General features: G+C 46.8%; 10 protein-coding genes and 6 long non-coding RNA genes across 115 annotated transcripts in view; 7 read left to right on the top strand and 9 right to left on the bottom strand.

The window, feature by feature from the left end:
- Positions 1-6,206: 6,206 nt before the first annotated feature.
- ZNF408 (zinc finger protein 408) lies at positions 6,207-10,589 on the bottom strand. Of its 2 annotated transcripts, XM_082747613.1 has the most exons (5): positions 10,480-10,589; positions 9,898-10,169; positions 9,111-9,172; positions 8,628-8,887; positions 6,207-7,786 (listed from the first exon to the last, which is right to left on the bottom strand). In XM_082747613.1, the coding sequence occupies exons 1-5, from the start codon at positions 10,526-10,528 to the stop codon at positions 6,261-6,263; spliced, it is 2,169 nt and encodes a 722-aa protein (XP_082603739.1). In that variant the 5' UTR covers positions 10,529-10,589; the 3' UTR covers positions 6,207-6,260. The 2 variants fall into 2 exon arrangements, with proteins under 2 accessions (XP_082603739.1, XP_082603740.1); XM_082747614.1 differs by lacking the exon at positions 9,111-9,172 and having other exon boundaries at positions 8,628-8,811.
- Positions 10,590-10,601: 12 nt separating this feature from the next.
- On the top strand, positions 10,602-29,161 carry ARHGAP1 (Rho GTPase activating protein 1). 2 transcript variants are annotated; one of them, XM_082747730.1, is made up of 14 exons: positions 10,902-11,055; positions 14,517-14,698; positions 15,131-15,226; positions 16,599-16,628; positions 21,069-21,156; positions 24,608-24,739; positions 25,104-25,190; positions 25,395-25,493; positions 25,839-25,946; positions 26,031-26,107; positions 26,333-26,410; positions 26,831-26,959; positions 27,128-27,231; positions 27,357-29,161. In XM_082747730.1, the coding sequence occupies exons 2-14, from the start codon at positions 14,566-14,568 to the stop codon at positions 27,543-27,545; spliced, it is 1,350 nt and encodes a 449-aa protein (XP_082603856.1). In that variant the 5' UTR covers positions 10,902-11,055; positions 14,517-14,565; the 3' UTR covers positions 27,546-29,161. The 2 variants fall into 2 exon arrangements, with proteins under 2 accessions (XP_082603857.1, XP_082603856.1); XM_082747731.1 differs by lacking the exon at positions 16,599-16,628 and having other exon boundaries at positions 10,602-11,055.
- A 2,293-nt stretch (positions 29,162-31,454) lies between these two features.
- On the bottom strand, positions 31,455-85,765 carry ATG13 (autophagy related 13). 12 transcript variants are annotated; one of them, XM_082747635.1, is made up of 19 exons: positions 85,408-85,752; positions 84,898-85,014; positions 58,328-58,409; positions 57,258-57,338; positions 56,700-56,819; positions 54,483-54,529; positions 53,179-53,319; positions 47,899-47,939; positions 47,034-47,130; positions 46,593-46,691; positions 45,695-45,788; positions 41,351-41,449; positions 40,482-40,592; positions 39,948-40,084; positions 37,778-37,892; positions 37,110-37,187; positions 36,786-36,902; positions 36,107-36,235; positions 31,455-33,796 (listed from the first exon to the last, which is right to left on the bottom strand). In XM_082747635.1, the coding sequence occupies exons 3-19, from the start codon at positions 58,394-58,396 to the stop codon at positions 33,719-33,721; spliced, it is 1,653 nt and encodes a 550-aa protein (XP_082603761.1). In that variant the 5' UTR covers positions 58,397-58,409; positions 84,898-85,014; positions 85,408-85,752; the 3' UTR covers positions 31,455-33,718. The 12 variants fall into 12 exon arrangements, with proteins under 12 accessions (XP_082603761.1, XP_082603767.1, XP_082603766.1 ...); XM_082747641.1 differs by having other exon boundaries at positions 40,482-40,565; XM_082747640.1 differs by having other exon boundaries at positions 84,898-84,948.
- A 285-nt stretch (positions 85,766-86,050) lies between these two features.
- Positions 86,051-96,621, top strand: HARBI1 (harbinger transposase derived 1). Its single transcript, XM_082747788.1, has 3 exons — positions 86,051-86,168; positions 87,104-87,922; positions 94,677-96,621. The coding sequence occupies exons 2-3, from the start codon at positions 87,253-87,255 to the stop codon at positions 95,054-95,056; spliced, it is 1,050 nt and encodes a 349-aa protein (XP_082603914.1). The 5' UTR covers positions 86,051-86,168; positions 87,104-87,252; the 3' UTR covers positions 95,057-96,621.
- Positions 96,622-96,997: 376 nt separating this feature from the next.
- Positions 96,998-103,436, bottom strand: LOC309873043. The gene is made up of 2 exons (XR_014316168.1): positions 102,408-103,436; positions 96,998-101,892 (listed from the first exon to the last, which is right to left on the bottom strand). It is a non-coding gene; the product is annotated as an uncharacterized lncRNA (long non-coding RNA).
- AMBRA1 (autophagy and beclin 1 regulator 1) lies at positions 102,989-282,874 on the top strand. 18 transcript variants are annotated; one of them, XM_082747533.1, is made up of 19 exons: positions 103,018-103,269; positions 135,439-135,692; positions 136,062-136,120; positions 136,623-136,806; positions 137,406-137,578; positions 138,504-138,570; positions 139,137-139,283; positions 139,554-140,590; positions 172,819-172,905; positions 177,108-177,287; positions 191,232-191,312; positions 191,718-191,818; positions 240,439-240,549; positions 252,676-252,864; positions 253,726-253,880; positions 267,084-267,223; positions 274,460-274,552; positions 275,817-276,010; positions 281,297-282,874. In XM_082747533.1, the coding sequence occupies exons 2-19, from the start codon at positions 135,558-135,560 to the stop codon at positions 281,791-281,793; spliced, it is 3,630 nt and encodes a 1,209-aa protein (XP_082603659.1). In that variant the 5' UTR covers positions 103,018-103,269; positions 135,439-135,557; the 3' UTR covers positions 281,794-282,874. The 18 variants fall into 18 exon arrangements, with proteins under 18 accessions (XP_082603642.1, XP_082603659.1, XP_082603645.1 ...); XM_082747528.1 differs by having other exon boundaries at positions 103,039-103,269; positions 139,137-139,397; XM_082747517.1 differs by lacking the exon at positions 103,018-103,269 and adding an exon at positions 103,362-103,488.
- Positions 282,875-287,503: 4,629 nt separating this feature from the next.
- Positions 287,504-295,815, top strand: CHRM4 (cholinergic receptor muscarinic 4). Of its 2 annotated transcripts, none has more exons than XM_082747728.1 (2): positions 287,504-287,834; positions 292,788-295,815. In XM_082747728.1, the coding sequence occupies exon 2, from the start codon at positions 292,818-292,820 to the stop codon at positions 294,252-294,254; it is 1,437 nt and encodes a 478-aa protein (XP_082603854.1). In that variant the 5' UTR covers positions 287,504-287,834; positions 292,788-292,817; the 3' UTR covers positions 294,255-295,815. The 2 variants fall into 2 exon arrangements, with proteins under 2 accessions (XP_082603854.1, XP_082603855.1); XM_082747729.1 differs by lacking the exon at positions 287,504-287,834 and adding an exon at positions 288,024-288,048.
- Positions 295,526-298,647, bottom strand: MDK (midkine). Of its 4 annotated transcripts, none has more exons than XM_082747972.1 (5): positions 298,091-298,647; positions 297,165-297,241; positions 296,851-297,018; positions 296,567-296,728; positions 295,526-295,884 (listed from the first exon to the last, which is right to left on the bottom strand). In XM_082747972.1, the coding sequence occupies exons 2-5, from the start codon at positions 297,238-297,240 to the stop codon at positions 295,859-295,861; spliced, it is 432 nt and encodes a 143-aa protein (XP_082604098.1). In that variant the 5' UTR covers position 297,241; positions 298,091-298,647; the 3' UTR covers positions 295,526-295,858. The 4 variants fall into 4 exon arrangements, with proteins under 4 accessions (XP_082604098.1, XP_082604097.1, XP_082604099.1 ...); XM_082747971.1 differs by having other exon boundaries at positions 298,213-298,608; XM_082747973.1 differs by lacking the exon at positions 298,091-298,647 and adding an exon at positions 297,789-297,963.
- Positions 298,648-298,869: 222 nt separating this feature from the next.
- On the bottom strand, positions 298,870-340,743 carry DGKZ (diacylglycerol kinase zeta). 15 transcript variants are annotated; one of them, XM_082747541.1, is made up of 32 exons: positions 328,690-328,960; positions 311,146-311,880; positions 310,687-310,795; positions 310,155-310,250; positions 309,759-309,836; positions 308,584-308,640; positions 308,116-308,184; positions 307,127-307,198; positions 306,894-307,010; positions 306,706-306,777; positions 306,374-306,469; positions 306,012-306,094; positions 305,850-305,910; positions 305,635-305,748; positions 305,398-305,538; positions 304,757-304,835; positions 304,529-304,584; positions 304,268-304,330; positions 304,090-304,163; positions 303,891-304,002; positions 303,367-303,566; positions 303,096-303,196; positions 302,917-302,996; positions 302,759-302,828; positions 302,589-302,629; positions 301,982-302,121; positions 301,208-301,239; positions 300,952-300,995; positions 300,379-300,499; positions 300,251-300,284; positions 299,955-300,054; positions 298,870-299,633 (listed from the first exon to the last, which is right to left on the bottom strand). In XM_082747541.1, the coding sequence occupies exons 1-32, from the start codon at positions 328,848-328,850 to the stop codon at positions 299,517-299,519; spliced, it is 3,525 nt and encodes a 1,174-aa protein (XP_082603667.1). In that variant the 5' UTR covers positions 328,851-328,960; the 3' UTR covers positions 298,870-299,516. The 15 variants fall into 15 exon arrangements, with proteins under 15 accessions (XP_082603667.1, XP_082603670.1, XP_082603669.1 ...); XM_082747544.1 differs by lacking the exon at positions 328,690-328,960 and adding an exon at positions 316,211-316,400 and having other exon boundaries at positions 309,759-309,833; XM_082747543.1 differs by lacking the exon at positions 328,690-328,960 and adding an exon at positions 316,211-316,400 and having other exon boundaries at positions 302,759-302,832; positions 302,918-302,996; positions 309,759-309,833.
- A 6,791-nt stretch (positions 340,744-347,534) lies between these two features.
- On the bottom strand, positions 347,535-381,878 carry CREB3L1 (cAMP responsive element binding protein 3 like 1). The gene is made up of 12 exons (XM_082747443.1): positions 381,656-381,878; positions 363,171-363,399; positions 360,592-360,776; positions 357,367-357,445; positions 355,523-355,680; positions 354,646-354,795; positions 354,424-354,482; positions 354,165-354,233; positions 352,193-352,292; positions 351,150-351,276; positions 348,435-348,702; positions 347,535-348,245 (listed from the first exon to the last, which is right to left on the bottom strand). Exons 1-12 carry the CDS (start codon positions 381,755-381,757, stop codon positions 348,209-348,211), a joined length of 1,563 nt encoding a protein of 520 aa, XP_082603569.1. The 5' UTR covers positions 381,758-381,878; the 3' UTR covers positions 347,535-348,208.
- On the top strand, positions 367,104-374,389 carry LOC309840537. 3 transcript variants are annotated; one of them, XR_014298653.1, is made up of 5 exons: positions 367,104-367,133; positions 368,525-368,597; positions 369,635-369,750; positions 371,159-371,216; positions 373,674-374,389. It is a non-coding gene; the product is annotated as an uncharacterized lncRNA (long non-coding RNA). The 3 variants fall into 3 exon arrangements; XR_014298654.1 differs by lacking the exon at positions 367,104-367,133 and adding an exon at positions 367,890-367,952; XR_014298655.1 differs by lacking the exon at positions 367,104-367,133 and adding an exon at positions 367,915-367,974.
- A 7,288-nt stretch (positions 381,879-389,166) lies between the features above and the next one.
- LOC309872751 lies at positions 389,167-396,045 on the bottom strand. Of its 2 annotated transcripts, XR_014316108.1 has the most exons (4): positions 395,955-396,045; positions 393,463-393,578; positions 389,829-389,899; positions 389,167-389,477 (listed from the first exon to the last, which is right to left on the bottom strand). It is a non-coding gene; the product is annotated as an uncharacterized lncRNA (long non-coding RNA). The 2 variants fall into 2 exon arrangements; XR_014316109.1 differs by lacking the exon at positions 395,955-396,045 and having other exon boundaries at positions 393,463-393,620.
- A 13,564-nt stretch (positions 396,046-409,609) lies between these two features.
- On the top strand, positions 409,610-454,692 carry LOC309872749. The gene is made up of 3 exons (XR_014316105.1): positions 409,610-411,177; positions 412,958-414,276; positions 453,545-454,692. It is a non-coding gene; the product is annotated as an uncharacterized lncRNA (long non-coding RNA).
- Positions 412,041-415,579, bottom strand: LOC309872748. The gene is made up of 2 exons (XR_014316104.1): positions 414,485-415,579; positions 412,041-413,461 (listed from the first exon to the last, which is right to left on the bottom strand). It is a non-coding gene; the product is annotated as an uncharacterized lncRNA (long non-coding RNA).
- Positions 454,693-483,238: 28,546 nt separating the features above from the next.
- On the bottom strand, positions 483,239-486,003 carry LOC309872750. 2 transcript variants are annotated; one of them, XR_014316106.1, is made up of 3 exons: positions 485,513-486,003; positions 483,844-484,077; positions 483,239-483,560 (listed from the first exon to the last, which is right to left on the bottom strand). It is a non-coding gene; the product is annotated as an uncharacterized lncRNA (long non-coding RNA). The 2 variants fall into 2 exon arrangements; XR_014316107.1 differs by having other exon boundaries at positions 485,790-486,003.
- A 26,701-nt stretch (positions 486,004-512,704) lies between these two features.
- Positions 512,705-518,791, top strand: part of PHF21A (PHD finger protein 21A) — a 192,735-nt gene continuing 186,648 nt past the window's right edge. For 8 of the 48 annotated variants that reach the window (XM_082747427.1, XM_082747428.1, XM_082747426.1 and 5 more), the window contains exon 1: positions 512,724-513,322. The gene's annotated coding sequence lies outside the window, so the exon portion shown is untranslated. Of the gene's footprint in view, positions 513,323-513,404; positions 513,737-514,380; positions 514,542-515,480; positions 515,540-516,117; positions 516,341-516,715; positions 516,814-518,791 lie in introns of those variants that run through there. The other 40 variants (XM_082747422.1, XM_082747406.1, XM_082747415.1 and 37 more) reach the window with 20 other exon arrangements.

The following is a 518,791-nucleotide window of genomic DNA, read 5'->3' as shown; positions in this document are numbered from 1 at the left end:
GGGCACCTGGGTGGCTCAGTCGGTTAAGTATCTGCCTTTGGCTCAGGTCATGATCCCGGGGTCCTGGGATTGAGTTCTGCATGGGGCTCCCTGCTCAGTGGGGAGCCTGTGCTGCTTCCCCTACTTGCGCTCTCTCTCTCTCTCCCCCTTTCACAAATAAATAAATAAAATCTTTTTAAAAAGAAAAAGAAAAGAAACCAAGGAGAGAACATGCAAATACACAAAAGGAATAGAATTATCATGATTGATATAGGCTTTTGAACCAAAAAAAGTGTAAAATGATTTTCTTTGGGCAAATAAGAAAATGTAAATCAGGTATTCAATGATATGAAACAGTTAGTTAATTTGTTAAGTGTTATAGGACTTGTGGTTATCTTTTCAATCCTTAGGAGTTAAAACAAAAAGATTAAACAAGCATGGCAAAAATGTTAACAATCACTAAATCTAGGTGGAGAGGTGACTGGGTACATTTGTTTCAAAATTTTCACAATGAAAAGTAAACTTAATTCCTTAATAAGTGGAGGCAGCAGCCTCCATGTTTTCTTGGGTGACCACACCTGCCCCTTCTATTTTGCAGAGAGGATCACAGGAGAGCATCTCCCCTGTGAAAGTGGCTCTGGAAGGACCCAAGAGTTCTTCTAGACCAGGGTGGCTCCACCATGGGTGGTCCACCAATAGACCCAGCACAACCTCAGGCTTCAGACCCAGCACAACCTACAAGCCCCCAGCCTCCAACTACTGTTCTTCCTGGAACCCTCTGAGCCCAGTGGGTGCCATGCAGCTGAACCCTCTTGCTTCTCACCCCAAACACAGGCCTGCACACATGGTGGATCATAGAGTGGATTATATTTCTGCTAAGCACAAGGCGATAATGAGAGGCTGCATTTCTCCCAACAAGCTGGTGTCAAACAAAATTATGAGTAAGGCCAATGCTATGTTGTAAGGCGAAGCTCTGTAATCACTGAAAACAGTAAAATCATGTTCTAAGACAGAATTTCAGAGCTGGAAATGTTAGGTATCATTAAATCTAGACGTTTTATTTATTTTTTAATTTATTTTTATTTTTTAGATTTTATTTATTTATTTGAGAGACAGAGATCACAAGTAGGCAGAGAGGCAGGAAGAGAGAGAGGCGGAAGCAGGCTTCCCGCTTGAGCAGAAAGCCGGATGCGGGGCTCGATCCCAGGACGCCGGGATCATGACCTGAACTGAAGGCAGAGGCCTTAACCCACTGAGCCACCCAGGCACCCTGATCTAGACATTTTAAAGCCTAGGGCTCTGTGCATATACTACAGGATGGCCTTGTCCTTTTGTATATTTTTTAAACCCTCAAAAATTGCAAATTTAGGGGCACATGGGTTGCTCAGTTGGGTGTGTCTCTGCTTTCAGCTCAGGTTGTGATCTCAGGGTCCTGAGATTGAGCCCCCCCATCAGGCTCTCTGCTCAGCAGAAGACCGCTTCTTCCTCTCACTCTCCGTCTGTGCTCTCTTTCTCAAATCAATAAATAAACTCTTTTTAAAAATTATAAATTTGGGGGCGCTTGGGTGGCTCAGTGGGTTAAAGCCTCTGCCTTCGGCTCAGGTCATGATCTCAGGGTCCTGGAATCAAGCCCCGCATCGGGCTCTCTGCTCAGCAGGGAGCCTGCTTCCCCCTCTCTCTCTGCCTGCCTCTCTGCCTACTTGTGATCTCTCTGTCAAATAAATAAATAAAATTTTAAAAAAATTATAAATTTGCCTTAAGAATAATTTTTTTCCCCTTTTGGCTAAAATTATGTCTTTTGAGGTGGTTAATTATCTTTTATTTCCCTTCAATCTGATCAGCATTTTTTTTTTAAGATTATTTATTTATTTATTTATTTATTAGAGAGAGAGAGAGAGCACAGGCAGACAGAATGGCAGGCAGAGGCAGAGTGAGAAGCAGGCTTCCTGTTGAGCAAGGAGCCCGATGTGGGACTCGATCCCAGGACGCTGGGATCATGACCTGAGCCGAAGGCAGCTGTCTAACCAACTGAGCCACCCAGGCGTCCCTCTGATCAGCATTTTAAAATGAATTTCTATCTCTCTCAAAAATAAATAAAATCTTTAAAAAATATATTTAAGGGGCACCTGGGTGGCTCAGTGGGTTAAAGCCTCTGCCTTCAGCTCAGGTCATGATCCCAGGGTCCTGGGATCGAGCCCCACATCGGGCTCTCTGCTCAACAGCCTCTCTGCCTGCTCGTGATCTCTGTCTGTCAAATAAATAAAATCTTTAAAATATATATATATATTTAAAATGAGTGGAATTTCTATTTAATCAAAAGCTTTTATTTTTTGGGATGCCTGGGTGGCTCAGTTGGTTAAGCAGCTGCCTTCGGCTCAGGTCATGATCCCAGCGTCCTGGGATCGAGTCCCACATCGGGCTCTTTGCTCCGCAGGGAGCCTGCTTCTCCCTCTGACTCTGCCTTCCACTCTGTCTGCCTGTGCTCACTCTCGCTCGCTCTCTGACAAATAAATAAATAAAATCTTAAAAAAAAAAAAGCTTTTATTTTTTAAAAAGACTTTATTTATTTGGGGCACCTGGGTGGCTCAGTGGGTTAGGCCACTGCCTTTGTCTCAGGTCACGATCTCGGGGTCCTGGGATCGAGCCCCGCATCGGGCTCTTTGCTCAGCAGGGAGCCTGCTTCTTCCTCTCTGCCTGCTTGTCATCTCTCTGTGTCAAATAAGTAAATAAAATCTTAAAAAAAAAAAGAGATTTTATTTATTTGCCAGAGAGCGAGCACAAGCAGGGGGAGCAGCAAATATATATACATATTTCATAGGATGTATATATTTCATAGCAAAAGTTAGCAAAGGGGGCGCCTGGGTGGCTCAGTGGGTTAAGCCGCTGCCTTCGGCTCAGGTCATGATCTCAGGGTCCTGGGATCGAGTCCCGCATCGGGCTCTCTGCTCAGCGGGGGGCCTGCTTCCCTTCCCCTCTCTCTGCCTGCCTCTCTGCCTACTTGTGATCTCTGTCTGTCAAATAAATAAATAAAATCTTTAAAAAAAAAAAAAAAGTTAGCAAAGGGGCTCAGTGCAGGAGCTGAGATTGGAAAGCAATGATCTGGCCCGACTTCCCCGTGTCACGGTAAGGAAAGGGAATCTCCCAGGTGGGGAGCTAATTGATCAAGGGTGTCGAGTGTCGGTGATAAAGCTGGGAGCTCCTGCCTCTCAGACCATTGCTCTTCCCCTCGCATGACCGTCATGCCCTGACGTTCTGCTAGAGAACAGCTTCACCGTCCTATGAAGTGTGCCCAGTGGACAAGCACCCGAAGCATGAGGCTATTGTGAGTGATGCTGACCTGCCCCAAACAAGCAACACCTGTAGAAACACGTAAGCACCTTCACTTTGTCTTCCAATTTAGGACACCACTAATAACCAGCTACAATTTAGTAACTGCTCACCACGTGTCAGGTACATCGTGCTGATGAGGTAGGTACCACAATTATCCCCCTTTTACAGATGAGGCAACTGAGGCAGAGAGAAGCCAAGGAACTTGCCTGAGTGCGTGCAGGCGGTTTGAACTTGTCTAGAGATGGACATCTTCACAGTCCATGCAGCTTTGCCTTGTTTACAGGTCCCTAAACCTGATTCGAATATTATTCTATTGCAAGATTTTCTGATACTGTTGAAGTTGCAAATGGGAATAAAAGATCCTTAACTCTCCTCCACCTTCTGACATTTGGTTCAGCAGCTGTAGACACCACAGCTAACCCTGCGTCCAGGTTTCAGGTGTCCGGCCCCATTTACACAGAACCTTTGCCCTTGAGCAAGCAGCAGCAAATTCAGCACTGAATGCACCGAACTGTTAAAACTGACTTTATCTGGGAGGAAAAAAAAGTGACTTTATCTGGGGGTGGAGAAAAAGAAGTAGGGAGTAAAGGGACTTTATCACCAGGACGAATGAGAATTATTTTGACATCAAGGGAGAGTCTTTCCTCTATGGGAAAATTACTCCAGTGATCAATCTTTTCAAGAAGTTACTGCATTTTAACTGGAGCAGCACTACACTGGGAGTCAGAAGACATGGGCCCTGTCCCGGCTCTGCAACTTACTGGTCTCAGGCCTTGGCAATGACTCCTCTCGAGGCGCCTGTGTCCTCCTCTGACACGGGGAGCTCGCACAGTGCCCTCCGATGCCCACTCATGTCTTAACCAAGCTTTGGCGGAAAAGAGGCTCCCAAACCAAGTGCCTTTGGATTGGTTGGCTTTGATCTGACCCCGCTCTACATCATGTAGGGACAGCCTTAGTGGAGATAAAAGTTCTCCATCTGTGTGGGGGATGGAGCAAGGGGGCACGCGCATCCCAGGTTTAGGCCTAAGGAGGGTTGTGGGGTGTGGACAGGCCTCTCCAGCAACCCAAAGCACACCCAACTTGCCTTTGCAGCTCGTCACCGAGTGAGGAAGATGTCCTTCACTGCACAGCTGGGGATCACGTGATGAGAATGTCCCAAGGACACCTAGAAACACCAGGCGGACATAGACACTGGCCCACCGGAAGCAGGAGCTAGAAAAGAATAGGACCCACCAGCCTCACATGGGCTCCAAGAAACAGGGCTGGCTTTCGGGCTTTGGATGGTATGACCTTCCTCTCCATAGAGCGCCATAATCTCCAGTTGTCCCCCCTCCCTGTGGGCAATTTCAGAATGCTTTGTCAACAGCTTATTGGATGGGGTGGGTGCGGGGTTAATGTCAGGGGCAAAGCAGGAGACACGGGGCTGCCCGTGACATTGTGATTGAGCGCTGGGAAGCCAGAGGACAAACCTGCCATACATCAGTCACTCTGCCACTTGCTGGCTGTGCGATCTCAGCCAGCTACCTACCCTCTCTGACCCGCAGTTTCCTCCTCTGTGACAAGGGGTCACAACTATTCTGCAGGACAGAAGAAGGAACAAGAAGCTAAGTCCTTCCTCGCTTGCCACCTACTCCTCAAAGCAATCCAGTCCGGCTTCCAACTGCCCTGTGAGTTCACAAACTTCAACCCTCTTAACAGGAGTGGACGTTCTTTTTTCCCACTGCGTTTACCATCATCTGACATGTTTTGTTTATTGTCTCTGCATACCAGGATTAACTCTGAGAACAGAGGCTGTTTCCATGCTGTCTCCCTAACCAGCATGCAGACAGTGCTCACGTGCTGGATGATTTCACTTCTCTGCTTTTCTACTGCTACAGCCCCATTCCCCACCCACCCACTCAGCAGCCTCCTGGTAGATTCCCCCACGACCACACCTCGCCAGCCAGTCCATCCCTCGGTGGTCTCTTCAAACACAAATCTAGGCAGGTCATCAAGCTCCTCAGTATTCTGAGAATAAAGCCCCAACTCCCGAAGCAAGACAGGGGAGATGCGGTCCTACCCCCTCCCCTTGCTCTCTGCCCCACCCCCGGGACTCTGACCACAGGGTTCCCGCACATGCGGTAAGCGTCCCATGTAACAGGTCCACGCAGCACTAGCTAGTGATCCTCTGCAAACTCTTGTCCAGTGCTTCCCGCCCTAGATCATGACCTCTGTAAAGGACGTCTCCCGGTCTGGCGCATAGCTATGTCCCAGCACCCAGGGTGGTCCAGGCCTGCGCCGCCGCTGACGCAAAACCCGTGTTCATTCCTTCCCTCAAAAGGGCTGCCTTTCGCCAAGTCTTCCAAAGGCTCCAGATCTGTCCCTAGCTGCCTCCAGGGGTCTGCTGTCTATCGGCACAGAAAGAAAACCAACTTCACAGCCCTCAGATGGTGAGAAAGGCTGCCCAAACCACCCAGAGCCCAAGTTAGAACTGTGAGCCGTGAGCTGAGCTCAGCATCTGGTCTTTTTTTTTCCCCAGTTGCTTTTCAGTCCTTTTAACCCTCAAGTCATTCCATTTGGCTTGAGATGTAAGTGCCTGTCCCTCAGGGGGCTCAGGGGAGTGATGATCCCAGTGTTAAGCACCCCAACAGGGCAGCAGTCCTGCCAGCTACCCGACTACCTGATGGGGGAGGGGGGTCACTTCTGCCACATTTAAAGAACAAGCACCTTGAGGAGCTCCTGGGGAAAGCAGCAAAGTTCTACTGAGGTCAATAAGAAGTTCTTAAACCTGGGAACAGGTTTACCTTACAGTCGGGAAACAATGTGGTGGTCCATAAACAGGAAGGGAAATCCTTCTCCTCCTCAGAGTAGACTAAATTCTATCCGGCAACCCAAAGAGAAAGACGCAGACGCCCAGCAGCTAGAAAACACTAGCTTTATACAGAACTCCCCTGGGGGAGTTGGGGGGAGGGTCAGGTGCCCGTCTCTACCTCCACCACTTCTGCCCAGGCGCTGAAGGCCATGTCCTTATGGATGAGCACCAGGCTGGAGGCGGGGCCTGGCTCCTCAGGTACCACAAAGCACTTGTCCTGGCTCTCAGAAATGGTGACCTCAAAGACATCCCGGACTGCGGAAACGTCCTGTTCCCCGCCTGTGTCTAGCTCCGGCTCAGTCTGCAACAGTACCACAGTGGGCTCAGTAGCAGTGGGAGGCACACAGGGTGGGCTGGCGGGCGCCCCGGGCTGGTGACTGAGCTGGTGCCGCTTGAGGCTCTGCGGGAGGGTGTAGCCCATGCCGCAGGTGGGACAGCGGTAGGGCTTGTCGGCCAGGTGGGATTTGAGGTGGCGCCTCAGCTTGGTAGCCAGCGTGTAAGCCCGGCCACACTGGGGGCACGAGAAGGGCCTCTCTCCCGAGTGCAGACGCTCATGAGCGCGCAGCGTGTGTGGGTCTCGAAGGGCCTTCCCGCACACGGGGCACAAGTAGGCCTCCCCAGTGTGCGAGATCAGATGGCGCCGCAGCTCAGGCAGCTGGGGAAAGGCATCTGCACAGTGCGGGCAGCGGTAAGGACGCTCGCCCGTGTGTAGTCGCAGATGCCCACGCAGGTTGCCCCGCTGACGGAACGCCCGGCCACAGTGCGGGCACAGGAAGGGCTTCTCCCCCGTGTGGAGCCGCATGTGGTTCCGCAGGGAGCCCTGGTTGGCCAAGGGCCGCCCACACACAGGGCACGGGCACGGGGCAGGGGCAGCTGGCACCTGATGGGTCTTGCGATGTAACCGCAGGGAGGGCCGGCGTGCAAAGGCCTTGCCGCACTGGTCACAAGCAAAGGGCCTGGCACCTGAATGTACCACCTGGTGCTCTTTGAGGTCTCGCCGGGTGCCATAGGCCTTGTCGCATTGTGGGCAAGGAAAGGGCCGCACCCCGCGGTGGCCCAACATGTGGGCTTTGAAGCTCTCCTCGGAGCTGTAGCTCTTGCCACACTCAGTGCAAAGGAAGGGCTTGTGGCCCGTGTGCACAAATGCGTGCTTCTTCAGGTGGCACAGCTGCAGGAAGGCCTTGCCACACTCCCCACAGCGGTACCGCCGCCTCTGCTTTGGGGAGCTTCCTGCTGGGCCAGGAGGGCTCCGCAAGCGTGCAGGGAAGCCAGGGGGCTGCTGTTCTCCAGCCTGCTGGGCCCCAGGCCCTGAGGTCTTTTCTCTGGGCGGGCACTGACCACAGGGGCCACATAACTTCCTGACCAGGTAAGCATGCAGCTGGTTGCCCCTGGCAGAAGACGAGCGACTGGCCTCACTGCTCTCTGGGCCCTGCTGGGGAGCAGAGCTGCTCGGAGGCTCAGGTGGCTCCTGTGTCTGGGGTGGGTCCTCCTCCTCCCTGCCACCATCCAGAGGGGGCAGACCAAGTGCTTGGCTCTCCTTGGAAAGTTGATCCTGGGTTTGGGGCTTAAGTCCAGGGCTTACTATACTCTCTCCCTCAACGCTGGGGGGTGACTGGTGACCAGGATCTGCAAAACAAGAGTGGGGTACTAGGGTTAGGAGAAACTGTAGCAGGTGGTAGCAGTGCTGTTACCAGGAAATCTTAAGAATATGTGTCTCCTCCTACTCAGCCCCTAACTTCAGCAGGGGCAAGGACACCAATCTCTTCCTTGGAACATGAACCACAGGCTGTGCTTATCTTCATGTCCGGTCTCAGGTGCCTCCTGGGGAAGCACTCTTGGGAACCATGGTGCTCCAAGCCTCCAGAGTCCTAGAGAAGGCTACCCCATTCTCCCTCTATTCTCCCTCTAAAGACACACACTTACGATGAATTAGTCACCATCTCTTCAGCTCAGCTCATCTGAAAATAAACAGACCTCCACCCCCACCCCAAGTAGAAGAAACATAAGAAATTGGAAACCTTATACACAGCTTGCTGTCTTCATCAACATGACCTTACTATTCCAGAAAACTTACTCAGGAAGATAAAAGTTGCAAATACTGATACTGTTCATTCTAAGGAAAAGACCCATACTCTGCAACAGAAAGCATCAAAAGACAGGTTAGACCCCCAAAACTCTTTGAGCCTCTTGCCTGAAAATTCTAGCCTGGGGTCCATGGATCCTCAACAATTATGTCATGATCCTTTATTCAACCCCGTTCAAGCCCCGCCCCCACTCCACACTGAAAGACCCATCTTATACCAGGCTTCAAAATGTCAATAAATACTCAGGCTTGACCCTTCCCCTCAGAAAACCTACTAACACTTTAATGTTCTCCTTTATCTCTGTGAACCAAAGCTTTGCTTTTGTCTTGTCAACAGGGTGTACTGGTGATAATCTGAGAAATGAGCATCTATTTGCCACATACCTGTCCAAGGTTCTGCTGCATCTTGCCCTGGAGAGTCCACCTCCTGCTGAACACCAGAGTCCACTTCCGTCACCACAGCCATGGCTGCCTCTTCCTCTAGGCTGGGCTCGGCGGGACTCAGGCCCTTGGAGGGAGGCTGGGGCCACAGCAGCAACTCAGAGCCCGGCAGTACGACCCGGTACACCTGCAGATGGAGCTTCTCGCTGACCCACACCGGGGCCACGTTCCCCTCACTCTCCAGCCTGCCCCGCTGCACCAAACTGCAAAGCAGAGGAACAGCTAGCTCAGGAGACCCTCATCAGGTGGCCCTCCCTAAAGCCCCAGCTGCTGGCAGGCCGAGTCCTAAAGACCCCATGCCTTTGGAACACTCACTGCAAAAAACTCACTTGGTGGGGAATTACCGTGGGCTTCTGGTTCTGTCTCATGCCATGACAGAAAGCCTCAAAAAGGACCATCTTCACTACATACTCTCCTGTAACTTACCTGGTCCAGCCTGAACTCTGCTCACAAGCACACACGTCTCCCCATGGGCCTAGTGACACGTCCTGAAATAAACCAATAAGAGTCCTTCTCCCATGTGTTTGGGGGGACCAGGGTTGGGGGTGGGGGAAGGATGTATCCTTTCCTGAGACAGATCTAATATGAAACCCCTGGAAGGTTAATGGTCTCTGGTTCTGCCTTTACAGGACTGTGTTGTCTGATGTTCCATCAAGTAAAGACCAAAAGACTGTCCCCCTCACCTCCCTCCCACTGTGTGGAGAATTACTAAATTGAACACAATACTGCCTTCCAGTGAGGACCAACCAAAAAAAGGAGTAAGAGGTACGTCATCTATTCTTTTTAAGACCTGTTCTGCAACGAAATCCTTGACCTGCACTATCTCAACTATTGCTCCAAATAAAGAAAATTTTCAAATAAAGAAAAAAAACGGCCATCCCTTTATCTTACAAATGAGTTGAATGAGACCCGTCATTTCACTAGCTAGGTGACAAAGCTGGGATTTGATTCCACGGCTTTTTCATTCTAAACACCTCTGCTCTTGGCTTTCGTCACTCCTCACACCATAAACGTGGTTTTCCAGCAACTTTCTGCACCTGCTTCCTTAACTACCACAAGTGAGGGGAAGAGACAGCCCTGGAGCGAAGGGCCAAAACTAAGGCCTATCTCTTGAAGTACCCGGGTTCTTCTAACGAACTGAAGAAGGCCCAGAGCTGACTGAACCGCTTCCAAAATTTCAGTCAGGGAGAAGACAAGTCCTAGCCTTCAATACCTCCTCCTGCCGTGGTTTCACTTCTTCACCCTTCTGCTCCGAGACAGACTCCTCTTCCAGCGGCCCCCAGTGCAGTCCCGGCTGCAGGGGGGCCCCGACACACCAGACCCCTAAGCGCAGCTTCTCGGCGAGTGAAGGGCCAAGGGCCAAGCCCCGGGGCAGGCTCTTTAGAGCAAGGACGGCCCGGGTCGGCCCGGGCGGGAAGTCTTTGAGGCCCCGAGCACAGCCTTGTCCAGAAGGGATCCATCTCGAGTCCGGGCGCGGGTCGGAAGCTGCAGGGAGATGGGGAGGCGGTGAGGGGACGGCCCGAGAGGTCGTGAGGGTGGGGACAGGTGCGAGGGGAAACCGCAGATCCGGTTAGGCCTCGGCAGTCTGAGGGATCTGTAAGGGCTCTACGTGGGCCAATCGGAGGTGTGAGGGGGTTCGAGGACTCGAAAGTCCCCAGAGACTTCTGAGGGCACGGGGAAGGATCCCGGGCTAGGGAAGAAAAGTGCCTGTGGTAGATAGGGAGCTGGCCAGGAAGGGAACGTTAAGTCTATCTAAGGCCAGGGCCGAGGGTCGGAGACACCGCAGGTCACTAACCCAACTGCAGTTTCTCGCCCTCAGAGAGCAGCTCCTCCGACTCCTCCATCCCTCCAGAAAAGCCTCCTTCCGCCGGAAGTGAACGTCTTCTTCTCCGCTCCTCCCGGAAACAGTCATAGGCTTCTAAATTTCCCGTGGGGAAAGAATGCTAAGAGTCAGACTCATGGGTGCACAGATCCGGGAGTTGGGGAATACTGGCGAGGCAAAACTCTGTCCGGGAACATTAAGAACCATAGGATTCCAGAGGACCATCAGGGATTCCAGCATCAGAAGAGCGGAACTAATTGTTCCAACCACCTTTTTTGGGAGGGACGGGTCGGACACTTATGCTGTTCCCCCTTCGAACCCCTCCACCCCCCACCCCCGTCCCGGCCCTTAGGCCGGCACGTGCAGGAAGTGGGAGGGGATCCTGGAAAGCCATATTTGGACCGGGCAACAAACCGGAAGTGGGTCGGAGGTGTGGCGGAAGTGGTTGGGGAGTGAGGCGCCCGGGAGGGGGCGGTTCCCGTTCTACCGCGGAGCCGGATGTTTGCCGAGCTTTGACAGGCGTGGCAGAGGGAGCAGTACCCGACCACGGTGAGCTGCAGGGCGTGGGGTCTTCCTGGGTGGTGGGGGGAGAAAAGGAAGGGACTAGACAGGTCGCCGGAAGGGACAGGGTCCGGAGGGGGAAGATGCGAGCAGATCCGAGGGTGGGAGCAGGAGTGGGATGGGGCCTAGAATCCTGGCTTTCCCACTGCAGGGATTCAGCCCCATTCCCGGGTCTGCAGTAACGGGACTGAGTTTCCTTCGCTGCTTTCCTCCTGCACTTCCCAGAGCAGAGTCCAGGTCAGATCGTAGTCATCTAGCAAGCCGATGGGAAGGGGAAGTCTCTTTGATCCGATCTGGCGAAACTCTAAGAACAAGAAATTTGGGGGAAGTATTCCAGCCTGCCACTAACTAGGCCACGGATTCATCTCTATTTCTTAATCTCTGCAGTGGGTTAATTACACCCAGTAGGGGTTTTATAAACCCTGAAGCTCTGGACAAACGCACTTGTAGTTGCTATTGTGTCGTGGGATTTGCATTTTCGCAATTCTGGGGCCCCAACCAGGAGGGTGATTCCAGTGCCAAAGAGTTGTTATCTGAGCTCTTCGTGAAGATAAAGGGAGAGGCTTTATCTTTTTATGGGCCCTTTCTGAACCTTCAGAATCACATGAGTGACACTCATTTAGAGAAGTTTTGAGGAATTGACCTGCATCAAGAGACCACCTTATGCAGACATAGATTAAAATTTTGACTCTGCTGTATGACCTACCTAAACAATTTGCTTGTTTTTTCTGGTCCTCACTTTCCTCTAAGAGTAAAATGGACTTAGGAGTAAACCTCACTGGTGCTGTTGTGAAGTTAAAAGATAATTTGTCTACTTTATGGTGCTGCATAGGCCCTCAACAAATACTGGTTCTCTTCTCCATTTAGGAGATGGTTTCATTCATTCAGTCATTCAACAAATGACAGCTTCTATGTGCTGAATAGGTCAGGGAGTCTTAAATAGATTCTCAGAGGGTCTGTGACCCCCTTAAAATTGCATAAAAGATATCACGTGTGTGCTGGGTTTTCTTAGGGAAAAAACCCACAGATTTCATCAGAATTTCGGAGAAGTCCAGAGGTTAAAAACTCTGCCTAGAAGGATTCTCAAAGGTTTTTGTACAAGTAGGTGTTTTACCTATACAGAAGGGAAATATTAATCTCAGAGCAGGGAATATTTTGCACAGAGCAGAACAGGGCTTGTAGGTGTCTGGAGCCTTAGGCGGCCAGGATACTTCATTTCCACCACCACTTTAAATTCTAATTTCCCCGAGCCAGCTTCCCTCACCTTCCCACTGAGGGAGCCAAACTTCAGGACCCCCAGAGGGAAGCAGCTGTGGGTTGGAGGCCAGTCTGGCTGGGAGATGGAAACAACTGTGATTAGTTTTGCTGGAAATGGAGGTTATGGAATGGGGGCGGGCGTCAGTTCTGAAGAACAAAGTAGTGGTGGAGTTCCTGGAAAAGAGGTGGAGTTCAAGTCCAACTCCCCTTTAGAGGGTGTCCCTCTCCTCTCACACATACTTAAGCTTGCAGCTGTTCCTTCTAATCCTGTTGTTCGCTTTAGTGCAAGTATTTTAGAATACTGGAGAGTTCTGTTTCTGGGAGGAGCCTATGCTTCTATAGATAGGGAAATTTAAGTCTAGTTAGGAAAAAGACTTACCCAGTATCTTTGCAACTCATTGGCTCATGCAGGACTATAATCCAGTTCTCCACAGACCTCATCCCCTGCCTTTTTCATTGCATCGGGCACCCACGGTGTGCGGAAAGACTTCTTGGGGTAGCTGTGGGCAGGGCGAATGGGCAGTTAGTGCCTGGACAGTGACAGAAGAGAAGGCACAGAGAGAAGGTTCAGGCCTAACGGGAGTTACTGTGAGCTGAATTCAGTCCCAGTTACCCAGTGGAGTCCCCTTTTGGGGGACTACTCACAGCCATCTGGCTGAACGAGGGAAGGAGTGATGAATCAGGAGTGGATTCCTCGGCTTAGGGTTGCCTGCATTGGAGGCTTGAAGGGAGTGGGTGAGGTGGGGCGTGGGGCACAGCAGCACTCACTGGGAGAAGTGCGTGCCCAAATAAAAGAGGGTCATCTTTCTCTGCACTCATGAAAGGGACTTCTGTTTTGGTGGTATGCAGCAGGAGGGAATAAGGGTAAGAGGCTGAAGGAAAGGAAGAGAAAGTTTTTTCGGTTTTTGGTTTTTGTATGGCCTTTTGGCTCTTTGGCTGCTTGGCTTTGGCTCAGGAGCTTGGAATGGCTTTTGCCACTGAATCAGCGCGGTTGCCCTGGTAACAAGGTGGTTGTTGCTAGGCACAGGGAGCCGGTTTACCATCCAGAGTCCTCAGCTGTGAGGTGGCGTGTGCCGGAGGTTGTCATGTTGCCTCAGAACCCAGAGGTGTTCAGGCTCTGGATCCCAGCTGGCACTTCTCCCTTCCCGTGCCTGGTCTTGTTTTCACTCTTTATCTGTCCTGCCGATTCTCTGACCATATATGTCATTTTTGGACTCCAGGAATGTAGTGGGCTCACAGCAGCCTCTTCTCTGGGGCTGCACTGAGTGGACTGAATCCAATCCGAGAAGAAGCTGCTCCCCTGGGGCTTCACGCAGCCACATCCTTACTAGCAGCCCCAGACCTGGGCAAACCCAGCTTTGGCAGCCGGCTCCTCTCCCTCTCAGTCGGCTCTAGATGCGGGTCTGGTTTTCACCTCCTGTGACTCAGCGCTCTGGAGGCTGTGGGCTTCCCCCTTCCCCATCTGTGCTTCCCCAATCCTTGGGGCAGTGTCTTGACCTTTCCCATCTTGAAACTGGTGTCAGGAGCTCCCTACGTATAGGAGTGGGCTCGGGAACCCCCAGGATGCTGCAGATTGCCTGCTGTGACTGGCAGGCAGATTCCAGCCCCTGCTTCCTGTTTCTGTCCTGGTGCAGACGCAGCTGGGCACCTCGACCATGGCCTTTCTTCTGGGACTCTGGGGTCTCTGGCCACCTCCTCTTCTCTGGGCCAAAAGTGAGAGGTGCAGTAGCCAGCGCCACAATTAACCTTTTTCACGAAGGGGGTTTGGAACATCCCCGTACACCTTAGATGCTTGCAACATCTCACCTCTGTAACCGTTGGCACCTGGGACGCTTCTGTGCACGATGACCCCTGAGAAGAGGGGCATGGACTTTTCTACCCTCTGCAGCTGGGCCTGCATGACTGTACCAGATGGGTGGTGGGCAGCACAGGGCCTGGCACGGCTCGTCTCTAGCCAGCTGGAGGACCTGAGGGCAGGCTCCAAGCTGCGCCATCCAACTGCCCCAGCTGCCTTTTCTGGCAACATGCCTAAACTGTGGAGAATCCAGGGCAACATGGAGCCCTTGGCCAGGATGCGATGCGTTGAGGAACAGGAACAGGGAGGCTGGGGGAGGAATGAGGGAGAGCAGGAGGGCTTGCTGTAGCCCGTACAAGGGAGATGAGGGTGTCCCTGACTTGCCCCCCCACCCCAGGTTTCTCTTCAGGTTCTGTAGAGTGAAGCTGTGGGGGACAGGCCTGGTCATGGACCCGCTTTCAGAGTTGCAGGATGACCTGACCTTGGATGACACTAGCCAGGCTCTGAACCAGCTGAAGCTCGCCTCCATTGATGAGAAGAACTGGCCCTCGGACGAAATGCCCGACTTTCCTAAGTCAGGTGGGCGCTTCTGGATCTCAGACGGCCTTCCATGCTTTAGAAGGGGAGACTCCAGGCACCTGGGTGGCTCATTGGGTTAAGCTTCTGCCTTCAGCTCAGGTCATGGTCTCAGGGTCCTGGGATCGAGCCCCACATCGGGATCCCTGCTCAGCGGGGAGCCTGCTTTCCCCCTCTCTCTGCCTGCCTCTCTGCCTACTTGTGATTTCTCTCTCTGTCAAATAAAAAACTAAAATATTAAAAAAAAAAAAAGAAGGGGAGACTCCCTTCCTATTGAAGGGGGACCCCAGGGGAGCAAGAGGAGGGCAAGCGGAGCAGCCCCAGGGTGGGGCTGGGAGCACAGGTCCCACCGAGGGGAAGATCAGAGAACACGAGTCTCAGGGAGAACACTGCCATCCCCCGCAGCTTATCCCCTGACTTTGCCGTGTTCCACAGATGACTCCAAAAGCAGCTCCCCGGAACCTGTCACTCACCTGAAGTGGGATGACCCTTACTACGACATCGCCCGGCACCAGATTGTGGAGGTGGCAGGTGAGTACACCCACAGTGGCACCTTTTACCTCCTGGTCTGCACTCCCAGCCTGAGGAAGCCCAGCCCTCGTGCCTCAGCGGGAGAGGTGGGGCCGGGGTGGGGCCCGGGGACCCTTACTGTGGTCTCACCCCTGACCCTGGGGCTCCTGAGTACAATTTTTTAAAATCACGGACTTGATTGTGATGGCCGCTTGGTCTCTCCCCCAGCAGCCACATCCTGACCTCTGACCCCGTTGTCTCTGTTGGCTGATGGTATGTGGGAGGCAGTGTGGTGGCTTCGTGCCTTGAAGTCAGAGAGCGGTTTGTTTGTAGCTCTGCTGTCTGAGCTCATTTCTTCCTCACGGGGTCGCTGAGAGGATTACAGCAGCCAGTGTCTGTCAGGGCCTATGCGGGAGTCAGAACATAATGGGCCCTGAATAAGTTGCTAGGAACCTCCCTTCCCTTTGCCCTGATGTCCACTTTTCCACCCTGTCAATTACTGGGGATCAGGGAGGTACTGGTTCCTTTTGGTGAAAAACCTACCTCCAAGGAAGTCTGGAACAGCAGAGCCTCCTTCCAGAAGTAAGGGGCCCCATGACCCCCTGGAAGCATCAGGTTTCTGGCAGATGTGCTACTGTGCTGAGCGTGGGTATGGAGCTCCCCTTGGGGCTTGGCCTCAGTGAGCTCCCACTTTCTTGTTTGTAACACAGAATGCAGAGGAGGGGAGGTAGCAAGGATGTTGGTGACTGATTTCTGCCCTTAGGGTCCTACTACTACTAGAAGAGGAAAGCAGAGTGGTAGGATTCTTTGTCTTTTCCCTAATGGTTGTCTGTCCTCACTGGTGAGGACAGGCAATGGTAAGCCACAGCATGGCCTTGCTCTGAGGCATTGGGGCAGGCAGAGGAAGCCAGGCAGCGGATGGCCTGGAGCCCAGTGGCACGGGCTAAGGGGGCCCTGCAGGCATCTGGCCATAGGGAAGCCACCGGGAGCTCTAGCTCTTCTGAATGCCAGGCTCCAAGAGTGATGGGGCCATTGAAAGAGTCGCCCCTCATGTCAGCAGTGTTTCCGTGGCATTTGTGTTCCTGCTGCCTGCCCTGGCCTGAGTCGGAGGCCTCAGCTGTGGCTTCTTTCACTGCTGCAGAAGCAAGGTTGAGAGTTCTTTCCCAGCCTGGTCCTCACCTGGGGACAGGAGAGTCACCTGAATGTTTCAGAAGGTTTCTCTCACTTCCCTAAATGGACCTGCCTGGGGCATGGGGGTGGGTATCTGATGAGATATAACATAGTTTCTATCCTCCCGGCTGGTGCGGCCAAGACACCAGGCAGAGCAGGGGGGACCCGCCCCCAGCCAGGCCCCGGGTGACCCCTTTGCTGTGGCATGTTTCTGTTTCCCCAGGATGTGATGAGCCTGAGGGGGCACAGCCAGGTAGGTGTGTTTCTGGCTCTCTGTGCTTGGCCTCTGGGCTGTGGATCAAGAAGGGCTCTTGGTAGAGGCTGGGGGGGGGCGGTGGTGTGGCCGCGTAATTATAGCCCTACTCCTGGGAGCTAGGAGCTGGTGGTACCTGGGAGCCGGAAATAGCAAAGGGTTTTTATAGGAGGTTTGACAGGGGGTGCCATGTGGGGACACCTCCAGAGCCCAAAGGGAAAAGGGCTTCTGGGGATGGAGAGGCCATGTCCAGGCTGGCCTTAGCACTGGCTCAGGGCCCCTGTGGTGGGGGTGTCCCCATGGCTGTGTCTCTCTGACTGCTGAGAAGAGTTTGGATGTCATTTGGCGAGACTATGGTGATGTCCTTCTTGGGAGGCCAGTTTCCCAGCATTAGAAACTGGAGAAAGAGCCCATGTTGGATTGGAGGGCGGTGTGGGGCGGCGTCCCCAACTCGTGTGTAGCCTGCGTCCTCCATGCCGATGGTAGCTGTCCCGGCTCCACCATCAGATTTGACTCAGCCCGAGTGGGTTCTTTCCAGTGGTGTGCTGGCAAACGTTTAACAGTTCGCTCTCCGGAAAGGGGAAATAAGAGGGCTGTTATTTATTGGTAGCATTTGTAATTTCTACCACGCCAGATTCCGAGCACCAACCTGACGTCAGCTGGCTGCAGTATCCCAACCACTGAAGAGTTTGACGAATGTGGGAGCCGGCCCCAGCTCCCCAGCTCCCACCTCCCACCCGCTGGGCCCGCGCTGCAGGTTGTGGGCAGCCGGTGGCTGGTCCAGCGGTTCTCAGCCTGTCTGCTGGAGGACGGTGCTGTTGCTGATTAACCCCCAGGCTGGCCCGGAGCGGTCCTGATTGGTATCCGGGGAATGCAGAGGCTCCCTGCTCGGGCAGCTTGCTCTTTTCCTGGTGCTTTCCACAAGTGCCGCGTCTTCTCATCCAGCCCTCGCCCCCAGTGCCCTGGAGACAGCTGAGCGCCCAACTCCTGTCCTCTTAGGCTGTTCTCTCCTGAGGTCAGGAGGGAAGTTCCTTTTCACACTTGCTTTGCGTAGCGACATATTTGCCCTGTGTGCTGGCAGGTGCCAAACCACCCAAGAACTTGAGCAACGGGACTCCACTCCAGGGAGGGGAGGACGGCGGCTAGGCCCTGGGGTCACCCGCGTCTTGTTCCTTGCTTGTCTGAGAGTCTTGCCGTCCGGCACTTTACCGATCACCCTTTTTGCCCCCATCTGCATCCGACAGAATCCAGCAGGCACTTTTAAGCCCTGTGGTCAGCCTGGAGGACTCAGTGAGGAAAAACACACATTACTTCAGTCAGGGAACAGACAGTCCAGTGAAGGGGTTCTTAGAACTGGTCAGAGTCTTCTTTGAGAACATGAGTGATGTGGACCTCTTCTCTTAGGGTATGTGTGCGTCGTACTTTTCATTGATCATCATGACCTTGGTGCAGTCCCGGTTGAGAAAGGAAAGTTTCCCGTTTATGAGGTGTCAAGGCCAGCTGAGCAAGCCTCGGGCCCCTGGCCCCTCACCTCAATTGCTTGTTTAACCGGTTACCAGCTCTTTAAATTCCACAGCCCTGTGAGCTCGGACTTCCTGTCCTGGCTAAGCCCTTAAACCTGCCAGCCTGTGAGGGCTGCCTCTGTGTTGGGGGAAGGATGAAAAGAATCTTTTGGAATGCCCCTTGCTCCTCCCTGCATTTTCCCCCTCATTCTGGGTCTTTCCTCCACTGAGAGGGGAGTAGGAAGATGTCCCCCCCCTCACAGGCTCATGGCAGAAGGCCCAGGGGTTTCTGAAGTTCCAGATTATGCATGAGGCTGGCTTGACCAGACTGACCCTTTGTCCCTCCTTAACCAGTCTGCTCCTTCTCCAGTCAGGGCCTACGGGAAGAGCTCAGAACAGGCCTGAGAGCCACCCCCACTCGGCTGGAGGGAACCCAGCAGCTCAGGATCTAGGCGAGGGTGTGACAGAAAGCAGGTGGCATCTGGTTCTTCAAAACTGACTGTTTGCTGGATCCAGCTGCACCTTCTCGGGCGGCTTGCAGAGGCTTCTCTGCTCCTAAGTCTGGAGAACCTCTGTGACAGGCTTTGGGAAACTATCTAAAGCGGTCTTGTAACCTAGATATCATGGTGAGCAAACCCTGAACCAGGCATGCATTGTAATGCTGACCGCTGACATTGTGTAGGCTTCCAGCACAGATGTTTCTCGAATACCTGCCACAGGCTGGCCTCGGGACCAGCACTAGAATTTTTGAGATGGGTGAGACATGATCCCTGCTCATAAGCCATTGTAGGGGACAGGCACATAAACAATTCTGCAGAAGAGTCAAAGTGTCACAACAGAGATGGGAGCCCTGAACACGTTTCAGCTAAACTGTCTGGGGAAAGGAAGGAGGAGCGGACACAGGCTTCTGGGAGGAGATCCTGCCTGGAATAAGTCTTAAGGGTTCTGAGGAGTTAGTCTGGAGAAGGGTTGCGGAATTGTCTTGAGAAGTTCTGTCTGGCAAGAGAAACAGCAGAGGCCCTAAAGCTGCCTGGTGTGGACTGGGTTGCAGGCACATCAGTGTTGGAAGTGTGCATGGTGTCGAGCCTGGAGAGTCCTGCAAGTCATTCCATAGAACATCTACAGGGTGTACAGGGTGGTGGGGTGGGGGCAGATTGTTTATCTGGGGTGGAGTTCAGGAGGAAGGAGGATTCAAGGCAGGACAGTTGCGGGCAGGTAGGGCAGGTAAGTGTTCGTCATTCTCCAAAGCTAGAAGTTGGGGCAGCTTTCAGATGGAGGAGCAGAGCCTCTCCCTAGGCTTGGGGTATTTTGGGTGGAGATGGACTGGTTGGAGGGGCTGATCTAGAGGTTGGACAGGGTAGTCAGACTGCTGGCAGTGAGGTGCTGAATCAGGCCAGTGCACCAAGCCATGCAGCCAGCGGGGCCTGGGGCCATGCTGCCCACATTCCAGAAGCCTCCTTCAGCCCCTCTGATGAGTCCTGCCTCAGCCCTGCAGAAAAGGGTCAGAGCCTTGGCAACTGCTTTGGAAAAGTACTGACTCCTGGGTTAAGTCACTGACCGAGAAGAAGCATCATGGTTTACTAAATATGGAGAAGGACACTCAGCAAAGCTTTGGTGGGAGGGGTGGTCCTTAGTCCGCAGAGGTGGGTGGAGAACACAGTCCATGCATTTCATGTGTTGTATAAGTATTTTCATTTGCCTCTGAAGCAATGGCAGTTAGGCAGTTGTGGTTTGGTGTCCCTGGAGAGGCGTGAAGGTAAAGAGGCAGGGAGGGTTCTTGGGACACAGAGTGGGGACCAAGCCTTGTCCTTATCGAGCTTTGTTTGGTGTCCCTGATCTGTGATGACCCTGGAAGAGCATCTCACCTTGGAGGGCAGTAGCTCCCCGGCTTCCCAACAAAGCCAGATGATCAGACCATCAAATAGTGACCAGTTTTAGATGGACACCCCTGAGCGATTACAGCCAAACAAGCATTTTTCCAAAGCATTACAAATGCCTCTGAACTCCATTTTCTATTGAATATCCTTAATGAGAAAGGATATGATTTTTAGAAATGTCCAGAAGTCAGAGCCAAGTGTGGTTATTATAATCCTAGTAATAAAATCAGGAAGTGCTGCTAGTGGTCAAAAATGAGACCGGTGTCATTACTCCCATGTTCTCCATGGCCCTGGACTTGCTGAGAAGGCAGCCTCAAGACGCTTTCCAAATGCATGCTGCTGAGAGGGGATGCTTCTGGAACAATCATGGGCTTTTAAGATGACTGTTTGGCAAGGTCACAATTGCTTGGGTGGGTGTGACTTTCAATTTTTTTTAGTTAACCATTTTAAAATGTGCAGTCGGTGCTATTTCGGACCTTCACAGTGGGGTGCAGCCACCTCTGTCTAGTCACACAGCTTCATCCTACTCACACCAGGTCCCGTAACCAGAAACAACCAGTCCGTAACCTCCCTCCTCCGAGCAACTGGCAGCCACGGATGTGCTGTGAATTTGCCTATTCTAGATAACTCCCATAAGTGGAGTCATACAATAGGTAGCCTTTGGGGTCTGGCTCCTTTCACTTAGCTCACTTAGCATCCTGTTCTCAGGGTCCATTCACAATGTAGGATGGATCAGTACTTCATCCTTTTTTGTGGCCAACCCACATCCCTTTTGCATGGATATACCACATTTCCTTGAGCCATTCACGCGTTGATGGGCGTGTGGGTGTTTCCACCGGTTAACGATATTTTTTTAGACCCCAGCTCAGTAGCCCTGAGAGCAGCCTGTCCCTTTTTCTTCAGCGACACATGCCTGAGTGCAGACCGCTGCCCAGGCTGTGTGTCGGCCGTTCTGGCCCCTCTACCACGCGGCTCGGGTCTCCGGGCCTGGCACCCTGAGCTCCTCGCCCCGCTTCTCGCCGTTGATCTTCGACTCACCGCTCAACTTTCTCTGCACCTAGGAGATGACAAGTATGGCCGGAAGATCATTGTGTTCAGTGCCTGCCGGATGCCCCCGAGCCACCAGCTGGACCACAGCAAACTCTTGGGGTGAGTACCCACAGGGATGGTGGTGGGACAGGTGACCAGACCCCCTCCCACCATTGCCTGATGCCCAGTGGTACCCAGAGGTACCAAGCTGCCTCCCTCCACGCCTCTCCTCTCGCCCCAAGGGAGCTATTCTTTACATTTTGGGGAGAGCACCGGGCTAGGTGTCCGACCCGTTTCTAGTCCGGGAAACTGCAGCCTTGGCAGGTGTCTTCATCCCTCACCGAGGGCGTCAAAATGCAGCCCTCCTTCCTTGTAGGGTGGAGAGAGTGCCCACAAACACGCTTGGAAAAGTAAAATACTGTCCCCCGATGCGGGCTGGTGGGGATGATGTGTCGCTTGTGCTGTGCTTACAGTTCATCGTTTACATGAATGATTTGGGGGTTTTTGTGCCAAATTTGGTGCCAGTGGCCTCTGTACCTGTCTGGGTCCTGTTGGTAAATACATGTACTAGCTCTGGCTGGTCTAGAAATTGAATGCCCATCTGAAAGCTGATTGAAAGCAGGAGTTTGACAGACCTGTTCTTTCCTAATTTTTTTTTTTAAGATTTTATCTATTTCACAGAGAGAGAGAGAAAGGGGAGGAGCAGAGGGAGAGGGATAAGCAGACTCTGTGCTGAGCGCGGGGCGTGCCATGGGACTCGATCTCACGACCCTGAGATCTCGATCTCATGACCCTGAGATCATGACCTGAGCCGAAACCAAGAGTCAGAGTCTTAACCAACTGCACCGCCCAGGCGCACCTGCCAGACCCTGCTCTGATGAGCATTCATTACTGAGCCGCAGCGGGCTGCCGGCTCGTGCCCGACCTCCATGGAGGCAGAGCCCTAGCCGACTCCTCCTGAGGCCCCTTTGTGTGTGTGCAGTTAGCGTGTTGCACGTCTTTCCTCGTCTCTTCAAAGCACTCCCCGAAACTGAAGGTGGCTGCGCTGCCCGTACCAGCTCTTCGGGATCCTGAATGGTTGTGTGTGAGTGTGCGTGGGTGTGTGGGTGTGGGAGGGGTGGGGAAGGGTCAGGGACAGTCTGTGTGTGGGGGGGTGTGGGTGTGTGTGGATGGTGGTGGTGTGTGTGTAGGGGTGAGGAGGGGTCAGGGACAGACTGTGTGTGGAACAGAGTAGGGGTGGAAGGGGAGGGGTCAGGGACAGGCCAGGGGTGCGGCTGCAGAAGGGGAAGTGCCTGAGTGCAGAGTCCACAGCTTGATGAGCCAGGCCTGAGGCTCTCCAGCCTTGTGGGAGTTTTCTGTCAGGCCTCCGGAGCCCTTCTCCTGTCGCCCCCCAGCCAGGCAGGCAGAGCCTTGTTGAGGCCCATCACATGGCCCAGCCAGGAACAGGCCAGGGAGCTCAGCCTGAGGGTGGCTGAGGCACACACCCTACCCTTCGGTTTAGCGTACAGCGACTGAGTTGGCAGGTGACAGACTCCTGGCCAGATAATAGTCGGAGGAAGTCAGAGGAAAGAGATGGGAAAGCACCCAGGTTTCAGGAGAGCGCTCGCTGAGTCCGCTCCACTCTTCCTCTGACTTCTGGAAGCCCTCCGCCATCCGTCCTGTCTGTCCCCCCCATCCCTTCCTAGAGGGGGTCTTCCTGACCTCCCTCCCCAGCCTGCAGGGCAGCACTTTCCTCGCGGGTCAGTCTCATTATTGCAGCTGAGGCCTTTCCCGGCCGTCTAGCCACATCTGGGGGTTGGTAGAGAAAGTGCCCGAAGCTTGGATTCAGAAGACCAGTTAAGCTTCACTCTGCCTCTTACCAGCTGTGTGTTTGGGGGCAGTTCTCTTCTGAATCCTATAAAAATAAGATTTGTGTCCACCTCACGGGGTTGTCGTGGGCATTTGGTAAGATAAGATGCATGAAATGCCGTCGTATACATTTGTAAAGTACTACAGATTTCAAGGATTTAAAAAAATGTAAGTAGCTTTAAAGAAAAAATACAGACAATGATAAATAAAATCTCCCGTGAACCTACCACCCGGAGAGAAAACTGCAGTTAATATTTTCGTGTATTCACCTATTTTTTTTCTATAATGTAAATAGATCTTTTTGTAGTCATCTCTATTCCCCATAACGTTACCTTCTGAGCACTAAACACACTTCCAAGACATCTTTTAAAAACATGTTATCGGCGTACCACTTGACGAATTTTCAGAAACTGAATACACCCGTCCACACCCACAGACTTCCCTTTGTTCTTCTAGCCGGTTCCTCAGAGGGTAGGCACTCTCTTGACACCTGACTTCACAGATTGCTTCTGTCTGCAGAAACATCCCGCGAGGTGTCCTATTTCTAAATGGCCTGTAATTTATTTAACCAATTCCCTGTTCCTGAACAGTTAGCTTGCTGCTCAAAAAATGTTTTTCCATTGTAAAACAGGCTGCTGTGAACAGCCTTCTACCAAAACAGTTCTGCTCCTTTTTTTTTTTTTTAAAGATTTTATTTATTTATCAGAGAGAGAGGGGGGGGAGAGAGAGCGAGCACAGGCAGACAGAATGGCAGGCAGAGGCAGAGGGAGAAGCAGGCTCCCCGCCGAGCAAGGAGCCTGATGTGGGAATCGATCCCAGGACGCTGGGATCATGACCTGAGCCGAAGGCAGCTGCTTAACCAACTGAGCCACCCAGGCGTCCCAGTTCTGCTCCTTTCTGATTGTTCTTTAGGATGACTTCCTGGACATATTTTTACCAGGTCGAAGAGCATGGACTTTTTTTTAGCTTCTGATAAACATTACTTTATTGCCCTCCAAAAGGTCATAACATCCAGCAAAGGATGACTGTATTGTCACTGCAGTTTTTGCTGTCTTGTAGTTGCAGAATGCTGTCTTTTTATGTCATAGCCCTTTGTAAGCTTGGAGTTTTCAGTGTGTCCAGGGCTCGGTTACCGTGGAGCAGTAATAATCCAGCTTTAACACTGCGCATGCCTGCCTGTGTGGTCAGGTCAGCAGGATGAACTTATAGTTCAGCTCCAGGCTCCAGTGCAAGCTGGGTGACTCTGATTTAGCATTTAACCTCCCTGAGCCTCACTGGCCTCACGTTTAAGGAGGGGATAATCAGCCCCAGCTGTTATGAGGGAGGCACGAGATGATGTATGTGGAGTGCTTGGCAGACACTAAAAGATAAAATATTGATGCATGGTGACTGTCATCATCATGATCGCCTCGGGACGGTCCCATAGGGAGTGTTACTCCCATTTTTCTGCAGGGTATGCGAGAGGGCCCCAGTTCCAGTCCTGGTCTCCTGGTTTCTGGCCGGGGCTGCTGTTCTCATTCTTCTTCCTCCGCCCAGCCCAGCCGCCACCCGGAACCTCCTCCGCACAGTGGAGCGGGTGATTCCGCAGCCAGAACAGGCAGTGCAGGAGAGGGGCTCGTGGGGAGGTGGAGGATGGACACAGGGGACGCTTGCGGTGCCAGGCTGTGCCTCCAGGGGCCCCCCCGAATCGAGGCTAGGCCTGAGTGGGGCTTGGCTCTTGTAGGTACCTGAAGCACACGCTGGACCAGTACGTGGAGAGTGACTATACGCTGCTCTACCTGCACCACGGCCTGACCAGCGACAACAAGCCCTCGCTCAGCTGGCTCCGGGACGCCTACCGCGAGTTTGACCGCAAGTGGGTTGGGGCCCGGGGGCAAATGGCTGTGGACCGCTGCCCTCTGCCTGCTCAGGATCTTATTCCATGTTGGGGTGGGGGGGCAGAGGAAGCAGGTCCCCCCTCCCCCCACCCCACCCCTCACCCCGCCCTGGGTAAAAGCAAAGAACCTGAATTTGGAACCGCCTGGGCTTAAATCCCAGTCTCTGTACTTCCTTGGTGTGACCTCTCTTGAGTCTCTGTTTCCTGGTCTGTAAAATGGGACAACCACGGCACTTACCTCTCAGGCCTTCCCTGAGTACGCAGATCAGAAAGTGCACCCAAAGAACCTGGCTCTGAGCCTCCCCACTATACCCGCTGCTGAGTTCCTGGTGTCTTTTTGCAGGTACAAGAAGAACATTAAGGCCCTGTACATCGTGCACCCCACCATGTTCATCAAGACCCTGCTCATCCTCTTTAAGCCCATCATTAGGTGAGGAGGCTGATCGGGAGGACAGCGGCCTCCCCGTGCTTCCCTTGGAGCTCTGAATCAGACCCCCGAGGCAGCCAATCCTTCTGGGACAGGCCTTCATGGGGCCCAGCTGTGTCTGATTTCGGGGGGGCTGCTGAGGGGGAGGTGGAAGCCTGCCGAAATGGGCCCACCGGTGCCTCCCCATGCCCTTTATTCTGCCTGCAGCTTCAAGTTCGGGCAGAAGATCTTCTATGTCAATTACCTGAGCGAGCTGAGTGAGCACGTGAAGCTGGAGCAACTGGGAATCCCTCGCCAAGTGCTCAAGTGAGGCGGGGGCGGGGGCTCAAGTGTGTGCCAGGCTCGCAGGGGCCGGGGGACATGCCAGCCAAGGGGGAGGTAGCTTCGAGCAGCCCTGGGTGAGCAGAGGAGGTGAAGGTAGTGACAAAGAGCCCGCGCAGGGGTCGGAGAGTGCGGGTTCAGGTCCCCCTTCTGTCCCTTAAAGAGCTCTGTGACTGCAGCCCCTCAGCCCTGCCTGGCTCGGTCGTGTGTCGCGCAGGGCTGCCAGGCGGCCTGGGTGAAGTGACCCTCGGCTGCGCCTGACGAACGAGGGTTGCCAACGTGACCGCAAAGTCAGGTCGGCGGCCTGACCCTCCCATCTGCCTCCCCAAGGTATGACGACTTCCTCAAATCCACACAGAAGAGCCCTGCCACCGCCCCCAAGCCCATGCCGCCACGGCCCCCTCTGCCCAACCAGCAGTTCGGGGTCTCGCTGCAGCAGTGAGTAGGGGAGAGGCGGGCAGGCCTGGCCAGTGGGGGCTGCAGAGGGCAGCAGACCCCGCTCACTGCCCCTGTTCCCAACAGCCTCCAGGAGAAGAACCCAGAGCAGGAGCCCATTCCGCTTGTGCTCCGGGAGACGGTTGCCCACCTGCAGGCCCACGGTGAGTGCCAAGGCTACTCACTGGCCACAGGGCCTCCAGGACCTGCTCCTTCCCCTTCAGCCCTGACCCCTGGCCCCTCCTCAGCTTGGCCTCCCAGTCCCCTCGGGAAGCTGCAGGTGCACCGGCGCCTGCACCGACCCTGCCTGGAGCTCTGAGACTGAGCGGGTCCAGGCGTCTACACCCTGCCCCAGAACCTAGACTCACCGGGGCCCCGCTATTCCCCAGCTCTCACCACTGAGGGGATTTTCCGGAGGTCGGCCAACACCCAGGTGGTGCGGGAAGTACAGCAGAAGTACAACATGGGTGAGTGGTCGGGGGCTGTGCCCGGGGTCGCAGGGCCAGTACGGATCCTGGGGGGGCTGGTGATCTGGGGACCTCTCTGTGACTGTGAGGGGGCCTCTTTGCTTTCTGCTCCCCTGTGAGCAAGGGCCCCATGTTCTGTTCCTGCTCAACATTCTGTGGCGTTTGGCCCGACTGCAGGGGTCCCGCTCCTGCCTGGCTGTCCCAGGCCTGCTGCCTCATCTGTCAGGCTTCCAGGTCCTGGGTTTCAGGAGTCACTGTAGTGCATGCTAGGGGTCCCGGATCTACCCGGTCCCCTCGTCACAGAGCGAGAGGGAAGGTCTATGGGAGAGGAGGCTCCACAGTGGGGTGGGGGGTGCTGCACAGTGGGCTCTGCTTAGCCTCCAGGCTAGGCCCACTCCCCCCCCCCCCACCCCGCCCTAGGGCTGCCAGTGGACTTCGACCAGTACAATGATCTGCACCTGCCCGCCGTCATCCTCAAGACCTTCCTCCGGGAGCTTCCTGAGCCCCTGCTCACCTTTGACCTGTACCCCCACGTCGTGGGCTTCCTCAGTGAGTGCCCCCGCCCTTCCTTCCCCCGCTCTGTGCTGTTTCTGCTGGGCTGGGGTCAGGCCTGGACTCAGCAGGCAGGTTTGGTTTGTCCGCCAAGAAAAGGCTGGGGGGATCTCGGCTCTGGCTCGTGTCCCCAGTTGCTGTGACCCGGGCCCTGGTTCCTTTCAGACATTGATGAGAGCCAGAGAGTGGAGGCGACACTGCAGGCACTCCGGGCGCTGCCTGAGGAGAACTACCAGGTGCTTCGTTTCCTCGTTGCCTTCCTGGTGCAGGTGAGACCAGGGCCTCTGAGGTCTGCCCGGAGGAGGGCGGGAGAAGAAACCACCAGCCCACGGCTCCTGGTCATGGGAAGCAGGGTCCGTGGCTTCCTGCTGGAGCACCCCAATTCCCTCCACAGATTTCTGCCCACTGTGACCAGAACAAGATGACCAACACTAACCTGGCTGTTGTCTTCGGCCCTAACCTGCTGTGGGCCAAGGATGCTGCCATCACCCTCAAAGCCATTAATCCCATCAACACGTTCACCAAGTTCCTTCTGGATCACCATGGGGAGTTGTTCCCCAGCCCTGACTCCCGAGGCCTCTGAGCTCTGCCCTGCTGCCCCTTCTCGGAGAGCCCCAACGGGGACTCTTCCTCCTGGCTTCAGCCTTACGGGAGCGTGGGGCTCCTGCCCAGGAAGGGGCCGTGAGGCCCTGGGAGCTGGAAGCTGGGGCCAGCCAACCGGGCAGCTCTTCCTCCCACTCTGTCCAGCCTGCCTCACCAGCCCCAGAGGCCGCGCTGTAACTACGGGACATTATTCTTTGCCTTATACTTCTCACTGCCTCCTTGGATCCCTGGCTCCTAGCCAGGCTCTGCAGCGCTGGCCTTGGCTCTTCCGGCGGGAAGACGACTGACCCCAGCAACTGCTTCCCCACTTTCTCCTGCCTCTCTTCTCCTGGCTACTGCGGAGGCCTAAATCACTGCCAGCTGGGCTGGTAGCTGGGCCTGGTCCTCCCCTTCTGGCCGCTGGGGAATAAGCAGCTGAGCTGGGCTGGCTTGGGCCGGCCCTACCGAGGCACCTCCCTGCCTGGGTGAAGGCCTGTCTGCGACCACCTTCTCCTGTCCTCCCCTCTAGAGGTTCAGCCTTGGGTGTTGACACGGCTAAGGACTGGCAAGGCCGCAGTCTGCTTCCTGCTTCTGCCTGCTTCTCTTGCACACATCCTGGGTCAGCCCTGCTCAAGTGATACTGCCCCCAGGATGTCCTAGCCCCCTGGTTCTGCCAGGACTGGCAGCTTGGATGATAGGGTTGAGCCCAGCATCCATTTGAAACAGTCACTCCATTCCTGCCCAAAAGCCCCCGGTGTCTGGTTGGGCCAGTGACAGTCTCAGCTCCCCATGCCTTGCCTCCCCGCTCTTCCCACTTCCACAGATCCTCAGCCTAATGTGGACAGGTCTGTGGTGGGGTCACAGGTCACACTGGTCCCTGCTCTGGCTGGAAGCGACTCAGTGCCTCAGGACCTGTGGCTTCTTCCTCCAGCTAGTGACTCCTCGAGAGGCTGAACAGAGACCTTGCTAATTAAGTTAACCCCTGCTGGGGGAGTTCTAGCAACATCCCCCAGGGTCTCTGGGCCCCAGGGCCCTGTCATCTTTCAGAAAACCTGGACCTGGATGATTGGTACTTCTCATTCCCACTGTGTTCCTTAGAATTACACACCTTCCTGGTGAACGCTGGGGACCCCACTTCCTACAGCCTTGTCCCCTGGCAGCAGAGGGAAGTACCTGCACAGTGGCCCTGCCCCCCTAGCCTTGGTCAGAGCCTGTACTGTGGGGGCCCTCATGGACCAGCCCAGCCCCATCTGCACTGTGGGCGTGGCCTGGGTCCTGACCTCACTGGGTTCTCCCCCCCAGGATGGGTAGTACGTCAGGACTCCCCTGGGCCTGGAGTAGCTGCTGGTTCTGTGTGGCTCCCTGTGTCTCTGGCCTGAGTCAGGCTTCTGCTTTCTGTCCTCCTCTGTCTATCAGGTGTTCTGCACAGCCCCATTTACTGGGGAGCCTCGTAGATCTCTCTGGTCTTTCTCGTGTCCCCTGTCCCACTGGTCTTACCCGGGGGAGGGGGAGAGTACTGTGAATCAAGTGTTCACATTCACACTTAGTAACTTCTAGGCACCAATCATGTATTTCACCTTTGCACTTTTTGTATTTCAATAAAAAAGTATGATGGAACACTGCCCACCTGAAGTTAGGGAGCATGCCTCGAGGCTCAGAACGGCGGGAGGTGTGTGGTTGTGGAAGCCGAGCAGGTGGGGCCTCCAGAAGTCCACTCTGCGGTCCACCGGACCCCATCCGTCCTTGTCTTGTTCCCTTGGGAGTGGGTATGAAGCCGCTTTCTGACGTCGCCCAGGCCTGCATGTGTGAACGGTGACCCCCACATTGCTTGTGTGCAACATCCCAATGGGCTGGCAAGGGCAGTGTCCCATGACCAAGGCCTCTTCTGGTCCTGAACAGAGGGGACTGTGGTGCCAGGAGTGTGGGCTTGAGTCCCGGTGCCATCACCCTCCATCATATCCTCAGACCACCTGAAGACTGTCTCTTCCTTTCTGAGGCTCCAAAATGATGCAAACAGGACATTACAGAGCGAGTGCCCAGTGGTGACCAGAATGACCACTGTTTCACAAGGGAATGAGGAGATGGTCCCAACCTCGTGTAGGGGCTATGATTGGAAGCCACACTGCGATTGGAAGTGTGACTGTTCGCTTCTCCCCGCCCTCCCCCAGCCTGAGCACCTTGGCTATCTATCTCCACCTGCCACCCAGTCCCACCGAGGCTAGGGAGGGAACCCGTTTTCCTTTTCCCTCTTGAGTAGGTTTTGCTGTGCTTTAATGTTTAAGATGGTAAAATTTACGTGTGTATTATACCACAATTTAAAGATGATGGTTTGTCACTGGGAGGACAGGCTAGAATTTCTCTTGGCATAGTGGTCAAGGTCAAGTTGCACCTGTCTGCTGCCTGCCTATTGATTGTAATCAGGTGATGGTGGCCTCAGTCTGTTTTTTCCCTTCTGTGCCTGCTCTGGCTGGGGGAGCAGGGCGATGAACTGCAGGATTGAGCAGAGGTGTGAAGCCAGGGTTGACAAACAGGCTCTGAGCCGCAGGGAGCCAGGGCCGTGGCCCAGGTGGCCCTCACAGGCCAGGCAGAAGGCCCCAGCAGCCTCTCACCGGCTCCTCCTCGCCCTAAACTGGGCGACTGCTTACCACAGAGGAGCAGTATCCCAGGGAAACTCTGAGAGGGGATCAGCCCAAGAGAGCTGTTTACTCCGGTTGGGCTCCTGGCAGGGCCTCTGCCAGTGACTCAAAAGTGGGTTTACCCCTGCCTTGGCAACAGCAGGTCTCTGGGGAGAGATGCTTTAAAGGGGCAGGACGCCATCATGAGACACAGGGCAAGTGAACACTTCGTTTTGGGGGGGATCCCAACCGAAGGTGAAGACACAGGGACAGTCTGTCTCTTCACCATCTCTGACTCAGGGGTTGGGCAACTCTGTCCCAACTGGCTGCACGGTCAGTTATCATGGCCAATGCCAGGCGCAGTTAACAAGCGAGGGCTCCCAGGGCCCACAACACAGCACAGCCATGGGCAGCCGCCTCCTTTTCAGCCCTAGCTTTGGGCTAAAATTAGAACTTTCTCACCGTTTTCTGCCCTGGCTTCAGCCTGAAGTGGGGGCAGGGAGGCAATGCATACCACAGTTGCCCCTTGCCTAGGACTGTCTCTGGCTCCGGGACCCTGGCTCCACCCCCGGCTCCCATGGCCCAGCTCAGCCACAGATCAGGAGGCGGGACCTAGCTTTACCAGGGCTGAGAGGCCTGCCGGAAAAGCCCCCAGGGGCCAGGCAGGAATAACTTACTTGGCATCCTGACTCCGCAGGGAGCACCCCAGGGCCTGACTCAAGCTGTCTGGCAGATCAGGGCAGCTAAACAGACTGGTCCTGGACTTCCCGATCCCTCACTCAGCCCCTTGCCCTGTCTGGTTTGCTCAGCACAACTCCTCACCCCAGATTAGCAAACAGATACCAGCACCTGAGGGAGGCCCACATTCCCCGTCTGCTCCTGCTGGAAACATGGAAGAGGCCTGGCAGCTCTTTCTCGCTCCGAACCAGAGGCTGCTGCCTCCAGGCTGAGTGGGGGACAACAAGTAGCGGACGACTGCGATGGCCTCGTCTGAAGAGCTTTACTCTGCGTGTCCACTTCACAGTGTCTCGCTGACTCATCACACACGAGCCCCGGAACTGGGAACAGTACAGTCAAGGAAAATGAGCTCTAAGTTTCCTGACCATCCCAAGCTGGCACAGCTGCTAGGTGGCCAAGCCCCAAGACTCAGAACAGCCTGCCTGACTCCGAAGCCATTCTGCACTTCACATCCACGGCCCTTCCTTTCGCGGAGGGGGCCCGCCGGTTACCAGGGCCCACACACAAGTGGGAACGCACGGGGTAGCATTTTAGACAACTGATAGGACAGGAGGCTGTAAAGTACAGAAAAAATTTATTGGAAATCTCTCGAATACATTTTAAAGTATAGCTCAGTATTTCCAAACCAGGTGGGCTGGAGGGCGGGGGAGGGACTCTGCCACCTGGAGCCGGGTGACGGGTCCCAGCCCTGCCCCAGGGGCTGCTGCGGGAGTTAGTCTAGGGCTCATCATCCCTGTCAGTGCTGGGGCCGAGGGGCAAGGGCCAGCCTTGACAGTTGCTCTGTTCCTCCCAGGCTCAGCTCAGGGATCAGCCTCCCTGGCCTCACTGATGGGAAGGCTGCTGCCTGCAAAGCCACAATCAGGTGTCAAAGAGGACGATGGCTAACAGGCCTCTCCGTGCTGGGCCTCAGGAGGACAGCAGCTGAGACACTGTGGCAGAATGTGAGGGCAGGGGCGAGCAATAGCTTACCAGGGCTTCCCCTTTCTCAGCACTGGGGCCTGGGGCGTAAATCTGGAATGGTTCAGCAGGCCATGGGTGCACTCTGGCCCAGGTAGGAGGACCAGCTGGACACCGCTGCTGGGAACATTTCTTTGTGGCAGCAGGATGCATGCAACAGGGGCAGGGCTCAGCCTACCTGAGACAGCCTCCAGCCCACTCCAGCCCTCAGAGTTCAGCCTTGTAGGTGGGAACAATGTCACATGCATTTACTAACAAGCAATTGAGGACCACCTGCTCCGCTTCAGAACAGCTGCCGCCAAGGAATAAATAGCCCAGATGGGCCAGGAGGAATGGGGCGGGCCTTGTCTCCCCACCCCCCCCACCCACCCACCCCCCCCCCCCGCCCACCAGGTAGGCTGGGGGAAGGACCGAAGGCAGGTGGGTGGGGCTAGGCGCTTGACTGACTCCGGTAACAATATCTAAATGGTTAAGTCAATCATACACCTAGCTTTGAGGTTTCTCAACGAGGAACCAAACCTCAGGGCAGGGTGCAGAGGGTTAAACAAAGGTGGTGGCCAGGCCCAGGTGGAAAGAGAAGGCCCATAACCTAACCCTGAGAAACAGGAACAAGTCCCCCGGGGAGGGGCCCCTCTGGCCTTGCCCAGGACCATGGTGGAGCCCATAAGATGCACTCTATGTCACTGTACAACTCTAGAGGGTTGTACACACTCAGCACCCAAGACTTCCTGGACTGCCAGAATGGCATAAGTCACTCTGCAGAAGCTGGGACGGACTCACACTCTCGCCAGGAATATGCAGGAGTCTAAGGTAAAGCCTATTGTCAGTTCAAGTGCAGCAATTCTGGGAGGTTCTGTTGCCCTCAGCCAGCCCAATTCTTGGCTCCCACCTTAGGTATATGGGAAGGAAGATGCTCAGAGCAGCAACCCAGAATCTGAGGAACCTCCAGATGAGGAGGTCCTACTCCAGGAAGAGGCCCTCCCCCTTCCCCAAGTGAAAACATCTAACCTCAAACATATTTTCTCTATAAAATATCGGATTTCTCTGAAAGTAATAAATATTTACCATGTTAATAACCAAGGAGCAGCAACAGGGGGAGGAAGGAGAGATAAGGAACCTTCGCTGTGACTCCCAATGAGAGACTCCTGGAGACCTAGGATTATGCTTTCGTGCCGCTGAGGGTCTGAGCAGACAGCCACCAGGGCTGCTCAGACCCTCTGCGGGGAGAGGGGCTGGCACAACCCTCAAGAGTGAGAATGGCTGAGTTTGGAGTTCCTGCCACCTTGGGCAGGGCGCCTGTCATATTGCCAAAAGTACAGGAACGGGGCAGAGAGGGGGAAGGTGAGAGGAAGAAGACATAAAACCAAAGGGGACCATAAAAGAGCCTGAAGGAGCCCTTCCTTCTTCTTCCCAGCACTGTTTCCTTCCTTTTCCGCCTCCACGCCAGGCTCGGGGCCACCAGCCCGAAAGTCAAGTGCTTGATGCTAACGGCAGGCCAGCAAGGGACCAGCTGCAGAGTGGACCCAGGGCAGGGGGCCGGCAGGAGGAACGGAATGACAGCCATTGTGAAGCAGCCACGATGGGCGGTGGAAGCAGAAGGCCCTGCCAAGGGCCCTCTGGTTATACAGGGTCTTCCAATCTCCAAGGCCAGGGTTTGAGTCCTCTCAGATGCTATCCCCAGGCTTGACTGCTGCCATGGAGTCTCCAGGAGGTGTGAGAACAGGGACTTGCGGGTCCCCATGGGGGAAACCAGCCTCTCCTCCGCCCGGAGCAAGTTGAGGGATGGGAGCAGCTGATGAGTGGGAGGCTCTGTCTCCTGGGACCACAGAAAGGGGATGCTGCTGGTACCCAAGGTCACCAACTTTTACTGCAGGGTTTCTACAAAGGCATCAAATTCTCGAACATTCTTCTCGTGCACAGCCAGCTTTTCTGGTAGTGAGTCCTGCACCGGGAGGGGAAAGAAGAGTTGCTTATTCAAGTAGGGTCCCGAAGAGGCAGTCGTGCAGGCCCCCCACCCTGGCTGGAGAAGGGCGCAGAGCATAGAGCTCAGCACAGCAGCACGGGGCAGGGAGGCAGGCACTGCACAGTGCGCTTGTGGGGCCCGGGGGCTCAGCAAAACGGTCCAGGGAATCCAAGTGGGCCACACACAGGATGATGCAGAGAAGTTACCTCTGGCACAGACAAGACTGACACTGGAATGAAACAGTAGGCTCAGCACGCTACAGAGTAAGAAAAGCTAACAAGAGTTCTTCATGACCTGTGCTGGGCCCGGGGGCTCAGCAGAACGGTCCAGGGAATCCAAGTGGGCCACACACAGGATGACGCAGAGAAGTTACCTCTGGCACAGACGAGACTGACACTGGAATGAAACAGTAGGCTCAGCATGCTACAGAGTAAGAAAAGCTAACAAGAGTTCTTCATGACCTGTGCTGGGCAGCAGAATCCCTTGGGGCCACAGGAACAAGGCCATCTTAACCATACTCCCGAGAGAGGTCTGTGGGGAGGCCTAGGAACCGGCATCTTTACACCCACTGAGAAAGGGCGCGTTAGATGATTGAGAGAAAACAATAAACAAGAGAAGAAAACAGAACCTCAGGAGCTAAGTTTAACTGCCCTCCAGAATCAACTATGAAAATGTGACCCTATTCAGGCACCTAAAGAGATTCCCTGGGCGCCAGGTGCTGGGGAGACGTGGCCTGTCCCGCCCCAGAACTGGCTGGCGGCCCGAACAGGCCGGGAGCAGCAGGGCAGCTGCAGGGAGTGGCAGCGTCCGGCCACTCCTGGCAGCGGAGTTGCTCTCGGAGCTGTCGCCATCGGGGTTCTTGCAAGCACGTTTCCAGTGAGAAGCCAGGGAACCAGGGGCTAAAAGCCTAAAATCAGAAGCCAGACTCTCTGGGATCAAAGCTGTGTGCTGCCAGCTCCATGTGACCAGGGGCAAGTTATCTGTTTCCAGGGTCAGTGTTCTCATCTGTACACTGGGATAGGAAGGAAAGCTACCTACCTTAGGATTGTTGAAGATTCATGCAAAGCACTTAGAAAAATGCTTGGCATGTAGAAAGCTTCAATAAATGTTAATAATAAGGATATTGTTTTAGTATTGTTATTACTGAGCATGTTTTTCTGCTTCGAGCAAATCAGGGGCCGAGATCTCATGATTCCTACTCCTATAAAGCCATTCCTCTAATGTTGAAGAGAAGGTGACAGTCGCACCTCAGGTAGAGGGACCCTGACATCCTGGGGTGTTAGAGTAAGCAGCTAGTTGGGTTTTAACAGGATGCCTGGAGGCCAGCAAAGGGGGAGTGAGGGACAGCTATGGGGAAAGTTGGAGGCCTGTTGCGGTGGGCCACACACCCCAACAACAGATCAAACCAGACAGGCCAAAGTCAAAGAAGGCCTGAGACCCTGACCGAGTGAGGGAGAAAAGGCATGAAAACCTACTCCTAAAGGAATCCTCTTTTCAAATAATAAATTACACCCCCATCCCAGTTAACTGTCAATAAAAGATAGAGACCCAAACCCTGGGGTGCACAGCTCTGCTGAGCTCGCCCGCTCTCATCTCGAATGTACTCTCACTAGAATAATCTCTTCACCTGCACCACTCAACCACCATGTCTAGTCCATCTTCGAATTCTTTTCTTACAACTAAACTCAGAGGCTGCGCAGACATCCCAGAGACAGGCTGGGTGGAGGCACGGAGCACCCGGAGTTTACAGCCATGCGGCCTGCTCCTGGGTCCTTCAGACATAGGAAGTGCACTAAGCAGAGATGCGGAGATCACAGTCAGTAGCAGGACATCTGGCTAAACTCGAGAAGTGCTGGCTGAATCAGGAATGAGCTCTCTGAGGAAAGGGCAGGAATGCCAATACTCAGGACCTCTGAGGTGGGGACCTCAGGACCTCAGACACTCAGGTGTCTGCCTGACAGCTGAACAGCTAAATGCTGGAGCTACTGGAGCAGCTCGGCTTCACGGCAGCAGCGAGCAGAAGACCCCAGACAGCGAACAGCAGGGATGGAAGCGATGGCGAGTGTTGAAGCAACGTGAGGACAGTGACCGCCAGACACGGTGCAACCTCAAGGGGGAGCAACAGAAGATAAGGATATCGAAGTGTCTCTTTCCTGCTACAGAGATGGGAAGTACGGGAGTGAAAGGGAATAACAGGAAGAAATTTCTAGGCCTTTGGGGCAGGAATGACCATTAAAAGAGGATAGGAGGTCGCAGGATGAGGTCTGATGGGGGAAGGGGTTTCCATACCAAGTCCTCAGCCATGGACTGTGCCCCGATATCTATGGAGAGGCTGCTCAGCTGGGGAGGATTCTGAAATTCACGATAGAATGTCCCCAGGTCCATCGGAAGAATGTCATCTTTAGAAAAAGCCGGTTTCTTCAAAAACAAGACAGACTCAGGTTAGTTTGCCTTAGGTGGGAGAGGAAAATCAGGGGAAGGAAGCTATGAATCGCCCTCTTTACTTCAGTAATTATCAGAGAAAGGGTTCGTCCGGGTTCATCTCAGGGGGAGGATTCGCTGTACCTTTCTCCTCTGGGCAGCTGAACTCTAGCCCTGGTGCTAACACTCTTCTCCCCTGGGAAGGTTGATGTTCCCCTTCCTCAAACTCCTTCCCCTAACAAAGGGCCAACCATTCAGGCAAGGAATAGGGCCTGCATGGATACCACTGGCAAATCCTCATTTAGAGTTGAATTTCAACTGAAGACTCGGCACAAAACGCCTTCTTGTTCATGGGCCTCCAAATGTGTCCCTGAGCAGGGTATGCGGACAGGTTCTACCACACAGCCAGGGGCCCACCCTTCCCGTCCCCTCTGTCCTGACCAGCCCATCTGATCCCTGTAAAGGAAGTCCTGTTCAAGTCCCCGGGATGCTTCTAGGTTTACTTCCCCTATCGCAGCCAAGGTCCGAGAAGGGGACAGCAACTTACGAAGTCGATCATGACGAAATCATCGTGGGTATTGCCACTGCTGCCCCCGCTGGAGCCATCTGAGTGCAAGCTGCCCTGGAGAGGAGATTCGGTCTCTGGGGAGTCTGGAGGATTCACCTGTTTCAGAACAAGGCGGAGGTAGGGGCGGGTTCCAGGCCTGGTACAAGCTGGTGTTAATGATCAAAGGACCTGTAAGGGACCCGACGCTGGCCGGAAATCTGCAAGCCCAGGAGTGCGGCTGCCAGCCTGCGGAGGAACGGTGACTTGCCCGGGAAGATGACACGCACAGCACCGTCTGTTAACTTTAGTCAAAGGGGGACTCACCATGGGATCAGCACTCTCTAGCTCCAAATTCTTGGGAGCAAACATGGCAAAGGGGATGTCCAAACTGGTCAGGGTCACCTAAGAGACATGGAAATTTCAGTGGCCACCCCCACCCCAGCTTATGGGCTTCCTCAGAGGCAGCCAGCAGTCCATCGGTCCAGCAGATATGCACACCCAGGCTGACCACACTGTCCTCAGGTTCCCATCCTGCTGGAGAACCTGCAATCTCCCCGCTCCCATCACACAGCCACAACATCCACAGGGGTAGGGCTCCCCAGGACCCTGGGAATCAGCTTTGGAGGCCTGACCCGCAGTGACTGGGTAACAACTCTTCTGCGCTGGCAGAGCTGAGGAGGAACTTATTCCAAGTAAGGCTGAGGCCCTGACACTTGAGTGCAGGCCGAGTGTGCCAAATGGGGCCTAACGTCCCTCTCCTATGGGAGGTTCACTCCATCTCAGAACAAGAGCTGTGAACTTCTGGAGGGCTGTCGCGGGCTACTAACCCTCTTCCCAAAAAATTCACACACACACACACACACACACACACACACACACACTTCTGCATATGATTTTAGGGGTCCCACAGACTGTAGGTGAAGAGCCCTGCCCCTAAGGCCTCACTCTAAAGGCTCAGACATTCTCACAGGTAGCAGCGTCAGAAAAATCACCTGGTTGATGGGCTTGTTGACGAAAGCCCCCACTTTGCGGACAAAGATGGTCTCCAACACATCGTGGGGGGATGCCCGGCCCTCACTGCTGTTTGATACCGTTTCAGTATCCTCGCTGGAGAGGAAAGACAGTGTTGGTACTCATTCTCAAACCGCAACAGAGCCTATGCGGTTGCCCATAAACCCACTATCAGGGGGCCTGTAGTCCAGGACACGAGCGCCTCCCCGACCCCCCAACCTCTGACCCACGTGGGAAATGGCAACACAGGGCCTGGCTGCTGCCACTGTCGCTCTTCCTTCCGAGTTAGGGCAGAGGACAGAACCTCCAGAACAACTAAAAATGAGGCACACGTGAATGAGACTCAGCATCACAACTGTGTGAGGCGTACATTAAATTTAATCTGAAATACCACCGGTAAGCATCAGTCACCAGCACACCGCAGTCGGACATACAGGCCAGCAGCGCCCGTCAACAACCGTGACGTTAATAGTCATCTGTGACACAGGCAGACTCAAGCTTTAAGCTTTTCTTGGCCTTCTTGTTTTTGTTAACTAAAATTACCATAAGAAGGAATGATTTACAGTGTTTATATAGTACTGTGTTAATTTAAGCCTTACCTCACAAGGGGCAGTGTCATTATTCTAAGTTGAGAGTCCCAAATTTGGCTCATTAGATAACCAGAGCTTTCTCCGCCCATGACACATCGCCTGGGCTGAGGTCCTCTGCGCCACATACCACGTTTCCTCTCCTCGTCCTCAATCAACCCTCTGTTCAGCAAGGTCTCTTTCAAGGACACACTTCGTTTGGCTGCCCCACTCCCTGCCCTTCCAGCTCTCCAGACCGATGTAGAGTTGTGGATGATAGGCGGTGAGGGTGTCCCCTCCATGGGCCACCAGGCCAGTAGTCACAGCCCTAGCAGCAGCAGGGGTTAGGAAAGGTCCTCTGGCCAAAAGCAGGGGCTTAAGATAGGGAGGAGGACTGAGCCGGCTCGGTGGATTCAGGCCACCAGCTGGCAGGAAGGACCAGAACTGAGGAAAGGCCTGAGCTCTGATGACCTGCACTTAAGAACCCCTTACTCCAAAGAGAAGAGACAGTGTCCTCTATCTCCAGCTACTCCCAGACATGTTCCAGGAATCAAGGCTCAGAAAACTGGAGTGTCAAATGACTAATGGGCTCTTCCTTTGATTATGTGACACAGGAAGGCTTTAAAAGAATGGACATTTGGGAAGCCAGGAATGAAAGTAATTATTTTTCCTGATGGATGGCACAAAAAGATGTTCCCAAATAATACCCGCACCCCCTGCTCCACTGTGGGAATGAAAAAAACTACCAAAAATTTCTATTATCCAAAAGTCCATTTAGGATGCGGTGGGGCAATCAACGTCATTATCTCTGGGGCCTTGTGGTCAAAGGAGGGCAGAGCAGGTCAGCCTCATCTTCCCACGGGAGAACTCCAAGCGCAAGGGAAAGAGGAGCTCAGCCTGTGCCAGGTCATTTTGGGAGCTAAGTGCTCTCTGGCAAATCACTTAACCCTCTGAGAGCCTCTTACTTTTGAAGAGGCAGTAACAGTGGTGATTGGTGCAGGGCAGGATTCTGAGAACTTTCCTGTTCTACCTCATCAATGTCGTCATAATATGAAATTTATAGAATGTATCACTTCTATAATCAGAAAAGAAAAAGATCTAAAAAAATTTTTTTAATGAAGAAAAACAGTTGTTTCTAAAGAATCTCCAAGTGATACTAATACAGCAGAGGGAAATAATAAAACCCAACATCCTAACTACTACCCCAGATCCTCTGTGGCCCCAAACTTGAGGGTTACAGCAGACCCCCTGCTTTGGTCCTCGGGATACACTGAGGACTGACTCCAAGGGAATACATCTGGGGGTAAGAGGAGAGGAACACACACACGCATGCACGTATGTGCGCACATCCCCTTCACTAGATGACGGTGATAAGAAGTAGGTCCTGGCTGTTGGCTGTTAAGAGCAAGCTTGGGGCAGCTTCCTGACATGCCAGCAGCAATGTAAGATTCTTATCAAGAACTTTAAGAATTCCACATTTGGGGCCAAAGTGCCAAGCCTGAGGCAATGCTGAGAGCGACTCTTTACTGACAGCAGAGCGGCGCACATGTCCAGGAGGATGGGCCCCTGGCCACTGCGAACTCACCTGCTGGAAGGTGTGGCAGCACAGTGGGCCCCGTCAGACAGGGTGTAGGTCGCCAGTCTCTCCTGGTCAGCCTGGGCACCGTGGGCTGGCTGGTTAGGAGCCAGGGGTACCCCACCTTCCTTCCCAGGAACCATGAGCTTTGGGGGAAATGGAAGAATATGAGGAATGTGAGGAATGGCAGCGTCAGGCAGGACGGGAAACTTGGCCGAGCGCGATGGGAGCTGCCTCTGTGCTTTTCTACCGCCAGTGCTGCCACCAGATGTGTGGGAAACCTCGGATCTATGTCTTCTCTGGGACTCAGCTAATGGGAGACAGGACACGCGTGGTAAGAACTACAAAGGGAAAGGAAAGAGGGAGAAAACCCTTGGAAGCTCTTCTTTCCTTTCTGAACTATATGAGGCTCTTCCTTCGGGAGTCACCTGGGCCCTCTGAAGTTACTTAGCATCGCACTGGGCCGGATGAGGCCCTTCTCCCGCCACATGGCAGGGGAGGCAGCACAGGAACCCCCAAGGTCCTCCCAATCTTTAAAGATACCTGATGAGGGTGTGTGGCATTTAAGCCAGCAGCAAACGCTACTGGGTAAGCCAGGTCAGCTGATCCAACGCCCAGGGCAGCAGGCTGATAGGAAAGGCGAGAGCTTGAGAGCTAAGCGAGAGAAAAACAAAGACGGGCAGAAGAAAGGAGGAGGGAAAAATAGGCAATCCTAGAGCATGACTAATGGTCAAGATTGTGGAGAGGTAAGGAACGGATCCCAGCCTGCACCCTCACAGCTGGGCTTGGGGGGCCGGACGGAAGGGTTAAAGACAGACCAGGCCATTAAGCTAAGGCTAAGAAAGCAGAGACTCATTTGCAATGGGACTGACATTCCCAGCTCTGCAGTCTTCTAAAGGCCTCAAATGAGTTCCCTGCTCCCCCTTTCCCCAGGGGCTCAGCTAACTATTGAGGTTTCCAGCCCAAAGGACTGGGGAAGCACAGGCCTGGGCAGAACCTGCAGCCGAAGTCATTGGTTTCTCTCAGGTCATTCTATTTTCTCCTTTGTCCTTGAGGTCCCTTTGAAACAGAAGGCCTCTTCCCTAATCACACCCTCCATCACCCCTGGGTATGGGAGGGTTCCTATTTATATTGACAAAGAAAGAATACCACTCTTGGATTGTTTATTTGGAAATAAGATATAAATAACTCCATGTATTTTTTACATCAATGGTAGGAGGAGGGGCAAATGAAACATCCTATTTTGGGCAGCTGTGCTATAGCTGCATCCTGTTAAAAATCAATTACCAAACCTCAAATAACCCCCAGAACACTTGGGGACATTTAAACAGCTATCCCCTGTACTTTATGCATACTTTTTAAATAAAAAGATGCCACCTGATTATAGTCCCTTCTCCCCAGTATGGACTCACTTGATGGGAAAAGGCCAGTCCTGCCATGGGGACCCTCAGAGTGTCCGTCACCACAGGAGTAGGGGTCTGAAAATGTGCCTTTGTGACAGTAAACACACACTGTGCACAGATACACACAGAGACAGGAGAAACAAGAGAAGAAAACAGAAAAGGGACTTGAGAAAGAAGTGAAAACAACTCTGGAAGGGGAGACAGCCACAGGGGCTGGACTGCACTCAGGAAGTCGGGGGTGAGGCAGGGAGAGAGCAACATGGCTGCCTCCCTAGAAGGACAACTTAGAAGTGTCTAAAGAAGGTACGTTTATCCCAGGGGGCTCCACTGCATGCTAGATGACCCGGTGAGCAGGTGGAAAACAAAGGTGAGTCAAGCTGGTGGCAACAGAGAAACCCAAACCAAGCATTAGTGTGTTCTTAGTCAAAAGAGGCGGAAGGGTGTTAGAAAATGGCCTCCAGCAGCGAGGGCTTGAGAGCCGGTGCAAGGCGTGCTGAGGATGAAGACCCAAGGGTACAATGCTAGACTGGAGACCCTTTCCCGGGGACCCAGAATCTGTAAGGACACGTTCAAACAACAGACATTTGCTGACCGAAACTTTATAAATGCTTGGGTCCATGGTACCTGGGTGGCTCAGTCAGTTAAGTACCTGACTTTGGCTCAGGCCAAGATCTCAGGGTCCTAGGATTGAGCCCCACCTTGGGCTCTGTGCCAAGTGGGGACCTCTGCCCCGCCCCTTCTCATGCTCTCTTAAAAAAATAAAATCTTAAAACAGAAAGCTCAGGTCCCCAGCTGCACACCTGACTACACCATCTGAGGCAGGATGAATTGGTGAGTACAGGTGTAGGCACTGTGTGTGTGTATATGTGTGTGTATGCACACACGCTTGCCTGTGCACATGCATGAGAGTGTGTGTGTGTTTTATGGCCCCACAGGGTGAAGGAGAACATGATGCAGTAAAAGCCGGGGCACTTTAAAAACTCTTAGATTTCGGGGCTCCTGGGTGGCTCAGTGAGTTAAGCCTCTGCCTTCGGCTCAGGTCACGATCTCAGGGTCCTGGGATTGAGACCCGCACTGGGCTCTCTGCTCAGCAGGGAGCCTGCTTCCCCCTCTCTCTCTGCCTGCTGCTCTGCCTACTTGTGAACTCTCTCTGTCAAATAAATAAATAAAATCTTAAAAAAAAAAAAAAACAACTCTTAGATTTCAAAGCTAATTAAGATTATTATGGGTTGGGGCGCCTGGGTGGCTCAGTGGGTTAAAGCCTCTGCCTTCGGCTCGGGTCATGATCCTGGGGTCCTGGGATCAAGCCCTGCATCGGGCTCTCTACTCAGCAGGGAGACTGCTTCCCTTCCTCTCTCTCTGCCTGCCTCTCTGCCTACTTGTGATCGCTGTCAAATAAATAAATAAAATCTTAAAAAAAAAAAGATTATTTTGGGTCTTGCTGTTCTATCTTTAAGTCTTACCAATTAGCTAGTTACTGCTTAGAACTGGAGGTCGGACCTGAAATCACAGCAGCAGGTTCAGGGTCACAACTATTTCCTGACTCGACTCTGTGCCCACATGACACAATGGTCTGTATTTGGTTGGGAAAACAAATACCACATTAACATGCATTTTACTGGACTCTAGCAAAAAGCTCAAATAGAAATTGTTGAACAGTTATGCAATTCCCTAGGCTAAATCGAGGAAGAAACTAGTTCAGTAGTTACAGGAATGATGAGACCTGCTGGCAAATCATTTTCTCTTTCTGCTCTGCCACTAAGGTTGAAAATGAATACTTTGGGACACCTGGGTGGCTCAGTCAGTTAAGCGGCTGTCTTTGGCTCAGGTCATGATCCCAGGGTACTCAGACTGGGTCCTCCACTGGGCTCCTTGATCAGCGGGGAGCCTGCTTCTCCCTCTGCCTCTGCCTGCCACTCTGCCTGCTTGTGATCTTTTGCTCTCTGACAAATAAATAAATAAAATCTTGAAGAAAAAAAAAAGAAAATGAGTACTTTTGCAACAAACTGTACCAGCCCCAACCGGAGGTACTTAGAGGGTAACGAGAAGGCTCACCCATGGAATGTTCAGTGTTGATAAGATCTTGGCACCATCTACTTGCAAACTGTGACAAGACACAGCAGGCGACTGATACCATGAGAAAGATAGGCTCCCCTTACACAGGTCAACCGACTTTGCGCAAATGGGAGATGCAGTAACTACTTAACTTCCCCTTACTTTGGGGGTCAGGTCAAATTTCCACTGTACTCAAGAAAGAGACAAACTGATTCGTTAAGCCCCAGCCTCACCATTTTCGTATCTTCCAAGTCACAACCTCATTTACTGTTCATGCATTTATCATTTCTAAAACAAAACTCTGTGGGGGGGGCACCTAGGTGGCTCAGTGGGTTGAGCCTTGGCCTTCAGCTTGGGTCCTGATCTCAGGGTCTTGGGATCGAGCCCCACATTGGGTTCTCTGCTCAGCAGAGAGCCTGCTCCTCCCTCTCCCTCTGCCTGTCTCTCTGCCTCCTTATGATCTGTCAAATAAATAAATAAAATATTTAAAAAACCCAAAACACCAAAATGGTGGCACCTGAGTGGCTCAGTTGGTATGCGTCTGCCTTTGGCTCGGGATATGATCCCAGGGTCCTGGGATCGAGTCCTGCATCAGGCTCCCTGCTAAGCAGAGAGTCTGCTTCTCTCTCCCTCTAAGCACTGCCCTCCTCATGCTCTCACTTTCTCTCTAATGAAAAAATTAAAAAATAAAACAACACTTTGACTATCTAAAAAATAATCTACTTGCACTAATGTGCTCTGGTGGACCTCCCCCTCTTTTTGGGTCAGTACTGTTCTATGTCAGCAGGAGTGCCAGAAGCTGCCTCCTCCCAAAGCAATGGTGACATTCATGGCTATATACCTTCACCGGGGGAGAGGAGTTAACAGGTCCCACCCCCCAACCACCCAAACTGTCTAGGCAACTTTTAGCAAGAATCTTCTTAACTCTAAATTGGGACAACAGAAATAACAGAGACCCATGGATTTTGTCATTTCCTTCACACACATTAAGTTTTTTTTTTTTCGGCTAACTTTTGTGCTTAACTTCTGTTTTTGAAACAGATGAGAACCATAATTTTATCCAGTATCTCCCACAACAACTCAGAATGAGTAAATTTAAATAATTTTCTTAATTAAAAAACACAGAAAATAAAAATTCATGGGTAGTGAATTAATTTGTTGGACTCCCAAAGAAAGATGGTTAAAGGGGATAATCTGGGACCAGTTGAGAGGAACACAGAACTGAGTTAGGTCTGAAGAAACTGTCTAATGTGCAAATCAGAGAGAAAGGGAGTGGCAGAGAGGATGCGCAGGCAGAGCAGGGAGCTGTAGGCCATAAGGTGGGAGACGAATGACTCGGGCTGGAAGGGAAGAAACACGCCCTGAAATTCAGTCATCTGGCAACAAACGATTCCTCTGCTAAAGCAGACTTGGTACCACGTACGTTATACAACAATGCCCCCAGGTGGGTCTGCTTGGGAAGCTGAGAACCTTGTTTGGAGCCTGTGTTCCGCTGAAACTGAGTTTGACACTGGAGATGGACTCAAGTGGAAAAGTTAACGGTTTAAAATGTTCAGATTAAGAATGCAGATAGCCAGAAATCTGTGTCAACTATGAACAGAGACCGCACTGCTGGTTTCTTACTGGCATTCTATGCCAAATAATTACTGGTTCTTTTTGTGCTCCTTCCATTATGAGGAAACATATTAACCACTTCCAAAGTGAAGCAGCTACCAAATCAACAAGAGTAGGATAGAGTACCCCTCTGGAATCACAATGCATTTGGAATTCTAGGACTCCTCTTCTAGGGACTTTTACCATGTCTCCAGGAACGTGAAGATTACATGTAATCTTATGGGTTAAGAATGGTTAGAGACTAGAGGGGCACCTGGGTGGCTCAGTCAGTTAAACATGATTCTTGGTTTGGCTCAGGTCATCATCTCAGGGTTGTGAAATGGAGCCCCGTGTTGGGCTTGCATGCTCAAAACAGAGGCTGCTTCAGATTCTCTCTCCTTCTCCCTCCCCCCTTGGCCTCTGCTTGTGCGCACATGCATGCGCTCTCGCGCGCGCTCTCTCTCTCTCAAATAAATAAATAAATAAATAAATCTTAAAAAAAAAAAAAAAAAGGCATGGTTATAGACTAGAAACATTGCAATATTACCTGCTAGATAAGAAGGCTCTACCTCACCCCTCAAAACAACCCCCTGGAAACAATGACCACCACTACCACCACCAAAAGAGACTATCTAAATTCTGACACATTTCAAGTCCATACGTGTACTAAGTAACCAGAGCTGCCCCAGAACTGTTTCCCTGTACCTGAGACGGAGGAGAGGTGGAGAAAGAGGTTGTACACACTTCTTGAGAATCTTCTACAGAAGGATATGTTACTCCAGTGTCCTCACCAGCAGTTCTAGGATGACGGGAAAATAAATCATGAATTTTATGGTCACAGCAGTCGGTTTCAGAAAGGATACAAAGGGAGCTTAGATAAAGACGAAAGCTGGGACAAGAGGTGTTTCAGGCAGAGCTCATTATGGCAAAAGAGGCATGTTGAGTCCTTGATAATGTCAGACATAACCAGAGAAAAACATCTAGAGGCTGACCAAGGCTTTTATTTTTAACCTAAACATTTTACCTGATATGTCATTTGATAATATTTTCTTAAGCCTGACCAGTGTTGGGACCAAAGAACTATAAGCAATTAGAGATGCAGTGAAACAAAGTCTAGACTCCAAAGACGAACCTATCCAACTTCAAAAGTCCTTCACGTAAAGGTAGTATCTTTCCTAATAAACATCTGTTCTGACCTCTACAGAACTCTGTTTTCTGGGATCTAGGCCTAAAGACATTGGATTCTAATCTATAACTAAACTGTGCCAATGGTGACCATAAAACCATTTAATTTGTGAAGGACATTCTGTTAATTACTGCCACTCTTATAGTCTCTAAGTAAAATCAAATCTAAAGTCAAATTACTACCGTCAAGATCCAAAATGCCCAAGAATTTTCGGAGACAGTCTATACATTCCAAAGCTTGGTGTACCTTACAGGCAGGGAGCAGGCAGCAACAGGGAGGGAAGCTAACCACACCACTGCTCTCCATGTGGGGTCCCCAGCACTGCCCCCTGCCCATTGTGTTTATGGAGGTGCTCTGTGTGCAAGGTGGATGCTTTTCCCTAGCTGCAGTCTGGGAAAGCCCCTACACGTTCCTCACCTGTAATTGCAGGGGTGCATGGGTGAGGAGCTGGGATAGGGACGGTCCACAAAGTGATCAATGATAATCCCCATGATAGGTGGGGTCCTCTCAAATTGCCTGTAATGCAATAAGCAGATTGCAGTATTTGTTAGAATGCCTTGTCAGCCCCCCTGAAGTCTTCAGAGGACCCCTCGCCTTAAATCTACTGGAAGGAACCTCTAGTCTTAACTACTGCATCCCTAAATATAAACCACAACTCTACACGGATGGCTCCGAGACACTCAGATTCTCCCATCTGGAAACGGGGCTCTTTCTCGAGTTTATTTTCCAGAAGGGCAGATTTCAGCAATGGCAAAGCTGAACTGTGGGCTTAGCCACGGAGTGTGAGGGGACAGACAAACTTTAATATCTTGAGTATCTTTGGAAGAGTTCTTTTGGATTCCAAGGCTCTCTCCTCACCTGGTAGACATAAATGCCAAGTTAATTCTGTAAGCACATGAAAGAGTGATCGTGCCCACAGGGGTGCCTACTGTCCCAACACGAACTGTCTGGAAACCTAGGAGAAGAAATACATAATTAGTTTTTCCCCAGAGAACATGGATACTGTCCCCAGTCTGGCCTTCCCTGAATCATTTAGCCTATCATACAATCTCTGGCATTATCTACTCTGCCATGAGTGAAGCGGCCTTAATTTCCTTTATGTTTATGTGTGTGTTTGTGTATATACATAATTTTTTAAATTTATAAGAAAACAGCATTCTCTTTCCAGATAAACCTACCTTCAAAGAGGCAAAACAACTGTCCTTTTTAGGACTTTAGTCCTAAAGTTTGAGCAAGTCCTAATCAACCCGGCCCCAAGGTGTCACATGCTCTGTGAGACAGAAAGGAGGCCCCGAGGCTTTATCACACGAACCCCTTGGTTTATGTAGACGTGGAAGTGACTGCACTTCAACTCATGCTGCCACCCAAAACTAAGTATAGAAAAGAACCAGGGCCTGGGAGGCATTATTTCCAACAAAGCTTTGCTGGTTTTCTTGGTTTCGTTTCCAATTTTTCAAAATTGCTTATGCTCATCAGAAACATTAAACATGCTCATTATAGAAAATTAGGAAAACAGACAATGGTATCAAGAGTAAGAAAGAATACTAGAACTCTGGGCAAAATTATTCAGTCATTCCCTGGCAGCTCTTTGGACCACCTTCCTGTCTTTTCCTTACTTATATCACACATATTAAATCACAAACTACACATTAACAGTCAGTACCCAAGGCCATCTCTGAAGTCAGGAGGGCTCTTAACACTACCAATGCTTTTTGATACATACCTTCTCCTAAGCCATTCAGCTGAACTTCACCAAAATATATCCTTAGGAAAGAAAAAAAAAAAAAAGGAAAAGAAATCAATGATCCTTTTTTTGTTCTCCAAGATTTTTTTTTCTTGTCTGAGAGACACAGGGAGTAAACACAAGTGGGGGAGTGGGAGAGGGAGAAGCAGGCTTCCCACTGAACAGGGAGCCTGATTCGGGGCTTGATCCCAGGACCCTGTGATCATGACCTAAGCTCAAAGCAGATGCTTAATGACTGAGCCACCCAGGAGCCTCAAAATAAATGATTCTTTATTCTAAGGGCCTACAGACAAACAATTTAACAAACCCTTTATTTCTTATCTGCATGAATACCTCTCCTAATGAAGCAATAATGTTACCACTTCAATGAAGCTGCAGGCATAGGGATACATATGGAAAGAATTGCTGTTGTTGTTTTTTATGACTTTATTTATTTGACAGAGAGAGATCACAAGTCGGCAGAGAGGCAGGCAGAGGCAGAGGGGGAAGCAGGCTCCTCAGCGAGCAGAGAGCCTGATGTAAGGCTTGATCCCAGGACCCTGAGATCATGACCTGAGCCGAAGGCAGAGGCTTTAACCCACTGAGCCACTCAGGCGCCCTGGGATTATAACATTTAAGATCTCCTTTCTTAAGGAGAACACTCTTACACTGTTGGTGGGAATGCAAACTGGTGCAGCCACTCTGGAGAACACTATGGAGGTTCCTCCGAAGTTAAAAATAGCTGTATAACCAACCAATTGCACTACTAGATATTTTTTCCGAAGGACACAAAAATACTGATTCGAAGGGGCACACGCACCCTAATGTTTTTGGCAGCATTACCAACAATAGCCAAATTATGGAAAGAGCCCCCATGTCCATCAGCTGATAAATGGATAAAGAAAACATGATATATATTTATTTCCATTATACACTCCATATATATATTCCATATATATACAAAAGAATATTACTCAGCCATCACAAACAATGAAATCTTGCCATTTGCAATGATGTAACTGGAACTAGAGTGTAATATGCCAAGTGTTCAGAAGTCAGTCAGAGAAAGACAAATACCATATGATTTCACTCATATATGGAATTTAAGAAACAATACAGATGAAATAGGGGAAGGGAACGAAAAATAAAAGAGGATAAAAACAGAGAGGCAAACATAAGAGACTATTAACTAAAGAGAATACACCGAGGGTTGATGGAAGGGAAGTGAGTGGGGGGAATGCGTTAACTGGGTGATGGGCATTAAGGAAGGCATGTGATGACCCCTGGGTGTTGTATGGCAACTTTCAAATATGCAATAGAAGGTACCATATTTTGAGAGTGGTCTTCAATTAGGGGAGCACTCCATGCTTGTCACAAGTTATTCCAAAGTAAACTGGTTATGAAATTCAAAAATCTTTTCCAATATAGAAGAATTACACAAGACTATTTATTCTGAAAATACAAAAATATAAGCAAAGTAGGACCTTTCCCTGAATTTCCCTGGGAAGGGCAGTCTATATTAGCTCTAAGTCTGATCTATAAAACATGACAAACTACACTATAAAACACTGTTATACTTTCCTGGTAATACGGTTAAAAATTAAACATGTACATGGCTTTGTTCAACTAAAAACTAAGCTCCAACAATATACAAAGCCCTATGGTTAGGTGTTAGGTGGGAGATAAGAATAAGCTAGGGAGGAGATTCAGGGTAAATCTGAAACCCAGGTTTCACAAATTGTAATCTGGTATGAGAGAAAAGAAATGTGTTTAATTTCTGAAATACATGCACAAAAGGGACAGACGCCATAAAGCAGGGGTCAGCAAATTTTTGTGAAAAGGGTCAGATATTTAAGGCTTGCAGGCCATGCAGTCTGAGACAGACTACTCAGCTTTGCTGTTGTCTTGCAAAAGTAGTCGTTGATGACACATAAATCAAGGGGGAGGCTGTGTTCTAAAATTATTTCATTTAGGAGTACCTGGCTGGCTCAGTCAGAAGAGTGTGAGACTCTTGACCTTGGGGTCATGAGATGGAGCCCCATGTTGAATGCAGAGATTACTAAAAAAAAATAAACTTAAAAAAATAAAATAACTTTATTTATAAAAATAAGCAGACGGTCTGCTGGCCATAGTTTGCTGACTCCTGCTATAAAATAACATAGGAATGATGTCAATAAAAAGCTGCCAAAAGGGGCGCCTGGGTGGCTCAGTGGGTTGAGGCCTCTGCCTTCGGCTCAGGTCATGATCCCAGGGTTCTGGGATCGAGCCCCGCGTCCGGCTCTCTGCTCAGTGGGGAGCCTGCTTCCTCCTCTCTCTCTGCCTGCCTCTCTGACTACTTGTGCTTTCTATCAAATAAATAAATAAATAAATAATATTAAAAAAAAAAAAAAAAAAAGCTGCCAAAAGACATTCTGTTGCAACCTTTGGTGGCTCAGCTGGTTGAGCATTCAACTCTTGATTTCGGCTCAGGTTTCTAGAAACAAGCCCTGTGTCGGGCTCCCTAGTCACTGGGGTAGACTGCTTGTCTCTCTCTCATTCTCCCTCTGCCCTTTCCCCTGCTCATGATCTATCAAATAAATAAATAAAATCCTTTTTTAAAAAAAGCTCAGTACTCATTTGAATATTGGTAATTGGTACAGTGCTTATCTAACCACCTTCTTGGCTATATCCTTTATGACATTCAGGTGCTAAGCAAAAGCTTTCTTCACAGATAGCGGGCAGACAACATTTTAATTCAGTCTTAATGAACAACAAATTCAGAATGAATTTTTATAACGATGTAAATATACAGTGACATGATTAAATTTACTAAGTCGGGGGAAATGATAATATAGCTTTAAAAAAAATAAACCAGAAAGTTATTCTTTAATGGTATAAGGCTGTACTGTTACCCTGTTAACGATTGTATAGGGGCGCCTGGGTGGTTCAGTCAGTTAAGCGTCTGCCTTCGGCTCAAGACATGATCTTGGGATCCTGGGATTGAGCCCCCCCTGTCAGATTCCCTGCTCATCAGGTAGCCTGCTTTTCCCTCTCCCTTTGCCCCTCCCCCTGACTTGTGCATATGTGTTCTCTCTCTCTCTCTTGCTGACAAAGAAATTAAAAAATCTTTTAAAAAAAAAAACAAAACACAGGGGCGCCTGGGTGGCTCAGTGGTTTGGGCTGCTGCCTTTGGCTCGGGTCATGATCTCAGGGTCCTGGGATGGAGCCCCGCATCGGGCTCTCTGCTCAGCAGGGAGCCTGCTTCCTCCTCTCTCTCTGCCTGACTCTGCCTACTTGTGATCTCTGTCAAATAAATAAATAAAATCTTAAAAAAAAAAAAAACAAAAACCACAATAATATAAAAAAAAGGGAGGGGAGCCAAATCTACCTCTGAGATCACACACTTCTCTATGGTTTAAACCATATTATTTGTATCCAAAAGCACTCCTAAATAATAAACAGTGAGCAATTAATCCTGCCTTACTCCAGAGATACAGAATAAAGCTTTAAACATTGGTAATGAAAGGACCAAAAGTCCTAGTTAATTAAGTTGATGACTAGTAGTGTAGTATGGTTACTTACAGAAGAACCAAAATGAAGGGAGTTTGGTATAGGTAAGTGAGAAGAGTTAGAAGTGGTCTTTTGTTATATACATATATCTTTAAAGATTTTATTTATTTGTCAAGAGATAGAGAGAGCACACCCATAAGCAGGGGGAATGGCAGACAGAGGAAGAAGCAGGCTCCCCGGCAAGCAAGGAGTCGATGTGGGGCCCAAGCTGAGGGCCCTGGGATCATGACTCAAGCTGAAGGCAGATGCTTAACTGACTAAGCCCCGCCCAAGCATCCCTCTTTTGCTATATTTGAATAAAGGTCTAGTAATTTTCAAATGGAATACTCAACTTGAAGCCTGAAGACTACAGAGAAGACAACAAAAATATTTTAAAGATTTGGAAAAATAGGCGTGCCTGGGTGGCTCAGTGGGTTAAGCTTCTGCCTTCAGCTTGGGTCGTGATCTCAGGGTACAGGGATCGAGTCCCGAGTCGGGCTCTCTGCTCAGCAGGGAGCCTGCTTCCCCTCACCCCTGCCTCCGCCTGCCTCTCTGCCTTCTTGTGATCTCTATCTGTTAAATAAATAAATAAAATGTTAGAGGGGAAAAAAAAGATTCGGAAAAATAAACAAACATGGGTAGGGTTGCTAAATTACTGCTAAGAAAATTTAAGAATGACTTGATAACTACTCTCGGTAGTAGACTGTTTAGCTTAACTATTAAGGCTCTAATTCTTAGTCTTTTCCATCCTGTTATACTAATTTCTCCTCACAATTAGCTCTATACCTAAAAGCCAAAGGCTAAAACCAGTAGCTCATCACAACATGAAAAAAGTCTTGGGTGATCTGGGAACTCCTGGCTTTCGCCGTGCCACTCTCATACTTTCCTACTTACCTTCTATACCGCCGCTAGAGCCCCTCTCACAAACTGCACACGGCTCATATTCCGTCCCCAACTTCCATGCCTTGCCATCTGTCGCACTCCCCTCTTGGAATGATCAGTCTCCCTCACTTCTACCAGCTGAAATCCTCTCTGCCTCAAGGTCTAGCTTGAATCCCACTTCCTCTAGGAAGTCTGTCTGGTTTTCCCACCCAGAACAAACTTTCCCTCCCCGTGTTCTCCTAGTACTTTTCTACTGATACTGCTATGTAGTCTTCCAATCCTGCTTTTTATTGTAATTATGCATGTGACAAACTGTCTCCCCCAATAGATAGGCCCCTACGGGGTAGGGCCTCTGTACAGTTCTTCCTTGGGTCTAGCACAATGCTCACATTAAAAAGGCACTTGATAAATACATGTTGAGGTGAACCACTCTAAGGAAAATACTCAAAGAATCACTGAGAAGTTCTTTATATCCACAGACAACTATTAACAACAAATTGAATTTGAAAGTCTGTTAGACAGGTTTTAATTTAACTCTGAAATAAAGAAGGCTGTGGTATTTTCCCAGGATAACCTGGTTTTGAAAGTCTTAAGCCCCTTTTTCAGCTTTGAGATGTGTATTACTACAACCTCAAAATCCATTCCATAGGAATCAGTGACTGTACACAGAACAAAAGGACAAAGAACCTGGTAGCTTTGCAAAGTTGAGATTCACAAAGGAAGAAGGACAGACAATCATAGTAAAGCTACAGCATCTACTATCCTACCAACCATCTGTCCAAAATTAATCACAGAATACTCCTATACCAGTCGATGCGCCAAGTGGCAAGGCTAATGAGTGAATCAGGAAGGTGACACTATGTTGTTTACCTGTACAATATGACATATTCGTGCCCCTGTTTTCTGGAGAGTCTGTAAGCTGGTGTCACCCTAGTTATGGCAAGGAGGGACTTCAGCAGCAGCGACAGTCTGTTGTACACCGTGTAGGAAACTTTAATCTCTTTATCACACCTGAGGAGCACACAGACACAATCAGCATTCGCCTACTCAACTCACATAAAACCAAGAACAGAAATGTAACGGATATAGAGGTGTTATGTTCTGTCTAGTGACTGAGAATCGTCTGTTAGCATTATTCATGAATTCTGATAGAATATAACCTGCCTTGCAGTCCACATAACACCTTTCACAGAGTATGACAGTCAACATAGATGACTGCAAATTAAGTGTGGGAACTGCAGAAGATTAAATTTATCATGAAAACAGGTTCTGAACTAAACGTGTAATTAGAGGTTTTTGTCAGTTTATCAAGAGATTATTGAGGTAAGCAAAAGTTTTACTTTTCTGTGCTCTAGAACCAGGCAGTAGATAACAAAAGGCACCTAATGTTTTCTTCTAACTTTGAAGCTATTATTTAAGAAACAAAGCTACACACTCAAAAACAGTAATTCAACACTGCAATTATATTAATGGAAGTGCAAATAATTTCAAGATAGTATCTTATGAGATTTCTACCTCTACATATCTAATGGGAAATTTAGAGAAAAGTCTGTTTGGTACTAAAATTTTAGACTATACCTGGCAATAGCTTTCTACTTAGGAAAGAAAAACAATACCCACAACCCAGACTTAATTATTAAGATTTTTCTTTTGATGTGTTGCTATTTCCTCCATTTGCCTATATACCGTTCATGAAAACTGAAGCTTCAGGCAGGAAGTAAGCTAATCTGCCTTGAAAGAGGAACATGGAGAAGGAAAATAACATGCATTTTCAATCTATGACCAACACAGCATGTAAAAAGGAGTAGTGAAGGGGAATCATACTGGATGTCTGCCATACAGAAAACAGACAACACAGAGCAGTCATGTTACAAGAGCTCGCAAGGGATTTAATCAGAGAACTATCTGTACTCTGGGAAAACAACAAACCCTTTTCAGTCTTTTCTCTGCTCTTTTCCCTGTGGTGTCTAAGTTTCGGTGGACTGACCCTCCCGCTGAAGGTCAACTCTGTGCCTGGGCTGGAAGCCAAGCATGAAGCAAATTGTAGCAAAGACCTACTGGCTTTGTTAAGTGGGAAGAACACCCTCCATGACTGGTAACAAAAGCCCTGCTTTCCCTGTGTCATCTTTTATCCTCAGCTACCACAACCACAGACCCTAAGTCAGAGCACTTACTTTTCATTCATTTCAAGACACCAAATTTCTAGCTCCATGGAATCTCCCTGTAGATGGGACAATTGAAAAATACTTGTTTTAATTATTTCTTTTATTATAAAGCACAGTACAGTCACTATAAAAATACTGAAAAAAATAAAGGGAAAAAAATCAATTTATAAACTCACCAGCCACTTTAATAAATAACATGAGGGGTGCCTGGCTGGCTCGGTTAGAAGAGCAGGCAGCTCTTGATCTCGAGGTCATGTGTTAAGACTCATGTTGAGTCTAACAATACTTAAATAAATAAACCTAAACATTTTTTTTTTAATGTGAGATTATACTGTATGTTATTTTTATCACTTTCCCATTAATAAACACAACATGAAGTTTTCCTTAGTAAAATTCTACATCATTTTTAATGGTTGCATAGTATTCTACCCTATGACCATCATTTCATCCAATCAGTTCCCCAAATACATGGACATATAGGTCACTCCTAATTTTTCACTACCACAAACAAGATTCTGATAAATAGTCTTGAGATTAAAACTTTGTCATTGCCCTAAATAAATTTCTTAAGATAAATTTCCAGAATTAGCATTGTTAAACAGTACTCATGCTTCAAAGATTTTTGCTATGTATATCCAAATTACTCTTCAGAAAGGCCAACACTTCAGATGATGGAGAGAGCCTTTCCCTCCAATTCTATAGGAGATATTTTTAGGTGACACCCACTGTTAAGGAATACCTTAACAAGCTCCTCACTTAAAAATCTTTTTAGCTCTGCAATGTCTTTAGCCAAACTGTTCAGTCTTTCTCTGGTACTCTGAACAGACTTAGTCCAGTGGGTGGGAAAGAAAAACAGAAACCAAAGCCAGAATCCCTCAACCCTGTAACACTCCTGTGTGCCACTTAGTAAGAAGGACAGTCATACTTTTGAACACAAGTAACCTTATTACCAATCAACTGGAAGATGGCTATTCTTTTAGATTTGGGAGTAACCCTGGGTTAGTTTGTGGAATACAGAACTTACTAGTTCTAGATAAAATTTAAGTATGTATCCTTAAGGTATCTTTTTCATCATACTGTCATTTTTAAATGATGTGATAAATTTTGGGTTTCCCCTGCTCCCCAAAGTCAAGGGAGGATGAATAGTAGGAAGTAGACAAGACAAGCTGGTGCAGTTTGTCTAGGATAATCGGAATATTTTATACTCAGATTTCACCTGGGAAAGGAAAGAGTTCTTCTAGAGAGTCCTTTAGGACTCCCTGTGGATCACTAACAAAAATGATTCATAGTATAAACTGGTAATACAGTAAAGAAGAGTAGGAAGTTTTGTTTTTTGGGGGGCTAAGGTTTCCACAGAACAAGTATCGACATCATTCATTCAATAAACTTCATCAAGAGTGCCATCCAGGCACTGAGCTAGACCCAAGAGATGATTATTTATTTATATCCTGCCTCATTTCAAAAAGAATCTGAACAACTACAGAAATAAATAAGATGTGGTGTAACTGCTGACCTCAAGAATAGAAGTGTAAAGTATGAAAGGAACATGGAATGATCGCTACTGTAAGTTATGTTAGGCACTTTACGAATAAAGATTAAATGAGAAAATATAAAAACCCTATGAAGTGTCATGTTAGTTTGGTGGTGTTGGTGGGGGTGGGGTTAGGTAATTTGGCCAAAGTCACTCAGCTAGGATCTGCACTTGATCTTAGCCAAAAGGCCGAGAAGCGATACTCAGCTAGGATCTGAACTTGGGTCTGTGCAGCTCCAAACTCCAACTGCCTTTTATTATACCACCCCAGCTTCACAATCTTATAATGGAAATAAATCAATAAACACACAAGTAACAATATCTGCCTTGATCCTGATGTGAAATAAGTAAAAACACATCTATAAAAAAATCACAGTACATCAACTGTATTTGAGAAACAATGTAAACAAAGCATATGGTAAGTCTAAGGAAAGTAGTTACCTCTCCCACTAGAAAGGGGGTTTCAAGAGCACACGAGTCTTGAAGGATTAAGTAGAAACATTTCATACATAGTTGACACATGAGGAGGACAAAAAGCCCATTTCAAGTGTTTGGGAGAATAAATACAAAAAGCATGACCTCCTCAGAGAATGCTAAATTCAGAGAGGGAGGAGGCAGGAATGAAGCTGAATTGGAACCGGAGTGTGAAGAGCTTTGAGTGCCAAATGAACACACCACCCTGGCCATAACCTTACCTCAGAAGTCTTGAGTGAGATCTCCACACACATTGATCTCCCAACAGCAGGCAACTGTCCTGCCAGCGCCTTTTTTGCTTCATGTGTAACCTCTGGGATGTCTTTGATTGCTAAATTGAACTAGAAAACAAAAGGGACTTTTGTTAAACACTCACAAGGCACATTATGGGAACATAAAGCAGTGAGATGGTTATGCTGGGTAATGCGGGCATAGCTTTGAGTGATGAAGGACATCCATTCATTTCTCCCTTGCCCAGAAAAGTCCTGCATCAAAGCCCCAAAACTCAGGTTGAAAGAGGTAATGACTTATTATAAAAATCAGTCAACAAGGTATTTTCCTAAAGACTAAATTTTTCCCCGACTGCAGAAGAAAGATGAAAATCATACAAACCTAGGGCTACCATCTGATGAAGAATGTACTTTCCAAGTGAATGAATCAAATGGAATTCGACATATTAATGTTATGATTTAGAAATACTATAAACTGTATTCTTTGCAACTGCACCATGTACAATTCCTGATGACAAACACGCCTTAAAAAAAAACCAGGAACTTTACCCAATCTGAACCCGTTGGGGATGAAGATGAACGAGTGCAAATCTTCTCGCCGAGTCGAGCCTGGACAATCACTTGGACAGTCTAAAAAAAAAAAAGCAAACAAACAAGAAAAAAAATCAATGATGAAGAGTCTTAAATTGATCTGACTCACAATCAGGGTTAACACCCCCTGAATGCAGGGTTATAAAGATGCCAATGATCGTAACATCACTTTAGGAAATGACAGGATTTTAAAATTCAAGAACATATTAAAAAAAAACGACACAAAAATAATACTGTAAATATTCCTGAGGGCATAATGTCAACTGATTGGAGGAATTTTAGTTTAAGGCTTGGAATCTGTAATATTCTCACATGGCAGAAGGAAATTTGCACATGGTAGCTCTGACTTTCATAAAGAAACAAGTCCAACCGTAGGTTTAAATATTCACTGCCGTACACTTATGTAATCATAGTAGATTTAAACCAAGGATTCCACAATTATTCATATCATTTGGCCCATATGGCAAAAGTCTCCCAACTAATTTTACAACCAGAATCTACTGCATGGATTGTTTTTTACATGGCAATCATGAGAAGGAGTGATAGGGGTGGAAATGATTTTTAGATTTAAGAAAATATAACTTCTCAAGAAAATATAACTTCTCAAGCATTCAAGATTCAGTTTTAATTCTTCATTTACCCAGAAGGGAACAATAAATGGAAGTCAGACATTTCAGAGTTAGCTGATGCTTTGGGAAGGATGCCTGAAATGCTGTCCATTCCAGTCCACTGTCTTTGTTCCCACCCCAAGGGAACATACTGTGCCAATAACCTGGCATAATAGTTTGACATTTCTGCAAACAGCCTTGCAAAAAAAAATTTTTTTTGAACAAGTAGCTGTGGAAAATTGGAAACTACTTTTTAGTTACACCCCCAGTACCGCCCCCAAACTTCACAGTTTGGTTTACAACAGACAGAAGTATCCCTTAAAATGGGCAAGCTGCAAGCTGTTATTCTATATTTCCAAAAAGGGAGAAGCACGGAAGTTATTTCTAACAGTTCTGAGCTCAAGAGAATAGATATATTACCTTGAGGGCAAAAAATTTAATAAACTTGTCCAGGTCCTTTCTGTCCTGGGAATTGAGATCAGTTTCCATTGCCTATAGGAATCTAAAACAGGAAAAAAAAAGTGTTGAAAAATGTGACTAATATCTTTTAAATTCAAAGCATACAGAGATGGTATTGTCTAGCTGTGCAAACAGTCATGTGGGAGGGAAAAAAATTTCTCCCTAAGATACCAAAGTGAAAAAATATTAAGATAGTATCTTTTGAGGAAAATAAATTCCTCACAAAGAAAATCTAGGCTGTAAAATTTAATTCCCATTCCGGAATGGAAAAAAAGAATACTTCCTTAACACACACACACACAAGAAAAGAACCAAAGTCTAGGGACCTGAACAATGGATGAGGACAAGCCATTTTACCTGCATCTGAAACTTTGAGCTTTACCTATAATTTATCTATTAAAAAAAGTTCTACTACCCACCATACTGAGGACTAAATTTCTAACAAGACAAAAATTCTGTTAAAACATAAAATGAGGGGTGCCTGGGTGGCTCAGTCGGTTAAGCGTCTGACTCTTGATTTTGGCTCAGGGCATGATCTCAGGGTGGTGAGATTAAGTGCAGTGTGGCTCCTTGGGAGCTGGAGTCTGCCTGGTGTTCTTTCTCCCTTTCCCCTCCCCCTGCTCACACATGCTCTTGCTCTCTCTCTCTCTCCAATAAATAAACAAAATCTTAAAAAAAAACATAAAATAAGATCATCTGTATTCCTTCAGAAGGGTACTAGATCAGTTTAACTTTGGGGACCCCTTTTGAGAATCTGGTAACAAGACAAGCCCTTTCTCTAGAAAAATACACACATATAGAAATGTTTGGATATAACTTCAGGGGGTTCATGGATTTCATGGAGTACATCACAGCTCCTCAGGTTGAAATGGCTTCAGGTAGAGCTGGTATGAGGAAGCGAAAACATTTAGGGAGAGAACATGAACAAAGAGTATCAGCAACAGAGAGCAAAATGGATTTGGAACTATTAAGTATCCCAGTTTTTTAGAGGACTATGTATGGACAGGGAGATAGTATGGCTGGTTGGGGCCAGATCATGAGAATCTTGAATGCAATGCAAGCCTAATACAACAGAAACGGGAGCTCCTTCAAGATCTTTGAGGAAAGGAACTAACAGGATCAGAGTGCTAGCATCATCTGAATGGTGCTTTAGAAAGAGCTTTGCTAGCGTATTGTAGAACAGTTTTGAGTATGAAAAGCAGGGAGACCAGTTAAGTCCTTGGCAATAATGCAGGCTTGTGGTCAAGGCTAAAACTCTAGTACAGTTATGGTTTGGAGATAGTATGGGTGGGAGATATTTTAAAGGACGAGCTGATGGGATTTAAGGACTGACTACAAAAAGTTTAACAAGGTTTCAGTTAACAATAAACAGGAAGCTAGTTTTAAGGAAATGTATAAATAGAAAAGAGCTGAAACTGTAAATTTTAAAAACTGAGATATAATACCATACACAAAAATAAATTCAAAATGGATGAAACACCTAAATGTGAAACAGGAAAACCATCAAAATCCTAGAGAACACAGGCAGCAACCTCTTTGGCATCAGCCATAGCAACTTCTTAGCTACATTTGTCTCCCAAGCTGAGGAAAGGGAAACAAAAGTAAAAATGAACTACTGGGATTTCACCAAGATAAAAATCTGCACAACCAAAGAAAAAAATCAAAACTAAAAGGCAACCTACAGAACGGGAGAAGATATTTGCAAATGACATATATGATAAAGGGTGAGTATCCAAAATATATAAAGAACTTATCAAATTCAACATCCAAAACACAAATAATCCAGTTAAGAAATGGGCAGAAGACATGAACAGACATTCTTCCAAAGAAGACATACAGTTGGCCAACAGACACATGGAGTATGCTCAATTTCACTCATCATCAGGGAAATACAAACCAAACCTACAATAAGATATCACCTCACACCTGTCAGAATGGCTAAAATCAACAATACAAAAACCATAACAGGTGTTGGTGAGAATGTGGAAAAGGGTGAACCCTCTTAAAATGTTGGCAGGAATGCAAACTGGTGAAACCACTCCTGAAAGCACTATGAAGGCTCCTCAAAAAGTTAAAAATAGAACTACCCCATGATCCAGCAATTTCACTACTAGGTGTTTACCCAAACAATACAAAAATACTGATTCAAAGGGATATATGCATTCCAATTTTTATATCAGCACTATCAACAATACCCAAATTATGGAAAGAGCCCAAATACCCATCAACAGATGGATAAAGAACTTGTGATATATATATATACATATACACATATATACATATATATGCACACATATACACACACACACAATTGAATACTGCTCAGCCATCAAAAAGAATGAAATCTTGCGGGACATTTGGGTGGTTCAGTTGGTTAAGTGTCTGCCTTTGGCTCAGGTCATGATCAAAGGGTCCTGGGATTGAATCCCACATCAGGTTCCTTGCTCAGGAGGGAGCCTGCTTCCGCTTCTCCCTCTCCCTCCCCCTGCCATGCTCTCTTTCACTCTGACCAAAAAAAAAGGGGGGGGTGCCTGGGTGGGTCAGTGGGTTAAAGCCTCTGCCTTTGGCTCAGGTCATGATCCCAGGATCATGCATGGGGCTCTCTGCTCAGCGGGGAGCCTGCTTCCTCCTCTCTCTCTGCCTGCCTCTCTGCCTACTTGTGATCTCTCTCTGTGTCAAATAAATAAATAAAATCTTAAAAAAAAAAAAAGGATGAAATCTTGCCATTTGCAATGATGTGGATGGAAATAGAGTGTATTATGCAAAGTGAAATAAGACAGTCAAAAAAGACAAATACCAAACAATTTCACTCATGTAGAATTTAAGAAATGGAACAAATGAACACGGGGAAAAAGACAAAGGCAAACCATGAAACAGAACTATAGAGAACAAACTGAGGGTTGCTGGAGGAGATGTGAACGGGGATGGATTAAATGGATGATAAGAATTAAAGAGGGCACTTGTGATGAGCACTAGGACATAAAAGTGATGAAATCACTAAATTCTACTCCTGAAGCTCATACTACACTATATGTTAACTAACTGGAATTTAAATAAAAACTTAAAAGTACATGGGGCGCCTGGGTGGCTCAGTGGGTTAAGCCGCTGCCTTCGGCTCAGGTCATGATTTCAGGGTCCTGGGATCGAGTCCCGCATCGGGCTCTCTGCTCAGCAGGGGGCCTGCTTCCCCCTCTCTCTCTCTGCCTGCCTCTCAGTCTACTTGTGATTTCTCTCTGTCAAATAAATAAATAAAATCTTAAAAAAAAAACTTAAAAGTACAAAAAAGAAAAAGAAAAATAAATAAAAATGGGGTATAACTTACATGTAGTGAAATGTACAAATCTTGGGTGTACAGCTCAATAAATATCTTATTGTTTTCCTTTCTATTTTGATAGATACTTTGTTTGTATATATCCATATAACTGCAATTCAGATCAAGTTACAGAACATTTCCAATAGTTCAGAGGGTTCTCTTGTGTCCCCTCAGGAAAAAGTAACCATTATTCTGACTTCTATCATCATAGATCAGTTTTATCCATTCTTACAAATCATTCCATTTAAATAAATGGAATCAAACAATATTAACTCTTTTGTGGGTAGCTTCCTTTATTCAAGTCATGCCTGTGAAAATCATAATGCTGCATGTGGAACTTTATTCTTTTTTTCATTGCTATGTAGCACTCCACTTTACAAATATATCACAAATTATAAATTCCAGCAGATAACCATTTGCGTTGCTTCCCGGTTTTGGCTATTGTATTTTTACACAAATCTTTTGGTGGATATAAACAATCCTTGCCATCAGCTGTAAGCCCAGCATTATTAATGCTGGGTCACAAAGTATAAGTACCTAGTTTTACCAGACACGGACAGTTTTCCAGAATCTGTACCGATGTACACACCCATCAGCAGTATATGATGGTTCCAGATGCTCCACAGCTATACCACTACCTGGTACTACTGATTCTTAAATTTCAGCCATCCTCGTAGAGGTGTGGTAGTATCTCATTTAATCTGTATTAGATGATTAGTGATTAAATGAACACTGGATTCCCCCTATTAGCATCTTTTCATAAGCTTATTGGCTACTTGGAAATCATCTTTAATGAAGTTCTAGTTCAAGTATTTTGCCCAATTAAAAATTAGGTTATCTTTTTTTACTAAACTGTTGAAGTTTCTAAAATATATATATAGTGGATATAAGTACTTTGTTGGATATGCACTATAAATATCTTCTCCCAGTTTGTGTCTTGCCTTTCTTACAGCATCTGTTTCTTTTCATGAGAGTCTGAATATACTAATGGACAAAGGCCAGACTACTGTATCAAAATAGAGCTCTGACCCACAACCTGCAGGAACCAGCCCAGAAAGGAAGTGAAACTAACATTCCATTATCTAGCCCAAGAAGTCAACATACTATCTACAGTAATCAGTCAAGGAAGCCAAACTATCTCTACCAACTAACTAGTCCAGAAAGCCAACAGTAACCCTAAAAAACTGACCCCAAAGAGTCAAGACTTGAGTAATAACCCCCAATTACCTCCCCTAATTTTCCTCCCTGGTTCCAACTTAGGACCAACCACAGAAAGCCAAATATATAAACCTAAATAACCACATAGGATGCCCCCACTTGTAGTTAGGCTGCCTAGAGCTTTCCCATGCCAATAACCCCAAATCAGGACATATCTGAAGTTCTTCCTTTCCTCCACTATAAAGCTTCCCACTGGTCTACCAGCCTTTGAGTCTTTTGCCAATGCGAGTGATGGCGGCTAACTCCCCTGCTATGACAAGCTCTGATTAAATAGGCTTCACCCATTCTCATTTTTGTGTTTATTTCCACATTAAAAACAGCCTTGCTGAGGTATAACTGACAATAAAATATATACTGGAAATGCAACGCATAGTAAGTTTTGTTTTTTTTTTTTTAAGATTTTATTTGAGAGCAAGTGAGCATAGGGGCAGGGGAGCAGAAAGAGAAGGACAAGCAAACTCCACGCTAACCGCAGAGCCTGATTCAGAGCTCAGTCCCACAACTCTGAGATCATGTCCTGAACAGAAATCAAGAGTCAGACGCTTAACTAAGGGACCCACCCAGATGTTCCAAGATGCTGTAAGTGGTGACATCTATTTGTAACTGTAAAACCATTACCACAAAGTATCCCCACTGTAATCTCTCCTTCCAGTACCTCCTCAATGCCTCATCCTTTGGCAACTACTGCCCTGCTTTCTATCACCATAGATACCTACCTGCATTGTCTAGAGTTTTATATAAATGAAATCAGAAAGTATGTACTCTTTGGCTTCTTTCACTTAGCATAATTATTTTGAGGTTCATCCATGTTGTGTTCTATGTTCATGTTCATTTTTTTCTATTGCTGAGTAATAGCCTCTTATGGACTCTTTTGATTAGCAGAGGTTCTTAATTGTAATAAGTCAAATTTCTCAACTTGTTTTTTAGCACTTCTTTGTGCTCTGCTGAAAAAAATTTTTGCTGATCTCAAAGTCATGAAAATCTTCTTTTCTTCTAAAAATGTTATTGTTTGCCTTTCATGTTTACATTCATGATCCATCATAAATTAATTTTTCCTGTGGCAGAACTTTGGGGTTGAGGTTCATTATTTTTTTGATAATCAGTTCAGGTTACTTAATAGGTCAAATCAAAACACCAAATAACCAACTTGTAATTAATGGAAAGGGTAAGACTGAGGTTAAAGTTGGAGAGAAGGAGATAGTCTCCAAAAAGAAGGAATAGTTTAAAAACCATAGCAGTAGATGAAATCACCATGGAAGACAGAAGGGAAAAATAACAAAGGCCCCAGGAAAATACCATAAAGAGAAATGCCAGAACTTATCAAAGAAATATGAAAAATGATTTCTGAGCAGTCATCATAGAAACTGAGAGGAAGTAAGTTTCAAGATTGAAGGGATGGTCAAATAACATAAAAGTACTTGTGGAAGAGGCAAAACTTGACCTCTACTCCTCAGGTTTCCAGCTGGGCGTCTTTAACAAAAGGACAGATTAACAGGAGAAAAACGGTTTTTTGTTTTTAAAGATTATTTATTTACTTATTTGACAGAGATCACAAGTAGGCAGAGAGGTAGGCAGAGAGAGAGAGGAGGAAGCAGGCTCCTGGCCGAGCAGAGAGCCTGATGCGAGGCTCGATCCCAGGACCCTGGGATCATGACCTGAGCCAAAGGCAGAGGCCTTAACCCACTGAGCCTCCCAGGTGCCCCAAAAAATGGTTTATTAACACCTGCAGTGCACATCTCACAAAAGAGATCTCAGCAGAGGGGCACCTACGTGGCTCAGTCCGGTTAAGCGGCTGTTTTTGGCTAGGGTCATGATCCCAGGATCCTTGACCAAGTCCTGCATCAGGTTCCCTGTTCAGCAGAGAGCCAGACCTCAACAGAAAAGTAATCGAAGAGTGTGGCTTAGAACTGTGGCTTATATGGGATCTTCAACAAAGAATGATAAAGTTGTAGAGAAATGACAAGACAAAGGAAAGCAGTTCTAGGCTTCCAAGGGTGGCAAACTGTGGGAAGGTAAATATATGGGAGGAAACTAATGGGGTAAGCTTTGTTTGCAGATTCCACCGGTGCCTTCTCTAAGCCGTAAGAGTCTGTCTCTAAGAAAAGGAGAATTTGGGGCACCTGGGTGGCTCAGTGGGTTAAGCCACTTCCTTCGGCTCAGGTCATGATCTCAGGGTCCTGGGATCGAGCCCCGCATCGGGCTCTCTGCTCAGCGGGCAGCCTGCTTTCCTCTCTCTCTCTATCTCTGCCTGCCTCTCTGCCTACTTGTGATCTCTCTCTGTCAAACAAATAAATAAAATCTTAAAAAAAAAAAAAAAGGAGAATTTATCTCACCTTCGGGCAGAAAAGTGGAAGGTAAAGACAGGTTCTTCAACATTTACTGCTTAATGGCCTTCAAATCAAAATAATTTTTATTTCAAAGAGGCATATTCACATTCTGATTTCCTTCACTTTCAAGGTGATGAGAAAAATGCCACTGGACTTAACATCATGTTGCTAATGATCTTTGAGTGAATCACTTTTTTTTTTTTAAGATTTTATTTATTTGAGAAAGAATGAGAGAGAGAGAGAGAAAGCATTGAGAGTGAGGAGGGTCAGAGGGAGAAGCAGACCTCCCGATGAGCAGGGAGCCCGATGTGGGATGATCCGGGGAGTCTAGGATCAGGATCTGAGCCAAAGGCAGTTGCTTAACCAACTGAGCCACCCAGGTTCCCGAGAGGATCGCCTCTTAAGAGCAGGGGTGCTTCAGCTCGATTCTGAGAAGTTAAGAAGGAAGAGACCTCAAGCTGCTGTGAAAAGGATTTTCTCTACAGCACAGCACTATTTGAGCAAATGGGGGGGGGGGCGGTGGAGAAACCAATGAAGGAGAAACAAAGCACCTGAGAAGAAAGGACTGAGGGACTCAGATGCCACAGTAGAGTCTACTGTGATCAATGATAGGTTAAGGCCCAAAGTGATCCAAATTAGAAAGGACTTATCTTTTAGAGCCTACCACTTGTCTGTCTGACCGCATTTTGAAGCATACACCCACCTTCAGACCTTCCTGAATATTGGTTGAAAAGAACACCAACAAATGTTATGGTAAATATAAAGCCTTTTAAAGGGTTAAACTGTTCAAGGCCCTGAAGCAACCACAGCAACAGATCTGAGATAAGAATAATGCTGGAGGGTTGTACTGCCCTTATTTAATACTGAAGTGAGGAACTGTGTTCCCACCACCAGAACACCTACCAATGCAAACATAATAGCACACTGACTCTTGTGACTTTTTGTTCGGAGGTAGGAACTAAAGGATTATGTAACTAGAGTTAGTTACAGAGCCAAAAGGGGCGAGATCTCCACTGGGGAAAAAGTTATCTACAGACATCAGAGCTTGTTGTTCCCTCAGGCCTCGCCTATCTAGCAGTTAATTCATCCTTTAGAATATAAAGTTTACCCTATGCCTTGCTTGTTTTAACAGTCCTTCCTCGAATGTTCCAAGGACTTGAAAGGGAAATTAAAAAGGGACCTACAATTCATCCCTTTTTTCTGCCCTTTACTAATACTAGCCAGTTACTAAATCCTTCAAGTTCTTGCTTATACAAAATCCTTTTATATATGTGCTACATTTTCATTTCCAAAGAACCACCTTAATCCAGGTCTCATTTCTTAGCTGGAAGAGACTCACTTGGTTACTCTACATTTGAACGAGATCAGGATATGCCATCCCAAAATAAGCCACTTTGGCATAAAGATTATTTTAAGCTGAAGACATTTGAGATTCAACAGATGTAGAAAGAAACCTTCTTGGGCTTCCCTTATCTGACTAAAAGCAGAAACTTCTGAAAAATGAGGACAGCCATAAATTCCCATTTCAGGTTGGCATCTACTTCTGAGAGAGAGATCACAAGTCCCCACTCCGTGGGAGTTTCAAGGTCAGGAAGAAGATAGACCATTTGCACTTACCTAAACAAATATTATCATAAACTTTTTTATCTCCCATTTGTTCTCCTAAAGACTCATTTGTCTTTTCTAAAGAAACTGATTTGTGGGGCGTCTGGGTGGCTCAGTGAGTTAAAGCCTCTGCCTTCAGCTCAGGTCATGATCCCAGGGTCCTGGGATCGAGCCCTGCATCAGGCTCTCTGCTCAGTGGGGAGCCTGCTTCCTCCTCTCTCTCTCTGCCTACTTGTGATCTCTGTTTGTCAAATAAATAAATAAAATCTTTAAAAAAAAAAAGAAACTGATTTGTTCTTCCCATAAAAGTCTCCCCCTGCCCCCAACCCGCCCCCCCACCCCCTGGGTACCTGGCTGGCTTAGTGGGATCAGCCTTCAGTTCTTGATCTCTGGGTTGTGAGTTCAAGCCCAATGTTGGGGAGAGATATGAATGAATGAATGAATGAATGACTAAATAAAAATACATCTTTTTTAAAGAAGCCTTTTCTCGGGGCGACTGGGTGGCTCCGTGGGTTATAAAGCCTCTGCCTTCGGCTCAGTTCATGATCCCGGGGTCCTGGAATCGAGCCCCACTTCGGGTTCTCTGCTTCGCGGGGAGCCTGCTTCCCCCTCTCTCTCTGCCTGCCTCTCTGCCTACTTGTGATCTCTGTCTGTCAAATAAATAAATAAATAAATCTTTAAAAAAAAAAATAAAATAAAATAAAATAAGCCTTTTCTCCTAGGCCTCTTTCTCTTACTAAATTAGACCTATAAGTCCCAAATGCTAACCACCAGGGTTATTCATCACTGAGTACTGCTATAGTTGATAGTCTCATGTCAGTTTAAATTGCAGGCTCTTAGGTACTAAACATAAGAACGTAGGAAAAGTTTTCCTCAACATCTTCTACTAGGTTACCTTGTAAACCTGAGGCACAATGCTAAAAGAGTAAGTAAAGCATTATCTCATATGGCTCTTATGTTCCAGAAATTTTGACAAACTCCTAAGTTTCAACTTCATGATTGCCCATGCAAAGTCAGCAGGGAAAACAGGTGAGATGATTTTGAAAAGGTAATCAGAGGTCTGCTAGCACTTTTTTTTTTTTTTTAGAATTTTTTTTTTCAAGATTTTATTTATTTATTTGACAGAGAGAGATCACAAGTAGGCAGAGAGGCAGGCAGAGAGAGAGAGAGAGAGGAGGAAGCTGACTCCCTGCTGAGCAGAGAGACCAATGCGGGACTCTATCCCAGGACCCTGAGATCATGACCTGAGCCGAAGGCAGCGGCTTAACCCACTGAGCCACCCAGGCGCCCCTCAAAAAAACAATTTTATTAGTTCAATCAGGGTTTTGAGGACTTCAGTTATAAGAGAGTGTATATACCATAAATCCAGTTTATTATTTGAAAAATAAAATGGCTAAGTAGATGGAAATAGAAGCATTAAGTGATCAACATAATGCCTTTCCTAAAAGCGGCCATTTTGTGAAACCAAAATTATTTCCGAAGGTTAACTAGGTATCATCCTACTATGAGATTCATGTATCTTTCTCCACCTCAGGGGTAAGCCGACTGGAATTCCACCAAGAGTCTAGAGAAGGGTAACTGGGTGGCTCAGATGGTTAAGCGTCTGACTCTGTATCTCAGGAGCCTGGAATCAAGCCCTGCACCGGGCTCCACACTCCTCCTGTGGACCCTGCCTGGGATTCTCCCTCACTCTGCCCCTCCCCCCAACCCATCTGAGGGGCATTCTCTCCCCGCCAACCCAGAAAGCCTAGAGAGGCTTCGTAACTGACAATGTATGTATTCACTTGGCTTTATGATTCTTTAGGCATTGCAGACCATGGCCCACATTCGTTGTCATCACCAACACATTGTAATTGACTAAAAGGCTGTTTACATTAAGGTTGCAGATGCCCTAATATGGTGGGTTTTAAAGCAGTTCATCAGCTGCTAGAGGACTGAGCCAAAGTATGGCTTTAGGTTATCACTTAGTTCAAATCAAGGCCATTTCACCTCTTAGCATTATGGGGTTTCAATTATGTTGCAAACTCAGTGTTTCAATTATGTTGCAAACTCTTCTGCACACTTATCCCTTCACTGATAATATGCTAAATATATAAGGTTTTTTTTTTAAGAGTTTATTTATTTGAGAGAAGATCACAAGTAGGCAGAGAGGCAGGCAGAGGTGGGGGTAGTGGGAAGCAGGCTCCCCGCTGAGGACAGAGACCAACGCAAGGCTCAATCCCAGGACCCTGGAATCATGACCTGAGCCAAAGGCAGAGGCTTTAACCCACTGAGCCACCCAGGCGCCCCTAAGTTTTTGTTTGTTTGCTTGTTTTTAAGATTTTATTTATTTATTTGACAGAGAGAGACATAGCAAGAGAGGGATCACAAGCAGAGGGAGTGGGAGACGGAGCAGCAGGCTTCCCACCAAGCAGGGAGCCCGATGCCGGGCTTGATCCCAGGACCCGGGGATCATGACCTGAACCGAAGGCAGTTGCTTAACCGACTGAGCCACACAGGCACCCCCTGAATATGTAAGTTAATCACAGCTACCTACCACCTTCTTTATTAAATGTTTTGCCCTAGGGACATAACCTAATTACTATGTATAATTTCAGATATTTACAAAATAATTCTATGTGGTTCCCACCAACATATATTTGATTAAATTTATCAAGTGTTACCTTTAATAAAATGGCTTAATTAGGTCAGAAATATATTTACACATTGTAATCCTCCCACAAATACTGCTATCCCCTCATCAACACCTCTTTTCCCCCAGACTCACCATTCACAGCTTTTCCTGCCTGAGAAATAACCTCAATTAAGGCCTTTCTTTAAGACTTATACATTTAACAACAAAAAATTTTTAGTGGGCTTTGAGTTGCAATTTCAGTTCAACAACATTCTCTGTACATCATTTCGTTTTTTCCCCCCATTTTTTTTAGAGAGTGAGAGAACACACTTGAGAGTGGAGGGAAGAGAGGGGGAGAATCTTAAGCAGGCTCCAAGCCTACGGGGGAGCCAGCCATGGGGCTGCATCTCACACTCCTGAGATCATGACCTGAGCCAAAAGCAAGAGTCGGATGCTTAACTGATTGAGCCACCCAGTTACTTCCATCATTTTCATTAACAGAAATTCCTAACAAGTAATTCTTTAAGGTTCCCAAAGTATTTAGAACATGTAGAGATTTATACTATACTAAACTATTTTAAAACAAGTACTGAAAATATAAATAAGCAAAATGTGGTATGTCTATACACAATATATACATATACAATGGAATATTATCCAGCCTTAAAAAGGAAATTCTGATACATGCTACAACATGGATGAACCCTGAGGACATTACTAAATGAAATAAGCCAGTCACAAAAGGACAAATGCTGTATGATACCACTGTTATGAAGTACTCAAGAAGTCAGATCATTGCCATAAAGCATGCGTGCTTGTCAGGAGCTGGGGAAGGAAAGAATGGGGAGTTCGTGTTTAACTCCTCATTGTTATATAAGATGTAGATAATCTTACATTGTTATGTAAGCTGTAGATAATCATCGACATCCAAATACTAGACAGAAGATTCTACACCACTGCTCCAGTGCAAAATACATAATCAACAAGGGAAAAGCAGACTTAACCAGATAGGCAGGTTCTCTACTTCTTTTGACTTTCATACCGAAATGGTAATTTTAACTTTAGAAAATGAGTTCTACTTAAGTAGGTAAACATTTATCTCAACTATCTTCCCAATCCCCAGTTAAGAGCACAGAAATATAAAGGTTGTAAATAAAGGCAGAAAAGGGGGCGCCTTTGTGGCTCAGTTAGATAAGCATCTGCCTTCAGCTCAGGCCACGATCTCCAGGTCCCGGGACTGAGCCCTGAGTTGGGCTCCCTGCTCAGCAGGGAGTCTGCCTCTCTCCATCTGCCAATGCCCCTGTTTCTGCTCTCTCTCTCTCTCAAATACATAAAATATTAAAAATAATAATAATAATGGCACAAAAGGAAATAACAAATGAAAGATATCAACAAAATATTGGAAGGCAAAAAGTGAAAAGACTGGTTAAGTATAAAGGTTTCCATGCTTGTTTATTTCTACTCACTCCTAAAACACCATTAAAACAAAAAATGGCAGGGCCGGGGGTGGGAGGGCTTAAAAAGCATACGCACAGGGACCAGAAGAATACGCATGGAGATAATAGCATCACAGTTTTGGAAGACAGAAAACAGAAGGAATAGATAACTGACTGAGCAGAGCTGACAAAGCAAACTCATCAGAACCAAACCCCAAAGAGGCTAAGGAATGAGAATTACCAGATCTCTCCTAAAAAAGTAGAATGGCCGATGAAGCTGAAACAGGAAGATTATTTTATAAAAGTCCATAAAAGAAGCAGTTAGACCCCACTCTAGGCCCCACACTCCTTTCATAACCCCACGCAGGGCAAAACAGCCCTTCCTCCTTCATGTCAGAAGACTGGACATTGACTTTTTGGAAACAATGAATCAAAGAACATGCTGGATTTCCATCAGGTCTGTATGAGGCACTCTGTTCTGAAGAAAAGATTCATGGGGGGAGCAGTACTCTCAGTTTCCAAGGGGGAAAAAACCACTTTATTGGTATTATAAAAATCTAAGAGAGTGGCACCTGGGTGGCTCAGTCAGTTAAGCATCTGCCTTCGGCTTAGGTCATGATTTCAGGGCCCTGGGACTGAGCCCCACATGGGTCTGTCTGCTCAGAAGGCAGTCAGCTTTTCCTCTCCCACTGCCAACCACTCATGCTTTCTCTCTCAAATAAATATTTATTTGCCAGAAAGAGAGATCATAAATAGGCAGAGCAGCAGGCAGAGAGGGGGAAGCAGGCTCCCTGCTGAGCAGAGAGCCCGATGCGGGGCTCGATTCCAGGACCCTGAGATCATGATCTGAGTCAAAGGCAGAAGTTTAACCCATTGAGCCACCCAGGTGCCCTCAAATAAATAAAATCTTTAAAAAAAACAAAAACAAAAACCATGAATAGAAACAGAAAGAAAAGGGAAATTTGCATAGGTGAGGGCAACAGTAAGCAGTAAATCAGAATAAGAGTTATATCAAATCAGGTACTTAAAACATCCAACCTCATTAGCTGAAGCCCCATGAAGACAGCCACGCTGGAGTCTCCACTGAGAAGCATGGACGAGTGTCCACCCCTCAGGTGAGACCTCCAACTGAAAATCCCCGTAAGGTCCATATTTGGAGGGCAAACAACAGGATCTGAAGTTAAACAAGTGTTCGCCTGTTGGAGGCTACGGCATGGTTGGAGTCATGGATCAAACCAGGCCCTGACTTGTGTCTCCTTTCAAGTCCGGACGCCTTGATAAGGGGTTAAGGACAGGAAAGTTGAGTAACACTGAGAAAGGGTTTGTGCTGTGTGTCGTGCGCTCGCCTACATGACTTTCACCACGCGCTCTCCCTACAGAAGGGAACAATGTGGTCAGGGTCATGAATTCTTACTTGGTCCTTGTTGTTCCTGTACTGCCCATAACCCACTCCCTGGTAGACTGTCTTGCTAATGGCTTTAGCCAAAACTACCTGGCATCACGAGGTTTACTTGTAGTTAATGTAAACTTGCTATAGGAACTTGGGGTCATCTGACTAGGTACTGATGTATTACTCCTTCTATTGTGATCTGCCTTATAAATGCTTGTAAGATGTGGTATAAAATTGGCACTGTTGGACATCCTCCTCAGTGTCCCTCCTGCCCCCATCTCTTTGTCTCTGAATTCTTTTCACCATCCTCATACCCGCTGGCCGCGACATTCGCCTATGTGCAGTTTGGAGTGAGCTGAATTCCTGTTATCATGTCTAACATCTTCAAGGAGCCTGGGCCACATGTGCTTGCCACCCCCTTCTCAATTCCATTCTGAGGGGCCAGCCCAACTTGGAGCAGGAGGGGATGTAAGGCAAAATTTATGGCTCTTAGCGTCCAGACCAGAAGGTCCAATTCTGACCTGGAGACCAGCTAATGTCAACTAATCAGGCTCCCAAGATCACTTATCCAGCACAAGTCTCATAAACAATATTCTTTAGCCTGTCTGTGTATGTGCAGGTCGGGGTGGTCAGTTATGCAGGACAAATCATAGAAATCTCCATCCATACAATACACACTCCCACTCCCATCTCTGGAGCCCCCTTCTCCACTTGGCTTGAAAAACACAGGCAGCCATGTTGGAGGCTTTCATCAAATGACTGGTGATCCCTTTGCTGTCCCATTCAATTTGAGTGTGATGCACCAAAAAAACAGCAGAAACTCAGGGTATATGAGTGAGTCTGGTAATTTGATGGGGCTCAGAGGATCACTGGAAACAAGTTGCACACGCCACCCCCCCCTTTTTCAATTAGAAAAAAACCTCAAATGTCAGTATATAGAGGTTTTGGCCTCTGAGGACACTGAATTTCCCCCAAGGAAGGCTCTAAGAACCCTTGTGGTGCTGGGGACAAGTTTTCAATTTCTTTCTTTAGTAAATACCAAGGAGTGTCATTGGTGGATCATATGGTTAAGAGTATGTTTAGTTTTGGGTAGGGGGATGGGGAGATAGGTGAAGGGGATTAAGAAGTACAGACTTCCAGCTATAAAATAAGTCAGTCACAGGATGAAAAGTACAGTGTAGGAAACACTGTCAGTAATACCATAATAATCTTGTATGTGTATCTCATTTCACTGACGCTAAGTATCTTTTCATATGACTCTTTCTCATCTGTATATCTTTGGTGAGGTGTCTGTTAAGGTCTTTGGTCCATTTTTTAATGGGATTGTGTATTTTATTATTGAGTTTTAAGAGTTCTTTGTATATTTTGGATAAGTCTTTCATCAGATGTGTGTCTTTTGCAAATTATTTGTTTCCAGTCTGTGGCTTGTTTTCTAACTCTCTTGACAACTTTAGGCTTTTTGAAAAGCAATCTATATATGGAACTAATCTAATACTGAAAAGCTAACAGTTCCATGATTTAAGTATTAACCAAATTCAGTTGCTTTGAGTAACAACTCCCGGCATGTTAATGATATTGCTTTCATATTTATATATGCTTATTTCTATTCATCATGCAAACTACAAAATAGTAACTTCAACAACTATTAAAGAGATCATAGGGTTATTTTGCCTACAATTTAAAAAATTACTGACAGATGCTTAGCACAAATATTATTTTCAAGATTGATAAGAATTTAACACTGTACCCATAAACCACTTTTAGATTTTTTAAAAAGAGAGAATGCACATGCGTCTGAGAGAGGGGAATGGGGTAGGGATAGGAGGAGAGGAAGAGAGAATCTTAAGCAGGCTCCATGCCCAGCGCAGAGCCAAGGCGGGGCTCAATCTCATGACCCTGAGATCACCACTTGAGTTGAAATCAAGAGTCAGGTGCTAAACCAACTGAGTCACCCAAGTGCCCTTCCATAAAGCACTTATTTATTTGTTTGTTTATTGTTTTTTTTAAAGATTTCATCCACTTTTTTTGACAGAGAGAAAGAGACAGCGAGAAAGGGAATACAAGAAGGTGGAGTGGGAGAGGGAGAAGCAGACTTCTCGCCGAGCAGGGAGCCCAATTCAGGGCTTGATCCCAGAACCCTGGGACCATGACCCGAGCCAAAGGCAGATGCTTAACAACTGAGCCACCCAGGTGCCCCCCATAAAGCACTTTTTTTTTTTTTAAGATTTTATTTATTTGACAGAGATCACAAGTAGGCAGAGAGGCAGGCAGAGAGAGAGGAGGAAGCAGGCTCCCTGCTGAGCATAGAGCCGGATGTGGGGCTTGATCCCAGCACCCTGGGATCATGACCTGAGCTGAAGGCAGAGGCTTTAACCCACTGAGCCACTCAGGTGCCCCCATAAATCACTTTTAAGCACATGTTTATCATGTAAGTATATGAAGTCTGGGGAGCACTGAAATTTAAACTCACAATTTTATATTTACTTTCCTAGCTAACAATGGAAGAGCAGAGACGATCTTTTCTTGCCATTTTGTTTACCGTCTACAGCAAGGATCTTCACATTTTCTTCAACACTGGTTTCAGAGGCAGATGTATAATAAATGGGGGAAGATTAATACTTCATCACAGTAGATTGTCAAGTAGTAAATGTACAAAGAATGACAAAATTATAAAAATCACCATTCTGCAACTATTATGAATAACTGACTCAAGAAAATCACCAGGGCACGGGGGGAGGGGGAATCACCAATAGATAACCACTAGGTGACCGTTTGTTGGCAAATGCAGTATTTACACAATCTTCCCACAGATTACTTATTACAGAGAAGTCTGGTAGATACAGTCTTTTTTTTTTTTTTTAAGATTTTATTAATCTATTTGACAGACAGAGATCACAAGTAGGAAGAAAGGCAGGCAGAGAGAGAGGGGGAAGCAGGCTCCCTGTTGAGCAGAGAGCCCAATGTGGGGCTCGATCCCAGGACCTTGGGATCATGACCTGAGCCTAAGGCAGAGGCTTTAACCCACTGAGCCACCCAGGCGCCATCCCCCCCCCCCTTTTTAAAAGATTTTATTTATTTATTTATTTCACAGAGAGAGAGATCACAAGTAGGCAGAGGCAGGCCAGCGCGGGGGTGGTGGCAGGGGAAGCAGGCTCCCTGCTGAGCAGAGAGTGCGATGCAGGGCATGATCCCAGGATCCTGAGACCATGACCCGAGCCAAAGTCAGAGGTTTAACCCACTGAGCCACCCAGGTGCCCCTGCTAGATACAGTTTTAACAAAGTAATGAAAGAAACATACCAACAATTGGAAAATTGATACTACATTCCTCTTGATGTCATATAGTAAGAAGACATGTTACTTATTGTAGCTTTCCTACTTATTGTAGCTATCAGACTCTAACCATGAGAAGCAATTAGATGAGCTTAAATTAAAAGACAGGGCATTTTTACAAATAATTGGCTTGTAGTCTTAAAATGTGTCAATCTTATCAAAGACACCCCCCCCAAAAAAGGCTGAAAAAATGTTTTAGAATAAAGGCAATTAAAGAGGTATGACGACTAAATGCAATGCTTGATCATGGATTTTTATAAGATTTACTTGAGAGAAAGAGAGCAAGTGAGAACTAGTCTATACCGGTGGGGAGAGGGACAGAGAGAGAGAGAGAATCTCAAGCAGACTCCACACTGATAGTGAAGCCTGATGCAGGGCTTGATCTTAACACCTGAAGATCATGACCTGAGCCAGAGTCAAGAGTGGGTAGCTTAATTGACTGAGCTACCCAAGCACCCCAATCATGTACTTCCAGAAGAGTTTCTATAGGGGAGCCAGGGTGAGTTAGTCAGTAGAGCCTGCAACTCTTGATCTCAGGGTTTTTAGTTCAAGCCCCACACCAGGTGTACAGATTACTTAAAAATACAATAAATAAACAGATAAATAAAATCTTAAAAATAGAAGCTGCTATAAAGAAGAGTACTAAAATAACTGGTAACATTTGGTACTGACTGTATACTAGGTATACCAATAACTGTATACTGATGTTAAATTTCCTAAATTTGATACAATTACACTTTGGTCAATGCTCTTGTTCTCAAGAAATACAAGTAACTGGGGCCCTTGGGTGGCTCAGTGGGTTAAGCCTCTGCCTTCAGCCCAGGTCATGATCTCCAGGTCCTGGGATTGAGCCCTGCATTGGGCTCTCTGCTCAGCAGGGAGCCTGCTTCCCTTCTCTCTCTGCCTGCCCGACTACTTGTGATCTCTCTCTGTCAAATAAATTAAAAAAAATCTTAAAAAAAAAAAAAAGAAATACAAGTAACTTTTCTCAAGGACCCAGCAAAAAAATAAAAAGGGAAAAAAGAAATCATATATTATTATATTATATAGCATATGACACAGAGAGATATATACTGTATATATAACTGGTCCCAGAACCATGGTAATCCTTAGAAACAGGTAGAGGCAAGCCCAGAAAGAGCCTTGGGAGAACTTTCAGCAACCTTGGATTATCAAGAGCCTGCTGCCAAGCCACACTCTCAACTATTCCTCCCAACTTGTAGCTAGATGAATTCATAATTTAAGAATTTACAGACTGAAGGCCTGGCTGGCTCAGTCAGAAGAGCATGCCACTCTTGATCTCAGAGCAGCTGTTCACACTCCATGTTGGGGGTAAAGCTCACTAAAAAACTTAACCAAACTTTAAAAAAAATAAGAACTTACAGACTGCACAGAGAAGTAAAATACCAAAAATGCAAAAGAACAATATGAAAGACTACACATCTGAGATGGGAATGGGCAAGCTCAAAGAAAATATGCTTATTTGTGAACATGGCAAACATATAAAAGAGAAAGTTTATGGCACCTACAGAGTATTAAGGCCCAAATCATCAGGAAATCAGTATAAGCATGACAAAAATCACAGCTGTAAAGATCTGAGTATAAGGTAGCAAGGAAAGGTTGTTTTGAAAACTACAGAGTGCACAGTATTGAGAATAGAGAGTAGCTTGGGAGGAAGGGGACACAGACCTAGAGCTTTTGAACTGGAGGCAGGAGTGATTTAGGATTTTTTAAAAAATCATTTCACAGTTTTTCTTAAAAATTGAGATATTCACATATTATAAAATTTGCCATTTTAAAGTATACAGACTGGTGCATTTTAATATATTCACTAATTTAGTAGATTCACAACCATACCATTTTCATGCACTAAAATGGAATCCCACATCTGTTATCAGTCACTCCCCAATTCTCCCTCCTTCCAGTGCCTGGCCACCATTATTATGCTTTGTAGCTATGGACTTGCTTATTCTGGACATTTTGTATAAAGGAAATTATAGAATATGTGGTCTTGTTGTGGTTTGTTTCTTTCACTAAACATAAGGTTTTTAAGGTTCAATCTATGTTGTAGTTTCAGTACTTCATTCCTTTTTATGGCTGAATAATATTCCATGGTATGGCTACACCAAATTTGGTTTACTGATTCATCAGTTGACGAATATTTGAGCTGTCTCCACTTTTTGGCTATTATAAATAATACTGCTAAGAACATTCATGTACAAGTTTTTGTGTTAACATATGTTCTCAATTCTTTATATATACCTACAAAGGGAATTACTGGGTCATATGGTAATTCAACATTTAACTTTTTGAGAAACTGCCAAAGTGTCTTCCAAAGCAGCCATACCATTTTACATTAGGTAATGGGTTGAATTTTAAGATTAGCACACAAAATGAGGACAAAAGGGATAGAGATGACAGATATTATGTATAGGTCTTTCTTCTTTTCCTTCTTCTCCAAATATTTCTTTGTTCTTCATAGTCTATCTCTGTTCCTCCTTTCCATTTTTATCCATAATATACAATCCAGAAAAACATGCTACTGCTGTACTATTTTTTTTAATTTATAAAAACAGTGTATATGTTTTCTCTCAGAAAACAACAAAGTGCAGTTATAATTTGTATTATTTCAAGATAAATATTTTAAAGTTTTTACTATAAAAATTTTTAAACATAACTATCTTCAACAATGTGGGATAAGGTCTGTCCTTGGTCTCTGCCAGAAACACATGTAACTTCTTTCTGGAAGACAATGATGTCACCCTAGGCTCCAAATTACCTCTATGATTTTTCATATATAATACCTGGCACATAAAAAATAAACTGGGCATTCATGGAGATAAACCTAAATGATCCAAATCTAACAGATACAATAGACATTAAAAGTATATTAATAATCAGACATTCTTAAAATTACTATGCTTAATATGTTCAATTAAATAAAGCACAAAATTGAGGACTTTGACAGAGAACTAAACAATGCAAAAAGAACTAAGGAGAAATTCTAGAACTAAAAAAAAAAGACTAAATTAAGAACTCAATGGTTAAAAAGAAAAAAAACAAAAACTCAATGGTTGAGTCTAATAGCAGATTAGACCAGCAGAAGACAGAAACAGTGAACATGAATACAGACCAGAAAGAAAGTATCAGGAATAAAGTACAGAAGAGCAAAAGGACAGAAAATAAAGAAAAGAAAGACATAAAGTGACCATATACTCTTGGGATACTTTTGAGAATCAAAGGGCATGAATTAAGGTATTTAATCATACCATGACAATAGGTAAAAAATGACACAGGTGGTTACCTGAGACATGGGGGACACAGGGACAGGTCTAACATATATGTAAGTGGAGTCTCAGAGGGAGAGGAGAAAGAATATGAGAGAAGCAAAATTAGGAAATATATAGCTGAGAATTTTCATGTAAAGGGGTAATGACAAAATAAAGCCTGGGTGGCTCAGTCAGTTAAGCATCTGCCTTCGGCTTGGATTATGATCCAAGGGTCCTGGGATCAAGCCCCACATTGGGCTTCCTGCTCAGCGAGGAGCCTGCTTCTCCCTATCCCTCTGCCTGCTGCCCCTCCACTTGGGCTCTATCAAATAATGAATTTTTTTTTTTTAAAAAGTGTGGTCTGGCCAGATTACCAGGGGTCATGAAAGTGAGGAAAAGAGGCTCTAGAGGATTACTAGGAGTCAGTGCAGATGCTTCTTTGGGTAAGATTTTGGGACATTAATCTGAATACAGAGAGGGGAGAATAAAGTAAAGGGACAAAAGGTGGAGACTAGCTAGGAAGCTACTTCAGCAATCCAGATGGGGAATTGGTGATACATTAGACTTAAAGTGATGTAGACAACAAAGAAGAAAAGAGGCAAATACTTCAAAGAAACAACTGAATAATTTGGCAAGAGATTATATAAAATGACTCCAAATAATATCTCTTGTCCTTAAAACTGGAAAAAGTTAGGGGCTCCTGGGTGGCTCAGTCAGTTGTGTCTGACTCTTGATTTTGGCTCAGGTCTTGATCTCAGGGTTATGAGTTCAAGATCCCTGTTGGGCTCCATACTGGGCATGGAGTCTACTAATAAAAAAAAGGTGGGGAATAGTTAACTAAAGTTTACCAAAAAAATAATCTTTTCCAGGTTCTTTTTCCTTTTTTAAAGATTTTATTTATTTATTTGAGATAGAGTGAGAGCAAGTACACAAGCAGGCGTAGGGATAGAGGGCGAGGGAAAAGCAGACTCCCCCTGAGCAGGGACCCTGACCTGAGGCGTAATCCTAGTATCCTGGGATCATCACCTGAGCCAAAGGCAAACACTTAACTGACTAGGCAAACCAGGAACCCCTGTTTTCCAGTTTTTAACATAGAGTTTTTTTAATGTTTTAGATTCAGAATAAAAAGCTCAATAAGGGGGCGCCTGGGTGGCTCAGTGGGTTAAGCCACTGCCTTCGGCTCAGGTCATGATCTCAGAGTCCTGGGATCAAGCCCCGCATTGGGCTCTCTGCTCAGCAGGGAGCCTGCTTCCTCCTCTCTCTCTGCCTGCCTCTCTGCCTGCTTGTGATCTCTGTCTGTCAAATAAATAAACAAAAATCTTAAAAAAAAAAAAAGCTCAATATGGCAAATCAGTAACATTTAAGAAAAAATAGCTAAGTACAGGAGCCCCTGAGTGGCTCAATGGGTTAAGCCTTTGCCTTTGGCTTGGGTCATGATCTCAGGGTCCTAGGATTGAGCCCCCCATCAGGCTCTCTGCTTAGCAGGGAGACTACTTTCCCCTCTCTCTCTGCCTGCCTCTCTGTCTACTTGTGATCTCTCTCTCTCTGTGTCAAATAAATAAATAAAATCTTAAAAAAAAAAGTTAAGTACAATTTGAAGTACAAACAGAAAACAGTAATTTCCCCACTTTCCAAACCTTAGGGTTATTATTAAATTGTAGAGAACCTCTTTTCCACTGAGAAAGTTCTTTGCAGACAAATAAGGAACAGAATAGAAAGGTTTAAACAACTGAAATAGTCTTCCTAGCTAAGAGTTACAAAGAAAGTTTGAAAATAAAGAAACAGCACAGATATACTCAGCTAAAAAAAAAAAAAAAAGGAAGACGAAGGAAAAGAAAAAGAAAGCCAAAGTAGCAATATTTATAGCAGCATTTTAGGCCAAAAGTGATGAAATGAGATTAAAAGGGATATTGAATAATGACAAAATACTCTCAGAAAATATAATTGCCATAAACTTTATACAGAAGTAATATAGCAATAAAATATATAAAGCAAAAATTCCTAGAGTTACTACTCGAGAGTTTGATCAAACCAAAACGATACCTGAAGATTCAACATACCTCTTTGACAACAGCTCAAGTAGATATAAACAAAAACATAGAGGATCTGAATAATAAAACCAATTTTCAATATATGTAATGGTATATTGGGCAAGTCACTCAATCTTTCTAGACCTCAAATTCCTTTCTTATAAAATGTCAGTAAGTAATACCTACCTCACGGGATTGTGGTGAGGATTAAATGAGATGGTTCCTATAAAGAGTACTTGCTATATATATGAAACCTTCAATAAAGACCTTGTTATCTAACTCAACCTTTCACATTCTTCTCTCAGGGTCAAGGAATATAATAAATTAATCGTGCTCTTGACTGTTAAAAAAATTTCCTAGATGCTTTTGCCCATAATCCAATAAACTAGAAATATACAACAAAAAGTTAACCACATATAAATTAAGAAGTTTTTTATAATAGACATTGAAATAAAAACCAAAATTGCAATTATCTAGAAATAAAATGGAGAATATATGACAACCAAAAAATGAGATACAGCAAAAGAAATATTCAGAAGAAAATGTATAGCCTTAAATGACTTTATAATTTAAAACCTTAAGCATTCAATTTAAGAAACCAGAAGTAAAATAAACCAAAAGAAAATGGAAGGTGGAAGTAAAAATAAAGCCAGGCTCGGGTCACCTGGGTGGCTCAATGGGTTAAAGCCTCTGCCTTCGGCTCGGGTCCTGATCCCAGGGTCCTGGGATTGAGGCCCACATTGGGCTCTGTGCTCTGTGGGGAGCCTGCTTCCTCCTCTCTCTCTGCCTGCCTCTCTGTCTACTTGTGATCTTTGTCTGTCAAATAAATAAATAAAATCTTTAAAATAAAAAATTAATAAAATAAAATAAAGCCAAGCTTAATTAACTATTTATTTTGAAGAATGAATTAGGCCAAATATCTGGTCTCTTGAACATTCCAACAGAAATAGATTCAGGAGTAAAAACACCCTTAAACTTCTACTTAAAAGAGGACATCTAAATCTCAGTATTTCTCAGTATAATCTCTCTCCTAATGACTTAATAGTTGTGGACAATACAGGAGGAATTGGAGGTGCTGGGGAACAAACAAATCTTAACACTGGAGAGAATATAAAAGGATTTTAAACTCTGTATTTCTTTCACACTTGTATGAATCAAAACTCAAAAGTGAAAGCAGCATTTTCCAAAATAATAGTATTAAGTTAGCACTTCTATAAATTCTTTATTTACCTTTATTTTACTAAGAAGATACTACTGTCAGATAGTCAACTAAGTTGTTTTTCTAAGTAGTGGTGCCCTTCTCTTGTAACCAAGGACATATGGGGGACACCATGAAGGCAAAACAAATTTCCTGTGTTACCTACAGTGGCATTTAAAGGATTTCTCTAATAAACTAGCCCAGTTTATAGTTAAAAACAACTATTTTAAATTAATTTTAAATCCCTTTAAGGATTTGAAAAATTTAAACTAATTTTACATTCCTCTAAGGATTTAAAATCCTTTTAGGATTTAAAACCCAAACTGAAAGAAAACTTTGTTGACAGTCTGTGGGCAGAAGCCTAGAGAGCCTCCTTTGCATTCTTCCTGGCTATAACGTCCTTATCCTATCAAGGACCACTTGAAGAGCTTTTATTGGTCTCCACAATTTGACTGAGAGGAAGCAAGAACCAGCAACCGGTACACCCTCTCATCTATTAAACCCATGCACTAGAAAACGGTGCTTTACTCAGCTCAACACCTCATAGGGGAAATTACTTCCAAATTATCCACATATAAAATCTAAGTAACCTTTATTCAAGAATTAACTTTTAGGAAAAAAATTAACTTTTAGTAAGGTACATGTATTTGAAGACTCTGAGGTCAACATACAAGGGGTGTCTGGGTGGCTCAGGTCAAGATCTCAGGATCCTGGGATGGAGCCCTAAGTCAGGCTCTCTACTCAGTGGGAAGCCTGCTTCTCCCTCCCAACTCCCCTTGCTTGTGTTCCCTGTCTCGCTGTCTGTCAAATAAATAAAATCCTAAAAAAAAAACAACAACATGCAAGCCATTAAAAAATAAAAAATAAAAGTGAAAAATAAGTTGAAAAACAAAGATCATAACGAGGAATTTTTTTTAGGTGTACTCTTCCTTTTGTAATCTAAGCAGCACTCCAACCAGCGTTATCATTATTCATCTCTTCCATAATAAAGTAGAAAATGTTTTAAAAGGAAAAGAAGTCTTTAAAACAAGTTTCAGGGACACCTGGGTAGTAGCACAGTCAGTTAAGTGCAGGACCCTTGATTTCAGCTCAGGTCTGATCTCACCGTTATGAGATCAGGACCCAAGTCGCCCAGTGCTCAGTGCCCAGTGCCCTTGGGTCTCTTCCGCCTCTGCTCCTCCCCACTGCGTGCACACTCTCTCTCTCTCAAATAAATAAATCTTTAAAAATGAAATTTCTGGTGTTTTTAGGTATTGCTAAAACTAAATAACTTCTCTCCAGATAAAGATTCCAAAACAAACCTTCCATTTCCATTTGAACAAAATATAAATGCAGAATATTGGGAATGCACCTTATCAAGTGGGTACTTTTTCTGAATAGTCAAAATTATCTTCAAAAAATCACTCATACAGTAGGACTTAGGTCTTTGAAAGCTCAAATTAATGTCTTCTTTTTGCATTTAGGCTATGGGCACCTTGCTCTGAGTCATGGAGGTCCTAAGCTAATACAGCTAAATCAGAGCAGATGGGGGCAGGAAAGACAACAGGAAAGATTTCTTGCCTTCACCTCCATACAGTATAATCCCACTATGCACATATGGTAGGACTCCACTGTCTAGCCGATTCTTAGTCCTTATATAAAACAATGTAATAGGGAGTGTTTAGAGCTCAAGATCTACAGTTTTTGGTTCAATTTTTAAAATTCAATTTTAAGGGCGCCTGGGTGGCTCAGTGTGTTAAGCTCTGCCTTCAGCTCAGAACAGGATCTCAGTGTCCTGGAATCGAGCCCCACATCGGGCTCTCTGCTCAGCAGGGAGCCTGCTTCCCCTTCTCTCTCTGCCTGACTCTTTGCCTACTTGTGATCTGTCTGTCAAATAAAATAAATAAAATCTTTTAAAAAAATTATTTAAAAAAAATAAATAAAATTCAATTTTAATAACCACTCCTAAGGGAAAAATACAAATGCACAATAAAAAGAGTTACGTGTTAAGTACAATAATGGAAAATCCAGTGGTTTGCAATTTTTATGAAATATAAATCTCAAAAGTTGCCATATCCTTAACTTTACACCCAAAAGGGTGTAATTTGAAGACAGTGCATGAATTAACTACATTCATCTCATTATATGGATCAATATATTCGATACCTGCTTCAGCACTTACTCATCATTCACTGTGCATTAAAAATATTAACTCAGGATTCCATTTCACAAGCATTTATGTCTGCTCAGCTGAAAAATGGAGATGAAAACAAAACTTTTATAATTTAGTTGGGGCCACAAAATCCATACATGGAAAGGACTAACATTCATAAAACATATGAAAACCTAGAAATAAACTTAGTGTAAAGAAGGGGTCTGTTGGGGGAGCCTGGGTGGCTCAGTGGGTTAAAGCCTCTGCCTTCAGCTCAGGTAATGATCCCAGCGTCCTGGGATGGAGCACAGCATCCAGCATCCAGCTCTCTGCTCAGCAGGGAGCCTGCTTCCTCCTCTCTCTCTGCCTGCCTCTTTGCCTACTTGTGATCTCAGTCTGTCAAATAAATAAATAAAATCTTAAAAAAGGGGGGGGGTCCTGTTGTGTATTACTGCACATTTCCTACTGTAAGTGTTTAATAAATTCTACCATCTTAGCAGATGAGTTTTAAACTAAGTACAATGATCCAGCTCGCCCGCTCTCTCTCTAAACGGAAAATACTAAAAGTGAAATGCTACGCTCAATTGACAGGGCAAGCTGAGAACTGACCTGGAAAGTGAAAACGGACATGAGTTAGTGATGAACCCCAAAAGGTGCTTAGCCACTTACCCAGAGATTTATTAAATGAGAACGGATCGCCGGTTTCCACAAGTCGTTCCACTGCCAGTAAGAAGACAGTCGTGAACCTTGGGGTCCCTTTTTTCACTAGTCAACAGTCACCCTCACCTACACGCGGAGTACATATTTGGCACTCAGCAAGTTTTGTTTTGTTTTGTTTTGTTTTCTTCCCAACAAATCTTGATTGAATGAAAACCTACCTCACTCATATTGGTACCAACCCCGGAGTTAGGGTCCCACAAATTACCTCCAAAAACCTTACGACATAACCCAAAGAGCTGAGAAAGTAGAGACGAAAGCTTTGTGGATTTCTGTTAAGACTAGGGGCCATCGAGAGACAACGGGGCCTAAACCAACCCGACTTCCCAAAGAAAGGTCTAGGGACTGTTCTGGGGCTACTTGGCTTAGTCCTCACAAGGAGGTACCCGTTAGGCCGCAGATCCATTGCCTCCCACCCGGGGGCGCTGAATGTTCTGGGGGTATCCCCACTAAAGTTAGTACCTGCAAAGCTGCGACACAGAGAGTGGCTCGGGGCTCTCATTACGGAGGCCGGGGCCTGGGGCCGGCCAGCTGCGTCTCTTGGATGAGGACTCCTGCACTCCGGAGCTGCGGGGACAGCAGGGGTCGCAGATAGACACTTCACGCCTCAGGAGGCTCGTGGTTCGTGGGCCCCGGGTGTTTCACTCACAGGACTGCGCGAGTTGTCGCACTCACGTTGATTCTCGTTCTTCAAGAGGACCCTCACAGCTCTATCGATCACTACTGCCTGAAGCCCAGCAGCCGGTCGCCTCCCGGCGCCGCCATCGTTAGTGTTTGTTTTCATCCGCTCGGATGAAGGCGGGGGGAGGAAGAGGGCTATGGGGGAAATATAGCTGCGTAACTTCATCCGCACTTTCGCTACAGGGTAGACTCCTTATTTCATCCCTTTTTTCTTAATTCCCATAAAAGTTGATTTCCTTCCCATGTAAATCTTTCTCACTAACTTTTACAAGTGTCTCAGAAGGAAAGAACGGCATAAAGGCGGGGGACGGAGGGTCTTTGAAAGAGTGAAAACTTTGGGTTAACTGTGGAATGTGCGCCGTCGAACCTCACGCTGCCGCGGAAGCGGCTGTGAGGACGCGGCGTGGGGAGACCGCTGACGCGAGGGGGCGGTGCCTATGGTGAGCGGCGTGGCGACCAGTCCGAGGTCGCTGGTTCCAGTGCAGGGCCGGACCGGCTGGGTGGGTGGGAAATGCTGCCAGTAACGCCGCAGCCTCGGAGAGGTGGGTGACGGGCCTTCGCTGGCTTTGAGTGGCCGGCGCAATCAGATTTCTAAGTATCTTTTCTAAGGCACCTTTTATAAGTGGCCGAGTCGCCTCCCAGCTCTAACTCATCTAGCCTCTTTTGCGCTTTTTTTCTAACCTGTCTGGGCTTTCGTGCTTCCTGGGCCTCAGCCTCACGATTTGGATTTCGTGGGGAGAAGACATGGCTTGTTGTTCGAGCACACGATCTGTGTCCACCGGGCTGGATTGCGGGCAGTTTTTTGCCCACACCTGTCTTGCTAGACTGGTTTGAGCACCCCACACGTCCCTCTCGTACTTACCCCGTGGAGCCAAAAGGTTTGGGTAATTAAACCAGGCGTGACTAATTCCTGACCCGCGTAGTTAAGACTTACGTCAACCAGTTTGTGGCCTGTATAGTTAAGTGCAGACCTCTTCTACTTTATGAATAATTACGCTATCGCCTCCATTAATCTTTTTTTTTTTAAGATGTTATTTTTAAGTAATCTCTACATCCAACATGGAGCTGGAAGTTAAAACCCAGAGATGAAGAGACCCTCCACTTGGTTCTAAGCCAGCCAGGTGCCCCTCCTCCATTAATCTTGTGCTCTTGGGGTTCAAATGTCAAGCATTAAGTGAGCCATCAAAATCATCCCACATTTTCTTTTCCTTCCTTCTTTCCTTTCTTCCTTCCTTCCTTTCTTCAGACTGTAGGGTTGAGGGAGCTGCTCTGCTACATACAAAACAACTCCCATTATCTTTCAAACCACGTGAGTATTTCATGCAGCCATGTGTTAGTGGAGCAAAACCCAGATTTACAGGTATAGCACCTTTTGCCTGGACAGATTGAAGTTTGAGAAAAGGAGCTGTTGTAGCCTTTGAATCACTTTAAAGTCTTTGGTCGGTTTCTAATGCTTTTTTTCTTTTAACCTTTACAGAGAGAAGATTACAAATGCCAGAGCCATTTAACTGATGGTTAACTGCTGAATTCTGACACTTCTTTAAATACCTTCTTGCACCAACATCTTCACTGAGAGGAATTCAGGAAAAGTAGCAGAGGGAAGGAGAAATCACATTTACATGTACCATGGCTATACCAATAACAGTACTTGACTGTGATCTCTTGCTCTATGGCCGAGGTCACCGGACATTGGACCGCTTTAAGCTGGATGACGTGACTGATGAATACTTGATGTCCATGTATGGGTTTCCTCGACAGTTCATTTATTACTTGGTGGAGCTCTTGGGGGCAAGTCTTTCTAGACCTACTCAGAGATCCAGAGCTATTAGCCCAGAGACACAGATCCTTGCAGCACTGGGCTTCTATACTTCAGGTTCCTTCCAGACTCGGATGGGAGATGCTATTGGAATCAGTCAGGCATCTATGAGTCGCTGTGTTGCCAATGTCACCGAAGCACTTGTGGAAAGAGCCACACAGTTCATTCGCTTTCCAGCAGATGAAACCTCCGTGCAGGCTCTAAAGGATGAATTCTATGGGTTAGCCGGGATGCCAGGGGTTATAGGGGTGGTTGACTGTATCCATGTGGCAATCAAGGCACCGAATGCTGAAGACCTTTCCTATGTGAACCGCAAAGGACTACATTCTTTAAACTGCCTGATGGTGTGTGACATTAGAGGGGCACTAATGACTGTGGAGACCAACTGGCCAGGCAGCCTCCAGGACTATGCTGTGCTGCAGCAGTCTTCCCTCAGTAGTCATTTCGAAGCTGGAATACACAAAGATAGCTGGCTGCTTGGTAAGTTTTCAGGTGCACACGCTTCATTTTGTAGCCACAGAAAAATGATGTAACAGAGCAGAATGAAATTTGAGAATCTATAGACCTGAGTCTCAGTCCTGTTCTTTTTTTTAATGAGACCTCAGGTGAGAACTCTGAGTCTTCTTCTTCTTTTTTTTTTTTTTTTAAAGATTTTATTTATTTATTTGACAGACAGAGATCACAAGTAGGCAGAGAGGCAGGCAGAGAGAGAGGAGGAAGCCGACTCCCTGCTGAGCAGAGAGCCCAATGCGATGCGGGGCTCCTTCCCAGGACCCTGGGATCATAACCTGAGCCGAAGGTAGAGGCTTTAATCCACTGAGCCACCCAGGCGCCCCTCTCTGAGTCTTAATTTAAAAAAAAAAGAACACTTAAAGGACATTTTATTAAAGTTTAAAAACACAATACTTGGTCCAGAGCCTCACTTCTAAGGATTTATCTTGAGACATATGGTCATAAGTAGAAACACTGGTGATGGGAAATAAAGTTAAGCTGCAGCAGTGTTTTGTAGTTGGAAACAGGAGCAACAACAACCCTACAAAAACATTCCCCTTTAATACAGCTGAAGTTCTTAATAAGGACAGATGTGGTTAAATATAATAGATCTCTTCAACTGAGCCTTAATTTTTATCATGTGTAAAATGTTAAAAATAATGCCAACAGGGGCGCCTGGGTGACTCAGTGGTCTAAAGCCTCTGCCTTCAGCTCAGGTCATGATCTCAGGGTCCTGGGATCAAGCCCCACATCAGGCTCTCTGCTCAGCGGGAAGCCTGCTCTCCGCAAGCACCCCCCCCCCCCCCCACCGCCTGCTGCTCTGCTTACTCCGGATCTCTCTCTCTGTTTAATAAATAAAATCTCTGGGGAGCCTGGGTGGCTCAGTGGGTTAAAGCCTCTGCCTTTGGCTCAGGTCATGATCTCAGGGTCCTGGGAACGAGCCCCACATCGACTTGGGCTCTCTGCTCAGCAGGGAGTCTGCTTCCTCCTCTCTCCCTGCCTGCATCTCTGTCTGCTTGTGATTTCTGTCAAATAAATAAATAAAAATCTTTAAAATAAATAAAATAAATAAAATCTTTATTAAAAAAATAATAATGCTGGGACGCCTGGGTGGCTCAGTTGGTTAAGCAGCTGCCTTCGGCTCGGGTCGTGATCCCGGTGTCCTGGGATCGAGTCCCATATCTGGCTCCTTGCTCAGCGGGGCGCCTGCTTCTCCCTCTGCCTCTGCCTGCCATTCTGTCTGCCTGTGCTCGCTCTCCCCCCCCCCCTGATAAATAAATAAAATCTTTAAAAAAAAAAAAGATAAAAAAAATAATAATGCCAACTGCAGTAATATCTATTGGTAGGACTAGGTGATATATGTGAGAGTTCATTATAGAGTATTGTACAAATATAAGACTTGTCATCGGTTACTGTTATTATGATATCTATATGAAAATGATAGCAGGGCACCTGGGTGGCTCAGTTGGTTAAGCATCTGCATTCGGCTGAGGTCAAGATCCTGGGGTCCTGGGATTGAGCCCCAAGTCAAGTTGGACTCCCTACTTAGCAGGGAGTTTGCTTCTCCCTCTCCCCACTGACCTCGCCCTGCTTGTGCTCCCTCAGTTCTAGCTTGCTGTCTCTCAGATAAATAAAATCTTCAAAAAAAAAAAAAGAATGATAGCAGACAGTGCACTTCCACAGTTCTCGTGGGAGCTCACTTGACAGATCTGCCCAAGTGCCATTGGGAAGCCTGACTTAGTGACATAAGTAGGACAAGAACCCATTCAAAATGGATCAATGCAAACTGGGCTGACTGCATAGCTGGGAGAAATATAGTTGGGTAACAGTGATAATATCCTTAATCTTGGCAGCTTGGTTCTCTGTGTGCGTTTGTTTGTTCTAAAGCTGACTATTATGTAAGCAACAGAATAAAAGTTATCTTCTATACAACATGTTATGTGAGAGATGAAAAGAAACATGAAGGATTGGAAGACCTCTCTTTCAAACCAGGGATCATATCTGCACTGTGTGTCCTCATAACAGTATTTAACATGCAGTAGACGCTCAGAAATTATTCCTTTTTAATATTCTTTAATTGTTCCAAGTGGGAAGAGACTGCTGTCACAATGAAGTAGAGCTGCCAGGGTACTATGTGTGATGTCTTGGAACTCAGTGGTTTTCTTGAGTTGTTCCTTCTGTCTTCTGTTATTAGTGTACCCCCTTCTCTTTATCCCTCTGGACCTTTTTCTTAATCCTACCTTGTGTGGGAGCTCCTGGGCATCTCAGTTAGGCCATCTGTCTTCAGCTCAGGGTCCTGATTCCAGGATCTTAAAAAAAAAAAAAAAATCCTACCTTGTGCCTTTTTTGAACTTTCAAATTTCTTTTTTTTTCTTTTTTTAAGATTATTTATTTATTTATTTGAAAGAGAACGCAAGAGAGAGAGAACACAAGCAAGAGCACAAGGAGGAGCAGAGGGAGAGGGAGAAGCAGAACTTCCTGCTGAGCAGGGATCAGTCCCTGCCACCCCCCACATCATGACCTGAGCCGAAACCAAGAGTCAGACACTTAACTGACCGAACCACCAAGCTCATTTCTTATGGAAAATGACTTTGGTACCTTACTATAAAGCCAGCTAAAACATGCTGAGCGCTCAGAACTTGTCAGGCAATGTCGTAAGCAGTTTGCATTGGGTTGTCTCACTTAATTGTTATAAAAACTTTTGAAAAGTTAAATACTGATATCAACATGTTTATGGAGGAGGAAATTAAGGCACAGAATATCTAAGTCACTTGTGGTTAACGTTTGTTAATTTTTTAAAAAGATTATTTATTTAATTTATTTATTCGACAGGGAGAGAGCCCACAGATAGGCAGAGGGAGAGGGAGAAGCAGAGAGCCCGATGCAGGGCTTGATCCCAGGACCCTGGCTGGGATCATGACCTGAGCCAAAGGCAGATGCTTAACTAAGAGAGCCACACAGATGCCAATTGTGGTTAACTTTTAGAAGTAGGTCACATGAAGAATTAAGTCTATTTGGCAAATAGTCTCTCTGTTAAGGACTTCAAGGTCATGTAGGAATTACTTACTCTCTTTTCCTTCACACGTTGGGACCCCAGATTCAGTTGGAAATATGGCTTTAGTTTTTTGAGGTTTTTTACAGGACATAATTGGAAATAAGGGAAAACTCTTGACAATTTTTTTTTAAAGGTAGGCTCTACGCCCTATTTAGAACTTGAACTCATGACAAAATCAAGAGTCACATACTCTACTGACTGAGCCAGCCAGGCACCCCAACTCTGATAAATTTTTATTACTTTTTTTTTTTTTTTTAATTTTTATTACTTTTTTGATTACCCTTTTTACAGGAAGGGTAGAAATGAGAGAGATGGATATGGTAACAACATTTAACAAATATTTATTAAGGCCAATTTTGGTATCAGGCTATATGGTAGGCACTAGGGCGGGGAAAAGTATACCCATGTGGAAATTGATTAGTACAGCTAGCAGTTCTAGCATATATTCCCTTGCAAATCCTCCATTATCTCTATCAGGAAAACTAGTTTGAAGACCCCTGAACTTGTAAGGGTTTCACAAATTTTCCAGATCAAGAGAGTCATCTGGGGAATTTATTAAAAATACACATCACTGGGCCCCACTTTAAACTTTGGGAATGAGAATTGTTAAGAAAAGAATCTAGACATCCATTTTTAACAGGTGCCTCAAGTGATTCGTACAAATTGATAAGTTTGTAAAACACTGGTATCTAAAGGATGTGTTGGATAAGAGGGTAATATTTTAGGGGAAGACTGGCAGGATTATGAGGATAACAAGATGTTAAAAAAGTTAAGATGGCTGATCGTATCTTAACACGCATCAGATTTGTGAAATAGTTCTAAATTTGCCAAATGTAGAATTGACTATAATTCCCTTTGTGGTTTTTTTTTTTTTTTAGGTTTATGTTTTGTTTTTAGTAGGAAATCATTTTGATAAAGTTTACAACCAAGAACAATATTATGCTACTTAGATACAATATAAACAAATGCAGAGAAATGACAAACATAAAATTCAGAATAGTGTTTCTATCAAAGGAGGGATATATAGGAGCCTCTGAATTTTTTTTTAGCATATTTTTACCATGGTGTCATCCCTTCATCTCCTCATTCTCATCTGTCCCTTCAGAACTGCATTACCTTATTCCTCTTCTTTAAATGTACCTGCTCCTACAAAGAATTCAGCCTGAGTTCTTACTTCTTCAGCTCTTGGTCTGGTCTTGTTAAGCAGCTTTGGGTAAGATCTGCCAGAATGTCTTGTGGATGACTGATCATGTAAGCAGTTGTAATCTGTTTAGCAGTTCTGATCCTAATCCCCTCCTGAGTGTCTGTTTTCCAGTGGTGCTTGGATTAGAATCAGTTAATGACCATGGGGCATGTTATAAAAGGTCTGCATTAACTAGCTTATCCTTTATGTCTCCCCAGTTAAGGCTCATACTGTTCCATAGAGAAATGTTCAACTAATACCATTTAGTATCTCTGTCCTTTGGCATTCACCGTAAATGTTTGTCTTACTCTCCTACAGCATTACACCATTGTTTTTGTGACCCTTGAGTCTGACATTAGCATTTAGTGACTAGCTCCTTCTGCTTCCTTTGCGTGGCATATCACAGGATGGCTACTGATATTTTGATTTTCTCATTGGTAGAATTAGTTCAATAATATCCTACCTGGCAGGGTTGGGATTGGATAATAAGAGATAATACATTCAAAGTGCCTAGATCAATGCATGCTACATAGTAGGTATTTAATGAGTCACTGATATCATTTTCATTATTATTTACAGCATCAGTTTCTTAAGTTTAGTATTTAGTAGGTGTGAGTTCAAGTAAAATAGGTCGTACTTGGGGGGAAAGTCAACTAAATGTAAAAATTGAAAATATCATGAGACTTATTAACTATTTAACAACATTCCAGTACGTACAATGTTATATGTCAATTATGTATAAGTAAAAACATAAATTTTTTTTTTAAGATTTTGTTATTTATTTGACAGAGATCACAAGTAGGCAGAGAGGCAGGCAGAGAGAGAGGAGGAAGCAGGCTTCCCACTGAGCAGAGAGTCCGATGCTGGGCTTGATCCCAGGATCCTGGGGATCATGACCTGAGCCTAAGGCAGAGGCTTTAACCCACTGAGCCACCCAGGCGACTCCATAAAAATTTTTTTAAATAAAGTTGATCTAGTACTTAAAAAATGTAAGCTCCTGAAAGAAAGGAGTCCTGTGTGTTTTGGAACAGGGCCTAGACTCTGAAAAATCCATAACTATTTACCAAAACTGATAGTGGGTCAGGAACACAGCCATTGTGCAAGTTAGTACTCCGAGAGCCTCTTTGTCTCAGATTTCTAAGGGGTTGTGCCTCTGTGTGAGACATTTCATCTGTCAGCTGTAGTGAGTCAGGACAATTAAGCACCACAGAAACATTGTACTGTTGTAACAGGACATTGCATCCCAGTCTTGAGCGTTATTTTGTTCTTAGCACTGTCAGAGATCATTTGACAAGGAAGTCACCTTAGGAAAATGCCTCTGTATATTATTATTATTTTTTTTTTTTAACGATTTTATTTATTATTTATTTGACAGAGAGAGATTACAAGCAGGCAGAGAGGCAGGTAGAGAGAGAGAGGAGGAAGCAGGCTCCCCGCTGAGCAGAGAGCCCGATGCGGGACTCGATCCCAGAACCCTGAGATCATGACCTGAGCCGAAGGCAGCGGCTTAACCCACTGAGCCACCCAGGCGCCCATGTATATTATTTTAATTGACTTCTGATTTGATTTCCTTATCACTGTTACTATTTGTATCATTATATGTATGCTTTCCTTGTTAAAGTGAAATTATACCAGTTCCTCTGTTACACAGGCATTGTTCTAGTGATTGTAATATCTAGGAACACCTGAGTTCTGATCTGTGCCACAGGCACTGGGACTTTTATTTTACTGTTCTTAGTACGGGGAGAATGAATGATTGTTTTCCATGAAATACTCTGAAATCCCGAGGTAGTGCTTTCCGGATCTGACTCTTTAATGGTAAAGTTAGAAATTTTCCTCACAAGGGTTTTGAGCTCTCCTGGCTGAATTCTCTTTTCTTGCACTTTTTCTCTTTGGAGATTTTGAAGATTGGCTTGCTATATGATTGTTCTTACTAACCTTTTATTAAAAAACAGTATCTCTGAGTTCAGAAAATCCGGGAATTTCATTTCCTTAAGTGCCTTCACGTTCTCCCCACATTTTCTCAGGCTTGGCTCCCCCCAACCCCTTTTATTTATTTGTTTGTTTGTTTTTAAAGATCTTATTTATTTATTTATTTATTTGACAGAGAGAGAGAGAGAGAACACAAGTAGGGGGAGCTGCAGAGGGAGAAGGGAGAATTCTGCAGGCTCGAACCCAGGCCCTGGGATCATGTCCTGAGCCGAAGGCAGCCTGTTAATTGACCCAGCCACCAAAGCACCCCGCCCTTTCTTTTTTAAGCTATCAGCCTTTTTTCTCTGTTGGTTTTAACAAGAATATTTCCAGCCAAGACCTCTGTCTTCCTTCTCGTGATCCTGGCATGCCTTCTTTTTACCATATCATTTCCCTCTTGGTTTTTCTGGGGCACAGTGCCTCCAGAGTCTTTTGCATTTTCTTATCCGTTCTGTGTATATGTTCCTGGATTTTCATTTCTGTTTGTATTCCAGTTAGGATGATTTACGATTTCTATGGACCTTCCCCCACAGGTGACAGTTCCTTCTCTCTGCGTACTTGGCTCATGACCCCCCTTCACATTCCTGAAACCCCAGCCGAATATCGCTATAATATGGCCCATTCTGCAACTCACAGTGTGATTGAGAAGACTTTCCGAACCCTCTGCTCCCGATTTCGCTGCCTGGATGGATCCAAGGGAGCGCTGCAGTACTCACCAGAGAAGTCCAGCCACATTATCTTGGCTTGTTGTGTCCTCCACAACATCTCCCTGGAGCATGGGATGGATGTTTGGTCCTCTCCAATGACAGGACCCATGGAACAGCCCCCTGAAGAAGAGTATGAACACATGGAGTCCTTGGACCTGGAGGCTGATCGAATCCGTCAGGAGCTGATGCTCACTCATTTTAGCTAATGTGAGAGGTGGAGGGGAGGGAAATTTCCCAGAAGGAGTTGTGACAAACTTTCTGCCTCACCACCCCCTGCAGAGTTCCATCATCTAGCATGATTGCGTATGTGGACACTTGTCACAAATTGACATTTAATCTTTGTGTTTTAGAAGGGTTATGGCTGTGCCAGAATATCCCGACTCATTTGCAAATACATTAGCTAAACCAAAACCAAGCCAATAGTTCCCTACTACCCACTCAACTCCAGGTTGTGGAGTGATTGAAAATTCACTAGCAGCAGACATTTATGATTTTGCCTACAAAATCAAAGCAAAGGGGGAAACGGCAGTCAGCCAGAATGTTTTTTATTTAATTGTCTAGAGATTTCAAATGAAAACAATATTCGTTTGCCCTAAATTACTGGATGGGATTTTAGCTTTCCTACTTTGCTGCCTGTATAGGCATCATCTGAGGCAAGTGTAAAGAGCAAATTTAAGTTAGGGAATGGTCTTCTGACCAAAGTGGCTACTAATCTTGAGTTTTCAGCTTTGTGTTTTTAAGAGGATGTTAGGTACAGCCTGAAGCCTCCATCTCTAGTCTTTCTGCAGTAGTTGGACTGTGACTTGGACCTGGTTTCTAGGGAAAACATCTGGACTCCAATGTCCTCTTTCCAAACCAGAGAAGGATTTAGAGGCTAAATTGGTTTAAGAACCCAATCAGCTTAAAGAAGACAAATGTAGATAAAATAGCAAGCTTACACTTCACAGATCTAAAAACCTGATAGATTGATGGGCAGAGGAGACTCACCCAGGTTTTGACAGCTCACATCTAAACAAATCACATTTTTTACACCCATGATGTTAGAATGTTTGGCCATTCTGCTTTGAAATTCCTTGAGTAGAAGGAAGACTTAGGGAATAAAGAAGGCATTGCAAAAGCAGTAAAAAAGACATAATTTCTTGGTGTGAAATGAATTTTGGTGCTAGACCTACTTGAATATCTTGTGTGCAAAGTGATGGACAGAATTTCCCAAAAAATAAATAATCTTCCATCAAGTCTTATTCTAAAATTACGCTGATATAAAAATAACCTGATTGGAATAATGAATGTGTGAATTAGGTTCACACTTTGGTGCCTTTGCTGGGACAAAAAAGAGACTTTCCTGAGGATTGTCTTGTTCCCAGTTTCTTTTTTTCTTTTTCATCTTTTTTTTTTTTTTTAAAGATTTATTTATTTATTTGACACAGAGAGGGAGAGAGGGAACACAAGCGGGGGGAGTGGGAGAGGAAGAAGCAGGCTTCCCGTCGAACAGGGAGCCCAGTGCAGGGCTCCATCCCAGGACCCTGGGATCATGACCCAAGCCAAAGGCAGACGCTTAACAACTGAGCCACCCAGGCGCTCCTTGTTCCCAGTTTATCATCAGCTCACCATGTGATACTTCAGAATTGTCCTCTTGGATCATTTCCTACCTGCCTTTGGCAGTGTTAATCTGGTGATTTTCAAAGTAAAGAAATGAACAGCTGATGACAGAAGAAATTTGGAAATAAATTGAGGGTGACTCATCCCCACGATTAAAAACAATTATGGGTTATTATCTGCTGTTTATTTCTACTCCAAATGCTATTTCCCGTCATCATCCTACTCTATAAAGAGTGGGTCCATTTGGCAGGACGTTGAGCTCGGCATGTTCAATGACGTCATGGAGATGAGAATGGACCACAGGGAGGTGCTGGGAGTGTTAATTCTACTCACTGTGCAACAGAGGTGCCCTGTTACATATTTTTCCTTTGTAAAATCTGACCTGTGACCAAGCTTGCTTTGTCTCCCTCATGAGGCAATATTTTAATTTTAAGTCTTTCCAGGTTTCCTGAGATGGGTACTTTTCCCTACAGAGTTTTGGTTCTTTTGTGCATCTCGAATGAGGAAAGGGTGACTGCCATCCGCATCATGCAAGGTGGAGTGTGAGCTTTGAAAATGCCTGGCATTTTAGCCTTAAAAAAAAAAAAAAAAAAAAAAAAACTACCTTAAAGGAAAATTGGGGCTTTTCACAACTCAACTCACTAGATGGTAACATGAAGCCTGAGTGGGAGGGACAGTCTTGGAGAGATTTCAAAAGCAATTTCAAGTCTATTATTTGCACACCAAAGATAATTTCTGAGTGCTGAACCCACTGAATATTGGCTGGCAGTGTTTTTCTCTGGAAGTATTTTATTTCCTAATAATTCCACAGAATAACTGTTCAAATCTATTTCCTTAATCTTTCAGCATGAATTTTTACAGGCCAGGATTTTTTCAGTCCTTAGTTACCATTTCCCCAAAACGATCGAGGGGTGGGATTAGGGTCTGTACTTTCAAATTACCAAGGGTTTGCTCCTAAGGGCTTTTTATAAGCGCCTGTGAAGTCTTCTCTTGAGGTCCTTATTGTGGATTTTTAGTATCTCCTTGCTACAGTTTTGGGAAAGAATCAAGGATTATGTCTGTCTTATGTAAGCTTCATCTTCCCAGAGATGATGCCATCTGGTCAGCATAGGAGTTTTCCAGATTTGCCCTTGGATGTTTCAAGACAGCAAAGTCCCAGAATATACTAAGAGAAAAACCACAATATTGGGTCATCACTGGTTTGCCAATTTCAAATTATACGAAATAGAAATCTTAAACACATTCTTTATTTTTTTAAAAATATGTTATTTATTTATTTGAGAGAGACAGTGAGAGAGAACATGAGAGGCGAGAAGGTCAGAGGGAGAAGCAGACTCCCCATGGAGCTGGGACCCCGATGCGGGACTCGATCCCAGGACTCCAGGACCGTGACCTGAGCCGAAGGCAGTTCCTCAACCAACTGAGCCACCCAGGTGCCCCACATTCTTTGTTTAAAATGAACTGAACATAGATGGAGCTCCTTTCCTGACCCTTGGACAATAAAGGATATATAGCAAATTAATCTAAGTTTAGACTAATGGGGTCATATATTGAAGACATACAGGAGGTGGTGGGGAGAGGAGTAAAATAGAAGCTAGACAGATAACAGACATATGGTGATTGTATCCTGACCTGAAATGATAAATTGAAAACAACTCAGCGACTGAGCTTGGCAATCGCTGTCCCTGGCATTAGAGGGGGAATTTAGGAGGAGGACAAGAAAATAAGAAATCAAGGAAACTTAATCGTTGTGCAGGCACATGTCCTCAGGACCTGTATTGCTTTCTAGGTCCAGCCCAAATTTTACAAAGTGGTGAGAATAAGAGATAACAAAAGTAAGAATAAGATGACTCTAAGAATGGCAATGCAGGAAAGAAGGGAAAGTACTAGCTGGATGCTGGGAATACTTCAACTTCAGTTCCCTAATACATCAAATTCACAGGCTTTTTTTTTTTTTTTTTTTTTTTTTTTTTAATGACTACACTCTAAACCCCCTTTGTGATAATCCAATAAGGGTGATGAGATCTCTGGATACTAAAAAGGAGCAAGGAAATTAGACCTTGAAATCATAAGTTAGCACATCAAACAAACAAAGTCCATTTGAAAGGAATCTCCATGTTTGCCCACAAATCATTAAGGATCTATCATTCTCTTGAGATCTTAATCCTTATATAGAGGGCTGTCTTTATGAAAGGGCTGATTTCTTTGTCGTTCTAGAGTCTTAATATGTTCATCCATTTCAATCCAATTGTACCACTGAGTATTTACCCTGTATAAATAATTCCAAAGAAGGAAGCGTCTTCTGTAATTCTACTGTGAATGATTACCTGCTGTTCTGGAATCTCTCTCCTTCCCTGTGCTGCTTCTGTATCTTTACCTTGCTTCTATTTTACTATCCAACCCAAAGTGTGCACATTAACCCACAGTACCATGAGATCAGGCTACAAAAGAACAGAACAGAACTGGAACAGCAAAACCTACAACTGGCTCATCATTTTGGCTGCTCAAGGCCCAATTCCTCTTCCTGGAATTCCTAATAAGATGACGCACGGGGCTGCTACAGAGTTCAGGGCCAATTTCTACCATGCAGAGTGTAGTAGATGTTGTTTAGAGCCCAGAGCCAATATAAGGAAATATTTTCTCCCCTTCTCTCCTTTTCTCTCCTTTCACTCTTTATCCCAGGCAATTCCCCCATGTCTACATGTCCCAATCCTCTTTTCCTGGCTTAGTCTTTACAAGTTCCTCCCATGTGATTGGCAGTGGCTTAAATCCATTCTTAGGGGGACCAGCTGTCCTGGTTTGCCCAGAGCTATTGCAGTGTTAGCATTGAAAGTTCTTTGTCCTGGGAAACCCCTAGTCCTCAGCAAACTGGGACAGATGGTCACCCTACTTCAGGGAAAGCATCATCCTATCTTCAAGGGGGTGGCTCCCCCAGGGGAATCCAATCAGAATCCAATAATCAGTAATCAATATAAGAATGAATTGTTGAGAAAAAAAAAAAAGAATGAATCCTTAAGGGGCGCCTGGGTGGGCTCAATTGGTTAAGCCTTGGGCTCAGGTCGTGATCCCAGGGTCCTGGGATTGAGCCCCACATCAGGTTCGATGTTTAGATGTTTCAAGACAGCAAAGTCAAGGATATATTAAGAGAAAACCACAATATTGGGTCATTGCCAGTGTACCAATTTCAAACCATACAAAATAGAGACCTTGTTTCTTAGCTTCTCCCTCTCCTTGCTCGTGCTTTCTCTCTCTCTTTCTCTCTCTCTCTCTCAAATAAATAAATATACTTTTAAAAGAATTAATTGTTGAATTGTAACACCAATATGTAAGCATCAGTGATATAACCCAGTATGATCTTTACTCTGCCCACCTGGTTTCTTTCTTTTTAAGTCTTTCTCCACTGTAAGGAGAGATTCCTGTAGGCTTGAGGATTTCAATTCTGGATCTCTTGTAATCTACTCTTCTGTCCAAATTGACTCCCATAAGAGCAAGCAGTAGTTTACTGTCACACTGAAGCTTAAATCCACACTTGTAAAAAAACAGTTCTCTAGAGAAATCTATCTATAGAGATGCAACTCTGCCTGCAGAATAAGCCATCTTTCCCATGGTTTCACAGAGCAGTTAAGCCTCAGCTTCTCAAATATCTCCATTTTTAGGTGATGATCTTAGATTTTTTAAAAAAGATTTTATCCATTTAGTTGACAGAGCACATGAGCACAAGCAGGGGGAATGGCAGAAGAAGAGGAAGAAGCAGGCTCCCCATTGAGTAGGGAGCCTAGTGCAGGGCTTGATCCCAGGATTACCTAACCCACTGAGCCACCCAGGTGCCCCTGATTCATATTTGCATAAACTTCCAGTGTTTTTTCCCAAAATAGAAGTCTCTGATATTTGAAAGACTGAAAATTTCTTGTAGCCTTGAAATTAGTTTCTTTAGTTTTTCTCACTGAAATCAAGCTTTCAAAATTATGTTGTTATTTGGGTCAAGTTTGAATTAGGGCTGTAGCTTTAGATCCTATGCCCCACGAGCCTTTCTAAGAAGGAAGCTTCTCTAAAACATGTATTCTGGGAATAGAAACTCAGCCCCGGGTGACAGCAAAGGAAAGTCTATTTGCTGCTTCTCATCTGGCTTCAGGAATGTGGCAGAGACTACTTATTTAGTCGGCACTTAGTATTCTTTGGCCCCTGACTTTGCGAACTGCCCAGGATAAACACTAATTCCCAGTTATGTGTGACTATGTGACTAAATTCTGGCCAGTGGAATATAAGTGGGAATGTCCTGTGCTATTTTCAAGATACGCCTTTATGGTGGGAGACATGCCTTTCTCCTTTCAGCTTCCTGCTGGTTGGAATGTTGACCTGGTGTCTAGAGCTTGTACAGCTGTCTTGGACCTGAGATGAAAGCCACTTGTTGAAGATGTCAGAGCAACAAGATGGAAGCCTGGTCCCCGACAACAAATGGCCACACCTTATCCTAGGCTGTGCATTTCTGGATATTTTTTTTTTTATGTGACAGAGAAATAAATCTCGACCTCGCTTCCCACCTTATTCTTTTTATGTGCAATAGGTCTTAATCATCAATAAAAAGGTTACACCTGCCTCTTTCCAAAAGTAGCAATACCTATTACACAGAAAACGTTTGGAAGCAACATGCATTTGCAACAATGGGAGGCAAGGTCAGTATATCCTCTCAATGGAATATTGTGCAGTTGTTAGAAATAACTGTTAAAGATTTAATAGGGAAATGATATAATGCAAAATAATAACAATGTTGTATCTGCTTAAACTTTAAAACATTACATAGGATATTTTCTTTTTTTTTTTCCTTAGATTTTATTTATTTATTTGACAGAGAGAGATTACAAGTAGGCAGACAGTCGGGCAGAGAGAGAGGAGGAAGCAGGCTCCCTGCTGAGAAGAGAGCCCGATGCAGGGCTCGATCCCAAAACCCTGAGATCATGACCTGAGCCGAAGGCAGGGGCTTAACCCACTGAGCCACCCGGTGCCCCATACATAGGATATTTTCAATGGGAACAAGAACAAATTAAAACTTTGTGTTTTGGAAGCAGATTATTAAATTCTTTCTTTTTAAAAACTTTTGTAAATTTTCTATGATGTTTACTCATTTTTTAATTCCCTTCAAACGACAGTAAACAACAAAAGCGCAGTGTTTTGTCCTCATATTATGGCTGCTGGTTTTATCCTGTATTATATGTATGAGTTGTCCCTAGATATTGTTACAGACTTAAAGAAGATGATTTTTAAGAAATTATAATAAATCGTAAGTAAAGCTAATGTTGTAAAGATGTGATTTTTTACAAAGATTTTACTTATTTGACAGAGAGAGAAAGAGGGAGCCAAGCATGGGGAGCAGCAGACGGAGAGGGAGAAGCAGGCTCCCGCTGAGCAGGGAACCCGTTTTGGGGCTCTATCCCTGGGCTCTATCCTAGGATTCTGGGATCATGACCTGAGCCAAAGGCAGGCGCTTAACTGACTGAGTCATCCAGGTGCCCCAAAGATGAGGTCTTTCACTTTGATTAGATTATGTGCTCCTTAAGGGCTGGGACTATCTTACTTCTTTTTCATATCTTTACTGTCCAAGTCTCCTCTTTCCCTCCTTAGGAGGGGGTAGGGTGGACTATATTGTTGCCCACACTTGGTAACCCATAAAAGGAGTGATCTATGTGATTTATTGAATTGACCTAGGTTGCATAGATTAATCCACATTTGTGCTGAGCATATTAGTTTGTCTACTAAGAGACTTCAGAAGGGGGGTGAGGATGAAAATGTCAACTTTGTCAGGTTCTGACCCAAGAATTTTTTTCCAATATTTTATTTATTTATTTGACAGAGAGAGAGAGAGAGAGACCACAAGTAGGCAGAGAGGCAGGCAGAGAGAGAGAGAGAGAGAGAAGGAAGCAGGCTCCCTGCTGAGCAGAGAGCCCCATGCGGGGATCGAACCCAGGACCCTGGGATCATGACCTGAGCGGAAGGCAGAGGCTTTAACCCACTGAGCCACCCAAGCGCCCCAAGAATTTTTATCATTATGTAAAAATGTGGTCTCAGGCCTTTGGAATAAAATTAAAAAGCATGTGTGTATTTTTTTTTTCCTGCCTTAGGTTCTGCCTACAACCCCCTGAAATTTTCCCAGCTACTCTTTGCTATGCTTTGCCCAAGTGGAGCTTTAACAGAGATTACTCACTTTGTTTCTCAGTCTGGATTCTCTCTCACTATCTCTTTCTGCCTCTGTCATATATATGTATATTTATTTTAATTTATCTCACTGTCCGTGAGGAAACTAAGAGTCACACTTGCTCACTTAGGAGTCCATAACGTAGTCGCTGAACTGCCAAGTATTATTGTGCTATGACTTGATCTTCAACAGCCAAGAAAAACTTCGGTGCTCTAAACAATTTAGCTGGCAACCAAAACAGAAAATGGCAGAAGCACCGGCTACTTTACTCCATGGTTTATGATCTGGGTTTGTTTATTCATGCCTTAAACAGGAGTCGGACCTTGAGTAGGAGCTGATCTGTTTTTCGGCGCTCGACTGGACTTCCTTGAACGACTGCTTGGGCACTCTTCCTATGATGTCTGGGGCGTTCGTGTATTCGGTGATCTTTTGCGCCGTCTTCTTGCTTGATGTCTCCTGAGCGGTGGCGGCGCCGGGTCGAAGGCTGACTTAACCGCGAGGCCCCTCGCTCAGGCTGCTTTCTCCCGCTGGTCGGTAGAGCGGACCCCTTGCTTCCTGCCTGCCTCTTTTTCCTGTCGGTGGCTGAATCCCCTCGCTGAGCTGCAGACGGAGCCCCCGCCTGTCTTGCAGGTAGGCCCGGGAGGAGCCTGGGAGGCCCGGCCCGGCATCCTTCCGCCGGCGGGTTGAGAAGACCTTGGCGCCGGCGGGTGGGCGGGCGGGTCGGCGGCAGAGACACGGCCGGAGGAGGAGCTACCCGTTTGCGTTCGGGGGCGCGGTCGGAGAGGCGGCGGGGAACTGAGGGAGAGGCCGGAAGGAGGGAGAGATGCTGGGGCTGCTCTGTGCGGTTCGGTAGGGAGGGGGTGTTGGGTCTTGGGCGGGTGTTGGCACCCCTAGTGTGGGGGGAAAATCGCTTTCTAGGAACAGATAGAGCTTTACGCGCTTTGACCCTCCGTTTCTCCTCCCGCCTTCCCACCCCCAAGGCTCCGGGTGTCATGACTCAATTGTGCTGGGGACCCCCTCTGGGTCCGGCCTTTGAAGGGACCTTTGAATAGGTGGAGGCAAGTGCAACATGGCCCCCTGGATACTCTGAGCGAAGTGTCATGTTCTTGCTTTTTTGGGGTAGGGAAACTGAGACTGAGCTCTGGTACTTGACTTTTCCCCATGTCCCCAACAGATCTTTAAATGCACCTTAAGTCTACTTTTTGTCATTTACAAGTTCGCTTTTTGTTGTTGTTGTTGTTGTTTTTCTGTTTACCTATCCCTTTATGCACACAGTGACTTGTCGTTTGTGATCCTTCCTACCTAGGTAATCAGATTCTGTCACTGGTACTTCATAAGTAAAGAGAGCATGCTGGTTTTGCGTGTCAAAGTCTGCATCATTTTCGTGAGAATAGCAATGACAGTTTTGTTTCTTGATAGAAAATTTCGTTTGCTGTCCAGTTTGCTTTCTGGTTGATACTTATTTCTTCTTCCCCTCAGTTTATGCTCAGTGAAAGTCTTCCAATTATGCTGTTAAGTGGTTAATGTCCGACAGGATGGTCAAGATTTTGAAATCAGATATTTGTCTTCAGAGTTTGCTTTCTAGGAAGAATCCAGAAGAAACCCAAGGAGTTGCCTTTGGAACAGTTTTGTTATATTTGATTAGTGGTTTAGTTATGCATATACTAGAGTTTAAAAGGTTGTGTGTAAGAATCATTCAAATATTGATATATTTAAATAGAAAGTTAAAATTCCAGCAGCTCCATTGTGTTTTCCTTTTCTCCCCTAACTTGGAAACTTTGGGGACTAAGTGTTCTTATTCATTTTATTTTCATTGGATTCAGTGTCTCCATCCTAATTTGTGTAGCTACTTTGTTGAAAAAAAAAAAATTCAGACTAGAGGTCATTCTAGGTTGAATAAGTATTTCCATAGTATGTAGAATCAGTAGGACAGTGGTTTTAAGAGAAAATAGACTAAATTTCTAGTTCTTAGGTGGAAACTATACAAGTCAATTTTTTTAAAAACAATTTTAGAATTCTTATGAGTTTTGGAAAGGTTATTGTTCCTCTATTTTTTTTTTTTTTGAGGTCAGCAGTATTTAAATGTGGGTCCCTTGATTTTGAGTGCTTTCCTAGATATCAGGACGTCGGTACTTCCAGAAAGGGTTTAATGAAGAGCCACCAGACTGTGGCGAGTCTACATTGGGAAGTTAGGCTAAGAATGTGTGCTCTCTGGAAAAGTTTTTGTGGTAGGAGAGAAATTTATAACAGAAGAAAGAATTTAGAGAAGGAAGTGACATTGTCTCCTGGGGATTGATTCTGCATAGAATTTATAGTTAGTGTCGTATTGCAGCAGCTCCTAATTAATGCTAAATAATAGATGGAGTTTGCTATGAGTGTCACAAAAAATGTTAGGAACATTTTGTTATGTTTCTGTAGGAAATAATTAGCAGAGGTTTAAGCTGGATTGAAGAAGACAAGAAATTTGGTTGTGGTGCTGGTGGTAGAGTTACAGGGATAGAGCTGCTGCTGCTGCTGCTTTTTTTTTTTTTTTTAAGATTTTGTTTATTTATTTGACAGACAGAGATCACAAGTAGGCAGAGAGGCAGGCAGAGAGAGAGGGGAAGCAGGCTCCCCGCCGAACAGAGAGCCCGATGGGGGGCTTGATCCCAGGACCCCAAGTTCATGACCCGAGCCGAAGGCAGAGGCTCAACCCACTGAGCCACCCAGGCGCCCCAGGGATAGAGCCTCTGATCAGCTTCTGTCCTGTTTTATGAGAGAAATTCACTCTAGTATTTACCTTTTTTGGTTAAATCTTGTGCTGTTCTGTCAGTGTCAGATCAGGCTCTCTTCTGGTATTTCTTTTCAGAAATTTATGGTTTCAGAATATGACTTAATTGTTCTGTCTTCTCTTTTAGTGAGAAAGTTCTTGGGGATTATGAAAGATGTGAACTTCTTTGAATAACTTCTATAACTTATTCCTGGGAGGAGTTTTGTCTGTCTCTTGGAAAAGATTAGTTATATATGTCATTTGAAAACAATTGGTTATTATTATTATTTTTTAAGATTTTATTTATTTATTTGACAGACAGAGATCACAACTAGGCAGAGAGGCAGGCAGAGAGAGAGAGGGGAAAGCAGGCTCCCTGCCGAGGCGGGGCTCAATCCCAGAACCCTGGGATCATGACCTGAGCGGAAGGCAAAGGCTTTAACCCACTGAGCCACCCAGGTGCCCCATAATTGGTTATTTTTATTAACTGTAATAACTTCTTCTTATACTGTATAATTCTTTAAAAAAAAAAAGACTTTATTTATTTATTTGACATTCAGAGATCACAAATAGGCAGAGAGGCAGGCAGAGAGGGGGGGGGAAGCAGGCTCCCCGCTGAGTACAGAGCCCGATGCCCAGCTCTATCCCAGAACCCTGGGATCATGACCTGAGCCGAAGGCAGAGGCTTTAACCCACTGAGCCATCCAGCTGCTCCTATACTGTATAATTCTCAAAATATTTTCAACACATGTTAGGAAACTTATGAAACTTTTATTCTTTTCTTTTCTTTTTTTTTTTTTAAAGATTTTATTTATTTATTTGACAGAGAGAGATCACAAGTAGACGGAGAGGCAGGCAGAGAGAGAGATAGAGGGAAGCAGGCTCCCTGCTGAGCAGAGAGCCGGATGCGGGACTCCATCCCAGGACCCTGAGATCATGACCTGAGTGGAAGGCAGGGGCTTAACCCACTGAGCCACCCAGGCGCCCCTCTTTTATTTTTTTTAAAGTAAGCTCCACATCCAATGTGGGGCTTGACTTCATGATCTTCAGATCAAGAATTGCATGTTCTGGGCGCCTGGGTGGCTCAGTGGGTTAAGCCGCTGCCTTCGGCTCAGGTCATGATCTCAGGGTCCTGGGATCGAGTCCCGCATCGGGCTCTCTGCTCAGCAGGGAGACTGCTTCCCTTCCTCTCTCTCTGCCTGCCTCTCCGTCTACTTGTGATTTCTCTCTGTCAAATAAATAAATAAAATCTTTAAAAAAAAAAAAAAAAAAGAATTGCATGTTCTACTGGCTGAGCTAGCTAGGTGCCCCCAAACTTTTATTTTTTGATCATGCCCCTTTCTGCTCTTTATTAATACTGAATCCAAACATTTATGATCTTGAAGGGTCTTCATGAATGTTGATAGTTTTTGTTGCCATCTTATCTCACTAGTTCTGTTTATCCTGCCCTGAGAGGAATTGGAAAAAAAGTTTTGTTGTTAGCACACTGAGGTCTCTATTTTTTAATTTTTTAAACAAAATTTTTAAAAGATTTTATTTATTTATTTATCAGAGAGAGCAAGCAGGGGCGCACACAAGCAGGGGGGAGCAGTAGGCAGAGGGAGGGGCAGGCTCCCTCTTGACCAAGGAGCATGATGTGGGGCTCTGTCCCAGGACCCTGGGATCATGATCTGAGTCTAAGGCAGATGTTTAACAGATTAAGCCACCCAGGTATCCATTTTTAAATTTTTAAAAATTTATGTTTAAAGATTTATGTATTTATTTGAGAGAGAGCGCACACTCACAGAGCAGAGGGTCAGAGGGAGAGGAAGAAAATCTCAAGCAGACTTCCCACTGAGTGTGGAGCCCCACCACATGGGTCTTGAACTCACAACCCTGAGACCATGACCTGAGCCAAAACCAAGAGTTGGATGCTCAAACTGACTTAGACATCCAGGCACCCGAGCTCTCTTTTTTTAAAGATGTGTCTTGGCCTTGATAGAGTTATCTTGGAATGGGATGGAGGTCTTTTTGTCCAGTGGTTTGGTTTACCAAAAAAAACCAAAACAAAACACAAAACCCTTAAGTTCCTCTGATCAGGGGCGCCTGGGTGGCTCAGTAGATTAAGTCTCTGCCTTCGGCTCAGATCATGGTCTCAGGATCCTGGGATCGAGCCCCACATAGGGCTCTCTGCTCAGCAGGAGCCTGTTTCCCCTTCTCTCTCTCTGCCTGCTTCTCTGCCTACTTGTGATTTCTGTCTGCCAAATAAATAAATAAAATCTTTAAAAAAAAAAAAAGTTCCTCTGATCATAGTCATTCTTGTTTCCTTCTCTGTTTCTCATAACCCCAGAGAGAACTTTCTGTTTCTTGTCATAATTTCTGGTTGTACAGAATTACTATGATACAACCTGTCCTGTGGTTTGGGGGTAATTTATATTTTATATTTTCAAACCCCTTCTTCCCCCTAATTAATTAGGTTTATTTTTTCCCTTTTTCCAAAGCTAAAATTAGTTATTGACAGATAAAGATTTTATTAATCAGTTATTGTCAGAATGTATTTATGTGCCCAGTAGTATGGCAATCTGCCAGAGTGATGTGGTAAGAAGAAAACAGATTAAGGAATCAGGAGACCTGGATGTAAGTCCTAGACTCATGAGCTTCCTTAGCTGAGAAATCCTGTTCAAATTATTTAAGGAGGCCATAGGGAAGGTTACTGCCCTTTATTGGGCATTTGCTGTGTCATGTCCTTTACATGTATTATCTCATTGAATACTTGTAGCAGTTCTTTAAGGTGGATATTATTTTTCCCAGTGGATACTGAACTCAAAGAATGTAAATAATTTGACCAAGATCACACAGCAAGTATGTAGCAGAGCTGGTATTTAAATCCAAAGCTTTGAGTCTTTTTTGAATCTGTATTTAAAGAATGGGAAAGAATATACTTCTGTCATAATACTTCTGTTGAGAAAAAGTACATGAAGCTGCTTTAAAAAAGATAAAGTGCTGTTCACATGTTAACTGCTGTGCTATCTTACAGCAACGAGTAGATGTCATCTAGGTTCTTGGACTATCAGCATTCTGCCTGATAATCATGGAGGACAGAGGTGACAAATGTTAAAGCAGCATGGGAGGAGCTTACTAACATGTAGGTGGAAAGGCATGAGCGCCTGGAAGTGCTAGTGAAAGACAAGTTTTAGGTGCCGCATGTTTATGAGGTGAGGCTGAGAATATTTACCCCCTCTCTTCCATTTAGTCTTGCCTGTGCACCTGTAGATTAGTATCTTTTCCATTTTGTTGTCTGTCTCTTCCTGGGGTTGATAATCTCTACTTCTCCGCCCAAACTTGTTCATTTCTTCAATGAGTACTGTTCCTATGTTGTTTCCTAAGATACTATGTTCCTCACAGACCTGTGGGAATTATTTGACTGTGACTTTTTCTTTTCTTTCTTTTTTTTTGTTTTTGTTTGTTTGTTTAAAGATTTTATTTATTTATCTGAGAGAGAGAGCACAAGCAGAGGAAGCAGCAGATGGAGATGCAGACTCGCCACTAAGCAGGGAGCCCAATGTGGGGCTCGATCCCAGGACCCTGGGATCATGACCTGGGCTGAAGACAGATACTTAATCGACTGAGCCACCCAGGCACCCGGATTGTGACTCTTTCAACCCTTACCTTTTCAGACTTTTGTTCATCTAGCAAATATTTATTGAATGCTCATTAGATGCTGGGATACAAAGGTAGACATGACTGTCCTTGCTCTTACCAAGTGTATTCCAGTGGGGAGCAGAGTTGACCAGGTACCTGCTAAATAATTGAAATTTAGGCTGTGCTCTGAAAGAAACAAATGGGGGCTGACAGAGAAATGAGTGAGAAGGGCACTGGGTGTTCACAGGGATTAGATACTTTGGTTACGGCATCCTTAATGCCCTCAAAAAGTTGCAATCACAACATGTCATGATTCAGTAAATTAAGGTTCTCTTGGTGCTGTCAAAATGGAAGTCTTCATTTAAGATTGCTACTGGCAATATTTGTTACTTCTTGTCCTGTGACATGGATTTGGTGTAATAAAGGATGACTGTGGCTTAGAAATGTCTAGCATGCTCTGCTAATGAGTTTTTTTTTCTTCTGATGTGATCTGAGTTTAATTGGTTCTCATTTATTAATTTTTTCCAAAATAATTGTTCTTTGGAAGTTGAGTTCAGTGAATTTGAACACTGGATACATGCCTTCAGGTTTATTTGTAGCAGGGACTAAGCTGAAGTTCTAAGCTTTATATGAGGGGAAAAACCTAGAAAGATTGTCTTGAAATTGAGAGAGGGAATGTGTAGGCTACTGCTGAGTATATGTAAACAATAATACAATGTATAATACAATATATACAATACAATAATACAGTCTTGTTTGGTACCTTTCTTCCAAGATATTACAAGTATTTTATAGTGGGGTTTTTTTTTTCACTGTTGCTTATTGGAATTATATTTCTATCTGTAGAATTAACTGAGGCAAATTTCACATTTCATGATTTCATCATTTGTTTATTTCTGCTTCCCAGGATATTTATTCACTCTCCCATGAACTAAAATTACTTCGTTTTAGGTGTGTATGTTTATGACATGAAACATTTGAGATTTTGCTGAGTTGCACAGGATTAATATGCCTGTTGATTTGGGGAGAGAATTGGAGTAGTTCAGTCTAGCTGACCAGTGAAAACAGAGTAGAAAAACATGTCTTTCCAGACTCTTGAATAACAGTCTAGTGGCACTGAGTCAGGTAGTCTGAGTCCAAATCCCAGGGTCACTATTTATTTACTAGCTCTGCAACTTGGGCAAGTTACTTAACCTCTCTGTGCCTTTCCTCATGTGTAGAATACCATATGGTTGTGAGAACTGAATGAGTTAATATATGTAAAGCATTTAGAACAGCAGATAGCGCTATATATGACAGCTGTTGTCATTTTCAGTATTATTGTAGCATGATAAAGATTATATGTTCCCCCAAACCAGAACAAATAATAGTGATGCTTAGATTGAAGTTTAGTATCTTTTGAAAAAATTTGAATAGGGAATACGAATTTAAAGCAGCATATTTGTCCTTCCTTTCTCTCAGTGTGCTTCAAATTAGAGGATGCATCTTTACTGGGAAAGAGAAACCTAGAAAGCAACAGTGTCTGAAAGAATTCCAAATAGAAGAGAAATGGCAAGATTTTGAGGATTCTGTAATATGTGTGGTAAAACAGGCCAGACTATTTTAGGAACAGAAGAACATTTCTTTGCAAAACAGGTAGAAAATTTTTAGCATCTAAATTTTACCATCTATTTGAACTGTGATTAGTGCTTGAAGTATTTGGAAGAAGTTGACTTAAGGCACAGAAAAAAGTGATATTTAGGGAAAAATCAAAGCTACCCAATCACCTTAGGTAAACTTCTGGAAGAGGCAATATATGTTACATATAGTGGGAAGACTGGGAATCCAATGGAGTTAGCTTTTTTATTACTCCTGTCCCTTCATGCCATTTTAAGTTGTGGGTGGCTTCAGTCTTTGTCTTAAATATTTTTGTTTTCCTCTCTGATGTCTCTGTAATGTTCCTGCTCTGTCATTTTAAAAACCTACTTAATGATTATAGTGGAGTCTTGTTTTATTCATTCATTCATTCAGTAAATGTTTATTGAATGTCTACCACTGTGTTAAGTGTTGTGGATATCATAATCAGAGCTGATCAGAACCAGTGCTTATTGAAGTGCTTTGTGCCAGGTACCATACTACGTGCTTTATCATTGATTCTTTTTATTCTTCCAACGGTTTTGTGGTGTAGGTACTTTTATTATCCCCATTTCATAGATTTGGAGATGTGGCACAGGTAGGTTAAGCAGTTTGCCCAAGGTCTTCCAGGTAGTTAGTGGCAGCACCAGGATTGGAATCCAAGCAGTCTGGCTCCATAGTCTTTTGCTCTTAATCCCTAAATTACACTGATTCTAAACTACTTTAAGCAATTCTAAACTCTCTAAACTTACCACTTTACAAAGACTAGAGTGATAAAAATAGACACTGTTGGGGAGGCTGGGTGGCTCAGTGGGTTAAGCCTCTGCCTTCAGCTCAGGTCATGATCTCAGGGTCCTGGGATCGAGCCCCACATCAGGTTCCCTGCTCAGCGGGGAGCCTGCTCCCTCCCCCCACCACCTGCCTCTCTGCCTACATGTGATCTCTGTTAAATAAATAAATAACATCTCAAAAAAAAAAAAAAAAAAAAAAAGACACTGTCCATGCCCTTACAGAGATTGTAGTCCAAAGGGGAGAGAGACCATAAACAAAAAATACAAAAATAATTATGTAATTGCAAAGTGTATCAAGTCCTATGATGGAAAAGTAAAAAAGAGATCATAGTAGAGGAGCTTGAATTATATTGGAGCTTTGGGGAGGGTTTCTCTGAAGAAATGATATTTAAGCAGAAACCAGAAGGATGAAAGGGGAAGGTAAAGGGAATACGCATGTATGAAAGCCTTAAGGTGGGAAGGAACTCGGCCCATTTGAGAAGCTGAAAGAAGACTGGTGTGGCTGGAATACAGTGAGCAGTGGGGAAGGAAGGAGATGGGCATTAGGATGAAGATAGAGACATAGGGACGACTGTGTTAAGGGTTTTGGATTTTTTTCCTAAGTAAAACTGGAAGCCTTGGAAGATTTTAAGCATGAGTGTTATGACCCAGTACATGATTTTTAAAATTGCTCTGAGTACATTGTGGAAAATACTAGAAATTTGTGGGAAAAATTTTGGAAATTGTGGAAAATTTGGAAGAGAATTGGGAGAAGTATGATAGTTAAGATGTCTTACTTATTTAAAAAAAAAAAAGAATGTCTGACTTGTGGTCTGGGCAAAAGATGATCATGACTTGGATTAGGCTCTAGACAGTAGAAATGGAAGGAAGTAGAAAGAGTCAAGAGACATTATTATTATCATTATTGTTTTAAAAGATGCAATAGATATTTTAGAATTAGGACAGGCAAGACTTAATGATGGATTGAGTATGTGGGAGGAGGGAAGAGTCTAGTATGATTCCCAAATTTATGGCATGAGCCTCTGGGTAGATGAAGTTGCCATTTCTGAGATGGAAACATTTGAGAAGGAGCAGATTTTGACTAGAGTTGGAAAGTAGAATGAAGACCTCAGCTTTAGTCATGTTGAATGTGAGTTATCTGTTGAGAACATACAAGTGGAGACATCAAGCAAGGAGCCTTTGAGTGATGCTGGAAGGGGCCCTGACGGTAAATCCGGATGCTCTTGGTAGACAGGTGGTGTTTACAGTCAAGGAAAATCGCCAAGATTACCTAGAGGGCATGGATGTGTAAACTAACAGGAGAGTGTTCCTAATCAAGCAACAGGACATTTAATAGGAAATCTCAGAAACTGAGAGAGGAACATGTTCAAGAAGAAAGTGATTGCCTGTGTTTTTTGGATTTACCAACACAAAGATCATTGATGAGCATAACAAGAACAGTGTTGGGGGTGCCTGGATGGCTCAGCTGGTTAGGTTAAGCATTTTCTTTCAGCTTGGATTGTGATCCCAAGGTGCTGGGATCTAGTCCCACATCGGGGCTCCCTGCTCGGTGGGGAGTCTGCTCTTCCCTCTCCCTCTTCCTCTGTCCTGGCTTGTGCTCTCTCTTGATCAATTTCTCTAATAAATAAAAATCTTAAAAAACAAAAAACAAACAGTGTTGGGAGGAAGTAAGGCCAGAAGAATTCACTGAAGTGAATTTAAAAGGTGGGAAAGGTGGTCTTTACATTTTGGTAGTTAACACGTGTGTCTCCCCATAAAAAGTAATACTTTAAAAGGAAGTGATATGACAATAGGAACAATACATTTTTATTTTCTCCTTGACAGCCTAGCCTTGGTATCTTGGCAGGAGGTTGGATTAAAGGAGAAAGAAAGAGGTTAAGGAATGAGGATAACTGCAAAATGGCAAGAATAGAGATTCTCATGGTCTTTGTATGTGGCCTTGGAATTTAAGGGTGTATGTCCTTTTTAACTTTGCTGTCATTAGCTTCTCTGTTTTCACCTCCCTGCCTAATGTGTCTTTGTATTTTGGTATCACTGGCTTTTAAAATTCATTCCTTACCTTTATTTTTTCTTGTTGCTTTCTATGGCCATTGTTGCTATAGTTAATTAGCTGATGTGGTTGGTTATTTATCTTTTCACTCATCTGCTTATTTGCTGGCTCTTATTGTCATATAGAATACTGTATAACTGTGATTCTAGACCTTATTTTGATTTGTTTTGTTTCTCATTTAAATATTCTTTGCTTAGAATCTAATAGACTATACTGAGATAATAGAAAACATTTTTGCTACCAGTCTGCCTGGAATTTTATATGATGACTTTCCTGGGAAGGGCTAAACATTTAATGGATATTGTTCCCATCAGTTTTCTAGCTTTTTTAAAAAAAATGATTGAGGTAGGGGTGCCTGGGTGGCTCAGTCGTAAAGTGGCTGCCTTCAGCTCAGGTCATGATCCCAGGGTTGGGATTGGGCATGGCATCGGGCTCCCTGCTCAGTGGGGAAGCCTGCTTCTCCCTCTCCCACTTTCCTTGCTTATGTTCCCTCTCTTGCTGTGTCTCTGTCAAACAAACAAATAAAATCTTTTAAAAATAATTAAATTTATTGAGGTCAAAGTCGCGTACACAAAATTAACCATTTTATTTTTAAAACTTATTTTCATTGTTTTTTAAAGATTTTTATTTACTTATTTATTTATTTAGAGAGCATACTCACTCTTATAAGTGGGGGAAGGAGAGGCCAAGGAAGGGGAGAGGCAGAGAATCTCAAGCAGATTCCTCAATGGAGCAGGAGGACACGGGGCTCAATCTCACCACCCTGAGATCATGACCTGAGCTGAAACCAAGTGTTAGACACTTAACTGACTGAACCACACAGATGCCCTGCCAAAATCAACCATTTTAAAGTGAACAATTCAGTCATGTTTAGTACATTCACAGTGTTGTGAAACCACCACCTCTATCTAGTTCCAAAATGTTTTGGAAGAGTAAAACCTCTTCCGTTATGCGATTTTTTTATTTCCCTCCTTCCACCAGCCTGGAAAGGAGTAATCTGCATTCTGTATCTATGGATCGATCTATTCTGGCTAGTTTATATACATGGGTGTCTCAGTGGTTAGGTGTCTGCCTGCGGCTCAGGTCATGCCTGGGATCGAGCCCCACATTGGGCTCCCTGCTTGGCAAGCCTGCTTTTCCCTCTCCCTCTGCCTGCTGTGCTCTCTCTGTCAAATAAATAGATAAAATCTATTAAAAAAATGGAATCATAATGGTATGTAACCTTTTGTGTATGTATATATCAATAATCTGTCCATTTATCCACTGATGAACATTTGGACTGTTTCCACCTTTTGGAGATCATGAATAAGAGCTACTGTAGGGGCACCTGAGTGGCTCAGTGGGCTAAAGCCTCTGCTTTTGGCTCAGGTCATGATCCCAGCGTCCTGGGATCGAGCCCCGAGTCGGGCTCTCTGCTCGTTGGGGAGCCTGCTTTCCTTCCTCTCTCTCTCTCTGCTTCTCTGCCTACTTGTGATCTCTCTCTCTGTCAAATAAATAAATAAAATCTTTAAAAAAAAAAAAAAGAGCTACTATAAACATGCATGTATGAGTGCCTGTTTTCAGTTGTTTTGGGTATCTACACAGGAGTGTAATTGCAGGGCTATCTGGTAACGTATTATTGTTGTGATTCTTCTCAGACCATAGAGATCAAGCCAACATCTGCAGCTTCCACAGAGTGTGTGATTTGAGAGTTGCTGGCTAGCCTTAGATTGGGATTGAGACTCTTTCCTTTATGTTTAACTTTTTGAGGAACTGAATTCGCCTAACATACCAGTTTTATTATTTGCATTCTACTGATGGAGTAATTGAGGTACAGCATCTGCATGGTTTTAACTTCCTATCTTCGGAGCAAGTCGGTGATGGAACTGGGAATTTAAGACTCCTAATCATGTTCTTTGTCTAAGATGACCCATTTAAAGCCATGTTGCATTTACATGATGCTTTTAAAATGGGCCTCCTATATGTTATAATCTCTTGAAGGGATATTGTTCAGGTGGTATTAGGCAGATGTTCTTTTTCCATGGAAAACAAGAGGGAATGTGTTTTAATGGCAAAGGAATATAGATTACAAATTAGAAAGAACTTCCTGACAACAAGATACTGGATTACTACCAAGGAAGGTTATGAAATACATTCTTCAAAGACTTAGTAACTATCTTTCTAGGATGATGTAGGTGTGGGCTTGTTAAGGAATGAGGGAGATGAGAAAGATGACTTGCTGAGGTCCCTGGTAACCCCAGTACATAGTTGTTTGATGGTTAATCAGAATGGTATCTCTGGCATTGTTTTTTTTTTTTTTTTTAAAGGTTTTATTTATTTATTTGACAGAGATTACAAGTAGGCAGAGAGGCAGAGAGAGAGAGAGAGGAGGAAGCAGGCTCCCTGCTGAGCAGAGAGCCCGATGCGGGACTCGATCCCGGGACCTCGAGATCATGACCTGAGCCGAAGGCAGTGGCTTAACCCACTGAGCCACCCAGGTGCCCCTCTCTGGCATTGTAATAAGTATATTTTCATTTTCTTTATGAAGAAATAATCAGTAGAGAGTAGGTAAATTGCTCAAGGTCTCCTGGTAAAATGGAAGATTAGTATTCTGAATCTTACTGGCTGTTGGGTTGAATGCTTAGGGATGTGTTCTTTATCATAAACAAGTCTTTTCATAGCTGTGTGATGTATTACTGTTGTGATTCTTCCTAAACCATAGGGATCAAAGCCAACATCTGCAGCTTCCATAGAGTGTGTGATTTGAGAATTGTTGGCTGTGTCTAGATTAGGACTCACAGTCTTTTCCTGTAAAAATTGGTTTGGTCTCCTGTTATACATGTAGAGATGGAACATATTATCAGTAACAGACTAAGATAGTAGATTCTTAATGACTATTTAGGGAGGACTGGGTTAAAATTGCTTTGGTGAAGGTGAACACACATAAATGTATTTTGTTTTTTAGTGCTTGAAGAAAAAGAAGTCCAGAAGCTGGGCAAATAAACATTAGATTCTATTGTAGAACATAAACATAAAAATACTCATTAAATGCAGTCTTAAGTTGCCAGTTTAAATGCTCAGCTCAGGAAATGCCAAAGTTAAGGTACTGAGAACGTTAACACATTCACCTGACACTCACAGTTGACATTGAAGTATCTCATAAGGGATCTCTTGTCTATTATCAAAATCATGTTTTGAGCTCCATGGGTCATTGACTGGGAAGCTAACTTGGAAGGGGTATTACCTTGGCAGGTAGGTTTAATGGATTTATTATGTTCATTTTAGTTGAGGTATGGGAGGATTTACTTTTTCACTTCTCTGCTACCAAAAATATCATCAAGTATATTTATTGAGCTTTCTTGAATTGGCAACAACTGTTACCTCTGCAGGGGAACCAACTTTTGAATATTTACCATGAACTGGGAATTTTGTATTTGTTTCTCCTTGTAATATTCATAACAAACCTATAAAGTGGGTGGTGATATCTCTATTGTAAAGGACAGGAAAAATTGAAACTTTTTCTTGCCAAAGGTTATACACATGGTGAATGGCAAAGCTGTGATGGAGAAGTTAGAGTCTTCTGTTTTAAATTAGTGGTTTTTTTTTTTTTTTTTTTTTTTTGAGAAGAAGGTTTCAGCTTAGCTTAAGGATTTTATTTATTTGACAGACAGAGATCACAAGCAGGCAGAGAGGCAGGCAGAGAGAGGAGGAAGCAGGCTCCCCGCTGAGCAGAGAGCCCTACGTGGGGCTCGATCCCAGGACCCTGGGATTACAACCCGATCCAAAGGCAGAGGCTTTAACCCACTGAGCCACTTAGGTGCCCCTAGTGTTATTCATTTTTTATACTGTCACTTCTTTTTAAAATTTAATTAATTAAAAAAAATTTTTTTTTTAAGCAGGCTTGGGGTGCCTGGGTAGCTTTGTCAGTTGAGCATCTGACTTTTGGTTTTGGCTCGGGTCATGACCTAGCAGTCATGATCAGTCTCCACACTCAGCTGGGAGCCCCTCCCCACTGCTTGCGCAGGCATGCCCAACACCCCCCTTCAAATAAATAAATCAAAAAAATAAGTAGACTTCTTTCCCAACATGGAACTTGAACTCACGACCCCAAGATCCCATGTTTTACTGACTGAGCCAGTGAAGTGTGTTCTTTGGAGGTGCCCAAGGAGTGGCTGTGAGAGTTAGGAAGAGCTTTGGTTCTCCCACTCTGCTTAAATCAGAGCAGCTCTTCTTTGATCTCTTATATTTTAGTGTTTTCACATAAGATTCCATTTGGAAAAAAATGTATCTGTTTGTTCAAGAAAAGAAAGAAAACCTGGAAGACCACTGAGGAATCGTGAAAGAAGATTATTGAAAATAACCTGAAGATTGAAAAGATGGCTAAATTATATAACTGCCAGTCAGGAAATTATGTCAGAATTCGAAGTGACTTGGTGTCCCAGCCACATGTGCAGTGCAGTTATTCTGTCCCTGAGGAGTGTAGGATAGTGGGAAAAGAGCATACACTCTAGATGGCATTCTGGCTCAGCCCCTGGGGTAGCCGTGGGGTTTGAGGATACTTCTGTCAGCCTGGTGCCGCAAATACCCAGTGCAGTGATAACACCTGTCTTTTCAGAGTGGTTCTAAGGATCAGAAATAAGATGCAAGTTGCCTGGCTCATAGTGGATACCCCTAAAATGCTAGCTGTTGGTAAGATGGTGATGATGTTGATGGCTTTTTTTTTTTTTTTTTAAGAATATATTGACATTTCACTCCCAAATGCTTGAAGATCTTCCATATCAAGGATAGGCAGTTCTTTACCTCTGTACGTACCGCATCATGGTGTTTAGCATGTTTGTTTTTGATAGTCTTTAAACTGCGCATGTTTATGTATTCATGAATGCATCTATTATTGTTGAAAAGAGAAAAAGCAGGGGCGCCTGGGTGACTCAGTTGATTAAGTGTCTGTTTTCCCCTCAGGTTGCGACCCTGGGGTTCTTGGATTGAGCCCTGTGTGGTCGACATTGGGCTCCCTACTCAGTGCGGAGTCTCCTTCTCCTTCTGCCCACACCCCCTGCCCTGTTCTGTCTCTCAAATAAACAAAAAAATCTTAAAAAAAAAAAGAGAGGGGTGCCTGGGTGGCTCAGCAGGTTAAGCCTCTGCCTTCGGCTCTGGTCATGATCTCAGGGTCAGGGGATCGAGCCCCAAATCAGGCTCTCTCCTCATCAGGAAGCCTGCTCTCCCTGCCCTTGCCACCCCCGACCCCGCCTGCTGCTCTGCCAACTTGTGATCTCTCTCTCTGTCAAATAAATGAATAAAATCTTTAAAAAGGAGAGAGAGAAAAAGCTTTACTTTGTTAAGTTCATTTTTACTGGACTTAAAAGGAAGAAGCAGTCGTGGAAATAAACTCTGTACAATGAATTGAGAAACCTGGGCTTTTGTCTTAGAGCTGCTCTTAGTAAAGCTTGTAACAAGGGACAGGTGAATTTAAATTTCTAAGATATATGTTCAAAATGACGACTTGACTCACTTTTAACTCTGTACATCCATGATTTGACCAAAAAGGTTAAAGATATTTTCATTGTCAAAATTTAAATAAATATATATATATTTTTTAAGTGGGCTTCATTCCCAGCTTAGAGCCCAATACAGGGCTTGAACTCATGACCCTGAAGTCATGACCTGAGCTGACAGGATCAAGAGTCACTTAACCATCTGAGCTGCCCAGGCTCCCCTCATTGCCAAAATTTTAAAGAATTACAGCATTATTTTTGGAGAAGAAGTTTTATGCTGACATGAGCTGGCAAGCTTTTGTTCCTACTTGTTGGGTATGCTCAAGGCAGTGTTTTTGTATGGAAGGACGTTATATCAGGGCAGAATTGAAACTAAGAACACTTGTAAGGAAGCTAGTGTGAAAGATTATCATTTGCTTTTGGATGGATAGCTGGATTTTTCAAACCCATAGCACTTTGTACTTCCTTGTGGGTAGTTCCTACATTTCAGTATGGGAGCTGTATAGTTACAGCATACTGTGGTTGTAGACTACTCCTCTCGAGACTGAAAGCTCTTAGAGGTTGGAGGCCTGTTCTGTTTTTTGTTTATTTAACCTCTCCGTCCCTGTTGCCTATAATAGGGCTGGGCATATTGTATAGTTTCCCCCTAATATGCTAAATGGAAAAAAGAAATGTTGGCTCACAGTCAGCAGACATATGTGGAAAATAGCATCTGCCTAAATACACGTGTTGAATTTATTGACTCTCTCCTGTTGGCATGTGATAATATAGAAAGACCTGGTAAAGTGGGAAGAGCAGTAGTTTTATAGCTTCAAACACCAACTTTGTCATGTACTCACTGTTTGATCATGGGCAAGCAATTACACATGGAACCCGGTTTTTGTAAAACGGGAGAAGGGTAGAAGGGGGCTTTAGAGATTGCTTATATGAAACAGTAGCACTCAATAATAGTGGTAGTAATTATTACAAAAATGGATGTCTTAAAAAATTATCGACAATACATTTTGTGCTTCTCCTTGAGGGAGGACTATGTTTTCAGGAAGTTGGTTTGCTGTGTCTTGACTATGTGGGAGAATTATCCCCTCTAGCAATTTTCTGCTGAAAAGAAATCTTTTAGCCTTTCTTCCTCTCTGGACCTACAGGATAGTTCCAGGGAGGAGACACAGAGGGGGTTGAGATCCTAGAATAGCTGCTGAAGACCTTGCATTTGTGCAGTCTCTTTAGAATGCTACTGTATTGTACTCTGATGTTCACTCTCACTAAATGCTACTGTACATTAGCAGAGTGAACATTTGTCAGAATTTTCCCAGGCAGAAAATATTCCATACCTGTCATTCTGCTTGGTGCTTAAAGATTTTTTTTTAAAGATTTTATTTATTTATTTGACAGAGAGATCACAAGTAGGCAGAGAGGCAGGCAGAGAGAGAGGGGGAAGGAGGCTCCCTGCTGAGCAGGGAGCCCCATGCGGGGCTCAATCCCAGGACCCTGAGATCATGACCTGAGCTGAAAGCAGAGGTTTAACCAATGAGCCATCCAGGCGCCCCCCCCTTTTTTAAGATTAAAAAAAAAAAAAAAAAAGATTTATTTATTTATTTATTTGAGAGAGAATGAAAGAGAGAGAGCATGAGAGGGGAGAGGTCAGTGGGAGAAGCAGACTCCCTGCCGAGCAGGAAGCCCAATGCGGGACTCTATCCTAGGACTCCAGGATCATGACCTGAGCTGAAGGCAGTCACTTAACCAACTGAGCCACGCAATCGCCCTAAAGATTTTTTTTTGAGCTCTCCATGATACCGTGGTAATAGGTGAAGTAGGTGGGTTCCCTTTGATACAGGGAAAAAAAAAACTGCCGGATGTTTATATAAGCAGTGAGTTTCCATGGTGGGAATGGGAAGGATTGGGAGGGAGATTGTGACCAGACTATTGTTTTACTTGTTGAGTGTGTTAAGAAGCATATGTTCCCTTTTTTAAAATTAAAATTAAAATTTAATTTTAATTTTAATTTTTTAAAAGATTTTATTTATTTGTCAGAGAGATAGAGAGCACAAGCAGGAGAAGTGAAAGAGGGAGAAGCAGAGGGAGAGGGAGAAGCAGACTTCCCGCTGAGCAAGGAGCTTGATGAAGGACTTGATCCCAGAACCCTAGGATCATGAACTGAGCTGAAGGCAGATGCCCCCAGTGCCCCCTCCCTTCAAACTTTTTATTTTGACATAATTGTAGATATACAGGCACTTGTAAGAAATAATAGTAAGAGAGAGAAATATCATGTGTTTCCTTTACCCAGCTTCCCCCAATGGTAACACCTTACAAAACCATAATACACTATCACAACCAGGATATTACCATTGATACAGTCAAGGTACTGAACAATTCCATCACTACAAGGATTTCAACTACTGATCTCCTTTTAAGCCCCAAATCACATATAGCGCACTTAACTCATATCCTTGATTTCTGGTGCTTTGCTCTAGAATCAAAGCAATAATAACACTGTAGTTTTTCTTGTCTCTTTCATCTGATGATCTTCTCTCACTATTATTTCTTACAACTGCCTGTAGGTCTACAATTATCTCAAAATAAAAAGTTTAATTTAAGTTTATAAATACTAATTAACAGACCTCCATGAAGCAAGTAATGGTTAGCTCTGGTGAGGTTAGCCCCTTTTATGGATAGGGAGATTGAGGCACGGATATCCTGGAATTTGCCTAAGGGTATAGCATGAGTCACTGTGTTCTGACTCAGATTCAGTTGAATTTATTCATTCTCGCTCTCTCTTCTGAATCAACTGTTTATAATTATGACCTTCTAGATGTGAGGACACAAAAAGGAATTTTTTCTGTATCTGAGGTTTAGTGTTTATTCTATAGAAGCGGTGTGTACTGTGCGAGAGCATGGACTTTGGCCACTGATTTGATTTTTAATCTTCCACATGGACAAATTATTTAACCTCTCTAAGCCTCAGTTTTGTGATTTGTGAAATGGGGATAATGATAGTACCTATCTTCATAGTGTTATTGTGAGAAATAAACAAGATGATGTATGGAAAAGTGGGTAGCACTGCCGGGTGTATAGCAAGTGTTCAGTGAATGTTACATAAAAGTATTGCTTTAAATATATGTTATATTCTGCCACTTGTGTTTATCAGCTGGCAATAATTCAATAAAGGGATTTTTCTGCCACGTAGTTAACAAGGCTTTAGGATCACTGTTTACGGGGCGCCTGGGTGGCTCAGTGGGTTGAGCCTCTGCCTTCTGCTTGGGTCATGATCCCAGGGTCCTGGGATCGAGCCCCATGTCGGGCTCTCTGCTGGGCGGGGAGCCTGCTTCCCCCCCCCCCTCTGCCTGCCTCTCTGCCTACTTGTGATTTCTGTCTGTTAAATAAATATATATTAAAAAAAAAAAAAAGATCACTGTTTACTTTTGGGATATCTGTCTTCAGCTCAGGTCATGATCCCAGGATCCTGGAATCAAGCCCAGTTTTGGGCTCCCTGCTCAGCCAGGGAGTCTGCTTATCTCCCTCTCTGTCTCTTACCCTCACTTGTGCGCTTGTTCTCTCAAATAAATAAATACAATCTTTTAAAAAATAAAATCTTAAAAAAAATGGCCACTGTTTACTTTTGAGGTAAGGATGCCTTCAAATTTAGTCATATAGGAAGTAATGTTGGATTATATTACTATAGTATTCATTTATATGAAATATTTAAAAATTTCTCCTGACTTATTTATATTTTCTCAGGTCCATTCATAGGAAAATGGAAAGTGATTCTCAGCTATTGATTTCCTTCATTTAATCTGTTCCCCCCAAAGATATTACTTTTCATATTCTCTTCCTAGCATGAAAATATCCTCAATTTTTTTTTTAAGATTTATTAATTTATTTGAAAGAGAGAGAAGGAGAGGAGGGGAGTGGGGAGGGATAGAGGGAGAGGGAGGGAGTATCCTTAAGCAGACTCCTTGCTGAGCATGGGGCTTGATCCCAGGATCCTGAGATCATGACCTGAGCCGAAATCAGGAACCAGATGCCCAACCAACCGAGCCACCCAGGTACCCTGAAAGTATCCTCAATTTTTAATTACATAATCACATAAGCTTCCTGAGGGTGGGAATGTTCTTGTTCACTATAGTATTCTCAGTGCCTAGAATAGTGCTGAGTACATAGATGTTCAATAAATGTTTCTTGGCTATCATTACTTTTGTATCCTTCTCCTCCTATTAAGTGTTTTTTATTTGGAAAGTTGGGGAAATGGAATCCAGGTTCCAGTCAAAGCTTAAAATGGCTAGGTTCTTAAATCCAGTGACTTATTTTGATTGGCTGAGAGATGTGATTGGCAAGATGGACAAGCAGCCGGACCGTTTAGCTTAAGGGCTCTACATTTAATAATTTGACTTCGTCTTTTCCTGAAGCCTGGAGGGAAATTTTTTCTTTCCCTATTCTAGTCAGCCAAGAACCTGACCTGGGCTGACTCTAACATTGGAGAACACTGAACATGGCATCTGCTGAGCCAAGGACTGGGAGTCAAACTCAGTTCTGATGCTATCTAAAGAAGAAGCCTGAATTCAAGTCCTGCTTTGTCTACCGACTCATTTTGCAAACCTAGATGCATTTCCTAGCCTCTTCCAGGTTTTATTTTTCTTAAATAATCTCATCTCAATAATCTCAGTATTCTCATCTGTCCTGGGGCCTGGGAGGATTCTTGGGTGAATGTTCTCTCAGCATTTTACATTACTGTTGCTGTGGCTCCAGGGGCTTCCAGGAGTATCTGGGAAGGTTACAGTCTTCTTTTTCCCAAAGACTATGCAGAAAACAGAAAGGTGCCATCCTTCATGATTTGCAGTTGGCTCTACTTCAACCTCCTAATGTTGGTGGAGGAAAGGTCTGTTTTTGCCAGAGTCATTAGGCATGTTTGCCTGAGGCAGCTGGGGTCAATTCCCAGTTCTGGAGTTAAGCTGTTTCTGCCTCTGTGAAATTTCTTCTATCAAAAGCTACTTCTTCTTCTTCTTCTTTTTTTTTTTTTTTTAATTTGCTTACTAATGGAAGATCTCTTTGCCTTATTGTGCATTTAAGAGTAGCCTTGCTGGCTTCTTAATTCTGTTGATAGCTTGGGACTCAGAAATTGAGCTTTACTTTCTTCTTGGTTCTGTGGTTTCCTCCTGTTCTTCCTTGTGTTTCCAGGGTTCTTGTGTTCTTAGTGGATGCCTTCCCCAGAATGGTTTGCAGATAAAACTTCGTCTTTTTGTTGTTGTTGTTGTTGTTGTTGTTATCCTTCTGAGGTAAGTGGCTATAAGAATGATTGTCAGACTCAAATTTGGGACCTGTGGCTTTCTGTTTCCAGTTTTGATCACGCTTTGTGTTTGAGTACAGACTGCTGTGTTTCAGGCATTAAGTTACATCATTATGAATTACTTTAGGAAGCCCTAGTAAGCAATATTTGTAACAGAAAATCTAATGTTTCTTCTTCTTTATTGTAATAACAATAAATAGAATTTATTTAGTTTTGTGTCTTCAAAGCATTTTGTAAAGCTGTTAGCTTATTTGTGATACACACTGTAGAGGTATGACTCATTCTGAGTTATATGAAAAACATTGGGGGTGATGGTGGGTATGAGAACAAAAAAGAGGTCATATTTCTTACTTACCTCTTGATAAACTTGGGCTGACCAGCTTTGTACCAGGTACTTGCTTCATTATTACCTCTTAGCCTGACTTTCTAGATGGAGACAATTGTATTTTGGAGTATTTGTAATTCTGAACATAAATGTTGTGCATATCTGCAGTGGGGAATATAGATTCTGTCTAATAGCATTTTATTTCTGGGCCTTTGGCTTCTTATAATGGGTCTGTGTATAATCTCGATTGTACTCGTTTTGATTCTCTCAAATTATTGCTTCCAGTTTGTCAGGTGATTGATTATTATTATTATTATTTTTAAATATATATTTTTAAAGATTTTATTTATTTGTCAGAGAAAGAGAGAGGAGAGAAAGAGAGGGAGAGAGAGAGCAAGCACAGGCAGAGAGAATGACAGACAGAGGCAGAGGGAGAAGCAGGCTCCCTGCCGAGCAAGGAGCCCAATGTGGGACTCGATCCCAGGATGCTGGGATCATGACCTGAGCCGAAGGCAGCTGCTTAACGAACTGAGCCACCCAGGCGTCCCTATTATTATTATTTTTAAAGATTTTATTTATTTATATTTCAGACAGAGATCACAAGTAGGCAGAGAGGCAGGCAGAGAGAGAGGAAGGGAAGCAGGCTCTCGCTGAGCAGAGAGCCTGATGCGGGGCTTGATCCCACGACCCTGAGATCATGACCCGATGGGAAGGCAGAAGCTTAACGCACTGAGCCACCCAGGTGCCCCCAGGTGATTAATTAAAGGTACTCTCTGATTCTGCTTTGTGGCTCCTGTCATTTCCTTTGCACTCTGGGTGCCAGACTTCTTTGTGCAAACTACCATTTGTTGTGTACTGTCCTTATTTTTGGTTCTCAACTTGGCTTTTACTTCCACAAGTAGTACCTGCCTTGGATTTTTTGTAGCCCTTTTCTTCTAATTATACTCCAAGGACATTATTCCTTTAAGGTACAAAAAGGTTGTTATTACTTTCAGTTTGTACATGGAGAAAGATGAAATTCAGCACCAGTGTGATTTGTAAAAGATTACGTAACAACTCAGTGTACAAATCAGTCATTGAAGCTTCTTATCTCTTGTCTTATCTTTACCCATTAATTCACATCACGTTTATATCTGGCACTTTGAGGCCTGAAAGATATAATATCTCATATTTCATCCCTGCTCTCAGAATATCCACTGCCTCTGTACTTCATTTTAAACATGCTGTCTTTCAAATATGAAGCTGCCAGGCCTGGAACTGACACATCCCTTTAGCCACATTTTGTGGTCAAAATAAGTCCCTAGGTCAGCCTGTATTCATGGGGTGAGAAATATGTTCTCTCTCAATGGGTGGGGCAGTATGGGAGTAGGGTAGGAAGGAATTGATGGCAACTGTCTTTGGAGAGAATCTAGCATAGGATGGTAAACTAAGTTAGTGACAGGCCTCTTGGAACTAATTCTGGTGACGCAGGGAGGTCACTAGCACTTACCCGTGGATGAAAAAGGATTGGCACGAGACTGTACGTGTAAGAGTCCCTTTCTGTTCTGAGATGTGTTTATGTTGTAGTCCATGTTTGACAAAAGAGTATGCACAGGTTTGACAAAGTACGCACAATTACATCTTCTGTTAGATTAAGTTTTTCAAGATCTGTGGTCTCTCCTAGCAGCCAGACAGAAGTCAGTGTATTGTGGCATCTATCTCTATTTCCTGTTGAGAAGTAATTTTCCTTATTTCGATGGAGTTTGTAATTTTGTAGGGTAAATACATAGTAGCTGAATTTCATGATATAGTCTCATATGGTACTTTATCAAATTCAGAGTTATTTCTTTTCTTTTTTTTTTTTTAAAGATTTTATTTATTTATTTGACAGAGAGAGATCACAGGTAGGAAGAGAGGCAGGCAGAGAGAGAGAGGAGGAAGCAGGCTCCCTGCTGAGCAGAGAGCCCGACGTGGGACTCGATCCCAGGACCCTGAGATCATGACCTGAGCCGAAGGCAGTGGCTTAACCCACTGAGCCACCCAGGCGCCCCTTCAGAGTTATTTCTGGTCAAAGAGTTTATAGTCCTTTTTTCTCTTAAAAACTATGTATTGCTGTAAAGGAAGGAGTGGAAACATTTTTTTTCATTTTTCCTTAATGTCATTCTTTCATTTCTTCTCCTTTGAGGACATGAACATTACAAATATAAGGCAAGCAGATTTCCAGTTGATATATTGTAAGACAGTGAAACATTTATTGGTGACCGAATACATGTGAGGCTAGTAAATGGCATAGAAGAGAGACTGAATAGGAGGTTGTATCTCAGTCAGGCACTCTGGAGCTTTCTGTAGTAATTAAGTATCCAGATTCTGGAGCCAAACTGCCTGGGTTTGAATCCTGAATGCACTACTGACTGTGTGACTTGTTCCTTGGGGACCTCATGAACCCTGATGGAGAGGCCCTGAGGATTGTAAATTAGTTACTTTATGCAAAGTGCTATGAACAGTGCCTGGGACATGAAAAGCCCCATGAAAGTGTTAGGTATTATTATTTTATTTTTTTAAAGTATTTTTTTTTTTTAAGATTTTATTTATTTGACAGAGAGAAATCACAAGTAGATGGAGAGGCAGGCAGAGAGAAGAGAGAGGGAAGCAGGCTCCCTACTGAGCAGAGAGCCCGATGTGGGACTCGATCCCAGGACCCTGAGATCATGACCTGAGCTGAAGGCAGCGGCTTAACCCACTGAGCCACCCAGGCGCCCAGGTATTATTTTTTTAACCATTACCTTGTGGCTTTATTTTTTTAAAGATGTCAATACTCAGATTTTTAAAAAAAGATTATTTATTTATTTATTTGACAGGCAGAGATCGGAAGCAGGCAGAGAGGCAGGCAGAGAGAGAGAGGTGGAAGCAGGCTCCCCGCTGAGCAGAGAGCCTGATGCAGGGCTCTATCCCAGGACTCTGGGATCACGACCTGAGCCGAAGGCAGAGGCTTTAACCCACTGAGCCACCCAGGCGCCCCTCTTACTGCTATTTTAATTTTAATTCTTCATTACAGAATGAAATTATTCTAGTATAAGCATTGGAATTCTAGAATAGTGAGTACTTTTCATTTAGTAAATCTTTTAATCCTCCTGGCATCCCTGTCATATACATACCATCCGTGGTCACATTTTATGGTGAGGAAATTGAAGTGTAGGGAGGTTAGGTAACTCTTCCAAGAAACCAAGAAACCTTCTTTTACCAAGAAAATAACAGAGCTGGGATTCATTCGGCCAGTCTGATTTCAGGGTCTGTATACCACTATACTGTGTTATCTCTTACCTAGAAATTATGGATAAAAAATATTTCTCTACCTAGATTTAACCATAGTTATCACTTTGGCATATTCTAGGATAGCTTTTAGAAGTCCATACACAGCACATACGCAATTCAGGTAGTAGTTGATGTTTTCCTGCTTCCAGGTGTGTTTGCCTTCAGGATGTGTTCCCTGTGTCTCTCTGGTCTAGATTTGTGTTGCCTTGCCCCAGATTCTTTGCCCACCTCTAAACTCAGTCTCATCTAGGAGGTAGGCAAGAGCTGTACGGAGGCAGGTCTGGTTGCTCACTGTGGTGCTCACATTGTGGAGTTGGCTCCTATATAGTGTAATTTGAAGTGTCCTAAAATGTTTTGTAAAAAGTGCTGTTAATGAAAACAAAGCTGCCAATTGTAGAAAACGGTGTGTATTTCCACCCACATGGAGTTTCTTAAGAGTACTGGGCTACTTTTAGGCCTCTAATTAATGGCTTGACATTCTGTCGCTTATTTTCCAGTTGTTGGGAGAGCTTTACTTATGCAAGTAATCCTAGATTTAGTATTTAAAGAACTATTTTTTTTCTTTTAAAGAGTTAACCTTGGGATGAATCCTCTGTGTTATGAAATATATGTTGTATTACATAATTGATCTGACTCTTAGACTTCCTACATGGTTAGTGCAGTGGAGAGGGATGCAGTTACTCAAAGAAATGAGGGGTTTATACTCCATTTTAACAGTTCATTCCAGATCTAATAGTTTTCTGATTCACACCCGTGGTATGCAATTGGAAGGGAGGACTTGGGATCTGAATTATCAGCCAGGTTGCAGATAGAGTTCTAAATTGTTGGTTCTGTTTTTGTTTTTAAAGATTTTATTTACTTATTTATCAGAGAGAGAGAGAGAACAGGCAGGGAGAGCAGCAGACAGAGGGAGAAGCAGGTTCCTCACTGAGCAAGGAGCCCAATGTAGGACTCAATCCTAGGACCCTGGGATCATGACCTAAGCTGAAGGCAGATTCCTAACCAACCGACTGAGCCACCTAGGCGTCCCTAGTGGTTCTGCTTTTTAATTCACTTATGGAGAGGTAGCTCAGATCTCATTTTATATTATTTTTATTATTTAGAGAGTGAGAGAAAGGGAGAGGGAGGGGGAGGGAGGGAGAGAGAGAGAGAGAAAGAGAAAGAGAGAGAGAATCTTAAGCAAATTCCATAGCCAGCACAGAGCCCAATGCAAGGCTCTATCTCTTGACCCATGAGATCATGACCTGAGCCAAAATCCAGATGCTTAACTGACTGAGCCACCCAGTGCCCCGCATTTAATTATTTTTGCCACAGAGATATACTTTATTTTCCTGAGTATTTTTTACTTTGTTGTCTGGTAATAGCCTTTGAAATGTCTCTTAGAAAAGTCTGCCACTCTTGGGAGTTGTTAGCATCTTGTGTCTCTGGGGTTTTTGTTGGCTTGTATTGTTTGGTAAAGGAGACCATAGTGAACCCCAAAGAGGATTCAGTACTAATGACAACAGTAACAGCGACGATGTTGACACTCTTCCATTCTTTTCCTTTTGGAGCCTCACAGGAACCTGATAAGTATATATTGCCATTCCTGTTTTACAAAGAAGGAAACCAAGTCTCAAAGAGGTTAACATGCTTGAAGTCCTCTAGGGAGAAGGTGGAGTAAAAAGTTCCTGGCATTAGATGATCAAATTTGCTAGGGGAACCTGTGAATCTAATTTCTCGTTCCTGAGAACGAGTGGCATACTCTCTAGGTGATTTTTATTAGTAGTTGTTAAATACAATTATGACCTAAAATTAAGAAGAGAAAGTCTTTAAAGGTGGTTTATCTTCCCATTTTTTTAGAGCGGTCAGTCATGTTATGGCAGGGGGAGGGGCATGTGGAAAGGGGCATTTGTTTTGTGTACACACCTCACTTGTGTCCTTCCGGTTCTCCTTGACTTGCATAAGGCTTTGGTGACCAAGAATTGATTCTGGCGACTGTGTAATGGCATCACAAAGACTATTCTTGGCATCCTTTGTCTCAGTCTGCTTTAAGGGACAGATTGGGAAACTTGTTTCTTCCTCCTTTTTAAAAAGAGGAATGAAAAACACACTTGACTGGCACTTCCTCCTCAGCAACCGGCCTGTCTGACTTCAGTCTGATTTAGCTCTTTTTGTTCCTTGGAGAGAACAAAGTAGAATCTCCTCTCAGGTAGCTGTGAGGAGTGGAAGTCCCTTATCCTTTTAAAGAAACAGAGCAAATATTTTTCTTCGGACAAAAGAAAGCCTGTGAATGTTTTAGACCCTATGACTCCTGGTATCAGTCCAACTTTCTCACTGGAACGTTTAGTGTGTTTAGGTCCTTGGGAATTGATAGACAAGCTCTTTGGTAAGCCTGAGGTTTTTAGTTTTCTTGATAACTGATACTTGTAGCAGCTCTTTCCTCTTCCAGTTCCTTTAGGAACTTTAGGTTGTATCACAGTTCTCTGAATCATATGATTTTGTGACCTGTATTTCCTTCCTCTTGAGTTACACAGGGCAGGTCAGATTTTTTTTTTTAATGAATTGGACTGCTGCTGTTTTCACCACATTTTATAAGATTATACATAAATAAAATTTAAAAAATTATAAATTATAAATATATTTCTCTGATAGTACTTTTATATCACACTTTTTTTTTTTAAAGATTTTATTTATTTGACAGACAGAGACCACAAGTAGGCAGAGAGGCAGGCAGAAGAAGAGGAGAAAGCAGGCTCCCCGCTGAGCAGAGAGCCCCATGCGATGCAGGGCTCTATCCCAGGACCCTGGGATCATGACCTGAGCCGAAGGCAGAGGCTTTAACCCACTGAGCCACCCAGGCGCCCCTTATGTCACACTCTTTTTTTTTTTTTTTTTTAGATTTTATTTATTTATTTGACAGAGAGAGATTACAAGTAGGCCGAGAAGCAGGCAGAGAGAGAGGAGGAAGCAGGCTCCCCGCTGAGCAGAGAGCCCGATGCGGGACTCGATCCCAGGACCCTGAGATCATGACCTGAACCGAAGGCAGCGGCTTAACTCACTGAGCCACCCAGGCGCCCCTTATGTCACACTCTTAAGCAACCCTCAAAACTCATTTCTTCTGAACTTCTCTGTATTAGGTAAAAGAATTATGGACTCAAAAAACAAATTAGACTCAATAAAGGGTTAAAGTGAACTAATGGGAACTGTATTGCTGGCACCTTCCTGGTTAGTAATTATTCAGCTATGTGGCAGTTTGACTTCCAGACTTTTGTTGCTAAGCCATGAATTGTCAGGGTCACCAAGTAGATTATTTCCTTCTAGTTATTTTGTCCTTAAGTGCATCAGATGGTTGGCCTACACCATGTTGACATTGTCATTGTGTACATATTTATTCCATGTGCTAATGAGGGATGAGAGCTGTACCATGAGGATACAGACTTGAGTTGGTTCCTTCATCACTCATTAGGGAACTGTGATGTATGTGTCTAGGAACTTGGAGTTGTGTCTTTCTGTAGACTCTTTCTGACTTTCTACATTTTAATATGCCAGGGAGAAAACTCCTTTCAGCACAGGCTATAAATATTTTTTCTTCTGTCTATATTTGGATACATCTAGTTGTATACTTTTTAGATTGCAGCCATTTGTGAAATGTAAAGAGCCCATTGTTGTTTCACTTTTTACAGTAAGGATTTATTACTTTTTATTTTTTTATAAGATTTTATCTATTTATTTGACAGAGATCACAAGTAGGCAGAGAGGGAGGCAGAGAGAGAGGAAGGGAGCAAGCTCCCTGCTGAGCAGAGGGTCTGATGCAGGGCTCTCTCCCAGGACCCTGGGATCATGACCTGAGTGGAAAGCAGAGGCTTTAACCTACTGAGCCACTCAGGCGCCCCCATTTATTACTTTATAAATTTAAAAAGTGAAAAGAACATTGCCTCTTCTAATTATTAAATCACTTATAGACCCACCAGCTAAAGACAACCATGGTTAGTATTTATATTTCTTTTGTATCATTATTTTCCAAGATATATACACATACATATACGTATACATGTACATGTACATGTATATGTACACACATATACATATACATATATATGTACATGTGCATGTATGTACATGTACATATATGCTTGACTTTTATATGTACATATATATATATATACACACATATATATTTTACAAAATTGGGATCATACTGTAAATGTAATTTTGGTATTCTGCTTTTTTCACTTACCAGGTATTTTTTCACATCATTAAATTATCTATCTATCTATCTATCTATATATATTTTTTAAAAGATTTTATTTATTTATTTGACAGACAGAAACTACAAGTAGGCAGAGAGGCAAGCAGAGAGGAGGAAGCAGGCTCCCTGCTGAGCAGAGAGACCGATGCGGGGCTCGATCCCAGGACACTGGGATCATGACCTGAGCCAAAGGCAGAGGCTTTAACCCACTGAGCCACCCAGGCACCCCTCATATCATTAAGTATTTTTAAAATAAATTTTGCATAGGTGATATATTTCAAAAATAAAAAAGACACAAAATGAAAATATTTGAGAAGTCTTGCTTCCATCTTTGTCTCCATTCATCTTGTCCCTTCAGTCCCTAATGAGTGACCATTTAATTTCTTTTCTTACTCAAAAGATAGCATTACTATACATAGTGCTCTGTACCTTGCTTTTCCCCTCTCTTCACAATATTTTATCTTGGAGACCTCTTGTTATCAGTACCCAGAGAATCTTGCTTACCATAGATTAGTCATCTTGTCCCCTTTTTATATAGGCACTTGGGTTGTCCCCAGTTTTTGCTGTTACAAACAGTAAGACAGAAGTCAGTAATTAAAGGGGGGGAAAACCCACTTAATCTGCTAAATTTTTTAAGGCAAAGTTCTTTCAAAAGAAATGCCAGCTAATAAATGTAGAAGTAATGATGGAATTAGAAAAATCAACATTATTTCAGACCCTGATAGTTCAAGGAGTCATCAGTGACTGCTAAACTATCAAGCAAAAAGTTGAGAAGGAGCAGGATATTCACTTGATGCCAAATATTAGCCAAAGATTGCTAATTATAAAGGGAGGAGGGACTATACCTTTATAAAGAGAGCTTTTTCAGTTACAGACTCAACCAAGTAGTCATATTTTTCAAATGATCACATAATTTTCCAAGTTGCGCTAAGTGGAACAGCCTGAGAATATAGGCCACCTGCTGTGCTGTATCAGGAGGTACATACATAGCATCACCTGTAAGGCATTCTTGCCAGAAACTCTCAGCCTAAATCTAATCAGTGTTTTAGATCTAGCCTTCCGTTTATAGGAAACGTAAGGGATAGAGGTAACCTAAATGGCACTGTGAAGAAACAAACAGACAAAACTAAGATGTAAGACATTCCCCAAGTCACCTGTCCTTGACTTCAAAAAAGCTTGTGTTCGGGGTACCTGGGTGACTCATGATATCAGCTCAGGTTATGATCTCAGGGTCGTAGGATTGAGCCTTGTATGTTGGGTTCTGAGATGAGGGTGGAGCCTGCTTAAGATTCTCTGTGTCTTCAGGGCACCTGGGTGGCTCAGTGGGTTAGGCCGCTGCCTTCAGCTCAGGTCATAATCCCAGGGTCCTGGGATCGAGTCCCACATCAGGCTCTCTGCTCAGCAGGGAGCCTGCTTTCTTCTCTCTCTGCCTGCCTCTCTGTCTACTTGTGATCTCTGTCTGTCAAATAAACAAATAAAATCTTTAAAAAAAAAAAAAAAGATTCTCTGTGTTTTGGGGAATGTGCTTTGGTAAGTGCTGTGAAATGTGTGAGCCTGATGATTCACAGACCTGTACCCCTGGGGCAAATAATACATTATATATTAATAAAAATAATTTAAAAAAAAAAGATTCTCTCTGTCTTGGGGCACCTGGGAGGCTCAGTCGTTGGGCATCTGCCTTTCGCTCAGGTAAGGAGCCCTCAGTGCTGGGATGGAGCCCCCGTGTTGGGCTTCCTGGTTAGCAAGGAGCCTGTTTCTCCCTTTGCATGCTGCTTTCCCTACTACTCGTGCTCTCTATCAAATAAATAAATAAAATCTTTAAAAAAAGAAAATGCTCTCCTCCTGCCACTCCCCCTCTTTAAAAAAAAAAAAAAAAGCTTGTTTGTAAATAACTAAACATAAAACCAACCAAAGCAAAACTTGGAGGCCATTTTAGAGTAAAAGAGACTAAAGAAACATAACAACCAAATTCATTGCTTGACTTTTGGTTGGATTCTGTTTTTTTTTTTTTTTAAGCCAAATATTAAAGACATTTTTTTAAGATAGTTGGGGACATTTGAATGAGGACTTACTGGTCCCCATTGTACTTACTGGTATTGTGGTTATGAAGTCAAATGTCCTTATCTTTAGCAGATGCACAGTGAGGTGTATAGGGTTAAAGCATCTTGAAGCCTGATGAAATGGTTCAGAAAAAAATAAAAATCAACACAAATAATATTGTGTTCATAGAGCTAGATAAAGCAAATGTGGCCAAATATTAACAGTTGAGTCTAAGTAGCAAATAGTATGTTTATTATACTATTTTTTCGACTTTTCTGCACATTTGAAATTTTTTAAAACCGAACTACCGTGAATAACATTTCACTTGTATTTTTCTGAAGTGCCATTTTACTGGGTTGCATATTCCATTCTATAGAGGAACCACAGTTCTTTAATTGTTGCATGTGTGTGTATTTTGCTGCTAGTTGATGTTTTAGTTGAATTTTTGTTTTGTGATAAACTATAGAACTATGCCCTTAAGGCTTTAGGTGGATGAGAAAAAGGAATTTAATTTTTTTTTCCCTTCTTTTTCATCCTCTCTGCTACTCCAGAACTTCACTGGACATGAGAAAAAGAGAGTGAGAAAGATACCTCAAAGTAGTCCTTATGCACATGCGTTTAGGTAGGAGATAGAGTTGAAGCAACTGCATAAGAACCAGACCTTGGGGCCCCTGGGTGGCTCAGTTGGTTAAGCATCTAACTCTTGGTTTCGCTGCAGGTTATGATCTCAGGGTTGTGAGATCGAGCCCCATGTCAGGCTCTGCGCTGGGCATGGAGTCTGCTTGAGATTCTTCTCTCCCTCTGCCCCTCTCCCACCACCACTTAAAAAAAAGAGATAGAGAACTGGAACTCAGGTTACAGCCTTTTAAAATCAGTTATCTGTTCTTTGGCTTGGAGGCTGCCCAAGTGATAAGGAGGGGGTTGGGGGATAGGGAGGCAGTATGGTGAGAAGGGAGGGCAGGTGCTGTGTTGTGTTTTGTTCTTGACAAGTTTTTAGACTTTATTAGTAACAAAAGTTCTTCCTGCCTGATAAAATAGTAAGACTAACTGCTTAGAGAATGATATATTCTTCAGATATAAGGCTGGGCTACTGAGGATATGAAAGGAATTTAAGAATGAAGTAATTTTGTTAGATATGATAACTAGAATTAAGAAAAAACTTGGGGAAAAAAAGGATGAAATATTTTTGGAAGAAAAGGTCTGGGAGAAGGGTCCTTCCTGAGAGAGTGTCATTAAATATGAAAAAAAGTACTTAACCTCTTCGAACTCAATCACATTTGCAATGGGGAGCTTCTCTGATTGCAGAATAGATGTTCTTTGACTTTAATATTCATCCTTTAGATTTCCATGAAGACAACTTACAAGGACCTGAATGGCCTCATTTTAGCTGCTTCAGCTTGTGGAGCAGTTGCTCGCTCCTTCTCTTCCTGTGCCTGGTGTGACAGTGGCTACTGAGCACCATGAAGGTTGTTCCAGAGAAGAATGCTGTCCGGATACTCTGGGGGCGAGAACGGGGCACTCGGGCCTTTGGAGCTCAGCGGCTTCTGCAGGAGCTAGTGGAAGATAAAACTCGGTGGATGAAATGGGAGGGCAAGGTAGGAAAAATAGATATTTTTGACATTGGATTTGTAGGGGTAACTGTAGATGGGGTTTTAGAATGGGCTAATGATGTAGAATTGAGGCATAATTATTTTGTGTGAGAGAATTGACACATCTAACTTAACGGAGTTTTAAAAATAAATTTGGAAGAATTTTTGGGCTAGAAATAATCTTTTCCCTTTAGAGCTAGACATTTTTCTTAAAGGTAATTTGGATTTCTGTCTCTCAACTTGTGGCTTGATCATTGTCTCCAGTTTTTTAGCTTATACTGACTACTATTCTACAGTGGTTGTTGTACTTTTTGAGATAGAGTGAGCCACAGTTTATAAATAATGTATTTTAACTTTTCTTGGTTTGTTTTTCAGAGAGTAGAACTGCCGGATAGTCCACGCTCTACCTTTTTACTGGCCTTCAGCCCAGACAGGTACCTAGTACTTATCTATAACTTAAGACTTGGTACAGCATTGCTTTCTGTATATTTGGTCTAGCTTGGTAACATCCCTAGGGCTCTTTGAAGCTTTGCATGAACAGCACTTTGCCAGTGTTATCAGAAGGGGATAGAAAGTAGATGAGCGTTGCTAACCATAGAAATGACAGGAATAAGCAAAGGAAACGGTGGACCTTGAGCCTCCAAATTCAGAAAATTTCTCAATTACAATCCTTTGGCAGTGTGATGCAGGCCACTGATGGCATGATAATTTTTCTGCTGGAAAAAAACAGTCTCTGAAGGGGACATGTGTCATTTGGGGACAGTGTGGAGAAGCCAAAGCTTTTAAAGATCAGAATACTTCTGTTGTTTATAATGCCTAGGGTGTAGTGTTTCCACACTGGGGTGGGGAATACTCAAAAGCCAGTTATCCAGAACTGATAAAGTTTGTTACCCTCCTATATGCTTCACATTCATTTCCTACTCTTTGATTTCCTAGGACTCTGTTGGCCTCCACCCACGTGAACCATAATATCTATATTACGGAGGTGAAGACTGGCAAGTGTGTTCATTCTTTGATTGGACACCGCCGTACTCCATGGTGTGTCACTTTTCATCCTACCATCTCAGGCCTTATTGCTTCTGGCTGCCTAGATGGGGAGGTCAGAATTTGGGATTTACATGTAAGTATTTCCATTTCTTTGGTATTCTAAATGCAGAGAGTTGTTTACCATTGAGTTCTGAACTGGTGGAGAGACTAGCCAGGTTTTTAGGACTATATCTGAGTAAGAGGTGGTCTTCCCCACTTAAATAATGGGAAATCTAATCCATATTCCTCCATTCTAAGATGAATATCTCATTTAACTATTCTTCCATCTGCCCATTGTGGCATAGTACAGGAGGTTCTAAATCATGTTCAGGATAGATGCCTTTTTTTTTTTTTTTTTTTTTAGAGCAAGGATTGTATTGTGTTCTGATCATGATCGCCAAAGCAATGTGCTTCTTGTCCTGATGACTTAGTAGTGGGCTGTTGTGCACCATGGCTATGTGGAGGCTCATTGCTTTGGGTTGCAGATGACTTGGAGAACTGAGCTGACAGTAATCATTTTCTGATAAATTGGCGACTCTGCCAGATCACTGATTTTCTACATTTTACAATGGACGTATTTAAAGTAGGCCCTATAAGTAGTCATTTTACCTTAAATGGTCATTTCTTGAAATTGACATCCCAGTCTGCTGTCAGTTTATAACCTGAGAATATTTGGGATTGGTTCATTTGTAGGGTGGCAGTGAAAGCTGGTTCACAGACAGCAACAATGCCATTGCTTCTTTGGCTTTCCACCCTACGGCTCAGCTCCTGTTGATTGCCACTGCCAACGAGATCCACTTCTGGGACTGGAGTCGGCGAGAGCCCTTTGCTGTCGTGAAGACAGCTAGCGAGATGGAACGGGTCCGGTGAGTGCTCTGGCCACCAGCAATGTCTGGCATAGGACTAACATGGCAGAGAACATTTACTCTTGCTGTCCCTTGAGGAAGCAGTTTGTTATATCTGCTCAGAGCAGGTGGTTATGTGTACAGCTCCTACTTTTTAAGCTGCTGGCCAATCAGTAGTTCATTTTAGCTGTTTCTGATTGGTCTCATCTTCTGGTCTTTGTAGACCAGGGTTGTTAGAATGTCTTTTGCGTTCAGAGCTGTCTGGATTTGGGATAGGGCCCTCTTTTGGGAAACCTGAATGGTGTTCAGGTAGAGGTTAATTTGGTGGGAAGTTGCTAAATCAGTTATTTGCGTTTATCAAACTGGATAATGGAGATGAATTATGTGTCAGATCTGCTGATTGATATTTAGCCTTCAAAATGCAAACACACATTGCTGGAATTAAAGCTGATGCATGGGTTTTCTTTGGTCCTCTTGGTATTGCGGTTGGATATAAGAAAATTTTCTAGTCTCAGCTGTATCACTTGATGCTGAAACTGTTCACTGTCACCAGAACTTCTGCTTCTTGCCAGTGTAGCTGCTTTGTGAGGGCAGAACAGACTAACCCAGTGGCAGGGTATGGGAGTGTGCTGTGCTTTACTGTTCTGTTGGGCTCTTCGGTATAAGCAAGCATGTGCTTAATATAGCTGCTTCTTGGGACAGAAGCCTAGGTGCTTTTTGAAATTATCTTCGTGATACATAATCCCCTATTCTGGCAAGTGTGAGGAGATAACAAGAAGTATGAGCCCTATTATTTTGATTTCTTCAAGAGTTTTGAAAGTTCCTAGAATGAAGAGGATGCCTGGGTAATCCGCAGTTATCAGTAGTGATTGCCATACATTTGAACACAGACTTCCTCTTCTTATTTAACATCTATGCATGTCTGTCTTTCTTTTTGTGTTTTCAGTCTGGTGAGATTTGATCCTCTCGGACACTACTTACTCACAGCCATTGTTAACCCCTCTAATCAGCAGGTAAGTTAGTCAGCAGTTCCAACTCCATCTAAACTGGGAGTTTTTTCCTAAACTAGTGCTCCAATTCTGATTTTATTGGACTTATACTTTGTAATGCCCAAGTGTTTCTTTTCTAATCGAGATTGAGAACTAGCTTCAGACTGTGTATTCAAAGTGCTAGCCATAGCCGACAGGGGAATTAATTCTGAAACCCCCAAGTGACCACTTTATTAGAAGTAACCAGGCTGTATTGGATAGCTTGTCATTTTTGTGTCTCTGGTTGCTTGACATTTTTGCTTCCCTCAATGCCTCTGTGTCAGAGAGATGCACTTTGTAAAAGTGTTGGTTTGCCCTCTGTACGCATTCAGAAGTGTCACTAATTGGAAGTGAACAGTTTAATTCCATATGATGATCTGGAAGCTGAAGCCAGTTAGTCCTCAGTGCTTCAGGGTAGGGTTGTTGTCTCTTCATGAAGACTGTTTTCCTTGGATGGTAGTCAGAGTCAGTAGTTAGTTTTCCTTGATTTACCTGGAGCTTCTGCCTAACTGCCTCGCTCTCCCCCTGCCCCACCTCGCTCCACGTTGCAGGGTGATGACGAACCAGAGATTCCCATAGACGGAACAGAGTTATCCCACTACCGTCAGCGTGCCCTGCTGCAATCACAGCCAGTTCGCCGGACGCCTCTCCTCCACAATTTCCTGCACATGCTGTCCTCCCGCTCCTCTGGCATCCAGGTGGGAGAGCAAAGCACAGTGCAAGATTCTGCTACCCCCTCACCCCCACCGCCTCCCCCTCAGCCCTCCACGGAGCGCCCCAGGACTTCCGCTTACATCCGGCTCCGACAGCGGGTCAGTTACCCCACAGCTGAGTGCTGCCAGCACCTTGGGATCCTGTGCCTTTGCAGCCGCTGCTCTGGCACTCGAGTTCCTTCCCTCTTGCCACACCAGGACAGTGTCCCCCCTGCTTCTGCCAGGGCTACTACCCCTTCCTTTTCTTTTGTACAGACCGAGCCCTTCCATCCCCCGGAGCAGGCCTCGTCAGCGCAGCAGGACCAGGGCCTCCTGAACCGGCCGTCTGCCTTCAGTACAGTCCAGAGCAGCACTGCCGGCAACACGCTCCGCAACCTCAGTCTGGGCCCCACCCGTCGCTCTTTGGGAGGCCCTTTGTCCAGCCACCCTTCTAGATATCACCGAGAAATAGCTCCTGGGCTGACAGGGTCCGAGTGGACCCGGACAGTGCTCAGTCTGAACTCCCGCTCTGAGGCAGAATCCATGCCTCCACCCAGGACCAGTGCCTCTTCGGTGAGTTTGCTGTCTGTGCTGAGACAGCAGGAAGGTGGCTCTCAAGCGTCTGTGTACACTTCAGCCACAGAAGGGAGGGGTTTTCCAGCTTCAGGGTTGGCAGCTGAGTCAGATGGAGGAAGTGGCTCCAGCCAAAACAACTCAGGCAGCATTCGCCATGAGCTTCAGTGTGACCTGAGACGCTTCTTTCTGGAGTATGACCGGCTTCAGGAGCTGGACCACAGCCTGAGTGGAGAAGCCCCCCAGACCCAACAGGCCCAGGAAATGCTCAATAACAACATTGAATCCGAGAGGCCAGGCCCCTCCCACCAGCCCACCCCGCACAGTAGTGAGAACAACTCCAACCTGTCCCGTGGCCACCTGAACCGCTGTCGTGCTTGCCACAATCTCCTGACCTTCAACAATGACACCCTGCGCTGGGAAAGAACCACACCCAACTACTCCTCTAGCGAGGCCAGCTCGTCCTGGCAGGTCCCCACCACCTTCGAGGGCATGCCATCGAGTGGCAGCCAGCTGCCACCCCTTGAGCGGACTGAGGGCCAAACGCCCAGCTCCAGCAGGCTGGAGTTGAGCAGCTCTGCTAGTCCGCAGGAGGAGAGGACTGTGGGAGTGGCCTTCAACCAGGAGACAGGCCACTGGGAAAGAATTTATACCCAGTCTAGCAGATCTGGAACTGTACCACAGGAGGCCTTACATCAGGATATGCCTGAGGAGAGCTCTGAGGAAGATTCACTCAGGAGGTAAGCAGGTGCTTTCTTGTCTTCTCCTACATCCCTTGCTTTTCTCCTTACGTCTGTTCCTTCAGTCCTGTAGATGTTGTGGCTGGATCTGGAGCGTCTGGGACCCGTGCATCTGGTTTTGGTCTCCCTGATATCCATTGCATCTTCTTGGAAGATCTGGCTCTGGTGGCAGAGATAGAATGGGGCCTAACAGTATAAGTCACATGGTTCTGCTAGCTCCTTTTCTGGCTAAGCCCGTGAGACCTTTCACCTTAAAGGAGAATATAGAAGAAAAAAAAAAGAATATAGTTCAGGTTAGAGGTGCAGGAGGAGGTAGAGCCATTGACTTCCTCTGCCCTGCTTTTTGACCTTCTTGGAGGATTGTATGTGGAGCACTAGTTATTGTGAAAAAAGAAATTGTCCCAGAGTGCTACAGACTAGCATATTAGCTCTTTTTCAGTCGTGTCTCTTTGGATAGTTGTGTTCACCTATTAAACCTTATCTTTTGGAACACTGCAACTTGACAGAAGGGAAAAGAAAATTTGTGTATGTGTGTGTGTGTCAAGGAAAGTCCATTTTTTTAGGGATACATATTTTTTTGGATAGCAGATTAGTTGCTTAGTTAAAATTCTTTGAGGAGATCTTCCAGATGGACATTCACCTCAAGGTGAGGAAGAAGAATAATTTGTAGAAGAAGGCCTCTCCGTACTCAGATCAGCATCCCAGGCAACTCTTCCATGGAAGAAACGGAGTGGGTGTAGTTGACCGCCCACCACTTGTTCCATGTATGGCTGTGTGCGCATCTATCTTGATTTATTAGGGACTTCTTTCTGTAATTCTGTAAAGGTCACATCTAGCGTAATCACCAACTCCCAGAATATGCCTGTTGGATCCAAACAGCATATTGCTCTGCATTACATCCTCTGTTGAAGCAACTGAAATTTCTGACATAAGCTTCTAACAAGGGTGGGAATATGGATTGTGCACATAATGTACTTGTTATTTTGGGAGGATGCTTTAGAGAGTTACCCAGTTAATAAGTATTTGTTGAATGGTTACAGTTTTTCCAGCACTGTGCTAGGCACTGTAGGGAATATGGAAGAAGTATAATACCTGGTCTTTACCCACTGGGAGTGTTATTACAAAGGTAGGGCTTATTTACATGCAATTATATAAAAAATGTAGATGACCCAAATGCTTCACTGTGCGGTACTGAGATTAAATGCAGTTTCATTTCAGAGAAAGGGAAGTATCATCAAAGAAGGCTGTACGAAATCAAGTCTTGAAAGATGGGTAGGATTAGGGAAAGACCTTTTTATTTTAGGAGACCAGCACATTCTAAGACAGGAAAGAACATGTTGAATGCAAGATATTGGGTGGTTACTAGAGGCTGTTGCTAAGGGGAAGATAGGACACTTGGTTGGCTATGAAAGATAGACAAAATAATAGAAGTTGTTACTATGCTCTTATAGTTGAGACTAAGTATAAGGGACTAGTTCTGGGTTAACATCTCCTAAATTCCCAGCTTTGTAATATTTTGCCTTGCATAATGGCCCATATTAGGAACTTGGGACTGTTACTCCTCTTTGTCAAGAGAGGTGGGAAGGTAGCAAGCACAGTGTCCGACATAGAGCAGACATGCAAAAGGTTTATGAAAGGTAGTTGTAAAAGAACTGTCTTTAGTTATTGCTCTAAAAGCCTCCCAGGACCTGTTTCCATAGTACCAGTGGGACTCTGGTCTGTTAGCCTTTGTGCATTCTGTTGTAGTAGTACCTCTTCTGGTGGTGGTCTGAGAAATATCTGAGTGGTTTAAAGTAAACTCTGTTTGATTATGATTAGAGATACCAATTACTGAGGCCCTACTATGTGTTAGATACTATATCTTTTACTCGTTATTTCTAATTTCCACCATAACTCTGCAAGGCAGGTATTAAATGTCTCATCTTATTTTTTTTTAAAGATTTTATTATTTATTTGACAAAGATCACAGGTGGGCAGAGAGTGAGAGAGAGGGGGAAGCAGGCTCCCCACTGAGCAGAGACCCCGATTCGGGGCCTGATCCCAGGACTCTGAGATATGACCTGAGCTGAAGGCAGAGGCTTTAACCCACTGAGCCACCCAGGTGCCCCAGATGTCTCATCTTACATTTGAGGAAAGTGAGGCTCAGAAAAGTTTAGTTTCTTGTTAAAGATCCAGAAGTAGGTTGCTGAGTGGGGATTTGAATTCTAGTTTGTAGGACTACAGATTTTTCCAAGCTGCCAACCATGGTATATTCCTTAGTGTGATACCTCATTTTTCGGTGAAACGTTTTTGCTAATTTTAGTTTCATTTAGTTTTTTATTATGATAATATTCATATAAAAATAGAAAGTTTAATAAGTGAATTTTCATATATCTCTCATCTGACTTTAAAAATTATTAACATTTGTCCGGCTTCCATTTGTCTACCCTGTTGACTCCCCAGACCCAGACATAAAATTTCATCTGAAAATAATATGTTTCTCTAGAACAATGCCATCCAATAAACTGTTCTATAGTGATGTAAGTGTTCTGTATCTGTGTTGTCCAGTATGGTAGGCATTGGCCACATGTGACTAATAAGCATTCAAAATGTGGCTAGTGTGAACTGAGGAGCTAGATGTACATTTTTAAATTTTTTTTTTTAAAGATTTTATTTATTTATTTGACAGAGAGAGATCATAAGTAGGCAGAGAGAGAGAGAGGGAAGCAGGCTCCCTGCTGAGCAGAGAGCCCCATGCAGGACTTGATCCCAGGACCCTGAGATCATGACCTGAGCCAATGGCAGCGGCTTAACTCACTCAGTCACCCAGGCGCCCCATTTTAAAATTTTAATTCAATGTAAATAGCCACATGTGATTAAAATATTAATCACTTCTTAATAAAAGTAGACCGTTTAAACCCAGAAACTGGGGCATCTGGGTGGCTCAGTCAGTTAAGCATCTGCCTTCGGCTCAGGTCATGATCCCAGGGTCCTGGGATCGAGTCCCGCATCGGGCTCCCTGCTTAGTGGCAAGCCTGCTTCTCCCTCTCCCACTGCCCCTGCTTGTGTTCTCTCTCTCGCTGTCTCTTTCTTCAAATAAATAAATAAAATCTTATTTTTTTTTTTAAGATTTTATTTATTTATTTGTCAGAGAGAGTGAACACAGGCAGAGTGGCAGGCAGAGGCAGAGGGAGAAGCAGGCTCCCTGCTGAGCAAGGAGCCCGATTAAGGCAGCCCGGTTAAGGCACCGCTTAACCAACTGAGCCACCCAGGCGTCCCAAATAAGTAAAATCTTAAAAAAAAACCAAACAAACAAACCTAGAAACTGTTTGTGTTTTAAATAAAGAAGTTCAAATGTTTAGGGCGCCTGGGTGGCTCAGTGGGTTGAGCCGCTGCCTTTGGCTCAGGTCATGATCGCAGGGAGCCTGCTTCCTTCTCTCTCTCTCTCTGCCTGCCTCTCAGTGTACTTGTGATTTCTCTCTGTCAAATAAATAAATAAAATCTAAAAAAAAAAGAAGTTCAAATGTTTAAAAATGTAGGCTCTAGTAAATAGTTGTGTAAGTATATATTTTCTTTTAAAAATACACAAATAATGCATGGTTTCATTGTAAAATATAGTAGTTACATGATTTGTGGAGTCACTTGAGATGAGCTACGATGAGATGTACTGTGGAAGGCTGACAGCCTGCTCAAAAGTGAGTGAGGTACAATGTAAAATATTCCAATATTCCAAGTGCGTAGCCTTTATAGAAGGGCCATCACTTCCTCGTAATTTGAGTGGCTGCATTCTAGTGTAAATCCCTAATACATACAAGTGCTTATCAGCATCTTCTGCCACCTTCAAAAGGGACCAGATGTTCTCTAGCTAATGAGCGGGCCCTTGCTTGGCTTTCCCCAGCAGGTGTCACTGTTGGGCTATTGCTGCCGCTAGACTAGTATGGCCGGTAGGGAAGGAAGGTGTCCTTATTGTGTGCCTAGTCTGCTTGAAGGGAGATTTATTCTTTGGCCTTGTAGTAGGAGATAGACAAAAGAAGCATATTTTGATCCTGAGTGCTGCTGATTTAATTAATAGTGTTTGAAAATAGTGAGAATATTGAGCACAAGTGTGTCATTTCAGTATAGCTCTGTTGCTGAGCTCTTAACCAGTTCACAGTTTGTCTCCTTTTACCTGTGAGCAGTAGAGGGCAAACTGCCTGTGTAGTCTTGACTCCAGATTAAAACTTATAACTTGGGTGGCAGACCTTTTCCTCACCACCAGAAACAACTTCTTCTTCTTCTTTTTTTTTAATTTTATTTATCCATTTGACAGAGAGAGAGAGCACAAGCAGGGGGAGTAACAGGGAGAGGCAGAGGGAGAAGCATGCTCCCCACCCAGCAGGGAGCCCGATCTGGGCCTTGATCCCAGGGCCCAGAACCATGTGATCATGACACGAGCCAAAGGCAGATGCTTAACCGACTGAGCCACCCAAGCGCCCCCAGAAACTTCTTTTTGGGTCTGATAGCCCAGGATCTAGCAGAACATCAGGGTCTTGTGGCTCCCTGCAGCTTGCAGCAGGAGTCCCTGTGGCTTCGAAAGGTTGGTATTAGGAAAAAGAGAAAATTACTTAAATGGCATTTTAAAACTGGAGAAAACCTAGAGTGTATTAATCCAGCCCTTTTTCTTTTCTTTCTTTCTTTTTTTAAATGAAAAAACTTAGATCTACAGAAATGACTTCTTAAGAGGTGCTTATAAGAACCGTGGGATTCAGGGTGCCTGGGTGGCTCAGTGGGTTAAAGCCTCTGCCTTCGGCTCAGGTCATGATCCCAGGGTCCTGCTTAGCAGGGAGCCTGCTTCCTCCTCTCTCTCTCTCTCTATATCTGCCTGCCTCTCTGCCTGCTTGTGATCTCTGTCAAATAAATAAATAAAATCTTAAAAAAAAGAACTGTTGGATTCAAACCATTAGGTCCTAAAGAGGGCACTCTTTCCTCCTCTGCATTTGAAATTAGTGCTTTCACATATTAAGTTTTCTCTGTCAGAACCTCTGTTGCTCCTATAGATCATTGTAAGAAACTGGAGGTCTGGGGCGCCTGGGTGGCTTAGTGGGTTGGGGCCTCTGCCTTCGGCTCGGGTTATGGTTCCGGGGTCCTAGGATCAAGCCCCATGTAGGGCTCTCTGCTCTCTGCTTCCTCCTGTCTCTCTGCCTGCCTTTCTGCTTACCTCTCTGCCTACCTGTGATTTCTGTCTGTCAAATAAATAAATAAATAAATCTTTAAAAAGAAAGAAAGAAAGAAAGAAACTGGAGGTCTGATAATTCATTTACAATTATTGTCTCTCTCTGTAACCAACACAATGTTTTTAGGGATATAGGAGAAACATTGTTTTAGTTATTTGCCCATAGAATTGCACTGATGAGGTTTTTGGAAGTGATCCCAGTTTGGAAAGTCCACTATAAAAATCCCAACAACTAGGAGATAAAATCTGAGCCAAATCTTCCTCAACTAAATTATGCCTGCATTCCTTCTCCAGAAAGGTGACAAGGCCTTTTGTCTGAAGTATTTAATAAGATTGTGTTCTGAGAACTGATATCTTTTGATCTGCACTTTTCCCTTATGATAAAAGAAGATTGGGGAAATTTGGCCCAGAACATTGAAGGTTAGAGTTGGAACCCCGCATTTAATTTCTCAGTTTTTTTAGACTTTTGTGAGGGAATTGCTTTGGAGTTGGAGCAGTCTGAAGCCTCTTGAGGCTTTGTGGGCCAGTGAACTTGTTTAATGCCTCAGCTCTATTCACATGGGGATTTTCCAGGGAGTGCTCAGCAGAAATATCATTGATGGAGGAGAATAAATGGATATATCTGCAGGGCTAGTCATAGGTCCACAAGAGGGAGAAGGTGACCTAGAAATTAGGAAAGCACCAGTCTTTTCAGCTTGATCATGATAAAGACAGGATCCATCTTTAGTAGCTTTGCTGTGCCATTGACTTTACCGGATCTAAAGAGTTCATTATATATATATATGAAGTCACTTTCGGTTTCTTTGGATGGGGAGTATACTCAATTTATTATTCAAAACCTAAGACAGCTGTCCTCTTTTCCTTTGAGAAAACTTCCCTGAATGTCCCAAATAATCACTTTCTCTTTGTTGCTTGTACTAGACGTATAGGTACTTACTTGTAATATTGTACCCATGAGAGAAAAGTATTTGTTTCCCTTTCTGTCAGCCCCCTGAAGGCAGTGATTATGTCTATATTCCTACTGTTCCTAGAATACTACCTGGCACATAGTAGGTGCTCACAAAATGTTAATTGAATTCAACAAATGGAATTGAAATTCCATCCCCAGTGATTCATTATGAAGTATAAATTCTTTTTGGCTTGGTAAAAAAAGAAGACAGAGCCATTATTATGCCACATCATTGAGTCTTCTAGGGAGTTACTGCCTTAATAATTTTTTGTTGAATAAACGAAATGGAAATCTACAGTTATACATGGAAGACACCTTCTGTAACGAGCTCAGGTGACCTAGAAGTTGTTCCTCTGATGTTTCACTATTGTGCTATGTTTCTAACTTGTATGTTGGTTGTCCTGAAGCCTGTAATAAGTCTTGTTGCACCTGATCAGCCGTCCTTCGTACTGGCTCTCACGGATGACTCAGGGCCTGCATAGTCCTTGAGTGCACCCGCATCATACAGCTTTCTCTCTCTCTCCCCCCTCTGTTTTTAAGTTTTTATTTTATTTTAAAGTTTTTTTTTTTTAAGATTTAATTTTTTATTTGACAGATCATAAGGAGGTGGAGAGGCCGGCAGAGAGAGGGAGAGGAAGAAGCAGGCTCCCTGCTGAGCAGAGAGCCTGATGTGGGGCTTGATCCCAGGACCCTGGGATTATGACCTGAGCTGAAGGCAAAGGCTTAACCCACTGAGCCACCCAGGCGCCCCTTAAGTTTTTATTTTAATCATGCTCATCATGTACTTCTTAATCCCCATCACCTATTTAACCCATGCCCCTGCCCACCTCCCCTCTGGAAACTATCAGTATATTCTCTGTATCGGTCTGTTTCTTGGTTTGTCTCTTTCTCCACCCCCACCCACTGCCTTTACTCATTTGTTTTGTTTTTTAAATACCACTTGAGTGACATCATAGGGTATTTGTCTTTCTGTGTGTTATTTCACTTAGCATTATACTCTCTGGTTCCAGCCATGTCATTGCGGTTGGCAAGATTTCATTCTTTTTTATGGCTAATACTCCAATGCATATGTATACACCACACCTTCTTTATCCATTCGTCCAACATAGGGGTGCATGTAGCCCTTTGAATTCGTATTTTTGTGTTTTTTGGGTAAGTACCCAATAGCATGGGATTTTTAACTTTCTGAGGAATCTCCATACTGTTTTGCAGAGTGGCTGTACGAGTTTATAGTCCCACCAACAGTGCAAGGCGGTTCCTTTTTCTCCACATCCTCCCCAACACCTGTTGTTTTTGTGTTGTTGGTTTTATCCATTTTGACAGGCGTGAGGTACTGTCTTATTATAGTTTTGATCTGCATTTCCCTGATGATGGGTAATGATGAGCATCTTTTCATATGTCAGCCATCCGGATGTCTTCTTTGGAGACATGTCTGTTCATGTCTTCTACCCATTTTTAAGTTGGATTATTTGATTTTTGGGTGTTGATTTTATATGTTCTTTATTTCTTTATGTATTTTGGATACCAACCCTTTACCAGATATGTGCAAAGCACATATCTCCCATTCCATAGGTTGCCCTTCAGTTTTGTAAAGGCTTCCCTCCCTATGCGGAAGCCTTTTATTTTGATGTAGTCCAATAGTTTTAGTTTTGCTTTTGTTTCCCTTGCCTCAGGGGACCTATCTAGGACAAAGTTGCTCTGGCTGATATCAGATAAATGACTGTCTTGCTTTCTTCTAGGATTTTTATATTTCAGGTAACACATTTAAAAATTTTTTTTTAATTTTTAAAGATTTTATTTATTAGATCACAAGCAGGGCGGAGAGGTAGAAGAAGAAGCAGATTCCCTGCTGAGCAAGGAGCCGGATGTGGGACTCCATTCCAGGACCCTGGGATCATGGCCTGAGCTGAAGGCAGATGCTTAACCGACTTGAGCCACCAAAGTGCCCCCCTCTTTTTAAGATTTTTATTTATTAGAGAGAGAGAGAGAGAGACATGTCTCAAATTTAGATCTTTAATTCATTTTGAACTTATTTTTGTGTATGGTGTTAGAAAGTGGTCCAGTTTCATTCATTTGCATGTAGCTTTCCAGTGTTCCTAACACCATTTGTTGAAGAGACTTTTCTCCTTTGGATATTTTTTCCTACTTTGTTGAAGATTAATTAACTGCATAATTGTGGGTTTATTTCTGGATTTTCTGTTCTGTTCTCTTGATCTATGTGTCTGTTTCTGTGCCAGTACCATACTGTTTTGAGCTTTATAGTATAACTTGAAGTCCAGAAATGTGATGCCTCCAGCTTTGCTTTTCATTTTCAAGATTGCTTTGACTATGTGGGATCTTTTGTGGTTCCATACAGAATTTAGGATTCTAGTTCTGTGAAAAATGCTGTTAATATTTTATAGGGATTGCACTAAATGTGTAGAGTGCTTTGAGTAGTATAGACATTTTAACAGTATTTCTTTTTCTAATCCATGAGCATGGGATGTCTTTCCATATCTTTGTGCCATCTTTGTGTTTTATAGTTTTCAGAGGACAAGTCTTTCACTTTTTTAGTTAGGCTTATTCCTGGGTATCTTATTATTTGTGGTGCAGTTATAAACAGGATTACTTTCTTAATTTCTCTTTCTGGTACTTCATTACTGATGTATAGAAATGTAACAGATTTCCATACGTTGACTTCATATCCTGCAACTTAATTCTTTCATTAGTTCTAGCAGTTTTATGGTGGAGTCATTTGGGTTTTCTGTAAAAAGTATCATGTCATACGCAACTAGTGACAGTTTTACTTTTTCTGTATCCATTCGGATGCCTTTTATTTCTTTTTGTTATCTGATTGCTGTGGCTGGGATTTCTGATACTATGTTGAACAAAAGTCATGAGAATGGACATCCTTGTCTTGTTCCTGACCTTAGGGAAGAAGCTCTCAGTTTTCTCCCATTGAGGATGATGTCCACTCAGGGTTTTTCATACATGGCATTTATTATGTTGAGCTGTGTTCCCTCTAAACCTACTTTGTTGAGGGTTTTTATCATGAATGGATGTTGTACTTTGTCAGATACTTTTCTGTGTCTATTGAAATAATGAGATGATTCTTTTTTTTTTTTTTTTTTTTTTTTAAGATTTTACTTGTTTGACAGAGAGATCACAAGTAGGTAGAGAGGCAGGCAGAGAGAGAGGAAAGCAGGCTTGGCTTCCCACTGATATTAATACTTCTGCAGGTCAGTGTTGTTTCTCTTTGAAGACTCTGGAATCTCAGGTGCCTGACTGGCTTGGTTGAAAGATCATGTGAGTTTTGATCTCAGGATCGTGAGTTTGAGCCCCACATTGGGTGTAGAGATTACTAAAAAAAATAGATAAACTTAAAAAAAAAAAATCTCCGCAGTCTCAATGGTGGAATACTTGGGTCCTAACAGAATCCAGATTAGATGCAAGTAAGCCGAATTAAATGTGAAGGTTCTGTTCCTGGTGGTTCTTTATGTTGTTTCTGTGGAAGGCTTTCACTGAATCTGCTTAGAGTAGGGTGTTTGAAATTTGAGAAAGTGGGTGCTCTCATTTTATTTCATTTTGGTGTATGAGCATTATTAAAATTATCACAATTTTTTAGCTTTGAGATGATTAGGGTTTTGTTTTTTTTTTTCCGTTTGTTTGTTTGTTTTGGTGAGGGGCAGAATCCTTGTAATTAAGAGAGAGTTTTGCTTTACCTCTAATGATGCCCCTAAAAAAATAGGAGGAATTGTTGTCTTTGGTATTCAAGTTGTAATGAATCCATCTAATTTTTTATTTCTTACCCAGAAGCTTGGCCTTTGAGGACAAATAGGGAAGAATTCTCAACCAAGAGAAATTAATTTGTGATGTGACCAAATCATGGCTTGTTCTGGGAATAGAGAGAAGCACATATTGAGAAATCAAAAATGAGACAAAACTGATGGTGGAGTAAGAGGCTTAGTGTCAAAGAGCTATTGTGGAAGCTGGGGGAAGGTAAACCCAGGCTTTAGAAGAGAGGCAGAGAAGTATGGCAAAGACTGTCTCTTGTGAGTGAGGCTCTTATTATAATCTTGGGCATTGGGCTAGTGAAATGATTACTCTGATTGATTGATTGATTGATTGAGTCATTCAGTTAAAAAGTATTTACTAAGCACCTACTGTGTACCAGATACTGTTTCAGCACCAGCAGTAAATCTCATTCGAATGGGAGAAAGACAATAAACAAATAGATAAAATATCTAGCTAGGATGTCAGGTGGTGATAGTTCTATGGAGAATAAAATTTTAAAGTATAGGAGGTGCTGGGGTGAAAGTTGCAGTGTTAAACGGGATCAGAGGAAGTCTGGGAAGGTGACATTGGAGCAGAGACCTCAAGGAGGTTAAGAGAATAAACTGTAAACGTTGGGCACAAGGGCATTCTAGAAGAGAGAAGGTCAAATACAAAATCCCTGAGATACTTGGCTGGAGCGCAGCAAAGGATGGCATGATAGATGAAGGTGGAGAGGTGATAGGGATCGGATTATTGCAGGGTCTTCTAAACCATTTAAGGGATTTTACCTCTTACTCAGAGTGGTTTGGAAAGCCATCAGAAGCAGAGTAGCACGATTTTATATTTTTAAAGGATCACTGTGTCTGCTGATTGAGAAGAGACTGAAGAGGCTCTGCTAAATAGGGTAAATTAAAGTTAGGCAACATCATACGCTTTTAGATTCATTTGTGTCTTGAGACTGGAGAAAACCAGAAGGCAGGAGTCAATGATTATGTCAGAATTAGAAAGGCCTTAAATGTTTGAATAAAGAGTTGCTAAATAAATAAAGAAAGCCTCTTAGCAGGCAGTCTTGTCTGCAACAAAGCTTTGCCCCCTCCCCAACCATAAAGGCATGTTACTGAAACTTCGAGAAAGGGAGAGCCTCAAAAAGCTATAGTGAACGAGAGATAATCAGTGGAAATTTTGAGATGTCTGTTATTTTCTGCTTATAAAACAAATACAAATTCATTTGTAAAAATTTAAACATTTCAGAAATGAGTGATATAGAAAGAATGTTCTCTGCAGTGCTAGTCAGTTAACAATTTGTGTTAACTGCAGAGTTTTCTTTTAATGTAAAAAATTTTTTTTTTCTTTATTGGTAAAAATGGGATCATACTGAATCTACTAGTTTTTCCATTTACATATTTCACTTAATATGTCATGGACATTTTCCCATGCTGGTGTATATAGATCTGTTGTGTTCTTTTTGACAGTGGCATAGTATTCCAGCAGTTGAATGCACTCTAATTAATTTAACCAGTGCGTTGTTGATAGAATCTGGATTGTTTCTGGTTTTTACTTTTCACAGACAGTGCTGTGTCATCTTTGTGTACTTGTGCAGGTGTTTCTAGAGGAGGACGAATTTTTAGAAGTACAATTGCTGGGGCCAAAAAGTATGAACATGCTGGTGGTAAATGAAAATTAGTTGTATAGTATTCATTATTACTAATTTAAGATATTTTCTATTTCCAATTTTATTTCATTGAATATAATTTCATAGATTGGGACTTATAATCCTGGATTGCTTTTTTTTTTTTTATTTCTTTCCTTCTCCCGTAAGATGGTAAGTTTCTCAGTAGTAAAGTCTCCTACTCTTGGATTTTTCAGGAACCTTGTTCCTCGGGGTTGAAAAGGACTTTTGTTTTCTCAATTCTAAATATGTGTCACCTGGAGATGTTCATATATTTCTCTAGCTGACTTGTATAAAGGAGACATAACCTTGGTTTCACCTTTGACATTAACTTACTGGCTTTAGGCCACCTGGTCTTCAGGGTCTTGTTAAGTAACTGGGAGAAACCAGGAATCTCTTGCCCTATCATAAAGCAGTAACATTTAGATATTTGATGTATTTATCTTTGGGGGTAATTAGAAAACCCATTTCTTTCTTTAGCAATATAAGGGTGAGGGTAGCCTGGAAGAGAGGGTACCGGTGTTAATCTTTTTCACCTTCACTGCTCACCTGCGCAACTAGGTCACTATATTTTGAGCCTTTTTGAATTCTGAGCATGGCCCTGGTTATATCCTCTATATCAAAGGTTGGCAAACTTTCTCTGTGAAGGGCAGAATAGTGAATATTTCTTTGTAGGCCATACGGTCTCTGTTGCAAATATTGAACTCTGCCATTGTAGCATGAAAGCAGCCAGAGACAACATGTAAGTGAATGAGTGTGGCTCTGTTCCAATAAAATTTTTATTTATAGACCTAAATGCGATTTTCATATACTTTTCACGTGTTATGAAATAGTCTTCTTTTGATGTTTTTCAGCTATTTAAAAATATAAATACCATTTTTAGCTCATGGGCTGTACAAAAATAGGCAGCAGGCCAGATTTGGCCGACAGACCGTGGTTTGCCAATCCCTGCTCTACGTGTACGTGATTTGGAAGAGAGTCAGGTGCTATAGTAATAGAAGGCATTATGATAACGAAGGCTCTGAAGAGGTAGGTAGGGGACTCTTGCTCTGTTTTTCTCCTCTCTCCTCTTTGGACTACATGTCCTAAGAATTGGCTCTTTTAAGATTCTTTGCTGTTTAAAAGCAGGCGTTAAGTGCACAAAGAGTTTCTAGTTTCCTCTGTCTGCCCTGAAGCAAGGTTTCCAGCCATGCTCTGTATCTGTCCTGGGAATTGTTTGCAAGTGAGGAGGCTTACACTGGTATGGGGGAGGGTGGGAGCCTCCAAGCCCTGCAGGCAGTGTGCTTGACAGGCATTCCTTCTCCCACTGCAGGTCAAATTAGCACCTGTTAAGACTGATCTAAATTATCCCCCATCATCCCTCTCTCTGGGGCTGAATGGTGCAGAGCAGGCTGTGTGCTTTGTATACACACTGAGAACTTGAAAAGATGTAATCACTTCTGTCAGCTCCCAGTGTTGGAGTGTTACAGGGACTACAGTGGGATCTATGTGTGTGCTGTGATACACTGGGAGCAATTTCTCATGTACTCCTTCCCCTTCAAGTCCCCTTCTCTACCGTATCTGCTCACAGTAGTGCTCCAAAGGGTGCGTTGGAGGTTTTGCTAAGACAATAACACCAGGTGTATGGGGTTCTGTTTGCATAATATATTTTGCTTATTGTAATTGGTCCCAGCTCATTAAAGCTATGCAGGTAGCTTCTTCTCCTCCTCTTGTATTTCTTATATATTTGTAGGGAGGGGAGGATTCAGTACATCTTACTTCTTTTGGAAGCCCCCCAGACAACGTATTTGTGTGAGCAAATTTGACTTTAGTGTGTGGGCCTGTAACATTAATCCAGAGATTGTGAAATAACCTTCAGGTATGTTTATTTGACCTTTACAGTGTTTCTAAAAATTTCAGTTTTTTTCCAGTTAAGTCCAGATTTCTGGATTCTGTTGGAAAAAAAAAAAAATTAGAAGATCCGGCTTGTAGTCCTACAAAATAACTAACAGTAGGAATTGAGTAGTTATTGCCCCTTTAGTCAGGCATGGAAGTTTCTTTGTGCCTTAATCTGCACTGGGCTGTTATTTATGTTTCTTAACTTAATTTGAGTTTCATGTTTGTAACCTCTGCATTAGCTCAAATCGTGTTGTTGGTTTTGTGTTGGCAATTTTTTTTTTAAATAAAAAGATTTTATTTATTTATTTGAGAGAGAAAGCAAGTGAACAGGAGTGGGAGTGAGGGTGGTGAGGGCAGAGGCCAAGGGAAAAGCAGATGCCCCGCTGAGAGGGAGTCTGACACATGGGTCTCAATCCCAGGACCCCGAGATCATGACCTGAGCTGAAGGCAGAGGTTTAACCGACTGGGCCACCCAGTCACACCTCCCCCCCCCCCTTTTTAAAGTGGGCTCCATGCCCAGCGTGCACAACCCTGATATTAAGGGTCCCATCCTCTGTCAACTGAGCCAGCCAAGTGCCTGGGTGGGCAGGTGCCCTACCACTTAGCTTCACCTGGGGGAGGCACGGGGTGGGCATTGCACTATCCTCTTCTCTAATCAACTGCTCCTGCCTAATTCACCCACAAGGGGTCCCCTGCTGGCTGTTGGCTGATGTGCTGACAGCCCCCCTCACCTGAGAAGCTGCCTGACTTTTTTAATAGCAACAATTAATAAACTCCTCCTCTGTTTCCAAAGAGGGAAAGTGGGGGTGCCAGGCTTATTTGCTGGCTGGGTCACACTTTAGTGAGCAGCTTTCTGTTATGTCAGGTTATGCAGTCTGAAAGTAACCTTGCTTTGTTGATGGACTGTGTGAGATCTTGGAGAAGAATGTTAACGCCTCTCCATGTGGACAGAGCACTTTAGGTAGAGGGGTGGGTTCCAGCGAAAAGGCTGCTTGGGTGCCACCTGCCAGGAAATTAAAATCAAGTTAGAGCAGGAGTTAGAGAAGAGAATTGTAATAATAAAAGAATCAAAGGCTGAAAGCATGACCTTGTCATAAAAAGAGAATCAATCACAGTTTGTTAACATTGTGCTCTTTTCCTTTGCTGCATCAGAGGGTATGAGTGTGAATCTTTTTACCTTTCTTACTTTTTTCCTCCCCTACACATGTTCACATACATTTCTCAGTTTTCCTTTCTCTTCCTGCTGTCTCCTTGGATCACTTCACCTCAGCAAGGTGGCTTTTATCCTTTCTCTGTTCTGCTGGCAAATGTGACCCTCCCCCTTTTTTGGTCTGTCTTATTATAAAAAACACATCAGTTTACCCTCTTAGTTTTTAAATGTACAGTATGGTTAAGTGTATATACATAGAGTTGGACAACGGATCTCTACAACTTTTCTTTTTGCATGAGTGGAACACTATACTCTTTCAACAATTTTTAATCCTCCCCACCCCCCATCCCTGAAAACTGCCACTCTGTTTTCTTTTCTGTTGTTATGCCCCAATAATGGGTCCGTGATTAAAGGAGCGAGACTGATACAAAGCGAAGGTCAAGCAAAGCTTTATTTCACGTCAGGCATCAAGAATCTAACCGAAGGTTCGGGGCCGCACCTCTTACAAGAGAGGCCGACCCTTCTCTGTTTCACAGACTAGCTTTTAAGGGCAAAGGCCATGTGGTCAGGCCTGGCCACGCACAGGTGGCCAATGAGATTGTAACACACACAGGAAACTCCACAGTGATGCTAGGTGACCAACTGAGTTACAATTTATCCTAGTAGACATTTGACCCAGCCTGTTACACCTTGATTGGGATTGGCGCCCAAAAGGCTCCCAAAGGGCAGGGCCCATACTCCTTGGTAACCAGGGAGACAGTATGCATCCCCCCTACTGATCGGATGTCTCCACTTGGCCTGACCCACCTTTGTATCTGGGCTTTGTTACCTGTAAATCCCTGGGGGAAGGGGAGCAGGGACAGTTTCTAAATAGGTACTTATACTGTAAGTTTGATTACTTTAGAAACCTCTTGTAAGAGGAGTCATGCAGTATTTGTCTTCCCGTAATTGGCTTATTTCACTTAGTATAATGTCCTCAGGGTTCATCCATGTTGCAGCATATAAGAGGTTCACTTCTTTTTAAAGGCTGAGTAATACTCCACTGTATACACATTTTCTTTATCCATTCATCTGTCAATGGACATTTAACCCACTGAGCCACCCAGGCGCCCCTGTCAATGGACATTTAGGTTGCTTCCACATCTTACCTATTGTGAGTAATTCTGCAGTGAACATGGGTGGACAAATATTTCAGATTTCATATATTTCAGATCTTGTTTTCAGTTCTTTTGCAAATACACTCAGGAGGAAGATTGCTGGATCATATGGTAGTTCTATTTTTGATTTTTTTTGAGAAGCCTCTATACTGTTTTTCACAGTGGCTACATCATTTTACAGTCCCACCAGCAATGTGCCAGTGTTCTAATTTCTCTACATCCTCACCAACATTGTGATTTCCTGTTTTTTTGGCAGTGCCCATCCTAATGGGCATGAGGTGGGGATCTCATTGTGCTTTGATTTGCATTTCCTGATGATGAATGAAGTTCAGGATCTTTTCATATGTTTGCTGTCCATCTGTAGATTTTTTTTTTTAAGATTTTATTTATTTATTTGTCAGAGAGAGAGCGAGCGAGAGCGAGCACAGGCAGACAGAGTGGAAGGCAGAGTCAGACTCCCTGCAGAGCAAGGAGCCCGATGTGGGACTCGATTCCAGGACACTGGGATCATGACCTGAGCCGAAGGCAGCTGCTTAACCAACTGAGCCACCCAGGCGTCCCTGTAGATTTTTTTTTAAAAGATTTATTTATTTGAGAGTGTGAGAGAGAGAGAATGAGAGAGCACATGGTGGGAGGGGCAGAGGCAGAGGGAGAAGCAGTCTGATATGGGACTCGATCCCAGGACCCCGGGATCATGACCTGAGCCAAATGCAGATACTTAACCTACTGAGCCCCCCAGATGCCCTGTAGATTTTTTTTTTTTTTTAAGATTTATTTATTTTAGAGACAGAAAACATGTGTGCATGGGGAGGGGAGGTGGAGGAGAGTGATAGAGGGAAAGGGAAAGAGAATCCCAAGTAAAGGGTGCCTGGGTGGCTCAGTGGGTTAAGCCGCTGCCTTCGGCTCAGGTCATGATCTCAGGGTCCTGGGATCGAGTCCCGCATCAGGCTCTCTGCTCAGCAGGGAGCCTGCTTCCTCCTCTCTCTCTCTGCCTGCCTCTCTGCCTACTTGTAATCTCTCTCTGTCAAATAAATAAATAAATCTTTAAAAAAAAAAAAAAAAAAAAAAAAGAATCCCAAGTAAACTTCCTGCTGAGCATGGAGTCCAAGACAGGGCTTGAGATCATGACTTGAGCTGAAATCAAGAGTTGAATGCTTAACTTACTGAGCCACCCAGGTGCCCCCCAATTTGTGTATCTTCTTTGGATAAATGTCTGTTCAAGTTCTTTGCCCATTTTTTAATGTTTTTTTGTGGTGGTTGTTGTTAAATTGTAGGAGTTCTTAATATATTCTGGATAGTAACCCCTTATTTGGTAGTTTGCAAATATTATGTCCTATTCAGTAGATTACCTTTTTACTCTTTTGAATGTTTCCTTTGATGCGTATAAATTTTTTAAGTTTTACACAGCACCATTTGTCTTTGTTTTTGTTGCCTGTGCTTTTGGTATCATATCTAAGAAATCATAGTTCTTCTGGTGTTGTAAAGCTTTCCCCTGTGTTTTTGTTTGTTTGTTTGTTTGTTTGTTTTTGTCCCCCCCCCCCCCCGTGTTTTCATAGCTTCAGGTCTTACATTTAGGTCTTTTTTTTTTTTTTTTTTTAAGATTTTATTTATTTAATTGAGAGAGAAAGCACAAGCAGTAGGGAGGGGTAGAGGGAGAAGCAGACTCTCTGCTGAGCAGGAAGCTGACACACTAATCCTAAGACCCTGCGATCATGACCTGAGCAGAAGGCAGATGCTTAATGAACTGAACCATCTAGGTACCCTTACATTTAGGTCTTTAATCCATTTGAGTTAATATTTATGTGTGGTGTAAGGTAAGGGCCACTTTCATTCTTTTGCATATGGATAGCCAGTGTTCCCAGTGCTATTTGTTGGAGAAACTGTCAATTCTCCATTTTCTATGTGGTCTTTTTTTTTTAAATAGGCTTGATGCCCTACGTGGGGCTTGAAGAGTCTCATTCTCTTTCTGAGCCAGCCATGCACCCCACCATTGCCTGTGGAGTCTTGACAACTTTGTCAAAAAGATCATTCGACCACTTACACAAGGGTTTATATCTGGGCTCTCTCTATTCTATTCTGTGTGCCTGCCTTTATACCAGTACCATTCTGTTTTGATTACTGTAGTTTTGTAATATATTTTGATATAAAGACGTGTAAGGCCTCCAGCTTTGTTTTGCTTTCTCAGGATTGTTTTGGCTATTTCACTATAAGTTAACTAAGTGGACTTTGAATAAAAACTTAAAAAAAAGAAAAGATTGCTTTGGCTGTTGGTCCTTTGAGATTCCACATGAATTTGGGTTTGTTTGTTTTTTTCTCTTTCTGTAAAAAATGCCAATGGAATTTTGGTAGAGATTACATTGAATCTGTAGATTGCTTTGGGTAATACGGACATTTTAACAATATTAAGTCTTCTAATCCCTGAACCTGGGATGTCCTGCCATTTTTTTTTTTTTTAAGATTTTATTTATTTATTTGACAGAAATCGCAAGAGGCAGGCACAGAGAGAGGGGGAAGCAGGCTCCCCACTGAGCAGAGAGCTTGATGTGGGACTCGATCCTAGGACCCTGGGATTATGACCTGGACTGAAGGCAGAGACTTTAACCCAGTGAGCCACCCAGCTGCCCCTGTCCTGCCATTTATTTGTGCTTGCTTTACTTTCTTTCAGCAGTGTTCTGTAGCTTCAGTGTGCAAGTCTTTCAGCTCTTTGATTAAGTTTATTTCTAAGTATTTTATTCTTTTTGATGCTGTTGTAAACAGGACCATTTTCTTAATTTCCTTTTCAGCAAATGTAATTCTTTTAAAATTAAAACAAGAAGGAACTTTTTTTTCTTTTAAATTTCTCCAATCTAGTGTCTTCCTAGAAGTCCAGCAGTCTTCTCTGCATGGTTTTCTGATTCTTTTCACATTTGTCTCTTACAAGTTCTCAGAAAGAATTAAGGCAGAAGCTGGGCTGATCATTTTCTCTTAGCTCCTTGAAGGCCAAGGAGCGTGGTTCTAATACTCATCCTAACAGAGTTAGGATGTTTTTGACTTTTTTAGTCCTTCGTAGAGCCACTGAATTTGGCTGTTGTGTTAGACGGTATTGTTTTGGATATGATGAGGTCATAAAGTTGGGGTAGATATATCAGAATGTGTTTATTGTGAGCTCTTTGGGTGATGGTTCTTTTTTTTTTTTTTTTAAAGATTTTATTTATTTATTTGAAAGACGGAGATCACAAGTAGGCAGAGAGGCAGGCAGAGAGAGAGAGAGAGGGAAGCAGGCTTCCTGCAGAGCAGGAAGCCCAATGCGGGGCTCGATCCCAGGACCCTGAGATCATGACCCGAGCCAAAGGCAGCAGCCCAAACCACTGAGCCACCCAGGCACCCCTGGGTGATGGTTCTTAAAGGGTGGTTCCTAGAGTAGGGGAATCAGCATCTTCTGGGAACTCATTAGAAATACAAGTTCCCAGGCTCACCCCAGATTTACTGAATCAGAGACTTGGAGTGGGAAGCCATACAATCTGCTTTTTTAGCAAGCTCTTAGGTGGTTTTGATACACACTTAAGTTAAAGAGCATGATTTTAAACCACCTAGGAACTCTTTCAACACCATTACCACTGCTCCCCCAGATCTTTGTAGTGTACTAAGATCCCTTGTGTTATTCATCACCTTTTATTTTTCCTTTTGCTCTTGTCCCATGTGATGCAATGTTGCTTTAACTCTCACAGTCTCCTTCTCTCTTGTAACGTGCACTAACAGAATTATATGGAGTTGAACAACACTGGATTCAATTTCTGGCTCTGTTGTGTGACCTTGGATAGTTAAGTAGCCTTTTTGAAGGTCCATTTTCTCAATTGGAAAATTATGTGAGGGTTAAATGAATTAAGCACCAGTTGCTTTTGCAAGTTTAGATGCTCAAGAAATACCTGCTCTTTTTTCCCTTTGTCCTATTACTCTGCTCAAAATACAAAACAAAACAAAAACCTTTGCCGTGGCATATTGCCTGCAGATTTTAAAATTTTTATTTATTTGTTTTGGTCTGTTTGTATTATTTTGGGGGCTTCAGGCTTTATGGGGTATCTGAAATCTCATCATATAAAATTGGAATAAACCAAGTTCATAAAAAAGTGAGGTGCCTATAGTATACGTACTGCCAAAGTGAGCATGTGAGGTGTCTATAAAGGGTGAATAAAGAATGGTTATTAAGTTATAGCTGGTGCTAGTTACTTCTATTAGTCACTTGCAGTGGATATAGTGAAGTTTTATATTAGAAAGTTCAGTAATACCAAAAGTAATTTGGACCATAGCAAGAGAATAGGATATTATCTTCATATCTCTCTCTCTCTTCTTTTTTTTTGGGGGGGGGGGTAGACTCTACGCCTAGCATTAAGCCCATCACAGGGCTTAAATTCAGTCCTTGAGATTAAGACCTGAGTTGAGGGGCGCCTGGGTGGCTCAGTGGGTTAATGCCTCTGCCTTTGGCTCGGGTTATGATCCCAGGGTTCTGGGATCAAGCCCCGCATCAGGCTGTGTGCTCGGCAGGGAGCCTGCTTCCCTCTCTCTCTGCCTACTTGTCAGATAAATAAGATAAAATCTTAAAAAAGAAAACAACAAAAAGACAAAACCTGAGTTGAGATCGAGTCAGACTGTTTTACCGACTGAGCCATCCAGGTGTCCCTTTCTTTCACTCTTTTATAGTAATTTGTGTAGAAGAAACTGGTCTTGCCTCATGTAAAGTGGGGGGAGCATAAATAGCCTTAATTTCCCAAATTCTAGGGCCACCTTCTACATTAAGGGGAAGCTATCCAGGGCAGAAGTGGGTTTCAGAAAGATAGACTCTGACTGGGATAGGGAGGAGAGTAGTACATCTTTCTAAATTGACATTGACAATACCAGAACTTTGTGCTTTGGACCCTGTGAGCAAGTTTGCACTGAGTTTTATTGTTTAGTATCTGTTTCCAGATGTCTTGTTTGGTGGTTTGTTTTGGAGCCAAGGTTCCTTTGAGTACAGATGTGAGTACTTCAGGCTTGTAGTTAACTTCACAGACTAAGTTCTAATGCCACAGTTGGGATTGGCTTCAAAGTTCTACAAAATCAGGGCCCCTGGGTGGCTTAGTGGTTAAGCATCTGCCTTTGGCTCTAGTCATGATTCCAGGGTCCTGGGATCAAGACTCAGGTTGGTCTTCGTGCTCCACAGGAGGCCTGCTTCTCCTTCTCCCACTCCCCCTGTTTGTGTTCTCTCTCTCGCTGTGTCTCTCCCTGTCAAATAAATAAATAAATAAAATCTTAAAAAAAAAAAAGTTCTACAAGATCAGAAACTATTTCATTCATTTGTTGATGTATAATAAACCACACAGCAAAACTTAGTGACTTAAAATAACAATTTTGTTACCTTCCATTGTTCTTTGGGTGGACTGGGCTCAGATGGGAAGTTCTGTTGGTCTTGCCTGGGGTCTGTCTAGAGTCACCTGGAGGCTCAGGTGGAACGGCTAGTCCTCTCCCTCTTCCGATAGTCTCAGGGACACCTCTTTCCATGTGCCTTTCCAGCCAACTAGCCAGACTTTTTACTTAGCAGCTTAAGGCTTCCCAAAGCGACAGTTCCAAGAAGGAGGAATGGAAGCTGTCAGTTGTCTTAAAGGCTAGGGCCAGAACTGGCACAGCTTGCCACATTCTCTTGGTTAAAGCAAGAACAGACTTGTCTAGATTCAGGTGGGAGGAGACCATACAAGGACAAGAATACTAAGAAGTATGGTTCTTTGGGGTCCGTTTTTGGAGACTACTACAGGTACCATATCTATTTTATATATGAATATATAGTGACAATAAGTACTTGGGATTTGAATCAGTGTTTGGATGGACTGACAGATTGATGGATAAATGACTGCTCTTACCAATTTGAGTGAGGTTCATGTGATTCTTAGGTTTCAGGTACCCACCCATGTTTATGCCTCTACAGTAGTCATCCTTCTCAACACATGTTTTCTTTGTGGGAAGCCACCTTTTTAGGCATAGTGATGTGGGTGACCCAAGTGCATTATATTCCCTGCAGACACTTTGGGAGTTTTAATACCAGGGAGAAAAGAATAATTGGTATTCACTGAACTGTGTGGTGGCTACTGTACTTTACATATGTTCCTATTTATAGCAACCTTGTGGAATAGGGATTTCCTTTTAAATTTGGACATTGATAAGATAATGGACTTGCCCAAGGTCACATAGTGAGTAAGTGACATGAGATGATGAATTTAGGATGTATTCTCGGGTTTCCTGACTGGCTTATTTAAAAGGTGTGTGACTCCTGATCTCATGGTTGTGGGTTCGAGCCCCACGTTGGGTGTAGAGATTATTTAAATAAATAAACATAAATAAAAAAATAAAAATAAACTTCATTCTCATTCTGAAGCTAAAACACTGACTTGTGTCCTTTATTAATTATTCAGAGTTTCCCTTGATTAGTCTCAGACCATTAAGATATATCAGAGGGGTTTTCAACAGCAGCTAATAGCATTAATATTTGGCTGTGTAATTCTTTATTGTGGGAGTCTGTGCTATGGTATTGTAGGATGTTGAGCACTGTCCCTGACCTTTATGCACTAGATGCCAGTGCACTCTCCCCACCCATTTGCAACAACTGTGTCTCTAGACATTGCCGTATGACCCCTGGGGAGATTCCCTCCCATTGAAAAGTTATTTCATGGGACGCCTGGGTGGCTCAGTTGGTTAAGCAGCTGCCTTCGGCTCAGGTCATGATCCCAGCGTCCTGGGATCGAGTCCCACATTGGGCTCCTTGCTCCGCAGGGAGCCTGCTTCTCCCTCTGACTCTGCCTTCCACTGTGTCTGCCTGTTCTCGCTCTCGCTCGCTCTCTCTCTGACAAATAAATAAATCTTTAAAAAAAAAAAAAGAAAAGTTATTTCATGATTTGTTGTCCTTCAGTTTTTCCTGTTTTTGTTTTTTTTTTAAATGATTTCTCACAAGGAACTGGCAGTGTCTTCAAACCACCTCATTCTTGTAATAGTATTGCCTGGTTCTCCACCCGTGTCCCCGCCCCCCCCCCACCTCAGGTAGGCTCTGTGCTGGGCGTGGAGCCCAAGGCAGGGCTTGAACTCGCCCCAGGGCTTGAATTCAGAACACTGAGATCAAGAGTTGGATGCTTAGCCGGAGCCACCCAGGCGCTTCTGCCTGCTTCTGATGGTCTTGAGTCCTGCCTTTCTTTCATTGCCTCTCTCTTTTGCCTTGTCTTTTTGCTTTTGTTTGTGATTTCCCTATATCAAATGCAGCTGGACAGAAGTGGTGTTTGTAAGGACTTTTTTTTTACACCGGTATCAATTTAGCAGGCATTCAGATCTCTGAGATTATATGCATTCGTGTAGTGGAAAAAGGCAGTTTACATTTTCTAATTATGGTAGGGGGGAAAGGCATAATATTTAGTAAGCTGAGAATTAAATGGCTTCCAGGCTCCACAGAGTTAATCTTCAGGGTAGTGTTTGATTGACATGCTAGAGGATGGTAATGTGCAATTCTTTTGGGGAACGGGGGAGGAGAGTGGAAATTGCAGTTTCTCTACTAATTGTACCTTAGGTGTCATTTATGACAATTTCATGTTGTCTAGACAGAGGGAAATGGTAGAGAAATTATTCTAGTGGAGTCAAATGCGGGGTCCAAAAAGAATCAAGAAGGTTGTGAAAGTCAGGATCAGAGTGGAAGGACAAGTAATATACCCCAGAGGCAAATCAGTGAAAATCAGATGTCACTAAGAGAAGCTGCTCAGGATGAACCCAGAGTGTAAGAAAGTGATTGTACTCTGAGCTTTGTATTTGCTCAAGGGCTAACAGTGGATTGTTTGGGGGCCCAGCTGGAGTCTCTGCCCCTTGTCTATTTCTGTAGACTCCAGGAACCTCATTACTTGCACAGACATGAGCCGAGAAGGCTTCCTCTTTGCCTCTGGTTAGTAAATGCTCCAGTCTGCCATGTATTCCTTTTTCCTCATTCTCTTGGAAGGCTTCATTTACTAACACTCTTTGCCCTACTGATGTTGGCCCTAAGGTTTTGCTTCATATTACAATATATAGTGTTTACAATATATCAGGGTCAGTGGCCTGTCATTTAAGAACAGTTGGCCTTGGTCAAGGGTTTTTTAAATTTCAGGTTAGGAATAGAAATGTGAAAAATCATCTAGGAGGAAGTGTATGGGTTAGCTGTTATTGAAACAGTAAATGGTTTCTACCCAATATATTCTTTCTAGAATTAGTTGGTATAGAGATCCTTTTTTTGGAATTATCTTTTATTCTGAATAAAAGTAGTGGGAAAATTAGGATTATTGGATTTTTAAAATCTCTTCTTGATTTTGGAGGAAACCAGTCAATTAGGATGCACTGCCTCTTAATTAAAATCTAAACCTGTATATCACAGCTGTTGCTTGTCTGGGTATGTGTGAGTATCAGAACTAACCGTGGAACTTGGCATTGATATGCTCTTACTCATCCTTTGGTGAAAAGTCCCTGATCTAAATTTCTAATTTAAAAAAGTCTGTGGTCTATGAGCAGACCTTCCAAGTCTTTTAGAGAAAATGAATTTGGAGACAGAGTAAACAGGGCCACGTAGATCACCTTGGGCCTTTGTTCAGATGTTGACGAAAGTGAGTTTTTATTATTAGTGAGTGTAATGTGTTGAGGATATACAAAAGCTAAGCATAGTGCCAACCAGTTATTTTATAATTGTATCAAAAATAACCACCTAGGGGCGCCTGGGTGACTCAGTTGGTTAAGCGACTGCCTTCGGCTTAGATCATGATCCTGGAGTCCCGGGATCGAGTCCCACATCGGGCTCCCAGCTCCATGGGGAGTCTGCTTCTCCCTCTGACCTTCTCCCCTCTCATGCTCTCTCTCTCACTCTCTCTTCTCAAATAAATAAATAAGAAATCTTAAAAAAAAAAAAAAAACCACCTAGGGCACCTCTGTGGCTCATTTGGTTAAACATCCAACTCTTGATCTCAGCTGAGGTCTTGATCTCAGGGTAGTTAAGTTCAAGCCCTGTGTTGGGCTCCACACTGGTCGTGAAGCCTGATTAAAACAAACAATCAAAACACCTACAAGACAGTTAGCAGAGGGTCGGATATTCCCAGAGGGGTCTGGCTGACTTCTCAGGTAAGACTTTTGTATAACTGGATACACAGTTGTGTACCGAATGTTTCCAGCTTCTTTCTTTTGGTATCTGTGATTATGTTGAGCTTTGATGTTTTACCATCTGTCTCTCGCTGTACAGGGGCATTGAGGAATACGTTAATGTTTTATAAAGACATTCTGGGGAAACTCATTGTTTTGAGCCCCATGAATTGTTTATGCTTGATGATGGTAAGATAAGGTCCATCCATTGGACAGGCACGGTGAGCTCTTTCTTGGTATGTCTGTTTTTTTCCTGATGTCAGCCTTTTCGCCGTGCCACCTTGCCTTGTTCTAACCCACAGCAGGGGCAGGAATTGCCTGCCAGGCTCCACTGGCAACAGCATCGTGCTATAAGTGGACCCCTAGAACTAGGGGGCCCTGCAGTGATCAGATGAGTGCTTATCGTTGGATAACTTAAACGATAATTGCCAGTGTGTGAAATGGGGAGGCTTGGATGCCTCCGCTTTAAAGCAGAGATGTCAATTTGGAAATCATAATAGAGGTGTCATTTCAGAACACACAATTATTTTTTTTACAAAGAATAAGGGCTTGTCATCTCCCAGCCCAGGCATGCGCCAAGGCAGAGATTGGAGGCTTGCAGAGCAAGATTCAAAAATGCAGAAGGCAATAGTGCATCCAAGTTCCTTTGGCCCCATGCCGCCCTATCCCCTGAAAACATTGCCCTCTTTCCCCTGTGAGGTCTCTTTTAGCAATATACCATCCTGGAGCTTCTGTGGTAGTTTCCCAGGCAAGTAGCCAGCCTCTGACTTTATGATTTAATAAGCCTCCCAGGGACCAGGTTGCCTTGCATTTATCGTCCTGATAAAACTATGTCAGCACTTTAACCTGAGTAGCTTAAGTGACCAGAGGGATAAAGGGTGATGTAAGCAGTTTCTGACCTTATTCCTTCAGGAATTTCAGTGTGAGTTTTTGGATATCTAGCAACCTTGTCTGAATGTCATGGGGTCAGTGAGGGCAATCAGATGTGTCTTCTTGCTTGTTCTTCCAAATCTACTTAGGACTGCTCATTTATTCGTAGGCTTTTATTGGTCTCTTATTACATGTTAATTAGGAGTTTTAATGGGGACAGAAAGATGACTTGGACGCGGTACATGCTTTCATGTGGCTTATAGTCCAGTAGCAGAGACAAAACATAGGTAATGATAGTACATGGTGACTTGTCAGAGGCCTTTTTTTTTTTTTTTTAAGATTTTATTTATTTATTTGACAGAGACAGCGAGAGAGGGAATGTAAGCAGGGGGAGTGGGAAAGGGAGAAGCAGGCTTCCCAAAGAGCAGGGAGCCCAACGCAGGGCTCTATCCCAGGACTCTGGCTTCATGACCTGAACTGAAGGTAGACGCTCAACAACTGAGCCACCCAGGTGCCTCTTGCAGAGGCCTTTTAAGAGAGGTTTCAAAACCAGTGGGGTCTTTGGGAAGAGAGTGTGAACTTTTGGATGGAGGAGTCAGATGTTTGAGTTTTGAAGGATTTTTTTTTTTTTTTAAGATTTCATTCATTTATTTGACAGAGATCACAAGTAGGCAGAGAGGCAGGCAGAGAGAAAGAAGGAGAAGCAGGCTCCCCGCTGAGTAGAGAGCCGGATGCAGGGCTCTATCCCAGGACCCTGAGATCATGACCTGATCCGAAGGCAGAGGCTTAACCCACTGAGCCACCCAGGTGCCCCGAGTTTTGAAGGATTTTTAAAGGCAGAAACAGGAAAAGGAACTTTCCAGTAAGAAGCAATGGCCAACCTAAATACCTAGATGAGATGAGGGTGTGTTTAGTTTCAGCTAGAGCAGTGCTTCTCAAAGTGTCTGTGGAGTTTTCGCTGTGACATGTAATGAGGTTATCCCTCTGGTTGTTAATGGAATGTGTGCTTGTGTTAAGAATGTCTCAATTTTAATTTCAAATGTAAATATTTTTTTTAAAGATTTATTTATTTATTTATTTATTTATTTGATAGACAAACAGCACAAGTAGGCAGAGAGCCAGGCAGAGAGCCAGGCAGAGAGAGAGGGGGAAGCAGGCCCCCCGCTGAGCAGAGAGCCCGATGCGGGGCTCAATCCCAGGACCCTGAGATCATGACCTGAGCTGAAGGCAGAGGCTTAAACTGCTGAGCCACCCAGGTGCCCCTCAAATGTAAATATTAATAGATAAAACCCATATAAACAAAAGCTCGTTGGGGTCCTCACTAATTTTTAAGAGTGTTAAAGGAGTTCTGAGACCAAAAAGGTTGAAATCCACCAGGCTAGAGTATATTATATATCCATAAGAAATGAGAAATTCCGCTACAGAGCTTTGGAACGAAGCTGAGGAATTTAGATTTTATTTTCTAGGCAGAAGGGAGCTACTGGTTTTGGGTTTGGCTCCCCTGAACTGAAATAGCAGATATCACCCAGACATCAGAGTCAGGATGGGAAATTACCCTTTAGGCATGGGGCATCAGTGGCATCTTGAGGTGTTGGAGCAGGCTTTACATGTCATATAGATCACAGAGTCCCAGCAATTGATTTTTCCCAGTAATTAGAGGAGGTTTAAACATATTTATTTGCTTTAGGATATTGATTTTTGTCTGTGATCTAACAACTAGTTAAAAGAATATTTTCAGGATATAATTGTTGAGTAAGAAAGAGTTGCCACCGGCTTATTCATTCTGTTTAAACATGTATAAAGGTACCATACTTTCTGTTTCTCAACTCTGATATCCGTTGGATTTGAAATGAAAGTTCTTGTCGTTCAGATGACCCATCTCATCTGCCCTGATAGCTTTGTTCTTTTCCGGAGCTTTCTTCCACTATTTTTTTTATTGTTTTCCTAGTCATCAAAGGATATAGTAGAACTAGGGATCCCACTTGTGCATAATCAGAGTATTAATCAGGAAAGGAAGAAATAGCTGTAGTCATTTAAAATGTTAGGAATTTTACAGCCTGAAGTGTGTCTCTGTTGAGTAATGATTTTATCAGGGTTTAATATTAATTTTTGATGACTTTAGTGTATAACACTTTGATTTTGTGTTTTTCTGTTCCGTTTCTTAGTGACTTCACTTTATCTTTCAAGGGATTTTATATAAGCAAATATTTTAAGAGCAGGGGGTGGGCAGATTTTTTTCTGTAAAGGAGCAGGTAGTGAGTATTTTAAGCATGTTCCTTTCAGGATTAACTCTGCCTTGCCAGCTCCAAAACAGCCACAGACAATATATAAAGGAGTGGATTGTGGCCATGTTTAAATAAAACTTTATTTATAAAAACAGGCAGCTAGCTTGGGGCCTCTAGTTTACCAAACCTGCCATAGGGCATTAGGGCAACTTACTATTTTAAGAAATCCTTTATAAGAAGTAATTCTGGGTGCCTGGGTGGCTCAGTGGGTTAAGCCGCTGCCTCCGGCTCAGGTCATGATCTCAGGGTCCTGGGATCAAGTCCTTCATCGGGCTCTCCGCTTAGCAGGGAGCCTGCTTCCCTCTTTCTCTCTCTTTCTCTCTCTCTGCCTGCCTCTCCATCTACTTGTGATGTCTCTCTGTCAAATAAATAAATAGACTCTTTAAAAAAAAAAAAAAGAAGTGAGTAATTCTTTTGAAAATGAAGAGTTTTCCTTTTAGTTTTCAGCGGTTTACTTTTCAGTTTTATATATTGAATGTTTTTAATTTTTTTGAATGTTTCTAATTTTGAAATAATTTCAGACTGGCAGAAAAGTTGCAAAAATAGTGCAGAGAATTCCCATACACTCTTCACTCACATTCCCTAAATATTAGCATTTTACCACATTTGTGTTATTGTTTTCTCTCTTTTGCTCTATGTATGAGTATGGTTATACTTTTACATATTTATGGTTTTTATATTTATGTACTTGTACTTATTCTTTTAAATGTTTGGTTTTTATATTTATATATTTGTGTTTATTCTTTCAGATGTTGGATTTTCTTAAAAGTAGGATATAGTTTGACAGAGCTGTGGTCTTCAGACTTGAAAAAAAAACTTCTAGTAGTAGAAGGCTTTTGAGCAATTTGTGTGTGTGTGTGTGTGTGTGTGTGTGTGTGTTACAGATTATGGAAAGTTCTGATATTTTCTTTCTGTTCTCCAGTAGGTCAAAATAGCACCAACACCTGTGTATCTCAGTTGGACACCACTAGTACAGAGAATGAACCAGGCAAACTTGCAAAGAAAGAGGGTTTTTTTGTGTGTGTTTTTTTCCTGTCAAGGGCTTCAGTGACTCTTCAAAATTGTGATTACAGGCAGAATGAAATGGTAGCTTCAAGCCTGAATAAGCTTGTCTGCGTCCCCCTCCTAAGCCCTACCTGATTTCGCATTATTGGGTTGCATGATAGATGGTTAAGTCAAGTCACATTTGTGGTGGCCAGAGAAGAAGGCACACAGCTGGCCTCTCGTCCCATTTTCTTATGTCATTTCTCCAGTGATGGCTGTTTGCAGGAAGCTAACTGTAGGAGAAAAAGATCTTTGTTTGAAGTTCTTAGGAGTGGTGGTGACATTTACTCATCTGGTAGCTCTTGTTCTTTTGGTGTTCAACACCAATTGGAGAAGTCTTTTTTAGTCCTTCAGGGCGTACTTGCGTCCTAACTGAAGAGAACTCCGTGTTTAATCAGTGGTAAGTGTGTGAGGGTGCTATTCATAGTAATTGGCTCTCCTGATTTTGTGTATTAGCAGTTAAAATGCCATATATATATGGCTTCAGTCCACTGTATTGCCTGGGGAGCCTAAATGGTGCCAGCAGATTTTGTAGTAAGTAGGCACAAGGGATGCATGTTCCAAAAGAACCTCATCAGGGACTCCCCAGAGACCAAGCTTAACATTTTGGCTTTACCCTAATTTAAAGAAGTCTTTCTAATTAAGATAGGAAGTTAGGGTGGGAAGTAGACTTTGCAAGAGTATAAAATGGAATCATTTAAATTGAGATTATCTAATCCAGACTATTCTAGTTCAAGAATCTCCTTTACAGGTTCTTTAAAAAGTCATCTCATTTCTCTGAATACGGACACTGCCTTAGCATAGTAGTAGGGGGTAATACTGGCTTTGGCTTCCTAACGTAGCAGCATCATTCTCCAGACGGAAGTACTTAAGAAAGATACATGTTTGTTACTCTGCAGTATGCTCCTTGCCAAAGGGCTTCTGCTTACTAAGCAGCCATTTGGAGGAGAACCTGATGGGGCTCAGCTATACTCAGGACTAAAAACTACATGAGCCCTTTGGGATGGATGGACTTCTGGGTGTTCAGGGAAGTCAGTTGCTCCCAGATCTTGCTTCCATTCAACTCCTTCCCAGTTCCTACAGAACTAATTAATTAGTAGTGGACAAGTATTTATCTAAGATGGCATAAATGTCCTGAATATATACTCTTCTCAAAATTTCACTTTTCTTCTTTTTCTAGTCTAGGTACCTCTCACTACCCCTTCCTCTCACAAACATCTTGTAGTTCAAGACTCAAAGACATGCCATTATTTTATGTGCCCCTAATGAAAGAAAAAAAAAATCCTGCCAGTTTAACTGTGTCAGGGATGCCTGGTTGGCTCAGTCGGTTAAGCATGTGCCTTGGGCTCAGGTCATGATCTCAGGGTCGTGGAATTCAGCCTTGTGTCGGACTCCAGTTCGGGGGCGAGTCTGCTTCTCCCTCTCCCACTGCCCCCCACCCCACTCCTGCTTTCTCTCTCTCTCAAATAAAATCTTTAAAAAAAAATAAACTTTTCATACAACTATTAGATGCATCCCAATGTCAGACATGCTAAAATGGGAGGGTATCTCTTAGAATTGATGAAGCAGCATTTCTGCTGCTGTCAACAGTGGTATCATTGAAGATCCCAGACCAGAGAGATGTATTTTATTGCTTTCTTCTTCCTCTTGGTTACATTGGAATATTCTCTTCCTTCAGTGGTAGGACTGCTTAAAGTGAATTGTGTGGGGAGGTATTAGGCCTTGTTTAGATAGAAAGCATCATTTAACTGTTGGTTGTCCTGGGCAGGAAAGGTAGCTAGCAAGCCAGCTTGACAGGACCTCTGCTGTATCTTTTCCCCAGGCTGTTGGGGGAAATGCTTTGGTGAGCTAGTTGCTGGGATAAAGTGACTGCACATGACTATACCTAAAGCCAGCTGGTTTTAATAGCAGTGAATTGAATTAACTCAATTGGAAAAGATTGGTAGCTGCTGTCCTTATCCTGCAGATCTGCTTTAAAGAAGAGTCTGGCAGGGAGCCGGAGACCTATTCCCGGGAGAGCCAGGCAAGATGCTGCTGGAAAGGAACAATATGCATTTCTTTTTGAGACCATTTCCTTTGAAACGTGTTCTGTGGCAGGATTTTGATTGGCTGCCAAGGCACATTTGAGTTGGGAAGCAGTGTGGCAGACATGGCAAACTTGGGGGTCCCTGGGCCACATTTATCAGATGTGTTTTAATTGGCCCTGTACAAAGAGGGGAAAAAACATTTTAGCTAAAATTTATCAGTCAGGAGATTTCATGGAAAAGTCCAGATTTCTGGCTTCCCTTAAACACAGGAAGAGCCGGCAATACTGAGCATCATAGGTTGGTCTCACAGTGGAAACATGCACTTTTTACCTGCATGCATTGTGGTTTGAAGCATTTCAGAGGTGACCTTCTCTGGAGTCCTGGTGCTGTCACTTAAATAGCCCTGTGCACAGTGCCATATACTTAACTTTTAGGCCCAGTGTTCTCATGTTTGTATAATAATGCCTACCTTGCAGTGATAGGTGAGTTTTAAGTAAGAAAATATCTATGACGTGCTTAGTATTTGCCTGGCACCAAGAAAGTGCTCAATAAAATGTGGGTGTATCAACATGTGATCAGTTGAATATATGATTGGGCTAGATTATGTAATTAAAGATTTCTGTCAGGTAAGCGAGCCTGAGGAGTACTTCTTCTCACAGAAAGGGTGTGGGCAGAGTAGAATGAGTAGAATATAAGGGGATGTGGATTAGGATAATGTGGAGAAACTGAACACCAAGATAAATGTTGGCACTACATGAATATCTCTGGGTATGCCTAATATTCCCCTCCTGTGTTGATCCCAACCTCCTTTTTGTCCTCTTTCTCGGAGATACTGCAAATAGGAATAAGATCATGTCTCTGAAGCAGTTGTTCATTTCTCACAGAAGAGCAGTATTCAGCATAATACAGTGGCCATGTCCGGTGTGGGAGCGCTGTAGCTCATTTATTTGTGTCTCTAAGTACTTAGTTTGTAGGAAGGGTATGATCCCAGATAGCAGGTATTAGCTAGCTCCAAAGGGGGATATTATTTATTTCTCCCCCTATTTTTCCCGTATGAATGACCTCTGAGTTGGTAATTGACAGGGATTATTGCCATTTTTTTAATCTCTGCTAGGAGGCTGCTGGAGTCTTCCCTCATTTCATTATCCCGTTATGATGGAGCAGGATCCAGAGAGCACCCAATTTACCCAGACCCAGCGAGGTAAGGCCAAAGTGAGAAATGGCACTAGGTGGGAGGGAGGGGCTGCCCTTGGGGTTGCCAAGCTGTTGGAAGCCCCATTCTGTGCCTCTCTGGTCCTGGTGCTCTTTTACTCTTCAGTTACAGTTTTGAGACAGGTGGTTCAGGTGATGGGGAAGTGTTGCAGGTAAGTGAACAGAACCTCTGGTGGCAGAGGGTTGTGACTGAGCTCTTGTCCTTTGGGGCTCATTTCTGTAAGTGGGGCACTTAGAGGAGGGACCTGAGGAGGCCACTGGCAGAGTCACAGGATATGCCATTTTAGCTGATCAGGGAGGCTGTTGCCATTCAGATGGACAGTCAAAAGGGAAACAAGTAGTTATTAATAGGGAAATTACTTACAAATTAAAACCAACCGGCTAACAAATAATTCTCATTGCTCTCATTTGAGAGAAAATTCAGACTATTGAAAGGTAGAAGTCAGGCTCATTCAGATGTTCAGTTTTTGGATGTGACCTAAAGGAAGAGATGACTGACAAAAGGGTAACTAAGTAAAATAAGTTGGCATTTTAATAAAGTGGTTTACCTTACACCAATCAGAAGATATTTGAAGAGTTCTCAAAGAGGTTAAAAAAGCACTTAGACAAATTCAGGGCCCACCCTTACCTGATACTGGGACTGAGGACCCAAGATGAGGTGTTGAGTTGATGTGTAACATTTATTTATAGTGAGCAGCCCTTTGGTGTTGTCACGGCCAGACTTACTGATTTTGTTAATGACCTAAGTAGGGGATAACCTTCACATTATTTAAGTAATACCGGAGCAAATGGTGAGACTTTGCCAAAAGAAAGAATAATTTTAATTGTGGGGTTGGCAAATTAACAGGTATAGGTTAGATAAAGCTAAATGAGCTTTGCTTTAGATTAAGAATTTCAAGTCTGGAAAGACCTGTAGACCAGTCTAGTTGATGCTAGGGATATTGAGTGATTTTGTTGTTGCCACAGTTATGTCATGATACTGAGCATTCTTTCTGAGAGACTAATGAATGAAAGGACTCCCCCATCACTTCCTTACTTCTTTTTCCATAACCCCAAAATGGCAAATCCAGGATCAGGGAGAATACGGGGAGTCAGCTGAGATGGTGATGACCGAACCAAGGAGGTTTATGTTAGTCTCTGATCACACTTGAAAGCAGTAAGCCGAGAATAAGAGAGGGAGATTTTATGCATCAATCTGATTACTCTGAAACACTGAGAAGAGAATTTCTTGCTATAAGAGTTTTTTAGGACAGCAATAGGAATCGCATCCCCAGAATTTTTTTTTTTAAGATTTTATTTATTTATTTGACAGACAGAGATCACAAGTAGGCAGAGAGGCAGGCAGAGGGTGAGGGGGAGCAGGCTCCCCGCCAAGCAGTGAGTCCAACTCGGGGCTCAATTCCAGGACCCTGGGATCATGACCCGAGCCAAAGACAGAGTTTTTAACCCACTGAGCCACCCAGGTGCCCCTCATCCCCAGAATTTTTAACCTGACAACATTTAACAGTGATCCTTAAAGACCATTATTTGTCCACCTTTCATGTAACAAATCTTTTTTACTCCCACTCAGATCTCTTTATCACAGAAAGTGTCATACTTTGTGGTGTTGCTATTTTTACATTTTCCCCTCTGAACACACAGTTAAGTTTTCTTTGAAGGAGACGGTATTCTTCCTTGAAGAAAACTTGTGGATATATTTAAACATTTAAAATTTTTACTTGGGACACCAGAATTTGGTGATTATCCAGCTCTCCAGTAGGAGGATGATTGCTAACTCATTACTGGTTGTTTAATTTTTTTTCCTCTTAGATGTCACCATACATAATACATATAGGTCAAAGCCTTTATGGGACATTTCAACATTCAGATCTTTAGTTTCCCTCTGTATCCCTAAAAAGATGAGGCTAGGGTGTACTTGTGTTTGATAATTGTAACAGGAATCCTTTTTTCTTTACCATTGATGCATAGTTTTGGAGCTTAGGGAATTCCTATCCTATGGTGAAATTAAACAGTTGGGGTTACCTAGTGCTGAAATTATGCCCTTACTAAAAGGGCAGTCTTTATTATTGTCTGCATCAGCATTCTTTCTACTTCTGTCACCAGTAATATAGTTTTCCCATTAGTTAGGGTGGGCTAGCAACTGAGGAATGAATGTATATATAGTCACTTTTCAGCATCAGTTCCAAAAAACAATCTTCATTCTGCTCTTGAAACGTTTTTTACATTCTTTTCTAGTCTGATTGACTTGAGAATTTCACCATCAATGGTTGACTTCTGGAAGATTTCTGTATATTTAGTAGATACAGGAATAACTCAAGAGTGCTGACTTTTGTCTCTTGAAAATTTAGGATTCTTGATTCATCCTTGCAAAATGTATGTCAACAGGGGCCAGTGGATAATGAAAGATCCACATGTTGAGACTTTTAAGAAATGATTCTTGTACTCTGATGAGTACAAGATGAATTGGCCAAGGCATCTGTGCATCCCCTGCCCACCTGCTGTATAATTTGGATTCAGGGATGCCAAATGCAGTGTATTGTTCTATAACAAGGACTTTCTGAGTTCCAAAGATTGTCCTTTGGCCTGCTTGGGAATTCCATTTGGCAGTTAGCCAGAAGGATACCACCTCTGATGACTGGCATTTCAGAGATAGTTTCAGCTCCCCTACTGACTCTCTGAGTCAGTAGATTTACTGAGATCTCCCCAGAAACTTTGTCCAGGGGTAATGAAAAGTCAGGCAGCAGGATTTTGTAAATACTATTCCCATCATTGAATGTAACTGTTACTATTTCCATTCTCAATCAGTTTTTCTAGATTTCCATTAAAAAAAAATAGGTATTTTTTCCTTTCTATTCAGATATTATAGAGGTTAAGATTCCCAGGAATCCACTAGCATTGCTGTGTTTCTTTTAATTTTTTTGTTCTTATTGAAAATTTTGATATACATATTAGTATATGCATACTGTTCTTTCAGTTTTTTCCCACTAAAATTTTTGTGTTAAAGGGTTTTTCTTGTGTGTATATAGGGATGACTTACTCTTTTTAATAGCTACCTTGTGTTTCTTTGTACAGATGCAGTTTATTTAATCTGTTGGTGGGCATTTGGGATGTTTCCCAGTTTTTCCACTAATTCCATATGATAAAATTCCTAGTGGGATTGTTGAGTTAAAAGTGTGTGCCTCAGGCAAGTTTTAAGCCTGGAAATTTCTTAGTAATCCACTTAATATTATATATATAAAACGTTTTTCTATTATTGTTCTGCTCTCACTTAGTATGTAGCAATGTTCTGAAAGATGGAGGAAAAACTTGAGAAAGAAGGGAATGTGGTGAATTGTATGGGACACTAGACGTTTTCATGGAATATGAAGACATTAAGCCACATTTGGAAGGATAGAGCTCTAGACTAATTATCCACTGAGAATAGCCATGGTTAGGGAGAAGAAAAAGGAGTAACATGCCTTCTGCATTGCTGAGTGCCCGTGTAACCTCTGATGCTCTGTTGTTAGAAATAGAAAAATCTTTTTTTTCCCTGTTAGGTTTTGTTTTCCTGAGTGTATTTTACTCTCTTTTTTGCTCCTGACTATTTTCTCTGTGTTACAAATATCTGTGAATAATCCATAGATCTGAGAGGTTCAGAGAGCTCATTTTAGGGAGCTAGGACAAATTTGGAGCTGTGTGGATTTGTTGGAGAAGGACGTCCTGGTGAAGATGGTGCCTTCTTTGGTCATGCCTGGTGTGCCATCTCCTGGCCTCTTTTCTCCTGTATAAAATGAAAGAAGAGCTGGCCTGTAGACGATTGCTGTGGTCTCTTTTCGTTTCTTATATTTTGAGTATGGATGATTGAAGATGGCCGTGAATCTCTGTGAAGGGAACCCTGAGAAAGCTACAAGGGGTCCCTTAAGAAACTGAAAAGGAAGGTCCAGTGTTATCTCCTGAGGAGGGGGCAGCTGTTGAGCAGGTGATGACTGACTCAACAGCCTCTTTGCCTTCTCTCCGAACGGAAACCCTGGTGGTAGTCTGGTAAGCATATTGTGCAGTACAGACCTCCTGGTGAGTTAAATGCCCTTTATTTTTCATGTCTCCGGAGTTCGCCTCAGCAGGGAGATACCATGGGAGAGCTGGATTTACTGTCTTTCACAGTATTCCCCGCATTAGTGCTAGTTTGTGTTTGTCCATCTCTGTCTCTCTCAGATTATCTCCTGCTGCCTACTACGCCCAGAGGATGATCCAGTATCTCTCACGGAGAGACAGTATTCGCCAGCGCTCCATGCGCTATCAGCAGAACCGTCTCCGTTCTTCCACCTCCTCCTCTTCCTCAGACAACCAGGGCCCATCAGTAGAGGGAACCGACTTGGAGTTTGAGGACTTTGAGTAAGTACCCCCTCAGCTTGCTTTCTTCCCTGTCCTCCCAAGCTGTGTGTGCTTCCAAGTTGACCACTGTCCAAGCAGCAGTGGTTGACATTTTTGCTTCAACCCCCTAAGTTATTATTTATGAGTAATAGGATGGGGTGAGGGAAAGGGAGTTAAAAGGCTCAGGGGCCCCCCCACCTCTGGCAGTTGTGCTGCTGACTCACCAGAGCCTGTGGTGAGAGACAGACCGTTGGCCCCAGCCCATGCTGGAGAAGATGGCTGCCGCTCCGTATGAAAGCAACCCTTTCCTATCCCTTTTGCATGAACGGTGGCTGTGGAAGTGCTTCTTATAGCCTGTCTTCACAGCATCAGGGAGACAGGATGGTTAGTATATTTCCTCTTCAGCAGAGTAGGTATAGAGGTTAGAAATAATGAGAATACCCAGATTTCCCCAAGGACAGTTCCTTTTAGTATCCTTGAATCACGCATGGGTTCGTAGAGATCCTGCTCCGTTGCCTAAACTTGCTCCCTCCCCATCTCGCCTATAAGGATCCTTTGAAAGTTGCCTGTCAGATTAATGTGGTGGCTTGAGAGGTGATTCCTTGCTCTTCTGGGGCTTTTGAGTGGTTGATTGGAGGGCGGGGGTGAGCTAAAGGAGCAGGGTTAGCCCCACACACAGGATTAAACACCTCCGTCTCACTGCTGTGTTTGAATTCTCTGACCTGCTGCTCCTGACCTTTCTAGCCATTCATTGTATTTCTTTCTATGCTGAAAGCTTTCCTGGCTTATATCATTTGGCTCTTGTTTGGATTCCTATATTTGATATTCTCAAACATGCAAAATGAGTGAGAGAGAGAGAGAGGTGGTTAAGACTTATTTTTTTCTCCTTTTGTATTGGAATACGACAGCCTGTCAATCATTTTCCTTTTTTCCCCTCTCCATCTTGACATAGTCTGGGTCAGGTCTGGGATGTTAAGGGTTCTTGCCTCCCTCTCGACCTTCTGTTGCCGTGAGCTGAATGGATAGTTCCCCAAGAGCCACCTTGCAATAGAGCTTTAAGATGCGTTGGAGAACTCTCTCTGCCAAAGACGACTAAGAAGGTGGAAACAACCTTTATACAATTTGCCTTCCTGATATGATTCTTAAACACACTAGCGATTGTGTACTTGGAAGCAGAAGGCAGACTGAATGGGCGGTTCATTTGTCTGGGGAAGATGTAAACGTGAAAGAAATGCAGGGATGCCCTGAAGCAGCTGGAGTGGAAAGCGGAGCAGGGGTGCTGGTTCTCTCTCACCGGCTACCCCCTGGCTCCCCGCCAGTGTCATTGACCCTCCAGTCTACTCTAGGGTAAGGTGGGTGCATATACTGGTGGTGAGGGGAAAGGGAGTCTGCACTCCCTTAGCCAGGCACCCACCAGGAGTGAAATGTGTTCCCCAGCAGGTTATGATGATTTTTCCAGCCCTGGATCTGTTCAGGGAAGCAGTTTCAAGTACATGCCAAGGCTGCTGGGACTTAGTACCGCTGAAAAGCCTCAATAATCCCGGGGAGCTCTGGGCATCCGTGCAGATCGCATAGCCTCCCTCCATGCACATTTGGAAGGCTGTGTTATCTCTTTGCACTGGTGAAACGTGGTACTGATGCCTTTGAGCTGTATCTTGCCTCGTGACTTGTCCTTCACAATGGAGTTCTGGGTTAGTTTAAAATGTTCTGTTCTCATCTTACCTTCTCTTTCTTCTGCTACCACCTCCTCCCTCTCCCCTTCCTTCCCCCTTGATTTTCCTGTGTCAGACTGCCTCCTCCTTGTGCTCCCCACAGCCCACCTGTGCTCTCACCACCCACCCTGGCTTCAGCATGACCTGAATTTACATTGCCTTCTTCACCTTTTCTGCACTGACTTAACCATTGTTTCTCCTGAAGGGTCTTCCGTGGCTCCCTGGTTTGTAACAATGGGCTGATTTCCCTCATGTCCCTCCGAAAGTCCCTGACAGGGTGTTTGCCTTTCTTTTGGGGCTGATGCAGACTGCAGTCTTGTTTTTAGTAGCACCTATGGATCAGTCACTTCAATATTAGTAAGTAGTCCAAGCTCCTAGTAAAGGAAGTTGCTAGCTGGTTGATGCTGAGTTACTGTCTGTTCATTCTTTCTCTGTCTCTTTCTCTGCCCTCCTCCTTCCTGTTGTAAACTGAGTGCTGCTTGTGGTTGCTCCTCTTCTCTTAATGTCTAGGTGCTTTGAGGCACAAATGAGTGAAAGATGAGGGACTGTACTAGCCCATTTTAATTTCTCTGCCCCAGTCCTTTTCCTTAGCTTTGATAACCAGAAGGAAAATCAGAAGCTTGTACAGTCATAATTCATAGTTCTTTCAGGTACAGAGAGGCAGGTAAGTTAGATAGGTCCTGGAATCTTCCTGACGCTTAGGGTGCCATTAAGAGAGACTGGTCTACTGGTTTCCTTGCCTTCATAATGCACCACGCTCCTGCCTTTGCAGTCCCACTTCGACATCTTCAGCTTTCTTCCCATTTGCTAAGCCAGGGATCATTTTGCCATTCACTGCCTTGTCCCATCCAGGTTGTATAGTGTCGCCAGATTCCATCTTTTTTGGTTCTTTTCCATCATCTGTTGAATGAAATATATCAGCTATAATAATATTTTTCATGTGTAAACTAATTTATAACATACAGAACATTTGTAGTATATATAAATACATTAATATATTTTATATATCTTTATATATTTAAAATCTTGTTTAATCCTTATAATATCCTAATGAGATATTTACTTCACTGTAGTATATTTTTAAATGAGGATACAGAGACAAAATCATACATGTCTGAGATTCGAGAACAGGAGCAAACATATTTAGTGTCTGGCATTTATTTATTTGTTTGTTTGTTTATTTTTAAAAAGATTTTATTTATTTATTTGATAGAGAGCACAAGTAGGCAGAGCAGCAGGCAGAGGGAGAGGGAGAAGCAGGCTCTCTGCTGAGCAGGGAGCCTTATGTGGGACTCGATCCCAGGATCCTGGGATCATAATCTGAGCTGAAGGGCAGCTGCTTAGCTGACTGAGCCACCCAGGCGCCCAGTGTCTGGCGTTTATTGTCCTACAGATCTATTTATTTATTTGGTTTATTTATTTATTTATTTAAAGATTTTGCTCATTTATTTGACAGAGTGAGAGAGTAGAAGGGGGAGCAATAGCGAGAGAAGCAGGCTTCCGTCTGAGCAGGGATCCCAGTGTGGAGCTCGATCCCAGGACCCAAGCCAAGGGCAGATGCTTAACTGACTGAGTCACCCAGGCACCCCATCCTGCAGATTTATAAACCTTTAAAAATGGAGTGCCTGGGTGGCTCAGTTGGTTAAGCATCTGCTCTTGATTTCGCCTCAGGTTATAATCTCAGGGTTGTAAGATCAAGCCCTGTGTCAGGCTCTGCACTTAGTGGGGAGTCTGCTTGATACTCTCTCTCTCTGCCCCCCACCACCACATGCACTCTTTCTCTCTCTCAAATAAATAAATAGATCTTTAAAAATGAATAAATAAAATAAAAACCTTATAAATGTTGTAGAACCACATTTGAGCTCTTGCTCCCTGAATTTGCTGTGGAATAAGACTATCTAGATTTCTCTTTAGGGAGGTTAGCTTTGAAGTTTGGTCACCGTCAGGTTAAATTTTTATTCTTTTGTGGTCTGGATTAATGGTCCATCTACTCAGGCAGGCATCTTCTCCTGCCATTCATCTCTCTCTATAGCCAGGATTGAGACTGCAGGGTCCCTGTGTTTATCAGAATGCACAAACAGGACATCCAGAAACCCGCTGTCAGAAGGTCTGTCCTGAAGCCTTCAGCATCTGTCTTTGCATAAAGATGTTCACAAGCAGGGTAAAGGTGTGGCTGCCCCTGACACTGCTGTCTGCCTGCTTTTGAGCCTAGACCACCTGCTAGAATGTAGAAAGCAAATAACCGTAAGGCAAAATGCCATTTTAATTTTCACCATCCCTTTGGAAACAGAGGGAGGCTTTTATGAAGCACTGTGGTTAAGTGCCATGTCCTAGTAGTTGCTGGGGCCTGCACAAAAGGTGGCATGTGTCTTTTGTTTATTATCCTCACCCCCTTCCTCCTGATATCTCTTCTTCTAAATGTAATTATAATCCCAGAATCATTCCCGCCCTTCTTGTGTCTTTTTGAACTGCTTTGCCTTTCAAGGCAAAGAATCCCTTGAGCCACCCAGGCACCCCTGTAATGCAGATTTAAGAAGCTTTAAAAATGGAGTCCCTGGGTGGCTCAGTTGGTTAAGCATCTGACTCTTGATTTTGGCTCAGGTCATGATCTCAGGGTCGTGAGATCAAGCCCTGTGTCAGGCTCTGCACTCAGCGGGAACTAAAGCTTCAGATCGGATCAGTCACAAATATGTCCACCAACATACCAGCCAGAGGGAATTATATTCATTTCTTAAAATTGTTGCTAGCACAGAGGAGAGCAAGTACTTCATTTACCATTGTGACACTGGGCTTACTTTGGAAAAACATCTCAGTGAGAATTCTGGTCTTTCAGCCTTAAGATGAAGTCGCTTTAGGTCTATTACATTTGTTTTCTTTGCTCTTCTAATTTATCTGATTGTATTTGAATTTTTACCCAGAAATGCATACTGTGACCATACAGGCAAAAATGTTTCACTGTATGGCAGTCATTTCTAGGTGCCACAAGTAGGTTCTGGTTCCTTCGTTTGGCATGAAGTATTGTGACAGGACCACATACACATGTACAGCCTCATGCACGAAGAGCTTGCCCTTTTATGGTCTCCGTGCTAGACACCTTCTGGCAAGGAAGTTGTTAAAAGATCTTTTTGGTATGTGATGTAGCTGAGGGTTCTGAAGGCTGTCACTCAGCTCTACCATCTGATTGGGCCAGCATAAGACGCTGCCTTGCGTTCAATATTTAATATTCTTCACCTGCCCTTTTGCTGTAACTGAAATTTAGTTGAGCCATGGCAAAGAATATATGTTAAAACCAAATAATACTACAGTTATCATCTGTGTATAGGTGAAATCCTGGCAGCAGCTTTATGAGACTGTTATATTTGCTCCAAGTTCTCATGGCCAGGAGTTCTGGTGGAGTAAAGCTACGTGTCCTTGGTAGTACTTTCTCCTGCTCTCTCTTCTGTGCCCAGAATTTCCAGGACTCCTGTGGGAGTTAGTGACTACTAATAAGAGATACATAACAGTAGCTAAGAAAGGGAGGGGTAGGTCTATAGAGTGTTCTTGTCTATTTCATTTTGAAGAGGAGTCGCCTTTGTTCCTTCCTCTGACTTACAAACCACAGGCTCTTTGATATTAGGAATACAAGAGAATTCTAAGGAAACACACTTTAAAGTTATTCTCTTTATAGACTGAAACCTGCTAGAACAGTCAGGAATCAGGCATAAAAGAATAGAAGTAGTTCCTAAAGTGGGATGAGATAAGAAACAGTTCTCTTCCTTTTTATCAGAGTTTTAAATAATTTCACTTACTTGATTTTCGTAGTGGTTGATTTTTTTTTTTTTTAATAAGGTGGGTTTATAAAAGAAAGTTATAGGTCTTAAAATAGGACTGTCACTTGTAGATTTACTTGGGAGGGAGACAAATAAATGCATAGTCACAGAAACATGAAATAGCATGGAATATTTCAGAAACTCCCTTGTTGATAAGTTTGGCTAGACTGTAAAGTCCAAGCTCTGTGGCAGGAGATGAGCCTCAAGTTAGGATGGCACCAGATCTTTGGCGAATCTTGTGTACCTTACAAAGGAGGTGAACTTTATCTTGTAGTGAAGGGAGTCATTGAAGTATGAGCAGATTTTTATATAATAACTTATAAGAGAGACTGTGATAAGGTAGCACAAAATACAGAAAAGCATTCTCTGAAGGGAAGAGAGTATTTGGGGAGATGTGAGGAGGCTCCCTGGGTTTCAGCTGGTGGACAGACTGCATAGGACTTTGATGAATTGATGTGGAGAATGAGGGTAGGGAGGGAGATTCTAGGAGATTGAAAGGGAATAGCTTGAGCAAAAGCCTGAAGACAGAAGATTTACAGGGTTTGTTTGGGGGGAATCAGTCTATGACTAGAGCTACAGAGCGTTTGTAATGTGAGAGAGAAGATCCAAAAGGCCTGAACTGAGGGCCTGGAATGCCTGGCTGAGACGTTTAGACTTTATCCTTATCTGGGAGCAGCCATTACTGAAGACGTATCTGAGGCAGCTCCCTCTGACAGCATTTGTTTGGGTGACCTAAAGTGGCAAGTATATGGAGGAATGCAGGAAAACCAGTTAGGAAGCAGTGGGCGAAATACAGGAGAAGACATTCGAGGACTGGACCTTATGTGTTGGGTGTAAGAGGCTTGGTGTCTTCTAAGAGTGGGGCTGGTTGGTGAACCTTCCTGGGAAATGAGCTTCAAGAGCTCAACTCTCTCACTTCCTGCTTCTCCAAATGAATTGTTGCCGGTGTCCTTTTCAACTCCTACTTGAGCCAGTTTTGAACTAAGTTGGTAAAACAGCAAGTGACTCCGAGAGTAGCTGTGGTGGGAACTGGGATCACTTGTCAGTGCCCGCTGCCCCCATCACCTGACAACTCTTGTCTAGAGAATTGCCCTGTGTTCTGGTGTTGGCTGAGCCAAATTTGTCATTTGATTTTGGGCAAGTCCCTTTCCCACCCTAGGCCTCGGTGTCTGATCTGTAAAATCAGAGGGGATAATCTCTGAAGTTTAACCCTGAAGTGCTCAGATCTTTGTGGGAGCTGACTACCTTAGATGAACTTCCCTTGGGTTCAGCAGAGGCAGAATGATGAAAAGTCTCCAAGAAGTGAGGAGACTTCCTGAGGATTAGGAACAGGATTTCTGGCACCTGGAGAGTCCCAACATATTTCTCAAATATATGCCTACCTGAATTCTTGCTCTTTTCCTGAGGATTTTGAGCCTGTTGCTTAGAAATATAGACTATTGCTTGGCAACTTCAGAATTAGCATTCTTTCTGGGCAAGTAAAATACATATGAATATTTATTATGAGGAATGTTAGAAGAGAAAGAAAAGGGAATATGTATGGATTGTACTTGGGTATAGTATGGGAAAACACAGAAGGAAAGAATTAAACAGCCAGGCCGGCGGGGTGGGGGGAGTAGGACATAACCACTTAGAGATACAGTTTTGTATTTTTAACATAAAGTGTACCATAGGAATATGGAATGTATGCATTAAAATGCATGAAATTAAAGGTAGGATAAGGGAGGAGAGGAATTTGTAAACAGTAATTATCTTTTTCTTTAGAGAAGAGTTAAGCCTCTGAAGTTCCAAGAGATATGTGCTCTTAGGTATGCCCTGTGAATCCGTGGGCCCTTTGCCTTCCTCCCAGAAATCTAAGCCCTTACATGTGTGCACAGTCCTTGGCAATAAAGACAGGCCCTCGGTTTCTTACTAAGAGCACCCGGGGAATGAAAGGACTTGTGCCATCCAGGGACAGGAATACCAGCTAGGCCTTCTGTTGTCTGGAGATTGAGTAAAAACAGAAGAGCATAGGAAAACACTCATTTTTTAAATGGTCTAATTTTCAGCAGAGTCAACTGGGTATTGTCAAGACAATGACCTTTTAAGCTTTTTGCTGCAAGAGCTTCGTTTATAAAGGCCCGAGTCAGAGCCGTTTGTCATAGGAGTAATGACAACCTGACTGTCTGGTCAGGACTCAGACAGCAGTCTGTAGGTGTGTTTTTCATTCCTTTAAATTATAGCCTCTCTCTGAGGCAATTAATCCCAGGCGTTTAGCAAGAGTTGCTGCTGTGTGTCTCTCCCTTGTTCCAAAGACGCATTTTCTTGTATTTGACATTTGTTTTGGATACCTTATTGTTTGAAGGGTGTTTTTTTTTTTCCTTTTAAAATCTTTTATAAGAAAATCTTACTATCTTACCCCTCTGAGGGTTAATCAGAGATGCACAGAGTTCAGCAACTGGGAAAGCCATTAATAACTCTGCCAGCTTCTGTCCTGCTGACTTAAAGGCAGCTTCTGGCTGATGAAATTGATGAGGATTTCTCTGGTGTTTCCCTGAAAAGCATTCTGGTGACAAAGAGTCCTCCTGTGAGGGAGGAGCGGTACCAGCATATTTGCATATTCTGCTCCTTACTGGCTTGGTTTGTTTGCTTTTTTTCTCCAAGTCTGCTTGGGAGAGGGCATGCAAAGGGCTGTGTTCCCTTAGGCCCCTGTAAGTAGCACCTTCCATCATTCCTAAGGTGAACAGTCTGTCTGGGTCTGCCTTTACCCGCCGTTCATCTGGCAGACAGCCTCTGGTCCACTCACATTCAATTCATTTGGCCTCCTCCCTGTGAAGCCTTGCCTCACGTTGGTCTTATAGTCGGCACTGAAGTGAGTGGCAGAGTCTGTGTGGCTTTGTAAATGCAACACTATGTTGAGTATTTTTTAGTCTTCAGTCTTTTCTTGGAACTCTTAGCACTCTCCCTCTGCCCTTCTCCTATCCCATCCCGCTGCAGATAATGCTGTGCACTGGAGCTGGTTTCCTCGCCCAAACTCCTTACTTTTGAATCCTCCCTTCTTTCGAGACTACAGAGTCTAGGGTCATAAGTTGTTCTTTTCACCTGTAGTTTACTTGGAGCCTTGCCTTTAGTCAGGGGTTTTGTGGTCAGCATTAATGCCTAGAACCTTTATCCCTCTCCTTGCCTCACTTGTCCTGTGGTCGAACATTCTGGCCGTTGCCACCTTTCCCCTTCCTGTTTTCAGGGTTTTTCTGGAATGGTGTTTGAGCTGTTTACTCCTGGATATTCTTTGTTGTTCTCTCCTCTTACTGTGTGTTTACTGCTTTCCACAGTTTTCTAGTCGTTCTGAGACCCGTGCTCTCACTCTTCTTCTATACTCGAATTCTCAATGCTTTTAATTTGAAGTCTTCTCTGTATTTAATTGAGCTGCTGTTTAGCTCCTACTTCTGTATCATCTGTCAAGATGTTAAGCTGAGGACCAGCGGATACGTCTCCACTCACTTAACAAATGACGTCTTTCATGTTGTTGAATGTGACCATCAGTCGGAAACTTTGTGTCTGAGCCAGCTGATCTCATTTGTATTTTCCCAAATATACCCCAGTAATCTCTGAATCCTGTAAAGCCATTATTTGTGGCCATGGTTTGTGTCTCACCCCTGTTTTTTTAAATTTTATTTTATTTATTTATTTGACAGAGAGATCACAAGTAGGCACAGAGGCAGGCAGAGAGAGAGGAGGAAGCAGGCTCCCCGCTGAGCAGAGAGCCGGACGTGGGACTCGATCCCAGGATCCTGAGATCATGACCCAAGCCGAAGGCAGTGGCTTAACCCACTGAGCCACCCAGGCGCCCCACACCCCTGTTTTTTTTAATGGAAGGAAAAACTGAATCAGAAAAGAGTTGATTGGGGGTGCTTGGATGTCTCAGTTGGTTAAGTGTATGACTCTTTTTTAAAAAATTAATTAATTTTTTTTTATTTTTAAAGATTTTATTTATTTATTTGACAGACAGAGATTGCAAGTAGGCAGGGAGGCAGGCAGAGAGAGAGGAGGAAGCAGGCTCCCAGTTGAGCAGAGAGCCCAATGCGGGGCTCGATCCCAGGACCCGGGATCATGACCTGAGCCGAGGGTAGAGGCTTAACCCACTGAGCCACCCAGGTGCCCCAAGTGTATGACTCTTGATTTATGCTCAGGGCATGATCTCAGGGTCATGAGATCGAACCTCGAGTTGGGCTCTGTGCTGAGTGTAGAGCCTGCTTAAGATTTCTTTCTCCTCTCCCTCCCCACCATGCTTGTCGGAGTTGATTGTCGGTTTTAATAACAATGAAAAGAGGCTTGTGAATTATGTTGAAGAAGCCCAGATTTCCCCCCAGCTCTGATGTATTTTGTTTGTCCATTTTTCTAAATTGTCTCCCCTTGTCCTTTCACCAAGCCCTGTGCCGTCTTTGAGCACTGGCAACTGCTAGTCAGTATGATCTAGTGCACTGGCTTCTCCTTCCCTGCTCAGTAGCCCTGCTGACACCAGATAGAATGCTGTTTGTTGTGTGGGGGGAGAGATCTTTGGACTTTGCAGAAGCCAATTGTCAGCTCCACAGTATGATTGATTCTGGGAAGGCAGCTCTCTCTCAGAGCTATGGAGGAAGCACTTGCATTTATCCCATGGTACTCCTTTCCCTGGCTTAGTTTCTTTCTTTCCTTTTTTGGTCTTATTAACATATAATATTTGTTTCAGGCATATAGGTCTGTGATTCATCAGTCTTACACAATTCACAGCACTCTCCATAGCACATACCCTCCTCAGTGTCCATCACGCAGCCACCCCATCCCCCCTCCACTCCAGCAACCCTCTGTTTGTTTCTTTGAGATTAAGAGTCTCTTATGCTTTGTCTCCCTCTCTGGTTTCATCTTGTTTCATTTTTCCCCCCTTCCCCTTACGGTCCTCTGTCTTGTTTCTCAAATTCCTCATATCAGTGAGATCATATGATAATTGTCTTTCTCTGCTTGACTTATTTCATTTAGCATAATAGCCTCTAGTTCCATCCATGTCATTGCAAATGGCAAGATTTCAGGTTTTTTGATAGCTGCATAATATTCCTGTGTGTGTACACACACACACACACACACACGACACAAAGACGGCATAGAGAGAGAGTGCACATCTTTTTTTATCCATTCCTCTGTTGATGGACATCTGGGCTCTTTTCATAGTTGGGGTATTGTGGACATTGCTGCTATAAACATTGGGGTGCACGTGCCCCTTCAGATCACTACATTTGTACCTTTGGGATAAATACCCAGTAGTGCAGTTGCTGGGTCATAGGGTAGCTCTACTTTCAACTTTTTGAGGAACCTCCATACTGTTTTCCAGAGTGGCTGCACCAGCTTGCATTCCCACCAACAATGTAGGAAGGTTCCCCTTTCTCTGCATCCTTGCCAACACCTGTCGTTTCCTGACTTGTTAATTTTAGCCATTCTGACTGGTGTTGGGTGGTATCTCACGGTGGTTTTGATTTGTATTGCCCTGATGCCCAGTGATGTTGAGCACTTTTTCATGTTGGCCAATTGGATGTCTTCTTTGCGGAAATGTCTCCCTGGCTTAGTTTCTAACCTTTTTGAGGCTTAGGACCCTTTTTAACTTCAGAATGTTTTCTGACTTTTCTCATGGTAATTAACTATACTTTTAGTGCCTGTTGATAAGTAGAATATGCTATTATGAAAAGCTGTCCTAAATTCATTTGTACTTTTAAAGATTTTTTTAAAAGATTTTATTCATTTATTTGACAGACAGATCACAAGTAGGCAGAGAGGCAGGCAGAGACAGAGAGAGGGGAAGCAGGCTCTCTGCCGAGCAGAGAGCCCAATGTGGGGCTGGATCCCAGGACTCCGGGATCATGACCTAAGCCGAAGGCAGAGGCTTTAACCCACTGAGCCACCCAGGCATCCCTGTACTTTTTTTTTTTTTTTAATCTGTTTATTTGAAAGAGCGAGAACATGAGTGAGCCTAGGGAGAGGCAGGGGTAGAGGGAGAGAGAAAATCACAGAATCTCAAGTAGACTCCCCACTGAGCTGGGAGCCTGATTCCAGGCTTGATCTCACGACCTTGAGATCACAACCTGAGCCAAAATCAAGAGTTGGATGGTCCACCGACTGAGCCACACAGCACCCCTCATTTGTACATTTAAGTGTGATATCGGGGGGGTGGCGCCTGGGTGGCTCAGTCTTTGAGCATCTGCCTTCGCCAGGTCATGGCCCCAGCCTCCTGGGATCAAGCCCCCAGCTCCCTGCTCAAGAGGAAGCCTGCTTTTCCCTCTCCCACTCCCCCTGCTTGTGTTTCCTCTCTCACCGAGTCTCCCTCTCTCTGTCAAATAAGTAAATAAATAATCTGAAAGGAAAAAAAGTGAATTGGTACTTTGGTCAAAATTTGAAGCTACATATATTTGAAAAATAATAATATGCTTAATTTGAGAACTATCTTATTTGTTTGATATTTATCTTCTCCTGTTTGCATATGGCTACCGAGATCTTGTAACAATTTGTGGGTTCCCCAGAGCTGCAGTGTACTTGTCATGAAGTTCTGATTTCATTGTTATTTTTAATAACGTTTTTACTTTCCATATAGTCTGTTTTCTCTCCCTCTCTCCCTCTCTCTCTGTTTCTCTCTTTCTCTCTCCCTTTACCTCTCCCTACATCTATAGAGTTTCAAGTCAAGAGGATAGGATATGTTAAGGAAAACAATAGTATACCTTCTCTTTTGGGAAAATAAAGAGCAAGAACTGACTTTTAATGGATCAGCTTCCAATATCTCTGATATTGATTGTTCTGTTAATGCTCAGCATCCAATCCCACTAAGATATAAAAACCTTCCTAGGCATTCATTTCTGGCTTCTAAAGCTCCCAGTAGTCCATTTGAAAGCTAAAGTATTGTCTTAACTTTGGTTCCAGGGCCAGTTCAAAGATGATCTCATTAAGTTGAAGATAATCCAAAGGGAGAATTCAGAAAAAGTACCAAATCAAGCTTTCAGAGGTTCATTTATTTTGTGGAGTTGGTTAAGCAGCTAATTAACTGCACTGTCCAGGCAGTGCCCTTTGGCTTATTGTTCCTTTGATGCCTTAGAAACTAAGCCATGTGAAGTCTTCTTGTAGGAGGCAGTGAGGTATACTGGAAAGAGCAGGGGCTTCAGAATCAGGTAGAGGTATGCCTTGAATCCTGCCTTAGCCACTTACTAGTTGTGTGACCCTGGGCATTTGCCTTTCTGGTCCTTAGTTTCCATATCTATAAAACAAAGCCAGTAATACCTTATGGAAGTTAGAAGGATTAAATAGGATAACATGTTAATAAACTTTATACTGAGGGGCGCCTGGGTGGCTCAGTGGGTTAAGCCGCTGCCTTCAGCTCAGGTCATGATCTCAGGGCCCTGGGATTGAGTCCCGCATCAGGCTCTCTGCTCAGCAGGGAGCCTGCTTCCTCCTTCTCTCTGCCTGCCTCTCTGCCTACTTGTGATCTCTCTCTGTCAAATAAATAAATAAAATCTTTAAAAAAAAATAATAAACTTTATACTGAAACTTGGTATTTAATGAATGGTGGTTATTACTATTGCTTTATCAGACCATAAAGAAAACACCTAGCCGCTGCCTTTTCTTTTTTTTTCTTTAAACTCAAATGCTTGGGATTGCATTGTCTTACACTCTTCGTTAATGCTAATTTTGCAGTCGCTAAAAAAAGGGACAGGCTAGTCTTTTTCTTGTGTGTTGTTTTTCTTTTACTTTTCATGAGTGATTTTTTTTTTCCGTATCAGAGACCTGAACAGACTCATTTAGAGATTACCATTTGGTGAATGAAGCTGATGGGGGAGTTTTTTTCTCCCAAGATTCCCCAAAGCCAAAGTTTCTCTGTATCTTTCAATCTAGAAAAAGAAGTTTATATATTTCCATTCCAGGTCCCTTGAAGATCTAAACTTGACTTCAGTTTCAGATGCTACACGGTTCAGAGATCACATTAGCTCATGAAAAATCATCCTCCTTCTTACTGAACTGTCAGCAAATGCTCATAAAGCTTTTAGTTGAGGTATTGCAGAAATGTAGTGTTATTAATGTGTCATCCAAATTAGTAAGCAACCGGGTGACTAATTTCTTTGGGATCTTCACCTAAGTGTAGGAATTTCGTTTGGGGGGCACCTGGGTGGCTCTGTGGATTAAGCCTCTGCCTTCGCCTCAGGTCATGATCTCAGGGTCCTGGGATTGAGCCCACTTTGGGCTCTCTGCTCAGCAGGGAGCTTGCTTCCCCCACCCCTCTCTGCCTGCCTCTCTGCCTACTTGAGATCTCTGTCTGCCAAATAAATAAATGAATGAATGAATGAATGAATAAATAAATAAATTCCCTTTGGGGGATGTTTGTCTCTCAGGCTGATGGGTGGTTCTGCTTAGTGACTCTCTTATACATAGTTTTGAAAACTTTTTGTTTTCTCCAGGGACAATGGTGACAGATCCAGGCACCGAGCTCCACGCAATGCCCGGATGTCCGCACCTTCACTTGGACGCTTCGTTCCAAGGTAAGAACTGGGTGATCTTCATGAGAGTCTGGGATTTTGTTTTTAAACCTACATTTGGACTTCGGGTTTCATATCTGAAATTATTTCCTAGTCAGCCTGTAATTCGGCCATGCCACCTAAAGACTTGATAGGAGATGATTGGCCACAATGAAAAGAGATAGAAAAGTGGCCTGGGAAGTATCCTATTCAAGATTAGAAGCCCTGTGAAACTGCAGAATAAAGACAGGAAGGAGATACAAGTCTGCAGAAGGACAGATTCCAGAAATTTTTACAATGTGCAGGGCTTCTGTGGATTCTAAGTTTAGTGGATCCCTTAGCCTTGACTGTTGGGGGTAATGGATAGTATATCTCCTTTGTTTTATGGTAATGTTTCATGGGCTTCTCATACGTGGTTCCTTCTTGTAGGCGTTTCTTGCTGCCTGAGTACTTGCCTTATGCAGGGATTTTTCATGAACGTGGACAGCCTGGCTTGGCAACTCACTCTTCTGTTAACAGGGTCCTGGCAGGTAAGGAAATGTTTCTTTGGAATTTGAAAAGTTGAAGGGGCAGGGAGCCAGATAAAGCTTTCCCCTCCTTTACCTATGTTGTTGTGATGGCATCTTGGCATCTGGCTGAAAACTCTGTTTTGTACCCAGTTCTTTATTTCAAGGCAGGAAACGAGAATGGAGCAAACCTGGTTTATCTTGCCCATTCCCACTTCCTTCAAACATCTTTTCTAAAAAAAACTTGTTTAAACTCTTTGTTTCTTAATCCGACAATTAGATTCTAGCTATGCTTTTAATTGAATGATAAAGGTGTCTTGTTCATGTTTTGGTTGGTGAGATACTCATGAACCAGATCCTGTGATTTAATTAAGAGTTTAATGCACACCTCTTCAACCCTTCACTCATCTGCCAGCAGATGGAGTTTCCAGGCACTGTGGAATCTTCCAGGGAAGAAGGAGGAGAGGGGACCCATAAGGCTGGTTCAGAAACTTCAGAAACAGAAAACGGGCTGGACAAGCCCAGCTGAGACAGTTTTATGGTGGCTGACTAGCTTAGCAATGAATGTTTTTGGCCTAAGCTACATGATGTGACCAGGCTCTCAGATGTAGTGTGTGCTGCTGCTTCTGGGCAGTGTCTAGAGAAGGAAACAAAGCAGGATTCTTTCTTTTTCTGACAAAAGTTATTTCCCTTTCACACTCTTTCCTCCACTTCCCTCTCACCTCTACTGCCAACCTCTAAATTTATGTATGTGAAGGCATAATCGGTATAAAAATCAATCCACATTTAGGTATGTCTTTAATTAGCATCTATTAGAAATTTCTTTTCTTTTCTTTTTTTTTAGATTTATTTATTTATTTATTTGACAGACAGAGATCACAAGTAGGCAGAGAGGAAGGCAGAGAGAGAGGAAGGGAAGCAGGCTCCCCGCTGAGCAGAGCGCCCGATGCGGGGCCCGATCCCTGGACTCTGGGATCATGACCTGAGCCAAAGGCAGAGGCCCCAACCCAATGAGCCACCCAGGCGCCCCTATTAGAAATTTCTTAAAGACATTATGTTTCAGAAAATCTGGGCTATGTGGTGGTACAGGTAGGAAGGGATCCGGGTGAGACAGTAACACTGTCAGCCTGGGAGGATGTGATTCCTAACCAAGCTACTGTGACAGCTGGAAGGCCACAGGATCTCTGGTCACTCTCAGGCAGGACTACCCTTGACCCAATGTCAAGGCCTAGAAGTCCTAGAAACCTCCGTGGTTTCTCTGCTAGCCACCAGATTCTTTGTAGGCCCAGCCTTGGTTGGGGAGCAGACTACATTCTGGTCCCCTAATGAGCTTGTCTGAGGACCTCTGGCCCTAGTGGGTGAACAGACGCCAGGCCTTGGTGCCTCCCCATGCTTGGTGTTTCTGTGTGGCTTGGCTGATGGCATGTGGAAGCTCCTTACTGACAGATAATCACTTAACTGCCAGGCAGTACTACAGAGCTCTTCTCCAGCCTGTGTTCCAGACGTCTGCCTCCATCACCTCACACAGCACCTCCTGTTCCTCTCCTGCTAGAAAATCTCTGTTTCCTTGGCATTTAGCTTTGCTTAGGAATAGCTTTATGTTTATTTCTTCTTTAGATTTAAGAACTCTACCACCATTTCCTGTTTCTTCCTTTATGCCCAGAGGTCTGACCCCCAAAAGGCCCACTTTAACTTATGGAAACTTTTGAATACAGGGGTTATGTTCCAGCAGGTAGTTGTTAACAGATATGAAATCTACTGAGAAAAGTTCTCTAGCAAAGAATGCAAAGTATCTCAAGGGGAAGGAAATCTAGATTCTCAAGAACCTCACTCTTGGGTTAGGTTAGCAGTTGGTTTCCATTCACAATTAAACCAGTTTCTTCTGTTTTCTGAAGATACATGTTATAGAGAGCCTATTGGTCTTTTCGTAAAGGCCCTCATCATTTGTAGATTCAGGTTTCCTCTGCTGTCCAAAAGTGGAGTGTTCTTACAGAACCTTTTGCAAGCCAAATGGCAACAAAGTGAAGAAGCAATTACCATTAATTCATACGAAAAAAATTTTTAGTGTACCCAAACCCAAAAAATAAGGGCTCTTAGGCTTTTCTGATACCTTACGATGCATCTCGCTAATGGAGGCACAAAATAAATTGAGATAAAGCACAGATGTGCTCACAGACGCAGTTCAAAGCTCTGGCAGGTTGATGCTCTTGGAGTGCATGCTGCCTCTAACAGCTCGCTCGCTGCAAAGCAAATGCTGAATGCTATTTTCACTTCTCGTCTTTTTTCATAAGAGTGAAAATCCTCTTCAGATTTCCTTTACTTAGTGAAAGCAAGGTACTAATGTAGGTCTTTTGTAAAACTGAAATGGTGTAACACAAACTTTCAAGAAGTGACAGGGGGGACGCCTGGGTGGCTCAGTTGGTTAAGCAGCTGCCTTCGGCTCAGGTCATGATCCCAGCGTCCTGGGATCGAGTCCCACATCGGGCTCCTTGCTCAGCGGGGAGCCTGCTTCTCCCTCTGCCTCTGCCTGCCATTCTGTCTGCCTGTGCTCGCTCTCTCCCCCTCTCTCTCTGATAAATAAATAAAAAAAATCTTTAAAAAAAAAAAAAAAAAAAGAAGTGACAGGGCCCAGGGGTGGGGGGGCAGGGTACCTGTGTTTGGGTATGGAGGAAGCTAAAGCCCAGAAGACTAACTTGTCCAGAGTAATACAGCTAGAAATTGAGGAGCCAGAACTGAACCAGGCAGTGGGACTCCAAAGCTTCCTAGTCTGCCTCTCTCTGTACAGTTACTTTAAAAGACAGAGCATCAAAATAGCATTCTTCTTCCAGGACCTTAATCTAGAGGAGGGAAAGAGCTCCTAGGGAACTTGGCTGATTTCCAGGGTTTTTCTTAATTGCATTAATTCCTCTTTATCTATTTTTTAAATTTTGTTTTATTTTTTAAGATTTATTTTTTTTTTTAAGATTTTATTTATTTATCAGAGAGAGGGAGAGAGCGAGCACAGGCAGACAGAATGGCAGATAGAGGCAGAGGGAGAAGCAGGCTCCCCGCTGAGCAAGGAGCCCGATGTGGGACTCGATCCCAGGACGCTGGGATCATGACCTGAGCCGAAGTCAGCTGCTCAACCAACTGAGCCACCCAGGCGTCCCTTTTAAGATTTTTATTTGTCCGAGAGAGAGTAAGCACACAAGCAGAGGGAATGGCAGGCAGAGAGAGAGGCAGGCTCCCCGTTGAGCAGGGAGTTTGATGTAGGACCTTATCCCAGGACACTGGGATCATGACCTGAGCCGAAAACAGATACTTAACCAACTGAGCCACCCAGGCATCCCAGTTCCTCTGTTTTAAGTGGTTTCTAGACATAGCCTTTTATGACCCAGTGGAGCTTGCTGAGGAAAATCATTATGTCATAGCACTTTTTTTTTTAGCCTTCTAGTGGATGCAGATTTTTGCTTTGTATTAAACTTACTGCGATCATGTAATAGAGCTCCTGTAATAACGGCTTTTGGAGTGAAAGACAAATTGGCCTGTTAGCAGTAAGCACTCCCAGTTTTCCTAGAAAGGCAGTTTCACTTGTATGATTGGAATGAGGTTGTGATAGTCTCAAAACAATTACATGCAACAGGTATTTTTTGTGTAGCTATGTGCTAGGCACTGTTCTGGGCTACCAGAGTGAATAAGAGGCACGATTCTTGTCTACCTGTAGCTCAAAGTCTAGATGCTTGACCATACCTCAATTTGGCTGTTTGGTTCTTAGCTCCAAACATCAATCAAACCTTTTTTTTTTTTTTTTTTTTAAAGATTTTATTTATTCAAGAGAGAGAGAAAGCACAGGCAGAGAGAGGAACAAAGAGAGAGGACAGAGGAGAGAAGGAGGCTCCCCACTGAGCAAGGAGCCCAATGCTGTTCTTGATCCCAGGACCCTGGGATCATGACCTGAGCTGAAGGCAGGTGTTTAACCAGCTGAGCCACCCAGGTGCCCTAAAGCCAAATTCTTTGAAAGGTGAATAATGCCTTTTTGCCTGGATGAAGCTTACACACACCTGCAGTTTTTGGAGACCTGGAGGTGTGACCAGGTGTAGCAAACAAGTCTCCTGTGGGCCAAAGCCATTCAGAGTCATCAACAAAAAATGGATTTGTAGATAGTTAAGATCCATTCTGCCTACTTCCTCGCACATGATCCTGAGAATGATAATAGAAAACAGAAGCTACTACAAAGAAGTTTTGATTGTTAATTTTCATCTCTTCCTCTTTATCTTGGTGCCTTCTCCACAATTGTATAGGTTCCTGGTGGCCTCTTGTCACCCATCAACCCATGTCATGCCCCTTCTTTAGCAACACAAGTTCTGAACCTATACTAAAAGTAGTGTAAGTAAATTTAAAGCTACTGCAACTCTACCAGGTGTATTTCTGGGGAACTCAAAGTCTGGGGAGCTCCCCCTGCTGACTTTTTAGTAGACAGCTCTAGCTCTGTGCAGTGACAGCCACTGATAGTAAAGGACACAAAGTTAATGACTGCCTACAATGAGCCACGTGCTGTCCCAAATGCTTTCCCATATATTACCTCCTATATTCGTTATGGCAGCCCTGTGAAGTAGATTATCCATTTCCATGCTGCAGGGGAAAAAACTGACATTCAGAGAAGTTAGGTCACTTGCCTGATAGAACACAGTAAGAGGCTGACCTAGAACTTTAAACCAGGTCTGTCTGTCTGACTCATAATCTTCTGTGCCATGTTTTGCCTGGGTTCAAGTAGGGGGTACCTGCCAAAAGTTTCATAAGCTTACAGTATTTTTCTGCATGTTTGAGGCCTCATAAAAGTGAAATGAGAAGCCCTGGCATTTGACATCTTCCTGGTAATTACTGGAAGAACAAAAAACTTCTGAGGGATAGAGACCTGGGTAATGTAGATTATTAGTTATATGTCCTGCCTAATCTTTTTGACTTTCATCCTAATGAGCATCTGTTCCCAGCAGATGTGGGCCTGATGTACTTAATTTAGTGTTTTGATTAAAATCAATGGGTCATGATTTTCTTGCTCCTTGCCACAGGTCATTGGGGCCTGGTTGAGTGTCCTGGGCTATAGATGGCTTTGTGCCCAGTCATCCTAATTTTTCTAATTGCCCAGTCATCCTAATTTTTCTCTTTAAAAAATCTCTTCTCTCTTTGACCCACTAGACATTCAGGAGTGTGTTCTTCAATTTTCATGTGTTTGTGAATTTCCCAAATTTCCTTCTGTTGTTGATTTCTTATTTAATATCACCATGGTGTATGATTTCAGTTATCTTAATTTATTGAAACTTGATTTATGGCTTAGCACATGGTCTGTCCTGGAGAATGTTACCGTTGCTTGAGTAGAATATGTATTCTGTTGTTGCATGGAGTGTGCTGTAGATTTTGGGGAGATCTACTTGGTTGATAGTGTCGTTCAAGTTTTGTATGACCTTGCTGATTTTTGGTCTAGTTGTCCTATCCTTTAAGACTGAGGCATTGAAATTTCTAATTATTATTGCTGAATTGTGTATTTCTCCATTTAGTTTTGTCAGGTTTTGCCTTATATATTTTGAGACCTTGTTGTTAGGTACATATATTTTTATAGTTGTTATGCCTTTGTGATGAATTTAACTCTTATCATTATAAAATGTCATTATAATAAATGTCTGTCTCTAGCAATATTGTTTGTTTGTTTTTTTTTTTTTTAAGATTTTTATTTATTTGTTAGAGAGAGAGATACAGAGCGCAAGCACAGGCAGACAGAGTGGCAGGCTAGAGGCAGAGGGAGAAGCAGGCTCCCTGCCGAGCAAGGAGCCCGATGTGGGACTCAATCCCAGGACGCTGGGATCATGACCTGAGCCGAAGGCAGCTGCCTAACCAACTGAGCCACCCAGGCATCCCGCAATATTGTTTTTAAGTCTATTTTTTCTTATATTAGTATAGCTATTCCAGCTCTTTTATGCCTGTTGATTGTGTGATATATATTTTTTCTATCCTTTTAATTTTTAGCCTTTTTTTTTTTTTCAGTTTAAGTAGGTCTCTTACAGAAAGCATATACAGGGGCCCTCGAGTGGCTCAGAGGGTTAGGCCTCTGCCTTTGGCTCAGGTCATGATTCCATGGTCCTGGAATTGGGCTCTGCATGGGACTCTGTGCTCAGTGGGGACCCCGCGCCCTCGCCTGCCTCTCTGCTTACTTATGATCTATGTCAAATAAGTAAGTAAAAATCTTAAAAAAAAAAAAAAAAAGAATAGAAAACATATACAATTGACCTTTGAACAATTGCAGGAGTTAAGGGCACTGACCCCCCATGTTGTTGAAAATCTGTGTATAACTTTGATACCCCAAAAACATAGCTACTAATAGCCTACTGTTGACAAAAAGTCTTACCAATAATATGAAAAGTTGGTAAGCACATTATTTTGTGTATATTACATGTGTGTATTCTTATAAGCCAGAGAAAAGAAAATACTATTTAGAAAAATCATAATGAAGAGAAAATACATTTATAAGTTGTGGGTCAGACAGAGTTACCTCTTTTGTAAGACTTTTCTTTTCCTTGTGAACTTTATTTTTGGTTGTCTTTTGCCTTTTAGATATTCTGCATTGCCCTGGTACCTTAGAGAATTACTTTTAGGAGGCCTGTCTGGTCTGATTTGGCCATGTGGGTGGACATCTGGGGCCCTGGGCTTGCTGACTTTTAGGAATTAGTCTGATTTCTCAACCCAGTATCATAGCTCTCTAATACAACAAATTGCCTAATAGACTAGATCTTTGCTTGAATTGGCAAATCTGGGAAAGATGAACAGTATGTGTGATATGGTTGAGGGCCATCATAATATACTTAAATGGTATGAACATAAATGAATCATAGTTCTGGTGTTGGACCATTTATCTTCATGGCTGGACCCTTTATCTCCATGTCCTGTACCTCTCTGGTTCCTAGTTGCCAGGCAAATAAAGTGAGTGACACATTCCAATTCAACATCAATTAAGATGGCTGTTTATAAACCCCAGATAAATGGACAATTAGTAGTGGCGGTACTAGCTAGTGCTCCTTTAATAATTAACCCAATTACCTTTCATTCTGCTCCAGTGATGAAAGTGAAGGTGATAAGGGCTGGCTTGGTTGCCTGGGAAACAGAGAAGTAAGTGTACCCAGCCTTCCGAAACAGACACCTTACAGCACCCAGGACTTTTACTTACTTGGGGTCCATCATCCACGGGAGCATTGGTGTCCTCTCTACCCCAGTCTTTTACTGCATCTCCTTACACTGCTAGTGAGAAGTGTGCTTATTGAGAACCAGGGTCTTAGTTTCTAAGCTGAATTGCCTGTGCTGTTAAGCTTTTCTAGGGGAAAATACTGGGCTTTGTCAATGAACTTTTGTATCCCTTTTATATTATGTCTTAGTTTTTCTGTGCCTCTGTCTCTCCCCCAGGAAATTTCCTCTTGATCTTTCCCCACTCACTGGTGCTTCCCCACCTGTGCCCTTTCTCTACTGTCATTTTGAAGTGTATGTAGCGATTTTCTAAATGCTTAGCATTTTCCAGGGCACTTTGGGTCTTACAAAAGAATTAAATGGTTCTGCCCTTAGGGAGTTGACAGTCTAGCCAGGGAGTGGCCCGATTTTCTATTTTGTTTTGGCCCTGCTACTAAAAATTTAATAATTCCCCTGGGACTTTAACTGCCAATTCTGATTAGCTAAGGAGGATGCAGCTCAAATACGATGTGGCCTAAGGATTTATATCTTTTGGTACAGTTTGAAGACACTTTGACTGTGTCCCCACTTTTCTTTTGAATAGGTCTATGAGGATGAGGAAGTGGGAGTTTGGGGAGGGTAGCTGTCATTTGTAGCATATAGTTTGCTTGGGAGGCATTATAGCAACATGTTTGAGTTTGGGCTCTAGAGCCACGCTGTCTAGGTTCAGATATTTATTCTGCTACTTCTAGCAGTGTGATCTTTGTTCATTTATTTTACCTTTTGGGGTCCTCAATTTCTTCATATGTAAAATGGGCATAAGAATAGTTCCTGGTTTATAGGATTGTTTCAAGGATTGAATGAGTTAAACGAGTGAAATTAAATGAACGAAACACTTAGAATAGTATTTTTTGGTATATAAGTATTCAGTAGATGTTAGGTATTATCATTATTATGATTTTTGTTAACAAGTTTTGGAGACCAGTCTGAGTTAGAGCTATACCAGTCTCCTCATTGATTATAACCTTGCTGGTCTCTCAGTTTTTCTGTGTTCTCCTCAAGTGGGGCTCTTCTGGGTCCCAAGCAGGACTTTTTCACCTTTTGCTGGGGTTAGTGAGTTGAAAATACTATAGACCTTTTGTTCTATGGCACCAACAAATGGTAACCTGAGAGTTAACAGTCTAGTGTGTCCTCTGTTGCCTGTAGTCATGTTCCTCAAGCAGGGAAGAATAGAGGAGTCACAAAGTTCACATGTGCCAGCCTATTTTCTGTCCTCCATCAGGACTTGTGTTGGTAAAATGAGTCGCTACTCAGCGCATCGAGTGTTTGCTTTTGTTTACCCATGGCAGCATGAGATTCTCAAGGTGTGGCTCCTGGACCAGTACCATCATTACCTGGGGAAGTGTTATAAGTGCAAATCCTTAATTCCTACCCCAGACCCACCGAATCAGAAACTCTGGTTGTAGGCCCCCGGAATTTGTGTTTTAAAGAGTCTTGTGGGTGATTGTGATGTACTTTAAAATTTGAGAACTCAGTGAGCTAGGGACAGATGCAGAGACAGAGGCATGGGAAGAGATGAGGTGGTAATACCCAGGAACCCAAGATACATTAGTGCTGGTGAGACCCTGTTGGTTAACTCTTTTTCATCTGGAGCTGTTAATAAGGGGGAAGTATGAATGAATTCCTAATTACATACAGAGTACTCTGTATGTAATTTTTGATTCAGTGAGCATTTATTGAACTTATGTTGTTTATATGGTACAATGTTAGGTATCCGGATGAACAAGACATGATCTCTGCCCTCTGAAGTTTACCACCTACTAAGTTGGTATTATGCTAAAGGCTAGATAGAATTATAAACAGAAAGCTGGCTGTGGGAGCTCAGTACCTTACAGTATTTCTGCAGCAGAAAGTGAGAGGAACTGACCTATAACCTCTCTCCTAACTTTTTTTTTGGGGGGGGGGATATTTTATTTATTTATTTGAGATAGTGAGAGAGAACACTAGCCAAGGGACAGAGGGAGAGGAAGAACCAGGCTCCCCACAGAGCAGGGAGCCCCATGTAGAACTTGATCCCAGGACCCAAGCTGAAGGCAGACGCTTAACCCACTAAGGCACCCAGGCACCCCTCTCCTAGCTTCTTAACCAACCTTCCTCTGTTAATCTTCCTTCTCCCAAAAAGAGAAGTGTTAATGTCAGCATATCTGAATTGAGACCCCGCTGTTTACTTGTACTTCAAGCTGTCTGTATTCTGGGGCTTCCTTGGACGTAGAGTGATCTCGAAGTTTAAGTCCTGTGGTTGTGTACTCCTTAGAAATACTAGTCATTTTGAAGGTGCCAACTAAAGATGGCCTCAGATTTTAAGTACTCGCTGTATTGCCAGAACCTTTGTTTCTCTCTTCTTAGATTATGTTGTTTTGTGCTTTGACATGTTTTGCAACCCCTCAAAACAAATGGTACAATATAGAAATCTACAAAGGAGATGTGAGGAAAGAAAAAGCTAAAATGTGAGGTCCGAGCCCTTATTTTCTAGTGGAAGCAGTAGCCAGACAATCTCCACTTTATTTAAGATTGGAGATCTTCTACAGCCCCTGGAAAGATTTAAAACAATCCTTTTGCTGTCCCATCTACTCCATCAGTTTTACCCACATGATCATATAAATGCTGGTAGCTAATAAACCATGCTAACCTTCCACCTCCTTCTTTTTAAAACTCTAAGCTCACATAAGCTTTTCTTTCTCTTTCTCTTTATGAGCTCAAGCAGCCTCATTTATTCCAAACTGGCTGGAAATGCCATAGAAGCTGGCAGACAGCACCTCTCACCCTCTTTACCAAAGTAGAGCCAACCTGTGGGTGTTAATTTCCTTTCTTTAACAACTGCTGATCCACAAGGCCAACTCTTCCCCAGGGTCCTTGTGCCACTCAACTGGAAGCTGAGAGCAAGCATGGATATCTCAGTATAAGCCATATGGAAAGAGGCACCAGCAGGTAGGTGACTAGGGACATTCTGGAGTGTTGAGACTCCCTGGAGGTGGTTCTTTTGGCCAGGAGTTAATTTTCACCCCAGAGCCAGATAGTTATCCTGTAACCACAGTTTTTCATTTTTATAGGGCTACTGAGATCAGTCCCTTGGTTTGTCCTAAGCCCAGTTCACTGCAGCTGTATGCACCAGGCAGAAGGGGCCCAGCTTCACTCCTGTTGTTTTGAGCAGTACAACTCTATTCTTTGGAAATGTCTGCCTGGCAATAAACTCATGATTTTTACTCTTGAGGCTTATGGCTGGCAAAGCACATGCCAGAAGTATTTCCTCCTAAGCAGAGAATTTAACTAGTTTGGCTACAAAGGAGCAGAGAGAAAGGTGAACAGGAGGTATAAGGTCAAACTTCCTAGTGGGAACAAGGGAATTATTCAGGAAGGTGAGGTGTACTTTAAGCATATGAGGAGGATATATCACTTACTTTCATAAATAAATCTGGCTAGAAAGGTGAATTTTCTCCAGAATATGACATATTGCCAATGACTGCTTTTGGTAAAACTTAGTAGTTTTTTCAATAGCAGGATTCCCACAGTCTTTTTATTATAGTTTCCCTTGGACTGGTAACATAAATGAAAGGACTGACATGGAAATATGCACAGTCTTTCCTGCCTGTTGAAGTTTTACCTGGGCAAATATGTCAGAGGCTGTGCTGTTACTATAGCAGATATTCAAATTATCCAACATTACCCTGCATGTTGAACTGGCAAAAGGGCTGTGAAAAGAAAGAATGTAGTAAGTCAAGCTTAGATGTGACCATGAGCTAATACTAGAACACATTTGCAAAATGTAATGGCTGCGGAATATGGTGCTTTGAATGTGTTTTTAAAACAAAACAACCCGGGGTGCCTGGGTGGCTCAGTGGGTTAAGCCTTTGCCTTCGGCTGGGCTCATGGTCTCAGGGTCCTAGGATCGAATCCCATGTCAGACTCTCTGCTCAGCGGAGAACCTGCTTCCCCCTCTCTGCCTACCTCTCTGCCTATTTGTGATCTCTCTCTCTTAATAAAATCTTTAAATAAATAAATAAATAAATAAATAAATAAATAATAAAAACAAAACAAACCAAAAAACCTAAGGGCAGTTACTTTATGCCAAGTACTATTCTAAGCACTTCTCATATATGCACTCAATCTTCTCCACGTTCTAGTAATGTCCTGTTTCTACTCATTATTGGAGATGAGGACACTGAGGCATAGAAGGATTAAATAATTTGCCCAAGGCCACAGCTAGTACTTGATGGAGTGGTAATTGGAGATACAAGCAGTCTGGCTCTAGATCGGGACTTTTCAGAGAGAACCATCATGGGGTATGGGTGACTCCTTGTTGGTAGAAAAACAGACTGAATTTTAAACCCTGGCCTTACTTTAAAGAGAACAAAAATAATTTGTTTGGTTCCCAAGACTGCTGCTGGGGAGGGGGCTCTGAATTCTGCTATATTCTTGTTACAGCTCCTTTCCCCTAGAAAGGGGGCCCTGTAGAATTACATTCCCAAACAATGAATCCTGAAGAAGTAATTACACTGTTGCCATCCCATTGGGAAGAAGGCTGGGGCGGTGATTACATTCCAAAACAAAGCTGTTCGGGTATAATTGCACTGTGCTGCTCTTATCAGTCTGGGGAAGGCAGGCCTCTGGTCTCCATCCTCATTTGTTTTTGAGATGAAATCCGAATAGCATTCAATTAATAGGCAAGACCCAGGCACAGGGAAGCCAGCCAAAAGAGCCAAGAGGACATTAACTTGCTATTGCATTTTCCTTCTACTTAAATTCTGCAGACCTTTAAGTATCAGCAGATTTGAGGGAGAGCCCATTTGAGAAAATGTATTTGCTGCTAATGAAGGGTTAGAGACCCCTACTTAGAGGCTGTGCCCCAAAGAACTCATTGGTCTTTATGCAAAGAAGAGATGGTTGGGTAGCAGTGAAATTTCCCTCTTCCATCAGCAGCTTTTGCTCTATCAAAAGATGGCCAGCCCCTCTTTCAAATATTTCTCTAAGACTTCTAGCATATATGTTTTTTCATGTATGGCTTCTAGTCATGGATCAAAAAGCTCCTCTATGGTTCTGCTGAGATAATAAGGCTGACTTTTGTTAAATTTCAGCAATAATCTCTAGATCTGGCCTGGAAGAAGAAACAACACTAATTTAATTGTTCTGTATTATGATTCAGAGAGCACAAAACGGCCCGCGGCCTCTTAGGCATGCTTGTTGAACTAGAGCAGAGAAGGAGGGGTTAGGATGGATGTTACCAGGCTGTGGGTTGCACAGATCCTTCAGAAGTGGTATAGCCTTGGGGTGTCTGGCTGGCTCAGTTGGTAGAGCCTGCGACTCTTGATCTCAAGGTTTTGAGTTTGTGCCCCGCAATGGCTGTAGAGATAACTTAACAATAAAATCTTTTTAAAAAATTTTAAAAACTGGTGTAGGCTTGGCCATTGCATCAGTTAGCTCTTTCTGTCTCATAAAACACGCCAAAATTTATTGGCTTAAACCAGCGTATATTTGTCTTGAAATTCTGTGGGTTCAGTGTGCAGTGTATGTGGCCTGGGTCGATTTGGCTGCTTTTTGCAGTCAGCTGATGGCTTGGCTGGTTATGTATGGTCTTGATGTGTAGGCAGAATAATGGCTTGCCAAAGACCTCCACATTCCACATCCTCATTCCTAGAACCTGTGAATGTGTTACTACTTTCTGCGGGAGCAGAAACTATGCAGATCTGATTGAACTTACAGATTTTAAGTTGCAGGGAGGAATTATCTGTATGGACCCCCATTCTAATCAGATGAGCCCTTAAAAGGGGAAGAGAAAGGATAGTCAAAAGACATGCAATGGTAGAAGATGAGAATGGCCCTCAGCTAACAATCATCAAGGAAATGAGCACCTTAATCCTATAATTGCAGGGAACTAAATTCTGCCAGCAACCCAAATGAGCAGGGAAATAGATCATCCCCTAGAGCCTCCAGAAAGGAATACAGACAGCCCTGGCAGCACCTTGATTTTAGCCCCATGAGGACCCAGATTGGATTTCTGACCTGCAGAACTGAAAGCTAGTGAATTTATATTAAGCCATTAAGTTTGTGGTAATTTCTAATGGTAGCCATAGAAAACTAATGTACAGAGATGACTTCCTGGACATATCTGGTGGTTTTAGCCTCAGCTGAGATGATTTATCTCCTTCCTGTTCACCAGTAAGTTAACTCATGCTTCTTCACGTAGAGTCTCAGGATTCCAAAGAGAAATAAGAGAGGTTGGGTGTCAGTGCACAAGCACATTTCAAGGCTCTGGTTATGTCACTTTTGTTGTTCCATCAGCTAAAGCAGCCACGTGGCCAAGCCTAGAGTCAGAGAGGGCAATCTCGAAAGACGTGAATAACTCATTAATGGTGATTACTGTAACATTGTACCACAACTAAGTAGATTTTTGAGATCTGTGGTAGCCTGGTAGCTCACTCTAAACAAATTACCTTTTTTTTTTTTAAGTGTCTTTACATATACTTGAAAGTTTCAGCATACCAAGGGGTATAGATGTATAGATTTGGAACTTCAGAGAAACATCTTGGCTTAGATCATTATTTGGGTTATTCAGAGAAACATGAATTTAGGAATTACATCCAAATAGGAAACTGGATCCTGATTTTCTAGACATAATGTTTCAAAGAACCTACCTTTTCTCTTTGTCTGGGTGTTTTCTGGGATGTAGCCCTCTATTTCTGTGTGCTGGAGGGTGAAAAGATGTGCAGAAGAGATCTGTGGGTGGTTGGGCCCCTCGGGACCACGTGTCTTTCTGTGTAGGAGTAAGACCGGCAGAATTAACAGTACGAGCATTTACTAAATCAGCTGTCAGTGAATCCGTACCTGTGGCATCGTTTATAATCTGCAGCTCTTTTAACAGAAGCAGCTTGGAAGAAAAGTTCCTGAACACTAAGGCAAGGGATCTTTGTGTGCCCAGTCACTGGGGCATGTTGTGCTTTTTTATACCAGCAGTTGGGAGAAGCTAGAATTGAGTTCTTCTCAAGCACAGGACTTAACTTTTGTTTGACTTTATTGATGAGACTGGTAGACAGAACAAAACACTATGTTACAGGCTGCGAATGTGAATGCATGGATTGGGCCTCAGGCACACAGAGGCAAGTTTCATATTCACCAGTGATTCTTTTAGGACTTCCTTGATGTTCTTTCAAGGCCATCTCAATGACTGATAGGACGTAGACTCTGCTGCAGGTGAGCCCTCAATTTTGTATTGGGCAATTTTGTTCAAAATGGGACAGCCTATGTACAGGAAAGGTGTATACTTACCATTGGGAATTTTAGCTGGCTTCGATGAAGCTCAGCAGGCCACCCAGTATGCTTATTAAAGATCTCTTTGTCCTGCCTCAGAGCTTAGTCAATTCAAGAAAGGACCATGAGGAAGAAAGGGAGGTGCTGCCACAACTTGAAATGTACATGTGGGACCATGTTTGCTACGAGAACGTGAAGAGAAGTGACTCGCTCAGCTGAGTCTGGGTTGGCGAAAATGCAGATTCCACTCCCCAAGAGGAGGGGGAGCAGTCGTGTACCTTGAGAAGGAAGAACAGCACTAAGAATGGAAATGTACAGACTGTTTAAAGAGCTTATCTCTTACTGTCTGATAAGAGGCTCGAATCTGTAGTGATGAGATCCAGCCAACATTCTTCTTTTCTTCTGCTTTTGCTCTTTGGGTCCCCTTCTCCTCCTATCTTTACATTTATCTCTCATGGGTCACAGAATTTGAACTTGTATTCCTTTAAGGTAAAATGAAGACAGCAAACATAAGACGTAATTGAGAGCTTATAAAAGCCACAGACTGTTTCTTGGTCTAAATATTTTCATTGATTCTGCTGAACTGAGGTGGCTGGGGAAAAGTGGTAAAATGTTCTGTTGCTTATTAGGTAGACTAATTAAAACTGAAAATATCAATACAAAGCTGAAATAAGTTTTTTCCAAACGCCCAATTCCACCCTTATGTTCTAGGTGAAAAGACTGTAGGAATAGCTTAGGAACACCTGCTCTGAAGAAGTTTCCGGCTATTCTCATCTTTGTCTTACCTTGGAAGAATTTTAAGGTCTTACAGCTAGAAGCAGCCAGCAGCACCAGTTAGCTTGGGAATCTTTGGATACCTCTTTACTGCTATTATCCAACCCAAGCTGCCGCTAAAAATTTGCCGGCTAAATGAGAACAGTGAGCTTGCTCTGCTGGCAGCTTCCAGACCTGTCTGCACCTGGCTGCACCCATTTAACTATTGTCCCTGAGACTCATTTATAGATTTTCTCATGCTGCCACTTGGTCCAAGTAACAGGAATTGGCCATGGAATTCGGAGATTGCAGTGTTGAAAGAAGGGCTTATTGGCTGTTCATTCCTCTCAAACTTGATATATACTTTTTGTCTCTTTGTACTCTTATTTCCAGGTACTCTGTGTTTTAAGTTTGATTACACAGACTTACTAGTCTTTGTTTTCAGGCACTGGGTAGAGTTGTCTACCTTTTCCTTTATTTTATTAGTGTCTCTCCTAAGTGGGAGAGGGGCTTTTTTCCCAAAAGGCTAATGCAGCTTCTCTTGAGAGAGAGACTGCGTGTGCTTTTTTCTGACACCCAAAGAAAAGCCATTAGAGTTTAGGAATTCTGAAAAAAATAATCTTCGTTTTAGTAATTGGGGATATTCTTTATTTAAAGATCCCTGCCTTTGGAGCCCCTGGCTAGCATAGTCAGTAGAGCATGTGACTCTTGATCTTGGGGTTGTGAGTTCAAGCTCCACACTGGGCACAGAGCTTACTTTAAAAAAAAAAAAAAAAAAAAAGTGTCTCCTTTATTTGCCTTCATAGTTTGAATGCCACAGTACTTTTCCACCTTCTTCCAGATCTGAGACCTTAGAATAAAGGTGAAAAGTATATGATAAGAAATTATGGAATTCTTTATTTTTTTAAAGAAAGAATTTTTTCCCCCAGATCTTATTTATTTGAGAGAGTGCACTAGCCCGGGAGTGGTAGAGGGAGAGGGAACAGCAGACTCCCTGCCAAGCAGGGAGCCCCCTGTGGGACTTGATCCCGGGATCCCATGATCATGACCTGAGCTGAAGGCAGACGCTTAACCAGCTGAGCTACCCAGCAGCCCCAGAAGTTAGGGGATTCTTAATATCAAGAACTAAGCAATGTTGGTCATAATTTGACTATTTTGCATTTTACAATTTTACATGACTCATAATTTTTGTGTGAGGAGTATAACTGAAACAAACTATCAAACTGGGAATGGCCTAAGGGCCTGGTCTCTGAAGGAAAAAATGTGAGAATTTTGAATCCTTAGGCCTTTTAATTGTGGCACATTGAGGTGCCTCGTCAGCGCAGTAGATAGCGTGTCAGTCTCATAATTGTGGCACATTGAATTATGCTCAGAGCTCCTCTTATAGCTTCTGTCTTCCCTTCTGTGGGCAGTTTGTGATGGGAGGGGCTTTTTCTTTTTCCTTTTTAAATATTTATTTGAGAGAGAGAAAAAGAGAGAGCACGAGCAGTGGGGAGGGGCAGAGACAGAGGGAGACTCAGACTTCCCACTGAGCAGGGAGCCCACCCAGGGGCATCATCCCAGGATCATGAGATCCTGACCTGCACTGGAAGGCAGAGGCTTAGCCTACTGAGCTAGGAGGAGCTTTTTTGTGTGTGATTAATAAGCTCAATCAAAGACCATTGTAAACGAATACAGGTGAGATTAAGGTTCAGCCTACCTCCCAGAGACATGCATGCCTCTTTTCTCCTTTTTCAGCCTCGGACCTAGGCATTAAACAGTTGAGTCTTTACTTAGTCTCCTTTGGCTTTGGTGTTCTTAAATGTTGAACATTAGCAAGTCTCAACGAGTCACCTGTACTACTGCTTGCTTTAGAGAAACCAAAGGTTTGAATTCTTTTAATCCTGCTTAATCCTTTGTATTCCAGATTATACCTAGCAGTGAGCCTTGGAGTCTGCCTGCCACCTAGATTGACTAGGATTTAAAGTTAATTGGGTTCCTATTCCACTCTCAGAAGGATCTAATGTACTTTATTATTTATATGTTTTATTTATGCTCTTGATAAGACTTTTTTCCCATTTAACAATGTATTCAATCAACCTCAACTCATTTTCTCCTCTCTGCGCACTCAGGTTGATCTATGAGAACGTGGTGTGGTCCCCTCCTCATGTTATAGATCTGTGTAACATCCCAAGTTGAGCTTTAAAATTTCCATTTCTTAACTCTATACTGTGTTGCTTCTCTTCTGAGCTTTCTTGACTTTGGCTTTTTTCTTTTCATCTTTCTGCTGTAAAGACCATATCCAGGATCTCCTTAGAAAAAGGTAGGTAGGGATTAGATACCCTTGGTGAACCAGGACTGTGTTTCTTCTTGAGCCTAGTCTTCTCTGCCAGCCATGGAGAAAAATCTCGTATGAGTACTTGTCCTTTGTAGGCCCTCCCACCCCGCCCAACAGACAGTATAGCTACACTAGAACAAAGAGTAGAATTTGAGGTAGAAATAAGGTTTCTTTTTGAACTTGAGAAGTATATGAATGGGTCTATTGTGTTCATATTGATCTTATGTCTCAGAACAATTATTTTTTTCATTTATTTTCTTATTCATTGAAAACTATTTTACCTCAGTGGTTCTAATATTTACTAACTTCATTATGAAATTAATCAATAGGAAAAAAATACCAAAACTGATTTTATTACTCCATCCATTGCTATTTGAATGGATAATATAGTCTTGTTCTCACATTTGTGTGTAATAAATTCAGTGGAATATCGTTTTTGAATGCTACTCTGTGCTAGGTCCTATATTAAGTGCTGGGAAATTTTTAACAGGAAAAAAATTAAGTTAACTTCATTAAGAATCCTTCCAGGTTCAATTATTTTCCTAACTTTTCAGTACTTTGTTACTCTGTATCCAGAAGTACTAGATTTTAGGTGATTCATTACATCACTGTCAAAATTTTCCCACAAGTAATTGGAAAATAATTAGCTTTGTTCTATGACAAAGCTTTAACCCAAAAGATGTCAATAGAATATTTATCCTATCAAATGTGTTACAGAAATGCAAGCTATCACTTCTCTGGTTTTCTCTGTGTCTCTTCACCACACCTGAAGTTCTTGCTACTCAAACCAGTCTTCATTCGTCTCCTTTTCCTCAACCAGCTTTTTTGGAGAAGTGTAGTGTCTTTCCAGCTTTGGCTCCCTTCGATCAAGTCAGTCTTCTCTTCCTGACTATCACAAAAGCAGTCATTCTGTTAGGATATCGGAGGATGTAGCCCTTCATGAGGGCCTTTGGCACTGTTTGTCAGTCGTTTACTTCCCAGTAATGTTGCATTAAAGTTTTAATTAACCGCTAAATTTAAGTTGACTTATTAGTTGAGGCAGCTTTCCTTTCCTGTAGGCAGGCAGACTTTTGTTGCATGGCCTAACACACTGGCATGCCACCAAGTTGAGATCAGTGTACAAAAATCACACTTGCTAGTTTTTTTTTTTTTAATTGTTGATTTAGGGACTGAGGAAGTCACTTGTATTCTAGAGTAGGATACAGGTTGGTAGGAGTAAGAGGTAAGAGGCTGGTGCCAAAAGAAGAACTTGTGTTTCCCAGAACCTGTGCCAAGTTAGCCTAGTGAGTAGGTGCGTGAAGAGTCTAGACTTGGGACAATAGTCTGCTCATTGACATGGTACCAAAGTCCACAAGATAGGCACCATGAGGTATTGTCTTATTACAATAGTGACTGTTTTTATTATTGTTGACTTGAGTGTTGTTTTGAGTCTTTTAACCCCTTCAAATAAACTGCCCTAAAATATAGTACCTGGGTGTGTGTTGGGAACACAAAAAGACTTGGAAACTACTGATCTTGTGTGTGGGAAGCTGAATTAGAAGTTGACAGCCTGGGGCTGCCTGGGTGGCTCAGTTGTTACGCACCTGCCTTTGCCTCAGGTCATGAACCCAGGTTCAGGGTCCTAGGATTGAGCCCTACGTCAGGCTCCCTGCTCAGCAGGAAACTTGCTTCTCCCTTTCCCACCCCTGCTGCTGTGTTCCCTCTCTCAGTATTCTCTCTCTCTCTCTGTGAAAGAAATAAATAAAAAAGGAAGCTGACAGCCTGGCTGTTGTCCTTGTCATTGTCCTTCACTATATAATTTAAATGAGTCATTTAGTCTTTTTGTCCACTTGACAGGAGAGGATGTGGTGCTTACCTCCATGTTCCTTGTAGGGATTAAGTAGGAGAAAGTGGCAAAGTACTCTAACTTCCTTTGGAAAAGATATTATCTGAAGTCAAAAGGAATGAAAGTAGATCTATGCCTTAGCACTCGGGTTATTTGCAGTACCTAAACTACTTAAGACACACTGGGACTGCCAACTTTGGATGTTCTGGTGACAGGAACACCCAATGCTGAGGGACAGGCTCAGGTGGCTGAGAAGGATCCATCTTGGCTTAATAAAAGGAGTCACTAGAGAACATCTGACTTGTGCTAGGAATAGGCACCCTTGGGACATAAAGTAAATACTTCCAGAACACAATAGAGGTGGTCACAGATGCAGTAAGGAGGGAGGTAGTGCCTGTCCAGGGTTTGTGCATCATCTTCTCAGGCTGAATGTAGTCCGTGACATGTCCTGACTATGCCTGGCTAATTATTATTTTAACCTCTTTTCCAAGAATTTAGCATCAATCAAAGATCTTCGGCCATTTGCCATTCCTTGGTAAAAGTTAATGTGGTTGTGAAGTGAAACCTCAAATATTGAAATAAAAAGTTACTTCTTAACCCCTTTGAGAGATATAAAATGCCAACATAATCATAAGGAAATAGCTGATAAAGTAAACTTTTGTAACTGAATTTATTACTAGGTTGGGGAGAGGCCGTATAGCTTTGTAATAAGGGCAGCTGAATTCAAATTTCCTCTCACTTCTAACTAACTGGGTGACCATGGGAAAGTTGTTTAACTTATCTGAGCTTCATTTTCCTCATCTATAGAATCGGGGTTCAGTAACGCCTTTCAGTGACTACCCTATTTATTTAAATTGCCAACCCCCCACCCCTTCCCTTTTCCATTTCTCTTCGCTGTTGTGTAGTTCTCCATGGTACTTGACGTAATTTCACATGCTATGTGGTGAACTCATTTCCGTTATGTTTCTCTTCGTCCTCTTCTTCCTCCCAGAATATAATTGCCATGAAGGCAGGAATTTTAGTCTGTTTTGTTTATTGTCTGGCAGGAAGTAGGCACTCAATAAGTCTTTGTCTAATGAATAACCAAACTTCCTTTAAGGTAACTGTGAAGGTTTAATGAGACTTTTCTATTGAATGAGAACTTGTTGTGACCCTCGACACTTAATAAGCATTCAGAAAATGGTAGCAATTATGAAGTTTTCATTAGAAGATAGTATAAGTCTTACTTATATAACTGATTAGTGTAAAAGTATTTTGCTACATATTTTTGGAAAACGAATATAAAGGATGCCTTGGTGGCTCAGTAGGTTAAGAGGCTGCCTTTGGCTCAGGTCATGATCCTGGGGTTCTAGGATCAAGCCCTGAGTTGAGGCCCCTGCTCACTGGGAAGTCTGCTTCTCCCTCTCCTCCCCACTAACTCTGCTTACAACCTCTCTTTCTCAGATAAATATAAAAATATATATACATATATGTCTGGGTTATTTTCATTAAAGTGACAACTCAGAAAACTGAAGAAGACAAAAGCAAACAGGAAAGCTGGGGTGGAGCTAGTGGGCAAGAGGAAAGGAAAGCTTTTCAAAGGGAGGTAATCAAAGGAACACTGTTTAAGAGAGGGAGAAGTCATTGAACAAGTTAAACACAGACTTACCATATGAACCAGTAGTTCCACTCCTAGCTGTTTAGCCAAGACAACTGAAAACATGTGTCCACACAAAAACTTGTAGACCAGTGTTCATAGAAGCATTATTTATAACAAGTCAAAGAGTGGAAACTATTCAGATGTCCATCAGCTGATAAGTGGGTAAATAAACTGCGGTATATCTATACAATGGACTATTATTCAGCCACAAGAAGAAATGAAATACTGATCCATGCTACGACATGGATGAACACAGAAAATATGATGCTAAATGAAAGGAGCCACACACAAAAGGCTGCATATTGTATGATTCCATCTATGTGAAATGTCCAGGAGAGGCAAATCCAAAGAGACAGAAAGTAGCTGCCAGGGGCCGGGTGTGAAGAGAGGACTAAGAAGCAACTGCTCACGTGTACGGGATTTCTGTTTGGTATGATGAAAATATTCTGGAATTACATAGTGGTGATGGGTGCATAACTCCATGAATATACTAAAAACTGCTGAAGTGTGTACCTTGAAAAGGTGAATTTTACATGTGATGTATACTTGCGTTAATAAAAAAGACAAGTCAAAGAGAATGAATGAGAAGTAGGAGAAAGTCACTGATTTAGGAGCTAAATCATTGTGACAGAACAAAAAAGGTAAGAGATCATCCATATTCTTATAGATGAAAGTTGAGAGCAGATCAGTAGAACTAAAGTAAAGAGGAAATCTTAAAAAACTGCTTCACTCAGCCTAACTATATATTCTTCAAATACTTGTCCCAAGAATTTGAAGCAGCTCTCAAGTCACCTTAGTACCGAAGAGAGAAAGGGTTTTGTGAGCTTTTAGCTAATTTAATGATATGCATTGAGTGATAACAATGTATAAGAACTTAAAAATGCAAATTCTTATAACCTAAATTGCATCAGTTAGGAAACTGGAATCTGAACATGCGGAGTTAAACATGCGGTTGTCTTAGGAAAAACATGAATGCTCTACTCCCAGGGCACAGGCCGGTGAGAAGTACACAGGATGCCCTCTGACCAGTGCTGTCTCAGGGAGTGGTCTGTGAACTCTAAGAGCAATGGGTGGCGAAGGTGAGAAACCTGCGCAGGAGGCAGTGTGTGCTGGTAGTGACACGAACCAAGAAGGCCTGTGCATCACTCCTAAGGACAATAAAGATGGAATCAGATGGAAACAGATGTTACATTTCGTTGGGTTAGGCTTTGTACTTCTACACAGAGAGGTGTAACATACTTTAATTTATAAAGTGCCCCAGGTAATGGGTTTGGGTGTAGGTTAAACTCTCTAGCTCCTAACCCTTCCTGCCCACAATTAAACCATTGTTTTGATAACAGGATTTTTTTTTTTTATTACTTTGAATGTCTTAGGAATATAACCCTTGCATTATAGCAAAATAGGCTATGGCAGAAGTGCTGCGGACTCAAAATATGGGAAAAAATACAAAAAAACCAACAAGGTTCCTAACTTGAGGGAACTAATAACCTAGCAGGAGAGAGAAAATATATACACAAATATGAGAAGACAGGAAAAATATTCTAAATACACTGTATAGCCTGAGTACAATGTGAAGATAAGTTTTCTTGGCAGTACAATAAATCTAAGAGTAAGACATGGCAACATATAGCAACATTTTTTAAAGTTACAGTCATCTAATATCCATACCTTGCATTCTGATATAACTGATCACTGTGATTTATATTCATTTTTTTTTCTTTTAAGATTTTATTTATTTGAGAGAGAGAGCATGAGTGGAGGGCCAGATCGAGGAGGGGGAGAGGGAGAAGCAGGCGCCTCTACCCAGGTGCCCCAATAACTCAGACATTTTAATAAATTCTTTTCACTTTGAATGGCCCACAGCCATCCTCTGTTTAATGTGTCAAAAATCAAACTTTATTTTTTTATAACATTTCCCCCCTCCCTGCTTTTGCTGCCTCCAACATTCTTCTTGACCCCAATTCCTAGCCCTCTGAGTTTTTATAGATTTTTTTTCCTAAAGATTTTATTTATTTATTTGAGATAGAGAGAGAAAGAGCACACAAGCTGGGGATAGGCAGAGGAAGAGGGAGAAGCAGGTTCTCCTCTGAGCAGGGAGCCCAGTGTGGAGCTCAATCCCAGGACACTGGGATCATGACCTGAGCCGAAGGCAGACGCCTAACCAACTGAGCCACTGAGACACCCCTATATTCTTACTTCTTACTAGCTCTGCCATACTCTGTTCTTCTGCCATGTTCAGATGGTTCATCACTGATGGAATCTCTCATTGTTCCTGCCTGTCTCATCTCACTGTTCTAACCCTGATTCTGTTAACTGGTGGTGCCCTGCTTATTGTCATCCCACTTCTGAAATCCTTGCCAGAGTACTCTTCATGAAATGTGACCAGACTTCTGGTAAACATGAAGGAATGAACACCTGTGTTCTTCTCCACCCTCTCCTAAATCCCCTCTAAAATGACAGTGAAGAAATTAGACAAAAATACTTCTCATTGTGTAAAGAGAAAGGGAAAGGGAGGGAGATGAGTAGTGAGTGACAAGAGCCTTTCTCCTGCAGAAGAAACCAAACTGTATGTGAAAGGAAATACAAGTTTACTATACATTCCTGTATGCTGTGAATACTTGTACAGTCTTAGTACTGTAAATAATTAGCATTATTTAACCTAAAAATGTATTATAGCTATTTTGAAAGAATGGGGGAGGAAAAAGGGTGGGAGAAATCATCTCCCATCATAGGAAGCCGGTAGATAATAGCCTAAATGGAAAATTTAGTGACAGTAGAAATATGACAGTTAATTATCCAAAGAAAAACCGCTGAAAGATTTGAAAAGCAGTTGCTTCTGGAGAGCAGAAATCAGGGGAGAGAATGGGGCAAGAGGCTGCTACTTGGCTTTATTAGTCTTGTAATACTCTTAACTGTTAAAATTATGTGTATGTAGTGCTTTGATAAAAATTAAAATTTAAAAGCTATCCACTTTGTAATTCCCTTACTCAAAAATTTCAAAGGATTTCTATTTCCTGCTGCACAGATGACAAATTCCTTGTTTTTTTTTCAGCCTGACTTTTCTATTCTTTATATGAGCCTTTGCTTCTACGAAACTGATAATAGCTCTTGAACCCTGAAGTGCCTTGAGCAGTAACCTCTTTCCACCTTGAAGCCACTGTCTCCTGTCCTAATTTCCAAATCCTATTGCTCCTTCCTTTAAGCCCAACTCCTGTTTCCACCCTAAGTTTTCCAGGTCTCCCCTCCCCAAGCCCAGGGACCCCTCCTAAACAGCTGTGGCTCTGGTTGTCTGTACTACTCATTAAACACTTACATTGTCTTTTCTTGTTTGTGATGTTTTTGATATAGGTCTTATCTCTCCAAATGGATTATAGGCTCTGAGCCAGGAAGAACATCTTATTACCATTTTATATACATCTTCCACAGTGCTATGTTTGATAGATATCTGTTTAATATTCAGTCCTCACTTGGCCATCAAAAAGCTTTCTGTTTTGAGATTACTGCTCTTTATTCTGGGCATGTCTCAAGACTCTGTACTTTGGTCTAAAAAATCTCTATCTTTGTCAGCCTTAGTGAGGTTGAAGGCCAAGCCTTTATCTCTTTGCCAGTGATACTGTTGTTGATTGGCACAATGTGAACATAACATAGACAGTCTCTAATCTCCTAAACCCTGTGGATGTTTAAGCATTTCACAAGTTTTGCATTATTTGAGAGAAATGCTAATTTATCACCACCATCTCCACTTCAGGGATTTATGAACCTTCTCCCTTTATACTCCCTTGCCTTATGACCCCTGCATTGCAGAGAGCCAAGAAAAACAGGAAATAAACAAAGCTCTCTGCAGTTTCCATTTTCTCTTGGCACTCGAAGAACAACCACCTATCTTTACATGTGCCCCAGAAAGACTTCATCAGTGATACGTCCTCTTCCACTGAACTAGAGCTCGAGTGTGACATGAAACATGTAAGTCCCTAGTTCTTACTCTTTTAAAGGACAGTGAACTCTGTGAGAATTTATGTTTAAAGCTTGGACTTTCCTCTCAGAATAAAAGGTGTACACATAGCTATATTAAAATGTACCCAGGATTTTGTTTTTTATTCAGGTATCATAAGGTCAACAGTAGCAGAGATAGTTGCCATTAAAAAAAAAAAAAAAAGTTTGTTACTTAAAATTTCTAGAGTAAAGGGACACACCAATACTGTGCAGGGCCACATGGGGAAGTGTCACGGTCAGTCAGGAGGCAGAAGGAGGTAAGGAGGAAGTGTGAGCCAGAGCTGTTGGGGTTTTCAGAAGGAATGAATGGGGGAGAGTAGATGTCAGGCTCTGGCCTGTGAGGTGGTCCCTGGTTGTCCATACTCGGGCCTGGGGTAGTTTAGGGCAGAGGAAATACCGGTTTGCTGTGTGAGCATTTCTTAAAGAAAGTGATTGTCGGGGGTGCCAGATGGCTCAGTCATTGGGCATCTGCCTTTGACTCAGGTCGTGATCCCAGGGTCTTGGGATTGAGTTCCGCGTCAGTCGCCCTGCTCCATGGGGAGTCTGCTTCTCCCTCTCCCTCTCCTGCTGCTTGTGTTCCCTCTCTCGCTGTCTCTCTCCCTGCCAAATAAATAAAATAAAATCTTTTGAAAGAAAGAATGCTTGTCAGTATGGAAAGGGGTTGTCAGAATGGGTTCCCTTGGTTTGCATGCTTGCAGGCAAGTTGTTTGCTAGCTCTAGGAATTAGCTGGCCCAGGGAGGGGCAGTCCCTCAGTAGGCAAGGCAACCAAGATGTCAGAGCACCATAAAATATAGAAAACAGAATACACAATATAATATTGCACACACACAATTTTATTTGCTATTTCAGTGGTTTTTTTTAACCTCCTAAAGCCCCATGTGCAGACCCCAGGTTTAAACTCCACCTCGGGCTCTGCAGGCTCTGTGCCTTTGAATACAGTATTTGAGTTTAGTTTTCCTCATCATAAGAAGGTCTGTAGTTAATTATGTGTTAAACCAAGAGAATGTAGCAACTGCTCAATTTTTTATGGTAAAGCTTTTCTTTCTGCTTTCTTTTGACTTTTATACTGGGAGCTTATTTGTGGGTATTTTGTGCCAAGAGGGATAAGCCTGCATCCCTAATTGCTGCATCAAGTCTGTGCTCACAGGGCGTCCTGATGACATTTTAAATACATGGAAATTTTTGAATGCATGAAAACATCTAGTGCTGATTCTCTGCTGCATTTTTGCTCTGGCACCTGCTCCTCTCTTCGGGAATTTATCTCATTGCCTAATTCTGTCCATTGTCTCCAAACCTTTCATTAAGCATTGTTGGAAATTTTGCTTTTTAACCTCAGCATCCCTGCTTATCTTTTGAACAAAAACAGAACCATCTCTGACTACTAGGCATTTCCTCGAGTGAAAAGCTCCCCATCTCTCCTTTTCTGACTTTTCAGAGCATGAAATGGCTTTGCTAATCCTGTTGGCCTTAAGGCAAGAGCCTTGCAGAGTCAGACAAAGGGGACCGCCTGCTCTCAGCCTGGATCTTCCAGAGGCCAGAGGCAGAAACTTCTTAACATTATTCATGTGCCCATCCCTGCTTTGTTTTGGCTGCAGTTATGAAGGAAGTAAATTCTTGGAGTGAGTCCTCTGCATGTAACCATCAATTTCTCAGTGCCTTGAGTACTATACTTTGTATGTTTCCAGAGCTTGGGTGCTCTCCTAGAGTTTTAGCAGTGGTTTGATGGCTAAACCAAAGGTGTTTTGGGAATTCTGGAAGTGTCCTTTTGCAGGTGGAGTGGATACTTCTCAAAGGCAAAGGTACTTTGGCTCTAAGTCAACAAATTGAGTTGCAACTATGTGTTTTCTGCCAGGTGCTCTGTAGGGTACAGGACTAAAAGGTGTTTAAATCTCTCAGAGGGATTTAAGGTAGTCCTTACTGTTAAGGCGCCAACAACCTAGTAGTGAGGGCCACACATGTTCAAGTAACCATTGGTGTCTGTATTTAATATGGAGTTGTTGTATACCTTCTGTGGGCAGAGCATCAAGATACTCCATCTAAAGATGAAAAAATTATATGTATCCTTGCCCTCAAAAGAATCCATTTACAATATACTGTGGGGATTCAGGTTCAGGGAAAGTTTTGAGTGGGTACAGAACAAGTGTGGTTGGTGTGTAGATTTTGAGTTGAACCTCTGATGGACTGAATCCACAAATGGCAGAGTGTCCAGCCTGGACAGGAGGTGAGCAGGAGTATGTCAGAATAAGAGAGATTAAGGAAAATGCTTAGGGCTTCCAAAGAGACAATCATATCAGGTTAGTGAAATCAGAAAAGGCATTCCAGAAAAAGGGATTAAGAGAGTCCTTAAGTAGGGCTAGGAGATCAGGGGATTTTAGTAAATATTTATTAGAGAAGAGAGGAAAGAATCTGCATAGTAGGAAGAGTGTGAGCAAATGCATAAAAGTAGGGATATATTTAAAACATATTTCCAAAATAACATGAATAACAAGAATTTGGAGAAAGCACAGAAAGTAGGTAGGTGACAGGTTGTTGAGGGCCTTGAATAGCAAACCAGGGGATCCTGCTCTGTTAAGGCAATGAGTAGCCATTAAAGCTTTTTGAACAGGTGAGTGACACAATCAAAACTCTGCTTTTAAAAATAATCTGGCGGGTGCCTGGGTGGCTCAGTTGGTTAAGCGACTGCCTTTGGCTCGGGTCATGATCCCAGAGTACTAGGATCGAGATCCACATCAGGCTTCCAGCTCCATGGGGAGTCTGTTTCTCCCTCTGACCTCTTCCCTTCTCATGCTCTCTCTCTCTCTCGCACTTTCTCTCTCTCTCTCTCAAATAAATAAAATCTTAAAAAAAAAATCTGGCATTAAAAGAGGGATTGAAGCAAGAAAGTAGAAGGGAAGGTAGATGATTTTATAAGTGACAAAAGCCCATGGCTTAGGGTTAACTGCAAAGTTATTTCATGATGTTACTCATAGTCCAAGGGGCATAGAGAGAAGTTAGCATCTTATTATGCTTCCTTATGATGACCAGCAACAGTCTTAAAAAGGTGTGTGTGCACCACCATGCCCACTGGCTTGCAATCATCCTGGAAGTGTTGTGGCAGGTCCAGTGTTTTCTGAGAAATGCATTTTAACAGTTCTGGCAGAAAAGACAAGACTAAAACATATCTTAATCTCCTTTTGCTTTCCCTTGTGAAATATCTCTTTTTTTAAAACTAAAATTTTGCCACAGGCCCCTTTCAGAAATTTATGTAACCTGGCATTAAAAGTAAACCTTTCTTGTCTTCAAGGTAAAATGTTAGAAGGCATCAAGATAGTATCTAAGAGAAAAGCTTGGGGCTGGACATCATTTCATTGATGCAGACAGAGTGTTTCTAGTATGTACCCAGGAAGCCCATGGCCTTAGAATCTCTGCTTTAGTGGGGTAGAAAGTTTGTGTGACCATCTGCCATTCACAGCTGCCTGCTGGATTGTTCTACCAGGGCAGTAGCTTAGGTTTGACATAGGAGAAACCTGACTGGTAAGACCCAGGACATGTTTCTGTGGGAAAAATCTGTCAGGAATTCCAAGTAAATGAAATGTGACCATCTCTGCCCGCCTTTGGAATTTTGGGGGGGGGGGGTTCTATATCCCAAATGATTTCATTTCAGCCACTTACTGCCTCGTCCATACCTTGTTGGACAAGGATTAACATTGTGGAAAAGAATTCAAAGGTCTTTTTTTTTGTGTCCCTAGTTGCTTGCTTCTTGCTTACTTACTTCCTGCCTTCCTATCCCCTTTCTCCCGCCTTTTAGACATTTTAACAATATAGAAATGCGTAATACATATATACAGGCACGTATGCATATAACAAGCATTAGTCTGCCAGCAGCTGGGATTTAAGAGTTGTTAACTACTTTGCCCTATTTGGCTCCATTTTTATAAATAAAATCATTGCAGATAAAGTTGAAGTTCCCTTTGACTCTCTTAATTATATTTCCTGCTCTACATAGAGTTAACTCCTATCAAGAATTTTGTATAAATAATTGCAGTCTGTCTTTTATAACTTTTTAAAAAGATTTATTTTATTTAGGGGTGCCTGGGTGGCTCAGTTGGTTACGCATCAAACTCTTGATTTCTGCTCAGGTCAGGATCTCAGGGTTGTGAAATGGAGTCCCCATCAGGCTCCCTGCTGGACATGAAGCCGCTTGATTCTCTCTTCCTCTCCCTTCGCCTCTCCCACCACTTACTCATTCTACCTCTCTCTAAATAAATACAATCTTTAAGAAAAAATAAAGATTTGGGTGCCTGGGTGGTTCTGTCGGTTAAGTGTGTACCTTCGGCTCAGGTCATGATCCCAGGGTCCTGGGATTGAGTCCCACATAGGGCTCCCTGCTCAGCGAGGAGCCTGCTTCTCCTTCTGCCTCTCTTTTTTTCTGTCTCTCATGAATAAATAAATAAATAAAATATTAAAAAATAAAAATAATACTAATAAAAGGGAGCACCTGGGTGGCTCAGTGGGTTGAGGCCTCTGCTTTTGGCTCGGTCGTGGTCTCGGGGTCCCGGGATTGAGCCCCACATCGGGCTCTCTGCTCAGCGGTTAGCCTGCTTCTCCCTCTCTCTCTGCCTGCTTCTCTGCCTACTTGTGATCTCTGTCTGTCAAATAAATAAATAAAATCTTTTAAAAAATAATAATAATAAAAATAAAAGATCTATTTTATTTATCTGAGAGAGAGAGGGCATGCACAGGGGTGGACAGGGACAGTAGAAGAGGGAGAGTCTCAGGCCGACTGCACTGAGTGCGGAGCCCAGCTCTGAGCTTGATCACGGGACCCTGAGATCATGACCTGGACTGAAACTAAGAGTCAGACTGTGACTGTGCCACCCAGTCGCCCCTATAACTTAGTATATTAGTAAAATATCATTGTTTTGTGGGTTTTTTTTTTTTTTTAGATTTTTATTTATTTATTTCTTTATAGAGAGAAAGAGAGTGCTGGCAGGGAGAGAGGGAAGAGGCATATGGAGAAGGAGAGAACCCCAAGCAGACTGTGCTGAGCTAGAAGCCTAATGTGGGGCTCTTTCCGAGGACCATGAGATTATGACCGGAGTCGAAATCAGGAGTTGGATGCTTAACTGACTGAGCCACCCCTGTTTTGTGTTTCAAGAGTTGTATTTATATAAATGGTATCATACCACATATATCATTTTATACCCTTTGAAATTCAGTATTATGTTTTTATTAATCCATACTGACACAATTTGATTGATTTGTTCCTTTTTTTATTAATCCATACTGACACAATTTGATTGATTTGATTTTTTTGAGATTTTTAAAAAATTTTTATTTATTTGAGAGAGAGACAGTGAGAGAGAGCATGAACGAGGAGAAGGTCAGAGGGAGAAGCAGACTCCGTGGAGCTGGGAGCCCGATGCGGGTCTCGATCCCAGGACTCCGGGATCATGACCTGAGCCAAAGGCAGTCGTCCAACCAACTGAGCCACCCAGGCGTCCCTGATTTGTTCCTTTTAATTGTTACATAGTATTCTAAAATTCACTCATATGCATCTTCTTATCTATTCCCTTAGTAGTGAACATTAAGTTTTCTAGATTTTTACTATTGAGCATCCCTTAAACTTTTTTTTTTAAACATATCTCCTTGTGTATGTGTGTGACATTATCTCTAAAATATCTACCCAGAGACGGAATTGTGCTGGCTTCTTTTTAGTCACATAGTACAGATTATTTGGCAAACAAAGACCTATCTTCATAGATATATGAAGAGCATCGGAGGGCACCATTCTGGTAGGCACTCAGTGAAAACTGGAAACTCGTGGTTTGTGAACTTTATTGCAAACCCAGGACCAAGGCGCCCCATCTTTCTAAATTTTTTTCTATGCGCTATCAAATACATGTGTGTTTTTACTCACCTATGTATAGTTTTCTCCATTTTGTTTTTTATAGAGATGAGATCCTACAGAATGATAGATCAAGGACATCTTTCTGTGCCAGTACTTGTAGACTGTTTTTTTAAAGTGGTGTTCCATAGTGTGATTGACTGTAGTCTACTGTTTTTTTATGATTTTGTTTATTTGAGAGAGTGTGTGAGCACAAGCAGAGGGGAAGGAAGAGGGAGAAGTCTGAGCAGAGAGCCCGACGTGGGGTTTAATCCCAGGACCCTGGGACCATGACCTGAGCCCAAAGCAGATGTTTAACTGACTGAGCCGTCCAGGTGCCCCTAACTATTCTCTTCTTGATGGATGTTTAGGTTTATTTGTAATTAAAGACAAGCTCTTTTTGCAAACTATATTTGCTTGGTCCCATTCTTGGACTGCAAATTCCCTTCACATATGAATTGGTTCTTTATAATTCAGCCTGTCCCCATAATAGATAAAGACTGTAGTAGTAAAAGACTGCAATAAAGACTGACTAGGACATGTTTTCTCACTTGTAAAAGGAACAGTTTATAACTGTGGCAGTGACAGGCCTTGCAGTTCCCATCAGTGTTCCTCACCCTTATTTATTTTGTGTTTGTTGTATGAATGACGATATCCTAAGTCCCATGACCGCAGGGTATTTAAAATGTGAGTAAAAAGTTGACCCCTTGGGGCGCCTGGGTGGCTCAGTGGGTTAAGCCACTGCCTTCGGCTCAGGTCATGATCTCAGGGTCCTGGGATCAAGTTCCGCATCGGGCTCTCTGCTCAGCAGGGAGCCTGCTTCCTTCTCTCTCTCTCTGCCTGCCTCTCAGTGTACTTGTAATTTCTCTCTGTCAAATAAATAAATAAAATCTTAAAAAAAAAAAAAAAAGTTGACCCCTTCTTTCATTTTTAAAAGAAGATGGATGGGGTGCCCAGATGTCTCAGTTGGCAAAGCATCCGACTCTTGGTTTCGGCTCAGATCATGATCTCAGGGTCATGAGATCCAGCCCTGCATCGGACTCTGCTGGGCATGCAGCCTGCTTAAGATTTTCTCTCTCCCTCTCCTTCTATACCAGCCCTTAAAAAAAAAAAAAAAAAAAAGGCATGTAGTACCAACTGAAAATTGACGGCTAAGTATACAGGATTATAAACACTTGAACTCAGAGCAAACTTTATGTACTTATAGCCAGATAACATAAAAAGTGACCAATGTTTTGTGTTAACAAAAATGGCCAGTATTGTGTAGGCATAGATTTCTCTCTGATTCAGAAAAGCTTTCAGGAGGAGATAAGATTTTATTGAGGTTTACAGGCTAGAAAGGCTAATCTGGATTATTGTTTAGCTTCCAGGTACATCTTTTTGGCTTTTTCTCAATATGGGGCTCGATAATAATGCTTTTTCCGCTTTGTGCCTGGTATTAATGTCTGAACAGTGGATTTTAATTAGAAATATTCCAAATTTGCTATCGTCATGTGACAAGTGTTATCTCCTAGGATCCCACAGCAGATGCATGACTCTGGGGACTACTCAAGCTTCTGAACTTTGGTTTGAAACAGACCCAGTCACCACACTTTTTCCCACTTATTTTTGCTCTAGACTTCTCAACTAGTTATTGCCTGTTCTTCAAAACAAGGGTCTGAAATCTTTTTTCAGGATTTTTGGATCTAGAAGAAATAGCCAGGCTGGGCCAGTAGAGCAGAGTGTCTTTTCAAATGTCTTAAATGATCTAGTTGCTAAGATTTTTGCCAGGCCCACTTTTAGCAGAATGAAGATGTAGTTTTTAATAAGATTCCAACCATTTTCTTACAAGCAACTGCCACAAGCATTAGAAATTGCTGACCTATTCATCTTACTTAAAAAACCCAAGTCTCCTTATAAAAACCAGGTTGGCTGGATGCTTTATTTCAGTGTCACAAGTCCCAAAATACACTATACTTCCCTTGGACCTACTCGTGGGAAACCTGTAAGATTGTCCACCTTTTAAAGATTGCTTTCATTCCAGAGTGAATGTGAAGCCGATACTCAGGACTGAGTGTTCTACTCTGTAGTCCACTTTCTCATTGACTTTACCTTTGACCGCCAAGCCCCAGAGGCTTCTTTCTTAGCCCTCCGAGCTTAGCCTTTGTGTCCCTGGCTCAGTAGAAATGTGGCAGTGGTTTCGGAGAAGTGACGTGCTGTCCTTGGCGCTCCAGAATCTTCTCTAAACTGAGTGAGCTAGGCTTTGGATTAGAGAACCTCACCCGGGGTAGGGGGCAAAGGGGTGCCTTCCCCTCAGGGAGCGGCCCTGGCCTCCTCCTTACATGTTGGCCTGGACTGACTCAGCTGGGTAATGGTGTACCCTAAAATGTACAGGTGTGATTTGACAGGAGCTTTTCACCCTTTACAAACTGGGCTCCCTAATGAGAATGTAGGCTCATAGAGCAATAATTCACGTGTAGGTGGCCTGTAAGGAAAGTTTTAACAAAAGAGTTGGTTAAGAAGCTGATTTATTTTCTTGCTTTAACTCTTGTCATGTGCTGAGTGGGGGCGGAAGAGGAGGGGAGGGTGGGGAATGGCGCTGCTGAAAGCATTTATCTTCATTTCTGCCATCTCCCAGTGTTTATTACCCTGTGATCGACAGATGAGGAAAGCTGCCAGTCAAACCCACGTTCAGCACATTTCCATTTCCCTTCATTGCTGATTTTAGGCTTTTGAAATCTGCATCCTCTTTGCAGCATTAAAGGTCGTTTCCCTCCTGCTGCTGACAAGCCCAGGACCCTCTGGTCCAGTTCTGCTCCCTTGTGCTTCCACCAAACAGTAAAAGCTGCAGGAGTCCCAGCAATTTAAGACAAGTGATTGGTGAGAGCCATTCAGTGTTTGAGTCAGTCATACGCTCTGTTCCTCGTTCTCTCTCTCACCTCTTTCTCCCCCAGTCCTTCTCCCACCCGCCCCCCTCTCTCTGCCCATCCTCTTGCTGCTGAGCAACCCCTGGAGCAGCTCCATTGTGCAATAGTGAGAGGATGACTTCTTTCCTGCCTAAGCCAGTGTCGTCCTAGCAGCAGAGGTGGCGGGGTCCTGTAGCGAAGGCCAGGTTGTGGGGCATGTGGAAGGAGGCAGAGTAATTCTTACTTCTCTAATCCCCCTGTATGTCTTCCACTGGAGGTAGAGGCTTTGAGGAAATCCTGCCTGCTGGGAGTGAATGCCGGGTTTTTAACTTTTGTTTTTGTTTGGGGGCTCTTGGGGGTTTTTCCTCCAAAACTCTGTGGGTTTCAGAATGTTGTTCCGGATGATCTTTTAGTAGCATTTGTTCTTGTGAGCTTATTTGTTTTTGTCTTAAATAATGTTTGTGGGTGGAAGAAAGGTAATGATATTCATTTCTTTGAAAATGGATGTTCTGCTTTCATAATTACTTGTCCCAATTACATCATTAGTGTAAGTGTTAGGTAATTGCTTCACTAGGACATATATATTGAAGAAGGGCAGGTCTACAGAGTGGTGATGAAAATGGGCCTCAACCTCTTCATCTCCCCACACAGGAGCATTTTAGCTTGACTTCAGAGAGCTAGGAGGTACTAGTTGCCCTGCCAACGGTCAAGATGAATCCAGGGTTTTAGTACATTGGGAGGAAGGGATGAGGACCTGGGGAAGAGCAGCTTACTCTCTTTGCCTTAGGGTGGAATACGCCGCTGAACTCCAGGTGACACTGGTACCATCAAGGCAGTGTGATCGAATCCTTGGTGATCCCTGGATTAGAAAGCAGAGTATCCTTGTTGCTTAAGGATACTTATGGCAAAAGCTAAATTCAGCTTTTCTGAATGACACTGGGTCTTGTGGCATGCGCCCTGTGATCTGTTTGACCCCTCTAAATGGCTTATGGCAAAATGGCCATGCCCAGCCTAGAGGTCACTACCGTCTCCCATCAGACTAACTGCTTCCTGTAGATTTGAGTAGGATCCTGATTTCACACCTTGTCTGTGAATGACTTTGGATGCATGCTATCTAGTTCTGTATCTCTATTTTCAAGCGCATGCTAAAAGCTAACACTGTTACTGCCTGCTTCCACTCACACAGGTTTCTAAAGTAGATGAATTTATAGGAACAAAGTAGAATTTTGGTTACTGGGGGCCGGGGAGAGGGGAGGTGGTGGAAAGGGGAGTTGTTTAATAGGTATAGAATTTCGTATTTGCAAGATGAAAAAGTTTCAGAGATTTGTTTCACAACAGTGTGAATATATTTAATGCTGCTGAACTAGTTAAACTACTGAACACTACTGAACCAGTTAAAAATAGTTAAGATGGTGAATTTATGTTACATGCTTTTTGTCACAGTTTTAATTAATACCAGGTATTTTATACTACTTGCTCTGGAAAGGAAGGCTATATCCATTGCTCTGGCCCGAATGAATATAATAAGATTAATACCTCTTCCTCCCCTGGCATGTTATATGTGCTCACATAATTCTGGTTTGAATTGTTATTTTGAGAAAATTTTTGATGAAGCTGTGACATAGGTAGAAATAGTTCATAGCGATTTCTTTTCCCTTCGTTGCCTTGCTAATTTCCTTGTTGAGTTCTGAGGTTACGATTTGTAGTTTTGTTGGCTTCGTCCAAGGCCTTTGACCTCAACAATAAAGCATTGCCTTATCTTTTCTGGATTTGCCCCTAAAGTTCAGGATTTGTGTGTAGACTATTGCTATTCTTGTTATTAGGAGCAGGAGCTTTTAGAGCCTTCAGGACTTTATTGGACCATAAAATTGTTGATTTAGGGGCCCAGTTCGGCTAAGAGCTTGTATAGTCATTGATATCTGTATCTGTAAAATGTTTACCCTTTTGTTTATGTTGAATACATTTCAAATTTATATTGTATATGATTTGATCAGTTTAAGTGACCAGTTAGAGCAGTTACTAAACGCATAAATCTGATAGACCACATAGCTTACTCAGAACATTTCCTATGTCAGAGTTATAGACATCTACATGATACCTGTTCTTGTTTTTATTTTTGTTTTTACAGAAAATGATGTCCCCTGATACTCCTCTTATCTTTTATTTTAGCCTCAGGAAAAAGTGAAGACTTAGTTTTAGCTATAGGTAATATTCTCAGAATTGAAAACCTCTTTAAAAACCTACTTTCTGGGGCGCATGGGTGGCTCAGTTGGTTAAGTGTCTCCCTTCAGCCCAGGTCATGATCCCCACCCAGGTCCTGGGATCGAGCCCCATGTCCACCCTGCTCATTGGGGAGCCTGTTTCTCCCTCTGCCTCTGCCTCTCCCTTCACTGATTTTTTTTTCTCTCTCTCTCTCTCCCCCTCTCCCTTTCTCCCTCCCTCTCTCAAATAAATAAAATTGTTAAGCGGGAAAAAAAAAAAACCCACGTACTTTTTCCTTCGACAGGAAATAGTTGTTTCCCTCAGACAGTTTTACAATTGCTGCGTTCCATGCAGTGTGTTATCTATAAATAAAAACTGTTACACAGTGGAACATGCCTTGGCCAGAAAAAAGGATGAAGTGCTGATACATGCTACAGCATGGATGAACTTTGTAAACAGGGTGCTAAATGAAAGAAGCCAGACACTGTCACTTGTTGGATGTTTCTATTTAGGTGAAATGTCCAGGGAAGGCAAAACTATAGGGACAGAAAATAGATTAGTGGTTTCCTCGGACTCAGAGGGAGAGGGTGGCCAGAGGGGAGGGGAGTGACCGCTAATGGGTAAGGTACTGGGGGAAGAGGAGGAGGATGAAAATGTCCTGAAGTCACATAGTAGCGATAGTGATAGTCATTGTAAAAATTGGTTTTGGTAATGGTTGCGTATTGGCATGAATATATTAAAATCCCTTGCATGGTATACTTTAAGTAGGTAAATTGTGCAGTCTGTGGATTACATCTCATAAAGCTTTTATCTTGAAACAAACTATATATAGTTTGGTCATTTTCTTTAGTGTCAAAACTGTAAATGGGAATAAAAGAAACTTCTGCCCTTGAAGGAAGTCTTGTTATCTGCCACCATGGCCTCTTTCCAAGTCCCCAGGCTATAGAATAATTGACTGAGGTCTTAGATGAGATTTTTTAAAATGGTGAAAAAGGCAACAAAGTGAGTATGACAAAGTGCTTAGTTATATTTCCTTCTTAGAGCAGATTTAAAGACTGCATTTGAATGAAGCTTTCTGGAAAGAAGAAAAAGTGTTCTTCCTAGGATGCCATTCAATATATACTTAGAGAGGAAAAGTGCTTTTTATGTCCAAATAATGCCATGTTGTCCTGCTCTAAGAATTATTTTTCATAGACAAAAACCGATTTATTAATTTACAAAGAGCTTAGACAGTCTGCATAACCAAACATATAAATGCATGTAATATGTGGGTATGCGTAGTACATACTAAAAAAATACAGGGAGCTGGTAAACAAAAGATACTCACTAGTACTTGAAATTATTAAAGAAATGCAAAGGGAAATAGATTGCTATATTTTGCTTCTCAGATTTACCAAAACTTTTACAGAATAGTATTTTTTAATAATAGCCTTATTGAGGGGGACACCTGGGTGGCTCAGTCGGTTAGGCTTCTGCAGCTCTGGTCCTGATCCCCGGGTCCTGGGATTTAGTTCTCCATTGGGCTCCTTGCTCAGTGGGGAGCCTGCTTTTCCCTCTGCCTGCTGCACTTTCTTTCTCTCTGACAAGTAAAAAGTTTTTAAAATCTTTAAAAAAAAAAAGCCTTATTGAGATATAACTCACATACCATTCGTTCACCTATTTAAAGTTCAGTGGTTTTTAATATATTCACAGAGTTCTGCAACCATTGCCACTATCTGAAGATTGCGGAACATTTTTATCACATTCCCATACGCATTAGCAGTCACTTCTCCCTTCTCCTTCCCTTTCCCTGCCTCCTCCAGCCCTAGGCAACCACTAATCTACTTTTTGTCTCTATAGCTTTTCCTATTCTAGACACTTCATGTAAATGGAATCATAAAATATATGGTCTTTTGTGACTGGCTTTCTTTTTTTTTTTTTTTTTTTTAAAGATTTTATTTATTTATTTGACAGAGAGAAATCACAAGTAGTCGGAGAGGCAGGCAGAGAGAGAGAGAGGGAAGCAGGCTCCCTGCCGAGCAGAGAGCCCGATGCGGGACTCGATCCCAGAACCCTGAGACCATGACCTGAGCCGAAGGCAGCGGCTTAACCACTGAGCCACCCAGGCGCCCTGTGACTGGCTTTCTAAAAAGAATTTTGAAAAGTTGATTAATTGTTCGGTTGGACCTGTCCTGGAGTTTGTGGTTGCTGTTCTGTTGACCAATTAGCAAGCTGGTTCTTGACTTCATATCACAGCTAAGCAGAAGGATAGTAATTGTGTTTCCAGGCTGGTGAGTCTTTGGTCCCTAACCCCTTTCTTATTCTGTCTTCCCAGTAGCAGCACAGTCAGAAATGGCCATTCTGGGGGCGCCTGGGTGGCTCAGTGGGTTAAAGCCTCTGCCTTTGGCTCAGGTCATGATCCCAGGGTCCTGGGATCGAGCCCCACATCGGGCTGTCTGCTCCGCGGAGAGCCTGCTTCCTCCTCTCTCTCTGCCTGCCTCTCTGCCTATTTGTGATCTCTGTCTGTCAAATAAATAAATAAAATCTTAAAAAAAAAAAAAAAAGAAATGGCCATTCTGAATTAGGCAGCCTCAAATGGAACAATTTTATAGGACTGAAATATAATTTAATCGTTTCTTTCTTTGTAACTTGCCCTTTTTTACCCTCCCAAATTAGCTTCTCTGATACATTTGCTAATGATTCCCATTGTTCCATATTTTCACTGTACAGTTGAATCATACTCTTCACTTTCCTGCTCCTAGAACAGATCTTGGAGAGAGGCTAAAAGCTGTTTTTGAAAAAAGGTTTCTAATTCTCCTTTCCAAGCAACAGATCAGGGGAGTCAGAGAAGCAGAGGCAGAGAGAGGCATGCAGGCTATCGGGTTTGGCAGAGCTCACCTACCATGGGACTGTCATGATTATTAAGATTTTATCCCTAGACACATTATCCAGACTTCCAGCCTACAATTTGAAGACCTGACTGAGAGAATGAGAGTTGGCAGCTTGGTTTTGCTGTTGTTCTCTGATGGTTGGCCAGGATCACTGGATATAAGTTTCTTTTTCCCCATGTTTTATCTCTTGTGAGACTCATCCTTATTTTCTCTTTTGCTCTGAGGCTCCAGGGGAAAAGCTCTGTGGTCATATGATAGAGAGTGAACTGCTGTGACTGCCAGTATCCTCATAGACACCTGCTGTTTCCCCTGTCTCCTAGAACATGAGTGAAAGTCTAGGGGCTCTTTATGTCTTTCTCTCTGTTTTTGTTTTTTTAATTAATAGCCTTTTTAAAAAAATTTTTTTAAAAGAGCTATCTTAGGTCTACAAAAAACTGAGTGGAAAGTACAGGAGTTCCCGTATATCTCCTCCTACACACATACCCATAAGCACCCCCCATCATCATCCTTCTCCAAAATGGTACATTTGTTTTTGTTTTTGTTTTAAAGGTTTTATTTATTTATTTGACAGAAAGAGACACAGTGAGAGAAGGAACACAAGTAGGGGGAGTGGGAAAGGGAGAAGCAGGCTTCCCCCTGAGCAAGGAACCCAGTGGGGGCTTGATCCCAGGACCCTGGGATCATGACCTGAGCGGAAGGCAGCCGCTTAACGACTGAGCCACCCAGACGCCCCTAAAGTGGTACATTTGTTATGTACAGTCCACGAACCAACACTGACACACCGTTATCACTCCAACATTAAGTTTCACACTTAATAATGTTAAGTTCTGTGGGTTTGGCAAATGTATGATGACATGTATCCACCATCATAGTATCCTCCTACAGAGTAATAGTCTGCAAATATCTCTTTTGGTGCTACAACTGTACCTCCCTCTCTCCCCACCAAACCGCTGGCAACCACTGATCTTTTTCCTTTGTACATAGTTTTTGACTTTCCAGAGTGATATAGTTAGATTCACACCATATATAGATTTTTGCTTCTTTTTTTTTTTAAGATTTTATTTATTTATTTGACAGAGAGAGATCACAAGTAGGCAGAGAGGCAGGCAGAGAGAGAGGAAGGGAAGCAGGCCCCCTGCTGAGCAGAGAGCCCAATGTGGGACTCGATCCCAGGACCCCAAGATCATGACCCAAGCCGAAGGCAGCGGCTTAACCCACTGAGCCACCCAGGCGCCCAGATTTTTGCTTCTTTTACTTAAATTTCCTCCATGTCTTTTTGAGGCTTGATAGCTTGTTTCTTTTTAGAGCTGAATAATACTCCACTGTATGGTTGTACCACAGTTTATTTATCTATTCTCCTATCAGAGGCCATCTTGGTGGCTTCTAAGTTTTGGCAGTTATGAATAAAGCTGCTATAAACATCTGTATGTAGGTTTTTTTTTTTTTTTAAGATTTTATTTATTTATTTGACAGAGAGAGATCACAAGTAGGCAGAGAGGCAGGCAGAGAGAGAGAGAGAGAGAGGGAAGCAGGCTCCCTGCTGAGCAGAGAGCCCGATGCGGGACTTGATCCCAGGACCCTGAGATCATGACCTGAGCTGAAGGCAGCGGCTTAACCCACTGAGCCACCCAGGCGCCCCTGTATGTAGGTTTTTTATGTGACATATGCTTTCAGCTGACTTGAGTAAATACCAAGAACATGATTGCTGGGTCATACCACTAAGGGTATGTTTAGTTTTACAAAGAAATTGCCAAACTGTCTTCCGAAGTCCCTGTACCTTTGTATTCCCACCAGCGAGAAATGAACGTTCCTGTTGTTTTGCATCCTGTTCACCGTTCAGTGTGATCAATATCTTGCATTTTAGCTGTTCAGTAAGTGTGTAGTAGTTTCTCATTGTTACTTTATTTTGCAGTTCCCTAAAGAAATGATGTTGAACATCTTTTCATATGCTTATTTACTATCTGTGTATCTTCTTTGGTAAGGAGTCTGTTCTGATTTTTTGCCAGTGTTCAAATCACATTTTGTTATTGTTGAGTTTTAAGTGTTCTTTGTATATTTTAGATACCAGTCCTTTATTAGATATATTTTTTAAAAAGATTTTATTTATTTATTTGACAGAGAGAGACACACACACAGCAAGAGAGGGAATACAGCAGGGGGAATGGGAGAGCGAGAAGCAGATTCCCCGCTGAGCAGGGAGCCTGATGTGGGGCTGGATCCAGGACCCTGGGATCATGATCTGAGCTGAAAGCAGATGCTTAATGACTGAGCCATCCAGGTGCCCCTAGATAAATGTTTTGTAAAGGTTTTTCTACTGGTCTGTGGCTCATTCTCTTTTCATAGTGTCTTTCACCAAGTGGAAGCTTTTAATTTTAATGAAGTTAACTTTGTCCATTTTTTCTTTCATAAATTGTGCTTTTGCTAGAAAAGTCTTTTTTTCTGTTTCTGTTTTTTTTTTTTTTTTAAGATTTTATTGATTTATTTGACAGAGTCATAGAGGGAGAAGCAGGCTCTCCGCTGAGCAGGGAGCCCGACAAGGGGCTTGATCCCAGAACTCGGGGATCAATGACCTGAGCCAAAGGCAGCTGCTTAAACGACCGAGCCACCCAGGTGCCCAAGAAAAGTCTTTACCAAACCCAAGATCACCTAGATTTTCTCTTATATTATCTCCTAAGAATGTTACAGTTTTGTGTTTTACATCCAGGTCTGTGATCCAATTTGAGCTCATTGTTGTGAAAAGTACAAGGTTTGTATCTAGATTCATATTTTTGCATGTGGACGTGCATTTGTTTCAGCACCATTTGTTGAAAAGACTGTCTTTCTCTATAGAATTGCTGTTGCGCCTTTGTCAAAGATCAGTTGACTTTGTTTGTTTGGGTTTGTTTCTGGGCTTTTTTGTTCACTCCATTGATCTGTTTGCCTGTTCTTTTGCCAGTGCCACACCATCTTCATTACCGAAGCTTTGTAGTAAGTCTTGAAGTCGGGTAGTGTCAGTCCTCCAACTTTGTTCTCTCCTTGCATACTGTGTTGGCTGTTCTGGATCTTTTCCATTTCTAGATAAATTTTAGAATTTGTCAGTATTCATAAAGTAATGTTCAGGGATTTTGATTTGGATTGCATTTAATCTAAAGATCCAGTTGGGAAGAATTGACATCTTAACAGTAAATATTGGAGATCTTTTGTGATTGCTTTCATTGGAGTTTTATAGTTTTCATTGTATAGCTCATATATGTATTTTATGAGATTTATACCTAAATATTTTTCTTTCTCTCTCTCTCTGTCTCTCTCTCTCTCTCTGGTCTAATGTAAATGGCATTTTATTTTTAACTTTTAATTCCAGTTCCGGTTATTCATTTGTTCATTGCTGGTATATAGGAAAGCTATTAACTTCTTGTATCCTGCAGTCTTGATATAATTGCTTAATAGTTCCAGGAGTAACTTTTACTGTTCTTTGGGATTTTCTGCATAGACAATCATGTCATCTGCGAACAAAGACGGTTTTATTTCTTCTCTCCAAGTTTTGTTTCTTTCTCTTACTTTTCTTTTCTTACTGCATTAGGTAGGATTTACAGTAAATAAGGAGTAGTGAAAGGAAACATCTTAGCTTGTTATCAGTCTTAGGGGAAAAACATATAGTTTCTAATCACTAAGTATGACGTTAACTGTAGGGTTTTTGTAGATATTTTCTGTCCAGTTGAGATAGTTCTCCTCTCTTCCTAGTTTCCTGATAGTGTTTATCATCAGTAGATATTGGATTTTGTCACATGCTTTTTTTGCATCTATTGGTATGATTACATGATTTTTCTTCTTTGTCTCACTGAGGTACTGGATTATATTTATTGATTTTCAAATGTTGAGCCAGCCCTGCACACCTGGGCTAAATCTCACTTGGTCGTAGGATACAATTTTTAAAAGATATTACTGGGTTAGACTTGGTAATATTTTGTTGAGGGTTTTTGCTTCTGAGACAATTAGTCTATAATTTTCCTTTCTTCACTGTCTTGGTCTTGGTCTTGCTATTGGGACAATACTGGCCTTAAGTTAGAAAGTAGTCCCACTTTTGTTTTCTGTAAGAAATTGTAGACATTTGATGTAATTTCTTCCTTAGATGTTTGATAGAATTTACTAGCAAACCCACTTGGGCCTAGTGCTTTATGTTTGGGGAAGTTTGCTTTTGTTTTTGTTTTTTAAGTATTTATTTATTTTTGTGAGGAGGAGTCAGAGGGAGAGAGGGAGAGGAAAAGAGAGAATCTCAAGCAGACTGGCTACTGAGTACAGAGCCTGATGCAGGACTCCCATGTCAGGACCCTGAGATCATGACGTGGGCCGAAATCAAGAGTCAGATACTTCACCAACTGAGCCACCTAGGCATCCCCTGTTCTGGGAGGTTGTTAATGGTCAATTCAACTTAATAGATATAGGCTTATTCAGGTTATCTGTTACTTCTTGTGTAAGTTTGGGAGACTATGTCTTTCAAGGAATTTCCATTTCTTCTAGGTTATCAGATTGTTTGTAGTAGTCTTTTATTATCCCTTTAGTGTCCACACATCAGTAGTGATGGCCCCTCTTTTGTTTCTTAGATTGATAAACTTGTGTCTTTTCTCTTTTTTCTTCAGTTAGCTTGGCTAGAGGTTTATCAATTATATTGATCCTTCTAAAGAACTGGCTTTGGTTTTATTAATTTTTTTCTATTGATTTCCTGTTTTCAGTTTCATTGATTTCTTCTTTAATTTTTTATTTTTACTTCTTAAATTGAATTTGATTTGCTTTTCTTTTTCTTACTTCCTAAGGTGGAAGCTTAAATTATTGATTTTAGATCTTTCTTCTTTTCTAATAGATACATTCAGTGCAGTACATTTCCTTCTAAACACTGCTTTTATTGCATCCAACAAATTTTATTAAGTTGTATTTTCCATCCTCATTTAGTTCAAAATATTTTAAATTTTTTCTTGAGATGTCTTCTTTGAGCCATGTGTTACTTAAAGTGTGTTCTCCAAGTATTTGGGGATTTTCCAGTTATTTTTTCTTGCTACTAATTTTTAGGCTAATTCCCTGTTGTCTGACAGCATACTTTGTATGATTTCTATTCTTTTAAATGTGTTATAGTGGTTTTTGTGGCCCAGAATGTGATGGGTCTTGCCCTTGGCAGTTTTTCAAGGAGAAAGTTACTAAAGAGTCCAGGGCCTTGACATTTGACCTCAATTCCAAAATTAAATGCTTCTGTCTCTTGGCTCTGGCACATAATTTGCACCAGTCTCTTATAAAAGGAACTTTCTCTATGACTTGTTGATTGCAGAGCTATACCTGTAGAAGAAAAGTACATAGAGATTGAAATAAATGATTAGAGGCACCTGGGTGGCTCAGTGGGTTGAGCCTCTGCCTTTGGCTCAGGTCATGATCTCGGGGACTGGGATTGAGCCCCGCATTGGGCTCTCTGCTCAGCGGGGAACCTACTTCCCCCCCTGTGTCTGCCTCTCTGCCTACTTGTGATCCTCTCTGTTAAATTTAAAAAAAAAAAAAAATCTTTGAAATAAATGATTAATTTTAACAGTAGTCATTTATTAGACACTTATTTGCCATCACTTTACGTTTACTGTTTTGGTAAGTTCTCCCAATCACCCTATAAATTGTAGGTATTACTGTTTTTTTAAAGGTTTTATTTGAGAGACAGAGAGAGAGGAGGCAGAGGGAGAGAGAGACTCTCAAGCAGATTCCATACTGAGTACAGAGCCCAACATTTGGGTCAGTTTCACCACCCTGAGATCATGACCTGATCTGAAATAAAGAGTTGGACGCTCAACTGTCTGAGCCACCCAGATGCCCCTGTAGTTGTTATTATTATACCCTTTTTACAGATGAGAAAACTGAGGTTCAGAGATATTACCAAAGTCACACTATAGTAGGTACTAGGAGGAAGTATCAAAATCAGGTCCATCTGATCCTGAAGACTATTCTCAGACACCATACCAAAAACAAACTACAAGCCATAATACCCCAGTTCAAGCTAGCCTCTAATCCATGACAGAAATGGGAAACTAAATTTGCTAAGGGAATATTTGTATAATGGTATGCCTTTGATTAGTTTCTTTCCAAAATCAGCATCACTAAGAGTTTGCATGCTATTAGCAGTGGCTGTTAGCATTCTAGTAGTTGTACTTCCTAAGAGTGGCTATCTTAGAGTTACAATGTAGGCTATATTTATTTAGCTTGGAGTTTTCTTTTCTTTTTTTTTTTTTAAGATTTTATTTATTTATTTATTTGACAGAAATCACAAGTAGATGGAGAGGCAGGCAGAGAGAGAGAGAGAGAGAGGGAAGCAGGCTCCCTGCTGAGCAGACAGCCCGATGCGGAACTCGATCCCAGGACCCTGAGATCATGACCTGAGCCGAAGGCAGCGGCTTAACCCACTGAGCCACCCAGGCGCCCCTAGCTTGGAGTTTTCTAACTAGGGATGATTTTGGTTCCCAGGATCATTTGGCAGTGTTCGGAGATAATTTTGGTAGTCACAGTTGGGTGGGTGGGGGGGGGTGCTGTTGGCATCTAGTGGCCAGAGGCCAGAGGCCAGGAATTTTGCTAAACGTCCTCCAAAAGCCCAAGACCAGCCCCACACTCTAAACAAAGAATTATCTGGCCCCAAATATCAGTAGTGGAGGTTGAGAAACCCTGAGTCTAGCTTGTTACATCCCATTATTACTGAGAAAACCTTGAGGTCTCAGAAATCTCTCAGCGGTCCCTTAGGATTTGGCTTTGAGGCTAAGTGCCTCCTATGTAAATACTAAGTAGCTTAGTCCATTAACTCATTCTGGCACATTTCCTATACCTTCAGCTTAGTGGCCAGAGGCCTACTAAATGGTTGGGGCTTTTTAATAGGGTGGTACTTTTTCTTCCTGATGTTTCCGAGAGACAGGCTCACCTGTCTTGCAGCCCTTGCAGAAGAGAACCTGGTGACAGTACGCTAATCTGTTGCTGGCATTTTTTGCTTCCTAATCTATGTTTACACGACACTGAAAATTGACTCCCTGGTGCCAGGCACCATTTCTCTTCAGCGCTCTGGCACCATTGGCGGAGAACACCTCCCCAGTCCCTTTCACACAGTGCTACCCATCCATGTTTATGACATTGCACAGCTGTTCTCCAGAAGACATTTCTGGAGGCATGGATGGTACAGGAGCTTCTGGAGCTGGGCTTGGAGTTGTAATCATGTTCCCCGTTGCAGATCCCCAGCACTCTTAAAGCAGCTGTTATTTTCCTTAACTGGTTTCCTGATGGTAGGTCCCACCCTCCCCTCCAGATTTTAAAATCTTAGAATACGGAGTTTGTTTCTTCAGTTTATTTCCTACTCTTTTAGCAGCTAACGTTTCATTCATCATCTACTGAGAAATCAACTTACCTTCTATTACTTTGTGTTTTATGCTTTTCTGTTAAAAGTTGGAGGACGTGATAAAGAACTATAGTGGTGTGAGAAGGACTGGTGGTCAGAGGGAGATGTCAACTCTCTAGATAAGCAAGCCAGGGGGACAATTCATAAGCTCAATGATATTGAGCCTGGACCAGAGTGAAACTGAGTAATTCTTTCCAGGGAAGTGGTCGACCTTAGAACTAAAAAATGATTTTCACTATCAAGGGGGCCTAAAAAATCAAAAGTACCCCCCGCCAAAAAATATAAAAAAGTCCCCTGTTAAGAAAGTCCTAAATGTAGCTTACCCTCCTCATGACCCAGAAGAAGTTCAGCAAAGTTCCCAAGTCAGGTTCCCAAGTCAGCATTCAATTATTATAGAATATTCTATAAAAATTAAACTTATTAAGGGACGCCTGGGTGGCTCAGTTGGTTGAGCAGCTGCCTTCGGCTCAGGTCATGATCCCAGCGTCCTGGGATCGAGTCCCACATCGGGCTCCTTGCTCCGCAGGGAGCCTGCTTCTCCCTCTGACTCTGCCTTCCACTCTGTCTGCCTGTGCTCGCTCTCACTCTCTCTCTCTTACAAATAAATAAATAAAATCTTTCAAAAAAATTAAACTTATTAAGAACATATTTTTTTTTTTACCTCATTTGAGTGATATGCACAGGTCCTCAGTAGGAGTTTGAGGTCACTGGACTGTCATTCTCAGGACTTCAGGGAGATCATGACCATTTGGGTCTATATCTTTGAATCTGTAAGATTTTAAAGAATAAATTGTGGTGGGCGTATTGGTTTATCTAAAACAGTATTCTTCAACCTTCACTTAAGTATTTCCCTCCTGAGGAGATTTAATAGACAGTGTTTACCTAATCACCCCCGCACGAAATTTTAATATTACAGATACGCTGTGTATCTATCATGTACTACAGTATATTTGAGGCGAGGTAGTGATTGCACTAAGATTTCCCCATGAACAGTTTTTGCCCCCATGGGGGCAATATTACCCATATTGAGAGTATATAATGTAGCAGTATTATTATCATCTTGGAAATAAACTGTTTTTTCCTTTCTTTACAAATGGAAACTGGGACGAGGACACTACAATAATAAACTGATGGTGAAGAGAGTCTTCTCATGTAGTAGCTTGCCGCAACTAGAGAAAAGAGAGAAGAGTACTTTTCTGGCTTATATGGAGAACATTTTCTTCCTGAACGACCTCTTGACCATTTGAGGAGAGAATAGGGAAAGATCTGGAATGGCAGAGCAATAAAGGAAGCTCACCAAAAGGGGGATGGGGGACAGATGACAGGACCCTCTTGCGGTGATATGCCAAGGAGGAAGGTGGTGATACTGAAGAATCTAGGTATAAAATTGTCCATTGTTCCAAGGCTACTAAGTTCTAACAAGTTCAGTTTCTTAAAGTAGGAGGTGATTTGCAGCAGAGAATACCATTTAGGTTGTCTCGCATGCAACAGTGTTCTATTCTCCTAAGAGGGTTTGGCTCTGTCTGATCAAAAGGGTGGTTGTGTATGAAATGCACCTCGGAAGGAGGAGGAGGAAATGACATGTTCATGTAAATGAAATACAACTGCAAATTAAAGTGTCACCCTGTTAAAAAAAAATCCATTTTTTATTTAATTGGTTACCAAGGAAAAAAATGTCATACAGAAGTGTATATCTCAGGGAAAGTTAAACTGTGAGATGTTTCAAGTGAATCCAGATTCAAGGAAGTTCTCATGGGGCGGGGAGGGGAGGGGTTTGTAAAATACTGCCTTAATAAAAATATTCAGATACTGAAAAGCCAGACTCATAAATTTCTGCTGTGTTACATACCAGGGGTCCAGAAGAAATTAACAAATATGAATTTGTTTATTCTTCACCATCTCTAACGATCCAATCAGTTATATATTGGCTGCCTCTTCCTGGAGGAAGCCTCCTTTTGAGATGTTTTATTAGGAAGAACGTCATGTACAAAGGAGGAGATGCTTTCTCCCAAAGACCACTGCCTATTACAAAGACATCCGGGAATGAAATGTTTTTCTGTGTGGCTTTCCTGTGTTAATGTTGTGCTCCCATTTTTCACGCCCCCCCCCCACCAACACCGTGCATTTTTATGAAAACTCCTCTGTCTCTAGATTGAGAGTCTACCAGACAGGACATAATACGGTACCTGCCACATTTTTGGCACTGAGGAAATGTTAAATAATCATGGGAGGGGCTGATGAATGAAATTATGTTTCCAGTAGAATTGTTCTTGAGATATGTCTGGTTTCTCTTTGAGATGGGGACTTGGCAGATGGTTCTTCCTCTTCCCCCTCTCCTGCTGATCCCAGTACATACTGTTTTATGTTTGCAGGGGAAACGTGGATAAAGACTATACTGTGCTCTCTTCTTCTCCTCTACCAGGGGCAGTGATTGGTGATGGACAGTCTGCTGTGGCCAGTAACATTGCCAATACTACCTACCGGCTCCAGTGGTGGGACTTCACTAAGTTTGACCTTCCTGAAATCAGTAATGGTAAGCCAACGTAGAGCTGGTACTGGCAGAAGGGGTATTTCTTACTGGTGAGCCCAAACTCAGAAACCCATGGAGCTCTGGAGTTTCTGTCATCTTGCTGGGCAGCTGATTCCCCAGTTCCATTCCTGCAGCTCTCCATCAGTAATTCAGCAGACATGTTTTGAGCACCCACCCTGAGCAGCGACCCATGCTAGGAGCAATGCCAAGATGGACACAAAGACGAAGGTGTCTCTTTTCTGGGGAGTTCACCAACAGTAGCTCATCATACTAAGCCTCAGTGTTTAAGTGGAACGGAGAAGCAGAGAAAGAGAAGAGTATAGGAACTGAGAGCAAGCCCCTGTGTCCCTTGAGGAAAGACTGTGGTGATGTAAACTCATTTATTAATCCAGAGCTGAATGGAACAAAGTGAATGACATGGTTGGTATGTGATTTACAAATGTGTCTAATGTGTCTGTCTGATCGTCCGTTTCCCAGCTTCCAAGGACCTCTGCAATCCCATATCCCAGTTTTGCTCACTACAGCATTTCATTTCATTTCATTTTGTTTTGTTTTAGTTATTCTTTTTTTAAAAATTTTTATTTATTTGACAGACAGAGATCACAAGCAGGCAGAGAGGCAGGCAGAGAGGAGGAAGCAGGCTCCCTGCTGAGCAGACAGCCCAATGCGGGGCTCGATCCCAGAACCCTGGGATCATGACCTGAGCCGAAGGCAGAAGCTTTAACCCACTGAGCCACCCAGGCGCCCCTTGTTTTAGGTTTTTAAAGATTTTGTTTATTTATCTTAGAGAAAGAGAGAGAGAGAGACAGCACGAGCAAGACGGGCAGAGGGAGAGAGATTCTCAGACTCCTCGCTAAGCATGGAGCCTGATGCAGGGCCCCATCCCAGGACCCTGAGATCACGACCTGAACTGAAACCAAGAGTTGGACACTTAACCACTTGTGCCACCCATCACAGCATTTTAGACAACTTATTTCACTTGGACTCGCACATTCCTAAGAAGTGGCAGCTCAGCCTCTGCTTGATTAAAATGATAGTCACACTATCCGATAAGATGGCCTGATCCATCACTGATAAACTCCTGTTCTTGTTCCCAGGCTGTTATTTCTTCCCGGTGGTCCTGGTTTTACCTCTAAATCTCAACATAATGTATCTAATGACACCTCTTCTGGTGGTTCTCCAGCTGTTTGAAGATAAATTGCCATGTCTCTTTGAATCTTTCCTCTCAGGCCAGACTTTTTCCCTGAGATTCCTTTTACTGAAATTCAAGAAGCCTTGGACTGGTTTCCAAGTCCTTGATGGTTCTGTTCACTTTCCCTTTTGACTTTGGGGAGCCAGAACAGAGTAGAAAACTCTGGCTGCGAGCTGTCCAGTGCATACATAGCACAATAGCGGTTTGGACAGTGTTAATTCAGCCTGAGATTTCAGCAGCTTTTCCTGAAGCCACTTTTCAGTGTGCAGTCACTTCAAATTCTTGGATAACTATTTTTTTAAAATATTTTATTTATTTATTTGACAGAGAAAGATCACAGGTAGGCAGAGAGGCAGGCAGAGAGAGAGAAGCAGGCTCCCTGCTGAGCAAAGAGCCCGATGTGGGGTTCGATCCCAGGACCCCGAGATCATGACCTGAGCCGAAGGCAGCGGCTCAACCCACCAAGCCACCCAGGCGCCCCTCTTGGATAATTATTAAGAAATTGAGACTCTACCATTCTGTTTATGCAGTTTGAATCGTTTAAGAAACCAAAACAGGTTTATATTTGCTTCTATTAAATTTTATCTTCATAGTATCAGTTGCGTTTCCTAGCTCCTCCCTCTCAATGTTTGTTTGAACTTTGGATTCAGTCCTTTTCTCTTAGTCTTTACATCACCTACTAATTTGACAGATACACTTTCTCTGTCTTCCTTTGGATTACTAGCAAAAATGGTCGGTCAGCGAGGACATTGTATTGGGCCTTGTGTGATACTGCCATGGACTTCCTCTTTGTTGACTTTCGTTCCTGAATTAGTACCTTGGGCATGGTGTTCAGAACTGTAGCCCACAGCTTTTTTTTTAATCTTGTCTGCAAGGTACTGTAAGAATTTGTCAGATGCCTTAAATTAATCCAGATAGTCTCTGTCTGTAACATTTCCCGATATGCCTGTCTTGGTATCCTTATCAGACCATGAAAATGAGGTTAATTTTTCATGTCCTGATCTTAGTGAAACCACAGTAGCAATCATTTCTTTCTTTCTAAGTGCTTATAAGCCACATGTTCAATATCTTTTCTTTAACTCTGCTGGGAATCAACTGCAGTCTACTTTTTCCTTTATTGAATACCAAGTTTGCTTGTTCATCTCCAGATTTCTGGCCCAGATCTTCTTTGCCACAATTTATTTCTAGTTATTCTGTTTGTATTGTTTACCTTTTTAAAATTATAATCTGAAATATATTCACTATTCAAAAAATTTAGACTGTAAAATAATAGACAGTGAGAAGTTTCCCAACTCTTCTCCCAGCTACAGCCCATTTCTCCCCAGAGGCAACTACAATTGGCAGTTTTGTGTGTATCTTTTCAAGGATATTATATATGTGTATATATAGGCAAATGCAAATGTCTTTTTTTTTTCATTTTCCATGTTATATACTCTTTCTGTACTTTGCTTTCTGTACTTTATAATATATCTTAGTGATCTTTACATACCAGTATATAGAGTTTACTCTTTCTTTTTAAATGACTGCTTAGTATTCCATTGTCCAAGTAGAATCTCTAGGTTCCATTTTTTAATCAGTCATTTTTCAACCATTCTTCCTCTGAGGAACTTTTTAAAAATAGTTTTCAGTCTTTCCTATACAAAACATGTTGTAGCTTGCCATTTCACACCTGGGCCAGGTTATCTACAGGGTAAATCCCTATAGGATAAAGCCCTAGAAATGGAATTGTGGTTACAAAGAGCACATACGTCTGTGATTTGGGTAAATGCTCCTAAATCACCCTCGGTAGGGGTTATGCCAATTTATACTCTTGCCTGCAGTTTATGAGGATGCCTGTTCCCCCTAAACTCTGGCTTCCAGAATGTGTTACCGTATGTTTTGGATATTTGCAAATCTGATAGGTTAAAAAATAGTATGCAGGTATTTAAAGTTTATATTTCTCATATTACAAAGCAGATCGAGTGCCTCTTCATACACTTAGCTCGTGTATTATGTTGCCCTTTCTTGACCTGTCCATGTGCTTTACCTATTTTTTATTGTATTGATGATCTTTTCCTTATCAGTTCAATAGGAACTCCTTCTAAATCAGAAAATCAACTTACAATGGGAGTTTCCTGGTTGTCATTTGTCTTTTGACTTTACTGAAGGTTATTTTTGTCATAGAACTTATTTTAAGTACTCAGAATTATCCAGCTTCCCATTTATGGTTCCCAGATTTTTGTGTCATCATTAGGAAGATCAGTTAGTACTTTTATATTTTAGCTTTTTTCTTGCCCTTAAGTCTTCAATTCACTAGAAGTTTAACCTTGTCCCAAACAAGCAGAGTATGATCTAGCCTTATCCAGTATGGCCGCTCATTTGTCCCAATCAGTTTACAGAGTAATTCACTTGTTCCCAGTGATTTAGGATGTCCTCTTTTTTAAAAAATTAATTTATTTATTTGACACACAGAGATCACAAGGAGGCAGAGAGAGGCAGGCAGAGAGCTGGGGGAAGCAGGTTCCCCGCCAAGCAGAGAGCCCAACATGGGACTTGATCCCAGGACCCCAGGACCACGATCCAAGCCAAAGGCAGAGGCCTCAACCCACTGAGCCACCCAGGCGCCCCATGGGTTGTCCCTTTGATCCTATTTTTACTTTCCTGTGTATATTTAGATGTATTTCTAGATTATCCATTCTGTCCTAGTGATCTGTTTAATTATTCATGTGAGAGTACCACAGGGGTTTAAGTTTTCAGGCATTGTGTTTTAGAATCTGGTAGGAAACTATCTCTTATTATTATTTTTTTTAATCCAGATTGTCCTGTTTGCTCAAGCAGTTTTATTTTCCTGTATGGACTTTTTTTTTTTTTTTTAATATTTTATTTATTTATTTGTCAGAGAGAGGGGGAGAGAGAGCGAGCACAGGCAGACAGAATGGCAGGCAGAGGCAGAGGGAGAAGCAGGCTCCCTGCTGAGCAAGGAGCCCGATGTGGGACTCTATCCCAGGACGCCGGGATCATGACCTGAGTCGAAGGCAGCCGCTCAACCAACTGAGCCACCCAGGCGTCCCTCCTGTATGGACTTTAAAACTACTTTACTTCTTCCCTTCACCACCCCCTCCAAAAAAAAATTCCCTTTAATGTAGTTATTGTAGTCACATTAAATTTATAAGTTAACTTAAGGAGATTCAGTATCTTTATGGTTAGATTTAAGAACATGGTATGGTTTTCCATTTCCACAAGTTTCTCTTGTGTTCTTAGTAATGTTTTAAAGTTTTCTTAAGGGATGCCTGGGTGGCTCATTTAGTTGGTTAAGTGTCTGCCTGTGGCTTAGGTCGTGATCTCTGGGTCCTGGGATCCAACCTCGCAAGGGGCTTCTTGCTCAGCAGGGAGCCGGCTTCTCCCTCTGCCTGCCACTCCCCCTGCTTGAGCTCTCACTCACCTCTCTGATAAATAAATAAATAAAATCTTTTAAAGGGGGAGTGGTGCCTGGGTGGTTCAGTGGGTTAAAGCCTCTGCCTTCGGCTCTGGTCATGATCCCAAGGTCCTGGGATCGAGCCCTGCATTGGGCTCTCTGCTCAGTGGGGAGCCTGCTTCCCCCCTCTCTCTGTCTGCCTACTTTTCTGCCTACTTGTGATCTCTCTGTCTGTCAACTAAATAAATAAAATCTTTAAATAAAAAGTTTTCTTCATATAGATCCTTTATAGTTCTTTTTTTCAAAGATTTATTAATTTATTTGAGAGAGAGTTGTGTGCATGCATGCAAGCAGGAGGAAGGGCAGAAGGAGAGGGAGAGGATCCCAAGCAGATTCCTTGCTGACCGTGGAGCCTGACTCGTTGCTTGATCCCACCACCCCGAGATCATGACCTGAACTGAAATCAGGATGTGGATGCTTAACCTACTGAACCACCCAGTGCTTCTTGATCCTATACAGTTCTTAAGTTTACTGTTACAAGCTTGCTTTTAAAATCCTACTGCTATCTTACTGAATTGTTTACTAATTGTAGTTGTTACTCAGGTAAATCTCCTGCATGTACTAGGTTTGTTATCCATAAATAATGGTAATTTTACCTTTTTCATTCAAAGTTTTACATTTGTGTATTTGTTTTTCTTGTATGTTTGCTTTGGCTACCATCAAAACAATGTTAAATAATAGCAGTCATCCTCATATTGCTCTGGATTTTAGTAGGAAACTTCTTTTCCCAATACTTTTTTTTTTTTTTAATTTTATTTATTTAAGTAATCTCTGTACCCAGTGTGGAGCTTGAACTCATAACCCTGAGATCAGGAGTCACATGCTTCTCTGACTAAGCTAGCCAGATGCCCCTGGCTTTTCCCCAGTAAGCATATTGCCGGCTTTTAGATTGAACTAGAACTAGTTTATCATTTTAAGGAAGTCATCTCTTCCTATTTTATAAAGAGTTTTTATCAAGAATGGATATTCAATTTAGTCATAACTTTTCAGTATCTATGATCGTATTTTTCCCCCTCTCCTTTGACCTAATAGTATAATCATTATGTTAATAGATGCTGTAATATTGAACCCATCTTTATATTTCTTGAATAACCCCACCTGGTTCTTGGAGTAGTCTTTAATGTAAATTGCCTTCCCTGTAGCTTAGTAAATAGACTTTTTTCACTGATACTTGTCAGTGAGTTGGCTCTATCCAGACTTTTCTTTTTTATGAAATCTATGGATTTGGGTATCAATGTTACTATGCTTGTGTTATAAATATAATTTGGAAGGTTTTCTTTTTTTCTTTGGAACAGTTTAAATAGAATTGGAATTACTTACACTTTTTATACTTTAAAGGTCTGGGCCTGATGCATGCATGCTTACTTTTACATGCGTAGGGGGAAATACTTCTTTGATAACTCTCTCTGTCAACTGTCCTATGATGGTTAAACATGTAATTTTTTTTCCCAGATTTTATTTATTTATTTGACAGACAGAGATCACAAGTAGGCGGAGAGGCAGGCAGAGAGAGAGAGGAGGAAGCAGGCTCCCCTCTGAGCAGAGGGCCTGATGTGGGGCTTGATCTCAGGACTCTGGGATCATGACCTGAGGTGAAGGCAGAGGCTTTAATCCACTGAGCCAACCAGGTGCCCCAACACATGAGCTCTTAAGCTTATACTATCTGGGTTCACATCCCTGGTCAACCACCTTCTAGCAGTATGACCTTGGTTAGTTACTTAATCTCTTTACACTTTGTTTTCCTTTTCTTTTAAGATTTTATTTATTTTATTTATTTGTCAGAGAGAGAGAGAATGAGAGCGAGCACAGGCAGACAGAGTGGCAGGCAGGGTCAGAGGGAGAAGCAGGCAAGGAACCCGATGTGAGACTCGATCCCAGGACGCTGGGATCATGACCTGAGCCAAAGGCAGCTGCTTAACCAACTGAGCCACCCAGGCGTCCCTTGTTTTCCTTTTCTATAAAATGAGAATTGTAATAGTGCAAACCTCTCATAAATTGTTATGAGAATTTAGTAAATAATACTGGGCATTCTGAACAGGGTCTGACATAAAGTAAATGATTGGTGAGTGCTAGCTATTTTCATCATGTCTCTTTCTAGAAAATTGCATGATCCTTTGAGAGTATGGCCATAGCACTATAAATTCCCCCCAGTCCTTGTCTTTACTACTCTGAGGTATGTAGTCTTCCTCTCTGGAGAGTGATGTTCATGAGAACAAGGTGTCGTTCTCACCCTGTTGCCTTATTTGTAATGGGCTTCCCGTCCTTCTCTGTCATTTCTACCCAGTCGCAGATCATTTGCCTTGGTAGAAAAGCAAAATATTCAGAATACAAGCATTGAATATGCTGCTAGCATAGCTTTGATGGTCTTTCTGGTTGTCCTTAACATGTTTTGTATAGGCCTTAACTTGTTCCAGCTACAGCTTCCTATAATCCTCCTTCTGTGTTTCTTCTTACATCTTTTGATCCTGACTCTTGTAAAACCGGAGTTGATCAGAGAGCATCATGTGCAACCAGATGGACTAGTTTGGATCATGCATGGTTCAAATTCCATATATGCCCAGTTTAGGGTACATATGTCCAATGATAGTCGATGTTCCTTTCCATGGTATTACCCTCTAGAATGCCAGTCACTTTTATCTGTGTTTCCTGTCATTAGCTCTTAACTTGTTGGCTGGTTGGTCTGAATAAAGTCTAGTTATAGTTGGCAGCATCACTCTTGACAGATGCAGCTGTGAGAAAAGTAAGTAGAGGATCTCTTCTGCTGTAGGATTCATTTCTGAACACCGTGCATCTCTCAGTGAAGGGTAGCCTTTGGCTTTGGCACAGCTCATGCCTGAGAGCCACTGGTCTTGAGTTTTATTCATGTGTCCAACAGCCATTATGTTGCTGGTCATCTGACTTACCTGAATGGTATTTAACTTTTCTCTGGAGTTAGGTTAAAGATTTTTGCCACATGTTTCTCTTAGTTGGGATGCAGCATTAATGAATTACTCTCTGTATAGTTTAGAAGTTTATGAAAAGACCTCATAGAGTAGATAATCTCAAGACCACTTCATGAAAAAGTAGTTCATTGAGTTCACTCTGGTTTTTAAGAGTGAACTCTTGTTGGTAAAGAGCTTTGGTCAATTGGGTGCCCTTGCCAGCACCAGCCTTCAGAAATCGGCAGCTGAGTGGTGGAAGACAGATACCATACCACATCCGTCCTTTGGGAAGGGCTGCTTGTGTCATCTGGAGTGCTGTGTAGGAGGTCTTATTCTGCACCTTGAGGGCCTCAGAGGTAGCCGAAAGGAAGTTTTCCTGCTGATTCAAATCCCTTCGTGTTTTCCAAATCGGTATCTAATGCATTTGCAAAAGTGCTGTAGCTGCTGATCATTTGCTCGGCCTCATCTGGCCGGCTGACAACAGGCTACAGATCAGCCTTCGTGCAAGGTGTTTGTTTATAATTCATGGAGCTGATAGGAAGGCAGAGCCATCTGCTCCTCCAGGCATCACTATTTCTGACCCCTCCCATTCCCTGCTAGGGCATTTTTCACTTGGAAATCATTTATAATTAGGAGGAGATTACATTGCAGAGTCTGGAACATGGCTTCCTGCTGTCTTCTACATCACTTTTTCTCCCCCTGGAGCTGCCCCCTGAAGCTCTTAAGCAGCTTTGATTTGAAAAATCCTTTCTTTCCTAACCTTTTTTTCCATTCTGAGCTGCCCCATCACCCTTCGCCACATGTATTTTTGCCTTTAAGTGCAGGGCAGGTTGCTACATCTACAGCTCAGGGATTGAGGACTGTTTGATAAGGCAGCACTTGTCAAGTGTGGTGGTCCCAGACCAGCAGCACGAGAGACACCTGGGAACTCGTTAGAAATGCAAGTTCTCAGACCTCACCCCAACATTCTGGTTTGTTTGTTTTTTATTTCTTTTTTAAATTTCTTTTCATTGTTCCAGAATCCATTGTTTTTTTGTTTTTTTTTTAAGATTTTATTTATTTATTTGACAGAGAGAGATCACAAGTAGGCAGAGAGGCAGGCAGAGAGAGAGAGGAGGAAGCAGGCTCCCTGCTGAGCAGAGAGCCTGATGCGGGACTCGATCCCAGGACCCTGAGATCATGACCTGAGCCGAAGGCAGCAGCTTAACCCACTGAGCCACCCAGGCGCCCCCAGAATCCATTGTTTATGCACCACAGCCAGTGCTCCATGCAATTGCCCTCCACAATACCCACCACCAGGCTCACCCAACCTCCCACCCAACATTTTGTAGTTTAGTAAGCCCTCCAGGTGATTCTGATACATGCTAATACTTGAAAAGCAGTGTGGTAAGGCCAGGCAGGGGGCAGAACAAAGATTTCTAGTAGTGTGTGGGCTGCCAGTGTCTTGGGCTTTATTTCACTTCACCTTTTTCTCTACCCGCTTAACATTGAGTCCAAAAGACTCAGTTGTTGAGTCCAAAAAGAGTGAGTTGTCCTTGTCATCAGTGCATTACTTTCCTAGTAACAGGTAACAGGTCTAAGAAATCTTGTCCTGTGTAAATTAACTCATCAAAATTCAGCCTTATGAGGAGAAGTGGCACAGTGGATTGGAGCAGTGACCACTCACCATTGTTACTGAACATTTCAATTTCCACGTGGGAAATTAACAGACAACGAGCAGCAAATGTAAGCTGCTAATTGGAACTTTGACATAAAAATGAAATTGTAAACACACCACCCAGTGCTCCAGAAAGGAAGCTACCAGATCACTATGTGCCTGCCACATCCCCTTCATTAGGGCAGGAGTGAAACCCTAGATCACTAGCTGCGCGGTTTCTGCAATTAAACCTGCTGCCGGAGAAGCTCTGCCTGAATTTTCAGCATTCTCTCTGCATTTACCATCTGCATGTCTGTCTGTCTGCTCACTGCAGTGACCGGGAGCGCTTTTGAAACTGGGTGGGGTTGGTGGGAAGGGGATGAACTTTGGGAGGTGACCACTAATTTGGAATCATCATAATGTAGTAAACATAAACACAGTGGCTTGGATTAGAGGCTGACAAAATGCTTTTTTATCTATATGCCCTGTGTTTCAGGGGCTTAGAGCCAAGCTTTCCAGAAAAAGGAAAACCTTACTTGTACTCTCTTTCCCACCCTGGCCCCACTTAGGAATTAATCTGACAGTAAGCAGTTAAATGCCTTTTTTATATTGGTGGTGAGTTTTGAGGGTTACCATAGGCTTCTGTACGTTTGACAGAGTTGCGTGTTAATGCACGTGAGTAAGAGCTATATAACAGGGAGACAGAAAAGCATACTTTCATAAAATACCCACCATGCATTTTCTGAGACATTAAATGTGGAATAAATGGTAATTATGCAAAACTGTCTTAAAGTTTGGTGGTTATAGTCTCAATTGTCAGTTTCTTTTTATCTTTCTGAAGGTTGTGCCAGCCTCAAGGTGAGAAAATCAAGATGGACTCATTCCTGATGCTTCCCTATTCCTTCCCCCACCCCTTTTTTATATATATCCCCAACTGGAATTATGTGTCAATCCAGGAAAGGAAGAAGAGACTGTCATCTTTTTGGCACAGGCTTGGGACCCGGAGTAAGGAGCAGACGGTCTCAGTGCTAACTAGATAAATCTAGCCACACAGGGTAGAGCAGATGGTGGGTTGGAAGTTGAGCAGTACAGAGCCCTAATGGTGATAGCAGTGAATATTTGGATGTCATTATTTTATTAGTTAGCAAACAGAGACATCCTTGTGGTCCCTTCTCGGGTTTTGTGTGTAATGGTGCTGTAGGTGTCAGCCCCCAAGAGTTGGCACAATAGCCTAATCAATGTGTTCTGATGTCTTTTTTGATCTATTTTGTCATCTCTGTGGCTTCATTAGCAACACAGGGAAAGGAGGATGAATATAGAGTGTTAGAAATCTCTCTGAGTCCCTGAGGCCTAAGCCTCAAGGCCTCTGAAAAGCAATTCTTTGTTTTGTTTTCCTTCAAGTAATTTCCTGGGGAAACTTGCCCTTGATCTTCCAGGGCAAGCCTTTGGGCTTCCTGGAATAGATCACCTGGAATCTGGTAAGAGCGGCTGAGCTTGGCTTCTCCTTTCTTTTCTTTCCTCCTTTCCTCCCTCCCTCTCACGTCCCTCCCTGCTCCTTCCTTTTTTTTTTTTAACCATAATGTGTTTGACAGTGGATATCCAGGTAATCTCCAAATAAGAGAAGGACAAAAAAGTTTCTTTGCATGTGCATTTGAAGTAGATCTAAGTGAGACAAAGCCCAGAGGAGCTTGGTCCCTTTGGATGTGTTATGCTGTTCTGCTTGTGCCAATGGTTTGGGCGCTCTGTTCCCAGGCTCATATCAAGGGTAAGCCACATCCTCCTGGCAGGGAATTACACAGTGGGTTTTGGAGATTCGAATGAAAACCAAAACAAAGCATGCAGGCACAGAGCCAGTGCTGGCCAACATCTCATTAGTTCTGTCCTGTGGAGCAGGATCTTCCCATCCCCACCAACACATTCTTCCACCACCCTCTCCCCCACCCCGATCCTGCTCCGTTGAGCCAAGAGCCTGCTGCCTGGCAGATCCTGGGCTTAATTCTTTTTTTTTTTTTTTTTTTTAAAGATTTTAATTTATTTGACAGTGAGAGAGGGAACACAAGCAGGGAGAGTGGGAGAGCAGAAGCAGGCTTCCCGCCGAGCAGTGAGCCCGATGTGGGGCTCAATCCCAGGACCCTGGGGTCATGACCTGAGCCGAAGGCAGACCCTTAACAACTGAGCCACCCAGGCACCCCAGGATCCTGGGCTTAATTCTTGGTAGCTGCCAAGTACAGACTGGGGCTGCCCCTGAGTGCTTGCATATGGTACGGGTAAGGCCTAGAGCATAGTGAGAAATGAAGAGTTCCAGCCATCCAGCCGCTGCTGGGCTGTGTTTCTGTCTGGCCTCTCTTGTGGCATTAGGGATTCGTATTGGCAAGGGGCTGTCCAGAAGACTGAAGTCTCTAACTGTTCCATTTCTCTGAAATGAGAAAATCAGACACAAACTCATGAAATGACTTCCTTCTCCAAGGTTGCATAGCAGCTGTGTGGCAGGACTCTCGCTCCAAGGAAGCTTTACCTGAATCACGTTTCTCTTGGAATCAGTGGTTTTGCGTTTTCAATCATCTTAACTTTTGGTCTTTTGGACAATAGCAGCTGTTGAGTGGCTCTCCAGGAACAATTTTTAATAACTTTTTCCTTATCTAATCTCTCTCAAATGAGGTTTCCTGAGTGTGACCTGAGACTCAGCAGGTGGTTGTGATTGTGTTGAGTATCTGTTGTTTCCTATTAAGGTGGTAAAAGACATGTCTCTTTCCTGTCTCTTGTGTTCCTTGTTCTATGATGTTTTAGTTTGATTGACAAGGCGGCCTTTAGCATTTTTAGAGAGGGTTCAGGCCCTTAGAGAAGCCCCAGAATTTCTTGGCCCAGAATTTTTCACACCATCAACTCCAAACTTTCTTACCCTCTTTTCTTTCTTTGTCTGATGCAGCTTCCGTGAATGTGCTGGTGCAGAACTGCAAGATCTACAATGATGCCAGCTGTGACATTTCTGCAGATGGCCAGCTCCTGGCGGCTTTCATCCCTAGCAGCCAAAGGGGCTTTCCTGATGAAGGCATCCTGGCAGTGTACTCCTTGGCCCCCCATAACCTGGGTGAAATGCTCTACACCAAGCGATTTGGTAAGGGATAGGAAGCCCAACTTAGTGACAGAGGGACGCTGGTGCCTTGGCATGGGCATTCCTAGGTGAGGCACAGCTTAGGTAGGAGTAATGGTCATATCCTACCCCTGCTTTCCTGGGGCACAGGCCAGAGGAAGATTGCTTTGCAGGAGTCCTGGCTGGTAGTATTACAGATGACTCTCAGAGTAAGAGTCCTTCCTGCCATGATAGTGTCACCAGCGCGCTCCTGTTGGGCCAGCCACGGATAAAGGAGGAGCCTTGGTCACGGCTTGGGGAAGCAGGCACGCTCATACACTGCGAGGCAGTTTGGTATTGTGTATTGAAAGTCCCTAAAATTTATGATCTCTTTGATCCAGCAATCCCACTTCTAAGGAAATAATCAGAAAAACAATACCAAGATTTATATACAGGGATGTTCACAGCAGTGTTACATATCACAGAGAAAAATGTCAAAGAGTGAAGAATGGCCTAAATAAATGGTGGTGCACTGACAGGGCAGAATACCGTTTGGCCTTTAAAATGCTTTTATAGAAGAATATTTAATGGTGGAAAAATGGTCATTGTGTATGAAGTGGAAATAGTAGATTTCAAAGTGGTATTTATAGTATGGTGCCAGCTTTTTAAGATATGGTGCTATGATGGCAATGGTTAGCATTTGTCAAGTATCTTCTGTATGTCATACATTATACTCAATACTTGACATGCCTTGTCATTGTCTTCTGCACTCCTATGAGAGAGCCCCTGGGTAACCAAAGATGCAAATTGGAAGTAAAGAAAAGAAAGAAAAAGAGTGAGAGGAACATTTTTTCCTTGTGATGGCAAGAACTCTGGGAAATGTCTCTCTGTTCTGTTGGCTCTCAGGTCCCAATGCCATTTCGGTGAGCCTGTCCCCAATGGGCCGATACGTAATGGTGGGCTTGGCCTCGAGGAGGATCCTGCTGCATCCCTCCACAGAGCACATGGTGGCCCAGGTCTTCAGGCTGCAACAAGCCCATGGCGGCGAGACCTCCATGAGGGTGAGTGCCGTGGCTCAGGCCTCCACTGTAGGGCAGCTCTCCAGACTCGTAGTAAAGGGTAGTAAAGGACAGTGGTGTGACTTTCCAGTCAGGGCTAGAGGTAGCATGTTTGTAAGGAGTATGAAAGAGTGCAGTCCAGCCCATCTGTGACCAGCAGGCTTCACTTTTAGAAGCTTTAGGCTGTTAAAAGGCAGGAGCTTCCTCACACCCTAGATCTGAGCTGAGCTCCCCAGAGACCTGAGAGTATCTTTGGTTGTAGCCCAAACTGAATACTTCCTTACCGCAGTGTGAGACCTTTAGTCTGGAGATACATGAAGGACCCAAAGAAATACTTACGCTTATCAAAAAAAAAAAAAAAAATTTTTTTTTTTCAGGAAGCAAGCTATAAAAAGTGATATATGTATACCATGAAATGTTCTTTTTCTGTGAGTTATAATTGTGTTGGAAGATGAGGCCTTTGGGTAGCTGCTAAGCTCTTAACCATTTCATCCATTTCATTAGCAGAGGAAAGTCCTATTGGGACGCTCTCTTGTCTCAGCTGGAGACACTTTTGTATTGCCATAATAGCCTTCTGGGTATGGTGGGGTTGGTGGCCTTCTGGACTCAACCATACTGGTTTCTGAGTTCCCATGGGAGCTCATTTGCTTTTGCCAAGGGGAATTGAGCATTTGAATGGTTCTCTAATTAGATGGTCTTTAAGCTCTGTCTCAAGCTAAGAACCTGTGAATTCCCTTAGCACATTGTGTTGTACCATTTATAGTTTTATGCACTTGTTTATGTGTTGTTTTGTGTTTTCTTTAGCTGAGTGGTGTGTATGTTTAATCTGCCCAATTAGGTGCAGTGTAAGCTCCTTAGGGGTGTATCCCTCAGGGCCCTTCATTTAGTGCGATGCATATAGATGCTTGATGCCTGCAATGGAAGCATTCTTTTAACGAAAAAGAAATAGGATCTGTTACATAAAAAGTGACAGAAAGTGGGCAGCCTAGTATGGTGGTCGCCAGCCTTTTCCTCCCATCTCCTACAGGGACCCTTTCCCTGACTCTGCTGAGTCATTTTCCAAGCACCCTGAATTTCAGAAGGCCTTTCTCACCAGTGCCTGGCCTGCCCTCCTCTCTGTCTCAAACCTGACTTCAGTAGCTCTTTTCCTTCTGCGGGACCTTTCTAGATCACTCCCTCCTTGTGCCACGACCCTGCCAGGTTCCCTGAGCTCATGTTAACACACATCATACCAGACTGCACGGATTTGTTTCCGTATCCTTGTCCTCTCTTGGACTGTGAGCTCCTCGAGAGTGAAGACCATGTCTGTGCCATGTTTATGAAGTCCAAGTACCTAGGAAGTAAGCTGGCGTTTAGGAAAAGCTGAGCGAATGGAAGAGAATCTCAAGAAAATGTCCTCCTTAGCATTTCTAGGTGGTAACAAGCAGAACCAGTGGTAGGTGACAGCATGTTCCACCAAGCCCCTGAAAGGGTAGAAACACGCAGTCTGTGCTCTTGACATCATACTGACAGGAGAGTCCCACTTCTTGAATCCCAGATGACTTTGGAAGGATCTGATGTTAGGTGCTTGGGAGAGGACGTCATGGGGAGTTCACGGGCCTGTTTTCTTACCTAGATATTTGAGGATGGGCATTGAGGTTTAGTTTACATATTCTTATTTTGCTTCTCTTCCGGAGATTTGGATGGTGAAGGTACCTGGTGTCTGCCTTTCACTACCTAGAATCCTGGTCCTAACAGCTGTTCTTCTAAACCCTTCCTGCCTCATTGTGGAATAATTGTTTATAATCATTAAGAGACAGGATCTGATCTCGGCAACACTAATGGACATCTTGAGCCTCTTCCGGAAGCCAGGGCTCCTGCCCAACTCCTGGGTGCAGCCTGCCAGTCCTCCATCCTAGCAAGGTTCCTCCTTCCCATAAGTAGCTAGAAACATCTGGCCGAGGACAAACAGCTGCAGGGCGCAAGCCAAGATTTTGGTACATATGGGGCTGGCAGCTCAGGCGTGCCGTTGGAGGAGTCTGCTGAGGAGATGTGGTAATCCATTGCTGTCCTGCTAAGGGGCTCAGGGCCGCTAGCCAGCTGCTGCATGCCTCGTGACAAGAGCTGTTTCTCAGGCCTCCTAGAGAGGCATTTTTGATTCTCAGTAGGCACCATCTGCCACTTAGGGAGCTGAAGTAACTAGAAAGCTCCCATTTGGGAAGTGTTCCTCTCACCCAGGAGACAGGATCCAGGCTTCTGAGCAAGGTTTTGCTTACCCTATGTCCACCGAGTCTGACTTTAAACCCTGCGCTACAGAAAGGTTTCTGGTTTTCCAGGTCTTGGTTGCCCCTTACATCCAGAGGCACCAAAGCATTCAGCAAATGTCCCTGAATTCAGTCACTGGTGGAAGGGAAAAGATACCAGCTTTTTTTGGATAGCTGTGCTGTACCACCGTTTAAGGCAAGAAGTGCCTTTTTGTCTGAGAGCAGGGAGCGAGGGTTTAATGGGACAGTAGAGCATCTCCCTCTTTGCACCGGTAAGTATAGGTGGGTGTCTCCATTTGTCGCGTCAAGCTCTGTCTTCCAAAGGAATGCTTTAGTTGGTGATGGGCCTGTCCTCAAGCTTCTCTGCCCAGAACTCCCCTTCATTTTAGTCTTACGTCTTGGAATTCACTACGGTAATATTCAGAGAGGTGAGCTTGTTGGGTCAACAGTCAGTCCCAGGAGAATGTCCTCCAGAGCATTGACTTACCTGATTTTAATTCCCACTAAGTGACTCTCTCCCCGAGAGATGATCTCTTACCCAGTCCCATACGAAGACTCTTCTGTGGGAGATGAGTCCCACATCTCCACTGCTGGTTCGCCTCCGTGCATTTGTTCGAAGCGGTTCTTCAGACCTCTAGATGAGTGCTTCTCAAACTGTGCTCTTGGGACAACCTGCGTTAGAATACATGGGGTCCTTGTCAGAAACAGCACTTGAGGCCTGAAGAGCCACCTAAGAATGGGGCGGGAGGGGCACAGGTGTTTGTATTTGTAAAACGGGCTTTACAGGTGATTCTGATACGCACTGGAGTTTGAGAACTGCTGTTCTTAATGACTGCTTTCTCCATTTGAGGTCTCTGCCCTTAGCCTTCTCAGCAAGGAAGAGGCGCAGTCTCAGGTTTGCTTGGGGTTTTATGCGTGGTGCTCTGATCCTTGGCTAATCTTGCTGCGGGCACGGTGGCCTTTGGGCTCCATTTCCCACCAGACTCTCACTTGGTTTGTTGGCTGGCCGTGCTTCACCTCCCATTCTCCTCAGCTGTTGCTGGCCTCTGGGGCTCTCCCTTCTGTAACCATATGCTGGATTCTGTTCTTCCTCAGTGAACCATTTTAACTTTATCCTTGTTTCTAGGATCCAGCGTCCTTTTGATACTTCCCTTCTCTGCTTCTGAGGCTAGGCACTGTCTTCCTGATTTTAGAATGATTGGCAAGTTTGGAAAAATAAGACTGAGAAAGTATTTTCTCTCTCCCTCCCCTCTGTCCCTTTCAGCCTCTTCCAGGCTGGGGATGCCACTCTGCCTTGGGGTCTTATTTTCTGTCTGACTCCCTTGCTCTGAAGCCAGGGAGGGCTTTTGGTTCATTTCTGTTTTTTGTTTTTTGTTTTTTTTTTCCTGTTTGGTTTTTTAAGTTAGACATTTGGAGATTGCTGAGCTGAAGTTTTGCTGAATTCTCAAAACACTAAGCTGCCTGTATGCCCTCTCTGCTTTCGTTTTCTAATTGGAAGAAAGCATAATATTGTAACAGAAAACTGCAATTAATTTTCCAAAATAGTGGCAACTTGCACATTATAATAACTTTGGTTGTAACCAAGTGGAAGGATAATAACAAAAATATAAAATTACTAATGACACCAGAAATAGTTCTGTAGCAGACTGTTCTTCCACTTTTGTGTAAGTAAATTTTACCTAGAGCAAAAGTCAGCAGCTGGGGGAGTGGTTCTGGGGCATTTTGAGCTGGAAAGAAAGAATAAGGATTAGTGCTTTCAACACAGGAATTAAAGTGCTGTCTACTCTATTTCCCAGATGCGTAGACCATCCCCGCCCCCAACAGGTAGGGGATGTGGGCACATACGTGGTTAAGTAAGAACTGAGGCGGACCCTCACCTCATAGTCCCTGCAGGCCTGGAGGCAGTGGTTGCTTGACTCTCACTAGTGCTGGTTTGCTTTTCTCTCTAGTTATTTTATTGGCAGAAGTGATGGATGCGGACACCGTCATTTGACTTGGATGGGAGAAGCCCTAGGACAGAAAGCAATTTAGCTCTCGTTTCTCTGTGCAACAGCATAGCGCTCTTTAAGGCAAAGCCTCAAATAGTTAAGGGTCAATTTTATTGAAAGCTTTTTCTTTGTGGCTGTGTGGTAAAACTGTCTTCAAGTGTGGAGCCCCTGTTACCTAGACAGATTACTGGTTTGGAGCGGGTGTTGGAGAGAGCCAGCCGCTCGTTCCCTCCCTCCCTTCTCTCTCTGCTCGCTCTCTCCCTTTCTCTTCACTGCCCTCTTCCCCTACTTCTTCACCTTGAGAGTCCTACTCTTCAGTGGCGGCCTGCCCCCGTTGTACACCTTCTTCTGGAACCCTGGCTCTAGAGACACGCATCCCCCTCATTCTCAAGTGATCCTGGGCAGCAGGGAAGGAAAGGAGATTTTATACCATTTTCTCTACAGACCGGCTGTGGTTCTCAGTGTATACTCCCCTGGGACCACATCAGCATCATCAGAGATGATTTGGATCCTCATCCTCATGTGAGACCTGCTGAATCAGAGGATCCTGGAGCGGGTCCCGGCCGTCCTTGTTTTACCAGGCCCTCCTGATGGCTGCACACTCAGTCAAGATGGAGAGCCAGTCATTGACTGCACAGGGATTCTAGTGAGATCTCCCCTGTCAGTGTAACCTTTGTCCTTTTCCTTTTTGCTCTCACCCTGTCTCTGGAACCTCATCTGATTTACTTCTATGGCTCCTATTTATTAACCAGATCTTTCAGGCACTTCCAGGAAATTGAGAAATTGAGGATACCTCCAGCCCAAAGCATTCTGGATCATGCTGGCATCCTAGTAATAGTACTTTTAAGAACTAATGCCCTGAGGCCTTTTTCCGTTTCTGATTAAAATTCTTAACCTGTCCACGGTTGACTTGAGCTCTTAACTGCGAGCCCCTGCCTGCTTGCCTGCATGCTATAGAATGTAGAGATGCCTCGGCTTAAAAAGTTAGAAGCAGTATGTTTATCTTTCGCTCTAGGCCCTTCCCTGTCTGAAGGAGTACTTCTGGAGTTCCCCTTTCTAACATTCCACCTGCTGTTATCTTTTGATGGAATACATCACTGAGATGCCCATTAATGGATAACTTAGAGTCATCCTAATTATAAAGAAACATCGGTTGTATTTCTGTCTTTTTATAACCATTTTCTGTCATGTATACAGCCATCTTCACAGAGCCCAGTGATGACTGATTATTATTATAAGTTCATTAAAATGAACCACAGAAAAGACTTGGAATCCAGAATGTTCGTATTAGTCACCACTAAATTGTAGCTTAGATCCTGGGGCAGGATGGGTGTCCAGCGCTGTCAGCACTGACCAGCACTTATGTAACTAACATGTACAGGCTCTTTGGGCCTGTCCTAGCTCCACTCTGCAGTATATAATCTTCACTGTAGCCTCCTTGCCCTGAACTTAGCCTGTGACATAATCCGCTCATCTATACTTCCCTAGATTCTGAAAGTTTGATTTTCAAAAGTGACCTAGAACTCTAGTTCAATCTGGAGTATTCTCCAGATATCTAAGAGAATGAGATTTTCTTAATCTTGTCTGGCCTTTTGAGTGGCAAAAACCAAAAATAAAGATATTTTATTTTTGTATCCTGGAAGGGTACTATTTCTTCAAGGGGAGATTGGGATAAAAGAGAGACAGCTTTGTTGTCAGAAATGATTTACTCCTTCCCAAGATTTTGTCCTCATTAATTTTCTTAAAGCTGCCTGTCAGTTGATTAAAAGCTGCTTCCGCTGCAATTATCTTAAAGTTGACTTCTGAGATGTGGTACAAAGCATCTATCCTCAGAAAGTTCCTTTCTTCAGCACATTGTGGGAAAGAGGGGAGGGAGTAGGGGAGAATTCAGGGGTGTCTCGGATGCAGTTTGTCAGAGAAGGGATGGAGCAAGATAAAACATTAAAAATAACAGGAGAGCTACAATTAGTTTAGGTGAATTTTTCCATGACAGATCCTCTCAGGTAACTCTAATGATTTCTTTTCCTCATGGCCTCTTAGGAGAGTACAGTCTATTCTGTGCGTCATTCTTTACGTTCAACAAAATTTTATTGAGTTCCTACAATGGGCCGGGTATTTTGTGAGGTTGGGGAGCACCATGCATAAGATGGACCTGGACCCTGCTCTCTCTCTTGCCACACAAACGGCTTTTCTTTTTTTCTTTCTTTTTTTAAAGATTTTATTTAGACAGAGAGAAAGAGAATGCACAAGCAGGGGGAGAGGCAGAGGGAGAAGGAGAAGCAGACTTCCCATGAAGCAGGGAGCCCCGACAGGGGGCTTGATCCCAGGATCCTGAGATCATGACCTGAGTGGAAGGCAGACGCTTAACCAACTGAGCCACCCCGGGGCTCCCACAACTGGCTTCTCGACAAGTCTTTGCACTGCTGCCTTCCCAACCTTCACTGCACGGGGCACACAGGAGACACTCAGCATTTGTTCCAGGAATATGTGTCCCTTTGGGATCTTGTGTACTGTGTATTCCCCACACATGCATGAACACTCACGCCTGCTCACCAGCACCATCAGTGTGTTTAGCACATGTTGTGGTGATGGTGATTGAATGAAAGTATCAGGGAGATAATCCTTATGAAAATACGGAATGTCCTTCTCATTTCACCATGCGCCCATTATCGGTTTCTTAGGGTGCTAGTCCTACCACTAAGACACAGTGAGAGATTCATGGGAGGTAGTTTCAAAAGCAAAAGGCAAAGCATTTTGTTTTTTCAAAATTGGTAGAGGAGAACCAATTCTTGCATTTGTAGAAGGTGAAAGCATATTGATGTATTTTTAAGTATAAGTTACAAAGCATTTTAATGTTTAACCATCCTTAACACACCTCTTCCAAAAATAAGAATCAACTAAAGCATATTGAATGTGTTGGTATATATTGAAAACTCTCTTGTCCAAGGTAGATATCTAGAACAACTACTCATTTGGCCTTTTCCTTTGACATTTGTGAAGGCAAGTGTAGTTCAAGAACTTGTGCTATGTATGGACATGTGGGAACAGGAGGAAGTAATTATTTTAATGTAGGGGGGTTCTAGGAACATTAAGTGCCTCAGTATTTCATTTAGCACCAAAGTAGTTCCTTAAGCTGAAGGAACCTCTCTCCTTTGATCCTAATGGCCTGAGATGGCTTTTGGAAAGCATCAAGCCAATTAAAATAGAAAATTCTTGTCCTCTGTCTCTATGGGATCTCTTTGAGAGGAGTAGGTGAATAAGAGTTTACAGGTCTCAGTAAATCACAGGAGGTTGGCTAGAAATGACTTTAAGGCAGCAGATTATCCATGGCAGCCGAGGACAACATTTCCAAGAGTTAAGGAAAAAGGGGCATCTGGCTGGCTTGGTCAGTGGAGCACATGACTCGTGATCTCAGGGTCGTGAGTTCAAGCCCCATGTTGGGCCTAGAGCTTACTTTAAAAAAAAAAAGTTTCAAAAAGAGCTATTTCTCCTCTTTTCCATTGGGAGAGTTTGGGTTTGGACAAGGGGAGTTCAGGCAGATTTGTTCCCACTCCAACTGAGTAAAGGAGAAAGGTAGGTGAGCTGGTGTTCTGATTCTTAGTTTTAAATGGTCACTTTAAAGTCAGCGTCCTACAAGTTCTAAACTCCAAAGTAGAATATAAGGAAGGCTTAGAGACAGTAAAAGAGCTTAAAATGTCTGAAAAACAAATCAGATTTTCCGAGGGATGAAGAAACTTAAGTAATTTGTGAAACTAAGCAAATCAGCAGCTTGAAAGGAGGAAAAGATTGACTGACCAGAGTGCCTCCCGCCGCCTGCTCTGGGAAGCGTGCATTTCTCAGCCTCTGACAAGATGTGCAGCCGTCCATTTCCAATGGAAAGGTCAGCTGTCTCTTAGCATCTGCTTTCCATTGATTTCTCCCTCTTCCCAGAGAGTTAATTTTCCTGTAGTAACCCTCTCTAAAAGCTTAAGGCCTCCCTGATTTCCATCATTACCGAGAAGGCATTTTTCCTCTTTGCATTTCCTTTCTTCCTCACAGCCCTCTTGGCTTGCGCCTTCACTCATGGCCCTTCCAGCCTCAGTTTCCAGTTGTCCCCTTCCTACCTCCAGCTTCCGTGGTCTTAGTTAAAACAGGGAAGCTCGACCTCTTGCGGCTGCAGAGCCATTCCAGTTTTATAGATGACGAGATTCCCAAACCCGGACAAGATAGCCGCTACGTTTTTTTCTTTCAGCTTCTTATCTGAGCTGATCTGAACAGTGCAGTTTGCTGCTTGGACTAATGGTCTGAGCTTTAGTGATATGCAGCCGAAAAGAAAACACCTTGTTGAGGGCAGCAGTACATTTTTCCTCTAAATTTTAAAAGGGTGGAGAAGAAGGTTTCCCACTGAGCCCTCTGGTTGCCTCTCATTCTTTTCCTGTCCACCATTGAACAAGAAGCAAGACCCCTTTAGTTTTGATCTGGAAACTGTTTTCTTTTGGAGTACAGTAGATGGTCTTGGACCCCAGAAGTGGAAGAATGATTATCTTCTCTCGCTCCCTTGGAACCATGCAGATCTTGGTGACGTGACTCAGTCCCTGGTGATGTGCTGAGGCCCCTCTGAGCCTTCTTCTAGCATATTGATTCCAATTCCCTTCCTAGATGTTAGACAGAAATGAGAACAGTCTGCTTGGGGATAGGGGGGTTGCTGTCAGCATTTGTTATCCACCAGGGAGCAGCTGTAGCCAAGACAGGTAAAACCAGGACTCTGCCAACATGAGTCAGGAGCTGGGTTTTACATCTAGCCCCACAAAGGGTCCTCAGGTCTTGATAATCCTCGTCCAGTGTCATGGAATTTGGTGGTACAGTTTCATGGTGAAGAACAGAGAGCGGGATTTTTGGCAGGCCACCCAACTTTGTCCTTGACAAGTGTTAAGGAAACCTTTACTTGAGATAAATATGGGGTGCCTTTAAGAGAAGGCCAAAGCTGTCCCTTAACAGTATCTCAGATCTTCTTTCTTGTCAGTGCCGATGAACCTGGAGTTTACAGAGCCAGTTCTGGTCCCCACTGGTGTCTGTCAGGAGACTGCTCCCCAAGTCACTGGGTTGGAAAGACTGCTGGCCGAAACCCTCAATGGTATGGGAGTAGCCAGAGCTACCGAACCTCCTGTCTGCGTTGGGAAACTTGTTGAAACTTCTTGTCACTAGGGCTAATTGTGAGGGATATACCCCCCTCAGTGAGGCACTTTGAGAGCTCCGGCCAGAGAATGGAATGGAAACTCCATCTCTGGGTGGTTCTGAAAACGGGCCAGGCTCTCATTCATTCCTCCAGGCTCCGTTAGTTTCAGGCATGTGTGAAATCAGGAGTATTAGACTGGATGGCCTCTCAGGCATGTAAAGCTGAGTCCTACCCATCCTGCATGCCCTGTGCTCTCATTACCCACCCCTGTATGTTCTGCTCTCTTCTCCCTCCTTCCCACCCCCACATTCGAGTGTGATAAGCAAGCAGGTGCTTAGCAGGCGTCCTGGAGGCCGCTGATCCTCATGTGGCATTTTCTGGCTTCCTGCCACAAAGCGGGATTTAGTTTAATGTGCACTTGGGAGTTTCCCTTTCAGTGGTGTTTAAGGACTTGACGGGTCCGGGACCGGGGGACTGCCATAGTCCAAGGACAAATCAATGCCTTATGACTACTATTGCCATGAAGGTTGTGAGTATCTATGCAGCAAGGTCTGGGGGTCTCAGCCTTGAATGACCTCCCCAATTTATCTGACCTTGTCTCACCTGAGCTGGGTTGTCTGTCCTGCTGGTCGCTTGAGGGTTTTGTCTCCAAAGTCAGTTCTTGTACTTAGAAGCAAATTGATAGTATTTACTTGTTAATTGCTCTTCAGCAACTCTAAAAGGTAAATATGTGACATGTGAGAGGCTCGTTTGCTTCTTTACTGGTGTAGAACTTTTCTAGAAGAGTTTTGTTAGCTTTTCTTTGAGACTTCCATCAAAAAACTCGGCACAGGGCGCCTGGGTGGCTCAGTGGGTTAAGCTGCTGCCTTCGGCTTAGGTCATGATCTTAGGGTTCTGGGATCGAGTGCCGCGTCGGGCTCTCTGCTCAGAGAGGAGCCTGCTTCCTCCTCCTCTCTCTCTCTCTCTCTCTGCCTGCCTCTCTGCCTACTTGTGATCTCTCTCTGTCAAATAAATAAATAAAATCTTTAAAAAAAATTAAAATATTTTATTTATTTATTTGACAGACAGAGATCACAAGTAGGCAGAGAGGCAAGCAGAGAGAGGAGGAAGCAGGCTCCCTGCTGAGCAGAGAGCCTGACGCGGGGCTCGATCCCAGGACCCTGAGACCATGACCTGAGCCGAAGGCAGAGGCTTTAACCCACTGAGCCACCCAGGCGCCCCCATTGGGCTTTTTTTTAGTAGTCTCCTTGGTTAAACCAAAGATTCTTGCGTATTCTTACATTTGGAGTTGAGTCAGAAAGAGAGGGCATAGGAGGTTCTTAAAACAGCAGCCATGGGTCAATCTCATGCCTCAAAATAGGGCCAGTTCCTTATCTGTTAAGAGACCTCCAGCCTCAGGACCAGAGCAGGCCGCTCTGGTGGTGTGCCACAGGCTGCCCAGGCACAGTTCTCAGCACCACAGAGCCTGGGAAATTCTTCACAACAGGATTCTCTGTGTATGTGTCAGTATGTTGAGAACTCGTGCTGCCTGCTCTCCGCTCCATTCTAGAGCCTGTGCTGGTGAGGCCCTTTCAGGTAGATGCCCAGGGCACATGAACAAGCGTTCCCACATCCCGGGCTTATCACTTCACTTGTGAATGGGCAGCGGACCCTTTGTTCAATTTTTGCTTCCTGTCTTTCCTTTTTTTCTTTTTAATTTTAAATCTCTCATCAGGATAATCTGAAAAGTAATAAGTACTATATCACCCTAAATTCATTTTTGAACATTACTCTCTAAACCACCATCGCATTTGGTCTTCCTTCCACCCACCCCCCACCCCTCCATCAGGGGGCAGGGAAAGGCAGATGTAGTTCATCCTTATTTTATAGATTAAAACCTGAAGAGGCGGGGCACCTGAGTGGCTCAGTTGTTAAGCATCTGCCTTCAGCTCAGGTCAGGATCCCAGGGTCCTGGGATCGAGCCCTGCATTGGGCTCTCTGCTCGGCGGGAAGTCTGCTTCTCCCTCTCCCATTCCCCTTGTTTGTGTTCCCTCTCTCACTGTCTCTCTCTCTCTGTCAAATAAATAAAATCTTTCAAAAATAAATAAAATCTGAAGAGGCCAAAAGGAGAAACATTGACTAATACTCCAGTTTAGGGGCGCCTGGGCAGCTCAGTTGGTTAAGCATCTGCCTTCAGCTCAGGTCACGATCCCAGGGTCCTGGGATCAAGTTCCAAGTCAGGCTCCCTGCTCAGTAGGGAGTCTGCTTCTCGGTCTCCCATCTGTGATCTCTCTCACTTTTGTGTGCTCTCAAATAAATAAACAAATAAAATCTTTTTTTAAATAAATAAAACTCCAGTTTATAGATTCTTGGCTTCATCCTTTTCATAGACCCTAACAACCTTTTTTGAAGCCCCAAGATGCAGGTTCCTGGTAATGTTAGCAACAGTTACCATCTGTGAGCTTGTCCTGTGCCAGACATTTCTACACATCATGTCTTTTCATCTCTCCAGTTACTTGGTTGGTGGTGCATTCTCTCTCGCTCGCTCTCCCCCCCCCCTTTTTTTTAAAGTAGGCTCCATGTCTAGCATGGAGCCCAATGTGGGGCTTGAACTCATAACCTTGAGCTGAGATCAAGAGTCAAAAGCTTAGGGCGCCTGGGTGGCTCTGTGGGTTAATTAAGCCTCTACCTTTGGCTCAGGTCATGGTCTCAGGGTTCTAGGATCCAGCCCCGAATCAAGCTCTCTGCTCAGGAGGGAGTCTGCTTCACCCCTCTCCCTCTGCCTGCCTCTCTGCCTACTTGTGCTCTCTCTCTCTGTGTCAAATAAATAAATAAAATCTTTAAAAAAAAAAAAAAAAGGTCAAATGCTTAACTGAGCCATGGAGGTGCCTCCAGTACTGTCTTTTTAAACTGAGATCTGGTGAAGTCACTATTCTAGAAAAGAGGTGTCAGGACTCCAAATCAGGGCTTTCTAATTCGAAAGAAAGTTCACATCCTTCATTCTCCCACGGCCCTGTCCCTGTCTCTGACTGAAGTTGCTGTGGAATGCTGGAATGCTGTGCAGCTCTGTGGCTGGAGAGATCTGAGGCTGTCTTTCACCTCTGGTCCAAACCCCTTTTGCAGCTAAGCTGCCTCCTCAGAAAATAGTAGCTTTGGAAATAAGCTGGCCATTGAAGGGGACTCTCTCCCTTGGAGAAATGGAAACAAGCTATTTAATGGTGATTTATATAAGCTAAAATGAAATCACGTACCTGTGTGTTCAAGATCCCCCTCTCCCCTGCTTCCTACATCTTAGTGCACCTTTTAGGTTTCCTTAACAATAGCAGTTTTAACATTGCTTTTAATTAGATGAATTAAGAATGTTCTCTGGTGTTATCACCCCCTCCCGCCCCCCTATCACCTTCAATTCCCCATTGCTGTGAGAGCTGTGATTGCCATGGTAACGGGACTCCCAGTTGAGCTTGGCTCTCACTGGTTTGTCTGGTCAGGGGAAAGTTAGGGGCAGGTCTTCCTGGTGAGCGGAGTTCTGACTGGCTTTCCAGGGGGTTGACTTAAAGCCATGAAATGAAAAGAGCTAAAAGACTAAAGAGAGCATGATGAGCAAGCTTCCTGCAGAAACGCCCAAGTGTGCCCCTAGTCTTGCTCGAGAGTGTTCTAGCCTTCCTCCTAAAGTAAGAGGACCCCAGCCTCCCCCTGCTACCCCAAGTTCGCCAGTATGTGTGAGAGACCTTCTTTCTTATCTGTGGTTAACTTGCTTCTGGCCATAGAAGGGACTTTGTTATTCTTGGTAACAAATTGTTTCTCCTCGAATTCTCTTTTCTTCCCTTTCTCCCCCACCCAGAGAGTTTTCAACGTCCTTTACCCCATGCCTGCCGACCAGCGGAGACATGTCAGCATCAACTCTGCCCGCTGGCTGCCCGAGCCAGGGCTTGGCCTGGCCTATGGTACCAACAAAGGAGACCTGGTGATCTGCCGACCAGAGTGAGTGGCCCAGGGTGGGCGGCAGTGAGGGTGGGAGGGGGTCATCCAGGCTGAGGATGGGAGTAATTGGCATCATCCGTGGGTCTGGCCGTGAGATGGGGTCTCGTAGGTGGGAAATCGAAGCTCTGCTAGAGCCTGCCTCATTCTCTGCGTCACTCTGTAAAGGGTCCTTTTTACTTAGGGCTGCTAGGGTTAGCTCTCCGTCCCAGAAATCTTCAAAAAACTGGTTTAGTTATTATGTCTTCATAAATCTAAAGCAGTGTTTTTTTCCTTTGTTTTCTCTTGTTCTCCGGTTCCCTAGTGATAGTAAAGTTTCCCTGCAGGCAAAGCATAGATATCAAAGGTTCTTTTCTAAACGCTTTTAGAAAAATTCAACAGGTGGTCTTGGGTTTGTGTAAATGCCACAGACGTAACTTAAGAAATAAAATTGGAAATAGAGTATTGTTAAAGCCCTAATTTGTCAGGCCACTGATCTCTAGCAGCCTGGCTCTGTGTCCTGCCTGTTTTCCTTTCTGCTTGCACTTCATAACAGTGAAGGCAAATTGAAAAGCTCCATTTAAATCAGAACACCTATTATCCGATCCTGAAGTAAGGGGTAGGAGGGAACACTTCTGTCGTAGGTCCTGATGACACCCCTTCCCCTTGTGGAGGACAGAGGTCTGTTCTTTCACTCGAGACCCTGGGAGTCAGCCAGGTCTGTCATCAATTCCCAGACCCAGCCAGGTGGGGCGCGTGAAGCTCTGTGCGTCAGTGCAGATCAGGCTGATTGCTGCCTGGGCCGCCGCAGGGTTCCAGCCGACTAAATGCCACTTCTGCCTCCAGGCCATCCTAATGCTGTCCTCCACTTGGTGCGGAGTCTTCTCCAGGGGTGTTCTGCAGATCACAGAGCATGGCGTGACTGGTCTGGTAGGGTCTGTGGCTGTTGGAAGTGTCTGTGTTGCCTTTTGATAGGGCCTCTGGTGATTTTTTCCTAGGGTGTGTATTTGGGTCAGTTCTCATGCCTGGTAGGGGACTGAGCCTTGTCCGCTGAGCTAGGTCAGTGGCTCAGGAGAAAGGAAACCCTGTTCTAAGGGCAGCTCTTTCACTCTATCCTGCATTTTTGGAGCCCCTCCCAAGAGAGGCTGCCGTCTGAGACTGTGGTTCTGCCTACCACACTCTGCTCAGGCTCTGTGTCCAGAGGGCCCCTCTCACTAGCTCCTCGTGCCTTCCCAGAACCGAGCCTGCTTCTTTGACGACTGTGCCACCATTAGTCTCGACACTGGCTCTGTCCGTTTCTGCCCTCCCCCTGGCCTGACCATAGTCCTGGGATCAGTCTGCTCTGAGCTCTTTCTTTTTGCCCAAAGCACATGAGAACGATTATCTTATCTCAGCCTCTTAGGAGTTCATAAGAGGACTCTGATAGGCATCTTTTCCAAAACTGGCACAGAATTCTGGGCTATAATTTTATTCTTAACCAACACTGTAGTTACAGGCCTTTCTTTTCCTGTTTCTCCAAGACATCCTTCCTCAACATTATTGTCTCGTCTGTAGCTCCAGCCACTAAACCTTTGTCCCAGCCAAACTCCCAGCCCCCTCCCTTGTAAAAATGACCTGCTCCAACAGAGGCAGACTCTCTACCTCCAGTTCATCGTGGTGCCACAAAGGCTTATATGTCTGAAACCCCGGCCTCCGCACTTGCTGTGAGTCACGGACACCTCAGCCAAACATGAAGCTGGCTTTGGCCTCTCTTCTCTCTTTTCTGCCCATATGTTGTCTTCAACATCCAGCACCAGCAGGCTGGAGCCACCCTGGGCTGCCTGGGGAACGTAGCCACAGGAACTCCGGCCTCTTCCAGGAGCAAGCGGGCACCGGCATTTGACACCGCCCATTGCAGACCTAGTTGTGTTGGCCATGTTGGCCCGAGAGAGAGCTAGCTTGCCCTGCCTGTGTGGGGTTGCTGTTTTTCCTGAATTGGTGGGTCATTCTGGCAAATGCCCTAAATCTCAGGGCTGCATATTTGAGGGAACCATGTAAATTAAGGCAGACGTGACTTTGTCCTAACTTGTTCAGAGCTGCTCTGCTTCTCAGTCCCCTTCATATCTGTGGGGTTTGGCTTCAGGCAGGGAAGACTGAGCAGTATTGAGGTAAAGACGGGAAGACTTATCCAAGGCCACCCAGCAGATCAGTGACAGAATTAGGTTCCCTGACTTTCTAATTCTGAGCTCTTCCCTACAGCTGTTTTTTTTTTTTTTCTTTTTACCTTTTTTCTATCATGAATAACTTTAAAATTCTGATAGAAACCATGTACGCTCTTTTACAGAAAAATACACCACAAGAACATCCGCGTAATTTCATAGCTCTCTTAAGACCTCAGGTAAAGCATGCAGCCCTAGATCACGTTGAGACATTTAAGCAGGTCAAATGATTGACGTGGAGGGAAATGAGAGAGGAGAAGGGAGAATGTTCACATCTTTTGAACAGTCTTTGGTGGTCTCTGGCCTAGAATAAGGAGAACAAGTGAATAGGGCAGGAGGAGCTCAGGGTTGTTGTCTCTCCAGTAGGCGGCTGCCTGAAGCTCCCCGCCCTTACCCTGGCGACAGGGCTCTCGCACACCTGTTCCCGAGGGCATAGCAGCTGGCCAGCCGGGGTTACAGCCCTCCCCCCAAGAACAGGTGCTTGTCTGCCTTCGTCTGCGGACACGGGCAGCTGCACCCCGCTTTGTGCTTTCTGTCTCCCTCTTGATTTCTCCTCCATTGTCCTAGCCTCCACACACTCTCCAAGCACAAAGACAGAGGTCACAAGCCCCTTGGGCATCTCTTGTTGGCACTAAAACCCCACTGACAGTAGAACAAGGCCTCAGGAAATACTCCCATCATTCTAGGGAACGAAATTCTGACGATAGGCGAGGAGAACGAGCAGCTGGCCCCGTAGCGCGTGTGTGAAGCCTTTAGGGTGGCTGATAGCCGGGTCCCCCCACCCTTCCTAGCAGCAAGGCCCTCCTTTCTCCTTTGCTTTGCTCCCCCACCGGCCACTCCTCCCAAGCTGCTGCTGTGCTGGCTGACTGCCAGCCCAGCCAACACCCCCACCGATAACCACAGTGGGTGTGAAGTACCAGATTGATGTGAGGGGGTGCTTGCTCACTTCCGGCTTCATAGATCAGCCCTACAAATGGGGGGGAGGTGTTGCTGGGAAGACCACTGCTTCTCAGAGTCAGCTCTGAAGACAGAATTGAGGGACTCCTGCCAGAAGAAACTAGGTCGGGACTGTGGGGCATCTGGCCCCCTGGCTGAGTGTGGGACCCCTGACAGGGCCCCAGCTCTGTCCCTTAAGAGGACGCTACCGCTGTAAACAGTGATTGCAGTCAAGCATCACTGACCAAGGAAGAGAAAGGCACACCCTGAATCAGAAGGGGAGCCACAGAGACTTCATCTTTCCGGCTGTCCCATAGGAGCCAGGTGCCAGCTCTTTCCCACGTTGCAGAGAGAGTGGGGATAAATGCGTGTCCTTCTTTCAAAGAGACAGCCATGTAAGGGATAGACGAAAGATGTTCTCAAAGAGAATATTCCCTAGAAGTGGAGGAGTTCAGGATGAGTCGGTGGAACGTGCAGCTCTTGATCTTGGGTATGTGAGTTCGAGCCCCACTTTAGGTGTAGAGATTACTTAAAAATAAAATCTTAAAAAAAAAAAAAAAAGTTGAGATGTTCAGAGCCATAATCTGCATGGGAGCATGGTCACCACTGAGGAAGCCAGGCCAGCTCTTAGCTAGGTTGAGGGAACTCAGAAGGTCCCAGCTGTGAGGGAGTCACTGAGCCCAGCCTGGCAGCACAGCCGCGGATGCTGCTGAAGGAAGCCTGGGATGCAGTGGAAGCAAGTCCCTTTGAAAAGGCCGGCCCTGCTCGGCCTTCCCGCGCTTCCTCATCCCTTCGTGTGTTTACGTGGCTTCCGGGAAGAACCCAGAGGCAACAGTGACTCATTGATCCTTACTAAGACTCAAGGAGAAAAGAGATGGTTGGGAGCATTCTTCAGCTTTTAGGCGGAAATCAGTGATACTGGGTATTGGAGGCTAAGAGTCTCAGTAGCCAGAGAGGGTGTCTTCACCTCTGATCCTTGTACAGTACCTGGAATTTTAACCAAACTTCCAAAAACATGAGCTTGTTGTCATCAAGCTGCTCTGACCACAGAAAGTAGAACAGGTCAGGGCTCCAGTAGACCTGTTGATGGCGGGGGGCAGGGTGGTACGCAGTAAGGAGAGGGGCCGGCTGGAGCAGCACATCTGCCGGTCTCTGTCGTCGCCTTCTGCTTGGCCATCGACCTCATCACTGAATGTCCTGAACCCGCAGCTCTGAGCTGACCATGCATGCTGCCCAATGGAAGGTGTTTGAGGGGACCCTTTGACCATCAGCATGACGCTACCACTCCCAGCACAGGGACTGGGGCCTTCAGGTGGCCTGTCTTCTAAGACTGGAAGGAAGGTTCCTGTCCACGCAGCACATGGCTCGGCGTAGGTCTAGTGTGGACGGTTTGTTGTCGCTCACCAGCCCTGACTCGCGGGAGTTACAGAGGAGGGACTTGGCGGGGCCCCAGATGGTATTGCCACCTGTCAATAAATCTTGACAGGTTTGTAAATCAGAGGCTCCCTGGCAGCTGGCCTCACGTGGGGCCTCATGCAGCCAGGATTTGCTTAGCAAAAGCTGCAGTGATGGCTTTGTTTCGGGGGCCACTGCTGTTGACCTCTGGCCCTGTGCCTCTTCCCTCATGGAAGGTCCTCTCCCGTCTCCTGGGCTCTGCAGTGCCCCTGCTGTTCTCAGACAGCAGCCCCCCCCCCCCCCCAAGAGAGCTGAATGCTCTGAGGAGGAAGGAGCTGCTTCTTTTTAAACAGACGGTCTGGAGAAGATCACACCAAAAACGCAGCCCTGTGGGTCCCCGGGGCTATCCGAGGGCGGTTAGACTGGAGCAGGGAAGGAAGAGCACCTGTGCTTGGCTGTGACTCTTTTCCTCAAACACACTCGTGTGCCCCTTAGGTGAAGCCCAGTCCCCAGAATCTTCATGACCTTTGAGAGACAGATGCAGGGCTCTGGCCCAGGCCTGTTCCCTTTCACCTGCAGTAGCACACTGTCCTGACATGGGGTCCCTCGCCATCCAAGCCCTGTCAGGTGCCCATCCTGGCTAATCCTGACATCACTTGCCCCCGCAGAGGGCCTTTTCCTCATGACCCACTGACTTTAATTTTTCTGCTCTTCATTGAAGAAGTTCTGTCATTAAAGGAAGATGGCCGGGGGCTCTAGGTGAGAAAGTTGGCTTTTGTTGGAGCTTGTCTTAGCTCGGGCAGCCATTACAGAACACCACAGACTGAAGGTCTTAATCAACAGAAATTTATTTCCTCACAGTTCTGGAGGATGGAAGTCCGAGGGGAGGAGCCAGCAGGGCTGGGTTCTGGTGAGGGCTGTCTTCTCACTGTGTCCTCTCATGGTGGAGAAAGAGATCTCTTTCTTACTCTTCTTCTTTCTCTTTTTCTTCTTCTGTTTTTCTGAGATTTATTTTTAAATAGTCTCTACACCCAACGCAGGTCTCAAACCTCACAGCCCCATGATGGAGAGTTTCATGTTCCGCTGACTGAGCCAACCAGACGCCCCACTTTCTTACTCTTCTTAGAAAGCTACAGTCCTTCTAGATTAGAGTCCCACCCTTCTGGCTTCATTTAATCTTAATTACCTCCTGAAGACCCTCTCTCCAGCTGCCGTCTCACCGGGGGATAGGCCTCCCATCTGTGGATTTGGGGGGATACAGTTCAGTTCATGGCCCCGTTCCTCCAGCATGTGTGCACGCCCTGTCCCATTTAGGAGCAGAGCTGGCTGTTTAGAGTATCTCTTACAGTCTCCAGAGGGACACCAGGGTTTGGTTTGGGTTTTGTTTCTTGGGTTTTTTGTTTTGTTTTGTTTTTCAAAATTTATTTATTTGACAGACAGAGATCACAAGTAGGCAGAGAGGCTGAGAGAGAGAGAGAGAGAGAGGAGGAAGCAGGCTCCCCGCTGAGCAGAGCGCCCAATGCAGGGCTCGATCCCAGGACCCTGGGATCATGACCTTAGCCGAAGGCAGTGGCTTTAACCCACTGAGCCACCCAGGCGCCCCTGGTTTTTGTTTTTAAGTGAGGTCTGCACCGAGCATGGGCTTCAGACTCACCACTTGGAGATCAAGAGTTGTGTGCTCTACTGACTGAGCCCGCCAGGTGCCCCAGGGACACGAGAGTTTGGACGGGATCAGACATCGCTTCCCCATCTCCTGTCCCCACCTTCACCACCAGCACCCCACGCTCAGCCACAGTGACTGCTAGGTAACCGCTTTTCCAGGAAGGAATTCTTAAAAACAAAGCAGTCTATGGATTGCTGCCTGGGGTGGCAGGCCATTGTAGAGACACGAGAAGCCAGTGCTTCCCTTCTGCTAGCGGGGCCCGTGTGAGATTAGAAGAAATGGCTTGGGGTGCCTGGGTGGCTCAGTGCGTTAAGGCCTCTGCCTTTGGCTCAGGTCATGATCCCAGGGTCCTGGGATCAAGTCCTGCATTGGGCCCTCTGCTCCACAGGGAGCCTTCTTCCCTCTCTCTCTCTGCCTGCCTCTCTGCCTACTTGTGCTCTCTGTCTGTCAGATAAACAAATAAAATCTTTAAAAAAAAAAAAAAAAAGGAACAGCTTGATGGCCCATTCCAGGGATAGGAGGAAGCAGGGCAAGGTTGGCAGCGGGAGAACTCCGAAGGGTAAGATGCCTCATTTTCCTTCCTTCCTGCCCCATGGCAGCAGGGAAGACCCAGTGGCAGGAGCCTGTGCTTTGTCCGCTTTGGAGGACAAAGCCTGGACTTTAGGCATGGCTGGCTGTGGCGCCCTGTCTCTCTAGGGCCTCCCTGGCCTCTCATTTGCCATCTTGGGTCCTTTCTTCATGCCTGAAGAATACTCAGCCCACTGCCTCCATATAGGGTGGCTCTTCCTTAGCGCTCTCTTAGGCCCTCAGAGGAGCTGCGGAGGCATTCAGAGTCAGGAAGAGTCCCACTGCTACAAGCACTTGGGCTGTTGGAGAGTCAGCAGCATCACTCCAGTACGGAGCGTCCTGGTGGGAATCTCTAGTCCTGGTCTCAGCTCAGCCCCTTGAGAGACTAGAGAGGGCTTCCAGGCCACAGTCCATGAAGCCCGAGAGGTGTACGGAGTTCTGGCGGTTCTCTCTAATGCTCTCTCTACCTTTTCTCCTCCACCTTCCCCACCTGATTTTCAGGGCCCTAAACTCTGGTGTTGAGTACTACTGGGACCAGCTAAACGAGACTGTCTTCACAGTCCACTCCAGCAGCAGGAGCAGTGAAAGGCCTGGGTGAGTTTGGGAAGGAGGAGGGCACAGCCGCTGGAGGGAGGCCTGTCCCTTCCTCCTGTTTCTGACGGGCTCTCAGGCAGTGCCTCGGACCACTCCAGCCTCCCTGGCTGCCTCCTCAGCCACAGCGGCTCCTCTTTGATCTGCTTTATGCACTGAGCTTTTGCAGTTTCATTTAAGAAAAGCATTCTGTGGCTAAGGAAGAGAACAAAAACCTCTGCGCTTGACTGAGAACAAACTAGGACATCCTGTGGCCCTTTCCCATCCTGGCCATGGTATCTGGGCACACTGTGAGGGGGAAGACAGAGCACTAGGGAGGGATGCTGACCCCAAGAAGTGTGCCTGTGGTCCACGGAGAATCTGTGGACAGTACTGCAGGTGATCAGGGCCTCGGGGAACAAGCTGCTCAGAGCTGTAGCCCAGGGACAGACCTTCCACAGGGGCCAGTTAGAGAGTAGAAGCCTGGTACTGATCCTCTTATCACTTAGTTTATTAATGAGGACTGGAACATTCTGACAAAAAATGTTGGGTCAGTAATACACCTTAGGCATTCACTGCTTCCTAGAGGAATAACAAGGCACAGCTCGAGGAACAGTCTCCAGAAGCAGCTAGAAGGGAGTGTCTGGTGCCTGTCACAGAAGTCATGGGCTCCCTCTGCTTCCAGCTCCAGCTCTCCCAAGGGGTCAGTGCCTGGGAGATGCCCAACGGAAGAGGGATGCTAGCTTTTTGCCTGGGTCTTACTCATGGGTCAGCTTGAGCTGCCTGCCTTCAATGGTCTGCTGTGGGAAGACCCTGAAGGAGACCAGAAGGCTTTTCCTCTAACATGGAGATCCAGGGAAAGTTCCAAGATTCTAAACTGGAATCTTGTCGGCACATGGTTAGAAGGAAGGGAAAGCTGAAAGAGGAAAGGTCCCGCTGCTTACCCTTTGTCCCACGGACGTCAGCTGGTGGCTTCCTGCTTGTAAATAAGAGTCTTAAGATCAGCCACCTCTACCTCCCCTGAAAGACGCTCCCTGTTTGAGGAAGTGATGGAACTAGCTGGTTTGCAAAACGGGGTGGTTCTGCAGCCTCCTTGCATCATCCCAGGCTTGGCCTGACCTGGAGGAGTGGCCTGCCATTGGGAGGGAGCCACAGGAGCACAGTTTGTCCTCGGAGCCTGCAGGCTGTGCTCCAGGGGGCTGTGCAGGGTTGGTGGGGAGCAAGTAGAACTCGGCGAGGCGTGCTGTCCCAAGCGCTGCCTGACTTCCGTCTGCCTTTCTCTCCCTAGAACCAGCAGAGCTACGTGGAGGACAGACAGAGATATGGGTCTGATGAATGCCATTGGACTGCAGCCCCGGAACCCCACCACCTCCGTGACCTCTCAGGGCACCCAGACTCTGGCCCTTCAGCTGCAGAATGCTGAAACACAGACGGAGAGGGAGCTGCAGGAGCCAGGGACAGCGGCTTCGGGCCCTGGTGAAGGTAAGCGTCACATAATTTTAGAGCACAGACACGACTGAGGGTCCTCTCAGCCCTCCTGGTCCCTCCGCAGAGACGGGGATGCCAAGAAAGGGCCCTCCCCTCTCCGGAGGAATGCCCTCTCACCTGCCTGGGGCGCATTCCCCTGGGGGCGCGAGGAGACTCCTCCGTGGGAACAGCCTTTCCCTGATCTGGGTCACTGTTTGCAGCAGGCCAAGCTGCTCCTGCAGCTCTGCTCGGCTCCCACCGAGTACCCTGACTGCCCTCTTCTGTAGGACTCGGAGGACCCAGGCTGATGTTCCAGAGAGAGCACACAGGAGGTGGCCTCGATGGAAAAGCCTGCGAGACAGACTCAGTGCCGCGGGCTCTTGTACCCGGGACAGGCACGCCGGGCCCTGGCCTTCTGGGGCCAGCTGTGATCACACCCACGGTTCCTTGCCATTCTGGCTGTGGTCAGCGTGCCAGCAGCCCCTTCCTTCACCTACCTCAGGTGTAGCTCGGCTGGCCTTGGCCCTGGCTCTGTGCTGGCCTCACGCTTCTGAGAGCCGATTAGCACTTCCCAGCGGTACAGCTTGGAGCCGCTTTGGAGTCTGTCGGCAGCTGTGCTGAGCAGGCTGTTCTCCCCCAGTCACTCCCCTTACCCCCGCCCCCGCCCCCTTGCCTGTCGGACCTTCAAACAAGGCAGCCGGACACAGCCGGACACAACATGCTTCAGGTCTGAGTGAGCCATTTACCACAAAAGGGCCGCAGAAGGAAGAGCCGTCCGTGGTTTGAAGGAGGCAGAGTGACAGATCTGCCTGTGTCTCCCCAGGGAGCAGCTTTCTGTACAGTAGCCCCCCACAGGGCACTGTCCCTCTCCCCACTGTGAATGGAGATTTTTAAAAGTTGAGTCCTTTTTTTGGTTTGTGGCCCAGGCCGCATCCCTATCTGAGGCCCAGGCCTCTTCCTTGGTTCTGGCAAGTTTCCCAGGGCAGTTCCCTTCCCGTCCCCTCGCCACAGAGGACAGCAGCTGGCGGAGGCTCTCTTCAGCAGGTGTAGCCGTGTGGTGCCCGAGGGCAGCAGAGGGGCTCCTGCAGCTCGCCGCGGCGGTCTGGGGCCTGTGACCTTTGCCTGGAGCTCTGGACATCGCCCTTCCCAGCACCCCAGTCCCTTTCAGAAAGCCCGTCACATAGGCAGAAGTGAGGGGGAAAGGATGGGTTGTGGGGACAGATGTCACTGGCCGGCTTCATCTCTCCTGGCACCAGGAGCCTTGTTCTGAGGTGCTTACCCCATCGAACCACTGGCTACTCCTGCCATGCTGGTAGCAAGGCAGGGGACCAGGAAGTAAGTGTCTCCTTAGGCGCACACGTCCCCTCTGGCCCACCTTCCCCATCCGGCAGGTGGGCCTCGAGGCTCCGCATACTGGAATCCGAACTCTCAGCCCTGCTCCTCTCTCTCTGTGTTGGCAAACCGGTGGCCACAGCTGCAGGAACATGTAGCGGAAATACATGTGAAGTTAGTGAAGTTCGCTGACCCTTCTTCTGGGCTTAGCTAGAAGGTGGGGCCCAGGTGGGTATCCCCTGTGCACCCCGACACGTCAGCGGCCCCGGTGGGTTCAGTGGGGGAAACGGCTCTGCGTGACTGATTCCTGTTCTGGGGCCGCCCCTCCCTTAGCCCTTTCCCCGTCAGCACAGAGGGTTTCCAGGCCACTCTTAATTTTCTGACTCAATAAAAATTGGATTAGTCTCCTCAGCTCCTTCTAGGACTTCCAGGAAGAGCCCTCCACAGAGCTTGTCCACCTTCAAAGTTTCCCATCACTCAGAAATGGGGGGGAGCATTCCCTGGGCTCACTCTTTGCTCCCCACACTGATACCATGCCTGCCGGGCATACAGTAGGCATTCAGGAACTTTGTGGAATGAATGGATTGAGTGAGGCAAAGGCCTGCCCCTGAACTTGGCTGCACTGCACTCCTCTCCTCTGACCGCTGGAGAAAGGTTGCCTAGGCCTCTTCTTGGCTGGTGAAGATGAGAGCCCCACCACAACAGCCTGGGCCCGGGGCCAGGGAAAAGCAAAGGTGGAAAGCGAGGGGCTAGAAGGCCAGCGTGTTCCCTGAGGGCGGGAAGGGCAGCTCTTCCTTCTACTTGGCCTCACTTCCCTCTTCTGGGCAATGAAAGCCCCAGATTTAAATGTAGTTTCAGGGCATTATGGGAACTTGCTTATCCCATCCTGGCCTCTGCATCTAGAATGTACCTTAGAACTTGCCAAGGAAAAGATGTCCTCTCAACAGTAACCCAATTTCCCATTTTTCAAAGACAAAAAGAAATGCTTTTGCTGGGGGTGGAGACAGCAGAATTAACCTCTATGGCCACCACTGCTCCTAGAGCTAATAGCTTGGATCCCCGGCCATGGTTGCCTTTTCCCTCAGGCTCCAGTATGTTTTCTTCTTGAAGAATGTGCCAGCTGAAGAGTTAGCCTGGCTTGGAGTCCTGGAGGGAGAAGCACAGCTCACAGCTGTGTGCACCAGCCGAGAGGAAGCCATCCACGGACACAGCTGAACTTCTCCATCTAGTCTGTTTGAGCCCTGACTTTATGATTGATACTGTGTTAGGCACCATGAATCCAAAGGCATTGCAGAGAGAAGCAGATTCCGAGATGAAACCATTGCCTTTTCCTTCTAAAGCAAGTTTAGAAAGGAAACAAGCACTTAAGTACTTCTCATACAGCAGAGGGGTGACGTGTGACTAGATTTCACAGAGTACCTTAAGTCTGGAGCACCTGTGATCAGCCTGGGAGCCCTTTCATTCAGCCACACATTCACGAGACAGATGGATGCCAAGTGCAAGACCATGCATTAGACACCGGACCCAAAGATAAATAAAACTCAATCTGAGATCTTCGGGGACTTACAGCCCAGGAGGGAGATACGACAGCCACAAATAACACCTGTGGAAGGATGGGGCACTGGGAGGGCTCAGGGAGGGAGCAGCCACTTCCTGCTGGGGTCCACAGAAGGCCAGGTGGGAGGGGTGGTATTTACATTGACCTTGACATTCCCAGGGTGTCCCCAGTGTGAGTGAGCAGGGGCAGGCAGGCACACAGTGCCCCACACAGCAGCTTTGGTAAGAGCATTGGTGCAGGAAGGGAGGATGTTCTGGGAAGTGGCTAGGATGTGACCAGAGGGCCCTTAAATGCCCTGCTATGGTGTCTTGACAACTTTGAGAGCCCTTGGAGCTGCTGGGTTTTAAACAGATTAGGGACTTAACTAGAACTCAGTGAGTCTGAGCTTAATTAGAATGGTAATAGCAGCAGCGTGGAGGCTGGGTAGAAAGGGAAGAGGTAGGAAGCAAGATGACCAGTCAGGACATAACAGCCACAGTCGTGGTGAGAGGTGACCCAGGCCAGAGCCATGGGAACAGCAGGAAAGCACAGGAGGGCCTCTCCGAGGAGCTGGCTGCAGCACTGCCCTTGGGGCACCCAGGCAGCCCTGTCCTGCCCCCGGAAGTGAGCTTCGTGAAAAGAGCTGATAGTTCACTAGGCACAGAGCCCAGCACAATGAGTTCCAATGCCAGCAGGCCTCGGGCCAGCCCCCTGCACATCCCAGACCCAGCTGGGGAGGCCCTCAGTGCACAGAGTTCTTGGAAAGCAGTGGGGGTGGCAGCGAGCACAGAGAGGTCCCCAGGGGGCCTCGCCAGCAGCCCTTTTGGCTTACAGGGTAGGAGCTGTGCCAGCACCGCGGCCCTAGGTTGACCTTTCCTCTTACCCTCTGCCCTACCGTTGGAAGGCTTTGTCCCCTGAGAGAAGTGTCTTCCCTTCTGCCCTGGGAGTTGGTGCTGAGCTGTTTGAGGGGGAAGCAGGAAAGAGCGGCCGCCTTAGGGGTCGGGGGTGGATGGGTAGCGTTGATGGGGAGAAAAGCAAACTGCAGGCACGGAAGGGAAAGCTCAGGCAGAGTCTGCACTGCCTGGTGCTGGAGAGATGCACCTGGCGAAGGCCCATGGCATGCGGCTGCCAAGCACTAACCAGGAGGGAGAGATCTAATGGGGCCTCAGACACCATGAAGCTGTGAAACTGGCTGGCTGGAAATCTAGCTCTCACAAGGCAGGCAGAGAAAAGGGACTGGACAGGGAGGGAGCAAAAAAAGTCTTACAAAAATAGCTGTTGACAATAAGTACCCAAAAAAGAAAAACCCTCACCATCAGTGCCCCCAAATCTGCAAAATCTCAAACTGGCCAGCAAGTAGCCGAAGCAGATAAGTTGATAGGTAGTGCCAGTCCTGGCAGCCCATAGGTTTGTGTTGGCTGTGGGGCTAGCACAGGCGGAAGGAGCTCAGGACAGAGCCCCACTCCTCCCAGACCCCAGGTTCATCAGCACAGCCGCCGCGGAGCGCCCACCGCGCCTGTTGTCTCATTTTCTCGGCCCGGCACTGTGCAAGGTGGACATTAAGGGACTTGTCCAAGGTCACACTGCTAGTACAGAACAGATTTGAGCAAGAGCCTCCCCTACTCCCACACAAGAGGGGTGGGGATGCCCAGGCCTTTGGGGAAGGAACAGAACCTTCTCTCCCTCCCTGGAGATGTGCACTGAAGCCTCAGGCCTGGGCAGTTGGCTGTCTCCAGGGAAGGATGAGGGTATGCGGCATCCTGCCCAAGCCAAGGAGAACAGTAAATGGGAAACAGCTTGGGAAATCTGGTGGTTTGGGGAAGAGAGGAGACAGAATGCCTTCTAGGGAACAGTTAAAAATCCAGTCTTCCTTGTGAGCTTTTAGGAAGTAAACAGAACAACACCGAGGGAAGACCGGGAAGACCGCACAGCTTTGAAATGAGGCTGAGCAGACTGTTTGCCTTCAGGCCGCACTCTGCAGGGTGCCCTCTCTTTCCACAGACCAGGCAGCACGCCCTCTCTCCAGGCTGGGTCCCCCAGTTACCCGGACAGGGAGAAGGCAAACAAAGCAAGCCATCTGTGGCCACCCGGCCATTCATTCACGTAGTGACTAGCCTGCCACTTGTGCCGGAAGGGCTGAAGCCAAATGCCCGTTTTCTGGTCCGGCTCTGCCTCTTAACGGGCTGAGTGGCATTGGCCACCTCACGCCATCCTCCACCTCAGTTTTCCGACCAGTAGAACAGAAATGGGAATTAGGATCATTTGGGGAGTCTTGTCTAGCTTTCAAGTCTCTGACTGATTCTCCAAAGGAGTTGGACTCTCCTTTCTGCTTTTGGCGGAGAATCCTCCAGCTGCTCCTCACGGAGGCCTCCTTGCCTGTGTGGTCCTGGCCAGCTGCAAACTCCCTCTGTCCTGTGCTCCCTACCTTCCAGGCGAAGGCTCCGAGTCTGGTGCGAGCGGGGAAGACGCCCTCAGCAGGATCCAGCGGCTGATGGCGGAAGGGGGCATGACGGCCGTGGTGCAGCGCGAGCAGAGCACCACCATGGCCTCCATGGGCGGCTTCGGCAACAGCATCATCGTCAGCCACCGCATCCACCGCGGCTCCCAGACCGGCGCTGAGCCCGCAGCCACCCGCGCGTCCTCCCCCCGGCCCTCTGTCTCCCGGGGACTGCTTGCGGAGCCCGGGCAGCTGGCAGAGCGGGGCCTGAGCCCCCGGACAGCCTCCTGGGACCAGCCTAGTGCCCCAGGGCGGGAGCTGCCCCAGCCGCCCCTGCCGCCTTCCTCCCCGGTCCCCGCCCCTCTCCCCATTCCCAGCACTGAAGGACCAACCCTGCACTGCGACCTGACCAATAACAACCACCTTGCTGAAGGTGGTGGCAGCAGCAGGGGGGAGGCCGCAGGCCCCAGCAGGGAGCCACGGAACAGGTAGAGACCCATGTGTGCACTGGTGCTTCCCCTTGGAACCGCTGAGCAGAAACTGGACCTCACAGCTGACTGGGAACTGTCCACGCGGAAGAGCTGCGGGCTGCATCAGGGAACAGGAGCAAGAGGGGGGCCCCGAGTAAGGTCAGAGGCAGTGGGCTTGAGGCAGTTGAATGGGCGAGGCTTGCCTCGGGACTAGAACCTTCTGGAGGATCTGGAGCCCAGGGGAGCCATACTGCTGTGCTCCGTGTAAAGGGAGGAGAAAGTGGGTACCCTGCCATGAACCCCCTTTTCTCCCAGAAACATGGCTAAAGAGACTCACCCCTGGGCAGAGAGCCCAGAAGGGTGAACTGTCTTCCAGATCTGGGCCAAACCATCCGGGACAGTGGCCAGTGGGGCAGCTTTGCCCTGTCCCCCTGTTGCATGGGCAGAGCCACTAGGAGCCCAAGAGCAGGAGGAGCAGCCTGCCCCCCCCCCCCAGGAGCCACCTCCATCTCTGAGCCTTCCAGAGCTTCAGCCTCTCTTGATCTTACCCCACAGAGACCACAGTCGGGGGTCAGGCCAGGCTCCCCGATTCCTGAAGACAGGGACTTCCTGCACTTACTGATGGGGGACAACCATGGAGTGAAGGGGGCAGCCTGCTTGCCCGATGCAGGATGGGGTCAAGGGATGGTGGGCAGGTCCTCACTCAGGAGCTGGGGGGTGTAGGCTGGCCAGCCCCCGGGGCTTGTCCACCAGGCTCCTCTCCGCCTGCCCCCCGGCCCTCAGAGCAGCACCTGTGGGTAGCAGGATTACATGAGCCCAGGCCAAAGCCAGCCCCAGGCTGGGGGAGGGGATGAGACTCCAGGTCAGAGTGTGAGGTCTCGGTCTGTGACTTAAGGTGTTGCATGTGGAATCTTGAACTGTACGTGTAGTTTCTAGTGGAGAAATCAAGGCTCTGATTATTTTGTTTTTAGTATGAAAATGTGATTTCTTTTCTGTTTGTAACTCATCATAGAAGCATTGTGGTGGGAGGAGAGGGGATAGTCTGACTGCTAATGAGGGAAACACCAAAGATCTACATCATTAAAATGATGACACGCCCCTCACCAGGCTCCTCTCTGTTTGTTTCCATGGAGGACGGAGGAGGGGGTGGTGATTGGGGGGTTGGGGGGAGAGGGGGCCACTGAACTCAGCGGGCCCGGGTTCTGTCATGCAGTTTCTGGTGCTGCTGTCCTATGTGGGGAGCCCTGTCTGTGGCCTCAGCAGAAGAAGCCAGTCAGGTATGGGCTGCCACGTGTGCGTGGTACCAGGGCTCTGCCCCGCCACCTCCTGCTTCCCCCAGGCTTGCTAAGGATTGGGGCAGCCTTAACAGTGATGGGGGGGGGGGTAGGTAGGAATGACGGAAAGGCCCTCATCCTGATTGCTTCCTATCCAGGACTCTGGGTCTGGAATGAAGGTGTGACTGTGACTGACCAAAAAGCTGGATCCTCGATGGTGCCTGGAAACCACCCATCATGGGTGTCTGGCCTGGCCAGGTCGGGGCCTGGGCTGGTCTACAGGCATCCCTCTAAGATGCCACTTGCTGGCTGCTCAAGTTCCCCTTTTATTTATTTATTTATTTATTTGACTGATAGAGATCACAGGTAGGCAGAGAGGAGGAAGCAGGCTCCCCGCTGAGCAGAGAGATGTGAAGCTCAATCCCAGGATCCTGAGCTGAAGGCAGAGGCTTTAACCCACTGAGCCGCCCAGGTGCCCCTCAAGTTCCCTTTTATTTTATGTCCTTGGTACAGTGGCTGAACGGCCTGCTGTAGCTGTGGGCCTTGGCCACTTCTGAGTTTCAAGTCACTTAGAAAGTGGGAGGAGGATATTTGCCCCAACTCTTACAGAAGTATACAAGAAAACAGCCAGCCCAGGGGTTTTTGCCAGCAACAGCTATTTCTTTTTTTTTTTTTTTAAGATTTTTATTTATTTATTTGATAGATCACAAGTAGGCAGAGAGGCAGGCAGAGAGAGAGGGGGAAGCAGGCTCCCCGCTGAGCAGGGAGCCCGATGCAGGGCTTGATCCCAGGACCCTGAGATCACGACCTGAGCTGAAGGCAGAGGCTTAAACCACTGAGCCACCCAGGTGCCCCGCTATTTCTTTTTTTAAAGATTTTATTTATTAGAGCACGAGCATGAGTTGGGGAGGGGGCCGGAGGGGAAGGGGGAGAAGCAGGTTCCCTGCCAAACAGGGATCCCTGAGGTGGGGTTCGATCCCAGGACCCTGGGATCGTGACCTGAACCAAAGACAGATGCTCAACCGATGAACCACGCAGGTGCCCAAGCAACGGCTATTTCTTGACTTTCTTGTGTGTCCGACTCTGTCCCAGGTGCTCTGGAGCTTGTAGAATTACTCTCCCAACAGAGACAAAACCAAAAGTTTAAACAGGCAAGCAAGTAATACAGAACAATGTGTAGAACTATTACATAGTTACGAATGCTAGAGTTTTCTGGAACATTATAACAATGGGTTCTGGACTAAGACACATCAGCCAGCTGTGTGACCTTGGGCAAGCCACTTGCCTTTTATCTGCTTCACTTTCCTGCCTTGTAGTAAGATGCAGAGCTTGTATTATGTAACCTCTTACAGTTACCTTGGAACTCTGTAATTTCATTTTCGGTCAGAGAGCACTGGAGTGGTTAGGGCCAGCCTTCTTTGAAGATGTGGGATTTGAATTACTCATTGAAGGGCAGAAGGATTGCCCCACTGCAGTCCCTGCCCTCTACCCACAAATCCCAACCCCCAGGGAGAGGAAGAATTCCTTGGTCTGACAGTAGGGACTATGAATTTGTTTAGTGTAAACCATGTGCCAAGGACTCAATGTGTATTATCTCTATCCTCATCACAGAAACCCTCCAAGGGTGCCTGGGTGGCTCAGTGGGTTAAGCCGCTGCCTTCGGCTCAGGTCGTGATCTCAGGGTCCTGGGATCGAGTCCCGCATCGGGCTCTCTGCTCAGCAGGGAGCCTGCTTCCCTCTCTCTCTCTCTCTCTCTGCCTGCCTCTCCATCTACTTGTGATTTCTCTCTGTCAAATAAATAAATAAAATCTTAAAAAAAAAGAAACCCTCCAAGATGGGAACTGGTACCACCCCTCAAACCAAACAACTAACTGACCCAGGGTTTGAACCCACCCAGATGAACCCAGATGAGGACCTGACTTGCTGTTTTTTTGGAAAACGGGGTTATGAAGAGGCCTGTGGATGAGAGCATCCAACTTTGGTCCTTCCAGCCTTGCCTCTATCCTGTCTGGCCAATGAAGAGCCCAGCAGCTACCTGTCAAAACTTTATCTCCACATCAACCCCTTTCCTTCTTTAGAAAGCCCTTACCAGGGACGCCTGGGTGGCTCAGTTGGTTAAGCCGATGCCTTCAGCTTAGGGTCATGATCCCAGCGTCCTGGGATCAAGTTCCACATCTGGCTCTTTGCTCCGCAGGGAGCCTGCTTCTCCCTCTACCTCTGCCTGCTACTCTGTCTGCCCATGCTCGCTCGCTCGCTCTCTCTGACAAATAAATCTTAAAAAAAAAAAAAAAAGGTTGGGGCGCCTGAGTGGCTCAGTGGGTTAAGCCTCTGCCTTCGGCTCAGGTCATGATCCCAGGTGCTGGGATCGAGTCCCGCATCGGGCTCCCTGCTCAGCCAGGAGCCTGCTTCCTCCTCTCTTTCTGCCTGACTCTCTGCCTACTTGTGATCTCTGTCTGTCAAATAAATAAAATCTTAAAAAAAAAAAAAAAAGAAGCTCCTTACCAGTAGTAGAGCCTCTGGGCCCCTTGCTTGTTATAACAAGGTTGTGGGGTCAGCAGGACAGAGCTTGGCGGAGATGAGGAGTTCGGTTCAGAGGAGTTCTATACACCCAAGTAGTCAGTGAACCCAGCTGAGTCAAAGGCAGAGGGCAAAGACAAAACCAAATCCCCTGGTTCCCAACTCTGCTCTCCATAGTTCACTGTTGGGTTTGGGATTGGAGGGGTAAACCCTACCTACCCCAGGATTTCAGGGAAACGAGCAACTTTGCCTGACTGATTCTGGAAGAACTCAAGGCAGTGGTTGGAGACATTTCTAATTTCTGTGGCCCCCATTCCTTGGCCTGGCTTGTTTACTCTGTTTGACTTTATAATTATCTGGCCTCCCCTGTATCCTCATCACACACACACACACACACACATACAGACACACACACACACACCATAGTTTCACCTTCCTAGGAGCACCCTCCTCTCCTAGACACACACACACACACACACCATAGTTTCACCTTCCTAGGAGCACCCTCCTCTCCTAGACCCTAAGGAGAGAGATGGCAAAGTGGAACAAGGGCAGGACTATCATCTGATTGTCATATGAACCATCTGAGCCCATTTCCTCATCTGTGAAGTGGGGGCAAGAACAACAGCTTCTTTCGTCCTTGGTTATGAGGCTCATGGAAGACCAGATCATTCGCATTCAGTGTGGAGAATACACCAAAAGCCCGGCAGCTCCGGCTCTTCCCCCAGTTCCCACCCCTTCTCTGACAGCTCCTGCCGCCTCCCCTCTACTGCCTTACCCTCCTCCACCGCCCCCCTCACAGCCCCCCGCCTCCCCCCCCCCCCCCGTCCTTGGGGGAGGGTGGAGAGGAGGGACCTGAGTTGTTTTTCCAAGAGAAGGAATCCGCGGTCTTAAGGTTAATCGGGTGTTTGTGCTCAAAGAGTTCGGGGTAACAGGCATCAGGGCCTGGGCGTGGGGTGGGGGTGGGGAGGAACTAGTCGGACCCCGGCTGGCCCCAGGAAAGGTCGTGTCAGAAATGTGGGTGCCCTGTATTGCGGTGCGGAGCCTACAAGGTCAGGGTAGAGGTGGAGCTCTCCGAGGTGCTGAAGTCACCGGACCCGTTCGCGGGCGCCCCAGTCGCGGACTCCCGGGCCCTCCCCTTCCGCTCCGCACAAGCAAGGTCCCAAGTCTCCAGGCCTCGACCCATGCGGTTCCCGGAAACCTCAAGACACCACTCGCCCTCTGGGGTCTCGCTCCGGGCTCCGCCCCAGGTGACCTTGGGCACTCAGCTCTCCCTCACAGGCATCGGTGAACTTGCCCTCCTGGCCGCGGCTGCCTGGGCGGCGCGTCCCATCCTGCGGCCGAAGAGGGGATGCGCACCCCTTCCCGGCCTGAAGTTCGGGAGCCGGGAACCGGGCGGCGGTGGTCGGGGGCCGGGCAAGTGTTGTGTGCGATGGGCGGGCTCCTCCCTCCCTGGCGGACTGTTGCCTGTCTTCTCTCTCCAGCTCCTTCCCAGGCCCCGACGGCGCCCCTCCTCTCTGACAGCCCGGCGGCCGACAAGCGGCCCTGAGGCTGGAAGCTGCCGGCCCTCAGCTCTCTGCCCCGACGGAACCGTGACGGCTGAGCCGACCCCACCCACCCGTAACCTCTTGTTGGGGTCAAACACTCGCTCCTCCGAGGTCCCACTGTGAGCGGGGCCCCGTAGGGAGGGAGGTCCAGGCGGGGCGCGAGACCACCTCCAGGTCCTGGGTGCTTGGTCAGAGCGGAGGCGGAGAGCGGAGCCAGACGGGGCTGCCAGCTCCCTCCCCAGCCCGCGAGGGGGCGCCGCGTCCCCATGACAACGCGGACACCCCCCCCACCCCCACCCCAGCCTCCCCGGAGGGCAGCGCCCCCCTGCTAAGCAGTACTGCCAGCCGGGGGCGGTCCCCCCACAGTGGCCGAGCGGGGAGCTTGCCGGCCGGCTCTAGTGAGGGGCGCTCGTAGCTGGGGTCCCCGACGCCCCGGGTGGTGCCCCCCGCGCGTCTCAGTTGGGTGGCCGGCCCGGGGCGGGCGGCGCGGCCCCACTAGGATTGGCTGCTTCCCCGTGACATCACGCGGCTCGGGGAAAAGTGCGAGCGTGAGCGCGAGTCGAAGCCACAGCGCCGGGAGCTGCGGGCGGAGCAGGGGCCGCCCCTCGGCACCCCGTCCCCGCCCCCGGCCCGCGGCCCGGCCGCGCGCCCCGCCCGCTGGCCCGCGGGCCGCCCGCTGGTCCCGCCGTCTGTCAGGTGCGAGGGGACCGGGGTGGAGGTGTCTGGTAAGTGACTACGCGGCGGCGCGGGGGCAGGGGGACTCGATTGGGGGAGAAGGACGTGGGGCTCCCGGACCCTCTGAGGCTCCCCGGAGACTGGTCCCATTAGGACGGGGCCCCAGGCCCTTTTGGGGACGACCGCGGTGCTTGGAGCTGCACAGAGCCCGAGGGTGAGGGGCCCCGCGGGAAGAAAGACCCGGAGTCTCGGAAGCTTCTCCAGGTGCGCCTCTGGGAAGGAATGGACATTCAGGAGGTCGGGGGAGGGGTACCCGCCCACAGCCCTCAAGGCGCCAGGGGCAGCCGTCGGGGGCGGGACCCTGCACTCCAGTCCTCCCACGGGCAGCTCTGGAGGGCGCCAGGATCCGGAGCCCTAAGGAGCCTTTTTCCCGCCCGTCTCCCCACCCCCAACCCCCGGCGCTGCCAGCCCACTCCGGTCCATGAAGTCCTCCATCCGCGACCTTGAACCCCGACGGAGATACCCCCACCCTCCCCTGGCGCCCCTCCCCCACTCTAGGACTACCCCTTGCTGTTGCCCAGGCTCCGAGCCCGGGAGAGCCGGAGCCAAGCCCCGGGCCCAGTGGCGGAAGTGTCAGGCGCAGTGTCCCTAGCGAATTCCCTGAGCCCCTTTTCCCTCCTGTGAACTCTTGAGTCTTTCTCCCGCCCCAGGGACGGATCCAGGGGCACAGCCTTTCTGGAACCTTAAAGTGAATGCCTAAGAACCAAGGACCCACACCCCAACCCCCTCCCCACGGCGTCCAGAGCACGCGCTCCCTTCTCGTCCGGAAAAGGGGGGGCTCCAGAACCCGGGAAAGCACGGTGCCCACGCCCAGAGGCTGCAGGAACTGCGTGCTAGGGGGTTGGGGGGAGGGCGGGGCACCGGAGACCCAGGGCCCCATTGACCAGGAAGGGGACCTGGAGGAGCCTCCAGAAGAGCCCAATAATAACTCCCAACCCGGTCCTCGAGGTCCGCCCAGGCCCAGAGCCCGAGAAACCGGGAGCCCACTCTAGCCGCTGGGGCCAGATGGTGCCTCTCCGGCGGGGTGCAGGGTTAGAAGTGTGGGAAGGAATGAATCTTACACTCAACTGACCTAAGCCCCGGCTGGGCCTCCCCGTTTTGGAGGTGCTGCCGGTATATTCCCACCGGCAGACTGGGCACCCTTTGACCATAATCCTCCTGAGCACGCTTTGCTGAGCCTGGTGTCCTGGAAGGCCAGTGGGGCGACTCCAGCAGAGGCCCCTCGACAGAAGTCAGTCCCAGGCTGGGACACCACGCCACAGCGTTGGGGACCCACACACCACTGGGCGCTGGCTGAGACGATGCCCAAGGTCAGGAGGCCCTTCGCAGCCCAGATTGTAGTCTAGCCCCGACCCCTTCCCACCCACGAGCGGGGCACAGGCACGATTCAGGCTCTGGCTCTAGACTGGATCTTCTCTGTGCTCAGACAGCGGAAGTCTGAACTGAGGTCTCCTGGCAGGGCCGTTTGAACCCGGGCAGGTCACCTACTGTGGGCTCTGCGTTTGCTCTTGTGCACAAACTCCCAGGTATAGGCATACCCAAATCGTGTGCATTCCCCAGACCACAGCACCCCGGGCCCGCGCACGCATGCACAAACACGTGTCCACATGGCACGGGCCTGCTCACGCGCACAGGGCCCACTGGTATCCAGGCGTGGCCGAGCGCGCACACACGCACATGCAGACAGCTACTCGCTTCTACTCGCGCTCCCCAGTAATCACACACAAACAGAACTCGCACTCGCCTTCCCGCCCACACATTGCTCGGCGGGGCCGGGTGGAAGCCCGGCGCCCTTAACTTTCCCACCACTGAACCCGCGCGGCGACGAGGGCAGCTCGCGGGCAGGGCCTGGCAAAGGGGTGGGGTTGGGGGATGCGGGCACGTCCTACCCTTGGGAGGCCCTGCCCTGGAGCCTCCTCTGTGTTCTCGGTCGCACTGGAGTTGGGGGCGGCGGCGAAGAGCCGCCGCCCGCCGGGAGTCAGGAGCCGGCACCCAGGGCTCGACATTGCCATCTAGCGGTGTGCACAGCCCTGGGCAGCGGTTGCTCGACTCCCGGATCTCCGGCGGGCCTGGATGGCAGAGAGAGGCCCCAGAGAGGGTTGCTGTCAGAATGTGTGCTGGGCAGGTGGGGTGCGGGGTGGGGGGGTTCAGAAAGATGCTGGGGCGGGAGTCGGCAAGGCACCATGCTTCACCCTTTCTGCCGCTGGCAGCTTCCCCTAGCGGACCCAGAGGGGAACTAAACCACCTGTCATCTCCGAGACAAGATGTCTGTCCCCCATGGAGATAAGAGGTCTCTTCTCTTCTGGGAAAGCTAAGTGGAGGAACCAGCAGGGAGTGGGAAGGGACCCTTAGTTCTTTGGTTTTGAGCAGTGGACAGCAGAGGCAGGAAATCCACCTGAGACAGGTTGGGGTTGAGAAGGTGGCTCCTGGGTTCTAATTGAGCCCTTCCCCCTTACACACGGGAGGACTTTGGGCAAGTTAATTAACATTATCCTCATCTGTAGGAAGATAGTTACCTCAGTGAGATGGGGATACTAATAGTACCGGCCTTATCAGGAATCTGTAGGGATTAAACCAGGTAATCTGCTGAAAAAGCTCAGAAGGATTCCTGACTCCTAGTTAACACTCAATAAACCAGGGCTCCTATGTTTTTCGTATTGGGGACTTCTGGCCCCATTCCCATCTCGCTGACCCGTGTCCTGGCCCCCGGAGGCTGAGATGGGGCTTTCCTTGGAGCTGGCGGACAGATCCATCCTGCCCACCCTGCACCGGCTTGCACCTGCCTGGCGAGGGCCAGCCCTCCCTGCTAGGTGCTTCTGCCCTACCAGCTCAGAGGGAGACACCGGAAACTCTCCAAGATGAAATGCGGCTGTCAGAGACCCCAGAGAGGCTGGTTTTTAGCCTTTGTCCTTGACTCATGTGTGACCTTGGAAATGGCAACACCCCTCTTTGAGCCTCTCCTCCTGAGAACCAAGGATTTGGACAGGCGAATGTGAACTGCCAGGCCAGGAGGCAGGGTCTGGGTCTGCAGAGGCGAATGAGAGGGGTTGAGGCCAGGCGTGGGGCAGGGATGGGTCACCCTGGTCCTTGCCTCTAGCCTCTGGCGCATTTTCTTGCGGCAGATGGAAAGTTCAGTTGCTGGTCCCCATAGCTGCTTGGGAGGGGTCTGGGACCGGGTCCTCTCTATTTTGCAAACGAGAAAGAGAGAGGTGGGAAGGGGAGGTGGCTGGTCTAGAGCCAGGACCCTGCTGGCCTTGGAGCCTGGGCTGCTGGGTGAGTGCTCCTTCCTCCACACTGGCTGCCTCGCCCTCTCTCTTCCTCTCTGTCACACACAGACGTTGTGTATACGACAGCGCGGGGCTGGCGGGGCTGCGACGGGGCCGTGTGCGTGTGTAATGGTGCGTGTGTTGGCGGGTGTGAAGGAGGCTGGGCTGAACGGCTGCCCTGGCATAGCGCACTGGGCGTGGGCCTCCCTCACGTGTATGGGAGAGGAAGGCAGGGGAGAGATGAGGAGGGACCTGGGTGGGAGGGGGGGTACAGGCTCAGGGGAGGGGCCATGTGCTTGGGGGGCCCTACCGGGATGTTCTCCATGTGTACTGGCGGGCCAGGGGGTGCCCTTGGGGTGGCCACAGGCTCCCCTGCCACATCCCCCCTTCCCTCTGGGACACTTTGAGGCCCCTTTGTGTCCCCAGTTGGGCCAAGAGCTGGTGCTGGCCCCTTGGAAGCCCTGTGTGAATTTCCTTGGCTGACAGGCCCTCTCGGCTTCTGACTCCTCCTGGTCCTCCCTCAGCCCCTTGCTGTGGATGGTCCCTACCACCCCTGCACTGAGTGCCCCCCACACACACCCTGGGGCTGGGAGGGGGAGCTCGGAGAGGGGAGGCTGTGTTGGTATGTACCTTTCTGGGCCCTCTACATGGCACTCTCCTCGTCCTCGGTGGTTCCCCACTCCAGGCCACCCCGGTCATCCCCGGAGCCTTCCCTGAGGTGGCCTCACCGGCTCTTGTGGCTCTTCAGGTCTCCCTCTGCCAGAAACCTTAGGGTTCTGGGGCAGCAGCAGGACGTCAAGGACTTGTGGAACTTTGGGTGGGTTATTTAGTATCTCTGTGCCTCAGTTTCCTCACCTGGAAGTAGTGAAAAATAAAGGTTTCTACTTCACAGATGTGTCGTGAGGAAGACGTTAGTTAATGTTGGTAGAAAGTAAAGTGCCCAACAATTAGTAGATGAGAAGTCTTAACTGCTAATATATATTCTTGCCTGTGTCCCCAGTGCCATCTAGGAGGATGGAGGACAGGTCCCCCAGGATGTTTGATCACAAAATGACTGAGGAGGTGAATGAACGCTCCTGACCAGAGCTACATGCTGACGTCTGGGACCACTGAAAACCCTCCCCATTGCTTCTCTGGGGCCTGCACACACTGGCCTTCTCTCTGTACCCCATATGTGCCCCAGGGCCTTTGCTCTGGCTATTGCCCCGACTAAGCCACCTCCGTGACTCTTCACATGGCTGCCTCCTTGCCATTGTCCAGATCCCCTCCTTGGAGAGGCCTTCACTGATCACCCAACAAGGAAGCATCCCTGTCTGTCCTCTGACTCACCCACTATATACCATTTGCCCTCTTGTTTTCCTTCCAGGTTTTTTTCTTTCTTTCTTTCTTTTTTTTTTTTTTTTTTTTTTTTGTGGTTTGCACGTTCGTCTGCCCCAATCAAACTGGAAGCTCCGTGAGGGTGGGGATCTTGTGTGTCTCAATCACTTCTATAACTCCTGCCCCCAGGACGGTGCCTGTACACAGTAGGCGCTTAATATGTGATGAATGGGTGAAGAAACGAGCCAGTGATGGGCGGAGTTCTCCAAGGCCCCACAGGACAATGTTCCTCTGTTACCTCCCGTTACCTCTCCAAACCCCTTCAGCAGCTCACCCTTTCCTCTCTCCCTCCTCCTCCAGACTCCTGCCTGGCTGCCCTGGCTAACCAAAATGGCGAATATCACACCAGTCAATGGCAGCTCGGGCAACCAGTCTGTGCGCTTGGTCACGTCCACACATAACCGCTACGAAACCGTGGAAATGGTATTCATCGCCACGGTGACAGGCTCATTGAGCCTGGTGACTGTCGTGGGCAACATCCTGGTGATGCTCTCTATCAAGGTCAACAGGCAGCTGCAGACAGTCAACAACTACTTCCTCTTCAGCCTGGCGTGTGCCGACCTCATCATCGGCGCTTTCTCCATGAACCTCTACACCGTGTACATCATCAAGGGCTACTGGCCTCTGGGCGCCGTGGTCTGTGACCTGTGGCTGGCCCTGGACTATGTGGTGAGCAACGCTTCGGTCATGAACCTCCTCATCATCAGCTTTGACCGCTACTTCTGTGTCACCAAGCCCCTCACCTACCCAGCCCGGCGCACCACCAAGATGGCAGGCCTCATGATCGCCGCCGCCTGGGTCTTGTCCTTCGTGCTCTGGGCACCTGCTATCTTGTTCTGGCAGTTTGTGGTGGGCAAGAGGACGGTGCCAGACAACCAATGCTTCATCCAGTTCCTGTCCAACCCGGCGGTGACTTTCGGCACTGCCATTGCTGCCTTCTACCTGCCCGTGGTCATCATGACGGTGCTCTACATCCACATCTCCCTGGCCAGTCGCAGCCGAGTCCACAAGCACCGGCCCGAAGGCCCCAAGGAGAAGAAGGCCAAGACCCTGGCCTTCCTCAAGAGCCCTCTGATGAAGCAGAGCCTCCAGAAGGCCCCGCCAGGGGATGCGGGCCCCGAGGAGCTGCGCAACGGGAAGCTGGAGGAGGCCCCTCCCCCGGCCCTGCCGCCCCCACCGCGCCCCATGGCCGACAAGGACACTTCCAATGAGTCCAGCTCAGGCAGCGCCACACACAACACCAAGGAACGGCCCCCCACGGAGCTGTCCACCGCGGAGGCCACCACGCCGGCCGTGCCCGCCCCTCCCCTCCAACCGCGGGCCCTCAACCCCGCCTCCAAATGGTCCAAGATCCAGATTGTGACGAAGCAGACTGGCAATGAGTGTGTGACAGCCATCGAGATCGTCCCGGCCACGCCCGCGGGCATGCGTCCGGCGGCCAACGTGGCCCGCAAGTTCGCCAGCATTGCCCGCAACCAGGTGCGCAAGAAACGCCAGATGGCGGCCCGGGAGCGCAAGGTGACTCGGACCATCTTTGCCATCCTGCTGGCCTTCATCCTCACCTGGACGCCATACAATGTCATGGTCCTGGTGAACACCTTCTGCCACAGCTGCATCCCCGAAACGGTGTGGTCCATCGGCTACTGGCTTTGCTACGTCAACAGCACCATCAACCCTGCCTGCTATGCCCTCTGCAACGCCACCTTTAAAAAGACCTTCCGGCACCTGCTGCTGTGCCAGTATAGGAACATCGGCACAGCCAGGTAGGCGGGCAGAGGCGCCACAGGAGGTGCTGGTGGTCGCGTGTGTGCGCTGAGCCGCGGGGGTGGTCACGGGGGGTGGTCCCTCCCGTGGTGGTCGCAGAGAGGTCTGGAAATCTGGAAGCGTCTCTCCGCCTTCCTGTTCACTGAAGAGAACTGAGGTCCCCGAGAGCCCTGTGAGGCTCAGGAAGCAGCTGTGGCGGGATGCGGACAGACCAGATCTCCACTCAGCACAGGCAGGAGGCTCAGCCCCAGAAGCATCTGGAGCAAGACTGCCCCGCCCCACCCTCTGTTGGCCCGCCTCAGGTTGCTGGGAGTCACTGGGCTTCTCGGGCACCTGGCCCACTGTGACCAACCGGGTGGCTGGGAGAATGGACATCTGGGGGTTGCAGGAGCCGGGGATCCCTGTGGGAGGAGCAGGGGAGCCGATGCTGGGGAAAGGAGGCTTGGGAAGGGAGTGGAGGGGTAGGGTCCTTCCATTCTGCTGTAGTTGGTGCTTTCTCCCTGCTGCACCCCGCATGTAGGCCCAGCCCCTCCTCCCAGGTCCCATTCCAGGGGCAGAGCGCTCTCCTCGCTGCAGCTACTCGGCCAGGTGCTGGTTGGGTGGGCGGGTGGGCTAGCTGGAGGCCAGGCCCTTCTGGGCTCTCAGGCACCCCCCTCTCCCCTCTCCATCCCTCCCCCAACCCCAGCACTGTCCTGGTCATGGTCAGGATGGGGCAGCTAGGAGGTCAGCATCTCACGCTCAGGAGTGGAGGTCCTGGCTTCCTGCGGTCCCGTGCGGAGCAGAGGCCCCCCGATTCTGAAGAGCACCCTCCCAGCAGGCTTCTGCAGCATGTGAGGGAGGCCTGGGTTGCCGGGGAGAATGGGGGCCAACTTGACCCACACAGGGTTCAGGCAAGCAGCTCCCATCTCCTCTCTCCCAATGGATAGAACCTTCTATTGGTAGTGGGCTGTACCAAAAGACCTTTGGTTGAGAGTGGCTGAGATGAGGAGTGTCCGTTCTAGGGAGCCTTCTGGCTTCCCAGCTCCGGTGTGCTCCCCCCCCCCCCCCGAAAGACGAGACTGAAAGGCTCAGGGGACTGGATGGGGCACCCTCTCAGGAGTCAGTCAGGGCCCTGAAAGCAATTTTTCATAACCTTCCTGCTTTTTCCATGAGCTCTGGGGAGCACTCACCGCCAAGCCCCCCAGCCCCCTGAAAGCCACATCCCTACCGCCTTCCCGTTCCTTCCCAAGTTTCTGCCCCAACAAATTACCACAGCAAACTCCCTGGGTTGGGGCTTTTATATATTAAATGAAAAGCTTTTATTGGGAAAAAACAAAACAAAACAAAAACACGACTTTATTTATTTCTCAGTAATGGCATCTTTGTGGGGAAGAACAAAAGGGGGTACCAGGAATCACATCCCTCTGGGGCAGGAGGCTCAAGCTGTCCACAATCCCCTGTCCCTCCCCATCTGGGACACTTGGGGGTGGGGGCAGAGGACTGAAAGGGAAGAAGCAGGGTATGATTGATAAAGCTAATGAGTAGACAAAAGGCACTGGTAGGTTAGATCTTGGGCCTGTGGGAGGGAGGGCACCGGCCCTGGGCTCCGCGGCATCCAGACCTGGCTGCTAGTCCTTTCCCTTCCCTTTCTTGGCTGTAAAACAAGAAATAGCGTGTTATCAGAGTCACCTGAAGTTCAGGTGACCTGGTAGAGACCCCCAGTATATACATTAGGGAGAAAATTCTGCCCCCTAGTGGCTGCAGATCAGCGGACCGGGTCGCTGGAGGGAGAGCGCAGCCATATTGATGCCACACGGACTTGGGCCACTTTCATTTGGGCTCGGGGAAATCTTCAAGTTCTTGGTCCCAGGGGCCCTCAGCCTCCACCTCCTCACCTAACAAGGTGGGCTGATTCACCTCTGCCGTGATGGCCTCTCTAGGCTGCTGTGAATTGGCAATGAGCTAGGGGGTGGTGGGAGTTGGGACTGGGAAGTTCTGATACTAGAAAGGACCCAAGCTGACCAAATGTTTCTTCTGGCTGGAGAGGTGACAAAGCCAAGCCCTTCTGGGACAACTCCCTGACTCCCAAGCAAAATGCTCCAACAGAGTTTGTACTTCCACTCCGGCCAGAAGGATTTGATAATCCTTGAGCACCTTCTGTGGCTCACCCTCAGTACCTGCCCATCTAAGGCATCTCTACGGACAGGAAAAGCATAGGGCAGAGGTGTCAAGAAGTCACCAGCCACAGTCCAGAACTTTAGGCTTAACCATTCCCTCTCACTGGTTGTGGAGGGCCCCGGCAATGACCACCCCCAACCCCCAACCAGTTCCCTGACCTTTGGCCTTGGCTTTGGTCTTGGGGGTGCAGGGCTTGGTCACGCGGATGGTCTCCTGGCACTGGGCATTATACCGCGCCTTCTTCAGGGTGCCTTGGCGGGCTTTGGTGCCCGTGCCCCCATCACACGCCCCCCAGTTCTCAAACTTGTACTTGCAGTCCGCTGGAGGGAGAGCGCCCTGGGTCAGATCCGGGGGCCCAGTGGTGGCCGCAAACCTGCCCAAGTTTCAGTGAGGCTGCCCCCACCCCACCCCCAGCCCTCCCTCCGCCTGCGCCCCACCTCACCTCCAAACTCCTTCTTCCAGTTGCAAGGCACCCTGCACCGGGTACGCTGAGTCTGGGCCCCACAGGTGCCCTCGCGGAAGCCCACGCCGCAGTCTTTGCTGCTGGGGGTGCAGGGCCCCCAGGCCCACTCCGCGCACTCGGTCCCCGGGCCGCCCTTCTTCACTTTGTCTAAGACGCACGGGGAACGGGGCTCAGACTCACTCGGGGACCACTTCCTGGGGTCCCGGCCTCGGAATGCCGGCGGCCAGGCCCGAGGCTGCCGGCCTCACCCGCCGGTCTCCAGCCCTCCTCCAGTCCCCCACACCCCGTATCACCTTTCTTTTTTGCCACCGCGGAGGTGAGCGCCAACAGGGTGAGGAGGGCGAGGAGGAGGAAGCCTCGGTGATGCATCCTGCGGGGAGATGTCGGGTCAGCGTCCCCCTGCCGCCCCCTTCCCCACGGGGGCGCCGCACGCGCGCACCTCCCACCCCCGGCCCCACTCGCCAGGCCCACGGGCCGCGACGGCGGCGGGAGGGCTCTGGGGTCGGCCCCTCGCCGCTAGCCGGGGCGCACAGCCCAAAGTGTCTCGCTGGGGGCGGCCTGGAGTTCAGGACGCAGCTCGGACCGCCACCCCGCCCCCGGGGCCCGAGGCTGGCCGGGGCCTAGCTGGCGAAGGGCCCAGGCCGCCGCTGCAAGTCCGCCGGGGCCCCCGCGCGCTCACTCGCTCGCTGCCCGCGGTGCTGCGCTCCCTCCCGCGCCGGGCCAGTCCCGCTCCGGCCGCCGCGGCCCCTTTTGTCTCCAGAACCGGTCTGAGCCGGTCACATGGGCCCCCGCCCCCTTCCCGCCCCCCATCCCCACCGAGGAAGGACCCGCCCCGCCCCCTCCCCTCAAACCCGCACCGCCCCCCGACCCCGGCGTCCCCGCCTCCGCTCCCGCCCCGCGCCCCCGGGCGCTTCTACCCCGGCTTCCCGCCGCGGGTCCCCGCAACTCCGGTTCGCTCCACCCGGGCCGTCCATGTTCAGACGGCGGGCTCTGCCTGCCCCCGATTTTCCGAGCCCGGGGTCTCCCGGCCCCAGGCCCCTGTCCTGTCCAGGCTCCCCGGGGCCCTGCCCCAGCCCCAGCTTTCCGCCGCCGACTCTGCCCCCTTCCTCTGGGGCCGTTCTCTTTCCCCGATGGACGCCCGCCCTTCTTCCCGTGGAGGGAAGCCCGAGCGGATGGGGACTTGGGAGGGAGCTCGGAGCTCCGGGGGTGTCACGGGTACCGGCGCTCCCGGGGCCTGCGTTCCAGCCTGTGCGAGGCTCCGTCCCCGGATGACTGTTTAACCCCGTCGAGGACCGGCTCTCTGCTCCCCCTTAGGTGCTGCGGACAGAGCGCCAGCCCCACCTCGGGTCGCTTCACCAAGTGTGCAGGGAGCCGCTCCGCTGAGTGTTCGGGGAGCCTGGGACGGGGAGCCCCAGAGAAAGCGCTCGGGGACGCGGACCGCGCCGCGCCCTTCAGGAGCGCAGGTTTTCGGGGGCGGGAGCTGGGGGAAGTTGGGGGAGGAGGAGCCCTCAGGCCCGGATTTGGTGAGGCTTGGGAGCTGACAAGAGCCGTCTGAGAAGTTCCAGACCCAGCCAAGGCGGCGGCTGCAGATGCTCACTCCTTCCAATCCTGGGACCTGGGGGATCACCTCACCCGATCCCCTAAACAGCAAAAGCAACCGAGGCCTGGGGGAGGGGGCTTGCCCAGGGCCACAGGGCAAGTGGGCCGAAGAATCCAGGCCTCGCCCCCCGCCCCACCTCTCTTTCACTTTCATTGTTGTCGTCCCTGCGGGAAGCGGGAAGCAAGAGGAAATCAGCTCCTCCCCCGGCCCCGCCGAGCCGCGCAGCCAGGCAGAGGTCAGGTCCGGGGCAGGCCCTGAGACCCCACCCCCAAACGCGAACCAGGAACGCCCCCCTCCACACACACAAGAAAGAGTCTGGGTCCGGGGTGTCCAGCCTCCCCACCACCAGACCCCGCTGCTTCTGGAAGACCTCCTCCGCAAGTAAAGAAGAGCAGAAAGGAAAAAAATCCTCTTTACTGAGTCACACCCAGCTGTAAACATGTCACCACGAGAACCCCCACTCCAACCCCCAGGCCACACAGTCGGCGGTGATTAAATGACTGGGTACACGGGGAGGGTCTCTGGGGGTGGGCACCAAGCGGGGCAGCGGCGCAAACGCGGCAGGTTCTGCGCTTCCGGGAGGAAGCTCCCGGGGAGGGTGGGATGAGGCAGGAGAGGGGGCCCAGGCTGCCAGGCTCAGTCAGGGCCCTCACCAACGGGGTGGCTTAGGAACCCCCTTCCCGAAGGCTCTCTGATAGGGTCCCCGGCCCCGCTGCCCTCCCCCTGTAGCCCAAGGCCCAGTGAGGGCACTCGTGGTGGGGAGGGTGAGGGCCGCCCTGAAGTGATCCAGCCCCAGCCCCCTCAAAGGCCTGCTCCGTCCAGTGCCGTCTCCTGTTCCCCTGTCAGCCCCGGGTCAGGTTGAGGCCTCAGGCCACAGGTGAGATCCCCCAGCTCCTCAGAGTCCAGCCCTAGGCCTGGGCAGCTCCTCAGGGGGCAGCACGGGGCTCTTTCCCTGGGGCACGGGTCCCCCCGTGGTCATCCGACTGGAATGTGGCAGTGAGGGGGCGATGGGGGGCTCCCCCTCTGGTGGCCGCGGGTCTCACGGCTACACAGCCGTCTCCTGGTCCTCCCGCTGGACCATCTGGTAGTGCTGCCGGTTCTCCAGGTAGGCGGCCAGCTCCGTGTCCTGGGCCTTCTCCGCCCGCTGCCGGGGAGTGTCACCCTGGGGTGGGGGGCGGGGGGGCAGCAGGCATCACTTCTGGGGCCTCGGGAGATGGCTGGGGACCTCCCCTCCAGGTGGCCAGTGAGGAGAGGAAATGCTTCAAAGGACAGGCAGTCATGGGCCCTCCATCCCCCCCCCCCCCGCCTTCACCCCCTCCCCCCTGCACCGTGGGCTCAGGTTTCTCAGAATCCAGACGGTGTTGGTTAAAGAACAGCTTCCAGTCCTAAAAGGCAGCCCTTCTCCATGGCTCCTGCTCACAAGGGCAGGAGCTGGGGACAGGGCTGCCCTGTGCCCAGGTGGACGCCCTGCATGGCTGCTCACCTGCTGGTCCGTCTTCATGAGGGAGGCCCCCGCCTCCACGATGTAGTGGCAGATGGTGCGCTGGCCCAGGGCTGCCGCCTGGTGCAGACAGGTCTCCCCGCTGTGGAAACAGTCTGGCTGTGGACCCCCGTCCTGTCCTCGGGGTCCTCTTGTCTGCCTCCAGTGGGCGATCAGAGAAGGGTGCTTGGGCTGAGGGGCAAGGGATGGTGCCTGGCAGGGTTTCTAGGCTCTGACCCGCTGAGTGGGAGGGGCTGGAAGATGGGGCAGTTTCCAGTCTGGCACACCCAGATACTCACTTCTCCTCCACAGCGTCAAGGATCTCTGGGGGTGCTGGAGGAGAGGGGACAGGGCAGTCAGAGAAGACTGGCAGCCTCCCCTCCTCCCGCCTTGGCCCTAGCCCAGGCCCCCTGGTGGCCCAGCTCACCGTGGTCCAGCAGATAGCGGACCACATCCTTGCTGCCCGTGCTGACGGCATGATGCAGGAGCGTTCGACTCTGCTCGTCCCGGTGCATAAGGTCGCCCCCAGCTCGGTGCAGCTCCTGGAGCTGAGGGCAGGGGACAGAGCAGGGAAATGTCCCCCAGTGCACAAAGGTCGTAGGCCTGACACTAGGGCGCTCACACACATCATCCCTCAGGATTGGGGGGGGGTCTTTCTGGAGTGCAGGGGAGAGACCCTGGGCTTCTGGACTCCTCAGGAGGACAGACCCTCAAGCTCCGGGGCCAGTGGATCCCCTAAGACTCGCTCCTTCCTGAATACTGGGGAAAGGCAGACTGTGCTAAGCCTCTATGAAGGGACACTGTGAGGGAGACAGGGGCAAGGCAGAATGCGGCAATCACCACAGAGACCCTGTGGAGGGGCATCCAATCACAGATGACAGCTCCTTCACAGACTAACTTGGCCCCACCCAGAGGGCCTGACCTCCCTGGGTGCCACCTCCCGGCTGCAGCTGCAGAGCCATGGGGCCACGGGGCAGAGAAGCCCAGCCCTGGCTAGTACCTTACAGAAGTTGTTCCTCTTGGCAGCCTCAATCAGCTCCTCACCTGCACAGAACACCTGCCGTCACACTCGGGGGCTGCAGACCCGACCCTGCGTGGGTGCACAGATGTGCCGGCCCCACATGTGGGTCTGCCTGGGGCGCCCACGCTAGGCTGGGGGTGGGGTGACCCCAGGGCTCTGGCCGGCTGTGGCTGCAGCAGGCTGTGTGTGTGGGCTCCACCCCCACCCCAGACCAGGGAGAAGGGCTAGGCCTCACCTTTAGGGGGCGCCATATCCCCTGGCAGTGACCTGCAAGCAGAGCAGGATGAGATGGGACCCAGAGACCGTTGTCACCCCCCCCAACAGGGGGTGCCCTGTGTTCTGTCAAGTTTATTGAGTGCCCCCTACAGAGCAGGCCCTGTGCCAGGAGCCAGCCACACAGCAGAGAACACGACACACGGAGAGCTTGCTCTCACGGAGCTTACATTCTAGTGAGGGAGACACACAAGTCAACACATAAATCAGGCCTTCTCAGAGCAGGAAGGGCTACGAAGAGCACAAGACACTGGGGTGGTATGATCTCACAAGCAACGTCAGCTGGGGTTCCTGGGGAGACTTCTCTGGGGAGGGAACCCCTAAGCTGAGGCCTGAGTGGAGCAGGGAGCTTGGCGAGAAATGGGGGACCTTTCTGAGGTGGCAAGAAAAGGGCAGGGGCCAGCACCCTGGAGGCCACAAAGGGCCAGGAAGAGCACGGCACCAGGCAGTGGGGAAGGGAGGTTGGAGGCTCCAGCCCGGGCTGCCGTGCTCGGATGCTGGGGGGCAGCACACAGGACTCGCAGAAGAGAGATCAGAGGGGGAGCCCAGGTCTCCAGCCAGCGCAGCTTTGGGAAGGTTTGGTTCTCTGCCAGTGACTCCATCAGGGAAGGTCTGTAGGGACCCAGCAGCTAGCAGGACACCGGACACATGTCTGGCGCCGAAGGCAGGATGTCAGGAGGTACCGGCTTGTAGGTGGGGTTTCGAGCCAGGGGGCTGGAGGAGACGCAGGACTCACCGGAGTGTGGGTGAGCAGGGGGAGGTGGGGAGGGGGGAAGTGGGGGTTGGGAGGTCAGGCCGGGCCGATGCCCCCAGCAGCTCAGGGTCCAAGATATAAATCTCGTCCTGTGCGATCTCCGTCACATAGTTGAGGTGTTCCTGTGGGTGAGGAGGTCAGGGGCCGAGAGTCAGGACCTCCCAGGGTAGCCGATGTGGGCAGTGCAGACGCAGCCAGGCCGGAAAGGCCTCCGCCAGGAGCAGAGATAGCCGCAGGTGGAAGCTGGGTGAGGGGACCCTGCCAGTCTCTCTTTCCCTTGCCTTCCCAGCTCCTTCCCATGCTAAGCCTCTGCCTGGGTCACCTAGCACCTGGCCAGAAGTGCCTCCACCTCTGGAGCTCACTGGGTGGCCCCTGTGCTCCAAAGCCCATGCCCCCACCCAGCCAGACTTTTCTGGGCATGCCAGCTCCCTGTGCCTGTGGGCAGCGTGACTACATCCTATGTGCGGGTGGGAGCAGATGTGCGGGCTCCATCCAGCAGGACAACAAGTGGACCCGTCTGTGAGGCTGCGGGCCAGAGGTAGAGAGAGAGAGGCCCCTGGGCTGGCCTAAACGACCGCAAGCTGCTCACCTGGGCCCGGTCGATCCTGTAGAAGCGGCTGGCAGTGGTGGCTGTGAGGAAGCAGAGAGCTGTCTGAGGTGGGAGGAGGCCCTTATCCAGGCCTCGAGAGTCTGCTACCCCACCAGGAGCCCCAGGAGGGGGCAGGACACAACCCAGGACTGCCAGGAGCTGGCACTCACCGTCTAGGAAGCACCACTTGGGGGACAGTTTCTGGCAGGTAGGGGACTTGGCTCCAGCACCTTCGGGCTCCTGCCGAGAGAAGCCAAGGCCAGGAGTTGGCAGAGAATAGAAACTAGGGCGGGTGGGCCCACGCCAGGCCAGTTCCCGACCCCCTCACCTGCTGGAGCCTCTCGATGTGGGCACGGCAGAGCTCCAGGTCACTGTCTCCAGGGACCACCACAGTGCCCAACGGCACGGCTGGGGGACAGAGCAGGCCGTCAGCAGCTGGCTGTTCCCCCTCAGCCCCCTGCCCCGCCCTCAGGGCCCTCAATGGCTCCTTGCCCGCCTGCCACTCACAGGCCTCCTTGAGCTGTTCCTTGTCGTAATGCAGGGCCTCGTAGTCGTGCATGCTGACTCTGCTCACCTGGACCCGCAGCTGCTCGGGCACGGGCTGCTGGCTGGGGCGTGGGCGGCAAGAGGGCACTCAGGAAGGGTCCTCAGCTGGGCGCCGCACCCAGGGGCCCCGCCCCACCTCCCCGAGGCACAGCGACGCGGAGGCCCCTGTCCAGCTGGGGAAACTGCAGCTCGAGAGAGGGGCAGAGTGGCGGTGGCCAGGAGGGGAACGTACTCGCTGTGCAGGGGGGCGGCGCTCCGCCGCTTGGCCTTCTGCACCATGGTGGCCTGGTTACGCAGGGCGATGCGAATGCGTGAGGCTGCGAGCTTGCAGGGCTCACCGTCCACCTGCACCGGGATGGCCTTGGACGTGGTGAGCACCACCTCACGGCACTGTGTCAGCCGCTCGCCGTGTCCGCCCACCTGCAGCGCCGCCTGTGGGTGCAGAAGGCTCAGGTCAGGAACCGGGGCAGGGTTAGTGGGGCCCCGGGCTCCATTCTCTGCAAGGATGCTCCAGCCAGGGAACACAGTGACAGTAGCTCCCCAGAGAGTCTCCCCCCAGAGATGGGAGGGGAGAGAGAGACCCTGGTCAGAGAAAGAGGGGGAGACGCCAGCTAGAGAGATGAGAATGAATTCTCCCATCTTGGCTGGTGAAGGGAAGTTTCGTGGTCCCCCCACCTTTCCATCTTGGGCCAGTGTTCCTGGTCACTGTGGGGACAGAGCCAGGGCTCCAGGCAAGTCCCATGTTGGCCCACTCACCAGGGATGTCATGGTAAAGCCAATGACCTCGAGGTAGCCATCGTCGTGCCGCTGGGGCTCAAATTCGTGGTGCTCCCCAGGGTGGCCCCAGGGCATGGTGCCTGCACAGTACCTGGAGGGGACGGCAACACAAGGACCCTCAGAGGACAGTCGTGCAGGTTGGACACATCGGGGCGCACACAGAGCCTCCCCTCCTCACCTGGGGATGTTCAGGAAAACGATGCACTGGGGTTTTAGGTCGTGAATCTTGGGGGTCAGGTCAGTCCCGTCACACTGCAGGCAGGAACAGGGAGCGGGTGTGGGATGTGTACCGGTGCCGAGGCGGCCTCCCTCCCCGCCAGGCCCGCCCACTCTGCCTGCCAGCCTGGCCCACTTACCACCACTCGGATGTGCTTGGCCAAGTCCTTAGAGCTGCCCATCAGGAAGTCAGAGAAGGCTGTCTGTGGGAGACAGAGGGCGTCACCATCTGGTGACAGGGACTTTCTCTCACCATTGCCGACAGGGGCCCGTGGGCCGGCAGACACCCGTATGCAGGGTGTACAGGCGGCAGAACAGTGGGCATGGGGAGGGAGTGGGAGTGGCCGGGGGGGTGTGTGTGTGAGAGGAGGGTGCCTGTTGCCAGCTGACCCCAGACTCACCCCGGCATAGAACATCTTATTCCGAAAGCGGCTGTTGAATTTCTCTGGGTTGGCCTCTGGGTGGCGACAAGAAATAGGGGACAGTCAGTCTGACCTGCTGGGGCTTCCCAGGCTGGGGTAGGATAGAGGGCTGGGAACTGCCCGGGGGCAAGTTCTGACCCTCTTGGGAACCTCCTGTATGCCCCCCTCTCCAGCCTCCTGATGCCTTCCCAGCAAGTGGATGCCCACCTCGAGACTCATGAAACTCCAGGGTGACGTGGGCATCAAAGCCCAGGCTGAAGTAATTGTTGAAGACATCCAGGGGCAGCTGGAAAAAGGTCAAGGGCCCAGCATGAGGGCTGGACCTCACAGCTACCTCCTTGCTCTGGCTTGCTCAGGGCCAGGGGCCACCAGGCTGGCTTGGTCCATGCAGTTCTGGAAGCTTTTCCCAGTTAACAGCTCTTCCCTCTAGCCTGCAGCCTGCCTCAGGGTCTGCCCTCTCAGCTCCCAGCATCCATGGGGCTCCTTCAAGTGCCCAGTATATAAAACGCCTGGGGCCCTGCAGGCACTCTCTTCCCTGGCTTTCCAACCACCCCCCAACACTTCTTCCCAAAGTGCCATATTCTGGAGGAGCTCCATGAGGACGAGGACTCTGTTTTCTCGGTGCTTAACATGGAGCCTGGCATGTGGTGGATATTCAGGAACTATCTGCCCAGTAGCTGAATAATGGCTAGCTTGCGGGGGTACCGCTGTTACCATTGCCCAGGAGAGGATGAAAGTCTAGGGGAATGAAGAGATTTGTCCAAAGCCCCAGAGCTGGCAAGTAGGGGAGAACGCTTACCCTGCTGCCCCCACAGCGGCCGCCCCCACACGGGCCCTGGCCAGCCTACCCGGTCAGTGGCGCCCTCGTCGCGCTCCTCCGGCCCCGCGTCGGGGTTGGGCTCAGCGCGGAGGTCCCAGCGGTCTAGCTGTACCACGTTGCCCTCCTCCACGTGGGAGAGGATCTTGGACACGGGCTCATCCGTGTAGCCCTGGTGGGACAAGGCAGAAACTGAACCTCTCCAGGGGAGAGGGCCCCCCAGCCGCACAGCCCACCCCCGCCCCGCTCCCCGCCTGTGGGCTCTTACCCCACCCCAGTTGAGGGTACGGGCCAAGTCATTGCCAGTGCCCAGGGGCAGAATGGCAACAGGTGGCGGGGGCTTTAAGCGCAGCTGGTCCAGAGTGGAGAGGATCCAGCCGACCTGGAGGGAGAGGGGCAGAGCAGAAGAGGCCGGGTCAGACCCGTGTGGTCCAGGCTTCGGCTCCTCGCCTGAGCAGCCCGAGGAGCGGCCACAGGACTCACCGTGCCGTCACCTCCACACGCCAGGATCCGTAGGTTGTGCACTTTGCGGTACATCTCCAGCCTGGAGCCAGAGGACGGAACAGGGTCAAGGTGTGTGGGCCTGAGCCCCTGTGCCGGGCAAGCCCTCCCCACCATCTCCACAGGGCCGCAGCAAGCACTTACGCCTCCTTGGGGCCTCCCTGGCTCAGGTCAAACACTTGTCGGGGGTTGAGATACCACAGGAAGGACTGGATGATCTTAGCGCCCTGCAGGGGACCAGGAGAGTCAGTCAGGGCCTGCTGGCCGCAGTGGAGAGCAGCACCCGAGAAGGACGCTATAGGAACCAGGCCCAGTAGGGCCAAGGGGTGGAGACAGGCTCCTGTCTCTGGGTCACAGGGATGGGGCAGAAGCTGCAATGGGACCTGGGAGCAGCTGCTGGGGATGGGGGCAGGGGTGAGGAGGGGGTGGTGAGGAGGGGTGCGGAGCCTGAGCCCACTCCTCCCCTGCAGGCTCTCCATGGAGCGGAGCAGGGCAGCCATGCGTACCTGGTTGCCCCCACTCTTGGGGTTCACAAACACCAGCAGGGGCTTCATGAGGGGAGAGGGGGTGGGCCTGATGATGAAGGGTCTCCAGCGGCCCTCCTTGGAGACAGAGAGACTGTAAGACTCTACCCCAGTTTGGCAGACCTCACCCCCGTTCTTGGCAGTGCCCCCTCCCGTTCTGCCGCCCGGGCAGACCTTAAGGTGGGCCTGGCCACAGAAAGGCACCTTGGATCCGGCCTCCCACCCTCCTCCAGGGCCCAGAGCCCACCAGTGGCTGCACTGGCCCAGGGAGCTCAGTACTTCAAGAAACAGGCCCAGTCAGCCCCAGGACCAACCTCTGGCCCTTTCTTGCTAGATTTCCTCTTGAAGGATGCTCTCTTTTTCTTCTTGCTTGCCTTGAGGGTATTCTGGAAGGGAAGCAGGGGCATTGGGGACAGGCAGGTGGGTGGGGGCGGCTGGCAGTGCCCACGTGTGGAGGTGGTGTCCCGGGTGCGGGCGTGTCCCGGGTGCAGGCAGGACTCACCTGTGGCCTGCGGGCGCGGAGGATCCAGGTGGGTGGGATGACCACAGCAGCGTGCACACCCAGGGAGCACGGCTCCTCGATCTGTTGCAGCATGAAGCAGGACACCTTGCTGTGGTACTGGGGGGTGGGGTGGGGAGGGTGCAACTGAGCTGGGCCTGAGCTGACAGCTGGGGGGGCCCCCACCCAGTGCCGCCCAGGGAACAGCCTCCGGGGGCTGGGCGAGCACCACTCACAGCCTGCTTGCACCAGGAGCAACTGATGGCCACAATCTCCTTGCTATGGAAGGTGAACTTCTGCTGGAAGCCCTAGGGTGGAGAGGGTAGTTGGGGCACCAGTGGCCAGGCCCAGAGCAGCAGGCCCAGCCCCTCTTCTGTGGCCAACACACTCCACCCAGGGAAGTTGAGCCCATTCTTTAAAATTAAAACAATTGTCGAATAAGCTTCCAGAGCAGGGAGGCCTGCAATTCTCTGAAGTTAACTCCAAGGAGCTGGGTGCCCACACCCAATCTGCTAGAAGGGGTCACAGCTAACTCCTGCCAGTGGGAACCCCCCCCTGCTGACCCCGAGGCCCCCCAGTATATGCTTAGAGGGCTTCACACTTCTTAACAGCACCTGCCACATTCATTGCCTTGTTCATTCCATGGACATTTACTGAGGGCCTGCTGTGTGCCGGGCCCTGTGCGCGGCACTGAAGTGAGCAGAGGAAACAGGAGCGAGGCCCCGAGACCTCCTACAGCCTACGCTTACTGAGGGAAACAGCAGAAGCAGATGATGAGTAAGTGACCGCCACACTGTGGACTGGGCTCAGGAAGACTGCCCACAGAGTCTGTCTTCAGCCACATCCTCCTCCAGGAAGGCAGGGACCTCATAACCCGACTTGGGGCTCAGCACCCAACAGGGGCTCAACACATACTGTGCTCAGTCACCAAATGAGGCTGTCTACACAATTCTCAGAGGGCGCTCGCACGGCTTCCGGGCAGTCCAGATACACTGCGCCAGAAACTCGCTTTCTTCCCTGCTCTCCTGCTCCGTCCAGAGACCTGGGTGTTCTGGGACTGACTGGGGCCCTCGGCCAGGCTGGGAGTGAGCCCCAGGACTCTGCACGCACGGGATACCATCAGCAACGGGTGGGTCACACTGGACACATGGCCTGAGGCTCAGGGGCTGCAGGGGTCAGGTCCGGGGGGCTGCGGGCCGGCCCACCTCCCCGGGCAGAGCCTCACCTTCCCACAGTGCCGACACTTGCCATCCTGGCGTCGCCGGTGTACCCAGTGGTGCCGCACAAAGGTTGGCTGGTGGAGGAAAAGAGAGCATCACTGGAGTGAGGGGTGGAGAGGCGCGAGGCCTGAGTGTGGCCGGCACCCCCAACACGCTAGTGAGGTATGGGGCTGCAGCAGGAAGCTCTCTGAAGCGTGCGTGAGGGGAGAGTGGCTGGAGACTTCTCTCCATGGCCTCAAGGTCGGGGCAGAAGAGCAAGGAGGCGCATGAGGCAGGCGGTGCCTCCCCCTCTCTGCAGGCGGGGCCAGCCACACCTTCCCCATCAAGACCCTCTCTGAGCCTCAGCCCTGCACCTCCCTGGGCCCCAGAGTAGCTTCAAAGGGGCTGAGTCCCCCAGTGGCACTCTGGAGACGCTGGAAAGTCCACTCAGGAAACTTGGGGCCTCCTTACCAGGGACTACCCTGGGCACTCACCTCACGGATATTCCTGGAGCCTGATTCACGGAAAGACGGCTTACAGCGGAAATTTATCTGTGAAACATTGCAACGACCCCCCAAATGTCAGAACCTCTTTTCAGGGGGTCAGGCATCTAGTCACCTCCTCCAGGAAAGTGTCACCCAGAGTCATCCTCGCAAGGCAGGGATAGCTCCAAATCATCCTGGGAGCCCTCATAATATGAGACATCTCTTCTCAGAAGCCCTCCTGCACCCCCTGCCTCCTCTCCACTAGTTAGAAGGACCTTTCCTTTCTCCTTTATTACCTAGGGATGGGGGACATCGGGAGTTTTATGCCCACCTCCCCCACTAAAAGGCAGCATGGTTTACTCCTCCCAGATTTTTCCTTGTCCTCCAGCGCTCGCGGCCGAGGCTCGCGCAGGCACCCTGCTCCTTGCCTGCAGACTTGTGCGGGCTGCTTCCTGGAGACCATTAGCTCATTCCTGGAAACTGCTTTGGTTTCCACCTTGGGCTCTGGACCGCTCAGGGCTATGTTTGTTTCTCTTTTCCCAACTGTCCCTGCTTTAGCCTTAGCATAGTTAACGGGGAAACCTCACTCTAGGAGTCAGGGGCAGGGGCAAGTGGCCCACATTAGCCGTGTTCATGTTGTTCTTATCCTACAGGCTTTCCCATGTGCTGCTGGGGTTTCTGCTGCCTGGGGAGCCCTCGCACCCTCTGTCCGGACCTGCCTCCCCAGTGCTGCCTCTACTTCCCTTTGGAAACCAAGGGCCCACACGTGCCACCAGCTGTCGATACACTGTGGACAATAGTCCTTAGGGCAGACAGAGCCAAGCTGCAGCAAGACAACAGCCCTTTCTACATGTGAACTTAGGCACAGGTAAAATGGTGTCCTGGCTGTCACTCATTCGTTCATCCCACTGAGTAAAAGTGAGCCCCACTCTGTGCTAGGTTTGTTTAGGGCAGAGGGGACAGGGTGGATACAAAGCAGGGAGACAAGATTCAAGAGCGGGCATTCCAGCTCCGGGGTCTTTGGCTCTTCCCACCACGCGGGCTGGGACATTCCTGGCAGGCAAGGCTTGTCACGTGAACATGCGTGTGGAGACGCACACGTGTGCACTCTGAGAGGCCTTGGGCACCCAAGGGAGGGGCGGGAGGGGCGGGAGGGGCGGGAGGGGCTGAGACCCGGTCCTCACCTTCTCCAGCTGTTCGATGCAGGGGGTGTGCACCACGATCTTGCAGGCTGCACACTTTCTCCGGGACACTGATTTCTGCTGCAGAAAATGAAGAGAGGGCCCTGAGGCACCAAGTAACTCCGTCCAGAACTCTGCCCCAGGGCGGGAAGAGAGAGCCTTACATGTGCCCCAGCACGGCTGCCCTCTGCTCACTGGGACATCCCAGTTCTGGCCTCAGAGCAGAGCCCCCATTCGTCCTGCCGTCCTTGGGCAGCCCTCAGCAGGGGCGCGCAGGTGACTGTCTTGTTGCCACCTTCCCTTCCAAGGGCTACCACTGCCAGGCCCACAGAGGTCCACCCAGGGCTTCTAGACGCGCCCCACCAGCAGGGGGCAGCCTGCCACCCAGAGCTCACTCACCAGCATCTTAGCTACACAGTACTGCTCCCCAACATAGCAGAAGTCCCCCGACACGTTGGTCTCGAACCAGATGTGTTCCCCATACGTCGCGGACTCCTAGACCACGAGATGAGCGTGCTCAGCGCAAACCCGCTACCCGGCCCATCAGTCAGTCCCCGCCCTGCCCTACCGACTCACCATCCTCCCAAGACAAACCTCCTCCGGCCACCACAATCTACTTTGCTCCATCCTGTTTCCCCACTGTCCTTACTTTTCTTTTTTTGAAGGTTAAAAAAAAAAGTCTTAAGTAATCTCTACACCCGACGTGGGGCTCAAACTCACAACCCCCGAGATCAAGAGCCACAAGATCCACCAGCGGAGCCAGCCGGGCGCTCTTCCCACTATCCCTGCTCTTGAGGGCTTGGCTCAAATGTGGCCACCCCAGCAGGTCGGCCCTGGCCGCAAAGGCCCACAGGCTCCTCTTGCAGCTGCCCCCAAGCCCAGCAGGGGCTGGCACCCTCCTGTCCCTCTCTCCCAGCACCCTGCCACTCACGCTCCAGTCCACAGTGCTCCGAATCTGCCGCTCCGGCTCACCGCATGGGGCTCCAGGAGTGGGAGGAGGGGGTGCCAGGTGCTGGAGGCCTGACTTGGTGATGGCTTTCCTACAGAGGAGGAGATCGCTGAGGCCAGCTGAGCGCCTGGAAACTCTGCTTCTTCCCCACCCCCACCTGGGGTGTCTGTCCTTGCTGCGACTTCAACCCCTGGCCCAGCCAGGGATGGAGACGAGGAAGATAGGGGACGCCCCACGGCAGCCCAGGACTCTGATAGGTTCTCTCCAGGAAAACCAGCCCTCCTCACAGCCCCTGTGGGGTGCGCTGGCTTCCAGGCACTGTCTGGAGCTATTCCCCAGAGAGGGGGCGCCCTCGCACCACGCCAAGCCTGGAGGTCCTTCCTGCAGGCCAGCCCCCTCGGGGGTCAGCACACTCGCCCTGCCGGCCGCAGCTATACCTACGCAAGCAGGGCACTCCAGGCCTGGGGTCCTGCCGACTTGCGCCGCAGGGCCACCTGACGCCTGCGGGACAGCGGGCGCACACAGGCGGGCATCGGCGCACCAGCGGGGGTGCCCGAGGCTCTTCGGCCCCCCGCGCTGAGATGCTGGCCTGGAGACCGCTGCTGGCTGAGGCGCCGATAGTAGCCGTGCAGGCCCCACAGGGCACGGTCATACACCGCATCAGCCGGGAGCAGGTGGGAGGAGGCCCGGCGCCGGCGCAGGCAGCGAAGCATGGGCGCGAGGGTGCCCTGGTGTGAGGAGGGCCCCAGTCTCCTGGTGCCTGGCTGGGTAGCACTCGGTGCCGCAATGGCCACATCTTCCTCCCCGCTCATGCCTACGAGCCCTGCCAACAGCAGGCGTGTGCCCAGAAGCTGGGGCCCGGCCGCGGCAGGCTGCAGGGTGGGCCCCTCATCCACGATGAAGCGGGGGTTGCAGGCAGGGGGCACGGTGCTGGAGCGCCGGCGGCTGGGAACCCGGGCGCCCCCCCCACAGCTCAGGAGGCAGCCCTGGAGCTGTGCGCTGGAGCGGCGCCGCTGTGCCAGTGAGGAGGACGCCTGCCCGGCGGGGGAGCGGCGTCGGGCCTTGCCTGTGGGCAGCCCCACGCCGCTGAGCCGCCGCTGGCCCTCCCCAGGGCCAGGCACCTTCCGCTGGAAGCGTGTCCTAAAGAAGGTCTCCATGGCAGGGGCAGACAGACAGCTGTGGGGCAGAGACCGGGAGCATCAGGGGCTGTGCCAGGCTGGGGCCTGCCCTGCGCCCAGGAGCCCAGCCACAGCCTCTGCCCTTTGAGTGGACAAGGGACACAGGGAGGAAGGGGGAGGGTCCACGGCCTCTGACCTCCATCAACATGGTGTCTGATGGTACCACGGAATCCTCAGGGGGCCCATCTTTACCATGGGGGGAAGCACTAACACGCTCCCCAGTTATACCCTATGCCGCCCCAGGAGTTATGGGGGAAGGGCTTCCGGCTCCCCATGAGGCTCCCCGTCCAGGCACCATACACCACAAAGCCCTGGCCTTTGGCTCCCTAGCCTGAAGCTGATGGAAAAGAAAAAAGGAAGCTGGAAGCCCGCAGTCCTGGGTCCCAGGTTGCAGTTGGCCTCCTCAGACTGAGGGGCCAAGGACAAGCCTTTTCTTTCCCTCTCTTTGGGCCTTTGTTTGGCTACCGACTCAGGGCAGCCCGGGTTTAGGCGTCCCCTCCCAGGATATGGCACAAACTAAGCTATGATAATAAAATGAGGCTCTCTGAAAAGAAGACTCTCTCAGGCGCAAGTCGTGGGGTCAGGCTGAGAGGGTACTCGACGCGGAGAGGATGTGACTTAGGGACCAAAGGGCCCTGGGGACCAAGGCCCTCGAGACCAGGGGAGAGCCACTCCAGGCCTCATGCAGGGGCACCCTATATGGGGAGCAATGAGAAGCCCGAGCCAAGAGGAAAGGGCTCTGGCTGTGCATCTCTATCTAGCTCTGAGGGGCTCCGAGAAAGAACTTTCCTGTTCTAGACTGCTCTGTCTTACTGCGCTGCAGAGGCCTAGTACGCATCTCCCTCATCTTCCTTGTGTGGAAGGCCGGGTGAGGTCTGCAAACCCTTCAGGCCCAATGCTAGAAGCTCCAATGCTCCGCCCAGAGCTCCCTCCTGAGGGAGGCAGGACCCACAGGATGGTCCTTCCTCAAACCATCCTCCCTTGACCTGTGCTGAACACGGGCCCAGCTTCCTTTGCAAGCTCATCTACTCCTGGCTGCCCCTTCTTCACAGGCTGCTGGATTCCTGCACCCTCACTTCTGAACGGTGGGGGAAGGGCAGGAAGCCCAGTAGCCTTGGGTAGGGGAAGAGGACAGGAATACCTTCAGAATGCCCAGGGATGCCTGTGCCCCGCCATCGGGTGGTCTCCTGGGCCCTTGCAGCCACAGAGAGGTCTGAGCCACAGTCATGGGACACCTGCCTAGGCCCTACAAGAGAAACACGTCTGCCTGCTGAGGGCCCGGCAAAAGTCAGGCACGGCTGGTGCAAGCCTTGGACAAACGGGTCGACGCTAGGCTAGGCTCGAGGACTCAGGCCCGGGCTGTGCGTCTACTGGCTGTTTCTCCCACCGCCCACTCACAGCCCTGTGAGTCTGGGGGAACAACGCCAGGCTAAAGCCCTGGATGGGTGCGGGGGTATTCAGGGAGGTATTCAGAGCCAAGGTGTGGGGAGGCAGGGCGCGTGGGGAAGCAGGGTTGGAGACTGCCTGTTACAGGCCCCCGCCTCTGCAGGGGACAGGGAGAAGGGCAGGAGTTAAGCTGGGCGGGCAAGAGGACGGGCGTGGGCAGAGAGCTCCCGGCTTCCTAATGCAATCAGCATCATCACAGCGAACGTTTATTGAGCTCACCAGGTGCCAAGCACTCTGCTAAGCCCTTCACAAACACACGTGTCATTTTATAAGCCAGAGCGAAGCGGAAGAATAGGTCTGAATCCTGCCATGTTCTTGATGGGAAACTGAGGCACAAGGTGGTAACATGCCTGAAGTCCATAGCGAGTCAATGGGGAGCCAGTGATGGAACCCAAGTCTGCGTGAAGGCAAAGCCTGTACCCCGGAGCGGCGGTGGAGAATAGGCTCCTTCCTTTTGGGCTACAGGGCTGGGGCTGAGTGGGGAAGCCCTAGTAAGAGCAATAACAGCCCCACTGACAGAAGACCTACAGTGGAACGGCCCTGAGCTAAGTACTTTCATTTACCGTCACACTTGATCCCCAGCACAACCCTGTGAGGCCTGGACAGGTACAGCATGTGGCCCAGGTCACAAGGCCGGTAAGCGGCAAGACCAGGACCCAAACCCAGGGCTGCCTGACTCCAGTCTGTTCAGCACCCAGGGAGAGAAGCCTGGAGGCCTGGCTGCTCACTGCTGCCTGGGCACTGACTTGCCAGCACTCCCCCAGGGTGTCAGCTTTCCCCAGCCGTCTGGTCAGGCCGCCCTGTGACAGCTGCCCAGCCTGGAGGAGATTAGTCACCCGGACACACCGCCTGATGCTAGTGTCACCCAGAAAACAAAAGGCCACAGTCAGTAGGGGGGAGGTGCTGTGGGCACTCTGAACAGCGATGAGGTCTGGGCCCTGCCTGCTGTCCCAGACCCAAACTGACAAGAGGGGCCCGGGGCGGAGGCCGCCTCATGATAGGGCGGCAGCCGACAGGCGCTCCCATGGCGCTCTGGCCCACACGCTGCTGGGCAGCCCCAAGTGCAACCGTCCTGGGGCCTCATCGGCTGCCTGGCAGCACGGTCCCTATGAGTGGGGAGCAAGGCAGGCTAGGCCAGGCCACTGTTGGGTGACCGTCCCCACACGGGCCTCAGTTTCCTTGTTTGTCCAAGGAGGCTGTGAGACTGGCTGAATTAATCTTTTATGAGAAGCTGTCCAGCAAGGCACCCATGCCTCTGTGCTCCCAGTGCCCCCTCCCTCCCAGGCCCCATGCTTCCTGCTCCTCTGGTCTCCATAGAAACCTCTGTCCTCTGGTCAGCAACAGCCTGATACCAGACTTCCGATCTCTGCTGAGGCTTCTTGTAGGTCCAATAAGAAGCCCTGGCTGGCCTCAGGCCTGTTCCAGCCCTTCCCCACAGCACGGCCCTGAGCGGTGGTATTTTCACACAGCGTGCTCTCCCATCTCCATTGTCCCATGCGTTACGTGGGGAGGTCACTGCAGGAGGCCCCACAGTGTTCTGACACCAAGAGCCGAGCACAACGTCTACCCCCCAGCCTTCTCGTGGGGGACCTGAGAGAAGCCTGTCACACCCAAAGGGGACAGGATGGGAAAGGACTCAAAGGCTCCATGAACCTCCAGCTGGCTGCTGAGAGCCTAGGGAGGGAGGACAAAGGATGCTACAGGAGAGACGCCCATGGTGGCATCGGCCATGTGACCTGGATGAACAGCCCCCAGTGTGTCTACAGGCACCTGCCAGGGGGTGAGCAGGCATGTGTGCCCTAGCTTCGCTGGCTACTGGCTAGAAAGAACCAGACTCTCTACCTCCCAGCCCAGACTCTCGCATACCCTATGTTAGTCTCAAGTGGAAAAGCCCAAGGGCTTTGGAATCCTAATCTGCCATTGCTTTCCCGGCCATGGATCAACTAGCCTTTCTGACCCTCAACTTTCTCCTCTGCAAAATGGGGGTACCAACCTAGTTCCGAAGGCTGGTGTAAGGGAGGTTCCGATAAAGTACCTGGTGATACCTGGCAGAGGGCAGGGCCTACACCGGCAGCAGACACAAGGGCCTGTGGATCATGCCATCTCCTGGGGTTTGTCTCTGCCCGTGGCCAAAGTGGAAACCCAGAAAGGGAAGTAGGGGAACCCAGGGTGGTCACCACCCACCACATGAAGAATAGAGCCTGACAGCCAGAGTCACCTGGGGATCTGCTCAGCTGTGACATGTCCTCTGCCCCTTGCACCAGGCCCGGCCCCCAGAGGTGCTCACACAGGATACCCCGAGGGATGCGGCCGGGGTTCTCACTCCCTCAGGCTCCTCCCCTCAGGGAAGGCTGGGAATGGCGCACAATGGCCCCATTTCCAGCAGCCCCAGAGCAAGGGCCTGGAGTGGCCTCCCCAGGGGGATACTGGTCAGAAGCCACCTCTGGCTGCTCTGCTCCCACAGCCCGAAGGTCAGAGGGAAGGAGGTGGGGACAGTGGGAAGGGAGCGCAGCCTGGAGCCTGCTGAGACAGGGTCTCCTTCTCTGAAGGTCTTTACTTGCTGAGAGGAGCCTGCTCGCAACAAAACAAAACAAAACAAAAATACACAGCGGGGAGCAGGTGGGCCAGCGCTGCACAAGAAGGGCAGCAGGCAGGCCGTAATGTTTACCTCCACAGGGTCTGGTGGGCGCAGGAGCCCAGCCCACCCTTTCCTTTCCCTTCCCTCCCCTTTTCCGTCAGCTTCAGAGCTTCATCCAGGAGTGCTGGTGCGTGGACCCACCCAGATCCCTTCCTCCCCGGACCCACCCTGACAGATACAGGAAGGAGGAAGCAGAAGGCAAGGAAGGGTTGGGGAGGAGGGATGGGGAGGAGTCCCCTTTGACCTGATCTAGAAGGCAGGGTGGCAGGCACGAAGTGGCCGAGCGGGTGGGGCCCTGGGGTCCCTTGGGCAGGCGAGCCCCAGCTCTGGCTCCAGCTCCAGGCTGCTGGCCTCTGGCTGAGCAAGTCCTAGTTTGGAGAGCCAGCGCTGTGGCTGCTGCTCTGCCCCCTCCCCCTCGCCACCCTCCTCCCCCCTGCCTGAGCAGCCGTTATGAAAATAACCCCATTGGTAACCAACTGCACTTCCTCTCCCAGCGGTGGCTCCAGGCCCTGCAGCAAGCAGGCGGCCGGTGGGCGGGCGGGCACACACATATCAGTCCTGCCTCCTGGCTTCTCTTCCCAAAGTTCCCAGAGCCAGGCTGAGCAATAGCCCATCGGCCTCCCCTCCACCTGGCACCCGGCAGAGCACACACAGCCCCTGCCTTAGCTCCTGGAGGTTTGGGGAAGCAGAAGTGGGGGGTGGGTCGTGCCCCCTCTGGCCACCGTATGTCCTCTCATACCCACTGGATAGGTGTTCTGGAGTCTGGAGCAAGAATATGAGACAGCTAATCACTGGTGCCCATCAGAATAACCACAAAAACATATGTGTCGAGGCTTTCACAACTTACAAAGCATGTTTTCATAAGCATTATCAGACAGGACGCTTATGATTCTCCCGCGCGGGTGGCATTATGGTCCCAGCTAAATCAACAGGGCCACCTGATGCTCCCGGAGGCCCGGGGCTGTCCGAGCTCAGAAGTGGCTAACCTGGGGCTGATCAACCCAGGTCTCCCGGCCCTGCCAAGGGGGCCTGCCAGAGCTGCCCTGCTCATGTCCCGGAGAGGCCATGTCACACTCACACTGTCCAGAATGCCACCCCTCTCCAGCTTACACTCCTGGCTCTCTAGGGTCGAGAGTGGCAGCCCTCACACATCCACCACCCCTTGACACTCTTTAAAATTACTGACGATCCCCAAAAGATTTTGTTTACGGGGGTTAGAGCTACTGCTCTTTACCATATTAGTAATTAAAACTGAGGGGGCGCCTGGGTGGCTCAGTTGTTAAGAAGCTGCCTTCTGCCTTGGCTCAGGTCAGGATGGAGCCCCCATCGGGCTCCCTGCTCAGTGGGAAGCCTACTTCTTTCTCCCTCTCCCACTCCCTCTGTTTGTGCTCCTGTTCTTGCTGTCTCTCTGTCAAATAAATAAATAAAATAAAAAGAAATTAAAACAGAGAGATTTAAAATATATGGACTCATCTAAAAACAATAAACTCCTGGGTACCTCAGTCTGTTAAGTGCCTGCCTTTGGGTCAGGTCATGATGGCAAGGTCCTGGGATCGTGCCTCCTGTCGGGTTCCCTGCTCAGCGGGGAGCCTGCTTCTCCCTGTCCCCCTGCTTGTGTTCTCTCTGTGTGCTTCTCTCTCAAATAACTAAATAAAATCTTAAAACAAAAATAAAAACAAAATCAAAACCCCCCAATAAGCTCATTATGTGTTAACATAAATAACACATACTTTTCTTTTAAAACACAAACTGTATTTTCTTAAAAAAAAATAGCTAGAGGAGTGTCATTGTTTTAATTTTTGCAAATCTCTTTAATTTCTGGTTTAATAGAAAACAGCTGGATTCCCCAACTGCCTCTGCAGCCAGTCTGTTGTGATACGTTTCAGTAGAGCATGTGAAGAAAATTCTGCCTCCCTCTGACATGTCATTAGAAGATAAGTATTTTAATGGGCTTTTCAGGCAGTGATGGATGTTCTTCTTTGCCACTATATCACAATATGACAAGTGGTCGTTTCTTAAAGGTTAGTGGCTATGTGGAGTCTGAAACTGTATCAATGAACTTTTTTTTTTTTTTTAAGATTTTATCTATTCATTTGACAGACAGAGATCACAAGTAGGCAGAGAGGCAGGCAGAGAGAGAGGAAGGGAAGCAGGCTCCCTACTGAGCAGAGAGCCTGATACGGGGCTCCATCCCAGGACCCTGAGATCATGACCTGGGCTGAAGGCAGAGGCTTTAACCCACTGAGCCACTCAGGCGCCCCATCAATGAACTTTTCACTCTTGTATTCTGAATTCTGTAACATCGAGCATTGGAAAATATATTTTAGTGAGTTATGCAGATCTGCCAAATGTTGACACATTTCCTTATACAAAATCAAGAACTCACACTTGCTAACATCACCACTGGTCTCCTCAGAAAAGTCCTTAAAGTCCTGGGAAGCTGTCAGGCCCTAGACAGTGGATACAAGGTTTCTAAAATTCTAATTTTTGCTTTTCTAAGGCTCAAAGTTTACCATTAGCAACAAATACTGATACTGGTTTTGAAGTGGCAAGCTCACTTCATTCATTTCTGAGAAAATGTCTGCCAGATACCCAAGTCTGAAGACTTCTGTCTGTCAGGTGTTCTTTCATGTTAAAATGGTATTCCTTAAAACATGTTAACTCGCACAGCTTGCAACTCAGCTACAAAGCTGCTTTTCAAGGGGCGCCTGGGTGGCTCAGTGGGTTAAAGCCTCTGCCTTTGGCTCAGGTCACGATCACCCAGGTCACGATCACCTGGGATTGAGGCCCGCATTGGCTCTCTGCTCAGCAGGGAGCCTGCTTCCCCCTCTCTCTGCCTGCCTCTCTGCCTACTTGTGATCTCTGTCTGTCAAAAAAAAAAAAAAAAAAAAAAAAATCTTAAAAAAACCCCAAACCTGCTTTTCAAGACAACCGTCACAGTCCGGATTGCAGCAAAACTGCCTCCTCCACACAGAATATGTGGAAAGAGGTAGACTCGAGGATTTGGACTTTGTAAAGTTAATACTTTTTGTTGCATCTTGCTGTCGTGAGCGGGAGGCATACAACGGCTTCCAGTCTGCGTTGGGGCCACTGCCTCGGTTTGTGCCCAAGTTCCAAGCTGTTTCACTCCACCCTTGCCTCTGCGGCGTGGGTACGACTGTTAACGTGGTGAAAAGGGCATGAGCCAGGGCAGCTCTGAAAGTACAATTCTGCAAATAGTGTTGATAGTGCCAACCCTCTGCAAGGGTCGAGGGCACCCCCAGGACTTTGGGAACCACTAGTTCAGAAGGAACTCCAAATCCTCTGGCCTGGCAAATGTGGTTTCCGTGCGGCAGTAACTCAGCCTCCTATGCTGACAAAAACCGGGTTCTAACCCAGCCATCCTCTCCTCTGTCCTGCACTCTGGCCGCGCACAGCCCACCTTCTGCCTGGAATACCGGCCCCTTCCCCCCTGCTCACAGCTGCCCAGCCAAGAAGGTACCACTCCCACCGGTCACCTCACACTAATTATTCGGCTTCTTCTCTGCCTCTGGACCCCTGGAGCCCTCATTCTTTCAAATCCATATGCCTTGTTTCTCTCCCAACCCCACTGGCCACCAGGCCACAAGCTGCTGGGGGCCAGGGCCCAGGGGCTGTACGTTGTGGGGGGGCGGCCTGGCGAGCACAGCGCCTGGCAGGGAGTCCAGTGTTTACCACCAATCGGCTCAGGAGGAAGGAAAAGGGAATTCCGTGGGGGAGGGGCGAGAGCCATGAGGGAAGAAAAGGGCTTCCTCTGCCTCAGGTACCGCACCCAAGGGCTGACCACAAGGCCCAGGCCGGCCCAGGCCACTTCTCTTTGTTGGGCACAAGGGGATGGCAACAGCCTTTGTTCCAGCAGCTATCTTCCTCTCCTCTCCAGAGGACCCGAAGAGTGACCAGCAGAGACCCCTGTCAGGGCTGGGTGCCACTGCCCACTCCCGCTCTCCATGGCTTTCCTTATGAAGCCTGGACAGCGGGACATGGCAACATGAGGGGTGTGGGCAAGGAGGGGAGAGGAAGGGTGACTCAGATGCTTGGGGGCTGGGGCCAAGCCCCTGGTCTGAGCTCCTTGGTGTCCCGAGTCCCTGTCTCATGGTCTGGCTCCTGCAAAGCCTGGGAGAAATGTTTGTGGAATGACAGGCTCATTCCTTTAGGGTCTCCCCTTCAAGCCATCCTGCCACCGGCACCACAGGTCGTTCCAGAGCGCCCACCGACCCAACTGGCCTTCCAGTGTCCGGTGAGCACAACGCAAAGCCCTTGGCCTGGACACAACTGGCCTCTCCACTTCCATACTTTCTTACATTTTATTTGACAGACACATAACGTGCTTTGTGCCAGGCACTGTTCTAAGCATTTTACAAATTTAAACTCATTGAACCTCATTAAAATTAGTAGTAGCATTATCCCCATTTTATAGGTGAGGAAACTAAGGAACAAAGAGATTAAATAACTTGCCTGTGGCCATACAGCTAGGAAGTGGCAGAGCTGGGGTTCCAGCCCAGGAGTCTGCTCTAGGTCCATGCTTCAAACCCCTCACTCCCCACCTCTGGAAGGGGTTCTCTGTGCTTGGCCTCTGGCACCCAGTAGTCTATCTGGAATGCCATTCCCATCTTGTGCTTAGTGACCTCTCTCATCTTCTTCTTCTTGTCTTTTCAGAGTTGGCTCAGACACTGGCTCTGCTGGAAAGTTCCTCCCAGCCCCCTCTCCCGGGGGGGGCGGGGTGGTGAGCTGCTCCCACGCTTGGGCCCTCTCTCAGTTATTCTCAGCCATTAGCACTAGTTTGCAAGCCTGTATCCCACACCAGACTGTGGGCCCCTGGAGACCAGGAACTGCCTGTAATTGCATCCCCAGGGTCTAGAAGTGCCGGACGAGGACCGAAGAGTGAATGGAGGAAAAAGTGAATGGTCCAGGCTCTGCTGCCTGGATGAAACTGAGAGCACAGAGCTTCGGGGCACACCGACCCAGAGGCTGGCCAGCTCCCGAGGCCTTCCCGCCGGCACTGGAGGGACAAGTTGCTGGTTTGGGCTGCGCTCTTGTGTCTCAGAGGCACACACTGAAACTGATCCCTGACGGGGTTGCCCATATCTCTTCGTGTCTCCCAACACCCTGCTGGCCCCCAGGTCCTTCTTCCCTCGTGGCTGTGGCTGAGACCTCTTGTTGCCTTCTCCCGTAACTGCAGCAGGCTCCCATTCCCCATCTGCTTGGAGCAGCATGCACCATCATCCCTCATTCAAAATTTAACTCCCGGGGCGCCTGGGTAGCTCAATTGTTTAAGGCTTCTGCCTTCGGCTCAGGTCATGATCCAAGGTCCTGGGATGAGCCCTGCATGGGGCTCTCTTCTCAGCGGGGAGCCTGCTTCTCCTCTTTCTCTCTCTGTCTGCCTCTCCACCTACTTGTGATCTCTGTCTGTCAAATAAATAAAATAAAAATCTTAAAAAAAAAAATTTAACTCCCTTTCTGAGCTTTCTGTCCATGTTGCTCCCTCCTCCATCCCCTAGATCTTCTCAGAATCAGCTGTCAACCCCTCCCCCACGACTCCCCAGCCCTGCCTCCATGCACCACTCACAGGACCTTTTCCTGCCTTGGAGGCAGACACTGTGCCTAAAATCTCTTGGAGAGTTTGCAGGAGACAAAGAGCTTTTGCAAGGATGTGGACCCAAAGGTCCAGAGGGGTTCCATCTCTGACCAGCTACAGGACCTCAAGTCAGGTCTCTCACCCTGAGCCTCGATTTCCTCACCTGATACCTGGGGTTGACACCTCCCTGTCTTGCTCACGGGAGCTGGAAAGTTTGTTCATGGAAACCCATTCCTCAGTTGACCAAAACTTTCAAGACAGGAAATTAACTCCAGAGGCCTAAACATTAGGACAGCCACTCTGGAGCGCAGCTTGACAATGGCTATCTAGAGGGAAAATACACCACCGTGTCACCAAGCACCAGCAGCCCGAACACACGAGGAGCTGTGGACTGGAACAGTCCCTGAAGGACTGCTTCCAGGGCAAAGACCCCACCTGCGCCCGGACTGTCCATCAGCAGGGTACTGGGCAAACAGGCTGTCTGACAGTTTCAGAAAGGATTAGTACACTGCAGCCCAAATGGGCACACCAGAGCTCAGGTCTCAAGACGCCTAAATCTCCACAATGATATGGAGGGAAAAACCCTGAATTCTGAATAGGTACAGCATGCCATTTAAATCCAGTGCAGAACCACACAGAACAGTACTACCTGTTGCTACAGACAGACACCTATGTAGGAAACATTTTTTAAAAGGCCTGAGAATACAAACACCAAAACACAGGATTGCGGTTTCCTCTGGGGAGGGACACATGGGGCCTCTACCTCCATCTAAAGCAGATACAGCACAACGGTAAGATTTGACCGAAGCGGTGGGTGTTTCATGATTCTGTACGCTTTTCTAATTGTAAAATATTTTGTGGTTTTTAAAAGATTTTTAAAATAACTCTTTAAAAACGCCCTCCCCAGCCCCCGAGGGAGAACGGCTCCCTGGGGTTGCCCTGCATCTTCCGAGGATGGGTTTCAGCAGCGGCATGGAACCCCAACTGTGTTCCTTACACTGTCTCGTAGTAAGAACCCCGTGTCTGTGAGGCCGGAAGGTCTCCCCCCAAAGGATGCCTTCCAGAGTGGGGGTGAGCGGGTGGCAGGTTGTGTCAGTGGGGTGTCTGTGTGGGCTGGGGAGCAGGAACCAGCTTGCTCCCTTTCACAACCGCCCCCGCCTTAGTAAAATGTCAGCAAGCTGGGGAAGGGGGGGCGGAGAGCCAGGCAAGCTGTTAACCCGCGAGATGCTGATGCTGGGGCGTGGGCGGCGCAGGCCCGGGCTCCCAGACAGCTATTTTGGCATGTGCTGAGATCGGGCTCAGCCCTAGCAGGGGAGAGGCCTCTACGTGGGAGCTCTGGACTGGCGCTCTGCCAGGAGCAAGGGGGAGGAGGTCTTTGAAAGGGAGGGAGAGGGTTCTGGGGCCCTTCCTCTCTCTTCAGACCTCTCACTGTGAGGCGCTGAGTACAAGTGAGGCCCAGTGCACTGTGCTCTCCTCCCCAGCACCTCTCCCCAGGCCACAGGCCACAGGCCACCTGTGACCTCAGGGTGATATCAAGGGTTCCTTTGCACATGTCTCGAGTCTTCTGCAACCTGTGCTTTGAAAGCAAGACAAAAGATCACAGACTTGCCCCTCTACTCCACACCCAGCCGGGGAGCCCAGGACAACCCGCTCCCAACCCATTCTCTCTCATTCTCTCGTAGTCCCATTCCCAAGGGTCCCCATAGCCCACCCTTGCTCCCCCTGCAGATGGGATCCTGGTGGCAGTTCTCTCTTGGGGTCCAGGAGCAGGACGTCTCATGGGTCTTCACTCCCACACAAGACACAAATCTCTTCATCTCACAGAGCACTCAAGCCCCTTTTTGGGCTCTACCAGTTTGGGCCTGGGAAACTAAAACAGAAGAAAAGGGTGCTAGTAAGTAGGACGGCCTGTGTTCTGAAAAGATCCAGTGGGAGCTGCGTGATTCCCAGGCCAGGCCTCTGACCTCTTTGAGCCTTTGTTCCTCATCTGTAAAATGGGAATAAAACCAACTACGAGATTGTTCTAAGGAGTACATGAAAACAACTGTTAACTGGCAAAGATGAGCTTGCACATGACATGCCTGGATGCAGGGGAGTGTGGGGGAGGGCGGGAGTGGTTGTGCCCCCCTCCTCTCCCTGGGCCACAGAGTCCCTGGTCTCATTCAAACCTGCTCACCACCACCTGACTGGGTCCCTTGTGTCTCAGCTGAGGAAGGGGGCAAAAAGGAAAGAGGGCAGATGGGTAGCTAGTTCCTCGAGGTCGCCTGGTCACTCACTGCTCTGGCCTACTCTTCCCCACACGAAACTACCTTCCAAGGCTGCCAGCCCTGACTAGAGTGCCAGGCAGGTCCCATGCCGAGAACTCTGGGGGTGCCCTAAGGGTATCAAGGCCTCCACAAAGGAAACAGAGAAAGCAGTCCAGGGGAGCAAGAAATGAGTGCTTGGCACCACCCACTCATCTCACCCAGGAACAAGGGCCGCTGCTAAGCCTAGACACAGGTGCAACAGCTTCCCCTTCTTACCCACGCTGTCTCCCGTGATGGCTTTGAGAACTACTCAGGTGGCGGCAGCAGCCATCAGAAGGAGAGGCAGAGGGGGCAGGGAGGAGGACAGGTGGAGGTGGGGTGGAATGTGGTGGATGGGGAGGATTCCTCGGAACACAAGGAAGGCTGTGGGGCCCTAAGATGTGGTACAAACTGACCTAATACTGGAGTCAGGGGACTGGTGCTGGTGTCCCAGATAACCCCTAGCTGGCTGTGAGACCTTGGCCAGGTGCTGTGGAGGGCTCCCAAAGGGCTTGCCTTCTGCCTCCTTCTGACCGGCTCTGTCCTGGCAGGTGGGGTATCAGGTAACCGGCCGGTGGGCGGTGGCTGTGGGTCCACCCACAGCAGGTGTTTGGTACAAGTGGACTGGCTCCAGGAAGAATCTCCCCTTCCACCTCCCTCTCCACAATGGTAGCTGTCGCCCCCCTGTGTCACTCTAGCAATACTGCAAGGACAAGTTGCCCATCAGCTTCTGGACCTTGAAACTCTCTCTAGCCTTTGCAGGGATATAGGGACCCGACCTCTGCTTCTCCTGGAGCCCAGCACAGGCCAAGTCTCAGAGCCAGTGTGCCCACTCCCTTCTTCTCTGCTTGGGGGGAATGACTGGTAAATTCTGGAGAGGGCTCCAGGAAGCCGAGGAAGGATGGTCTGATTCTCTTTCCCCTACCTCCCGCTGCCCAGGGCCAAGGCTTTCTGACTAGGGTCACTCAGTCCTTCTTCCATCCTTGCCTGGGAGGACACCATTCTCCTGCTCTCTTTGGGAGCTGGGGCGGCTCCACATCCTGAGATCTGACCTTTTCGGAGTATGACACAGACAGAAATTGATAAGAGTTGCCCATCCCCTCCCCTGACTTGTGAGCCAGAGCCTCAGGCGGGTGTGTGGCAGCAAAGGAAGATAGAGAGAGAGAGTGAGAGAGAGAGACCCATTCCAGTTCCTGACCTCCGCCAGCTCCATGCTCGCACATGACATTACCGGTGGGGGTGGGGGCATGCACAGCAGAATGGGGTAAACTGACACACAGCTCAGCAACCGGGGTCACTTTTTCTTCTCCAACTGGCAGGAACCCAGGGACTCTGCCTTGCACCTGGGCCACTCCCAGTATTAGCCTGAGTAGGACAAACCACTCAGAGGCCCCTTTGCTCCCAGACATCCTGGCACCACGGACAGGGGTTTTTGCTCTGCAAGAGGCATCCCTCAATACGTGCCGCCCAACCACTGCAGAAACCAACCCAAACTTCAGCTCAGGCAGCCCAGCGGGCACCCTCTACTGGTCTGGACTTCAAGCCCCGGCTCACTTGGGGCCATGCGGCATCACCTCTCAATGGGACCTATTGTCTCAAACTTGTTCCACAGGTGCATTTCATGCCCTCTGGGAACTAAGGACTTTGAGCACTAAGGAAGGGCAGGGGTGGCAGAGTCAATGCTCAGGCACCCAGGGGCTCTGGAGGCCCAGGCTCCTTATGTCTGGGTGTGTGAAGCGCCAAGTAATTTCTGATGCCCCTGAGGTGCAAAACCAGTTAATCCACAGGTTGTGCGACCTGCCCAGGGTCAGGCTGCTGGGACCCGGCCAGGGGCTAAGCGAGTCCTCTCTCTAGGTGTGCCCTGGAAGAGCAGGAGGGGACAGGAGTCAATTTGCCTCCCATTTGTGACTGACTACCCCCTAGGCCAATAGGATCTGAAGGATAAGGACAGAGGAAAACCCATTTGTCCTGGGATTAGGGCAGGGCCTATACGGACTCTTCCAGGAGGGACTGATGGTTCCCAGCAAGGATCCATGAGGTGGAACTGGGCTGGATCATAGCCAAGCTTTTTGTCTTGCTATGCTAAAAGAGAAGAGATTCTTATCGCTCCCCAGATTCCAAGAGGGTGAAACCAGTTGTGGGGGTCTGAGATGCGCTTTAAGGAAAAACCTGACAAAGAGGCTGCCATTCAGAGATTGTTCTACCTGCCCAGCTCGGGGATGGCAAACGCGCGGCCTGGGTACCACCACTGCCCCTCCCAAGCCCACAGCAGAGTGCTGATTATAGAACTCAACCACCAAGCCAAGACGGAATACAGCAGCCACCGCCAATCTATTTGTTATCTTTGGTCCTCCCTTCTAGCCACTGTCAATTCACTTATCAGGTCCCTCAGCCCCAAGGTGTGAGGAAGGCCTAAATGCAGAGGGTAGAAGCCCAAGGAGAAGCAAGAGCCTGGTTAAGGATGAACATGGAGTCTGAGGAAAAGATGGAGGTGAGGGGCTGGCTTCAGCTAGGGCACTGGGGACTTTCACCTGAAAATGGAAACCAGCAAAGGTGGCTGGATGAGATAAAAAACATTCAAGCCGCCAGGCCCAAAACAAGTGTACTATTCCAAATGTCTGCCCCTCCCTACAACCCAAGCAAGGCGGAGGAGGTCAGCCCCAGTGGGCATCTGAGTCTCTTGAGCTCCCAGGCCTGTCAGTAGAGTCTTTTCTCTCACTGCCCTCTCCCTGGCTATGGGGTCTCCAAATATATTCATTTCTGAATGCCCCACTGCCCAGCACAGCTACTACACAGAGACACTTCTTACTTCCAGATCATTGTTTGATTTTCTTCTCATTAAGCACCTATCAGATCACTTACCTTCCCAGAGTGATGTCATACTTTGGTCCTCAAACCCAGGAGCATATTAGAAACACTTGTGAAGCTTAAAAAAAACAACAACAACAAAAAACCCCGTCCAGGCCCCATCTCCAGCACTGATGAGTTAGGCATGCTAAGGATACGATCTAGAAATCTGAATTTCCTAAAGCTCCCTAGGTCATTGTGATGTTCTGTTCAGGAACCTGGTCTAGAGAAAGGGTTTTGGACTGCAGTTCAAACTATCTCTCCTTTTTCCTTGCTGTGTGATTCTGGGCAAACCACTTATGTCTTTGAGCCTGTGTTTTTCCTTATCCATAAAAATGGAAAAGTCCCACCTCTCCTGCTTGGAGAATTACGTAAAGGTATTTGTTAGTTCTCTTGCTTCTTGTTCTTTCCCCCCTGAACGTGCCTGAGGTTCACCCCACCTGCACTAACCTGTGCCCTTCAGGAGGGGCACAGCTACAGGTCACAAGAGCCCGACACTTGGTACCCTGTGGGCAGGGACAGGAAGCCTCTGGCGGAGCCCCTCCCTCCCCTCCGGAGCCTGTGAACACTGGAGGCTACATCCTGCAGGGCTGGGTGTAAACTGCTCCATCTTGTAGGGCTGTGGGTGACAGAATGAGGTACTGGAAGCCTTGCACCCTGCCCCGTTTTATATGGCACCGAAGCTTGTGTGGCTTCACAAGAGCCCACAGAGCTCCATCTGGCAGTGTGAGAATCCTGATCTCTGGGTGTGCTTGGTGACACAGACACAAAGAACAGGGCCCTGGCCACGGTAAGGCTGGCAGAGAGCACAGGTCAGCATTACAGGTTTGCCAAGCCGCACAGCAGGAGAAAACTGCCCATGTTATTGGTGGGTAAAGTCTACCCTGGGAAGGGTCAGGGCAAAGCTCGAGGAGGGGGTGTGCCGAATGCCACAAAGCCAGGGCAACTGAAGAAAAGTGAGAGGGAGGCTTTGGGCAGGCTCCAAATGGTCAGAGTCCAGCCTGAGTTGGCTCTGGGGTCCTTAGCTGATTGGCTGCAAGCTCCCTGGCCAATGAGAAGGGCAGGGGTCAGTCAGGAAAAAGCCCAAGGAGCCAGGTGGGGTCCTCCTGGGGCTCCACCTACCCTCACCTCACACCAGGGCTGCATGGCAGGAAGGACTCCCAGCCAATGCGGGCACACATGCCATGAGCTGCCTGCCTTCCACCTTTCCACACCCTCCCCCAGTTCCTCACCAGAGTCCTGGTCAACCCCGTCCCAGGCATAAGACAGTGACATTTGGTGCGCTGGAGGAGGAGGAGGCAGCACGGAGCCTGAAGAGCCACAGCGCAGATTTCAGACTGCTGCCCACCCCATCCTTCACCCAGCAAGAGCGGGATGGGGGTAGGGAGAGCAATGCCTACCGCCTGGCAAAGGTAGAGGGTAGGGTCTCTCCACTAATTAAGAGCAATATAGAACAGGTGGCCAAGCACCCTCAACCTCAACGAGAGGCTTACAGTGATGAGCAATTAGCTCAGTTGCCAGTGTTCTGGGACAGCCGGTATCAACAGAGGCCATGTTCTGCAGATGCCGTGCAGTGGCGGTAGGCAAACGGCCCCACCGAGGCGCAGGGGTTGGGGGCGGCCGTGACACCTTCCCCACCTCACTGCTGCCAGGGGGCTCAGAGGAGGCCCTGTTCTCTCAGTGCCCAAAACGGGCGAGCGGCCAGTCAGGGGGGACCCTACCTGCTGGTCCTACCCCGCAGGCAAGTTGGAAGCAGACCCTGCCTTGGTACCACAGAGGAGGCGCGCTAAGCCGCGGGTGTCAGCGAATGACTCCCACCCGGTGCCAGTGCCGGGACTCTAGGAGCTGACCCCGACGCGGAGCCAAGCCAACTCAGCCCATCCGGCCAGCGCCGGGCGGAGACCTCCCCTCGCTGTCAGTCCGGAGACGGCTCCTCCTGGAGCCCGGCGCGGTGTCCGACCGGTGCCGCGGTGCCCACCCCGCTGCCGCCGCGCTCACCTGTGCCCGAAGAGACGCAGCCCGGGGAAGCGCCGCTTGTTGAGGCGGCGCGGCGCCTTGTCCGGCTCGGGACCCGCGTCGTGCTCGGAGCCACTGGACGAGGCGGAGGCCGACTCCGAGTCGCTGCTCCGGGCCTCGGGGCTGCCGTCCCGCGGCTCCATCCGGCCCTAGCCCCGGCCGGCGGCGGGCCCGCGGGAGACGCCCATGCCGGGCCGGCGGCCGGGGCTTAGCACGCCGGCTCCGCGCCGCCTGCCGCGACCATGGCGCGCCCTCGCTCCGCCCGCCCCGCGCCGCGCGCCCCCGTGCCCCACGCCCAGGTGCCCGGGAAGCGGCCGCCGCCGCTCCAGGAAGTGCCGCCAGCCGCGGCCGCAGGACCCCGCATAGCTGGCCGGGCCGCTGCCTGCCCGCCGCCGAGCACGCCCCCTCGGCTGCGCGGCGGCACCGGCTCGCGGCGCCCTCTGCCGGCCGCCGGCCGCGCCGCCACCCGCCTCGGCGGCAGGAGAGGGCGGAGCCCGGGAGGGGCGGGACCCTGTAGGTCCCGCCTCCCCACCCCTAGGCTGGTCCCCCTGGATCCCACAGTATTTCCTGGGGTCTCACACGCGGGCAATGAGCACACCCAGGCACACACGATCTTTTCCTCCTTTCAGCCCCGCCCTGAACAACCTACACGCTCACGAGTGAACCCCTGACGGAGCAGCTGTCACCACCACTCTGCCCCAGTCACACCAGTGCTGATAACTCTCTTGCACACCCCATGCCTGCTCACAACCACTCATACAGTCTCCGCCCTTACCCCCTTGGCTCTCCCAAATCACACCCCCAGGAACATAAGTCATACAGTGTTCCCCGTACACGCAGAACACACACGCCTCTCACACACACTTCTGCTCACTCATTACTTAAACTAAGAACACGTCTCACCCCGGCATCACACTCAGACATATACGTACCAGGACCAAAGTCACTTAGTGACCCTAGCACACGCCAACAGAGAACATACACGGTTCTCATACAAATTCATCTCCTCAGCTGTTCACAGTTGTTTCCAACCCTTTTGGACACACCTAACACAATCGTTGTTTTCCCACAACAATATACAATAAATCCTCTCCATCTCTTACACTATGGGAGTCACCTGCATGCCTCTTACACACTCATACAGATGCACACAGAAGGACCACACTCTCATTCATCAAGATAGACACCCACAGGGAACATACACATCTTTCTCCTGCTCACAGGATTCCCCCCTCCCCCGCCACCCCAGGAGAACAGTTATGGTGGCCACGTCCCTCTTGTACATGTACCATCCACCCAGAAACATGCCTCGAGGATGCGCGCGCGCACACACACACACACACACACACAGCCCCACAGGCAGCAGAGGTCATCACCCTCTGGAGATGAGGAACGCAGTTGGAACCAGAGGAGTCCCCTGGGGGTGGCACAGCCAGGACACGTGCTGGGAACCAGCAGCTGGGCAGCTTCTGACAGCCCCTGCCGGGCTGACCAACAGAGGCCAGGAACCTGGAGAACATGGTCCTCTTCCTCCCAAACTCTGCCACCCTGATGCCCATATCAGTTGCCCGCTGTTTCTGTTAGCTCTCCTCTCTGCAAAGCCACATCCTGTGTCACCTTCACTTTCACCCTCTCCAATGGGCTTCGTGGCAGCCCATTTTCCAGCCTTACCCAGCCACATATAACCAATGCTCAGGGCTGTGACCTATGGGCATGCCTGTGGTTTTGAGAAATAGCCGGTACCCAGAAGCTCAGAACTTTCTCCCAGCGTCCTTCAAGATTCCTGTGGGCCTGGAGAAGGTCTGACCTGGGAGGTCGGCACAGCCTTCCAGCTAGCAGACGTGCCCCGGGGGGGACCAGGAGGAGGGCACTGAAATCCCCGAGTGGGCCTGACGCTTTCCTTCTGGGGTGCACGGGTCCCTCTGAGGAAGTTTCCCAATGGTTCTGACACCAAGCTCCGAGGGAGGAGACCAGAGAGGCAGCTGGAGACCCCACTGAGTTTGCTTACACAGCCTTACAATGCCCAAAACCCCACTCCCGCCGGGAGCCCCTCTGCTGTTAGCTCCCTCAACAACCCAGCCTCCAGCACACGGTCCCCCAACAACTCAAACATCAGAAATCTCCTCACCCTGTCAAGAGCCCCTTTGCCCTTTTCTGAGCCTCTGCAGAGCTGCTGGACTACAGGTGGGCAAGCTCACGTTTTCCACCACCCCCAACCCAGAGAAAAGAGGATTCAGAGAGGGCCAGAGGTCCCGGTGCCCATTCCTGGGCCACCTCGAGTACCTACTGTGTCCGGGGGGCCTCGGCTGGGATCTGTGGCACGTCCCAGGAGCGGTAGCGCCACATCTGCCTCAGTGCCCCTGGCTTTTCCCCTTCTTCTGTCCCCAGCGCCTCCGCGGGGCCCAGAGCTGTGGCCTCATCGCAGCCTCCCCCGGTACTGTGACCAGCCCCCAGTACGCTCATCCTGCCCGGCGACTCTCTTCCTCTTTCGGCACTTCCTGACCGGGGGGCCCTGCAAGAGGCCGGCCGGCCTGCCGGCCGCCCCAGAAGAGGACCAAGGCCTCGCAGGCGCCTTCCGCTGGCTGGGGCAGGAGGCTGGCTGGGAAGAGGAGCTGCATGGGAGGGCTGGAGGCAGGTGAGGACAAGCCCAGCCCAGCAGCCAGGAGACAGCCCGAGTCAGAGGCTGCCCGTCAGCCGCCAGGCTTGCCTGGGCTGGAATCTGAACCTCAAGCTTCAGTCCAGCCTTCCTCTCCATTCAGACTCTCTGTGCTCTTCCCCTCTTGGTCCTGCTATGATCTCCCGCTTCATCACAACTATGAGGGTAAACGGGCGGGCAGCGGACAGCCCCCACACTCCTCTCTCTCCTTCACACCTCTGTGAGCATCACACCATATAATGCAGGGCCGGGCTCATGGGACAGCGGCGGAGTGGAAGGAGTAACCAGAACAGAGCCAGAAGATGTGGGCTCCTGTCCTGTTTCTGCCACTTACTGGATCAGGTCAGCGAGGGTTACTTCTCTGAGTCATCTTCAACCCAATAAGGTAGGATGTAAATAGACAGACTGATGAACCTATGTCAGGGAGCTTTTCTGAGCCTCAGTTTTCTTATCTGTAAAATGGAAGGGAGCGTGAGAGTAATAATGGGGCTCATGGAGGTTAGTGAGGATTAAATAAGAGGTAAAAGGGTTTACAAATGAAACCGTTCAGTTAATATTTATTCAGTGCCTTCTGTGCATCAAGCACTATATCAGACCATGTAATAATGAGCGAGGAACAAGAGCTCCAACCTCACACAGCTCAGATTCTGGGGAAGACACCTAGGAGACAATATATGAAATAATGTCGCAAGTGCTATAGAGAAAAATGAAGCCAAAATGAAGGGGAAAGAGTTTGATGAGGAGGAAAGAGTTTGGTCTCCTACTTGGGTAGGAGATCAGGGAAGGCTCCTCTGAGGAGGTGACATTTGAGAACAGACCTAAATGAATCAAGAGAGCAAATGACATGACTATTTGGGAGAACAGCATTCTAGGTAGAAGGAACAGATGCGGCAGAGGCCCTGAGTAAGGAAAATACTCGATGTGTCTGAAAAATAGCAAAAAGGCCTGCTGGACTTTGAGGCCTTTGTAGAGATTTGGTAAATAAATAGTAAGGCATACACTTACTCTTTATTGTCAGGGTTGGTTCTGGGAGGGAAATCGTCCCTTCCTCAAGCATTCTTTAAACCACATTGCTCTGTAATTAGTTCTTGAGCTTTGTATGTGTTTGTTACCCCAGAAAAGCTGTAAATTTCTCGAGGACAGAAATGGTGTCAGCTCAGTTCAATAAACATTTACACTACAGAACTTGCAGACACAGGAATGCACACGATGCCATCCAAGCCCTTGGAAACCTCCATCTGGTGCTATAGTCACCTTTGTGTCCCTCATGACATAATATTTCTCAATAAATATTTGTTTAATAAATCATGCTATGTCATGAATAATTAACACCCAGTAGTGATAAAACAATGGCTAATATTTCTTGGAAGAGTTCTGTGCCAGAAGCTTTGGAATCCTTACAATGACCCTATCCTATTATTTTCCTCCTTTTACAGATGGGGAAACTGAGGCCCAAAACTACTAAGCTCCTTTTCCAAGGTCACCACTATGGTAAGCCGTAGAATTAAGAACCTCACCCCAGAGTCTGTATCCTTCAATAAGACATCCCTGGCCTCTCTGGGGTTGAGACATAGCATGGTGATGACTCCGAGGTTCGGCACTCCCCTTTCTGCAGCTCTCCCTCCATCTCTGAATTTCTCTGGGCAGGTCCTGTGTGCTGCAGCCCATCAGAGACTCTGCCAGCCAGGCCACAGCCTCTTTTAGAAGGCGACTGTTGCAGGGCCGTTTATGCCTCTCCCAGGGATTCTGCAAGGAGCTTGAGCAGTTAAACAGAGGAAATGGGGCTGGGCTTGTTTTTAGTCTGAGGCTTCTGGCAGCCCTGGAGCAACAGAGAGCAGGAAATGTGACTCGTGAAGGGGAAACCAGACAGGCTGGAGGCTCTGAGAGGCAGAGCAGTCCTGACTGTGGGACCAGGATCCCCCTGGGCTTGTGCTCCTCTAAGCAGCCAGTAATTTCCAGGTGGAGTTGGGAGAACAAGGTTGGAAGGGACAGGTGCACGGTGCTGGGGAGGACGCCCTTTACCGTTCCTAGGACGACATGTGCCAGCACTGGGGAGCTGGGGACCCCTCAGAAGGCACCCAGATACACACAGGAAGAGGAATCTGGGTAAGAAAATTATTCTGGGCTTTGTTGAGGCCCCAGAGGGTAAGGTGTTCTACTTTCAGTGGCCTGGATGAGCAAGAGGGAGCTGGGGAAAAGAAATGTACCAGGGCACGAAATTCTCAACCCACGATCTGGACAGCCTCTGCTCTCAAAACCAGCCCAGCCAGCCTCCTTGGCCTGACCTTCGAGGCTCCTTATGCTCTGGTTCCCAGTGTCTGTCTTTCTTTCTTTCTTTCTTTCTTTCTTTTTTTTTTTTTTTTGCCTCTTTGTCCAGGCTTTCCCTGTGGAGATTTTCTCTCAGCTCACACCATGCCCGTGTTTGCCTCACAGTAGGTGCTCAATAAACATTGCTTCTCTTTTTTTTCACACTTGCCTTAACATGCCACCCTCACCCGTGCCAATCCCTTCCGTCTGTGATGTTCTCCTTGGCCTGTCTGCCCGTCAGGCTTGACCAGTCAAGTTCTCCATCCTTCCAAACCCAGGCCCAAGAAACAAAAGCGGGAAAGTGAAAAGAGGCCCGGATGCAGAATCTATGGGTTCGAACTCCAGCCCTTCGCTGTGAGACTCTGGGCACGTCCCTTAACATCTCTGGGTTGGACCAGATGATTTCTGAAATCTCTCTGTCCTGATTCATTTGGCTCTCCTTCCCAGCCTCCAGGTTTTTCCTTATTCATTTGTATGAAAATATTTTATAAATACCTAAGTCTTGAAGGTTGTCCTAGAGCCAGCATTCTCACTCCACTGATTTATCTCTGACATTTACTTCTGTCCCCCAAAATATTCCTAGATCAGGAGACCTTTGATACACATCAGTTTTTTGTCTCCTTACAAAATTCTTGACCCCTGCGCTGCTCTTAACTTCGCACTGAGCGCATAGTATGAGCTCAGTAACTTCCCATGGAAGTGGAGAAATGCTGAATAAAGGTACCCAACAGACTGAGAGCAGAAGGAGGGAGACTGGCTTCTGGCTTGCAGGAGGGGCTGTGGTGTGACCTGGGGAACTTTTTGAATCTAAGTCCCTCCTCAGCCACTAGGCACCTGCTGAAGCCCTTGGGAGCCGTCCAAACCGCAACAGCACTTGCTGATCGCTGGCCTCTGCCCAGGTGCAACGCCTCTGCCCCCACAGAGGAGACAGATGTACCTGAGTAGGGCTGCAGGTGCCCCTGGCTAGTGACAGATGGAAATTTGATTAGGCTCCTTCTGGGCAGCCTCATGAAAGCCATGTGCAGGAAGAAATCGGGAGTGGGGAGCTGGGATCCTCCCCCACTGTGAGGATAGCACTGGAAGTTCAAGGGCAGTCCCTCAAACCACGATCTTTCTTGGAAACTGTCCCTGGGCACCTCCCAGGTCCCCAGGCCCCCAGGCCCCCAGGCCCCCAGGCGGGAGGTGAGAGGAGCCTGGGTGGTTCTTTCTTTACTCTGAGCCCGCTGGATCTGCCCAAAGGCGTTCCCTCCCACCGGAGCTGTAGGCAAGCCCCTGCCATCAGAGCCTCCTACCCTCATCTACCAGGTCATACATTGTAGTTGCAGAAGCCACCTTTCAGTCCTCATGCCTCCTGTCTTATTACCCCTCCTAGAGAAAGGTATATTTAGAGCCAAAAGAAAAGATCCTTAAAGATAAAGTCCAGGCCCTTGGAAACCTGACAGAGTAAAAAGGGCTTTGAAGTGAACCGCCTAGGAGCCCTTGAATCCCCACGTACTCTATGAACACTGCCTAGCCTTCCCTCGGCAAACATCTGTAGGTCAAGAGCACTGGTCAAGCACAGTCAAACTTAGCAAAAGCCAAATCTCATCCTAATGCTTTCCCTAGCCACTTCGTATATCCTTGAAGAGAAGTCTTCCCCAGCCTGTTCCAACCCTTCCTTGCCCTTGGGATCTAGACCCTTCAGGCGCCTCTGAATGCTCTGCTCTGAAATTGTACCAATCGAAGCAAAAATGAGACTCCAAGCCAGGCTTCCCGATGCTTGGCCAGGGATTTTCGGCAGCACGCCGGACAATCACCCTTTCAAACTGGTCCTCCCAGCTTCCTTCCGAAATGCCCAAATGGCTTGTGTCCCTCTGGTGCCGGGGTGGGGACATGAGCTACTGGGGCAGGGGGGAGGGCATGTCCCAAGCACTGTGTGCCACAATAGGGTTGGAGAAGCCCCGCTTTGGGATCCCAATCCCTGCACTGCTCTTGGCCCCACCTTTGGGCACTGCCCTTCATGGCCTTTGACTCCCTAGTCAGCAAGAACCTCGGGTCCCTGAGGGGAGGAAGGATCTCCAGGCTGGGCCTGGTCCCTGCCCTTCCCAAAGGAAGGAAAATAGATAGACACCCCCCAGCTTCCAGCTTCCTTTGGCAGCAGACCCCTCCTCCAGCTCCAGCTCAGCTCTCTGCCCCCGGTTTTTGCATTTTTAATTCAGGACAGAATGTGATCTCTTGCAGCTCCTTGCTTTATCCTGTTGCTATTTAAATTACAAATCGGCCCCATCTCCCTGTCACTCTTGGGTTATTTTTAGCTTCTGGTAAATAGCAGCAGGGAGAGTTGGATCAGGTGCCCCTCCCTTGAGGAGCTGTGTCCCTGCAGCCCCGTGCCCACAGGAGGGGCACCCTTCCCTGCCCGTTGGCGCCCCCAGTCGCTCCCCTCCTCCCAGCCCCTCTCTGGGGGGTGGAGGGGGTCGGGGGAGAGCTGCGGCCTGGGACGTGAATCGTGCTCAGCTCTTGCTTAGTCTCCATTCAACGCTGCCACTCCCAGGTCGTCTTATCCATCACTCAGGGCTGACTTCCCTCAGGGGTCTTCCTGGACACCCTCTCCCACCCCCCCACCCCGCCCCCTCCCCGGAGGTCCAGCTCTAGAGGGCCAAAGATCTCCTAACTTGTGTCTCCTCCTTGCTACCAGTCAGGAATTTTACATATCTTATCTTCTTCAATCTTCCCAGCCCTTCTCCTGTGCGGGTATTACTGTTCCTGTTTCCCACAGGAGGAAACAGGGTCAGAGGGGAAAGTGACTCAATCAGCTAGGAATTAGCACCCAGGTCTCTCTGACCCCAAAGACAGCATGTATGTGTGCAAACCCTCTCTTGGTGGGAATGTGAGTGCCACTTCACTGAACGCCCAGGTTGATTCTCAATGCCAACCATCATTGTCTTTCCTGTGTGTTTGTCCCATCGCATCCCATTGGATTGGGGATGGGCAAACCATGGCTGATGGGCCATATCCGGCCTGCTGCCCGTTTGTGGATGGCTGTGAGCTAAGAATGGTTCTTATAATTTTAAATGGTTGGAAAAAAAGCAAAAGAATAATATTTGTGACAGTGGAAATGATATAAAATTTAAAGTTCAGGGTCTATAAATAAAGTTTTACTGGAATGCAGCCACACTCATTCATTTACATATTGTCTGTGGCCACTTCTGCGCCACAATGGCAGACTGTGGGACTTGCAAAGCCCAGGATATTTACTATTTGGCCCTGTACCAATCTTACTTTTGGCAGGGGAAGGGACCATGTCCCATTCTTCCGTCTCATGCAGCACCTGGCCCAGGGCCGGAACTATAGATGGAGGTGCTGGTCCTCCTTCCGGGTCCTTTTGAGGCCACAGGAGTGCCCAGCTTGGGGGAGCCCCCTGCCAGCCACACGGGAGTGATTCAGCTCACATGTTATCTTTTCTCTCTCCTTCAGCTTCTTCACAGGTTTCAAAACGTGCTTCTCTACCCAGATCACCTTTTGAGATGCTCAGGTCCAATCCCAGACTTCCTATAGCTGGGTCTCCAGGGATAGGACTTTAGAAAGGGTTTTGGGGGGAAAAAAAAATAATCCCCAGGTGATGCGGTGTGGTAACCACTGGGCTTAGCTCCAGAAGCCCCAGCTCCCCATCTTCTGACCCTTTCAGACCAAACCCAATGTCCTTGGTACCCCTCTGGCTTTTCCCAGGCTGGACGCTGCCCTCCAACGAGCTCCTGAGCCCAACCCTGGGCATTCAGGACTTTCTCAAGTATAGGGGAGATAGCTGTCCTCAAGCCCAGATGTGGATACGAGAAGTTCCCCCCACTTCCCTTGCCCACCCAGAGTCACTACTGGCCCATACCTGCCATCTTTCCATCCTGCCAGGGCTGCATCCAGCCCACAGTGGGGCTGTGGGAACCTATTTCCCAGAAGCCATTATGTCCCTAAAAGCTTTTAGTGTCCTGCTGAAAGCCCCCGTCCTCACTTACGTCAGAGACAGCCCGGCCTCAATCCTGCTTCCGCTTCCACCCCTCGGCCCTCGGATTTTTGTGCCTCCGCATTTCTGTCTAAAAGCCTTTTCTCTCTGTGAAGGGCTTTCAATTGCTTTTCTTAGCAACTCCTCACAGCGGGGTGGGAGGTTTATCTGCGAGCCAGAGCAGCATGGAACTGTGGCAGGGGGAGGATGTGAAAAGGCCACCATGGGTCTTAGGCTTACCAGCCCCCTCCCACCACTGCCCCCCCAACCCCCCCTCCACCAGACCTGTACCAGGAAAGGTGGCATCAGTCACCAGGCCATGCAGGACTGCAGCCGCACGGTAGGGCTTAGCTTGAAACCCAGCTCATTCCACTGGGTTGCCCTGAGAAGCCCAGGGCTGTGCTTTTCCTGGGCTGTTTCTGCCCTTTCCCCGGGGAGCTTGCCTTAATGCCTTGTGCTGCCTTGGTCCTAAGATGGGGCTCCTGGCCTGACTACAGGGTGTGAGGAGGTACCTTGCATGATCTCTCCAGGTGTGACAGCTGGACCCCACCCCGCCCCCACGCTGTCTCCTGTAGCCCTCACACAGGGGATGTGGAGGTCTCCTGATCCCTTCACAGCTAGAAAGGAGGCACAGCTGGGCCACCCTGCGTCTTTTGTGACTAAGGCCTCAAGTTTGGGCTGAGGAGGGGTGTCCACTTAGGAACCAGCCTGGGGGAGATCCCAGCCCTTGCCACTGCTTCGGGGTTGGGGGGGGGCACACGCATGCGTTCTCACACGCACGCGTCCCCGTCTCAGCCCTTTCATTGTTCTCTGGTTCCAATCCTCTAAGCCTTAAACCCCATTCTGGCCTCCTTTCCAGCTTCAGATGCTGTGTGTCCCTGTTCCACAGTCAAGGAAAATCTTGGGGTCATCCCCTTATGGGATAGATGAAGAACTGAGGCTCAGAGACAGAGAGATTGTCCAACTCAAACACATATAGTCAGGCCCTGGCAGAAGTGAGGTACAGGCCAGGCCTCTGGACTCCCAGACTCATACTTCTTCCAGGATTCTACATTCTCTGTTCCATTGCCCGTCAGTCTCTGGTCCTCTCTCCTCCCCCAGAGGACTTTCAGGGGCTCTGTTATCTGCAGCCAGAAGGCAGGGGACAGATGACGACCTCCTCCCAAACTTGTGTCCTGGAAGAACTGGAAATGGAGCCCCCTGATTCCTTACATACCCCAGAAAGTGAAGGTAGAGCCCACGTGAACCCAACCTACTTTGTATTTATTCTGAGTATCTCACTTCAAGATGGTGAAGTTTTCTGCCCTTCTCTTCCATCCTACCTCAAGTGATGGAGGCCTGATACTATCATAATCCATTTAAGTCCTTCAGGCTCCCAGGGCTGGGCCAGTTTCACGAAACCCCCTCCCAGAAGCCTCAGGGAGAAGCCGGGCAGCGTGAGACGCACCTCAAGTCCCCAGGTTGTAAACAGACAGGAAACCTGTCCTCTCTAACGGGGCAGATGGCTTCAAGGACTGCAGATGCCTCAGTGTCCCTGTGGACCCTCCAGAGGAGGTCACTCTGGTCTACGGGATTTAGAGGGGCAGCAAGTCCAAGTTGAGGCTGTGGTCTGGGAGAGGAAGGGGAGAGCTGCCCCTGCCCCGCCCCCACCCACTCCTCATACCTATCCTCTGGGTAACTCACCCACTCTTGTTGGAGGGGCAGCCCCCCTTCCTCACTCCATTCTAAGTCGTAAGTGTGGTCTCTGGGACCCAGTCCAGCCAATTCCTCCAGGAAACTTCCTGGGCAGAGATGGCAGGACCCCAGAGGCTGGGAACCTTGCACAGGCAGAAGATTCAAAGGAAGTGAGAGGTTCACCGAACCACTGGGGATGCCAGTGAGGTCCCCACAGGGCAGAGAGGTCCAGGTGGAGATTCCTGCTTCATCTCTAGGCAGCAGAGTCTCAGCCATGGTGTCGGGAAGCACCTTAGTCACTTCTATAAGCCAGTGTCTAGCACACGGTCAACCCATGAGAAAGTTCAGGCAGGGCCTATTGCCTGAACCCGGGTCCCTCTTCTCCCAGAAGAAGGGCCCAGGGGCCATCTCCCAGCTCTCCTCAGCAGAGAAGCTTGATGTCTTGGTCATTTCTCTCCTCGGTGCCTAGTACGGTGTCTGGTACTCAGTTAGCATCAGTAATCCCCATGTCGGATGAATAGGGCAGTTCATAGAGAGAGGGGATCCCAGAAGCGCCCCTTCCCCTTGCACACGGATAGCAGAGCCCCCTTGGTAGTCATCTCTGAATCCCCAGGGCCTAGAGCAACGCCAGGCAAGCGGCGGGTCCTCAAAGAATGTTGACTGAAGGGGGGGGGGGTGGTCCCCAGCTTTGAGCTTCCCTCTGCCCCCATTCTCCTTACCTGTAGGACACCTGCTTGCGTAGGTGCAGCTGGCGGAACCGCTCCTCCACGGGGGGCATAGCGGCCATGCCCCGGGGTCCCTCGGGCCACAGCTGCGAGACCTCGGCCTCCTCCCCCCGCCGGCAGCGGCGCCGCACCACCTCCTCCTCGGCTGTCCGGCCGCCGCCAGCCCCGTCCCCGCGGGGCCCTGCGCCGCCCGGCCCCTCGGCCATCCCGTGGCCGTCCTCTTCCCGCGGCTGCTGCGGCCTTTCGGGCTTGCCCGCTAAAGTTCAGTCTCCCTTCCTCCTGGGCCCGGGGACGCGAGGCGGGGAGCGAGGGAGGGGAGCCCTGGGGCCCGCACGTCCCTCCCGACGCCGAGGCTCAGACGACGGGAGCGGCGATTTGCCCGGCGACGCGCCTGGGGAAGGCTGGCTGGGATCGTCCCGCGCCCCCGGGGGTCCTTGGTAGGTGTCGGGGTGCTGCGTCGTGCGCGCTGGGGCGCTCCCCTGACGGCTGGAGCCCGAGCCCGAACCGAGCCGGAGCCCGGGCGGCGAGCGCGCTCCTGCAGCCGCCGCCACTGCCGCGCATCAGAGTGTCACCTTAGAGACACCCGCCAGCCCGCGGGGTCCGGAGGGGGAGGGCGCCTCCCCGCCCAGCCAGCCGGCTCGGGGCACGGAAGGAGCGATCCCGGCCCAGCCGGCGGCGGGCACGAACCCTGCCCCGGGCTGAGGCTGGGGGTGTGGGGCGCCCGGCAGAGCCCACCCCTGCAGCACCTTCCCCGCACCCCGCTTCCCGGCAGCTGCCAATCACCGCCCCGCCCGTCAATCAGCTGCTGCGGTGCACCCCCCCCCACCCCCCCGCAGCCCTTGTCCCGCGCTTTCCGGCTCTGGCATTCGCCGTGGCGGCGGGCAGGTGGGGAGGGGGAGGTCGGGGGCGGTGACAGGGGCTGGCTTTAACACTGTCGGCGCCACGAGAATTTAGAGATCCAATTAGACCTGGGAAAGAGCACAGTAAAGGGAAAATGCTCTGGGGTGCATTAAATTCGGGGATGGGCCTGATTGCAGGTAACCCCTTCTCTAGGCCTAGAGCTCTTCCGGACTATTCCAGGAGAGGGACCCGCAGCTGGGGGTGGGGGTGGGGCGGAGAATGTCCAGACCCTGGAGCTGAGGTCTCAAGGCCCAGATAGCTGCTTTCTGTGACCTTACCCCGCTAAGGTTCTTGGGCTAGGGTCTTCCAGAAGGTTCAGTCATCCTCCTGGGTCAGTTGACGCTGATGGGAGAGGAGGAAACCAATTCAGAAAGGAAGGACTAGAGAGGTCTCCTTGGAGTCCATTTTGGACTCCTCTATTTCCCCCTCCAAATACCATGGTTCCCCCTTGCATACTCTCCTCTTGTCCCCTGGGATGTTCATCATCTGAACCTCACATCTGGTTGATGATGGGACCCTGGTTGAATTCTCAGATTTAACACCTCCATTTCACTGTCCTAGACTCATCTTCCTGAAGCTGGCCTTTGACCATAGATAGCACTTACTCCCCATCTGTGGAATTTAAGGTCTCCCTTTGCCTATATATTAGCCTGGCATTCAAGGCCTGCCTCCATCTTTCCACATACTATACGGTGGTTCCATCCATTTCCTTCCACTCATCTGCGCTCCTTATTCTGGGAATTGGCATGAGGCCTGTATAGCATTGTTCATCTCCAATCTCCTCCTGTTGATGTATTTCAAATTCCGGGGCTCCACTCAAATGCTCACTCTTCCAGGAAGTCTTCCTGGATGGCTCCAGCTGAAAGTCATGCTCCTTCTTCCCAGATCCTATTGCCCTCTTCACCAGGTATCCAGTGTGTGTCTGGTCTAGTCTATGGTTTATCTTTTGCCACTGACAGTGAGCCCAGGGAGGTGGGAAGCACCAGATTCCCAGAGCTAGAGAATGGGCTACAAAGGGGGACAGCTACTTAGGGTTCCTCCAACTCTAATCGGTCCTACAGTGGTCGTCCTCCTATGTGTCCTTATACAGGTTGTTCCCGTGGCCTGGAGTGTGTCCTCTTCTCTAAAATCCTGTCCATTAGTCAAGGCCATTCTCAAGTGCCACATCACCCAGGAACCCCTCCCTGATCCTCTGCTACAGATGTTGTCTCCCTCCTTTAGCCCTAGAACTATTTCCTGGGCCTCTGTCAGCACCCTCCCCTTCACACACGAACAATAACTAACATCTCATTTGATTCTCACCACAACTCTGGGTGGTAGATATTATCACTTCCTCCATGTTACAGATGAGGACACTGAGATGTCATTCAAGTGATTCAAGCAAATAAATCACTTATTTAATAAATAAAACTACCAAAGGGCAGGACCCGGCTTCCCTCAGCTCTGCGTCCCACCTTTCTCTTGGTCTAGTCCTCCCGTGTTGGGTGAATGGAATTAATGGAAGTGCATTTAAACTTCTTGGCCACAGGGTAGCTTCCTCCCTAAATCCAAGTTCTAAAGAAGCCCACCCTTGGAGGGGGTGAGGCAGGGTACTTGGGAGCCATCCCCTACCCCCAACTTCCCAAATGTGCCTTTGGGTTTGCTAATTTTCCTAGCAGCCTGGCCCAAGGTAACCTCCTATACCATGAATTATGGTAGTTCCGGCTAGATTTGACATTCCCTCACCAGCTGCCTAGCTGCTGGGTTTCCAGGTTGGTTTTTCCTTCAGCTCTTTCCTGCAGAGCTCTCCCCGCTCAAACCTTTTTAAACTAAAGCATCTCCCCTTCGTCCTCACACCTCCCCCCAACCCCTCCCCGCCCCACCTTAGGACCAGCTGTTGACTGTGTTATGGGTGAGTTGTGGCACTTGCTCACTTCCCAAGAATCCAAGGGAAGAATGAAGGCCCTCTCCCCTGACTAGTCCAGCTACCTTCTGCAGCCTCTCCCGGCTGCAGCTAGCTGCTCTGATCATCTCCAGCCCACTGCCTCTGCACTCAGAAAATAATAGCTAATGCCTTTTCCAGTGTTTACTGCGCAGCTGACCTTGGGCTGAGAGCTTTGTGTGCAAGCTTTCACTTGCCCCTCACAGCACCTTCAGGAGGGTGGGGACTATTTCACAGATGAGGGCACTGAAGCTCTGGGAGCTGGGTGCCTTGTTAAGGTCAAGTGCAGTGCAGACGTCAGGACCTCCACCCTTAACTGCCACTCTGTTGACAAAGCAACTGAGCCTCCTTTGGAGGTGAGTTCCCAGCCTGGCTCCCCTCGCGACCCAAGGACCACCTGTTACCTACACCCCAATTTGGCCAGCTGGCTCCTGGGACCATCCAGCCCTCTGGAACTGGAACATCGCTCTGACTCACTCCATTTCCAGGCATTGCCCACAGTTGTTCTCCCTGCTTCTAGGGCTTCAGTTTCCAGTTGTAACCAAGGGTCTGTTGTGGCAGTCTGGATGGGATGGCTGGCACTGGGACAGCCATCAGCTGTGTGCGGGGCCAAGCTGGCTGCTGGCAGAGCATGGAATCTACAGGTCCATCACCAGGGACACGTGAGGGATGTGATGCATGACCCTGAGGAGGTCGTATGTCAACAGGTGGCTTGTGCAAGCCGACTAACCCTGCATCCTTACAGAGGCAGGAGAGACTGCTCTGGGTAAACAGACTTTGGGTGGTGATTATAGATAGCCTCGCTTGGATTACCTCACCAAGCCCTGAGCTCTCTGGATTAGTTGTTCTAGGTAGCTCCAATGTCCTTGGATTTTAAAAAATATTTTATTTATTTATCTGATAGAGAGTGAGCTTGTGCACGCAGAAGTGGGGGGGGGAGGGGTAGAGGGAGATAGAGAATCAGACTCCCCACTGAGCAAGAATCCCAAGGATCCCAGGACTCTGGGATTGTGACATGAGCCAAAGGCAGCCGCCTAACCAACTGAGCCACCCTGGTGCCCCTCCCCACCTTTTAAATAAGATTTATTTATTTATTTGGGAGGGAGGGGCAGAGGGAGAGCCAGAGAGAAACTCAAGCAGACTCTGCTGAGTGCTGAGCCTATTGGGGGCCTGGATCTCATGACTCTGAAATCAGACCTGAACTGAATGGGGGTCTTCTTCAGTTTCCTGTCTCCTCACATTCTGCATCTGCAGAATGCCGTCCCTTTGTCTGGGCTTCTCTGGTTCCAGAGTGGACCACTCCATCCACTCCATGAATCCTTGCCCCACCCGCCTAATCCTCTTCCCTCTCTGTGGGCTCCCTGTCTTCTAGAAATAACCATGGTCAACTTTCTCCCATCCAAAAGAATCACCATATTGTACACTTGAAACTAAACTTGTACTGTATGTTAACTAACCGGAATTTAAATAAAAACTTAAAAAAAACGAACAGCCCCCAGATTGCTCTTGATCTCACCTACCTCTGCCCTCCAGGTGCCACCTTCTGTTCCTTCCTAGCACAGCTCCTCGAAAGAATGCAGTGCATCCCAGGTCCCCCTGTCCCCTTCCCATCCATCCCTCCTGTTCTCACTTCCACCTCACCTCTCCCCAAAACAGCTCTGACCAAGGTCACTGGTGACCTCCTCATTGTCCAAGCGAGCAGACACTTTGTGTTCTTCTCATCTTTCCCAGCCTCTCAGATGTCATCTGACTCTACTGATCTCCACTCCTGGAGGTTTTCCTCTGTCAGTTTCTGGGCCACTCTCTTCTCCTGTTTTTTTTTTTTTTTTTTTTTCCCTTCTCCGATCATTCCTTCTCAGCCTCCCTGTACACTCCTCACCTTCTACTGTCTCTTCATGTCCATATTCCTGGAGTTCTGCCCTCACCTCTCTTCCCTTTATGTAGACTCAAGACTTGAACACACCAGATGCAAACAATGTCCTTATCTCCACCAGGGATCCCTTCTCCTAAGCCCTAGACTTCCATAACGGGAACATTCTACAGGCAGCTCAACTTTGAGGTGTGCTCAAATGAATTATTTTCTCCCCAAACCAGCTCTTCCTCCTGTATTCTCTGTCCCCTCTGATGATCCCATCAGCCACTATGGCCTCCATGTCAGACATTTCAATGTCATCCAGGCTCTGCCCTCACTCCTGCACCCCACAGCTAATCTGATGTCAGAGCTGTTGTTAATTCTTCCTGATTATCTCTGGACTCTGTCTCATCCTTGTATACCACCTGCAGAGCTGTGGGACAGGCAAATCTGATGATCTCACTCTCTGGCTTAAAAACATTCAGTAGCTCCCCATCACCTTCAGAATGATATATTCTTGGTTTAGATCCCGGGAAAGGCCATCCTGTTCACCAGGGCCAGGACTCAGGTGAGGCTAGCTGAGTGCCTGTGTGTACAGTTTAAGGAGGGGCTTGTTCTCAGGCTTGTTTGTACAAGCACCTCTATGCATAGGGCACCCTAACCGTCCTTGGCTCACTTCGGTCCTGGCCCTGTTTCTCATGGCTCCACACCTTTGCCCTTGGCCAATCTCTCCACTTCCAACACCCTTACCTCTCTCTACCTTACCAAGTCCTACCCATTCTTTTAGACTCAGTTCAAGGGCCACCTCCTCTGAGTGACCCTCCCTGATTCACCCAGTCTGAAGTCTATGAAGTCCATGTTGCCCTCCATCACACCAGTCCCGATGGCTGGTTTACTCCCCAGCCTCCACCACCAGCCTAGCACCTCTGAAAACAGTTTGTTGAGTGACTAACAGAGGGAACAGACGAATGTCAAGAAAGAGGTCTGCTGAAAGTTATTGTTAATGAGGCTGGAGTTTAGGGCCAGGAGCCCAGTCTCTCGTGGCCTTGCCATAGAGGCCTGCATGTTCTAGCAGCTCAGACTGATGCTCAACAGCAGGCAGCAAAGTCCCTATCCAGTGGTCAAGACGAGGCTGTGAAGGAAGAGGGAGAGAGGATGGCCTAATGGCTAGTTCTGAGGTTCTAAGGTTCCACCAGCTGGTGGGCAGCTGGTGTAGGCACATCCCACCACCACGTCCTGCTTCTGGGTAGGAAAGTATCACACCTGCATGATGAAGTCCAAATGCCTTAGAAAGACATTTGAGTCCCCTTGGGATCTGGCCCCTGGTCACCACTGGCCTCAGCTCTCTACCATCGGGCTGTTCTAAATGATTTGGATTTCCTTGAAGTTTTCCTGCTCTCTCACATCTGAGAGGCCTTTGCTCGGGCTGCTCCCCTTCTTCTGAAATGCCCCTTTCCTCTCTCCTGCCTGCTTCCAACAGTCCATGTTGCCTCCTCCAGGAAGCCCTCCAGTCTGGCTGAGGTACCCTCCTTTGTGCTATGACAACACCCTCTAGCTTGGCCCTTAGGAGGGGGCTCGATATTGCCTCTAAATGCACAGCTCATCTTTCTTGGAGTCACCATGGGCCAGGACCTGCTCTAAGCCCCTTACATAATTTACCTTGTTGACTCCCACAACTACCTCATTCCTTGGGTGTTATGTCCTGCTTTACAAAATGGGGAAATGGAGGCTCAGAGAGATTCGGGTTATATAGTATCTCACTTTCCTATGCTGTGTAACAAATGACCATGAACATGGAAGCTTAAGATGACATATGGATAATCTCAGTTCCCATGGCCCATAGTCAGCTCAGTCTTGCTGGCCCTGTGTGTGTGTGGGGGGGGGGGTCTCATCTGGAGCCAAGATGAGGCATGTTGAGATTTTGGTAGAATTCAGTGCTTTGCCACTTTGGCCCTCAACTCCTGGAGGCCACCCCCTCCATGCACTTTACACATAGTTGTTTGCTTCAAGGCCAACAGGGGACTGTTTCTTCTCAGGAAAGGCTCAGTGCCTTTAAAAAAAAAAAAAAAAAGAAAGAAAGAAAAAAAAAGGCTTTCACCTGATTAAGCCAGGCCCACCAAAGATAATCTCCGTTTTGATGAACCCCAAATCGGTTGATTTGGGACCTTCATTACAGCTGCAGAATCTCTTTACTTTTGCCGTAAAAGGTCACCTAATTATGGGAGGACACCCCTTGTATTTACAGGTCTCCTGCACACCCTAGGGGAGGGGATTAAATAGGTGTGTATGGGAGGGAGAGGGGAGCAGAGGAGAAGCAGAGTAGGGGCCAGGAAGCTTGGAGGCAGCATTAGAATTCTGGCTACCATGCCCAGCTAGGGAGCGGCAGCCTCAGGAGTTAAACATAGATCTTCTGACTATGGAGCCTGCACCTTTGACCCAGCTGAGGCAGAGGACACGAGGGCTGAAATGTTGGCAGGTGTCAGGAGGACCACACTGGGTAGAGCGTGGGAAGTGTCCGGCACAGCGTCTGGTCCACAGGACAGGCTTGATCCTAGCAGTTTGCATCCCCAAAGGCCAAGACTGTGGCTGATCTGCTTCTCTGCCTCCATTGTCAACAGTTGGAGGAACAGCCTCCAGCGGAATCCTTGGAGCATCTAGTCGGAATCCTGCACCTCGCTGGAAGAGGGAGAAATGCCCTCCCACATACCCACACCCCCAATGAACCCCTGGCAGAATATAAGATCGATTTCCCCTTCTCACTCCCCATCTCTCAGTCCTGGTCCCCTCCCCCACCATGAAGAAAGGCACAAAGTCAGGAATTGATGCTGAATCTTTTTTTTTTTTTTTTACTTTTGCCTTCTTAAAGCTTGTGCTGAGCTGATGGAAGAAGCAGTTTGGCAATTAAAAAGGCCCAGCGGCTTGGGCAGCGGCAGGGGAGGCCGGGTGAGGGCCAGGGGAAGAGCAAAGCCCGCACTAATTTCATAAAATATAAAACAAGGGAGGGGTGAAGGGAGGATGGAGACTTGTAAAATACAATATTTTAGGGGATTGGCAATAATAAAAAATAAGGTTCATTATTTACAAACAATTTCTGTTCTTGGTCTCTGTACAGTGGGGTGGGGGGTGAGGGGGGTGTGTGTTGGTGTGTTGATGGGTGTGTTTGTGGGTGGGGGCAGGGAGGCAGTGGTCCAGTCGGTCATTATGAGAAAGGAGGGGGTCAGCCCAGTGAGTGGTTTATCTGAGAAGGACGGATGGCTGTGGGAGGGAGAGGTGAGAACAGAGTGGTCCGCCCAAGGGAACAGTCCAAATGTGATGGGGAAAGGAGAGGCCCTGGTAGGGAATGGGGCAAAGAAGGGCTGGGGAGAAGTGGAACCCCTTCTCCTGGGGTGGGAGCCCAGGGGGCAGGGGGACAAGCTGGATCCGGGTTAGAGAGCAAGACCACCCCTCTTCCGGGTGTCAGAGGGGACGTCCTGTGTCCTGGGTCTTGATGCGCCTAGGAGAGTTTGATGGTGGTATTGGGGCCGAGATCCCTGGAGAGAGAACAGAAGTCTGGGGTGAGTCTGTCCATCGAGGACCTTTTCACCACTCTGCACGCTGGATCAGAATGCCGGTGGGATGGAGCCTTGGGGAGGCGTGGCTGAGATGGGGTCCAGCCCCCCTCCCCGTGGAGAATGGGTGGAGCCTGGGGCCCGGGAAGGGAAGGGGCCCCGCTCACCTACCTCTCACGGAACCATTCCTTGGGGTGAGAGAAGTCCGGGCTGGTACCGTTTCCACTGATGTCTTTCGGCCAGGCCTCGCTCAGGTACTTGGTGGTCTCGTGGGTGCTGTCCAGGTGGTCATGCTGCAGGTGGTCCTGGGGCCGCTGCTCAGCCGGCCCCCCGGGCTTGATCTCCCAGCCGTCTGGGGGCTCCACGGGCAGCAGGGCGCTGCGGCCATCCTCCCACGAGCCTGCCCCCTCATCGTAGAACAGGAGGCTCCGGGAGGGCACTGGACAGAGAGCTGATGGTGAGCCTCCGGGCCGAGCCTCCCCACTCCCAGCCACATTCCTGGCCCACCAGTGAAGTACGAGGGCCTGAGTCAGAACCCCAACTCTAACACTGCCCTTGGATATGACCTCTGGTGTCTTAGGCCTTTGCTTTAGCCTTTCTGAGCCTCAGTTTGCTCCTCCATAAAGTAGGCATACTAGGGTCGAGGTCGTGTGGATGTGGTTTGAGACCGTTATGGACAAAGTGATTGAAACTGTTCAGTAAGAACTCCGAGAAAGTAGTTCTTCCCAAGCAGAGGGTACCAGGGTGGGGCATCTGAGAACTGGGTTGTTTTTTTTTTTTTTAAAGATTTTATTTATTTATTTGACAGATAGAGATCACAAGTAGGCAGAGAGAGAAAGAGAGAAGAGGAAGCAGGCTCCCTGCAGAGCAGACAGCCTGATGTGGGGCTCAATCCCAGGACCCTGGGATCATGACTTGAGCTGAAGGCAGTGGCTGAACCCACTGAGCCACTCAGGCATCCCTGAGAACTGGGTTCTAATCCTACTTCCACTACTCACTTCCTCTGAGACCTTGAATCAAAATCCTTCCATTTTTCTTTTTTGTGGAGATTTTATTTTTTTGAGAATGAGCACAAGGTGGGTTAGGGCGGGGGATGTGGAACAGCAAATTCCCCCTGAAGCAGGGAGTCCCAGTGGGGGGTGGTGAGGGGGCTTAGATAAAGGCGTAACCCCCAGAGCCACCCTGGCTCCCTCTTCCCTGTTCTAGGCCCTAGTGTGCCCTTCAGGAAAATGAAGGAAAAGGAAACAGTTTGTTGGATATCTACCCTGTGCTAGGCATTGTGCAAAGCCCTTTGACCTGTATATCAAATAACGAGCATCTCACAAAAACTTCTGGAAAGGGGATATTCTTAGGCCTGTTCCAGAGAACAGGTAACTGAGGTTCTAGCTTATCAGGTACTTTGGCCTACACAGGGCTGCCTGCCTCCAGGATCTACCACCACCTTCCAGGCCCTCAGGCCCTGACCTAAGAGAGTATGTGAAGGACACTCCCTGCCATTGAGCAACGCAGCAGCCCGGAAAGCCAGCCGGCTCCAGAAGCCATTTCCTACCACAGACACACACACTGGGCCTGCCACCCACTGCATTCTCTCCAAGGGGCTCATTCATTCCCTCCCTTAGTCGGACTCCCTTTGTTCATCCACACTGGCCCAACCCCCCACTTCCCTCCCTTCCTCTCCTCTCGCTTCCTCTACCTCCAAATACCCCAGGGCGCCCCTGGCCTTGGAAAACGGATATGTGACTTTCTCGACTCTCACACCCCCAGGGCCCACCTCCCTCTGCAACTGTCCTGTCTCCTCTAAGGCCACGCTTGTCCAGGGAGTGGTTTTGGCTGTCCACCTCCACTTCCTCTTCCTCTAACCCTCCCCACCCCTTCCTCCTTTCAAGGCCCTGATGGTCTAGCTCATTCTCCCTGCCTATCCCTCCTTCTTGAATCCTACTCCTCCCCGTCGCCTTCCTCTCTGACCCCCATCTCTTTCCTCTTCCTCCTCCTGTCCTGCCTGATGATTCGTTTCTGGTAGACAATGTGACCGTTAGAACATTCCTCCGTAGGTCTACCTGAAACACCTTCCTTGCCACCCACCTAGTGTACCTTTTCTTGCCACCTGGCAAGGTCTTCAAAAAGAGAGGGGATGCACTCAATGAGTAAGCGCCTGCTGTGTACCAGACCCTGTGCTAAGAGTGTGTGTTCCCTGTGCCATTTAGTTGTGACAACGGCCATGCTTGGGGAGTGCAGAACTGGGACTTCTGTTTTTCAGATGAAGACACAAAAGCTTAGGGAGCTCAAGACATGTGCCCAAGGTCAAGCAGTTAGCAAGTAGCAGTGGCAGACATGACGAACTTTGAGGCCCCATGCTCTTAATCACCATTGGTCCCCCGTGGGGTGATAACTACCTGAGCTCCCACCACGGCTGCCCCTCCTCTGCCGTGCTTGACATCCTGGCATTCCTTAACACGATGCTTCAGCCACCACTGTCTGATCAGAAAGTGCCCTTGAACCCAAACTCATGTGCTATCCCAGTCCTGAAATGCTAATTGTTCCTGGCAGATGCCCTTTAACCACTGGCACTATAATTCATGGGGGCCGGCGGGGTGGTGGGGGGCGGCAGTAGGGTGGGAACATTCCTGCTGTCCCCTAATCACCCCCCAACCCCTGCAGGCCACTCTTGGGTGGGCTGGGAGATCAGGGAACCTGCAGCGTAGCCCCATTTCTACAACTAACGTTGACTAAATCATGGACCCATTGGGGGTCTCAGTTTCCCCATCTGCAAAACCAGGAGGTAGAATAAGATGTCGCTAACCCGGAACCCGTCTGGCTCCTGTCTTATATCTGGCTGATGCCCAGACGTTGGGACTGATGGAAGATGGCCTGGCCGAGAGCACTCACTCTGACTGGCTGTGTAGACGCTGTCAGCAGCCACGGGGTCTTCCTTCACAGTCTGGGAGCTGGAGGAGAACTCAGGGAGGCAGGGTACAAGGGAGCCCAGCACCAGAACGAAGCACAAGGCTGCCACCTGGTAGTGGAGAGAGCGGGGGTCAGAGCAGGTTGGGGGAGGGTGCAACGCCTGCCACCCCCAATTCTTCTCCTCCAAAACAATTGGTATAAAAAGCCTGGTATTTTTTCAAGAAAGCAGCACTCAGAGCCAACCACCTCCTAGATGTGCGGTCTTCTCCCCTTGTTGGAGAGGTGGAGGAGGCTGCTCACGCCATCTCAGCCCCTCAGGGGCCACCACAGGCAGTGTCAGAAAAAGAAGGAAGTAGTCAACATGGATATCACCTATAAGGTGGGAAGTCAGGACAGGGAAAAAGGAATGGGGGGATCCTGGGGGGGAGGGGACAGAGCATCACACCAGATTTGCAGCAGGACAAGGAAGAGTCACACATCCGGAACTAAGCCACGCCCATGCAGTGCCTGACACCAGACAGCATGAGGATCTCAGAGGCCCCAGGGAGTAGCCAGGAGGTATCAGGCTGCACATTCCTAAGACAGTGTGCAGAACCTGCAGATGCCTGAACCACACCCTGCACATTCTTTTGGGTTTCTAGAGATTTGCTCAGCTTTTTCCTCACTCACTATTCATTCCAGTAAGAAAGAACCAAGTGTCTCCCAACCTTGTGTCTCCCTAAGCCCTTTCCCCCTTAGGGTATAGAAGCCGCCTCCTCAAGGGACTTGCCCTACCTCCTAACTGGGTTCATGTGCATTGCTGCACATTCACATTGTGTTAGAACTGGTCAAGGAAGGTCATGTTCTAGAAGGCTCCATGCGCTTGGTGAAAGAGGCTGGGGTCTTCAAGAGCCAGCCCAGCAGGCACTAGGGTGGTGTACCCTGGTGGTATTGCCCAACCCTCAGAGCTCTGCCTGCCTTCCTAGAAAGCCAGCCTGGGGAACACTTGTCCTTGCGTGGCCCTGTGGTGAGGGAAAAGCACCTACCATGAGGCAGGTCCCAGTCTGGGTGGCGGCCATCTTGTAAGGTCTTGAGATCTTGTTGGTGACCAGAGTCTGGAGCTTCTGCAGCTGCTGGAGCAGGGTCCTGAGGAAGGCACAGTGGTCACCCAGGCATCTTTGCCTCCTGGAACTTTCCCAGAGAGTCCCCGGACTGGCCCCACACTTGGCTTCCACACCAGGTGCCCGTTTCAGTCAAGACAGAAAAGGTCACCTCCCGGGTGTCCTGTCTGTGGTGTGGCCTGGGGAACCTGGGGTCTATTGGGGTGAATTTTCTGGGTCACCCTATGGGAGCTCAGGGGTGCTCTGTGGTGCTCCTTGCCAAAGTGGGTTTGGAAGGTCTGCCCCACCTGGGCTGAGGTCACCTTTATCTTTACCTACACCAGTCACAGCTACATTGACTTTTCTTCCTTTGTACCCCACGACTGCCAGAACGGATAAGAAAGCCATGTCTGGCAGGTGTCAATTCATGTTAGCTTTTCTTCTCCTCTTTTTTTTTTTTTTGTATGGTGTAGAGAGGGTCCAGTAAATAGTAGGTACCATTTTGGTTAATTTTGTCACTGTTGCTTTTATCCGGGGACCTGTAGCATCTTATTTCTGTTCGTGGATTTCCACGTCAGTCTCCTTCACTATCTGTGGGCTCCCTGAGGGCTAGGACTGGGTCCCACCCAACGTGGAGCCCTCTGGGCACACACAGGGGGTGCTCAGCCAGTGTCTGGCCAACTATAGTTTAACTCTCTTTCCTCCACCTAGCTGGCCAGTGGGGCTGCAGTTACCAGAATGTACAGCAGGTGGCGAAATAGCTCCAAGGGCCTGGCCCTATTTTGGGCCAAGAGAGGAATCTGGGCCAGAGGTAGAGGGGTGAGGGGTGTGGGCCCCCGCCCCCCTTCCCTGAGTGGGGGGCATTCTCCAGGTCAATTAGGGGGAGTGGCTGGATCCTGCTGGAGAAGCTGGGGGAGAAGGAAGGAAAGAAGGAGAAAGCCTTCTGTTGAGCACTGGTTAAGTACCAACTGTCGTCTCTTGTCGTTTCAATTTACCCCAGCAAATAATTATTAGAGACCTACTGTGGGCTCATGGCGAGGCACTATCAAGAATTCAGAATAACCATAAAAAAAAAAAAAAGAGGAGAAGAAAAGCTAACATGAATTGAGCATTCCTAAATGCCAAGCACAGTGCTGGGCCTTTTACCTGCACTGTGTCATTGAATCTTCCTAAGAATCCTGGGAGATAGAGCTTCCATTGTCCCCTTTTAGATAAAGCAACCGGGGCCCAGAGAGCTTTAATGGTTTTCACAGGATCACAAAAATGGCAGAGTAGGATTAAAAAACCCAGGCTGTGACTTTAGGTAGCTGCTACGTGCTGGGCCCCATACTGAGGTTTCTCAAAGGAAACAGTGCGTGTGAATCACGGAAAGATCTTGGTGAAATGCATATTCTGATTCTGCAAGGTGGGGTGGGGGGTGGGGAGAGTTCTGAGATCCTGTGGTTCTTACAAGCCCCCAGGTGGTGCGGATGCTGCTTGTTGATGAGAAGAGCTTGGAGTGGCAAGCACCCGTGCCAGGGGTTCTAACGTTAGGGCTCTAACGTTAGGGTACGTCAACATCACCTGGAGGGCTTAGTAAAACACAGATTGCTGAGCCCTCCCAGGAGTTCCTGATTCAGTAGGCTGGCTCCAGGCCTGAAAATCAGCATTTCCTATAGTTCCCAGGCCTGGGGAATTCCGCTTTGAAGGCCACCGCCCTACACCAACTCATTTAAGTGGCTCACCTACCCTGTCAGGTGTCTAGACCTATGCGTGGATGAAGGATGGGAAGCCAGGGGTCGCAGGCTGCAGGGTTCCATGTTTCTGGGGTTCCTGTCATCCTGAACTCAGCAATCTGGCCTGTCTCCTGCCTATGCCAGAGCCGGGCCCTGCCTGGAGAAGGACGGGGATAACGGACGATGCAGGGGGCACTACCTACCTGTTGGCATTCTCCAGGGTCTCTACCTTCTTCCACAGTTCGTTGTTCTCTGATGTAAATGTCTCCACCCTGAGGGGGCCAAGCAGACACAAGCTCAGGGGCAGTCCCCAGGTTCACTGCTGCCCCCTCTGCACTGCCCACCCCTCCCTGAGTGCCCCTCCCATCCCCACTCCTGCTCTGGTGCCCTTGGAGCGAGCACTGGGGAGAGGGGCGGGTGGGGAGTGGGTCCCAGGCCCGCCACCCTGCTCAGAATGCTTACTTCTTTTCTAGACATTCCACGTACTCCTTCTTCTTACGGCGGCTCTCCTGGGCCGAGATCTAGAGGGGGAGGTCCCAAAACAGGGGTTACCACAGCCACATAGCCATTTCCGGGGGGGGGCACAATTTTAGGGCTGTTATCACCAGGGGAGCAGAGGCTCCCATCCACCAAGGAAGCAGGAAGCAGCCCTGGGGCAGGGCCAGGGTCCAGCTCATGCCTTACCTTATTCTTGATTTTTCTCCGGACCCTCTTTAAGGCCTTTTCTTCGGCTTTGGTGAGGGGGAGTTTCGTGGGGATGGGGTAGCCCTCAGCAATCAGGGTGCGTTTCTCCTCCTCTGTCAGGAGCAGTGGCCCTGATGTCCCTTGTAGTTTCTGTGGGAAGTCAGACATGCTGGTTAGGAACCAGACAGCCCTGAGTGCAAATCCAAGCTCTGCCATAGACTCTGCGTGACTCAAGGAAGGCACTGACTCTCTCAGCTTCGGTTTCCTAATCTGAGATAGGGTGGACTTGGATTAAATCCGCTAACATGAAAAAAAATAAAATAAAATAAATCCGCTAACATGTAGCAACAGTGCTGGGAGCCCAGCATGTTAGGTGCTCAGTATATTATCTCAGAGTGGGCGTAGGGGCCCCCCAGACTCCATCCTGGAATCCACAGCCTCAAAGCTTACTTGTTTGGAGCCACTAGACAGCAACCCTTTTACCTGCACTATGATCTTTGCTTGGGAGGCTCCACACAACACTCAGCTCCATGTTTCCCAGGGCAATTTTGGGCCTCCTGAGCACCACTCCCCAAGCAGTGTTCCTTGGAGCTGGCCTGAGCCATCATCCCCGGTAATGTGGAGTTCTAGTCCTGCCTCTAGTCCCTGCCACAGTGGGGATTCGGCAGCTTCTTGGACTTCTCTACCTGTTTCCTCTTTACCCTAGAGCAGGATGAAAAGATTCTCACTCTCATCTGCTGGGCACACACCTCTCTGAATGCTTGTGGGGATGGGGACCATCAGGGTTGGGGGTCCCAGACCCTTCATCGCTGCTCTTGTGCAGGGTGGACTTACTCAATCCCTCACCTCTAGGGCCAGCCCGCCCCCAGCTGCTTACGTGAGGGGCGGTGAGAAGGGGGGAAGTGGAGATGGCCGTGGACGAGCGGGCCATGGGCCGGACAGGGCTGGAGGGGGGCAGAGAGCGGGGACTCTGGGAGCCATCACTGTCGCTGCCGTGGCTGCTGGGGGGCGTCAGAGGCATCTGCACCAGGTCCTCTGGGGAGAGCAGGGGGAATCCAGGTTAGCAGGGTTGCAGCCCACCTCTGCTCGGACATCAGAGGTCAGCCGGGTCCCCCCGACACTGTGGGGGACGGAACACTGGGGCCTTGACCAGCTATCCCATCAGAAGCTCCTCTGCCATGTCAGAAAGTTAAGCTAACATCCTGGAAGTTCATTTCTGAATGCCAGCCCGTCTCCGACGCCACAGAAGCCTGGCTCCTTTAAGCCCGGTCCCTGGTGTGACTATCATGGAAGTCCCTCCCCCTCCCTGACTTCACAGGGTCCAGGCCCTTGGGAGCCTCCACTGGTAACCCCAGAGGGGACTGGAGTTTGCCCACAGCCAGACCCATGGGGATCAGGTGGGGAAAGCAACAGCCTCTGTCACTTCCTTTTTCCCACTGCCAAACATCAGCCACAGCAATCTCAGGGTTTCCACTTCCAACTTGAGTGTGACAGGACAGCAGGCACTGGGCTCTAAGCACACCAGCCAAGAGCCCTGCAGTCCGAAGCCTCCCCTCCCTACTGCTGCTCTGTGGTTACAGCATCAGGAAGACTGACACGCTGTAGGTGGTCAGAGAAAGGCCTAGGTAGAGCCACGAGGACCGAGAGCCCAGCAGGGAGAGCTCCCAGGACAGCACAGAAAGCCCTGATCATTGCGGAGCGGGCTGAGGCTCCAGAGGAACAGCCACGTCCTTCCAGACTCTGCCTCGAGCTGCCCCCCTGGAGGAGTCCTCTCTCTCTCCCTGGACTTTCATTTGCCTCTTAAGAATGCCATAAGGTAAAGAGCCTGGAATATGGAGTCAGGGGGCCTGAGTTCAAGTTCTGCTGTCATGTGCCCCAGGTGTGTGACCTGTAATCCTATTTCTTAACCCCTCCCAGCCTCACTTCCCTGCTGGAAGGGAATGAATGGACTGCAGGGAGCCGTGAGGACACAATGAGCTCATGTCTGTGAAGATGCCTTACGGATTGAAGAGCGCTTTACAACATGATGTGTTTTCACGATGGCCCCTTCCTACCTTCTGTGAATCTTCTCTCCGAGGAAGGGAGCAATGGGAGGGCGAAGCTTGGGTTTTATTCATCTTTCTAAACCTTGTGCTACTCAGCCCGGAGCCTGATACACAGTACATGCTCAATGAATGTTTGATGAATTAATGAGATAGGGTTGGAAAGATTTGGTCAGCCTGTTCTTCTTCTGGCCAATTCAAGAAGCTTTCTCTGTTCTCTTCTCCCCTGTTAGATCTGGGGATGTGCCTTCACAGCCTCCTGGAAAATCTGCCATCTTTAACCCATACCTGTGCTATGAAATTGGCTCTCACTACTCTGTGATCTACTGGCACAGGACCTGTCTTCTGTCTCTACTTCCCGAGACATGCCCAACGAACTCTTGTGGATGGATGGATGAATGAATGGGTGGATGGATGGATGGATGGGTGACCATAGAGTGGGCTTCCATTAGTGAATGACAGGAGGGGGGATTAGCTAACAGGGTGAGGGTGTCAATAACAGAGATGACAGTTGTAGACTAGGTAAAAAGGGAGCTGGGTGGTTGGAAAGTGCACAGGGCAGGGAGGAAAGGGTATTCTGGGGAGATATGGGGGCTGTTGAGGGAGATGGATGGGCTGGGCCAAAGGATGCTGTCTGCCCAAGACTGGAAAGAAAGAGTCCCTCTCTGGACACACTTACCCGGTGTCACTTTGAGGAACTGATTCACCTCCTGGGGCTCTGCTTTGATCACTGGCAGCTGAGTCATCTCTCCTGGGGCCTGAGGAAGAGACAGGTCCAGCTCCATCAGCTGCCCCTGGGGCTGTCCCCACCATGCCATTCAACCTCCCACCCTCCCTAGGGCTGGCGGTCTGCTCTGCACAATTAAGGAGGTGGATAGACCCAGGGTTCTGGGCACAGCCCAGACGGAGGAGAGGCAAGTTCTGAGGCTTCGAGAAGTCAAGTCAGACCTAAGAGAAGAGAATGATAGCTAAGTAGCTAGTGTAGTTTAGACCTAAGCTTGGAGAAGGAGGGCTTCTTGTGGCCCCCAAGGGCAAGGCCATTTCTTTAATGGAAGCTGCTCTTTGCTGACTCTGAAGGTCACAGGCCTTGGCATATGGGTTGCCAAGAGGAGAAAAGTAATGTCTGGCACATTGTTGCTGTTCAGTGAATGGCAACAGTAGCGCCGATGAAGAAGGCCTGAACTGGCTGGGGGCGCGGGGTGAGCTCTCTAGGCAGCTGAACCTTGAGAGGAGTCTTGAAGTATAAACAGGAAAGTTCCAGATAAAGGACAAGGCAGGTGGTAAGTGAAATGAAAGGAATTTCCATCTGCAAAGGCCCAAGGGGCTAGAGAGCATGGCTGGCTCTGGAATCTGCAGGTATTTGGGGGTGTCCAGAGTGTAGGGGTGTGCCAGGAGGGAGTGGTAGGAAACAAGACCAGAAGACCTGGGCAGGGGGTGGGGTGGGGGTGGTGGTAGGATTCACAGAAGGTAGAAAGGGGCCAGGCAAAGAAGTCTGAAACAATAAAGAGTCCCTGATGGGGTGTATCGCAAGGGACTGACAGAACTAGATTTATGTTTTAAACAAACATGCGCTGCTATTTCTTTATGTTCCAACTTGCTGTTCCAGAAAGGGCATCAAGAACATGCATGGCCTACTAGGTATTTACCCCAAAGATACAGATGTAGTGATCTGAAAGGGCACGTGCACCCCAGGGTTTATAGCAGCCATGTCCACAATAGCCAAACTATGGAAAGAGCCTAGATGTCCATTGATAGCTGAATGGATAAAGAAGATGTGATATATATGTGTGTGTAGATATATACACACACATACATACATACCATGGAATATTACTCAGCTATAAAAAAAAAGAAATCTTGCTATTTGCAATGACATGGATAGAATTAGAAGGAATTATGCTATGCAAATAAGTCAATCAGAGGAAAACAATTATCATAGGATTTCACTCCTATGCAGTATTTAAGAAAGAAAACAGGAACATAGGGAAAGGGAGGGAAAAATAAAACAAGATGAAATCGGAGAGGGAGACAAACCACAGGAGACTCTTAACCATGGGAAACAAATGGAGGGCTGCTGGAGGGGAGGGGGAGAGGGGATGGGGTCTCTGGGTGATGGACATTAAGAAGGTCATGTGATATAGTGACCACTGGGGGTTACATGCAACTGATGAATCACCGACCTCTACCTCTGGTACTAATAATACATTATGTGTTAATTAATTGAACTTAAAAAAAGAACATTCTTGGCTTCCTACACACGATTCTCAATATGCATCTGACTGGTTCTCTCTTTGTGGAAGGCACCGTGTTTTGGGGTGCTGGATTTCAGGGCTGAGTCTCTCTTTTGGGTCCACAGCCAGAAGAGAGAGGCCATGACACTGTGGGTGCGACACAGAGCCTCCAATGTGGGCAGATGAGTAAGAATCACAGAAGGTTCAAGTTGGCAGGGACCTTGGAGAGTCTCTGGTCTGCATCCCAGCTCAGCCCTCAGGGGACAGAGAAGGCACTGTGATGCGGGAGGGTGTGTCACCCAGCCTATTACCAACAATGCCAGCTTCTGGTTCCTGGACCTTCCACAAGGGCATCGCGCTCTTACTAGAGTGGAAAGTGTGGGCTTCTGAGACTTGGAGGCCAGTTTTGGAATGCGGTTCATTATTTCCGCGTGTGGGATTTTTGTTTTTGTTTTTTTAGAGAGAGGGGGAGAGAGGTGGGGGAGGGATAGAGAGAGAGAGAGAGAGAGAGGCTCTTAAGCAGGTTTGATCTCACGACCTGGAAATCATGACCTGAGCAGAAACCAAGAGTGGGATGCTTAACTAACTGAGCCACCCAGGCGCCCTGCAGCTCATTATTTCTCACTGTGTGATTCTGGGCAAGTCCCTTAGCTCCTTGAGCCTCAGTTTCCCTTTCTGAGGCACGTGCCCCGCCTCCCGAGGCTGGCTCTCGCTGCTGCTGCGCCTTCCTTTCCTGCTTTGGCAAGGCCTGAGGAGTCGCTGAGCCATCTTGGAGATGGTCACAAAAGATCTTCCGTCTTTGCAAGGGGCCCTTGGTCATTGGGTCAGTGGGGGGCGGGTGGGTAGGAAGGGGCTAATCTTGGCCTTGGGCGGAATACATTTTGATCAGGTGAGACGTGGTGGCCAGCAGGGGGCAGAGCCAGTCAAACCCCAAATGTAGGCATTTCAAGCAGGCCCTTACATTGTAGACTCAGGGCTTGGAGCCCCTTAGAGGCAGTTCATGCTCCCATTTTACAGATCAGAAAGCTGAGGAAGAAAGAGAGGGGCAACATGCCCAGAGCACAAATGAGAGCTGAGCTGGGACCCAGGCAGGGCCCAGAGTCTGGGGCTCGCATTCCCAGGAGGCTCTTCAGATGTTCCTGTTGGATCTACAGTTGAATGCGTATCATGGAGAGTAGGGGGTGGGTGAGGGGGTGGGGGGGGTGGCGTCGTCGGGGGAGGGATGGCCTGAATGTATGAGGTAAAAAATATTGATCTCACAAACATATACAACTGAAATACAGCGCAACTGTTGTATTCTCATTTTGGTCTTTTTTAAAAATCCCGACACTTTTGAGAGAGTTGTCTGACCTGGGCTTTCTCCATCCCTGAGGCCCTGGACCAGGCCCCTGGTGCTCAGCCCTGCCCAGGTCCCTGTCAGCTGCCTTCTGCACACAGCGAGGGGCCCCAGCTTCCTCCGAGGGTGCTACAGCTTGTTCCCATTCTAGGACGGGGAAGGGGCAACCCAAGGGGTCGGCAGAGGCCTGGTGCAAGAGTTCTGACCCTCAGGTTGCTCCCAGTTCACACAGCCCCAGGCTACGCAAGGCTTCCGAGGCCTCTTCCCACAGAGGCCCACCCCCACCCCCAACCCCGGCGTCCCTCCCTCAGCCCCTGGGAACAGTCCTCAGGCTCACCTGGTGGGGGATGGGCAGCCTGGACAGGGGGCTGAGGCCCAGCAGCGGGGGGGCAGCCATGGCGGCAGCAGCGGCCATGGCCGAGGAGGCAGCCAGAGGGTCCACGGGCAGCTCCGGGCTCTGCTCCTGCTTCACCATGACGGAGCACAGTTTGTGTCCCAGCACCCATGCTCCATGTTCCACGTCTGGGGAAGGGGGCAGGACCAGGCTCAGGGGACTCCCTGAGCAGAGGGCTCTGCTGCCCTCCTCCCCCTAGGAGCTTCTCTAGACTGCGCTGAGGAGAGAGACTAGGGTACAGGCAAGCAAGGGCAGAATGGGGCACTTGTGAGGTAGGCTGGGGCCAGAAAGGTTGGGGAGGTGGGTGGGCATCTATTTTACTCAGCAGCTCACAGAGCAGGCATGGACAACAGATCTGGACCCCTCTTGACTGGCTGTGTGACCTTAGGTAAGTTGCTTAACCTCTCTGAGCCTTAGCTTCTTCATCTGTAGATGTGCCCGGCAAGAAGGAAATGCTCAGTAAATGCTAGCTATTGTTAATAGAATGATTGCTATTCAGTGAACATTTGCTGAGCACTATGCTAGGCTTTCAGGACCTTGTGAGAGTCGCCAGCAGTTTAGAGCAGCTGGAATGCAAAGGGAAGGGGAAGGTGGGCCCACAGAGGCCAGCAGGGGTAGTGCAGCCTTGGAGGCTGGGCTCACAGCTGTGACTTTGTCCTAAAGGTAATGGGGGGGGGGGGAAGCACCGAAGGGTTTAAGCATGCTCAGATTTGTAATGTCAAAAAAAAATCATGCTGTGTGCGTATGGAGAAGGGCCTGACTGCAGGCAAGATGGAGGCAAAGAGACTCGAAAGAGGCTGATGACATAGTCCAGCAAGAGAAGATGAAGCCTGAGCAAAGGAAGGGACAGTGGGATGGAGGGGAAGGGACATACTGGAGACAAGTTTAGGGAGAATCCACAGGACCTGGTGACGGGCTGGGGGGGGGGTAGTGAGGAGGTGGGGGTGGTGAGGAGGTAGGGGTGGGGAGGGCATGTGGGTGGTGAGGTGTGATGTGCAGGTTTCCTAAGGGACGTCCACTTCCTGCCCTCTTAGTGGAGCTCCTGGCCTCACCTGGGCCACAGGGCTGGCAGGCATCACCACTTTTCCTGTAGTGCCTACAGTCCTGCACTCCAAGTCAGCCCTGTGAGCCCCCGGCAGTGGTGACATGAGGCGGGGGTCTGGGGAGCTGGGATGCAAGGGAAGGACCAGGGTACTCTGGCCTTTGGGGCCTGCTGTGGGTAGAGAGAGGGGGTCAGTGGTGCCCGGTCCCACCTCAGAGATGAGGCCCCACCCTGCTGGGAGCCTGAGTGCCCCAGCTCTGGGCCACAGCCTGCCCCAGGGCTCCAGGAACACCCACAATCTTCCCAAATTACAGGGCCAGCTGTCCGGCCTCCGGGAAGCTACCCCTGCAAAGGGCCCACAGACAAATTGCTCTAAAAATAGACTTGGGGTGGCCAGCCTGGGCTGGCCTAGTGGGGGTGGATGGAGAACCTGCCATGGGAGGAGGTCCACCCCACACGCTGCCCCTCCCCAGGGTGGGGCCTGAGGACCTGCTGATGCGATTTCCAGAAGCTTCCCGGAGAGGCCAGGGCATGCAGGGATGCTAAGACTTCTGTAGCCCCAGCCCTTAAGCCATCTGAACCCCAGGCGGTGTCCCTGCCCCCACAGAGGTGAGCAGGGTAGGGATGCAGAGTCCCATCTCTTGCCCCTGGGGGGATCTCAAAGACCCTCAGAAGCAGCACACACTTCTTGAGCTGAGTGAGGCTCTCAGGCCTCACTACTTCTGAATTCTTTTATCCCTCCCGATATTCCTATGCGGCAAGCATTATTATTCTTCCCATTTAATAGATGAGAATATTAAGAAACTCATTCAAGACCACTGTCCTCAGAAGAGAAAGCGAAATTAAAAACACTGGTCCCTGGGCCAGCCGCTAAAGTATTAACAAGACTTTAACACTCACAGTGAAAATAGCCAATAATTCTTTTTATATATTATGCGCTGGGCACTCAACTGGGTATTTTATGTACAGATTTAAAAATCCTGGCCAGAATTCCTATGACACATTTATTATCTTCATTTTATAACTGAGAAAACAGGCCCAGGGAGATAAAGCAACTTGCTCAAGATCACATGGCTGCTGGGAGAAGCATCGAATGCACAGCGGAACCGGATTGGTCCACACCCTGTACCCCGTGCGCAGGCCCTTGAGGCTGGAGGATGCCATGGTGGCAAGGGTGGGGGGCTTGCTTGCTCCCATGTCCCTACCAAGCATTTTACTGTGTGTGTGAACATGGTAAAATTCTCCTGAAGAACTTTCCTGAAGCCTCATTTTTCTGGGGGGGTGGGGAGTGGGGGAGGAAGCTTTCAAGGGAGCAGAGAAGGGCACTGCAGGCTGAGATGCCCAGGGGCTTCCCGGAGGAGTCACCCACAAACACCTCTCAGAGGAGTGCGGCCCCCTGCCTTTTTGTTCTCTCTTATATCAAACCCTCCTGGGAGTCCTGGGGTCTGGGCTGTCCCTGGGTTCTGCTACCCTTTCTTACCTTGGGTGGTGTCCTCCATCTTGATGGGCACGAGGGGGCTCTGAGGCGCCGAGTCACCGCTCAGGGAGTAGCTGTGCTCAGCCTGGATGCCTGGGGTGGGGGAGTCCAGTTCCATGTCCAGTAGAGGGCTCTTCTCGTCCAGCACGGGATCATCAAAGAAACTGCTGAACAGGTCGTTGGAGAAGTCCTCCATGTTTTCTGCAAAGTGGTCCAGGTGCTCCGGGAAGTGCTGGGGAAGGAGAAAGGGGAGGGGGCAGTCAGCTTTGCTTGAAATGGGGGCACACATGCTGTTGTAGTGGGGCTCCCAAACCTGCCACCATTGCCACTGTCACTGCAACCTCCCCATTATTCTTCCTGCCATCAGTAACGCCACCACCCTCCCCACTACCCAAGTACCCAGGACAACTATTATGGGTTCTGTCATGACCATCACCGCTGTCACCACTACCTCTCCCTCCACCCCCGCTTGCCATCTCCTGCCTCACTGTCATTATCCTTAAGGAGAGGGTGCAGTAGCATCCCTGGACCAGGTGACAGGATACCAGGCTCTCAGTTCTGGCTCTGGGACCTTGGTTCAGTCACTCAGACTGATTCTCCATCCACCCTACTTCATGGGAAGACTAAATAAAGAGGGTGTGTCTACACCAGCAAGTCTGCATCCTAGAGATGTGTTGGTGTCTTTGGTATCTTTCACTGGAGTGCAAGGTGGGGGATTATCAAGGCTTCTCCTCCCCTCATTAGCACAGTCCACATTTGTCCTTATGCCTCCAGACTCTGCTCTTCCAGACGTACTTTATGCCAGGAGATTAGGCTCCAAAGCCATGTTACATGGGTTCGAATCCTGGCCTGGATACTTGTGGCTATGACTCAGTGTTGATGAAACTGTGGCTCAGGGACTCATGAACGGGTTGTGAAATCAATCTAGTAGGTCACAACCAGGATTTAAGAAAAAATAAAACAGAAAGAAGAGTAGAAAATACCAGACTGCACTTCATGTAGGGAGCTAAAATACCTGGTGAGGTTCTTGTCCCAGTTGTGTGTGTGTGTGTGTGTGTGTGTGTGTGTGTGTGTGTACTCAGTAATGAAGTAAAATACATTTCTTAGAAATGAAAAAGGTTGAAAAATATTCATCTCTGAGATCTTGGGTAAGTTAATTAACGTCTCTTTGCTTCATTTCCTCTTTCGTATGGTGAGGATGATAACAGATTCTGTCAGAATTGTTGTGACGATGGCCCTGGGTACATAACAAGTACTCAACAAACATTACCTCTTATTATTAATAAAACACCCTGTGCCTGGTATGTAGTAGGTGCTTATTTTTTTCTCTCTTAAAGAATTATAAACATGTAAGGAAACACTACTGCTGTTCATTATTTACTGACTGAGTACATTTGGTGGTGGGGTGGAAGAGGCAGTGGGAGGGGGATTGCTTCAGGTCCTGGAGTCCAGCCTGGTGTGGGGTTAATGACTGGCTTCTGTGGTGGTGGCTTGAGGTCTGGATCCATTGGCCCTTTGTGGCATGGAATATTCAAAGCCTGCCCCAGTCCTGAAGGGGTGAACAGAGAAGCCCTCTGAGAATAAGCTTGAGAATATTTCACTTCTCTGTGCCTCAGTTTCCCTATCTGCAAAGGGGAAATAATAGTGCCTACATCATAATGTTGTCATGAAGAGCAAATATTTGTGAGGTGCTTAATATTCACCTTATAGGATTATGAGGGTAAAATGAGTAAAGTACGTATACCCCTTATACACAGAACACACGCACATTAATGCACGTAGCAGAATGGTGCCTAGTGTGTAGTGAGTACTCAGTGGTTGGTAGCCATTATTAGTATGAAAATAGCAGCTGCCAAAAGCCAGTCTGAGCCTGAGCTGAGCTGAAGAATGATCAAAGAATCAAGGACAAAATAAATGCAGAAACCCATCAACGCAGGTTCTCTCTCCCCTTCTCCCAGTTTGCCAGGACTTATCATCTACTCTCCATTTTTACCATGATTTTAACCTTCCAAAGTGCTTTCATATGCATGATTTTAGTTAATCCTCATAATCACCCAATGGGATAAGGAAGTTGCATATCTGCATTTGACAGAGAGGGAAACTGAGGCCCAGGGAAGCCAAGTACAACAGGAAGTGTCCACAACCCCTCATTGTCCAGTCCTTCCCCAACTGTAGCAGACATTGCTCTGTTCACAAATTGCCTGTTTGCCAGCCTGAAAATTCCCTGAGACGGAGTCTGTATCTCGTTCACCTGCTGGATCCCAGCACCTGGCCGGTGGTAACTGCTGGTGGAGGGATATGGCCTTGAACCCCAGAAGGCAATGCCATCAGTATGTCAATTGATCATCAGCGCCTGGCGTGAGGCAGTACGAGGAGATACTAGTACTAAACACATCTCTGAGAATAACTGATCCCGCACTAAGACCATTTACAAGGTACTCCCCCACACCCCAGCCCCAGCCCGCCCCAGGACTGGGACTATGCGAGCTAGACCCTCTGCAGGACTGGGCCAGCCCAGCTGGGGGCGCTTTGCCTCTGCCCTTTCTCTCGGGGTCTCTCAGAGGCATGGTGTGGGGCCCAGTGGGAGGGGGTGGTGAGGAAGGGAGGGCAGTGAGTCAGCCGCTAAGGTATTCCTCCAGCAGCTGCTTCTCAGGAGATAAGGGTTTGCCAAGCCTTTTCCTGGGGCCTGGGAGAGGAGAAATGCTTCCTTCAGTCTGGGCTGGGGGTCCCTGAAGGCCTTAACTCCAGGCAGATGAAACAGGCCCTTCTCAGAGACCCCTTTCAGGGTGCCCGCAGATCCTGCTCAGGGAGCTCAGCTGGCCCCGTTTTGTGAGCAGCCCCCACCTGCTGGAAACAGCAGCCAAGGCCCAGCAAGATGGAGCTTCCAGAGGGTGGGAGCCAAGTGTAAGGGGAGGGCGGCCAAGGGGCAGACAGGGTGTGGGGGGGAGGGGGAGGACATTCAGAAAACACATCCTCTTTGCGCAGGGCTTCCTTGTGTGCTGGTCGCACCACCGGCGGTCATGGTGGGCATGTCTCATTACCTCCAGGCCAATCTCCTACTCAAGGGAACATACCAGAAGGGACTCCCTTCGGAGAACTTTGTAGCTTTGTTTCTACCTGGTGCCTGACTTTTCAAAGCAGCCCAGTTATGGCTGGTTTGTATCATCACATTAGAGACAGAAGGTACCGGAGAAAACCGACGGTCCTCACTTCCCACTCCCATCCCATTTCCTAATGAAGAAACTGAGGTCCAGAGAGGGAAGGCCACCTACCCAGGGTGAGGGAGGGGTTCTCTGCAGCTCCAAGGCTGCACAGGAATGGGAATCACCTTCTCCTTGTCCTCGCACTTCTTCCACGGTACCCACCCTCCCCCAACCTTGGAAAGCCCACTCCGGGGATCTCGGGGTGTTAAATCTGTAAATGGCAGGGGGTCATGGGTCAACTTTCAGAGGGGGATAGGGTTCTATGAGGGTGGTGAGCATTCTGGGGTGCCTTGCCAGGCAACCGGGATGGGAAGCCAGAGAAGGAAATATTATGATTTGTTTCCCTCCTCGTTAAAGACTTTTTCCTACAGTCCTGCCAATATAAGCTCCTTCTCGGAGGCCAGGCGCAGTTAGCCCCGGCTTCCCTCCCTCTCTCTCTCTGTCGGAGAAGTCTCGGACTGTCCTGCTTGCATCTCCGCGCACACCACTCCCGGCGACACCCGCAGCGGTAGCCGGGTCTCAGCCGCCTGCCCTTTGAATGTAAAGAAACACCGGGTCCCGCCAGTCACAAGTCGCCCGCCAGAGGTTAACGCCCGCGCGCTGTGGGACCGCCCCGCGCCGGAGTCCGGCCTGCTCATTGGTGGGTCCCGCGGAGCTCCTGGCCAATGGGAGGAGGCTGCGGGAAGCCGGCGGCGGGGAGCGAGCGAAGGAGGATTCCGCGCTTCGCAGACCGCCGGGGCGTGGGAAGGGCCTGGAGCGCCAGGTCCGACCGCGCGTGCTTCTCTGCGCTTTGGGCAGAGGCGCTGACGGCCCCTGCGAGCTTCAGGAGGCCGGCAGCCCCACGCAGTCCCAAGACCCTTATAAGTGGCACGACCCCCCAGCAGGAGGGGGGAAGTGGAGAGGGAGGGTCTCGCCAGACGTCCCCGGCTCGCAGGGGAGGTCGAGCCGCAATTCTTAAGTCCCTTCACGGCTCTTCCAGCTCAGCTCCCTCCGTCCGTCTTCGAGCAGCCCTACCACTGGGCGCACTGACGGGGCGGCGGGTCCTTGGCCTTGCGTGGAGTGGGAACGCTCTTGGGGCGGTAACAGGACCAACTGTAGCTCCTCTCAGTTCCCCTCCTGTAATTTCTTCACTGGGGTCAAGGCAGAGAGGGGAAAGCTCCGGGAGTCCAGCGGTCTGCCCAGACGGTGTGCGGGAGAAGGTTCTTCCCCCATCCTGGGGCAGCCTCAGAGCTCCCCCTTCCCTCCGCCCCTAGCCCCACGGCTCATGCACCCGGGTCCCTGACTTCTGCCTCTCCCCTCGCCCGCGCTGATTCCGTCGGTGCTTGGGGGAAGGAGGGAGGAGACCAGACTGGGTCCAGCCTGAGCTGTGGGATAAAGAGTGGGGGGAAATCCCGAGCCCGGACATTCCTTCCGAGAGTTAGCTCTGGGGAGAGATGGGAGGAGAGTCCTCTCACATTTCCCCCTTCCCTCCCCCGCAGGCACCCCCCTCCCACCATACTGACCCATACATTCCGGGACGGTTACTTGCCTCGTGGTCACTAGAAAATCGACCCCATTTCAAGCTGAAGGGCCACCAGTCTGAGTCAGTGCTGTGCCCTGAGTGTGTATGTGTGTGTGTGTGTGTGTGTGTGTGGTGGGGAGAGGGGTAGGCTCAAGAAAGACCAGGGAGGGACTTAGGGGAGAGGAGGTGGGCCCCTGGGTATCTGGTTGTCAGGCCCTCCCAGTCCTTAAGCATCGCCATCCGGGCATTTGGGGGCCCCTTCCCAGAGCCAGAATCAAAGGTCCTCTCGTGAAGGGGAAAAGGCCCTGGACCCAGACTTGGGAGTCCCCAGTTCAAGATCCAGCTGTGCTCCAGGGCAGACCTGGGCAGGGGCAGGTGATATCTCCTTGACAGGCCTCAGTTTCCCCTATCTGTTATACACCGTGTTCCTACTGAGGCAGGGGTGGTAGACAGAAAAAGCGTGAGGCGAACAAGTCTTCAGAGATTGGGCTCTTTTCCTCTGTCCTGGCCTCCCTGGGGACTGGGAAGGGGTGGAGCCAGTTCTCCAGTCCCTGGAGCTGGTCCCTGAGTCTTCCTGGCAAAGGCATGGGGGTTAAGGAGGGGGACACATTGTTCCAACCTCCAACCTCACTCTCATCCCCCGTTCCCCACAGGCCCAGGGAAGGCGGCTGCTGAGGTTTCATATTTTCCCCCTACCGAACTATTCACCACAGAGCCCAAGTCCAAGTAAGCAGAAAAGCTTCTCTGTGTGTGTATGTGTGTGCATACATGTGCATGTGCTCTACCGACGTGGGCTGTGAGGTTCCTTCTTACAAGGGAAACACCACTTTTCTGATACCACACAACGGAAGATCCGCATCCTCGGACACATCCCACATCCAGCCTGGCACACACACACTCAGGGGTTCCCCGAGGCTGACACCAGCAGGCACCAACACAGCCCCATCAAGGACACACTCCCCAGGGGTGATCAGACGGACACACATTCTCCTGTAGACACGCATATGCGCGCAGCCACCCCCGAGATGGTCAGGCACGGCCCCGCACCCTCTCACTTGAACACACACAACATGTCACACCACCACAGAACTAGAGGCTGACTGCGCCAACCCACACGCCTGAGTCATATGACCCCCAGCGAGGCAGCATTGGGAGTCCCAGGCTTGCCTGGGGCTGGGACAGTGAGGGCTGGGACTGGAGGAGGGGATGCCACAGGGATTGAGCCTTTCCGTGCTTGTGCTGGAGAGAGGAAGGGAGAGCCCACCATTGGCTGCTTCCCGCACACACAGCAGGGTCTGGGGAGAGCGTGTGTTCTCATTCTCCCCTATAGCCCCCTGCTGGAGTGGCTCTCTGCTCCCCTCCCCTGACACAGGTAACCCTTCCCTGGCCAGGCCACACACCCCTCAGGAAAGCAGAGAGAGCTGGCCTGCAGGTTCCTGGCCAGCCCCTGGCACCTTCCAACCAGGCGGCCCATGTGCTGTGGCCCAGCCCTGGGGTTAGTGCCAGGTACTGTCTGGGCAGGAGGAAGCGGTGGCAGCAAGTGCCGCCGCCCAGGGCTGGGATTAGCTGTGACTGGCACCACTGAGGGCGCAGCAGCCCACGGTCTGGCTGCTGGAGATGTTGGTCCATACGCGGTGGCCAGAGGATCCCTGTGGAACAGCTCAGGACACTGGAGACTCAGTGCCAGTGCTGGCACTGGGGGCCTCTGGAGAATAAGGACATCTAATCACATCCATTTATTCATGACTTATATATTCCTTCAGGATTTACTAAGCACCTACTATGTGCCCAGGCCTGTGTATATACAGATGAACAAAGTCCAGCTCCTGCTCACAAAAGACTTTCTGACTAGCAGTATGAATACACCCCACTGAGGAAGGTAAGTCTCAGGCTTGAACTCTGATCAGTCTCCAGAACATTCTCTACCTTCCATTAAGAGGTACCTCCTAACACAATATGACTATGTGACTTTCCTCCTCGGTATCTATTGATGGCTTCTTACTATCCTTCTTAGGATAGTTTCCTAGTGTCTTAGTATAGCTTGAGATGATCCAGCCACATCGCCTCTATGTCTGCTGTGACCAGTTCTCATGTGTATCTCTGAAGCCCAGCGCTGGTCCCAGCACATGCTAGGTGCTCAGCTGTTTGCTGAGTGACTGCCTGATGGACTGAACGAATGGGTGAATGAAGGAATGTGCCAGTGAGTTAATGGACTGAGGCCTTTCTTCTGCAGCTGAGCCTCCAGGAATGACTGGCCTGAATTCCGCTTCCATGCCAGCTTACTCCCGCTGCAGGCAGAGTTTCCATGCTCCTGGCCTCCTTCCCTCAGCTCCTCCCTAGTGGGGCCTGTGGTACCCAGGTGGTTCTTTCCCAAGGCCCTATTGTTCTTAAGCCCCAGACAGACCAGTTCTCAGGGACCAGAGTCCCCTATTTGGTGCTGTAGGAGCTGCCCTCAGGGTTTGACTAGGCCCGAGAGTGTCAACAGAGCCCCGTGGCCACCCAGCCAAGCTGCTCTCCCGGCCCCTGGCCAGCTGGAAGGCCCTTCTCAGTTGGAGCCTGCCACCCGGCTCTGGCTGGAACTCCCTTGGCCTCTTCCCTCTCTCCAGTGCACTCAGCGTTCGGCCCCTGGCTTCCTCAGCTGTCCCGGCCTGTCTGAGTTGTCCTCAGGTTTTATTTTTGGAAGACGCTGCATTCTCTCTCCTTATTTACTCCTTGCCTTCAGGGAAGGTGCGGGACCCCTGGGTTCGGCTGGGGATCAGGCTGTGGCTCTAGCCTTGAGGGTTTGGGCCTCTCTGGGACTCCAAGGGAGGGGAGCTCCAAAGACTCCTGACCCATCAGATGCTTCAAAGCCAGCTGCCTCTGTTCTCCTTCCCCCACCCAGTGTGTGACTAATGCCTGCCCCTGCCCTTCTTGAAGAGCCCCACGATTGCCAAAAAAAATCATCACCATTTTTGAGCTAAAAAGAATTCTGGCATCGTTAGGTCCGTCCCCTCTTATTCACAGAGGCAGTGGAGTTCAATGGTTAAGAGCAAGGGAGGCAGACCGATCCAGTTCTAATTCTGGCTGTTACTTACTGTGTAGCCTTGGGCAACTTTCTTAACCTCTCTGGGCCCCAGTCCCAGCTCTAAACTAGGGGTACTGATCTCTAACTACTAGGGTGCCACGAGGCTTCAATAAATGAAGACATTTGTAAAGTTTGGGACACAATGCAGGATGTGTGGAAGGGTCTCACTGACACGGAGCTGCTGCTGCTGTTGTTATTATTATTATTATTATTATTATTACAGAGAAAAGAACGGAGAGCCAAGGAAGACAGTGGAGTTGCTCAGCATCACACAGCTTGAGGTAAGCAGCCATTTCCAGAGCCTTTCCTCTGTATCTCCCTTCCAAGGAGAAGAGAGGGCCTGGCATCAGCCTCCGAGAGGAATCTCCTGGAGTCCGTTGCACAGGCAAACCCCTGGGCCTTTGCTGTGGGGCTCCTACCGCCATGCCCAGGCCCTCCTCTGGGGCAGGCGTTTCCTCCGGGGCCTCAGCAGCCTCATTCTTGCTCAATGAGGGTGAGGGGTCTGGCGAGGAGACCCCAACACTCAGCCCCAAGGTGGACCTCAGGCCAGTGGGACTCGGAGAGGAGGGGGAGTGCTGGGTCCTGACATCACAGAGCAAAGAAGCTGGAGCCACAGCCATGCGGGCCAGCTGGGGCCCTTCCAGCGCGTCCAGATGTCTCAGGAATGTGCTGAGCTGGGAACTACCTCGCTCCTTCCCTCACCACCCCCAACCCCTCATCCCCTCATATGCTTTGCTCAAGCTCTGTCTCGGCCCCACCCCCTCTACCCTCTCTCTTTCATCTCTCTCCGGGAGGGCCTCCTGTCAGTGGTCCCTCTGGTGCCTTGCCACAGTCTAGCTCCCTCTCAGACCTCTGAAGAGGTCACGGAAGGCAGGAGCCCTTCCCCTTCTGCAGACCCCATGGGCTGACCATGTGGGGTGGGGGGAGATGGGAGCCTGAGCTAACTGGGAGGGGAAAGTTCTGAGCAGATAGTGCATGCCAGATCCCAAATGTGGAACTGATTTGCAGCTCTGGGAGAGAAAGGGGTGAAGGCCGTGGGGCAGCAGAGGGCAGGGCTGGGCCTCTTCTCTGGGAGGATGATGAAAGGGGCTCTGGGCATCTTGTCTTAGCTGATGGCTGAGAGGGCCAAGGAGGTGAGGGTGCCAGACTGGGATGGCCTCAGAAGGAGGGCTCAGATCCTTCTAGACCCCCAGCGCCCTACATGTCCCTGTAGGGCTGAGAGTGGAGGGTCCTGAGCTGTTGGAGGGGTAGAGGAACCCTTTAGGGCCTGGGGCCGGGCCAGGAGGAAGGACATGGTTCAGGCTGGAGCTCTGGGCCCTGCAGCGCGAATTCTGTTTCCTTGCAAGGGTGGAGTTGCCTTGGGCCTCTCCAGGTCAGCCTGGCCCAAGGGCTGCAGATGAAAGAGCCTGATGAGAACTGGTACTCCAGCCCAGTGTGAGAGTCACATCAGGGCACAGGGTGGAAGTCAGAGAAGAGAAGGGACCTGGGCTTGGCTACAGCCTCAGGCTGCTCCGGACTCCAGACACAATCCTCTCACCCTTTGGTGAGGGTCCCTCAGCATCCAGACAGGCTGACAGAAGATTCCTAATGGACCCTAAACTCCTAGCACTGATACAGTTCAGAGTCACTGGGACCACCACTTTGTCCGGCTCAGAACTATCTTTGGCTCCCTCCTCCCTACTAAAAAACTCCTATCTCCTAAGCATGGCATCGAAGCTCTGTTATTCATGTGTCTCAACTCAGCACTGTAGTTGGAGACCCTCGTCCTTCTCTTCCCTCTATCCTAGTTGGATGACCACTCCCAGCTCCTTGAAACTGCTTTGAGCTTCAGTGCCCCAGGGCCTTTGCTTATACCATTCCTAGTGTCTGGAATACCTTTGCCCTTTATTTCTTTATTCCAACTCCTATCATCCCCTAAGGCCCAATTAAAATGCCACTTCCACTAAGAAGCCCTCCTTGGTCGCCCACCATACCTCCTGATGCCCCTCTTGAACTGCTACAGCACTTATAGATTGTTGAGTCAATGGTTAGTATCATGTCCTGAACTCTAAGTAGGCACAATGGGACCCATCTCTCCTTCTGAACTCATACGTCCTTGAGGGTAGGATGCAGGATGGAGTTCATCCTTGAACTCTCTACTGGGCCTCACACAGGGCCTAGCTTATAGTATGCCTAATAATGAAAATAATAATAATAATAGCAGCTAATATCTATGTCCCTGGCACTGTTGTAGCTCCTTCCATGTAGTATCTCATTTAATTTTCAGAAGATAAGGTAGTATCCTCATTTAAAGTTGAGGAAACTGAGGCACAGAGAAGTTAAGTAGTTTCCCCAGGTTCATTCAATTAGCAAGAGACTGAATCAGGATTTGAACCCAAGCTCTGATTGCAGAGTCCGTGCTCTTAAACAAACATGACAATGCTGGTTGTTCAAGGAATCATTGATTTTCTGCTGCCCTGTCCCAACACCAAGTACAAAGCCAGGTACAAACTATGCCCCCAAATTTCATGCACTGGGTCCTCACTTGGGGTCCCAATGTAGCTCATCCCTGGCTAAGCCCAGAAAGAGCTTTGCCAAGGGGGTCTGGCATCTTCCGTCTTTACTCAAAAGAGCCTTCCAGCTCCCAAGAGGTCAGACAGATAAGGGAAATAAAATTCCTACAATCAGGGCTCACCACAGGAATGGAGAAGGTGGAACCTTCCTCTGAGGACTGGCCAATGCTGGGAACTCCCTTTCAGGTCATGACAACAACAATCAGAATAAAATCAGTGGCAACAACTACAATTTATGGAGGCCTTACTATGTGCCAGGCGCTGTGCTAGGCCTTATCTAACAGAATCCTCCGAAGAACCCCATGGCCTATGGTCATACTTAATGGATGAAGAAAATCAGCTGGGAGAGGTTCCAGCAGCTGCCCAAGTTCACAGAGATGACAAATGGTGAAAGCCAAGATTTGCTCCCAGGTCTGAGCCATTAAAGGAGATCTTTCACGGCCACCCACCCCATCTCAGGATGGCTCAGGACCCCTGTGTTTTTGAGGTATTAGCTATCTGACCTGTGGGCTTGCTGTCTGGTCAGGTTGGGTCTGGGAGTAGGTACCAGGTCCCAGGACATTCCTGTTCAGAATCTGCCCAGAATGGAGTGGACTCAGGGTCCCTAGAACACCTCTCCCCCAAACTCAGGCAGCTTTGAGAGACCCAGATACTCAGAGCTGGGCTCAGTTCTTTTTTTTTTTTTTTAAAGATTTTTATTTATTTATTTGATAGAGAGAGATCACAAGTAGGCAGAGAGGCAGGCAGAGAGAGAGGGGGAAGTAGGCTCCCCGCTGAGCAGAGAGCCCGATGCGGGGCTTGATCCCAGGACCCTGAGATCATGACCTGAGCTGAAGGCAGAGGCTTAAACCACTGAGCCACCCAGGCGCTCCTGGGCTCAGTTCTTTAACAGGGGTAGTGAGTACACTCATATCTATTTTATTATCCTTTACAATTCATATGCATGCCTTACCTATATTCTTTTATGACAGAAAAGGCTACTATGGTAAAGTGAAAGGTAGATGTGGAATTTAGGTTAACAATCACTATGTCCATAAAAAATAAAGTCCACTTTAACAAAAGGTATTAAAGCTGGAAGTGTGGAAGTGTCCTTTCTTCCACTGTCTGTTCATCTACCCATCTATCCATCCATCACCTCTCCCCACTCCTTCCTTGCTTTCCTTCCTTCCTTCCATCCATCCATCCATCCATCCATCCATCCATCCATCCATCTATCCATCCAATAAATAAGCATTTCCTCAGCACTCAGTCCCTATAGCTATAACTGGGCAACAGATAAAAATAATCGTCTGGGGACACCTGGGTGGCTCAGTTGGTTAAGCGTCTGCCTTCTGCTCAGGTCATGATCCCAGTGTCCTGGGATCGAGTCCCACATCAGGCTCATTGCTCGGCAGGCAGCCTGCTTCTCCCTCTGCCTCTAGCCTGCCACTCTGTCTGCCTGTGCTTGTGCTCTGTATCTCTCTCTCTAACAAATAAATAAAAATCTTAAAAAAAAAAATAATCGTCTGATGTTCCTGCTCTCAAAGAACTCTCTATCTAGTTCAGCAATGATGCAGCCAGGGCCCAGAGAGGGGAAGTGATTTGTCCAAGGTCACACAGTGAGTTTAGGAGAGGTGAGGATGGCCCAGGCAGAGGGGCACACTTGGGAAAGGGCTTGGGCCTCCCCGCCTCAGAAGCAGTTCCCCTCAGTGACTGCTTTAAAACCGACTCCCGGCTCTCCAGGAGGGCCTGAAGAGCCTGCCTTACTCCTCTGTTGCTTTCATTTTTGTTTTTCTTTTGGAAGGGGAAAAGGGGGACAGCTGCTGCTGTCCAGCTGTTATACTGGACCACACAGCCCAGCCCAGATGTGTCAGCCTCTCTGGGATGGGTGAAATGGCTCCTGGGCCAAGAACCAAGGGCCAAGGGCCAAGGAAGCTGCGGTGAGGGCTCTGTCCCAGGAGACTTGGGAGAGGAGGCATGGTGAAGTCGGCAGCAGGGAAGCCCATAATTGCCCCAGTTGTCAAGCTGACTTTGCTGGTGACATGGTATGTCCAGGTCATGGAGATCAGACTCTCTGACATTCCAAGGAAATTGATCCCTTGGACATATTTTCTGTGATAGTCAGAGTTCTAGACCATCTCTTGTGCCTCCCAGCCTCTTCTGAACCAGACACCCCCACCCTTACCTTCTTCTTGCCCATCCTGGTCAAGGGTCCTGCTACTTATTCTGACTTCCCCTCGTCTGCTTGAGGGGGTTACACAGTGTTCCAGCCAGAGCAATGCTCACGGTCTTGACTTAACTCCACCCAAATCTTCCTCCTCCATCCTGCCCCCTGGAGCGCAGAGACTTCCAGAAGAACAGCTTGTTCTCCAGCATCTGGAGCTGGTTTCTTGAGGGAGGTTCAGGGGCAAGCCAGGTCCCAGAGAGGGTGCTCCAGGAGGGCCTCTGGACCAGGATTTGCAGGAGGCACATGGTATGGGGTGGGGAAGACACAAGGTGGGGCTGTCCTTTGTCCTCTCCTGGCACAGCAGGCAGGCCAGCCAGACATAAATAGATCCTCCTGGGGAGTCCTGGGAGCTACAGAGAGCAAAGGTCCTAGTTCCCAGGTGGGCCGGGGAGCAGCATGCCCAAGCGAATCTGAGGACAGGGCATGGGATGGGCTGTGGGGCCTCTGCTCGGCTCTCACTGGCCAGGCGAGCTGCTGGCACTGCCCCTAATGCTCCAGGCATCCGTGGTTCCCTGAGGTTGACAGTGGGAGAGAATGAAGGCGGGGTCCCTCTCATATCAGGCAGCCCAAACTTCCCGTGGCCTAGAGAGCAAAGTGCAAACCAGAACGAGAGAGAGAGAGAGAGAGAGAGAGAGAATGAGAGAGAGAAATTGAGAGAAAGAAAGAGTGAGTTGACGGTTCTCTCCCCAACTTGACTCATTCCATGGGACCCCTGGCTCCTTTCCACCCTTGGCTTTCTTATCTGCACAGGGGACAAGGATACCTCTATAGGCTCAATAAAAGAGACAGTGCCTTCCAGCAAGTTCTTTGCCAAGAGGGATGGGGCCATGATGGAGAGAGTGTGCCAGGTCCCCTCCTCTAAGAAACCTGCCGTGACCTCGATCTCAGCTGGATGCTCCTCCTGGGGGGCCCGCCCTGCTCTGCACCATCCCTGCACCCGTGGTGCTGCTACTGTGTCTGCCCCCCCCTCACTTGCCTGTCGCTATAAACAGTGACCAGCAAAGGGCTCCTTCTGTGCCCATTTGTTAAAAGACTGGACGCATGGATTGAAGAACAACCAAGCGAAGCCCCAGCTGGTCCAGGGAAGCCAGAGGGACCCCACTGTAGTTTGGGGTACAGGCAGCATTTTTTGTGGGGTCCAGCATTCCAATGACCTTCCAGGCTAACCAGGCCAGGACCCTGAGAACTCTGGGGCCCCTTCTGGAATTAGCAATACACTTCTGGAACACTCAGGCCTGTCTTTTAAAAAAACATTCTCCTATTCCCTTCCAGGGACTGCTCTAGTCTGAAGTAATTTTCTCTACAAATACAGTAAATCCTTGAAATGGAGAAAAATCCACTACAGGGCAACCCAAACTTATCTCTTTCCTCTGCCTGGAGCCCACCTCAAGTGATGGTGGGCAAAACCCTTATCTCGGGATGGGCCGGTTGGTAAAGAAGTGACTGTCCCATGCTCCTCTGGAGCTTTCTCAGTTTGGTCTGCTGCATGTGGTCAGGTTCCATGATCTTGACTTTTGGGCTTTTTGTCATAGTACAGACCAACAGAAGAACGTTGCTTTTCATTGCTCCTGAAATAACGTAACTCCGCATTTTGCATGACTGAAAAATTTGGACTTGGCTTCTTGTCTTATGATGGAGTTTGACTATATTAAGCCCCTATTTTGTACCAGAGCACTGGGCTAGGTTTATGACCTAGCCATAAACCCTAGAACTGACAGGGTCTCTGTTCTCATGGAACTTGCTTCCTCAGTGGAGGAGACGGACAGTAAGCCAGCAACATAGCTGTACACTGGGATGAGGGCTATGAAGGCCTCAAGGGCTGACCCAGAAAATGAGAGGAGGTCAGGGGTCACTTGAGGGGGTCAGGAGGCTGCTCCAAAGAGTTGGCATCTGGACTAAAGAGAATGGGATGGAGAGAACCGGGGGGGAAGTGTTCTAGATGTCAGAAACAGCATATGCAACAGCCCTGAGGCAGGACTAGAAGAGACTTCCTTTGAAGCTGGGTAAGTATGGATCCAGGAGTCCCAGGCAACCTGAACAAGAGAAAACTGGAGAAGATGGAAGGCCTAGGGCTAATGTTCAAAGATGAGACCTAAGCCACAAGTTCACATCTGCTGTGGGTCAGCTAATTTACATTATCCTTGTCCAGGGGCCCTGGGGGTCTGTGCCATAGGATGGGGATGACTCAAGGCAATGACAACTCATTGGGAATCATGGAGATCCCTTCTCGAACCTCAGAGTATGGCTTGCAGGATCCTGATGGCTGGCGGCTTAAGCACCCTTGTTCCTCCTCCCTAAAAATATGTGAGGTCTGGGGTGAGCCCCCTTTCCCTCATTTAGCCATCCTCGGTTGAGGCCTCCTCTTTGCCAAGCACTGTGCTGGGCACTGGGGATAGCACAAGGGAACAAGACAGACTCCTGCCTTCAAGGAGCTTGTATCCCAGTGGGGGAAGCAAACACAAAACAAAAGACCCCTACCCCAAACAAACTCAGTGTTTTGGAGGAGGACTTGGTATCTGGGGAGATCTCTCTTCCCGAGTTGGAGCCCTGAGATTTTAGCTTCTCCATTAGTTCTTTTCTAGGGGATTCTACTCTGAGACCAGAGTGCCTTGGCCCTTGGGTCTTCTTTCCTGTTGGTGAGAATTTAAAGAGAAACACACACACACACACACACACACACACACACACACACACACCCCTCCCCTTTTAGGGGCTGTTAAAGGCCCACACACAGACATAGGAACACCCAAATGCACATACTTCTCTAATCTCCCTAATCCCCCAAGGCTGGGATAGTGGTGGTTGTGGTGGTTCTCTGTTTCCCTATTTAGCTCTGGAGAAGCCAGGCTCTGGGCCTGGCTTAGCCCCCACAACTCCCTTCCCCTGGGCTGGTCCCTGGGTCTTAGTCATTTCCACACCTGGCCTCCCCAACTGCTGGGAGGTAAACGAATGAATGTACTGGGCAAACATCCTTGCAGCTTCCTGCTGCTCCCCTTTGAGAAAACAGCACTCCTCTTCCTCCTTCTCCTCCCCACACCCTCCCAGCTGGGGCATCTGTGGGATCCGAAGCCGTTTCTCTCTGGAGAAACTAGAGTCAGTCCTTCTCCTTAGCCAGAAGAAGGCAAGAGGCACACAGACATAGTATCTCTGTCTGGAGACACAACCTATTCTCCCTCTAGTGCTTTATCCCAGCTTTCTGAGCACCAGTCCCTCTCTCATACCTGCCCAGGAGCTGAAGGATCACAGGATACAGGGGACAAGGGCTCTCCTGTGGTCACATCAGGAACTGGGAAGGAGTGGGGGATGGAGAGGAAGTAGAAGTCCCCCACATCTGTCAGGAAGCACAGCCCCTTCTGAGGGGTGTCCCCGAGAATCACACGGATAAGCTGGGAACAGAATGAAGGAATCTTCATAGAAGGCAAAAAGAAAATGTCCCTAACCCTCCAGATGTACCTGACTTGAACTGCAAACTCATTCTGTCTCTGTCCATGTGAACATGTATTTCTTACAGAGTTGTGTACAGGGTGAGCATCAGAATTTTGGGTTCTTGCTTTTTGCATGGGGCAACAGAACACACACACTTTCCACATGATCTTATGGCCTTTATCTGGATTTTTAAGAAGGAGAGTGAATACCCTGTTTTCTATCTTCTAGACTGGGAGACACACAGACTCCATTCCTTCCCATCCTTACCTTGGAAAAACTTCCCTACCCTCATGCCGAATGAAGAGGGAGTCAGGGGTAGGGTTGGTATGTGGTCTCAGCTGTAAGGGATCTTGGACATATAAGCGGAGGCACCAGAGAAGGAAAGTGATTTGCTCAAGGTCACACAGCAACTCATTGAGTAGTTCTTAACCACCACTCCATCTAGTTTCTGGAACAAGTTAACTATAGAAACTTTACCTGCCAGGCATTTTCCTCCATTGATTTTTTAAATTAATTTTCTCACCACTATGGGGAAGGATCTATACCTCCATTTTTCCAATGCAAGAACCAAGGCCCAGAGGAAGAAAAGCCACTTGTCTGAACTGCCCAGCTGGCTGGTGACAGAACAGCTAGAACCAAATCTCCAGATTCCTAGCTGGGAGTTCTTGGTCTATCCTCCTAGAAATCCCTTCCTCTCTCCCTTCCTGGCTTAGCCTTGCCTAGGTTCAAGGTCAGGAGTTTCCCCGGCAGGGCTTTCCCTCCCTAGTCCCAGTGCTGGATACCACTGTCTGATCCTGCCTCCTTTCCTGCGCTGGACCAAGGCCCAGCTGAGCAGCTGGGGACACAAGGCTGAATGGAGGATCAGGAAGAAGCTGTAGGCAGCAGAGTTCATTCAGAAGAAAGACCCACTCAGCTGCTGAGGGCACCTCATGGTGCTGTGGGGAGAGCTCTATCACCCCCCCCCCCCAACCCTGCTGCAGGGGAACAAACTCCAAACTCCTCTCCCTCTGACTGGTATCCATTACCAACTCCAGGAGGGGTGTACAGAACCCCCATTCCCTGCCACTTGATCCCCAGGATCTGTGCCAGACTATCCTTAGAAAGACTTGATTCAACTTCTGCCCACTTTACAGACAAAGCAGCAGAGGCACAGCTCACAGTAGGATGCTGAAGCAGGCGCAGGACTAGAACCCTGCTCTCCCCACTACCAGCTCAAGTCCTCCCCACCTCCTGTTCTTGGCCTGTGTGCAGAATTGTGTTGCTCCCTTTCCCTGGGACCAGGGGCCATCCTCAGAAAGCAGGGTGACCCAGATATCCCTAATGGAGGGCTGGGAGACCTCACACCCCATGTCTCCTGGACTCAGGTTCCTGTCCCTTGGCTTGTTTCCCCACCATCAGTCTAGAGGTCTGGGACAATTGAAGTCAAAGTCCACGATGTCCAATCCTGGAAGTCTCTGCATTTGGCTCTTGTCTGGCCAAGTTTATCGTGGTCCCAGGAGGTGGAGACTAGCCAGCAGAGACCCGTCAGACGGAATCCCAGCAGATTCCCCAAGCTGTCCACATTTCAACCCAGCAGGCCCTTCTGAACCCAAATATTTTCTTGCCTTGCGGAGCCCATGCCCCTCCCCCCAGCAGGGCTTTTGGGCTGAGCCTGAGAGAGGGAGGAAGGGAGGGAAGAAGAGAAGCCACGTTTCCTTAGGGAGGGAGGGGAAGAGAAAGAGAAGCACAAGCTCAGAGACAGAGATAGTCACGAAGACACAGGGAGAGAGTCAGAGAAAGGGAGATACGAAGGACGGAGGAACAGAACTAGAGACACAAAGATGGGGAGAAAGACCTCCCTTCTCCAGACCGATCATCCTGTGCTGCCCTGACCATCTCAGCCTCGGGTCCGTCCCTAGGGAACCTCAGGCCTGACTCCGCGGGGCGGCCGCGGCAGCACCCCTCAGTTACCAGGACTCCCTTAGAACCGGGGTACGACTCTGGCCCCCCAAGGGGCGTCGGGTCCCTGGCCTTCCGAACACTTCCGTGTGCGCCCCCCAGCGGAGAACCAGCCGCTGAGCCACCGAGGTCCTAAAGGGGGCGCAGGCAGGGGCGCCGCCACTTTTAGCCCAATCTGGTCCCGGAACCCCGGGGGTGGGTGGAGAACCGCTGGAAATGGGGGGGGGGGACTTGGGGGGAGGCAGGACTGGTGTCCCTCGGGGACGTATCCAGGGATCGGCTGGCCCTGACTCCTCGACATCCCATTCCTCCTAGAAAGCCGAGGTCAATGTATCCACGGACGGAGCCCCCAGGACGGGTGCGCACTAGCGCAAGCTCGGAGGCTCCGGCCCAGGTTCGGGGTCTAGCGGGGGTATGGAGGGATCTAGTGCCCAAATCTCACGGCTCTAACCACGTGTCTCTCGGGGACCCTGCACCGAGCCCCCTCCCCCGCTTCTGCCCTGTGATGTGTAGTCCCGTCCCTCGGGAAGTGGGGGTCAGGCGCGCCGCGAAGAGGGGTGCGGAGTGGAGGAAAGGGGACGCAGACCCTTCGTCTTACCGCATTGTTGAGGAAATCCGACTCGTTCAGATCCCCCAAGTCCAGGAAGCTGGATCCAGGGAACAGCCTGTCGGCCGGGAAGGGCTCCAAGACGGCGTCCATCGCGGCCGGCTCCGGAGACCCCCTTCGCCTGGGCTTCCCTCACTCCAGGGCGGCGGCGCACCCGGCCCAGAGCTCCTGTCTGAGCGCAGGCTAGCGGGCGGGGGCAGGTCTGGGGCAAAGCCCCGGGGAGGGGCAGGCAGGGGCGGCGCGGCCCCGGGTAGGGGGCGCCGGGGGCGCGGGGGCCTTAGGGCAGCGGCGCGGAGCAGGCTGGGCTCAGGGGCCCCGGGCGCACCGCGAGCATTTAGCCGACTCCTCCTCCTCCGGATCCTCCCGGGGCACAGCTGGCTTCCATGGGGAGCCTGGGAGTGGGGCTGAGGGCTTGAGGAGCCCCCCGGACAGGGTGGCAGCCGGGGGTGGGGGAGCTAAGTGCTCCCCCGAGACTGGGTGGCTGCCCGGCGCTCTGCTCTCTCTGCGTCTCCCTCTGCACAGCTTCTGTCACTTTCCTCTGTGAAACCGGGAACCCCTGGCTGGTTAGCCCAGCTGGCCGAGGCTCCACGCCCCCATATCAATATTCACGATAAATTTCATATTAATGAGAAGAGGGAGGGGCCTGAGGAATGGCCCCTCCTCTTTTAAAGAGACAACGGCAAGCTGATCTTCCCTGTTCAATGTCTCTGTTCTCTGAAGATCAAGGTAGGGGCTTGAAGCAAAATTATCCTGGAGCCAGTAACTGTGTTCCTGGAACCTCGGCATCTCGTCGAGGCTTTGCCAACCACTGCCCCATAAATTCATGAGGGAGCTGAGTTATTTCCATTTTTCCAGCCTTATGCTAGAGCCTGAACCAAATCCAAAGTTGGGCAATTCTGTCTCATGGGCCCCTCAACAGATCTCTCGGTGGAGATCTGTTCACATGTCACCTCCTCCAGGGAGACTTCCCTGGTCTGCAGGCTGGAGCAGTTAGCATCCTATACACTCGAGGGACACAGTGTGCTTACCTCCTCTGTGGTGAGTCTAATGTGTTACTGTCACCATTTGCTCACATGTCTATGATCCCACCGGACTCTGAGATCCTTCAGGGCAAGGGCCGGTATCCAGGTTTCTTGTGTGTGAAAGGGCACAGTGAACAGCAGAAATGAGGCGAAGACTCCTCTGCTCATCAGTCATCCAGTCCCTCTAATGGCTCGTAAGAGCAAGAACAGAGAACAGCAGAGCCCATGGAGCTTGCCAGGTGTGGCTGTCTGCACACCCCAGGGTCACCGAACACTCCCAGGCCCCCTGGAACCAGTACCCAAGTGGCCTGCCAGGGAGTTCAGCTTAATCTCTTGAAAAAGCTGATAAACAATCACCAGGCACCTGAACAAATGGAGGGAATGAGAAAGGCACTGGTTCCTGCCCAGAAGTCATTAATAGGATTAAGTGTGTCCTCTCAGTCTGTGGCTTTTAATTAGCTCAGGAACCAAAAAGCCTTTAAGAAGCAGAGATGTCATTGTGGTTAAGCCAGAGTGTCACGGAAATTGCTCTGTTGGTGCCAAGGTGGGCACACACGGTGAGGCAGAGATAGAAGCTGTTTGCTCGCCTGGGGCAGGTAGGCAGGCGCGTGGCTTTCCCTCCGTCTCATGACCCAGTTGACAGAGTTCTGGAGAATAAGGTTCTGACCCTCCAAGCTGTCACATGACTATTAGTGCCCAAGCTTCCTGAAGAGTTCGCTTCTGAGAAGCTGAGAATATAGCCCACACTCTAGGTGGGCCCAAAAGCAATCAGCTGACTCTCAAAACAGTGACAGGTAGAATTAGGGTGCTGAGACCGTGGGTGTGTTCCCCACATGCCTCACATCTGGCCACCTGGGGAACATTCCAGCACTGAGAATGTGGCCGATCCTTTTCCAGGAGGAGGGGCATAGTCTCTGGCAGGGCCAACACACCAGTCTGTGGCAGGTCAGTTTGAAGTAGCAGGTGTCTGGGGTCCTGGTCCCCAAGCTTGGAGTCCCTGCAGGCCCCCAGGAGGAAGAAAACTGTCCCTCTGCCTGAGGTTGGCTGGAAATTGTGTGTGTGTTCCTCCCAGCCGGCTCTGTAATTGGAGACAGAGGCACCATTTAAATGATTGGGGAAGATTATATAGTTTTAGATAAATAGGATTAGAGTGTCCTCTCTTTCCTGATTCTTACCCAGGTGAACACCCCAGGAAACCATTGGAAATAATCCTGGGGAGACAAACTGGTTCCGGTACCTCCCGTGGAGTCTGAGAGGCAGGATCTCCCAGGAGAAATCCTGAGGGTGGGGGGGGTGGCGGAGGGGGCAGGGGAGGAGGAGAGAAGAGAGGGAATGGGCAGTGCAGAGCCTGGCACATAGTAGGAGCGTGATCTTGCTTTTTTCCCAGGTCAAGGGGATGGCGAAGTCCCGCAAGGACGAGTGCGGCAGGGAATTTAGTCACATGTTCTGCAAGTATTACTGAGCGTGATAAACAGCCCCGGCACTGAAGATATAGCAGTGATTAAGAATTTTTCCACAGTCACTGAGGGAAGAAAGGGTAGAAAAAATGGAAGAAAATGGTTTCAGAGAGTGGGAGGACCACGAAGGAAATAAACCAGTGTGATCCAACTGAGTGGGGAAGGAGACCCTCTCTGATGTGTGAGCTGAGAACCCAGGCCTGGGCTGAACGGTAAAAGGGGGCACAGTGGAGGGAAAAGGACTGCAGCCAGAGGGACCAGTTAGTAGAACAGAAGGGGTGGGAGAGGCAGGCATTGGTGTGGGAGCGAGAGGGACGAACGTGAAACCCCGGTGCCCTCCACCAACCTGATCGTATGATCTATGATCACAGGAGGCTCGAGGCTCTGTTCAAGTCCTGAAGAGAGTGGTGCTAGCTCAGGTTAGGGGGGCCACCCGAAGCCTTCTGTAGCTGTGTGTCCTTTCTGTATCTTCTCTTACCAGTTTTTGGGGAGAGGAAATCAGACAACTCACTGGGTCTGAGGTTTGGGGGTGTCTCCTCATAGGGAGGGTCTGCTCCCTCCCTGCTAGTCCCTGGACCTGGCCCCACAGTCTAGCCCCTCTCAGGCCCCTTCTCTGCATCTGAAGGGTCAGGGGAAGGAGGCCAAAATTGGTTCTGCAAACACCTGCAATCCAGGTCAAGAAAAGCACAGACTGTAGCCCCTTCCGTTAAGGGCTTAGGAACATCTGGTTGTTGCTCTCCAGCAGCTGTTTCAGAGGGTAAGCGAAATGCATAAAGACATCCCATTCCGGGCAATGACGCACCAGAGAGAAAGGACAGAGATAAGCTTCCTGCCTGTCCCAGACCCTGAAGGTCAGGTGGAGAGAGGGGCTCCTTGTCCGGCTGCGCTGTGAGCAGGGATGGCGTGTGTGTATATCTGAGGGTGGAGGGGGTGGGAGCTTGGATGGGGATGGCCACGCTTTCATACCCCTGGAGAGTCACTGTCCTTCTCTGGGCCTCAGTTTTCACATCAATAAAATGGGAGATGTGTTAATGACGCAGAGGGTCCTGTCCTCTCCAATGACCTTCTAAATGCGCCTATACCAGCACAGGTCTTGTTGGAGAGTGGAGGTGGGAAGGGGCGAAGCACCTGCTTCCTTAGGAGGCTTGGCACTCCGATGTTCCAGGCTCCTGCCCAGAGCCTCCAGAAGGGTGCAAGTCTGGGTATTTACACTCGGCAGGCAGGCCCTGGGTGATAGGTAGAAGGTCACCCAAAGTAAACCTGCCTTGTTTGCCTGGATTGTAAAGGGAAAAACACTTCGGCATACTCTAACAGGAACTTCTGAGAAATGAAAACACATTCATCCTGGAGATTAGGCTGACTTCCGGGGCCTAGATGGGGCCCTTTGTTCTCTTGTGGCTTCCTAAAAGGGGCTACACGGCTGCTTTCCCCTTCCCCTCTGCTGGGGCTGGACCTGGAGTCCCTGGGGTGGCACCCTGCCAGGTGGGTGGGGGGTAGGCTTTAGACCCATCCCCTTGGCCTGGTTCCTTCCCTGCTTCACCCTGAACCATAAAAATACCTGAAATCTATTGAGTACTTGCGTTGTGCCAGGCACTAAATACTTATGTTATCGCATTTAATTCTTGGAAGACACTTGTGAAATGAGTATCATATTCACTGATGCTGGGAGGTACGTTTCAGCATCGCGGAAATCAGAATGTGTCTTATAATCGATGGCATGTGATACTTAGGTAGTTTTTTCTGAATGCACATGAAATAGTGGTGCATCATACAATTGATGATATCGATTCTTAGATTTGATGAAATGTGATTTATTATCATCCCCAATCCTCAGATGAGAAAACCAAGGCTCAGAGAGTTCATGACTTACCACTCCTTTATTTTGCAGGAGACCAAGGCCTGGGGCATAGGAGGCTTGCCTTAGGTCACCAGGTTTAAAGGAGGCAGAGATAGGGATGAAATCTGGGCCTCCAGGCTTCTTACCCAGGGCCCTTTCCGCTCACCCCAGATGAACTGGGTTTGCTCACTAGGGAGAGGCAGGAGCTGAGGGGAGGGCCTTCCTCAGCAGCTAGTGAATCACCAGCCACCCTGCCTTGGAAAAGGACCTTGATTTTTTCCCCCTCTCTAAATTCTCTGAAGACTGAAGTTCCTTAAGGACTAAGAAAACACTTGCCTCTCTTCCAGTGACTTTTCCTGGTAATTATTTAAGCTTCGTTTTCCCTGAATTTCTGTTCTACTGTCCCTTCTTTGGACTGGAGGCAGGCCCGCCCCTTGGCCCTCTGTCTGCCTGCCGCCTGGGGAACAGCTCCACCCGCTTCCTGCTTTGCTCAGTCCTGCTCTGAACTCACCCTTCTTTCCTCTACCTCGAGTCACCTGTACCAACTCTGCTTCTAGATGCCTCTATAATTCAGGCCACTGGCTCCAACCCCAGAGTATGTACACTCAGGTATCCAGCCTCTAGCCCCTTTGCTTTCTAATGGAAGCCAGGGGAGAAAAGTCAACAAAGCCAGGCCTTCCTTTTGCCTTGGTGAGCCCTTATGTTGTCGGGAACACTCCCCAGCAAATCCTGCTCCACCTAGGTCTGGCAGAGCTGGAAATATGGGACTGAGAGGGAGGGCAGGGGTACGGAAAGTTCAGAGGCTAGACCCTGACCCCTACTGCCACACTTGCTCAGTCTACCTCTTGCCTGCTTCTATACCTCAGTTTCCCCAACCTCCAAGGCTGGCGAGGCTGAAGGGGCCCATCAGCAGGAAAGCACAGAAGCAGCATCGGGCATTTAAATCCAAAACTTTGCTAAAATGCACCCAGGCAGTGTTCAGGTGTGTGGAAACAGGTAACGGTCAAGGTTAAATCAAGACTTCAGACTCGTTTTGGTAAAATGAGGGTCTGGGACAGGATGATCGCTCAGATTCCATCCTACCAGCCCTGAGCTGCTGTGATTCGGTCTCCCTCTGTCCAGAGAGCACATGTGGGCTGTGTGTGTGAGGAGCTCCTGTGTCTCTGGGCGTCCATCAGCCAGGAGCTGACTTTGCAGTGGGCGGCCCTGAGACCGTGCCCGCTCGCGCCGCTTGGGCGGCTGATCCTGCGTCTGGAGGTGTCGACTGACCTGAGGGGCTTCTGCCATTCGAGCCCGCGTGCAAGCCTCCAGAGGGAGAGTGCCAGCTCACACCTAGAAGTGGACCCACCCCTCTGTGCATATCCGCGCCAGCGCGTGCGGCCGCAAATCTGGTTTCCATCTTCTTCCAATAGGCAGCAGGGCCCGGGGAGACGGAGTGGAAGATTAATGGTGCTTTTGCACGTGGCTGAGCTCCATGAATGTGGTGGCAGGAGGGAGCAGCCTGAAGCTATGTGGGGAATGAGGGGCAAGCCACAGGAGTGGGGTTCCCTGGGGTTTATAAGCCTGCTGGAGGGGAGGCAGAGCCCTGAGACCGGGAAGGGTGGGTGGGGGGGGGGGAGGGAGAGGACTTCTGAGACCAAGAAGGATCTGGGGACAGCAGGAAAGAATCAGAGTGAGGTTTAGGGCAATTCCTGCACTGGCCTTGCCCAGAGCCTGGTACACAGATAAGTATTTAATTAGCATGTGCTGAAGGGTTGAGGAGCTGTGTGCACAGATCTCACAGACACTCCTTACCTGGGAGGAGACTGAGGACCGAGGAGGACCGAAAAGGAAGGGAGGGAGGGAGGATGGATGTATTAAGCACCTACTATGGGCCAGCTGCTCTAAGGGTCACTGTCAGGCATTTTTTATTTTAATTCAAACACAATAAAAGCCCTAGAAGATAGCCTCAGCTTCGCTGTGTACACACTCCTCCTCCCCAACCTGCCCCCTTTGCCAGGTCCAGGGGAGAGAGCTTCGTTGACCTCAGGGCACAGAAAAGCTGGTCGCTTCTGAGCTGTGGGTCTATTTTGAATCTCATGACCACTTCAGATTTTGTGTCTCATTGAATTTCCTTTATCTGGACTGTCAGGAAGCTCAGAGGTGAATTTGCTGGGGCACACCTCTGTAACAGGATCTCATGGCGGGGGTGGGGGTGGTCGGGACGGGCGGGGGTGGGGGCGGGTGTTCCATTTCACAGACTGACTGCAGCCTGGCTTCATCTTAGGTCTTTATCCCCCCTTTCTTTGTATCCTTTTTCTCCTATTAAGATCTAATTCTGTTGTCTGCAGGGTTTCTCAAATACCTTTAATATACCCTGAAGTGAGATAGGTGTAAATACAGAAATATTTTTACTTTTATAGATGAAAAAGGTGAGGCTCAGAGAGGTTATGTTATTTGTCCAAGGTCACACAGCTATTAAGCTCAAGTGCGAATTGATCTGTTTGACTTAATCTTTCCAGGTAGGATCCAGACTCTAGGACTGGACACGTTTGTAGTAATGGGGGGGCTTTCTGGGGCATTGGGAGGAACCTGGGGGCTTTGGAGACTCCAACCTTTAATTCTCGGTAGTCTTCATTCAGTTTCCTTTGCTTGAAGAGCAGGTCCACGTCTAGGCTCGCATCCCCTGTCATGCAGAGAGAGAGGACTTTGGGGGCTATGGGCATCCCCCATCCGCAGGAACCAGCTCCAGCTCCCATGGCTGAGTAGAACAAACAGAAAACCAGCAGAGCTGGCCTTGGCAATCACCAGGGAGAGCAAATATATATTCCAGATGCTCTGAGGAACATTTCTGGAGCCTCCAGAATTGAAGGGCGGACTAATTCCCTGGAGAAAATGAATGGATGTGGGCCCAGGGGAGCCACGTTTTTTTTCTCAGCTCTGTGGCAAGCAAGCACCAAAAACCCAAGGATCAGGGCGAGGGGCTGCAGTGGTGTGTATTCGGGGCCCTGATCCCTTGCTATACCCCTTCAGGCCTAATCACTTGGAGTCTGTCTCCCCTGGGGAGCCCCTGCATGAAGACTTGGGGATTCCCAGGGTAGGCCTTAACTCATCTGTTAGTGAATCCAGTCCTTACACGGCCCGGCACCACGCATGTCCTCCACAAACTGGGCACCTCTAGGGAGGACGCAAAGAATGAGTTTGATCGAGAGTGGAAGGGGAGTTGTTCCGAGAGCTGAAGTGGAGAATGACGGTGTCTGGCAATCCCGGGACACTGGCAGTGACACACAGTGACACAGAGCTGATGAATAAAGACTTCGTTTCTCGGGCCTGTCCAGATGAGCCCTAGGGCCTCTCGTGTGGGATGCCTGCAGACACTCGCCTGCATGGCCCGGAGGGGAAATCGTCGTAGAAATAAGGATTCTCACAAACTGCCATGTATTCTCTGGTCCCGTTGACCCTCAATGCTCTGCTGATTCGCCGCGAGGATCTCAATCTTCTGAATCCATAAATCGCCCCTGTAAATCAATAAGACAAAGACCAACAATTGGCAAAAAATACCAACAGTGGGCCTGGTACATTTTTACGGTAACATTTATCACGTCTCAGGATTTATGCTACGCAGTTCCTCTGCCTTTTCTTAGTTAAGCCTCATTTAAGCCTTCTCACAACCCTCAGAGGCAGATACAGGATTATCCTGTTTTCCTGGGGCTCACACGGTGGCTTGGACCCCTGTCGTAGCCTGTCCTTATGTGACGTACCTCTTGGGACAACGGTACAGATCCAGACTCTAGGACTGGACACGTTTGTAGTAATGGGGGGCTTTCTGGGGGCATTGGGAGGAACCTGGGGGCTTTGGAGACTCCAACCTTTAATTCTCGGTAGGCTTCATTCAGTTTCCTTTGCTTGAAGAGCAGGTCCACGTCTAGGCTCGCATCCCCTGTCATGCAGAGAGAGAGGGCTTTGGGGGCTATGGGCATCCCCCATCCGCAGGAACCAGCTCAGCCACCACAGACCCGGACCCAAGGCCTCAGGAAAATACTGCAGGGCCCAGGAAGGGAAAGTGAGGTAGGATCCTCTCTACCTAGCAACTTGGGAAAAAGCCTAGAACCCCCAGTATCTAGGTAGATGGCTTTTGAGGGTTGTTTTTTAAAAAAATTATTATTATTATTATTTTTGGTCTTTTTGAATTTGTTAACTAGATAATGTCACGTGACTCAAAAACATAAAAAAGGGAATACAATAAGAGGTAATCCTCTCATTCCTATATCCTCCAACCTCATGGCTACATTTTCACCCTTTAATCAACATACAATCAATTTGATTGCTTCCTTGGGTACCCTTCTTTGGGGTGTGTATGTTTGTGTGTGTGTATGCATATGTATCTATATATTTTTTCCTCTCTCTCTTTTTTTTGGAGAAAGAGGGACAGAGAGAGTGGTGGGGAGGGGCAGAGGGAGACAGAAAATCCTAGGCAGGCTCCATGCTCCACGTGGAGCCCGACATGGCACTCACGACCCTGACATCGAGACCTGAGCCGAAATCAAGAGTCGGACACTTCGCCCATGGAGCCACCCAGCTCTTTCTCTTTTTTAACTGAAAAGAGGGTTATATATACATTGTTCTATATCTTTTTTTCCCTTTTTAAAAAAATCTGTTTTGGAGATCTGCCTATATTAGTACATAGAGAACTTCCTCATTCTTTTTTTGTTTTTTTTTTTAAAGATTTTATTTATTTATTTGACAGACAAAGATCACAAGTAGGCAGAGAGGCAGGCAGAGAGAGGAGGAAGCAGGCTCCCTGCTGAGCAGAGAGCCCGATGCAGGGCTCTATCCCAGGACCCTGGGATCATGACCTGAGCCGAAGGCAGAGGCTTAACCTACTGAGCCACCCAGGTGCCCCTCATTCTTTTTTTTTAAGTAGCTGCATAGCTACCCGTTGTATGACTGTACCGTAATTTACTTCTCTATCCCTAGATGATGGACATTTGGATCGTTTCCAAGTTTTTACTATCACAAACAATGTTGTATTGATAGTCTTGTTCAAGCACTGTGTATCTGTAGGGTAAATTCTCAGGCAAGGTATTACTGGGTCAAAGAGAATGTGCATTTGTAATGTTGATAGATAGTGTCAACTGGTTCATATCAATTCACGCCCCGGAGCGGCTATGTACACAGTGCTGCTTTCTCTGCTGTCTTTGAAATAAAGGGTATCAGTAAACGTTTGAATGGTTTCCAGCTTGCATTTCTCTTCTATTAGTGAGGCTGAGAGTCATTTTAGAAGCCCAAGAACACTTTAAGTTTCCTTTTCTGTAGACCCTTTTCATATTCTTTGACCTTTTCAAAATTAGTGGTTGGTCTTGTCTTATTGATTTTTAGAAGCTCTTTATATGTTAGGGAGATTGTGCTATGATTGATAAGGGCAGCGAGGCCACAGTTGACATCCCCTCTGGGAAAGGCTGTGGAGGTGGATTCTTCCTCACACCTCCATCCTACCATCCAAAACTCAGTCATTTATTTAATGAGCATTTACTGAGTACCTCTTGAGTGCTAGGCTCAGTGCTTAGGCATCAGAGACCTTAGGTTGCTCGAAGTCCGGTGGGGTCTCAGATATGTAATCAGACAGGTTGTACGTCAGTGTGAGATGAACTGTAGTTCAGGGATTCAGAATGAGTGCTTCAGGGCATGGGAGGGGAAGCGGTAGCCTGTGCCTCCTAGTAGACTTGGACATTTGTCTCCATCTGGGGCTGGTTTAGAGCTGCCAAGGCTTTGCCTGCCTCCCTTGCCCTTGTGAGTTCAGCCCTCACACCCTGATTGCCGAAATGCTCGGCTCCAGGAAGATGGTTCTGTCAGTCCGTATCTACAGAATGCTTACCGCATGCGGACCTCCCATCTTGTGCACTCAGACTGCGCGACTTCCTTCCCTGTCTCTTGCTGGTCCTCACCATCTGACTCTATCCTGTCTTGCATCGATTACAACCTGTTGCTGGTCTGCATTCCTCCACTGCTCAGAGGATTGTAATCTCCTTGATGGCAAGATGATAGACTTCCCTCTGGGTCCTCTCTCCTCCGTGCTTAGCATCCGGTGACACTCAGCAAAGGCTTGTTGGATGATGGGTTGTCAGATGGCCGTGTTGGCCGTTAGAGAAGCTGGAAATCACGGCTCTCCTGCACTGGGGCGTGCATCGCAGACAGGCGAGACGGGCACACGTTGGGCACAGGGTTGGGTAATATGCCAGGCTGAAACCCCAGCATAAGAGCCCAGCCAGGAAAGGGTTAAGCTTGCTGGAGTTTTGTATATGAAATGGCACCAGAAAAAAAAAAATGTGCAGACTAGCAATTGAGCCCTGTCTCATCCTGGTTCAAATGACATTGTCTGAGCTTTCCCAGCCTCGCCTCCTGCACTAATTACAGACCTTCCTGGGGAGGAAGACTGGGACCAGGAGGGCTTCATTACAGGCTCCTTTGCTGGAGGGAGCAAACCCCAATGACTGAACCCAATGACCAAACAAACTCTCTTGAAGAGAGGCCTGGGGGTTCCTCTGATGCACTTCCCTGCTGCTGTATGGCTGAGAAAGGGTTAAGAAGTAGACATGGACTGGAGGAATAGGCCCAAGTCTAATGCTGGGGTGGGAGGGCCAAGCTTGGGGTGGGGGGAGCAGCCAGGCCTAGGCGCTGAGCTACCCATCCCTGCTCTACTCCACTCGCCTAGGCTTGGGCCCCCCTCTCACCTCTTGCCCCCCAAGATGGCCGCTGCCCGCTGCCCGGGCTGTGTCAGGGCCTCCCCTCTGTGGTCGCCTGCCTGCTGCCTCTCCCTGTGGCCTGTGGAGACCTCGCCTTCTTTAATCTTCCATTTATCTTGAGGCCTCGCCCCTCTGAGATTGGCTTTGATGTGGGGCCTGCTCCCAGGGGGGTGGAAATCAAGGGTTTCCTAGGCCTGGTCTGGACGCTGCCCACTGCCCCCAGCCCAGGCGGGGCCCAGAGGTCTCCTGGCCATCCGGACAAGACCCTGAGGATGACTCCCACAGACAAGAGGGCAGGAGATTTGGTTCCTGATCTTCAGGCCCATGGAGGGGCTGCTGCCTGGGCCCCAAAGTGGTGGACTGTGTTCAGAAACAAGAGCTTTGTTACCACACCGTGTGACTTACTCTCACGCCCGTCACCCCTACTGCTCACCCATCGGCCCCCCAGTGATAACAGCAAGAGCAAAGCAAATACCAATGTTCTCCTGCGCAGCAAAGTACCCGGCGCCGGGCTTGGCATCTTCCCGTGTATAACATAATTAGTCCTCCTAGCTAGGTGCTCCAGGCATCATTTTAAAGGGGAGGCAACAACATGATTGATACATTCCTGTTCATCAAAATTTACTGAGTTCCTGCTATGCGCCCAGCGCCATTCTAGGCGCTGAGGGTATAGTAATAAACACAGTGGATGCATTCTTACTCTTCTGTACAGGAGGTCGTAAATGGTCAAATACACATAATTGTCATATGAAGTCAGTACCTTGAAGAAAAGCACAGGGCCATCGTTTCGGACTCAGTGGTGTCCTGTCACTTGAAGACGCAGAGACCGACGGGGCGGCAGGAGAGATTTTGCTCTGTGACCATCTGCGGGAAACCCTGTCCCGAAGCGGGAAGAGATGGTGCAAAGGTCAGAGGTCGGAGGTCCTTCTTTTGCTGTGGGCACAGCCAGGAGGCCAGTGGGACAAGAGGTGGGCGGTGGTAAGAAGAGAGCTGGGTCAGGTGTGGTACTGCGGAGTGCGATGGGTGTGATGGGAGGGTTTGAGCATCAGACAGGTTTGATCTCATTTACGTTTTGAATCAGAGACTCAAAACTCTTTAAGTTGCAGAGGCTAACAGGAGCTCAGGCTCACCTGGCTACACCCAGATTCAGATCTTGGGGCTAGAAGTGGCTGCCATCTCCCACGAGGGGCAGGGGCTGTGGCCAATTCGCCTCGGCATCCCCTGAACCCTGCAGAAGGCCTGGCACAGACTAAAGGCTTGCAAATGCCTGCAGAAGAATGGGTCAGTTCCAGAACTTCCACGAAGTGGAAGTGGGAAGTGGGGAAGTGGTGGTTGGGGGCACGGGAGGCAAGTCAGCTAAATCTCTGGGGTCTCAGTTTGTCCATCTGGAAATGGGGGAGAAAACAGTTTATTTGTCTTGCCTGGAGGACCTCACCAGGTGGGGATCCAGTGGGCCCCGGTGTGCGAAAGGGCGAGGCATGGTGTGAAGTGTCCGAGAATGCTCTGCAGTCTGACTTCATCTGTCTTTGCTCCTGGAGGGCCCCTGACCTGATGGCTGAGGGGTGCAAATGTGTCCTTGTGACTGAGTGTCCCCGTCACCTTTCTGAGGTATGTGTGTGCCCAGGTAGATGTCTGTTTACCTGTGTTAACAGCACCTGGAAGGCTGCTGCCTTGGGCTGGCTGTCTGTGGGAACTTGGGCTCCAGAACGGGCACAGAGGGAGTAGAAGACACAGACCCAGAGGACCTCCCTCTACCTCCATCCATATCGGGGTCCCTGGAATTCCCATCACTCCTACATCCTCTGTCCCAGCTCACAGTGAAAAGTGAGGGAATTGTCTGTACATCTGTCATTTTATCCCACTTGTCTGTGGGGTCCTGTGGGCCAGGGCTACTCCAGGGACAAGACTGTATCTGCTGGGTGGTTGGTGTTTAGGAAGCCATGGATGGATGAGTGGATGGATGGTCCCTGGTCTCTGGAATCAGATGGTCCTAGAGTCAGAGGGCCTCAGGACTCTACTTTAACTAAGTCACTCCTCCTATCTGGGCCTCAGTTTCCTTCTGTAGAAATGGATTTTTGTCTTCATTCATTCATTCATTTGCAGTCCCTCCTTGTGAATGTTAGGGTACTGTCCATGTTCTGGGCAAACAGACATTATTTAGAATCAGCGCTGCCCTCAAGAAGCTGAAAGGTGTCACAGGCACAGGTCGCAAGAATTGCAGTGTAAAGTGAGAAATGTCTCTACAGAGGGTGCCGAAGGGGCTCAGAGTGGGCAGTGGCCTGCTCTGCATTGGATGGGAGGACAGGAAGATTTATTTCCCCGTACACGGCGTCCTTGATGTGGGTCTTGGAGGAGAGAGAAGTAGGTGTTTGTTAGTGTGGACTTTCCAGACCAAGGGGATGGCATGCCAAAGATCCTGGAGGTACGACAGAGCATGGCCCCCTGGGGAGAGTGCCAGCACTGGGGTACTGGCCCCAACTTATTGAGGCTGGTAGGGCGTGGTGAGTGACTGGGCTGGGGAGGGCGGCCAGGGGCCAGATCGTTCAAGGCCTAAGCCCCTTCAAGGAATTCTAAGCGTTATCCTGAAGGCAAATGGGGCCACTGGCAGATTTCGGGGGCAGAAAAGTAGCATGATTGGGATGCATTTTCAGCAAACCGCTCTGCGGTGGTGTGGACAACAGATCAGAGGTGCGTAAGACTAGAACCAGCCCGTGGAGTTAGGACACTGCTGCGGTTCTAACCAGGTGGGCGAAGATAAGAGCCTGAACAGAAGTTAACAATAGCCCTCAGTCCCCAGAGCTGACTGTATGCCAGCCCAGCTCTACGTTAAACATTTGCAAATACTATCGCATTTCTTCCTCAGAGTCCCCGGTGCATGGGTGCTATTAGGATCCCTCTCCCCCTGCGGGAGTTCTTCCGTCACCCCAGGAAGAACATTTCTGTGGTCCTTTCCAGGATTCTGCGGCCTGCCCCCCGCCCCCGCCTCCCCCGCCAGGGGCCATAGCTAGTGTATACACACCGAGGGGTGGGTCAGCCTGAGAACCTGGCCCTCACCTGCCTCTCTCCTTGGGCCCTGAGGACTGCCCTGCCAGGGCTGGAAGCGTCCCCTGAAGGAGCCCGGCCCTTGGGCCAGAGCTGAGCAAATGGGATATTCTTCCCATTAAGAGGTTTCCAACAGGCCCAATGGCCACGTGGCTTCCCTCTGTGCTTCCTCTCCTGGGCCAGTTTGAAATGCCGGCCTCCCCCACTTACCTCTGTGGACTTTTCCAGGCCCCGGGAGCCAGCTGGGCCAACTGACGTCAGGACACCGATGGCCTGCGAGCGGCGTGCTGAATCACCCCCGCCCCAAGTGGACGCCCCAGTCTCTACCTGCGTGTTGCTTTGTCCTTCACAGGTCAGGGCGTTGGTTTTCTTTTTAAATAAATAAAGCTGAACCTGACTCACAACTCAACTCAAGAGAGGCTGCCGCTCAGCTCAGCGTCACCATGGTAACCGCTCCATCCATAGAACACTTGAAAATGTAATTATCAACAGTGACACTGCCACTTCCTTCTGGCCCCTGAGCAGCCCTGGGCTGCACAGTTCTCAGATCCTGGGTGCCGGGTGAATGGCCCAGGGCTATGCCTGGCTCCCGCAAAAAGCAGGGAGTTGAAAGTGGGGACTTGAGGTCCCCACTCCTGCCGACCTGCTTGCTGCTTGCCCGTCCTTCTGGAAGGTCCTGAGAAAACCTTTTTCATCCTGGAGCAGGCTCTAGGGGTACCCCAGTAAGCCCACAATTCAGAGCCATGGGTCCATGGCTCCATCCATGATTTCTGTTGGGAGGATAAGATTGAGTGGCCGGTACAGCTCGAGGTGAGGATAAGCCTAGAATTAAAACGAACGTAAGGATGATAGTAATAATAACAGCTGTGAATTGAAGGCCTAGTAGCATCTGAGCCAGGCAGCCTCTAAGAAAGCTTTCTATATCTGTCTCTGGTCGCTGACTCTAATTACTTACCTAAAGGCAGTTTTAATTAATTTAATAATAGCTAGCTTTTATTGCCTGCAGAGACACTCTGCTAAGCACCAGTGTTTGTTTTCACATGGGGAGCAGGAGTCTTCCCGTTTTACAAATGGGTAAACTGGGTCTCAGGGAGGTTTAAATAATTTGCCTGAGGTCACTCCGCTACGGAAGGATGGAGCGGCTATTTGGATTCAGGTGTGTCTGACAGGTGTCCTCAAGACACATACCAGCTGACAGAGGCTCCAGGTGTGCCTGATTTAAGAGACCTCCAAACGCCTAGACTGATATAGTTCTCCACCGAAACCGTTCCGGATCATGCTCGTCGGTCACCCGGGGAGACTGGAAGAAATGCAGATTCTAGGCCCCCCATCACGAATTGCTTCAGGTATTTGGGTATGGTCTTGAGGATTCTGTATTTGAGGCACACAGCCGGCTGAACTCTAACATCTGAGAATTTAGATTTGACTGGGTTCCTGGAGAGCAGGGACCATGTCTTCCCGGAGATATCCCCAGGGACTGGTGCAGGGCATGACCCCGAGTAGGGACACAAAAGGCAAAGGTTGAACTTGAGGGAAGAATGAATTGGGGGGCGCCTGGGTGGCTCAGTCGGTTAAGCGTCTGTCTTCGGCTCAGGTCATGATCCTGGATCCTGAGATCGAGCCCCACAGCAGGCTCCCTGCTCAGCAGGGAGTCTGCTTCTCCCTATCCCTCTGCCCCTCCCACATGCTCATGCCTTCTCTCTCTCTCTCAAATAAACAAATAAAGTCTTAAAAAAAAAAAAAAAGAATGAATTGGGACCCATGAAGTCCCCTTGCCTCAGGACCATGTTCACCCCTGGCTCCCGAGAGTCCACAGTCCCCTCCCACTCACTCCTTACCCTCAGCCGCCAACCCCCTTGTCCCCCACCCCATCTTCCTCCTGTCCAGGGCAGAACTGCCCACCAGCCTCTGCCCCTGTCCCTCTGCCCCCTGTACTGTGACTTCCTCTGAAAAGGGAATAAAGGTATACACCTGTTGTCAAAAAGCTTTACTTTGTTTTTGCAGAAACAAATTTAGACTGGTAAGCCAGCTTTCAAGACACTATCCTGATACCTCAGCAAAATGTCTTGGGTGGTCACCCCCAGGGTATAGAGGAAAGGTTGGGATCTCTTCCTCTGACAAGTTTTAACCACAGAAGAGCCTTATTTGCTAGAACAAAACACCCAAATATCAAGGAAGAGGGCGTTGGGTCTATGAACACTCTTACCTGCATATTAGGGAACATGAAGCAGCCATGAAAATGGAAGAATATTTAATGATGTTGTCAAACGTTCACCAAAAAAAAGAAAAAGAGAAAAAAATGGGATATACAACTAGGTGCCGTAGGAAGATGTTTGTAAAATGCGACCGAGAAGCCAGTTAGCCCCCCAAAATTTGTTCTTCCTTTTTTCTATAGTAATAAGAGCTCTACTCAGATAAATCCTATTTCCTGGTGGTGGGGGGGCATGGGACTTAGTTCTGGCAAGGTGCTATGAGTAGGTGTGATGCATGTGAATTCCAGGAAGCGCCACTTTGAGGAAGAGGGGGTCTCTCTTCTTTACTGAAAGAAGCCGTCTTCCTCCATCAACCGTCCTGGGGCCCTAGTGAGGCTCACGCTGACGATGGAGAACCCCAGGTAGAAGGGGTCTGGGTTCCTTGATGGTCATGGGGCTGCTATACCAGTCAGGGCTGCTTACTTCCAGACATCATTTCCTAGAGAGCGAAACGAGCATGTTGAAGCCACTGTTCCTTTGGGTTTTCTGTCATTTGTAGCTGAAACAATCCTAATTGATGTCAGATGTATTGTTAAATAAACAACAGAATGTGAGCTAAAAATAGTAGGAATCATAGGATTCCAATTTTATTGCAAAATGTATGTTTCCGTATATTTACCTGTGTACCTGAAAATGTGGACAGGATGGTTCAACACAAAAATGTTAGCAAAGGTTATTTTAGCAGGCTGTAGGATTTTGTGTGTTCATTTGTTTGCTTGTCTGTATTTTCTAACTTTTCTACAACAAAAGTGTATTACTTTTTGGGTAAGAAAAACTAATAAATGCTATAAATTGTATGATCCTAATGGGATCTATATGGATCACAATCATAAGAAATATACCTTATTCATGATTACATGGGGAAAAATGCTGAAATGAAGTGCATTAACAATTAAGATCCAAGGGCGTGGGAAACTGTTCAAAATATATTGTGAAGGGGATATATATATATATATAATGTATAAAATATATTGTGAAGGGGAAACAATGAAACAATATAAAGCCATTTTTTGGGTAATAAGAATAAAATGAACCTAAAATAAATACAATATTATATGTCAATTATACTTCAATTAAAAAAAAAAAGAATAGGGTGCCTGGGTGGCTCAGTTGGTTAAGTGTCTACCTTTGACTCAGGTCATGATTCCGGGGTCTTGGGATCGAGTCTCACATCAGGCTCCCTGCTCAGCAGATGGTCTGCTTCTCCCTCTTCCTCTGCCCCTACCCTCCCCCGTTTGTGCGCGCTCTCTCAAATAGATACATAAAATCTTAAAAGAAAAAAAAAAGAATAAAAGGACATGAATGCATGCTAGAAAAAGGACCAGATATGAGGACCAGGATGTAAGTCAAATGGATAAATGGTCTGTTTGCCGAGAAGAGATTCTGGTGATTCTCTTCTCTTTCTACCTTTTGGTATCCCCTGAATTTCCCAATAAACCTGCATGAATCTTATTGACTTAAAAGTATTTTGATTTACAGGTGCCTGGTGGGCTCAGTTAATAGAGCATGCACCTCTTGATCTTGGGGTTGTGAGTTCGGGCCCCACGCTGAGTGTAGAGACTACTTAAAATCTTAGAAAAATGTTTTTACCGAGAGCAATTTTAACAATACAGAAAAAGATATGACAGAGAACAGTAAAACACACACATCCATCTCCACTGCACAGAATGAAAATGATCACTATTTCATTAGATATATTTTTAAAGAATTTATTTATTTATTTGACAGAAATCACAAGTAGGCAGAGAGGCAGGCAGAGAGAGAGGAAGGGAAGCAGGCTCCCCACTGAGCAGAGAGCCTGACACACGGCTCTATCCCAGGACCCTGGGATCATGACCTGAGCCGAAGGCAGAGGCTTTAACCCACTGAGCCACCCAGGTGCCCTTATTTCATTATATTTAATTCCTGTCTTTGTTTTTAAAAAACAAGGATTAACAGGAGAGGAGAGATGTCTATCGGGATCCTGGAAGAACATTTCGTGTGAGAGCACTTGCCCCTTCTGGGATGGCCCAAGGCAGGGCTGTGGGAGGGCAGGCGAGAAGCCGCACTCAGGGACTCCGACTTCCTTCCACCTTCAGCCGAGGGTTTGGCTCCAAGTGCCTATTTCCAGGACGGAGGCGGCCTGGGTGCGAGGGTGCCAGATTTGCCTGGCGCTGCCTCTGGAACATACGGCAGCAGGCAGGGCTGGGAGAGGAGGGTCCCGGTGAAGCACTTCCCTCCTGAGGTCACTTGGTGCCCAACGGGTGTTTACAAAGAGGGTGGGGTCCCCCAGGCACAGGGCTCTGAGGCCTTTGCTCTCCGGGGAGCTGGCCCGTGGCAGGCCACAAGCAAAGGGTGGCAAAACCACTGTCTCCTGCGAAGCTCAGAAGCTGGGCCGCAGCTGGGAGGATGCTGGGAAATGAGGGGCCTGAAGCGAGGTGGTACAGTGGCCAGGGGAGGTTAAGGGGATCCAGAAAGAAGAAGGGGAAAGGGAAGTGGCAGGAATGTTCATGTTGACTGCACTTAAGACCACGGGTAGTTATTATCTCCGTTTTACAGAAGAGGAAAGAGGCTCAGAAGGATTGGGTCCCCTGCCCCGGGCCTCATGGCTCCTGGACTGAGGTCCAGGCTGAGATTCAGAGGATCCCAAGGTTCGTGCTCCCCACACCACGCCAGACTGAATCCCATGGGGTGATTACGAGGGAGCCATTCCGCTTTGCTTGGAGACCGGGGCAAGGCGTGGGGTCACGTAGAGGCTGATTTTCAGGAGGCAGTGGCGTCTGGGGATGATGTGCTCAGAGACAGCCTGTCCTCACTTGGCATGAGTCCTCCCCCGCTCTGTAAGAGGGGCTGATAAAGTTGGAACTGATTTTGGAGAAGAGTTTACTGGTGTCCTTTCTTCTTGACTTTGTGGAGACCTACAGCCTCCAGGCTGGTGGCCAGCTTTCCAGGAAAATATTAGAGTCTTTCCCTGGGAATGGAGATGGGGATGACCGTGGAGCCACCCAGCCCTTCTCTCCTCACTTATCAAATGCAGAGTTCTCCCTGATTCTCTCCTGCACCAACATGGAGGTTAGGCTGGTGTGTCCATTTGCGTGTGCACACGCACACACGCCTACACACATGCAAGCCTTCCTACAAGTATCAGCAGAGGCAACCTCCCAGTGGACCATCCTTTTCGGCCACTGCCTTGTCTCCGACATCTGGCACACACCCTAAAGGCCTGGAGGCCCACACGGGGTGATGGGCGGGTTCTGCAAGCCACCCATTTCTGTGGATCACCTACTTCCTTGACTTAAATGCCAGGGCTAGCGTCCTCTCAATGCCAGAGCCAGGGGTGGTGAGACATGAAATCATCCAGGGGAGACTGGAGGCTTCTAACGGATCAAGTTGGTTGGAACTGTGGCTCTGCCACATTCTGGCTGTGTGACCTTGGGCGGATTTCTTAATCTTTCTGAGGCTCCATGCCTTAATCGAATGGGAGGGGGACATTTTGGTTGATGGTGATAACAGACTTCCACCTCCTCTTCTAGCCGCTGGAGCAGGAAGCCCAAGAGTGCGCAGTGGTGTCCTGGCGTCGCGCACAGAGCCTGGCAGACGGCAAACGCGCCGTGGCAGCATCTGATACTTGCGTGGCCCTCTGTCTCTCCGAACCCCAACCCCATCCAGGGAGCCAGTCTTCACTCTGGAGTGGCTGGGGAGGCCGCAGGCCTCCTCCACTGCCTTCGTAGGCATGGAGTAGTCCCTTGTTCAGGACTGGGGCAGCTAGCATGTCTGAGGAGCTGACTTGACTGCGGTCAAGTCTGAGGTACCACAGATATGGGTCCCGGTCCTTCGAGCGGGGAGACAGCACTACCCCCAATCCTGCCGCTTCCCTGTTTGACGGCCCCACAGTGGCTGTGACCGTGTCTCTTCTGCCCCCGCTCTCCAAAGACCTTCACCGCTTATGGTTCTTTCTCCTAGTGCTGTTCACGTTGTTCTTCACGGCCAGGATGAATGTGGCTCCCGGTTACTGACCCCAGTGTCCCCATAACGCAGACGAGGACACTGAGATCCAAAGGGGTCAAGTGACTCTGTCATCATGGAGGCAGTGGCCCACGTGAGTCTGTCTCAAGGCTGGGAAGATGTGAGTGGATGAATGGAGCCTGCTGGGCGGGAAGACATTCTGCATGTCTGGACCCCGTTGGGTGACAGAGCTCCTGGTTTGGGATCCACGGGATCCGGCTGGGGACTGCTCAGTTCTGCTCACTGGTGGCCTGGTTTGCAGGATAGGCTTCAACTCTCCACCCTGCTCAGGAATTACCTGTCTCCTGAATTCAGACCTCCTATGGTTAAATTCGCGTGTTGAAATCCCAATGCCCAATGTGGTGGGGTTAGAAGTTGGGCCTTTAGGAGATGCTCAGGTCACGAGGGTGGAACCCTTTGAATGGGATTAGTGCCCTATGAAAGAGACCCCATGGAGCCCCTTGGCTCTTCCACCACTTGTGGACAGGACAAGGAGTTGGCAGGGTGTGACTCGAAAGACGGCTTTCGCCAGAAGCCGTCCCATATTGGCGCCCCGATCTTGAATGTCGGGCCTCAGGAACTGGGAGAACGACATTTCTGTGTCTGAGCCACCCAGTTTGTAGTCTTTTGTCCTACTGGCCCCAGCAGACCAAGACCCTGCTGCTCTGCCCAGGGAGACTGCCCCATCCACAGCTGGGGTAGGAGGTGAGGACCCGGTCTGGGCTGGAAGTGTGGAAAGAGGGTGTGGGAGTGGGGAGGCATGTGGGTTCGTGGCTGTGGGGAGGAGGAAACTCAAAGGGAGGGATGGGTAGAGAGCCCAGGGCTGGGGCTGCCCACGGAGAGGCTGAGGCTGGAGGTGCTGCCTGAAGCTGGGGTGGGGGTGGTGGCAGAGAAACACCTGGACTTCTCTCCTCTTCCTGCGCTCCCCTTCCTCTGACACCTTTCATTGGGTGAACCTAGTCAGAAGCCCGTTGGCAGGGGAGTCTGGCATGTGTCATTTGCCCTCTGAGATGTTGAGCAGAACAAAGAAAGGTAAGGAACAGATGTGACAGCAAACAACAAACAAGCGAGCAGGACCCAGACCTTTCCAAGGTGACGTCCTGCTCCCGTGGCCAACCCCAAGCCGCTGTAGGGCTCCTGTGGGATGGAGAGCGGGGAGGCTCCTGATGCTGACGACCATACTCCCCCTTACAAAGAAGACGTCTGTTCACTACTGGTTGGGTCCCATGGAGCCGGCCACCCTCCTTGTGTCTGACTGGGACTGCCGGGTGGTCTTCGTCTGTCTTGTCCTTCACTCCAGTGACCGCCTTTCTCCCCTTGCCTGTCCAACCTAGAAGACCCAGAGAAGATGCTGCCTAGGGTCTCCCACCAGACATTCTGGTTAAGAACCTGAGGTCAGATCCAGCTCTGTGGCTACAGACTCCAAGCAAGTGATCTCACCTTTCTCTGCTCAGTTTGCTTATCTGCAAAATGGGACCAGCAACAATACATCCCTGCAGAACTGCTGTGAAGATAAAGTAAGCTAATGCAGGGTGGCTCAGTCGGTTAAAGCCTCTGCCTTCGGCTCAGGTCATGATCCCAGGGTCCTAGGATTGAGCCCTGAATGGGGCTCTCTGCTCAAGGGGGAGCCCGCTTTCCTACCTCTCTTTGCCTGCCTCTCTTCCTACTTGTGATCTCTGTCTGTCAAATAAATAAATAAAATCTTAAAAAAAAATTAAGCTAATGCACTAAGAGTGCTGAGCACAGGGCTTGGCTCTCAGTGAATGTCCTATAAATGGCAACTTCAAAAACCATGGGAAGGAACGGTTGAGAGTCACTGCAGACTCGGGAGGGAGCACCTCCGGACCCTCAAGGTCCTGGTCACCAGGGTCCATTGTTGCTCATTTTCCTTGAGAGCTAAGTCTCCCACATTCTGGGGGGCTGAGGAACGGGACAGCTCTCTCCCCGGTCTCACGGAGTTCTCATGGCTGGAAGGAGGAGATGTTTTGCCCGGAACTGGCCTGCACTCCCATTTTGTACAGCACTAATGGCGGTCTGGAGGCTTGGGCATCGGGCGCAGGAAGCTGTGTGTCCTTGTGGCAAGACCTACTGAACATCTGAGCGTTTCAAGGTCCCTTCCTTGCCGCCTGTCTGTGTTTCTGGTCTCATCTGGAAGGACAACGTTGGAATGGTCCAGGCCCTCCCTAAGCCTTTATCTTTTGTGCTTGGCTGGAGGTCTAGCAGCCAGTTAAAAATTTCTTCAGTTGTGCATAGTATTATAATGTCGTGGGCCTTCAGGGCTTGAAAAGACATCGAACAGAACCCTAGACAGTGCTGGAAGGGGCCTCCTGGGGGACCACAGGAGTGGTCTGTGGCTCGTGCTAGACGGGTCTTCTGTCTGAGCATGGAATGACTCATTCAGAACAAGCCTCATGTCATGGGACATGAGAGCAGGACAAGGGACTAGATGTAGCGAATCCAACTCTCTCATTTTATAGTCAAACCCTCAGCTCCCTGTATAAGTAGCTGGGGGGAGGGGAGGTTCTGAGAAGAATTGACTAGAGATGAGGTCCACATGACTACTTTAAGTGTTTAAGCTGGGGCAGAGAGAAAGAGAAAGGGCTTAGAGCTTATCTGTGCGGGGTTGGGGGTGGTTAGTCATTACAGGTAAGAGGAGAAAAAAAACGATGGGGCGTTCATTCCACTAGTGATTGTTGACTCCTGTGTGAGGCCCAGCAGAGATGAGGAGTGAGACCCCATAAGGTGAGATGTGACAGAAAACCAACCCAAGCTGGCTTAGACAAAAGGTCTTTGTCAGCTCACCTAACCGGAGGCCCAGGCAGGGTGTCTGTTAGGGATTGAATGGTCCCCCAACCCCCAAATTCGGTATTTGGAAGCCTTAATCCTCAGTGTGACTGTATCTGGAGACAGGGCCTTTAAGGAGGTCATGGAGGTTAAATAAGGTCACAAGGATGGAGCCGAATCCAAATAGGATTGGTGTCCTTTAAAAAGAGGAGGAAGAGACACCAACGCTGGATTTCTACACACACACACACACACAGCTCACCGAGGGAGGACACAATGACAAGGTGTCTATCTACAAGTCAGGAAGACAGGCCTCACCAGAAACCACCCCTGTTGGGCCTTGCAGCCTCCAGAACTGTAAGAAAACAGATCTCTGTTGTTTAAGACCCCGAATCTGTGATATTCTGTTATGGCAAGCCATCTACAACAGCGGGCTCGGGGTGGTTCAGTCCAGAAACTCGGACACCATTTCTCTGCCATTTTCTCAGCTCTCCCCTCAGGTGTGGCCCCATTTTTAGGCCGGTAGCAAGAGGACGGCCATCGTTCCAGGCCCAGCAATGTCCAGAGGAAGAGAGAGAAGGTCGCTGCATGATCTCTCTCATAACAACAGGAGAGCTCTTTCCCAGAACTGCCCCCCAGAGAAAACCTTGCCTTCTGTCTCACTGGCCCTAACGGGGTCCCAGGGCTTATCTTGAACGAGTCCCGAGGCCCGGGGAAGCCAGGCGCTGTGTATTTTGCAGAGCATGGGAAAAGTCGCTTTAATAAAGAGACTTCAAATCCAGAAGAGTAAGCAAAATAGAAATTTATGTCACTTTGATATCCTGTAAGAGTTCAGAGAGAAGTCATCCAAGACTGAGAGAAGGACTCCACCATCCTCCAAATGTGCCTTCCCTCCCTCTGTCCAGGGAGACCGCAGGCTTTATTTATTTATTTATTTGACACAGAGAGAGAGAGAGAGAGAGGCAGGCAGAGAGAGAAGGAAGCAGGCTCCCGGCTGAGCAGAGAGCTCGATTCGGGGCTCGATCCCAGGACCCTGGGATCATGACCTGAGTCGAAGGCAGAGGCTTAACCCACTGAGCCACCTAGGCGTCCCAGGGAGACTGCTTTAATTTCCGTCACCTCCTAGTCAGGGGGAGGGGTTGGGGAAGGGTCAGGGAACCACACACACACACGATCCTTTTGAGGGCACAGCCTAGAAGTGGTACACTCATTTCTGCCCACAGTCTGCAGTGAGACTTCAACTCAAGGCCACCTCAAGCTACAAGGGACGCTGGGAAATGGAGCTCTTATGAGCCAGCCACCTGCTTAGCCAAAACTCAGGAGTTCTGTTATTACAGAAGGGCACTGCTGATGTTGATATTGGGAAACCAGATTAGTTTAAGCCCAAGTTCTTGGACTAATTCTTGGAAGGGGCAGTGGGCCGACCCCTGGCGCCGGGCATGGGGTCAGTTTCCACTGAGGCACACGGGCTTGCCTCTGGACTCTGGGTCTGTTTGTTAGAGTGGCTTAGCTTGTACGCTAAATAAGATACTGTGCCTTGCATTTCTCTGGCTTCTTTTAGGAAGGGAGAGAGTGGGTGTTGGGTTGCCAACCAGCGGTGAACACTGCATGACCTGGCTTGGAGGCCCTCTGCCTCTGGGTGGGGGAAGAGATGTCTTCAATCAGATAACTATGGGTCAACGTGACAAATGGTAAACTAGCAGCTATATATAAATCCCAATGAAAACAGAGGGAAGAATTAAGAGAAGGCTTCTAAGAAGGGGTGGGGGAGTATAATGAGTTCATTTTGTCTGGGTCTCAAAGGATAGGTGGGAATTCCCCAAATGACTTTGGCTGGGGAAAGACGATTCCAACAAAGAGAACAGCAAACTCACAGAGCAGTGGGGGCGCGCAGGGTGGGGCTGGCGGTCTGGTGTGGCCGGAGAGTGGGAGGGAGGTATGCTGGGAGCGGGTTATGAAGAGAACCCGAAAGTCACGAAAGTCACTGGAGGAAGCAGCCTGTCTGACAGGCCTCTGGAAGCCATGCAGGGTTGTTTTAACCCAGCAGAGATGTGGGCTTTGTCTCTGTCCTTCTCGGAGGTAGAGAGGGGAGGATGACTCGTTAGGAAGCTATTTCATAAATTCGGCTGAGTAATGAGGAGAGCCTGCATCGGGGTTGTGGTGCTGGGAATGGAGACAAGGAGCTAGATGACGGGGAGCCTGGGGTAGGCCTGACAGAACTTGGTAGCTGAGTGACAGAGGGGGTTGAGTGGGAACAAGGTGGGGGGGGATGTTAAATATGGTTAGACACAATCCTAAGTGTATATGCTTGTACTAGAAACCCGGAGAAGGAACATAAGAGAAGTAAGTTCGGGGGTGAGAGCAGAGGATGGCTTCCCACCATCTGAAGCCTGGTTCATGACAGGCTTCTTTGGGATCCTTGGATATATGACATTCTCTCTTAACTAAGGGCTTCTGAACACTCTGTCCCTACTCCACAAAACGTTCCCTCACCCTCAAATGTCCAGCTGGCTCATTCCTCATTCCCTCCAAGAGCCCTTCTTGTTTTTTTTTTTTTTTTCTTTAAGATTTTATTTATTTATTTGACAGAGATCACAGTAGACAGAGAGGCAGGCAGAGAGCGGGGGGGGGGGGAAGCAGGCTCCCTGCTGAGCAGAGAGCCCTATGCGGGACTCGATCCCAGGACCCTGAGATCATGACCTGAGCCGAAGGCAGCGGCTTAACCCACTGAGCCACCCAGGCGCCCGCAAGAGCCCTTCTTGACCCTCTTCCTCCACCCCACCCATGCGACAAACCCTCTTCGATGTTCTTACGGTATGCCGCTATTTCTTCTCTTTATGTGCCTCATGCTCGGGGTTGTTGAATGTCTGTCTCCCCTGACTCAGCCTATCAGATCTATAAAGACAGGAGCCATGTCTGTCTGTTTACCCCTTCCTGCTCAACAGTGGATAGTGTCTGGCACCCCATAGGCACTCATGCTCGAAGTATTCAACACTTGTCATTGGAAATAGGAGTTGGCCGGTAGTTTTTGTCAGGGCCCACTGAAACGTGATGCAAGGCAATGAGGCCACCGTGGGGACAGGTGGTGTGATCTAGTTGAAGACCTGGATCTCTGCAGACCAGTGGTTCTCAACTAGGCGCCATTTTTTGCCTCCCAAGGACATTTGGCGTGTCTAGAGACATTTTTGATAGTCATGAGTCATGTGTGTGTATGTGTGTGTGTTACTAGCATCTAAAGGGTAGAGGCCAAGGATCTAGCTAAACATTTTATGGGGCACCAGACAACCCCTCACAGCCAAGACTTATGCAGCCCAACATGCCAATCGTGCTGATGCTGAGAAATCCCGCTCTAGAGACTGGGGAGCCAACTGGATGGTTAAGTTCCCATCTGGCCTGCTGGTTGCTACGGCCCAAATGAATGAGAGCAAGAGAAGCTTAGCGGCTGTCATAAGAAATATGGACTTGTGATGTGCAGCCAGGAACCACCTTGGATCGGGCCTCAGTCAAAGGTCCCAAAACCTTGGGCAGTTTCCCCTTAACTGAACTCCCAGCCTTAAGCCCAACAGACCAGCCTGGCACTCGCCCCTTTCTGACTCACTCCATTGGGTTTCTCTCGCTCTTTGGTGGAAGCGGCCACCACACTCTCTTCCCACCCCATCTGCCTCACTGATTATTTTCAGCTTGGCTTGCACAGGCCCAACGCTGCAATTACACCCCAACCTCAATGGCTCCTTCTGAAAATAACATTTGGGTCGAAGAAAACCTCAGTCTGGTGGGCTGGATTTTATACTAAACAGTTAAAGAGTGGGTGTGGGCATGGGGGTTGAGGGGGGGACAAGGGAGTGGCACAATGGTACAATTAAATGAAGAATCTGGAAGAAAGGGAAGGAAGAGGAAGTGAAGAGAGGGAAGGGGTGGTGGTGGTAAGGGCAGTCGCAGAAAATATACCTCCTGGGCAGGGGTCAGCCATCTTCTAGAAGTCTTATGCCAAGTCTTCATTTATGCCTCTAATTGAAGGTTTTGTTTCTGAAATAACTTGCCCCATCACCGAGGCCTGGGAAATTCATGTCTGCCTGGGGCCAGAAGAATTAGTCTATGGGCATACCAATCTTCATCCAAGCTAGTGACCAGATTTTCCAACCCCAAAATAGGAGCCACATGGTTTGACATAGGATTTCTGTTCTCTTTCCAGGTGAGAATAGCAGTCTGGGAAACGTAGTTTCACCATGCTGGTAGGTGGAACTTCCATGGTCCATGGAGAAGAGTGGGTAGGACTTTTAAAGTAGGGATTCTCATGGATATCACGAGAGATTTATGGGTTGTTTTTAGTTCAGAGGAAAGAAGGAAACCGTTCAATGAGAACCTCCGTCTTACCTACGGGGGTGGGTGGGGGGTGGGGATGTAGGGGGGCAAGGAAAGAAAGAACTTGGAAGCACCTTTTGAATTCCAAAGGAGGCAGACAGATTTTAAAAGGCTGTATGAGGCGAGATTTGGGGAACTAGGGAAGTGTTCCATACAGTAGTTAAAAGCTCAGTTCTGGAGTCAGACTGACTTAGGTTCAAATTCAGACTATACTAACCCCTGGGTGATCTCCAAAGGTCACTCACTTGGCTGTTTCAGAGAGGCCAGCAGTAGAGGCTCTAGAGTGAGGCTAGTAAGGATTTGCATCCTGGCTCTGTGATCTTCTGCAAAGGTATTTCCTTTCTGCGTACTTTCCCTTTGTAAAATGGAAAGGTATGTATCAGGACCCAAACCTTTTCACAATACCACTTCTCAGGTGTCATAAGGTCAGATAATAAAGTGCCTGGGACACTGGCAATTACTCAACATATGTTAGCTATTTTTTAATTTTTTTATTACTTCTGGAGTTTTTCTCCAAATGCAGTAGGCAAGAAACTTTTTAGCTAACATACACATTTTTCTTTTTTAAAATTTGAACAGTTCTGAATTTATTTTCAAGTGTATTAAACTATATGACTAACATGTCAAACTGTGGTTTCGCTAATGTTATTGCTTAGGGCAAGGCTATGTAGAAAAAGGGAATCGATTTAAAGTTAATTTAGAGAATAAGGAGAGTTAATAAAAGAAGTCAATTAAAAATATATAATATAGATGGAATGTGGGTATGGAAGAAAACCATGCAAGGCAATTCCTGAAAGGCTGAAAAAATTGGAAAATAATCCATGCTGCTTTCTGCCAATAAAACCTTCTAGGGCACAGGGGTGAAGAAATGAGGCAGGAAGATACCGATCAAGACGCTATCATAACGTTGTCTCCCCGCCCCCCCACCACTGTTGTTCCCTTTTTGAGAAATCGGTAGGAAGGCACAGACAAGCGAGACTGACGCCCTAATGTCTTGGAACCCCGATAGATTTGTGGCTGGTGGGGCTGGGGCGGGGGATGGCAGGCAGAATCCAAAGGCCCAGCTCTGAAAACGGAAAGCCAACTCCCCAACTTCTCTCTCCCGTCGTTCAGGGCGATTCAGGCCTCTCTGATTTTTTTGGATCACTGGGTCAATCAGTCAGCCAATGCCTCGGGAGAAGTTTAATTAAGCTCAGATCGCCGGCGTGAGCTGCCAAAGGTCTCCCTGCCCGCCCGCGCCCGGCCGCCCCCCCCCCCCCAGCACATCTGGTGAAAAGCTTCTCCCCCGCCCCGCCCCGCCCGGCTGGGCCTTAGCCCGCGCATGCGCGTCAGCAGGGCGCCCAGCTCCCAGTGGCAGGCTCGGCTCCCAGAACCGAGCGTTGCAAACTGTTGCATCAGACAGCAAGCAGCCGGCCCGGCTGGGCCGCCAGGGTTTCTAGGAAGATAGCAAGGGTTTGAGGTCCTCTCTGGTCGAATGGGAGCGTTGGCTGTCACTCACGGTGTTTACACGCTGGTAACACGATCCCCTGAAACCTCAAGTTTGCGCCAGTCCGGGGAGGGCCTTAGCCACAGGTGAAAGTCGCTCGAACCCCACGGCTTCTGCCTGCACTCCACGGCCGCAGGCTGGACCGACCGAACGGACTCGGCTTGTTTTATTAATGGCATGGGCCCTGAAGGAATGAGCTGGGTTGGATTTCTCTTCCCAAGTACAAGAATGCCCCTGAGGAATTTCTCACTCTGTGAAAGTGCAAAACTAATTTCCCCAGACAAGCGCTGTTGCCGGTTCCCAAAAGGGCTTGGAAAGATCCCAGCAGGAATGTTCAGTGGTTCCAAAGCTCTTCACCCCAGCTGCTGGACGTGCAGACACTGACCACCAAGATCTTGGCGGGTGGACACACGTCCTTCACAGACGGGCCTTCGTTTTAGAGTCTCTCAGGCCCCTATGTTATGGACGTTTTGGACATCAGCCAGAAAATGCACAACCCCGAACTCACACAGACACAGCACAAATGTAACGTGTTGTCTAGATTTCAAGTGGCTCTGCAACTCAGGTAAGGGAAAGTTTTCCTCACTACTCCTGCATCGTTCTGATCTCTGGGCCTCTGCCTTCCTCAAGGGGAGAGAAAATGATGCTGTAGCTAGCTAGCTAGCAGGGAGGGGACAGTCTTGGGCGGGGGGTGAGAATTTCAAGAAGAATGAATGTGATTTGGAGTCTACTCTCTAAAGGGATTCCCAGGGAGATCACCTGAACCCTGGGGTTCAACACTCTTTTTTTTGGAATGGGTGAGGACCAAGTCATTGAGTATTAATGGATTTTCCAAAAAGACAAAAACTGACCATGTATACCTTAAGCATTCTGTCTTTACTAGGGTGTTGATGTTGAAAATCTATTCCATCTGAATAATCTGGAAAGCTGAAAGGGCTAGTGTTCTTCCTTCCCCTCATTATTTTGAATCAGTCAATCCCAAGGTTCGGTAACAAAATGACCTGAAAGACATATCCACTTGCCAGCTCGTCACCGTAGTTTGTTTAAGCCAACACTGTCCTTTGAACAGTGGGGTATTATGGCACTATGGGATTTTGTTGTTGATGTAACCGATGCTTCATAAATATGGCCCAAGCTGTTAAGGTCGCCCACAATGATCATCTGAGCTGAAGGCATGCCAGCTGGGGAAGGGCAGGAAGGAGTATGGGCAAGTACATTTCCAGGCCCTGCTTCTGAGGGTATATCTCAGGGCCCAAACCTCCTGCCCAATGGATGTCACCAAGGTGGTATTCTGGGGTCACAGAGCGTGGCCTCCTGGAGCTATCCAGAATGTCAGATGTGCCTGAGCAACAGTCCCCACCTAGAGAAGCAAGTCATTGACTATTGTGGGGCATGAAAGTGGAGCAATGAGGCCAGGAGCTGGGTAGGAACTGGTGAAAGTAAGCTTGTGAGCTCATGTTAGCTTCTCTGCTGCATTCACAACGATTACACACAGTGGGCTGTCAATGCATGTTTCTAGAATGAATGCCCTGAAAAAATGAGGGAAGGAGCAGAGAGAGGTAAGGTTGGAGAAGTCCAAGAATTTTGCAAGAAGCCTCCTGGGATGCCCAGGGTTCTTCTGTGTTGGGCAAGAGGGGAGCCCTTGTAGTTCAAAGACATAGGGCAAGAGAATCAGAACTGTGAAGTGACAAGTCTTCCGAGGTCCCTTCTGCCTCAGTTTCCCTGTTTGGAAAGGCCTCAGTTAGTGACTCCAGAGCTGAGCAGTCATTGTATTTAACCAAGCCTAGTGACATCATCATCAATAACAATTGCCTCACCTTGACTCAATTCCCAGAGCAAACTTCTGGGAAAATAAGGGGTCTGAGGCAGGGTGTGTGACTAAGACCCAGGGGACAAGAAAATCCCCTAGAAGCCACACTCTAAAACCATAAGCAAAGTGGTGGCCCAGATGGTTAGATGATGCAGACATCCACCAAAAGTGTGATTCGTTTTCCACATTTCTCGGGCACTTACCGATTTTAGACACTATACAGAGCCCAAACCCAGACAAAGCTCCTGTTCTAAGGGCTTATGATCTAAATTCCTTGTGGAAAGTCTGTCTTTCAAATGTTTAAAGCACCTCATTCAGTCCTCATTTCCATTTCAAGTCATGCATCTCCTTCCTGAGAAACCCACCAGGTTTGAAGTTTGTAGCTGGCCTTCCTTCTGTTTTTGCTATTTATGTGCCAATTGAAAGGGTGGGGAGAGCTACGTTAATTTAAAAATAAAACACAAATAGTGAAATGAGGCTTGGTTAAAGTAAAAAACCACAGAAGGCATTTTTTTTCCCTTCTCATATTTTTCAGATTTTCCTAGAACCACCTTTATTTCCTCAGAGTGCAGTCATAGAAAGTGATGCTCTTCCAAGTGAAAGCTACAAGCCTTATTCCTATTCTCTCTCATTGCCCCTTCAGGTTTTCTTTTTCCTTTTCAGCCATTTGAGGGAGCAACTGAAAGCCCCTAATTCACATGTGGTATTTCTGAGCACTCTAAGAGTAGATTTTGGGTTGTTTTTTGCTCTGTTTGTATCTTACCTCTTCTGTTCAGTTGGCTCGGCTTGTACATTCTGGGGATGGGAACACGGCTTTAAAGTCAGATCCTCCTGGCGGATGCCCAGACCACCATTTATCAGTCTTGTGGCCTCTTCTATCAGAAGGAGAGTAATGGTGTACTCCTCCCAGGGTTGTCATGAGGATTGAGGAGTCAAGACACATAAAGGGCTCAGCACAAAACAGGCTCTTAAGACACAGTAGCTATTAAAAACAGATCCTTTCAACCAATCTGCTCCTTCCTTAAACAAGCTCCTCCTCCTGTTTTGGAGAATAAAATCAGTTATCTATTCCAAGTCGATGATTTATCCCCATTTTACATCACCAAAGGGCCCGTGAGAGGGGGAACAAAACCGAGATTGACCTTGCAAACGCGCGAGCCTTTTAATGGAGTGAAATCAGTTTTCTTGCCTTTCAGCAAGAGGCGACCAAATCAGCGGGGCAGGGACTTGGGGGAAGACTTGAAGGCCCACGGTGGGATAGCAGGACCACAGAAAATGGGGGAGAGTAATCAGGGAAAGCAGGTCCAGGGCTGAGATGAGGGGCCAGAGGGGCGACAGTCGCCAGGTAAGAAAGCTTCCCACTTGGGGAGTTCTGAGTCCAAGCGTGTGCCTGCCGAGGCTGCCGGGCCCCGGGGTTTGGTGACCACGGGACCCGAAGCGCGTGCGACAGCGCCCTCTGCCGGCCGCGCCGAGCAAGCCAGCGACCCAGCCGCTCTGCAGGTGGGACCAGGGATCCATCTCTCGCAGCCTCCGCCCCGGCTGCATCCCTTCTGAGGACCGCGCCGCCAGGTCCCGACCGGATTCTGGGAGACGCGTCCCTATCAGACGCCTGCGGGCTGAGCAGAGACGATGCTCGGAAACGTCCGATTCACCCGGGGATCGGAGGCTGCGGGAACCCACCCAAACCCCGCAGAGGCTGCGCCTCTTGGGACCCGGGGCCAAAGCCTGCTGGGCTGTCGGAGGTGTTTGGAAGTGGCATCGCCTATGGCCAAGACCGCGGGTTCTGCGGACAGAGAGGAGCCCTGGGTTCGCTTTCTGCCTCATCCATTTTCCAGCTAGGTGACCTTGGGCAAGGTACTTAAATTTCCATGTGCCTTAATTTCCTCATCTTTAAGATGGAGAGAATGATCCCGACCTTATGGGTTGACATGAGGATTACATGGGATCAGACAGCCTGGGTTGGAATTCCGGCACTGACATCAGCTAGCTGTGTGCCTGGGGCAAATTACTTAACCTCTCCGTGCCCCAATTTCCTTAAAATAGGGATAATAACGGTACTTACCTCCGAGGGTTGTTGCCTGCAAAACGCTTAACACAGTGCCTGGCACAGAGTAAGCGCTCAATAAATGGTGGCTCTTATGGTTGTTGTCGTTATTATTGTTCTTAAGAGCGCTGAGCACACGAGCAGAACTCTAGCGGGCTGCTATTATTAGTCTCTTTCTTGGGTCCGGCTATTTCTTTCCGGGCATTGTTAAAATCTTTACCATGCGGTCGCGTCCTTATCAGTAGTCGAAGGACAGCCGGCCTTCCTGAGATTGGAAAAATCGAGGTTCCCTTGGAGGAGGGCCAAGGACGCGGCGGCGGGCTGCAAGGACCGGGACCTCCCCGGGGGACACCCGCGCCGCGCCGCCTCCGCCCGTGCCTCCATTAGCGCGCGTCAGAGCCGCAGTGACGTCGCCAGGTCCCGGCGCTGGGGAGGCGCGGCCTGGGCACGCGGGGAGCCTGGGTGGGGGGCGGGGGGTGGCCGGGGTGGCCGCCCCGCTGCAGGAGATGTCCGCGGCCGCGCGGTGCCTTGCTGTCTTCGGCGGCTTCGGCCGAGGCAGCCCCCGGAGCTGCGGGAAGTCCGCGGCCGGTGTAGGCTGTTCCCCGCGCCTGCCCGCGCGGTGCGCCATCGGGCTCCGCCCGCACCCCGCGGGGAGGCCTCGGAGGCCAATGCCAGGCCCGCCCAGCCGGCACGGGGCTGGTCTCCCCGCGGCCGCTCCGCGTCTGCGTGGTCCTCCCCCTCCCACCCTCTCTTCCCACGCCCGCCCCAGTCCCATTACTCGTTGTCCGGGAGAGACCTGCTCAATTTCTTCTTCCTCTACCCTCCTTCCGAACCAGCTCCTTTGCTGCGAGTGGTCAGCAGCCGCCCCCAGGAGGTGCCTCAGATCCCAGCTTGCGGCCCCCCGCGACCCCATCCCTTTGCTCGCTGGAAGGTTCCAGTAGACTTGCCCAGCACGCACCTCCAACTCACCGAGCCTTGCCCTCATTATTGCCCATGACGGCGGTGTGCCCCCACCCACCCATCGTCCTATATGTCTCACCTTCCCTCCTAAATACCTCTCTGGGCACTCTCCACTTCTTCCAGGATGGCTTCGGAGTTCCAGCCATCCTGGTTTGGGCTATTGACATATTCCTCTCAAGGGGATCCTTGTCTGCACCCCAGCCTCCTTCACATGTGTCCTCCACCTGCTACGAAAGCCTGCCACCTACAACCCATGTCTGGCTATGCCTTTCCTGGCTTGATGCTGGCTGCCCAGCCTGGGACCTCAAACCTCTGTCTTCATGGACACTCTTGTCTGCCATTTTTGAGCATGTCAGGAGGTAGTCCTGGGTCTACCCACTCTATGAAAGGCCCTCCGTGTCTTTATTGCTGTTGGTCCCTCTCCAGGGAATTTGCACCTCACTCCCTCCTTCTCCTTCCCCAATTGGCTTCCTCTTACTCATTCTCCACAACTCAAGATATGAGTCACCTCTGACAGGAATGCCTTCCCTGTTCTGCTATCTTTGGAAGAGAAGTCTCTCGGGGACCCAAAGCTTCCCATCTCTGTTGCTTTCCTCATAGGGTAAAGACCTGACTTTCAAGATGGCTCTGGAGGCCCTGCATGGTCTGTGCACATGCCCCACCCCCCATCATCTCCAACTCCAGTCCTTTTTTCCCTCTGCTCTAGCCACACTGGGGTCTCAGTTCCCAGACCCTGTGCACACCCTCCAGCCCCAGGGTCTTTGCACAGCTTGTTCTCTTGGCCTAGTACAACTTTATGCCCTTCCTCACCTACTCAATTTTTGGCTCTCATCCTAGGTGAGCATCATGTCCTTAGAGACAGCTTCCCTGTCCCTTCCCATAACCCCACCTCCAATTCAGTCCACTTCTTCTTGGGTAGATCAAAGCATTTAAAAAAACTACGGGAGAGTAAGATCATCAAACCGGTTTATTCTGCACCCCTCCCGGGACCCTCCAACCTTTGCCAAAGCTCAACATTTGCCCTAATTTCTTCAAATCTTTTTTTTCGAGAACATAAAACATCTTTAGATCTAGATAGGGCCCTTTGAACCCATGTCTGTCCCTCTCCTAAGGTAACTAACCACTCTCCTGCTTCTGGGCTGTATCATTCCTATACAGGCTTTTGTATTTTTACTACATGTGTTTCTGCCTATAAACACTTCATAGAATTGTTTGGCATGTTTGTCAACTTTGGGGAAGTGGCATTATACTGAATACATCATAGTGCAACTTGCTTTTTTTTTTTTTCACTCAGTGTTAGGATTTCAAAATGTATTCATGTTGATATATGTAGTTCTAGATCATACATTTTCACTGCTGATTTGGGTCCTATTGTATGAGTTCACCACACCCTATTTACCCATCTCTTTCTGAAGGACACGTAGCTTATTTTCGCATTTTGTGTTGTTAGAAACAATGCTGCAGTTGATGTTTCTTATACCCATCCCCTTGTGTGAAAGTGAACTGTCGGGCCGATACTTGTGTGTGAAGTTGCTGGACCAGGTCATGTCTATTGGCAGCTTTACTCAGCATGGCTGAGCAGTTTTTCAAAGTGGTTGTACCAATGTGCACTTTGATAGCAGCACGTAAGAGTTCCCGTGCTTGGCATCCTCGACAAGACTTGGTAATGTCAGACTGAAACATTTTTGCCAAGCTGGTGGGTGTGAAATGGTATTTCAGTGTTTTAATTTGCAGTTCCCTGTTTACAAGAGAGACTGAGCAGACTTTCATTAGTTTGTTGGCCATTTGCCTTTCATCTTTTAAAAATTGCCCTTGGTTTGACAGTGCTTCTATTGGATTATCTCTTATTATGCGTAGGAGCTCTTTATGTATTCTGGATACTAATCCTTTGTCAGGCTGTAGCCCATCTGGTGTGTTTTACTTCACTCAATTACAGTTTGAATCTGTGTGATTATTTGATTAATGTCTGACTTTCCCATAAGACTATAAGCTGCAGGAGAAGAGGGACCATTTCCTGTGACTAATGCAGTGTCTAATACCTGCTAGGAACTCAATAAATACTTCTGGACTGAATTACATTGACCTTATTTGTCTTTTTCTGTGCTTCTGCTCAGCCCTCACCCTGAGCCTCTCACAAGGCTATAAATTCCTCTCGAGCAGGAATCTGGTGCTATTTTCCTCATCTTTATATCTCCGTCTTTGGCTCCATCACGACACAACACCCCTGGCTCAGAGGATCTATCCAATCATTTCTGCTTGAGTTATTTTATTTGAGCTTTCTCTTTCCTTTCTCCTCAACCTATCTTTTATCTCTAAGCCCGGGTAGATATTATTTATAAAATGAATGAATAATCAAAACCTCCTTGGGTGTTTGTGAAAATCACAAGATATAACGTTTGCCGGTAAGAAGAGCAGTGCTTAGCACACAGTTGGCGCTCAGTAAATGGTGACTTCCGTTGTTCCCACAATAATCATTTGGGTGACTAAAGATATACTCTGTTTAACTTTAACAGACCAAATTCTTTGAGAGAGAGAATAAAAGTGAACTTCCTGAAGATCTGGTGAGCGGGTTTTTTTTTTTTTTTCCTTTATTGGCATTTGACCCATTATATAAGGCTCAGTCCCAACACGATCTCTGAAAAGCATCAAATATCATTCTTCTCCTTCTCTTTTATAAATTCCAGACATATCAAAGGCATATGAACCATACATAGAATTCAAACCTTTAAGTGAAAACATATAAAGGCCAATTCCACTCCTTTGGCCAGAAGTCAGAGAGCAGAAAGGAGGTCTGTGGGTGATACCAGGGGTGGGATTGAGTGGCTGCAGCCAGGGACAAAAGCAGAATTCTTACATCTGTTTCCTACATCTGCCATTGATTGTGTGACCTTTGATCTATTTATAAAATGAAGACAATAATTCTTGCTTTTTCTGGGAGGTGGAACTTCATTAATTGTGCATTTTAAAAAATGCCTTGAGATCCTTCCCATGAAAGCCGAAAGTTCCGCTATATTTAAACAGTGCTCCGGAAAAACGAATGGCCCAGCCCCACCTGTCCACACAACAGAGGAATATGATCTCTTTCTTACCAGAAAGCAAAGCTCAGGAAGGTCGATTTGCATGCCTGATGTGGTGTGTTGCCGGCAGACCGGGGAAACCCCCTTCATCACTGGCCCCAAGCTCAAAGGCATGAGAAATCTCAGGGCAGCCTTTATTTGATCAAGATGTCGTGCTCTACAGAGACCCACCCTCTGTAGGGTTTTATCCCTGCTGCAGGAAAGCAGGTGACTGTGATGGGCCCACTACAATGTGAGTCCACCAGAGAGAACATGGTGACCGCTGGCAGGGGCTTTCCCCAGAAGACCCAGAAGGAACGAACTTTGCTGCAGGATGTAACTGGAGAAGGTTGGCTGCTTCTTGAAGGTGGCATAGGCAGGGCCCCCTCTGGAGCCTGACCTTCTCTTCAACTCCGGGGTCTGGGAGAGGGACCTGAAGGCTCAGGGAGGGCTGAGATCCCCAACTGACAGCTCTGTGCAGTGGCCTCCGAGGGTTATGCCTGCCCCTACAGTGGCTGTTGGAACCAGCAACACCATCTTGCAGGCGCTCGAGGAGAGAACCCTGGAACCAGAAGACCAGGCTGTAAACTCCAACTGCAAAAAAAAAAAAAAAAAAAAAAAAAAAAATCCAGCTGTGCCATTTGGTCACTAAACCCAGTCTCTGAGCCTCAGCGCTGCACCTGTGGGCCGGGGCTAATGATAACTGTGGGGGTTGTTAAGCAAGATCACAAGAGAAAAAACATGCGACAGTACATGAAACACAGACTGTGGAAGGGGGGAAGCCAATACTCATCGAGAAGATGAAAACCCTAACAACTCATTTAAGTCTGAGCAGAGCTCGGTCCCTTATCACAGTTTTTTTCTTTCTATTCTTTTTTATTATTATTTTTTTAAGATTTTGTTTATTTATTTGACAGACAGAGGTCACAAGTAGGCAGAGAGGCAGGCAGAGAGAGAGGAGGAAGCAGGCTCCCTGCTAAGCAGAGAGCCCGATGCAGGGCTTGATCCCAGGACCCTGGGATCATGACCCAAGGCGAAGGCAAAAGCTTTAACCCACTGAGCCACCCAGACACCCCTCTTTCTATTCTTTTTTTTTTTTTTAAGATTTTATTTATTTATTTGACAGAGATCACAAGTAGGCAGAGAGGCAGGCAGAGAGAGAGAGAGAGGAGGAGGAAACAGGCTCTCTGCTCTGCAGAGCAGAGAGCCCAATGTGGGACTCGATCCCAGGACCCTGAGATCATGACCTGAGCCGCAGGCAGAGGATTTAACCCACTGAGCCACCCAGGCACCCCCCTCTTTCTATTCTTAAGGTAACACTTGCATCTGATTAAAAACAACAACAGCAACAACAACAACCTACACCAAAAACCAAAGAGCCCGAGAGAGAGGATACAGAGAGAAATGAACATCTCTGCATTGGAACTTCTTGTAACACTTTCTCCTTCCCTGGTGGCAATAAATATTAAATAACAGTGCCAGGTTCTGGTGTATCTTTCCAAAGATCACCAATGCATGTATGAGGATGTATGTGGATTATAAGCTGTGCCTCCTTTTGACACAGATAACATGAGATCTATGCTTTTCTTTTCTTTTCTTTTTTAAAAGATTTTATTCATTTAGTTGACAGACAGAAATCACAAGAAGGCAGAGAGGCAGGCAGAGAGAGAGGAGGAAACAGGCTCCCCACGGAGCCGAGAACCCGATGCGGGGCTCAATCCCAGGACCCTGGGATCATGACCCGAGCCGAAGGCAGAGGCTTTAACCCACTGAGCCACCCAGGTGCCCCGATCTATGCTTTTCTTATACTCTGCATTTTTTTTCTCACTACACAGTGTTCCTTGACATGACTTGCATGTCAGTATGTATAGAGGCCCCTTTCTTTGAAGGCTGCACAGTATTGCATTTGCTCAGCCAGTTCTCTGCAGATAGACGTTTAGGTCTGTGGAGTTTCCTGAGGCTGCTGTAACAAATTAGCACACGTTCAGTGGCTTAAAACGACAGAAATCTATTATCTTACAGTTCGGTAGATCAGAAACCCAAAAATGGGTCTTGCTGGGCTAAGATCAGGATGTTGGCAGGATTGCCTTCCCTCTGGAGGAGACTTGAAGGGAGAATCAGTTTCCTTGCTCTTTCTAGCTTCTAGAGACCACCTGCCTTCCTTGGCTTGTGTCCCCTTCCTCCATATTCAAAGCCAGCAATGAGAGGTTGAGTGTTTCTCGGATCACCCTGGTCTCATTCTCCTCTTCTGCTCTCCTTTTTTCACTTCTGAAGACCCTTGTGATTACATTGAGTCTGTTCGGAGACTCTCCCTATTCTAAGGTCAGCTGTGTAGCAACCTTAATTCCATCTGCAATTAAAAAAATTTTTTTTAAAGATTTTATTTATTCATGTGACAGATCTCATGAGAGATCTCAAGTAGGCAGAGAGGCAGGCAGAGAGAGAGGGGGGAAGCAGGCTCCCCATTGAGCAGAGAACCCAATGCAGGGCTCGATCCCAGGACTCTGAGATCATGACTGAGCCAAAGGCAGAGGCTTAACCCACTGAGCCACCCAGGCGCCCCGCATCTGCAATTTTAATACCCTTTTGCCATGCATTGTCACAGGTTCTGGGGGGTGGGGATGGGGGACCTTTTGGGGAGGCCATTATTCTGCCCGCCAGAAGGTGATTTCCTGTCTTCTGTTATTACAGACAGAACTGATGAATGTCTTGTATAAATGCCATTTCCTACCTGTGACTATCTGTGTGAGATTAAATCTGATAAGTGGACTGTGTAAAAGGACATGTGTTTTAAAATTTGGGAAAGGTATTGTCAAATTTTGTTCCAAAGGGATTGTACTAATTTACATGCCTACTGAATACCCCTGTATTCTTCTTTAAAGAAAAATTGGTAGCTTTTATTTATTTTATTTTTATTTTTTTAAGGTTTTATTTATTTATTTGACAAAGAGAGAGAGAGAGAGAGACAGTGAGAGAGGGAACACAAGCAGGGGAAGTGGGAGAGGGAGAAGCAGACTTCCTGTGGTGCAGGGAGCCCGATGTGGGGCTCGATATCAGGACCCCCAGGATCACAACCTGAGCCAAAGCAGAGGCTTAATGATTGAGCCACCCAGGTGCCCCAGTAGCTTTTATTTTTTAAAAGCAGTTTTAGGTTTACAGGGAAATTGATCAGACAGTATAGTTCCCACATTCCCCACCCCCCATAGTTTTCCCTCTTATTTACATGTCGTGTTAATGTGGCATGTTTGTTACCACCGATGAACCAATGTCCATACATTATTATCACACAAAGTCCATACTTTACAGGAGGGTCAGTCTTGGTGTTGTACATTCTGAGGTTTTGGACAAATATATAATGACATGTACCCATCATTGTAGTATCATACGGCGTAGCTTCACTGCCCTAAAAATCCTCTATGCTCTGCCTATTCATCCCTCTCTCTCTTTTTTCCCAGACCCCTCACAAACACTGATATTTTTACTCTCTCCATGGTTTTGCCTTTTCTGGAGTGTCATATAGTTGGAATCATATAGTATATAGCTTTTTCATATGGGCTTCTCTCACCTAGCAATAAGCACTTAAGATTCCGTCCTGTCTTTTTGTGGCTTGACGGCTCATTTCTTATTGCTCAGTCATATTTCCTTGTATGGACGGACCACAGATTGTTGATCCATTCACCTATTGAAGGACATTCTGATTGCTTCTAAGATTTGGCAATTATGAATGAAGCTGCTATATAGTTGACCCTTGAACAACGTGGGGGTTAGGCGACCGGACCCCTGTGGAAAATCTCAGTAGAACTTTTGACTCCCCCCAAAACTTAACTACTGATAGCCTACTATTGCCGTTACCTATAATAACATAAACAGTAGATTAACACGTATTTTGTATGTTGTATGTATGATTTGCATATTTTTATAGTAAAGTAAGCTAGAGAAAAGAAAATATTATTAAGAAAATCAGATGGGGGGGCGCCTGGGTGGCTCAGTGGGTTAAGCCGCTGCCTTCTGCTCAGGTCATGATCTCAGGGTCCTGGGATCAAGTCCCACATCGGGCTCTCTGCTCAGCAGGGAGCCTGCTTCTCTCTCTCTCTCTCTCTGCCTGCCTCTCCATCTACTTGTGATCTGTCAAAAAAATAAAATCTTAAAAAAAAAAAAAAGAAAAGAAAATCAGATGGGGGCTCCTGGCTGGCTCAGTCGTTGGAGCATGTGTCTCTTGGTCTTGGGGTTGTAAGTTCGAGTTCTGTGTTGAGTGTGGAGATGACTTAAAAATCAGATCTTAAAAAATTAGGGGAAAAAATCATATGGAAGAGAAAATGCATTTGCAGGTACTTTACTATATTTACTTTTTAAATCTGCATATAAATGGACCCACGCAGCTCAAACTTGTGTGTTCAAAGGTCAGCTGTAAACATCCGTGTGCAGGTTTTTTGTTTTTTTAAGATTTTATTTATCTGAGAGTGAAAGAGAGCACAAGTGTGTAGAGGGGCCAACAGACTCCCTGCCAAGCAGGGGGCCTGGTGCAGGGCTTGATCCCAGGACTCCGATATCATGACCTGAGCTGAAGTCAGACGTTTAACCAGGGGAGCCCCCCGGGTGCCCTTGTGTGCAGATTTTTATGTGGATGTAAGTTTTCAGTTGTACCACTTTTTACACATCTTTGAATGTACAGTATTTTAGAAAATTTTTTCGCCTTGGCTAATCTGGCAGATGAAAAATGGTATCTGGTTGTTTTAATGTACATTTCTTTATTTAAGAGTGAAGTTTGACATCGTTTCATATTTACATTTTTATTTCTGGAAATGGTCTGCTCATGTTTGTTTTTCTGTTGGGTTGTTTTTTCTTAGTGATACAAACACACTTTATATAAAAAGGAAAATTAGAAATGTGTTAAATTTTTGCAATTATTTTATCCGGTTTTCTATTGGTCTTTTGGCTTTTTTTTTTTTTCTGTGTAGAAATTTAGAACCTTTATAAGTTCAATTTATACCTTTTCTTTCTTGGGGGCCTTTGTGGTTATGCCTTGCCTTTTCTACTCTGAGATTTAAGAAAAAGTTCCCTGTTTACTTCTTGTGTTTTTATGGCTTTCCTTTGGACATTTAAGTCTTTGATACATCTGGATATATTTAGGTAAGAGGAGTAGATAGGTTTCCAAGTGCTGCCCTCCTCCCATTGTTAACCTATTAGGGAATATATGTCCTGGATCGCTTTCCAGATAATCCATCTTTCCTTTTTTGGGGGAAATTCCACCTTGATTATATACTGAAGTCTGGCAGGGAATTGTATTTTATTCTGGTCTTTGGAAGTAACTGTTTTGCTTACCAAAGTTTTACACCATTTTTTAAAAAGATTTTATTTATTTGACCAGAGAGAGTGAGAGAGGGAACACAAGTCAAGGGAGAGGAAGAGGGAGAAGCAGGCTTCCCCTGAGCAGGGAGCCTGATTCGGGGCTCGATCCCAGGACCCTGGGATCAGGACCTGAGCCAAAGGCAGACGCTTAATGGCTGAGCCACCCAGGAACCCCTTACCTCCTGGTTTTAAAAGTAACACTTTATTGAGATATAATTCACCCTTTTATATAGAAAATTCACCCTTTTAAGTATACAATTCGGGTTTTTGCTAGCTTCACAGCACTGTGTAATCATCACTGCTATCTAGTTCTACCGCATTTTCATCACCCCACAAAAAAACCCTGTACCTGTTAGCAGTCCTTCTCCATTCTCCCCTGCCCCCAGTCATGGATCTACTTTTCATTTCTATGGATTTGCCTGTTGTGGACATTTCATATAAACAAAATTCTACAGTATGTGGCATTTTATGTGACTTCTTTGTGACTTCTTTCACTTGCCATAATAGTCTCACGGTTCATCCACATTGTAGAATGGATCAGTACCTCTTTCCTTTTCATTGCTGTGTAATATTCCACTGCGTATCTGCACTACATTTTATCTATCCATTCATTTGTTGATGTATATTTGGATTGTGTCCATGTTTAGGCCATTATGAGTAATGCTGCTGTAAACATTTATGTATAGGTTTTTGTGTAGACATATGTTTTCAATTATCTTGGGTCTATCTTTCTATCTATCTAGGAGTAGAATGCTAGGTCATATGACTACTCTATATTTAACTTTTTGAAGAACTGCCAGACTGTTTTCCAAAGTGGCTGCAGCATTTTACATTCCTTCCTAACAGCAATGTATGTGGATTCCAACCTTGTAGGTGTGAACTGGTATCCAATTGTGGTTTTGATTTTCATTGCCCTAATGACCAATGATGTAAGGCATCTTTTCCTGTGCTTATTAACCATTTGTATATCTTGTTTGGATAAATGTCTATTGCAATCCATTGCCCATTTAAAATTAGATTATTTATCCCTTTTATTGTGTAATAAGAGCTCTTTATATATTATGGACACTAGTCCTTCGTCAGATACATGATTTGCAAATATTTTTTCCCATTCTGTGGGTTGTGTTTTCTCTTCTTTAATGGTGCCCTATGAAGCAGAAATATTTTTAATTTTGTTTTTTTTTCCTTACGTTTTTAATTTTGTTGAAGTCTAAATTTATCTGCTTTTTCCTTCTGTCCGTGGTTTCTGTGTTCTAGCTAAAATGCTACATTATGTTTTGATGTCTGTTAAGGAGTCTGTCCTTCCTGCCCTCCCCCCCCCACACTCCCCATGCTTGTCAGGCTCTTCTTGCTTATGCTTCTATGTGAACTTTCGAATCAGCCCATCTTGTTCCAAAGCAATTCTTTTTGTATATTTTAAAAACTGGAATCACTGTAGGTATAATGATTTGTGAGAACTGACATCTTTACAATAGCACACCTTCCTATTTGAAAACAGGGTGTGTGTTTACATTTCTTCAGACTGTTAAAGCTAGTGGTGTTCTAGAGCATTCTTCTTAGAGACTTAGCACAGTTGTAAAGGTTGTGTTTTTGTAGTGGCCCATCTGAATGGAATCTTTTTTTCTTTTTAAAAATATTTTATTTATTCATTTGACAGAGCTCACAAGTAGGCAGAGACGCAGGCAGAGAGAGAGGAGGGGAAGCAGAGAGCTCGATGCAGGACTCAATCCCAGGACCCTGAGATCATGACCTGAGCCGAAGGCAGAGGCCCAACCCACTGAGCCACCCAGGCTCCCCTGAATGGAATCTTTTAAGAATTAGTTTCTAACTGGTTGATGATTGCGTATGAGAAAGCTACCCACTTCTGTTTATCAGTCTAAAATTGGTCATCTTATTCTATTGATACTGAATGATTTTGCTGATAATTCCTGAGTGAGTTATCTTGCATTTTCTAGGTTTCCAGTCACATTGTCTAAAAATCATTATAATTTTGCTTTCTTCTTTCCTGTTTCATACTTCTTGCTTTTTTCTCCCTGTTGTATAATTGTATAGGCCAGCACTTCTAGAACAATGTTAAATAATGCTGGTTAGTGAAGATCTTTATTTTGCTCCTGACTCTAAGGGAAATGTTTCCAGTGTTTACAGACTTTGCAGAGAGAAGGTTTCCAGCATCTCTTTTCTTAGTCTTTTCTTTTATTGTGTTCTTTTTGTCAGGTTTCATACACGGTTCTGTTGGCTTCATAAAAAGAATTTGGAAGTTTTCCTGCTTTCTCTTTGCTCTGGAACAATTTAAATAGCAGGTAGAATTCACCCATGAAACCATCTGGACCTGACACTTTTTTGGGGTATATAGCTCTTTGAAAACATTCTCAATTTATTCTGCAGTATTTAATAGGTTTCAGTTTTTTGGAATGTATTTAAAAAAAAAAATCTTCTGGAATTAGCTGCCATATTTTCTATTTTCCTAGAAAATCATCTCTTCTCCCCAGGGTTTAAACATTTCTGCTTTTGGTTGACCAAAGTAATTGCTTAGGGTTCTGTTAATTTGCTCAGTGTCTATGCTACGGTGATTTCTCAACTCTCATTTCTTATTTTGTGTATTTGATCTTGACGAACCAGGTTGGGGGGGGTGGGTCGTCCACTGCAGGACTGTCTGTTGATACGGTCAGCCTGAAATTGAGGGCTCCCAATCATGAAATACCACCCCCCCCCGCCCCCCCGCCTAGCCAGTTCCATTCTGTTCAAGATGGCGGAAGATAGACACTTCTTCCATTACGGCTTTAGCTGTGACGGTTTGCCATGTGCCAGACCCTGTGCTAAGCTTTTTACTTTTGTTTTCTCACTGAATTCTCACAGCATCTCATGAGAGACAAAGAACTGCATTATTATTCCCATGTTGCCAGTGAGGAAACAGAGACCCGGGGAGATTAAGTAACTCACCCCAGGCCCCACAGCTAATTGCTGGCAAAGCTGAGGTTCTGACCAGGGCTGTCCACCTCAGGACCCATCTGAATGACAGGGCCCTGCCCCACCCCCCAGCCCCATTCTGCATTTGCTTTTCTCCTCATCTGCTGTCAGCAGCACAGGACTGGCCCGAGGTGGTGGACTTCTAACTCAGGCCCATGTTTTCTGTACTTTTTTTTTTTTTTTAAGATTTTATTTATTGATTTAACAGACAGAGATCACAAGTAGGCAGAGAGACAGGCGGGGGGAGGGGAAGCAGGCTCCCTGCTGAGCAGAGAGCCCGATGTGGGACTTGATCCCAGGACCCTGAGATCTTGACCTGAGCTGAAGGCAGAGGCTTTAACCCACTGAGCCATCTAGGTGCCCCACTTTTTTTTTTTTAAGGATTTATTTATTTTAGAGAGAGAGTGTGCACATAGGTGATGGAGAACAGGGGCAGAGGGAGAGGAAGAGAGTGAAATCTCCAGCAGACACCCCGCTGAGCGTGGAGCCCAACACGGGGCCGGGTCCTAGGACCCTGAGATCATGACCTGAGCTGAAATCGAGAGTCTGACACTCAACTGACGGAGCCACCCAGGTGCCCCTGTTTTCTGCACTTCTCGTGTCTCATAGTGTGACCCCACTCCATCTCTTCGATGATGTTTGAGGGCTTGTTCTGTGCTAGCCACAGCGCTAGGTGCTGGGACAATGGCTCTCAGGCATGGTGCTTATAATCCAGTGGGGAAGGAGCTGTGTCACCTGCAAAATGATGAATCTTATTTAAATAGCAGCCCCCTCACCCCACCAAAAAACCAGGCATCAAATCATAATGCCTTGAGGTATAATTGTTGAGAGAGCCCGGGACTGGTTTGAATCGCGCAGGTCTGCCCCTTAATGGCTATATGATCAAGACTTGCCCCTCTGTTCCTCCGAGCCTCTTTCCACGTCTATAAAACGTGGATAACAATCGCACGCATTTTTCACGTGGCAGGCATATGTCTTAGAGTTGATGGGTGTCTCACAAGGATCCTTGACAGTGTCGTTGTTTCTGTTGCCTGTGCCACGAAAGAGTGGTGTGTCCTATGGCTGGTCTTCGATTTGATGACACATGATAATAATCACATGGTTGTTGTGAGAATGAAGTGACATAAAAGAAAGAGGAAATCTCTGTTAAATAGTGCAGGGAGATGGGCTGGTGCTCTAATCCTGAGTCGGTCATCATTACCTTGCTGGGTGATCCGGGGTTAGGGGGTGGGAGGCAGGTGACCGACATCGTGTGGTTCCCCCCAGTGTCCTTCTCTGGTCTTCCGTCTTAGCAAAATGAGAGATTTATTTAATTTGTTAATTCAGCTGGCATCTCCTGAGCCCATTTTCTGGGCCAGGCACAATGCCCCTGGGCCATGGGAGTGCCTGGCTCAGTGGAATGCCGACAGGGAAGAGATTTTCCTTGTGAGCAGTGCAGATGACAAAGATAGAGACAGGAAGGGTGAGCTGATCTCATGAGACTCTTCCAGCTTTAAATTCTGTTCTTCTGGAAGGAGGAGGGCCAGATAGGGCTGGTGTGTTTGGAGAAGCCATATGGTGTAGGGGTTAATGCAAAGGCTTTGGGGTAGGGCCATCTTAAGAGCACCAGTGCTTTTTGCTGTGTGACCGTGGGGCAGTGACTTAACCAACCTGAGCCTCAGGACCCTTATCTGTGAATGGAGAGTAACAGTAGTCCTGAGCTCATAGGATTGCAATGCGGTACGTAAATCACTCAGCTCAGTGAGGGGTAGTAATAAATGACTAATGAATGGTAGTCCTCTCTCTCCTTCCTTCCTTCCTATTATGCCTCTCCCTCCTGTCCCTCCTCCTTTTCCCCAGTTCACTTTCTGTACTTGAGAGGCAAAAACCTATTGGTGCAGGAATTCCTTGTCCAACATTTCCTACTTTCTGTTTGGAAGTTGGCACAGAAAAAACAACTCTGGTGGATAAATTTGCCTCTCCCATTGCCAGCCTTTGCAGTGGCTCCCTAACCTTGCTGGAAAAAGTAACCTCCCTAACCTCCCTAACCTCCCTAACCTCAGTTCATTGTGCTTGCCCTGTCACTGAAGGGTCTCAAGTGGGGCATTTTCCTCTGCGAGGCTAGGTAGACACAGAACCCAAGGCTTAGGTACTTTTCAAGGGCCTATGAAAAGGTCTGAATTCCAGAAAAAGCTATTGGCTCCAAAATGTGAAGAGGAAACTGTAAAATCAAGAAATGTTTAATTAGAAGCCTATTAAATGCCACAGCGTGTTAACATCATGAATTGTTGAAATTTATGGTTTCTTTATGTTTGAAAACAATTTGTAGGTTGGATTTTTCGCACTTTGCAAGAGTTCCCAAACATGTACAATAGTTATTACTGAGAAATTATAGTCAATTATAAATTAAGTGAGTTGTTCACCAGTTGTAAATTAAGTGTGTTTAGCCAAATTCAATAGCAAAAGTATAAAAAGCCCCTTCAAAAATTTTGCAGTTAAAATTGTTATTATGGAATATTTTAAACAATGTAAGCCCTCTCTTGGGTCTAGGAAGGTCTTTAAAATGCTTATGCTGTGCTTGGGAGGTTGTTAACCCTCTTTTTACTTTCCTCCTCTCCCAAGGATAGCTGATTTTTCTAGCCCTTTGTGAGACATCTAGCATTTAGAATTTGTAATAATTTTTGCAAATATTCACAGTGTAATGAGAAATTGCAGGACATTAAACTATAGATCAGTTTGATCTCAAGTAGTTTAAAAAATTCATACATGCATTAAAAAAAAGACTAGAAAGAAAGATACTAGAATGTTAATAGACTCTCTTGGTAGAACGACGTGCATAATTATCTTTTCTTTTTTATAGTTTTCAGACTTTCCAAATTTTCTACAATGAAAATGCATTACAATCAGAAAAACAATTTTGGTAGTTAAAAATTTTTTTCTTACTACAAAGTAATTTATGCTCATTATAGAAAAATCACAAAATACATATAAGCATAAGGAAGGAAAAGAAACATGCAAATTCCACCCACCCAGAGACAACCACTGGGTCCTTCCAGACCTTTTTTATGCATACATAAACATTTATATTTTTGTCACAAAATGGGATCATTCTGGACATAGTACTGTTTTGAAACCTGCTTCTTTCCCTCACAATATATATTGAGAACATTTTTTTTTTTAATGTCAACAGCACATTTCTACAAGATGATTTTAATGGCAGCATACCACATTTTCAGGATTAACTATAATTTACGTAACCTCTAATTATTAGACATTTATATTGCTTCCCAATTTTCCCTATTACAAAGAGTACTGTAATGAAAATATTTTAAAGCATTTTAAGAAGTCTTTATTTTCATGAGGAAATCATAGAGCACTACCCAATTTGTTTCTGAATGATGCCAGGCTGAGGATCCAAAGGTGTTTAAGTAGTGATCTGTGCTCTGGAGGAGTTCCCAGTCTTGGTGGGGTAGACAGTGGTGGGAGCCATGAACCCTGCCTGAGAAAACCGAGAAAGACTTCTACGGGAGGGAGACAAGCCTGGGTCTTGAGGACTGAGTAGGAGTTCACCGGACAGATAGGGTGGGGTGAGCAGGGAGCCCTTCCCTGGCCCAGAGAATAGGACAGGAGAAAATGGGAAGGTAACCTTTATTTTAAGTACCTGCGAGATGTGCTGGGTACTTATACCTAAGTTTTCTCATTGAATACTCACATCAGCTCTGCAAAGGAACCATTCTCATTCCTGTTTCCCAGCCAAAGAAACTGAGGGTGCGTGTTTGTTTCCAGAGGTAGAGCCAGGATTTGGACGTGGGTCTCACTTTAAAGTCCACGCTCTTTCTTTCTTCCTTTCTTTTTCTCTTTTCCCCGTTGATAGCAGAGGCAGTTCTGTGCTCCAGGGAAGGTAGGAAAAGGTCTAATTCGTTTTCTTTTCATGTGCTTTTTCTTGGTAGCAAATATCCCAGCTATTTTAAGGCCTGTGCTATTCCCTGCCACAAAGAAGGGCTTAAGTCCCAGCCCTCTTCCTTCTCTTCCTTACAAAGCTTGAAAGTGAGGTGGGAGCATCCAGCCGCCATCTTGGGTGCTGTTCTTTGCCGGTCCTTGAGCAAGCCTGTCCCTCTTCTGTACCTCATTTGTCTTGGTGCAAGGACACAGAGTTAGGTGCAGAGAGGCCCATTTTAGGAACAGTGAGATGGAGCCTGGGGGATGGGGTGGAAAGTGGAAGGCGAGGGCAAGAGAGGTGAGTTAGACAGGTGGGCCATGTCAAGGCCTATGTTACTGATGTTTGCTAGGGGATGGACGTGGTCAGGGGCTCCTAAGGAAGAAGAGTCAGACTAGCTCGGGAAAGGATGGTGTGTCCTAGAGATGGATACAGGTGTTGGAGAAAACGTGATGTGGACCTAGAATAATAATAGGTAACAGTTTTTGATTGCCAGACACCATGCATGTAAAATATTCTTAATCTTGATGGGGTAGATGATACTATTATCCTCGTTTTCCAGGTGAGAAAACTGAAGCACAGAAAGGTTAAGTATCTTGTCCAAAGGCACACAGTAAGTGGAAAAGCCAAGATTTAGACCAAGGCAGCCTGTTTTTACCTTTCTTTTTATTTTATTTTATTTTTTTTAAAGATTTTATTTATGTATTTGACAGAGATGACAAGCAGGCAGAGAAGCAGGCAGAGAGGCAGGCAGAGAGGTGGGGAAGCAGGGTTCCGGCTGAGCAGAGAACCCAATGTGGGGCTCAATCCCAGGACCCTAGGATCATGATCTGAGCCGAAAGCAGAGGCTTTAACCCACTGAGCCACCCAGGTGCCCCATGTTTTTACCTTTCCATCTAACTTAGCTCTCATGGACCTCTGTGAAGACAGGGGTCCTCTAAGTTTCACCACCTGTGCAGGGTTGAACCTGTGAAACAATGCACTGTCAATAAATAGGGTTTATTAATATTTATTATGATGATAGTACAGTTAGGTGTGATGTATTTAATGTATATTATGAGAATTACATATATTAGTGATTAAGTGTGGAAGCGATGAACAGACTAATACAGCAGCACAGCAACGGGAGGGAAGAAATGTTTCTGAATTACAATTACAGGGTTTGGTGACAGGGTGTGGGCTGAGGAGTAGAAGGGGAGGATTCTGGGTAGGTGACTCGGTTTCCAGGTTCGAGAGCAGGGAGAGGGTGGGGTCATTAATGAGGGTCTGCTTGGGGGGTTGTGGTAGAGAGTTATGTTTGGGCTGTGTTCCTCCGAGGGGCCCGTGGGCCTTAACCTTGGTCCCTGAAGAGCTCCTCTTGTGAGAATCCTATAAAGCTTGTTCTTCTGATTTGGATAGCAAAACTAACAGGTTTACAAACTTCTCACATGCTAATTAAAAAAACTAATTAAAACCCATCAGTTCTAAAAGGCATATGGTTTATTTAAGGTTGATCCAAGCTTGATGTTTGGTTAAACAACATTTTAATAAATCATAAAACCAATTGGCTCTAATGATACTAGTATGCGTTTCCAATTTACTGGGTATATTTCACATGTGGGTCTTTTTTTTTTTTTTTTTCCCCATTTGAAGGACATTAAATGAGGCAGTGTAGAAAAAAATGCCTACTGCCTTATGATCATTTAAAATTTGTTTTCTTTTCCTTGAGCCCCTTGGCAACTCTGTGGGGCAGGTATAGTCTTTATGCCCATTTTACAGATGAGGAAACAGGCACCCTTAGGAGAGGTGAACGAACACGTACGAGATGCCTTGGCACGAAGTAGAAAAGTCAGAACTTGAACCTAGGTCTGCTCCATGGTTCCTCTCTAATAGATTATCCCCAAACATAGCCGCTTAAAACAGAAAATATTTATTATCACACAAAGGTGCTTCAGGTCAGGAATCTATCTGGAAGTGGCTTAGCCAAGTGGTCTGGTTCAAGGTCTCCCGGACAGTTGCTCTTGAGCCATTGCTAGAGACTTCGATCTCTGGAGGCTGGACCCGGGCTGGAAGTACCGTCTGTAAGCTTCCTCACTGGGCTTTTGGCAGGAAGTTTCAGCTCCTTGGCATGCGGGCATTTCTCTGGGAGTGTTCATGACATAGCTTTACCCAGACTGAGTCATCTGCAAAAGAAAAAGAAAGGGTGAGGGAGGGGGAGAGAGGGAGGGGAGGAGAGCAACCAAGCTGGAAGTCAGAACCTCATCTCAGTAGTAACATCCCCATCAATTTCACTCCGTAGGAGCTAGTCCCTGGGCCAACCCTCCTTTAGGGCAGGGGACTTCCCAAGAGTGTGAATGACAAGAAGCAGGGGTCCCTGGGGGCCACGTTAGAGGCTACCTATCATGGGCACCTTTTCCACTCCATCATACCATATCTTGTCATCTTCATCTTTGCAGCCCCTCCCCCGCTCCGCATAGAATTACTTTATAAACTTCATGAAGTTGCAGTGTGACCAGTTTGGGGCAACTTATATTTTCTGGAAACAGACAATAGCACTGGACTACTTAGCAAACCAGGAAGTGGAAAATGGTTATGAGGAGATCCAGTCTTGTTCATTGCCAAGGCAGTGTAAAATGCAACATGTACAAATGGACTTAACTGGTGAAAAATTAATTAGACGATTAAACTTATTTCTGCTTAAATACACTTAGGTGTTAATTGGTAATTTGACTTGAAGTTTATTTTAAGGTGGATTTGTTATCCTGACTCTGTCCTTTAAGAAATGATCTCTTGTTTTAATATGCCATGAACACTCCTGGTCTTGCTGAGAAACAACATCTAGTTCATTGTCATGGTTCTTCTCCAGATGGGACTGATCAGGGTCAGACTGGCCCAGAGAGCAAAAAAGGCATTTGCTTTGGAAGCTCCATCAAGAGGAAAATCTTTCTGTTGCCTGAGGGGCTTTTCTGGGAAGGCTGAATGGTACTGGGAAGGACGACCTAGGATTACAAGTGGAAAAAACAGGGACTCCTTACATTTCTCTGCTGTGCGACTTTGGGCACGTTACTTCTGCTGTCTGGGTTTCGTTTTCTACATCTGTAAAATGAAGTGGTGAGAGTACATAATGTCTGAGGTCACTTCACCCAGAAAATTCCATGGTTGTCAAGAGCTCTCACTACGGCGGGGCAGGGGGTGGGGGTACTCTGCAACAGTTTTCTTTTCCTTAAAAAGAAAAAAAACAAAAAGAACTCTGAGCCTTGTCTGTTTGCTAAAATTTGTTTCACAGGGTTTCCTATGTTCTGGTTAAACAAAGTGGGTTGGTTACGTGTTTACCGTCATGTTCTCTTCAAGTCCCATTTAAGTGAAAAGGAGAAGGAGAATGGGTAAAGGGACATCAGTGGACAAGAGAAGGGATAGAAGGAGTAGATATTCAAGCCCAGCATGGGGAAATGCCCACAAGAGGTCCAGAAGCTTGCCCTTCAGAATCCCAGAAAGGCCCAGGCATTTCAGGGAGTCACCGAAGGCGGAGTGAGGAGAATTAAATGAAATTTAATGGTGAATTACATTTGCTTCCCAGACCTCTTCCTTCTCTCACCACCTCCAGGCAGGAGACTGGAAGATTCTTCTCTGGAAAACCTAAGCTATCCCAGAGGAAGGAGCTTCCCATTTGCCACCGGTGCAACTAACAGGGAACACCACCGGCTGACAAGCCCCATGTCACAGAGACAGAACTTTCCATCAGCCTGTAGTGCCTCTGTCTCTGTGAAGGCTCAGCCAAAGGTCACCAGGCACATAAGCAAAGCATCCTGACAGGAGAGAGGTCAGGAATTTTCCTCAGGTAGATGAGAAGATGCTCATTCAGATTTCTCCTCAACGGTCAGCTCATCGGAGAGACTTCCCCTGACCCCTATGTCTAAAACAAAACAAAACCTTCCACTACTCTCTACCCCTCACTCTGCCTAATTTCAGAAAGAGAGAACAGAGAAATGGAAGGGAGGACATTATAAAAATAAGTAGTAGGAAAAATTTCCTCAGAATTGAAGGAAACAAGCTTCTGGTTTGACAGGTCCATTGGGGGCCAAGCCCAACGCGTGGACAAAAGACCACACTGTGAAAGTTTAGAACCCTGGAGATAAAGGAAAAAAAGTCCTAAAAGCTTCCCAAGACACAGGTAGATTTGTACAAAGGATCAGCAATCAGAACTGCCTCACTGCTCAAGGAAAACATCAGAAGCTGGAAGAAAATAGAGCAAGTTATCAAAATCCTGAGAGAGGATGATACCAACCTGCAATTCTGTATTTAGTTCAATCATCAATTAAGTATTGAAGGGAAGTAAAGACATTTTTAGATAAACAGGGTTATTTTTCTTGGAATAAACCAAACCAGAAGATGATGTGGGATTCAGAGGCTCTAAATCAGGAGGATGGCAAAAGAAGCTCCTAGGATTCTAGGATGACAATGGAAGCAACCAGTTCAGATGTAAGGAGAAAGCCAGTTAGGGAGGTCTGTGAACAGAAAAAAAAAATCCAGAATGGGTAGAGATGATCCGAATTGCTTGGTTTGAGGAATATCAAAAGGCTGTTAGAAGGCCTAAGAAAAACTATTGCTAGGTATCCAGAATAATAAGCAAATGAAAAAAGGGGGAAAAAGGTAATTATTAACTTTGGGGTAAACAAAAAATTATCCAAGAACAGAAGCATATCTTGGTACACTAGCTTAAGTGAATACAAATTATGTAATCAGAATAAGGTCCACATTAAGTGTGATCGTCAGCAGGGGTTCCAACTACACTGAGTGGAAGAGGGGAACCCTAGTGCTTCAGAAAAGCGAACCATTGGGCAGCGTTCATTGGCTGTCAGAGAGTTGATGGGGAGCTCAGCAGATGGAGACATAGAATGTTCTTTAGATTTGTGGAGGTGAATACCAGAGAAAAACATGCCAAAGAATGATCGTGCTGGCCTCTGGGGTGGAGAGGAGCGGTTTTTCATTAAAGGTGTATTTAGCACAATTTAACTTCTTAAACTAAGAGCAATCATTACTTTGAGAAAGATAAAGGGGACGTTCAAAAGCTTTGCATTTCATGTATGAACCCCTTCTTCATCAGCAGGTGTGAATTGCTTCCTGAGGTTAAGGCCTGGCTCATGCTTACACTGCTCCCTGAGTTTGATCTGAGGAGGCCGGGAGACGCCATCTTGCCCGCAGACCTCACCCCTGCTGCTGGTGGATGTCCACTATGTGGAGATGGTGGAGAGGGAAACCAGTGGACTGGAGTTAAAGGATTGGGGTTCATATTTAGTTTCTACCGCATGTTAGCCAAACAGTGTTATGAACAAACAAAACAAAACAAAACAAAACAAAACAAACCTCCTCTCCGATATTCCCCGAGCACCCACAGGACAGCTGTTAGACTTCGGGGATATACATCCCTGTCTTTGGATTGAGGAAGGGGATGAGTTTGTTTCCTGGCTGACTCAGTTGGTAGAGCATGTGACTCTTGATCTCAGGGTTGTGAGTTCAAGCCCCATGTTGGCTATGCAGCCTACTTAAAAAAAAAAAAAAAAAGCTTTCCTCAGGGATAAAATGGGAGCTCATTTATTCACTCATTCAACAACTACTTCCTGAGTATCTTCTGTGTGCAGGAGCCTGGTACCGAGCTGGGATAAAAGGGCAGCAGAGCCTGGCTGCCGGGGAGGAGCAGGGGTGACGCGGCTGGGGCTCTGGGTGGCCAGCCTGCGGAGCACACGGAAGACTGGGGGTTAAGGGTTGCCGGGAAGGCAGCATCTCAGGGCAAAGGCCCAGACTCAAAGCCCTTGAGTTGGGAGGTGGAGTCACACAGCAGTGGTCCTAGTCCCCCACCCCCACCCCGTACCCTTCTATTTTCCTTCTAGGACTATCTTCAGAGGGCAGGGATTTCAGGGTTTTAGGTGAGAGGCTTAAATAGTATCTAGGCCACGGGGGCACTGGGGTGGCTCAGTCAATTAAGCGTGTCCGACTCTTGGTTTTGGTGCAGGTCCTGATCTCAGGATTGTGGGATTGAGCCCCTCATTGGGCTCTACAATGGGCACGGAGGCTGCTTAAGGTTCTCTCTCACCCTCTCTCTCTCTCTCTGCCCCTCCTCCCTGCTCCGTGCACTCTGTCAAAATAAATAAATAAATACAATTAAAAAAAATTTTTAAATATTTAGGTCACTAATTCCTACACTTTCGCTATTCCTAAACCAGTAACATTCCTGAGTTGGTGTGGTGGGGTGACAGAGATTAACCAACTTATTTGCTAAACAAAGACACAAGAAAGAAACACCATGGCGGGGGTGGTGGGGTGGTGGTGGGGAACTGGTACCATCTACCATCATTTCACAAAAGAAAGGACAGCTTCCTACAAAAAGTAGGAAAGGCATAATCTCGGAATAAAGGACAGACTTTTCCATTGCATGAAGTTACCTTCCTTCATGAGAACACCTTACGTGGGCCTTATTTTTCTCATTTCACTGCCGTCATGGGGAACCTTGGGGACAGACCAACGCTGAACCGAGGTCAGCTTCAGGCATCCCTTTCATCACCGACCCATTCGTGTTATGGGTAAAGAGATCAAAGGTGAAGCCTCAATCAGATGTCTGGGATTACAGCAGAGCCAGAATTGAGAGCCAGGCCTCCCAGCCTCCCCCTCGGCTTCCATTTGTCTGCTCTGGTGGGCAGGAAAGAGTGGCATCACTGACCAGCTCTTGCCCCGATGAAAGGAGAGACAAAAACTTGAGAAGAATGGCTTCCCAATGAGGCTGCTGTCTTCTCTCACACCTTCCTGACACCCCCAGCCTGCCCACTCTGCAGGGACCCTCCTCTGTCTTCCTCCGCTGACTCAGGACTCTTGTGGGACCTGAAGCATCTGTCACTTCTGACCGGTCTCACTCCTTGAATCTCTCCGTCCCCCTGCTGTTTAATGCCAGTGTCTGTTGGGTCCTGTCCCGCTTCCTAAGCAACTCTTTCTCCTTCACTCATTCTTCTTTCTGCCTTGCGATGGTTGATTTCTCCTGGTGTTTACTCCTCAGCCCACAATGATCTCATTCATTACCATGTACATACGGATGGTTCCCAGACTTTTATCCCTGGTGCCATCCTCTCTTCCAAGCTTCAGATTCATGTCGTTAATGGATATGTTGATGTCTCCACCTGGGACTTCTGGAAGGTGCCCAAAGTAACGAGGTGCAATCAGGAAACTTTCTTTCCCCTTCTAAACCTGCTCCTCCTTCCCTTTTTCCCTGCCTCAGGCTACAGCGATCACCCTCCACTCTACCTCCAAAGCTAGACATTTTGGAGTCAAACTTGACACCTCTCACTTCCTGCCAGTTTTGGATCAGTCACAAATCCAACCCATCCTTTCTTAGAAATGCCTTTCTAATCTGGAACGTCGTTCAGCCCATCCTCACTGCCTGGCGGTGTCATTTCTTTCCTTTGCTAGCACACCTAGTGCAGCACTTCCCTACTTTGCTCCCATGCAAGCACTCTCTTGCCTCTCTTCAGCCCAGGGGCTCTAGCATCTAAAATACAAACCTGAGCATGCTGCTCTTTCCTAGGAAACCTCTAGTAAAATGAATTTTTTTTTTAAAGGAGAATTTTTAAAAGTATAAGCCGCAGTGCTGATAAGGATGCTGTGAAACTGGCAATCTCATTTATTGCTAATACAAATGCAATTTGTTGAACTACTTTAGAATGCAGTTTAAAAATGCATCATAGAAGCTTACACATATTCAGTCTTTGACTAGTAATTCTATTTCTGAGAAGCTAGGGAAATAACCCCATCTATGGAAAAGCTTCATGAACAAAGATATTTATGACATCATTATTTATATGGAGAGAAATTGGAAATAGCCTAACTATATTACAATAAAAGTAATCTATGATACTGGGTGGCCTATTATATAGCTATTAAAAATGACATTTACTCATAGAACAAAGACAAAATAAAATACACTAAAATGTCTGTAATGATTATTTCTAACTGGTGGGATTATGGATGGCTTTAATTTTCTTCTTTATAATTTTCCATATTTTCCAAAGTTTCTACCATAAATAAGTATTATAATTAGGTAAGAAAATTTACTTTTAAATAATGCTTAGAATACGTTTATGGTAACTGAAAAAAAGAGTAGCATATCAAATTGTACATAAAACATAATCTCAGTACAAACACTAATGTGAATGTAAGGAAATACGGCAAACCATTTAAACTGATTGACCCAACGTCATAGCTCCCTAGGGAACTTTTGGTGATTTCACGTACCTGATTTTCAACCTATAGTGGAAGAAGAGTGTGCACACACACACACACACACACACACACACACAGGTGCATACACATGCACACACACGTGACACTAAGAAACCCTCTATTGCCTGCAGGACTTAATCCACATACTTTGGCATGACCTACATGCCACAGGGACCCCAGAAGACATTTTTAAAAAATTAAGCTATAATTCGCATACCATAAAATTTCACCTTTTAATTTGTGCAATTTTGTGGTTTTTAGCATATTCACACAATTGTACAATCATCACCGCTGTCTAATTCTGAAAGAAACTCTGTATCAATTCACAGTCACTCCCCAAATCCCCCTTTCCCCAGCCTTTTTAAATCACTAATATACTTTCAGTTTCTATTAATCTGCCTATCCCAGATATTTCATACAAAAAAAAGCATACAATATGTTGTCTTTTGCATCTGGTTATTTTATTTACCATAATGCTTCCAGGTTCACCTATGTAGTACCATGTTTCATCACTTCATTCCTTTTTTTATTGCCAAGTAATACTCCATTGTATGGATAGACTACATTTTGTTTATTAATTTATCAGTTGATGGGCTTGGGTTGTTTTCAGTTTTTGACTATTGTGACTCATGATGCTGTGAACATTCATGTACAAGTGTTTATGCGGATATATGTTTTCAATTCTCTTGGGCATATGTATGTGTATATAATGTGTATGTATATATATTCTACTCTCATATATATATATATATATATATATAATCTCAGTACAAACACTAATGTGAATGTAAGGAAATACACACACATATATATATATATATATATATACACATATATACACACACACAAATGGGAGTGGATTTGCTGGGTCATACTGTAACTCTATGTTTAACTTTTGAGGGAACATTTTCCAAAGCAGCTACCCTATTTTACATTCTAACCAGCAATGCGTGAGGGTTTCAATTTCTCCACATCTCCACTGCCACTTGCTAATGTCTACCTTTGTCATTAGCGCCCTTTTAGTGGGTATAATGTGGCATCTCTTGGTTTTAATTTGTATTTCCATGAGTAATAATGGGTCGATTTTTGTGCACTTACTGGCCATTTGTGTATTTTCTTTCGAGAGGATCTTTTGCCCATTTTTAAAGATTAGGTTATTTGTCTTCTCATCATTGAGTTGTAAGTGTTCTTTATATATTCTGGACACTAGTCCCTTCTCAGATATATAATTTGCAAATATTTTCTCCCATTCTGTGGGTTGTCTTTTTAATTTGATGGTCTCCTTTAAAACACAGAAGTTTAAATTTGATGAAGTTCAATGTATTTATTTTTTCCTTTTTGCTTTTGGTGTCATAGCTAATAAACCATTGCCTAATCCAAGATCATGAAGATTTGCACCTAGGTTTTCTTCTAAGAGTTTTGTAGTTTTAATGCTTACACTTAGGCCTTTTATCTATTTGGTTTTTTTTTTTAAGATTTTATTTATTTATTTGACAGAGAGAGATCACAAGTAGACAGAGAGACAGGCAGAGAGAGAGGAAGGGAAGCAGGCCCCCTGCCAAGCAGAGAGCCCAATGCGGGACTCGATCCCAGGACCCTGAGATCATGACCTGAGCCGAAGGCAGTGGCTTAACCCACTGAGCCACCCAGGCGCCCGCCTTTGATCTATTTGGAATTACTTTTTGTATGTGGTATGAGGCAGAAGTCTAACTTCATTCATTTCCATGTGGATGCCCTGTTGTTCGTGTGCCATTTGTTAAAAAGACTATTTTGTCCTCATTGTGTTATTTAATATGCTGGTTGCAATCCAACTGACTCTAAATATAAGGGACTGTTGATGTTTTCACTTAATTGCTAGTCTTCATCAGACTTCTCAGTTTGCTATGTTTTTCCTATCCTTGATACCTTTGGACAGGTTGGTCCTTCACCTATACCTTCCGCTTGTCTTGGTAGGGGACTATCTTCATTCTTCAGGTATTATCTGTACCCACAGCCTTTCCATCTCCCCCCAGCAGTCAGATTCAGTGTCCTTGGAGCATTTTACACATATCTCTATCATTGCTCTATTCACATCATATTAAAGTTGTTTATTCCTGAGTTCATCTGGCTATGCTTTGAGATTTCTGACAGCTGTGACCACGTCTTACTCCTCTTTGAAACATGCAACACAGCACCTGGCACTTAACAGGTTTTTCATAAATGTTAGTAGAGTGACCATTGACTGAAATTTCTGAAAATAAGCACTATGCCGAGAACTTCAATGGGAAAAGAAAGGAGCAATTTATTGGATCAATGCCTCTCACGCTCTCTCTTTCTCCAATTCTGGAAAATGGTATCTGTTCATTCATTTATTTAAGAAGTTTTTTATGAAGTACTTATTATCTGCTAGGCATTGAGCTAGAAGCTGTAGGTCATGTGGTGAACACAAGCAGACATGGTCCCTACCCTTAATGGTGCATACAGTGTCATGAGTAAAATCAACATTAATAAAATAATCATATAAACATGAAAAATATGAGCGTCCATCATCAGACCATCTCCGTGCTCTGTACCTACGTCCTGCTCACGTGTTCACTGATGGTTTGACTACCCGGCTTGGTGACTTTCTCTGCACCCGGACTCCTGCCATTGCCCATAACGACTGTGAGGCCCACGTAGATGGTCATCTACGTCATCCTGCCTCTTACTTCTTGGTGCCTCCAGGGTCCCCTCCTCCTCTCCATCTCAGCCATAGTCACACACAGACTTAGCTATAACAATAGCACCTCTAAAGTTTCCATTCCGTCTCATTCAGACCGTCACCACGTACCTTCCCAACTCAGTGATCCTAGGACTACCATTCCAATGACTCAGTGATCCTAGGGCTACCATTCCAATGACTCTCGGATCCTTTTGCGGTCTCAGTCCACTGGCTCTGTACCCTATTTTCACCACCTCTTACCTAGGCCCTCCTTCCCTCCTCACCCAGCCTCGACTCTATGGCCTAGTGCTGTGATTTCTCCATAATTCCCATGCTCACTGTTAACCCTGGTTAAGCTCAATGGAGCAATCCCTTTGCACCTGCGTCTGAGATGGCACAGGAACATGGCTGGAGAAAACGCAGTTTTCTCAAATAACTAGATTGCCTCAGCAATGCCCAGCAATCCCATGACAGTCCGCAGTCAATCTACCACTCTCCAAGATGCCTATTCGTACTTTCTCCTCTTTTCTCCAGCCCCAGTGCCCTTCTTCTGCCTGGTTCTCAGCTGATGATCTCATCCTCCATTCACTGAAAAAACGGAGGGCATCAGAATGCTTATTATCCACCCCTAAACTGACCAGCCTCCAGCATCAGTATGTATGTGCTGTGCCCTCTCCTGTCACAGATTACAAACTGTCCCTGGGCCTGTGTAGTGCCAACCTCTCCACCTGGGCTCTGGATCTCAATCTCCCTCACTGGGGGACTGACTGCAGTGCTCTCTCTCTTTCTCATGAATCACCTGTGTCACCCTCCCTACTGGAACATTCCTTTTGGCACACAACTATGCTGCAATGCTTCCCATCTTAAAACAAAGTAAAAACCAAAACAGAGACACCCTCCATAATGTGCATGGGCTTCCCTGGTGGGAGCCCTATCTTTCTGCTCCTGGTTGGAGCAAAATTCCTCAAAAGGCTTGTCTACATGTCCTTCAACCTCAAGGAGTACCTTCCCAATTTGCTCTCTCAACTCTAGGCACGTTGGTCGTCTTCTATTCTTCAGACTTATACTAAGTTCATTCCTGCCCCAGGACATTTGTCCTTGCTATTCCTTCTGTCTGAAGTTGTCTCTCCATACACCTCTTCATGGTTGGCTCCCTCATTTCACTGAAGCCTCAGTTTAAGTGTCACCTGCTCAGAAAGGCTTCCTCTGCTGCCCTTAATCTGAAATGATTACCCCCGCTCCTGCCACCACACTAATCCTTACCCAGTTTTTTTTTTTTTTTCCCCCTCACAGCACTTACTACTGCCTGATTCTGGTAAACATGTATGTGCTCACTTGCTTATTGTCTCTTCTTCTGTTAGAGTGGAAGCTCCCTGGGGACTTCTTTTGTTCACCATTATATCCCTCACCTCTAGAAGACTGTCTGGCATATAGTAGACACTCAATAGCTATGAATTAATAAATATTTGGATGGCTGAACATGATTCTCTGAGGGTGTAGAAGGGAAGGATTTATCTAGTCAAGAAAGGTGGAGAAAGCTTCCTTGAGGAAGTGTGATATCAGGACAAAAAGAGGGGGTTAAACAAGTGAGCTTAGGAGAGACAAGTACTCTAGACAAAAGGAGTGTGCAAAGGTCCTGGGGTTAGCAGAAGGACAGCAAATTCAAGCTGAGAGAAGGCGTGCATGCAGCCCAGGGAATGAGAGGAAGCTGGTGCAAGGCGGGCAGGAGCCAGGCCCTGTGGTTCCTCGTACAAAGAATGCCATGAAGGGCCTAGAGGCCGGGGGTGCGTTCTGGCTTCTATCCTAACAGCAGTGGGAGGCCTTGGACTAAAGGCACAATGTGATTAGATTTGCATTTGAAAAGCTCCCCCTGATCCACTTATTATTGCTAATAACGATGATATGATGATGATGATAAATGCTTGCATCTGGGTAGTGAAAGGTCTTTTCAAAATGTTTTCACACTCTCCACCCCAGCCCCAGCCTCTTGGATCCTTCAGCAAAAGCTGTTGGACCTGAGGGTATAGTGTTCTAGTGTTCTCCTGTTACAGGGATCAGGTTTTCTGAATCCCAAATCAGGGCACATCTAAGAAAGGACACCCCCCCACGCCTTTTTTCTAAGTCTATAAAAGCTGTACATTCTAATCACATTTAATTACACATATGACAAGCCACCTCAATTTTAAAAAATGCCCAGATATTAGACTGTTCCAGAAGGTTAGGGAGAAATTATTACTGTGAGTAGTCCCCCCTCCTCACCAAGACACAGTCACACTTTTAAGGCAATATGGATCCTAATATTGTTGGGTCGTAAATTTGATATATTATGACAATGATTTACAAGTCAACCAAAGTTCTTCTCCCTCCTCCCTTTGGTAAAAGGGCAGGTGCTTCGGGGAGTCTGGAGGTCTTGCTCTGATTTGGGGGCGGTGGGCAGGAAGGCAGAGAGAAGGCTGAGGGCTTGACCTTTTGGGACCCAGGGGCTCAGAGGGTCATGAGCCAATGTCCCTTCCGGGAGATCTCCTGGCTCACGTACACTGCTGTTGCTGTTGTGTATTTTAAGTGATGGTGAACCTGTTGACTTTATGAATAGGAGACACAACCCCAGGGAAGGCAGGAGAGGGTTATGTTGGGTAGGACCGAGGGCAGATGAGGGTGGACTGTTTAATAGGTTCTAGAAATAAAGGTGCTTATGCACACAAAAAAAACACAGGAGGATACTGAAGTCAAGTTCTTCCCCGAGTCTGGCTGGGAGGTGGGCAAAGGGACTTAATGTGACCTTGAGGATGCATTGGTGGGCCGCAAGAAATCTTTCTAGAAGTTTCCTGGAGGAAAGCAAGAGGAAAGGGTGACTTTCTGGGTGATGACTGTGGAGAACCATCACAAAGGAGAGGCGGAGTGAGTTCTAGGGACCAGGGAATTTATGGCAATCAGCCGTCAGAACTGGAACGTCCATGAGTCACGTTCTTCCCTTTTGCTATTAGTAATTGGCATCATTTGGCCAGGAAATAAAAGGCCGAGACATGATTTTATAACTGCTTTCAAGTAGGGAGAAGGTTTTCCTTTGGAAGATGGTCATGAGCTGTTTTCAGCCCTTAGGAGGGGGAAAACAGTTCGTTCCCACGCTGGTATAGATTTCAAGAGCTTTTCAGCTTAAGTATAAGAACCGCCAGACCCTGGGGCTGGCTCTTGAGAAAGACTCAAGAAGGCCCCGGCATTTCCTGAGGTCTCAGCATGAGGCTTTGGAGTTGGGGCCCCATGGGAGGTGTGGTGTCCTGCCCCCCAAAGCCTCCTTTTCCAGGCCTGGGGGCAGTGGCGGGCGGGCGACCCCAGCACCTGCCCACAGCCCTCTGCACTCTGGAAGGATCCTGAGATGGTGAAACAACCACATTCCGGGAAGGCTGGTCTCCCCTTCTCTTGGGGCAGAGTGGCTGGGTTCACTGTCTGAATGATGAATGCAAAAGGGCCATGTCCTTTCCCGCGCCATCTGATGTGAGAAGCATGACAGAAGTATGACAGAAGGGAGTCAAAGTGGGAAGAGACAGTAGTCTTCACTGATTGTTGTTAACACGTTTTACAAAAATGTGTGATGATGTAAACTCATTGCTGGGCTCCTCTGAGGGCCTTGTAAGGGACTCATGCAAGTGTGTGTGTGTGGGGGGGGGTGCTAAATTCTCAAAGTTACCTTAGCTTTGGGGTAAACCTGCCTTTGATGCCCACCACTGTACATTCATGACTTTATTTTATCTTTATAATATTTCTATGAAATAAATACTGTTCTTTCTCCATTTTCCCAGAGACTGAGACTTGGGGAACTTAGGAATTTGCCATACAACTAGGGTGTGATAAGGCAGGGGTTTGAGGATTGAGAATAAGGCAGGGATCCTGAGGATCCATTTAAGAACTGGCATTTCTGGGGCGCCTGGGTGGCTCAGTGGGTTAAAGCTTCTGCCTTCGGCTCAGGTCATGATCCCAGGGTCCTGGGATCGAGCCCCGCATCGGGCTCTCTGCTCAGCAGGACACCTGCTTCTCCCCCCTCTCTCTCTGCCTGCCTCTCTGCGTACTTGTGATCTCTGTCTGTCAAATAAATAAATAAAAATCTTAAAAAAAAAAAAAAAAGAACTGGCATTTCTAACCACTGCCCTTTCTTACCCTTCAGGAGCATATATTCCCAGAGAAACCAAGCACATATAAGTAGTCTCCTACCTTCCTTCCAGTGTCTGCTCAATTATTAACTCATCAAAAAGAAAGGGTTAACCAGGTGATGTAGGGAGGGACAAGTATTCCAGACAAGAGGAGCATGCAAAGGTCCTGGGGCTGTAAGGAGTGTGGTGAGTTGGGGAAGCTGAAAGAAAGCCTGCCTGCGGGCACAGGGAGTGAAAGGGAGCTGGTGTGAGGTGGACAGGAGCAAGTCCTGGCCATTCCTCTTACAGAGTAATGGTCACCCACCCCCAACCCTGTTCTGATTTCCTCCACTGCACTTCTGATCACCTGCCATCCTCTATAGTTATTTTCTCTCCTCTGACTCCTTGCTCGATTGTGCTCTTCATGAGGGCAAGGACTTCATGTGTTTGATTCAGTGCTATATGGCTGGTGCCTAGGATGCTGTCCAGCAATGCAGGGGGGCATTTAATGTATATTCATTGCGATACCTGATTACAGAATTAAATAGGACCAGTGTGTTTTCAATAAATGCCTAGAGCATGTTACAGCCCACAGGTGATATAGTGGTTGGAAGACCGAAAACATTTCAAACCAGGTTATCAGACAGGGTTTCCAAAAGGAGGTTGGCCCGTGAAGGATGGCTAAGCTAATATATATATTTAGGAGGCAATGGCGGGGGAAGGGATAGGATTGGGTAGCGGTCCAGCAAGCTGCTTGGCATGCCTCCCAGCCTCTGCCAGGCTCCTTGGATGTGGGCCTCTGTGCTATATTCACACATCATCTAAGTGGGTTGTGAAACACTGGCACTAGCTACCAAGGGATGCTATGGTTTCTCCTTCCTTGGAGATCTTTAAAAATAGGAATAAGCAATCAACTGTCCTAAATTCTTTAGGAAGGAAAGCACTGGCGTTGTTGGCTCCGACAGTGTATGAGGCCGTTTAACTTTTCCATCTGATACAAGCATCTCAGGAACTCGTGAGGCTGGCACCGGTTATCCCTATTTTACAGATGAGGAAACCAAGGCTCAGGGAAGCTCGTCCCACAGGGACGAGATGTGTCTCTCTGACTGCTGAGCCTGTGGTCTTCCCATTACCCAAAGGCTCTGGCGCTTTCTCCTCCATCTGTCTTTTTAGGACATGGTGTTTTTTTGTTTTGTTTTGTTTTTGTTTTTGTTTTGTTTTGTTTTAAAGATTTTATTTATTTATTTGATAGACAGAGATCACAAGTGGGCCGAGAGGAAGGCAGAGAGCGGGAGAGGGGGAAGCAGGCTCCCTGCTGAGCAGAGACCTCGATGCGGGGCTCCCTCCCAGGACCCTGAGACCGTAATCTGAGCTAAAGGCAGAGGCTTAACCACTGAGCCACCAGGCGCTGCATTTTTTTTTTTTTTTTAAGATTTTATTTATTTATTTGACAGAGATAGCAAGAGAGGGAACACAAGCAGGGGGAGTGAGAGAAGGAGAAGCAGGCGTCCTGCTGAGCAGGGATCCCAATGCGGGGCTCGATCCCAGGACCCTGGGATCATGACCTGAGCTGAAGGCAGATGCTTAACAACTGAGCCCTCTGCACCCCCCGCCCCCGCCCCAGCGCCCCAGACGTGTGCATTCTGTATTAGATTAGCATATGGTGCTGCCGGAGGCTGATGGTAACCGGTGGCCTTCTGATCATGGTGGTGGCAGACATGACTCTTGTCATGTGATTGGATGTTAGGGCAGAGTTTCTTTGAGGCAGGAGGCTGGAGCAGACCCCTTGGTCCTGCCTCCTCTTCGTTGTTGTTCTACTTGAAAAAGGTGGTATGAGTACAGATTTGATGACTCACTGAATGAACACCAGGTGCCCAGTGTGGAAGGGTAAGTTACATCAGTCCGGTGATGTATTGTTCCAGCCCCGTGGGTTGATGGATATGGAAGTCAGTGTGTGAGAATTTTCCAGGGAGGAAGCAGGTGGCAGAGAAAGTGAAAGTCAGGACTCGGAAGGCACCTGAACTTAACCCTCCATGCGTATCCTTTGAGAAGTGGCATGGGGGCTGGGACATCAGATAGCCTTGGGTTCAAAATTCTCACTTAGTCATTTACTGGCTGGGCAGTCTGGGGCGAGTCAGCTGACATTTCTCTGTCCATCAGCATTCTTTGGTTGCATGCGATAGAATCCATCTGTGGCTGCCTTGAGCAGGGGAGGGTCGCGGAATAGACAGAAAAGGCCCAGCTTCTGACCTCAGAAAGGGCTGATGAATGAGCTCTTCAGAGCGGTGCTCAGGGTACTTCCTCGTGGGTCTGAGGATTCCTCCGTGTAGGCTGGGGAAGGCGGGAGAGGTCTGGGTGCCTCGCCATCCTCTGGGCAGGAGGGCAGGGTGCATTGATTGTCGGTTCCCTCGTTATAGTACCCAGTGGGGGAGGGGAGAGTTCCCTCCCCCGAAAGCAGAATCAGGGCAGAAACATTACCTGCCCGCAGAGCTCTGTGGTAAGGATTTTGAGTTAATATAGCTAAACTGGTTTGCAGAAACTACTTCCAGGAAATGGTAGTTATTGCTGTAAAAGAGCCAAATCTTTACTACCCCCTTTGTAGGTGACCCGTGGCAACTTCTATTTATTTATTTATTAATGCTAGGGTGCAACTTTAGAAAAGAAAGAACAGATCACTGCGTCGCTAAATTAATATGGATATCCCAGGTAACACAATTAATAATGATTCTTTTTAGATCACCTCATATGTCCATATTGGGATTTCTTTGGTGACTGTTAATTCTAGCCCGATGACTGCCTCGTAGAGTCTCTCTCTGTGGGCTCAGGAAGGATAAGCTCATTGTAATATTCGCCTAAGCCAAACAGAATTGGAAAGGTACATCTGTTACAGGAAAAAAAAAATCATGGACTGTATTTCAAGACTAAATAGAGTTGATCTGGGATTTCCCTCTGTTTCGGTGTATTCAGGTCACCACTCCCCCTCATTAGTACCGACTGTATTTAACACTGCCACAGTTAATGAAAGCTTTAGTAGTTAAACACGTACACGAAATCCCCTATTACTCCAGGGTGCGTGTCCAAGTCTTCCAGCGCGGTTCAACAAACATTTATTGAGTGCCTACTATATGCAAGAGATTTCTCCTTATAACCAGCCTCGTGGGGTTCTCGAGCCAAATTTGGGTGTTTTTTTTTTCCCCCAGTAAATTTTATACATCAGGACAGATTTGGCTGTCTAAAGTGGGAGAGAAGGAGCAGTCACACTACAGAATTACTTATCTATGAATTTTAAGATCTACTAAAAGGAACCCTCCTGGTTCCTTTGGGGACAAACATTTCATAATAGAAATGTTTAAAAATCAACCAAGATTTTTTTAAAAAAGGGTAGCCTGTTTGTTTCTTCTCGCCTAGTGACACTTTTCCCACCAAAGACAAGGGCAAAGAGATTTGCAAAGGAGTGTCTTCTGCAAAATCCAGGAAACTGCAGCCTTTGGGGCTTTATAGAAGCAGGAAAGACAGCAATTCTCAACCTGGAGTCTTCCCCGAAGACGGCTCTTTCCAGCTCCTTGAGTCAGAAATCACTGTCTCCAAGACAGCAGAGAGAAAAAGAGAAGTTGCAAGGCAGGGTTAAAAAGGTACAAAATATAATGTTTTATAAGACCAGCTGTGAGCAGTGATGTGGGGAAACGGGCCCTTCTCGACTCTGCTGTCGGGAACATAAATAGATACAACCTTTCTGGAGGGCGGTTTGAAAATACTATCAAAAGCCCTAAAAACAGTCGGGCTCTTGGAATTGATCCCAGGGAAATAGATAGGGCCATACTCAAAGATTTATCCATAGGAGTAGTCGTTTCAACATTGTTTACAATAGTGGAAAATCGGAAATAATCTTAATGTCTAACCATAGGGGACCGACTTAGGTTGGTTCAGTAACTTACAGGGCATCCTTCCATGATGGAATATTATTCAGACATTAGAAATGATGTTGTAAAACTGGCTCTCAGTTAGGGTCCATGGTTCAGGCGGGTCTCTGGAATTATATGCCAGATCATGCATGTGTATGTATATGTGGGCATGTTTTGGGGTAAGGGAGGATTCTTATGGATTCTCAGACAGGTGCATGATCCAAGAGAGTAACAAATCATCATTGTAGAAAACATCTGAAGCAGAAAGGTGTTGGGATACCTGAGTGGCTCAGTCGGTTAAGCATCTGCTTTTGGCTCAGGTCATGATCTCTGGGTCCTGGCATCGAGTCCCAAGCTGGTCTCCCTGCTCAGCAGGGAGTCTGCTTCTCTCTCTCTCTCTGCCCCTCCGCACTGCTTGTTCTCTCTCAAATAAATAAATAAAATCTTTAAAAAAGAGCAGAAAGGTGTTGACAACATATTATATTAGAGAGTGAAGGGTAGGGTAAAAGTACTTTTAATATAATCCTATTTTTGTAAAATATGAGTGTGCGTGTGTGTGCAGGAAAAAGATGAAAAGGTGGACAACCAATTCCAATTTCTTCCCTGGAAAATTCCAATACACTTACTTCCATATTCATCAACCCACTGGGCATGAAATTTTGTCTACCAAAATGATAATTATGGTTATCTCCAAATGGGAAGATTATAGGTAATACTTCCTTTTTTCTTTGTTGTATTTTCTAAAATTGTTACCATGACCACGTATTACTATTATATTAAAAACAAATATTTTTTAACATATGAGTATGGACCTTGCACCCTAGACCCACACTGCCTGGGTCTCAACTGACCGACCAGCTGAGAGGGTCTACATTGAGTTTCTTAACTTCTCTAGGCTTTAATTTCCTCATCTTTAGTATGGGATGATCATGTTCATATTAATAGCTGTAAAATACCAGGGCCTGGCACAGGCTCAGCGAAGACTGGTTATTTTTATTGTTAATAAAACAGAAGTGAGATAAGTGCATGAGCTTCGGAGACACAGGCTTAGGTTTGAACCCAGGTTTGCAACTCCTTAGTAAGGGATCCCTTTGTGAAAGCCTCACTTTTCCCATCTGTAAAATAGACACAGTAATACCTACCTTGTTGGGCTCATTTCAGCACTGGAGAAATATGTGCCTAATCCAGAGTAGGGGCTTGGAAGATGATAGGAAAGTTCCAACTAAAGTAGAACTTTATTCTTTGGGAATTGACAATCGGTGTTTAGAGAACTAATCCTTTGGCTTTTCTTCATGCCTTAAAACAAATCTCCTCCTCAAAAACATTTGGTTGCTTCCAAGTTTTGGTAATTATGAATAAAGCTGCTCTAAACAGGTTTTTGTATGGACATAAGTTTTTAATTCATTTGGGTAAATACCCGGGAGTGTGGTTGCAGGATCATATGGTAAAAGTATGTTCAGTTTTATAAGAACCACCAAAGTGTCTTCCAAAGTGGCTGCACCATTTTGCACCCCCATCAGTAATAAATGGGAGTTCTTACTGCTCCATGTCATTGGCAGTTTTTGGCGTCAGTATTCTGGATTTGGGCCATTTTAATAGCTGTGCAGTGGTATCTCATTATTGTAATTTCTCTAATAGCAGATGTCATGTCTTGTTGCCATCTATATGTCTTCTTTGGGGAGATCTCTGTTAGGGTCTTTGGCCCAGTTTTAACTAGGCTGTTCATTTTCTTATTGTTGAATTTCAGAAGCTCTTTGTGTATTTTGGATAATAGTCTTTATCAGCTATGTGTTTTTGCAAATATTTTCTTCCAGACTTTGGCTTCTCTTCTCATTCTCTTCACAGTGTCTTTCACAGAGTAGAAAATTTTTAATTTTAATGAAGTTCAGCTGGTCAGGTCTTTATTTCATGGGTTGTGCCTTCGGTGTTGTATCTAAAAAGTCACCACCAAATCCAGGATTATCTAGAATTTCTCCTATGTTATCATCTAGACATTTTATAGTTTTGTTTCATATGTAGGTCTATGATCTATTTTTTTATGTGCCTTCAGCCACTCTATGACCCATTTTGAGTTACTTTTTGCCAGGGGGTGTAAGGTCTGTGTCTAGATTCAATTTTTTGGTATGTGGATGTTGAGTTGTTCCAGGACCATTTGTTGAAAAGACTATCTTTTTTCCATTGCATTACCTTTTCTCATTTGCTAAAGATCATTTGACTCTATTTATGTGGGTCTTCTGCTTGGCTCTGTGTTCCGTTCCTCCTATATGTACTTCATAGAAATCTTGTGCACATTTTGTTAAGACTTATACCTAAGTACTACATTTTTGAAAAGTGCTAATATAAATAGTACTTTGTTTTTCATTTCAAATTCTACTTGCTCACTGCCGGTATATAGGAAAGTGATGAATTTTGTATATTAATATTGTATCCTGCAAACTTGTTGTAATTGGTTATAAGTTCCAGTAGTCTTTGTTTTTGTTGAATATTTCAGACTCTCTACATAGACAATCATGTCATATGAGAACAAAGATAGTGTTATTTCTTCCTTTCCAATTAGCATGCTTTTGTTTCATTTTCTTGTCTTATTATATTGGTTAGGACTTCCAGTACAATGTTGAAAAGGAATGGTAAGGAGACATCCTTGCTCAGTTCCTGATCTTACAGGATAATCTTCCAGTTTCTTACCATTAAGTATGGTATCAGCTGTAGGTTTTTTTTTTTTTTTTTAAGATTTTATTTATTTATTTATTTATTTATTTTTAAATTTTTATTATTTTTTTATTTGACAGACAGAGATCACAAGCAGACAGAGAGGCAGGCAGAGAGAGAGAGGGAAGCAGGATCCCGGCTGAGCAGAGAGCCTGATGTGGGGCTCGATCCCAGGACCCTGGAATCATGACCTGAGCTGAAGGCAGAGGCTTTAACCCACTGAGCCACCCAGGTGCCCCTATTTATTTATTTTTTGACAGAAATCACAAGTAGGCAGCGAGGCAAGCAGAGAGAGAGAGAGAGAGAGGAGGAGGAAGCAAGCTCCCTGCTGAGCAGAGAGCCCGATGTGGGACTCGATCCCAGGACCCTGAGATCATGACCTGAGCTGAAAGCAGAGGCTCAACCCACTGAGCCACCCAGGCGCCCCTCAGCTGTAGGTTTTTTGAAGATGTTTCCCTCCATTCCTAGTTTGTTGAGAGTTTTTTTTTTTTTTTATCATGAATGAGTGTTTGATTTTGTCAAACAGTTTTCCTTCATCTATTAATATGATCACGTGATTTTTTTCTTCTTTAGCTTGTTGGTGTAATGGGTTATATTGATTTCTCAATGTTGAACCAGCCTTGCATACCTGGGATAAACCCCACATGATCATGGTATATAGTTCTTTTAATGTATTGTTGGATTAGACTTACTTAATACTTTGTTGAGGATTTTTGTACCTGTGCTAGTGAGAGATTCTGATCTGTAGTTTCCTTTTCTGTAATGTCTTTGTCTGGTTTTGGTATTTGGGTAAGGCTAGCCTCATAGAATGACTTAGAAAGTGTTCCCTCTGCTTCTATTTTCTGAAAAGAGAATGCACAGAATTAGTATAATTTCTTCCTTTAATTCTCGGTAGAATTCCCCAGTGAGCCCATCTGATCCTGTTACTTTCTGTTTTGGAGGGTTGTCACTTACTAATTTGATTTCATTAATATTCAGATTGTCTGCTTCTGTGTGAGTTTTAGCAGATTCTTTCAAATAATTGGTCCATTTCATCTAGGTTATCAAATCTGTGGGAATAAAGTTGTTCATAATATTCTTAATGTCCATGAGATCTGTAGTGATGTCCTCTCTATCATTTCTGATTTGTGTCCTCTCTCTCTCTCTTTCTTTTTTTTTTTTTTTTTTAAAGATTTTTATTTATTTATTTCACACAGAGAGACACAGCAAGAGACGGAACAAAAGCAGGGGGAGTGAGAGAGAGAGAGCCGGAGCCCCAAGCGGGACTCTATCCCAGGACCCTAGAATCATGACCGGAGCTGAAATTAGATGCTTAACAACTGAGCCACCCAGGTGCTCATGTCCTCTCTCCTTTTTAGTTAGCCTGGCTAGAGGCTTATTGGTTTTTATTTATCTTTTCAAAGAACCAGCTTTTATCAATTTCTCTGTTGATTCCCTATTTCTGCTTTAATTTTTTATTTTCTTTCCTTCTGGTTTTGGATTTCATGTTCTTTTCTTTTTCTAGGTTTCTAAAGTGGAAGCCTAGATGACTGATTTTAGTTCTCTTTTTTTTTCCTAAAACATCCATTCAATGCTCTAAATTTCCCTCTACGCTCTGTTTTTGCTGCATGCCACAAATTTTAATAAGTTGTATTTTAACTTTTATTTAGTTAAAAATATTTAAAAATTTCTCTCAAGAATTCTTCTTTAACCTATGTATTATTTAGAAGTGTGTTGTTTAATCTCCAAGTATCTGGGGGATTTTCCAGTTATCTTTCTGTAACTGATTTCTAGTTAATTTTACTGTGTGGTTCCCGTTGTTTTAAATTTGTCAATGTGTGTTTCATGATCCAGAATGTGGTCTATCTTAGTGAATGTTCCATGTGAACTTGAGAAGAATAAGCGTTCTGCCGTTGTTGGGTGAAGCAGTCTATAGGTCTCAGTTATATCCAGTTGATTGATGTTGCTATTGAGTTAAACTATGTCCTTACTGATTTTCAATTTTCTGGATCTGTCCATTTCTGAGAAAGAAGTGTTGAAGTCCTCAATTGTAATAGTGAATTCAGCTATTTCTTTTTGCAGTTCTCTCATTTTGTTGCCTTACATATTTTGACACTCTATTGTTAAACATATCCATACTAAGAACTGATATGTCTTCCTGGAGAATTGACCCTGTGATTGCTATATAATGCTGCTCCTCACTTTCCCTGATAACTTTCTTTGCTCTGAAGTCTGTTCTGTCTGAAATTAATACAGGTACTCCTGCTTTATTTTGATTAGTGTTAGCATGATGTATCTTTCCCTATCTAATTAATTTTAATCTATCTATCTATATATTAAAGTGGGTCTTGTAGACAACATATTGTTGAGTCTTGTTTTTTGATCCACTCTGATAATCCCTGCCTTGTAGTTAGTTTATTTAAAGCATTGATGTATAAGGTAATTATTGATATAGCTGGATTAATCTCTACCACATTTGTTAGTTTGTCCTTTTTTTTGTTCTTATTTTTACACTATACTTCTTTTCTTCCTTACGTGGTTTTAATTGAGCGTATTAGATGATTCCATTTTCTCTCATTTCTTAGTATATCAGTTATACTTACTATTTTACTCTTTTTAGTGGCCTAGAGTTTACAGTATACATTTACAACTAATCGAATTCCACTTTTAAATAACACTATACCACTTCATGGGTAGTGCAGATATCTTATAATAACAGAATAGTTCTTTTTTTTTTTAAGATTTTATTTATTTATTTGAGAGAGAGAGAAAGAGAGCATGAGAGGAGAGAGGTCAGTGGGAGAAGCAGACTCCCCGCCAAGCAGGGAGCCTGATGTTGGACTTGATCCCTGGACTCCAGGATCATGACCTGAGCCAAAGGCAGTTACTTAACCAACTGAGACACACAGGCGCCCTGGTAACAGAATAGTTCTAATTCTCTCCTCTCATCCCTGGTATCATTGCTATTCATTCCTTTTACTTATACACAAGCATGTAAGCCTGCACACACACACGGAATTGAAAACGTTGTTATTATTATTTTGAACAAACCTTTGTTAGATCAATTAAGATAAGAAAAGTAAACATTTTTATTTTTACCTTCACTTGTTCCTTCTCCCATTTAGTTAGATTTAAGTTTTGACCAATATCATTTTCCTTTTCTCTTTTAACATTTCTTGCAAGGTAAGCATACTAGCAACAAACTCCTTCATTTTTTTGTCTGAGGAAAAAAACTCTTACTTAAAAAAAAAGATTTTATTTATTTATTTTAGAGAGAGAGAGAGCAAGAGCACACATGCACAAGTTGGGGGGAGCAAAGGGAAGAATCTTCAAGCAGACTCCCTGCTGAGTGCAGAGCCCAACATGGGCGCTATCCCATGACCTATGATATCATGACCTGAGCCAAAACCAAAAGTCAGATGCTCAACCTACTGAGCCACTCAGGTGCCCCTAAACTCCTTTGTTTTTGAAGGACAATTTCACAGCATACTGAATTCTAGGTTGGCGGGGTCTTTTTTTCTCCCAGCAATTTAAATATTTCATTCTACTGTCTTTTTACTTGCGTGGTTCTGAGGAGAAGTTGGATGTATTTCTTACCTTTTATTCACTATAGGTAAGGTGTTTTTCACTTTTCGCTTCTTTTAAGATTTTTTTCTTTATCTTTGATTTTTTGCATTTTGAATATAACATGCCTAGGTATAGTTTTTGTTTTTTTGTTTTGTTTTGTTTTTTTTTGTTTTAGGGTATTTGGGGGGGTATCCTGCTTGGTGTCTTCTGAGCTTTGTGGATCTGTGGTTTGGTTTTGGCACTAATTTGGGGAAATTCTCAGTCATTATGGCTTCAAATATTTATTCTTATTCTCTTGTTCCTTCCCCTCTTTGTTCTCCTTCTGTTATTCTCATTATGTATATGTTACTTTTTTTTTTTTGCAGTTGTCCCACAGTTCTTGGATATTCTGTACTGTCTTTCCCCAGTCTCTCTTTTCTAATTTTTTAGTTAAAAAATTTCAGTCTCAGAAGTTTTCTGTGGAGATATCCTCAAGGTCAGTGTTTCTTTCCTCAGCTGTGTCCAGTCTACTGATGGGCCCATTGAAGGCATTCTTTTTTTTTTTTTTTTTTTAATATTTTATTTATTTATTTTGACAGGCAGAGATCACAAGTAGGCAGAGAGACAGGCAGATAGAGAGGGGGAAACAGATGCCCGCTGAGCAGAGAGCCCAATGTGGGGCTCAATCCCAGGACCCTGAGATCATGACCTGAGCCAAAAGCAGAGGCTTTAACCCACTGAGCCACCCAGGCATCCCCATTGAAGGCATTCTTAATTTCTGTTAGTGTTTTGTTTTGTTTTAATCTCTAGAACGTTTCTTTTTGATTCATTCTTTGAACTTTCATCTCCCTGCTTGCATTTCCCATCTGTTCTTGCATGCTGTCTACTTCATCCACTAAAGCCCTTAGCATATTGATCATGGTTGTTTTAAAATGTAATCTGATAATTCCAGCAATACTACCATCTCTGGTAGTCTGGTTCATGTTCTATGTGTTGCATGTTCTATCTCTTTAAGCTGTGTTTTTGCCTTTTAGTATGCCTTGTAATTTTTGTTTGATGACAGGATATAATGTACTAGATAAAAGGAACTATAGTATATAGCTGTGGGAGGAGGAAAATGTTCTGTAGTTCTGTGATTACGTAGGTCTTTGTCTTTAATGAGCCTGTACCTCTGGACTGTGAATTTCCTAAGTGCTTCTCAATCCCTCCCTGCATTAAGTAGGACAGCCTGGCTAGAGAGGGCTGGAGTTGAGTATTTCCCTTCTTCCTTATTAGTTAGGCTCTGGAAAAGCCCTCCATAGTTTAGGCTTCAGTAAAATTGTTTCTCTTGAGGGCAAGCCTTATTAAGAAGAACACAATATTCTGGTTTATTTCAGATGGTTCCTTTTCCTTAAACCATGCCAGAAGCAGGAGGGGATTTTTCTCCAACATTTACTGTGAAAACCTGGTTGAGTTCCTAGAGGTAAAACAGAATGCAGGTGCCCTTAAAAGTCTGGGTCCCCCTAGAGTTTTTAACTTTCAGACTTGTGTGCACTGAGCCTCTAGCAGTTTGTCAATTAAATTTTAGGTTTTCCTTATCCAGCGCTGCCTCTTACAAAGGTTTCTGCTGGTGACCTCTGCTCTGAAGAGTTGTGATTATCTTCATTCATCTGTCTGTCTCTCTACATTTGGGCAGCAGTGGTTTGCCTTGAGATTTTTTTTCTGTGACAGATCTAAGAAGGGTTGTTGTTTTTTCAATTTGTTCTGCTTTTTACTTATTGTTAGGTAATTTCCAAGTACCTTATACACTGGGCCAGAAACTAGAAGACTCAAGGGGATTTATGTTATAGTCTCCTAACCAGTTTCCTTCTTCTGCTCTTGCTTACAACAGAGTAACTCAAACTAGCCTTTAAATTTTAAATAAATTTTTTCCATTGAACATTATTTCCTGCTTTGTCAAAGATTAGTTGACTATCTAGTTGTGGTTTCATTTCTGGGTTCTCTATTTTGTTCCATTGATTCACATGTCTGTTTTTGTGACAGTACCATTCTGTCTTGATGTCTGCAGCTTCGTAATATAGCTGGAAATCTGGAATTGTGATGCCTCCAGTTTTGTTTTTTTTCTTTTTCAGAATTGCTTTGGCTATTTGGGGTCTTTTGTGGTTCTGTACAGGTTTTAGAATTGTGTATTCTAGCTCTGTGAAAAATGCTGGTTTTTTGTGGGTTTTTTGTTTGTTTGTTTGTTTGTTTTGTTTTGTTTTGTTTTGACAGAGAGAGAGAGATCACAAGCAGGCAGAGAGACAAACAGAGAGAGAGGGAGAAGCAGACTCCCCACTGAGCAGGGAGCCTGATGTGGGGCTCTATCCGAGGACCCTGGGATCATGACCTGAGCCAAAGGCAGAGGCTTAATCCACTGAACCACCCAGGTGCCCCATGCTATTGTTGTTTTGATAGGGGATTGCATTAAATGTGTAGATTGCTTTGGGTAACAAAGACATTTTAAAGAGTATTTGTTCTTCTAGTTCATGAGCATTGAATGCTTTTCCATTTCTTTGTGTCCTCTTTAATTTCTTTTTAAGTGTTCTATAGTTTTTAGAGTACAGATATTTTACATCTTTAGGTTTATTCCTAGGTATCTTATTGTTTTTGGTGCAATTGCTAATGGGGTCGATTCCTTGATTTCTTTTTCTGCTGCTTCGTTATTGTTGTATAGAAATGCAACAGATTTCTGCACATTGATTTTGTATCCTGCAACTTTGCTGAATTCATGTATGAGCTCTAGCAATTTTTTGGTTTTCTACAGAGTAGTGTGTCATCTACAAATAGTGAAAGTTTGACTTCTTCCTTGCCAATTTGGATGTCTTTTATTTCTTTTAGTTGCCCGATTGCTGAGGCTAAGATTTCCAGTACCATGTTAAATAGTAATAGTGAAAATTGACATCCTTGTCTTGTTCCTGATCATAGAGGAAAGGCTCTCAGCTTTTCCCCACTGAGGATGATATTAGCTGTCTGTCTTTCCTATATGGCCTTTTTGATGTTGAGGTATGTTCTATCTATCCCTACTTTGTTGAGGGTTTTTAATCAACAAAGGGTGCTGTATTTTGTCAAATGCTTTTTCTGCATCTATTGACAGGATTTTATGGTTCTTATCCTTTCTTTTATTAATGTGTGTATTACATTGATTTGCAAATGTTGAACTACTCCTACAGCCCAGGAATAAATTCCACCTGATCATGGTGAGTAGTTCATTTTTTTTTTTTTAAGATTTTATTTATTTATTTATTTGACAGGTAGAGATCACAAGTAGGCAGAGAGGCAGGCAGAGAGAGAGAGAGAGAGGGAAGCAGGCTCCCCACTGAGCAGAGAGCCCCATGTAGGGCTCGATCCCAGGACCCTGAGATCATGACCCAAGCCGAAGGCAGCGGCCCAACCCACTGAGCCACCCAGGCGCCCCGAGTAGTTCTTTTAATGTACTGTTGAATTTGATTTGTTAGTATTTTTTGAGAATTTTTGCATCCCTGTTCATCAGGGGTATTGGCCTATCATTCTCCTTTTTAGTGGGGTCTTTGTCTGGTTTTGGAATGAAGGTAATGATGGCCTTGTAAAATGAGTTTGGAAATTTTCCTTCCATCTCTATTTTTTTGAACATTTTGAGGGGAATAGGTATTAACTTTTCTTTTAATGTCTGGTAGAATTCCCCTAGGAACCCATCTGGCCCTGGACTTTTGTTTGTTGGGAGATTTTGGGTTACTGATTCAATTTCTTTGCTGGTTATGGGTCTGTTCAAATTTTCTATTTCTTCCTCTTTCTATTTCTATTTCTAGTTCAGCTTTGGTAAATTTGCAGATTCCTAGCAATTTGTCCATTTCCTCCAGCTTGCCAGGTTTGTGGCATATAATTTTTTACTATTTTCTTATAATTGTTTTTATTTCTGTGATGTTGGTTGTGATCTCTCCTCTTCTGTAGAACAGTTTGGAGATTCCTCGAAAAGTTAAAAATAGAACTATCCTACGATCCAACAATTGCACTACTCGGTATTTACCCAAAGGATAAAAAAATACAGATTTGAATGGATACATGCATCTCAGTAAAATACAGATTTGAATGGATACCTGCATCCAAGTGTTTATAGCAACATTATTAACAATAGCCAAACTGTGGAGACAGCATATGTCCATTGACTGATGAATGGATAAAGATGTGGTAAGTATAAATGTATGTGTACATACACATACATTTATACATATATATGCACATATGTATGTGTATATATGTATATACATACACATACATTTATACATATATACACACACACACATATATATATGCACACAATGGAATATTGCTCAACCATCAAAAAGAATGGGATCTTGCCATTTGCAATGACATGGATGGAGCTAGAGTATATTATGCTAAGTGAAATAAGCCAGAGAAAGACACATACCATATAATCACACTCCATTCTATAAGTGGAATTTGAGAAAGAAAACAGAAGAACATATGGGAAGGGAAAAGAAAAAAAAGAGAGAGGGCAACAGCCATAAGTAACTTTTAATGATAGAGAACAAACCATGGGGGCGCCTGGGTGGCTCACCGAGTTAAGCCTCTGCCTTTGGCTCAGGTCACGATCTCAGGGTCCTAGGATCAAGTCATGCGTCGGGCTCTCTGCTCAGCAGGGAGCCTGCTTCCTTTCTCTCTCTCTTTCTGCCTGCCTTAAAAAAAACAACAACCAAAGGTTAATGGAGGGGTATGAATGGAGGATACGCTACTAAATGGGTGGTGGGCATTAAGGAGGGAACTGGTTGTGATGAGCACTGGGTGTTGTATATGAGTGAATTCTACTCCAGAAACCAGTATGACACTGTGTGTTAGCTAACAAAATTTAAATTTGGAAAAAGTTAAAAAAAAAATTGAATTAGATTATTCTCCTAATTAGAACCTTCCAGTGGCTCTCACTCAGAGTAAAAGCCAAAGTATCAGGTCCATGTGGTGGCCCCATCTCCAATACTCTCTTCTGATGTCCATCTTCTCACCAACTACAAGCTCTCCTCCCATCTTCCTGGCCACCTTGTGGTTCCTTGGACTTTCCAGTTGTGTTCTTATGACTGGGCCTTTGCACTAGCTATCCCCTTTGCTTGGAATAGTCTTCCTTCAGTCATCTGCGTAGTCCAGTCCTTCCCTTCCTTCATCTCTTGGTTCAAATGTTCCTATCAGAACGAGGCTTTCCCTGATCACCCTACAGATCATAATGACCCTTCCAACGATCACCCCACTGGCTTCCTTTCTAGCTTTATTTTCTCCATAGCATTTATCACCATCTGATATACCATGTGTTTTACTACGTTCTTGTTTATAGAATGTAAAGTCCATGAGGGCAGGGGTTTTTAATCTACATTGTTCCCTATTGTATCACTGGTGCCTAAAATAATAGCTGGCATTTAATAAGTCCTCACTAAATATTCATTGAATGGATTATTGTCATACTTGTAAAGATGAGGTAAGGCATGCAGCTAGAGTTCAAACTCAGGTCTTCATGACTCAAAGCCCGTGTTCTGAACGACTATGCTACATTGCCACTCAATTCTGTGTTGAATATTGAATATCTGATGCGTTCTTCCAAATGGCTATTTCCTACACCCTGGCGGTTTTCTATTTCTTGGCTCTCACTGGAGTTGATTTTTCTGAGTTAGTAAGAACTCTCTATGAACTGCATCCTAATATTTCCTCAAGATCATTGCATTGCAAAATAGGTAGAAATAAGACTGCCCACTGCATTACCTGCAGGCTGTCTCCTTCATCTCACTTCACTGCAGCCTGTCTGCTAGCTAAGGCAAAGCACACTGGTCCTGGCCAGACACAATCTCAGGTTAAGTAGCTGATATGATGTAATCTGTGAAATAAGTTATTAAAAACCCAGGCAGACCAGTAACTGCCCCTTAAGTTTGCATGTTCAATAGCCTTCAAAGTGCCTTCAGGTTCATTATCTATTTTGAAGCTTATAATGACCTGCTGAATAGATCACTGCTTATCTCATTGCTTAGGTGAAGAATCAGAGGTCACAACTGGTAGCAGTTCTGGACCTAGAAGTCGGCTCTTCTGACCCCTCCAAACCCAATTTCTCCTCTAATTGAGTTTCCTTCAGCTGGTTTATCACCATGTTTGACTTACAGATCTGCCAACTTTTGTTCATACACAGCACCTGGAATCTTGTGGCTAGGTGGCTAGGTGAATTGTGTAAGAGGAGAGAAAATGGGGCTGTTTTGGACATGGGTAATTTTTAGCTCCATTATCCAATTTTTTGGCCCACCAGCCTGCTTCCTTCTTTTGGTAACAAACCCAGTTTCAGTTTTAGACAATTACTCATGCCCCATTGGTTGCAGTCTCAGTTGGGCTGTCAATCAAGGTGGCAAAGGAAAGGGCATTTTGCTCAAGCCGAGCCCAACAGATTCAAGGACTTGGGATCTTCACCAGAATGGCAGAAAGATAACAATGTTGTGCCAGAAGCAAAGCTGTAACAAGATGGTTGATTGGCTCCTATTCTAGGATGTCATGGTTGTTCTCGTTCCCAACTCCACCAGCCAAATTCTCATCTGTCTTTTGATTCTGTGAGCTGGGGCCCCACCTCTTAATACATCCCCTTGTTTAAGTTAGCCAAGGTTTGTTTCTGTTGCTTGCAACCAAAGAATCCTGCCTGGAGTAGGGGGAATTATGGGAAGGCTGGCCTTCTCCAGCAAGACTGGGCCCCTCTTCTTCAAGATGAGCTGGAGTGAGTGGGTGAGTAAACTGTGGTGGTACTCTTCTTGGGCAATGGATTAGTGAATGCCTTTGTTTGTTTGTTAAGGATTTATTTATTTTAGGGGGCATAGGACAGAGGGAGAAGGAGAGAGAGAATTCTCAAGCAGACTGGCTGCAGAGCACAGAGCCTGACATGGGGCTCTGTCCTGGGACCCCGAGATTATGACCTGAGCTGAAATCAAGAATTGGCTGCTTAACCGACTGAGCCATCCAGGCTCCCCAAGTGAACCTTCTCACCTGGGATCTCACAGCCTGGCGTGGATGTGGACTTGGCAAGGCCCTCAGGCAGGTGAAAAGTCAAGTTGGGGAGGATGTGAGTGAAATGGGACTTCGGGGGTATTCCTCAAGGACTTGGATGGAGAGAGCAAGGAGGCTCAGGGTGTCTTCCTGGAGCTGAAGGAGTTATCCAGACAGGAGGAACAAAACCTAAACTTGGAGAACAACTCTTGCTTTGCTGAGAAACTTTTGTGGTGGCCAAGGCTTCAGTGTCATGTTCTTGGGTCCTGATTTGCATATTTTAAGTAAATGGCAAAATTGTGAGTCAATTATCATGGAATGGAGAGTGGCACTGGTAGATTAAGGAGCACTCCCTGCTGCCCCCAACACAGAGAGAACAGAGCTATTTCTCTCGGGCACCCACTTCCCGCTTGCTGCTTCTCCACTTTTCAGCCCACCCCACCCCACCAGTTCTGATGCCTACCACACATCTTCTCTGCCGTGGACAAAGTATGTTGGATTTCCCGTTGCTCATTTTCACGGGTCATATTTAAAGTACTAAACTCTCCCTTCTGAGCACTCTTTGCTATTTGTTTGGAAGTCAGTGGGTTCCGAGAGCTCGCTTCATGCCAGGCATGGCAGTCGGTGTTCTTACATAAAATCTATGAACTTATTTAATTCTCACAGCAGCGTTGTGAGGTAAAAACCTTATGCCTCTTGGGGTGCCTGTCTCGCTCAGTTGGTACAGCTCTTGGTCTCGGGGTTGTGAGTTCGAGCCCCATGTTGAATATAGAGAACACTTAAATAAATAAACTTTAAAAATATAAGGAGCTCTTCAGTGCTCAGCATTGAAAAAATATATTATCCCTGTTTATAGATTAGGAAATCGAGCCAATGAGAGGTTAAATAACTTGTCTAAGCTAGACCACATAACTAAAAAGTGGCAGAGCTTGGTCTTAAACCCATTTGATGAATTTCAAGGCTCTTCAGGAGTCTGGAGCTTTAATCCTGTGGAAACCAGCTACTGTCCAGCTCTGTGACTAGCTCTGCAAGTGAATCTTTTAGGCCCCAGAATCATTTATTAGTAAAATAAAGGTAGACATTGGAGATGAAGATTGGTTTTACAACCTGTGCCAAGTCTGGCTAATTAGTGGCTGTTCAGAGAGGGTGCTGAGAAAGATCTAGAGGCCATGCTAAGTTCATGAGGAAGGAGTTCCGGGATCACTTGGTGATGTTTGCTGTGGGTGGAGAAGAGAGATGGTGATTAGGTCACTTGTTAGCCCTCCCTGGCCTATGTGCTCACGAGGATGTTAGGCTGTTCAAATGTTATGATTCCTTGATTTAAACATCCTGAACTTTCAATAAATAAGCCCATCCTGACTATGTTCTTTCCCGTCCTCTTTCTGTCTTTCCTCTGCTTGTGTCTTCTCCGTTTTCTACACCGGTCCAAAATCCATCACCACAGATTCATTGATCCAATTGCTAAAGCATCTCCTTCCCCCAGCCTAGGCAGCATTAAGTGTATCTGGTATCTATTGCTATGTAACCAGCCATGCCAAAGTGCAATGGCTTCAAACAGAAGTGGTTCGAAGCCATTTCTCATGATTCAGTGGCCCGGCCAGGTAGTTCTACCCGCCATGTGTTGTTAGCTAGGCTCACTCAGGTGCCCACATTCGGCTGAGAACTTGATTGGGCACCTCGGTTTTCCACATGTGGCCTTGTGCATCTCTGTGTGGTCTCTCTCCAGCAGGATAGCCTGGACTTTGGTCCCACACGGCAGCTACATTCCAAGAGGGAACGTTCCAAGACGATAAGCAAGCTGTGGCGTGCAGGTGCTTCTCAAGCCTCTGCTTTTGTCACTTCTGCTACTGTCCAAGGCTCTGGATAAGTACAGAGTCAATGTAGTTTTACAGCGAAGGTATTACTCAAGGACTTAAATCCCAGGAGGCATGGTTCATTGGGGGCTGCCAATGTAACAGTCTGTCATAATAAGCAATTTCAACATTCCCCGGAATTCTCACTATGCATTTAAGTAATCACGGAGCACTTACTGATGTGTTAAGTGCTAAGGCATAAGAGGTGTAAGGCAGAATCCTTGTCTTTTCGGAGGTTACCAATGGGTGGATAATACAGAACCTGCTCTGAAGGAATGAAGCAATACGTGTTAGTGGGAGTGGATTCCAACATAGAGTTGTATGTTGCAAAAGTTTACTGGGGGTCTATTATTTGGAATATTTTTTATGTAAACAGAATGGCTAGGCCACAAAAACCTGTTTAGCCCACAATACAGATAATTTTTTTTTGCATTTTATTTTATTTTTTTAATTAATTTATTTTTTTCAGCGTAACAGTATTCATTGTTTTTGCACCACACCTAGTGCTCCATGCAATTCATGCCCTCTCTAATACCCACCACCTAGTTCCCCCAATTACAGATCAATTGAGGTAGGGCTTCTTAAGCGTCACACATTTATGCACCAAGTTCATGACTTTTGCTGTCAGCATGTACACTGGAGCTGTTACTTAATATTCTCCTTTGATACAACTTACTTTTTAAGACCTAATTTTATTTTATTTTAAATTTTTTTTTAAAGAGGGAGTTTTTTTCTTTTTTTTTTTTTTAAGATTTTTTATTTATTTATTTGAGAGAGAGAGCATGAGAGGGGGTAGGTCAGAGGAAGAAACAGACTCCCTGATGAGCAGGGAGCCTGATGCGGGACTTGATCCTAGGACTCCAGGACCATGACCTGAGCCAAAGGTAGTCGCTTAACCAACTGAGCCACCCAGGCATCCCTATTTTAAATATTTTATTTATATTTGAGAGAGCAAGCGAGTGAGAGCACACAGGTGGGGTGGGTGGAGGGGCAGAGGGAGAGGGAGAAGCAGGCTTCCCTGCTGAGCAGGGAGCCTGATGCGGGACTCAGTCCCAGGATACTAGGATCATGACCTGAGCTGATGGCAGACGCTTAACAGACTGAGCCACCCAGGTGCCCCTTAAGTCCTAATTTTATTTTTAAATAAAATTTTAGGGGTGCTTGGGTGGTTCAGTCATTAAGTGACTGCCTTCGGCTCAGGTCATGATCCCAGGGTCCTGGGATGGAGTGTTACATTGGGCTCCCTCCTTGGTGGGAAGCCTGCTTCTCCCTCTTTTGCTTCCCTTGCTTGTGTTCCCTCTCTCACTCTCTCTCTCTCTCTCAAATAAATAGATAAAATCTTAAAAAAATAAAGTTTTATATCCCTGCTCTAAAAGTGAAACTAGTATTATCTGCCATAAACATAAGAATAATATAAAAAAAGTTAATATAAATAGAAGTAAATTCAGCTAAAATGTACAATAGTGATAACACCAATTTTTTTTAAAGATTTTGTTTATTTATCAGAGAGAAAGAGGGAGGGAGCAAGCACAGGCAGACAGAGTGGAAGGCAGAGGCAGAGGGAGAAGCAGGCTCCCTGCTGAGCAAGGAGCCCGATGTGGGACTCGATCCCAGGACGCTGGGATCATGACCTGAGCTGAAGGCAGCTGCTTAACCAACTGAGCCACCCAGGCATCCCAACACCAAATGTTTTTGAGGATGTGGAGAAACCAGACCAGTCATACGTCGCTGGTGCAAGTGTAAAATGGTGGAGCCATTCTGGATGATAGTTTGCCAGTTCCTTTCAAAACCGAAAACTTACTGTATAACCCAGCAAGTATACTTGAGGGCATATATCCCACTGAAAGGAAGGCTTATTTTTATGCAAGAATTTGTACATGAACATTCATAGCAGTTTTATTTGTAATCGCCAAAAAACTGGAAACTACCCAAATGCCCTTCGGTAGGTGAGTGGTCAAACCAATCGTCATACCATGGAGTGACTACTCAGTAGTAAAAAGGAAGGAGCTGATACATACAACTTGAATGAACCTGAAAGAAATTTACTGAGCAAGTCAAGCCAATTCCCAAAGGTTATATACTGTATGACTCCATTGATAATAAAATTTTTGAAAAGACAAAATTTTAGAAATGAAGAACAGAGTTGAGGCTTTGGTAAAGGATTCTTGAGATGATGGTATTGTTGGGTATCTTTGTGATGGCGGTGGTTTCACAAGACTGCAAATGATAAAGTTGCATAGAACTGCACACACACAGGGACGCCTGGGTGGCTCAGTGGGTTAAGCTGCTGCCTTTGGCTCAGGTTATGATCTCTGGGTCTTGGGATTGAGTCCTGCATCAGGCTCCTTGCTCAGCAGGGAGCCTGCTTCTCTCTCTGCCTCTGCTTGCCTCTCTGCTTGCTTGTATGATCTCTCCCTCTCCTTCTCTCTGACAAATAAATAAAATCTTAAAAAAAAAAAAAAACCAAAGAACTACACACACACACACACACACATATGCAAGTACTTATAAAACTGATGAAATCTGAATAAGCTTTAGGGGTCATTCCAAAACCAATCTCCTGGTTTTTTCATGGTACTATTGTTACGTAAGATGTTAACATTGGTGAAGATTGAGAGTAGGTGCCTGGGACCTTCCTGTCCATTTCCCTGCAACCTCCTGTGAATCAAAAATTATTTCAAAAAGAAAAGTAAAATAAAAGTGAATTCACAACAATTAAAAGATGTTTGTCAGCATATTAGCTAAAATACCTGAAATCACTTCAGAAGTCACCAGCGGCACATGGATCCCACAGTGGAAGATTCTGAATGGGGGAAATAATAGAACTAACCTAGGTTTAAGGAATGAGGGCAGACTCTAGAAAACAGCATGGAGGCTCCTCAAAAAGTTGAGAATACAGCTACCCAGCAATTGCACTACTGAGTATTTACCCTAAAGATACAAATGTAGTGATCCTATGGGGCATGTGCACCTGAATGTTTATAGCAGCAATGTCCACAATAGCCAAACTATGGAGAGAACCTAGATGTCCATCAACAGATGAATGGATAAAGAAGGTGTGGTATATATACACAATGGAATACTATGCAGGCATCAAAAGAAATGAAATCTTGCCATTTGCAATGATGTGGCTGGAACTAGAGGGTATTATGCTGAGTGAAATAAGTCAATCAGAGAAAGACAATTATCATATGATCTCCCTGATACGAGGAATTTGAGAGGCAAAGTCGGGGGTTTGGGGGGTAGGGAAAGAAAAAATGAAATGGGATTGAGAGGGAGACAAACTGTAAGAGACTCTAAATCTCACAAAACAAACTGAGGGTTGCCGGGGGGAGGGATGTATGGAGAGGGTAGTTGGGTTATGGACATTGGGGAGGGTATGGGCTATGGTGAGTTCTGGGAAGTGTGTAAGCCTGATGATTCACAGACCTGTACCCCTGGGGCAAATAATACATTACATATTAATTAAAAAAAAGTAAAAAAATAAAAAAGAATGAGAGCAGGACACTACACAGTATTGGAGAGAGTAGTAACAATGAGCATTTATACAGGGCTTACTCTGTGTTGGGCCCTATTCCAAACCCTTTCCCGAAACTAAGTCATCTAATTCTTGTAATGACTATGGGTAGAAGTGTTAGGTTCCATGGGAGACAGATACCGAAGCCCAGATGTGCATGCAGGAAGTGGGAGTACTCTCAGGGAGACCTGTGAAGGGTGACAGACCCCCTTAAACAGAGGGAGTGGAACTGTTACAAAGAAGTCTCAGCAGATTCTAGGGGGGTGCGCTAGGGCTGGTATGACCCTGCAGAATTGTCCCAATTAAACCCAGGGACCTGAATTATTTTACCTTCCGTTAGCAAGACACTGGATGTGGGCTGCCTCTAGAGTGAAGCAGCTTCCTTTGGCAGAGAGCAATGCCTGAAGAGGAGCTGAACTGTGAGTTGTTAGCAATCAACCCTCAGCCCTGAACCGGGAGAGAGTCGTCCGTGCAGTACCTCAACGTATCCACTACAGTCCACCCCTTGCGCCCAGATCCGCTTGCTTAATATACTAAGTTTGCCTTCTCAGAAGCTTCTTCAGAAGCCACTTTCTGGGGGCACATAGATAGATGAGGAAGGTAGTAGGACAAACAACTGCTCTGATTCTCTAGGCTGCTGCTTAATATTCCTTGCTACCTCCTCTCCCTGCATTCCAGATTCCCCTCCCTCTCGGTTAACATCTGCTGGTTTAGGCAGCTTGCTTGGCCTCAGGCTGTGGTTGATGGATTTGTCCATTTACTGCTGAGAGTGGACATTGAGTTCGGAGGGATATAGAGTGTGTCCCAGTGATCATCTGGTGTCACATATCTTCTTTGCTCTCATTCTACTGCAGTCCCACCTCCTCTTAATGGTAAGTCTCAGTTGCTTGTTCCAGGAAGGTGAGCCCTTTCCTTCCCCACTGGTCTCTTAGCACAAGAAACTTAAAGTGGCTGGGCAGCCGAAAGTTTAACTGGATTACTGCATCCCTGATAGAAGGAACCTTCTAGGGATCAAGACCTCTAGACTCCTTGAGCTGAGGTCATGGGGAGTAATGATAAGCAGAGCCACTCCTACCTCCACCCCTCAGTCCCCAGACCCATGTATTCCCCCTTAATTGGGACACAGCACCATAAAATGGTCAACGACGTAGGCTCTAAATTATGTCCTGGAGGCTGGTGTTCCGTCTTCACAGGGCATTATTTCTGAGCTGTATCTCAGTTGTACTTTCAAAAGGCCATTCTATCACCCTGGGAGGCCAGCAGCTTCTGAGTACTGCAATATGCCATGGGCCAGGGATCCTGTGATCATATATCCATAGCCATACCTCTTTCATTGGCCCTTTGGTCTCATACAACATTATGTGAGATTCTGTTTCAGTGTATCAAACATTCTGTCTATAGTCAAGCAAATTCATGCATGGAACATGTGTTCATTTTAGTTTGCTGCCCTAATCAGTTTGGAAGGGTTATGGTGTATTCAATTTCCCAACAAGTTCATGTTGCTTTCCTGGAAGGATGGGGCCATGTAAGGAACCCAGCGTTGGTCTCTGTTGCTGGTACATTGATATTTGGCAGCAGCAGTAGCTAGAGCGGTTTCTTTCTTTCTTTTTAAAGATTTTATTTATTTGTCAGAGAGAGAGAGAGTACAAGGAGGCAGAATGGCAGGCACAGGCAGAGAGAGAAGCAGGCTCCCTGCTGAGGAAGGAGCCCGACGTGGGACTCGAGCCCAGGACCCAAGCCAAAGGCAGTGGCTCAACTGACTGAGCCACCCAGGTGTCCCTACTAGAGCGGTTTCTTGCTGAGTGGGAGCTTATGCTGTTGGGCTCATGCACAGCTTCCCTTCCTGCTCTGTTCGTGCCAGTACCGGGGTGGATGGTGGTAGAGTCTAGCTGACAACAACCCGTAAAATTCTGCCTACTTGATTGTTTGGTGTCCTTTCCATGGTGGGTGACCTTTGATGGCTGTTAGCATGGAGAAAGAGCTTCATACGTCATGCACAGCCCCATAGATTCATCTGCCCACCTCTTTCCCAGATCCCTTTGTCCCTAACCTTCTGTTCTTTCTTCTTCCAGACCCTTGACCAATGAATCAAGCCAATCACACCTGCCTTTGAGTCACTATATAGTCTAATTTCAGGCCATTTTTCTCTGTACACCATCTAAAGGATTTCCCTTCACTGTTACCTTCAGAACCACCACTTTCCCCCACCCCTCACTGAGTGGGGCTGTGTGCAGCCACGGTCCATTTTCACTTTGCACCCACATACTGAGCTGACTCATCTGTGACCTACACCCAGCCTTTTCCCTTTGTCATCTCCTGGCCATAACTGATCCCCCATGTGGTCCTTGATGTGAACTGAGGGAGGGGTACATGGGAGTCTGAGCCTCCTACTCATGAAGCTTACTTATGCCTGCATGCTCAGCCCAGGCTTGATTCTGGATATGCTGCCTCCATCTTATGATGGGGGAGCTCTGAGCCCAAATGTCTTTGGACTTGGTGAGTCTGACAGACCTAGCCTGGGATGGAGCATTTTGACTTCACAGTCACTTAATGTCCCATAACCAAGGGCTCTGTGTCTACCGGAGCTCAGTAGAACACAGGTTGCTGTTTTTTGAATGAGATACACAGTCCTCTGTTCTAGAGGATACGGCCTTGATCCAGAATATTAGGGAACTGCTTTGTGACTCTTCTCAGGGTTTGCCATAAACTCCATCCAGTGTCTTTTCCCATCATGGTGCCTATGATGGGTCACTTGCACCATAGCCAGGCTTGACTGAAAGCTGACAGTCTTCTTTGTCAGTAAGTAAATGGGTGTCTTCAAGCATGGGACACACTATCTCCAGACCCTGAAAAGGTCTGCCAGGTTGCGGTTGGCAGCCTCTAAGGTGGTCCCCCATGACCCCTGCCTCCTGGCACTCCCTCCTTCATGTATTATCCCCTTAAGTGTAGACTGGACCTAGTGGTTTCCTGCTAATCCATAGAAAATAGCAGATGGATGGGATGGCCCATCCAAGGTTAGAGCCCAGAAAGGCTACGGCTTCCATGTAAGACTCCCTGGTGCCTTGTCACTCTCTCTCCCTGTCTTCCTCCCTCCCTCCCTCCTGTCACTAGCTGCTATGTGGAGAGGACAAACAGGACACAGGGAAAGGTACAAAGGCCTGCTAACAACTGCACAGTTGAGCTTGGGAAAGGATCTCCTAAAGGCTGCAAAAGTCATGACAATGAGCTTGAACAGATGTTCCAGTTTCAGCTAAACCTCGAGATGCCTAGAGTGCTGACCAGTCTGGCCTTGCAGCCTTGTGAGACTCTCAGGGTCCCATTCTTTCTAATCAGGCCTCGATCTTGGCACAGAGGATCTGCTGGAGTTGAGGATTCAATCTTCTTGGGAGTCCTGTTCCTCCTATAATTAAGTGCCAGGCCCGATCCTTCATTTTCTCTGCCCTCCAGTGCAGGAGATGAGAGTCTCTCTATATGCTGCCGAAGATGGCCTCAAGCTCTTCCACTCTGCCCTATATTGGTGATTAATCATTCTGGGGCTTTCAGTGTCTTTCTCCAGCGAATCAATCCCCTGCCACCCCCAGAAACAGCCCTCTCATTCAATATTCTTTACAAATAGTACTTACCAGAACCTCCGAAACGCTTGAGATGCTGCACCCCCCAGGCGCCAGTGTTCACCTGTGTCCTATCCCAGGTCACCAGCCGTGAAAGTTTGGGCAACTGCACTCCAGCCATGTGCCAGAGCTCTCTGTGCACCACCTGCCATCAGCAATGGGGTCCTCAGAGCCAGTCAGCTAGCAAGCAGTTCTGCTCCCAAATCCCAGTTTTGAGACTGCTTTCCTAGACCAACCACCTGTTGTAGGTCAGGTTTCCTGGGAAACAGACTTTGAAGCAGAGATTTGCATGCAGGCAGTTTTTTGAGGGGTAGTTTTGGGAACAACACCTGCGAGGAAAAGGAAAGGAAGCTGGAGTGGGCAGAGAGAGAAGTTGGTCTCTGATGCAGTCACAACAGGGACCTCAGGAGATTTTGTGGGGAGATTAGAAGCTGGCATGCCCGCTTAGAGTTGTCTCATCAAGGTGAGGCTGGCCAGGGCCAGCCCTGCCGACTGCCTCTGTGCAGAAAGCAGGCTTCCTCAGGGAGGGGACATGGCCTTGAGCAGTGCTGCTTCCTTTGGTCAAGGTCAGTTCTGGGGGGAACTCCGTATGAGCAGCCAGTGGCCATCACTCCTGCAGTTGGGGATTAAGTGTCTCCCTCTTGAAGGGGGATGGTCATGCACACGACCACATCCATTCCAGAAGGTACTGGGTAAAAGGCAAAGGGTTGCTACCTCCTGCTTACAGATGAGGAAAACTGAGGCACAGAACAGTTAAGGAACTTGTTCAGCCAGGAATTAACAGAGCCAGAGCCCGTGATCTTAATCACCATGCTCTATGCCATTCTAGGAGGAGGAGGAGGAGGAGGAGGAGGGAGAGAATCCTTCCCCCATTCCTGGGATCATGGCCAAGTCAAGTTAGAAATGCAAAATCTGCTTTTGATATTCCCCAGTCTCCATTTTGGTGTCTTTTCCTCACTTTTCAAGAGTGTCTTTCACAGACCTTGAAGTCATGGGAAGAGCATTCCAGGCTCGGGAGTGGAGGAAGTGGTGTTGTCCGGGTGGGTGTAGGTATGACCCACAGGGAGGCAATCAATAGGCCAATCTGGCTATTTAGGAGAAAAGAAGTCTGTGTAGGCAAGCAGGGAGTGAGAAAGGGCTAAAGGTGACCCAGAGGTCTTGATAGTCAAGCTGAGGCATTTGAACATCACTTTGTAAAGTGGCCAGGGAAGGGTGAGTCTGAGCAGAGGCGGGTGGATGAGAATGCTGTGCAAAGGGTTTAATGTGTCCCCAGGGCCAAGGATGAATGGGCAGGAACAGAGAGACTGGAGGGAAATGTGCTAGGAGGCTGTGAAGAAGGGCTCTCTGAGGAGGCCAGAGAGAGCAGAGACGGGGAGGGTGGAAAGGAAAGGCAGCAGGGTAGGCGTCATGAAGGAAGAATGTCAGGACACCATATGTGTTAGATGCGACGCTCTTGGACAAGATCAGCAAGGACCATAGGACTTTAGGCACAGTAAGTAAGGGGTCCTAGAGCCAAGCTCCAGAAAGGCAGAAGCTCTTCAGGCTTCCCATGGAAAAGGCCACGGAAATCCCTTACCCACGTGGAAGCCTGAGTGCCCACACAGGAGAGACACCAAGAGCACAGGAGGCGTGTGGGCAGGCGAGAGAATATTTGTCAATCTGGGAAGCATTTTCTTTAACGATAAATACGGTGCTCGCTCTGTGCCAGGCACTGTTCTCTCTGCGAATAGCAACTCGCTTAATTACTTGTGGTCATTACAGCTCTGTAAGGTCTGTATGCCACTGCCATCTCCGTTTTACAGATGAGAACACCGAGGTACAGAGAGGTGAAGTCATGCGTCCAAACCTACCCAGGAAACGGAGGCACCGGGATTCAAACCCTCGCCCTGCCTCCACATCCCGTGTTAGGTTATTCTGTGGTCACGACACTTCATGGTTAACCATGATAAAAGCTGACGTGGGGATAAAAGAGACAATCACCGATTTACTGATAGGCACCATGAAACTCTTAAAATCCCCAGGATTTCTTGGTTTTTGTTTTAAAGCTGACCACTTCCCCACTTCTATTCAGTGAGCTTATCTTCCCTCCTCTATCAGATCTTCAATTCACGAATACGTTTTGGGAAGCCGTGCCCATAGAGCTGTCCCAGGTAGCTAATGAGTCTGGACAACCTGCTGTGATTGCGTAGGTCGGCCATGACAGAAACGGTCCAGATTAATTGCCATAGTTATTTATTCTTTCACCAAGTGCTTAATCTGTTTATACCAGGAAACACCTACCCCATGCCCAGTACGCCGGCGCCCTGGGGTGAATGTTAGAAATACGGGCACGAATAAAGGCATGGATCCTGACCTCTGAGGCGTCGGGAGCCTTCTGTTGCCTCCCTGAGCTCCCCAAACCAGAACTCTAAGAGCAGCCAACAGCTAGTGATGCAGAAATGCACTCTGCGGCTGTTGGAAGCGGTGAGGGGTGGAGGTTTGCTGGATGAGTACAAGGAGATTCGGAGTAGTTGCTCTGTAAGGGGATGGGATGTGAGCCAGTGCCTTGCCTTGATACTGTTCCTTCCACGCTGACCCTCAGATGCTTATCAGCTCTTTTCCCAAAGTCTTGGAAGAAGCTCAGGGGGCCCATTGTATTGATATTTTGCTGTATCAATGAAAGAGGTGACTTGCTTAATGTGGGTAGAATTCTCGGACCTCCAATTGCATCAATTTCAGTTCTATAAAAGGTGTTTGATAGCTAAAAGAATACATACAGTGTATATCTAGCTACAAAGTATAATAATAAAAGGAACATTTGTAAACTGCCCAGTGCAATAATGTTTCCAGTTCTGTTAGCTTCCTGCAAGCTCCTCCTCAGTCCTGCCCTTTGCCCCTACCTCAGAGGTACCCACTGTCCTGAATTTTGTGTTTATCATTCCCTTTCTTCTTTTTTTTTTTCAATAAACTCTTTAAAAAAAGATTTTATTTATTTGACAGAGATCACAGACAGAGATCATGAATGAAACCATTTTTTTTTTCTTCTTGTTCTTTAAATCTTTAAGATTTAAGAGAAGTAGGCAGAGAGAGAGGGGGAAGCAGGCTCCCTGCTGATCAGGGAACCCAATGCAGGGCTTGATCCCAGGACCCTGGGATCATGACCTGAGCCGAAAGCAGAGGCTTACCCCACTGAGCCATCCAGGAGCCCCTATCATTCCCTTTCTTCTTAAGATTGTTTCATCACATGATGCACCCCTTAACAATGTAATGTTTAGCATTGCTTGATCTATTTAGCTTTTTTTTTTTAAATTTTTTTTAAGATTTTATTTTTTTGAGAGAGAGGGAGAGCACATGAGCAGGGAGAAGGGGCAGAGAGAGAAGCAGGTTCCCTGCTGAGCAGGGAGCCCAACATGGGGCTTGATCCAAGAACCACGGGATCATGACTTGAGGTGAAGGCAGACGCTTAACCAGCTGAGCCACCCAGGCACCTGAATTATTTAGCTTTTATTTTATTTATTTTTAAAATTTTTAGCTTTTAGAAAATGGTTTTATTCAGGGTGCCTGGGTGGCTCAGTCGGTTAAACATCTGCCTTGAGCTCAGGTCATGATCCTCAGATTCCGGGATCAATTCCCGTGTGGGCTCCCTGCTCAATGGAGAGCCTCTCCTCCCCACTGGAGCGCTCAGTCACTACGTTTGTCACTCTCTCTCTCTCTCAAATAAATATGTAAAATTTTTATTAAAACAATGGTTTCAGGGCGCCTGGGTGACTTACTGGGTTAAGCCTCTGCCTTTGGCTCAGGTCATGATCCCAAGGTCCTGGGCTGGAGCCCGGCATCGGGCTCCCTGATCAGCAGGGAGCCTGCTTCCCCCACCCCCCACCCCCCGCCGCCTTCTGCTTCTCGGCCTGCTGTGATCTCTCTCTGTTCCAATAAATAAATAAAATCTTTAAAAAAAAAAAAAGAAAGAAATGGTTTCATTCAGCATAGAGCTGACTGTGATTTGCTTTGTCCACTCTGCATTGTATTTCTAAGATTCATCCAAATAGCTCATTTTCACAGCTGTTTATTAATTCATTCAATAAACATTGATTGGGCCCCTGTAATATTCTATTAGGTGAATATATCACAATTTATTTGTTTAGCTTCCTATTGATGGATGTTTGGATGGTTTTTTTTTTTTTTTTTGGCTTCTCTGAAGCACGCTACTGGGAATATTCTTTCACGTAGCTCCTGACACACCTGTGGACGGATTTCTCGAGAGCACGGCTTTCCTAACTGAGATTCATGATCTTTAGTGGGCTGTGAAATCAATTTAATAGATTCAACCATGATTTTTTTTTTTTTTTTTTTTTAACGAAAGAGAGCTATAACGACGTTAGTGCATTTCATGTGAAGTATTGCTTCGTGAAACTTCCTTTTCGGTTAGGTTTGTGGGTCCCAGGCTGTGCTATGAAGAGTTTTCTCACTATGGTTTTTAGAAAAGTTTGGAAGCCTTTACTCCAGGATGGTGCTTCTTGAACTATCTGTGGGTAGAGTGGAACTTGTTTTCCTATCTGTGCCAGACTGATACTTACGTAAAATACCATGAACATGATTCCCTGGAAAATGAAATGTTATTATATGCAAAGACATATATTTCAGTAAATATGTTGTGGCCGTTAATTAAAATAGACAAAAGATAGAAACAGCCCAACTGTTCACTGATGGATGGATGGATAAATGAAATGTGTGTATATTCAATGGACTATCATTCAGCCCTTAAAGAGGAAGGAAGTCCTGACACGTGCTACCACAAGGACGAAGCATGATGACATTAAATTAAGTGAAATAATCCAATCACAAAAGGACAAATAGTCTATGATTCCACTCCTGTGAGGTACCTCGAAGAGTCAAATTCACTGAGATAGAAAGTGGAATGGTTGCTGGGAGCTGAGAGGACAGGGAGAATGAGGAGTTGTTGTTCAATGGGTGTGGGATTTCTGTTGGGGAAGGTCATGAGAATGTTCCAGAGATGAATGGTGGTGGTGGTTGCACAACAGTGTGTATGGACTTAATGCCACTGAGCTACACACTTAAAAATGGTTTTAAATGGCCCATTAAAAAAAAAAAAAGATGTATTTATTTATTTTAGAGAAGAGAGAAAGCAGTTGGTGAGTCAGAGGGAGAGGGAGAATCTCAAGCAGACTTCCTGCTGAGCGCAGAGCCTGATGCAGGGCTCGATCCCAGGACCCCAAGATCATGCCCTGCGCTGAAATCAAGAGGCAGCCGCTTAACCGATTGAGCCACCCAGGTGCCCCTAAATGGTCAACTTCTATGTTACATCTATTTTACTATGATAAAAAATGTCTGAAACATAAATAGAAGTTGGCAACATCAAGTTGCTGTTGCATTTTCTAAATGCTGACTTTCAATTTTTGTACTTGTCTCATGAGGGCTTATCACAGATCATTTACTTCCTGGCACCAGTCTCTGGGCTGCACCTTGAGTGGCATTATTCCAGGGTATAAACCTAAGAACAGAGAAACCGACAGGCAGGCTAAGCACATGTTCATTTTACAAGATAATCCCCAATTGTTTTCTAAAGAGGGAAATAATTCACACTCCCCTGAGGAAGTGTACAAGTTTCCTGTGCCCCTCATCCATGCGGATACTTAGTATTGTCAGGATTCTTAACGCTTGCCAATCTGCTGAGTGCAAAAGAGTATCTCATTTTGGTCCTAATTTGCATTTCCCTGATTATTCGTAAATTCAAGCACCTTTTTACTTGACTTGTATTGACAAGTTGTGTTTTTTTTTTCTTTCTTTTCTTTCTGAGATGCCTTGTTTAAGCCCGTTGCTGATTTTTCTGTTGGGTTTTCGGTATTTTTGTTATTGGTTTGTAAGTGTTTGTAGTCAATGCACATTTATTGAGAACCTGCTATGTGCTCTCTTCTGTATGCTGGGAATGCAGCCATGAACACAAGAGATCAAAATTCCTGGTCTCCTTTCAGAGTTTACAGTCTGGTGAGGAGAAGGGGAGATAGGCAATTAAATTATTTAGTCTCATATATAGTATGTATGGTAATGATAAATGTTACAGCTAAAAATAATGCAGGAAAGGCCAATAGGCAGGGCCAGGAGTGGTGGTGAACTTGCAGTTTTTAAAACAGTGGTCAGGGAAGGTTTTATTAAAAACATGACATTTGAGTAAAAGTTCTGAAAGAGACAAGGAAATGAGCATGCAGACAGCTATAGGAAAAGTTTCTTATATATTAATTGGTCAGTTAATGCATTACAGACATCTTCTCCCATTTTGTGGCTTGCCTTCTCACTTTCTTTAAAATATCTATATATATCTTTTTTGGGGGGGAAGGACAGAGGGAAAGGGAAAGAGAATCTTAAACAGGCTCCATGCCCAACTCAGAGCATGACCTGGGGCTCAATCTCACGACCCTGAGATCATTGACCTGAGCTGAAGTTAAGAGTTGACACTTAACCAACTGAGCCACCTAGATGCCCCATTTAAGATATATTTTGATGAAAATATATTCTAATATGTCAGTCTTTTGTTTTATGATTAACATATTTTTTTACCTTGTATAAAAAGTCCTTCTCTTTTTGATTTCTTAAAGAAATTCTATGTTTTCTTCTAAAAATTTAAAAGTGTTACCTTGTATGTTTTGCTTTTAATTTACACAGAATTCATTTAGGATATGGTGTGAGATAGAGGTACATCTTCTTTCCCCTCTCCCCACATGAACAATAAATTATGGGCACCATTTAATAGATAATTCATCCTGTCTCTGGTGGTCTGCTGTGTCATCTGTCATAAGTCAAGTTTCCATAGGGTATTCCAAGGTTTCAAGTAGATCTGCTTTGGAGTATTTTGTTCCATTCCTTTGAAGAATTTGTCTGTCCCTATATCTATACCACACTATATTCCTTACTTTATATTATGTTTTTATATATAGTAGAAAAGTTCTCTACACCTTATTTTCTATTCAAGAATATCTTGACTAGTTCTAGGACTCTACCCTTCCATATAAGTTTTAGAATTATCTTGTCAAGTAACTTGAAAACATCTCTTGAGATAAGGACTTGAGTTGACTCAATAGATCAGCTGGAAGAGAATTGACATCATTTTTACATTATGACTTTTTATCCATGAATATGGTTCATCTCTCCATTTACTTAACTCTTATCTAATGCCTTTCAATAAAGTTCGTTTTTTTTTTTATAAAGGTCTTCCACACCTTACATCATGTTTATTCCCAAGTACCTTAATTTTGGTTGCTATTATAATTAGCATCTTTTGAAATTATGCCTTCTGTTTATTGTTGGAGTTTAGAAATGCAATTGATTCATATTATCCACCCACCTTGTTAAACTTTAAAAAATTAACTCCAGTAACTTATCTATAAAATCTTTTGTGTTTTCTAGTAAACAACTATATTACCTATAATAATGTCAGTCTTGTTTTTTGTTTTCCAAAACTTACACATTTTAATTTTTTTTCTTTTCTTACTGTACTGGATAGGACCTCAAGTACAATGCTGGAAAGAAGACTTGCAGACATTTTTGTCTTGTTCCTGATTTTTAAAGAATTCTTCTAACAATTCATCTTCAAGAATGATGTTTGAAGAATGATGTTTGCTGTACTTATTTGTTAAAAAAAAATTCTATCAGGTAGAAAGTTTCATTATGAATTGGTGCTTAATTTTAGCAAATGTTTTTTCTACAATTATTTAGATAATCATAAAGTTTTCCTTCTTTATCCGTTAATGTGGTGAATTACATTAATAGCTTTCCCAATGTTAAATCACTCTTGCATTCTTAGGATCAGCCTAGCTTGATCATAATGTATTATATGTTTTATACATTGCTGAACTCAATTTCTAGGACAACCCCTCTTCTCATGAACCCCTTCTCTTTTGCACACCATACTCAGTAGTCAAATCCTTGGTGAAGCCTCTTTCCTTTCCCCACCTCCTCACCCCTTGCAGTCAGTCTTCCATCCTCTGTGCTCTTCAGATGTGCCTTTAAAACCATCGCTTTAACCGGAAATACTTCTGTGTATGTTTTCCAAGGTCAGGACATACTCTCACAGGGCTGCAGTAGAATTGTCATAGTCAGGATTTTTAATTTGGGTACAAATCCATTATCGAATGCACGGTTCATTTAAAAATCACATCCATTATCCCTGTCTTTAACTTTATTGTAACATTTGTCACATGGTTTTACAGATCTGTGTTCACATTCACCTGCCTCCTGTGCTCTCGCAGGCACGCGGTAACCCTGTGGGTTCGGGCTTATAGCTTTCATCCCCGGCTCCAAGGAGGAGCCTTGTCAGTTTTTATCCTCTCTGTATGTGTGTGTGTGTGTGTGTGTGTGTGCATGCATGTACGTGTTTAATTAGTTCTCAAAGTTACATGGCTTGTCTTCAGTTCCTCTGGTCTTCCCATGTTCTTCCTGTCCATTCCCCAGATGGGGCTTCCTCCTATAGACCTGTGTCTTCTTGCTCTCTCTCTCTCTCTCTCTCATTCTCAACACTTACACTAACTTCATTCCTGAGCCTTCACTTATACTAACTAGCAAATGACTCATGGTGGCTTGCAGTATCCCTCTTCTTAGGGGTAGTTACTGAGGGATAGGAAAAAAACCCCAAACAAACGCTACACCCCCCCTGTCCTAAAGGACCTCCGATTCCTGCGTCCTGTGTGGTTTTGTTTCTCACGCAGAGGCTGACTATGTGCCTTGCCTGCCGTCTGTACTAGGTGACCACCAGTTTGGGGAATGAATGCTAGCCTGCAAAGGTGGTCCCTGAGAGGAAGCGCCCAGGGTGCCACCTGGCAAGCCCCACCGTGGGGCCAGCCGGGTCCAGTGGCTGGACACGACGTTCCCAACCAGGGTATTCCATTACTTCCCTTTAGCTCACTTAAAGCCAACAGGCCATTCTGAGAAGCAGGTCAGACTAAAAACTTGGACTGCCCGTTTTATGAAGTAAAGTCAGTCAATCAATCTATCTTAATCAATTACCAAGAGACCAAGGAGAGAAATTGAAAAAAAGATGGAACCACTCCTTCTGAGGGTTGTCACTATTTTAAAATGCCTTTAAAAAAAAAAAAAAGATTTTATTTATTTATTTGAGAGAGAGAGAAAGCAAGATAGGGAGGGAGGGAGGGAGAAGCAGGCTCCCCGCAGAGCCGGGAGCCGGATGCCAGACTGGATCCCGGGGCTCCAGCATCGTGACCTGAGCTGAAGGCAGTCGCCCAACCAACTGAGCCACTCAGGTGCCCTAAAATGCCTGACTTTTTAGCTGTCATCATTTATCCTTTAAATGCTTGGAGCTATGTGGGGAGAACATTCTCTAGGATCTGTAGTCAGGTTCCCTGCCCTCTGTATGCTTATCACTTCTGCCTTGTGCCTTAGTTAGCTCCCGTGATTCTTTGAGTCTATCCTCCCATTGTTTTTATGTTTATTTAGTTGCACTATTTAGTTTATTTAGTTGCACTGGGATGCTAAATCTCCAGGGAACATCAGTGATAGGCAGGACAATGCAACAAACTTGTAACGGGGTCCTTGGAATAAAAGCTTGACCAGGTTTCTAGGTTTTTCCACGTCTGTTGCTTTTGGTCAGTCTCCCCTAGGGTTCTGTGCGCTCTCAAGAAGGAGCTATCCTTCACCTGCTCTCTCACATGTCCAAGCTCTAGACTCTCCCCTGAATCTACATTTTAACCTTTGAACTCCTGAACCAATTCCTGTTCTGGGAGGCTTTTCAGGATGAGGACCTCTTTTTCCCAGTTTGGCCCAAATGACTTGTTCTCAGTGGGAAGCAGACAAAAACCTTGTCTTCTATCCTTTTCTGGGTGTCAGGACCCAAGCATTTCTCAGGCATTTTTAGGGCTTTATAAAAAACCATGTATAGGCAGAACATTCCAGAGGCTGGTGGAGGCTGAAACTCTGCCCAGATCTCACCTTCCTCTGTCTACAGTGATGGGGAGCGAACCCCTTTTGAGCTAGCAGTTAATCCTGCTACAGCTGGTTTTGGACAAATAAGCCTGGGTCACCCAATCCCCTGCAAGGCTCCAGGGGAAAGCCTGTGAGGGCCTGCGTCCCCAGGATCACTCTGAAATGGGACTGGTTTCTCGAGATCATTAGTGCTCCTCTGTCATGGCCCCAGGTCAGACCCATCCCGGCTTATGTTATGACAGCTTGTGATATTTGTTGGCTCTGTTTTTTCTCCTCGAATTGTCATCCTGTCTTCCTGAAGTGGAGGAGGAGGAGTGAAGGTATGAAAGAGGACAGAGGAAAAGACTCCGGTGGGAGATCATTGTCCTGCACGGCCCAGAGAGGGACTGCTCCCCACTGGTATCTCCAATCTCCTGGGCACTTCTACCGCCCTGAGGCTTTGGCCCGTTCCCCTGGGGAGGTGGATTTTTCACAGTGACTCATCTTGTCCCTGACTTGGGGCTTTTAACACTCTCTTAATTCCAGCCATTGTTCCATTTCTTTTAATGTACCCTAAACAGCCCATCTTTTGCTTTGGTTCTTTTCACCTTGCTGGTGCTTGTAGATGGAATGATCGTTCTTGATTTATGAGTTAGCTAAGCTCTATAATTATTTCTTCATCTTTACTCATGGCTTCTTCCATCCCTTAATCACTCTTGTTTTTCCCTAGACTGTCACTTTCTTTATCCTTGTCTGATAATGAGGCAGCCGCTGCCGCGTCCGGTTCCTGTTCTGAGGACTGCGCGTCTGAAGAGGGCAGCTAATGTGCCAGGACCCGCCTCTGCCCCTTCGTGTTATGAATCAGCTCTCCTGACCATTCAGCACTGAACACTTTCTTGATTTCAGCCCTTGTGTTTACTGAAAGTGCATCAACCACGCAGTACCATAGTCCATCTCCTTCTCTCTCTGTCGGTGGATGGAAGGGTTTGTTTTTGATCTATGAATGTATTTATTTACAGAGGCTTTCTGAAGAAGACTCTTCACCACGTCGATTTTAGATGCTTTTCTGAATTCATTGTTGCTGAGGGAAGGCAGGACCAGACGTCGTGAGGTAGAGGAGGCCACGCTGGATGGAATTTCTGGCAGCCAGGGTTCAAATCCCGACTCACCCCTCTCCCCCTTCCTAGCTAAGTGGTCTTGGGCAAGTCACTTAACACACTTAACTGGTAAGAGGCCTCACTCATCACATGGAACAGCCGTCACCCTGGCCATAGTGTGGTCGCAAGAGTGGGAGGAAATGGCGTGCAGGAGCCCAGCACAGAGCATATATCCAGTTCACATGCATCTTCAGGACACGTGCGAGGCTGTCTCTTTTTCCCGGTGATTCCCAGACTTGGGTAGCTTGTAGACTGGGAAGATCTCAGAATGTATTTTGATGAGCCTAAGTTTGCCAACTTTTTATTTTGCTAAAGTAGGACAGTATAAAAAAAAAAAGCAAAAAAACACAACTCACCTCCATCTATTTTCACTAACTCTCATAAAAGAATATTTGAAAACAAAAAGTAACAAGGACATGGTTTACGAGTGAGACGTGGAATACGTTTGGTGTTCCAGAAACCTCTCTGTATCTTTCCTGTTTCTCTAACCTCACCAGGGATGCACGAAAACTCGGTTCACAAATCAGCGTTTGGGAGCTGTCCCCTTCCAGGGCTCAGGCTCAGAAGGGTTTTCCAGATTAGGGTTTCCTGCTGTGGACATGGCACCCTGAGGTGGGGAGGAGGACAGGTGAGTATGAGGGAGCAGCTCATCTTCTGGTATGAAGTTTAAAGAAGCGCTGAAGTGTGATTGCCTAGTCCAGGGGACCTTGGCACAAGGAGAGACACCAGCAGGTGGGAGAAGTGGTTGTTATGATACAAAGTATGCGGGGAGGGTGGGGCAGAACATTTCATGTCTGAGTTCCAAGTAAAATAATGGCTGTATCTGCATTTTGGGTCTAAAAAAAAAAAAAAAACCCACAAACAGATGCAAGTAAACAATGAAAACTTGCCGAGTCTGGTGGCTGAAATGTGCTTGGACTCACGATGATTTCACTCTGACCCTGTTCCAAATCACTTGTGGGTTTTCTGACAGCCCCCCCTCCCCCCTGCCTCCAGAATACTTTAGGGTTGAAGCACTCCATATCTGGTCGAAGTGCAGAGGTGAATGGTTTTTGAGAAATTTGAGTTAACTCGGCTCAGCTGGTTTTGCTTAGGGGCGTGTGGAAAAATCCTTGTTCCTTTTCCTAAGAGAAAAAAAATCATACACACACACAGACACAGATATGCATATCATTCGGGGGTCTTTTTAAAGTTGGGTAAGCTTGGGTGCCTGGGTGGCTCAGTGGGTTAAAGCCTCTGCCTTCAGCTCAGGTCATGATCTCGGGATCCTGGGATCGAGCCCCCCATCAGGCTCTCTGCTCAGCATGGAGCCTGCTTCCCCCTCTCTCTCTGCCTGCCTCTCTGCCTACTTATGATCTCTGTCTGTCAAATAAATAAATAAAATCTTAAAAATACCAAAAAAGTTGGGTTAGCTCATACGCAGGTAAAAACCAGATAGAAAACCTTAGCAGACAACATCTGAACTTCAATGACTGACTGATGTCTGGAAGCAGGGGCGGAGCAGGCCCACGGCGTCTCTGTGTCCACGAGGGAGCACACTGCCCTGTGCTTGGGGCTGCTTCTGACCCCCCCCAGTACTGCTGACTTTGCAGAATGAAGATCAAGGCCACTTACTATGTGCTGGGTGCTCTGCGGGGCGCCTGGTTTGGATCATCTCCTTCAACCCTCACACAACCCTCTGAGCTAAGCATTTTAGAAGGCCCATTTTCCAGATGAGAAAACAGAGGCTTACATAGCTGTAGGCAAAGTTGTTCAAAGTTGCAGCAGAGCGGATGAGTGGCAGAGCTGGGATGGAAACGCAGGTCCTCCCCACTGGTGTTTCAGCCGCGAGAATGGTTAAGTTAGCTCCTAAAGTCTTTGGTCTGGCGTGAGTGGGAAGAAATGAACTTGAACTGTGCCTTCTGAGATAGCATTTGAGCAAGGAGGCATCGTCCCACCACATACGCGCACACGTACTCTTTAAACTCTCCAAAGAACTCCGAAAGCACATAGCATTTCTCCCCTTCCTTTGAGAAGGCAACCTCGGAAACTCTCTGGATAACTTAGCGGTATTAGCAAAAGCCTTAATGTGATTATGCTTTTTTGACCCAGAAACGGCCCCACTCGGAACTGGTCCTGGAACCAGTATGCTCCAGGTTTCTCCAGCCTGTGGGTACAAAGTGGGCGGCTCAAGTGTCGCCTCCTCCAGTGGTGGGGGGGTGCTGACCAGCCCTACTGACGTGTCTCCCCCGTTCTCCTCACCCCTCCCCATCTTCCTCCAAAGCACCCACCTCCGGGTGAAATGACAGCACAGAGCTGTCACGGAAGGGGCGTCCTGTGATAGCTGGGATTTTTCTGTTTTGCCCCTGCTTAATCCCCAGTGACTAATAGAGCGTCTGACTCACTGAAGGCCGCCACAAAGGTTCACGCAGGAGTGAGTGAGCTCGGTTGCATAAATATCTCAGATCTCAAAATTCTGCTTGTCGGGGAGCAGATCTGGGCTCTTACAAATGTCCCAGTCTCCCACTCTGCTAAGACTCCCCTTCCCATCTCCATAAGTTGGTCCTAGACATCGCTTACCATCCCGGCACTTAGGTGGAAGGGGACCCTCAGTCGTGTCCCTAAGACCAGAGTCTCAGATCCTGGTCTCTCTGACGGCCTCTGAGAGCCACTTCTGCCGCATCACCTGGACCTGCTGTCCCCCCGGAGCCCCTGGTGCTGTCTCCTCTTTGAGATATCACGTTGCTGCTGTTTGTGGCAGGACCAGAGAGAGGCTCACTCCTCAGCCGGCAGCCCACCCTAAGTGGCCCTGTGCAAACAAACCTCTGTCCATTTGCACCGGCAGTGAGGCACTCACATTTTTGCCAAGTTTTTTCGGGGGTGTTCTGCGGCAGAGTTGCCGGGGTCCCGACACTCTACAGCCCTTCTCCTGCGCCCCAGCAAGCAGACGTGGCACAAGCATCTCCAGCCTCCATGCCCAGCCTCCCGGGCTTGCGGACTGCAGGGGGAGCCTCCTCCTCTCTAAGCCCAGCCCCCGCAGCTGACTCCTTCAGCCTGTGAGATCCCTTCTGTCATCCAGCAGGAAGTCAGGCAGTGAGAAGGGCCCAGGGCAGGATCAGAATTAGAGTCTGTGGTTGGTGAAGGGGGTGAGAGGAGAGGCAGAGGCCCCACCCCCTGCCCTGAGAAGGCCCGCCCCAGGGCAGGGGCCTCCCTCCCTGCCTATTCCTTTCAAGGCAGGGTTTTTTCCCAGCAATCCGGACTCAGTTTTGTTGTTTTCTTTAAATCGACTTTATTGAGGTGTAATTTCCATACTGTAAAATGCACCCATTTTAAGCGCACCCTTCAGAGTTCTGACATACATATAAACCTGATAACCCGGATCTAGATAATTTCCACACCCTAAAAAGTTCTCTTAAGGGAACCTCCTACACTGTTGGTGGGAATGCAAGCTGGTGCAGCCACTCTGGAAAACAGCATGGAGGTTCCTCAAAATGTTGAACATAGAGCTACCCAGTGACCTGGCAATCACACTACTGGGTATTTACCCCAAAGATACAAATGTGGTGATCTGAAGGGGCACATGCACCTGAATGTTTATAACAGCAACGTCCACAATAGCCAAACTATGGAAAGAGCCTAGATGTCCATCAACAGATGAATGGATAAAAAAAGATGTGGTGTATAAATACACAATGGAATACTATGCAGCCATCAAAAATCCAAAAATCTTGCCATTTGCAACAACGTGAATGGCACTAGAGGCTATTATGCTAAGTGAAATAAGTCAATCAGAGAAAGACAATTATCATATGATCTCACTGATATGAAGAATTTGAGAAATAAGACAGAGGATCATAGGGGAAGGGAGGGGAAAAATGAAACAAGATGAAACCAGAGAGGGAGACAAACCATAAGAAACTCTTAATCTCAGGAAACAAACCGAGGGATGTTGGAGGGGAGGGGGCAGCAGGCATGGGGTGGTTGGGGATGGACATTGGGGTATGTACTATGGTGAGTGCTGTGAACTGTGTAAGACTGATGATTCACAGATCTGTACCCCTGAAACAAATAATACATTATATGTTAATAGTAAAAAAAAAAAAATCCTTTGAGATTGCAGCCAATCTCCCCCACCCATCCCACCCTGCCCCAAGTACTAGTTAGTTTTCTATCCGGTTAGTTTTACCTGTTCTGGATTTTCATACAAATGGAACCATATTGGGTGTACTCTTTTCTGACTGGTTTCTTTTACTTAGGATATTTTTGAGATGCTTGTACATTGTTATACACATCAATAGGTCATTTCTTTCCATGGCTCAGTGATATTTCATGGTCTGGATTTACCACAGTTTGTTTATACATCCACCTGATGATGGACACTGGGACTGTCCCAGTTTTGGGCTTTTGTAGATAAAACTGTTATGAATTTTTGGTACTAATATTTTTGGTGGACATGCTTTTTTTTTCTGCACCTGGAATTGCTAGTCATACAGACAATGAACATTTAACTTAATAGAAACTGCCTATTTTCCAAAGTGGCGACATAGGGAGGTTTGGTCAAAATCCTTTCACTGGCTTTATATAAGCCTTTATATAGGCTTTCTTATATAAAGAAAGCCTTTTTTTAAAAATATAGGTTCTGCCTTTTTTTTAATAATTCAAATGAAATCATCCAACAAATACACCCATTTATAAATTTTCAAGGATGTTCATTGCAGTCTTGTTTAGGAATTGTTTTTAAAAAATCCTGGAAATGATCCAAGTCAAAAACTAGCAGACCACCGATTCTAGGACTGGGGCAGGAAATACACAAGTATCCTTGGTAAGTCAAGGATCATTTTGTCGGGCCAGAAAGTAAGGATGCGCTCAAAGAAACAAACAAAGACTGCACCCACAGTGGTCACATTGCAGAGAAGAGGCACAGAAAGAACTGCCGATTGGCTAAAGGTGGAACAAAATAGAGTAGTATTGGATTATAACCCAGAGTATAAAATAACTATCCACAAGCCCATACTGATATAAGTGATTGAATAAGTAAATAAGTGGAGAAGAAGAGACCTATCTGTCATGCAGAAGAATTTCAAATAATTCATGTAGATACTTTGCCCCCAAGGCAGGGCAGCAGACTCCTCGCTCCAGAAATGTGGGCTTCACAGACTGACTTTCTTCCAAAGAGTAAGGCAGAGGAAAGGGGGAAAGGGGGAGAGAAACTGACAGTGGAAAAACACGACAAACCCAAGTCCAGCTGGTGGACCAAGGTCAACACCAGTAGTGATGAGTCATGTGGATAGTGTGTATCCTTAGTACAATGAGATGAAAATGGTAGTTTACTTCCATGGTCTTCCTTCTCAAAATATAATCTCAGTCGAATCATGAGAAAAACATTGCATAAATCCCAATTGAGATGCATTCTACAAAGGATCAGATTAGACTTCTCAAAACTGTCAAGATTGTTACAAACAAGGGAAGTCTGAGAACTGTCACAGTCCAGATGAGCCTAAGGAGACATGATGACAAAATGTAATATGGTGTCCTGAATGGGATCCTGTAACAGAAAAAAGATATTACATAAAAACCAAGGAAATCTGAATAAAGTGTGGATAATGATGTTATCAATGGACATTCACTAATTGTAAAAAATTGTTCCATACTAAGGTAAGATGTTAATAATAAGGGAAACTTATTTGAGTGTGAGGAATATGAGAGCTCTCTGTCCTATAAACTATAATCTGTGTATATTCCCAATTGTCTTGTCAATTAAAACCATTCAAAAATAAAAAGTTTGAGGCACCTGGGTGGCTCAGTGTGTTAAGCCTCTGCCTTCAGCTCAGGTCATGATCTCAGAATCCTGGGATCAAGCCCCATGTCGGGCTCTCTGCTCATCAGGGAGCCTGCTCACCCCTCTCTCTCTGCCTGCTGCTCTGCCTACTTGTGATCTCTCTCTCTGTATCAAACAAATAAATAAAATCTTAAAAAAAATAAAAGTTTATTTAACCTACCCTGCCCCCAATAGCGTACTACTTAAATAAATTATAGTAGTTTCATAAATTGGAGCATATGACAGCTTTTAACATAGATGCAATAGATAATTATGTGTAGATATAGAAAGATATTTTCAAAACGTGGGAGTGGGGAAAAAAGTCAGGACCAGAAGAGTATGGATGTCATAATCCCAATACAAAATACATATGTACTTGGGAACAGTGGAGAGCTCTAATTCAACCCTTAAGAGAAATTATCTCTAGATGGTAGCATTTCCAGTTGTTTACTTTTTTTTTTTTGCTTACTTATATTTTCTCATTTGTCCATGGTAGCTCAGTGTAAAAATATGATGCAATAGACAGAATTCAAGATGACCTCCAATGACCCTGTGTAATTTCTTTCTCCTGAGTGTGGGTGGGACGTGTGAATATGATGGCCACCATTCCTTTGAGAGGTTACATTATATGGCAAAGGTGAGGGGACTTTTTGCAGTTGTAATTCGAACCCCTAATCTGTTGACTTTGATTTAATCAAATGGAAGCTCATCTTGGGTGGGCCTGACCTAAACAGGTGAGGCTTTTAAAGTGTCTTGGACCATCCCTGAGACCAGAGAAGATCCTACTGGTCTTGAAGAAGCAGGTGCAAGGAACTGAATTCTTCCAATAACCACAAGCTTGGAAGAAGACCCTGAATTTCAGATGAGACCTCAGCCCTGGCTACATTGCACCCTTTGAGCCCCTGAGCAAAGCACCCAGCGAAGCCATACCCAGATTCCTGACCCACAGAAACTTCAAGGTCATAAATGGGTGTTGTGATAGTTTGTCGTGCAGCAATAGAATATCAATAGAGATGGTAATGAACAACAAAAAATGAAGAAAAAGGCAACTTAGGACAAATAGAATAAGATAGTTTCACTTCCAAATGAACAAAAAATGCCATTTTTATCCAGCTTTTTGGACCTATTTGTTGGGCTCTTGCCACTCACTTTTTATGGTTTCTAACTCTGAAGTCTTTCAAACGATGTAGGCAAAGTTGTTTGTATTTCATGACAATGGATTTATCATACCAAATGTGATGGATAATAGGACAAATAGTCTTAAACTGTACCTTGCTGTCATCCAGTAAACTCAACTGAACAGGAAATCACCCCGCTGTGAAAAATGAAGGCAGAGAAAGCTGTTTGGAAGTCTGCTCCTCCCCACCCTCCACAAAATGAAAAAATAAACCCTCTGTTTTTTTTTTCTAATAATACAAAATCATTATTTAAAAAATCTAAGCATACAAACAAAATGGAAGGACATGCTTCCAGGAAAGTCAGTTTCAAGATTAAGAACTCACTGAGAGAAGGACAGTGTGTGAGGAACATTAGCTTGTGTATGTGAGGATGGAGAAATGGTGCAAGTCCCTCATGAATGCTGAACTCGTGACCCCGAGATCAAGTCCTGAGGTGAAATCAAGAGTCATGACGCTTAACTGGCTGAACGACCCCGGTCCCCCCACACAAGTGGTTTTATGGCCCAGATGCTGCCTTGTTTGTTAAGTTGGGACGAGATGGGAGTTTGAGAAAAATGAAGTGGGAAGCGGGTGGTCCCGGAAGCCTCCTCTCACCGGGGTTGACATTCATTTGGGTTTTCCCACGCTTGGGGCAGGCTTGCCCTGTGGCCTAAGCAGACTGGGGGGCCCGTCCAGGCTGGGAGGTTGCTGTCATTGGAGACATCAACTGCTCAAGTGTCCTTTGGACGGTAGAAGGAGCAGAAGAGGAAGCTATCTTTGAGGTGTGATTTAAAAGGTGGTGATAAAACTCCGACTACTTCAATGACTCAGTTTCCCTGTGCTCTCGCTCACCATTAAAAGATTCATCTCTGTGGGGATGTTGAAGGCCTTTCTCTCTTCAAGAAGCCCTTCATAGATCAGATACCCATGGGAGACATAATAGAGGGATGACCCTTCAGAAAAGACTGGATGGAACCAGTAGATAGTAAGAGAAAGGTGGAAAGGGGAAAAGAAAGAAATAAGTGGTCCAATTCCTGGAAAAGGTGACAGAGAGACAGCCTTTACATCTTCCGTTTAGTATATATAGAAGACACAACGTGTGGTCGCGCCACGCTCCGGTATCTGCCTCAGACATTGCTAATGGACCGTGAGGCCCTTGCCCACTGGCCTTCAGCATCCTCTCCAAAACAGCTGCTCAAGGTGCTTTTACCAGTCAGCTGAGGCAGGCTGGTGAGGGGAAGCCTCCCTGTCATGAAACCAGATCCCCGCCAAGCCGTGGCTGCTTGGGATGAGTACTTGGAGAGGTCATTTCGAAATGCGCGACAGTAAATGAGCTTTTGGGCCCCGAGGTCTAGTGTTAAGATAACGTTGGTGACCACCTGAATGGTGCTTATGATACAATGTCATCTCATTTGGGGAGCCTGGGTGGCTTAGTCGGTTGAGTGGCAGAGTCTTGATTTGGTTCAGGTCATGATCTCAGGGTCGTGGGATCGAGCCCCGTGGCCAGGCTCTGTGCTCAGTGGGGAGTCTGCTTGAAGTCCTCTCTCTCCCTCTCCCTCTGCTCCTTTCCCTGCTGATGTGTTTTCTTTCTCTCTCTCAAATAAATAAATCTTAAGAAAACCCAACAATATGATCTTATTGAATCTTACAAAATTCAGTGAGTAAACAGATGAGAAAAGGCTTCAGGTAGTATACGGTGGTCCTGGGATCGCCACCTGAGCCTTTTTACACCTCGAGCTCATTTTCTTTCCACCCCGCCCCCCAAGAGCCTGGCTCAGGCACAGCTGTCACTGATTAATTAATGGGGGTCATGGTAGAATAATAGTACAGGAGTAAACAACATGGCTTCGCCCCCATCAACTCCTCCCTGGATACAACCCAGATAAAACTCATCACCGATAATCCATCCTCATCTTTCTGAACGCTATGAGCCTGAAAACACTGAAACTTAAACAATTCATGAATACATTTTTGTTTTAAAAATGCACACTATTCTTGGGACACCTGGGTGACTCAGTTAGTTAAGCGTCTGCCTTCAGCTTAGGTCATGATCCCACGGTCCTGGGATCGAGTCCTGCATTGGGCTTCCTGCTCAGTGGGGAACCTGCTTCTCCCTCTGTGTGCCACTCCCCCTGCTTGTGCTCTTTTCTCTGACAAGTAAATAAATAAAATCTTTAAAAAAATGCAAACCATTCCAAAGTAAAAGTAAGTCTTCCTTCACTCATCCTTACTAACCCTAAAACACTTTTTTAAGTTCATCGTTAACAGTTTGCCATACATGCTCCCAGACATTTTTTCTATGCATTTATACACATATAAATCTAAATGTTCAATATACGGGGTTTTGAACATATACCAATTGTATTTTATTATATATATTGTTCTATGACTTATTTTTTCACTTCACAGTATCTTGGAGAGCTTTCCATTTAAGTGTACATAAATTTACTTTATTCTTTTAAACTGCTACCCGGTATTCAATAGTATGTGGCATTGTTTTCTTACCACCAAAGGACATTTATGGTATTAACAGTTTTTCAGTTTTATACACAGTCCTGCAGTGAAGAATATTGTAATCACAGCCTCTTGTACATGACTGAGTATCTCCCTGCGATTAGAGACCTAGAATTGAAATTGCTGGGTTAAAGAGTGTGTATCGCTTATATTTCGAAAGATGCTGCCAAGACAACCCCAAAAGTTGGTACCTTTACATTTCTACCAACAAGATGTGAGATTAACCCTTCCCCCTATCCTTGCCCACCCTGGATATTATTAATCTTGAAAATCCTAACCATCTGGCAGGTAAACAGTGATATCTTATTGTTTTCATTTGTATCTCCTTATTATTAGTGAGATGGAACAATAAACTTTTTTTTAAGTTCATCTCAATAAATCTCTCAGAAAGTGTTGATGATCTCTCCCTAAAATTCTCCCTTTCCTTGGTTTCTGTGACCGTCCACAGAACAGTCCTGGCTTTGCTTCTACACCTCTGGTCACTCTCAGTCTCCATCCCTAACTCTTCCCTTTCCACCTGGCTTTACATATTGATGTTCCTCAAGGCTTGGTCTCTCTCCCGCCATCCTCCCAGCACACAGATCTCTCAATCTACATCCTTTCCCCAGAATATATCATTCAGGCCCATTCGGACTTCAGATATTGCCTGAACATCCATGACTCTCAATTTTTACCTCCATTCTCTCCTCTCCTCTTGCTCTGACCTGTCTATTCCACATCTTTCTTTGGATAGGTCAAGAGCATGCTAAATCACCATTCCAAAACTGAACTCAAGATTTTATTCCCCCAAACCCATCCTTCTCTAGGACTCCCAACTCATGGACTAGCTACCAACTTCTGGTTGCCCCAAAAGAACTGTAGGAGTCTTCCTTGATGATTTCCTTGTCAATGATTCTGGAATCCAATCCGTTTCAAGTCCTTTTGGCTTTATGTTCTAGATATCTCTGGAAAGTGTCCATTTCTTTTCATTTCTACCGGCTCCATCTCCCTAGATCTTTGGTGATGGCTTCCTCACTGGCTGAATCTATGCTTGACCTTGGGCACGGTGTGCTCTACAATATGACCAAAGGGATTTCCAAAAGGCAAATCTGACCACATCATTCTCTTATACAAAGATACCACCACAAACTTGCTAAACACAAAATTGTTTATAATTGTTGAAAGGAAGAAAGGTAGAAAAAAGAAAGGAAAAAATAATCTAAAATATACAACAATAACAGTTGGTTAACCACATTTAGTTCATCATTGATGGGACAATATGCAGTTGTAAAAAAACAAGTACGGTTCTAGCAAATGTTAAGTATCAGATAATTGCTGTTATTTAAAATTTAGAGCAGTGTCGCCCAATAGAAATATAATGTGAGCCTCATGTAGAATTTAAATTTTTCTAATATCCACATAGAAAAGTAAAAAGGAACAGATGAAGTTAATTTTAATAATATATTCTATTTAATCCAATATATGAAAATATTTTCATTTCAGCATGTAATTAATACAGAAATCGTTAATGGGGTATTTTACATTATTTTTTCACACTCTTTGAACTCCAGTGTATTTTACACTTATCACGGGTCTCAATTCAGACATTACATTTTCATCAGAAATACTGATCTCTAAAGATTTAGATTTCATGAAATTTACGTTAAAAAGTAGGTTTACATACCCATATTATTCTAAACATAAACAAAAGTTTTTCAGAACTGAATCGAGGACCAGCTTTAAAATATAAATGTAAGTTAATCTAAATTAAATTAAATTAGAAATGTAGTTCTTCAGTTGCAATAACCACATTTTTAGTGCTCAGTTGCCACACACGGCCAGTGGCTACTGTATTAGGTAACAGGCTACAGAATAAGGGAGAGATCGCAAGTTCCCTAATTCATTTATAAGCTTTGCAAATTTTATTATAAAAATACTTCAAAGGATAAAAAATACAATAGCCCAAGCTCTCTTGGGAATAAATGCTAAATAAAATATTAGCAAATTGAATCAAGCCATATTTTTAAAATCCTCATAGCCAAATAGGGTATATTTAAGGAATGCAAGAATGGTTCCTTCTTGGCATTTTTTTTTTTTTTTTTTTTGCACAAAGTATCCATTCACAATCGGTATAAAAAATAAAATACTTACAAGTAAACTTAACAAAAATGGATATTTCATAAGAAACTGTAAAACCTGGCTAAAGGACATGAAAGGAGACTTGAAAAATAGTCTTCATGATCCTGGGAGGAAAAACTAAATATTGGTAAAGATCTGAAGTCCTCCAAAATTAATCTGTAATTTTATTTAATTGGTTAATTTTTTAAATCTGTAATTCAGATGTAATTCCAACCCAAACACCAAAAGATAACATATGTTGGGTGGGGGGAGATGGCTAGTTCATTTAAAAAGAATTTTGGGGGTGTGAAGGGCCTTTGGTAATATGGTAGTAAGTCCCAAGTCATGGAGGAAATGATTGACAGGTTTGACTATTTTGGCAGACACTACTGGTTACCAGCGAGATGTAAATAAAAATCTGCTGGGGACTACTGGGAAAGATTTTCCTTCCTGATGAGATAACAGATCTGTGAGATGAAAAAAAAATTTTGTCCTCATCCTCTGCCTTGCTATTTAGACTATGAGACGTAAGATTTGAAGATGTCACAGCCTTCTCATCTTATGAGGGGAGACCCTGCCAGCACATTATAGCTGGCAAATCTGAGGGACGTCCATAAAGAGACGGATGGGACCTCTGAACCCCCACACTGATTCTGGGACCACGAACCCCTGGATCTCAGGTTAATTAAATAGTTAATATTTTCTGGCTTAAACCCCTGTTACTTGACTTTCTGTTACCTTGGGCTGATACAAATATATAAAAGCAAAAACTCTCCATGGCAGGGGTATCTGGGTGGCTCAGTGGGTTAAAGCCTCTGCCTTCGGCTCAGGTCATGATCTCAGGGTCCTGGGATCGAGCCCCGGATTGGGCTCTCTGCTCAGCGGGGAGCCTGCTTCCTCCCTTCTCTCTCTCTGCCTACTTGTGATCTGTCAAATAAATAAAATCTTTTAAAAAAAACAACCAAAAACCTCTCCATGACAAAAGACACAATGAACTAAATAAGAAAAAATAATTTCAACATAGGTGTTCAGGTTAATATCCTTAATATATTAAGGATTTTTACTAACCAATATAAGGAAGAAAAAAGAGAGAGAGAATACTTCAGTGAAAGAAAATGGGCAAAGAACATAAACAGAGTTCATAAATTAAATTAGATGACAAATAGATAAAAACACGCTCAGTCTCACCAATAATCAAAGACTTACAGATTGAAACCACAGTAAAATATCATTTTCGGCCGTCATATCGGCAAAGATAAAAAGGAGTGAGAATGGCCAATGCAGGAGACCGCGTGAACAGTCATCCTAACTCATACACGTTAGTGAAATGGAAATTGGTACAACTTTCTGTAGAGCAATTTGTGAATATAAATCAAATTTAAAAAGATGTATGCTATTTTTGAAATTATTTTTATTAACATGTTGTATTATTTGTCCCAGGGGTACAGGTCTATGAATCATCAGGCTTATACACTTCCCAGCACTCACCATAGCCCATACCCTCCCAATGTCCATAACCCCAACCACCCCATCCCTACCTCTCCACCCCCAGCAACCCTGTTTGTTTTATGAGATTAAGAGTCTCTTATGGTTTGTCTCCCTCCCGATCCATCTTGTTTCATTCTTTCCTTCCTTACCCCCCAGTCTCCCCACCCTGCCTCTCAAGATATATCCTATTTTTCACAGCAATTTTCCTTTTAGGAGTTTTTTCAAAGGGAACAATCAGCCATGTAGCAAAGATATGTATACAGTGATGTTTAGTAGTAACAGGAAGTAATAGGAAAATAATAGTTAAAGAAATTGGAACTCACGTTTCCAACAATAGGTGATTAAATAACTTCTGACATTCATTCAACGGAATGGAATTCAAGGTAAACATGAAGAAAGATGGTTCAGTATATGTATTGACATGCAAGACGCTCGTGATCTATTGATCAGCAGTAAAAAGCAGGTTACAAAACACGATGTGTTATGTATGATTCTGTTTATGTAAATGTGTGTTTATATATACATGAACACTTGAAGGATTTATTTTTTAGTAACAGTGGCTATCTTTAGGAAGTGGAATTAGGAGGGAAACTTTATTTTTCTGTATTGGATGAATATTTTATACATCAGAAAAACAAACTGGATTCCAGTTTAGGAAATAAAATGTTTCCAGAATAATACACAGGGATGTGCAAAGACATATATGACATATTGCTAAGTGGAAAAAGAGAAGTAAGGAGTTATTTTAAGTGTGGGGCTAATTTAATTGACAGTTATCTGGAAGGTTATACACCACAGCGTTAACAGTGATTATCTCTTGGGGTGTGTGGTGGAAATTTAAATTAAAAATTTAAATTAAATTTCCATTTTATTGGTTATACTTCCCTTTTAAAAATGTTTTTTTAGAGATATTTGTATTGCTTCTACAGAAAAACATTACTTTGGGGCACCTGGGTGGCTCAGTCGTTAAACGTCTGCCTTCAGCTCAGGTCATGATCCCAGGGTCCTGGGATCGAGCACGCATCAGGCTCCCTGCTCGGCGGGAAGCCTGCTTCTCCCTCTCCCACTCCTCTTGTTTGTGTTCCCTCTCTCACTGTGTCTCTCTCTGTCAAGTAAATAAAATCCTAAAAAAAAAAGAAGGAGAAAAACATTACTCTTGAACAACAAAGGAATAAAAGAGAGAAGAAAGGAGAGGGGGAAGAAGGGATGGCAAACTAAGGCGAACTTGAACCCAGCCCTCTTGGAGGACAGCTAGGATCCTGAGAAGCCTACAAGGTGTGGGTTGATTTGATGACATTACAAACAAACCCTGACATTTATTTAATTTTTTTCTTTTGTCGTGCCACAAAGAATTTGAGGCAGCTCAAAAGAAAAGATACGATAAATCAGAAAATTACAAAGAAAAAGATATCAGGCTCAAGGAAAATAACAGCACGCTGGAACGACAGGAGGGGGGAAAGCATGCTTTGGGGTCATACACACTTAGGAAAGGTGAGCTCCCTCCTCCATTCCACTGTCCTTGGGGTCCTCTGCTTGCCCGGATGGAGACTTGTAACAGCTGGGCATCTGCACAGAGTGAGCTCACAAAGACGATAGTGCAGTAGGTACACTGCCCCGCCTCTGATGACCCCTTTTGACCCCTTCTATGCCATAAAGGAGCTGGCAGTCTTGCAATTGATGGTGCTGGGGTGAACCTCTGGCCCACGAGGAGCAGGGCAGAATCTCTCTCCCAGACCTTCAGAACTGGGCCTGAGAGCTGGCCGCTGGGGGTGGCCACCCAGAGTAGAGCGCACCCCTTAGTTGGGGCCTTGGAGCTCATTTCTATTTTATAAGTCTCCTGGTACATTAAGAAATAAAGAAACAAGGTTACAAAAATGATGGTATATTTTTTAATGTTTATATTGGACAAATTAGTGCTTTGAACCCAAAAAATAAAGTGCCACGCATATGTTCTGTTCACAAGATAATTACAGGATTTATTAAAAATATTAATTCATGGTGCACTACAGGCGGTGTGGTCCAGAGCCAAAAGGGCCTGCGCCAACCTCCTGCTCCCCTCCCGCCATGTGCCCCTGAGGCTGTGAACTTGGGGATGAGCTGGCAGCCAGCAGACGTGGGGAGCTGCTTCTCCTGCTTCTCTTTCCTTTCCAGGGCTCAGTTCTAGGTCCTTCGGAGGCCCACAAACCTGGCCCCATGAGACACCTTCATATCCTTCCAGCGAGGTCCCTGCCCCTCCTTCACCAAACTCTGCTTGACGTGGATTTCTACCACCAGCCACCAAAAGAACTTTGCCAGGAACAACTTGCAGAGATCCCGGATTCTTATTTTTTCACAGGAGGTGTGTTTTGTTTTGTTTCCCTTGCACCGATATCCCCTCCCGGAGGAGAAAGGGAATTTTCAGCTTCCGTGGCCCTAGTGTGCAGCGAGTTCATGCATTTTCTCCCAAGGTGGAGGAGGATTGTTTAAAAGATGCTGAGTGGCAGGGAGAAGAATGTCACCTCAACATCCCTCCGCCAAGCCGGGAGAGGTTTGGCTGAGTCTCAAGGACGTAGGTTCAGACAAGGGCGGGCCCGGCTGCCTTACTGAGAGCCAGAGTCGTTTTCCCGATGCTGGAGAATGCTGGGGAACCGTGGGGTCCTGCTTCAAGCCCTCTCCTGGACCGGGTGGGTCCTAAACCTGGCTTCTGAGTGGGGAAGACAGCGAGGTGACAGCCCCCCTCAGGGGCTGCTTGGCTAACTCTATTTTGTGGAAAGATAGAACAGTGGAAGCTGGTTGCATTCATCTATATTATTTCCCCCATGGTTCCTATGGTGCCTAGCAGTGAGCCTTCCATAAAGCAGAGACGCTGCAGCTGTTTGTGGTCCCCAGGACTGTGGCAACATAAAGCTTGTGTCCTTTGCTCTTAGCCCAGGCAGTTGCGGGAAAATGTTCTAGGACTCTCCTCCCCTCCTGTTGCAAACGGGAATCTATTCAGTTAGCCAACAAGTATTTCCTGAGCACCTACTTCGTGTGAGGCTCTGTCCAGGTGCTGGGAACCCAAGGGTGTTGAGAGGTAGCCGTGGCCCCTTCTCTCCTAGAACACACATCTTTACATTCCACCTTTTACCACCTGCCCATCTCCTGCATATACATAATGGAAAAGCACACAAACAAGAGTGAATCGTATCTTCTTTCTCTTGACTCACCAAAGAATACCAACCATATCATTCTAGACAGAGAGAGAGAGAGAGAGGGAGAGAGGGAGAGAAAGGGAGAGAAAGCTCTCCTTCTACTTGCCAGAGAGAAAACTCCCAGTTTTGTGGTAATCTCCCAGAACAAGGGGCCCATTTTTGTCGTTCCTTGTTCAAAAATCCCATGTCCCCCACTCAGTGCACGCACACACATACATATGTTCCCCGCCCAGTTTACATTCATCCCATGTACAGCTGGAGAGCGCTGAGGTCTGCCTCCCACATGATACAGAACGGATTGGCAACTGGGACTGAAGGCGATAGAAATAAGCTATTGATCAAGGGTTATAGAAGTACAGCCACTGGGATCCCGTGATGCTTGCGAGCTGAGGGCAGCAGGAAAGTGTTACACAAATGCAATAACATTTATAACCCCAGGGCAAGTGCTTTTTACATGAAAATAAAAAGCTGATCCTCTGTTTAATTCTTTCCCCCTCCTTGGGCCAGCCTGGCCAAGTGCAAGGACAGGAGCTAAGCAGGGTCCCTCTGGATGGGCTGGCCTCTTGCTCTCTGGGTAAGTGACAAGTGACGGGATCTATTTCCCCCTGGCTGGTGCCTTCTGGTGGTGTGGGGAGTACCTGCCCTGTTTAAGCTGCTCTGGCAGGAGGGGAAGAAGTAGCCATGTCCTGCCATCCTGAGAGGGGCCCAGTCATGCCTTGGCCCCCTGGGTCTTCCTTGGTCAGCTCTGTGGATGTTGACTGGTCCTGTTGGGAGCTGAACTTTTCACTTGAATGGATGCTAGAAATCGCTCTTTCGAGCTTCATTCTGTGACATTTGTAAAAAGAAATCCTATTCTGGGGAGAAATAAATGGAGAGGAGAGACGGCTCTGGGGGTCCTACAAAGCAGTAAGCGAGGGCTGATGACTGAACTTGAGGAGCCCAGCTTTTTCTTCCCAAACTCACCAGACCACTGCTTTTTAACATGTGTTCCACAGGAATGTCAGTCCTATAAGTTCTCCATAAAAAATGGGGTTTTCTGGTAAATGATTGGGAAAACGCTTCCTGTTGGAGGTTTCCTATTGTATCTTTGTTGATTTCTTATTGCATCTTTGCAATTTAAAGGCTCTGAAAAGGGGCGCCTGGGTGGCTCAGTGAGTTAAAGCCTCTGCCTTCAGCTCAGGTCATGATCCCAGGGTCCTGGGATTGAGCCTCTGCTCAGCAGGGAGCCTGCTTCCCCCTCTCTCTCTGCCTGCCTCTCTGCCTACTTGTGATCTCTGTCTTTCAAATAAATAAATAGAATCTTTAGAAAAAAAAAAAAAGGCTCTGAAAAGTCCTGTAGTAGAGGAACAGTGAAGTTTGCTTGAACAGCATCTCCCAGATTTACTTGACTGCCAAGCCATCCCTCCACTTAGAATTTCTTTCATCTTTTCCTTTTATTACTTAATGCCTACTAACAACACATTTTTGGGAAAATGCTGCCAAGCAAGGTACTTAGAAGGATATGATATATTGCCTGCCCTGTATTGTCGGCCTACCATGTGCAGAGTACTTGACATGAATTATTTCTCACCACCAAAACAACTTGGCAAGTGTTATTATCCCTATTTCACAGATGAGAAAAACGAGGTTGAACATGGATACATAACCTGTCCACGGCCCCTCGACTAAGTAGTGGCTTTGCCAAGAGTCTCACATCAGCTGTTCTGATTCCAAACTCCACATTTTCCATTATACCATTTGTCTCCCTATGTGGAATAGAGACTTCTCTTTTTGCCAAAGCGAATTTAAGTTGCTCTTTTTGGGAGACCCTTGTCCCAGAATCCATTCATTTTTCTTTAAGCCTTGCCTGATTCATCTTTTAGCCGGGCACTAGCCCGTATCGCCTTCTCTGTGGCTCTTGGGGATTCCCATTAGAAAGCAGAGCCTTAATCTAAGTAGCCATGGGCAGGAGTCCCAGTTTTGCCATTTACTATTTATGTGACTTGAGGCAATTTACCTAACCCCTCTATACCTCAGTTTTCTTATCTATAAAATTCTAAGTATGCACAGAGCATCTGGTCTGGAATGCTTAGTAAATGGCAGCTGTTAAGTTTACTGTTAATAATCAAGAGCAAGGGGTGCCTAGGTGGCTCAGTTGGTTAAACAACTGCCTTCAGCTCAGGTCATCATCCTAGCATCCTGGAACTGAGTCCTGCTCAGGCTCCCTGCTGGCAGGGAGTCTGCTTCTCCCTTGGACCCTCCCCCTTCTCACGCTCTCTCTCTCAAATAAATAAATAAAATCTTAAAAAAAAAAAAAGCCAAGAACAAGACTTTGTCGGGGGGTGGTGGTGAAAAAAGCTTATTAGGAAAATTTCAGGGGTCCCTGTTTTAATCCCCCAACTATTCTGGTGTGATAAGAGACAGACATTTTTGTGTTGAAGATGAAAAAACTGCAACCCGGTAAGCCAGTGACTTTTTCAAGTGTATGGGTACCCAATAGCAGAACTGGGACCTGGGTTCCCAGTTTCCAGAAATTTAAGACACCCGATGTGTCAAACAGCTAAATGCCCCCTGAGAAGGCAGAGACATTTAGATTTAAGGCTTTGGGAGCTATTTCCAGCTCAAGTCCAATTAGCAATGAGGATAAAATGTCTCTGGAATTGTTAAGTTTGGTAAAACTAAATATAAGAAACTTTAATTTTAAAAATTAGACCCACAATTAGATTGGAAGTAGGGCGCACTTGTCTTACCCACTATATCATAATTTCCTTGTTTGTTTGCTTTTTCTGGTTGAATACAATTACTCAGACCAAACCATTTTCTCTTTAAAACAACATTTTTGTAAATTGACTGCGGTTCTGATAACAGACAAACCTAAGATCTCTGTTAATGTTGTTAATGTTGTCATACTCTCGGTTGGTTTTGCTCTCTGATCTCTTTGGTTTTGCCTGGGCTGCTGAGGCGAGGACACTCCAGGATGAAACGAGCTGTCTTTAGGCACAGTTAGTCACAAAGCTTACGTTGGAGCATTTCAACTTGGAATGGGTCTGTTCCCATCAACCCACTGACGTTTATCAAAGGAAATGGAATATTCATCCAGATTGGAATTGGAATGAGTTTTTCTTTTCTATTAGATGAACAGTGACAACACAATGTACTTGGAAAAATAATAAGTTTGAGCCTTTGCTAATTGAGGAAGTAGTATTAAAATAAAGAGTGTGGTTCTGAGACCCATGCCTTATACTTTCGGGGAGTCAAAAGTCCCTAGTGGCTACTGGAAAATGCTTCTTGTTTTTTTAATTCTCACTTTCAATATATGAGGAAAACACAGTGTTCAGGTCCCAGCTTCTCTGTTAGTTCCATAGCTACCAACAATTCTTAGCCCAAAGTCCATAACCCGCTGCTACCCCTAATTGTATCCAGTAACTCAGATGCCAGGATGGTAGAAGTGGAGTTATTTTAAACTTAATTAATTCCTCTTTCTTTCACTTACAGCACCAGTTTTCAGTAAACTCAAATCTTTTGCAACTTTTTAAAAAGAATTTTTATTTATTCATTTGAGAGGGAGAGAAAAAGAGAGTGAGTGTAAGAAGGAGAAGCAGATTCCCCTCTGAGCAGGATGTCTGATGCGGGGCTCCATCCTAGGACCCTGGGATCATGACCTGAGCTGAAGGCAGATGCTTAACTGACTGAGCCACTCAGGCGACCCTCTTTTGCAACTTCTATCTAATTGGTTCTCTCCAGGCAAAGAGGGAATTGAGCATTATGTCATGTCCATTTCACAGATGGGAACACAGACTGTACCCAAAAGCTGTAAACAACCTTTCTCCCATCTCATAGTGCCAAAGAGATCTGGCTTGTTGATGTAATAAAGTGTAAAGCACAAGTGATCAACCTCTGTTTAGCCCTCACTCTATCTACAGAAATAACTAGAAATTGAGTCTAGTGTTTTTGAGTTCTGAGAGCCTTCAAACCATTTATTATTTTAGTAGATCTCTTAACACTTCCACCTATGGGAAAATCATATCCCATTTTAGAGGTGAAGCTAAAAGGAAAGGAAATTGGCCGGACTTAAAAGGAGGGAATACTCTCCAGGCCTTCTGTCTTTCTGTTCTCACCACTTTGGGGTGTGGTTCTCCATGTGTTCTAGCTTGGATGCACACAGCTGATTAGTAACACTAATGGGTGTCAGGTTCATCCAAAGAGCATGACCTCAGTATGTAAATTATTCAGCAATGAGGTTGATGTGACTATTTATAGGTCATAAATCAGTTATAAACTCAGAAATATGAGAACAGGTCCCTAAATAGAGAGGTACTTGTTACCTATCCAGGGCTTAATTTAAATATGCAGGGTTGAAGCCAGGCAAATTTCAAATCTGATACTCTTTGAATTGGGCTTTGGGAGAAGTGGATAGAGTAGGTGTTACTTATAACAAGAAACGAGGGCCAAGCCCAGGTGTGACAAGATAGATTTCTTTCTTGAGCAAGTCCCAAACATTTGGTGAGGGCTGCCTGATGCCCTAGTGGGAGAAGGGATCCGAGGCCAAGTTCAGGCTCTGGGAAACCCACCGGTCACGGGCGGCTATCCCTAGCTCGGTTACTTCATCCCCTTTACTCATTTGTGACAGATGTTTCATGAAAGAGAGGACACCGGGTCACACTTGTTCACCAAAATTGTCCCGCTGAATCTTATTTATTGATTCATTCCCTGTAACCGGTCAAGAAAGACGAAAGCAAATTGCTTCCTCTTAAAGACGAGTAGAGCATTGTAGGCCCTTTTCCAGACTGAGATGATGAAGAGGAAATAAGGACATTTTAAGGTCCAGCTGTGACCGGTTAGGTTGCTGGCTGGATTGGGGGCATCTCCTTGTCATCATCGTCCAGAGGGGAGGTTTCCCTGCCACGCCTAGCTCCTGGGACTCTGTTCGCCTCTTTCTCTCATTCAGGATCCAAGTCGATCGAGTGCACAATTACATCTTATTTCAGTGTGAAGGAATGCCAGGCCTGACAATATACGCTTGAGGTCACTCCTAAGCTATAAGTAGCTCCGGTCTCTTAGCCTGGATAAAGTCCTAAACGAGTCCCTTCCTTCGGTGCACGGTCCTTTCAAGGCTCTGACCCCTGGGATTATGATACCCATGGCTGCTGCTTCTCTAGTTCCTCTCTCTAGACTCACATCAAACAATCACTCCTAGACCTTACTCTGGTCTCTGAAAAAATCAGGTCATGTCCTGTTTGGATGCCAGGCACACTCCTGTGGCTTTCTGTTCAGAACTGCACTATCTTTACAGTCCCTTGGTTCATCACCCTGCCTGCTGCCTCTGGGTACTCTGCTTCTCCTAGGCTTCATTCTCTAGCACTTGCTGGTCCCGGGGCTCAATGACAGCCCTCCTTAGCTGGTCTGATTCAGCTCCTCTTCAGTGCAAAATCTCCCCCTTTTCTAAAAGAATTCTTGCTATCGCCATAACTTCCTTCCTATTGTCTCTTGGAAAATCATTCTAAAATGGAAAATCATTTACATGGACGAAGAGCGTGTGTGTCAGAACTCATCCAAACTTCTGCAAGCATTATTTCATTTATTCCTAATAACAATATTGTTACCATCCCCATTTAATAGATAAGAAGACAGAGGCCCTTGAAGTGAATCATCTAGAATCTTGTTTCAAGTGGTAGATGGTGAAATGACCTTGGCAATCTGATTCTAATTTATCATTTTGTAGTATCGCCATGTGACAATTCAGAATCACATTTGCATAGGAAAGACAGTTACTGTCTTGTCTGGGAAATCGCCACTGCTTTCTTTCAGATTCATAGTAACCTTTTTGGGGCTCCTGGGTGGCTCAGTCAGTTAAGCATTAGAATCTTGGTTTCAGCTCAGGTCATGCTCTCATGGTTCATGAGATCCAGCTCTGTATCCGGTCTCCGTGCTCAGCGGGGAGTCTGCTTGAAAATTCTCTCCCTCTGCCCTTCCCCCGCTTTCTCTTTCTTTCTCTCTAATAAATAAATAAATCTTTTATAAAAACTAATGCAGAGTAAACTTTTTTTTTAAACCCCCTAATGATAAAAGACACGCTTATTATAGGATTCTCTAACCTTTAAAAACACCCAATGATTACATAAGTGTGTTCGCTTTGTGAAAATTTACTTATTTGTATAACTTGTGATTTGTGCACTTCTCTGTATGAATGTTATACTTTAATTTAAAAGCTTATATGAAATAGGGGCAGGACGCCTGTTTGAGCATCTGTCTTCGGTTAAGGTCATGATCCCAGGGTTCTGGGGTCTAGTCCTGTCTTAGGCTCCTACCAGGAGCCTGCTTCTCCCTTTGCCTACCACCCCCTTGCTTGTGCGCTCTCTCTTTCTCTGACAAATAAATAAATAAATAAAGTCCTAAAAAAAAAAAAAAAAAAGACAGGCACCTGGGTAGCTCAGTCAGTTAAGTGTCTTCTTTTGGCTCAGGTCATGATCTCAGGGTACTGGGATTGAGCCCCCACCCAGCTCCCTGCTCAGTGCGGACTCTGTTTCCGCCCTCTCCCTTAGCCCCCTCCCTGCTCATGCTGTCTCTCTCAACTAAATAAACAAAATCTTTTTTAAAGAGTTTATATAAAAAATACCCTTTATTTCTATTTAAACCTTTTATATAGGGTTTGTATAAAAGATACCCTTTATTTATATTTATAAAATCCCTTTATTTATATTTAAACTTAGGAAACACCTCCCGCTACCCTTTTAGAACTGCAGTGCAGTTTGTTAACGATTTTGGGAAAGGTGCAACAGCATCTAGTCAGGCTCAAATGTTCAGGAGTGGACGTACATTGCGCAAGTTGGGCCTGCAATGACTGACCCTATGTGTTTTATGTGATAGAGAGGTTGTAAAAAAACTTACTGGAATATTATTTCAGTAAAGGGAAGAGAACCTTACGTTACTGCAACAGTCTTGTGCCCTGACTGATTTAACAGGGAAGCTGGAAGGTTGCACACTAGTTTAATGCTGCTTTCCCTTGGTTGGAATTTGGGATGCTACTTATTTATAACAGGCTCTCCCTCCCATAGGAGTATTCATTAGTTCTTCCAGTTTCCAGGTTTCGATGTTCATAGGGAAGAAGTTGCAATGAAATGATATGTATTTGTACAATTTGAGACAATTTACCAAAGACCACTAATAATATTTACCTGGCAGATGTGACACATTATCTCATTTAAATTCCGTAACAACCCTACGAAATCATAGGATTATTTCTGCATTTCGCACATAAAGTGTGGTTTGCGATCATGCATCATTTGCTCAAGGTCGACCCAGGACCCCATGAGCCTAGGGTTCCTAATTCCTCAAGAAGAAGCCCTGCTACTTTTCACTAACAGCCTGGACCCTCATAACAATCCAGTGGATTAAGTATTATTTTTTTTCCCCTTTTTGGACAAGGAAATAGGCCCAGAAAGATAAAGTGATTAACTAGACATTTGCAGAGCTCAGACCCAAGCTCAGGTTCTCAGACTCCAAATCTGGGAATGTCTTCTACTAGATAACATCGTTGCTCGGGCCCACAGGATAATTTATTTACGTTGATACTGGATAATCTAAAGGTGGAAATAATAAGATGATAAAATTCTTTTAACATCCCCAGTCTTGGATGATCTCCCTGTGATATTTTTAGCTCGGCAGCTTTAAGGCCATCGTTTCTACAGTTCTAATTGTAAGCATGTTTGTTTCTAACAACAGGTAAAGGCCCCCTGATCTCTACCAGTTACCTTTGGAAAAGGAATTGGGATCTGCTTCTGTGTGGAAGGCAGAGTCACCTACATGCACGTACGCACCTAAATCTGTCCGTGGTGTCTGGTCCAGTTCAGTGGTTTTTGCACCCCCTGCCCTGCTGCCACTCCGCCTGAGATTCCCTGGTATGATTTCACCCTCCTTCCCCCTGCCCCATACACACACACACACACACACACACACTCACGCGCGCGTGCACAGGGGACATTTGGCAATGTCTGGAGATATAGTTTGTTGTCACAACTGTTGGGGAGAGGCTATCGGCATCTAGTGGGCAGAGAGCAGGGATACTGCTTAACATCATGCAGTGCTGCCGACAACAAAAAATTATCTGGCCCCCAAATGTCAAAAGTGCCAAGGTTCAGGAGCTCCAGGCTAGTTAATTCTATTAAACACGCAAACACCTGATGTTGCTTAGGATTCAATTGACCTTGGAGATTATGGCAAGGAATGAAATTGAAGGCCTTCTTTAGAGAGTCAACTGCTTATCCACCACTATTTATATTTTACAAGTTATACCTGATTCATTTCCAATTATGATTTTGGCTTTCTGTAAATGCACGTGCAAGAGAGCTCAAGTGAAGATTTTTAAAAGATCAGGAACCTTTGAGACAGTGGGGAGAAAGAACATATATTCAACTTCTGCTAGTCACTGGGGATTTTCTGTCATGAGTCTTTAAAAATCACATGGATGGGTTTCCTGTACTTATTTAAGCACTTTGTTGGTACAAGCCAGGTTTTTACTTATTCCAGCCTATGAAGAATTAGAAAAGACCTGGAGAAGTCCAGTAGTTACTTCTGGGTTTCCATGAAGGAGGACCTTCGTTTTCTTAGACAATTTAAATCTCCTTTAGAGTGACCTTTTAAGAGACAATGGGGTTACTTTTCAGCCTTAAAGAAAAGGAGGATAGTTGAGCGAAGGACAGGCAAGGGGAGTTGGATGAGAAAGCTTGTTCAATTAGACCTTTGTGGTGCTGGTAGGGGTGGGGGAGAGTTCATTACCTTGTTTGAAATACTCTCAAATTCAGTCAGAACATCAGAAACGATCATGTACAAATACAAGTACAAAACAGTTCACTCTCCCTGGGTGAAGTATGTGTACTATACTACCACAAAAGAAAATTCAGAAGAGACTTTTCTATTATAATGCACAATGCCTCCTTATAATACTAATATATAAGCTTCTATTATATTTTTCCTCCATGTACAGTATCTCTGCATTAGTCCTTACAGGGAGCTAGCTGTCTTAGCATTTCAAATGACATTTTATATTATCCAGTAGAATTCCAATATGAAATATTTTCTAGCAAGCAGGAGTTATTTAGATTCCTACCTCCTTTAATTTTTTTCTAAGATTTTATTTACTTTGAGAGAGAGTGAGAATGCAGGGAAGGACAGACAGAGAGAATCTCAAGCAGACTCCCCGCTGAGTGCGGAGCCCAATGAGGGGTTCCATCCTAGGACTCTGACATCAGAACCCCAGCCAAAACCAAGAATTGGATGCTTAACTAACTGTGTCACCCAGGTCCCCTCTTACCTCCTTTCTTGTACACACACACACACACACACACACACACACACATTATATGTGATAATGAGGTAAACATGAAAAATAAAAACCATAAAAATATAAGAAGAAAATTATAGATATTTTTCTAATCTTGGACTTTGGATGACATTTTGAAACATGGACCAAGAGGCAGGAATAGGAATCTATAGGAAACCTGAGATAGATTTGACTAGTTTTATAAAAATGAAAAACTGTACTCCAATATTTAATAACATTCAAAATTTGAGTTTACTTTTGCTCAACAGGGTTTTGATGGCTATTGAATAGTTTTGGAGGTATAAACAGGTTGTAGGAGAGCAAATTCTAAGTTGATGCACAGCTGCCCTTATTATTACGTCATTCATGTCTAAAAGTCGAATGATTTACTTCAAAGGAGCTTCTGGTGTGAACTTTCAATTTTTAGCTTATTTCTGGGATTTTCACTAACTTTTCACTAACTAATGGATAGCTTTTTTTTCTTTGGTATTTATGCTACTCAACCCTTTCCAAAATCCAATAAAGATTATGTTTTTTTTTTTTAAAGATTTTATTTATTTATTTGACAGAGAGAGAGATCACAAGTAGTCAGAGAGGCAGGCAGAGAGAGAGAGGAGGAAGCAAGCTCCCCATTGAGCAGAGAGCCCGATTTTGGACTCCAACCCAGGATCCTGAGATCATGACCTGAGCTGAAGGCAGAGGCTTTAAACCACTGAGCTACCCAGGTGCCCCATAAAGATTATCTTTAATTTGTGCATGAGAAACACAGGGTTCAGAAGGCTTAAGTGTCTGTCTAAGGCCATATAGCTAATGTGGGTCTACCAAATGCCCATGAGTGGCATGCTTAGAAATTGAGAAGGACCCACCAAAATCTATCACAATACCAACCCCACAACCTTGACTTACCCAAGAATCCTTGGACCTCCTATTGCCCCATCAGTGGCAGTGCAGACTGACAAGATGCTGGGACTCTACCTGTTCATCCTCTCCAGCTTTACTTTCACCCAGAAAAGGAATTTGAGGGCACAGGGAAAAAATGTATCAGGCACTGTACCAAGCACCTGACGTGAATTATTTTGTTCAATTTTCTCGACAGCTCTGCAAATAAATACTAATGGCTGCATTTTACAGGATAGGAAAACTGAGGCTTTGAGAGGTTAAGTCACTTGTCCAAGGTGTCTTATATGAAAAGGAGTGGTACCACTTAGGTGACAGAATGTGGGTCGGTTTGGTTTGGTTCCACTCCTCCTCAGCATCTTAGGGTGGAAAGAGTATGTAAATGTAAATAACTATCAATGAATCACAGCTACTCTTTTCTATAGAGTTTGATAGCTATAGGAGTGTTAAGAAAATGAGTCAGAATATTTTAATTACATGTAAATACCTGAAAAGAGATTTTGCATGACAGTGATGTTTGATTGACACACAAACATCTTAATGTTTTTCAGCTTGAGTCTTCTAAAGCCAGGGTTGGTAAGCCATAGCCCATGGGCCCAGTCCTGCTCACCCCCTGCCCGCAGGCTAAAAATGCTTTCAGTTTTCTCTAATGGTTGAAAAAATTAAAAGAGTATTTTGTGACACAAGAAAAGTAGACGAAACTCAAATGTCAAGGCCCATAAGTAAAAGCTTTATTAGAACACAGCCAGGTTCATATGTTTACGTATTGTTTATGGCTGTTCTTGTGCTACCAAGTACCTAGAGCTGAGAAGTCATGACTCTCTAGTCTACAAAGTCAAGATATTTATGAGCTGGGTTTCTACAGAAAAAAGTTTACAGACTCCTCCTCTACGGCATTTACACACTCTGGTACAATATGAGTTTCTAAATTTTTTCTGTGAAATCCTGGAACATTTTAAAGTTTTTTGTTTTTTTTTTCCAGAAAGAATACTAAAGCAGTCTTGCTCTGAAAAAATTTCAACAGCCTGGGCTGATTTTTAGGCTGTGGTTCCAGTGCCTAGTTGGTCCAGTTTGAAAAGCCTGCCTTAATTCATCTCTTAAATACATTAGCGTTATCTCTAGGTGGCAAAGCTGGGTCTTACTACCCAACCTGTCCTTCGGTGATTCATCTTGACTGTGTTATGGGTTCAGTTTCACAACATTATGAGTTCATCCAGGCTTCCTGAATCATTTATAGGGATTTTCATTTTCGCTCTCAAACTCTTACACACTTTCTCTGCTGTGAGGGTTTTTTTTTTTTTTTTTTAAATATAAAGCTCAGAGTACTAAATGGCCTATGCCTGTAAAATAAAGCCCATACTTTTTTTTTTTTTTTTTAGATCTTTAAGAAATCAGAATTCTTAAATTTGTTTTTCTTGAGAAACTAAACTTAATTTTGTAGGTCACAGAAGTAAGAAAACACCTTCATACTCAAGGATCTCAAAGCACCTCTGGTGGAAATACACAAGGTAAAGAATGTTTATTTATTTTTAAATAACTCTTTATTTCTTGGAGGAAATATTGTTTAATGGGAAAGATGTGACTAGTAACAAATAAGAGTCTAAGGCTATTTCTGGTTCTGTCAATGACTCACTTTGACTTTGGGCAAATCATCTCACCACTGTTGCTCTTTATCTGCAAAAACTGGACTTCATGCCTATGGGAGTTGCATGGCTAATCAATGCCTGGAAAATGCGTAGTGGCAGATGCTACAAAAGTGCTGAGCCTTAAAAACACAACCACCCCCACCCCCCATTTGTATTCAGTTGAGGTTGGGGTTTATTGTTATTTAACATTCGAAGGCCAACACTATGTTAAGTCCAGCGTGCTGCACAGACCAGATAATATCACTGTCCAGTAGGGATTTTTTTTTCTTTAATCTAGGATTTTGGACTTTTTTTCTTTGATTGTGGTTGGGGGTTATTTTAGAATCTAGTAGTAGATCCATACAAAAACATTAAGCTTTAAGTTGAAAACTATCGATTTGAAAATCTAAATAAACCCCCTCCAAAAAAAAAAAAAAAAAAAAAAAAAAGGCCCTCCCCTCCCCGCCAAGAAATCTCTCAAAACAAGAATTCCTCTGATGTGTGTGTGTGTGTGTGTTTCCTCCCTGCAGTTCTCCATGTTACAGTTCTTGGAGGTAGAATAGGCATAAAATACTTTCACTAATAAAATATGACAAACCGCCGGATTATACGTGGCCGATTCCCAGTGATTGCCCTGCTACACAAAGCAGAAAAGTAAATGCCATCATCCCCCTTAGAACAAAAGAACTTAGGAATAAAAAACATGGAGAGGGGGGAGAAAGCAGCAATAAATAAAGGTGAGGGAAGGACCCCGTCCCCCGCCCCTCCCCGACGCGACTGTGGGACTAAGTGTGGCTAATAAAGTGGTTCAAGGGTAGTTATTTGGAAAGGGGGCGGGGTGGCGAGGGGAGGGCGCGGGCGAGCGGCGGCCGGGGATTGCATGTTGCATTCGACTTGAGGTTGCATCTTTCTCCTGTTGCCTGGACCACGCTCCCCCATTGCAGTGCTTCCCCATTGCTTCTCTCCGCTCCTGCCCTCGCGGCTTTTTTCCCCCCTTAAAACTGCTGTTGCACTGGAGGGAGTTGGGGCCGCTCCGGAGCCCCTTTGCAGCTCTTGCCCGGGGGGAGGGGGAGTTGGGCTCGGGCCGCGGAGTTGGGGGGGCCGCAGCGGGCTCCGGCCTCGCCTCGGCTGCAGCTACATGGGAGCCGAGCTGCGGCGCTGCACCGGCCCATCATTGCGGCGGCCCCGGAGTTTGGCCGCCGCCGCTCCGTGCTCAGCCCCATCACCGCCGCCGCCGCCGCCGCTGCACTGGAGTTTGGCTGCTGCTGCCCTACTTCACTCTAGTTTAGTTTCACTCACTTTACATCCGGGTTTTTTCCCTAGGCAATGGGGGCCGCAGCACACCCCGTTCCTTAGGCAAAGTGAAATAAATTCGCCGCACCGACACGTCAAGTAGTCCGCCCGCCCGAGCGCCGCCGCGGGCCCCCGCCGCCCCCCCCGCCGCCGCCCCGCCGCCCCCGGGGGGCCCCCGTGCAGCCCGGGAGCCGCCGGCGGAGGCGAGGGGGCCCGGGCCGGCCTCCGTACAACTCCGCCCGGCAGCCCCCTCCCTCCCCGCCGTGCCCCTCTACCCCGGCGCCTCCTCTCCCCCCCCTCCCTCGTCCCCGCTTTTCCAGCCCCAGTCCCTCTCGCCCGGCTCTCGGGAGCGGCGGGGGCGCGCACGGCGGCGGCGGCGGCGGGCCGGCGGGGCCGCGCGGCGGGTTCCCGCGCGGGCGAGTGTGTCTGGGCCTGGGCGGAGGGATCCCCGGGCTGAGGCGGCGGAGGTGCTGCGGCCCGGGGCCGGGTGGTGAATGGGCTGGTGGTGCTCGCTGCTGCTGCTGAGAGGAGGAGGAGGAGGATGAAGAGTTGGGCTTGTTTGTCTCCCACAGTTTCTCTCCTGCTGCTCTGATTCCCCCCCACCCCTATTCCGGCCCGGGGCCTGTGTGTGTCTCTCCTGGAGGAGGAGGAGGATCCAGTTCCTCCCCCCACCCCCTCCTCCCCACCCCCCCTTGCCTGGGGAAGAGGAGGAAAGAAACAGCCCAGAGAGAGAGAGAGAGAGAGAGAGAGAGAGAGAGGGAGAGTGAGTGAGTGAGTGAGAGAGAGAGGGAGAGGAGGAGAGGAGAGGAGAGGAGGAGGAGGAGGAGGGAGAAGGGAACAACCTACCATCTTAACACACTAATATCTAAAAAGTGCGAGAGGCCCAGAGCAGCAGCAGAAGCAGCAGCAGCAGCTCCAGCTTCTTCCCTCCCTCCCCATGAAGAAGAGTTCCCTCCTCCTCCTCCTCCTGCTTCTCCTGCTCAGAGTTCCTGCCTCCAGCTGCCAGGGGGGACAACCAGCCAGCAGCAGGAGGGTGCAGTATCCCAGCTTTTCCATTCTCTCTTCTCCTCACTCTCCTCTCTTTTTTTTCTTGAGTAGCTCTATTTCCCCTCCCTCCCCCCTCCCCCCTCTCCCCCTCTCCCCTTCTCCCTGTCTCTCTGTCTTGTCTCTGGTGTTTGTCTCTGGGAGGAACTGGGGCTGCCTGCTTGGAGTTTGTTGTGGGGGGGAGGGAGGGGGAGGGGAGGGGTGTGTGGGAGGGAGGAGGGAAAGGGGGGGTGTTCTCGTCAGGACCCCTCAGTCAACTTGAGATTTGAGCAATAACTTCCCCTTCGGGGCGCCCCCCTGCGTGCCCTTCCTATTCCTCCCCCCCTAAAAAAAAGACAATGGAAAAACCTTGTCTCCCCCTTCCTTCCCTCTGCCCTCCACCCCTCCCCAGGATAAATTGGAAGTAAGTTTATGAGCAGCCTCGGGAGCCTGGGCGCTGAGTGCAGGGCCGAAGCGGGTGACAGAGGCGGCGCGCCGGGGGTGGCGGGGAGGGGGCGTCACATTGTCCCGGCGGGGGGCCGGGGAGGGGGGCCGCGGGCGGGGGCGGGGGGCGCGTAGCCTCGTCCGCCCCCTCGGCTGTCCCTCAGCCCGGGGATGGTCGCCTCGGGCCCTTCACCACCCTGCCCCCCCCTCGGGATGCTATCGGGGGGAAGTTTTTATTATGATTATTTAATTAATTAATTAATTAAAAAAAAATTTTTTTTTTTGAAAACCATCTTGTTTGGTGACTGAGGGATCTGGTTTAAAAAAAAAAAAAGCTGCGGCTGCTGACGCTGCCGGGCCCGAGTGTGTGTGTGTGTGTGTGTGTGTGTGTGTTGGTGCATTTGTCTTGGGTGGCCGGAGGAGCGTTGGGGAAATTCCGCTTATTCTTCTTCTTCTGCAACTTGTTATTCCGGAGAGTCTGCCTGCACCCCTCACCCCGGGGCCGGCCCTCCCGCACTCGCCCCCGCTGTCCGCGGCCGCTGGGCGCCCCCGGGACCCCGCGCGGGCCGAGGCCGGCAGGCCGCTCCGAGAGGGGCCGCGGCCGCCCCTCCCCCGCCCGCGCCCCCGCCGGGGGGAGGGGCGCGCGGAGTGGGACTCTTTCCGTTTGGTCCAGCCCCGTCGTGCACGCAGTTCCCAACACTTCTCGTCATCCTCTCTTTGGTCTCTTTATTCTGCTGAGCGGTGCTGTTAGGATTTCTTTTTTTCCCCTGACCACGTTCGCGATGGTGGGTAGCAGCAAGGTGGCCCTGGTAGGGGAGGGGTTGATACCGAGATTGGGCACCGGGGGAAGAATGTCTCGTTTCAACTTTGTCTGTGGCTTGCACCCCCGGAGAAGGCCACACGCCGGTTGTAGGGTGCAGATGTGCTGAGAGTGATTTCTAAGTAGTTGAGTTGTTGAGATGAGGGTACGACTGCTAATGGTAGGCAGGTTTTGTTTTCATTGGTGAATCTGGTGTCATCATATTCGGGGCATATGTTGAAATATTCTTTGTTTAGGTCTTGAAGTAGAGGATCTCACTCTGCACGTCCACATTGTGTTGTTTTTAAATGATGTCTGCAAGTGTGGCTTCCTAGAATTTCAAATGTGAGTTAAGGTCCGGGCGTGTGTGGGCCTCAGCATTGGCCTTGACAGTGAACTTTGTGGCTGTGTTTTGGATTTCAGAGATTTGCCCTGTAGCTGGGGTGCAAGCTGTGCATTTTTTGTTAATAGTAGGTGTCAGGAATGTAGATGTTTAAGCTGGGGACATTAATGGAAGAGCATTCCTGTATTAATAATTGATAAGTGAATATTAGAATCAGATTAATTTGGGTTGATGAAAGTTTTTTTGTTTTGTTTTGTTTTTTCAAAAGCAGCTGTGCACTCTAGGAAGGAAGCCTTTCCATAGGCACACTTTATAGGGGTTCTTTAGGGTAGGGAGATGGAATATCTCCTTTTAAAGAGGATACTCATCAACGTCTCTGGCTTCGTTGAGGGCCTGGTAAGGGGACTGAAATTGGGGCGAAGACATCTAAGTGTACTTTTCAGTGTTTATGTTTGTTTACATCTGGTGTTTATCACATTTGGGCACTAGAAATAAATAGGGCAGTTTTTCTTTTCTTTTTTTTTTTTGAAGAATAGCCCCCCCCCTCCTTTTTTAAGTTTCACGATTTACTTGATTTCACAGCATTGTAGGAAACTGTTACTACATTTTTACTGGAAATACTATTATTCATTTTGAGTTTGGTAAGTTCTTTCTATTCTTTTTTTCTATCTTCACTTGTGTATGGAAGCTACATTGTGGGCTTAAAGCTAGCTTATTAGGGGCTATTTAAAATGTCTGAAAACTACATATTGAGATACCAAGACATATTTGATGGCAAAGAGGAAATTTTTGTGTGCACTTATACTCCTGTTTATAAAAAAATTTCTGTACTTAAAACTTCTGTAGATGGACAACTGTTCTTAAAAGGAGCATAGTAATAGTGCAGAAAATTCTTTAAACACAAACTTCCAGCTAATATGTTAAAAATATTCCAGGTATTTTTCTTTATGTCAGACTTTTGCTTTTGCTAACATAATGGTATTTGCAATATTACTGGCATTGCTTGGCTGGCCATAATAAAGTCTTTTGCTTGAGTGCTTTTGATGGCTTTTTAAGGTAGTTTTTAGATAATTTTGCAAGCTTTATTTAAGCATGTTGCCCTTTGGACTCAGGCAGGTCTTATGGAACCAGAATAGTAATAGATTAAAAAGACTCCTACCTATGCCAGATTTTCTTTTTAAGAGGTATAAGTGATGGACGGGGCCCTATTTCTTTTAAGCTTTGAAGGGTCCATCCTTTTTCCCATTCAGTCATCTGGAAGGAGCTGCCTCAGAAATACTCTTCTTCTGCTTACATGAAGAACTCTAAATGCTATCCAGCAGGAGGTGCTACAACAAGATAAAGCCAATCTCTGAATTTTGAGGGCCTTGCTACTTATTACAGTTCTCTTAGCTTCAACTTAGCAACAGGATAAACGCCTTCAAGTTCCAGAAAGATTTTAAGTAAGTCCATTTAAAAGTTCATTAATAAATTACGTTTGCAATTTGAAACTGAAATCTTTGATTGCTTTTTACCTGCTTACCATATTATACAAAGTAGATTTGTTATCGTGGTAGCTTAAGAATGCCACACTTAGCTACAGAGTGCTGTTACAATTATTTAGATGTGGAGTTAGTCTTGTATTGGTGAGTGGGGAGTTGAACAGATATGGAAAAGGTGGTGTACAGTGGCTATAAACAAAAGAAGTTGGTGTGATGGTTTTGTGTCATCCCTGTAATATAAATACAGATAGGATATAGAGATATGAGATTTTGGACAGGGAAATGCTGTATGGAAAAAAAATTTAATTCCTTGTGTTTTTTTCCTCACATCTATAGACAGTGATCCTAATAGATAAATTCTTAGGCACTCAGCTTTACAGATATGTGTCATTGACGTATTTGAGTTGGCCTCCAAAGACTGAGATTCTCGAACTGTAAGTAAAGTTATATCTGTGAGTATAGGTCATTGCTGAGATGTCCCTTAGTAACACTTAACAATAACTGCATAAAGATGAAAGTTAGTTTCATAGCATTCACAGCACATGCTCCTTTGAAACTCTGTTAGTGTTAGGAGAATTGATTTATCCCTGGGAATATCATGCTACTTCAGTGCTTGAAAAGTTTTGTATCAAAGTTTTAGAAACTTAGGAATGTGTAGAAAATTTGATGAAGCTGCTTTGAATTTTGTCAGTTTTCTAGGCATAATACTGTACTTTTTTTTCCCGGTAAGATCAAATGAGATAATACATGTGAAAGTTCTTTGTAAATTGTCAGAAACCATGCAGATGTTGAGATAGGTAGCTAATTAATACATGGACAGAAATGTCTGTCTTTAAAATGTTAACGTTCTCCACATCATTTGGGAAATGAGCACATTAAAAGTGTACCCCCAACACTATATGAATTTTTTTTAAATGCTACTGTGGTTACCAAAAAGCTCTTTGTTACAGTTTTGAAGCTTTGTTTAAAAAATGTCGTGGAGGCAGTTTCTCATAATTCAAAAAAGAGATCATTTTTCTTTTTGTAGATCTTATGAAATGTATATCCCCCATTAAATTTTTTCTTCATTTCTTTATTGATGTGATAGTAGTTGATTTTAGTGAATATTTAAGTTCCTGGATCTTTCTATAGACTCTCCTTAACACACAAAGTAACAGATGTCACAGTTAAGGTTTTGATTGTTTTCAGGGAGTCTGCTAACTTTCTGAAAAATTCTTACTAAGTAAAGCTTTCAAGCTTGTTTCAAAGTGAAAATGTGTATCAGTATGTATTAGTATTAGGTACGTGGGTATATCATTTTGTTTTTCTCTTTTAGGGGGATGCATGAGGAAATGACTACTCAATCTAGAAGAGTGCACTGAAATATTTTTGTGTAAAAATAACCCAAAAGTTTAAAACTCGGAGCCTTGATTTGTGGCTTTTTTAAAAGACTCTGCTTGCAAATTTGGACTAAAATAAAATAAAATACAGATAATTGGGAGTCCCTGTGTTTATGAGCATATCAAAAGGTTTAGTTTCAGTCTTACATTTTAGAAGCTACTGCTCTTTATGAAATAGCCCCTTTAATTAGAAATTAAATATAGAAACTTGTTTCTGTGTGTGAGAAAAACATTTAACTGTTTAAATAAAAGTGAAACCTCTCAGGGTAGTATTAACTTTTTCATCCTGTGGACACTGAATACTAAAGTTGGTTTTGTTTTTTTTGTTGTTGTTTTTTTGAGGAAATACGTAAGTTAAGGTTATAGTAATGTGCTTTTAAATTTTGTGTTCTTGGTATTTTATTGTTGAAAGCTTTTGTATTTATTAGCCATTCAAAGGGAGAAAAGACAGGGATTAAAGTTTTGGGTCTCTAACCTTTTACAGAATTCCTTTATATCTATATTCAGACCTGATTTCTTGAAATCTTTCTGAACGTTCATGTTAATTTGTGCTAGGAAATAGTCACGATTTTTGTTGACTTCTCAGGAACTTTTATACATGGGCTTTTTTGTAGGCCTTAAGTATTCTTTAGGAGCACAGCAATATATTTTAATCACTTTAACTTTACCCGGTGTGTATTTTTGCTGCTTGGAGGGTTTTTTTTTTTGTTTTGTTTTGTTTTTCAAGGAGGTAATATGCTAACCCTGCTTTAAATTTATTGCAGATAATTACCTTTTAAATAGCATATGTTTTTTTGTTTGTGTGTTTGTATGTACATGTGGCTGTGCTATTTTGTAGGCTTTCCTATAATTCTTGTGTGTGAAATTTCTGGAGTTAACTTTTGTGAGAATGTTGAAGTGGACTTTTAGGGATAACTTTTATATTACTTGTCTGTTAGTTCAGCGTTAAACTGGGGGTGGTGGTGAACTCTTCCACCACATTTAGAGATCATATGTGAGGTTCAGTCAACCTTTAGGTATTCTACAGCAACTT

Source organism: Mustela nivalis, assembly GCF_964662115.1.
Source record: "Mustela nivalis genome assembly, chromosome: 9".
NCBI lineage: Eukaryota > Metazoa > Chordata > Mammalia > Carnivora > Mustelidae > Mustela > Mustela nivalis.
This window is presented reverse-complemented; position numbering and strand designations above follow the sequence as displayed.

Coding starts and splice junctions, on each gene's coding strand:
- ZNF408 (XM_082747613.1), bottom strand. CDS start 10,528: ATGGAGGAGTCGGAGGAGCTGCTCTCTGAGGGCGAGAAACTGCAGTTG. Junction 10,170..10,479: donor GGGCGAGAAACTGCAGTTGG/GTTAGTGACCTG, acceptor ATCTCCCTGCAG/CTTCCGACCCGCGCCCGGAC. Junction 8,888..9,110: donor CAGAGTTCAGGCTGGACCAG/GTAAGTTACAGG, acceptor TCTGCTTTGCAG/TTTGGTGCAGCGGGGCAGGC.
- ARHGAP1 (XM_082747730.1), top strand. CDS start 14,566: ATGGACCCGCTTTCAGAGTTGCAGGATGACCTGACCTTGGATGACACT. Junction 14,699..15,130: donor GCCCGACTTTCCTAAGTCAG/GTGGGCGCTTCT, acceptor CGTGTTCCACAG/ATGACTCCAAAAGCAGCTCC. Junction 26,108..26,332: donor TGCCCACCTGCAGGCCCACG/GTGAGTGCCAAG, acceptor GCTATTCCCCAG/CTCTCACCACTGAGGGGATT.
- ATG13 (XM_082747635.1), bottom strand. CDS start 58,396: ATGGAAACTGATCTCAATTCCCAGGACAGAAAGGACCTGGACAAGTTT. Junction 37,893..39,947: donor GCTGCCACACCTTCCAGCAG/GTGAGTTCGCAG, acceptor TTTCCTCTCCAG/CGAGGATACTGAAACGGTAT. Junction 36,903..37,109: donor TAGAGAGTGCTGATCCCATG/GTGAGTCCCCCT, acceptor GTTCTGAAACAG/GTGAATCCTCCAGACTCCCC.
- HARBI1 (XM_082747788.1), top strand. CDS start 87,253: ATGGCTATACCAATAACAGTACTTGACTGTGATCTCTTGCTCTATGGC. Junction 87,923..94,676: donor CAAAGATAGCTGGCTGCTTG/GTAAGTTTTCAG, acceptor CTTCCCCCACAG/GTGACAGTTCCTTCTCTCTG.
- AMBRA1 (XM_082747516.1), top strand. CDS start 135,558: ATGAAGGTTGTTCCAGAGAAGAATGCTGTCCGGATACTCTGGGGGCGA. Junction 140,591..172,818: donor GAGGAAGATTCACTCAGGAG/GTAAGCAGGTGC, acceptor AATCTCTGCTAG/GAGGCTGCTGGAGTCTTCCC. Junction 240,550..252,675: donor CCTTCCTGAAATCAGTAATG/GTAAGCCAACGT, acceptor TGTCTGATGCAG/CTTCCGTGAATGTGCTGGTG.
- CHRM4 (XM_082747728.1), top strand. CDS start 292,818: ATGGCGAATATCACACCAGTCAATGGCAGCTCGGGCAACCAGTCTGTG.
- MDK (XM_082747970.1), bottom strand. CDS start 297,681: ATGGGGGGCGGGAAGGGGGCGGGGGCCCATGTGACCGGCTCAGACCGG. Junction 297,242..297,550: donor GCACCGCGGGCAGCGAGCGA/GTGAGCGCGCGG, acceptor ATCTCCCCGCAG/GATGCATCACCGAGGCTTCC. Junction 296,729..296,850: donor CTGGAAGAAGGAGTTTGGAG/GTGAGGTGGGGC, acceptor CTCTCCCTCCAG/CGGACTGCAAGTACAAGTTT.
- DGKZ (XM_082747541.1), bottom strand. CDS start 328,850: ATGGAGCCGCGGGACGGCAGCCCCGAGGCCCGGAGCAGCGACTCGGAG. Junction 305,749..305,849: donor CGTGTGGAGGTGACGGCACG/GTGAGTCCTGTG, acceptor CTCTCCCTCCAG/GTCGGCTGGATCCTCTCCAC. Junction 302,997..303,095: donor GGAACAGCTCAAGGAGGCCT/GTGAGTGGCAGG, acceptor TCTGTCCCCCAG/CCGTGCCGTTGGGCACTGTG.
- CREB3L1 (XM_082747443.1), bottom strand. CDS start 381,757: ATGGACGCCGTCTTGGAGCCCTTCCCGGCCGACAGGCTGTTCCCTGGA. Junction 354,234..354,423: donor GTGGAATGTCTAGAAAAGAA/GTAAGCATTCTG, acceptor TGGCCCCCTCAG/GGTGGAGACATTTACATCAG. Junction 351,277..352,192: donor AGACTGGGACCTGCCTCATG/GTAGGTGCTTTT, acceptor CTCCACTACCAG/GTGGCAGCCTTGTGCTTCGT.